Source organism: Oreochromis aureus, linkage group 22 (assembly GCF_013358895.1).
Source record: "Oreochromis aureus strain Israel breed Guangdong linkage group 22, ZZ_aureus, whole genome shotgun sequence".
Taxonomy (NCBI): Eukaryota; Metazoa; Chordata; class Actinopteri; order Cichliformes; family Cichlidae; genus Oreochromis; species Oreochromis aureus.
The window spans coordinates 30,107,571-30,684,286 of NC_052962.1; the positions used below are offsets into that span (position 1 = coordinate 30,107,571).

The 576,716-nt window shown below is 41.6% G+C and overlaps 13 protein-coding genes and 3 long non-coding RNA genes across 44 annotated transcripts; 5 read left to right on the forward strand and 11 right to left on the reverse strand.

Moving 5' to 3' along the window:
- Positions 1-17,877: 17,877 nt before the first annotated feature.
- LOC120435514 (hepatic lectin-like) lies at positions 17,878-40,271 on the reverse strand. 3 transcript variants are annotated; one of them, XM_039605269.1, is made up of 9 exons: positions 40,035-40,271; positions 39,766-39,846; positions 35,734-35,847; positions 35,466-35,543; positions 35,315-35,380; positions 35,057-35,208; positions 34,817-34,941; positions 34,505-34,724; positions 17,878-18,021 (listed from the first exon to the last, which is right to left on the reverse strand). In XM_039605269.1, the coding sequence occupies exons 1-8, from the start codon at positions 40,096-40,098 to the stop codon at positions 34,520-34,522; spliced, it is 885 nt and encodes a 294-aa protein (XP_039461203.1). In that variant the 5' UTR covers positions 40,099-40,271; the 3' UTR covers positions 17,878-18,021; positions 34,505-34,519. The 3 variants fall into 3 exon arrangements, with proteins under 3 accessions (XP_039461203.1, XP_039461202.1, XP_039461204.1); XM_039605268.1 differs by lacking the exon at positions 17,878-18,021 and having other exon boundaries at positions 33,678-34,724; positions 40,035-40,268; XM_039605270.1 differs by lacking the exons at positions 17,878-18,021; positions 35,466-35,543 and having other exon boundaries at positions 33,678-34,724; positions 40,035-40,270.
- On the reverse strand, positions 17,999-25,146 carry LOC120435515 (CD209 antigen-like protein E). 2 transcript variants are annotated; one of them, XM_039605271.1, is made up of 10 exons: positions 22,119-25,146; positions 21,860-21,916; positions 20,316-20,421; positions 20,127-20,201; positions 19,491-19,613; positions 19,071-19,148; positions 18,834-18,899; positions 18,574-18,725; positions 18,334-18,458; positions 17,999-18,241 (listed from the first exon to the last, which is right to left on the reverse strand). In XM_039605271.1, exons 4-10 carry the CDS (start codon positions 20,155-20,157, stop codon positions 18,037-18,039), a joined length of 780 nt encoding a protein of 259 aa, XP_039461205.1. In that variant the 5' UTR covers positions 20,158-20,201; positions 20,316-20,421; positions 21,860-21,916; positions 22,119-25,146; the 3' UTR covers positions 17,999-18,036. The 2 variants fall into 2 exon arrangements, with proteins under 2 accessions (XP_039461205.1, XP_039461206.1); XM_039605272.1 differs by lacking the exon at positions 20,316-20,421 and having other exon boundaries at positions 22,119-22,158; positions 25,039-25,136.
- On the reverse strand, positions 26,029-32,042 carry LOC120435513. 3 transcript variants are annotated; one of them, XM_039605267.1, is made up of 2 exons: positions 31,748-32,042; positions 26,029-29,872 (listed from the first exon to the last, which is right to left on the reverse strand). In XM_039605267.1, exon 2 carries the CDS (start codon positions 28,901-28,903, stop codon positions 27,410-27,412), a length of 1,494 nt encoding a protein of 497 aa, XP_039461201.1. In that variant the 5' UTR covers positions 28,904-29,872; positions 31,748-32,042; the 3' UTR covers positions 26,029-27,409. The 3 variants fall into 3 exon arrangements, with proteins under 3 accessions (XP_039461201.1, XP_039461200.1, XP_039461199.1); XM_039605266.1 differs by having other exon boundaries at positions 26,029-30,426; XM_039605265.1 differs by lacking the exon at positions 31,748-32,042 and adding an exon at positions 30,584-30,725 and having other exon boundaries at positions 26,029-30,426.
- Positions 40,272-42,417: 2,146 nt separating the features above from the next.
- Positions 42,418-59,113, forward strand: LOC116331942 (adenylate kinase 2, mitochondrial). The gene is made up of 7 exons (XM_039605273.1): positions 42,418-42,613; positions 44,842-44,967; positions 45,946-46,056; positions 47,233-47,327; positions 49,600-49,672; positions 54,006-54,225; positions 58,852-59,113. Exons 1-7 carry the CDS (start codon positions 42,515-42,517, stop codon positions 58,857-58,859), a joined length of 732 nt encoding a protein of 243 aa, XP_039461207.1. The 5' UTR covers positions 42,418-42,514; the 3' UTR covers positions 58,860-59,113.
- Positions 59,114-65,868: 6,755 nt separating this feature from the next.
- rnf19b (ring finger protein 19B) lies at positions 65,869-106,064 on the forward strand. Its single transcript, XM_031754761.2, has 10 exons — positions 65,869-66,121; positions 85,052-86,337; positions 96,809-97,008; positions 99,995-100,139; positions 100,232-100,394; positions 102,765-102,879; positions 103,391-103,531; positions 103,625-103,814; positions 103,956-104,090; positions 104,964-106,064. Exons 2-10 carry the CDS (start codon positions 85,667-85,669, stop codon positions 105,409-105,411), a joined length of 2,208 nt encoding a protein of 735 aa, XP_031610621.1. The 5' UTR covers positions 65,869-66,121; positions 85,052-85,666; the 3' UTR covers positions 105,412-106,064.
- Positions 102,476-105,086, reverse strand: LOC120435735. Its single transcript, XR_005609873.1, has 2 exons — positions 104,977-105,086; positions 102,476-102,855 (listed from the first exon to the last, which is right to left on the reverse strand). It is a non-coding gene; the product is annotated as an uncharacterized LOC120435735 (long non-coding RNA).
- A 3,631-nt stretch (positions 106,065-109,695) lies between the features above and the next one.
- On the forward strand, positions 109,696-116,168 carry ndufs5 (NADH:ubiquinone oxidoreductase subunit S5). 2 transcript variants are annotated; one of them, XM_031754765.2, is made up of 3 exons: positions 109,696-109,825; positions 111,656-111,875; positions 115,959-116,168. In XM_031754765.2, the coding sequence occupies exons 2-3, from the start codon at positions 111,660-111,662 to the stop codon at positions 116,061-116,063; spliced, it is 321 nt and encodes a 106-aa protein (XP_031610625.1). In that variant the 5' UTR covers positions 109,696-109,825; positions 111,656-111,659; the 3' UTR covers positions 116,064-116,168. The 2 variants fall into 2 exon arrangements, with proteins under 2 accessions (XP_031610625.1, XP_039461141.1); XM_039605207.1 differs by lacking the exon at positions 109,696-109,825 and adding an exon at positions 110,935-111,101.
- A 2,993-nt stretch (positions 116,169-119,161) lies between these two features.
- macf1a (microtubule actin crosslinking factor 1a) lies at positions 119,162-357,442 on the forward strand. 17 transcript variants are annotated; one of them, XM_039605406.1, is made up of 108 exons: positions 119,162-119,493; positions 130,132-130,366; positions 224,387-224,448; positions 230,596-230,685; positions 233,985-234,062; positions 235,373-235,465; positions 251,662-251,828; positions 252,177-252,289; positions 253,400-253,506; positions 253,970-254,089; positions 255,125-255,220; positions 255,961-256,088; positions 256,189-256,282; positions 256,788-256,942; positions 257,752-258,046; positions 258,335-258,463; positions 258,549-258,626; positions 259,621-259,782; positions 260,011-260,115; positions 260,581-260,676; positions 260,796-260,921; positions 263,536-263,688; positions 264,629-264,640; positions 266,225-266,379; positions 266,765-266,891; positions 267,028-267,211; positions 267,379-267,545; positions 267,908-268,086; positions 268,180-268,318; positions 268,398-268,591; positions 268,751-268,910; positions 269,009-269,092; positions 269,170-269,277; positions 269,422-269,520; positions 270,362-270,484; positions 270,601-270,692; positions 270,965-271,100; positions 273,467-279,673; positions 279,781-279,936; positions 280,109-280,324; positions 280,411-280,554; positions 280,741-281,028; positions 281,897-282,046; positions 282,216-282,449; positions 282,615-282,794; positions 282,884-283,057; positions 283,230-283,397; positions 285,711-285,902; positions 285,994-286,167; positions 286,411-286,534; positions 286,641-286,840; positions 286,989-287,306; positions 287,403-287,569; positions 288,990-289,146; positions 289,249-289,360; positions 290,205-290,267; positions 290,773-291,011; positions 291,149-291,278; positions 292,360-292,559; positions 292,983-293,210; positions 293,298-293,574; positions 293,793-294,385; positions 294,502-294,690; positions 294,770-294,976; positions 296,243-296,560; positions 296,663-296,845; positions 324,876-325,037; positions 326,006-326,176; positions 327,376-327,542; positions 328,541-328,700; positions 329,177-329,503; positions 330,646-330,730; positions 331,314-331,540; positions 332,483-332,689; positions 332,779-333,006; positions 333,125-333,343; positions 333,433-333,636; positions 334,506-334,514; positions 335,351-335,576; positions 336,658-336,884; positions 337,018-337,140; positions 337,258-337,359; positions 337,601-337,702; positions 337,860-338,033; positions 338,181-338,336; positions 338,473-338,670; positions 338,933-339,061; positions 339,830-340,012; positions 340,099-340,254; positions 340,366-340,572; positions 340,742-340,861; positions 340,962-341,131; positions 341,242-341,401; positions 341,489-341,683; positions 341,793-342,065; positions 342,153-342,341; positions 342,490-342,601; positions 342,731-342,888; positions 343,109-343,271; positions 343,360-343,514; positions 343,604-343,678; positions 346,127-346,144; positions 346,886-347,003; positions 348,782-348,844; positions 351,386-351,603; positions 353,281-353,403; positions 354,034-354,142; positions 355,209-357,442. In XM_039605406.1, the coding sequence occupies exons 2-108, from the start codon at positions 130,144-130,146 to the stop codon at positions 355,454-355,456; spliced, it is 23,433 nt and encodes a 7,810-aa protein (XP_039461340.1). In that variant the 5' UTR covers positions 119,162-119,493; positions 130,132-130,143; the 3' UTR covers positions 355,457-357,442. The 17 variants fall into 17 exon arrangements, with proteins under 17 accessions (XP_039461340.1, XP_039461346.1, XP_039461347.1 ...); XM_039605408.1 differs by lacking the exons at positions 119,162-119,493; positions 130,132-130,366 and adding an exon at positions 145,578-146,114; XM_039605410.1 differs by lacking the exons at positions 119,162-119,493; positions 130,132-130,366 and adding an exon at positions 190,245-190,657.
- Positions 357,443-361,281: 3,839 nt separating this feature from the next.
- On the forward strand, positions 361,282-376,528 carry bmp8a (bone morphogenetic protein 8a). The gene is made up of 7 exons (XM_031754769.2): positions 361,282-362,764; positions 370,634-370,826; positions 371,897-372,045; positions 372,566-372,745; positions 372,868-372,944; positions 373,127-373,237; positions 374,968-376,528. Exons 1-7 carry the CDS (start codon positions 362,266-362,268, stop codon positions 375,115-375,117), a joined length of 1,359 nt encoding a protein of 452 aa, XP_031610629.1. The 5' UTR covers positions 361,282-362,265; the 3' UTR covers positions 375,118-376,528.
- Positions 376,529-377,435: 907 nt separating this feature from the next.
- On the reverse strand, positions 377,436-382,119 carry zgc:91910 (uncharacterized protein LOC445276 homolog). Its single transcript, XM_031754764.2, has 4 exons — positions 381,998-382,119; positions 380,236-380,386; positions 378,767-378,895; positions 377,436-378,428 (listed from the first exon to the last, which is right to left on the reverse strand). The coding sequence occupies exons 2-3, from the start codon at positions 380,368-380,370 to the stop codon at positions 378,800-378,802; spliced, it is 231 nt and encodes a 76-aa protein (XP_031610624.1). The 5' UTR covers positions 380,371-380,386; positions 381,998-382,119; the 3' UTR covers positions 377,436-378,428; positions 378,767-378,799.
- Positions 382,120-383,677: 1,558 nt separating this feature from the next.
- LOC120435493 (ladderlectin-like) lies at positions 383,678-386,398 on the reverse strand. Its single transcript, XM_039605190.1, has 5 exons — positions 386,316-386,398; positions 385,969-386,013; positions 384,420-384,589; positions 384,146-384,277; positions 383,678-383,971 (listed from the first exon to the last, which is right to left on the reverse strand). Exons 1-5 carry the CDS (start codon positions 386,323-386,325, stop codon positions 383,942-383,944), a joined length of 387 nt encoding a protein of 128 aa, XP_039461124.1. The 5' UTR covers positions 386,326-386,398; the 3' UTR covers positions 383,678-383,941.
- Positions 386,399-387,865: 1,467 nt separating this feature from the next.
- LOC116331925 (glycogen synthase kinase-3 beta-like) lies at positions 387,866-410,052 on the reverse strand. Its single transcript, XM_031754762.2, has 11 exons — positions 409,692-410,052; positions 401,081-401,166; positions 398,729-398,830; positions 398,514-398,597; positions 397,958-398,068; positions 397,586-397,716; positions 396,164-396,368; positions 395,920-396,015; positions 394,168-394,354; positions 393,854-393,931; positions 387,866-392,887 (listed from the first exon to the last, which is right to left on the reverse strand). The coding sequence occupies exons 1-11, from the start codon at positions 409,864-409,866 to the stop codon at positions 392,826-392,828; spliced, it is 1,317 nt and encodes a 438-aa protein (XP_031610622.1). The 5' UTR covers positions 409,867-410,052; the 3' UTR covers positions 387,866-392,825.
- An 834-nt stretch (positions 410,053-410,886) lies between these two features.
- Positions 410,887-463,757, reverse strand: cica (capicua transcriptional repressor a). Of its 4 annotated transcripts, XM_039605484.1 has the most exons (23): positions 463,541-463,757; positions 460,297-460,449; positions 455,408-459,009; positions 453,297-453,567; positions 441,863-441,994; positions 439,308-439,461; positions 429,969-430,068; positions 429,664-429,846; positions 429,211-429,337; positions 428,126-428,298; positions 425,469-425,601; positions 423,587-423,669; positions 422,453-423,284; positions 421,904-422,046; positions 420,639-420,799; positions 419,145-419,388; positions 417,690-417,978; positions 417,335-417,501; positions 416,252-416,397; positions 415,359-415,510; positions 415,075-415,209; positions 414,865-414,990; positions 410,887-414,172 (listed from the first exon to the last, which is right to left on the reverse strand). In XM_039605484.1, the coding sequence occupies exons 3-23, from the start codon at positions 458,801-458,803 to the stop codon at positions 413,910-413,912; spliced, it is 7,410 nt and encodes a 2,469-aa protein (XP_039461418.1). In that variant the 5' UTR covers positions 458,804-459,009; positions 460,297-460,449; positions 463,541-463,757; the 3' UTR covers positions 410,887-413,909. The 4 variants fall into 4 exon arrangements, with proteins under 4 accessions (XP_039461418.1, XP_031610647.1, XP_031610645.1 ...); XM_031754787.2 differs by lacking the exon at positions 460,297-460,449 and having other exon boundaries at positions 422,804-423,284; XM_031754785.2 differs by lacking the exon at positions 460,297-460,449.
- A 5,230-nt stretch (positions 463,758-468,987) lies between these two features.
- Positions 468,988-475,615, reverse strand: LOC120435630. 3 transcript variants are annotated; one of them, XR_005609796.1, is made up of 5 exons: positions 475,336-475,615; positions 474,031-474,392; positions 471,534-473,925; positions 470,522-470,724; positions 468,988-470,440 (listed from the first exon to the last, which is right to left on the reverse strand). It is a non-coding gene; the product is annotated as an uncharacterized LOC120435630 (long non-coding RNA). The 3 variants fall into 3 exon arrangements; XR_005609795.1 differs by having other exon boundaries at positions 470,522-473,925; XR_005609797.1 differs by lacking the exon at positions 475,336-475,615 and adding an exon at positions 474,489-474,508 and having other exon boundaries at positions 470,522-473,925.
- A 15,429-nt stretch (positions 475,616-491,044) lies between these two features.
- On the reverse strand, positions 491,045-499,197 carry LOC120435448. 2 transcript variants are annotated; one of them, XR_005609733.1, is made up of 5 exons: positions 499,120-499,197; positions 496,751-496,806; positions 496,586-496,633; positions 496,224-496,501; positions 491,045-492,669 (listed from the first exon to the last, which is right to left on the reverse strand). It is a non-coding gene; the product is annotated as an uncharacterized LOC120435448 (long non-coding RNA). The 2 variants fall into 2 exon arrangements; XR_005609734.1 differs by lacking the exon at positions 499,120-499,197 and adding an exon at positions 498,096-498,656.
- A 1,469-nt stretch (positions 499,198-500,666) lies between these two features.
- Positions 500,667-548,226, reverse strand: erf (Ets2 repressor factor). The gene is made up of 5 exons (XM_031754759.2): positions 547,522-548,226; positions 519,409-519,643; positions 509,935-510,047; positions 506,307-507,211; positions 500,667-506,069 (listed from the first exon to the last, which is right to left on the reverse strand). Exons 1-5 carry the CDS (start codon positions 547,541-547,543, stop codon positions 505,443-505,445), a joined length of 1,902 nt encoding a protein of 633 aa, XP_031610619.1. The 5' UTR covers positions 547,544-548,226; the 3' UTR covers positions 500,667-505,442.
- Between the last annotated feature and the right edge of the window lie 28,490 nt (positions 548,227-576,716).

Consider the following 576,716-nt stretch of genomic DNA (forward strand, 5'->3'; position numbering starts at 1 on the left):
GTTTTGGGGGGTTAGCTATTTTTGTAATTATTGTTATAGTACATATCAGACTCCACTGCGCCACGCATGTAAATTCAGATGCAATGTATGCTTTACACTGTGTCAAAACTACCCATCACAGACTGTGAAATGTGCAGACTGTAAACGTATCTGTAAGTCGCAGCATTGCTACCATCAGCACAAACTAGTAGAACCGGTGCACAGTGTTGGGGAGTAACGGAATACATGTACCGCCGTTACGTATTTAGAATACAAAATATGAGTAACTGTATTCCGTTACAGTTACTGTTTTAAAAGGTGGTATTCAGAATACAGTTACTTTGTTGAAATAAATGGATTACACGGCGGTACTTTCCTGTTTCATATTGTCGCGGGTCAGGACTGTTTGGGTTTGTTTGACAGCTATGTTCTGTTGTTCCAGGCGGCAGCGTTACGGTTGCCATGGTTACAGGGTGACGCTCAATCTCTGCGTGTTTCCTGGGTGAGAGAGCGCTTTTTTGTTGTTGTTGTTGTTATGCTAAGCTAATAGGCAGAATGCTACAGGCATGGCCCTAAAGAATGTAGCCTCATGGGCGGTGTAGTCCGTGCTGCAGGGAGAATGGACTACCGTACCCGTTATGTGTCTGTGAGCGAGGGAGGGAGAGAAAGGAAAAGTCCGAGTTGTCACGGAGCAAAAACGGGAGCTGGAAGCATGTAAATATAATAATAACCACTGCAGCCAAGAAGAGTGCCTGACGAGCCCAGCTGTAAGTAAGCTATTAAGACTCGACTGTACGCTGTGTTCGTGTTTTCCTCCGGAAAAAAATAAGTTCCGTTGGAGCAGCCTTTCAACGCCTCTCTCTGTCTCTGGCAAGCAAAGTTGACCGAGACAACAAAGTGAAGCTAGTTTTCGGCTACCAGCCCGACACGGAACCCACCGTATTAGCCAGAGGTCCCTTTACTACGGTTCGGAGCCGCGGACCTTCAGTAACAGTAATAAATCACAGCAATAGTACATTCAGGTAGTTGTAAACAGCATGATAATATATTAAGTAATCCAAAGTATTCAGAATACGTTACTCTCATTGAGTAACGTAACGGAATACGTTACAGAATACATTTTGGGGCATGTATTCGGTATTCTGTAGTGGAATACATTTTAAAAGTAACCTTCCCAACACTGCCGGTGCATAATCTATTGCCGTGTGATCGTATGAAATAATGTGAAACATGTGGTATGGTATACAGGAAGTCAGACAAATCAGAACACAAATGTACCCCAAGTGCATGTACACGCTGTGGAGAATGCATGGTAGACAGTGGCATGAATCATGGGTAGGGATGGGTATCATTTAGGTTTTATCCGATACCGGTGCCAAACCGGTACTTTTGAAACGGTGCCGGTGCTTAAACGGTGCTCAAACCGGTGCTTAAAGAATGGAGAACACAAAATTGGTCCAAAAACCTCTCATGTTCAGCTGTTTTTTTTTGTAAAAAGATAACAATGTTAGCCTTTTCTGCAGCTATAGCGCATATATGGTATCACTCTTGGCTGGAAGCAGTGCTTAAACAATGGAATAAACACAAATTTTGTCCAAAAACCTCTCGTGTTTAGCTGTTTTCCACTTTTTCTTTGGTCATTTTAGCCTTTTTGGCCAGGGTGAAGGGAGTATCTGCTATCAAACAAGAAGACAGCCGGATGTAACTACGACGGTGTTTGCTAGTTCACCTTACATGCATTAATGTAATAATGTGGTTAGCCTACTCAACGTTAATTACACACGAACAACATGAAGTTACTCACGCAGAGGAGAACGGCTGCTGCTGCCATCATCATCTGTCATCATTTCTGCTACGCTGACAGGGCTAGGGGCCAGGACTCTACTCTTCGGGTTTTTGGGGGATGTTGCTAACTCCGGGTCCAATAACAGGCACCACACCCGCAGTAGATGTGCACGGTGTGAGGTCTCGCAGCAAGCTATCAAATACGGCGCATTTCTCGGCTTTAAAAAAAAAACGCTATGCGTCGCCAGGTGTTTCATCGGATTTGAGGTGTTACCTCCTTTGACAGTATCACAGTATCAGCTTAAAGCACTTGTTGCAGGCTGCTGAGTTTGCATCTTTTGCTGTGAAGTACAGCCAGACTTTTGTCCGCTTTGCCTTGGGCATTTTTAATCTGTAGCTCTGCTCTAAAAGAACGTACGTACCTGGCCCCGCCTACTATCCTCGGAAACGTAAAATGATTGGCTAGAATCGAAAGTGTATCACAGCTCAGGAAAAAAAAGCACCGAAATAAAGCACCGAAATGTGCGCTGCTTTTCGGTCTGGTTACTACCGTTTATGTCGGTACCCATCCCTAATCATGGGTGTTTTATTCAACCTGATGAAATGAAAAAAACCTCATGAAAAATACATAATATATGATTTTGAGACCCGGTATCATGACGGAAAGCATGAGGCCGTTTTTGTGTGCGCAATGGATATGCACAGGAAAAAATTCTGTTTCAACACATTAAATTGTGTGGCTGCATTCGTTGGGCACTACAGAAGGCCTAAATTCCATGGCTATACATTTATAGCCCATAATTCTTCGGGTTTCGACAACTATATTCTCTTGGAATACCTCGTTAAACAGGGTATTGCTCCGGGTGTGACAATGAGAGGGAGTCGCGTCGTTCTAATGTATGACAAATCCTATGATCAGAGATGGATAGACTCATTTAGCTTTCTGCCCATGCGTCTGTCCAAAACACCTTCTGCCTTGGGATTCAAGGACCTTGAAAAAGGCTTCTTCCCACACACATTTAACACAAGGGCTAACGAATTTACGGGTATGAAAAAACGTCTGAATGTGAAAAGGAGAAATTTATGGCGTGGTACAAGCCTGCCTGCGAGAAAACATTTGATTTACAGGCTGAAATGCGTAAGTACTGCATTAATGATGTCGAGGTGTTGAGAATGGCTTGTAAAATATACCGCGAGACCTTGATGGAGTGCACGCAGATTGATCCATTTTCACACGCCACCCTGGCATCATACTGCATGGGGATTTTCAAAACCTTGTTTCTTCCAAAAGACACCCTGGCATTGACTCATCACAGTGCATATGTTGATCAGAATAAGACATTTTCAGACGTGTGTCTTGAATGGCTTCAATACGAAGCCCACAGACAAAACATTGTTATCAAGCATGCTCTCAGAGGCGGCGAACAAAAAGTAGGACCTTATTTTGTGGATGGATTTGATGCTTCCAGCAGAACTGCATATGAATTCTTTGGGTGTTTCTATCACGGTTGTCTCCGCTGCTACCCGGAGAGTGATGTTAACCCTGCCGCCAAGCTGTCATATGGCGAGTTGTATCATGCAAGTTGTGAGAAGGTGAATGCTCTAAGAATGCATTATGGTCTTAATGTCGTGGTCATGTGGGGGTGTGATTGGTCGTCATTAAAGTCGACTGATCAGTCAGTCAAGGACTTAGGGGCCTCTGGACCCTAGAGGCGCGTTGTTTGGGGGTAGGACTAATGCGATGAAACTGTACCACAAGGCTGATGATGGTGGAGATGAAAAGATCAGATACTATGATTTTACAAGTCTTTACCCCACTGTTCAGTGCATGAAAAATTATCCAACAGGTCACCCTCAGATCATATACAATAATTTTGACAGAGTTGAAAATTATTTCGGGTTTGTTAAGTGCACTGTGCTTCCTCCAAGGGGTCTATTTCATCCTGTTCTGCCCTACAAGTGCCACAATAAGCTGATGTTTCCTCTCTGCAGAACGTGTGCTGAAGAGCAGCGCCAGCACAGTGATTGTGTGCATGCTGAGAGTGAGAGGCAACCGTCAGGTACTTGGGTTTCCTTTGAGCTTGAAGGCTATTGAAAAAGGGTATCAGATTGTCTGCATCACTGAAGTTTGGCACTTCCCCAATAAGACTGACACACTGTTTAAGCCGTATGTCAAAACATTTTTGAAATTCAAGCAGCAGGCATCTGGATACCCGCAAAATGTCAAAACAGCTGAGGAGCAGCAGAAGTTTGTTCAAGACTATTATGAGAGAGAAGGCATCAGACTTGACCCTGCTAAGATTTGTGTAAACAAAGCAATCAGAAGTTGTAATAAACTGCTTCTGAACTCTCTGTGGGGGCGATTCTGCATGCGAACAAATATGCCATCTTGCGAGCTGATTACAGACCCTGCCAGATTCACACAGCTGATGTTTAGTGACCATTATGACGTACGCCAGTTTTGTTTCATTTCTGATGATGTTGCAATGGTTCAGTGGTGTCATGCTGATGGTAGAGGGTCACGGGTGAAGGATGTGAATGTCTTTGTCGGTGCTATGACTACGGCCTATGCGAGGCTCACTCTGTATGACTTGTGGATGACTCTAATACTCTATTTTTAAACATGTTTTTAAACAAGGAAAATGAACTACACCTTTTTAAATCACTGTCATAACTATTCCACAGGTTAACTCCTCTAACAGAAACACATCTCTGCTTCATGTTTGTCCTTATCTTGTTTTTTTAAAGAAATCTGTTCCCCTTAAGTCATATTGACTCTCTCTGACTTTAAACAGCTTCTGAATACTGCAGTAAAGCAAGTTATTTTATATAATCAACTTCTTCAGATAAGAAAAATCACCTTTGTGAATGGTATACCAGAATCTCTGAGTGACGATGTCCTTTTACCTCCGGATAAGAACAACTTGCTCATTATCGACGATGTGATGAATACTGTGTCTAACAGCATAGAAGTTCAAAATGTGTTCACACAATACGTTCATGATAGGAACTTGAGCTGCATGTATTTAGTTCAGAATTTGTTTATGCAAGGAAAATCTAGTAGAACAATTTCGTTGAACACTAATTATTTCATTCTGTTTAACAACCCTAGAGATAAATATCAAATTTCAGTTTTAGGTAGACAGATGTTTCCAGGTAATACAAAATACTTCTTAGAAGCTTTTAATGATGCCACATCCGCCCCATATGGGTATCTTCTAATCGATTATAAATCTAAGACGCCTGACTATTTAAGACTCAGAACCAATTTGTTGTCGGATCATCAAGTTGTTTATATCCCCAAAAAACGGCTAAAGCGGTAAAAAGGATGTCGTATTCACGGATGCAGAGAAACATTGCGCTGTTGGAGTTGTTGTATAAATCCCCACCCAGCGTACGGAGGAATATTATTTGTAATGCAAGCATGGATTTTATTAATGCGCTGTGTGAGATATCGCTCAATGTTTTGAAAGGCGTTATCCCGCTGACTGATCAACAGTACAGACAGCTAAAAAAGAAAAAAAAAGTAATCAGACTGGTTGCAGACAAAAAGGTCAAAATTTTGAAAAAGAGAAGATCCATCAACCAATCTGGAGGATTTTTGCTACCGTTATTAGGGGCTGCCACACCCTTCATCACCAGTCTTATAGCAAATAGGTGAAAATGGAGCACACATAGAAAATGTTTTTGGTCCCGCAGCATCAGTTGGACATGTTAAACCATCAGCAGCAACAACATACAGGCTCCGTCAGACATGTAGCGCAAAACAAGCTAGACAAAGCTATGGTTGAAGTGCTGCAGCTGCCAGATTTGGATGTGTATGAGAAGGCTAAAAAGTATTCTGCCATTCTTCAAAGATACCTTTCACTTGTGAAACAAGGCATGAGTGAAAAAAATGTGCTAACACTATCTTTGCCTTCTGAAACCGGTCAGGACTGCCAAAGCAATGTTGGTGGCGACAGACAAAAAGACATGTTTGCGGATGAGATTTTGTCCTATATGGCAAAAAGGAGCAGAAAAAATGCAGAGCTTATTTTAACAGCGCTCACTCGTGCGTGGTGGATAGATTTTTAATGAATTTTAAAATCACATGTTTTTTCTTATTCTTGAAAAAAGATCGTTTACCCTGGCATTTTTTTTCCCTTTTTATATACTACTACTTATGTGGGGGGGGGTTTCTTAGTTATGTGTATATATGTATGTATGTATGTATGTATTGTTTTATTAAATGGGTGACAGTTTTCTCTTTTTATTTACTACTTTGAATTGTGTTTTTTTTTTTGTTTTTTTTACTTATGCGTATATTGTTAAACAGATGACAGTTTTACCCTTTTTTTACTACTTTTTGAACTCTATGTTGCTGATTAAAGATTGTATTATTACTAAATAATGTTTTTAACAATTAGGTGAAAATAAATATCAGATGAAACGATATTCTCTTCTGTTATCTTTTATTATTTGTTACATGAATCAGTATCCACACTGCACACAATCAAAGTTATTTTCAAAACATACAGAAACAGGTCTTATTTTGTTAACAGAATGACAAACCATTGCATCATTACAAACAAGATTATCACTGTACATATTAATTAGTCTTTAATAAGACACTCCTTTTTGGACATAGGAGTGTGTTTTTTGATATAGAAAAAATACACAGTGTTGTCCGCAGGTTACCGAAAAGTCATTCTGAACCTGTCTCCCAGAATACAATATCCAAGCGGTGTTTTTTAAAAGAAAATGTTTTATCTCGGGTGAAAACTTATCAGTTGAGTTGCCGAAGCTGTCACAAAAGTACCCTTGCTTGTCTTTTGTGATATAGAATGCCAACCAGTGCTTCCCAGGTAAGTCTGATGGATTTGTATTCACAATGCCCATGCATGGATATCTGATGGTCTTTGTTACCAGCTGGTCACATGCTAAGACACCCAGAAGATGAGCCCTGTTACTAATCCTTTTAACAATGCTGATTAGTTCTATTGTATTCATTTTGAATCTTTAGTAGTAGTCCAGCAGCACTTGTCTCATATTAGATATCTCTATGACTGAATCAAATACAGAGTAACACACCAGGTTCATTGTTCGGGGTAGCAGATTTCTGAAACGGATTTCCAGCCTCACGTTCCCCGTTTTAACTAATGATACATTGCCTGAATGTCCTTCATCAGCTTCCAGTTTGAAACAAAATAATGTGTAGCCGTTACCAAAGTCCTCACGTGTTATAGCCAACGGTCTCTCCTTTAAATGTCTTCCTGTGGTTTGTATCAGCTGATAGAATTCTCTGGTATAGTGTCAGGTTTTGTATTGTTGATTGTCATTTATGCTTAGAAATATCTACTTATATATGCTTAGAGTTTTATAATTAGTTGTAGATTGGTAGAGGTTTGATCCTTAATAGTCTGCAAACTTTGTGTGCATTCCAGAGCACTCTGGGAGCATGGGAGAGGTCGTACCTTGTCTTATTGTTTTATGGTAGGATAAACGTATCTATATCTGTTTTAGGCTAAGTGCCTTTTGTTTAGATGAACTGCTGGACTTCCAGACCAGCAGGTTTAGGGAAGTCTTTATGGGGTCACACTCTGACCCCACATACACACACACACACACACACACACACACATGCTTACACAACGCACAGGCAAGGTACTCTTTGTGTGTATGTATACGTCATATGTTAATGAACCTATGTATATTCATGTAACCTCAATAAAAGAGCAGTGTTACGGGAGAGCGGATGAGAGCAACTGGGGTCAAGCGAAGGAACGGCGCTTGTCCGGTTCTCTCCCGTGCACGAGAAACATAAAGAACTTTGCCTACTCGTGTCTTGCTTTGCTGTGTAATTACATTGTCTTCAACGTTCCAGCGAATATGTTTAAGCTACAAACCTAACATATAGTGTTTTCTCTGAAAATTTGGCTGGAATGGTTTGGCCGGATACGACTGTCCGTCAGCGTATACATGAATTCTATATCACAGTTTTCAAAATTAAAAGGATTACGTGTAAAAGAACCAGTGTAAGCTTCATTATCCACGAAAGCAATGATGACAAATTTAGGCAGCCTTCCCATAAATAAATTGTCATTAGTTGATATTCTTGCCCCAGCAGGTATGGAGAAGGTCTGTCTACAGTGTATTTTGCATTTGCATGATGCAGCGCCTTGCCGTGTGCCAGCCTGACACTTGGTGACACACTGACTTTTTTCACAAACAAGCTGGCAGAGACAATTTTAACTTTATATGCGGTGTTAGCTCCAGTCATAAGAGCAAATTCGTCTTTAGAGCGCACAAATTTCAGCGACAGATCGATTCCATTAAGTAATAATTTTTCTTGAAAAAACAGGTCTGCGTGTACTGGAGCAATCAATTCAACAATACTGCTATTCGCTGTATAAGTACCTCTGGTCACCAGACCCTGGTTCTCCCCTTCTATAGATGTATCATTCATGTGCGAGGCAGTGTCTTTGCAGAATAAGGCTGTGCTGGACTGTGTGTCTAAAATCTCCTTATTATAATTGATAAGACATTCTATTATGCCTCTGTATGGATACATGTTGGATGATTGGCTTATCATGCGATCCCCCAAATTTACATCTACCTGACTAAATAAGGTGCAACCGGGATAAGTCCCATGTTTGCATCCCTGCCTAAGTTTGTGCCGTCAGCATTTGTGATTCTTACTCGTGTGTAGATATAGGAATCGTTTAGATCCAGGTAATCCTCTCCGGACGATGAGATGTAAAACTCGATTGGACCTCCGTCTGTGATTGCAGAAACTGGTGGAATTTCAATAAACGTCGTTTTCTCTATGGACGTTTCTGTGTATGGGCAGAGGTGGAAAGAGTACTAAAATATTTTACTCAAGTAAAAGTACTATTACTTTGCTGAAATTTTACTCAAGTACAAGTAAAATTACCTGTCTAAAAATGTACTCAAGTAAAAGTAAAAAGTAGCTCATTTAAAATGTACTCAGAGTAAAAGTTACATAGTTACTTTTCTGTCAGCAGGAGGACAGCCTCTTCTGAGTAGTGCAAAAAAAGACAGTGGGATATAAATCTCAAAGTAGTTCTTTTTTAATGAAAAGAAAAACTTTACAAATTAAAGTGCAGGGGCAGTTAAACTGCAAGTCTATACATGAAAATGGATAATGGTCACCAAACCAATCAACCAAACTGTCAGGTATCACAGTGTTTTCAATACAAAACCATATCATTCTTTCACATGAGAATGTGTTCTAAACTGTCAAATAAGAGAACAAGTACTGAACTGAACGGCAGCTGCTTTAAAAATGTTTTTTAATTTTTTAAACTTGGCCCTGCCCTACTGTACCTCTAGATTAAAGTTCCTTTGTATCCATCCTAGAGTGTTACTCTCTGAACTTCCTGTTAATTTTGAGGAGCAGTTGATTTTCAAAGTTAGTAGAGTTCATCCTTGCTCACTTTGCAGTGAACAGTAGTCCAGCACAGCTAAAGAGACGCTCGAAGGCAGCTGAGGCAGGCAGGCCAGTGTTAAGTTTGAGAGAAAGTTTTTTGACGTCCCTAATAAGACATCAATGCATTACATAGCTACCGCTGGTAAATTATACCAATATACCTCGTGTTTTTTTTATTGGACAGTAACAGGCTAGTTAACGGGAGGTTGCAAGTGCTAATTAACAAGTAACAGAAGTCAGCTGTCTTTGACTAATCTAAGGTAAGTGAGCGTTCTGTTATTCTTTTGCCTGCAGTGTGAACATATGTGGGTTAAGTAAGAAAGTAGCCGCTTCTGTCTTTAATTTAACTATTTTTTTAAATAAATTATTATTATTAACAAACAGGAAAAACATAGGTAAACACATTATCTTTTGGCAATTTACCTACGCAGTAAAAAAAATGTAAGTTGCGTGGACAACAACATGCCCGATTACAGCAAGTTGCTAGTACCAACCAACATTATCTGTGTTCTTCACAGATTACTTAACTCAGTGGTTCCCAAACTTTTTTTGCTGGGCCCCCCTTGTTTAACAAGAAAAATGTTCGCGCCCCCCCACCCCTCAAGACGACGTGCTGCGCCGCACGCACACGCACAAACACAAACACATCCTTCAACCACACCACCCATATTTTGCTCCATTGCGGTTTATTTCACACCTCAAACATTTATTAAACAATTAAGCAAATACAAATAATCTGCAATAAATTACAGGTAGTAAGAAAATAAACTACCAACTCTTTATGCTCAGTCCGCACCTACATGGGTATTTTTGAACGCGCAGCTGTTTCGGGCACATGTAAACGGCGATCGAATCACCGAGAACGGAGATTTTTAAAACTCCTTTTTTTGCGTTTACGTGTGGACAAGGAATACAGAGTTCTTCACGCAATATCAAAGGTATGTGCCTTTTTCACGTCACACTGTGCGCCACGTTATTGTTTACATGAGATGAATTGCAGAATGGCAGATAGAGACAAAATACTGTTACTGTTAATCTGACTATCTTCAGGTTTTACAGGCTTACATATACAGGCCATTACTGTCCCTCCATTTAGAAAGGCAGAGGCGTCACGGTGTGATTATTTTACATGTAGTTGTTTTTTTTCCTGTGTAATAATGTTCAACATTGCTATCAATACATTTTCAAAAAACCCTCTACAAAATGGGTTCAAAACATAAACAACTGTGGGATACTGTTTGTCCGTGATTTGAACAGCCCAGCGCTGCTCCCGATGCAGGGAAAACTAATTCTGCAGGAGACCTACCTCAGCACTTGTGCAGGTGAAGCCAAAGGAGGATATGCTTCACCATATTTTCTAGTCTTTGGCTTAGAATGAAGTTGGTTTGGAAACATATTCAGCGATGCTTCATCTCCTGCTTTGCGTTTGTGTGGGCGCCCGTGCTAGCAGTGTCCAAGCGTTGTTTTTGTTTTTTTTTCCCTTTTCATGCCGCGCCCCCCCTGCAATAGCTCTGCGCCCCCCCTAGGGGGCGGGCCCCACACTTTGGGAACCACTGACTTAACTTAATGTGATTAATTTGAGCACAGCCTTTTTGCTACCATAACAGTACGAGTTGTATTTAACTTACCTCTACATGCTTGCGCAGGTTTGATGTGGAATTTTTAAAAGCTGCTAACTCGGTCTCTCTGGGCAAACACAGCTTACACTGCATAATAAAGCTGTTGCCTTTCTTGCACTTGAAGCCGAAATGGTCCCTTAAATACTGCCAGGGGTTCACATCCGTTTCTTCGAGTTCAGGGTCAGCAGAATTCAACAGGGCTTCTTTTTTCACTGGATCCATAACACCAATGTCAGACTCCATCTTTAACGTGACCTTAGCGCCAATTTGTTCTACTACCCATCATTCCCTGCAGTATTTCCAAAGCGCAATGTTTTTTTTTATTTTTAATTTACTCAGTAACGGGTGTGATTGAAAACGTAGCGAACTACAATACTTTTAAAAATATATACTTAAGTAAAAGTAAAATTACAGACTTGAAAAATGACTTTAAAAAGTACAAGGGGCGATCGTGGCTCAAAAGTTGGGAGTTCGCCTTGTAATCGGAAGGTTGTCGGTTCGAGCCCCGGCTCGGACAGTCTCGGTTATTGTGTCTTGGGCAAGACACTGGTGGTGGCCAGAGGGCCCGGTGGCGCCAGTGTCCGGCAGCCTCGCCTCTGTCAGTGCGCCCCAGGGTGGCTGTGGCTACATGTAGCTTGCCATCACCAGTGTGTGAATGTGTGCGTGGATGACTGGATGTGTAAAGCGCTTTGGGGTCCTTAGGGACTAGTAAAGCACTATACAAATACAGGCCATTTACCAAATACACAAAAAAACTACTCAATTACAGTAACGCAAGTAAATGTAATTCGTTATTTTCCACCTCTGTGTATGGGACAGTAAAAAGATCGAGCTCTGTTTTTAGACATTCTCCTGATTGGTTGTGTAACAGAGCCATTTAGAATATGTCAAATGCTGTAGTTTTTGAACGACTGGTTCTGGGTCTTTTCACTCTGCGTGGTTGTCTCCGTTTGGTGGCTTTCCTGGCAGGTTTTGTCGTTTTACGCTTTTTAGGCGGCGGTGTATCACGCATGCGTGCAGTGGGAGGGGTCTTAGAAGGTTTGGGTGTATACACATACAAGCCATTGCCATCCTGCTTAGTAGATGTTGGCTTGGTTATGTTGGATATGACATCAGACACTATGCCTGATGCTGCTGTTTTTAGGTGGGGTTTGACTATGCTGACTCCTTTTTTAAACAACGGTACAGCAAATCTAAACAGGCTGTGGAACAAACCTACCCAAATTGTGTGCTAGTCCCAATATAACCATTCAATTCGCCTCCAGCCTGATTTAAATAATATCTTACATATTTTGCTTCATCTGTGTTGTAGACAGGCATCCTTATTTTTTAAAAATGGTGTCTTGTGGGCCAGAAGTGGAGCTTGACAAACACCTTTCCGTATAAAAAGGGTATGTGTTGATTTTGGTCGTCCTTCAAATCAATTTCTATGTCATCGATTAAGGATTTCGAGACTGGTGTGTAGTGTGGGCTGTCAAATTGAAGAATGGCTACCCGACGGTCATCGTCTGTTATATTTATTGCTCTTAATAGCCGCACATGGGCGTCGCCCACAAGCTGGTAATCAGCGATATCTGCATAAATAAAAATGTTATATTTTCCGCCGTATATGTCTGCAGGATGTGGTGCGTATGTGTTTTTATAATGAAGTATAAATGGGTCTTCTGATTTGAATCCTAAGATTTCTGCCAGTCTCCCTCTAAATGTGAGAACTGTGCCCCTAGGGCCCATAACACTAACATAGTTACTAACTTCACTGTGTTTTAATGTTGCTAGTGGCTTGATGTTGCTGACATTTAAAATTTAATTATTTTATTATCTGCAGCACAGATGCATAATGACCCACAGACAGCTCAATCGCGGTTATGGACAATGCTCCATCTTTGAGTGGATCATAAATTTCCACTCGCGAATCTGATTGCGGAAAAGACAACCATAGTCTAGGGTATTGAAATTCTATAACACCAACCTCATACAGTTTATTTAAAACAATAGGTTTTGCTAGCTTTGTTCTAAAATTAGATATCTTATTGCTTGGATAAACATGTGCTGAAGCATTTGAGAAGAGGCTCACATAAAAGCCTGCGTTGTTGTTGTTCGTTTTATCCATTCCTTCCTTCCTCAGTCTTTGCCTAGTGCAGAATGAAAGTATGCAGAGCTGCGGCGTCTCTGTTAATCACACTTCAATGATGTCTTTTTCAGGGTCCATGAATTAAAAAGAGAAGGCCAACCGAGCCATTTGACCAGCGCTAACTTTTTTCAGCCCTCTTTTTTTCTGCCAAGTATTTTCTCTATTTTAAAACTTTTGTTTTTGTCAATAGTCACCTGCTGTATCTCAGGTTCGTAAAATACACCTTTCACTGCAGCTCCTGTGAGATCCTCTAGTTTGTATACGGGAGGGTCTCTTCCTAAACGTTCCTTTATGGTATAGAACTCATCTGTGTAGGTCTGATGGTAACCCTTTCGGAATATGCCGCGTAGTTTAGATATTCTCACTGTATCGCCCACATTAAATTTAAAAGTCACCGGTTTTTTGGGGTTTCATTTTGTACAGGGTGTTAAAGACTCTTTTCTCATTATCTTTGCACACCTCGGCGGGGGTCATTTTGATAGAGCTGTGATAAGACATGTTATAGGCCTGTACAAGATCTTGGATCACATTAACATGTCTTCGCGAGTTAACTGATGTTAAGTATTTCCACATTTTCCCCTTTAAGGTACGGTTAAAACGCTCTACCACACATGATTTCATTTCACTAAAGGTTGAAAAATGTGTGATGTTATACTGCTCCATTAGTTTTTTAAAATGTTTATTATAAAATTCCTTCCCTAAATCTGTTTGGAGTTTTTCAGGCACACGGCCCTCTCTCAGAATATCACCAAAAGCCTCAGCAACAGCCTGTCCTGTCTTGGTTTCAAGGCACCTAACCCATGCATAATTAGAAAACACATCATGTCAATAAGTACCTAACATTATCATTATCTGCAGAATATTCATGCATGTCAACCAAATCAGCTTGAAACTGTTTGTCAGTCCCGTTAACCAAAACTCTATTTCTGGGGAAATGTATCCTTACAGGTTTATGAAGAGTATATGTGTCATCTCCTTTTAAAAAACACTCCACGTCAGGTAATGACGACTTTAACCCTGTTGCCTCACTGACAGCAATACGGAGCTTCTTTACACTTCCTAAACCCCGGTGTGCAGGGTTGTGATATATTTTTCTCAGCGTGTTTTCCATAATCACTTTGACCAAACACAAATACAAATGACCAGAAAAAAAGTGTTAACATACGTTTTTATTTAATTTTCTGTGTAGTGCACAGTAAGGTTTTTATAACAGATGTACATTAAATCTTGTGTCTCCCAGACCAGTAGTTTCCAACCATGTGGAGCAGCGCTGATTTAACACCGCGGGTGTGATGATTGTGTCATGACCCTGTGCCTTCTCGGCTGTCTCTGTATGGCTACAAGTATGTTGCATCTCTCTTTCTCTCCTCCTGCGCACTGCGCTCTACCGGGGCAGAGTCATGACGACTCCAGCCCCTGGCTCGGACACCTGCGAATAATCATCTCATCACCACGCTCACTTCTTAAGGCAGCGGCTGAGAGAGCTTCTTCGCTGGATTATTGTGTAACACTCGTCAGTGTCACTGCAAGTCAACCTTTCTTCTCGAATTTTTTGTGTGCAGCAACTTACCTGTTCTTTCCCTCCGTGCCAGATTCTCGCCAGCCTGAGGACCACCATTGGGTGAGCTAAAAGCCGGAGTCCGAGCCAACCTGAGCCTCTGTAGGATTGTGTACATAGCCCCTTCCCTTCTCGTGCCTGTGTCCCCTGGAGACCCTCTTCTTGTTTTCCCTTCACCTGTATATATTCACACCTGGAGACCGTGTGTGTAAATAAATTGTGAACTCTAGTGACGGTCTGCCTCCGAGTCTCTCCTGAGCCTGACAGATTGGTATTTAGCAGGTATCCGACATTCTCATCAATGGTGCATACAATGTGCGGCACTGATCTCAGTTCACACAGAAGACGCTCTGCAGTGCTGATGATTTGTGCTTTAGTCTCACAGACGCTGTATGAGGATACAAACAGATGGATGGATGGGATGAATCGGGGCATCTGGAGCTTTTCCATTACCTGTGCTGTAACTGGCTGGGGCATCCATAACATATCTCCTGCACATACTCATTCAGTGCCATCGACAGCATGTGGAAGGTTGCGAGTTTAATGTTGATTTCCGTTTCCTCAGTGGGGTGTGATCCTGCAGAGTCCTGTGAGCATCCTGGAGAGGGGGGAGGAGTCGGCGGGGTCTGGATTAGCAGTGCTGGAGGGGGAGACTCTGAGCGGTCCACAATATGGCAGATGTTGTCTGTAAAAGAAATCCATGCATTGCATTTTTTTAAAATAACGGGTATAATACCAATGTCTCTCACACATAGACAACCTACCTTTTGTTTTTTTTCTTTTTTTCAGTCCTCAGGGTTTTTGATGATTTTTGGCCTGAACATGGCAGAAGGTAAACCAATCTTCGGGCCATGTGCGAGCTGATCATATACAAGACGCTTCCTAATATTCTCATAAGAAGAGTTGACCTTGTCTCTCTTGATAGTCTTATCGACCTCATTAAACACCCGCTGCAGTGCTCTCCAGTCTGACCACTGAATAAAAAACAAATCCTTAAACCATGATAAACGTTCTTCAAGGTTGAGGGGGTATGGGTTCAACCTCCAGTTTTCAAGGCCATGGTCCGCAATTACACCCTCCCTGTCTTCACACACACTAAGAAAAATGAAGTCGTCACCAGGACGATTGAAACAGTCCGCTTCTACACGGTAGAGTTCAGGCCCTGTTGGACTGACCCATTGTGAAACATAAAGCATCTCCGGGAACCCCAATTGATCCAGGTCCGGACAGACGACTGAGCGAAACAGTTTCCAGTTTTTGATAGACATAGAGTGTGTCCCGCCAACTCCCCAAATCTCCCCCTCACCAGAATCTACACACAGGGTCACTTTTCCATCACTATATTTAATTGAATAAACATACCCGCACACACCTCTAAACGCAAAATTAAAATCAGTCTCTGTAGACTCTTGATGGAGTGCTGAAGATCGGATATCTGCAGACATACCTAGAGGGTCAGAGGCTGCTCGGATGTCTGATGTTAATGCCATAGTTGGAGGTGGAAATTCTTGCTGAAAGTGTGGAGGGTGTCCCATGAAAAACACTATAAAAACCTAACCCTTTTTGCTCCAATATATAGCTATTTTCTTTAAAACACGCCCAGTAGGAGGAGACAGAGCATGCGCAGTAGGACCGCATGGCCGGAAGTGCCCCTTTTTCGGATGAGTGAACGCGTGTGCATGAGAGTGCATGTGCATGTGCTCGTACGTGCAAAAGGTGCCAGTTTTTAAGCTCAGCAATGGGGGTGTGGGGGCATACCCCGACCCCCCCCCCTACCCCTCCACCCCTCACCCCCCCCACAAAGGTGCCCTATATATTCTTCTGATGACAAATATTTATTTTTAGAATATTTTTATTCTAGCAGCAACCTGTCACATTTCAGAGAGCAAAACAAAGCAATTCAAGTCCCACCACAAAAAACTACTGGCCATGTTTTACCTTTACTTGGTTTATCAATTATATGGACCACATGTATAAGTTTATTACTTATTTACATGAAAAAATGGTAAATGATGAGATGGTTGGAGGGTAGTGTGTTTTCTCTCTTGCTTCTGACAGATCTGGAAGTGCCCCCTTGTGGCGTAACTTAGGATCCCACTACACCTAAAATTACACTTAAATCTTAAAATGAAGATCCTTCTTTGACATGTAATTCATACTGAATAATGTGACTCCACATTATGGTGACAAAGTTTTATCCATCCATCCATTCTCTTCTTCCTTATCAGGCTGGAGCCTGTCCCAGCTACCATAGGGGAGAGGCAGGGTACTCCCTGGAAGGTTACCAGTCTGTCACAGGGCTCACACAGAGAGATCGACAACTATTTGCACAAACAACTATTTTTATGAGCAATTTTAGAATCACCAATTAGCCGAACCTCATTAGCCCCATGTTTTTGGACTGTAGGAGGAAGCCAGAGTACCCAGAGAGGATCCACTCAGAAAGCTCCCACCCAGATGTTGGATTCGAACAGTGGACCTTTTTGCAGTGAGACCGTGCTGCCCTCCATATAAATTATTAGTATATAAAAGATCAGTAGCCACGTACAAATGAATGAACGTTGCCAGTTTCCCACTTGAGGGGAGCAAGTATTTGCTTGTTGTTGTTGTTGTTTGCCTTTATTAAAAGGAGTTTTGTGGGATTTCGTAAGGATTTTTTTTGTTGCCTGTATTGATTCAGATCCTGGATAAAACCACATTTTCTAAAATTAAAAATACACACAATACAAAAGCGAAGGTTAAAACAATGAGGTCATAAGACAACTGAAGACAGCAGGATTTTATACTAACAGTAAATATTCTGTCGCTTATTTAGTTTCTTAGAATTCAGACACATTTGAATAAAAGCGAAACCTCAGAGAAGATAAATAATAATGCGAGCAGCTGTCAGGAGAACACAGAGACCAGCAGTGCCACAATGTCAGAGGCGACCTTTGACCCTCTGTTTGATTTTGCATGTTAAGTGTCAGGAGCTTCACCTGATGATCATTTTTCAGGAGCCGCAGATGTGAGAATTGAGAAATGTGGATCATTTATAACAGTTACAAAAAGCTTCTCACACTGAAAACTCTGAGAACCACAGGCTCATTATCTTCTACTGGATGGCTCGATGTTACATGTGACATAACACTCACTTCCTATTTTTAATAACACTGACGTGAATTACTTATTCCGTTGTGACACTTCACACGTCTTTCTTTCTTCGTTCCTTTCTTTTTCCTGTAAAAGTGACAAAAAAATAATTCATAGTTTCTTCTGTAGTTATATGATGTACTCACTGATTCAGTATCCCAAATGTTTTGTAATTTTCTAGATGGCTTTAATTTTACAAAACAGGATCATTTATTATTTTTTAAAAGTTTAATGAATTTCACAGGTGCTCCCACATTTCGTTTACATGTTAATCACATCAAAACTGAAAAGTATCAAATACAAAATATTACTCGTGTTTATTTTACTGTTTTCATTTTATTTCTGTTTGTGGCATTATTTTTAAAAATTACATCACTTCATTGTGGTGTTTCATACGTGAATTTCAGTCACATACTTTTTTAAACTGTCCTTTTACTTCTGCTTTCTCACAAATACTTCTGTGAGGCTTTGAGCAAAATGCATCAAACCAACACTTCAGATCATCAGTGCTGCCTTTTTCTCCCATCTTTGCACAGTCCTCTCCATCAGGATATTCACCATTGCGCCCTTTCCAATTGTCTGGCTCGTTGCCACTCCAAAACTTCAAACTAAGAGATAAAGAACAAAAATAATTGTTTTAGTAAAAACTGGCAACTTTAATTCTGGAAGTGAAAAAAATATATTTTCACAACAATCAAACCTTTGATCCAGTGGTGATCCGTCCACCCACACCCATCTGCCCTCTACTGCTGAGTCTGTCAGTCCGATCCAGAACTTGTCCTCAGCTTCAGTCATTACATCTCTCAGTCTTCTCTCCAGGAAAGTCTGATCAGAAAAAGAACATGAAAATTACCTTGTCAGACTTTTCTGTGCTGAGAAGATGAAACATAAAGATGTAATAAAACATGTGAGAACATGAACCTGCAGCAGTGTTTCATACCTGCTCCTCTCTGCTGTCTATCTTAACCAGGTCTCCTCCTTTAGCTCTACACTCATCTCTGCTCTGTTTCCAGGATGAATTACTGATGGAGAAGTAATAGCACTTTCCTCCATGTTGCTCCCAGCCTTCTTCACATTTATAACAAGGATCATCTTTGAAGAGATTACAGCAACGACTTCAGTCAGGTGGAAGAAATCACTGTTCATGTTTTGTGAACTTAGCTTGAAGTTTGTGTCTCAGAGACAAAATCTATAACTTACTTATTACTTTAGGTCCTGGACAGGTCGGCTGCACCGTGTTGCATGGTTTTATCTTAGAGAGAGTCTCTGTTAGAATAAAGAATAAAACAGTCGTCAGTCATTCATCATGTGTTTTTATCTAAAGCTTGAAGTAAAAAACAAATAATCATTTACATGGAATAAAAAAGACCGACTCAGCTGTGTGTCATGAGTTTGATTTAGACTGAAGGTTAGGAACAATCAGCTGTACATGCTTACCTGTCAGATTACTTTCACACTTCATTTTGTGATGTTTCAGGTTTTCGAGCTCTTTGTTCGTTCTAATTTTGTCAAATGCTGATTAAAAACGAACAAACAAACCAGTCAGTCAGTGAGGTTTGTTTACACTGAAAGGATTTTTGTAGCTTTGTGTTTTCAGTGTTTCTTTAGTTCTCATGTTTTCAGCTGCTGATTTAAAAATGAGAGAAAAAAAACAGACAGATTTTTCAAAAAACTCTGAAAAGTTGGACGCATCTTTAATTTGCTGCAACACGATTAAAACAGAGCCAATGTGGGCAATCTGCAGTGTTTACACCTTCACTGTAAATGTTTTGCTTCTCATTTGATTTACAGAAAATCAGATCATTGATTTTTTTTTTTTTTAAGTTAAGAAACAAGAAGAAAACCACACAAACTCACAGAGACGATAAATAACGATGAGAGCAGCTGCCAGCAGGATACAGAGAACCACCAGTGCCACTCTCTCTGTGGTGACCTTTGACCCTCTGTTTGATTTTGCGTGATGAGAGTCAGCAGCTTCACCTGATGAACATTTAGAGGAGACACAATGTGAGAGTTCAGAAAAATGTGTATTTATCAGTTACAACAGTTTTAAACAGTTTCTCATGCTACAATACTTTAGTACTATTACAGCACACTGAACTGTAGCTGAGTGTCAATACAAGAACATTAAAGTTGATTAAGATGTTTTGCACAGGAAACACTTGAGTTAAAACATGTTAACATGTCACACATCCTTTTGGTCAGTTCCTGTTTTGTTTGCTCATCAAATGTTCATTTTGCATAACTTTTAAAAACTCTTTCTTCATCAATTACTTTTGACTGTTACATTTCTGATTTATTAAAATATTTTAAAAATTCATATGATTAAACAATGAATGTGGGCTCTACATATTTTTAAGTTGTATACATATAATGTTGTTCTGTTCCAGCACAAACATCTTAACTTTAATTCAAAGTCTGATGATGATCACTCAGATCTGACTGAAGCTCCGTCACCTTCCTGTTGTTTTACCACCACATTAATGTTCTTACCTTCTATGAAGCTCTGCGGACGACTCATCATGCTGAAACTTCAAGATCCTGACTTCAGACTTAATCCAACAGTCTCTGAATCACAAAACACAACAAAGAGTTGAAAATATTCTTCCTTTGTCATTTATCATAGATTAAATTCTTTATACATTTAATAGAAAACAGATGTAGCTAAGCTTTGATGCTCACTCTAATTGCTTCCTTACTCCGTCTAACTTCTGTTTTACAGCTTAAAAAAAGCAACTTCCTGTTCCTAAAGAGGAGGGAGGAGGCTTCATCTGCAGTCTGGCTCCTCCTGTCAGAATAACAGCTTTTATTATAACTGAAGCAAGGTTTCTTTATTTATTGTTGAAATGTCTGTCCCTGTGGTACATTGTGCTGATCTCTTACATACAAATGCAACAACAGTTTTATGAATTGGATCACATTTGCAGGCAGTTAAAAGGAAGATAAAAATAAAATGTTTTAAAGCAGAACAAAATGAGGAACTGCCCATGAGATGAGGTGATATTTTAGGGTGTTGTTAAAATAGTTGTTTCACAAATGTGGCACAACCTAAAGTTTTCTCAACAATCAAGCCTTTTACACAGTGGTGAACCATCCAACCACAAATATCTGCCCTCTACTGCTGAGTCTGTCAGTCTGATCCAGAACTTGTCATCTTCATTCATGATGTTTCTCAATCTTCTCTCCAGAAATGTCTGAACTGAAACAGTTGAGGAAATGACCTCAGGAGACATGTCTGTGTAGGTTCTCAGTCACACAGGTCGTGGTAGAAGTGACTGGAGTTTTTTAAGTTTGGGAAATTTGTAAAACTCCAGTCTCTTTCTTCCTGAGCTCCTAGTTGGATTTTTCTGAGCAGAGATGATGAAACATAACGATGTGATTTAATATATAAGAACATGAACCCTCATGTTGGTTCATGTTTAGCTCCACATTAATTTCTGCTTTATTAGCAGTTATTAAAACTCTTGTTAAAGGAACTTAACTGAAAATAGCAAAACTCTTTCAAATTACTTAAAAATACTCTATTTAATTTATTAATGGCTTAATTAGTTGTATTTTCTAATAAATGTGGTGCTGTATCAGAAATTCCCAAACTTATATTAAAATGTTGATCAAAAACACTAAAGAAATGTGAATACTGTAAAAACAACCATTTAGGGGGTCAGTCATGACAAGTTTACAGATTTTTATTTACAGCTTTATTTTTCAGCCCTTTAGACCAATTTTTTTTTAATGTTTCTTTGACTCTCATTTGTTCAAATGCTGATTAATAAATTGGATAAACAGAAACGGTATACTGATCAGCTGGAACTTAAGAGCAAAGTAAATGTTTTAGCTTCCTCTAAATAGCATAATTTGCTGATTTTTCTAAATGACTCTCAGACCACTAACTCAGCTAAAAGTTAGTAAAATTTAACTGAGGACTTCACAAGAAACCTCAAAATACACACTGCACTTTCTCGTCAGCAATACGCCTGCGGAGTATGAAGTAGATACACAAAGAAAATGCGCAAACACACACATATAAATAAGGAGATGACGGACTTCAGAGTCACTTCCTCACTTTGACTCTACAGTAAAAAGGCAAATCTTCTCTTCAGTTTGTTTCTCTCAGCATTTAACAAACACAACAACAACAGTGAGAAACATAATAAGCATTCTCATAATGGACGCTGACTGGACTCATAGTTCATACACGTGATTATTAGTTACTGCTCTTTACCTACCAGGCAGCTCTACTGTGGCAAATAACACTTGAGGTCTTAACTTCAGAGTAACAGCCTCTGCAACAAAAACACAAAACTAGATTACAGACCAGTGTGGTGTGAACACTCATGGCTGCTGGTAAAATGTGAGTTTATAACTTCACTATATTCACATTAAACTAAAATGCAGCAAACAGAATAAAAAGATTTTCAAAGATATTTCTTACAAAACTTTTCTCTCATAGATACACAAACAGAAAAGATTACAGTCTCCATTTACCTTTCTGTCTCCTCTTGTAAAGTTACACCAGAGCAAAGTTCTGCAGACATTCAGACATTTTACAGCTTTGTCAGCATCACTGACAACAGACAACACTGAAAAATGACGAAGGCTTATAAACCACCACGCTTCCTCAGAATCTCACTTTTTTAACTTGTGGTCATTCACTTCCCTTTCTGTGCTGAGAAAACATACAACAGGACAGAACGAGTAAGAAGTAAAGAACAAAAAAAAAAAAAAACCCGTAAGGGACTGTTTTTTGTTTTTGTTTTTTTCAGTTATTTCTGTGCTGCAAAATATGTTGTATGAAAGCATTTATATGGCCTCAAATTGTGGTGATAAATATTTTGTACTTGTAACTTTTGTAACCTTGTAAACAAAAATATGTGTGTATAAAAGATTTGTGTTTGTGAACAATTATGAAAGTCACAAATGTTTTTTTATTAAGGTGTCTTTACACATACAAAGCAAAAAACTTTGTGTAAAATTCTGCGCTCAAGTTCCCTCGCTTGTGTGTGAGGTTCAACTTGCAAGTATGAATTTTGGCCATTATTTTCTTCCTTTCAGCTGATTGGTCAATGTCATGTCATAAATTTAACAATCCAATCAGAGAACAGATGTGTTTGAATGTTGGAGTGGTGCTTTACTGAGCTTCAGGTCATATATATTAGAGTTGAGAATTTAACCGTTAATTTTGATTAATTAATTTGGAAAAGAATAACTTGTTAGAAAAAGTTTAATCACACTTTGCATTCCAAGCAAAGGAGAACTTTTGTCGATGCACGATTTTCTGGTATACTGATTACACTGATGCACATAGCAATACACAGAAAAGGTGTGTTGCTAGGACTGATCAGAGCCAAATTTCGTTTCAAAATACTACCCGACGGAAGCCTTGATAAAAGCGTGGTTTTGTGTAAACTGTGCAAAAAGAAGTTTGCAAACCACCGAAACACTTCAACCTTACGGTACCATCTAAATGCAAAATTTGTTGCAGCGAGCACAGAAACTGTGGGAGCTGTTAGTGCTAGCAGTTCGAGTACTAACAAAAGGTGTTGGCAGCCCAAACTCGATGAAATGACTGGCTTCAGGACCAGTTTGACCCTGATGAAGGCAACAAGCCGAAACGCATTGGTCAATTATTAAAGTTGTTCTTCTTTCCTCAAGTGTTGCTGGAGTTCCTGTTTTTTTAATTCTCTCATCTTCTCCATGCACCTTGGAAGCAGGTGAAGTTGTGCCAGGATTTTTTGCTGTGATTCAGGACCAGTTTGTACAGAGCAGAATCCACCATCAGCGAGACAGACTGCCCGCTGCAGTGGTGGTCCAGTCGAGCAGACCCACCCACAGCTATCTGTCCTGGCCCGCATGTATTTGATTAGTCCTGCCGCTTCTGTCCCATGTGAGAGACTGTTCTCACTTGCAGGTCACATAGTAACAAAAAAGACAGCTGCCTTGAGCTCTGAAAATATGAACAGGCTCGTAAGTGGCTGAAAAAGACGGACAGTGAATAAGCATGGAGGTAGTGTGAATCCAATAGGTTTGCAACTTTTTCAGCCTAATGTACAAAATAATGTTGGCTAATGTTACTCAGAGTTTAAAGGTGAAGCTGCTCAAATAACCTGTTATGTTTCTACCTTATTTTTTGGGAAGAAAAACTGCACTTTATGCTGAAATTATTATTATTTAAAGACAATGCCATTTTGAAAATGTACTTAAAGTTCTTAAAATAACACTTTATTTTTAAATCTGTCCAATTATGGCCAGGGATTTTTTTTTTTCTGTTTTGCATTGAACTGCAGGTTAAATGCTTTTTTCCCATACATTAAAAGAGCCCGAGTTTACAATATTCATGTCCATGTCTATTATTTGATTCTGTTGCCCACTAAAACCCTTTAAAAAACTAAATAAAAAAACCTTTTAAAAAAAACCTGCAGGTCCATCCTGATTGGAGAGCTGGCAGCTGCTGATTGGTTTCCTGATCAAGTGGCGCAAAAACCCTCTCCAGCAGTTGTCGTGGGGCAGCAGCTGACAGCAGCAGCAGACCCATTGTTGGCCTCCAAAACCCTCGATGACTTTTGTGTGTGCGTTCCCTGAGGATCGCTAAGTTTTGTAAATAGACTGTAGATACTTTTCGCATGTAAATAGGTACTGAAGCAGAAGGGGTGAACTGCCTTATTATTTTCTGTACTGTTTTTCTCTTATTTATTCAGTTTTGGAGTTAGGGGTAGCACTTGTCTTTGGTTTTTGTTTTACCCAGGGTTTAGTTAGCACCTCCCTTTATGGAATAAGCTTGTTTTGTTTGTTATTTTGGCCTTTGTTCACCCCGGAGATAAAACTTTTAGTTTCGTCACGATAAATTCACCTTGACTTGTAAATTGGCTTCTGGGTATGGCTTTGGGGACCAGGGCGGGGTCACTTTCCTTTTAACCCTTATGTTGCGTTCCTGTACCCCTAGGCCGGGACGTAACATAAAGTAATGGATAATTGCTATGGATCGGTAAAAATTGGACATAAATAACTTGAAAGGTAGATTGCAGAAGTGAGATCAAAGGTCAAATGTGACGCGATATTTGGATTTAAAATATAAGGTGTTATTTACAAGCCATGTGCTGCCCTCACGACACGTGACCATGTGAAGCTAGACAGCCAGCGAACAAAACAGACCAGATCTTCCACACAAGGCTTGCTTTTCTTGCTTTTAATGAAGATCTTTTAAAGCCTTATCCTCTCTCAAGGCTTCTCCTTTCTATTTCTTATTTGTAACTGAAACATACAGAAAGTGAAAATAAATTGCTAGCTAATAGACATCTTAATGAGAAACTTAATGATTAGCCTAGCTTAACACGTGCGTTACATTAGCATCACAGTTAACTCCAGGTAAATACATATAAAAGTTGTTTCTGAACATATTAATACTCACAAAGACGAACGTTTCCCAAGGTACAAGCGTGTAGAGCACTTTTAGTGTGTACATGAGCTTATTCACGGTTTTAATACTGCCGAAGCACTTTTCACAACATTAACGGAGAAAATACCTCAAAGATAGGCAAATGATCATAGCGCTCCCTCGCTCCCATTTCCGCACATACAATACAAAGATCGCTTGTGATAACGATGTGTCACTCTGAGCAAATTTCAATCCCACACATCTTAACTGTTTATAGCATGAATTACTTATAATATTTCTTAACTTTGAACTTATTTATCACCTTGCTTACGTAACTTAATCAGATTATGCACTAATTACTGACTTTTGAAGCGAGATCGATCAACTGCAGACCAGACAACAAACGACGGAGGCACCAGACAAGTGCAATCAAACGATGAGTTTATTAACACAGGAGAGGAAATATCAGCATATGTCTTCCTCTGACAAAAATACATTGAATGCTGGTTTTATAGCATAGAAAATTAACGCCCACACATACACGTCAATACAGGTCAAAAATACATTGTGTACAGTCATTGGCTACAGACAAGGGTACATCTTGTACATCTCTAATAACTATAAACAGACATGTAACTTCTCTTTTCTATAACACTTGCCTTTTAAGGTAATAAACTTCAAGCTTCAGGGTCTCTAAGGGCTAATAATTGACCCTCGTCATCAATCACTAAGTCGACAGAATTGGCGCAGGTCTCAAAAAGAAGCAGAAGACACTTGGGCCTTCGCTCAGGCCTGCTGCTAGATTTAATGTGTATTGTAAGCATGCATGCAATTAACCTGCTATGTTCTCATCTTCCCTCAACATGTATCACCTGGACACTCTCACCAGTGAAGCTTAAAACCCTCTTGGATAGAACATCAACTCTAAACAAGCACAGATATGCAATGTGTATAAACTGAACTCAACCTGTGAATAGAAAGGTCAATGTGATAACAAACATATTCAATGCAATATGAACCCTATAAGAAATATTACTGATAAAATAATACTGTAAAATATGTTATTAATGCATTTATCATAAGGCAGGTTATATGGCAGCAATAAAAGAATCTCGGAACCCCAACACTTTTGACCAAAAGGCATAACACTCCCCGCTTGATATAAACACATTATATCACTATAAACATCAATACAACATATTCAAACATTATTTAGCATCAAAGAATATTCATTCAGTCTCTGCAAGCAAAACAACAATCTCTGAAACTGATCTGAGAAACATTTTAACAGTCCCATCTTTTACAGCCCGCACTTCCACTTTTCGGACCTTCTTGTCGCTGCTGGGGAATGTTTTTACTATTAGTCCCATGGGCCATTCGTTCCTGCTGGCTTGGGAGTCCTTTAGCAGGACCACATCTCCTTCTTTGACATTAGGTCTAGTCCCTTACAAGCGCCCACAAAATTCGTGCCTCTGTCTGAGCGCAGAAACTTGGCTGGGCCCCAAATAGAGAAGAGCCTTCTCAATGCATTGATAAAACTATCAGCAGACATAGTCTCTATCAGTTCGATATGCACAGCCCTAGGTGACATGCATGTGAATAACACAGCCCAACGTTTGTTCTGGGAACAACCACCTCTTGTACGACGCGTCACAATTGTCCATGGCCCAAACACATCTAGGCCTACAGTGGTAAAGGGTGGTTCAGGGGTGACTCGGTCTGCGGGCAAGTCTGCCATTTTCTGGATCTGCATTTTGCCTCGCAACTTGCGACATGTGACACACTTATGAATGACAGATGACACGAGCCGCTTCCCTCCAATTATCCAGTACCCAGCACCACGGATAGCTCCTTCAGTTATGTGTCTTCCTTGATGAGCTACTTGTTCGTGATAGTGAGTTACAATTAGCATGCCGATGTGGCTGGTAGATGGGATAATCAGAGGGTGCTTTTCATTTTCTGTGAGATCGGCAGCGGAAAGACGTCCACCGACTCGTAAGAGACTGTCTTTGTCCACTACAGGATTGAACTTTTTGAGTGTGTCCAATATGCCACTGGCCGGCCTTCCTTCTTTAATGTTTTCAAGCGTCCCTTTGTAAGCATCTTGTTGGACAGCTCAATGATGACTACTTTGGCTCTGGTGAGTTCTTGGACATTTGGTGTCTCACTGAAACTTTTCCATCCCCTTTGTCCACTTGTCTTTTGTGCAAAGGATGTAACCACATGAATGAGTCTGGCTATGACTCTGAAAAGTGTGGTCCAGTTTGAGTACTTTTTGAAACGCTCAGAACCTAACTGTGGCTCTGATACAGTAGTTTTCATTACTTTTATTTCTGGACGTATCTCTCTGTCTTTTTCAGGTTCGATGAGCGTGAAAGGACCAGTGTGTGGTTCTGTGTGTGTGTCAGAGTACAGAAAGGGTGGACCTGAGAACCAGGTACTGTTCTGCAGGCAGGTCTGCTGCTGGAATGAACCGAGTGGCTTGGTCAGCTGGATTGTTATCCAACGCTTTCTGCATGGATTGGATGTAGTGATCTTTCATTTCTGGTTTCTTTTCCAAAGTCTTTCGGAGAGAGCAGAGGCGTTTTAGGGCTTGTTCTCTGTTGTCAGGGAGCCTCCTTCTCTGTGAGCGAAAGGGTAAAGGTGCAACCCAGCTGTTCTCTTGGTTTTGATAAACTTCATTGTCCATTATTGTCAGGAATGCTTTGTCGTCGATAGACATGGCTTGTTTGTTATCACCCTCAGATCTAACGAACACAGAGTGTCCCAAATCGTCTGTGACGCAGGTAGCATTCATAGTGACCCCATAATTCTCTTTAATGTGAATGGTGTTTGGGCAAGGCTCAAAATAAGATGCACGTCCATTATCTAAGGTGTGTGTTTTGTAGACATTGACCTCTGACTGACTGTGCGCTTTTCCTACACACACCTCCCCCACAATAACCCAACCCAGGTCTAGCCTTTGGGCGTATGGTGCATCGTTGGGTCCGTTGATTTGCTCACGTACCTTATGGACCCTGATGACGTCCCTTCCTAGGAGTAAAAGGATTGGGGCATGGTGGTCAACAGGTGGGATGTTATCTGCGACTGGAAGAAGATGTGAGTGATGCTGGGCAATCTCTGGAGAGGGTATTTCAGATCTATTGTCTGGAAAAGAGTCGCATTCAATTAAAGGGGGTAGCTGGATGTTGACTTCTCCATCCAAGGACCCGAGGAAGAAGTTTACAGCTCTCCTACCTGAGGTTTGTTCTCTGCCAGAGCAAGTCTTTAAGGTGTATGGAGTGGGTCTGGCATTAATATTGAAAAGGCTGAAAAACTCTGACTTAACCAGTGACCTGTTGGACTGATCATCTATTACTGCATACATTTTTATAGCTCTCTCTTTTTGGCCTGCGGGATACACTTTGACTAAACTGATCTTAGAACATGAACGTGGGCTATCACTTTGGCCACATACCTCTGTGCACTTCGACTCGACTGAAGGTGAGCTCTCAGTTTGCTCTTCATTGTCATTGTTTCCTGGTGTAGTACTCTTAGGGGTAGGGGTAGGACCAGGATGCATTGCAGATAAGTGTTTAAGGCTGTCACACTCGATACACTTAACCACTGCTTTACAGTTTTTTGCAATGTGTTGGACAGACCCACAGACCCCATTGTCTTTCTTCAATGGGTTTGTCTCTAAAAAGCTTACACTTTTTGAGTGGATGTGGTTTTTTGTGGATTGGGCACTGGCGATCCGGTTCCTCCATTTTCTTTGGACTGAGATTATTCTGGTCCGGCTCTGCCGTAATGTCCATTTTGTGTGCTGACACAGTAGGCTTGCGACTATATGATACCAGTTTTTCTGTGGGAAAAGGGACGTGGGTGTTGGCCTTGGACATAGCAAAGCTTGGGTCATTCCTCATTTTTGCTTGCCGCTGGACAAATTGTGTGAAAACTGAGAAAGGAGGAAATGACACACTATGAGTCTCCTTGTACTGTGTTCCTACAGTTGTCCACTTTTCCTGTAGGTTGAAGGGAAGTTTTTCCACTATTTGCCTGACTCCTCTAGCTGTGTCCAGGTAAGCAAGTCCTGGGAGCGCGCCATCTTGTTTAGCACACTGTAGCTCCAATAAGATGTCACTAAGTTCTTGCAGCTTAACATTGTCTTTATTTGTGAGTTTGGGAAAGTCCTCTACCTTTTTTAAGAGTGCATCCTCAATAGCCTCAGGTGAGCCGTAGCACTCTTCAAGGCGTTGCCAGACCATCTTCGCACCTGCAGCAGGATTGAGGGTGTGCACAGCACGAATCCGCTTAGCCTGGTCGGATGATGTTGGACCCAACCATTTCGTTAGCAAGTCTCATTCCTCTCTGGGAGACAAATTTAGATCTTTGGTTGCACTGATGAATGAAGTTTTCCATGCCCAATAGTTTTCAGGTTTGTCATCAAATTGCAAAAGACCTGCGCTGACTAGTTCTTTGCAAATTAAGTATTTTGCAAACTGTTGTGTTTCACTTGCTTCAGGTATGCAGTTGTTAAGGTTGGGGGTGTGCTTTGGGGATTTGGACCAGTATGAGTCGACTACACATGTGTTCACTGTTTGCTCCTGTTTCCTTTCTCTGTTTACAGGTGGTGGTTTCGTTTGAGTGTTGGTTATAAAAGGATTAGTTATTTGTGTACTGTCTTGTACATCTACTTCATTGTCATTCCCTTTAGGAGGCTGTGCTGGGTCATGCTGAGTGTCTGGGAAGAGTAACTCACATTGTTGTTGAACATATTCGTTAGTGCGGTGCACTGCACTGATGGGCTCAGCTTCCTCACAAAGTTCTCCATAGAGCTCCCCGCTTTGAATCTCCGCTTCTTCATAGGCTGAGGCCTCTGCTTCAGCTGCGGCTATTGCTTTTTGGCACTGGAGGACATGTAGATGAGCATCTAGTTCAGCTCTCTGTTTCATTGCATTAGCTTCCTTTTCAGCGAAGGCCAGTTGAGCTCGTGCTGCTTGAGCTTTGGCGTAGGCCCTTGCAGCTGCAGAAGCTGTTGATGAGGATGTCCGTTGAGACCGCCTTGTCGATGTTCTGGATTGCTGCGACTTGGTGTCGAATGGCTGAGACTGTTGCTGCATTGTAGCTGGTTGAGTGGCGACGTCTGGTTGCTGTTCACCACCGGTTGCTTCGTCTAGCTCTTCAGCAGCGTAGTCTTTTAGGTAATTTCTTCCTGAGCGTAGACTCACGTTGGTTAAAGTAGCTCTGTATGCTTGAACCCGCTGAGTAGGCGTCTTTTTACTGTGCTGCCCTCACGACACGTGACCATGTGAAGCTAGACAGCCAGCGAACAAAATAGACGAGATCTTCCACACAAGGCTTGCTTTTCTTGCTTTTACTGAAGATCTTTTAAAGCCTTATCCTCTCTCAAGGTTTCTCCTTTCTATTTCTTATTTGTAACTGAAACATATAGAAAGTGAAAATAAATTGCTAGCTAATAGACATCTTAATGAGAAACTTAATGATTAGCCTAGCTTAACACGTGCGTTACATTAGCATCACAGTTAACTCCAGGTAAACACATATAAAAGTTGTTTCTGAACATATTAATACTCACAAAGACGAATGTTTCCCAAGGTACAAGCGTGTAGAGCACTTTTAGTGTGTACATGAGCTTATTCACGGTTTTAATACTGCCGAAGCACTTTTCACAACATTAACGGAGAAAATACCTCAAAGATACGGCAAATGATCATAGCGCTCCCTCCCTCCCATTTCCGCACATACAATACAAAGATCGCTCGTGATAACGATGTCTCACTCTGAGCAAATTTCAATCCCGCACATCTTAACTGTTTATAGCATGAATTACTTATAATATTTCTTAACTTTGAACTTATTTATCACCTTGCTTACGTAACTTAATCAGATTATGCACTAATTACTGACTTTTGACCAAAAGGCATAACAATCCATATATACCAACAGTATTTCCTAAATTTTGCTAATAAACACAAAAGCAGTATATTTTTAAGCATAGTTTTAAAGATAAAAGACATTTTATGAAAGTTTGAGATTATTTGACCTTGAAGAAGACTCCAGAGGTCCAAAGTAATCTGATATTTAGAATTCCCATATATCATTCACAGTATCCCAATATGCTGTCAATACAAACAATGCATTTGCATTCACACACGGCAAAAGCATAATCTCCTTGGTGGAGGAAAGTATCAAATCTAAAATTGATTTTCTTGCTTACCATGTACTATAGGACACGGAAGACATGACCTGTAGTCCTTTTTACACATTTGCCTACAAATACTTACACATTTGTAGGCTGCACTGTGCAGAGTCTGTTACAATAATAGCTTTTATCAGTCAGGATTGTGTAATTTTTCTGAGACAGAATTGAAAATATTTTAATATCAGCTGTGTGTCACCAGTTTGAATAAGACTGACAGTAAAAAACAATCAAAGTGTGACCAAAACTTGCAGTATACCGGCCATAAATGCTTAAGTGTCAGATTTTTATTGACACTTTTTGTTCTCATACATTCAAATACTGACTGAGAAACGAGAGACAACAACGATTTTATGAATTACAACAGATTTTTAAAAAAAAGAATTACACACCAGATCTGAAAAGTAACACACAAGCTGAAGCTGAAAAGAAAATAATCACACTGATTCCTACACTTTATAGATCATAAATCATAATTTTCTTTTTTTTTTTAAATGTCGGTCCCCACCTCGATTTTCATGCCTGCTTGTCATAACTCACCTGCTGCTCATCATCTATGATTACTCTGCCACTACTTAAGGCCACGGCGAAGTGTTGTTCATCGCTGACATAGAACCGCCTACTTTATAGTGCAGTAAAGTCACACTGCAATAAAAAAATCTGAGATTTAAGGTGATTCAGTTAAAAGGTCCATTAGAACTATGCACACAGTTCCCCTGTTCTCACTCAAACATCATTCTAAATCACAGTTTTGTAAGTCTCTGAAGACAAACTGCATCATTCAAAACACTTTTCCTACAGGAACACTGGCCTTCATAATGCAGCACATGTTACCAGTTAGTATCTGTCCAAACCCAGTTGGAAGAACTATTCAGTCATGTGTCAGTGAAAAAGCATGCCTGTGTTGGGCAAGAATCTGGAGCATCAAAAACACTAAGAAATGGTGAGAATAAGAGGATGTCTAGAAGACAGCAGAACACAATATTTGCATTGTTGTCTTTTTGTATCTGGTTTCTTTGTCGTGTATTTGATACACACACATTATATAGGTTACTAAGTTCTTTTACACTTTGTGAAATAGGTAACATCTGTTGCATATGCATGAAGTACTGTAAATGTTGCTTTGCAACAACAAATAAAACACACGCACTTCACTAAAACAAGAAAGAAGAAACTCATTTGTACTCATTTGTATGTATTTCTTATGAAGACAAGAAATGTGGTCATGTTACATCAACGCTCAGTTGATGTGTTTGTAAACATAAAATAGCTTTGTTACTAGGTTACTGAGTTTTTCTACATACTTTCTGAAATAAAGAACATCTGCATTTGAGTAACATGATGTCATGATGACAAAACACGAGGCTGTGTTACATACATCAGTGTTTGTTTGATGCTCTTGTGGCCATATAATAACTGTGTGTATTGTTTTGGTAGAAGGAATCGATTTTGACACGGGAGTTTTTGCAGAGCAGTTAACACTTTTCAGTTTGTGTGTTTTGAGCTTTGAGAAACTGAACCTCACTTACTCGAAATGTTTTAAAAAAACTGCAAAGTAGGCGAGAGCGCTGACTGACAAACATGCAAACTGTTTATGATGAGATGTAAGACTCGGATGAAAAATGCATTAACATGCTGACAAAACATCTTTAGTAGTGAAGTATGTGTAGAAACAATAGTCTGTGTAAACACAAAGAGAAATGCTGAAGTGTAAGTGATGTCAGCTTATGAGGCAAAGGACCATCCATCCTCTTCCTCTTATTTGGTTCAGGGTGGTGCAGGACTGGAGAGGCAGGACACACCCAGGACAGGTTGGTCTGTGGCAGGACTAACACAGTGCCACTGGGCTGCCCTCTATAAATAAATAGTATATAAAAGATTAAAAGTCACATGCAAATAAATGAATGTTGCCAGTTTGCCACTTGAGGGCAGCAAGTATTTGCAAGGACCGACATGATGAGGTCATAAGATGGTTGAAGTCATCAGGATTTTATGGTAACAGTAACTGTTCTGCTGCTCATTTCCAGCAGATCAGACGCAGATATGAACAAAAGATAAAACTCACACAGAACTTAAAGAACAATGAAAGCAGCTCTCAGGAGAACACGGAGAACCAGCAGTGCCACACTGTCAGAGGTGACCTTTGACCTCAGTTTCATTTTGCATGTTGAGATTCAGGAGCTTCACCTGATGAACATTTAGAGGAGAAACACACCCTCATTTTCTTCTTTTGCTGGATAACTCGATGTTACAACGTCGCGTAAGGGTCGCTTCCTCTTTTTATCACATTGACATAATTATGCCATTTTAACACATCACGTCTTTCTTTCTTCGTTCCTTTCTTTTTCCTGTAAAAGTGATAATAAATAATTCATAGTTTCTTCTGTAGTTATATGATGTACTCATTGATTCTGTATCTAAAATACTTAAAATACTGTAATTTTCTCGATGGCTTTAAGTTTACAAAACAGGATAATTTATTATTTAAAAAAAGTTTAATGAATTTCACAGGTGCTCCCACATTTCTTTTACATGTTAATCACATCAAAACTGAAAAGTATCAGATACAAAATATTACTCGTGTTTATTTTACTGTTTTCATTTTGTTTCTGTTTGTGGCATTATTTTTAAAAATTGCATCACTCCATTCTTGGAGGTGAGAAGAAGGATCCAAATAGCAGACAGTGGCGGAGGTGCAAGTGAGTTTTATTTACAGTGAACAATAACCAAGGTGTGGGCAGAACCGAACATAAACCTAAACTGGGAAGACTAACACAAAAGGAGGACACGGGGCGAGGAGCAGAGAGACACGGTCAAACACGGAATAACGCTAAGTACACAGAAGATTCACAGAGAAACACAGACGACACGACGAGGAGCACAGGCAGACACGCAGTATAAATACACACACCAGGTAATTAGGAAATGGCAGACAGGAGGGGACACAGCTGGAACTAATGGGCATAACGAGACACAAACCTACAAAGTAAAACAGGAAACTCACAGACTGTTTCACAATACCAACTCAGGGACACGAACAGGACACAGAGGAAAGACACAGGTAGGGATGATAGAAACACTAAACACACAACTTAAATGTTTTGGGGGTTTTTTGTATGTATTTTGTATAGTGTATATATATATTTTTTTTCTCTCTCTTATTTTCTTTTCTAAATGTACCTGTATATTGTTCACATGTTGAAATAAAAAAAAAACCCTAAGAACAAATACAAAACAGCAAAAACTGGAAAATAATAACAATAAACTCAAAGACCCAGGACCATGACAATTCTGGAGTTTCATACGTGAATTTCAGTCACATACTTTTTTAAACTGTCCTTTTACTTCTGCTTTCTCACAAATACTTCTGTTAGGATTTGAGCAAAATGCATCAAACCAACACTTCAGATCATCAGCTCCACCTTGTTCTCCCATCCTCGCACAGTCCTCTCCATCATGATATTCACCATTGCGCCCTTTCCAATTGTCTGGCTCTTTTCCACTCCAAAACTTCAAACTAAGAGATAAAGAACAAAAATAATTAGTTTAGTAAAAACTGGCAACTTTAATTCTGGAAGTGAAAAAAATATATTTTCACAACAATCACACCTTTGATTCAGTGGTGATCCGTCTACCCACACCCATCTGTCCTCTGCTGCTGAGTCTGTCAGTCCGATCCAGAACTTGTCCTCAGCTTCAGTCATTACATCTCTCAGTTTTCTCTCCAGGAAAGTCTGATCAGGAAAAGATGAAGAAAATTACTTTGTTAGACTTTTCTGTGCTGAGAAGGTGAAACATAAAGATGTGATAAAACATGTGAGAACATGAACCTGCAGCAGTGTTTCATACCTGCTCCTCTCTGCTCTCTATCTTAACCAGGTCTCCTCCTTTAGCTCTACATTCATCTCTGCTCTGTTTCCAGGATGAATTACTGTTGGAGAAGTAATAGCACTTTCCTCCATGTTGCTCCCAGCCTTCTTCACACTTATAACAAGGATCATCTTTGAAGAGATTACAGCAACGACTTCAGTCAGGTGGAAGAATCACTGTTCATGTTTGTGTGAACTTAGCTTGAAGTTTGTGACTCAGACAAAATCCATAACTTACTTATTACTTTAGGTCCTGGACAGGTCGGCTGCACCGTGCTGCATGGTTGTATCTTAGAGAGAGTCTCTGTTAGAATAAAGAATAAAACAGTCATCAGTCATTCATCAGGAATGTCTGACCAAATATCAAAGTGTATTTTAAATATGCTTACCTGTGAAATTACTTTTGCACTTCATTTTGTGACGTTCTAGATTTTCAAGCTGTTTGTTAGTTGTAATTATTTTAATTGCTGATTTAAAAAGATCAAACAAACAACCAAATCAGTCAGTAACTTTTATTTGCACTGAAAAGAGTTGTACAGCTCTGAAAATGTAAGAGGCAGTAGTTTGAGGAAAGCAAACAGAAGCATTAGTCTTCTTAATGTTAATGAAAATAACTGATGTTAATTTGAGTCTTATTAAATTCTAATATTAACTCACTGGTAAAACACAGAGCAATGAGAGCAGCTGCCAGGAGAACACTGAGAACCACCAGGACCAATCTCTCTGAGGTGACCTTTGACTCTTTGCTCACCACAGCTGGTTGAGGACCCTCTGAATCGTGAGAGAAGGAAACACATCAGAGATGTGAGACTTGTTATAAATGTGGTTCAGAATTTTATTGAGCTAGATTTTAGATGTTAATGTTCTCGCTGTATTTGTACAAAGAGCACCTGATTCACTGGTTCCCTCCTCGAGCACACATTCACAGATTTAAAACACACCAACCTCAATAACAAACACTTGACTTATACTATAAGCAAGGCAGATAATAACATATTTGACTGCACCATATATTCATTACAGATTCCTGTCTTTAATAATACTGAACTGGATGAAGTTGTATAGAGCAGAGCTACTGAGGTAGATGAGTTTAAACACCTGGGATCAACCTTCCAAAGCAACAGAGAGGTGGAGAAGAGAGTGCAGTCAGAGAGGAGTAGCTGGAGACGAAAGTCAAAGGCAATTTGTGGCACAAAAATATAATAGCAAGATTGAAGTGAGACCTGCTATGATGTATAATTTGAAATGAAGGTACTGACAAAAAGACAGGAGGCAGAGCTGGAGGTGGTAATAAAGAGGTGCAGATGTGAAGGTGAAGATGCTAGGATTTTGTAGAGAGCAACAAGGATGGACAGTTTTACAGAGGAGTATGACAGCTCAGTTTAGTGTTTTAGAGACTAAGAGAGGTGAGGCAGAGATGGTTTGTACATGTGCAGAGGAGTGATAGTGGACAAAGGATGTTGAAGATGGAACTGCCAATAAGAACGAGCACAGAGAAGATACATGGATGAAGTAAAAGAAGGATGCTAGCAATAAAGTGACATCGAGGCAGATGATTCCCTGCTGTCACCCCCTAAAGGGAGCAGTCGGGGAAAAAAAAGAAGAGGAAGAAGAATGCTGATTTTGCAGTAATTACAGCACTAAGGAAACACATACAGCCCAGAACAAAAGTTTAAGACCACTTGAAAAATTGCAAAAAATCATATTTTGTATGGTTGGATCTTAACAAGGTTCCAAGTAGAGCTTCAGCATGCAACAAGGAGAAATGGGAGTGAGACAAAACATTTTTTTGAGCATGCAATTTATTGAAAACAATGCTTAAACTGCAACAGGCTGATCAAAAGTTTAGGACCACATGCCTTTAAAAGGCCAAGTCTGTGCAAAAATGTGGATTCATTGTTAGTTTCTGTCAGGCAGTCACACTGTCATGATGTTCTGATGGCAAAGGCAAAAAAACTTTCCTTTTTGAACGTAATCATATTTGTGAACTGTATAAGCGGCATCTCTCACAGCGTGCCATCACTGCTGAGGTGGGACCCAGTATGGCAGTAATTTGGAATTTCTTAAATGATCCTGGGGGTTATGGAACAAAAAAGTCAAGTGGAAGACCTCAAAAAAATGTCACCAGCACTGAGCCGGAGGATCCAATTGGCTGTCCATCAAAACACTAGATGATCCTCGACCCAAATTAAGGCCGTTACTGGTGCCGACTACAGCCCCATAACCATCAGACGGCATCTGAGACTGAAGGGCTTCAAAAACAAAAAACGTCGTCAAAGACCTCATCTCCTTGAACACCACAGAACTGACCGTTTGGACTTTGCAAGAGAGCACCAAAGATGGGACATTGAAAGGTGGAAGAAAGTTTTGCTCTCTGATGAGAAAAAACCTTGATGGTCCAGGAAGATCCCACCTGAGTCATTTTCTTAGCGCCACAGTCTTAGCGCTATAATGGTCTGATGTGCTTTTTCCGTAAGTGGAGCAATGGAGCTTCAGGAGGTGCAGGGGCATCAAATGGCCATTGGCTATGTCCAAATGTTACAGACAGCATCCCTCATGACTAAGGGCCCTCATCTGTGTTGTAACGACTGGGTTTTTCAACAGGACAACACTACAGTACACAATGCCCGCAAGACAAGGGACTTCTTCCAGGAATAACATCATTCTTTTGGACGAGCTTGCGTGTTCACCTGACCTAAATCCAACTGAGAACTTTTGGGGATGGGTGCCAAGGGAAGTTTACAAAAATCGACAACAGTTCCAAACAGTAGACGCCCTTCATGCGGCCATCTTCACCACTTGGAGAAATGTTCCTACTCACCTCATGGAAACGCTTGCATCAAGCATGCCACAATGAATTTTTGAAGTGATCAACAATAATGGTGGAGCTACTCATTACTGAGTTCATGTTTGGAGCTCTGATTTCTTTTTTTTGGTGGGGTTCGCTGGTTTTTTTGGAAGTGTGGTCCAAAACTTTTGATCAGCCGTAAAACAGCCTGTTTCAGTTTAAGCGTGTTTTGTATCATTCTGTATCATCATTTCTTCTTGTTGCATATTGAAGCTCTACAAGGAACCTTGTTAAGATTCAACCATGCAAAATATGATTTTTTTGCCATTTTTCAAGTGGTTTTAAACTTTTGATCGGGGCTGTATTTGTTATCCTGACTGCTTATGTGGAGAGAATGAGCGCAAAACCTTTAACCAGGAATAAATACATATCGGCAGTTAATTTTGTATGTATCAAATAATTTCAAGCTCAACATCTCCATTTGTTAATATTTTAACAAATGTTAATATACTGAAGGAGATTATTTAAGCTTTTAAAATTTAGTGTCTTAATAAATAACATTTCAGTAAGTGGATGTAGGATTTTTAGTATTGAAGATGTCCCAGGAAGTTGTATTATCATACCTGGAAATTTCACAGATATGTTTATAACCAGCCTGGATGAAGGAGATGCTTCTTACATGGTTAAAGTTGTAAGGGGGCGCATTTTAAACCAAATTATGTCCTTTTACTGAACAAAGTTTTTATTGCCAAAAAAGATCTAACCAAACTGTGGATGAAGACAAAAATTACAAGTCAAAAATATACTAGTAAACTAATTAAAACTAAAATGATATGACACAAGTCAAAGCCCTAATCTAATGGATGAAACTGTGCATCCACCAAATGTCTTATGTGGACTACAAATAAGGAGATAAGCACTGGAGAAATAACAAACAATGTTAACAATGTTTAACAATTCTAACTAAAAAAATTAAGTAGACAGTGAAGAGGAACTGAAGGACAAAGAAAAACGGGTAGCATGGAGCTACAAGTTTCGTTTAGGTAAATGAGCGCCGTGTCTGGTCAGTTGGTCTTCTGGGGACTAAAATTGGCCAATTTTATGCAAATGATCTTTTAGCAGAGAACTGCTCCTCGAGACAACCTCAAACTCAGCACCGTAGCTCCTCTTCTGCAATAAGGCAGATCAGTGGTTTTTGAGAAATGTAAAGAAACTGCATCGACATTAACACATGTGCACACACACACAGAAACTCGTTTATTTAAATGAACCACTCCTACAGAACCACTTCCTCATTTTTTTAATTAACTTTTACCTCTTTTTAATTTTCCCACTGAAAACACAAAAAAAGAAACCCCAAATTTAAAAAAAAATGGGGAAACTTGTAAATAAGACACTTAAAAAAATGAGTGGGTCTGATGTCAAATTAAATTTGCATTATTTTTAAAAGAAAGTGTTTGGACAAGTCTACTACAATTTTGTAGTTATTTCTAGTTATTTTTTTATTTCAGCTGCTGTTTTATACTGACAGCCTCTGATGCTGCAGTAACGTCTATCATTTATCTCATATTCATCATTGTCATCTTTTTGTCTTAATTAAGGTGTAAAAAATACAAATTGTGTACCAGTACTACTGTAAAAGTTGAGCGAGTTTATTTGTTGCACACATTTTGACCTTCTTTTTAAAATTTACATAAAGCTACAATTTTGGAACAAATTTTGGAACGAACTGATTCAGACGGATGTTTTGTTTTCAACGACAGATCTCTGCTTGACCAAAAACACATTTCTGCTTTATTTTAGGAAAAACTGCTTCCTCTGTTGACTGTTTACTTAATAACAGACACTAACTGGAGCTGACAGTTCATCCTCCTGTTTATTAATTACTGCTGTTTGCCTACCAGACAGCTGTGCTGTGGATGGCTGAGTCTTTGAGATCTTGATTTCAGAGTAAGTCGAGTCAGTCGATGGGGTAACGGCCTCTGCAATGAAAGATGAAACCGGATTGTTGCACAGTTAACACTGACAGTGGCTGCCGATAAAATGAGCGGCTGTAAAATAAATCACTGTATTCACATTACACTCAAACCTAAAATGTAATATAAACAGCTTTTCAGAGATTTTTTTAGGAATCTTTTCACATGTAGTAAGATGACTAGAAAAGTCTCACCACTGGCTCCCTTTTTTCCTCTTGCAAACTTCACATCGGAGTATACTACCTCAGCTTCAGGCATTTTGCTGTGTGTGTGTGGCTGCTGTGTATTAGCAGTTCTGAAAAAGAAGTTTCACAATATACAGAAAAAAAAAACTTCCTCACAAAAACCCACCCAAATCTATTTTTTTTTAACTTGTGGTAATTTACTTCCTGTTTTTGGGGGATAAAATGAAGTAATCTTCCATTTCAGCTCAGTGATGAATGTGCCATAAAATATCCAGTTTCACAGGAAGGTCACACACACACACACACATATGTGTATATATCTCTGTGTGTGTGTGTGTGTGTGTGTGTGTGTGTGTGTGTGTGTGTGTGTGTGTGTGTGTGTGTGTGTGTGTGTGTGTGTGTGTGTGTGTGTGTGTGTGTGTGTGTGTGTGTGTGTGTGTGTGTGTGTGTGTGTGTGAGAGAGAGAGAGAGAGACCTTCCTGTGAAGCTAGAGTGGCTATTTGTTGAACACATTTTTTCCTTCTTTTTTAAATTTTATTACACACAGAAATTGTTTTGGAACAGATAAAATAATTTGCTCTACATTTTATTTTAGTTTTTACTGATTCAGTCACATGTTTTGTTTCCAATGCTCGTGTATATACATTTTGTGTTACAGCTTTATTCCAAAATGCATTCAATTCATTTTCACTTCAAAATTCTACACAACACGCCCGTAATGACAAAGTGAAAAATGTTTGCTCGAAATTCTTGCAAATTTACCAAATATAAAAAAACAAAAATATAACATGTTTATAAATATTCACAGCCTTTATCGTGATGCTCAAACTTGAGCTCAGGTGCATCCTGTTTCTACTGATCTTCTGTCAGATTTTTCCGTGGTCGCTCTGACAGAGCTCCAGCATTAATCTGTGGATAGAGGAGAAACTTCCAGAAGGATAACCATTTCTGAACTTCACCATTCAGGCCTGTGTGGTAGAAGAAAGCCAGTTTTCATTAAAAGGCCCATGACAGCCTTTTTGTCATGTGCAGAAACTTCCCCAAAATAGGTGTACCAAGTTTGTAAAATCATTCTCAAAAAGACCTGAGGCTGTAATTGCTGCCAAAGATGCTTTAACAAATTATTGAACAAAGGCTGAGAATACTTATAAAAATGTTTTGTTTTGTTTTTTTTATGGTTTTTTTTCAAGAATTTTAAGCAAAAGTTTGATTTATGGCATAAGTTACAGCCTAGATCTGATGCAGAAGTATAATTCACGTGTTAGCCCGGCAACAGGGTTCAGATCTGGGTTCAAAATCTGGGGTCTTTGTGTACAGTTTGCATGTTCTCCACATAACTATATGGGTTCTCTCTGGGTACTCCAAGACATGCATGGGGTTAGCTTAATTGATAACTCACTGTACACTCACTGACTACATTGAACGTTTATTTGGCATTTTTATTTATACAGCACCAAATCACAAAAACTGTTGTTCAAATGTACTTTATACTGTGAGGTAAAGACTCTCAGTAACACAAAGAAAATCCCAGCAATCACATGACCCTATATGAGCAAGCACTTGGTGATAGTGGGAAGGAAAAACTCCCTCTTAACAGGAAAAAACCTTTAGCAGAACCAAGCCCATGAAGGGGCTGCCATCTGCCACGACTGGTTGGGGTGATCAGAGACACTCCTCATCCCTATGTGTTAGCCCTTTGACAGATTGGCAACCTTTCCAGGGTGTACCTGGAAAGGTTGCCAAAGGTTGCAACTGGGATTAAGCCCCAGCAACGCTGGACTGGATAAGAAGAAGAAGATGGTCGAATACATTATGGAATAATATATTGATATATTAATTGTTGTTGTTAAAAGTTTTAACAATGAACATTTGTGTAAACTTTAAGTCAATTTAGTCACAAAAATCAGTCATTCAATTTTTTCCATAACACCAATAAACACTACTATACTAATTATGTATTTAATAAAACAATTCGCAAAATAAAAGGAAATGTTTAATTACGAAGGATAAAACAGATAAATGTGTAACCTTTATTTTATGTGGCACTCTAGTTTAGTGTAGTGTTTGTTTGTTTTTTATTTAACGTCATTTTCATACTTTTTCATACTTTTTTGTTGTTGTTTTGCTTTTGTTTGTTTGTTTGTTTGTTTGTTTGTTTGTTTGTTTGTTTGTTTGTTTGTTTGTTTGTTTTACATTGTCCATTGCAGCCCTGTTCGTAAGTTACACAAGGTGTTTTACGAATTCTATCCAATCAGCTGGCACAGGTAGTGATAGACAGAGCCCTGAGCAAGTCATTCAGCTGTTCTGGTGATAGAGCAGTCTGACCGCCAATCAAGCGCACTAGTCTAAGTAAGGGGCGGGGTTTATGCATTGTAGCGGAAGAGAATGCGGCGGTCCTTCCTTTTCTAGCCGACTTGGCTGAAGTCTACCCAGGGCTACACTGACGGACTTTATTGAAGTTTCTGCCGCGGTGCCCCCCAAGTCCTGACATGGCCCCCAGCACGCAGCTAAAGGAGGCGATAGCCGATGTGCAGGACGGCATTCGTGCCATCCTGCTTGGACCTCCTGGAGCCGGGAAAGGGACTCAGGTGAGAGCAGAGATATCCAGACGTGCTAATAAGCTAGCATTAGCTGTTAGCGGCTAGCCTGAAATATCAGTAGTGTATTGTAGGCGCATGGTCGGTGCTAATGCTAGCCTGCCAGGCTTCAGAGACAGCTGCCATTAAATAATGTGTCAATCTCTTTATCTCTAGGTATATGTTCTAATCTTCTATGTAATAATGACATTTACTCTCATAACGACCTCATTAATGTCTGAGTTTCTGAGAAATTTCAATGCATTATCTGCTTTTAGCTTCACAGTGAAGTGCATACTGAAACCTCTACAAACCAAACTTGTTATAGCTAGTTTAATGTATGTCTTTTTTTTTTTATTTTGGTGGCGTTTCGAAATAAAAGTTTAATACTGGACTCCTTCCTAAAGCAGTTTATACGTTTGTTATTATATATTGAGTATACTATGCTGTTCACAGGCTACAGAAGCATAAAATTGTTTTAAGTTCACAACTGAACCAAAAACTTTTTATATGAGATATGAAGCAGCTGAAAAAGTACAAACCCATATTTATAAAAAGCTGCAGATTCAGTTTAATACTTTGTTATTAAAATTAGTTTTCCTATTGTTTTTCTTTAAAAACCTGGAGCATCTGTGGTTTATTTTAAATAACGTTGTGTTGTTGTTGACGGGTGAATTGTTCACAATAATGCTGAAAACAGTTCTCGATGTTTACATGTGAATATTTGCTTTTTATTGTATTTATTGTTGTAAAATTGTGGTAAAAAAAAAAATCCTTTAGTGTCATATTCCTTAATTAAAGATCAATAAAAACATTTACCAGGTAAGACAGTGGCCTTTTATATAACTGTAAACTGTATCGTTCAGAATAGTACTCCATTTCTCATTTTTTTCAGATTTTAATAAGTAATCTTTACATATAAATACATCAGTTGTAAATTAAAAACAATAGCCAGCATTCAGTACCTGAGAAACTTCCCAGGGAGCCTGCAACCGGAGCTGCAGCAGTGATACATAAATACTAGAGTGTGGAGAAAACTCAGATGGAAGTCTGAGAAGACCAGTTGAATATCAGTGGGTTTCCTTAGAATTATATTGTGCAAAACTGGAATTTCTTCAGCATTTCATTGGCATGTAAGACTCCAGTGTCGCAGTTACATAACTCTGAAGAATTTCTGTTGCAGCTGTGTAAAGCACTGAAACCCAGATGTCTGTGTCAGTGTGACCTTCGTCGTTGTGTCCTGCAGTTCACTGTGCAGTCCTCTGATCAGGCACATGGACGTGTCTGATAGCACAGACACGTGCTGTCAGAATAGATCCATGTGTTTGCTCTCATTTGTTTAGTGTTGTCATTTGTGTTGAGTGCTTTGTTTTCCCAAAAGCACTCTGTTGCAAACCCCATTTTAGTATCACCGATATTGGAGTGATCAAGTGTTTTAAATAAAGCTTCAGCGTCAATTTTATTTCTATAACGCGTTTCGTTACATGTACACTCGGTGTGCTTACCAAAAGAGATTAAAGGGTCGCAGTGCATTAAGGCAATAAAAAAAACAACGACACAGAGTTAAAATACACAAAGCGTTACGTGTAGGTGTGTGAAAATAAAAAGGAAAATGATTAATTATGTTGTGCACAAGCAGGAATGATAGTTGTTGGTTCTGGCTCATTTAAAAATGTGTATTTTTTTTCTTTTCTTCAGGATATATCAAGATTCCCTAAATTATAAATTTTTACTGAATGAATAATCAATAGTATGAATTGGTCAGTGGTGAAAATAATTGTTAACTGGAGATGTTATTGAAGTATTGGACATTGCTGGCGTCCATGCAGCATGTGCTCCTCTGCAGTTGAGGCCTTGTCTAAATTAATAAGCACACCTTTGTTGGTTAAGGAACTTCACTCTCTTATGATTTTAATGAGCTTATATAAATTATAACCTTTGACTTCATTAGTTGCAACATATAAAGAGAATGTCTTCTAATCTTTAATCCTCAGATGAGTTGTGAAAGTGAAAGCTACGCTGTCTAGAAGGTCGAGAGCTACACAGATCAGTCTGTGGTGCTGAAAACTTTCTTTTCAGAGCCTTAAGCTCAGAAACCTACATCATGGTTTTATTTGTCAGTGGTGCAGGAAGTGTTTGTTCATCAGTGTTTAGGTCAACAGCCAAATATTTCCTTCAGTTGGTGTTTGGTAGTGATGAATAATGGTTCCATATTAAAAAACACTTTCTCTCCCCTGCAGGCCCCTCGGCTAGCAGAGAAATACTGCGTTTGCCACCTGGCGACTGGAGACATGCTGAGGGCCATGGTGGCTTCAGGCTCCGAGCTCGGCAAGAGGCTGAAGGAGACGATGGATTCTGGCAAACTGGTAACTGCTCTTCTATTCATGATCTCTCTATAAACTTTTCTTCCTGTCCCTTTGTCTCCTCTGAGGTTTTTATTGACTTTGCAGCTCGTCATCCCGAGTCTTTGATGACATCTCATGTTTTCCTTGTATTACAATTACTTCCTTCCTTACCTTCCTTCATGTTAAATCTCAGCCATATAAGGGCAGAAGTGATGAGCTGTGTGAAACTGACTGTTTATTTTTATGTTTTACAGTTCTGTTCTAACTGTTGTGCTGGTCTGTCACATTGTATGCCAACATTTTATCAGTCCTTCATGCACATTCAGAACACACATTTCTGCAGTGATGGTTCCAATAAAGTTTATTACAACCACATGACTGTATCAACAATAATGCTAAAACAAAACTGAGAGGCATGAAAAGAAAGAAAAAAACAATACTCTGCTGACCTGAGTTGTGTGAGGAACTGTTTACATATCAGAGGCACAAATTAAATACTCTGCTGACCCCCAAGATTTTTTTGTTTTGAATGGGGAAATGATGTTGGGATGAGAATCTTGTTGATTTTTAAAGCCATTTTATTCTGTATCATAATTGTTTTGATTCTGTGGCCACTTAAGTCTCTTTTATGTCAAAATTCACTTCTGTAACATTTGTAGGCGTCTGTGTGTTTTCCTCTATATTTGTGTTTATGTCCAGCAATGCATGTTTGTGCAGCTGCTGCAGAGCTCTTTGTCCCCATCCGTTTCATCTCCCAGCATGTAACCGAGGTTCCTGGTGTAATTTGCTCAGAGCCTTTTCCGATTGTGATTTTCTGCCATCTGTGTTTGACTCTCACTGTTTGGTGCTGTTTGCTCTTATTTGTGCACTCCAATATCCATTTCCTGTTGTTGTATAGAAAGATTTTGTATTGACATGAAATAAATGTATAAAATCAGTATCTTTAGCTGAGGCCAAAATATTGTTGCTTGATAAAAAGGAGTTTTTGTGTCCCTGCAGGTCAGTGATGAGATGGTCGTGGAGCTCATAGAGAAGAACCTTGAGTCGCCGGCCTGCAGGAACGGATTCCTGTTGGATGGATTCCCCCGAACAGTCAAACAAGCAGAGATGGTGAGGACTTAATTTATTAGTGTTTTGGTGCGTTTTTAATGTTGATTTAATAATTCATGAACAACGAGTTTGCTTTACTTTAAATACAGATTGGCTAATGAAGAGATTAAACAAACTAGTTTTAATGTTGATTCATGAGAAGTGAGAATGCTAGTAGGTTTCTTTTTCAGCTCGATCTTTTCCCCAGTTTCACTGTGTGTGTGTGTGTGTGTGTGTGTGTGTGTGTGTGTGTGTGTGTGTGTGTGTGTGTGTGTGTGTGTGTGTGTGTGTGTGTGTGTGTGTGTGTGTGTGTGTGTGTGTGTGTGTGTGATCCTGTTTCTCTTTATTATTATTATTCTAGTTACTCCGTTCTTTGCTGGTTAACTACTCCCTCAGTTTTCATCTGATTTTCAATATTCAAACTGTTCTGCTCCTTCTGCTAATTTCTGCTATATCTTTTGGTGCTCTTAACTTTTATACTTTTGGAAATATTAAGCCATTTTTTGCCCAATTAAAATGAATGGACCACATTACAAGTGTGATCACCAGTTTAGCTCGCTGAGGTGAGCTGTGTTTTAGCTCAGTGAGATGAACAGCCCTTCTGAGAGCAGTAGGCCCGGGTTCAAATCCTGCTCATGGCAACATTTTTTTTTCAGTAGACCGTTCAGCTTCTTTAACTCTTTTCAGCAAAAATTTCAGCTTCTTCACCTCTTTTAGCACAAATTTCATCTTCTTCGCCTCTTTTCAGCAGACACTTCTGCTTCTTCTGCTGTTTTCAGCAGATTCCACTATATGGCATTCACACTGCATTTTCACAGGAAATGCAACTTTTTCTAGTGTCTACATTTCATTTTCTTTTTTCAGTTTCAACTTTCCAAACAAATTGATAACACACACAAACTCTAAAACTACTTTCGAAAATATATTAAACCTAGAACTCAGAATAACCAGGCTAAAATTAATGGATGCAAATAGTTCTAGGTGGCATAATTAATCTGTTTAAAAGGGTTTTGTGACCATTGTCCTCATCTACTTTTAAGTTTCTTCAAACTTCACGGAGAAAAACAAAGCTTTTATTAAAGTTTAATAACATACACCTGAAAACAGTAGTGTTATACAGAGGGTTGTCAAAAAAGTCAGTTTGTACTTTACAGCAGATTTTAGTTATGTTTGACTTCCTGTGTTTGTCTCTTCAAGCTGGACGACTTGTTGGACAAGAGAGACGAGAAGCTGGACTCTGTGATCGAGTTCTCCGTCGATGATTCTCTGCTGGTTCGCAGGATCTGTGGCAGGTGGGAGTCAGTATGACAGAAAATGATTTATTCAAGACCAGAGAAAGAGTGTGGTTTATTTCTCAGGCGGGTAGCAAGTGGACAATAAGGGCAAGTTGGTGCTTTTCCTTCGAGTGAGCAGCTCCTCATTCTGTCAGCGTGTTAAACCCACTCAGGTAGAGTAGATTGATTCATGTAGACGGGAGGGTCTGGGACAGTGAGATAATGTTAAGGAGAAATGGAGCGTGAAAGCACATGATTAGCAAAAAGTAGCTTGAAGGCGATTGAGCATCATGCAGCGAGAAGGTTTGCAGATTAAATTCTTGGAGAAGTCGACGTGTCCGTCCCTGATGGGACATGCTGAATACCAAAGCTGCTCAGTGCCTGGCTGATACTCTAAGGAGCTTGGAAAGAAAGCGTGTGTCAGTATCAGCTGCTGATAATGACTAATGCCTTTTTTCATACTTTGACCCATGTGATGAGCCACACGATCAATAGTGAATCAACAACTAGATTTTAAATGCTTTGTACTCTCCACCATTTGGTTTTAGAACTGAAGAAGCTTCTTGGATGAGACGTAAAACGTCCAAGAAGTAGAGTCGCCTTCTTTCCAAGCTCTTTAGACGTCAATGATCTGGTTACGGATTTTAACTCTAAAGGGACACGTGTGCAGAAAAAAACATGATACTCTAATATCTGAATAACGTTGATCTAATTCATGGCTCTCAAGCAGCCACAATAAAGATTTTCACTGTAAACACAGCTACTATTTACCAGGTGATGAGCCCACAGAGTAGTCTCTTGATTTTGTTGATCCCCTAACTGCTAATAAGCCTGTGTCTAAACAGAAACTTGGCAACTAGGTGATGAACACACAGCATTTTGCAGCTGAAGAGGCAGATATTTTAATCATAGGAAGAAGCTAACAAAAGAGTGGATTTTAATGCTTGCATTCGCTGAGTGGCCACATCATTCATAATGTAACTCCGCATCTGCTGAATGTGTAATAAGGCATCCATATTCAGTATATCTGCTCCAATAAGTGTCCACACAGGGCTTGGTTTAGCAACAGAATATCAGTAGAACAAATTATATTCATAGTGGTAACGTTTTATTTTAATGTTTTATCATTTTTGTTGTGAAGCACTTTGTGGTGATCATATTAAAGTGCTTTTATTTTTACTTTTTGTATTTCTGTAACTATAAATGAAAGTTTACTGAAGTAACATCTTTAATGTGGATTATGTAGTAATTTAGTAATCAGCCATGTACTCATGGGTTTGTCAGTTAGCTATATCCAGAATGCTAGTCTGCTGAAAGCTGCAATGCCTGATTGAGACATCTGCAGTGAACTTTGGTGGCGTGTCACCTATGTACAAAGCCAAAACCACAGGGGTTTGCGGTTACACATAACTCCTGTGGTTTTGCTGTTTAACTTGAATATAACTTGAATATAACCTGAACCTCAGTGAAGGTCACTGAGGTTCAAAGTAAACTGGAAATGCATCAGAGTAATGGAGTTTATTCTGGTACATTTCAGAACAATGCATCAGTTATTCTGAATTCTGATTCATCATTATTCATTCCTCATTCTATCACTATTACATTGCTATTACATTGCTATTACATACTGTTACAAGATTTGCATTCAGCTTGTTGAGAAAGTCACCACTGGTGAACTGAAACAAAAATTTGTTACTTTCTGGTCTGACCTAATGTTTGCGTAAGCTGTACATGTTGAAATGACAGAAAGTACTTGACAGTAAGTTATAATTGTTACTACTTGCTTTCTTTGGTGTGTTTCTTTCCCTTTTACTTTTGTTCTTATGCAGTGCATTAATACGTCTAATGATCTACAAAACAAGTCTCGGAACACTCAGTATGAGACTCTGAGCCCTGAATCGAAGCTGACCCACACTCTGAACACGCAGACGTCTCTTCACAAACATTCATCTGAACATTTGTCAAAATTTTCGAGAGTCTCTGTGTGGAATTATTCATTGGTGTTCCCCTTCTTCACTATACCCACTCCACATTATTCACACGTCACACTGAATAGAAAGCATATCTAGTTTACAGAGAGTCATCTTTCTCTCTGCGGGGGTCCTTTTTGAAGAGACTTGCGCCTTTTCAAGCCCAAGTAGGACAAGGGCATCATGTGGGATGGAAAAAAGGACAGTTAAGTAGTTAGTGAGTCACCGTGGTTGTCAAACCTCCTTCGCTCTTGCTCTGATTTCTTTAACGTCCTTGTCCCGTGCTCTGCTTCCGCTTACCATCTTCCCTGTTTCCCCAGACTAATTCATCAGCCGAGCGGCCGCTCCTACCATGAGGAGTTCAACCCCCCCAAAGAGCCCATGAAGGATGACGTAAGTACTTTCCACCCACTTAGAAACCATTTCTGGCTAAATTGCCACCCACCCAAAATGCCAGCCTGGAAACCACCAGAAAGATTTAGATCGGTGTTTTCATGCATTTAGGATTAATCAGTGCATTTTCTCAATTAAGTAGAGCCACTAATCTGCTCTTAAAGAGCAAAATGTATCACAAACGAGTGGAGCAAATAAATCAACTCGAACAAATGTTGATGTTATGCGAGGATAGCCAGAAAAAACACAAAATGCTGTTTTTAAATGATGATTTCATTTATTACCCCAAAAAAAGCTATCCAAACCTACCTGACCCTGTGTGCAAAAGTAAATGAACCCCCAAAACATGAATTAACTATGATAAACCAGACTTTTTGTGGAAAGCGGAGTTCAGTTTCAGCTTCCACACCCAGGCGTGATTATTGCCAGACTTGCTGAATCAAAAAATCACTTCAACCTCTCTGATAAAGCGAAGTAGGCTAAAAGATTGCATCATGATCACAAGCAACACATCTTGCCTAAAGATGTGTCTAAAGAAACAACCGAGAAACAAAGTCTGTGTCTGGAAAGTGTTACCAAACTATTTCTAAGGCTTTGGGAATCCAACAAACCACGGTGAGAGCCATTATGCGAAAGTGGAGTAAATTTGGAACAGCGGTGCACCAACATAGCTATTTAACAATAAGAAAGAGACTGGGCAAAAGTGGCATCCATGGGAGATGAACAAAAAGGCTCGTCTGATATTTAGCAAATATATCTTGATGATCCCCAAGACTTTAGAGAAAATATCCTGTGGCCTGATGAGACAAAAGTCAAACTTTGTAAAGTTTTGGAAGGTTTGAATCCCGTTACATGTGGAGTAAAATGAACATGGCATTTTATTTTTTTTTTAAAAACATACCAGCAGCCAAACATGATGTAGTGTGATGGTCTGCTTTGATGCTTCAGGCCCGGGATGACTTGTCTTAACTGATAGAACCATGAATTCTGCTCTCTATCAGAAAATCCTGTAATGTCAAGCCATCATTTTGTGCCCTGGGTTACTTGGGTTAAGTAGGAGGACTATGATCTGAAACACACCAGCAAGTCCTCCTCTTATTGGCTCAAAAATTTAAAAAAATGTTTTGCAGTGGCCTGGTCAAAGTCCAGACATAAACCTGATTGAGATGTTTTGGCAGGACCATAAACAGGCCGTTTATTCCCAAACTCTCCAATGTGGCAACAATAAGAGTGGGCCAATATCCTCCACAACGATGTGAAAGACTCATTGCGAGTTATCACAAACACTTAGATTAGGCCGCCTCCTTTGTTTAAACAGCCATCTACTAACTTTATTTTTTAAAAATGTTTTTAAAATAATGAAGTGCTACCAAGTTATTTCAGCCTGGCAGGTGGCAAAAGTTCATTTTATGATGGTTAAAAACACATTTCACGCACAAAAGACCTGAAGTTCATTTGCTGTTTTAATATGAGTTTGGAAAAAGGTCAGTGTGAAGCTTTCTAGAAACATGATGCTAGAAATTGTGATGATAACTAATAATAGAGTGGTTTAAACAAAGAATTGCATTTCTTTAAGTATATTAATAGTGTGAGTGGTGGTGTGCTTCAAAGTAGAGTTCAACCAGTGAGTGAGTAGGAGAAGTTGGGCGTTGACCATGTCTGGGTTTATCATACAGAGACTTTACTTGATTGGGCCGCTCGGGTAGCTTAACACCTCCCCAAGTCTCTTTGCTGACTTATATTTAGCTCATCTATGTTAAGGACTGATGAGCTTATAAAATGAGATATCTGTCATCCGCCTATGCTTCACAAGAATCAGTACTCCTACAGTATGTCTGTGAAGGTTCTCAGTCATCCAGGTCATCGTAGTCAAAGGAATTTGCAAAGAAAAGCGTCTGGACAACTTAAAGAAGTCCAGACGCTTTTCTTTGCAAATTCCTTTGACTACTCCTACAGTGTTTGTCAGAATTTAGTCAAACTTTGGAGATGATGACCAGTTAGCAGGTCTTCACCGATACCCAAAAGCTGAGTCGCTGCCTGCCAGCCCCTGTGTCCTTTCTTATGTTTTTCCACCGTTTACGTCTCCATTATGGTAGTCCTGGATATCAGTTGGCTGCTTTACAAAGAGTTTCTGATTCAACAGTCCAGCGTACTCAGATTCCACCTGGACTATAGCTGGGACTGTAATTGTTTGTCTGCTCTTGAGTAGACTGGAGGGCTTCTTTAATCAGAGTGTGCTGCAGGTGGAAAACAAGTTCAGGTGGCTGTAGGGCAGAACAAGGACTACCAAATCACAAACACTACCTGTGTTTATGTGTATGGAGGGTTTAAGGTTTGTGGTTCCATCCCTGTCTGCATGCCAAAGTGTCCTTGGGCAAGTTGTTCTCCAATGCATTCATTGGAGAATGAATGTGTCTGAATGTTAGATAAGAACCACTAATGTGTAGAAAAAAGTGTTTGCATAAATGAGGCATGATTCCTCTTTGAAATGTAGTATTCTATGTTCATTTTCACACATCCTGTTACTGCTAAAGTGACAGAGTCTCATTAGGAGTATCTGCTCTTCAAATAGACTCAAGTTGAAGTTCTTATTTTGTAATTTTTGTGGCAGTCTAACCGTGCTCCGTCTGCACGCATGCATGAAAAGGGGAAGCAATATGACTGGAAGTTATCATCTCATGTTTGTTTCTGCTCTTGAAGATGCGGATAAACAACTGAAGAGAAGAGTTTGTCTCCTGTTTTTCCATGAGTAAATTTCTGTGGATTAAGTAATGTGCAGCAGAGAGACTTAATTTTATGTATTCAGTTTCTCTTTTGGGTTTTATACTTGATATCCTAATGACTGTACAGTTTTATGATTTAGTGAAACTTGCAACAATTCAGTCTGTTTGTGCAGATGTTTAAGGTACTGTTGAACCTAATGTAGCAGAAACTAGCACCAAGCTGGTGTGTGTGTGTGCGCATGTGTTGTTTGAGCACACATTTTGCAACTGTTGTGATGTGGTAATCATGAAACATTACATGCAATGAATGTCAGGTGTGACTGGACCCACAAGTATTGTGTAACAAGAGTGTTTCAAATGTGGGACATGACTGCTGCTGCACCTTGGAGTTGTTTCGGCTTGTCGTTCACCTCCCAGCTTTTGTAATCAGGTGCTGACAGCAGGCACGAGTCTGAGTCTGCAAGCGGGTCTGTCTCTGCAAGTGTTTCTTGTCATACATCAGTGCCGGAGCACAGGGACTCACAGCCGGCACAGGGGGAGATTAATGTGATAGCTGAAAGGAGAGATTCTGCAGAAAAAAATCTGATCCTAAGTCGGTGCTTTGTTTCCTGTTTCTGCTATTTTTCTCTTTCTTCGTGGTTTTTTTTTTGTTTTGTTTTTGTTTCTTTTAATTGTTTGAGGAAAAACCGCTTTTGTTGTTATGGCAACATGTTTCAAAGCTGACTGTGTATGATCGTGTTGTTGTGTTGACATCCCAGTGCACAAAAGCAGTGTTTAATGGTCAGTGAATGACCGGGGCTTAATGCCAGTCCTACTGCACTATTTGTGTGTGTGTATGTGTGTGTTACTGTTAACTTCTAGTGTAATGCATTTAACTCTACATTGACACAAAAAAACAATTTGGATTGAGAACTCATTGGTGCTGTCTTTTATGGTTAATTGAAAGATGTTTGGTGAAACTGTATTTAGTATCAAAACAGAAACAACGAATCACATGGTTTTTTGATGAAATATTGTATCAAGCACAAATTGAGGAACCTTTTGCTTTGAAAACTGTCGAACATTAGCTGCTCAGTTTCCGATGCAACACGGGGTTAAACATTACACTGTTACAACATCTTTGAAAACGCGTTGCTTCAGTGTGCTTCAACATTTCATTTGTACAATTTACAGTTAAATACACGGATGTTTTATATTAACTCGGATATTTCTTTTTTAATTAAAGTCCAGTTACATTTTATTTGTATAGCACCAAATCACAACATTTGCATCAACACACTTTATGTTGGAAGGTAAAGACTGTACAATAACATAGAGACTTAAACAATTATATATCTCATAAAGTAAAATTGTATGCAGTCTGGATTAGTCATGTGATATTTATCTTTTTTAAGCAGTTCTTGCACAACTATTGTATTGTCGGGCATTTCTACTTTTAATGTGCTTTACTCTTTGTATGCAATATTTTAAAAAACAAAAAACAGAATAGAAACAAAGAAGAAGTCGTTGTGTATGCAAGAAAGAAGGCAGAAGAGATAAAGATCTGCAAACTCAGAAGAACACAGAGTTTCTGATTCATCTCATGTGTTTTCTTTTTTCTTTGCACTCAGGTGACGGGTGAACCGCTGATCCGCCGCAGCGACGACAATGAGAAGACCCTGCGCTCGCGCCTGGAAGCCTACCACCGGCAGACGTCCCCTCTGGTGCAGTACTACAGTGCCAGGGGTCTGCACACGGCCGTCGACGCTGCCCAGAGCCCAAACGTCGTCTTCGCCTCCATCGTAGCAGCGTTCTCCACCGCCACGGAAATGCCCGCTCGTGCCACAGCCTGTAAAGACCAAGTGTTCTTCATTTAAAGTTTTCCCTCTTTGCCGCATTGCCCTTCACCTGACTGTTTTCATGTTTTCGTTTTTTCTTTTTTCCCCCGCGTGGTGGAGATTATACAAGAGTCGATCGAGTGTCAGAGTGGCAACAAAATGTAACTTTGTGAAGTGTAAACGGGGAAGATGGAGACTCGGTGTGCCATCACGGCTCAAGAAATTCAGCATCATCAATGTTGCAGGAACAGAGCGGATGTAGAGTCGTTTTTGTTATTCTTCATCACAGAAGAAGCCAAAATAGAGCTCATCGATTAGCACCACACTGCTGCTGCTGACACCTTTCACCGTAGAGATGTGAGAAGGTTTTGACATTTAGGCAGAGCAGAACGCCGTGCACATTTTTATAGATGCTCCTCACCAGAGCGCATTTGAAAATATTGACATTTGTTGCATATTGTTTGCCTTTGCTGGACAGGTTTGCTCTTGTTTAATCAATGGCTTTGCCCTTTTTTCCTTCACCTTTTCGCCTAATATTAGATTAGAGCTTCTGTTTTTCCTAACCAGCTGTACTTGCTGCTCCTTCTTGTCCCTGAATGCATCTGAAGTGCAAGAAAAAGCAAGTCCGGAAGTGGAGTGTGTCACAATAGGAATTATATTCTGAAGTCAGAGGTCTGCAGACTGAACCTCTGCAGCAGGGGTAAAGTTGAGGCAGAGTAATGTTTGTGGCAACAGCCTCAGGTGTGTTCTGAAAACAGGAGGTGAGTTCTTGGCCACAGATTGGCCCCGTGGCCAATGACACACTCAAGTAGACAATTAAGGTACTTTAAAACCCCGTAGTGCCCGACTGCTGCAATTTGCATCAACACACATACTCACAACTCACTCAGATCTAAACACAGGTATGATTGAGTGTCTACTTTTATATTTAGTATTGCTTTAACTTCTCAAGGCCATCTGTGTCTCTGAGACTCACTGGTAATCAGATTTCCACTTAACTCTAATGGCAAAAGAATAAACGCTGCTTATAAGTTGAGCTTTACCTGACATAAGTTATTTAGCATCAATTTAATGCCGACATTTTCCAAAAATACAAAAATGAGTTTTGCAGTACAATTTATGTACCTATGTGTGAGTTTAAAGCTGTTTTCCCACATGTACTTCAGTCAGGTCAGTGTATTTTTCCACAGAGGGCCTTTTTCCAGAGGAAATGTTTTCTGACATGTTTGCAGTGCTGGAAATAGTTTTTGTGCATTTGGCAAAAAAGCCAGACTGGCCCCTCACTAACTGAGCCAGTCATAAATCTGCTCAATGATACACACAACTTAAAATGCTTTTAAGCAGAGTTAGCAGGTCAAGAATGGAATATCAGTATGCTCGCACATTAGTGGTATTGCTTTAAGTGCTTATAAAATAGTTTTCATTTTTTTTATCTTCACACTTTGACCACCTCAGTTTCCACCTCGATTAAGATCCTCAATGTATGATGCACTTCTGTTTTCTATGCAGATGACATCATGCTTTACCTAAGCCTGCATGCGGTGGGTGTGGTGCAGCACTCTCTGCAGCACGGTGGCAGAGAGAAAAGCTCAAAAGTATGATTGCACTTCATTAGAGGTGATATTGAAAGTACTTGTCACCACAAGTCTTTTTGCCTTTAAAGGCAAAAACATGAGCAGCCTATCAAAACGTTTAGCAGAAGTCTATCACACACGGAGAAATGCACAGTTTGTGTTTTGTATTTCATTTGAAATTGCTCCAGGTGTGTTATCCCAGCAGCCTGAGGCATGCATACCACTAACTAAATGATCAGTTATCTAATATATAAACGTGGTTACTGATTAGTAAGTATCTCTAAAACTCTAAGTGAGTCTTAGAGGTGTGTACATTCTTAAACTCTTGAGATGCTGAAACCATCATCTGATCTGCTGCTCAGAAATTGCTGTTGTCAGTTTTGGATCATTCGATGGTTGGAAGTCGGTTGGAAGTAATGATAAAAATACAGTTAATGTACTGGATTAATGAGCAGTACTCCTAAGAGTTGTAGTGATGCCCATCCCTCTTAAAGATAGTTGCATTCCTCCAGGCAAGGTCTAGAGAAATTGGTTACAGTAGCTGGAAAACAGCTTGACAGTGGATCCAAAAATACCGATCTATTGATATGTGGGAAATTGTACAACAAGACTCATTTGTGTTTCCTATTATAGTTTGCTACATCAGCAATGAGTCGAGCGCAAACTGGACACTTCCTTCCCCCAGTTTGTTTCCCAGAACACACTTCATCTTTAATACGCCGTAATACTTTAGATTTTTTTAATCAGTATGTACTTTACTGTGAAACAGGATGCTCACTTTTTGTTGTTGTTGCTGAAAGTGTGGCATGATGTCAGCTCAGCCTGTTAATACCAGTAATATTTTTACAGCATTTACAAAGTTTTGGTTCCAACATGTTGTTTCCTTGACGCTGATCCTCAAGACTCCTCATTTACCTGGAATTTTAACAATTCTAACCGCTTCCAAGAATCTGTCAGATAATTTCACATGTCTGAATCTGTGATGACTGATTTGCAACCGGATAACTGACATTTCAGTTTAGTCAGCATGTTTAGTGCCGATGGGTAATTAGAAAGGCTCTCTGGTGGTTAGTTCCTAAAATAACTTTGACCAAACTTTAAGATCTTTGAGCAGACATGAAGACTTTTAGCGGCTATGATTATGTTTTATGATAACACGAAGCTTCGCCACTCTCGAGGTGTAATTTTTCAGCCAAAGCAGGGATCTGTTCACACGAAACCTGCTATCTGTACAGCTACAGATAACTAAGACTTGCAGTGAAGTGTTTAGCAGCTAAAGAGGAAGATGGTTTCCTCTAGAGTTGGTCGTGACCAAAATATAGTTTAAAAAATGATTGAATATTCTTTGGCTGCAAAATGTGTAAAGAAGCAAGTGTTTTGTGACTGTCGCTGTATCGACTTAAAAGGGGACGTGTTCTGCTACTTTCCAGTTTCATATTTACCTTAAACTTGGCTCAGTTCATCCACTGTATGAACTGAGCCGGTTTATCTACTCCTGCTTTTTTATCAGCTCATAGTCAAGACTTGAGAATCAGTTTTGTGGGGCTTCTGCGTGCCTGAGAAGACTATATGAAACGCATCTCCTCTCAATGGCTTCAAACAGATCCAGGAGTACAAAGAAACATGTCTGAATTGGTGTAACTGGAGTTGTGTGAAGTCTGGAGACTTTTAAAGATATGAATATGTGGAGAAACATGGGTGCATTAGTTGAAACTTGGGCCATATTTAATGAGCTTGCTGTGTGTATTTGCAACAGTGTGTGCTGTATATATGTGACAGAAAATGAGGAAAAGACACTACTGTATGTCAGTGTTGTGTATAGTGATTCAGCTTGGGTCTGCTGCCCCTAAGTGGCACAAAATCACTTATTGCAGGGTTGATATACAATGCAATTCTACATTAAAGACTCATGAACTAAACACACAACAATCATAGTCGTATGAAAATGGCTTTTTGGTCTTTTTTCCCCTCTAAAGATGCTTGTTTATTATTTATTTATTTTACTTCAGAGGTCTGAAAAATGGAGATCAAAAGTTACATTTTTAACTGTGAACTTTACTTTTTTTTAAACTTGTTTCTGTGCTGTGCTTCAGGGTCTCTGAGCATCAGCACTGACATCACTTTGTGTGACGTCACAAGGATCAGACAGACGAGCTGAAGGACGATTGCAAAAACCTTAACAGTAGCTACTACAAGGAAATGTTTTAGGTTCAGTCTTTTTTGTTTCTGCAGCTCCCAAACGTGTCTTTTATATTTAACCTTTTTTTGTTGTTTGTTTTGATGGTGGCTGTTTCAGATCAAATGTTATCAGTTGTGATCTAAAAGCAAAACCAATAAAGGAAACAAAGAACGCCTTCATAAGTAGAGGCTTCCAAAGAATACTGTTTAATCTCGTTTCATCTTGTTTCTGTAGTTTCCACTCATTTTTATGTTTGCTGAACCAGTTTTAGCTGTAAAACGTTTTTTTAAATGTTCTTCTACAAACAACACAGCCTTTAGATTTTCCTGTTGTATCCTCTTTGTGCGTTCATCCTTCACTCCTCTGTTCCTCCTTGACCTTTTGAGCCGCCTCCTTCCTCTGTAGTCACCTGGTGTTCAGTAGAAGCTTCTTGCATGCAGACTGTGTTACCTTCCCCTTTCCCTTGAATGCTGATGCATTTTTAGTCTCTCCCGGCTGTTGTGATGAAAAACGATAACAGATGTTCGGCGCTCCCGGGAGGCAGATTTCAGACCGTTACTCAACACAATGAGACGATTTCATGCTAAATTTACCTTAATATTCCATGCTGTGTTTTGTGATGCCTCCAATGCCTTTTGTCACTCTTTGAAAGCTGTGAATGTACACATGCTATAGTTTAATCTGATTCAAAGCCTGGATGTTTTTGTCCACCTTAAATGCAATTTTTTATGGGCTTGTGAGATAGACAGGAGTACTTTTTTTTGTTTGTTTGTTTGTTTGTTTGTTTTTTTGACCGAGGAAGATTTGTTTTTGAAGTCATGCCTGGTTACTTTTTCTCTAGAAATTCACTCAAAACTTTTCTTTCCTTCTCCCCCTTGTCTTCCAGCTGGTTGAGTTCAGAGCTGCTCCATGCCCACCGAGGTGAAGGACTGGAGCTGGCAAACAGCTCAGGTGGGCAGAAAAACGGAGGGGAGGGTCAGGCAATAAGAGGGGACTCCTTAGACTGAATAAGTTAAGGTTGCTTTTGGGTTTTTGCTGCACATTTCTATTTCAAGTAGATCATGACAGGAATAAACAAAGCCATCTTGTTGTCACAATCCTCATGTTTTCCCTTCTAATAAATTTCCTGCTTTTCTACAATCATCAAATCTTGTGCATTTTGTTTTTCACTCGAGTCTCCAACTGTGAAATTCACTTGGCCTTTAATGTGAGAAATAAAATCATAAAATATCATGTATGAGTACCGTGACATTTCATGCACGTTTTCCATCGAATGTCCGCACGTTTGATGCTTGTGGTTTGACATTTCACAGCCTGAAGTGACACATAGAAAGGTTGGGGTTAAAGTCAGGGTATCAGTAATGGTGTGCAATGAGGAATGAAGTGACTTCATATTTAACAGTTCCAGATATCACAGACTCGTGTCTGAAGGATCTAAGACTTATATGAATGATGAGAAATACACTAAAGTGGAGATGTTTTCAATTTATCTCAGAAGTTCAGAAATTGGACACAACGTATAAAAATATACCTTAAAGGTATTTCAGTAAAACAACTGCAGGATGACAAAATGGCTCAATACAGTAAAAGGACCTCGGTTAAACAGAGGAAAAGCTTGTTTGTTTTTAAAGTGTCTCAATAATCACAAGTCAAAGTAAGTAAAATAATTTAAATACTGCATAAAATGACAAAATGGCTTATTTTTATTAAAAGAAATACAAGTCTGGTAAGGATCGGTGAGTTTGTGCGTAAAAGTGATTGACAGAAACAGTTATAATAAACCAAATACAATGAAACAAAGGCATAAATCACAACTTTCAGTTCAGAGCACAGCACAGTGGAACTTGGTGAGAGGAGCCAGAGTTTCCATTACCTTAGCCGCAAAGCTGTCAGGGGCACATCAAAGACGTCTCCTCATTAACTTGGATAAAAACTTACCATCCAAACTTTAATAGAGCTAAAGTACATGTGCAAAATCTGCTGCTTGGAAACATCTTGGAGCTTAAGAGTGATATATAACTGAATGTCATCTGCATAGCAGTGTTGGAAATTTGCTCAAAATGTGCTGAAGAGGAAACGATAAAGGTCCCAAAACAGGACACACACATTAGACGAGATGTGAAAGAGGACCTGAACTTGGCCAAACTTGGTTTTCTGTGGCTGTTTCTAATTTTTATTAATACTTTTTGATTTGATCTATAATTGATTAGACGATTGATTTTTAAGAGTGAGTGACAGAAATGTTAAAAGAAGCAGGGACTTGGATCAGAAACCACTGAAGCATTGATTATGGTGAGCACACAGAGGCCGACAGACTGAAAGACATTTTTTGACAAAGGTTCAAATACAATGTCAAGAGAGCACAAGGATGTTTTTATTGAATGAGTGAATTTTACCAAGTTTCTAAAACAACAGACACTAAAAGATGGTGAAGGAGAAATTATATTTTTCACATTACTGTTTTTGTTTGTTATTGAAAGAATGTAAGAACGTTTTCACAATCATCTTAAAAAAATGCAACAGCATGCGGGTCAGGTTAAAACTATCACTAACCGTGCTGAATAACCTTTCAGGTTTGCCTCTTACCTTTGAAATCCGGTTTGAAACATAGGCCACCCTCACATCTCTCACTAAAAAAACTTACAGATCTTTTAGATCAAGGACGTGAACGAGTCGATCTCCACAAGCGCTCAACAACAAGAATGCTTTAATCAGAGAAAACTGTCAATTATCCAAGAGAAAGATTATGAAACAGGAACTAGTCTTGTTTTAACTGGACTTCTAAAATGGAAAGATGATGATCATTAACCTCTTAAGCACCCACGCACCCAAAGATGGTTTTAAAAGGGAGGAGATCAGGAAACCAGTGGGGGCTTAAACAGGTTAAAAAGATTTGTTTAGGGATTGTAATCACTGTACGGTGTTGGGTTGCAGCCAGAAGAGTTTCTCTGAATCCCTGAACTCTACTTGAGGTGTTGAATGAGCACCGTCTTAACATGTTGATCCGCTGAGTCATTCTGGGTCATTGGATATTATTTCACTGTGGTTTTCTTAAGAATGAAAACATCCAGTGGCCTTTCGTGCCCTGTAGATGGGGGCTTTGTCACTGTGGAAAACATTGCCTAAGATGGAGATTGATGCCAGGATCATATCACTGCTGCACAATGTAAGCAGGAAACTGTTGAAGTTCAGTTTTCCATTTGTTTTTGTTGTGATAAAATATGTTTTTTCTAACACAGGAAGGAAATAACAAGTTTTTGAGTGTTTGTGTAAAATATAATGACGCTGCTGACACTACACTGTTCGCTTTGAGCTAGCATGGTGAAGCTTTTCCCAGAGATGGTTAACACAGCCCTATTTCTAAGGCAAATGTTAACTGAGGCCTGTGAGCTGCACTGCGTCTTACACCCAAAACATACCTCACTTGCTGGTCTATTTAAGTTGCACATGTTGTGATGTTTAGTCATCATATTTGTAAGGAGTGATGAGCTCAGAGCCTTGACACCAAACTCTTAATAGTAATCTGCAGCTGTCATCAGTCATTCCCAGTGAGTTGTCTGACTGAAACGTCAAAAAATAATGAACACATGAGTTAACAGGAATAAATATAACATGATCAAAGCTAAAATGTAATTAATTTTAAACTTAAAAGTTGAAGCAAATTGTTTCTGTTTACGTTTTAACCCTCAACCATGAGGTCTGTACAGCTTCGAACAAAGATTGAACTGGCTTTAAGAAGGAGACTTCATTGATGTGACAACACTTCAGTTTGTCAGCAGCAGTTAGTTATCAACATAAATGCACAGGTTTTCAGGTGTTTTCAGGTGTTATCAGCTATGCAGTCCTGTGAAAAACTAGCCTCTTCTTATTCTTCCATGAGAATTAGGAAGGTGAGTAGCAGCCAAGTGCTGCTAATCAAATGCAGGAAATGCAATCATCTGTGTGTTAACAAACCGTCGCAATCTTAGACGTGGCAGCAAGTTCACCCCAAAATGAAATGTTCAGAAAAACTACGACAAGCCTAAGAGTTGTATTTCAGACTCCACAGACATTTGGCGAAACCCAAACATGGAATAAACACCTCATGTCAATGCAGTGCAAATGCAGTGGTGGAAAGATGATTTAGCCGACTTTGCAGCTACAGGACCTGGTTACCTTGCAGTCATTGATTTGACCATGAACTTCTCCATATACCAAAGTTTTCTAGAGTCAAAAGTGCCAAATAAAGCTTTTCTGAAACTGGGTCATGCAACAGGACAACGGTCCCAAGCACAGCAGCAAATCTACGAAAGAAAGGCTCAAAAAGGAAATAGTCCAGACCTCAAACTGACTGAGATGCTGCGAGTCGACTGTATATAAACAAATGTCTGCAAGCCTCAGTGAACTGAAGCACTATTGTGAAGAAAAGTGGGCCAAAATTCATCCACAGTGACGTGAGACTGATAAAGTCATACAGTAAACAATCACTTGTATTTGCTGCTAAAGGTGCTTCTGCAAGCTATTGAATGATGAGGTGTTCTTAGTTTATCACAGGACTGCATAGAGTGCTGTGACCTGAGACATTTCTTTGAATGCAAAAGACTCTGGTGATAATGGAGCTGTTAGAACAAACAAACCAACAGACAAAGATGTCTTTCTGTTTTATCCAGGTGTTAAACTGAGTACATGTTTAGAGAAACACATTTGTCTCTATGTTTTGAAATCTTTAAATTGACTCAATAAACTAAATTCATTTGAATTTCAGACTAAATTTTAGTTTCAAACCTTGACATCAATGGAAGCCACTTGGTTTGTCTCCTTTCTACTATGAAATAATGTGTGTGAACTGTAATGAACATCCCTGTTGGGAAGAAATAGACTAAATAAGAATATCAAGTATCATCAGACAATGACAACCTCAGTTCAGTTTTATCCACTAATCCAATGAAGGAAATCGCCCAATAGGACTGTTACAGTTTATGAAACCTGCCTTTTTTTGCCTTTATCCTTTTTCTCCTGCAAATGAAGTCAAGTAAGTTGTTGAGTCTAGTCTTAAATATTTAATGTAACCTGTTATTTTGTCTGAGATTATTTCACTGGTGCAGTTTGAACATGTCTGGACAACTTGGAGGTTTAAAGACAGCACAGTGATGGTGTCAGTGTTCTGGAGGGTTTGTGTATATGTTACTGGTTTTCAGTAAAACTAGTGATAAGCAGCACAAAGCTGTCTTTTATTTTATCAGCCAGATAAAATAAAAAGAGTCTGGAAGTCTGCTTTATCGGTGATTAGCAGCAGATAAGGACATGTGAACTGTCTGAGTATAAAAATCACATGATCACTTTTACCAAATGTCATGCCCGCAGCTTACCTGTGGCTTAGTCTGAAGCAGCTGCTGCATCCTGCAGAAGTCACCTAACCGTCTCTAGAGGTCACTGTTTCTGAGATTTGCTTCTAACTCAAATGTGAAAGTGTGTTTTTTTTTTTCCTTTTGTATCGTTCTAGACTGAAAATATTCAGTTACTGATCCTTCGCATTTAGACTAAGCATCAAATAGGTTTAACTTGTGAATTACAAAAAAAGAAAAAGGTTTTCTTTTTGGTCTTTACTCAAATAAAGACTTTTTTTTGGAGACAGGAAAAGATGACACGCATCTGGCATGACTCATACTGAAAACCTTTCCTCCTTTAATTGTAGGAAAAGGAGAGTAACCAATAGGAACAAAGAGGTTCTTTTAGAAAAGCCGAGCACAGAGCAGTCACCCTGGATTATTGCAAAGCAGCACAGCACCGTGGTCTCAAAGCAGTGACGGTTAACCCCTCAACATACACTTTCTTGCGTTTTTATCCTGGTGTTATATGTTCAGGCCATTGCTTTGGTTGCTCTTTGTTGGATTTAGTATTTTTTTTTAATAAAACACAAACTTTTAACTTGTATGGTGTAACATCTAAATTGTATTTTAAAGGTCAAATTATTTTTGGATCTAAATGAATTTAAATCTTCTGAACTGTGAGGTTTAAATTCATTGTTTGTAACATTATTTTCTCCTCACAGATCCATTTGTGTTTATATTATATATACTTGCTCTGTAGTTTCTCTTGTAAGGTAACGCATGTAATGTGGGATTGCAACATTCTGTATATACATCTATTGTGTCCTTCAAACAAAGCATGTCATAGTTATTTCCTGTTATCAGATTGCTTGTTTATGATATATGTTTGTATAAGATGTATAAGACACGACATTCCAATCATGGTTCCTACGTGAGGAAGTGTGGCTGGAATTCAAGGCTGTGTTTACGCATTCGGACATTCATTAATCGGTGAAACGGTTTCTCACTGTTAGTGTTTTGTTCTAAAATGAAAGTGGAATCATTTCAGGGTCCAGGGAAATATTTTCCTTCATCATCATTTCCTTCATCATGTCTCTACCTCTCGCTCCGTCTGTTATTTTAGAAAGACTAACGTGTTTCTTTATCTGAGCTGACTCGATGAAAGCATCCTCCTATTCTGTTCGCATTTTAAATGGTCCCTGTGTGCTCACTATAATGAATCCTTCCCTGGTCTCTGATCAGGTCCCTGGTAATTTTAAGGATTCAGTCATTCAGCCCCTTTTTAAAAACTCCAGGCTCGACCCGTCTCTTCGTGGCAGTTATAGATCCATCTCAAAGTTATTCCTAAAAACCGTTAATAATTTATCCTTTTCAGGCAGGCGTTGCGCTCATTCCACTGTATCACTTTGTCTTGGAGTCTCCAGCAACATCTTGATTGTACTGTTTCTGTTATATCTGCTGGCTTTTGAGTGATAAGAAACATATACATTTTGAGAACATATAAAGACCTTTCTTATCACTACTATGCAGATGGCATCTACGTTATATATCTCCCTTAAGCCACAGTGTGTTTCTAGACTTAAAGGTTGGCTGGCTGCCACTTTTCTCCACCTCAGCGAAGCTCATGGAAACTCCAGTTCTCCTTACCACTAAATTACTTTACTAAAAGTTCTATCGGGAAGCTTGGGGTAAGTTTAGACTCAGGCTTCACTTTGGATGCTTGTGTTAAATCTCTGGCTTGGTGATGTTTTTATGACTTATAGAGATATCATCGTGTCACGCCTTTATTTCATCACATCTGGGTTATTGATTCATTTTTCATGTCTTAGCAAAGCTTCCTTGAGACATATTTTTTCAGAATGCCGCAGTGAGACTTCTCACTAAGTCTTCTACTAAAGGTCACCGATGCTCCCCATTAACTACAGAATCCACTTTAAGATTTCGGATTTGGCTTTCAGAGCCCTGCATGAAAGAGAACTACTGTACAACATTTAAAATTTACATCCATGCATCCCCAGCAGAGGTCATGTGACCAGGGCCTGCTGGCACAAGACTGAGAACTGGGAGGCTGAGCTTTTATAGCAAACTCTGAAACTCTGAAACTTTCTCCCTCTGACCCTGAAATCTGTGGACTCCATGATCTCTTTCTAAAAAAGCGCCTAAAGTCTTTTTACACCTACTTTTGGGTAAATTTTTATTTTGTGTTGTGAAGCACTTTGTGGTATTTATCTTCAAAGGTGCTGTAAATATGTCTTATCTGAAACATTTTGGCACAAGAAACCTTTGTTCTCGGAGGGATTTCTGCTTTTTTATTCACTGGTGTGTTTAATAGAAATGAGTTCACCATGGTTTGGGATTTGGATCTAATGTATTACCGACGGATAACTTAATAGATAAACATGGTGCTGCTGTGTTAGAGGCGGTGATCTAAGAAGCAGTTAAAGCGGATCTATCCTTTTTATTTATTTTTTCTTGCACATTTACAGTATAGCCCTTGCGCCACGGGGAGGGGTTTCCACATTGACGGTGACGTGACGTCACCGGCCAGGGCTTTCCTCCATTACGTCAGGGGGCGGTGGGGCGGCAACCAGAGAGCGCGAGGCGACGCGGAGCGAGCTGCGGAGATTAGAGTTTTTGCGCTGCGCTCCCGGGGCGCAGGAAAATCAGTGCGCCGTCACCTGCCAGGAGACCTCCCGCCGAGCCCGAGAAGAGAGACAGAGGCTGGCACGGTAACGGAGGACGGTTTACACCCAGACTGTAGATCAGCGAGCCAACCACAGGAGCACCGAAGCGGCCGCCGCATCGCTCCCCAGCCTCTCCTGTGGAAGAAATCCGGTCCTGAGCAGGGTGAGTGTCCGGTGATGAACCCTCTGCTGCATGAGCAGCTTAACAGACATGTCACGGATTTAAATGTGTCTCTTTCTATTTGAATGTATGAGATAAATAAAACAAAACTGGCCGTAGAGGAGTAGATCTGTTTGCCACTAAAATAACTGTTTTCTGAATGGTCATTCAAAAAGCCTGATAGTCACAGGTGAGCTCAAAGCAAACCATCCACGTTTTTATTAGAGAGCGGAAAAATCTCAGTCATGTAGGATGTTTAAATGAAGCGAGGACAAGCCCAGCTGCTGCAGTGTAACCCTAAACTATAGAAGCAGAATGTACAAGTCATCCTGAGAGTTAAAATGCTGCCCTGGCTTTGCCTTTAAAACACATTCCTGTCTGTTCTGCCACTCCCCGGTCACTCTGCTCTAAGGACACTGTGTATTTTCCATAAAAGATGGGAAAAAATACATTAAACATGACTGTGAAAAGGAAGCTGGCAGCAGAAGCCTTACATGATAATAAAACGCAGTGTAAGAGGAGGTGTTACAGAAGCTTAGAGGTCCTCAAACACTCCTCACAGGAATATGAATATTTATGTTTTGGGGGCTTTTACTTCTGTTTCGGGCCAGATTTTCTGAACCGCCGGGGTGTGGTGACCATCACCAGCACCCCTGTGTAGTGTTTTCTGAAACGCTCAAACTAAAAGCAGCACAACCAAATACAAGCGAGCCAGCACGAACCGGTTGCCTTTGCAGATGTTATGAATCAGATAAGGAGTTGAAATGAGTTGCAAATAATGACTTGGCTCAGTTATGATGTTGGGATGAGATCTTAGGCTTAATGAGGCGTTCGCGTTTGTGTCACGTTACCATATAGTTATTTGACATCCTTGTAAATAGTGTTTAAAGGCTTAAAGAAAAACTCTTTAACTGCCATACTGGTTTTGGTGAATGACACATCAAATAGTAGATTTGCTTAGATTAACAGATTGTGATGGTGTTTCTTTTTCTCTTCAAGTCACCCCTTAAATAACCAATACTAATATTTATCTTTTTATGGCTGGAGTACAGGTGAGTCAGCATGATGAGTTTGTTTTGAGTCTTTGAATGTGGCATAGACGTGACACAGTCAGTAAATCTGTCTGGCTGGTTTTGGTAAAGTAGGCCTGTTATCAGTGTTGCCCAGGCCTTTTACTAAACAGGACCTATTTCCAGCACATTGTTTTTATTCTCAGTGTGTATGATTCGCATGTCAAAATGATTTTCACGTAATACGCAGCCTTTGTGCTTCACCTCAATCCATCATCTGCCTTTAAGACAACTTTCTTGTGATTGTCTAGCCCTCATAAACAGAAGGTTTTACCAGCAGGTGGGTGGAGCTGCTGGGACGATAAACTGAGCATTTAGAGCAGTTTGCAGCCTGAGCTTTTGGCTCACAGGGATCAGTTGTACTCTTTTCATGTATGTTATGCAACAGAATATTTATAACACACAATAAGGAAAAGCATAAAGACAGTCTGCTTTTTTTAATAGTCAATTATTACCTCTCCCAGAGCGTGATGATACCTTTGAATGGTCTGTGCGGTTTTGTTTTAAGGTCACATTTTGAATACCTTTCCCCGTCCTAGAAAAAGATAATAAATCCAGGATTTTATTAATCCTTATGTTATATCTGATGAATTTTATCAGTTAACCAAAAAAGGGCCAAATATCCGTTAATATCATTTAATAACAGGTTTATTACCAGTGAACCTGTAAAATAAATAGCAGGAGAAAATGACAAAAAAATGCATGTTTGACATAGTTTGAGGCCACTGGAGTGCACTGGAAAATTTATTTTTTCTTCTGTAAAACGGTTTAAAGTCAGTCTAATTGTTTTTAAAATTTCAAAGATCTGTATTGACCTCGAGAAGCACATTCTCTCTCTCTGTTCTCTCTGTGTTTGCGTGGGCTTTCTCCAGGATCTCACACGTAGAGTCCATCAAAAAAAAAAAAAAAAAGTACATGGGTAGTGTAGCCGAGTGCTGTTTTTAACTGTGGTTGTGGATTAGTGGAACTGGGCTGTTATAATTTTATTTAATGGACTGGACCAATGTGCCAAATGTAATCTATGTTTAATAGGATCAGTAGAATGGAGTAGAATCCAAAGTACCTGATTAGTGCAGCACTAAAAACACAGAGATGTAAAATAGTACTTTGAACACATCTGTTTAAGAAACTGTGTTTAAATTTTAATCTCAAATGTCTCAGTCTTCAGCTTGTTAGCTTTAAATGTTTTGTTTACCAAATCTATTTGCATACTGAGCTGCCTGGAAGCAACTCCAGAGATGTTTTACGGGACAGGCGCAGCTGTAAAAAAATCAGTTATAGAACATTATTAAAACATTTAACAGTCTTAAAATTTTCACTGAAAAAGCAATAGGTGAGAAATATGGTGTCGTCTGAACCAAACTGCATTTAGAACAGCATATTTTACAAAAGAAGTGAGGTTAAAAAGTGTTACAAGTGACTATATTTGGAGTACGTGGTAGAGGATTACCTCATCCACGGGAGTTTCAAGTTTCAGGTTACAGACAATAGCTGGGAATTACACACTCAGATGGACTGTGTGTGCGTGTGTGTGCGTGCTGTTGTTTCCTCTCTGAAACCTGAATCCACTCATTCAGTTTACTACTACTGCCGCTCGCCCCGTCCTTCGCTGTGCGTGCCTCAGTTTGTGTGGTATGAGGTGTATAGGAGCTCAGAGGTTTGCTCTCAGTCACTGCAGCGGCTCTCGGCCTGACATTAAACATTCAACAACTCAGCAGTATGGCTCCTGAACGCTCCTCTAATTATAGAAGCTCCCAGCCTGATTCTCTCTACCTCCACCTTCCACTGCATCGCTCTGGACTCTCAGTGTACTTTATGTGTGTGCGTGTGTGTGGGAGAGGTGTTAATGAGAGTCAGTGGGAGAGAGAGAAAACTCAAACTCTCCATTTGTGTACCCATCTGCCTCCCCTGCTTGAATCCCTTAAGAATATCATTTTAAGTGTTTCCAGATAGATAGATAGATATTAGTCACTAAGTCAGTATTTGTGGTAACTTTATCGAGCAGAGCAAATTCTTCGTTAGTCATTTCTTATAAATTGCAGTTATTACTCATCACTAGAGCTGATTTCTGTTCTTTGCCTGTCGTCTGATTTATAGAAAATATCCAGTGTTAGTGTGAAGTAGAGCCGAAGTCGGTCAGCTAGGTAGTAAATTTGTCCATGAAGAGAATCTAAGTGGCAAATATTTAAAAATGATCAGATAAAAATACAAAAATTTAAAGGCCAAACAATCAGTCACTTAATTTGTACATTTTACTGCAGATAAAGGAAAAAATCATTGTTACTATAGCCATTAAAGCACTATAGGTCATATTTTCTAACATGTCGAAGCACAGGCTGGGTTTTGGTGTTTTAAAAAAAGTGCGTATAAGAGGTGAAAACTGTGAGATTTTTGCCACTGACCCTATTTTTATGTTCCTTTCTGAAGGTGTGAAATAAAGAGAGGAGAATATTTACATCAAACACACAAAAAGATTTACTAACATTTACAACTTACTGCAAATTGTGCCGATATTTAATGCCAAAAAAGCAGCGCAGCTTCTGAAATCACCTGTAAAACTAACCACACCTATGAGTGCTACTAGGAGATTGTGCTCACACACCTTGGCTTTAGTCTGATTACAAAGATCCAAAACAAATAAAACCACAAACTACAATTAAAAAAAGAGTGAGAGCTAACTGAAGCACTACTATGTACTCACAAAACTAACAAAAATAAAATGAAGTTTTATTTTTTGTCATATAAGTTGAATGGTCAACCATTCCAAGCACGATGAATCTTTTTGGTAGCAGGAATATCTACATGAAGTGTTTTATTTCTATTTTATTGCCTAATCTGAGCTTCAGAAATCTTACCACCCACTTTGCAAATAAAACTAAAACAAAGACTAAAAACTAAGCAAAACTAAACTGAAACTACCCACCCTGGAAAGTAACTCAAACCTAAATATCAGAAATAAAACTAATGATAAACTAAGTAACTCTGATTCCAACACTCTAGGTTTGCTCCAGATCCAAAACAGGCGCTGAAAGAAGCTAAAACACTTTATGGAGATGAGAGAAACACCAGCTTTAAATATTCAGATTTACTGTACAGTCTTAACCTTAAAACCATATCTAAACATTTAACCACAAAGAATAATAAACCGAGTGGCTATTAAAGTGAATCCCATGCCTGGTTTCTCTCATTATCAGGTTATGTCTGCACCAAAGTCCCAAAGTGATGCCTAATGTTAATTATCAAATGTATGACACTAATAGTTCCTGAAACAAATTATTCGGCATCTTCAGTAATCAGTAACAGGCCTTAGAGACGGATGAATACAAAGATTAGAGGCACAGAGTGAATGCAGCAGCAGTAAAGTGCTGATATGGAAAGTGGCCAAAAGCGTTGTCCAGTTCCAGAGAAAAAGGGAGTGGGAACAGTATAAATAGATAGCACAGCTTCATGCGGGTGATTCAAATATTTTATTCTATTCAAATTCATTTCACAGGGCGTTAAGGAAGTTCATGTTTTTAATCTGCTTCTTGTTGTGGTGTCATGTGAATAGATGACCTTTGAATTTTACCTGAAGCTTTCTTCATTAATCAGACTTTCTGTTATTCACGGGATGCCGAGTTTGTCGTCTGTTTTAAGATGTTTCCTTTCTTTGTCTTTGAGAGTTCTGACTTTCTGTGTTGTTCCAAAATTCAATAAAAATATCAGTCATTACAAAGGAAAGTAAAAAGCTTAGGGTGAGCCAAATTTGAAAAGCTGTTTGTAAAGTTCTCAGGGGAGAGGCTTATATAAACACACACACACACACACACACACACACACGCGCACACACACACACACACACGCGCGCGCGCGCGCACATTCTGATAGTATGCAGATCTTGTGTGTGTGCTCGTTTCCAAGGAAGAGGCTGTACGAGCAGCATTTCCACAGAATATTATCCATTATCAGCACCATCGCCCAGCTCATTCTGCTTGGCTTACAAAATAAAACTGATATAAAGATCATGTGATCTTCATCACACAATGCTTTTTAGAGAACTGCGACAGCGACTCTCTGCAGACCTTTTTGCACTTAAAACACTTACAGTAAAACTAGGTGTTTAAAGTAAGTGCTCATTTTCTTTTGAACGCAACTTACATGAAAGCGAAACAGTTTCATTTTTTTCAGCCCAAGCTGAAAAAAATTGCCAGCTAATCTTATCAGCACTTAATCTCTTTCACATGTATCCGTTTGCTGAGGTGTGGTTGATTGTGAAATAAAAGTATGATTAGTGATACTGTCTTAAAGTTGGGCATAAATAAAATTAACAGTGTGAAATAATCACTAAATGTGACAGACTAGAGATTCGGCAGTAGTGAATTTATTGCTGTTAAAATGTTAGTACATTTTTAAATGATATTCAGTTTTATGGAGCATTACTTTGTACTATATATGAAGCCAGAAACATGCTAGAATTTTAAAAGTAAGACTGTCTAGCTCCAGATCCTTTAGATTTAAGGATGATTTTCTTGTTAACAGTTAAACAGGGCAGGATGGTGGTTAGCACTGTTGCCTCCCAGCAAGAAGGTCCTGAGTTTAAATTCAGGGTCTTTCTGTGTGGAGTTTGCATGTTCTCCCCGTGTTTGCGTGGGTTCTGTCCGGGTACTCCGGCTTCCTCTCACAGTCCAAAGACATGCAGTTAGTGGGGTTAGGTTAATTGGAAACTCTAAATTGCCCATAGATGTGAATGTGAGTGCAAATGGTTGTCTGTGTCTATGTGTTAGCCTTGCGACAGACTGAAACCTGTCCAGGGTGGACCCTGCCTCTTGCCCCAAGACAGCTGGGATAGGCTCCATCTTCAACACCGCTGTGTTGGCTTTTTTCAGTCAGAAGTGACTGCTGGCATGCTTGGTTAACAAGCTACATTTATAGTCTCAAAAAGAGAGACCATCCATACGGCCCAAAACCAGTTTATGTACCAGAGTGTAAACACACTTTAATGCTGTAAAGTTGGCCATGTTAACATGGGAATCTTGGGGATTGACTTCCTTCTGGGGCCAGCCTCCAGGGGCCACAGGGGAACTACAGTTTTTGGCACTTCCGTCTTGGCTTCGTTTTTCAGCCCTGGAGGCCGCCAGCCCTGATATACATACCAAAAGTGGAACAAGATAAATTTCTTGGCATGACTTCCATGAAGTAAAACGGTAATGGCCCATGTAGTCAGCTAATATTACGTAACCTTTATATTTTTATATAAAGTTATATTTATAAACTAATACAATTAAGTTAATGGAAACTTGTGCAAAAAGGTTTTATGGAATTATCTCGGCCACCTCGTGGTCATGGTTGCTCTGCCCCGTGATATTTTTGTTCACGTGCCCAACAATTTCCACCTCCTTAATACATCCAGATCTTCACCTAAGCGAGGCAAACTTCTATTCGCTGATAAAGACGTCATTCTCTTCTTCCACAGGTGTTTTAACTGGAATTTTATGAGACACTTTTATAGTTGTGAATGACAGGAAGTTCATAATGAAAGCGAAATGGTTGGCATTTAAACCATCAACCAGGAATCATTTAGTCGTTACCAAAACTGGTTCTTGTATTTCCCATGGAGACTGTCCTCCTGCAGGTCGCAGGTGTGAATACTTGAATGTCTGACACTCATTGGGAACGACAGGTAGTGGCCATTGTGAATTATTCTAAAGAAATGATTTGTGCAATGAGGCAGTATAGTGGAAAGAGGTTGATTATAACTAGAAGGCCATGATTCAGCAGTAAAGCATGAGGTCATTATTATTATAACCCTGATGAGCAGCCATGATATCTAATCGTGCTAATCGCTGCTCCAAAGAAGCAGCCTTGTCTGATCGACTGTTTTTGCTTGACCGCTCTTCTTGTGAAGGAACATTTAGACGTTGGTCATGTATGGAGGGCCACGAGTGCCAAAATGAATTAAACAAACACATCTTTAATGATTTAATATTGAATATAAAATGTTTTAAATGAAATTCAGTATTTACAATTTTTATTAACTGATAACACACTGAATTAATTTTTTAATGATGTATTTCTTTCATTTGTTTTGGCACTCATGGCCCTCCACAGTGGTATGCATGTGCTACTACTATGAAGGTCTAAACTTAAACTCTAAAAGTGTTTTATTTTTTCAACAACAGGGCTTTACAGTTGATCTCTCACTCGCTCATTCACTCATACACCTGTGCAGCTGTGCTGTCCTACCAGCGCCCTGGGAAATTTTGGCATGTGAAGCGGGACCTGAGACGGCCCCGTGCAAACCATTAATAACAATAAGGGTCAAACTGTGCATAACAACAGAGCCACTTTACTGCCATTTATTAAGTTCATCTGAAACAATAAATAATGGGTCACATGCTTTTATTAGCCGCATTCCTCGAAGACGCTGATGAAGACGTAAGTCCCTCCTAGAATTTCTGGCACAAGTTCACAGAAATTCAGCGTTCTGCTGCAGTTGCTCTGCAAAAACGCACAGAGGCATCTTTACAACAGGGTCAGCTAGCCTATTAGCTGATTGAGTCTAATTAGCTGTCTTCTCTGAAGACACACAGGCACACACACATCGTGCATTATTAGCTGCTGGTTGAGAAGGGGGACCACCTGTTCCCCTCCTGGCCCCCCGCCATCAGATTAGCAGGGCTTTACTCGGTATCACTACAAACAGGATAACAGCCTGAGCCGAGCCGTTTGCTCTCCGCGGACCTTCTCATGTCGGAGCAACGTCATCAGTCGGTTTAGACCTCAGCCTCTAGCTGACGCTTTTATCCGAACTGATTTGATGTGTTTCGTGAAAGACTGGAAAGAAATGTTAAGTGGTGTTTGCTTTATTGAGGTTGTGCTTGGTGGCATATTAAATCTGCCGCATGTGTGTGTTTATATATTTTGCGAAGTCACATTTGGGTTGCAGTTGAGCGATGGGAATCTGGGAGAGCAGGAGGAAAACATCCATCAAAGGTCAAAGAAGGGGCTGCCATAAGATCGCCCCTATGTAACAATTTTTAATCCACAGAGGATGAAACTCCCTCTGTTGCTCAGGCAGATCTGCAGCTGCACAAGAGGAATGTGCCAATGAGGAAAAGAAAGTTTAGAGTCAAAGCAGCCTGACATTTTTCTCTGGAATCAGCAAAGACAATAAACTTCAGTCAAGTTCTTAGGAATGGGAGGGTTTAGGCACTTAGTGCTGTTAAATAATATGTTTGGCTGAAGCCCAGAGTGGAGGAGAGATGTCTCTTGTAAACACAAAAGGCTGCAGCCTGTCACGCCATTACTTAGAAAGCTCTGCGGTTATGTTTGCAGTAAGGTAATTTATATAATAATGGAGGGTTTTTTAATACTACTTTACATAGATTGACAATAATATTTTGCTTCATCACCATTGTTGTTCGTGTAGATATTAATTAACTGTTCATGCTCAGACCATTAGTTACCTTAAGGCGGTATAGGAACTCTTTTTTTTTCTACATAACAAATAAACATGGGCTGAGTAGTCGGCTTTTTCCCCGTGCGTGCATGCGGCAGTACACCACGAGGACTCATTAAAACTAAGCTTTTTTTTGTATTGTTGATAAAGCTCATGTGTTTGTTATGATAATGAGCTTCAGGAGATTGCAAGCTAATGCTCTCCCAGCGCCGGACCCAATCCCAGAGAAATGGGAGAGTTGCATCAGGAAGGGCATCCGGCATAAAATCTGTGCCAAATCAAACAAGCAGATCCACTGTGGCGAAGCCTTGGGAGCTAAGAGAGCAGCTGAAGGTTATTATAGTTAAAGTTTTTTTAGTGATAAATGACAGCAAGCAAATAGTTTATTTGGATTTCTTTAAAAAGTAAATTATTGTCTGAAAATGTGTGCACAACATGTTCTAAATGGGAACACTTCCCCAATCATGTAATACAAGCCCTTTATGTACATAGCTCCCTAATTTTATCTGTGTTTGCCCCTGGTTGTAGATTAAACCAGCAAAACCACAAAAAGTATAATTAGTTTCAGTTTCAGCCGCTTCATCTATTATGTGTTATCATTTTTAATAGACGAAGAGCTAGTGGTGGCTATTATCACATATCGCATCAGATTTTTCCACAGTGACTTCATTATTAAACGCGACTCTGTGAGCTGTTCATGTATGTTCACCTCACCTTCGTGTGCGTTTGTGTGTGTACGTGTGTGTCGTAGCGTGAACCCTGTGCAGACAATGACGAGGCAGGCGGCGAGTCGTGTTATATAACAGCAATTAGTTCTCACAGCTGCACACCTGTAGCGCACAGCTGATTACTCCGAACTGCATGTTGGTGTGAATGTTCATGTGCGTGTCATTGTGTGTGTGTGTGTGTGTGTGTGTGTGTGTGTGTGTGTGTGTGTGTGTGTGTGTGTGTGTGTGTGTGTGTGTGTGTGCGTGTCATTGTGTGTGTGTGTGTGTCCAATCAGTCTTCATCATGGCCTCTAATGTGGAGTAACCTGCTAGCAGGGCCCACGCTAGCTGAATCATTTCAGTCTTACAAACTCTTGTTAGATATTTATTCGTCCTGCTTGTCTTGTTTAACAGGTTTAAGTGGCTTGATTCATTTTATTTTTCAAGAAAAATGTTTCTTTTTCTCTCTTTCCTTCCATGTTGCATACTGGGCTTGCACTAATGGTGAGTTAGCTGGAAAATGTCCATCACAAAGTTCCCTCTGCACCATTTCAAAAAGAGTTAAGAAGATGAATAGAAATATATTCAGTAAAAGGCAACAAGTCAAGTCAGAGCAGGTAAAATAAACTTTATTGTACCTTAGGGGAAATTTGTCCTAGGATTATTGCCAAAGTGTATTGAGTTAGATGTCATAAAAAAGAAGGAAGATCACAGGGACACCTGAATATTAGACAAATCATTTTTATACACGCAAGTAGAACTCAAAACTGGATTTGACCTCTAACTATACTTAAACCCAGATGAACTTGGGTAAAAATGTGTTTTTGTGTGAACGTATGTTCCTGTAGGATGGGTGTGGCGAGTATGTGCTCAGAGCTGCAGCAGTTTAGGCAGTTCATGCCCTGCAGGGAGAAACTGGAGGATCCCAAAGTGCTGAGGCGTAGATTCACCGTCTAAGACAGAACATTGTATCTGCGAGCTGCTGAGGACGGATTACCTGCAGATCGCTCCGGCCTCACTCTGTCTGTCTGTTTGTCTCTCACTCTGATTCAGGAAACCGATTCCAGAATTAGGCTGTGAGGACTCATTGTGGCGGTTTAGGAACTCAGACTATTATAGTTTTATTGTCTCGTAAACTACATGATCAAGAGCTCCACTGGTGGCCTCTACAGGCTGCAGTTTTTATTACATCATGTTGAATTAAATGAAAAACACGTAGATGATTTTTCCTTTTAGTTAATCCACGAGGTCTGAAAGCTACAGGAGACACCATGGAGTCAGTGAGGTTAATTTCAAGCTGCCTGCTGGGACACTCTGGATCTTAATTAAGAGCATAGCTTACATGTCCACATTAAATTATCGATATATGGGTGTGTTTTATTCCGCATATGCTAACTTTGCAAAGCCCACAACATCTGGGTTGATGTTCTGATGGAGGATGGATTCAAAGGATTTGAATCCTTCTTACATTTTCCCGTAGACCTCTTTGTTTTTGTTATAGACCTTTCATAGTGCTGAATACTTGAAGAAAACATGTCCAGAGTTAGAAACAATCCCTATCATCATAATTATTTTTATTATTATTGTTATTTTGTTCAGTGTGTTGTCATAGAGTGAAGGATATCCCTAATATGGGCATCCCGGCTGTGAGCACAGAAGCTCCACCCACCTGTTGTTACAATCTTGAGCTTGTGACAGACAATTAGAAGAAAGTAAACTACAAGTATTTTAATTTGTGAGTCACAGAAAGCTGTTCTGTTAGAGTCCAAGATTGAAAATATGGTGTTCTAAATTAGTATAATGTGTCCTCTTAAATGAACGCGGTTGTCGACACAGATTGTCATCAAAACCATATCTGCAGCAGAAAGTTAATCAACATTAAAGAAAGATATATGTGTCACTGCTGTAACTGTGCAGTAGTTATCGGAGCCTGGAGTCTGATGCCACAAACAAATTGCTTTAGTATAATCTGCATTTATGTATATCATCAGGATGTATGTTCAAATGTTTGGGTCGTGATAATAAAATAAGAATAAACGCTCACAAACACATGTGTGATGCATTGATTCAGCCATCTTTGTGTTAGTAAATGTAATGTGCAGTGTGTCAGCATACCAGTTTGGTTATCAGCATGAGGATTTTTGCACTCTGAAACTCAAAACTGAGCCAGAGCACATATAAAACTCTCTGGAATTGTTCATGCAGAAGGACATTTGAATCTAGTTGTTGCAGTACAGAAAAAGTCCTCCGGGGACCACGAACAGCTTCATGGGAATTTGGCCAGTAGCTGTCAAAACCTTAATTTGGACAAAAATGTGGGACAGATGGAGAGACGAACAGGCGAGCAGGAGAAATAAATATCATTCTACAAAGCAGCGGGCTTTGGCAGTCGGAAAAATGCGGCCCACCGGGCAGGTAATTGCGTTCACCTGACTGTCCTGGCAAAGATGAAAAGCAGCACCGCTGCTTGTCATGAGAATCGAGTTTGAGAACTGGTGCTTTAAAACAAGAGTGCACTGTGGCAATGACCCTCGCTGTCAGGTGGCTTGGCTGCAGTTAGGATGCATGATGGTTATAATAATAATTTCCACAAAAGTCCAAAGTGAAAAGAAAAAGTTTAGTTCTTTTTATTTCAGATGAAACAGTTACTTAACCTCATGTTTTTCAAGCTTTGATGATTAAAGCAGGGCAGAGAAATATTATTACAGGCACGTAGATCCTGGAAGGCTGCACGTTAAAGCAGCCTGCAGTGTGTGTGTGTGTGTGTGTGTGTGTGTGTGTGTGTGTGTGTGTGTGTGTTGAATTGAGCAGCAGTGGAGTAGGAGGACAAGTGTAGAACAAAGTGCGTGTGAGCCTGTTGATAACAAATCAAGTCCAGATTGTGAAGTTCTCAGGCTGTTCAGGCCCATCTGCCAAAGCATGACACGAACGCTGCACACACACACACACACACACACACACACACACACACACACACACACACACACACACAGACGTTTGCTTGGCTATCTCTGTGAGGACATTCAATTATTCCAACACCCCTTACCTTTGAGTTAACCATAACATCGAAGCACATCACCTTTACCCCATTATCATTCTAACAAGGCTTTCAAGGACCAAACCAACCAGATCTGTAGATGCTCTCATCATCTAAAAACGTAACACTAATAAAAACAGCATTTTATTGTTTTTATTTTGTTTTATTCAAATACTTCATTTGCTAAAGAAGCTAAAAAATATATGACAAATTAGAATTGTAGAGTTGTCGTGATTCCAGATACCAAGTCTGATAAATAATTAGTGAAATGCGTGCATCCATTAAAACAGTGCGTGTTCTCACAACATCCCCAATTATAACTTTATTGGCTCATAATGTCAACGAAATTGGATGGTAGCAGTGCAAAACAAACCAATTAAAGCAATGACAATGATGAAGTGCACAAAATGAGTGCATTAAAGAAGTAGATAGAAAGAAATCAACATTTCAAATAGAAACTGGCTGTTTTTTTAGCCCATCTATTGAAAGAAATGCACCACCTGGCTTCAGCCTGACTCTGAAGCCAGGTGGGGAATGCTGGGAATGATGTTCGCTGTTAGCTCTGGGTGAGGCTGCAGATACTCTGTGCATGGACTCATTTCTGTTAATGCCATGGCCGTGTTTAGGATCAGTTCCTCATTCATTTTTTTGTTTGCAGAGATGTTTTTTCAACACTGACTCATCATCGGTTTGTATCGTCATTCAAAGGAGCTGCGTATTGTTTTTCACCTAATGGTTAAATTAGTGTGTATTAGTAAATAGTATTTTTGCTCAATTATAGCAAAATAATGGACACGATTATAATCATTATTTTCTAATTCTGTAATTGTTTAACACAATTACAGAATTAGAAGAAGTGTTTTGTTAACTGTAACTGTAAATAACCAAATAAATGGTGCCTCAAAGCCCTGCAAACACACACAAATACATTTTCTGTTCCTTTAAACGCTATTTAACTTTCACACACACACACAGTCACTCTGATGGGGGCAGATTGGGGTTTAGTAGCTTTCCCAAAGACTTATCGACAAGACCGATCATAACTCCAACCTGCCGATTGGTACACACCCGACTCTGCCATCTGTGCCAAAAATGAAGTAATAATGCATTAGTGGGGAGTGATTTAGGAGAGCAACAAGTGATCACTTTATCTCAATTATCCCGTTTTAATAATCTGTGGAAGCCAAAATTGTGTGAAATTAAAATTAGAATAAATGCACATTCCTCAATCCTTAACATGTAACTGTGTCGCCTAATAGAATATTATAAACTGAAAATGTTAGAATTATAGATGTGATACTATAAGTTGTGTCTGCCTGCTGGGGGGAGTGCACGAAAACCATGCAAGCTCGTAAGCAGAGACTTTGCATAAAAAATGCAACAAGTGCACACGCACCCCAGGCAGCAATCTTTAAAAGTATAACAGGAACGAGCGCTGCGCTGCGGTGTCTCCAGCCATCCGTGTCCACGTCCGCATTAGAGGATAATCTAGGCGTTACTTTACAAACAAACAGCGTGAGATGCATTGTTCTTTCCTCGTACCTCTCAACAGAATTATTTTCGTTTTCTCGCTGTTTGAATGTTGCGTTTTATTGCGGTTATCGTGTTGTTTTAAGGCAGCGCTCTCCCCTAATGTATGTTTATAGAGGCAGGAGATGTGTTTGAAATCTTTATAACTTACAAGCAAATGTTGAAGTGGTTTGTTTAGGATGGAATTTTCTGATTGCCCATTTTAAAAATCTTGGAGACAAGTCTTCAGTTAGAGATAATTCAGCTAAGAAGCAAAGAGATAAAGAGATTTGACACAAGATGAAGAAATCTTTGATGTGAAACAATCTTTATCAGTTCTGGAGAATCTCCTAAAAAAAAAAGAAAGAAAAGAAAGAAAAGGCAGATAGGGGGTGTTTGTGCATTCTCATCAAAAACATCTGATAATAATGACAGCATGACCGAGCAGGCACATGATAAAACTTTAACCAGTTTGATTCCAGTTCCAGCAGCCCTGATCACTGGGCCAAATGGGAACCCTGCATTGGAGGATGAAAACACACATTTAGAGTAAAAAAAACAGCGTGTGAAGCTCAGGCTGCCGCAGAGGAGAGGGCTCTTACACGCAGCGCTGCTGGGGGTGTATATTTAGAAACTGCTGGCTTTTTATACACATCTCCACAAAGACCCAGTTTGACCCAGAGAAGATGGCGAGCGATGAACCGCTGTGCTTGCTTTCAGCAGATATGTATTTTTGTTAGCACACTGTGTGTAGGTATGTGTTAAAAATGCACATGAAAGTTTAATGATGTACTTTGATAGTGGATATCCTCCTTTGGTTTTGGTTTCTGACTACAGCGCAGAAGTATTTTCTTCCTCTTCCTGCAGCTTGCAGTTTGTTAGAATTTGGTTTTTGAGGTAATTTTTCTGGCTTGATATTGTCCTATTTAGTGGAAAGTGTGGCCGAACGTGTGTGCTTCTTGTTGCATTGTTTCTTCCTTTGACAGAACAACAGTGAGGCTTTTATGGTGATTGCTGTCAGATTGATTGGTGCTGACAGGCGAGGCCAGTTCAGATCATATCAGATTAAACCAAAAACTGTTTTCCTCGCCTGTTTCTTCATCTGGACATGGAGGTTTACTTTCTCTACAATAAAGCTGACCAGACTTTATTTTTCATTTCTTGAAAAAATGTCTGAAGAGTGTTTTTTTTTAAGTGTTAGAGAGAATCACAGTGAATCATCAGATTGGCTGTGGAACTGAAAGTTACTGTGAAGGTTATGGTTTCGTTGATAATAAATGCATTTGCTGCAGAGAAGGCTTAAAATAGCTCCAATGTCCAAACATACTGAAGGAAATCAAATGAATTCCTCATATGCAGTTTGAAACTGGCCTTTTCTTTCCTTTTCTATTACCATGCATGTTATGTTTTTTTCTTTATAGTTCATGCTTTGAACTATAAAGCTCTGCAGACATTTACCAGTTTGATAACTCCATGGCAAGTTTCTCATTTCTATGAAAACTGCAAATGTTTTATTCCTTGTTTGTTATCCAAAAAACTCCCACTATGACAGTTTACATTTGACTTTCTCAGTTATTTTCCGTTAAAGCCTCCACAGTCCCCTGGTTAATGCACACCTGTATTTTTTACATATTTTAGTACTGGATTTGAACAAGGACACTCATTGACCTTAACCTATCTGATAGGACCGTTTTATTTCCCTAAATATAAAACCAGTATAACAGCTGCAGTAACAGGAAGTCATCTAAATAAATAAAACAGTGTTTTAGCACCACTGTATCCACTCTGTGACTGAATGAATGTGCACTGCAAATTTGTAGAAACATTGAATATTTAAAAGGTTTTAAACTCTTGTAACGCTTAAGCATTTATACCATAATTATCAGTTATTTCATCACTTTTATTACATGTATATATATATTTTTTGTAAAAGCCTGGCATACATGTAAATGTGACCTCCAAGTCTCTGCTAACAGTTTACTTCTTTTTTAACCTTTACTTAACTTGGAAACAGATTCAGGATCTCTTTTCCTAAAGTGTCCTGAGCCAGAATAAGAGAGCTAGGAAGCTGATTGGTTGATGCTCCGAGCTGTTGGTCAGACTGTCTGACTATATAAGTTTCTTGACAAGAAAAAATATGTAAAATGTTTGCAAAACTGCTGAGGTTCACCTTCAGTCTGCGTCGGTCATGCGTGTCAGTATCTGTTTACATCAAAAGTCCACGCCACATCTAATACCGATCATTAATGTTTGATCTGTTTTGACTACATAATGTAACCACTAAACATCAGAATTGTTTATATCTTTAACAAAACATATTTAAATGATTTTGTTTTTCAAAAACAAGCTTTTTGTATTTAAAATGCAGATAAAATATAGGCCCGTATAATCAGTTTCGGATTCCCTGCGTTGTGTTTTGCTTATGACCTGGAAACTCTGGGATCAGACCTTTCAGCTTAGCCCGGAGGAGCAGCTCCACAGACACGTCTCTCAGGCAGTCTGCTGAGCTGTGATTGATCAGCTTATCTGCTGCTCACGTGAATCCTGCGTCACACTCTTCCCACAGAGACACACACAGGTTTCAATATCCCGAATGGTGTGATGTTTACTGGGTCAACATATAGTGCATGTAAGCGTGTGTGCATGGGTCTATGTGTGTGTTAAAAGCTTATAGACTGGTGTCCATAATCACATTTGTTAACGCTAAGTCAATGAGAGATGCCAGTCAGCCATTTGCTGATAACAGAGAGAAAACCAATAAATGTCTGCACTGCTGAGGAGGAAGTGTGTCCGTGCTTCCTGAGTCTTTTTAATTCACTTTATTGTCTGTTCCATTATCTCTAATGCCACATGACATTTCCAACCATGCCCAGCTTCATGGAGCTCATGGAGAGCTTCCAGGAGCTTTTAGTAGTTACAGAGAAACGCGTAGAAACACACAAATAAATCTGCAACTTGATAACACATCCAAGCTCACACAGCCTGCAATTGTAGTGAGAACATAATTACAATGGGTGTATTCAGATGGTGGTGTATGCTCACTTGTGTGTGTGTGCGCGCGCCTTGAACATAATTATCACTTTTAAGGTTGCGGCAGTTATTCAGACATATGGGTGATTAGATTGTGAGCTAGTGTATGCTCATTTACGGGTTTGAGAGTGACTTTGTATACCTGTTGTGTTTCTTTAATAGGCTTATGAGGGGTTTTATGAGTTTGCATATCTGTGTTTTCCATAGACTGTATGCAAAAGATGGAAATACCCATCATGACAGCTCACACTTTTTTTGGAAACCTCAGTATTAACATTTTGCAAAGTGCCAGAAAAGCCAGAAGTGATAATATTTAAGACAGTGAAGTGCTAAGTTACCACCTAATGCTAGCAAGGTTGTTTAGCAAGCTGATTTTATAAACTATACAAGTGCAACTCAGAGGTTTTTTTTCACCTATGTGCAAAAAAATAAATGAAAAAACTAAGTCAGAGAACTACATAACAAAACAGCACATCATACATGATGAGAAATGCAAGAGTCGTTGCAGATAGATCTTTTTCCTTTTGGGAATGGAGGGGGAGGGGCTATAGCATAATTCAGGCTCAGCAGACATCGTCAGAAGCTGTTTTGCTAGTTACTAGATCGTTATCGATGTCAACGGACTTCTAGTATTGCAAAAAAACGTATTGTCTGTTGATCCAATGACACTAGACCTGTTACTTGCAATATGTTCTTTTTTTCTATATGAACAAAATGCTAATAAAAAGATCTATTTAAAGAAAGTTCCAGAGAAATCAGAGAATTTTTGTCACTCGTTCTGTTTATAGACAGAAAAGTATTTAGAGGTACAGCTAGCATTAAAAAACTCCTGCGACCTGACAGTGTTTCAGATCTGTGTTTAAAATCAGTCCAGAAGAGGAGGGATTCTCTGTCTGTCGGTCAAGGCAGCCGTGCCACTAATTTTAAGCCTGAAGACATTTTAATTGGCTGTGTTTAAAAGAAATTCACCCGTCAGTTATTATGAAGGAAGAATCTAGTCTTCGAGCCCAAAAAGGCTGTAAACAGTTTCCACATCGATCACGCGAGTCACGGGGAATTAACTCGTTTTTAGAGGCCTCAAGTGGCCACTAGAGGAACTTCACGTGTAATCACTTCCATGCTGGTTTCATTTCTCAACCCTCCAGTTTGCCATTTAGTATCTTTGTGTTGGATTTTAGTGGGCGTAAAACTGTTTACCTGTGTGTTGGTATATACTGCAGTTACATTACTACTCTGCGTGTTTGTGTGCATACGTAACCATTTTTCATTTATAGTGCGTGTGTGTGTTGTTGTTTTACAAGACTGAACATGTAGGTGCATGCTTTTTCATATCTGATGTTTAAGTAGGAGTGTGTGTGTGTTTGTATATGTCTTTAGACAATAGGAAAAATGTACTAGTTTACGTGTGCCTGTGTGTAGTGTGAATGCATATGTGTAGTGTGTTTGTGTGTGTGTTTCTATGTGTATTTGTACACGCATTACAACAAAAAAAGATCTTTTGTGTGTGTGTGTGTGTGTGTGTGTGTGTGTGTGTGTGTGTGTGTGTGTGTGTGTGCCCACGCGCAATCACATGTGTCTCGATGTGAATCCATTTAGCAGTTCATGCTCAGCTGCGTGTGTGTTTCTGTGTGTGCGTACATAAGTGCCAGAGTCACAGAGTGGGTCGCTGTTTGCCTCGCTCATAGTGAGCATCGTCATGGCAACGGCACTAGCAGCGCAGTGTGAAGTGGAGGAAGAGCTTGCGATGCTCAGCGTGATGGAGAGCGATAGAGAGACTGGTTTCACAAGGACGCACGATTGGCCGGGCTGGATGATGATGTCATGGATTTAATTGGTGGCTTAACTCATCCAGATGTGTCCTGTTTAACCTCTCAATTATGGTTGCTTAACACATACAGAAAAACATTTGATTTCATTAATGTGCGTGTGTGTGTCTGTCTGTGGGTTTAAATGTAATTAGCACAGATAGATACTCGGTTCAGATTATCTAAGGAGTTAATGATCAGATCGAAACCCAGGAAGAGCAAAGCAGAGTCACAGATACAGGGAGGAGGGGTGAAGAAGGAGGGAGGGAGGAAAAGAGGTGTGTGTCATACTGAGCATGCTCTTTGTACTAACTTCCTGCTCTCTTCTTCCTGACAGAAAAAGAGCGTTCAGAGAAGCCGGTGCTCAACAAGAAGCAGAGGAGGGTGAACGGAGGAGACGCTCTGAATACAGCTCAGCAGAATCAGATGAAAACGGAGGAATTATTTCAACATTTGGACTGAGTCAGGCTCCGTGGATTCTTCTCTTATCTTCTTTTTACTCTGTCTGCTTCTGTCGGAGAGCGATTCATTGAAACTGACATTAATCTTTTGAGTCACACTAAAGTCGGACTTTAACATCTGCCTAAAAGATGAAAGGCTGGGGGCTTTTTTGTCTTCGCGAGTGCTTTGACTGCCAAGTTTGAGAAGTACTGTGGGAATCTAAGCGGATTTTTTTTTCACTTTCATAATCCTTTTCATATTCTCTTGTGGTTATCTGTTATCTCAGTCTCTGTTTTGCTGATAAGGTTTTGTTTCCAATCAAACAAAAAAGAGGAGGGAGACTGTTACTCAAGTTTCTCAGCCTCAAACCTGAGTAGCATTTGCATTCCAGTTTGGCTTCACAAGTGGACAAATCCTCCCTTGTGTGTCTGATAGAGTGTGTGTTTGAGTAGTTCAGAGTCCCTCGGTATAAGGGGACAATTACCCACCCTGTCTGTCTCTTCTGGGAAAAATGGGATCAGAAAAGGACTCTGAGTCGCCTCACTCCTCGGTGAATGGCGTTCCCAACCCTAAGTGCCGTGCGGCGGGCAAACGCCAGGGCCGCATCTCCTTCAGCCTCTTCCACGGTAAACGGAGCTCTCGGGGAACCAGGGCCCCCAAAGGAGGAGCGGCCACCCCTTTATCTCATCATCACCAACATCACCACACGCAACAACAGCTGCTTCCTTCCGCCTTGAGTTCTGCAGCTGCTGCAGCTGCTGCTAACCCCACCACAACCACCACCGCCACAACCGCCACGACCCCCCAGGATGCAGCCTCCGGCACCCCCTCAAAGCCACTCTCCTCCAGCCAGCCGTCTCTGGGCGGAGGCGCTTCCTCCGGGGAGGCCAATCTTCTGGAGTGTCCCCTGTGCCTGGTGCGTCAGCCCGCTGACCAGCTCCCTGAGCTGCTGGGCTGCAGCCACCGATCCTGCCTCTGCTGCCTGCGCCAGTACCTCCGCATTGAAATCACAGAGAGCCGAGTCCAGCTCAGCTGCCCCGAGTGTGCCGAGAGGCTGGCCCCGCGGCAGGTGGCCGACATCTTGGATGATACGGCCCTGATGGAGAAGTATGAGGAATTCCTACTGAGGAGGTGCCTCGCTTCTGATCCGGATTGCCGATGGTGCCCGGCGCCCGACTGCGGGTAAGAGACTGCACATTATGTTTTCAGCCCCGTCTCACTGATAAAATCTGTATTTTTGCTCTAATGCTGCTGCTTGGTTCCACTTCTGGGTGCTTTTGTTTGACCGTTCGTGTGATATTATCACCATTTTCCTGCCTCTTTCACTTCATGAGCTATATGTTCTTGTAGTAGACGGAAAAAATGTCAGAAAATTGGTGACATAGTAAAGTGGCCTATTTTCTCTCTTGAATAAGCAAAAACCAAAAATATTTTTACAGTCATAAAGAAGCAGGGCTCTTTAAACTGGGAATCAAAAACCAACAAATTAACAACCACAGTTTTCACTTATTAGTAAGTGGTTACCATTAATGCTCTGTCCCTCAACTAATCGCTCAGTCATGGTATTTTTTCAGCTATATGTCATTGCCTTTATAGTAAAATGCAACACGTTCTCCTGCCAGGCAGTCAAATACGACTGTCCTACAGATATGCATGACTTGTTTTTTGCTGTCACTGGCTGCAGCCCACATATAACGGTCCCTTTTGACAGAATGAAGTCCACATTGTAAAGCCGGAGGAGTGGCAATAACATAACACCCAACTTTGTCAACCTGGAGACCACAATTTGCATCTAGTTTGGGACTTTTTTCCACTTTGCGCACAAGTATCGTTTGTACTCGCTGTACTGTTACTTACACATATTATGTTTAGGCACTAAAATCTACTTGGTTAGGATGAGAAGAAAGTGAGTTTTGGGTTCAAATGGACTTCTTAACGACATAATGTTAGGAAATGGGAGTATGAGATGTAAAGCACTACTTTGATAACCGGCAGTGTGGTAGCACAGATGCAAAGGATACCATGCGCATATTTCTGATACCAGTGGAAAGAAAAATGGGTTGGAAAACCAACATTTATAACACTGAATGAATGAATGAATGACTCTTCTAATGGTTAGACTGAGCATTTACAGTAAGGTGAAATTCCGGCTTCAGTTTCAGCTTTGTTTCCGTCTTCCTGTTTATGTAATATTATCAAGTTATCTGATTGGGGATTAAGGCGCTTATACAAAGAAAGCTTTAGAGCCCTGGTCCGTTTGTCGGAAGGTTTGTCCGGCCTTTGGGGGAATTCACATTGCGTAATTTATAAAAACAAACAACGTCAGAGTGAGAAAGAGAAACTAGACTACGAGGCTATGAGTGAGACTCAAAGTGAAAATGTAGCGAAGCCAGAGGCACTTCAGTTTACTGGTGAAGGTGCTTGAGTAATGCCAGAAGTCATTTTATATCTGAAAGAGAATGAATTGAAGATCAGTTTCTCCAAAGCTGGAAGCATAAAGAAACTTAGACAGTTTCAAGTTAACATCTGGTTTTGAATGAAGAAGTCATCAGATAAGCATACATAAATATTAGTATGTTAGCATTTCCAATGAAAGGATTTCCGCTATAATTACCGGGCCAACAGCTGACATGCGAGATTGCCCAGTCGGTTACTGTTAAACGTTATTTGCTCACTCTTTCTTCTGCAATTTCAGATAAAGGATGTTACTTCAGATTTCACGTCAGTTTTCTGTCTGGGTTAAACTGAACAGGAACTGCTTTGAGCCGACCAGTTTGAGAGAGAAGGAAAGGCGCAGAGCGAGGGATCAAATTTCAAAGTAGAGGAGAAGCTGTAAGTGGGTCAGAGGCCTGAGAGGTGGCCCTGTGGTCAGAGGAGGGGAGCGTCAGATGGGTTTAGAGGTAGCGCCGCTGCTCTGGTTAGGTTTCTGGAACAAATGAGAGGCGTTTGTTTCATCATAGAAAGCAGGAGTGATTCATTGTGTTTGTGTTTGTGTGCATGAGTGCGTGTCTGTGTGTGTGGGAAGACAGAACGCAGATTTTCAGTGATATTCTTCTGCTTTGGTTTTGTACAGTAACACAGGTATTGTTACAGAGGAAAGCCAAAGCTATATAAATCTCTGATTATATGGGCCTTTATGTGCATTTGTTTCTCTTTGGTTTTTGTTTATTAGTTACTGTTTTTTGTCCCAATAAATGAAGATTTGGTACAATCTAAAAACAAAATGCAGTATTTTCAGTCTTGTATTCATTTCAGTAGCTTTAGAAAGTCTGTGGGCTGTGAAAGTACAGCCATGCATGGGAGTCATGAGTCATTTATATAAAATGATTTTATTCTTTTGAAGGCAGAAATATTACATTTGTAACGATGAGGCATCTCGTGCTACGATCAATACTTTTTTAATGTCCATTTTTAGTTTGCAAATGCACATAATCTCTGTGTTTACATGCATAAAGTTCAGGTATAGCATTAATCAAGGATTAGTGGCATATGTAAACTTCTTTTTCCAGTTTTTTTAAAGTAGATTTTAAGCAGTTGAATGCACTTTCATTCAGACTTTGCAGCTGTTAGTGCAGTATGTGGTGGATTATATTAACAAGCACTTGTAGACCTATTATAAATATATATATATTGTGCGTTCATCATGAAATACGTCAGTTTGCTGGCTGTTTCTTACATTTATATGTAATGTAATTATATTTATTACAAAGCTGGGATAACATTTCACTTTAAAATCAACCTTTGTGGCTTTTAAAAGAATGATTAACTCATTTTCACCCTTTCGCTTCTCATTACGCTCTGTTTGCTTTACTTTTACAGTCAGGAATGACCTCATGACCATTACACACTGATGTTATTTACTTTAGTAAATCTATAGTTCGTCTGTGCTGATGCAGGAAGCAGATCCATGATTGCTGGCAGCCACACAGTGTGCCTTTCAGCTCAGCATGATTTTACTTATGCCCAGACAGGAAGTTATTAGAATATGAGGTAAAACCTGTGAGGACCATAACTGCAGAATAACACATTTTAACTCAAACTTAGGCAACTTTATAAAAGCTAAGAAAGCAGAAAACGTGCATGAATCACCCTCTGGTCATAATAAATATTCAAAGAAAGTTTTATCAGCCAAATGAAACACCGCTGCTTTGTGGGGAATTAATTGCTTTATAATTATATTGTGTCACAGCTCTGCTGTCACATCTTCACCACTTCAGGTTTTCAAAGCACCTTGTTTGCTCAACTCTGAGCCTGAATCCATGAGTGGGATGGTTTTTACTCTCAGTGGGGATGTAAATGAACCTCAACGGGCATTTTTTGATCGATATTGCAAAAGTCTTTTTAAGTAGAGCTCTTTAATGAGTCTCCTGGCTCCCTTCTTTGCACAGGATACTGGGTCTGTTTGAAACATGCTTCTCCTCTTAGCTTAACCTGTTCAAACTGTGTCTCTGATAGTAAAGTGGAGGCTGATGTCTCCCGTAGAAAACATCAGCCTGCTTAGACCTGTTAGTATCTCTGGATGCAGACAGCTGTGACAGAACACTTTGGCCTGCCCTGGTGGAAAAAAGAACAGCAGGAGCTTATGGAGGTTGGGACGGACGTAATTTAGTCCAGTTTTCTGGTAAAAATAAACCAAAGCCAAAGTGTGTGTGTGTATTACCAGTATCACTAAAGGAGAGGTCGACTGCTGACCTACATATTTACAGGGACAGTCCGGTGTCTGACGGCAGCAGTGACTCAGCCTCTTCTTCACATCAGACGAGATCAAATTGTTATTCACCACAAACAAGCAGGGCTGGAGAGAGGGGGGAAAGCAGCACACACACACATGCAAACACACACCTGAGAGATAAAGGCAGTTTCAGACTGTTGCTCACTGGAGACGAGGTGTCAACCGAAAACTGTCAAAAAAAAAGTGTGAAGTTCTCGAGTGTTAATCGAGTGTTTATAACTGAGAATGGGCACCGTGTGTGAGAGTGTGTGTCGTCTGGGAAAGTTATGTAAATGTGACCTGGTTTTTCTGTCTTATCTTTTTCTCTATTGGACATTTTATCGGAGTTAACGGTCTAAGTGACAAGTGAACAAATAATCAGTGTGGATTGTGTAAATTATGCACCGTTACCCTCGTCTAAAGGGACAGTTGTTTGCAGCTAACACTTTCACAACCTCCCTCACCCCCCTGCAGGTGATTAAAATGCCGGTAAATGTCACCATTGTGGTTAGAAGACCAACAAAGGAAAGAAAAAAAAGTTTAGCTTTCACTTTCGCTCTTCTCTTCGGCTAGAGGGGATTTTTCCGTTTTGTCTTTCTGAACTATTAAGGTAGTAAAACTAACTGCACTGATCAATACTTGCAAATGAAAATGCATCAGATGACAGCGTGTAACAGGAAGGAGTATCAGACGACAAATGATAAGCCTACCCTGAATTTCTCCTCTCCTCTAAAGTGTTTCGGCAGCTTTAATGGAGCACTAATTTAACATCTTTTAATATCTTCTGTCTCGCAGCTCTCATCAGTGACGCTTTTGGCTGCAGCAGGCAGATGTTTGAGACCAACTTTTCTCGTTAGCGCGGGGAAACAGTGGTATATTTAGCAGCTAAGGAGCCAGATGTTTACTTCAGGAGGAATGGCATATAAATAGACGACTGTTTATAAGAGGATAATGCACGAGTGTCGCATGCGCAGCTTGCTCTGCTGCCCTAATGTGGGCAGACCAGTCTTTACTCCTTTTAGTCTGTTTGCGTGATGAGCTTCGCGATGGAGCCGGGAGTTACAGAGAAAAACACCAGATGATTACAGTGTTTTTAAGCCTATCACACAATCTCATACGAATCTTGAAAGACGTTGTTGTCCTGAGGTGATGGAAAAGCTAAAAACCTCAAAATATCATAACACAGATAACCATCAGGTATCAGGGGAACTTTAACAATCCTCACAGGGAAATTGTTTTGTCACAGTTTTAACATTTTAGCTTGAATTCTAGGTGCGCTTTTAGTCATCATTAGTGACTTAAAGGCTTATTTGGGAAATGTAGGAGTTTTGTGTGGGTGCCATCCACAGACCGTGTGAAAAGTGGTTGCAACGAGGAAGTGACTTAAACCTGCACAATAAGAACAAGAAATCATGCTGTGCTGAAGTCTCTTGGAAAATAAACCTACTTCTCACTCGATCTGTGACCTCTGTAAACACCTTTCTGACAAGTTTATGGTCTCAAGCCCTTGTCAGCATGGTGCGATGTTAATTTAAAAAATGATGGTCCCATTTACAAAGCCGGGTATGCTTTCCTTTCTTAGGCAGATCCATCCTCCAGTTGTCAGGTCCAGTTAATAAACTCCAAGATGGGGGTGACTATAATGCTGATGTTGAAGCTTCAAAATCAGTGGGTGATGTCATGGTGGCTACACCCGTCTGTTACTCACAGTCTGTGATTTTAAGTGAATCTTTTTTATTTTTAAATAGCTGTCATATCACAGTGGGATACCTCTGACCCGCTCTTCTTATCCGGCCAATGAGGTCCCGACCCGTCTGATTGTCAGACCTCAGCATCCAGTGAGAACAAAGACTGTCCCTGGCTGTCAGTTGCTATGGTGACTATCGATGCGGCATAAAAGGAGCGTTGCCAAGGGTAACAGGAGTTGGGACTTAATTAAACCGATCAATACATAGTCGCCGGACTGAATTTTTGTGCTTTTGTCTCGGACTGAGATGTAACGAACACTCGTGTTTTTCGTGTATCTGTGTGAGTCAGACTGATGAGCCATGACTTCATGCTGGTGTTGGTTTATCCCGGTTCCTGCTGTGCATGTGTCTGCGTGTGTGGTTAAGGGTTTCACTCCCAGGTGGTTCCCGTTGAAGCCGAACACTGACAGGAGTGTCTGAGCACGTTTCCTTTCAGCATGTCAGCACTCCTATGACTCCACCGCTTCTCCTCCCTCTCTTCCTCTGTTTCCGTCATGTGTTATTACAGATTTACATCTCAGCTCATGATCTTACATGACCCCTTTAACCCATCTCACGTCTCCTTTTTGTTTTACTTATTTTTGTCCCATTCTGTCTGTGGCTTCCCCCCCCACCCCACCCCACCCTTTTCCACCCTGGAAACGTGAGTCCTGATTCGCTGACTGCGCCACATCAGAATACACCAATAAAGAGACGGCGCTGGCATGGCATCTGTCCCATAAATGAAACTGCACTTTGTGCCACAGTCTGTCCAGAGTTAGCCAGAAAACGAGCAGTTTTGAAGGCTTGTTTGAGTCAAGGACAGGTTTAGACTTGTGCTGTATTTAGCAGTTAAAGCGCCAGATGTTTACCCGAGGACAAATTACGTGTAAAAAGAGGCGCTTTATAGGCTGTGCAGACACACTGACTGTGTTCAAAAGCTTTGGGGATGCTGTGCCTTCTACTGTAGCGCCATCACAAGGTTAATATTTCTCATTTTAGGAAAAATCACAAGCCTCACACTACTAAAAAAATCTGCACAATATCTTTTTTAAATCATTTTTTAACCACGTCACATGTGTGGCATCGATTAAAATTTAAATACCACTTAAACCCTGTTAGTGCCTGATTGGTGGAAACCTACTTGTACTTCTTCTACCTTTTATTTTTACAGCAACTTCTTACTTGACAAGATTATTATTATCATTAAAACTTAAGTTATTGCATTAATGATTAACTTGTAAGGGCAGTTTATCATCTAGAGGTCATGTGACCTTTGTATATGTGCCTTTGAATGTACCGATAGGCGAAAAAGTAACTTGCAACTGCAATTTTAGCCTGTTGCAATACATCTGTGGTGTGCTGGCTAATACAATTCCCTTACGTGTGAAAGTTCCCTGGGAGGAGAGTATACTCCTGGTGCCGGACGCAAGCCTGGATAAATAGGAGCGTGGACAGTCAACTCAACCGGCACAGCTTTGAACACACTCACTCTCCTCACATCAAATATCAAAACACACCTCTGGGCCGGCACAGCGGTTAGCACTGTTGCATTACAGGAAGACGATTCCTAGTTCAAACCCCGAGGCCTTTCCTTGTGGAGTTTGCACATTCTTGCTGAGCCTACGTGGGTTTCCTCCTGGTACTTCCTCCCACAGTCCAAACACTTGCATGTTGATTTCAAACCGGCTGTGGGTGTGAGCTAGATGACGTATTTAAAGAGCTGTGCCAGTGTACGGTTAAAGCCTTTTGAGTGGCCAGTGAGACTAGAAAAGCGCTGCATAAATGCGAGTACATAACATTACATCACACCCCTCCAATTTGGCAGTCTTTCCCTCTGCCTGCATTGCTGCCTGCTGCTTAAACTCCACCACCGCCCCACCATCCACCTGTTGGTTCTACAGGAACCAGGCAATTTCATCACATTGCCTGAAAAAAAAATTTTTTCAAACTGGTTTATTCTGTCCTTGTAAATACTTGCTAGCAGTAGCATTTAGGTGAAAGCAGGTCTTTGTATCTGGACTGTTTGTCTTCCTGGAAACACCCCTCTGTGTATGACCACTCTGAAAATACACAGGCAAATTACAGTAGAAGTGGTAGGATGGTTCCCAGTAGAGGACAAATGGGGGTTTTCATGTAGCAACTAGACTGAGTTATAAAATATGTAAACAAATCGGTTTTGTTGTGAAGAGCTTGTTCATTACTCATGTGATTCTCTGCTGTTCTGCTGCTGTTTAGGAAACATGGAACCAGAGTGCTGATGCCACTGAAAGAAATGCACAATCAGCATTTCTTTGTTTTTATTTGCATCATTTAGATCCAAAGTTTATGCACTGATTTAAACATTAAGCCAGTTAAGGGACCATCATGAAATCAATGTTGGTAGTTTTAAGATATCGCAATATTATTATAGATGAACTCTGGATAATCTTTGTGGATAAATGTTTTGGAGCTGGAAGCGTTGGCGACGTCTCGACAGATGCAGGCTGAAGTGTCTCTGCAGTTCTGCAGAAATGCCACTTCTTGTCTGATCTTGTCCGGAGGAAGCGAGCTGTTGTCGGCTCAGATATCTGCTAATTTATTCAGTCCTGAGAGCAGGCCTGTCACACCGCTTGCAGAGGTGGTAACGAGGGACACGTTGAAGTTGGTGTGTTGAAGGCATGCCAAAACAATTACAAGTTTGTCGCGTTATCGCTTCTTCCACGCTCTTCCTCTTCTCGATAGAGGGACGTAAAAGCACAGCTACCATGCGGAAAAGTGGCAGAACCTTTGTTTTTCTCAGGGAGGGAATTATTTTAAAATCCCTGCTTGCTTTTGTTTGCACTCCCCCAACATGTTTCTCTTCTCTGTGTGACAGTCTTTTATGACAGCCATCCTTTGTGATTTCTCCTGTGACTGACGCTCGCTCCTATCTCAGTATCTCACTCTTCTTTCATTTCCATCCTCATCATCTCCAACATGCCGTGCTTTGGCTATATTTAACATTATTTCCTTAAACGTGTGCTGCTTAACCGTCATTACATAAAAAGGGAAAGGTTAAGTTAGAATAAATTGTTAAAGTGGTCTTGAATAACAATTCTCCAGGTTTTCTGAAAGTTTATCAAAGTATTTCTTTGCACATCGGCTACTTTTTCACTCATTTTCAGTCCAATCCTTGTACTTGACTGTTTTTAGAGGAATGTTTTATGATTCTTAAGCTTTCTTAAAACTGATCTATGAATCATTCAAGCACAAAAAAAGCCCAAAACTCAACAAAAAGAAAAATATGTTCTAATTTCCTTAGTTGAATCTATATAAAATGCCCCAAAATACAGTTTGACAGGCTTAAAATAGTATTTTTGGACCAATGAGGTGCTGTTGGCTGAAAACTAGGCATATCTCAGCAGGGTGTGCAGTGTGTCCTTAAGAAAATTTGAGGAAACTAGACAAGTGGTGTAAAAAAGAAGAAGTAGCAGGTCTAAAAAACCCTCTATCTACAGCTGATGAACAGTATCTGAAAAAATCCAGCAAAGACCTGACACAGGATCTGAGTGATATAGCTCGCTATTCAGTTAATATGATGTTCGGGGAGGTTAGCTGTTAGGAAGCCATTCTTAAGGAAAGGGCAGGAACATAGAGAAAAGGCTGAGGTGTGCCAAATTGCACAAAAACTGGACTAAAACATTTGCCTCATATACTGTATTACCATTTATTTATTCACATTTTGATTCATCTTTCGCATTTTTCTCAGCAAGATATAAAGAAATGAGGGGTGGTTTAAGTTTTCTGCACTGTGCTGTAGAAGTTAGGAGGTTTATTTCTACCTCAAGTCCTGATCTTGATTAGCGGAAAGCAACGGCTGGTTTCCCAATCTGACCGCCTCACTGCGAAACACATTTGTGTCATTACTCCAATACAGCGGTATATTCCCAGTGAGCACTCTGCTGCTCTCTGTCTCTATTCTCACTATCGTACTTTGTGAAATCCATATCGATTGACCTCATCCCATCTTTTTTCCCTTTTCTCTCAGTGATGTTAGTAAGTGATTGCTCTATTGATCAAATCTTCTCTCTCCTCTCAGTCCACAGAGGGCTTTTAAGCTACGTAATGTGTCCATTAGTCGCCACTGCGAAATTGCAGCTCGGTTTTTCTGCCAACTTCAGTTTGAATATTTCAGAATAAAGGCAAAAGTTAAGCTCTTTTTGTTAAGATATTAGATTTAAATTAAATCAATAAGACATAAAATCATCTTTGCAAAAATAAAAATGCACCAGTGACTCGCGTATGAAGACCTCAGACTGTATTGAAAAGACTGATGGCGATTCTGTGACAGGTAAACCTGCACTGCTTTCAATGGCCAGCAGGGGGCGACTACTTGTGTTGCAAAACGTCTGATTCTTTAAGAAGGTGATTCTTCTACTCGCTTTATTTATCCCCTTTCTACAGGTTTATGACCTCAGTTGCTAATTAAGAGTATTCTTTATTAAAGCCAAATGGTTTAATTTCACGTCAAACAGACTAACAGCTGCGCTCTTATGTGTGCAGCGTCTCTCAGTCAGAGTCCCCGTTTTTGTTTGTCACATCAAGAAAACGAGACAGAAAGAGCACAAACCGCATGTGACGTGTTACAATGGCCACATTTAGCGCTTGTTACTGCTGACTGTAAATCACATTCTTTTTTAGCAAAGTTTAGCACCAAGTTCTCTATTTTCACAGATAGCATGAAGAGATGTGAGCAGTCTGCAAAAGTCGAAGCGTCATTGAGTAACATCCTGTACCCCAAATAAACCTCAATGTGCTGTTGTGAGCGACAGATAAAGAGCTAAAAGTGCATAGAATAAAACCCTGTGTGGATGGGTGTGTGAAGGAATAAGTGTGGCTTGTAGTATGAAATATCAATAGAAAACTAAAAATCCGTCCATGTCTTTACTTTACGGGACTCTTTTTCACCAGTTTGCTGTGTTTTTGCAGATTTTGTGCTCTGCAGGTTACGCATGGCTGTTCTGTTATAGGTGTGGATGGTATGTGGGGGAGTTGCTCAGACTCAAACATATGGCCCAGCATTTTGGGACATTAATTCTCAGTGGGATCAACAGCACCAGCAACCCATTTAATCAGTTTGAGCTTCTTAACACCGCCTTGAGCGTTATTATTTTCCAATTAGGGCCTCAAAACTTTACTGACTTTGTCATTTGACTCTTTGTTTGAACATCCCTCCTCCGTCTGTTCCTCTCAGGTTCGCCGTCATCGCCTCGGGCTGTGCCAGCTGTCCCCGGCTGGTTTGTCGCAGAGAAGGCTGCGGCGCAGAGTTTTGCTACCACTGCAAACAGGCCTGGCACCCCAACCAGACCTGCGACTCGGCCCGCCAACAGAGGGCGCAATCTCTGCACACCCACAGCAACCACTCGCCCAGCTACACGCAGGAGCAAGGACCCGGTGAGTACCTGAAGCCTCACAAACCAGTGTCAATCACAGACACAACACAGAGTCAAAGAGGGACTAACCCTCGCCATGCAGATGTCTGCGCGCTTTGTGCAGGCAGATAAAATCTTCTCACCAGCGTTTCCATCCTGAAAATACTTTCACACCTCTGAGAACTTTCTGTCTCCGTCTGTCTCTATCACATCTCTTCTCAGTCTGTCAAAGCGCTGAGTCAAACTCGTCTCGCGTCAGTCGTACCAGGCTCTCAGTGTTCCCACCGCTGGAGGAAGTGTTCAGCGTTCAATCAAGCATGAGGCGCTATTTATATCACAGTTTCTTCACTTGATAGTTTCAAGACTGCGGTGCTTTGCATCCTGTCAGCCTGCATTTGAAACAACACCAAAACATATCTCAGTCTAAACTTTATTAGATCAAAGTTTTGGAATAATTTCTCTTTTAAGACTCAGAAACGGTTCAGCTGCAAGTTGAAGTAAGTTTTTTATCTTTAGTTTTTTTATATTGTGGCCCAGTGAAACTACAGTGTTGCCTAACACTAACATTATATTAAAAAACACACCTGGCATCTGTTTCCCGAGATGTTTAACTACACAATTATTAATTAATTCAAGGAAAAGTCTCAGTTTTTCTACATTATTAAAGAAAAATAGCTGTAGCAAAGAAATCCATGAGCACGGCTGTTTTGGGCTTAAACGTTAAGAAGCTAAAATATACCGGCAGTTCATTTAATTCATAATTACTGTGAATAAAAACAGAACATGTCTCTTTTTTATATTTAAATAACTAAATATTGTAGTAATAGTGCTCTCCGTTTCTTTTCCAGTTGTCACATTGCCTAAAACCGTCCAGCAGGACGATCTGCAGCCTGTAGGCGAGCTTTTCCTGGCCCTCGGGCCATATGTTTGAAATGTGTACCTATGCCACAGGTGCAGCGTGACTCCACATTTAGCTTGTTAACGCGTTGAAATGATGGATATTTACTTGCGTATTGTCAAACAAAACTTCCAAATCTCTGAAGCTGGTTCTAAAAGGGAACTAGAAATACTGAATGCTCGCTCATTTCCCAATTTTCTATTTTTAGACTCACTTCTGCTGTTCTGTTTTACATGGAATAAAGAAATATTCCAACGAACATGCTAATTAGTCAATTAGAAGTTTCGGTGCTAAGCTAACTCCTGTTGCTGCTGCTGGTTCATATTTAACTGGTTTTCCCTCCTCTCATCCAGCTCTTAGCAAGAAAACTGTATATTTTGTCCCCTAACATACTTGTTGTAGTGATAATAGATACAATCATGAAAATCTCTACAGGCAAACAACAGCCTGCGTGTGCAAACATTCTTATTTGCATGTGCGCCTTTAATCCTGTTTTGATTAAACATTTATTAGGGAAATCTCTCCAGCTGCCCTCATCTCGCTCTCTTTAATTCGCCACTTCCAGTTTTGCCTCTCTGTGCCAGCGCTTCAGAAGGACGGACAACAATCCAAACACCCGAAACTGACTCATAAAAAAAACTCCAGGCCTCTCCCTCTGTGTCAGCCTGTCTGTCTGTCTGTCTGTCTGCTGATACCTGCTGCTTAGTCAACTGGATTCAGACAAACACAGAGAGGAGGAGGAGAAAAAGAAGATATGATATGGAGGGAAATATATAGAGATAAGATGAAGAGAGAGGAGGGGAAGAAAGAGGACGAAAGCGAGATACCAGAGGGAGTGAGCAGCAGAGTGATGTCAGCAGAATACAGAGCGCAGCAACAATAACAACTACTCCTACACGCACACATCAACCACATCTGCCAGAGTCACTTCAAGTTAAAATGCCAAAATGCCCTTTAAAGAGCAGAGAGCGTTCCCTGCAACCAGAATTCAAACTCACAGCGAATTGACTCAAAATGCATTAGAGGACAAAGTGCCGCAGCGAGCCTAATGATCCATTACTCTAATGAGGTTTGAGCTTATTGCCCTCAGGAAAAGACCCAAAGAGCACTTTTGGAGTTTTTCTGTTATTTAAGTTCTAATTCGATTTTTCTTTTTCATCAAGAAAAAAAAAGTTGAAAGATGTTAGAAACTAATGTGGAAAAGTGAGACTTGTTTAGACTGGTTTGGAAACTCCAGGGTTATGTATCAGTTTGGACAGGCAGAAATGACGCAGACATCCACACGGGCTTCCTAGTTTGGCCTTTTGATGATATGAAGCCAGAATATTAAAGCCAAGTTCAAGTACTATTTGTAATTTCATGCTATTGTGTGGGTGCTTCTATCTTACTGCTCTGGCTTCCTTTGATGATGGTCAGTAATCCCAGTGAGACTTATTTGCTTGGAGATGACACAGGTCTGTGTTTTTCACCTTAAATTTGCGTGTTACGTTCAGTTTGTCCCATTTGCTGTTTTCCTCCCAGGGTGTTTTCCACAACAGCACACCGGCTCCACTTCCTGTTAAAAACTGCACCTGACATTGTGTTAAAACGATTTACTGGAATTTTTGTTTTAATACAGACACTACCCACACTGTGGGTGTAGTGTCATTTCCTCCAGAGACAATAATAAGTAAAAACAAAGATCAAGAGTTTCATATCATTATTGGATAAACATATATTGTGTTTTATTGTTTTAATCCCTCTATGCCTGTAATAGCTTCAAAAGACCGGCGACTGAAGGATGCTTTGATATGCAGGATGGGTGTCCATCCAACTTATTTCTTAGCTGTTTAGTGGGATACGTGCTGGACAAGGCTTACACAGAGAGACAGACAACCGCTAACACTTGCATCCACACCTGTGGTGCCACAGTTTCTCCCCTTAAAGGTTAACTGATGGTTGAAGCACTAGAAAAGGCTAAAATGCTATCTGTGCTCGTTCTCTTTAGGCTCAATTTCTAATAAAGAAATGAGATATTTCCTCTCGTAATAGACTGAATAAAAACAAATTCTCACACTAAACAAAACATCCCTGCACTTCTTAAGCTCATATTTCATCTTTTTGTCTCCAGCTGATGACATCAAGCCATGCCCCCGCTGTGGCGCCTACATCATCAAGATGAACGACGGGAGCTGCAATCACATGACCTGTGCCGTCTGCGGCTGCGAGTTCTGCTGGCTCTGCATGAAGGAGATCTCCGATCTGCACTACCTCAGGTACTCACACGTCCTGTTTACAGACCTGCGTGTGATCCTTCAAATTTAGATACCTAACTCTGTGCATTCTCTTCCCTCTTTCCCTCCATCAGTCCATCTGGCTGCACCTTCTGGGGCAAGAAGCCGTGGAGCAGGAAGAAGAAGATTTTGTGGCAGTTGGGAACTCTGATCGGAGCTCCGGTTGGCATCACTCTCATCGCAGGCATCGCTGTTCCCGCCATGGTCATCGGCATCCCGGTTTACGTCGGCCGCAAGGTGAGAAACCTGCAGAAATATGAATGAGGTCTCTTTTCTTTAGATTTTTACTTTTTTGTGCTTGTTCAGCTTCACTATGAAGAAAGTTTTTACACAGAGCATTTAATCTGAATTAATATATATATGTTATTATCAGCAGTGGCAGTCTTACAGAACCTGAAGTATTGATGATATTAAATAAACAATAAATGTCCCAGAATAAGTCCAGAATAAAAAGACAACATGAAGAGCATAGTGAGTCATTTAAAGGGCTGATGACAGCTGGGACAGATGAGTTTCTAAGTCTGTTTGTTTTGCACGTTGGCAGCCAGACAGACGCAACTTGAACTCCTCAGACAGGGCGAGGCTAGTATCAGCCAGGACTGACTAAGTGCTAACCTTACACAGCTCAGGAGTGTTCGGGCACGTGTGGCTGGTATTTTTCACTGTTCAGACACATGGTTAATTAGTTATCTGAGAAAATAATTACGGAGTATTTAACGTGTATTCTAATTTTAGATACTTTTTTTAAATGACAAAATAAAATGAATTTCCTAGTTATGTCTCACCCAGTTTTGAAGTACTTCATAGACAAGTCGATAAAAGGAAATAGAGGCTCTCTAAATGGAAACTTCAACATGTTGTGAAACTGTTCATAATCTAAAGCTGCAATTTGTCTACAAAGTGGATTTTTAAGTGAAACGTCTTTCGTGCCGAGCGGCACTTTTCTTTTCTTTTTTTTGTCTGTAAGGTCTCGCCACTTGACGTTTATCACCCATCCACACAGCTAAAGAAACCAGAAGCACAAAACCACACCGATGTGGCGACACACTTAAACAGTTAGCAGCACTTCTGCAGTCACTCTTTCACAATCCTGCTTCAGTGACGATCTGGAATGTACAGCGTTGCAGAACCAAAATCTTTTCTAAGTTTCAGTGCGGCGTCAGAAGTTTTCTAGAAATGACGAAAAGTACTTTCAGATCCCATCAGAAACACCAGATACTTTCCATTCACACTGACCTCCACACCACAGACCTCAGTCCTGTCCCCATCTGATAGATGTAGTTAAACTTAGGCTTCTATGTGAAAGCGTCATACGATGCAAAATTGAAAAACTGTGAATTTCATTTCCTTCTGCTTTCTATTTAGTTCACAGTTTTCTCTCTTATGTAGAAAAACTCTGTTTCTTTTGTTTTTTCTTTCTATTCTAAGTAAAAACCTCATTCATTCTATGTAAAAAAAAGAAAACTGCTATTTTTAAAGCCTCTAAAGTCTCCTTTTGTTCCTGTAAATCACAGCTGTGTCATGTTTTTTCACAGGTGGCTATAATTTTCTATTGTCAGAGAAAAAATTGTATTTACTAAGAGACAACAGCCCCTCATTTAGAGTGAAGCAAACTGACAGTGGGCGTTTGTCAGGAGATTTGTGGCGCATTAACATACTGCAGCGCTCTCTTGTGGATAACAATAAAACTGCAAAGTTATGAAAGCCTGTTTGAGAGCTACGCAGCGGCTCACCCACAGTGTTTCTTTCCCTCGTCTTGAAATTTCTCCAGGCGTGCCATCTCAGGCAGTTAATAACCTTCCAGGAAGTCTTTGTTCTTCTACGACAAGTCGCGACACAGATTCAGTTCTTGAGAAGGAAACTTTGAAGTTTCAGAGTAATATATTACCTCTGTGGTAATTTGGGGCAAATCCCTGCAGGGAAAACTTGCTTTAATGTCACTCAATGAGGCCTAGCGAAATGGGCTCATAGTTGTTTTTCCGTGTTTGTTTTAGCAAGCAGCTGCAGATTGAAGTGTTTGTCCCAGAAGAAGAGCATGGCAGCAACACAAGAATTACACGTCTAATATTTCATATGCTTTGAATTTGCCTAAAATACAAAAGACACATGTCCTCGGTTACACCACCGACACTGAAAAAGCACGTAGATGTAGAAACCTAAATCTGGGGGATTCTTGGGAAATTTGACTTGTAGCCTAGTTCCTGTGTGAGTCAGGAGGAACTAAAGATATCAAGGGAAAGGCAAAAATCAGGTTATTTCAACATCATTTTGAAATAAGAGCTCCTTGTTTTGTATCCCAGTCAAGCAATGGCAACATAGACAATAAAGACATTTATTTATGGTAGTTTTTCTTCTATGAGCTAAAAATTTATTACAAATCTATTGAAACATCAAGAAAATAAGTAGGAAACAATAGAAAGCAGTGATAAATGAGCAGCACACATCCCAAAATGTATTCGCTGTTATTATAGATGATCATAAACCTGTAAATAATCACAGTGAATTCGATCATTTCTGTGTTTACGTTCTTGTCATTTTAACCACCACCTCCTCCTTTGTCATGAAGCGTTTGTGTTAAACAGCGTGCGTCCCTCTCCTCTCCCGCAGATCCACGCCCACTACGAGCTGAAGAAGACGTCTCGTCACCGAAGGAATCTGGCCATCACGGGGGGCGTGGCCCTGTCAATCATCACCGCTCCTGTCATCGCAGCCGTCAGCGTGGGTAAGAAACCCGACGGGGCCGTCAGATATTATGTGTCACGAACGTTTGAGGATGATGGCCAAGAAAAAAAAGGAAAGAGGACAGTTTGTCTAGACACATCACTGGTGATAGCCTCAAACAAGGAAAGAGCTTTGATACGAAATGAAAAGTACTGCATGTTTCTGCATAATGAAAGGTGTTATTTCTTATTTTTTGGTAGTACCAGACATAAATGATCTCTTTTTCTTTCTTTATTCTTGGATAAGCGATTAATTCAAGCAACGAAACCACAACAAGCAAGAGCTTTTTTGAAGAAAGCAGCATATTTTGCGTCTTTTAAAATTACTGCAGTTCATACAGTAGATTCTTCTTGCCTCATCATATGTGAAAGTAAAATAACAGCCAAGAAAAAGACACAATAAATCAAATTTTTTTTGTTTTTTATTTCTGTTAAATTTTATACATCGAGTGATATTAAAATTAGACAAACGGGTGTTAAACGTGTGTTTGCTTGGCTTTGCCCCTCTCACAGGTATCGGTGTGCCCATCATGTTGGCCTACGTGTACGGCGTCGTGCCCATCTCTCTGTGCAGAGGAGGTGGTTGTGGTGTGAGCAGAGGAAAGGGGCGTGGTGTGCGGATCGACTTTGATGAGGATGATGGGCCAATCACAGGTGAGTACGCTGAGCTGGTAACATTTTCAGCAAAGTGGATGTAGCTGGTGGCTTCTTTAAACTAATACTAATTTTTCCTGTATGATCACGCAGTGGCGGACGCCTGGCGAGCCCTCAAGTCTCCGAGCCTCGGTGAGAGCAGTCTGGAAGGGGCGGTCAGCGGTCTTAGCACCACCTCTCCCAGCGAGGGGCTCTCCGTGGCCCCAGGGACTCTGGGCGACACTCCACACTTTAACACCCTGGCCAGTGGCGCTCTGGGGACTCGCACAAGCAAGTACAGCAGGTGAGGATAAGGGATGAAGTAACTAAAGCTCAAGAGTTCAAGAGTACAAGGCTTGTTTTGGGTAACAAAGATTGTAATTTTGGTTACAAAATCAAATGCTGGTTGATGTTTAATGCTAATGTGGGCATTTTAATGCTTCAGGCTGGAGGTTCAAGCAGGGGAACTTGCCAAAGAATCAGCCCAGAGAGAGACGGGCAGCCTGGGAGCCGGGAGCGACTGTGCCAGCACCCGAGGAATGGCCGGATCCATCATCTCCTCCTACACTCTACCTGACAGGTAGGAGAGGAAACTTCTCTTCTCTTCTCTCTCCTTCTGCTGCTCGAGCAGATTTGGGATTTGATGTGGTTGAGATAACAGCATTAAAACTAATCTGTGGACTTGGCAGCTTTACGCCATGATCTCATGCTGCTGTCTTCTAAAGCTGTGTCGATCTTACTCTAGATTATATAGAGCTTTACTTTAACAGGCACTAACATGAAATGAATCATCACATCTTATCACTTCAGAAAGGTCTGCAGCTGCTCTTAAAGCAAGTCATTGGTGTTCCCTTTCTTTGTAATCTTTCTCTTTTACAACAACCCATGCATGCAGGTTTTGTGAAATTGAGCTTTGCATTTATGTGTGGGTTTTTTTGTTTAGCTGGTGATGTAACCTGGGTGATTTTGCCTCTAAAACATGGAAACATGGAAAAATTACAACAGGTTTTTGGCAAAATTGTCTTTCATCTTAAGGCAGAAAAGAGCAAAAACTTTTTTGAACCTCATCGTTATTGAGCAACACTTCTCTTTCCTGGTGCATACCCTACTTTATCATCTGTTTCTATCATATTTTAATTTAATTTTATCAGGTTAGACGTATTCATTAAGAAAATGTTTACCAAGGTCATAAATCAACTGATAGGCGCAGTTAATTACCACATTTTTAAGAAATTGATTAGATGCCCCCTGCTGGCTGTTTAAAAAACTTCAGGTTCACAGTACGTCCATAAGGGGGCTTCATTTTTCAGTGGCTACTTCCATCTTATTTACAATCTACAGGTGAACCCTACCAGTAGCTTTCCGTTTTGAGCTGAATCTGTGCAGTAGATGTCTTATCTGATATTTCTTCTTTCACACTGACTGACGTGTTTTAAATCATGTGACTCTGCAGGGAGTGCACCAACCTGGAGATCCAGGTGGACATTGAGACCAAACCCAGCCATCTCTGCCTGACCAGCGAAGAGGACTTAACCCCGCATCCGGGCTGTGCTGCCATGGCGACCGCCTCAGGAGGGGAGGAGCCTCAGGACTGCAGCTCCAGAAGGGGAGGGGCGTTGTCTGGCTCAGCGCTGGGGCTGTCACCGGGAACGTCAATCAGGGAGGGGCTCAGAGACGTCACCCTGGCTCAGCCGGAGAGCATCCGCAGCGACCTGGAGATGTCAGACACTCAGTCAGACGACATCGCAGAGCTGACGTCGGACGACTGCGACTCTCCTCACCCGAAAAGCTGTCACCCGGCGGCTGGCCAGCAGCCTCAGCCCCCCTCGTGCCGAGCTGTGAACCCCTCCACCGAAGGCCTTCACTGTCCTGCAGACAGCAACGTCATCCTCTACGTCTGAGAGAAAAGCAGCTCTCAGGATTGCACAGAAACAACCCCGAACATTTACATTTAAACTTGTCACAGCTTTTTTTTTTTTCCTCGTGTCATCTCTCGTTTGCTGCTTTTGCGACTCACAGACACCGTCTTAAACACAGACAGCATCTGTTTACGTTGGTCTGTCTGTCTTCTCTTTCTACCTGCCAATCTACTCTCTGAGCAAATTGTCAGGGTTCTACCTCTGAGATTTATAAGATGATGATTTATGTTTACTCCTTGGTGCAAAATGCCTTGGCTACTTAAGCAAAAAAAAGAAAAAAAGAAAAAAAAAGAGAGAGCAAGAAAAAAAAACAAGAGGTACAAATTTTCCAAGGGAACTGAAATTATGAAATACGGTGAAACGTCACCAAGCACAGCAGAGAGATGGTGATTGCTGGGAAAGCAGAGGATGCTTGCCGAGGATGAGGAGGGTGTTTTTAAAAACGTGTGAATGAATGTGGACTTCGTACTCAGTTATTGTGGCTTTATTTTGACAGTTTTCCTCTATTTATATTCGGACGACCTTGAAATTGTATTATTTGCAGTGTGCATGAGTCTGCATGAGCCATTCCTTGTGTGGACGGTTGTAAAAGGGCGGCAAGTTTCTGTTACACTTGTAAAAGTTAAAGTTTACTTTGGAGGATGAAGCTGCACTTGAATCTCGCTTTCACTGCACAGAGGAGGAGAGGGAGGAGGAGGAGGAGGAGGAGAATGGACATAGAGATTAAAAAAAAATAAAAAATAAGGGTCACTGCTACAGAAGTAAACGACAGAGTTCTGACAATGCCATGACAGATCCTGGAAGTACTGTGAAAAGCACGGCGAGAAAAAAAAGACAGCCCAGTGTGAAGGTTTGTCTGCTTTCCACAAATCAGCACTAAACAAGCATTGAACATTTCATGAATAAAGCTCTGTGAAGCTTTTTTATAGGCAGGAATGTATCGTACAAATGGAAAAACAAAAAAGTCCTGCTGGTTTCCTTTTTTTCAGTTACATTTATTTATAACCTACATTAATGCAGAAAGCGATACAGTTGCTTCCAGGCTGCCTATTCAATGATCAGTTGTCTATTACACATGCTAATGCAGCGAAGCAATTCCAGCTAACATTCTGCTAGCAGCTAGCTAACAGCAGAACGCCACGGCGTCAAAGCTGGCACAAAATAATATGAACTTTTTTTTGGTTTTTTTTACCTAAAAAGGATTAAATAACTATTAATCGGTAAGACTTCACCTTCACTTCACTTCAGACACTTGACCTGAAAAGGCGTTCTCCTGTCGCTGTCAGAACTCTGTCACCGTGTGGTTCTGAGGTATGTCACATGACCAAGTTAGTGTTTTACAATTGGCTGTCTGCCTGCCTTATCGACACTCGCTGACCAACACAACAGCACACACCCGTTTGGGAGGTTTTGGTTTCTGACGTGTTAACTGGCTGTCAGGCCCACTTGAATGTTGTGTGTTGTGCGTCTGTGTGAATGAACTCCCGATGAATGTATATGTGCGTCCCACTTTTATTTTATTTTATTTTTTTGAATGAGCACTTGTGCACTTTATCTGAATTATTGTATTTATCTTTTTTCTTTTTTTTTTGCTATTCATCATCTGTTGCGATAAAGTGAGTTTACTTCAGTCTGTGGTACAACCAAAATAAATCACCTACCAGAGGGCCTTTTATGTTGGATGTAACTAAAGAAGAGTTTGGCTCCAAAAAAATAAAAATAAAAATCTATTCATTGTCATATTTGTCATTCAGTATTTTTAACTTCAATGACATTTAAGGTGTTTTTAATCAATTTTGTGATGAAAATACTGTAATTTTTTTGTTTCTTTTTTTTATATTCTGTAATTTATGTTGTTCTAATCATTCATACAAGTCATTGTGACTTTTGGAGCCAAACACTTTAAATACTGATGCCGATAAGCTTTTCTTAATCATAGCTTGACTTGTTTCTTAGCTTTGTATCACCTCTGTGCTTCTGTTTTCTAAACAAAAGAAGAAAAAAAAGAAAGAAAAACAAAAGGTTTCCCCATCAGGTTTTTCCTTGAACCTGTGAGGAATCAACCCGGGAGCCTTTTTCATCTCAGAGTAGCTTTATGGATTTAGCTGCTTATGTGATTTGGCAGTGCTTTGTTTGGTCTACACTTATCACTAGTTTTTGCCTGCCTGCCTCTGAGAAACCACATGAATGTACCACGGATGGAAACCCCAACTTCCTGAAAGAGTCTAAATGAGTGTTAAAGGATGGATATAGGTGGTCCTGATCTTATTTGAAAGGGTTAGCATTTATAGATAGCAATATTTACGTGTTATTATACTGTTTGTGTATTTCCTGTCACTGTTAAAAGCCCCGAAATTGTGTGGGGATGGACATGCAGGACTGTGAAAGACAACTTGTGGACCTTTGGGGACAAAATAAATAAACACAAACTGATGTTGCACCAATGCAGTGACTTGTTGTTGATCTGTTATGAATTAGAATCGATTAGAGCAAATGAACTTATTTTATAAATGTGTCAGACGTGAAATCACTAAAGAACTTTTGTGGCTTTTCTTAAGATTTACATATCAGACATAATAAAATATCATCTGATCCTCGGCAGGTCTTAAAATCATTAAATACAACTTCAAACAAGCAACACATGACATATTATATCCTGTCATTATTTATTTTATAAATTAAGCCAAAATGCAGAAACAGTGTGCAAATAAGCTCATGCTTGCTGCTACCATGTGACTAAGATAAGTACCCAGGTGCTGCTATTCAAATGCACTTGACTCTCTAACTTTGTCTCTGATATACTTGTTTCTAATCCTGTCCATTCTGATCAAGCCAACTATAATTTCACCATCTTCAGCTCTGGCACCTTGAGCTCCCCATCCTGCCTTTATATTGTCCAAATCGTAAATCGGGGATGTCAAATATAAGGCCCGGGGGCCAAACTCGGCCTGACGAAGACTCCAATCTGACCCACTGGACGGCTTTGAAAAATGTAAAGGAGGGCAGATTTCAGCCTTTATTTTAAGTTTTACAGCTTTTCTTGTTGATAAGGAGACGTAACCCACGGCCATTCCTACTACACTAAAGTAATTAAGCAACAGATCATTATCGGCTATAAAAAGTTCTGTTTTCCCACAATGAGTCCAAAGTTTCAAAACCGAGGAAATCTTCTGTGTATTTCCAGAAACTATCATTATAATTAAAGTGCAATCTGGGCAATGAGCTCCCATAACTATTTCTGTCATTTTATGCATTTATTTCTTACAATTTAAGCCTAAAGAGCTGTGCTGACACATTTATTTCATTTACCATATTTCTTTATTATGTAGAAAAACTAAGAAATACTGTTATACAGTTGTGTGGGGTTTTTTTCTCATATTAAGATAGCTCAGCTAATTCTCTAGTTAAACTTGCTTTTACTGACAGAAAGTTCAGTTTCACTGGTACGACCCACTTGGGCTGTAAGTCTGACGTCCCTGCTGTACATCACAGCAGGTCTCCCTCCCTTGAACCTTTGCTTTCACTCTTGCAGCTGTCTTTCTGTACAAATCACCCCTGAGACTCGTCTCCATCGACTCCACCCTACACTTTCTTCTTCATCTCTCTTGTGCATTATTGGTTGCTTTGGATGATTGACCCCAGGTATTTAAACTCATCTACCTTCATCTACTCATTCTCCTTGTATCTCCTGTTATATCTGTCTTCCTCTCATTCACAGACACGTATGCTGTCTTGCTTCTAATGGCTTTCACTGTTCTTCTTCTCTCCAGAGCAAACCTCCACCTCTCCAGGCTCTCTTCCACCTGCTCCCTATTCTCAGTCCACGGTGCCTCCTGCCTGATCTTATCTGTCAGCCTGTCCCTCACCACTGCAAACCAAAATCTCACCCCCACCTTGAACTCATCTATAACTCTTACCTGACCACTGTCTCACTGTCCTCATTCACATCCTGCACCAGCCTCACATATTTCTCTGCCACTCCTTACTTCCTCATGCAGCTTCATTCTCTCTTGTAACCCTATCATATGCTTTATCTAGAGCCACAGAGAAACAGTGTAACTTCTCATAATCTTCTCTATACTTCTCTCAAAAGCAACATTGCATTAGGATTATTATCTTTATTATACTTTATCATGTGCTAATATTATACTTTATCAAATTCATCGAATTTATTCTGAAAAATCGCTAAACTTGCTGGTTCAACACAGCTTTGTTAAATTGCTAACTAAAATGTAACTGTACTTTTGAGGCCACACCAGCAGATGGCAGTGGTGCAAAAGAAGGGCAGATATGTTTCCACCCCAGTCGATCACTTTACGGCAGTGTTTTTGTTCAGCAGCCGTAAAGCGGGGCGTGCAGAGTCGGAGGAAGGTTAAAACGCCTCGAAGAAAACACGGTAAATACAAACATTTAACGAGAATTAGCGACACGTAAGCAGGCTGTGGATGTGTTTGCTACATCGCAGATTTTATATGAAGTTTGAAAATTGCGTTAGTGCGCAAATATTGTGAAATAAACGCGGCCTGTGATTAGCATGGCTGGCTGTCATTGAAGGATAATTTCAATAGCAGTTTATATCCACAAAATGTGACGGATTCACTTGAACAGCCAGAACTACTTAATACATTTGTTATCGTTAATTACAGATACGAAGATTTTAATTTATTTTATTTTTTAATATTTTTAAAATATGAAGTTATAATCGTTCGTTTGTCGTTCACTAAGAGTCCAGATTTTTTCCATGGCTCTGTGGAGATGTAAGGATGATTAGTCTGCTTGTAGTGTAGGCAGTGAGTCTGAGTTGCTTTACTCAGCAAAAGTCTGTTTATTTTCCTGTAGTTTATTAAACCAGATTTTTTTTTTTAAAAAAAGTTTGAGCCACACTACATTTATAATTTTAAGGTGGGCAGGGTGGAGTGACTGGAGATGAATGTCGGGGGTGATTTGTGATAGAAAGAGTGAAGAGGACCGTTTGCAAGATGTAGTGAGACCTGCTGTGTATGACTTGAAGATGGTGACAGGTGGTCGAGTTGAAGATGTTAAGTTTAGAAGTAGAGCTGCCACGATTAGTCGACTAGTCACGATTACGTCGACTATCAAAATCGTCGACGACTGATTTAATAGTCGACGCGTCGTTTGAAGCTTTGTAAGATCACAAAAGACGCAGGAATAAGTAGTAGGATTTAAAAGTGTAATAACGGACTGAAACAGAAGATGGCAGCAGTGCATGTAAAGGATGCCAGCTGCCGTTAAACCCCGAAGAAGAAGAAGCTGTGTCCCAGAATTCATAGTGCGGCCCAGCGCAGTTGTCAACAATGGCGGCAGCTAGTTAGTTTTAATATTACTCTTATTATTCTTTCTGGGTCACAAAATAAACGTTTAACATATTTTCAAGCTGTAAGTTTTACGTCCAATCGATGCATGATCTGATTAGTCGACTAATCGCAAAAATAATCGGTGACTAGTCGACTATCAAAATAATCGTTTGTGGCAGCCCTATTTAGAAGTGAGTACATCAGAGGGACAGATCAGTTTGATCAGTCTGGACAGAGAAGCAAGGCCGAGATGGTTTGGGCATGTGCAGAGAAGAGACACTGGATTTATTGGTCAAAGAATGTTGAAGATGGCGCTCCCAGGCAGGAAGAGAAGACATGTAGAGGAGGTTGCTAGAGGTAGGGTGAGAGAGAGTGACAGATAATCCACTGTTTAAAACTTGACGAAACACTAAAAGTTAAGTAGACAGCTTTTTATTTTGATGTTGTTGATATAGAAATAAAAATTCTGAAATTACTTGAATTACTGTCCTCCTTTAAATGGGGCTGTACTTCATGGTAATGCTCTTATAGTGGCAGATGTTTAAAGACTACAGTGGCCAGAAGAAGTTTTTTGATTGTTCTTTTGCTTTTTATTATTTCTTGTGTGGAGAAAAAAAAATGCATTTCAGAATGTCTTGAACTACATTTAAAAACTCATGAGTGCTCAGTTTTTATTAAAATCCTTACTTCTGCCTTTATAGATATAAAATACTGTAGATCCAAGTACCTGTATACTTATACTGATATAAGCTAATTAGTGATTACAGTTACTGAAATGTATAGAGTTCTGTTAGACCGGCTTACAAATTCCAGTTTTAATTTGTTAAGTTTCATTTTATATTAAAAACTTAAAATTTGCCCTGTCCTGCCTCACTTTAATCACTTTCGGTCCTGTGCCTTTCCTCGTTCAGCATCATGCCGTTCGTGGACCTGCAGTCGCGGCTCGGTATCAACTTGGACCGCTGGCTGCTGCTGCAGAGCGGAGAGCAGCCCAACAAGCGGGCGGCACGCTGCCATGCCTTCGAGAAGGAGTGGATCGAATGTTCTCATGGCATCGGGCAGACCCGCGCCAAGAAGGAGTGCCAGCTGGAGTTTGAGGACTTCTACGAGTGCATGCACAGGCAGAAGACGGTAATCTGACTCCTCATACTCAACTGTTTCTGTACAAATTGCACTGGTTTAAATAATGGCTGCTGTATTATCAGAAATAACAGTTAGATACTAAATTAATCTAATTTTAGAGGATAGTTGTAATGAGCTAGAACTGTAAGTTATGTCTAGTTCCATTAAGAGGATGAATCTTCTCTCAAACTGTTAAAAATTAACACATCACCCGATCTCACCTCCTCCACACCACACTTGGCATGACAGCCCATGTGTTGTTGGAACAGAGCTCTTTCACTGCAGTTTATCTGTATATTGGGGGAAAAAAAATCAATGTGCTGTTAGTCAATTATGCTTGCTGTTTTTCAAAATTAGAAATACTAATTTATTTATTTTAACAGCCGCTGTGTGTGCTGCTAACCTGTTTATAGCACACATTTATTCACAGAGCCACCATGAAAACAAGTTCAGACACAAACAACTGTTTTCATATTTATCGGTTATAAAACAATTAAATGTGAATGTGTAAGGCAGCATTCAGTATCTTTTGAAAATGATTCGAGTCAGGTTGATACAGCTCCTTATTTAAGAACAGTTCCCATTGATTTCTTCCTCTATGAATATTGCAGCTTTCAGCCATTTAAATAAAACATGAAGTTGCTGATCAACTCCTTGATATCAAAGTTGCATCAATAAGAACATAATTTCTTTGCACTTCCAGCTTTAATTTAAGGGGTTTAACAAAACTATGGCATTAAATGGCTCTCACAGCTCTCACTTTGGATGTTCACGTCAAATCTTTGGTTCAGTCCTGCTTTTATCACTTAAGAAACATTTCCAAACTAAGCCCCATTGTTTCTCGCGCTGAACTGGAGATTGTCATTCATGCTTTCATGTCATCAAGACTGGACTGCTGTAATTCACTGTTTACATGTTTAAACAAAATTTCTCTGGAGCATCTGCAGATTGTTCAAAACGCTGCAGCAAGACTTCTGACCAAAACATCGAAGTACTCACATGTGACACCGTTGCTGATACAGCTGCATTGGCTCCCTGTCGAATTCAGAGTCCACTTAAAGATTCTGGTACTGACTTATACAGGGGCGGATCTAGAGAAATTTTCTTAGGGTGGCATGAGGGTGGCAAAGAAATCAAATGGGGTGGCAAAATCAAAGCCTTTTTTTTTCCCCCAAACACATGCAGGTGGTTACATATGGTTAAAATGATTCAAATGCAGTAAGTATACACGTTTTTCATATAAATATAGTCTATAACTTAATTATTGTCTGTAGCCCACATAATTACACACTTTAGTTGCATAAAACATGTGAGTTTTGATCTTATGTACTATATAGCCTGTATAATAAATAAATATGTAGCCCAATAAGTATGAAATCCAGAAAGCTACACAACATGGGGCGGTTCATTTACAAATACAAGTCTAACTTAAGTTTCACACTGTTTTTTGTTAGAAAACAATCACATTGTTACAGCTTAAATTACACAAAATGTCAGTAATCTGCACTGTCATGAACAAAAATTTAAACCTAATTTTTCATGATTTGTTGGATTAACCCACTGAGGTCTGAAATACAACCGCCATTTTGACTCCTTTTGAGTTTACGTTTGTATTTCACCCTCAAATTGTTTCATTTTATTTTTTCCCTTGCCTTGTTTGGTATCATTCTTTTCAGCTCAACTGAATTTAGTTGTTTTTTTTCACTGACATACTGCATTAGTATTACTGATCTGAAATCACACAAAGAACTTAAAATCCTAGTAGTATTTTTTGTAAAAAAAAAACCCACAGACATGTTGAGTAATTTTTATAACTTGAAATGCAAATATAAATTGTACATTTTGTAAACATATACAACTATTTCTCTAAAAATGCAGCCAATACACCTGCCGCTTTTTTTTTTTCATTTTGTACAACCATTTAAAAATATTACTAAAACTAAAATGAGAGAACAATCAGGTGTCGCAATAAGATGCCCCACAAATGATGTGTGCCAGTAAAAAAAAAAGTTTGTCCACCAAAAGACAGAACAGCACAGGGACAAACCTGCAGGCCTGACAACAGCAGGTGTATCACTCCGCTGGTTTTCTACTTAGTGACAGTGTTTACATTACAAATGTGCCTTTGTGACATTCATTAGTGCCCTCACTGACACACAAAACAAAACGACTACACAACAGAACAACTACACAAGACAACACAACACACTAAGTATACACTCCACACTAAACGTCACAAATCTCCCACATCTAAAAACTCTCTCTCTCACTCGCTCTGTCTCGCTGCTGTTACCGTCACTCCCAAAACTCTCCCTCTTCCTAAACAACCAAATCCCACGTGTTGACTTTTTTTTTAAATTAGTCGACATGGTGCATTTTTCCACCGATAGGAAAGAGGTGGCTTTTTTCCTTTCTTTACTGTTTTTCGCTGTCCTTAGAAAACGCTTAAAGCACACACACACACAAAACATGACGACAGTATTTAGTAAAAAGCGTGGCTTATATATATTATCATAACTCTGGATTTACTGGCCTGTAATTAAAATTTAAAAACTTTGAACTCCGAACTTTCAATATGGGCTGAAATAGAGACTCAGCGTGGCTGCAGCTTGTTGCTATGTCAGCTTAAAACAGTCATGTGATTTGGAGGTGCAGCGTGTCCGTGGACCCCAGAGGGTTAACACTCACCTTCCTTCCATTTCCAGAGTGTAACATCCAACCAAATGTGTAAAATCCGAAATTCCCATGGTGTTGTTCAAAATGTGCTCTGGCACAATCATAAGCATCGCTTGCTACTGAAAACGAGAAAAAAGCCGGTCCTGCTATGGGCTGAACCATTTGTTAATGGTGGAGGGGGGGAACACTATGCAATATATTCAGTTTTAGCAATTATATTCACTGTTGACTGTAACTACGCTCAAACTGTTAATGCTATCTTATTTTAATAAACAACACTGTCATATGCAAAACTGGGGTGGCACTTGGGGTGGCAAGGGATCATTTTAGGGTGGCAGTTGCCACCCCATGCCACCCTTCTAGATCCGCCCCTGGACTTATAGAGGTCTCTTAAGTCATGTGACCTGGGTCTACTTATCATTCATCATACAAAGCTGAGAACTAAGGGAGACAGAGCTTTTGCCACTGTGGCTCCCAGACTGTGGAACTCTCTCCCACTGAGCATAAGATCTCTGGACTCAGTAGCTTCTTTCAGAAAACAACTAAAAACACATCTTTTTAGAATTGCATTTTGTTAACTGTTGTCTGTTTTGTTTTATACTTTGTTATCCTTGTGTGAAGCACTTTGTGATCTTTCATCTAGAAAGTTGCTTTATAAATAAAGTTTTACTTACTTACTTAATTCAACAAACCAGCCTATTTTGTCTCAGTATTTGACATGTTGGCATCTCTGTTAACTTTTGTGGCATTAAATGACTTGATTCTCATGCAGAGTTTGAATAATAAGAAAACTATTTAAAAAGTGAAAGAAAAACTAGTGTCCATGTCAAATCTGCAAAGTAGTGTAGTTAAACTGAAGTCAGCCTATCTGACAGAGTGGAGGAGTCAGCAGAGGACAGACTGACAGCTTTGGGTGGAAGTGCAGCAGCAGCACAAAGTTCAGACTCTTGCTCTTTGCTTGTTAGCCATGTGTCATCATTTGAAAACATGACGGAGCAGGACGAAGTGCTGATTCAAGATGCATGTCAGCTTCGGCCTGAAGGTTTCACGTCAGATTTGCTTCCACTGAGGACATGTTTTAAAGATTACCTGTGCAGCATCTTTATGCCAAATTTTAACATCAGCATTCATTAAAACAGGCCATTTGAGATGTTAGAACATCACTCAGAGGAATGCCTGCATCTCTGCTGAGTGCATGTGGACAGGAAGCTGCTGCTTTTACAGAACCGTGGTCGGGACCGTAGAGCCAGTGGAGCTAAAGCTTGTGGTGTTTAACAGTGACACATGGTGCAAGGAGTAAAAGATGGTGGCAGAAGAACTATATTTTTTTACTTGGAACTGAAAGGTGACACAGAATACCCTTTATTTTGTATTCCTGTTATATCTCTCTCTCTCTTCTCCCCATCTTCCCTGCAGCACGAAAGGCTGTATGCCATCCGTCAGCAGCGTGACAAGCTGATTAAGGAGGGGAAATACACACCGCCGAGCCACCACACAGGCAAGGCTGAACAGACTCCATGAAGGAACATCCAGCTGTCCGCAGTTCTGTTCTTGTGTATAGCCAATCAGATATCGCTTATTTCCTGTTCACCTGTACAAGTTTGCAAATAAATGTTATCACCTACAGTCGTCATCTTCTCATTTACTCTTATCTTCCTTATAGTATTCTGAAATTTACACTATATATATATATAAGGGTGTTTGAGGAGATGGATTCATCTTATTTCTCATCGTAATTCATTTGCAGTTTTAAATTTATTGGCTCTATTTACAGGCTCACAAAAAATGTACATTCTCAGTACTTTGTATTAAGAAAAAAGCAAGTCAAGTAAACTGACATTGTTATGCATTTGCTTGATTTTAGCAAGATACTCAAACACAAACACAAAACAACAGCAAACAAAAAAAGACTAGAATTTGAAGTACTTTTACTTCACTTGAGTATTTCTATTTTACACTAATAGAGCATCTATTATTACTATATGGAATAGCTCCTTTGCAAAACTCACACAAGCAAAGTGACGTAAAAACTCATTGCCAGCTGGTTAAGATTAATGAAACAACACTAAATGCTCCTAAAACATTTGAATGCAGCACAGTTTTCTATTATTGTAAAATTACATAGCACATAAAACAGCCCTTGCAGTTCTGTGTTTTTACATTGCAGTTTGCCTACATAGAGGAGGTATATGATCTCTTCAATGACTTCTGGGTCTGCTCCCAGTTGAGCGTTCCTCAAAAACCTCCAGGAAGTTATCAGACTTAATGGTTTGAAATGTGCACGTATAACAGCTGGTTTATCCTTCATCTTTTGTTATTGTAATTTTCCAAAGTGCTCTGTGTGTTCAACCCTTAAACCCTAATGTTGAGCTGAATATTGGTTAAATCAGAATTTAATGTTTGCTTTAAAAGTCAGGCCTGTGAGTGATGTATTGAACTAAACGAACAGTTGTTGAATTTAATATCCTCACCACAGCTGCTTTATTGACTTCTATGAAATGATTTACTGTCCTTTCAGCTGTTGTAGTCAGCAGTCTGCTCTGCGGTGTCTCAGCTATAAGTGAAAGTTAAAGTGCAGTCTATTTTCTTAACCCACTGACCTAATTTTAGTAAAGTGTACTGTGGATCAGTGAGTGAGTGCTCCCGAGGGACAGCTCAACCACCCTGATGAGAGATAGATCTGAATGGATGCTCCCTGACATCCTCAAGTCAATAAGCAGCCTTTAAATCAGACTGATGGGGTTAGGAGGCTTCATGAGCCACCACAAGATGGAGCAGGAGCACAGATAAAACCCTCAGGTTCCTCCTCAGATTTTACACCCAGGCACGTCTTCTTCAACCCACTCGAGTTTCATGGCTGCATTTATGGTAATTCTTTGTTTATTCGTCCTCTGGTTCTTTTATACATGCAAAGACTCCACCATGAGATTTAATTATATGCATCCCTGTAGCCACCAGTGAGGACACAGAGGTCAGATCCTCTGCAAAATTAATGGAAATGTGGTGGGGGGTTCATGACATGGAGATGAGTTTATGCTACATTATATTTGTATGTTTTATTGCACACTGATTCTCAGATTTGTATACCAAAGCTGAGTGAGTTTAGTTTACCTGTGATCTGCCTATATTCCTGACATCAGGTCTTGTTTGAGCATTAGTTGTAAATACAGGCTTATATATTCAAAGCTCTTTATTGTTACATACATTGTTTTCAAGGTTATTTGAAGGTCAAACATGGTCGATTTTTATTGCAACAGAAAGAAATGTGACTTGTCACAATGATTGCTTGATACCTTCTGTATCCCTCTATCTTTTTGTTTCAGCTAAGTCCCCAGAGTGGTAAAGTCTCACCAACCTCCTCTGAGGTTTTGACTGTTTGTCCTCACGTGTGGGTGAATATGTTTTTCCATGAGGACTGAGTCACACACTCTGAAAGCAGCTGGTCCCACTGTTTTCCAGTTCAAATCCAGATTGGCTTTATTAAACTGGAAATTAAAGATAATCCCGCCTGCGCTGCAATAGATTTCCAGAAATTATTTATGCCTCCCATTATCACAACATTACAGCTGTAAACAAAGTTTTACACAATGTAACGATGATCAGTTCAGCATTGGTCAATAATTAACTGAAAGTGAAAGAATCTTGAGATCAGTGAACTTTACACTTTGTGTAGCTGGTGGTTCATGAGGCCAGACAAAACATTAAACCGCGCTGTTTGGTGAAACCAGTAGCAGTGCAGATAATCCAGAGGATGGTGACATCTAAATCAGGTGAAGACTAATTTGTTTTACAGGCCTTTTCCTGGAGCCTTTTTGTGTTTTTCTCGAGGCAAAATGGAGCATGATAGTGAATGGCAACCCCAAATCAGTGAGCTAAAAGACATGAAAATGGCCACATGGGGCCAAAGTGATAACTGCATGAATCTGTGTTGATCTTATGTGGTTTCATATCAGAGATACCTTCATATAGTCCCTTTTTTCTCTTTTATTTAATTAGATTATATATGTTTAGATACAGAGCGGTGAAGTCCGGTCTGTTCCAGGAGTCCAGTTTACTCCTAAATGAGTAATGCGGGACTCTAGCGTCAGCTCAGACAGTAAAGGATCTCCTCCCAGAAGACTGGGAGCGGCACCTCAAACTCTCCCTCTGCTTTCTGCGCTCCCTTCTTCCAGCTGTAATCAATTGCTTTTTAAAATACTCCCTGCCTTCCTCCAGCTGTTTGGAGAAGGGGGAGGAGGAGTGGCCATGGTAGAATGGAGGGATTATAAAATCCCAGATTAATAAAATCGCATGTGGCGTAAAAGCGCGGACCAGATCAAGCGCTGCTTCTTTTACATAATCCCGAAATGTATGAATGGAGCAAATAGACCACCGTGAACGCCCGTGGTTTCCCTATTCTCTACGATTTAAGAGAAAGTGTGTGTGTGTGTGTGTGTGTCAGTGAATGTGTGTGCGCGCGTCTCGCTCCGGGTTTGGCGGTGCTGCTGAGCCACAGATGACGCAGGAGTACACCCGAAATCTCAATTTCCGCGACACTTACACACTCAGTAGTCATGGGTTAAGTATCGTGGCCGTGAAAACAGCCTATTGACCAGAAAAGAGAGATAGTGTGTGTGTGAAAGCGGACCGAGAGAGGAGGGCTGGTGGGGGGTTGCTGAAGGCGAGAGGAGCAGAGAGAGAGAGAGAAGCAGAGACTGAGAGAGGGGGAAAGGAGGAGGAATAGGACAGCCATTACCATTCAGGATCACGTTGCCCGCTGTCCTCTCCAGCCTCATCCCACCGGCTGCGTGTCGGTTCGGTTTTGGAGCAAAAACCTTGAACACAAAGCCGGAAAACATCCAAGCTTCCATCCACCCGTCTGCCCCCAGGAGGAGAGGGATCAGCGGCGGCAGCATCCCCGGCCTCCCTCGCGCTGTGCTCGGATTCCTGGACCGCTGCTGCCCCGGGGAAGGTAAGCGGCTCCGGAGCTCATGCAGGCAGCCTGCTCGTGTCTGTGCTTCACACTCTCCCGTGTGCGTTCAAACCATCGTGATCATGTGTTTTCACGAGCTGTCAGGCCCGCTGCTGTTATGGAGTGTTTACAGGAACAAAACACCGATTCTTATCAGCTCCAAACGGATCGCTGTTACTCACTTTAAAAGCAATTTACAGACGTTCAATAAGAACTGCAGACCATAACTCCTGCACAGGTTATAATATATGGATGGAGTTTTTTTTCCAGACTCAACGTGTTGCTCATTAGCTCTGCGTTTATTGGCGTGATTTCCAGGAGATGCACTGCAAGTTTTAGTTGTTTTTTTTTAACAGAATAATCTCACACATCCGCCCTGTTTCTAAGCACACTGCTCATGATTTGTGTGCTGGAGGGCTGGGCTGGAAATAACCAGCGGACATTCACTCTGAGAGAGATAGAGGGGGTTTCTGGGTCGTGAGAAGGCTGCCGTGGCTGTTTCTCCTAATGAGACACTCAGCAGCAGCAGTATGGAAGCAGCATTTAGTCAACAGTGCCAACCACAAATGGATAAATGTAATTAGTTGGTGTTATCCATCCAAGCAGCGGCCGTGTGTTGGACAAAGAGCTCCCTGCTTTCCAGCCTTTCAGTGCGCGCACACAGCGTTTGGGCTCCATGTCTGATGTCCATTCATGCAAACACATTCCCCCCTCACAATCAAAGGGAAAGAGACAGAGAGAGAGCGAGGCAAGCGTGCAACGCTGGTGACACGAAACACCAGCTGCAGCTATATCTCTGTTATATGTGCACCGACACGCGCCCCGTGAGAGGCTGCCATTATTGATCCGTGCAATCCCTGCAGCCAATTATATCCAGAGACGCCCCATCATCACCAGCAGCACCTCCATCTCTACCTGCTGCATGAATCCCAGTGGGCTCTATAACTGCAGGGTGTCTGTCTGTCTGGAAAATACTGGATATAATGTGCAAGGTGCAGCCAGAGGGAGGGAAAAACAGGATTCAAGCAGGAGTCCCCTCCTGCCGCTCAGCACCAGATGGTCAAACATACATCTCCCTCCAGCCTTATGCTGGACATTCAGCTTTCAGACTACTACACTCCTAACACTCTCAAACCTTCATTTCCATTTAAATGGTCGTTTTAAATTGGTTTCTTCCATTTTTTCCTCTGCACTGCCACAGACACGCCTCCTTACTACTGCATGTTACAGTGCAGGAAAGCACCAACGTCTGTGAGGATGGGGATAGAAGACAGGACTGTTATAGTGCGAGATGTGGTTGCTATTTAATTTGCAATGAATTGGGGAATGTCTGGTTATTTTAATCAGATCATCCAATTTAGACTAACAGCAGTGGAAGCTGTTGTTGTTTACTGCCATAAACAAGTTAAAAGTGGACATTATAGGCGCCTAAAGCTCAAGGTGACACCTCCAGGTTTTCTGTTTTTGTACATCCAGCAGTTGAAAGCCAAGAGATGCTCAATTTATAATGAAATAACATACACACAAAAGACTAATTAATCCATGCTGGAATATATAAATATATCTAAATTTGCTCATTTTAATATACTAAAAAAAATAAAATAAATAAAAGCAGCAAAATCTGAACATCTGAGACACTGGGAGTCCGCGGATGCTTGGATCTCTCTTTTTCTTCTTTCTTTTTTTTATACCAAACATGTAGTTTCCACCCTGCCTGATTTGCTTCATTGCAGATTATGGCTTTGGTGTGGACACAAGTCACTTTTTGGCTGATTATAACGTATCTTCTGTATTTTAAAAAGCCTGATGGCGAGGGAAAATGAAGACTTTCCAAGCATATATTATGATCCTTGCCTCATTTCAGAGCTTTAAATCCTTCCTCTTCAAGTGGTTCTGGCTGTTATCAGGCTAGGATTACCCCCGTTCGAGAACCAGTTGGCACGTTATCATTCATTTGGAGTGTAGTGTCCACCTGATGAATGAACCTCATTCACATTTTAGCTTTACTTTAGTCTCCGTCAGCTTCCGAGGGTAAACATCCAGCATTTTATCAGCTATATTTTCCATCCTGGTCACTAGCTTGTTGCCAGTGTGATATTTTTATCTTGGGACTTGTTTGGGAACAAACTGACTTATCCATTTATTCATTCAGCATTGTTTTCATGGTGCTGAAATCGTCCCTCTGCTCTTTGTGAAATTCACGACTGGCACCTCCACCCTTCTGTCTGTCTGTCTGTCTGTCTGGCCAAGACTCTCTGTGTTGATTTTCTTCTCCCTGCAGCTCTCTGGTCTGCAGAGAGCATTTTTATCATGAGTGAATAAAGGTGGAACAAAGCCAGAGACATATGGAAACACTAACATTACCTATCGCCACATCCTGGAGCGGTAAACATTGACGAGCGTATCTAAGACAGGCATACGATGACATACGATCAGGTTATTCAAATAGGAGATCCTGTTTCTTGTGTCATCCTTGCTCATCTATGCACATACTTTTCTTTCTTTTGTTTAGCTGTCCTTTTTTCACTCTCATGTTGATGGACTCCAGTCCACTCATGCCCAGCAGCTTTGTTGGCAGTCCAGTCCCATTTCTGTATTTATGCATGCATACTTTCGTGTGAGTGTCTGCATGTGTATTAATGTATGTCTGTGTGTGCACGCGTGGGGGAGCTCAGTCTAGCCATTCATTTATCCAGTCAGTCAGTCGTCGGTGTGTTACTCATCATAGCTGGCAGCTGCAGTTTAAGGGGAGGCATTTCTCATTCATTCTTATATTACACTGACTATTTACACTTTTAATAAGTGACGTAAGGAACACGGTTTAGATATGCTTATTACATTTATGCATGGGAGGGAAAGAAGTTGCATCACTTACATTGTCCTACCTATCTCCATTTTTTCTGACTTATCTTATTGAAATATGTCCTTTAGAAGACACAAGCGTGGAAGTGTTGAAATGCTACATCCTATATAAGACAGAATGGGAAAAGGTTTTGCTTTAGAAACTATAGATATGGCTCTCCTCATTTCCCAGATTCTCACAGTGTGGCGGTGATGCAACACAGATGTAAACATGCCCCTTTGCTAACCTCTTTTTTAAACAAACATAAAATTTAAGCAGTTTTTTTTTTAACAATAAATCTTATTTCCAGCATATGATATGTTATCTTTGTTTTGTTTTCAGGAGCTTTACTGATTTTTAGATCATTACATCAGGTTTTATTTGCATTTTACACAGAATCTCAGCTTTTTGGGCACAGGGTTGTACCCTTCAGCTCAGTGACATGCTGATCTTTCTTACTTAATATGTAATTTATCTAATTTATACACAAAGAAACGAAAAACAAACAATAATCATGTCTACCTTTATATAATTCAAGCAAAACTGAGGTGATTCTGTTTGGTCCTAGTGGACCTTGTGAATCCTCTGCTATTGATTTGGGACCCCTGGCAGAGTATTTTAAATCTGTTGTTACAAACCTGGGTTTTAAGATGGACAGTGATTTTAAATTAGACAGTCAAATTAGGGCTACTGTCAAGTCCAGTTTTTATCATTTAAGGCGCTCGGCAAAGATAAGACCTATTTTATCCAGGCCGCATCTTGAAACGGTAATCCATGCTTTTATTTCATGTCGTCTAGATTACTGTAATGCACTGTATTGTGGAGTTAATCAGCATCTTCTCTCTCGTCTGCAGCTGGTCCAGAATTCTGCTGCACGACTTTTAACCAAAACTCGTAAAAGAGAGCACATAACTCGCATCCTGGCTTCACTCCATTGGCTGCCTGTATATCTTAGAGTTCATTTTAAAATCCTCATGTTTGTGTTTAAATGTTTAAACGGTCTTGCCCCAACTTACCTCTCTGAGCTTCTGCATCCTTACTCACCCCCCAGGTCTCTCAGGTCAGCTGACAAGCTGCTCCTGGAGGTACCCAGGTCCAAGAGGAAGCTCAGAGGGGACAGTGCCTTCTCTATTGCTGCTCCTAATCTGTGGAACAATCTTTCCCAGCACATTAGAGAGGCCCCTTCACTGTCCACTTTTAAAACACGTCTTAAAACCCATTTTTACTCCTTGGCATATGACACAGTCTGACCCTGATTTTATTGATTTTATTGTTTTGATCTAATGTGCTGATTTTATTGTTTTAAATGTAATTCTCATCATCATTTTTTTTATACTATTTTATTATTGTCTTTGCTATTTGTGCTAATTTTATTTATTTTAATGTCATTTTAATAATCATTTTTATATATATATTTTATTTATTTTATATTATTATTTTTCTTAATTTTTAACATGTTTAATGTATCATTTTGGCATGTCAAGTGTACAGCACTTTGTGTTCAGCTGGGGGCTGATCTGAAAGTGCTATATAAATAAATTGCTTGCTTGCTTGCATATGTTAAATACAGACATGGGAGCAAGTACCATCTTTTTATGCAATATTTTTTTAAAGAAGCAAAAGAAAAATGAATTAAATTGAAGTTTTGCAGTTAGTAATGTTAGCCTTTTTTCCTTGTGCTAAGCTAATCACTGATTGCTTTATCTGTAATCTAATAAATGCAAGTATGATCTAAACGGATTTAAGCCAACTTAAACTGGAAAACCTTAAAACTAAAAGAATAAAATACTGCAAGTCCTTTTTCAATAAGCTAGACTAGTTAGCTTTTAGCTTTTAAGTTGAGTAAGTTTATCTGGGATTTTTTCCCCCTTTGACTGGATTTAGCACCACATAAATCAGGTCAGTCAAACAAAGAATAAATTCAATGTATTTAATTTTAATCATCAGAAATAGAAAAAGTGGGTAAGTTAGCTTTTGCTAAAGCTGTTTGCATTGCTTGATAAAGCTAATCAGTGCACCCTTATAAAAAGGAAATAGAGAAATATAGTTTGTATAAATGTGACTATTTTAAACCACAGTATAAAACATGTACAGCTACAGGAAAAACTAAGCTTACCTCATTATTCAGCAGCTTGTAGAAGCAGCTTTAGTATCCTGTATGCCTTTGTCAGTATTTCATATTATTGAGCTAAACTTGCTAAACTTTGGCTAAGTTTTCTTCACACTCTTGTTGCTTTAGTTCATCAAAGTTTGTAGGCAATCATTTATGCACAGCTCTTTTAGGGTCCCAGCACAGTATTTCAATCTGCCTGAGGTCTGTACTTTTATAGAGGTGGTAATACTTACTGATGATCAGCTATTTAAGTGCATTTGATTAGCAGCACACCATTGAGTGTACATTAGTCTTCACAATACTCAGTGTAGTCTGCGAAAGTTTTCATTTGCACTTGACTCTAAGTTTTATACATTTACTAGTGAAAACAATGGTAAATGTTTTTCTTACTTTTCCATATGTGCAATCAAAGTAGTTTGAATACTTTTATCTTTTATTTGTTTGTGTATATTTCTATGTCATTATAATATTTTATGATAAATTAGAATACTAAAATGTCAGGTTAAGCTTATAACTTAGTTTTGGTCAACTACACTTTGTAGTTTCTTTGTCAGACTTCATATCTCAGTCTATTTTGGGGGGTTGTTTCAGCTTTTACTGGGTTAGTTGGGAGCATGCAGGTTCCCAGATTTTGCAGGATGTACAACATGAGTCACATGTTAATCAGTTGTGTTTTCTTGTTTGGTGGCTTTATGTTACGGTGTGTGTCAGGGATTGTTTTTGTCCAGTGAGCATGAATGTCAGTGAAACTCTCATCATGTTACCATGCTGGAATGCCGCCCTGAAGAGACGAGAGTTTCACCGGCAGTTACGACCGTTAGTCTGCAAATGTCTGGATTTCTCTCGCTCCTCAAATCTCTTTTCCTGTCTTCCCTCGTCGCTCTTTCTCACTCTACATCTCTGTCACAGTCTCTCTGTTTTATGTTACTTTTGTTTCCTGCAGCGCACACACACACATTCAGACACACACACGCTGCTGAGACTAAGCTGTGGGAACAGACCGTGTCCATGTAAATCCTGGCTGCGAGTTATAAATCAGGCCAGTCAACCATCCAGTACCTTTGTTTGGTTTGATTGAACTGCTACACTCTGTCACAGGAAGAGGCCTAAGGCTCTGCGTGTATATATATCCTATATATACAAATATGTATTATATATATATATATTATATATTGTATATAAATACGCATGTATTACAGTATTATTGTTTGATAGAAAACCTAAGCAACAACAGCGTTGTTTAACCATTCCGTGCTTTTCTCTCTTTTGTATCAGTGTAAATGGGATGTTTTTGACTTTTGTTAAACCAGGCAAATAATTTAAAGACATTTATTCAGACTCAACGAACATTTGTGGGTTATTTCAGAGTTGCATGATACTTCTTAGATATACCAGTTAGTAGATTTGTGAAACTAATAACAAAAATTATCTACTAAATACTTTCAATCTGGGGCATATTTTTATATCGATTGTCTAAAATGTTTAACTGAAAATCTAAAATCAAATCAGTTAGAGAAGAAAAGGGTTAGTTTTGATGACCTTTAATAATCAGACTTTTTTAACCACGATGATGTGTTGGTTAGCGCTTTACACCAAGAAGGTTCTGGGTTTGAACCTGCTGGCCTCTCTGTGTTTGGATTACATGTTGCTGGTCATTTGCTTTTTTAAATCATAATTAATGGGATATAATAAGTTTAATAGGAAGGAGGTAAGGCCCAAGGGCACAGAGGCAGAAATGCAGAGGAATGGATGTTCCTGCAGGGATTTGGAGCAGATTACCCAGAGCTGAGTGCAGTGGCAGGGACTCATCACTGACCTGTGCTTCTCATGGAGTGAAGACGCATAGACCAGTGATTAATGACAGCAACAATCATGGCAGCACATCACCTGAGTACCTTAGACTGAAGGTACTGATTAGAATTTGGTGAGCAGAGGTTAAAGGTCACTGTCACTTTACAGAAAAACCCCATATTTAACCATAAATCACAAATTTCTACAATAATTCTAACAGAATGTGCACAAATGTCTCACTGGAAAAAATATAAATTGATTTTTATTTCTAAAAGTTCGATAGTTTTCTTCACCATGACGAAATAATACGACATAAAACTCTGACTTTTATTAAGAAGTGCCAATTGTGAGCATGTTTGGCCAGATATTAAATTGGTGACTCAAATCTTTTCTGGCCACCTATTAAATTCCTTCAAAATCTTCCATATAAAAGTATGATATGTGGGTGTGAACAGGAAGAGAGGCAACCTGTAACTTCACTGGTTGGTTGAGGTGTACACCCGAAAGGTGGTAATTCTTCTGTAAACACGTCGCAAAGATTAAACAGTTGGTGTGTCAGAAAGCAATGATTAAGTTAAGCACCTTTGAGAAACTAGGGCTCAAATTAACCTGTGATGGCCCCTTTTCAGTGTATATTTTAAAGTTTGTTGGCTGGAATTCACCAAACTGTGTGTGTGCTTTTGTTTGATGGTCTTAGTGAGGAAAGCTGTGTCTGTGAGTAAAAACGCCTTGGTGAGGGTCTCATCACAGAAGGAGTGAGCTCGCTCTTGCTCGCATTTCTCCTCCCGGTAGTTTCTTTTTCTTCAAAGTTCTCATTTTGTCTTCACGGAGCTGTAATGACACGGTGCGGCTTTGAAGCCTCAATTCTGGCTCTATTTATAAAACCGCTTGTTGCAGTGGCACTGACTCACTGTCAGCAAGCGGCAGGGAACCAGACTTACACACACAGCTATACACCAGTGAGGTCGCTGAGAATTCTGGGAAGGCATTTAACCTCTTCCTCGCGGCGTTGCTGGGGAGACAGACGGATTCAGGAAGTGGGGTTTAGCCAGCGGTTTAGCCAGAGGCCAGTCAGAGGAGGTGGAGGAGGAGGAGGATTTTTGGCAGCAGCGGAGCAGATGGAAATCTCAGCCGTTGTGTTGGACTCACACGTCGTGCAGTGAATCATTCCCACTCTGTGACCACCTCTCAGGTCATTCCACAGTTTAGTCTGCTACAGCATGGAGGGGGTAAACACAGATCTACTGTGACGAAGTCTTTGGCAGCCAGCAGAAGTTATTCAGCGACAATCTGCAACACTTTGAGGGTTAAGCCGATTGTTTGCTGAGGAGAATTTCTCAGAGGTCGCAGTGTTCGCTTTTAGCTCTAACTGTTGGTGGATGAACTGTAAAACAAACAGTGTCCCTGTCTAGTGAAGTTGGCGGGCTTTTGAAAACAAGGAAATAAAAGTAATATGTCATCTCTAATTATTTAAAGATTAGGCTTTACTCTACTCTTGTTTAAAATCATCAAAATATCCCCTAATAAACATCGACATAAACAAGAAACCACATTTTATTTGTGCATTCAAATACAACAACTCTGCCATAATTTATACTCCTCAAAGTGCTGAGTCCACTTTATAGTTACTGCTGAGGTCAAAGTCTGCATATTTTACCCACTGCACTGATATACGAGGGGAGGAAATGTCATAAATGATGAGGCTGAATTCCATTTAGCTGCTTTAAGTTTCAGGGTTCTGCTTTTAGGCACAATCCACAGACTCATTTGATTAGAACAAAGCTGCTGTTAGTGCTGTTAGTAACACCTGTACTTTTATGTACTTTTTCACAATAACAAGCTGGCATCCTGCTGCTCTCTCATGCATTCAGCTGCATTTGATATTATTGTCCCCCGTTTTTATCCTCAGCACAGAGTAATCTGCTGAACTGCCGGGACTCCCTGTGGAGCTGAAATATAAGAGCTGATATAAGGCAATTCATTCTCTCAGAACAGAGGTGTGCTGAGTTTACAGTTATTGATTTATTGATGCTGAGATGGACGGATCAGTTCATCGGGTCTCCAGAGTCCTACAAACACACACACACACACTTCCTTCTTGTGTGTGTGACGCCTGCAGACCCTAATTCGCTTTAGAGAGGTAGGCTAAAGAGTGGAGATGAGCAACAGATAGAAGTGTAGAAACGTGAGAAGGTATAAGGAGTGAAAGCGAGACGAAGACAAAGGAAAAGGCTCTCTTCTGTCTTGCTGCATATTGACTCTTCTTTAAAAATAGAAACACTACTCAGACTTTAAAATCTCATCTCGCTGCTCCTTTTTCATCACTGCCTCTGCTCAGCCTGCTGAACTGTTTCCCATCCCCCCACCTCAGCTCAGAGATGACTTTCTTCCATCACACCTGGAATCTTCCATATATCTATAAAAACTGGTCTGTGCCCAAACTGGAGCAATTACACCAGCTTCTATCTCTTTTTGTGCCCTATGGTGCAAGTTTGCATGATCTTTGTGTTTGTCCAGGGGCTGTAAATGTAGCTGTAACCTTACAGCTCAGCTGAGGGAGGACAGCATCAGTGTTTATGCTGTCAGGAGCATGACCCCCCTCATCACGGATAGATGCTTCAGCGCTGTGATGTAGCTGGCAGTCTAATTCAGCCAAAGGGAAACAGTGTGAGTCTGCTCACAACAAGCTTGTTTGTGCAATCTGGTCATGATTTTTGGAAAGAAACATTAGTGCTGAGTTTATCAAAAGTTTGAGCACCACAAAGCGACTGTCACTGAGTTCCACTGTAATCAGGAAAACGGAGACATCTCTACAGCTGACATCTCCAAAACCGGGCAACTTACACCAAAACTATCTCGATTTATAAAGAGCACTCTAAGATAGAGGAAAAATATAAATAAATAACATTTTGGAATGAGTTCCCATTTAAGCAATTTGTCAGTGCACCCACAACTTTGAAGAAAATTGTGTTTTTAAAAAGCTTGAAAGATGTTTTTTTTTAATAATAGATGCAAAAATGCCATGTGGGGTAAAGAAATCCACAAAATGTACAAAATAAGAAGCTTTTTCAGTAATGTAGGAACATGGACCACATCTATTTTAGAAGCATCCATCCAAGAGGTGATGTACAGGTCAACAGTGTTAGGACTGTGATTGGATAACTACATCTATGGCCAGTTAATGTCACATGATACCATCTTTGGCCTCTGAGAGGAAGCCAGAGTGCTGAAACCCATGCAGACACGGGGAGAACATGTAAACACATAGAAAAGCATCAGCTAATCACAAGGTTCGAACACAGATCCTTCTTGCTGTGAGGCACAGTTCAAACCTCTGCACCACCGTGCCTCCGTGTTGTAGAAGCAGTCTGTGCATTATTTATGTGTCTGTCAAAGCACATAAATAGCGATTTAAGAGGGTAAAGCAAGCGGTCCGCTTTATGCATTCTGATCAACTGAAGCTAAGGATGAAATTTCATTTGTATCTCAAAGTTATATCTTTCATGTGTTGTTTATTCGAGCACGCCTCAGACATTTCCACTGCCGTGTGTGTCGTCTTCTTCTCAGAGCTGCTGTTTCACTTCCATCCAGCTGTCACTGCACATCTGCAGCTTCCTGAACACTGAAGCTATCATCTGGACACAATGATTAGTTTAACCCAGTTGTTCATTCTCCGTCCTCATTTCTCTCATCTGTCTTGCTACATTACTACTGTTGTTATGTTACAACTTTGCATCATTCATGACCCCTGCGTGATCACACTTTAAGCAAGCAATAAATTATCGAGTGTTTCCACGTTGTCCTTCTTTTCTGACCTCTTTTCTCTTACCACCCTTCCCACATCCCTTTTTCCTCCTACCATCCTTCCTCTCCTTCCTTGTCCTCCCTGCAGCCCTAAGCGGAGATGGAGTCTTCGGATGATGATACTCTGAGCGAGCGCTCCTGCGTCAGCGAGCCGTCTTTCCGTAGCGAGCGTTCAGGGGGGTCGTTATCCCCGTGTACATCAGGACTTGTGGGCCCACCGGGAGACACTTTGCCATGGAACCTGTCCAAGCATGAGAGGAAGAAGAGGAAGAGCCAGGATTCAGTGTTGGACCCAGCAGAGAGGGCGGTGGTTCGGGTTGCAGGTGAGTTGATAAATGTAATACTTTATCTTTCTGCCTTTGAGAAACACTCAAGGGAAGCTTCCAGGAGATGGTGAAAAGGCAGAATTTTGCTGATTGAACGCTATAAAAGCAGAGTGGGGCTTTCATGAAGGAGGGAAAATATCCAGAGAGGTCTTCAGAAGCTTCAGCACCACTTTTGATTGATCAGTTTTGGTGTCTGTGTAGTTTCTCAGTCTTCCAGGCAAGCAACTGAAATGAAGGCTGCTGGATTTGTTTTTCAACTCTTATTCAAGAAGCTTTTTCTAAAAAGCAGATGTGGAGTCCAACGTATTAAAGTCACAGTGGGGTTGTCCTGTCGCAGGTGGTCCTGAGAGTCATTGACCAACTCTGTAATCATGAGCCAAAGTGAATCATGGCATGGGTCATTGCCATCACAGGGTCGTTGGTGAGGCATTGCCTCCCAACATCCTGTTAGCTCTTACGGTTACATGGGTCAATGTGTGAGCTGGTTCTCCTGTGTTGTGCCATGTGTCTGTGGAGTTTGGTTCTTCCTGTGTAAAGGTCTGAGCACTCCTCACTGCATTGCACAGTATACACTACCTGCTTTGTTCATTTTGTGTCTGAGGGTGTTGCTGGGTCTGAAGTGTGCTGGGACGTCATGCTCTGAGAAAAATCTTCTGAGTTTCTATGAAAAATCTGCTGCATAAGAGACGACAGTGTTACTATGTCTGTCTTCTGCTTCTTCCTGGTTCTGTCCGAGGTTCTTTCTTTTGCCTTTTTTGTGATTCAATGAAGGCTGAGTTTGGATAACCACAGTTTTAAGTCCTCTTTAAATATATGTGTCTGGTTTGTAGCGTTCGTTAGTTGATAACCCCGAAGCTTTTAGCGCCATAAGATTGAGTGCTACAAGGGGAAAATGAAAACTGCTGTAAAATGCACTCTGATGGAACATTAAAACTGACAGGAGCAAAGCAAAAAAAAGAAAGCAGTACCCGTGTTGTTGTTGCACATCAAAGGTTCTTAGTTTGAACGTTCCTGGTCAGCTGGATCCTGACATGTGAGATTGATTGGAGATTTCAAAGCTGACTGCAAGGTGTGGATGTGAGCATGAATGATTGTCTGTATTTAGCCCTGCCATTGTCACGGATTAGGTGTTTGCTGCCTCTTTCCCTGTGTCAGCTGGGATTAGGGTGCAGCGCAGCCCCTGATGTCATGGTTGGATAAGAAATTTAGAAAATGGCTGTAGTGTGTCATTTCCAATCAAAATGAAGCTTTATACAAAACATAAAATATAAGGATTGTCAGCAGCATGGAGACATTCAGTTTGCTTTGCTCAGGAATTGCTTTTGCAAAATGACAGTAGGTCAGGGACCAATTAATAAAGAAATATACAAGTAATAGAGGTTTTTAAGGTATCTGATCAAGACGCCTCCCGGATGCTGGACAGATTATATCTGTCAGCTGGCTTTGGAACGACTCAGTGGAAGTGGAAGATTTGGCTGGGGTGAAGGAAGTCTGCACTTCTGCTGGCTCCCAGTGACTCAGGCTCAAATGGATGGATGGATATATGTATCAAATAAAATGAATAAACAACCAAAACGGTTCCAGAGTTCCAGAGTTTTTGGTTACCTTTTGTTCCCTATTTTATTTTGAAAATATTTCATAACTTAAGTGTCCTCAGTGTATTTACCTCCTGTCAGTGTGACATATCATCGTTCATAATTATTGCCACACACCAAGTGTTTCCACAGTTCTGTAGTTTAGTTTACCCACTGTGCCTACATCTAGCTGGCCTCGTGATGAGTTCCTTGAGTTTAGGTTTTCAGTCATGTATAGTTTCTCCTCCTGTTTGTATCTTTGTTGAAACTTCCTGTGTCACCTCTAGGCCATCCATTGGTGGTAAGTTGAGTATTACTGATATAGGCTTTACAGTCCCTTGTATTAACAGACTTGAATCAATAAGTAATAAGAACTGCGTAGGCAGAGCATCTACAGCTCTAATGTAGAAAAGCTGACATTGGACCAACCTTTTGTTACTGAAAAGACTCTTAAAAGGAAACACGTCGCTCTCATATTATCTGTCTTTTTATCACTAAATATCTCTGCAAAGAGGTTTTTTTCTTCTTGTCGTGAATTATTCTTCATGCATCCACTCTCACATGCACACTGACATTTTCACTAATCACAGGGCTTCTTTCGAGCTGTCATTAAGCATCCTCTGAAAAAGGCCTCATCTCCTTAAATGTCAAAGAAATGAGAAGAAATTTCTAGTCTTTTATTTGTGGGATGGATAAAGACGTCTGCAGCTTGTTATTAAAAGTGTTATCGTGTAACACTCAGATGTAATAATCACTGTTTTCTTAGTTATCGGTTTTAATAATGGTGGTTAGTAAATGTCAATAAAGAGCTGTGAGCAGCATGAACCTTGAATACAAGAAAACGCTTAGTTTCATTGTCATGTGAAGGCAGCAGAGATGAGCTTAATCTCATTTTCATTGTGTGCATTCCTACGTGCAGGGATCACATGTCAAAGTCAGGAGCCAGTATCATCCTCTCGTATTTGTGGTAACAGAAGATGGAGGAGAAATGTAGGTTACTCAGTTCTCTAGAGAAGCCGGGGCTCCCCTGCTCACGTAATGAGACACTGGCAGCACGCTGATGGCTCTCTCTTTTTTTAAATACAGAGAAGAGGAGACCTTGAGTTTGATAATTGAGGGAAATGAAGTAAAAGTGGGCTCATCTGTGGCTTTCCCCTCTGATGTCGTCTAATAATTGTGCTTATTTTTTCAGTTTGAGGCTTTTATATAAATGCACTTCAGTGGATGGACAGTAAAGCCTCCAGCTTCGTCAGCATGCTCTATAACTCTGCTGGCCTACAGCTGATCCAGCAGTAGGTGAAACTCAGATCATAGCACATCATATAGCAGCGCAACAGCTCTCCAATGAGGCAACAATCACAGCATCTTATCAACAACAGGACGGCTGCCAATAACAAGCAATTTTTAGATTATTTTGCAACCTACATTTTTTTCTCTTATCACACTTTTCTTAATCTTATCAGTTTCCTTAAATTACTTTTAGGTCAAATCAATATAGAAAGTATATTTGATTTTTTTCAATATTTATTTTGACAACAGAATATCGATTACCAGTCAGGAGGTGTCTTCTCAAAGTGAATTATACTCTCTTAATGCCTTCACTTTGCACTCTCCTTGTTTTTTTGAGACTATAATCGAAACCCATAAAAGGCGGGCGCTCCAGAAACCTCAAGAAGCCAGATTTATTGCTTCTATAATCAGCGCACCAGTTTTAAGCTGCACTAACATCATCAATAACACTTTCAGCATCGCTAACTTGCATTTGGCAACACACAGTGCCATTATTTTTGAAAGCAAGCTTCTGTTCCACTGAGGATTTTAAATGATTTATCGTTATTATTAATCTATTATTCATTTATTGTGATTTCTACATTTATGTTCAATTTAATGACATCATCTAATCATCTTCTTTCATAAATAGCTTAAATTTTTTAAGAGAAGCAAAGATGTTACGTACACACCCATGCTATTTGTTTACATTCTTCCAGTGAGGTTTGGACTTGTTCTGTGAGGAAATATGTTGGTTGGGATGTTGAAGCATGGAGGCGATAAGAGGCAGTGAAAGTCATGTTACAGACATGGAAACAGCATGTAGGTCAGGGCAGGGTGAAGGAGTTCATATCATCAGCACAATCAGGTCAAGAGAGACGGATCACTCTGCATGTGTGTGTGTGTGTGTGTGTGTGTGTGTGTGTGTGTGTGTGTGTCTCGCATTTGTATCTCAGTGCTGATACTCTTACAGCATAGACATGGAGAAAGTTTGGGATATTTCCTGCCCTGGAACCATTTCAAGGCCTCCCACATTAATGTTTTAGAGTCTCTTCCATTCACAAGAGAAGCCCGTCAGATACTTTTATGGCTGTTTTAAGAGAAGCTTTCACTTTCTTGTCCTTCCTAAATCTGTCAGCAAATGTTTGGAGAAAGGAATCTGTAGCCTGACGCTGCAGTAGAGCTCCCATTAAAGACCTTTTATTTTTTATTAATGTACTTAATTCACTTATGTTAAATCCAGTTTCACAGAACAGAGGACCATGTGTGTTTACTTGTTTTTATGTTAGTGTGAAGACAGTGGGTGTCTGTATGTATATAATGAGTTTATCTGAACAAGCCCAGTGTTTCCTGCCAAGTAAAAATAAAGTTAGGCTTTGTGGAGGAAAGGAAGATGACAAAGAGCAAAAGGGAAATTAAATTTGTACACTAGGTAAGTGAGAGTGCGTGTTAGAAGTGTATGGCTCTCACATGCACACATCTACACATGCATCACTTTTGAAATAAGGATAACAGATCAAAAGGAGGTGAAATGAAGGCAGCGTGTGGTTAAAGGATAAACCTGTGAATAATGTCATGTGAAATACAATTTGACACAATCATGAAAACAGCAGGAACCAACTAATAAGTAAAGGTAAAACAAGAAAATAAATAAATACATTTATAGATATTTATGGACTTTAGTAGACTAGCTTTGTATGAGTCACAGTTCAAAATAATCCTGATTTCCCTGAGCCTGAGAGCAGTTTATCCACTGTCTGAAACTGTTTTAGCTCCTCCCTTTTTAAGGCAACATCCTTCTGATTGGCTGCCCTACATAAACAGAAGGTTTGAACAACAGGTGGCATCTGTGCTCACAGCCACAGCAGTGTGACGGAGATGACCATATGAGGGATATCCCGTCTCTGACATCATACAGAGCCAAGAGTAGAAAAAATATCTGTGTTTCACACTCACACACAGATATTCCTTGGACGTACACTGACCTCATTGTTTGCAGATTAGCCATGTTTAATATTAGCAGCTCCTAAAACACATGTCCAGTTTAAGTAACATTCACTGTGTTCAGCTTTACTGCAAAACAGTGATATTAAAAAGTCCAAAAATACAGAACTAAAAACTTCAAGAATCACTTATTGAGCCTTAATCACAATATAACTTAACCGATATAAGCGTTCTCCTTTTTGTTACTGTTACACGTCTAATTACAACCAGATCTGAGGACAGATGTGGAATCCTCATTATTGCTGGAGACGGGTTTAAGAGAGCTGGCGTCACTTTTATGTTCTCTGGTCATCATTTTATTACAGATGATCAAAACTACATGCAGTAAAGTCACAGCACATGATGTTTAAATGTTAGTTCCACCATCATCATCATCATCATCACAGTTCTTCTTTTAAAGCAGAGAAAATGAAGGAAAAAAAATGTCTTTGTAAGTTCGAGTTGCTCACACTGTGAATTTAGTTTATGGTTAATTTTATGCGCATCTTTTACATTTTGAGGCCACTTTTCCCTCAGATTTCTTCCTCTCAGATGTGAGGAAGAAATACAAATGATCTCATATGTATTTAATGAACACTTGACGAGGATGGCTTTTTCCACTTTTTCATGCCTTTTGGATAAACATGCATCATGTAGTTGAAATTCACAGCTGTGCAGACGGTTGTTTAGAGTGCATGCATGTGTGCGTGTAGAGAGAAGAGCTGGGAAAGGTTAAAAACATTTAAGGATTATTATCTCCAGTTATTAAACCAAACACTTAGACCTGGAGCTTTCCTGGCAGTGCCTTGCGGGTGAGTCAGCAAGTCAGACTCGATTGCGTGGAGATCATTCAGTTCTGGCGGCAGCAGGTAGCAGTCGAGTTAATGTTGGCGTCGCCACAAACCACCCTGGGGCTGAAACACAGGCAACACCTAACTAACACTGCCAAAGTCTGCTGTGTGGCATTTTTCTCTCCACCTGCCAACGAAACATTTGAGTTTATGTCCAGACTCACTGTGAAGTTAGAGAAATGCCACAAAAAGCAACTGATCTTATAAACCCAAACATCTAACTCAATACAACTCTTTTCTTTTTGTTTTGTTTTAAAGCCCAAGAAGGTTAAAGGAGATCCAAAGACATTTTGCACAGCTAAATAAAAACACATACAGTGGGTGTGGGGGACAAAAAGTAGTTGTAAGCCTCTTTTAATGCAGTTAAACAGTACAGAGCACTACAGTTACTTCTCAACTGCCTGTTACCACTCCGTAAAGTGTGTACCTATACTGTGTTCTATGTGTTTTATAGACAATAAAGAGCTTTACTGTGGAACAAAAAATCACAGGACTACAGGGTCCTGATATAAAATGGGCCGATGATTCAGTAATATGTAAGACTGTAAATTAAAAGTAGACATAACCAACAAGATTTCACTGACAGGTTAGTGAAGTCCCAGTTTGAAGCTGTGTCTGTGTTTTCTGCTATGCTTCTGCACATGGTCCGGATTTTGTTCAGTTTTTGGTTTTACCCCTTGAGTTCATCATCTATTTTTTTTATCTATCATTTTTGAGATATTAGTATTCTTCTTGTGTCTCTCTTATCCTGCTATATTTAGATTATTATTAGTGGTAGTTTCCCTGTTTCCCTGTCTGTTCTTCTTAATGTCGTTCTTTCTGCATCTCTTCTTGTCTTGATTAGTGTGACTTTTAGTTTTTTCCTGTTTCACATTGTTTTTGTTTTTTGATTCATGTTGGTGTGAATTTATATGGTTTTACTTGTGCAAAATACTTTCTCCTCTGTCTTGATCCACAGTTGTTTCCTTTTGCACCCTATGTTGAGTCCGGCATTAAAATATTTTAAAGGAGAAATTATTTTGATCAGAAATCATGTGACTAACGGAAGCTTCTTCAGTCCATTCAAATGATAGAGTGGAAATATGCGGTGGTAAGCACTGGCTCATCACAGAAAGGAGGTTCTGGGTCCAAACCTAGTGACCATCTAGAGATGTAAATGTCAGGTTAACTGGTCATCCAACATAGTTTTAGGTTTAAATGTTAATGGTTGTCTGTCTGTGTTTGCCCCTTGTACTTTCCCCCAGTCAGCTTTGATAAGTTCTTGTTGCTGAATAAAGCATGCTGTACACTTGTATATCCTGTATGCTCTGTATCCTGTCTGCTAAATGGTTTGATGTGACTAGCAGAGCACGAGTGTCTCTGTAATACTGACGCTGTCGAATTCACTCTGCCGAGGCTTTCATTTATAGCTTGTGCTTCTGGTAACATCCTGTATCTCCCAGGCTTGTTCAGTGCTCGCTCAGGCGTGTGAAGCCTATTGTGATGATTTTACATTTTAAATAATCTGTACGGCGTGTTTACACTGACCTCAATTTCCAGTCAAACAGAGGTCAGAATGTGAATATATTAGCCTGCTTATAAGCCACACAGTTTAGCCCCATGACAACATATTCATACAGAATAAGGACACGCAGCACAGAGATGTAGTGCTAGGAAGACGGTATTCTTTTCTCTCGGAAAATATCCATTTTTATTTTGGGAAAATTTGCATCCCCACACATCTGAAGAAAGAGCAGGCAGAAGAAGTGGAGGGCGAGAGGAGGAAACACTAGGAGCTTTGTGAATACTGGAGAGGATAAAGAGAGACACTGCTGTAGTGACTGGACTCTGTTATTCAGACACTTTGGGTTGCACTGCCTGTCTGCTGAATCTGAATGTCAATGAAACCGACCAACAGCTGCTAGTTTTTCTGTGTACGTGAGTGAAAATTCAGTATTTTCCCACCAAATTACATTTTGAACTAATCGGGGGCTGTAAACAGATGAACACAGACCAGAATAAAAATATTTTAAAAGTAGTTTGTTAGTCTTAGATAGACTGTATATAAAAGATGGTCATAGCTAATGTGCTATCTCCCATCTTTGTGTTTGTAATTTTGTTTCTGATTTGCATTAACCTCAGGGCACTGCATACCCATAGTGTGCTGACTTTTCAATCATAAGGTGGCTTTAACATCTTTTTTACTCTTCATTGGACAATAAATTACAAACTAAACATCAAGTTGTATTAAGTAAGACTTAAAACCATAAACTGATACCACTGATTCATCAGGAAAGTTTTTACTGAGGTCAGAAATTAAGTTAGAAATGGGATAATTTTCTTATATATTTCTGTATAATCTAATTTCTTGTAACTAGAAGGAAGTTTTTGTGCATATTTTCACAAGAGTTGCTACTCTTCTTCAGATTTTGGTTGTGACGTAATTACATCACACCCAATTAAATCACAAAAAAAGGCTTTCTGACTTCAAAATTCCTCATGAATGCTGAACATCCAGGTTTTCTTGTTTTACTTACATGGAGATGCAGTAATGGAGAGATACAACAAATAAAGGATTGTTTGGAAATTATTTGCACAACAAAATAAGAAAGGAAATGACACAGAAGAAGGCATGTGTGATACACTTGCTGAGTGTAAGTGAGGCAGCAGCAGTGATAATTTATGCATATGAGCATCAGGACCCCAGATGTCTTTGCCTGCATGTAACTTAGGCGTCCGCCATCCTGCCTGCTGCATTTTTTCTTTTTTTTTGCAGGCAAACTGAAAGGAAGCCTCGGCTCAAGGCCCTGGCTATTCCCCTGTTGTCATGGTGACGTGGTCTACTCTGTTTCCATGGTTATGCAAGGCTAGGAGAAGCAATGGCGGCAGGGGTGAGAGAGACTGGCACTGGATATAAAAGGGGCGCAAAACAAATAGCTAAGGAGTGAGAGAGTGTCCGAATTTTAATTTGGAGTGGAGAAAAAAGGAGGGAAAGAGAGACCAAGGAGTGAATGATCGTGGGAGTTTAGAAAGTAATGAAGAGAGGAGAGAAATAGAGTAGGAGAGAGAGGGGGAGAATTTAAAGAGGGGAAAGAAAGGGTGACTTTGTGAATAGATGTGAGGGTGAAGGAGGTCATAACACAGAGAAGAGAATGATTAACAGGAGGATGAAGACAAGCACTGACAACTTAAAAAAAGGACTTGGAAAGAGAAATGAGCTGAAGGAACAAGACGGAAAAACAAAAGGAGAATGACTGATATGAATGAGAAAGAAGTAAAGATGGGAGCTTAAAACAGAAAGAGAAGGACAAGATAGGATTGGTGTAAAGAAAGAAGGAAGAGAATGAAGCAAGGAGACTAAGGGGAAATAAAAGTGAGTTTAAAAAAGAAAAAAGCACCACCCAACAAACTTTTTTCGGTTGGTCGTGATGTGCCAGTAGGCTACACCCTCTGAGCACTATAAAGTTTTACAGGTTCTTTTTTCCTTTTTTGGGGAGGAAAGCAAGTAGATAGTGTCTTTGCTATAAACTGTTCATGACCTGCCAATGCACAAATGCCTTAAACCTGTACTTCTTCCAGTGTCCAGTAGGGGGCAACTCCTCCGACTGCAAAGAGCGGTCAAACTGTACAAAAAATATATTGGAAACTAGTTCTATTTCTATCTTACTCTGTGACCACAGTAAACATTTTTCTGTTAAATTTATGGTCTCAGTCACCAGTTTAAAGTCATATTTCTTACAACATGATGTTCATTTTGTCAGTGATGGGTTAATTTAGAGTAAAATGGGCAGTAAAGCAGGGTATACTTTAAGATGCACCAAGAGCTCGTGATGTCTGGTTTCTTAAGACAAAATGTGTTTTAGAGTGTGATTGTGATAGATCTGTGATGTCATGTACTGTAAGATACTTGCTGGTCTGGAAATCAACTGAATATAAAACTATAAATAAACTTGACAGACGTTTTTAGCAGTGTCATCTCTTGGGATTAATTTCTGGTCTTATGGGGTCAAAGGTTCAGAACCAACGAAGATTGTAACAGCAGCACGTTAAACGTGTTTTCAATTAAGACACTAAATCTATTCATTTACAGAAAAATATTATAGACACATTTAAATCTGTTCTTTTTTAAATTATATGTTACAATGAAACTGAAACATAAGAAAACCTGTGTTATACATCCACATTCTTTTCATCCGTCGAGACAATTTTAAATAATCACATTTTGGAGTAATAGTCTTTATAAATTAATAAGGGATAAGCTAAAGTGGTTACTTGCATGAATCTACAAGTATTTGGATCAAAGCTAAAGCACTTACCCAAAATAGATGCATTAAACTGCTTCTCATGCCATTCATATTTTCTCATTGCATGATTGGAAACGTCTGATTCCAGACGTCACCGATTACACTTGAACCAGTTAAGAGTTTATACGCATGCTTTGTTGTTATAATCTTTTAAATGCATTTTTATCTGTGATTGAATTTGTTTATTTGTGAAAGTCAAAACAGTAGAGCAAAGGTCAGACCCTGTAAAGAGTCTTAACTTAAATCCGAGTCACTCACAATAGATTTGATTTAATCTCTCTGCTGGTTATTAAGGGCGCTCAGCTGCATTATTAGGAAGTAATTCAAACAAAAATGCAAGCGTGGATAATGAGATCAGACTGTTTGATGTTAGCTTTCATTTTTTAGATGTTTCATGAATAGGCAGGAAAGCAGCAGAGAGGTTTCTGTGTGAAATGTTTGTGGCTGACGTTAAAGTTAGAAGGCGAGGTGGAGCTCTGCAGCTGAGGTGTTTGGTCATGCTGTTGTGTCGAGGACTTTGTGTACTTTTGGCACATTCACAGTGCAGCTGGACTCTGCATGCAGCACAGACACACAACAATACACATGCTAACAAACACACATGCAGAAGACTCGCACTGCAGGAAGAAAACAGTGAAAAATACACTTGAACACATATTTTACTACTTTTATTTATGTTCACGCTTATGTATTTACTATTAATACACATCATGGCGTGAAGATGAAAACATACAAGTGGAGAAACATAAACAAGAGGTCATTCAGGCCAAGTCTGACTCATCTGTAATTTCCGTTCTCCACCACTAGACGGAGATATAAGGGTTTCACACACTGACAGGTTGTTTCATTTTTAGGAGGAATCACCTGCTTTTTTCTCATTTTATCAGTGAAACTCTGTCTGTACTTTATAGAGAGTGAAAGATGTTTTTCTCTGGCTGTTCAATGCTGTGAAGTACAAAAGAAACGACGGGACCATGAGACCAGAGTCACATTAGCCCGAGTTTATTTGTTTTTTAAGACAACAACATCTGCTGGAATGTTTTTCTTTCAGTTCTCACATTTTGGATTCATCTCCCTTGACTTCCTGTAGATACAGAGGGTGCCAGATCCGTATCCCTAAAGTGTCTGTTTGTGTTTACATCACTGGGGTAATGTTAATGTGATGTGTGTCAGTCCTGTAATGAGGGAGAGGCAGGGTGAGGAGACACAAACAGGATGTTAGAATAATGAAAGATGGGGTCAGATCTCTGCAGAGAGACAAATCTAATTATTCACTTTGAAACTGATAATATCTTGGTGTAATTATTATAAAGAAATTAGTCTTTTCTAAATCGCTTAAGGTGTTTTAAACCAGACTAGTGATGCTTTTATAATGAACCAACATTTCCTTTGGTGTGGGAAAGCTCTTGAACGTTTTCCTTTTTGCACAAATAGGATTTTTTTTATTTAACCTGCGACCTCCTACTTATTCTGCTACCTTGAGAAATGAGCTATTGCAATGCAGCAAAGCAGTATATTTCTGCAGAGACTGCCAGCTTGTTGGTGTTGGCCTTGCTCACTGATGATGTGTTGAGATTAAAGGCTTCAAGGAAGGAAGGAAAAGAGGGTCACAGTAAGATGTATGAATGGCTCCTGGGTCATTGAACCGCTGATATGATAAATGCTGTATGAGCTTTTGAGGCTGGTTTATTTACTGCCACTTTCACTCTTTCCTTTTATCTTTTGTCATGTTACGTGGTTTAAATTCATCTCTGAGTACACATGTGTGCATGCATGACGTAAATGATGATATGCAGCTACTTCCAGACGTGTTACCGCAGCCGTGACCCACACATGAAAGACAGACAGTAAAATAGACCCGTTCAAACACACTTCAGTATTCAGTACATACACATATTCTTCCCATTTGCATTCATTTGATTAGAAAAGGCTAAAATATGTGAAATCATCTTCATATAGAGAAGGAGATAGAGGAATTTCTAAATTTGCTAGAAAAGGTTGGGGATCTTAAAAAATTTCCATTTAGTATAGAACAAGTAAAATCAAGACATAACTACATGTAGTGTTTTTATGTCTGTGAACAGTGAAAAAATCCCTTTTAGTCTGAATTTGAATAACAAATAATAGCAAAAAAAATTACAGCTGAGTGGCCTCAGGTCCTTATGCTGTTAAAATTGTAATTATTTCATAATACAGGATTAGGACCTGTGTTTTAAAAATAAAACAGATGAAAGTGCTGGAAGCAATAGCCAAACTTAAGCCCTTATAGGGCCCCAATACATGTCCAAATGATATCCATGTATTAAGCTAAAGACGTAATCTAGAATTTATAGGGTAAGAAGGGAGGATACTTTCAATGTGCGCACTTAAAAACAAAAAAACCTTGCAAATTGAAGATATTTAAATGCATTATATTCACAGGCTGCATCGTAAATTAATGATGTGCATACTGAACTTAACAATAATGCTGATATTTTAATTTCTATTTATTTGTGCATATGTGTGGCTGCTCTGCTGCTGCTGTGTTATCCACTCTCCTGTTGACTTTATTCCCTTAAGTAATAACTGAGACCACCAATAGCACCAGCAGCAAAGCTCTGAGTTTCACATTCAGTGAATGGAAGCTTCTTTGCTCTTCCTCTCATTGCCATGTTGAATAACCTGGTGGCGTAAACACTGTTTTTTATGTGATTTACTTTCCATTCATGGCTGCAGACATGAGTGGAAATATGCTGCATTCCTGCCCTTTTATGTATCTGGCTCTTGATTTCCCAGTCACTGGTCATCTGCCTTGTGGGGCCATTCATGCATCTTTTATTTGTGTTTCGATCTAATATTGACTTCAGACAGACATCTACAATCCACACCTGCCTCCACTCTTGACATCTCCACCTCTTTTACTCTGTGGACTCTAGTTTCCAACCACATAAATGTATGTTTTCTGACAGAATGGGGATGGTATTGTGATTTACATAAAGGTTATCTTTATGTGTCTTTGTGGGATTAAATGACATAATCTCTGCACCATTTGAATGATGCTGCTTTATGGGCTGTGACCTCACTGGCACTGAGAGATTATCCACAGCAGGACAGGGCAGACTCACAGATTACTTAACATACGTGTTTAATGGCTTCAAACAATAACGTGTGCCTGTTTTTCAATTAAATATATTGCCTAGTTTTACTGTGTTTCCTGTGTCTGGAGAAGCTTATAAGTTTTGGTTTAAACGCTTGTTAACAAGGTGTTATTTAAAATTTAATTATTTCGCCAGAGCTTCTGGTTATGTATGTTTACTTAGCCTTTAGATGGCACTGTGCTCCATTCATTCAGTCCACTCCTTTAAACATTCTTGAGTTTATTTAGTGTGTTTTACAAGTTATTTGCAGAATTTTTCAGAAATAAAAAATCAAAATGCATCTACTTGTTATTACAGTGACTACCTACCATGGCCAAAATGCCTTGTGGTTGCAAATCCTCATGCATGATCAATTAGTTGGGGGTTGATGAATGTAGAGAAATTACTGAACAAGCCTGCAGGGACCACAAGGGATCAGGGAGCTTTTGAGACAGACCTTCTGTTAATATTAGATTATGGGGGTGAAATCAGGGAACTGCAAAAAGACACAAATGACAAACAGACTGTGAAGTGATTCAGATACGACAGTCTGAAAACAACGATTTATACGCTTGTGAGATGCATCTCAAAAAGGTCAAAACTGAAAAAAAAAAAAAAAAACACCTATAGAGAATTAAAATGATTACACAGAGAAGGATGACTTCTGAAAATAAACTCAAAGCAATCACAAAGAAACACAAAATAACTGGGGGAAAATTACAGCCAAAAGGAAACAAAAAATGATTCAAAACAAGGAACACAAGGAACTGAAATAAAATATCACTATTGAAGGAAAAATCAAAACCACCAAAAAGACAAAAAGATTTCTAAAAACAAACTGAAAACAAGCAGAAAAATATACAAAATGACAAAAACAAAGTTCGAAGTTATGCTGAAAAATGATCAGAGAAAGACATAAAATTACAAAAGGACTTCTCTTGAGTTGTGGGGGACTTTAACATGTATGTGCCTTTTGCAAAACAAACAAACAAAATGTTAAAACCTGACAAATTTAATTAGAACAGAACTTATAGATCACAAATGTCAAACATAAGGCCCGGGGGCCAGAATCGGCCCACCGAAGACCATGGAGCCCCTGGACTATTTTGGAAATTGTGAATGAGCTCATAGATTTTTTACTTTTAACTGTATTTGCATTGGTTTTACAGCTTTTCCTACATATAAAGACCACCATGGCTCTTCATACCACACCAAAGTAAATAGATAAACAATAAGAATTAAAATGGAGAAAATGTCCTGTTTTTTCCGCTATGTGAATAAATGTGAATGGGAAAAGGAGGTACCAGAACTTTCTGTAATTTTACACATTAGTTAATTGTGCCGACAGTTTTCTTTCATTTACTGAAGCAGAATTTCTTCATCTTGGAGTAAAAATGAAAAAAGAAGAAATTCCCCTTCTTTTTATTATATTAAATGGGGTTAAATGTATTTAGTCTGACAAAAACGGGGTTGTATGTGGCCCACGATACAAAATGAGTTTGACATCCCTGGTATAGATTTTCAGTTCAGTAGTGTTACGGAAAATAACGTTAAGTGTTAGCATGCTACAAGTAGTTTTCAATCAGGGGGTTATTGCTTTAGTAAACTGGTTTAATGTCCGTTACAGTAGAAAATAATAAACAATATTTTAAAACACCTGAACAAGATTTGTCACTGAGCCACTATCTCCGTCTGAGGGCGCTCCAGCTCCATTTTCCACCTGTTCAGCTAGGCTAGCTAGCTCTTCCCTACCGGCTCTACAAATTCCTGTGGCGGAGGTTCCTGGCGCGGCCGGTAGAGAGGGATGGAAGACAGCCACTGCAGGAAGGACCGAGAAACCTGAGCATAGGAGGGAGAGAGACACACGCACACACATTCAAACGGACCCAGGGGCCGCAAAGCCTCGGACAGAAGCGGCCATTACGGCTGGGAAGCATGCTGGGAGCTCGCCCGGCTCTTTTCGGATCCACAGGACGCCGCCGACTCAGCCTCGGATAGGAAGCCCGAGCCCGGATACGGTTTGGTTTGGAGCTCCGGACGGAAAGAGACGCACGCCCCCCCGTCAGTAGGATATACTCCCTCCCTCCCTCTCTCTCACACGCACAGGAGGCACAAAAAGCAGCAGTCACCGGGTGGAAGGCGATATTTAAGGAGGGACTGGCCGGAGGAAACGCACCGAGCGATGCGACCGTGTGGTCCCGCGCACACACGTACACTGACGGCTGTCATGGATAGATAGCGTTTATGTAACCTTCATTTAAGTAGATTTTCACAGATAGACGCTCACTGAGGCTTTTTGTTGTCCTTTATATTCTCTCAAGTGTCCCTGAGGATTATCTAACCGCGCTCCAGAAGTGAGCTGCGGGGCTTTTGGTGTGCGCCAATGCATCATATTCACTAGTTTCACGCACCGTGGTGTTTGTATTGGAAACCGGAGGAGGGAGAAGGAAGCACAGGGAGCCGGAGCTGGGGTCCGGACGGGCAGCAGAAGCAGTAGCAACACCAGCGGACCGGGTCACTGCGGTAGTCTGCAGGCCGACCCCTCTCTTCTTCACAAGCCGGCTTGTGAGCCACCATGGCCGGGTTCGTACCGGGTCTGCTGCCCTCAAACCACTCACAGGAGAAGGAGTTCGCCCAGGCGTATGAAGATGTGCTGGAGAGATATAAAGGTAAATGTACAGAGGTCTTCAGCAGGGCGCAAGAGGATAATATGAAAAAAAGTTCTCCCACGGGGAATAGTTAAGGCGTTTGTTTGTATTGTCAGGGAATGAAAGGGAACATGAAAGAAACTCAGAGATTATGTCTGAAAGTATAAGTGGGCTTTTAGGCATGCAGCCAGCACCACTCTCCCAGTTTCATAATCTGGATTGTTTCCTTGTATTTTGGATAAGCAAAGCAGGGCTTCTAGCCTTGCCACATTGTTGGCCTCCACAGTGCATGCCCTGACTCCCTGCTAATCACTTGTGTGCTTTTGAGACACCAGAGGAAGCAGTTTTATGAAGTTCTCCCAGCTCACTCGTGTAAGGAGTTTTCCCCACATGGCCTCGGGTTTCGCCTTGTTTGCTGTTTAGCCTGTAAATATCCAAGCTGCTGCTGTGCAGGGCACTGGGATGGTTTGAGTTTGCTCTGATGTGGCTTTAAAACACTTTAAGGTGAAGATAACAATCATTATCTTTTTTTTTCCCTGTGTGTGTATGTGTGTCTGCTCTGCAGCAGTGGTCTTACAACCAGGGCTGAGACTTGCTATTTTATAATACCAGTGACAGAGGCGCTTTAAAAATGAATGCCTCTGCTGAACTTGACTGTTGGGAGGAGGTGTACAGTGTGTGTGTGTGTGTGTGTGTGTGTGTGTGTGTTACAGAGGGACAGAATGGGGGTGCAGACAGCCAATAGACTTGGGTCACATCTGTGATGCTGGCACTGATGAAAAGGAGGCGGTTTTGAATTATTGATTGTTATAATGAAACTAAACTCCTCTGGGTTTGGGACATAGCCTCCGTGTGCTGCTGTCAAATATGTGAGAGGAGGAGGGAGGTTGAGATGAGGAGTTTCATATCTGATCCTCCAACATCAAGTATGTGTGCAATACACCTGTCTAAGCACAAAGAAAGAAGCCCTTTGGGAGGTTTCACTAACAGTTTGCAATATCTTTTCTATGCCAACACTTTGCTTAACTTATCTCTCATTCCGTGCAATAACCTGTCTACAGAAGGAAATATGCAGACTTTATCTACTTGAGCCATAATGTATAACCGTCTCCTCTTGTAAACGACACATCAGTGAAGTATTACTGCAAATATTTGTCTTTCTTTCTTGTAGGTGCACTCATTCAGCCTCATATCATGCTATAAAAAAGAAAATTCAGTTAAATTTAGTTTGCACATGTATATTGTTATTATTATTATTATTATTATTATTATTATTAGCCTTTCTGGCACTCTGACTATATTGTTCAACAAAACCCACTTATAACTCAAATTGCTTAGAACAGCTTAACTTTCTTGGTGTTATATTTTATATATGCGCAGGGTTTTCTGTTTTTCTGTCTGGCATTAATGGCTGCTTTAATGCTAAAATAAATCCACATATTAGAGGTGTTAGACTTCCTCGGGAGGCACTGGGGCTTCTATTAAATCTGCCTCGCTCTCACTCACAGAGAACAGTTCATTCGGGATGGATTCGACAGTCCATTTCTCATCCTGAAGCGAGCAATTGCTCTCCGTTTAAGTGCTTCTCGTTGATCGCAGCCGTCGTCCAGTTTTATCTGAGAGCAGGATGGCTTTACTTTGATAAACAAATAAGGTGCATCAGAGCTGGGTTTTTTCCCCATGTGAGATTAAAAGGAAGGGAACGTGAGCACATTGATTAAAGTGGAGCTGAACGTGGGTCTCTGAGGGCTCTCCCCCCCCCCCATTGGAAATGTCAATGCATAATAGCCCAACAGCTCCATCATATGTCAGTCCTCTCCAAATGTGGTATTGATATAACCACATGCCTGCTGTTAGTCCTTTATCTGGCAGGGGCAAGCAGTGACCTGGGAGCTGTTTTGGTAAATGTAGAGGTAGAGTCCAGGATGTTTAATTAGTATCTGCACAAGTGCGATCTCAGCTCACCTCCTTCGTCAGTGAGAGGATCACTCCAGCTATGCTGTGTGTACAAATCCAGAAGCTGCAAAGCAAACGATCTGAATTTTAATATTTCCTTGAAAAACTGTTCATGCCCTTATTGTGATACAAGCAAAGCAGCTTTGCATAATTTGGAGTGTTTTTTTGGTTTTTGTTTTCAGTTTGGCTGCTATTCCTGCAGCCATGGTCAGTTGATGCATTTAATGCTGCAAGATGTTTTATTAATGCAAAATAGTTAGCCATCAGATTCACGCCGATCCCCTCGATTAATATTAGTAAACAAAACCAAGAAAGAAAGATGGAAAAGAGGCAAAAGCATATGTGGAGAACTGTGCAGCCAGTGTTGATGGAGGAGAGAGACCTCCCCCCCCCCCCGCCCACTTTATATTCATGCATGTGATCTTCTGCAGCCAATCAGCACCAGTGATAAACCGGAACAGCCAGAGGATAAATGTGCAGGTGCACTGAGGTGTGCACAACACGTTGTCTCCATGGAGATGCGTTGTAATTTCCCACAGGTACAGTAACAGAAATTGGTATTGATACAGTTTGTTACGCTCTCTGTTTCCACTTGGATGCCTTATATTACAGGGCTGCCCTATTATGGCTTTACTGTACTGCTCCTGGGTCAGAATCGTTATCCTCCTAATGACAAAAAGTTCAGTGATACCAAGTGTGCTTGTCCTCAGTGTTGGTTTCAAACTCTACATAAACAGGGAGTGCAGTCCTGACAGAGAATGTGAGCATCAGGTTCAAAAACATTTTGTCACAGACTTGATAAGTTGATAATGTTAACCACAGTCAATAGACTCTATTATTCTGATATATCTTCACTCCACTCCACAAACAATCTCTAAACATAACAGCTCCACGTGGGGATCACGGTACTGTAGTAATGTGGACGTTTTCGACCTGTTTCTGAGTTATAGCACTCCTGTTAGACTGAGGTCAGTTTTCTGGCCCTGTGAGGCTGCAGGTTTTCAACTCTGCCAAGCGTCGCAGTCCCAGCTCACCTCCTTCATCAGTGCTATAATGAGGCTGTAACCCTATAGGCTAAACCCTGTGTCCTCTGCAGTCAGTCCACCACAATAGGACCTGTGCTGCTGCTCCTGCTGCTGTGTGTCACTGTCTAATCATGTTTTGCTCTTTGAGGTGTCAGCATGTCTACTGTCTTGAGCGATATCAAGTTTCCCCCTGTCATTTACCCTTTTACGTTGTCATGCATTGTCCTGCCTGTTTCCCTCTGTCCCCTGATAGCTGGGATTATAGTGGTTTCTATGGTCTGCTGATCCTGTAAACAGCGTTCCCGTATGCATGTAAGTGTTCGTTGCTCTGTCACCTGTGACTGAGTCACTCATAGAGATATATACGGAGAAATGGGAACTTGGCGTCCTGCTCGCTGTAGCATCACGTCACTGAAACTGGAGGTCGACATGTGATAGGGTTTAAATCATTCACAGGCAGCGGGTGCGGTGTTTGTGTGTGTTTGTATTTTTCTTGGCGTTTGTGTTCGCAGCCATGAGTGTAACTGCTGTGTAACAATGACAGGATATCTAAAGCAAGAGTGACAAGGTCATATATGGAAAAGTACTGGAACACTCAGAAAACACTCATAGACGTACTGTGAGTCAGTGGAAAAGCAGATGGTTTCAGGCAGATTGACACCAACATTTGAGCATTATGTTTACTCAAGTAGCTCTGTAATTACCACATATGAAGCAGCACTCTATGGATTTCTGCTTCTCTGCTTTTTTTCACTCTAATAATCCTAATTAGACATGTATAATAACACTTACGTAAGCTTAAGAGCAGCTTAAAAGCACAAAGTGTTCATTAAAACATGACGGGTCAGGTAGAGTGTCACGAAAATCCTTTCAGAGCCGAATATAAGCCGGGAAACCTGGAAGGAAGCAGAACAATCACAGAGCGTAGAAGAAGAAGAAGATTGTCAGGAAACCCGCCGACTTAAATATAGATAGTAGGAAATGTGTGTTTCTGACCTAAAAATCTACTTAAAATTCAATTCAGACGCTGCTTATGTGTAGATAAACTCCATGTTTTTCCACATTAAGGCTTTTATGTAATATGTCGAGTGTGTGTGGTCCTCTGCGTCTATCACGATATCTGCTCTGTACTGTATACTTACCACCTCTAATTCATCCGTCTACAGGCAGTGCCAACTTCTGGCAGCTCAGTGCTCCTGCTGCCCTCTGTGTGTGTGTTTGTGTGTGTGTGTGTGTGTGGTAGAGAAGCAAACATTCAGTGTCATTTTTCCACCCCTCAGGATTAATGTTTTACTGCACTGTTTGTGAGTCATGCAGGGTCACACACGAGTTCACTGATACTTTTTTTTCTAAATGTCATCAGCGTTGACATTGACATTCACACAAAAGAAATCAAAGGTGATGAATTTTCTCAACAAATGTAGCAGCCTTTCACTGCCAAAAAGCTCAGGATTTCTCCTGTTTATGTGACATATTCACATATATAAACCATATTTCCTGCTCCTCGGGATACATGTTACTTCCTCAATATGTGTGTGAAAAGTGCTCATTTTCCTGAGCTAAATGTGGCAACATTGATCAATATTGAAAAACCAAGTAATATGATACTAATATTACTCCAATATTAAGTCATATAAAGCAAAAGAAAATTGATAATATACAAATTCACAAGCATTTTTCTTCATTTCCTGTTTCTAAATGGACCTGTGACTGTGCACAGAAAGATTGCTCTGTATATAGTTGGGGCAGTGAAATTTGGATATGGTGCTGTAGTCGGTGCCTCTGGGGAAGAACTCTGAGTTTTAAAGTAATTGTATAAACTCTGGTCACTGTAATGTAATCTGTCAGTAAAGCACTTTGAACAATAATTTAAAAAAACCAAAACAAAGCATCAAAATCACCGAAGTTTAAAGCACTTTTTGCTTGAAATTATTAGTTTGGACGACACAATTTTCAAACACTATAAAACTAAATTGGATGTAATAATAGTGACTTATTACCCAGCCCCACTGGAGCCTGTAAAATTACAGTATTTCCATCCCTGGTCATGTACTCTGGCTTCATTCTTTCACACACACACACACACAGAGGTCAAGGGCTTAGACAGAAAGACACAGGAAGTGCACAGAGTAACAGGAAGGGTTTGGAGTTGAGTGTTTGCTGACGTCCTACATTTTCATTGAGTGCAGGAAGTGTTGGGCCAGCTCTTCCCGTCTCTCCAGATCTCTTTTAGTACCGCCCTCTCTACTCCTCCACACACATGTGCTTTTCCATCTTGTGAATCCTATTAAACTGTATCTGTTCCTGTTTTGAATATGCCATCAGCTCGGTCTGTTTGCTTTCTCTGTGCCTCTCAGAGAAATGTTCTGCTCCTGGAATAATGTGATCCCATTTAAGGTAAAATCAGAGCTTGAAATGTCGAGATTAGACGGTGGAAAAAGTCTGAGGAAAATGATTCTTCACTTCCGCGGACTGGTAATTAGACGATTGATCTCTGACACTGGAGGAAGTACAGGATCCATTAGAGAAGCAGGAGAGGAAAAGCAGTCAAAAACATAGAGACGGAGACAAACAGCTGCAGTCTCAGGAGAGGAAGAAGGACAGAGCAGTTTAGCAGAAGACCACAGATGATGGACAGATAGACAGGAGGAGAGGCAGACATGGGAGCTATTGGCTGGTCCCAGAGTTGGATCATTGCAGCTGGATTTTTCCATGTGGCCTAGTTTTTGCTTTCCAGCTCCCTCTGTCCTGGTCTCCTCTCACAGTAGATCTCGGCCCCCAAGAACACAACCTCCTCCTCCTCTTCGTCCTCCTTCACTCCTCTCTTGTTTCTCTCAGTCATTGAGCACAGTCTCCATCTTTCAGAACTTACTGTGCCCTAACCAGATCATCAATTACTCTACTGCACTAAAGCAGCTTTTCTTCACATTTTAATATTAAACATCCCGTGGCTGCTCTGTTCTGCTACTAAAACGGTTTCTTTTTCCAGTCATGCCTCCGTCTCTTCTCTCCCTTCTTGGTATTGATTTTTTTTTTTTCTTCTCCCGTCTCACATTCTCCCTCCTCCTTGTCTTGTCTGCCTTTTCCTCGCATTCTCACTTGCTTATTTCATTACCTCCTAATTGTTCTGCTCTGTCTCTCTATCCTGTTCTTTCTCTCTCCCCGCCTCCTCCCCTCCCTGCTCCACCCTCCCATCCTTTCCCACGTTACTTCCTGTTTAGTCACATTCTCCAGCAGCACCTGATCGTGTCGGCAGGAAAACCAAGCGCTGCCAGAGCTGCGGCAGGCAGAACCAAACGCTGGCCGAGCTAGAAAGCCTGCACTGCTAACTGCAGATGGAGAGCGAAGGGGGGCTTCGGGGCCATCTCCTGGGCCTTTCTGCCCCGCTGTGTTGTTGTTGTTAATGCAGTGAGGTTGAACCTCAAAAATGTGGGAAACTGTTTACACTCGGCAATCTTTTGGATGCTCATAACTGAGGGAACATTTAGGATGCTTTGAAGAATATTAAAGCACATAAATTAAGAAGAGAATATGAAGGAAAAGGAAATGAAATCCAGCATCAGAGGAGATAAATTCCAGTCATATCAGTGGCAGCAAAAGTAATTAAGCGATAAAACCATGCGCTTCTTCTGTTTTTCAGTCCCTTTTATAGTAACATGCAAAGTCAAAGTTGGAGGGAAAGATTCTTCTTTGTAACTTTAGTAGTATCAGACGTATTTACAGTAAACGGATGCAAAAACAATGACTGTGTATAACATAAACAGAAAAATAACTGTGTTTTAGTGAAGCTGCTGAAAGAAAAATACTGCAGTGTCAAAATGCGATCCCTCTGGTTCTCCTGCATTCTCCACATTTTCTATTCGCATGCAGTAAATCTGCCACGGTGACGTCTCTCCTCCCCGTTCTTCGTGTTTTTCCACCTTTTTTTCTTTCACCCCCTTTTTCTTACTGTTTGCAGCAGTTCTCCCCTCGGGGTTCTTACATAACCAGCACCCAGCTGATTTCTAGTCAAATAATCAATGAGGTTCATTGTGATTGTGCGTTAGGGGAGGAAATTGAGTTGAATAGTCGTGAGGGGTGCAGCTAGCGAGTGTGAAATATTCGCGCTGATGCATAAATGTGTGCATATTTGTGTGGCAACAGTGGCCGTCTCTCTTAGCAGCACACAGGGCCTGTATTCATGACACACAGGGAAGGCTGTGTGGCACATCTCTGAAAACTTTTCTCTGGGGTTGCATGGCGGTTGTCAAAGCTCTCGTAGTTTTTGCTCTGATACAGCAGAGCGATGCGTGTCCCATCTCTGTCGCCTGCTTCCTGGGCGCTCGGTGTAATCACAGAAAAGTGGGGGGAGGAATCTCTGGCTGCTGTGTGTCAGCGTGCACATTAACTTGATGGGGAAAAAAATGGGTCAGGGATACCAGTGGATGTTGCCATGCATGATATCAAGGCGTGTGTGTGGGTTGAATTGGTAAAAAGGCTCCAAAAAGCAACCAAGAGGTTAGGGTAGCACATGGATGCAGATGCCCCGATTGGCAAAACATGCTTTCCAACTTTTCCTGTCCAGGGACAGAAATGCTGTGTTTCAGCCAAAGACATAAAAATCCTCAAAATAATCTAGAAAAAGATCCCCCAAAAGGAAACGGACAGAGGAAACAGTGCTGCTGCTGCTTTGACCTCTGTGAGACACAATCTCACACACACACACACACACACACACACACACACACACACACACACACACACACACACACACTGTCACGTCCCGGCTCAGACTGTGTCTGCTCGCAGCTGGTATAATTTAAAAAGTCATCTTTCCTCTCTGTGTTGACCTTCAGTCCTCACTTGGCAAGCATTTTTCAGAAACGCTGTCAGCAGTGGATACATTCACCCTTCCATTTTAAGATGGAGAGCCTTTCTAACCCCCCACAGCTTGGTTGGAAATAACGAGCAGAAGGGACATAAGAGATATTTACGCTGCTCAGACTGCAGCAGGGCTGTGGCTGTCTCACTTGTCACCAGGTGTTTCCTCTGAAGCTGCTTTGTTTGGATATTCTGCTGTGTTTTTCACATTTAGGAAGCTTTTTGTGAATGAAGCATTGTGTCTTCTCTGTTCCTGGATGCTTCTTTTTGCTGCTAGAAGAGCGCGAGGGCTGTAAGATGTAGCAGAGATGTCGAGATGAAGTGAGATGGGAGAGAAGCAGTTAATGAATAAATCATGGTGGCTGCTCTAAAAGCAATATAGGGGACAGCGGTTAGTCTGCAGCGAGCATCGATTGCACACTGCTGCACTGGGCCGGAGCCTCGCACACAGCTGGTCCTGCAGCTCTGTCCCCTATAGTGCATCATCTCTGTGAAGCATACACTGAATTCTTCCTCACATTTTTCCTCTTTAATCCATCGCTTTTGTATCTTTATTTCTCCGCCCCCACTGTTTGATTTGTCTTTCGGGAAATGCAGAAATTTAGTTTTAGTGCTAATTCAGTTTGCGTCCTGCTTCAATGCTCTGCACTGTGAGGCAGGGCTAAGCTGCTGATGCCACTTCTCTCCTTCATTTCTTTTCCTGCTCTTTTTTTTGCTTCCTGTGTCATCCTCTTGATGTCTGTTCATATCTATTATCTTATATACAAGGCTTATAGTTTCTTCTTAATCTTCATCATCTTCTCCTTTGCGCCCCCCTTGTTAATTATCTAGAGTGGGCAGGAAGCTTCTGGTAGTTGAAAGGTAGATCTATACCTCCTCTTGTCTCCCCATCATCCTGTCAGTCAGATCGATTTTATTTGTAGAGCCCACTATCACATGTAGGGCTTCACAGCCATAAAAACATAATAAAGAGAAGAAAGCTGAAAGAACATAAACTTGGAAATAAGCAAATCATTTTCTCTAGATCCATCTGATTACTTAAAGTGGCTGAAAATACCACTTGGTGCACTTGTACAGTGGAAGCATGAAACACTCAGCTGCTTGTTGTTAAGTAAAAACACCAGTTAAACGTGAGAGTGAAGTTTCTTGAAATTATTGTACCTTTCTTGCCAAATTCTGAGGTAGAAATATTCAAAGGTTAGGGTCATAAATGGTAAAAGCTCATCCCTGATTTTTCTCTGTGAGGAATACTGGATGTCTAACAGTTTGGCAGTGAAGGATCAGATGTAAGATCATATCAGGCTTCATATACGAGAGAGTATTTTAAAATCAAATCTGGAAGCCTTGGTAGCTCCAGTAACAGATTAATGATTCTCAATAAATCTTCATGCTGGTCAGTTTGAGGCTGAGTGATAAGATGGTAGAGGAGAGTGTAGAGGGATGTGAGGTGCGGTGCCTCTATCCTTAAATTTCATATAGGTATGAAGTGATTTCACATGGCTGATACTTAAAATCAGGCTTATGCATAAACATAGTAAAAATCCAGCTGTGGGCAGGTGAATAAAAATGAGACGTTTGGAGCCACACTGATGTGCGGCAGAGGGAACCGCTGTATGCTATCTGGATATGATTTGACGTGTATATGTTCAGCGAGAGTCTGAAAAGCGTCAGTGCCTAGGGCAATAAATGTTAGAGCAGAGGCGTTTCTTTTTAAGTCATGCCGAGTTGTTGAAACATGAAAAAGTTTGAACAAATGTTTCTTTTAGAAAGAGAGATTAGATAGGGACTGCTGCAGAGGAACAAAGGAGTTGATGGGCTTTTAAAATCCTGTTTACATCCAGTTGTAGCACAATGGAAGCGAAGTGTTTTAAACCTGCAGATTGGCATGCTCGTGTAATCTACGGTAGCTCGTCTAAGAACTGTATCTTGTTGCTAAGATGAGAAGGAAGTTTATTTTATTAACTGAGGCGAGAAACTTATACTTTATACACATTACTCTTAATAACTGTGTGAACTGTCAGTCCCGTCCTGTCGGACGTGTGCGCTTTGTTTAAATCCCGTGAGATGAAAGGACGCGCAGAGCGGCTCTGAGTGTCAAGCCCGGCTTGTGACCGCGAGAGAGGCAGGGTGACTTTTAATCTGCTCCAATTCCTTCAGCCTGTGACTCTCAGCTGACTGCACAACACACACACACACTGGAGCAGGTTCACACACCGTAAACACAACAAAGGAAGGTGGACAGAGTCAGAATGAAGTGTGTGACGTACATGAATCACTGCAGGTACGTCACACATCACACGTATGCTTGCTTTTCCTACCTTGAGAAATGATAATTCTCTCACTCTGTGACTGACTTGATCATAACCCACAGATCGGAAAAACTTTGTCCTTTAAATATGTGGATCAGTCATGATTGGGTGCACAGGGTGATTGATTTTAAGCCTAGATAAACCTCAGGAAGTGGATTGAATAGCAATTAATTCCCAATAATTTCATCCATCCATTCTCTTCCTCTTATCCTTATCAGGGTCGCAGGGGAGCTGGCGCCTATCCCAGCTACCATAAGGCGAGAAGCCGTGTACACCCTGGACTGGTTGCCAGTCTGTCACAGGGCTAACCCATTCACACTCACATTCACACCTATGGGCAGTTTAAAATGACCAGTTAACCTAACCACACTAACTGCATGTCTTTGGATTGTGGGAGGAAGCCGGAGAGAACCCACACACACATGGAAAGAACATACAAACATGTGCTCCACACAGAACAACAATTTGATAAACTGTAAAATTCTTAGTAGTGTTTCAAACAGAATAGCAGATTTTCTGTGGCTTCTCTTTTTAAAATCAAAGAATTTGAGCTTTCCTGACCTTGTATATCTTTTATTATTAATTATTTTTTAATTTTAGTACCTTTGGACTATTGGTTGACTAAAAAAAGCAGTTTCAAACTGTATTTTCATTCAATTTTCAAAGATATTTATAGGTTTGTTTTGGGGTTTTTTTTTTATGTCTAATTAATTTTAGCTAATTTCCATGAATTAAGGCCATTTATTTCTCCGTCCTGTGTTGATGGTGTTGCAGTGTATTGCTTACAGTCCACGCTCCATTAGCCCTATGCATTACTGTTTGCGTGTGTGCTCGTGCATGCGAGGTGGTGTGAGGATTTGCCATGCAAATGAGGCTGTGAGGGTAATCTGGTCGGTCCTGGCGGGATGTCACACAGACAGCCCCCCAGCAGGGGCCCGAGCCCTAATCCCATTCATCTACTTTACTATGCCAACGCGTTGGCGAGGAAACGGGACACCCCCGTCACTGTGCACTGGTCCATTCTCTCACATGTCTTCAGTGTAAGGCCTGTACCAAGAGGGCTCTGCTACAGGGGGTTCACTGTGGTTCTTATGTAATTCATTGTGGCACTGACATCATGGAGTAGCCTGGGCTTTGATTGGATTCCTGGATGAATGTAATACTGATTGTCTTTCAGAGAGATAATGTGGCTATTTAACAGATCCTGTTGGGATGGATCAAAGTGAGTTGAGTCGTATTACCACAGTCTTCTGCCTCTTTGCTGTAATGTCTCTGACAGCACGGTGGCCGCAGTTGCGATACGTTCACATTAAACACTGAACTGCAGCACTGCACTCCTCCGCAGGAGCTGCAATCAGGCTGCACTATTTTAAATGTCGTTCTTTTTAGTGCAGAGCTATTCGAAATCCCAGCAATCCCCCTGTAAGCTTCTTGCCTTTTTATGTGTCAGCAGCATTGTCCTTTCCCTCCTCCCACCTCTACAGAGACCACTTTTTAAGGTGGTGTGAATAATGGGTTGTAAATTCTCTCTTAAATCATGGCTTCCAAAGAGAAAACTATAGTATGTTGATCCCAGCTTTTTAAATTTGAAGAAGTATTTGTGTGTTTCTTTTAATGCATTCAACTTTAGTTATTTTCTGTTTTAAACACAAATCAAATTTGGCAAAATTTGGCCTGCTGATTTTAGTGACTTGATCTGGTTGACTCACTGGTCACGTCATTGGTTATCTTGCTAGTACTGGGTGGTTAGACCCGCTTTTGCCTTCAGAACTGCCTTATGTCTTCATGGTGTTCAACAAGGTGTGGGAAACATTCCTCAAAGACTTTGATCTATGTTGACGTGATAGATTCTCACGGTCGCTGCAGATTGGTCGGCTGCACATCAGTGATGCAAATCTCCCATTGCACCACATCACAAATGTGCTCTGTTAGATTGAGATCTGGTGACTGTGGAGGCTATTTGGGTACAGCAGCTCATTGTCATTGAATGAAGAAGAAACCAGTTTGAGATAATTTTAGCTTTGTGACATGGCACATTATTCTGCTGGTACCAGCCATCAAAAGATACTTACATTGTGCTCATAAAGGGATAGTCATGTTTACCAACAATGCTCACTAGACTGGATCATTAATTCATGCCCAGCTGGTAATAAAGGGCTCAAAGTTTGGCAAGAAAATATTCCACACACCATTACACCACCACCAGCAGTCTGGATCGTTGATGCAAGGCAGGATGGATCTATGCTTTTGTTGTTTACGCCAAATTCTGACCCTACTGTCCCAGTATTACAGTAGAAATTGGGACTCATCAGGTCTGGCAACATTTCTCCAGTCTGTTGCCAAACTTGGTGAACCCCTCGATTTCCTGTTCTTAGACAAGAATGGCTCCCAGTGTGCTCTTCTGCTGCTGTGGCCCATCAGCTCAGAGATGCTCTCCTATATACCTCGATGGTAACGAGTGGTTACTGGAGTTATTGTTTCTTTCTTATCAGCTTGAAGCAGTGAACACATTCTCCTGTGACGTCAGGGCATTTTCTCCTAGATGACTGCCGCTTAGTGGGTATTTTCTCATCATTCCCTGTGTGGGGAAAATCCAAGTAGTTACTAAAATATTCAGAAAAACCTGTCTAACACCAACAACCATAGCGTGTTGAAATCAATCACCTTTATTCCCCATTGTGAAACTCAGTTTAAACGTGACCATGTCTGCATGCCTAAATGCACTGATTCCCTGCTATGTGATTAGCTGATTAGATAACATTGAGTGCTTGAAAAGGTGTACCAAATTAAGTGGCTGGTAATTACATAATATGATAACTTTATTTGCTAAAATCGTCTGGTCACTTCAGGGTTAATGAAACTGTACGTAAAAAGGAAAATGTGAGAAATGTAGTTATATCTATAAAAGTTCAGCTTTGGACAGTTCAAATGAATTGGTCAGAGTATTGAAACAGTTCCTCAGGTTCTCACTGCAGCAACGCGCACCGCTAATGTTTTCCGACACGGAGTCAAAGCAGCCGGTGTCTGTGCCAAATGTTGTGTGTGTGTCCCATGTCTGTGGTCTTGTGAGCGTGAAGACTTCTGATTCATCATCTTATTTTTATCTGTCCTTGATAAACCCCCCATCATACCATCCTCATGAGACACTCCTCTCTCTTTTACTCCCCCCATCCCTCTGTCCTTTCATGAGTTTACCATTTCCAGAAATCATGTTTTTGTTTTTCATATTCATCCTGTTTTACTTTCATGTTTTACTTTCATCCAGATTTTAGAGATCATCATCGCTCTCTCTCTTATCTCCACGTTGTTTTTCTTACTGTCGTTTCCTTTCTCATTTCCCCCACTGTCTGTCTTTACTAGGTCAGTAGTCAGAGCTGTTGTTAATCTCTTATAGCTCCAGCTACTTCTCCTAAAAGGCTTTGCTCCTAATTGAGAATCTCTAAAATTACCATCCTGCGGGCATGGATGAGCATGACTATCACTCAGGGTGTGTGTGTTTCATTTACTGCCTCACTTTCTTAGCACCAGAGTGAGAGCTTTTTAGCACATGGGCCGTCCCTGCCCAGATAACAGATGATCAGTAAGAAATATTTCATATTTATAGATCAACTATTGTGTGTCATCAGTTTCCAATTAATAATTTCCTCTTTAATGGCACGCTTACTCACTTTATCAGCATCGACCACAAGAACATTATCGTTGCGCTGACCTCATTAAGGACATGCTCTCATTTGCTATTCATATCCAGCTAGGATCAGATCACAAGTGTATTGATTCTGCTGAGTGTGTGCGCCTTTGGTTGGAGGGTTTATCCTGAATAGTTTGAAGTCAGAGCTGATTGCTCCGGGGCCTGACAGGTCAGATCATTAGTCATTGCAGATGTGAGAAGCTCGACTAATTTTAACTTAAACAGCCTGCTTTATCTCATAGAATAGAAACTGAATAGAACTAGAGATACAAGGACAGTTTGGATTGTGTCTACTGTTGTGTTTCAGCTGACATCCATAATTATTTGGTTTTTAAATATACCACGCAGTGTTATGTAATTTTATTCAAGACTGAAAGTGTGTCAGATTGATGCAGTTGAATGCCTTCATAGCTTTAGATTAACCTTCACCTTATTTTTTTTACCTCCTATCTTTCCAATCCAAACAACATGTAATTCCCCCTCTGTTCTCTGAGCATTGTTTGGTGTTTCGACAGGAAGCCTGTTGATGTGTAATGAGACTAGAGGCTCTCTAAATGGCGTTTCATTAGTTTAAATGCCAGCGGGGTCCTGTGCTGCTTTATTTAATGAAGGCTACACAGTTTTGATATGTCTGCGTATTTTAGGAGAAAGGTTTAATATGCTGACTGACAGATAATTTGTGGGGAGTGTTTCGTACCTGCACTCTGACTACCTGCCTGCCTATACCTGCTTTTGAGCTTGGACTTTGATTCTTGCCCTTGTTCAGTAACAGCTGTGCCCTTGGAGGTCTGTTTTTCATGCAGCCTCTTGCTTGCATATAGTATGGATGCTTGTGTGTGTGCGTGCATGTGAAAGAGGGAGATTATGCATGTAAATGCACACATGAATTTGTGCTGTGTGTGACTCTCTGTGCGACCTGAAACGTCCCCCACTCGGTGACCTGCTCCATCTGTCAGAGGGTCTTTGCATCCTTTAATCACCAGACGTCACCCATGGAGCCCTAAGACCTGCCTGGCTGGAGACCCCTGCTCTGTTTGACAGCCAGTATGGACATCTTTCTTCCTCTGTAGTCACAGTTCAGATTGTGACTTTGTGGAGTTTGATATCTTTTTGCATGTTTTTTAGCAGCCTTATGGTGCACTCATTTGCATCATCTGATGGCTCACAAATCCACATCTGCATGGAATATGTCAGAAAGTTGATTCAGGATAAAAGGTTTTCAGAGAAAGAGGAAAGAGTCTACAGAAATAGAAATATGGCGTTTTTAAAACCAAAACAACCCCTTTAAAATTCAGAGCGGTCTCATTTGGCATTAGAGCATGCCACCATCCAAACACTGACGGATAACAAGAGGGGGAGGGTATCTCTCCTGCTCTCTTCCACGTTAGCAGGCCTCCCCGGATTTCCCGTCTGTCACCCCTCTTTTGCTAATCCTCACCCCTCCCTCTGCCCATTCCTCCATCCCAGCCTCGATGTTCCCTCACTTTGCTTCCTCTCCTTGATTATAATCTGGGAATTTAATCTGACATTCCTGGAGGGGGATGGATGAACGGATGTGTGGATGAATACATGGATAGAAGCAGGGAGGGGGGATGGCGGCCGGCTATTAGAGGTGTGAAGGTGTTCAGGGGTGGGGGTGGGGGACAGTGAGAACACATGTGAATATAATAGGTCAGCCGAGTGCACCGTGTCAGTTTCCAATGAGAGGACTACTGGCAATGTTTGACACAAATGTGAATAAAACCGATGCTTAAAAGGTGTCAAATATATTTGGTTGTATTGAGCAGTTGTTGCTTAAGGTAAACAATAAAACTGTCTTTTTAATAATATCAATCTGACAATTTTGATGATTTGATAACTGTGATGTGAGAGAAGGTTTAACAAAGAGTCTCTTCTGTGCAATAAATGAACACGATTAAGTGTTTTTCTGCTATTGAGAAAAAGCAGTGCTGATATAAGAGAAGCCATCAAACATGTGAGCCCTGAGGATTGTACCACAATTACAGATTCAAATAGGGCTCTGCAATGAATCACATTTTAATTTCAGTCACAATTTGGCCTCTAACGGTTATTAAAATGAGAAAATCGAGATAAAGCAGTTATTATGCGGCATTCTGTTTTGCAATAATTCTCTCTTGTGCCTTTCCGTTTTTCCCCACAGAGCCCAACACCCCACCAAAGCCCATTTTGAGCCAGGAAAATCAATAATCGGCAACAGTTTTCAGTATTTTGACAAACTAAGGGCCAAACTTTCACGTAATTTATTTTGATTATCCAGTTATATTATAATTAATACAAATCTGTTTAAATGAAAAGGACATAAACCTTCTTTATGTTAAATAATTGTGTCATTGAGAAGGAATAATTGCAAATGTGGCTTTTGCTCTAATCCAGCAGTCGTGCTTTCAGGTCGTAAATTGTCAGGTTTTTCTGTCGTCATTATGTTTTGGCAGACGCACAGCTCACGATAACACTCCAAACTATCAGTTACATCTGTCACATGGCTGGCTGAAGGTGTTATTGACTTTGTCAGACTTTTAATGAGAAACTGTGCAAGTTGCAACTAGCAGCAGAACGATTTGTGCTGCAGACCGCACAAAAACAAATGCTTTGCTCGATGAAAATGAGACTTAATAGGTGAATGCCACGCTAATACAACTACAATTAATCGCGACGGTTTCGTCACAATGAGTACATTGTCCAGTCTGCTCGGCACGTTTGCGCAAGAAATCCCGAAGGCACGTTTCATTACAACTTTAAACGTTACTTTCAAGTCCTACGAGTAAAACGAGACGAGGGAGCGAAGACGCTCTCGCGTGTGATTGTTTTCTGATTGGTACCCTGAGGGGACAGCTGTTATGACAGTCCTGCTTTACAATCTTTTTCAAGGCTGCTCTGTCACTGTGTGTGTGCTTCAGAGCTGGAGGAGCCACGTTTTCTGCTTTAAGTGCACAATACTTTCACATTATTTGAGTGCAAACACTCATCTGTGCGCTCTCAGGTGGAAGCATTTAATTTAATATAAACACCTGAGAGAAGGGCAACTGGTTAGTGTGAGGTTTTTCTGTGTTTCTGTGCCAGACAGCAGTGACACAGCAGAACAGGGGGAGAACATTCCTGAAATAACAAACATGATGGAGGGAGGAGAGAGGAAGTTGGGACTGTTTTCTTTTACTGTTCTTAAAGAGGCAGCCAGAAGTCGAGGGTGGGAAAAGATCCGCACACAGATATATAATCTTTTATGATGATGCGATGGGCATTAAAGATGACAGATAATTCACTATTTACTTTTTAAAGACGTCCATCCTTTAACTTTGCAAGTACATCTTAATGAGAGCAGAAATTTAAGAATGGATGCCAGCAGTCTGCTCCAATCCTTTCTAAACATTTTATCCCCAGATGGTCTCTGGTTATGTTTCATGTTTATAGATGCCAGCAGTTGGTAAATGATCCTCTGCTCAGCATTTGTCTGCTTTCTCGAGCTCATGTTAGCCATCTGAGACCTGTGCCAGTTTTTCTGATGACCCGATGTATGAACACAAAGTGCCGGCAATACACTAAATAAATCAGATAGTTTCTGTCCGACATAATCTAAACTGCTGTTCATCCTGCCTATTTAAAGGTAAAGCATTCACATCTGGACATAATTTAGTTTGTTAGCATTAATTATATTTTCTTGTGGTTCATATTTCCACCATTTCCTGCCCCTTTGCTGTTTATTGACCCCTCTTCCTGTATTTTCTGTCCTGGCATCTTGTCTGCATCCCCGATCATGCCGCATGTATTCATATGCACATCTGTTTTATTCTTGTTGTTGTTGCTTTGACCCACATCCTGATCTTCCCTTGAGAAGCAGGCTTCATTTCCTTTAATGTATACGTAATGATGTGGCGGCTCAGTTTTGTGGCAGCTGGCCCTCACTGGAGTGTCTGTCAGTCATCAGCGTTTGTTTCTGCTGCTGACTCTGCTGTTTTTCATTTCTCTGAATATTTACTGCACATGATTAATGGCTGTAAGCATGAAACAGAGCTGTGTTTGCCAGGAATGCACCCTTCCAACTTTCTAAATTCCCACCTTTGCTTTTATGTGTGTGCTGATGCTGAGTAGCTATTCAGTATCAGTGTTATTTAATAAGCCGTGTTGCTCAGCGAGAGGCTGGAAACATCTGTAAGGCAGCATCAGGCTTGACTTTAAACAGGCTCTCCAAACTTTGCAAAACACAGTGAAATAAATGTATCAGAAAAATGATGTACAGCAATAGAAAATGATCAAAGTAATTTATTTGCACCCCATTCAATTTCAGGCCATTTTGAGAGTGAGCTGCTGCCATTTATGGTCTCACTGGTTTCTCTCATAGACTGTATATAAAAGATGGAACATCTGGACTATACATTTTCAGGTTTCAGTGTTTGGAGGGTGGAGCGCTAAACTTGTGCATCTTCTAACACACAGTGGGGTCAATATTGGCCCAATATCGGATACAAACACCACAACATTGCATCGCTAAATTTCAAATTATGACAGTTGGCCAAACCAAGTCTTTGATATTCTGCATTATCACCAGATTTGTGTATGATTATAACATGCTACATAAGAAACTTAGCATAACATGAATGGAGCTTAGCAACAGTGATAACAGGATGCGCTCGTATGGAAGAGGTCCTCGTGGTGTTCTCGGGTGTTCCTGCGGTTGGCCTTGCTATTGTACTTGAGTGATTAATTTTGCATGATGTTCACAAGAGACAGAGGAAGGTCTAGTCTTACAGGACAGAACAAGATCAGAGGAGGAGGCTGGAAAAGATGATTTAAACGTGTCCTGTCCGGATCAGATGATGGAAACACATTATAGTTGATTAGTTTTAGAAAATTTGTTGCAGCATCTCTCAAATACTTACAGAATTTCCTCAGTTGTCTAATACTGTTAAACTAATTCGTTACACACCCTTCACCATATGCTCATCTATCATGCATTTTCAGAACTGAATTTGTCCCAAAATGTGATTTTGATATATTTTTTTTTCTCTTTTCTCTGCCGGTTTCTTTTAACGTGAACAACAGGATGTTTCATCTGCTTGTTAGAAGCCAATTGCAAACAGCCTCTGCCCTCTGTTTCCTGAAACTGTTGGGTATTTTTTAAAATAAAGTTATGACTATTGAATTAGCACAGCAATAAAGCACAGACTGTCCTTTTTTCTCCTGCTTTTTTTGTGGGTGTATGCACATCTTGTGGTTCTCTGAAATCAGGTCACTCTGTGGGTGAATGGGTGCATGCGTGTCAGATCCTGTAGGGTTTACTCAGCAATTGATGCTGTTCATGTGTTAAACTGGCATCAGTGGGCTGCTTGCATGACATTTTTGGTGGCCATGATTTTTATTTCAGCAAGAAAGTCAAATAGTTTGTGGTTTTGATTTGTCATTTGTCACGGCGGGTTTCTCCCTTGAGTAGCGTGCTAGTTGGCAGACTGTTACTAATACCAAAAGCTGTTGTCTAACCGCTGCCACAAAGAAACAAAATGAATTTATTGACTTGGATGTTAAAGATAAGATGTGAAAACAACAGCAGCGTTTACACTATTTGTCAGAATTGGTCATTTGTGCAGGCAGAAATGGTTGGTGTGGGTTCAGAACGAGTTGTATGTTGCTGGAGGTCATGGTCCAGAAGCTGGGGGATGTATTATGTCAGCAAGCGTCCTCACAAGTGTACCATTACACTTATATTTATCAGTGTTTATCTGTAAACTTGGCGCCATCTGGCTCTACCTGCCGCAGTAGTTACACAGGTCCAGTTGCGGCATGTCCCCTTGCAGGGTTTTCTGTGTTTAAAAGATTAGACATGCCTGACTTTGTTGAGCAAATACCGTCATCCTGTATGGAGGGAACACACACACACACACACACACCCAGACGCAGACACACCAACACTTGTGTGTGAGCGTGCTGCCCCCCCTGTCTGTCCGCAGCCGTGTCTGTTTATTAATCTGTCTGCCTCTGATGAAGACGTCCACTCGTTCTCAGTCGGATACTCGCTTCCCTGCTTGTTTTGCAGCCCGATGATCTGATAACATGACCAGTAAATTTAAACGTACACTCCTACGTTTACCTTTCAAGTATTTAAACTTACTGTTTGCTCGAGATACTCGTGACCTGCCTCACCGTTTTTACTAAGGACACAGACATGGCGTCTCATAGCTCTTGAAAGTGCAGTCTGTAGGGTCTTGTGTAGCTTTGTAACACGTGTATGCACCTTTTAAGGGTGACAAAATCTGACCTGCAAGCCCCACCTTGCTTTCAAGAAGGCAGTTAGACTTTGTGGTGTACTTGTGTTTGCTATGGCTGATTGGAACAACATTAGAAAACAAGAGAAAACCTTTAAAAATACTCATAAATATACTGTATGCATTGCTTTCTACGAGTAACCGTCCAAAGCCATATTTTATCCTTCAATTTTTTGGAGCTTAAAATATATTTTTATTTATTAAATGTATAGAGGTGACATTAACATGAACAGGTTTCTGTTAAGGTAATACAATAGAATGGAGCACCCAGGAACGAAGCCTGATTGTGGATAAGAATCATAACATTTTAAAATGTACCGAAAATGGCTTTTAGTTGAGCTGCCTCATCAAACATTCTTAAAATGAGTCGGTGACATTGATGTGATTGAATCTGTTCTAAAACATTTCAAATGCAACTCAACTGAATTTGTAACAGAAACAAAACACAACAAAATATTATTTTATTCCCACATTAGGACTAAAATGCTGACTGGGGTAAAGTCCTTTTTATTTTATTTTATTTTTTTTAATGGATTTCATTAGAAATGTTAGAAGTGAAGACGTTGTGCTCCGTTGCCTCGGGCTCGGTCAGAATATTGATGTGTGGCAATAATCTCCTTTGAAGAGCCGTTCCTGCGGAGATGCTGGACAATCATTTAAGGAAATGTCTCTTCAGGTATCTGATAACTTGCGTCATAGACAGTACTTGACTCTTGAGAGGTGTGTGTGTGTGTGTGTGTGTGTGTGTGTGTGTGTGTGTGTGTGTGTGTGTGTGTGTGTGTGTGTGTGTGTGTGTGTGTGTGTGTGTGTGTGTGTGTGTGTGTGTGTGTGTGTGTGTGTGTGTGTAACCAAGGTAACCAGGTAAGCTGGGGCTTCCTTGTATTTTTCTGTATGTGAAAATTTCTGGTATTTCTTGGATTATGTGACCTCGGGAAGTCCCAGCTACCTGTCTGATCTACAGGGAGGTTTCAGGCTGACTGTTTTCTAATGAGCTGTCACACATGCTCTCCTCACTCTCCCCTCACAGTTTAGTGTTTGTATTTTCACATGCGTCTGATTCTTTGAGCTCTCTTTCACTTACATTTCCTCTTCTGACTGCTTTCTCTTTCCTTGAAAACGTAACAAAGCTCTCTCTCTCTGCCTCTGTCTCTCTCTCTCTCGCTCTCCCCCCCTCTCTTTTCTCCCAGTCATCACTCGCCGCTTCCTTCATGGTATTTCCCTGCACAATCATCTTTCTGTTTCTCAGCCCTCCGGAGTCGTCCACATTTGCGTGTCCCATGTTTCAGTCTGTTGACTTTTTAAAGCTTTCCTTTTGGAGACCATAAATATTGTTTGGTTTTCTCTAATTGCACAATGATTCTGGGAAGCCTCAGTTCATTTAAAATATTTTATTTGACTGGAGCTGTAAATAGACGACAACTGTACGTTTATGATTAAATGAGAGCATTTACAGCCCCGTGTAAACCAATGATGATTTTAATGCAGTAAAGAAGTGCTGCTACACAAAGCTTACCACTTATAGTTACTGACCAACTCTGCAACAACAGAGGAAATCAGTGACGTAAACGTCCCCAGTATATCCTCTGCTCTTGAACTACGTCTAAATAAAACTGTCTTCAGATTAAATGCCTGTTTACATGTTCTGTTATTGTAAAGTTTCCTAATTAGGGGCTGGCTTTACCTTCCCTGTGCTTGCTAACAAGGAGATACTAAAGACCTGTGCTGCTCAGCCAAGTCAAACTGTGGTGACACTGATATTTCTGTGTTAATCTGATTGTTTTTTTTAACTATTAACTGATAAAACGTAAACCAAGTTATTGAACACTCTGTTTAGTCGATTTAAGTGCTCATAATGACAACAGCTTTATTGGTAGTTAACTGAATATAAGATATTTCTCATGTTAACTTACAACTGATGAAACTAACCAGAAGAAAATTGGTTCCATATCAGTCAATTCATTGGAACCATGTACCTCAAATAATGAGTTTTCTAGTACTTCTGTCAAAAATCCAGGCAGGTCAGCCTGTTTACTCACTTTATACACTCAGGCTCAGAATCACATCTAAACCTAAGACTTCTTTAGGACTGTTCATACACGGATGAGTCTATAAAGGAATCGTTAAAGAATCAACACTAAAAAATTCAGTAATGGGACCAATATTAATACAGTTTTTATCAGTATTCATCCCTTTTTGTAACCAGACAGTTTGCATCTTCATATTAAACATGGTGAAAGTGATAAGAAAGTTGGGTTGTTTTTTTTTGTTTTGTTTTTTTTCTACGCTAGAAACTTTGTGATGTCAGACAGAGCCTATATCCTTGATACAGTTATCTGAAGCATACAGCCACTGGTCAGACTTTCTGTTTTTGAGACGAAACCAGTTAGAACAAAGCTGAATTAAAGGGGGAGGAGCTACAACCCAAGTCTTCTGCAAGTCATGTAAAGCTACTCTGGTAAAGTCCAAGAATAGTAATACGGAGCTGTGTTCATCAGCAGATTGCTGGAATGTGTTCCACTTTACGGATTTGTCTTTTCATCTGCTCCCTATAAGGAGAACAGAGGTCAGGCTATGCTGCAGAGTCATGCTTCAGGACTTTTCAGCAGTAGCTTATGATTCAGATGCATAAAGTTCCTCCAATTGTCCAGTTAAAGGATGTTTTCCCAGATGCATGCTTATGATCATGTAAAATCATCAGCATCTGACACTCAGTTTCTTTCTTTCCCCACAGCTTTGGGGGTCCAATTTAACCTAACAGTAACTGTAGTCAGTGTTTTCTTACATTTGCTGCACGTGTGTGTGTGTGTGTGTGTGTGTGTGTGTGTGTGTGTGTGTGTGTGTGTGTGTGTGTGTGTGTGTGTGTGTGTGTGTGTGTGTGTGTGTGTGTGTGTGTGTGTGTGTGTGTGTGTGTGTGTGTGTGTGTGTTTTTCTGCTGACAGTGATGTTTTTGTCGCCCTACTGGGCTCCTTCAGGTCTCAGGGATGAGTGAACATATCAGCTCTGGCCCTCCACACTTTCATCATTCATTTATTCTAATAAGATACTGTTCAGTGTGATGTTAACTTCACCCTGTGGCTCCTCCAGAGACTCAGTTCTGCCAGTCAGAACCTCTCTTGGTCTCAGGAGGTTCACGGTTCTAGCCCTCAGCAGTGCCGCAGTGGTTTGTTTCCCCTCCCGTCAGTACTGGGAAGGGGTGTGACTCGTCTGCATCAAGGCTCCGGCGTTGGCTTCGGCGTGCTTCTCGCTCTGCTGGCTCCCTCTGAGAACTGTAGAGTGGGTGGGTGTGAGCAGAACGAGATCACAGCCCTGCACCAGGCGATTTCCCTTTCACTTTGTTCACATCAATAGGGATGGAGAAGCAGGGCAAAAGAGAGAGAGAGAGAGAGAGAGAGAGAGAGCGCAGCGCAACAAAGGCCAAGAGAAAGGAACAGAGAGGAGAGGAGGGCACAGAGTGTTGGTGTTTGTCCGAGGCCAATGAATGAAATCTTTATCTCTGATGCAAAGGAGGCACGGATGCTCTCACATTTCATCTCCTCACACATTTCCTCACGTATTTGTCTTTCTCCTGCACTTTTGCTTCTATTCACGCTGTCCTCCTCGTTCTTTCTCTTTCTCTCTGACATTTACTGTAACTCTGCTCCTTATCTCTCTCCTCGCCCCTTCCCTGTCCCTCCCTTCTCCATCCTTTCTGAACTCAGCCCCCTGGTGGAGGTCGGACAGCGCTTTCTTTTTATCTCCCTGGCTTTTCCTTTCCTGCCTTTTTGCCCGCAGAGAAAACAGGAAATTACAAACCAATAACTTTTTTTTTCAATACGCCCACAACTTCCAACTATTTGTGTAGCAGAATGCCAAATACAAACTCTGTTTGTGTTTCAGCTAATTTAACAAGACAGACACCATCAATCCGTTAAAAAAAACGACTGTTGTTGTAGAAAAATGCACAAACTCAAGCCTGTTATTTATTCCTTAGTGCTGTTCTGTTAAGATGGGGAAAAAAGAAACCGCTTATCACCTACTCAATCCTGTAATTAAGTTGTTTTTTTATAAAAAAGTAGATGATTTTGATAGGATGGGACTTACGCAAGTCTGACACACCATCAAATGTTGTTTTGTGCAATTTCCCTCGTCAAACAAACCTGCTTTAAATAGTAACTGAAAGTGAGCAATTGAAAGGTCTTGCTTAATTGTGCATTTATGTGCATGAACTTCAATTCACACTTGTTTTCTATCCAGCTCTCAATGCTGAATGCATTTTGCTGCACTCGGGGTCGACTCTTAAATAAATTCTCACCCTGTGGGAAACCTCAGAGTCCCACTTGAACTGACGCCTGAATGACTCTTGGCATTGAGGGCTTGCTGTAAAGTAAGAACTTGTTCATTAGTGTTACATAATGCACACTTAACAGTGTCTGAACCTGCATGGGAAAAGAGCATTGCTGCAGATGAGCATCGTGTTTGCTTTAATTGCCGACACAAAGTATCCATAAACACAACAGTTAGCTTTGAAATGGAAAAATGTACAGTTTTATTGGATTAGGTGCAGGTGGAAATTTGGATTAGAAACGCCTGCTTCCCAGATGCATGGAGAAGAACTTGAGCAAAACTCCCAGTTTACAGACCAGTTTTATTGTTGGACTTGTGGCTTTCATCAGGCTTCTGTTCTCAGATCACTTGCTTCTGTACTTAAGTCACTATTTTGAGTGCAGAGATGCCCTCACATGCTGTAACGACACGTATTTGAATGAGTCTAAAAGCTGAGTATGAACACTTCTCACACTCAAAGGTTGCCATCTTGGCTGCATAGTGGGTGGGAAGACTAAAGGTCCTTCACTTAGTGGCTCTGGAGCCAAATCTGACCCTTTCCAAATCTTAATCCAGTCCATCTTTCAATTCAGGCTGTGAAAAAAATGTGTTTTAGTTTCACGCTTGTTGATTACATTTGCACTTATTTCTGCAGGAGTCAGCTAAGCAGAATGGTGCATGGAAACGTATTGACATTTTTCAGGTCTTCAAGAAATGCGTGAAAACCCCATTTAAGCATTAATAAATTCAATAATTTTACACGAGGATGCATTATGTTGATCCACATCCTGCTAGCATTTAATGCTCATGACCAAATGGTGTAATGGCTAAGCAACTTGCTGGTGATTTCTGAGGAGAACGTGCCAGCAGGACTGCATTGGAAACAGCAGCAGTTATTTCAGGCATTCCAGATAAAACCACTTGTGTGTAATGTTCTCAAAATAAAGAAGCACTAGCATGTTGAAATTCTCACACTAGCACTCTGACACTCAGCTGAGTTTTCTGTTCGTTTTTCACCTGCTGTAACGTTTTTCTCCCCTTGTGTTGTGTATTCGCACGCTCTGTAATACAAAACTACATGCGGCGCTTGTGCCTCCAAAGAGATTTAATGAGCTGGCGAGAAGGCTGTGTGTTGGCATTACTGCAGGAATGCAGAGAGGTGTTGTGAGCATAAACGTTTGTGTAATGAGAGCTGCTGACAGAAGGAGAAAAGACATGTGGAGGAATGCAGTCTAATCGTTTTTAACCTGTAATGTATATAAACTTTACTACCCAGGGTTTTGAAGGATAGCACAGAGGAAATTTAAAGAGAGTTTGATAGATATGAGAGGTGATATAAGAAGGCAGGATGGAGTGGTGGTTGAAGAGAAATGAGGATAAGGACAGAGAGGGAGGTGGCTCTGTGGGCTGAACGGATCAGAAGAGGGAGGTAGCGAGCTGGAAGTTGAACAAAGGCCTATTTTTGCACCATCCGTTTTGCAGCCATATGTAGCTCTCCGTTCCAGCAGCCGTCTTTGTTTTTGTCTGAGACTGAAAAGCGTCGCCCATGACTCTGCTGCCTCGCAGCCACGCTGACGCAGTGGTTCTGCATTATTACTTTAACACGCCAGTTTTCACAGTCGCATGTTTCAGCTGCTCTTTGTCCTCTGCATAAGAGGTCGATTCACTGTTTGAGGTTAAGTCACATGGTGGAATGTAGTGGTGTGGCTCCAGAGGAGACTTCTTCTCATTTTCATGCAGCTTTCAAATTCCTGTTTGCACTCAAAGCTACTGAATTGCTCTCATGGCTCCCTTTCTGTATGAGCAGAGTTTCCTGGATGGCACATACAGTATATTAATAGTGCCCTCGGATTTGTCTGAAAGTGCACATTTTGTGCTGCACAGCAAAGAAATAAAAGGAGGCTATCATTTATAGGTGCTCTCTAATGATGTAGACATGCACTTTCTTAAAATTAGGTTGCAAAAAAAAGTTTAATGTCAATAGAAGAGAATGAAAAATGTTGATTTTTTTTTTTATTGTCTGTCAGAAGTCAAGCTGGATGCTAGACTTTCCCTTAAAGGCTTTTACAGACACACAAACTTAAAAGGGTCTTGCAAGCCAGTGCGATGTGATGTTGTACTGGGGTTTACGTATCGGCTTTTTGCATGACCACATGACACTTCATTCAGACAATCTTCTGCTGCCATAGCCCAGCTTCTTGGTTGGAATCCCAGACATTTACTTTATAGGTTTTGCTTATCTCTAATAAGTTTAAGTTGGCTTTTCTGTCTGGTAGTATGGCAGTATTCCTGCTCCTGTCACCAAAGAGCCAATCAACAGCTGAACCAGGAAACCTGTGAGCCAATCATGTTGTTTCATTGCTGCATGTGAACAGCAGAGGTTCATTATAGTTTCAAGAGACATAACCACTCATTAAAGATTAAGTTAGGTGTGCAGTTACACACTGCTGTGGACAGAGCCACACGTCATTTTTAAGCCACAGATCTTTCAGCTGGACATATTTGGCGTCCTTTGGCGCACAGTGCTTACTCACTTAATGCAACTCCTTCAGTTTTCTTCCTTTCTGCCTGTTCAGTACGCTTCCAAATTCAATGCCCTGCACTGGATTTCTTTAAAAACAGCTGATGTGTGAATGAGAAGCTTCCCTGTGCTTAAATGAGTGATGAGCAGAAGTCCACTTCTGTATTCCGACAGAAAGCAGAGGAGCTTAAGTAAAAGAGGTCTTAACAGGTGTGTGTCCAGCCTAAATTCTTCCTCACGCTTGGAAACAAACCACGGCAACAACTGACAAATGCCCAGCCCTTCCCCAAAACGTCCTTCGATGCATCGAGTGGAGACCGATAGAGAGCGAAAGGCACGATGATTGATGTGAGTGATTGATGAAGAGGGTGTGGGGTGAATGTGATATATGTGTGTCATATGTTTTTCCCAGTTGTTACAGTCTCTTGAAGCCCACCTGTCTGTCTTGGCACCCTCGGGCTGCTGGGAGTTTCCCTGCTCCTGCTGTATGAAACATATACTACTGCTCACTGTCAGAGCCCCTCAAACACGTCTTTCACCATCTTTCCACTGATGAGAAATAACAGCTTGTACTTCATGGGGGAACTCTTACCCTTGTCCTTGTTTTGTCAGATGGGTTGTTACATTGATAGATGCCCATATTAAACCTCTGTGACTGCTCTTATCACCCAGGTTCAGATATATTTTTTTTTTCAGATTAAATTTTTTTCAGTTGGTAAATATTAAAGAAAATACTGGAGTGGCATAAAGCACAACAGTCAGTAAGAGTCACGGGCAGTTCTTGGATTTACTGTAAATTTCACATAATGCAGAAAACTGAGGCTGGTTCACAAACACAGAAACTGGATCTGAAGTCAAATCCATCAGTTGATATATCGTTTCAGTCCCCAGAGTCCCATAAATCTAAGAAACCTGCATGTACCACCTAATAATGATCTGCTCTCAACCAACAACACCAACTCTCTCTTCTGACTGTGATTCACTGAGTTTAAAATAAATAGAATAAATAATATATACCTAATATGATCATCTCAGACACACAGCTTGAGCTGTGAATACTGCAGCCCAACCCAAAGCATTTGTTTGCGAGGGGCAGCCAATCGCTTTTGCCTTAAAGCAGGAGTGGGGGATGGGTGGGGAACTCCAGGCCTCGAGGGCCGGTGTCCTGCAGGTTTTAGATGTGTCCTTGATCCAACACAGCTGATGCAAATGGCTAAATTACCTCCTCAACATGTCTTGAAGTTCTCCAGAGGCCTGGTAATGAACTAATCATTTGATTCAGGTGTGTTGACCCAGGATGAGATCTAAAACCTGCAGGACACCGGCCCTCGAGGCCTGGAGTTCCCCACCCTGTCCTAAAGGGAGAGGAGCTGAAACACCAAGCTTCAGTATAAATAAAGATGAATGAATAATTAATTTTTTTTTAATTGTAAGTCACGCATAGCTACTTGTACATAGATATAAATATGAAACTGAGAATTTAAGCCCAGTTCTAGCTGAGATGATTCCTTTTTAAATCTAGTAAAGCTGTCGCTATCACAGGAAGTGATGATTCAGAAATGTTCCTCGTAACTGTTCCCCAGTCAGCCGCAAATGTCTCCTATCACATAAAGCTGGTGAGAGTTTGAGACACACCCCTTTCTGGCTCTTAAAGTCATCCAAATGCACATAGCTCAGGGATGCCAGGCCAAAGATGGCTTTTTACATACTGAGCTCTTCCTCTTTTTACTAGCCCACATTCTGTTGCTGTCAGACTCCTCCTGTGCTATGCTGACATGGCCTCAGCCACAGACCCCTTCACGCCACAGCTGTTTGTGGTTACAGGGTGTGTCAGGGGTCCGCCGGGTGCATTCAGATCAGTATTTGCATGTTGTGCGTTATGACTGACTGCTGTAACATTACAGGGCGTGGATTCTTACTGATACAGATAATAACATAAGGGACAGCACAGAAGAAACCGTGCTGTTAGATTGTTTTTCTCTATCTGCTTTTGTTTGTCTTGTAAAGCATAAAATCATGAAGTTATTACAGGATGTTATCAGATTTGTGTATCAGCCCAGTCGAATGTTTTTACAGTTAAAATATTTTCATTATCTTCTACATGCAGCTTTGGTTTAGAGATTAAATAAAAATATGTGTAATGTAATTTGAGGTGGTTATATGAGACTGAATTAGAATAACTTTAATAACTAAATAATACAGTAAGATTAAAGGAGTATGTTTAAGTTCAGCGTAGCTAGAATAGTTTGGAAGAGAATATTCCAGGAGTTCAAAGTAATCATGGGAGTGGATTATTTTCTAGATTTTACTAAATATAAAGTATTTAAATATTTTAGGCACTGATCTTTAAAATGTAGCTGAAGTGAAGGTCGGAGACAAGCGTGATGTCAAAGGCAGAAGTTGCATTTGTGATTTCGGCCTGTGTAGTTGACAGAGTGCTCGCTCTTCCACACAGCCTGGAAATAGCTGCGTCTTAGGGTGTCAGTTTAGAGAGAGGTGACTAATAAAGCAGAGAGGGCAACTTTGAGGTTATTTTTCCTGCGGTGACAGTGATGAGATCCCAGCTTCTCTCACCTAATGTATACTCTGCTGATTTATCCCGGCCAGATCAGGAGATTACCGCGAGCAAATACTTTTGAAGTGTTGGTAACTTCATCAACTTGACCTGCAGCTGCGCTGTTTACAGAACCATTTATGCTTAACGGTGTTAATGTTGACCAGATGAAGGCTAATGTTAGCTCTCAGATCAAGTTTCCATGTGAATCAAAGATGAAGGTGGAATGAACGAGGCAGATGGAGATGCTCAAAAGGAAAACGGCTGTTAATGAGAAAATAACTCAAACTGTCGTGAAGTTGCAACATTTCTTTACTATGAATAATGTTAAAGCAACAAGTGGATGATTTAATAGATGACTGTGAGTCAGCTGTCCTCTCCTCCTCCTTCATGCGTGTTTGTTTTCCTCTCTTCTAAATCTGATCTCTGCGTCCTTTTGCTTCTCTTCTTCTTCTCTTCTTTCTCTCCAGCTGTTCATCCTGGCTTTTTAGTTACTGGTTATTAATTGCACTGTAATGAAATGAGAGGCTTTCAGCTGGCTACTAGCTGGCACTCTGCGGTCTCTGAGTATTCATGTTGCAGAAATCCTCTTTAAGCATGACCAGAGTTAATGGTTTCTCTGGGCACGGATTTACGCTTTTTACAAAGTCATTTTTAGGGAAAAGCGACTGCGTCACCCTCCTCCTCCTCCTCCTCCTCCTCCTCCTCTCTCGTCTCTTTTAGTTCTTTGGTGTGAAACAGTTTTTCCTGCCAGATGGACTCACACTGACCCTTTTGTTAATTTTTAATTTTTTGGCATTTTTATAAGTGTGTTGCTAAAATGTGTCACTTTGTTCCTTAACGAGAGGAACACTGTAGAAAACCCTATCTGCAAAATTCCTTTTGGTCCATTTATTTGATCCTCCTAAGCACCAAGATGGTTAATAACAACACTGTATACACCTTAAGCACATCCATTATGTTTGACGTTTGCATGAGCTGTAGGTGTGATAGAAAAATAATCCGGTGTTGGATGGACACGGGTGAGTCACAACCACAGAGGCTGGACACGCCTGCCAATCAAACATCATTAATCATTTTAAAGCCTTGGTATCCTCCTCAAGATAACGGGACGTCCTGGTTTTGTCGGTTAAAGCATGTTTAGATCTTTCCACGATAGTTTACCACATGACTCAGTGAACACTGAACTTAAATGATTAAAAATGTAAATTATCAGGAGTTTCAGGTCAGAGTGTGTGTGTGGCTTGATCTTGACTTGTAAACACTGGTGTTGAGGTGCTGATATCACAGAGGAGTCACGGGGACAAGAGGAAACAGAGCCACCAAACTGAAGACGGAGCAGATGATGTGAAATAGGAAAAAGATAACCTGAGACCTGAAGAAATTGCCAAAGTGTATAGATTCCCACTATGAAGCACTTAAGACGGGGATTCCCTCATTGGAAGGAAAGAAGCCTTTGAAACGCAGCATTTCTTAAGGAGACTTTTTTTTTCTCCTAATGAAGCTTCCACTAAAAAAAGCCTGAAATGTGTTTTCCCCCAAAGCACGGCCTCTCATAACACAACATAAAAGTGCAGAGTGATTCCCCCTGATGCTCATTTTTTGCTGACCATGTTTCTTTGAAGACTTAAAAATATGTATGAATATTTAATAAAATGTGCTCTCTGTGTGGGAACTCCTGCTGACAGGGGAGTCTACAGAGGAGGCGTCGCTGAAGTTTAATCTTTCAGCTTATCGGACTCGTGGACTCCATTAAAATCACGTCTGGCTCTCTCTGACTCTCGCAATCATCCACTCACCCACCGCACACTGGCCTTTTGTTATCACTCTATTAAACACACAGAAATGCACAGTCGGCTGTGTCCTACAGCACAGCAGCCTCTGCTCGTCGTTGTGTGGCCAAAAGCTGATATATGATAGATGTGAATGCTCAGAGTAAGAAATGAACCAAACTAATTTCTCAGCACACACGCACACAGACCTGCGGTATTGAGATGTGATCCAGTGTGCACATCAGCTTAACTTTGTGCTGAACATTGGGGGGGTTAATAGATCTCTGTCTAAATGAATAAATAAATCTGATAAAATTCCCAGATGATTAAACATGCAACTATTTTGCTGGTAGTAACTGAAAATCAGCAGCCTATTTATGCAAGATAATTCATAATTTTCTTGCATAAATAGGGGTTATATTGGTTATATTTGGGGGGGGGGGGGGTTATATTGGTTGGATCAGATTATTTGGGGGGGCACCCCCCCTGGAAATTATGCCCCTGAGTGTGCATGAGGTACAACTTTATCTTGTCTTTTAAACAACCGTGTAATTTAATGTGAAGTTGGAGACAAACTGTGGATCTCAGATATTTGTTTGACTATTTATCAGAGCCGAAAATTTCCATATGTCATAATCTAAAGATAAAATCTCTTTTTTTAACTGTGGCCAACTTTGAGCATCAGTATCATGGATTATATTGTAGCTTCAGTAGTAATAAAATACCTGTGATGTTAAGAATACTCTGGATGTTTGATAATATTTTGATAACACTACAGAAACCGTGTGCGTTTTGCATAAACTTTTAAAAGTAATACCTCCACGTGGGATAGGTGGCTGGTTTAAAAACAAATGACAGCATGTAAATTGTGTCCTTTTTATCTAAATTTTGACACCAGGTTTGTTTTCCAGCTCTGATTCTTTGTGTGTCTGCATGTTTTCCTCATATAGTCATTGAGTTTTTCTGCTGTTAATATGTCCAAGTATCAGTTACCCGTGCATGACAATAAGAACTATTAAACATCAGTGTGAATATAATTTATTATTATTGACACATGTGGGAGATTTTCTTTCTGCAGTCTTTAAGGAGCTCACAGCTAAATAATGATATCAACACTGAAGAAAATGATCAGAAAACTACATGACATTCACCACAGTGTGTGTGTGTGTGTGTGTGTGTGTGTGTGTGTGTGTGTGTGTGTGTGTGTGTGTGTGTGTGTGTGTGTGTGTGTGTGTGTGTGTGTGTGTGTGTGTGTGTGTGTGTGTGTGTGTGTGTGTGTGTGTGTGTGTGTGTGTGTGTGTGTGTGTGTGTGTGTGTAATGTTATTGTGGGGCTCTGATTTGTCTCCCTCCAAAGTAAAAGTCTGTCTCTGCTTCCTTGTTTCCTCTGAAGTCTTATTTGTCTCTTTCTGTCACAGAGCAGTGTGTTTTGCTTTCTCTCGTCTCTCTAACAGCATTACTTTCTCTCTGCCATTCCTTTTCCCAGCCACTCAATCTACCCACTCATTCTCGGTCTCTCATGCACATTATTAACTCCATTTCAACTTTTCGCCCCCTTTCTCTTCTCTCTCCAGCCCTCCATTGATATTCAGACCTGTGGTTTTATTTTAGAACCACCTCTTCTTTCATTCCCACCTCTGTTCTGCTTGTCTGCACAGCTGCATCACTCCAAGCTTTCACTGCAACAATGCACTATTATTATTTGCATTTACAAGAATTCGAAAGTAAGCTGTCAGTTTGAAGTAAAGCTCGGCAGCGGCTTGATTACCTTGGTGTAACTTATTGTTCCTGCTTGTTTGTGAAATCTGAGTCGGTGTGCTGCTCTCTGCTTTATCTGTTCAGCCATTGTAGCTTGCCCCATATACTACGTGAAGCGTGGTCTGCTTAAAAAAACAGCCACTAAATGATTTTGCAGGAAGCTGAACAGACGTAGCTTTTAATGAGACATCTAGTGTATCATGCTTTCTTTGAATCTTCATCTCTAAAGACCATGTTAAAGAGAAATGACAATGACAACCAGTAGATGGAGGAGAATCAGCTGCATGCTTGAACATACATTGTCTGTAGCCTGCAGCCCCTGTCGTGCTGTACTTGTACTGTAATGGTTTGTCAGTGGGCTTGTTGAGGCCTGTGTGTTTGGGTTCTCATGTGTTTTAGTTCCTTCACAGTCAGTGTGTGCACGTCAACATACGCACACTTAATTATTTGTAGATAACACTGAAATGCGTTTGTGTGACTCAGGAATTACATGCAGCGTTTTGTGTAATTTCATGGATGGCATAGGTAACATGTACAAAAAGAAGTGAACTATTTTTCACACCTCATAGCTTCAAAAAAGAAAGATCCTAAATTCTTGTTTAAAACAATTAAGAGTATTGTTTCTCCTGATGCTCCTTGTGCACCAGTTCATTCAACGTCCGAATGCAATGAGTTTATGAACTATTTCAGAAATAAGGTCATTGCCATCAGGTCTAATATCTCTCCATCATCTTCTCAATATCAAACTTTCAACTTGCTCTCCTCTGATACTTGGTCCTCTTTTACTCCTGTTACATTACAAGACATCAGAGGCCTGCTTTGTCATATAAAACAGACTTCAAGCCCCCTTGATGTCCTTCCATCTTCACTTTTCACTAGTGTGTTTGATTCCATTGGCCCCTGTATTGTGGAAATGATAAATACTTCTCTTCATACTGGCTCAGTCCCCAGCTTCTTTAAACAAGCTATTGTTGAGCCAATATTAAAGAAACCTCACCTGGATCCATTTCTTCCTAACAGTTATAGGCCAATATCCAAATTGCCTTTTATATCGAAAATTTTAGAAAAAGTAGTACTAGAACAACTTAACTATTTCCTGGATAAAAATGCTGTTATGGACATTTTCCAGTCTGGTTTTCGTAAATTGCATTCCACTGAAACGGCCTTACTTAGAGTATCTAGTGATATCTTGATGGCAGCAGACTCTGGAGAATACACAGTGCTGGTCCTGTTGGATCTGAGCTCTGCTTTTGACACTGTAGATCACAGTATCATGATAAATAGACTCGAGAACTTGTTTGGGATTACTGGTGTTGTTTTAAAATGGTTTATATCATATCTGTCTGAGAGATCCTTTACTGTTTGCATGAATCATGTCACATCAGAATCAACAGTTTTGCCGTGTGGGGTACCTCAGGGATCTGTCCTGGGTCCAATTCTCTTTTTACTTTATGTATTTCCCCTAGGCCAAATTATTAAGCGCTATAAATATATCTCCTATTATCTCTATGCTGACGACATCCAACTATACTGTTCCTTCAAAATGTCTGAGTTTTATAAATTGTCTAATTTAAGTAATTGCCTGACAGAAATTAACAAATGGTTATATGACAATTTTCTCAAACTAAACTCTGATAAAACAGAAACTCTAATTATTGCTCCAGACCACATGGTCCCAGAAATTAGACAGCATATCAGCTTCTTAGAACCTTATGTAAAATCAAGCCTTAGAAACCTCGGTGTCATATTTGACAGCTCGATGTCGCTTGAGCAACATTCTAAGCAGCTGGTCCGAAACTGTTTTTATCATTTACGGAATATTTCTAAACTCAGACTAATGGTATCAAAGCTTGAACTTGAGATGATTATTCATGCTTTTATTTCTTCTCGTTTAGACTATTGTAATGGCCTTTTTACTTGTTTTAACAAATCAGCCTTAAATCGTCTTCAGACTGTGCAGAATGCTGCAGCACGACTCTTAACAGGCACCAAGAGAAGGTCGCATATCACTCCAGTCTTGGCCTCCTTCACTGGTTGCCTGTAAATTTTAGGTTTCATTTTAAAATTTTAGTTCTAACCTTTAGGGCCCTACATGGTCAGGCTCCCCAATATTTATCTGACCTGCTGAAACCACATACATCTTCTCGGGCTTTAAGGTCATTAGATCAGAGACTGCTGGTGGTACCGCGCGACTCGTTTTAAAAACTCGTGGTGATCGGGCCTTTCAGACTGTGGCACCACGGTTGTGGAATTCTCTCCCACTGTCTCTTCGCTGCACGGACTCCATTGATTCTTTTAAGAAACAGCTGAAGACATTTTTATTTAGAAAAGCATTTGATTAATTTCCTCTTATGCTGTTTTTATAGTTTTATTGTTTTACATTGTTTTATTTACTGTTATATTGTTTTTATATTCCCATTTCCTGTGTTGTAAAGCACTTTGTGATTTTTATCTGTGAAAAGTGCTATATAAATAAATTTTACTTACTTACTTAACTGTGGATGTTCATTTGTTTATATTCATATATGCAAAATGCACATATCTACTTCACAGGCTCTACTTGGATACATTTTGGAGATTTTGAGTGTTGATTACTGCTTAAAAATTTAGACAACATCAGTTTTCAGTGAGAGTAAGAAGGTTTGTTATGCCTGTGGAGGCCAGACTGTTTTACCTACTTATAGAAACAAAGGCTCTGAGCTTTTTATGGACATTCACAGAGACGTAAGGGGATTTTATGTTGGAGCCATAATCACAGCCCTGCTTTCTTCCTGTGTGACCTCTCCTTTCTATTGTGTCAGCTTATCTCTGTGTTTACCTCCCTCGTGACTGTATGTGTGTCTGCACTCTGTTTGGGACCTCCTCCACTTTATTTTCTATATTTTTTCTTTTTCTGCATCACCAGTTGTTTTTCATTTCTGTCTCCAAGCCTTTTTATTCCTTTGTTTGTCATCTGTTTCTTTGGATCAGTCTGTGTTTCATTTACTCTACAAAAAAATCTTGTTTTTTGCCCTTTCTTTCTCTCTGAGACCACTAAATAGGGAGCACAAGTCTGACATAACATGTGTTGCACTGCAGTGGAATAGTGGTGATTTTTTTGTGTAGCGAACCATGAAATCATGAATATTGATGACAACCCAGCTCCTCTTTTAGCAGAATTTCATAACCGCTTTCTAACAGGACTCGGAGCACATTAACACAGGCAGGATTTTCAGGCACATAATCCTGAATTATTAGATGAAGTGTCCGTCATGAAAGTGAAAAGAAAAGGTGACTTAATCACAGGTGAATGTGCTTTTCTTTGGACAGAGAGGTTACACATGGTAAAACAAAGGCTGGGAATCACTTTCATCTGGCGTGAGATGACAAATCGGGTGATATGACTTGGAAGTGGATCAAATGAATAACACACACACACAGACACACACACTCAGTGTCAGTGAGAGAGTCGGTTTAGACATGAATGGACAAAAGGTTGCTTTCTAAATTGCCCCCAAATGATTAGAGGAGATTAAGAGAGTAGCATGGGAACCGCGCTGTGTGTAATGATGTTTATTTAATACGGCATGAAAAGAGTACTTAACCAGCAAATATGTCGACATTGAATAACCGTCTTCTCATGAGTCTTTCTGCAGTCTTTTTTGCAAAGGAGCTCTTTTGGCCTTTCCTTTACAACTATGTATTTTCGCCCTTCTCTAAAACCCCAGTCTCACTCCTGTGTGGGCTGTGGTAACTTTAGGTCAGCTCAAGCCAGGATGACAGGAGCAGTGACTTTGATTACCCAGAACAGTAAAACCAGTTCAGCTGTTTGGAAACACTGTAGTTATAATTTGATGAATATTTTACTTAAAAGTTCAACAACTTAATGATTTTCAAGTCAAAGGCCTCAGTCACACAGGCCTGGATACTGGTAGCCAATCCACTGGCAGCTTCTGGTTGCTAGGGGAAAATGTGTATTCCTCGGCAGGTCTTATAATTTTAAAAAATTTTTATTTATTTATTTATTTATTTTTTGGTGGGATCTTTTATTTTTACCAGAGGTTAAATGGTCTCTACTTCCAATTTGTCACACTTTGCAAACTGGAAGCGAGTAGTTTGCGAGTGTTTCCAGACAAGTTGGTTCCTTCCACGCAAAATATGTGCAGTGTAGCAATCTGCTAGCAACCAAAGCAATTGCAAGGAGATTTCTGATGCAGGACTGAACTTCTGTTTTTTTCCCCTCCACAGCAACTGGTGGTTGCCAGTTGTCTGACCAGGCTTGTGTGACTGGCTTAAATAATCTTGGTCTCAGTACATGCTCGAGTAGCCCAACAGAGGAGTTCTGCCTCACTGAACACCGTGTTATTGTTTCCTGTAACCTTTAACTTTACTTTAAACCTTACTTTGATTAATCCTGCAGTCATTCAAATATTTCATGTATAATCTCATAAATTAATGTTCTGGGCTACTTTTGTCTGTGTAGACGTACAGCAGATACATGTTGTTTTGTAGCTGTTTTCTTTTTCCTGTCAGTGCTCATTATTGTTCTTCCTGCAGTTCACTGGACTGTCTCCGCTCGAGCTGACCTACATGTATCTGCAGAAAGCTGTTCCCCCCTCCATTTGTTTGAGAAGATGAGATATGTAGAAACTAAAATCTTGGCCAACTCTATAGAAAATTATACATCCTTAGCTTCTGCCTAGTCTATTCTCGTACTCACTCTCGCATTTCTCCCTCAGTGAAGCTGAGTTTGTCCTTTTCTCTCTGGTGACAGAGCTAACCAGCTCTCTCTGCTCTGTGGTTTCCGATGAATGCCTCTTTGTTTCATAACTGCATCTCTCTACACTCTCAGCTATCAGAGGCTGCAGTTGTTTCACCTCCTCACCCTCTGACACATCACTCTGTCCACATCCATCCACTCAACCTGCCACCTTCTCTTATTTTCGCCTTTCCTTCTGCTTAATGACTTGTGGTCCTTTGTGTTTAATGAGGCCGTGCTTGGATTTAGACTCCACTTCCCCCGGGGAGGCAATTTGTGTTGCTGCGAGGCACATCAAAAGATGTGAAATACTGATGTCTGTCCTCCTCCTGCATTTTATCCTGTTTTGGACAAAAAGAGTGCAGAAATGTGGAGAGAGTGTAGAAATATGACAGAAAAGGAAAGAGCCAGAGGATCTGATGGAATCCAGCAATGTCAGCACGATTAAACTAATAACAACCTGACTTCAAGGGGTTTAGGCTTTTCTTCAGTGTGCTGAAGTACAGAAGCAAGAAGACTGTGGCCTTGTTATGATTTGGAATTACATTTGTCTCGTATGAAAATGGTTTGAGAAGCAGTATTTATTAATCCAGTAAAATTCTGAAAGATTTTCAGGGTTTTTCCTGAATTTTAGCCTACAAACTACCACAGTGCCGGTGATGGATTCTACCACAGAATCAGCTAGCACCATTAATATTCTCACTTACATTGTTGTGGTGCTCTTTTACCTCCTGCACCGCTGTCTCCGTGCTGGCTGTGGCATATTTATTTCTGCTGTATTAGCATTTAGATTGCGCGTGCGTGCGCCTGCATGCTGATGCTGCCCCATCAGCCAGCTGACAGAGGAGGCTGAACACCATCTCTGATTAGTGCTCCATGTGGTTTCACTTTAGCTGCTCAAACACAAAGCGCTTGGCATTTTAGAGAATCTGTATCACTCGCACACGCGCTCAATATTGAAGAAAGCGATACAAATCAAGATAACACAAATTTGCAAAAAAAACTATCAATTTGTGTTTAGATGCCGTGATTGTTTTTGTGTCTCGGCTCTTAGACTTCCACTCCAAGGCCCCCTAAAGCACAAACAGGGTGAATACTAAACAGCATGGACTCATTTTGTGTTTAGAGTACAACTAAAATGTTTATTTCTTCCTCAGTGTCGTTGCAAGCAATGCAGTGGTAAATAAAGGCAGTTTAACTCTGAGCCCAACTTATAATTTCACTCATGCATGGAGTGGCTTACAAGATGCATATTAATCACTAAGTTTTCCCACTAATCTGGATATTATAGTCCTTCACTTTGCCTGTATTGAAATTTATGTAAACGTGACTGCTGTAACTGTCACAGAATACTCTCTCAGCTCAAGTGTCGCTCCTTTCTAGAGCTGTCGACCACATCTGACCTCACAATGTGTGGAATTAGCTTAACATGTCATCACATAGCCAAAGATTTGAGTTTCTGCTCACATGATGAAATTGAAGGCTTTGCGATGAGGTTGAGAGCTCCAGAAAGTTAGTTAAGCAGACCTGAATTTGAACTCGTCCTAATTCACTGAGGTGTTGACGGTAACTTTATACATGCTCTGCATTTGGTTTGATCCTGACTCGTGTTTTATATTTTGTAGAATCTCGAGACTAACCGTTCTTTTCTTGTTCTGTTTTCTCTTCCATGTCGCTGCTGTCCTTCCTGCTGACTTTCTCCAACAAAGGTAAATACATCAGATTCTCGTTTTTTTTTTAATTTTTTGTTTTGTTTTTTGGCTGAGACCACTGGCTGTGTGGCCAAATGGTCCTAAAACCTGTTTCTTTTTTTTCTTTTGGAACAAAAGCTCCTCAGCTGCTTTTGTTCTCTTCCCAGAGGTTCATCTTTTTATGTGCTGGCTTGAGGTTTTAAGTACATTTCTGTCCTCTTGAGTCTTGGAGAGGACACGTTTGATGGGCTGAATTTGATGTTTTAACTTGTGCTGTTTGTGTGCACTTGATTCAGTCAGATGTTTCCCAGTGTACTTCCACCTTGTTTTGGTTGAGTTGTTAACACCTCTCAACAGGGTTGTAGTGTGCTATACAGCCCCGGGCCCTTTAATCCAAAGGAACTGGTGGAGAAGGTGGAAAAAAGACACCAGCAGCTAGCCCCTGTCCTGTTGCCATGGTTCCCAGTCACACCACCTCCTCGCCTGTCCCGGTGTGTGACGGTCTAAGGAAGAGTGTGTGTGAATCGGTGTTTGTGTGCGTGTCCAGGCCGGCCTTTGATGATGCTGGCTGCTGTTGACGGGGTCATGTGAAAGAGGAGACTCCCAGGCGAGCGTTCAGGATCGCTGAGCAGTTTTCAGCATTTCTGTGTCAGGATTTCTAAACTTAAGAGTTGTTGAATAGAGCGTGTTGGCTTTGAACCGCACCGCCTCGTGGTCCGTGCATGGTTTTGAGCTGCATGTGCGTGTGTGTTGTGGATGATGTTTTCATATGGCCTCCAGCTTTTGCATACATGAAGTGTTTATAGAAATAGTTTTCATATCTGTTCAAGAAAGAGCAGCACTGGGAAAACAAACAGTACCATGTCAGTTTAAATACATCCAGAAATGTGTATTCCCTCTAGTTTCACTAATGCGTGGAGAAATTCATTCATGGAGAGAAATTTTCAGCCATCACCTCTGTGCTTCTTGGGTCAGCTTTATATCTGAGGTCATCTCAAATCCTGCTGAAACACACGCTCCATTTATCTGTTCTAATATTGATCTGTAATTACAGAACAGAAATGCTGTTGGCCGTCCTGACCTCAGCTATTAGAAGCCAGTGAGCTCTTTTTCTTTGTGTGTGTGCGTTTGTGTGTCTACTTGAATTTCTTAGTGTGTGAAAGGTTATGTTTGATGGTACAGTGTTTGTTGTGACTCTAACGGAGGTGGAGAGAGAACGAGGAAGGTGAATTTAAAACGTGACAAGATCATTTCTAGTAATCTGACTTATGAGAAAGAACGCTCAGATTCCTGTCAGGCTTGACTTTTATAGAGCATTTCAGATCTATTCTAATGTCTTTATTTTGTACATGACCCCAAAGCAATGAGCTCACACTTCAATGTAACAACAATAGAATTTATAGACAATAGAAAACATGAAACCTGCTTCCAATGCTGATGTAAGGTAACACTAAACAACTTAACAACCTCACCCAATGCAAACTTTGCTTTGTTTATGCTCTAGAAAACATTAAAAAGGAGGAAGTAAACACTAAATATAAATAGTTTAATCTAAACTTTAGAGACACACGTCATCCATACTGTCCTTTTAGAAGTGGGATGTGCATAAAAAATTGAGAACCGGTTAACAGTTGATCAACAAGAACCCTGTCTTTATTAATGCCTACCAGGACACACAGTGTAAGGAATCACCAGTCAGATCTGTAAAAGTGCTGAAAAGTTTGGCGACTTCATGGATGCACAGCAGACTTTTTATGCAGAGTTACACGTACACTTCCAGCTCGGACAGACAGAATCGGCATCTCTGGCTTCTCCCACCTTTAATTCACTAAAGATGGTAAGCCAAGAGAAACACTAAGCACATTTACATCTTTTTGACATGTAGATATGTCCATCAACACACGACTGAAACTGACGTTATGCATTTCCTAGTATTCCTGTTATAAGGCAGACTGTGGAGGACAATCGCCATATCTGCAGTTACAGGATTCTTCCATTGATTTGAATTCAGGATTATTTAAGATCCATGTTGTCACCTATAACGTCTTTGTTGTGGTGTTGATGTAAAGACCAGCTGTCACAGTGTTTTGACTGGTTCAGCTGCAGTTTTTCATGATGTTTTGAAGTAATCTTTGCATGTCTAAAAGTGCTCGCTCTGCCTGACGACACCACCCAAAGCACAAAGGAAATATGAATAACGCTCTGAGGAAGCTGTAGCATTTCTGATGTTATAAGTAGCTAGTGTTACATCATAGTAAAATGACAGCCATTATGTTAATCAGTATGGTTCATTGAGTCATTTTGTCACGGCAGACTGTTTCTGCTTAGCGTTAGCTAACCAGTTCCTACTGGTTGAACATCATGGACTACATATTGAATCTCAAGGCCTCTGCAGCTTTGAGCTTGTGAATTTGAGCAGTTGTCGATTTCCTTGTCCAGGTCTTCCTGCAGTTATTAGACTGCTTGTTTAAATACACTAATGTGAAGCGAGGTGTTTAATGGCACTGCCTTTGTTGCTCTGTTTGCATTTCTGGTGTTTATAAGTTCTGACGTGAAGGAAACCATTGAGAGGTGTTTGGAGGCAGGCTGCTAGTTGTCATGACAGTAGACCTCATCCTCCCCACCCTGATGTTTAGTGTGTGTACATGTTATAAAGCAGGTAAGAATTTACCATGTGGTGTTACCATTTCATGAGGTGGAACAAAAACGAGGGGGGAGCACTGAGAGATAAAGATTATTCAAATAGAAATATAATATTTGATCAGTCAGTCCTGGGCCATTAAAATGGAGTTGTAAACAAAGTTCAATTAACACGTGCGACAGGCTATTTGGGGCTTATGATAATTGTTTTTAATGGACCGTCCTTTGGCTTCTCAAACTGGTGCTGAAAGGATTAATGGCGCATTTGATTATCATGAAAGTTACAGACAATCATTCCTACTTAATCCCACTCATTTGTGGCTTCAGCTCTGGCCTGATCTTCATTGTTCATTACCATTAGTCATTAGTTAGTTGTTAGTTAGTTTCTCCAAAGACTTAGAGGACTAGTTGTATCTCATGGAACTGTGAAAATAGGCCAAAATATAAATTAAATACAGAATTGTGTGCTTTGATTATACTTAATGGGCTGCAGCTCCCGCCTGTTGGAGCTAAACTGACAGTTTTAAGGTGTTTTTTGAGGTGTTTTATTATATTTTACACAAAGCCTCAAAGAGTTGGTACAACTAAACTAAAAGAAGTAGGAAAAAAGGACCAGAAAATGTTTACCTTCATTTGTTTGGCTGCTATCCATCCACTCAAGTTAGAAAAAAATGACGTCAGGCTAAATCATTTACCTCTTACTCTCACTTACACCAACAGAGGTGTGTCTGAAGTCAGGAGAAAGATATGTTCATGGTCACTACAGTGGTTTTTGCGTGTGAAAAGCAAAATGTGAGTGATGACCAAAGTGATGATTGTGGGTTTTTCAGTTATCTACAGAATGTGTGCAGCATGTCTATCTGAACCCTCTGATCTCCGCTCGTACACTCATGTCTCCAGTCGAGCGGGTTTAAAAGGTTAAAGAGGTTAATAAACAGTCCACACGATCAACAACTGTGAGCATAAACCGAGGGTGAGAACTGCACCTGGGCCTACGCCACAGAGTTGGTCTGACTTTGACACACAGGAAGCAGTTTTTCGGGTGGAAGGCACTTTTGTCAACCACAGCATCCATCCATCCATCTGGAGGAAATCATGGACATGTCTTTCATATGGTGTTGGGGGGTTTTCCCTAAAATTTTAAGCTTTCTTTGTTTTTTGTACTATTCAATTCAGTTTTATTCATACAGCCCCAAATCACAGCAACAGTCGCGTCAAGGCGCTTTATATTTCAAGGTAGACCCTACAATAATACATACAGAGAAAAACCTCATATCAACTCCTATGAGCAAGCACTTTGGCAACAGTGGGAAGGAGAAACTCCATTTTAACAGGAAGAAACCTCCAGCAGAACCAGGGTCAGGGAGGGGCGGGGCCATCTGCTGCGACCGGTTGGGGTGAGAGAAGGAAGACAGAACAAAAGACATGCTGTGGAAGAGAGCTACACTCTAGTAGTGTATATACTACATCCAATATACTAATAAGTTTTCACCTGAAACTGCTTTAGACTTGCGATGACTTCATTCTCCAGACTTGCAGCAGTGAACATGTGACAGTTTGGCTTTGTGACAGATAATATCAGAGGCTAAAATATCAGCGCGGGAACACGCCTGAGAACAGAGAAAGTGACTTAAGCGGTGAAATTAGACATAGGGTGAAGAGTGGGCGAGTGAGAGGCTTTTTCATGTCTGCTGCTCTGTTATCGGCTCCAGTTTGTTCACCCGGCACGGCAGTTACTGTACACTCACATTGTAAAGCAGAATGAATGACACATGTGGTATTTCTTGAATAAACCTCACGGTCAACATACCATAATGCTGAGTAGAAAAAAAGAGCACAGCTGAGCAGTGACTAATAAAACCACACCTTTTTTTTTTTTTTTTTTTTTTTTTTTTTTTTTTTAATTTCCTTCTGTGACACACTCATATGCACTCACTACAGACGCACATGTCTCTAGCGCTGGCAGTGACATCACCCGCCTTGTGGTCAAAGTCCAGTTCCTCTATCCGGCTTAGAGCTGTTAACACACAGCCGCACTCGCAGCTACCCTAACCACGGACGCACACACGCCAGACAGAAGACGTGTAGAAGAAGAAGAAAAGACGCGAGTGAGAGATGAGGGATTATCTACGTGATTAAGGATGCCTCTCCTTTGACAAACTGGATCCTGTGTGGCAAACAGATCAGCTAAACTCTCCCCCTTCCTCCTCCTCCTCCTCTTTTACTCATTTACTGTCGCCTTTTCATTCACCTTTTCTCAGAAACTGACTTCTGTTAATTTCCTTGAGGTTTCTCGAACCCTTTCCCTCGCTTTTTGCTGCTTGTCACCAGTTTCCTTCACTTCCTTTTCACTTCTAATCATTTCTTGCTTTTATCACTTCTTAACCTCCCTCTCTTTTCATCGCTTTTCTGGGAGGGAGGGATGAGCGCCACGGCTGCTTACAGGCAGTTCCTCCAGGATTTAGAGGAGAAAAGAGGTTGGTACCCCACCCCACCCTCACCTTCTTTCTTGTCGCCTGTCCTTTTAAAGCATGTGATAATGATTAAAAAAAGAGAATGATTATACTTTACAGGGGCTGTCTGAGTGTTATAATATTTTAATGAGAGCAGTTTCTTATCTCTTATCATTTTGTGGGATTGGCACATATCAACAGAGTGACATGTTGCACGTGTGGGTCGCTCAACAGGGCTTTGAATCAGCATAAACCAAAACTGTGGGTTGGGCTGCAGGTGTAATACCTGCTCCTCAGGGATCCTTATGCAATCAGAAACTGCACTGTTTTTTTTTTTTTTTTTCAACCTTTGGCCTCAGAATAATGTTGAGATTTTACTTTTGTTTAGAGACTTCATGCTGATTGAACACCCATTTGCTTTAAGGTATTACAGGGGAAAAACGGTCAGTGGTCGCTCAGATCGTGCTGGTTTTAAATCCTTCAGTTTGCTTCAGAGGAGCATAGGTGGAAAAAATAAGCCATTGGTCTTTATTTACATTCATTTAAACCATGTGCAGCACAACCATCTGCTGGTTTATTTTCTTGGGTCATTTTGCTTCAACTTCATGCATTTATCTGTGCGTGTTTAGTTACTGCGTGGTGTCCAGATAAGCCGTGGGTCAGTGAAGGACAAATGGCTGCTTGCTTTCATATTGGCTAACAGCGCCGGTGTCTGCTATCACCCTGGATGCATTAACAGCACCCTGGGGGTCTCTAAGCTCTTAATTAGCTTCTGTGGCTAATTTTCTGTTGTTGCTAATTGTTTGTTATTGTTTGGTTGTTGCATCAGGGCGTCTCTGCTTTTTGTCTTTCGCTGACACTCGAGCTCGGTGGGCACTGACACAAAAATCAGAAGCCGAATGGAAAAGCCGGCCGTGGGATGGTTGGAAGTGTCAGGTGACGTGTGGGAGCAGGCAGGGATGCTTCGCTCCAGCAGCTGTTATCACACATAGCACAAAGCAAGCCTCGAGTTTCTGACCTGAGTCAAGTTCCTCTTGAAATATTTATTTTCTTTATACTTTGGATGTGGCTTTTTCATCATAGTTGGATTTTCTTTTACTACACTTATGCAGATAGTCGTGTCAGAGACTCTGGAGCTTAAACCTTTTCAGACTTGGTCTCCACTCGACCAAATACAGACGTCAGCTTTTCAAATCCAGACAATGTCTGAATAGTTTCACAACACCTGTTTTCCAACAACCTCTTCATCCCTATCTGCTCTTTGCCCACCTTCTTTTTGCATGCAAATGTGCTTTGTTTAAAGAGGAAAGCGGGCGCTCGCTTGTTGATCTTCGGTGAATTGTGGTGCAGTTTTTGCAGGACTAATTAAACCAATCCTGTAGTTAGAAACATGCAGAGCTCACCTCCTCGACCCAAACCTTTTATTTCACGTACATAAGTCTGACCCCGCGGCTTTGTCTTTTTGTCTTTTCCCTGATAGTGTTACGGCAGCCATGGCCACACCTGCTGCTCCTTGTGGTTCGGTGATATTAGGCGGCACAGTAGGCAGCCCCTCCCTAATGAAAACAGCTGCTCCGTCTGAGGTCTTACAGCGCTGCATGTCAGACTGGCTTACAATCACTTACAATCTCCTTTAACCCCCTAAATTATAGTTGAGGTTAAACTCCTTAACCACTTTTAAAGCCAGTGGGGAAATGTAACCATCAAGAATGTAATTAATGCATCAAACACTGACAGGCATGAGAACAAACACATAATCATGTGCAAACACATTAAGTCACAAGGATGTCGTGGAAGCCAAAAAAGTTAAACTGATCTATCTCGCCACTAAATTTTGAATGAATACCAAGATATTTGAGATTTTAGTGACTCATAGTTGTCACAAGGATGATAGAAATAGAGTGGAAAACATAAATCTGTCTGAAAATTGGTGTTACTCTCGAGAATAAACTTTGACCAAGTTTTTTTTTAGACTTTTCTTTGTGTGACCACTGATCGTGGAGCTGCAGCCTCTTTCTTTTCCCCTTTAACCTCAGTGACGGGGCCCCGGACAGTGTTTTCTCTAGTAGTAGTTCTTTGTTTCAGACCATGATTATCTGCCCGTCACCTGTCAGGAGAGCGCTGGTCAGACAGATATCTCTGTGGCAGGGATGTTTGAGTTGTCTGAGGAGTCTGTTCACCATTTGTTTAGGAAGGAGTAGCTGTCACTTTCTGCTCTCACTCCTTCTGTCTGCTCACTGAGGTTATGTGACATGTGCTCCAGCCTCATGTTGGCCATGTTTATCTGCATGAGCTTCACTTTTTTCTGTTTACCTTTGTTTCTGTGTCAGACCAAATTTGTGTCAATGCCCCCAGTGCTAACAGCAAGGTTATGTTTTCAAGTTTATGCACCAGTCCAAAGGTCTCCGATAGTCCTGATTGTCATTTAGCTCTTAAAACGCTGATAAAAATCAGTTGCTTTGGAAACATTTGATCAAATTGTCAAAAAGCTTTTTGACGAATGCCAGACTGAAGCTCCTCACATTCACAAATCTGTTGATTTTATAATTATTTTGTTAATTTGTTGCTAAATCACCAGAAAATGTAAGTCTATTTTTTCTGCATGTAGTTCTGTTGAACTACATGAACCTGAGGATATTACTACTATACAGTACATCAAGTTAACTTAGAAGTCACTTTAATAATTAAGTTTAATAATTTCAGACTTCCTTGTCATTGTGTAACTTCTTTATTGATTCCTTGACTTTATGAATGGAAAAGTAACGCGTGTGTGTGTGTGTGCGTGCGTGCGCACGCGTGTGTGTGTGTGTGCGTGCGTGCGCACGTGTGTGTGTGTGTTTGTGTGACACTGAGTCACCCATTATTTTGGTGCATATTTACCCATTATCTGTGTGTTTCCTTTGCGACTCTGTTCTCCACTTACTGCTTTTAGCTGCTATATCTGAGTCACTGTTTCTCTTCATTCATCCGTTAAAACATAAACTCTTTCAGTTATGTAATTGTTTTTTAAATGTGAAATACATTTTAGTTTAATTGTGTCTTATCAAAGAAAAAACAATAAACGTCCTTTTCTGTATTCCTCACCCTTGCCCTTTGTTGCTATTTTGGAAACAAAAACATGGTCTGATTTGAGATAAATAGAAATGCTTATGCAGTGTTTCCTGTTAGTCAGATAATTTTGTTCAGGCATGTGGTTAACGTGGCTGGAGTGCTGCTGTTAGAGGGCGGTTTAACCACAGGAGGGGTAGCGCAGTAATGCACTTGTTAACACTTTGGCCTCACAAGGTTCTGGTTTGAATTTCTAAATGCTTAAAGTGTGTAGAATAAAATAACTGTATACAGTAGGTACATGTATTCTTTAAGTGATCAGCAAGACTTAAAAGCCCAGCCAGTCCATGTTTCAGGGTCAGAGGTCAAATGTCCTCCATATCACTTAGATATCTCAATAGGTTTTAACCTGCTTAGTTGTAGCTACAGTTTGCATAATGGTCAATGCATTGTATATTAGACCAGCGGTCCCCAACCCCTGGGCCATGGACCGTTACCAGTCCGTGAGTTGTTTAGTACCGGGCCGCGAGAGTTGAGGCTCGGGTGTGAAATTTATGGTTTTCAGGGTTTTAATCGTCAACTCGGTTTCCCTGGGTCTTTTCCCGTGTGTTATGAATACATTTTCTATATATTTTATGTACTTTATATTTGTTTAGCAGTTGTGTCTTATTTTGAAAGAAATATTTGCGTGTTACCATAGCGACCAGACAGCATTACGGGGAAGAAAGGAGGATGTTACTCTGAATGTTGTTGGCGCATTTCAGGAGAACGCTGCTAATAAAGTTACACAATTACACAGTGGATTCACGTTTATTATTATATTTACAAAATACCACAGTTTTTGTTTTGGTCGTATCATTTTATTTTGTTGTTTTTATCCACAACACCTTAAAGGCCGGTCCGTGAAAATATTATCTGACATTAAACCAGTCGGTGGCGCAAAAAAGATTTGGGACCGCTGTATTAGATGACACCTCTACTCCACCTTTAAGCTAACATGCCAACAAACACAGACGCGGATAAATGTGATGGTGAATGCAGACAGTTTTAAGAGAAATGAGGTAACCTTACCGAATCTCAGGAACAGATTGCAGAACTGGGCATCAGATGATTTATCTTTCTGTGCATCATCATTCTGAATCACCATCAGGGATGCGGAGTGATGGACGGGAAGCCTAGGCTTCGGAAAGTCACCGGGGGAATGCAACTACAGCAAAGCATGTCTCAAAGTTTTTACTCTTGTAACTATTCAGTAACAATCAGATGTGATCAGTGAAACCGCACCAACAGTTTTGCTGCTTGTGCACATATCTATATGCAGATACGTGTTTATCGAGATTACAGTGGACCAAACCCTCAGCCAACATCACAGTCACATACAGGTTGTGTTTGTTTCAGCAGCTCACACCCTGTTAAAAAGCAGTATGCTGGCCTGTGTGGCTCAGTTTTTAATAATCCAGTCATATGAGTGGTTTTTAACTCTGTTTTAAACCCAACATTAGCTCCATTGTTGTCTCTGCTGTCATGAGTTTTTGTCTTTTGCCCTCAGTCATGTGTGCAAACTTAATTTTTTTTCCCCCTCCAAAGTAGATTAATTTGGATTAAAGGAATAAATTTGTGGATTATAAATACCTTATTTGCTTTTTTCTTTGACTTGATGAAAAAACAAGTTGAGGTTTGAAAACATGTTTTTTCCAAAGGGAACCGTCTGATGTGATTACGTGAATGACATCAGATGCCAGTGGAGCGGTGCCATGCTGTGAAAATTACCTTAATGGGAGGGAGATGCTGGGGCATGTGTGTGTTTTTTTTGAAGGAGGAGACAAAGGTCAGGACTGTTCAGACATGAGGTTGAAGAGTGTAAAGTGTTGGGTGTTTGGATGTGTGTTTAGTGGACTCAAGAAAAGTGCAGGGAGTTGATGAAGCTAATATACGACCTTCTCAAGTGTTTGTGTGTCTGAACAGCTCACTTAGCTTAAACCTCTTTTTCACAACAATTTTTTTTCAATCCATAAAAGTAGCCCAAACCTGCCAGTCGATTATTATTAATCCTCACAAAAAAAACTGTACAATCACACAAATCTTACAATGCAAGAAACTGAAACAAAGAAATGTTTTTGCTTAGTTAATAAGTTACACAATTTACTGTCAGGCCTTTAATCAGCTTTGTGAGCTCTAGTTGGATGCGCTCCTACACACACACAGACCACACCTCCCTGTCTACCTCGCCTGTGTGTACGTGTGTGTAAGCTGCATTTCCTGCGAGGCCGCTGCTGTCGATCTCAGATCAGCTGGATGTTTGAATGGAGACGGGAACGGGCCCATTTCAGCTGGTTTGTTTGGCTTGGATTTTTCAAGTTCCATCTCCATTACAGCATTTGTATTTGTAAAGTCCCAAACGCCCCAAATAAAGACAGACAAAACACACTCTGCTCCAGCAGCTCTGTGGTTTGTGTGGATGTTCAGCTGGCTGCGTGGCCTGTCTTTCATCTGGAGGAATTTATGCAGGAAAAACACGAAGTTGACTTTAATGCTGAACTTAATATTATTATTTATTGTTTTTACCCAAGTCTGTGGAGGAAATTGCTATGCAAGTAAAGCTTCCAAAATACCCTAATATAACTAAAATGATAAAAATATCAGTGAGTCCACACTAAAATCATTCGGTGAGAAACGACTGTCTTTCTGGGAGCTGTTTGGTTATTAGTGGAGCCCTTGCCAAGGCTAAGTGTCTTTAATCTTGCCATTTATATAATTTAGTAGATAAATAATTAGGTCCCACATTTGGCACATGCTCAGCTCAGTCTAAAAGATAATTGAATTCACTGACCTTCTCTTTAAGAGATCTCAACCACAAAACCACAGATTTTATTACAGTGAAGAAAAGCTGAAAACATTGTTGCCTGAAGCTGTTTTTGTTTTTTCCCTCAATTCAAATGTCACAGTGCTGACATGTGGAAGCTAAAGAAATCAAATCATATGACTATTAGTGATTAATTTATACCTGTTTGGACCAAATAGTTCAGCTTTCAGCGTTGAAAGAACAAACTGTTACTGAGCTAGTCAATAGCTTAGCATTGTTTTGTGTCACGAGCAGACAAAGTCGCCCGACTGAACTTAAAAGCCTGTTGATCGGGTTACATAAACGTCTGGGGGCTGTTTCCATGTTAATATGAGACCGGCTAGAGTGCCAGAATTAGCACAGGAAGACTTACTGTAGCAGCCGGGCTTTAAACACAGAACACACGGGCTTGTGTAAAATGTTCAAACATGGCAGTAAAGTCATTTCAAGACATGTCAGGAAAACAAAAATATAAAATTTCCTCATTTGTACAGGTAGCAGGCGTATCACTACACTTTTAGCTTTGATCTCAGTGGGATCAAAGCAGATAAATAAAGGTGGAATTGTTAGAAAAAGCTTGCATGATTGAGTCATATTAAGCAGATTTAAGTAAAAATGGCCAGAGCTGTCATTAAAGTGGTGTCAGAATAGCCTGATAGTTATTTTGGGTTTTGTTTTAGCATTAAAACATGTGACAGATTGAACGATCACATGGGGAGAATTAAAAATCAGTGTTGTACAAGAAGCAGTTGATGTATAAATATGTATTTAATCATCCAGGAATATCCATTTAACAGCAGCTTATTGTGTCCTTGATGTGTTGTCCTTGTAAAAAGAAGACTGGACCATAAAATATCTAAATGAATCTGCCTGGCTGTAGCCACTCGTGCTAATAATAGCTTTTTATTGAGTTTTTCCTTTTCCTTTTTTTATGGCGGCAGAATGAGGAAAGAGAAAAACCATGATGTGTGGGTTTTTCTGCCTGTGTGTGAAGCAGAGACGGATACGCCAAAGAGATGAGATTACTCAAATCCTCTCAGCTCCAGCCAAATTTTTAAATTGGATCCTAATAAAAGGTTGCATTTTGACCCCAGTCATCACGACTCTGGATGCTTTCAGATCCTGATTGTGTAGTTTTGCGCCAAAAATCAAGGTTAAATTGAATAAAACTTTGTCCTTATAGAGATAATGTACAACACAATTTCAGAGTGCTATATGTGAAGGCGCTTTGAGTTAAAGCACAATGAAACGGACACTATGAAGGCAAAGATGTAACAAAAACGGAAAGCTGCTAAAAACTCTTATATCCCAAAATGTGCTGATCAGTTCCTTTTTTTAATGTTTGTTATAAATAACGGCGCTTTTTGCAGTCCATGAGACGTCTTTAAAATGTCACAGACAGCTGACGTGTCTCTGCTGGCATATGACAGAGATCACAAATGTACTGTAGTTTTTGGGTGGATGGTGACAGCTCCCAGAATCATCCCAGGAGCTGGTGCAGAGGCTTCAGCAGGGTGAATCCTTATGTGCGTCTCCTATTTTTACTCATTAATTTTTTTTCTTTAGCTTTTGATCGTCACCCTGGGTCACCCTGCTGCTCGGTGTCACATTGACACACATACATGTCTCCAGTAGCAGCCGCCCAGATGTATTCAGTGTGATAAGTGCTCTTAGCATTTATCAGCATCAGCCGAGTTGGGTGCGGCTCCACTGTTGCCTCTCGGAGCTTCAGTGTTTGCTTCCAGGCGTGTGAACTGGTCTATTAGTGTGACACCGGCTCCTAACCAGCCTTCCAAGCCCCTGACTGGCCGGTGAAGCTGTAGCGCCCTCCATTGGATGGATTTATTGACCAGTCGTCAAGTTTTTTGGGTCAGAGGAAACTCTAAACCTCCAATCACTGGTTAATCAGACAATTAGCTGCTTTAAAGTTTGCTTTGAGAGATGCTGGAAGCATTTTAATGCATCCAAACGTGGCCGTTGACCATTTTGTTAACACTTTATCACCACCTCTCTCTGCGCCGTCCTTTTGCATCCTCGACTTTCTAACCGCAGCCCTCTGCCTGCTCTGACAGGGCTGTAATCACATAGGATAACACACAGTTAGTTCATGTAATTACTGTGTGTGTGAGAGGTGATGTGTGCTGCCTGACACTGTCTGTGTGGGCGAGGGAACAAGGCGGTAAAAAGGGAGAGGAGGAGCAGTGGGAGGAGATGGATGGAGGGAGATAAAGAGAACATAGAGGGAGAGAAGTGTGTTTTTGGAAGAGAAGTGAAAGGTGAAATGCCAAAGAAGCACTACTTGTTTTCCCAGCACTGCAGGATGCTAGTCGATCTTTTATTAATATTCACCTTTCACGACTGGAGGCTATGTCTGTCTTTTGTACTGTATGAGACTGGCTGCAGGTCTTGGCTTCATATGCAAGAGAAAGATGCATGCTGGTTGTGTGTTAAAGGCTTTTGAGTAAGTCAGTAACACAAAGATAAAAGCAGTCTCTTCTCAATATATTTTCACCTAAATAATGACTATAAAAGCTTGATTAATGTGAGAGAACAATGTTTGGTTTATCAAGCCCCCATCAACACTCCCTACTTCTCATTCAAGACTTAAAATGCTCCTCAGCCGAGCCCCAAAATGTCAAGGCACCACGGAGAATGGCTGGAAATGTCACAGGGCTTCACTGTGGCTCTGTCGAGTTTCAGCTTGTTTTCCACTGGTGCTGTTTGTTGGCCCTGCATTGTGCGTTTTGGGCCCGGTCTTGGGTTTTAAATCACTTTTCCCGAATCGGGCGGAAGGAATGAGATGATCTCGGCACCAGAATGGATGGATGTTTTATTAGCTCGCTGACCTGAAGTTAATCAGGTTTTTAAGCCACCGATTGTCTTCTGGTCATTAATTCCTCTTCCTTGGCTCAGCAAATGTTCCTCGGTTTGCTTGTGGGCAGTTAATTTGTTTAGATTCATTGAATTCGTTATTTTGTTTACCTGAACGTCTGGAGTTTGGTCTAATTCAATCTGGCTCGGCCGTGTGCGTTCACCGCAGGACTTTCACCATCAGCAGGCCCTGAATGCTAATGATTTATCAGCCTTAACCACAGCTGTATTGTATTCTGTGATCCAGGCTGCCACATGAATGTTGAAGTGCAGTTATGGCTCAGTGTTAATCCGGCGTTCACATGCTTCGACCTGCGCGCCAGCACTTGGAGGTGTGTCTGTTACGTATGCTTGAATCTCAGCAGCAGATGAGACACTTTGCATACAAAGTTTAAAGTCCCTCAAATTTCTAGTGCTTGAAATACTCGTCTAAACACTTCTTTGTGTTAATGATTTATGATCTGAGGAATAGGAAACGAGAGGTGGGTAAGCGCAGTTTTTATTTTTAGGTTTGGATCCTGTCCTCAAAAACTCGGTAAACGTCTAAGGGTCCAAAATGGTTCCACTGTTTTAAATGGGCGTTTCAGTAAGAAGCAGACAGACTTGGAGTCTCTCTTTAAATCAGTCAACACTCTGCTCCTTCAGCGTCACAGTCGGGCGTTTTCTTTGGTTTTTTTAAAAGCATAATTTTTGACTCTAGGGTGCTAAATTGCACTGCAGCTTATTTATGGCTCATAAATACTTACAGAACGATGACATTTGAATATATTTGGTGTCCAAGTTATGTCGCGTGCCCTGAGGAAGTCTTACTTGGCTCATTTGCCAACTCAGCTGTCAGAGTTTAATGCAAATTGGGAAATTTTAACAATCCCTTTTTTTTTTCTTAAACTGTCAGAATACGAAAATGTTTTGAAAACATTAAATGCAGTTTAATGCTTCGAATAGTCTAATTCTAGCTGAGTAGCTTGTTTATAGATCCATTAGGATATTCTGTGGATGTAGATGATTTCCCAGACAAAATGGCAAACTTTTTCCCCGAGCTGTGTTTTTGTCTCGGCTGTCTTAGAGGGGCAGATCACTGTCTGTTCCTTGCTTCTGCTTCCTGTTTGCTTCCTGTTGCCCCCCAGACTCCATCAGGGGCTACAAGCGCTACCTCAAAGAGCTCAGCTGGCTCCACTTCCTGGAGACAACAGACAGCGTGGGAAACCTGGTGTTATCTCTGTGAGATAGTGAGCCGGCTGCTCTCCGCTCTGTAATTTACACAAGTGTGAGCGAAGCTAGGGAAGGTTGTGAGGATGCATTTCGACCTGCTTTGCTTTGCCCTGTGGTTCATTTCCGAGATAGAAATGGTTCTATTTAGAGTTATTTTCAGAGCTTTTGAAGTTGGAGAAACACGCTGTGGCGCTTCGAGGGCTGCGTCAACACTTGAAATGGGACACAGGGATTTGTTTCCTGTTTGTGTTTGGTCACAGCGAAAAGCGGGTAATCTCAGCAGAGTTTACAAAGGCTGTGTGCAGAGCGCTTGTGGTTGCATTTCTGCGGATGGAAGTAAAATATAATTGCTTTTTATTGTGCTCTCGATTATGCATATGATCTCATTAATTCCTCTTTCCGTCCTGTGTGTTCCTCACTCATTTTAGTATTTAAGTTGAGTGTTTTTGGCAGGTTCCTGCCCTCAGCCCACTTTTTCTTCACACAGTCTCATCATGCTTCGATCTGTTTTATAAACTGCTGTTTGTGTTTTATTGAAAGCCTTCAGTCCACTTTTTTCCACAGGCATTAAGAACAGACAGTTTTGGATTATTTGATTCATCTCCCCTCGACGTTCCAATGAAATGGCTTTTTGGCGTCAATCCATCCTTTGTTCCTTTAATGATCGATTATTTGTTTGTCACGTTTTATTAATCTAAGAGCTTAGACACCTCATAAACTGAAATAGGTACAATGGAGGAATAACCCATGATCTGATTAAAACCTGTGACTGACCAACTTTCATGCAAATTCATTCAAAAATTGAGAGTACAGCTGTTCTAAGCAAATATGAGAAAGTGTTACACAAACCCGTGATAATAGAACTCAAATTTGAATCGGCTACAGCTTCCCTTAAAATAGGAAGCTCATATCTACTTCATTTGTTTAGTTTTTAGCGTAGTGTTGACCTAAAGTCACATTCAACCCCCTCATCGCTGGACTCTGTTGTGACTTGTGCTTTAAAACAAAATGCCAGTTTTCTTAAAATTGTTCAAATACTGGCTTTTGTCTCCTCTCTGTGGGAGCTCATTAAAAGAGGATTACTGTCTGTCCTTGTAAAAAGACTGAGCATTAACATACCTGACTCCTTAATGAACCTGTGCAATGCAAAGCAATTAAGGCTGCCATTGATCACTTTCTCTGTTTTTGTGCTTGTCGGGCACAATTCGCATTCCTGCTGTCTCCAAGATTCCCACCTCAGGACCATTCATTTCCTGATCTGCCACCACATTAAAACCACCGCTATAATAGCTTGTGTAACCACAATACACATGATGTCCTGTGGTGTTTTGGACCAGGATTTTATAAATGGGTCCATTGGGTCGTGTAGTTTGGATCCTGTGTGGATCAGATTTGTGACAGTCTATATTATTGATGATCGATTGGATTCTGAGGTTGGAGGCTGGGCTAACTTACTCTTTCTTTGGATACCTTAACCCAGTGTGCTTTAAGACAAGTCAGGGTGGGCTGAGGTTTTGTGTCAATCAAAGAATATTGTTTTAATTGCTCAAAAGTAATTTGTTTAATTTGAAATATCAAGAAAAAGAGCAGTATTTTTACACATCAAAGGTACTAACTGATTTTGAGTAGGGTAACATTTGTGAGAACATAAAAGCCGATCACTTTTTTGCAGATAAAATCAAACAAAGATGAAAAAAATTGAGAAATTACTGTGAGAGCCACCGCTTTCATTCTTCAGCTGAAGTGTGGATGTTAACGGCCTTCAGCCTGTGTGCATCATTTGTTGGAGGGGATTTAACTGAAGTGAACATCATGCCAAGAAAGCTAAAGAGGCACTTAAAAACTTTAAGCATCCCTTCTGAGAGAAACACTGTGTACTGGAAAGCACTGGATCTGAACCAGGGGGAGTAAGAACATTTATTGGGTTGTATGTCGAATAATTGGACGGGGGCAAGTTATGTTTGTGGAGCTTTTTGTAAAGTAAAAACGTGTAGCTGTCATGCTCCAAAGTGTCTTCAGCATTGATGTGTTTCCAGGTAATATCAGAAAGAAACTTAAAGAAAAACACTTTAAGTCATTCGTGAGCAGTTTTCATGTAATGCAGCGGTCCCCAACCTTTTTTGCGCCACGGACCGGTTTATGCCCGACAATATTTTCACGGACCGGCAATGAGGTGTCGCGGATGAATACAACAAAATAAAACTAGTGCCGGTACTGAAAAAAAGAAGATTTATTCATAACACACGTGAAAAGACCCAGGAAAACCGAGTTAACGATAAAAACGATAACAAAATAACGTTGAAAACCGATAAAAACCCTGAAAACCATACATTTCACACCTGAGCCTCAACTCTCGCGGCCCGGTACCAAACGACTCACGGACCGGTACCGGTCCGAGGCCCGGGGGTTGGGGACCGCTGGTGTAATGGGTTGACTAATTATCATGGGAGGATAAACCGTTGCCACGGTGGTTGTGCTTGGTGCTGCTTGGTTTGGGTAGGTGCTTTGTGTCAAACTGACACGTTTCCATGTGGAAGGTTGTATAGTGGTGATGGAATTACTCCGTGTTGGCTGTTGTTGGGTTTTAATGGTGTCCGTTTGGTGTAGATGAGTGTGTAGGTGTTTGTGTGCGGTGATCTTTGCAGAAAGGAGCTTCTGTCTGTCTCTGATGTGCGAGCGCTCCTCCCCTCGTGTTTGATGGTCAGACTAGGTGGTCTTTGGCTTCACGTCAGTGAGATTAACACTCACGCACACAAACACAATAATCCACTGTCTCTTGATTACGCTCTCTCTCACACTCGTAAGCCTATCTTGCCGAATGCTACAGTGACACAGCCTGAATTCAGCGTGCACACACACCTGCCTGCAGCACACACGTGAAATCAGAGCCATAAAACAGAAGTGAAAGTCTTCCGTGAATGAGAGGGATTTGTGTTTAGCTTTCCAGGCTACTTGATTCATTTAACAAGCTGCATTCAAGACAGTTTTACTACCGAAACCATTTAGGAAGTCAGACTGAACCAAACGAGCACCAGCTGATAAAAATGCAGCTTTTAGTGGAAGGCCGTACGGTTAGTGAGTCTCTTCTTATTTATTATATTTTGAACAATAAGGAGGCCATGGTCGTCAATTTTATGTCTAATTTTTGCTCACAGAAATATTTTATCCTGCTTTGTGTCAAATAGAAAGTATATTAGAAGTTGAAGGTGACTCCTGAGTCTGTGCTGTGATCATGTTTCATCCTAAGATATTGGATTAAATAACTAATTGGGGAAGAAAAAAACCATTTTTAAAGAGATTTCACCAGACTGGGCGTAAACGTTAATGTCCTGGTGGCGTGGACGCCGCAGACGCCTTTGACAGTCTGATAATTACAGCTATTTCAGGAGGTCAGGTCAAGTGCCTGAATGAAAGGCCAGAGGATGGGATAGGGTGGAGGAAGGGTCCTAATTGAGAGGTGTCCATGGCGACGGGAACAGCTGGGGTTAAAGGCCCGGTTACCGTGGTTATGTGGTAGGGTCCCCTGTATTTGTGTACACTCTTCACATTCTTTGCCCCTGGCCCTTTCATCACCTCACCTTTTGTCTTTCTCGCTCTGCCCCGTCTTTTCCCATCAGCTGACCTCATCATCAAAGTGTTTTTCTTCTTCAGCTTCGTCTCTCTCACGGTTCCTTCATAGATGTCTCGCTCTTTCCCCTCGGCTCTCACAACCACACCTGCCCCTGCTCCTGCTTTAGTCTCTTGTTCTTGGCTCTGAACCTGTTTGGAGAAAGGAGGAGCTAACGTAGCACCGGTTTGGTGCTTGTTGCTAACTGTTGTTAGCAGTCTGTTGCGTTGTCACTCGGTCCACTTGACTCAAAATGTTTTCATTAGACCAAAGCAATGCTGGTATTGGTACAGAACCAGTTATATGTCAGTGCCTTTGGAGAAACGGCCCACATATTTTTCATGTTTCAGAACCAATTATTACATAATGCTGTTATGAGAAGTTGATGTAACGTCCATGGGAAGAAAACGGGGGCAGACGGATCCTGTGGGCTCCCAGTTATTGCTTAGCCCCTCCCATAGCCTTCGAAGTCAGTCTTCAGGGATCAGAAATTATTGATTGTGCACGGGTATTGTCCTAGTATGAAAGGGGTATTAAGCGTCCATGGCTCCAAGAGCGTGTATTGTAATGACTTTGGTGATCAACTAACTTTTCATGTAGCACCATCAGGTCATCTTTTCAGAGTGTGTCCCTATTTAGACAGTTTTCAGACACAGATCTGTTTCCCGGGACTGTTCCTGATTTTCTGAACATGTTTTTGCACTTTTTCGTCATGCAGCAGTGCAAAATGGAAATACTGACTGCATAATGAAGGGTGAGTGATGTGGATGTGAATAAGTGGACAGCTTGACATTGACTTTCCCATCAGCCTCAGCTCCACAGCACAGTAAATGATAAACAGAGTACATGATAAAAATCAATAGCTTTAACATTGTGGACATTTGGCTTAAAGCTCTTTAGCATTAATAATGCCTCACTGGGCTGCTAGCACACTATATACTTTTATGTCCAGTTACAAATTAAAATCTAATAACATAACAGTAAGGAAACATGTTTCAGCTTCTGGAAATGATTCAACTTTGAGTCATCTGCTGTTGTTGCTGTTTTCCCCCCTTTGATTTCACTTTCACCTGTCTTCACTTTCCCATTTATCTCGTGTTTGTTCCTCCTGGACTTTGATCTTTTATCTTTCCTTATCTCGTCCTCGTCGTTCTATGCTCTTCTGCATAACCTTCCCGCCCTATTCCTTTAGTGAATGGTGCTTACTCCAATCTGTCTCCATTTAAATTCAGTTTTTATTCCTCTTCCTCGTTCAACTCTTATTCTTTGTGTTTCTCTGTTTTCTTCTGCCCTTCCCTCTCCTGCTCATTAACCTGTGATTAACCAAGGCCCTAAAACCAAATGATAAATGAGGGTTCTCTTTTCTTACAAGGTCATAAATCTATTGCTCTTTATGCCCCCCCTCCCTCCTTTCCCACCATCTATCCATGCAGGGCTGACAGCTCTGTTTTTCGCTGTAGCTGTGAAGAACCATATTTAAGCAGCCATGTCAGAGCGATGGTTTGAAATGTTTACCTACAAACTGTGTGATAAGATTAGCTGGGTGATTTGCTTGCACTCATGTCAGCACATGCACACCCCATGATCCCTGGCCTATAATCTGAGGAGGGCTTTGACAAGCATTTAATGATCCTGAGGTCAACATCACTGTTTTCATGGACTTCCTGAGCCTGAAGGGTGAGAATGAGGCGGCGTCAGAGTCGGGTCACATAGGTCACGCAGGCTTCCTGCTTCCACCCGGGCTCAGTCAAGCTTCATTGCAATCCATCGATCATATAACAAATTGAAATGAACATGTGTATTATATTCTGTGGAACTAAACCTACTACAAGTTTGATTTTGCCAAAGTGAAGATGAGATGATCAGCATGTCCTGATCAGGCTCTGAAAACACTACGTCCAGATGAACAGAATCAGTTTTTGGGATGATCAGTACTGTCCGTGTAACATTTTGTACTACAGTCAGGAGATGGTTAGCTTCAACATAAATATAATACAGATTGTCATGATTTTTGAATATTTGAATAGTTACTGTAGCTACATTCAGTGGACACCTTTCTGTGCCAGAGGTCTGATTTGTAAAGCGTGTGTGGCATTGTGAGAATAACTGCTGATCTTGGATTGATACCACTGTTTAATAAATAATTTTGTCAATTTCAATTCTGATTTTTATTTTTAAAATAATAGATACAATAAAATAGAAGATCTCCATTAAAAGAGGTCAGTTTTTTTCCCAGTTGTTGAATGTAGGTAAATGAAATGGTGTCTATGAAGTAACACAGTTACAAGTCAAGTTAAAGATCTGGGGCTTAAATGTCTGTGTAAATGCGTTTAAAATAGCAAGTATACATATTGAAGTTTATGTTAGACTCTGACAACATGATTTTTATGCTAAACTGAGCCAGCTGTTTCCTGGCTGAAGCTTCCTTTTTGATATAAAGCAGTGTCGATTGTATCATCTGCTACTACCAAGAAAGAAGATAAGCATGTTTTCCTTTTCCTCTTACATGTTTCAAGTTGCCTAAAGCTACTGTAGATGTATAGGTTAGCCATTGTGACAGCAGGAAGGGGAAAGTCATATTCATCAGTACTAGTAATCACTGTGGCCCGAGGACCTTTAGATTTCATATTTAAGCCTGGATGTGCTTCTGATAGCCCGAGGTGCTTTCATCAGGCTCATTGAATTTCTTATTGGCAGGAAAACTCAGTTCATGCCGATCTTCTCTCAGTCATAGGTGCCACTCATAGCTCAGCTAACTGCTTGTTAATAGTTGCATCTAGGGCTGCACGATTAATTGTTAGAAAATCGCGATCTCGATTCATACTTATGTGCGATCTCATTTCCAAATGACAACGATTTAAAAAAAAAAAAAAAAACGACAACGATTGTACCGCATTTTGATCCGGGACGTAATCTGCATGAAAACAAGCGCTCCCTCTTCCTGCTCAACAAATGACAAGGGCGGAGCCTTATACTGTGATACAGAAGCTGTGCCGTGATGCTCAAATTGGCAGGGAAAAAACAACGGAGAACACGTCAGGGATGACGAGAAAGTGACAGGAGAAAATTTGTGCCGGTCAACCACCCAAACATCAATAACGGGAACCTTATACAGCGCTTCCCTATACACGTCGAACTCCTGCAGGCACAAAGAAATTACGGAGGCTGTTACTTATCACCTGACCAAAGATATATCAACACTGTGCAAAACGAGGGATTTAGGAAAATGATCAACACCCTAGACAAACGCTACACAGTGCCGTCCCGCAACTATTTTTCAAATGTTGCACTACCTGCTCTATACACGCAGTGTCGAGCAACGGTGGAGACGGAATTACAAGCAGTACAACATTTTGCGGCAACCACAAAATGTGAGACATTTATTGTTTTTATGTTTATTTATTGTTTTTATGTTCAGTTTCAACTGTTACGAAGTTGATGTGCAGTTAATAAGTGCAATAAATATTTATATTGGAAAAGAAAATCGTGAGAGAATCGTGATCTCAATTCTAAGCAAAAAAATCGTGATTCTCATTTTATGCAAAATCGTGCAGCCCTAGTTGCATCTGTATGTTGTGTTGATGCAGCTTCTTGTTATAAGCTTTGCATCCTATTGATATTAGTTACATGCTAAAAATGATCTGCTGTGTGTGTCGGCGTGGCCCAAAGGGAGTCGAGCAGAGATGTTAATGTTCACATCCTTGTTCTCATATATGCAGGGTGAAAGAGAGGACAGGGGTAATTGGGCTTTGTTTGCTGAAAACAAAAACTTTCACACGTGTGTGTGTGTGTGTGTGTGTGTGTGTGTGTGTGTGTGTGTGTGTGTGTGTGTGTCTGTATTTCAGCGTGTGCAAGCCCAGAAACGTTTCCTGTTTTCTCAGCCATATAATTTAATTTTGCTCTGCAGGAGTTACAGAAAAAGAGTTGTATGCTCTCCTGACATTTATTCAGACTCAGCAGCAGGGCTGCAGGGCTAATGACCCAGTTTGACTCCTTTAGTGTTTAAGCACGGTCGCCTGAAGAGTTTTTCCTCATTTCTCTCATATCTTTGCCATGGCCTCATATCTTAGAAAAACCCCAGGTCACTTCCTGAAACACAGTAAGCTTTTTGGGAAATGTTCTAATAACAACCTGTGTTTAACCAACACAGATGAAAGCCTTTAACAGAGGAAGGAAGCTCCCGCGTGATTCCACCAGCTGAAGCTTTTAGCTGGGAAACTTTAGTTTTTCACCTCGTGCCGGTCTCCAGGTGGGTCATCTTCCCTCCTGTCATCACTGGTTTTTCTTCTCCGACCCTGTGTTTTGTGTGCGTCCTCCTGTTAATCCATCCTTGTTGTTTTATCTGGGGGGCCACCCTCATCCTCTCCCCCCTCCTGTGTTATCCTTTACCTCTCTCCTGTACTTTAATCTCTTAATGGCATCTCGAGGTATCGCTGTCTGCGTCTCCCTCTCTCTGGCTCTGTTCCCGTCATCTCTGGAATGGGTGCAACGATCCGCTTAGTTCTCATGTCAAAACGAAACTTACTTTACAAGCACCGGGAGAGTTTGATGTGTTCATCTCGCACTAAGAGACGTTTGTACAGCCAGCACAGTAGACACAGTGCTCCCTGTCAAGCTGGATGTAAGAGTAAATTATTAATCATTAAAAATGCATTACCTCCATGCTTGTGAAATAAATACCAGCATATTACTTCACCAGTATATGATTTATAGATTGTGAGATGAACGAACTAAAAAAATAATAATAAAAAATGCAGTTTTACATGTTGTCTGATGTGTGAATAAATAAAACAGTCAGTCAAGATTCCTGGAAAGAATGATGTTAGATAAAAGCTTTAGTAGCTCGAAGTTGAATACCGACAAAGAAGCGTGTACTTCCTGTAAATGTCGCACATGATTTTTCTTTAATGCCTCTTTAAATAACCGTAATCTAGCATTAATGCTAAAATGCTTCTGAAGCTTTTGTGTGGAACAAAAGGTTCAGATGGGTTTGAACCCAGGGCACTCCTACTTTGACGTAACACTAATAACATATGTGCAACATAGTAATGCATACCTGAATAAAAAGGGTTTTTGTTTTTGCTTTGTTTTTCACATAGAGATGAAGGTGGAAGTGAAACAAAGTTCTCTAGTTTTTAAAGAGGACTGCAAAGAAACTTACCAATGCTTCTAACCTGATGAAAATAGTGATATAGTACTGTAGTTAAAGGGGACCTATTGAGGTTTTCTTTATTTTCTGTCATATATGTATGGTTACAGTGGGTGATGCTCATGTTAAGCAAAGTTAAAGTTTCAAATATTTAGGTCAGTAAATTCCCAGCAGTCAAAAGCTCAGATTTCAGAGTGCTCTGAACACTCTTGGCTTCTTATGATGTCATAGAGAGGTGATATCATTAATCTCATGAATATGACCTGGGACGTGAGCACAGACGCCACACGGGTCTGCTGTTTAAACAATCTGTCTGTGAGGGGCAACCAATCAGAAGAAAGCTGGCTTAAAGGGAGACCAGTTAAAACAGCTCATTTCAGACAGCAGATGAACTGAAGAGTCACAACACGAGCATCAGATAATAACAATGTATGATTTAGTTAACTGGTCTGTCTATGAAGCCTCAATCAACTCTAGTGAACTTCATGTTCACTTCTCTAAGTGTAAGTCTTCAGGAAGAACTGAAGTTCACTGTTTTTAGGTATGTGGCTGAACTTTGTTTTCAGCTGAATAAGATCTTTGAGAATAAATGCTGAAACACTGGGAACGAGTGGAGCTGTGTTGCTTTGTAACTGGACCCAGTCTGCCCCCTAACTGCAGGGTTCAGTGCTGCAGAGGGGAGCAGCGTCCCTCTGAGGTCATCTTGAATTTTGGCGCTATTTCCACATAGCTCCAACTTTGCCTGCAGACCATACATCATCTGTTTGTCATTGCAGTGCAAACAGAATTACAGCTTCATCACTCTCGCTGCTTCAGGATCACAGGAACAGTTTTACTGTGTGGTTTAGTAGCACGAGACAGTCAGGTGCCTCTGCAGAGCACGCTGCTGGTGGGAATATATTTCATCAAAACATGTACAAGTGCTTTCTTCCTCTCATCAGTATCCACCTCCTGAGTCTGAATCCTCGTGGTATTTTTGTCTGAAACGTCAGCCTCAGACTGGCAGGTCGGGACTGTGGCTGCCGGCTCAGTTTCCAGACGGGAAGAGTTTCTGCGGCATGTTGCCAGTAGAGATGTCAGAGGTCACGCAGCTGCCGGGGAACAGTATGGGAGGCTGACAGTCAGTTGTGATGTTTTCATGGTCACACAACATGCAGCTGTGCAACGACTGGACTCTGAAAATAGCTGCTTTATTCACATATAAAAGAAATGGTTTACAGCGGCTCTTTCAGAACCATCACTGTTTCTCTTCACTCTTATCTTTTTATAAAGATAACAGGGATTGGGCTCATAAGGGAGGACAGTTTCCATTTTTTATCTTTTATATAGCTAATTCTCAACACAAAACCATCACATTTTGGTTTCTCTGTTACAAACAAAGCAGAAAAATGTAAGAGTTTAGCACTGTTTGATAGAGGATGCTTGCACAAGTAGAAGCTGGTGTAGATGCAGAGGTAATTGAGTTCATTCTGGCACATGGGATTTGGACTCAGAAGGACTAAAATGAGCCAGAGAGGAGGAGGAGGAGGAGGAGGAAGGGGGAGATGGGAAGTTTTTGTCACCATGAAATCTGGACATGAAAGTCCAAGGCTAGAGGATTCATCACTGTGACGCCATCGTCATTTTCCTCATCCTGCTCCCTGCTGCTCATCCTCCCCTCTGCCCTCCATGTTTCCTCCTACAGTTGGCATTGGCTCTCAAACAGCTGGGATGCTGCACATCGCTGTGTTAAATATTGCCAAAACACTATCTTAATTCATCCCTGCTATTGCTACCATAAACCAGCTATCGTAAAATGAAGGTTTACGGTGGCCATATGTGATAGAAATGTCCTTTTGTTTTTGTCGGGGTAAGTTCTGCTTTTAAAGGGAGTCTATTATGATTTTTTTGTTTATTATTAAATATAAGTGTAAGTATACCTTTTAAGGCAAAAGCTTAAACTGCTGTCAATGTCCCGTTTCTGAGATTTTTTGCCACTTTAGGAGCTGTATGATGTCATGGCATGCAGATATCTTTATATGGTCAGCTGAGGCACTCTGCTCTGTTTGTTAACACAGACGCTCTGCTGTTCAACCCCTCTGTTTGTGAGGGGCAGCCAATCAGAGCGTAAAAGACTACAAAAGACAAATTTAGCCAATGACATGACTCACTGTTTAGCGAAATGCTGTTGTGAAGTCTTTGCAAGTGGTGTCCCACTGAACATTTTCTAAATAATCCTCATTTCTCATAATTAGAATGCCTGTAACTTACAAATAACTTCATAGTTTATTCACTATGACCTGAAACCAGCAGTTGAGCCCACAAACCCATCAGGATAGTGTTTACAGTGCAAGGGAGTCTTCCCATAGGCTTTGATACATGTATATTTTTTTTCAATCGCCCTCTGCTGGCCATTAGAAATATTCCTAGTTTAAGGCCTGGGAGTGTCTGTTTCACTTCACTGAGGCCCTGCACAAAGTAAATAAGGCTTAAATTGAAAGAGGCTTTAATGGAGTCCAAGAGTAAAATATATTGAACTATAAATGTGCATAATAGATCCACTTTAATGGTGAAATATACCACAGGAACAAATTATGGTTATGGCTTATGGTCATTTACTGCAGCCACTTGTGCAACACCTGCGAATGCACATGCTCTCATGTGTGCTCGGCCTGCAGGGTATTTGCATATGGAGATGCAGTTTATGGCTCGGCCTCTGTGTGTGTGTCTCTTTGTGGGAGTGAGGAGAGAAATTTGTTTGTAGAGTATTATCATGTGCTGGCCCAAGGCAGTAATAGGTGCGCACAAAGGTACGGCATATTTCTGGGTGATGTGGAGCGTGTGTGCCTGCGTACTTCTGTGTGTCAGGGTGACCTTGGTACATAAAGGATGCTGACTGCAAGGATTGAGTTTTACTGGGGGAGGGAGAGACGGGAAGACATGACAGGCTGCTGCGAGCATCATATAGACCTGTCACGCAAAGGGAGATATTTACATTATTTAATTGTTTGTGTCATTTGAGGGTTTTCTGAGTTTCTGGAGGGATTTAATTATGCTAATATAGTGAAAGCAGAGGCAGCAGTGAAACTGATGGTCACAAAAGGCTTTCTGTGTGTGTGTGTGTGTGTGTGTGTGTGTGTGTGTGTGTGTGTGTGTGTGTGTGTGTGTGTGTGTGTGTGTGTGTGTGTGTGTGTGTGTGTGTGTGTGTGTGTGTGTGTGTGTGTGTGTGTGTGTGTGTGTGTGTGTGTGTGTGTCAGTGACTGTGAGATTTCTCCCTCTGATATCAGAAAGAAAAGAGTCTTTCACTCTCCGGCACAGAGCCTTACAATAACACTGTAGCTTTCCTCCATCTCTCCTCTCAATGCTTCCTGCACTCTTCCATCTTTATCCCTCCATCTTTCTTCTTCTCTTGTTTCCTGCTTATACTGTAGTCTGACATCATCCCCGGGCTTTGTTGTAAATCTTCCAGTTGTAGAACTTCTCTTTTTTTGCGTGACGCAGATCCCTGACCTCTTGACCCTGACATGCACACACAAGCAAAAGCAGCAGCCTTTAATTCAATGAAGGTCCTGTGAGTGTAAGTGGAGGTATTATACTGATGAAGTGCATTTTTGCATGTGAATTATTGATGTTTTTGCAGGTGTGAATTAAGTGTGCGTGAAGATGATGCGAAAATGAACTTAGAGGAGGCGTTTTGTGTGCAGAGGAGTGATATTAAAGCAGATGTAACTGTAATTTTCCTCCTTAAAGACGTGATATTAAGCAGTGAAGGATTCTTAAAGATGGTTTAAGTGCGTAAACAACAACATAAAAAGATTATTTCAGAGATGGTTGGTTTCAGGCTGCTGAGTGTAACACCCGACTTGTGTGTTCTCAGTGGTTTGAGTGTTATGTCATCCAGCCTACCACACACATGTTGGTCTCTTCTGCCCCACAGTGGTAGCAACAAACTTTCCCACACGAGACACGTGTGCTTCATACAGTCTCTTTTCTCACACTTTTTTCTCTTTTAGTTAATCTAATATTGTAATTTCCTTTTCGCAACTGTGAGAAACTATAAATAAGTAAACGCAACATCCAGTTTCTGCTTTTCTGCAAACTAAAGTGCTCCATTCCAGTTAAAGTGGGAAGCTGGAAATCCCAAACACCTGCAGGTTTTTATTTCAGGTGTTATCTCAGCTTTGTTAGGATTAGCATTTACATATGCTTGTCCACTCAATACTTTGAAATAATAGGTCACTTAATTTCCTCCCTGTGAAAACAATCGTGTTAAACTGTCCATTACTTTCCTTTTTTGGTACTTTGGTGTTTCATGTTTAATGTTGTCAGAAACTATCAGTGACATCTCAAAGAGCACCTCACTGAAAAATTAAAACCTGGCTTTTATATAATCATGTTATTATATAACTAGTATATAACTGCACAGAAAATCTTGATGATAATTCAAGTAAAGGAACATATTTTGCATTTCATCAGTGTCTGTAAAGTTTGTGAAGTTGTTCTTTGGACAAGTTGTCGTGATGATAAATGTAAAGTTGTTCATAAATATTATTTGTTGAATCTCTTTGTCGATTCTTGGCAATATTAGGATGTTTTGGTTGAATTTGTAGCACAGAACATCACAACTCCCATGGCTGTACATGTGTAGTAGCTTTAGTTAACTTGGAAAATGTACAGACTTTAAATTTTCAGTGAATCTTCTCGTTCAGTGTTGAAACTGTCAGAGTCTGACCCTCATCTGAGTCTATTTCCAGAGCGCAGGCTATAATCTTGAGACAAAAAGGACTCTGGGTAACGTAGTCAGTGCAAAGCACTAACTAAACTACAGTGGAAAGTACCGGACAGTTAGTCGGGATCTTGAACACATGTCCATTACCTCATGTTATCTGGTAATTGTGATGTTCAGGAAATGACAAATAAAGAAAGAAACTCACTCCTCGTCTTTAAATCAGTGTGTTAAATCACATGAACTCAAATCAGCACGACAGTCAGAACAGTTTGAGGCTGTGAAGTTTTTCACCCCACAAATAGAGCATCAGATTTGTTGTGGTCTTGTGTTGTTTTGTCTCGAGGTTGCTAGGACCAAAACCCTCAGCAGCTTTTTCAGAGGTGACATGATAACTTGACCACAGAGTCGGACACACAGACACTCACACAGACACTCAGGCACAGACACACAATTCTCTGCGAGGTGAGAGCAGCTGTGGGACCCCCTGCCTTTCAGTGTGCAGCCTGAATCATGCTGAATCACTCTGTAATGTCTCTTACACACACACAATCTCCCCTTGTGTCCAAAGCTTTTGAACGCACCGTCACAGTCAGCAGACATCACTCAAAGATAGCCGTTAATAAATATCACAGACAGGATGCATTGCTCACTCATGGCAACAGAGGTAAACACACATACACACTCACCTTCTCAACAGGGGTGCACACTCGCACTCACAGACACACTCACAGACACACACACACATCATCATCAACAAATTCTGCCTAAGTGTGCACCCACTTGGAAAGAAAAGTTATATGCATGTGTGCATACTAATATATATACATACAAATATCTATTTTAACATGCTAAAACGGTAATGTACTGAATGTACACAGGAAGATGGTTTGGTATCTCCCATGTGGTTTCCTTCTGAGTGTGAGGCAACCACACACACACATACACACGTGGCATACACACATTTCCGTCCTTTTAGTCCCATTTCTTTTATTTACTGCTTTTCTAACGGCGCACTGAGCAACTGCTACAGTCTGGTCGCTTGTTTCAGGGGAATGGAATTCACTGTTAGAGTGTCAGAGAGCGAGTGAGGTTAAAACGGGGAGAGAGAGAGAGAGAGAGAGGCATTGGGGGGAGAGGGAGGGCATCTGAATGGAGAGAGGGACTCAGAAGTTTGTAGCTGCAGGAGTTTGTGTTGGAAGTTGAGAGATGCTGCTCGAGGAAGGAAGGGAAGAAGTGAAAGCAGGCCAAGGATCGTCATGATTCTGTGAGCGGACCTTAGAAGGCTTGTGTGAAAGCGTCTCTGCGTGGATGCTGTTAGCATTGGGACGTAACCTGGAGGGATTCAGTTGTTGGACTTTCAGGAACTTCACTTGGTTGTTGTTTAAGTGATATTTTGTGGAAGTTCAGACAGACAAAGAGCACTTTGTCATCGCTCGGTACGACAAGATGGATTTTCTCTCAGACCCTGATGTCATAACGCCAATCCTGGTGGTGGCTTTTCACTTTCTGACTGCAGCTGGGTTTTGGTATTACCGCCGTCGCTGTCGTCAGATGCCCATCACTGACGCAGGTAAACTGTCACTGTCAACTGCAGTTTTCCTCCTCCTCACTGCTTCAGTTATGACTTATATGTCAAGATCCATGTGCTTCCTGTTTAGGCTCCGCCTCTTCTGCTTCTTTGTTAGCATGTCAGTGTCTTTGTTTCCCCTTTATTATCAGTACCTTTAGTGTTTTCTTGGCTTGTAATGGGTGTTTGTATTAACTGTGCAGTTTTTCTATTTTAGCTTTGCTGGAATGTAAAGCAGCTTGTGCTGTAAGATCATGAAGGTTCCTCCTGTTTCATCTCCTCTTACACTGAGACACTTCATGCTTTTGTGCTGCAGGGACTTTATTGTTGTATCTGGACGAGTCAGTGGAGGAGAATCCATGAAAAAGATGTTATATCGTCACATTCATGTGCATCTTCAGCTGCTTGCATGAGCAGCTATGCTCTGTGTTTAAATCTTCATACTCTACAGTAAACAATGAAACGCTGTGCTGCCAGTAAGCTGCTAAGTTTGGTCATGTGTCCAATTATTCATACCTTTGTCTTGCATTAGACGAATTCCTTTTGGGTTTTGTAGTGTAGCCTTAGTGCTAACGCTCCTTTAAAGCCTGCTCGAGTTGCATAATTAATACTGTACCTGTCTAAAGTCTGGGATAACTACATCGTTTTGACATGTTGATGGTAACCTTTACACGCACGCTCAGTAGCTGCTGTTCTGTCAAAGCTTGTGTCTCAAGAGCGGAAAAACTGAACCAATTTCTATGTTGGGATTTGGGACTGTGGCTAATTTTATCTGACTGTGGTGACTCGGATTCACGAGCAGAACAGTATCTGCCATGATGTCACAGTGTGAATCAATGAGGTCGATCGGTACTGAGGGGGTGAGGCCAGATCATCTCTGATCACCGGACTGAGTTGTGGTAAGAGAGAAAAGTGGGCAGTGAAAAGGGCTACGGGAAACAGGGCCGCTATGAAGATAATTAGTGATGGAAGGTGGCCAGAATATGATTGAACTCATTTGCTTAATGTAGGATTTCACTTTGGTTTATCACAGAGTTCAGCGACTCCAGGCCTCGAGTGCCGGTGTCCTGCAGGTTTTAGATGTGTCCTTGATCCAACACAGTTGATTCAAATGGCTAAATTACCTCCCCAACATGTCTTGAAGTTCTCCAGAGGCCTCATAATGAACTAATCATTTGATTCAGGTGTGCACTCCAGGCCTGGAGTTGCCTACCCCTGGTTTAGCATATGTGGTTTGGCATTTACCTGCTGAAATAAGCAAAGTCTTGACTGAAAAAACCCTGGATGGTTATTGATGGACACAAAAATATGAGGTGTGATTAGATAATTAATGCTGCTAAATAAAAAAGATGTAAGATATGTTTCCTTACACATATGTAATATTTCCTTTGGGTGCACTCACCCTCTGCATGGCTGCAAGGCGGTGAAAGTGTGACTTTCTCACCGTGTTTTGATCTTTTTGAAGGTCATTCAAAGATGGATGTGAGCGGAATTAGGTGTAAGTGTCACTAACAGATAATGCACCTCATACATAAAAGGAGTGTGAACACTTGGTCGTCTGCATTTAGGTGCGTGCAGTTATTCGGTCATATGTGGGTCTCACAATGACTGTGCACTTTTAGGAATGCAACTACTTTAGTCATTTGGAGATGTTGGGTGTGGTTGGACGTTATGAAGCATCATATTTGACTTTCATGTTGATTTGCTTGTTGTTTCCAGTTTATAGAGGAGCTGCTACTGTGTAACACAGCTGTGTGTGTGTGTGTGTGTGTGTGTGTGTGTGTGTGTGTGTGTGTGTGGTGATGTTGTGTGACTTATTTTTTTCTCCCACACAGGAAACTCAGCGTTTCACAGTGGTAGGCCAAGCATGGCAGGGTGTGTGGATGCATGGGTTTTTATATAGAAAGTGTACATGATGTGGTAAAAGTTGACATACTACTTAAATGTCAGTGGTTTATGCTTTCTTTGAAATTACTACGCTTTTTATTGAACGCAGCGTGTGTTGTTTACGACGCACAGCCTGTCCAACAGCGCAACATCAGTAAATAAGGCTTCAGTAGATTTAAAAAGCTGCACCAAGCAGGTGAAGTTAATAATCTGTCTGTTTGTTAGGATTACTCTGGGTTGAATGAAAATGAATTAAAGTGTTACCAAAGTTGTTTAGTAGTAGTATTTTAGGAGTAATAGTTTAGCTTAACTTAAATTCAATTTAATTATTTTGAAGTTATCAGGATTTAGAAGCTTTTAGGAGGATTCTTTGTGAGAATGGGGCAAACTGTTGTTGTTCTCACGACAAAATGACAACGGGACTCGATGCATTTATGATTTGGAGGGAATTTTCTGTGAGATGAAGAGTCAGGTCTTTTGTGGAAAATCTTCCAAAAAGTTTGAACTTTCTCAAAACTGCTTGGCTTGTAATTATATGACCGAACTGTCTGTCACCATCTACCAGAGGCAAATTTTAACCAGTTAGATCTGGATCTACAAGTTCTGTAAGCACACGAACAATGCGTCTAGATAAAAGTGGCATGCCGGGAAAATGTGTACATAAGTCACCTTAAAACTGTCACCATAAAAATATCTAAATATCTAAAACCTCCCATGGCTGCAGCTATATTGGACTGTAGTACTTCATAGTTAGCTGATTGGTCTGAATCAGCTATGATTTGCTTGTAAGTGCTGAAGCCTGCTGGAGTGATTTCCAGTTGTCAGAAAAATTGCAAATTCAATCGTCTCACTGTAAAAAGCAAACGTACCAAACTGAAAACAAGCTAAAGCAATGTCTGCTTTAATGTCATGACCACTGAACAGGATGATGAAGTCTTTATTTAGATGTGGGTCAGTAACAAAGCCACAGTGACCCTGAATCAGCTTCACTTCCTAACAGGGTTTTTAGATTCACTCTGACCCGAGCAGGTCAGGTTTGTACAACTAATTTGAATTGATTAAAGTCACGTGTAGAAACGTTGAAGGTGCTGATCTAACATGCATCTGTGTAGTATTTAATGCACAGTAGGAGTCCAGGAGTCTGCATTTAAGCCCTCAGGTGTCTGTCTTCTGTGGCCACAGGAGGGCAAATTGAATGTGATCTTAATCTGATGAAGGGGCTAACTGGACAGCTTGTTAGTGTGCAATTGGGAGATCTTAGCCACCCAGCAAAGAAAGTTTAGATTTGAAAATTGAAGAAAACGACAAACTGCCAAATATTTAACATGCAGTGTTTGTAGCTGCCAATGAAAGAGACAGAAATGGGATGAGAAGCGGAAGCGAAGGAAGAATAAAATGAAAGAGAAGGGACAGAGACTGGTGCCAGGCTTCAAGTGTCACCAGAAAGGGGCTAAATGAGCCCTGGGAAACAGGCCGGCTGCAAGAAAAATGGAAAATGAAAGAGAAAGTGAAAGAAGTGACAGACAACCAGGCAGGCTAGAAGAGGAAAAGCAGGACACTTGGAAGCATCCTTCACTTCCACGTTTAATTTAAATTGAATCAGAGGAGGAGAACGCCAGACCACCGGAAGACCGGACAGAAGAGAGAGTGTGTTAGAGATTAGTGGCGATAACGGCAGAGAAGGAGGGAGCGAGCGATAAGCATGCTGCGTGGTATTAGAGGCGTAAGCTCCGTCTGGTATTTTTAGTGTGGATGGTCCCTTAGTGACAGAAAGAGAGAACCACTGTGAAGAAGAGGAGGAGAAGAATACCAGAGAGGAGGAGGACACGACATGAGGAGGGATGGAGCTGAAGGAATAAGGCTGCTGTTGGAGGGAAAGGGGAAAAAAGGGGAGGGGCTTGTGTGACTCTGTCTGAGCTTGTTGTGACTGTAAGAGTGTGTGAGTCACTGTCTCGCCTGGATAGGTGTGTGTACCTGTACTGTACAACACTGTCCACAGTTCACATCCTGCAAGCATCAGGAGCTCGTTTTAATGTCCGCCCTTCCTCACTGCCTGGCTCCTGGGTCCGGGTCACATGACCTGTCTGTGGATGTTGTTTGACTCAGAGCTTTTAGCCATAGCAGTGCAGACTCATTGCTTCCACACAGCTGAGATTATTCAAACCTGCGTTGGCGCTGTCTGGCACAGCTGAGCTATTTTAAGAGACGGAAAAGAACAAGTGAAGAGGCTTCATAAAAATGCGCGTTTAGTCTGTCAGCTGTGAGGACACAAGCAGGACACTCTTTTATTTATTTTTTTTTGTATTTGTTGTTTTTTATTGCCGGGATGTGTAATCATGTGTCAAATGTCGAATACCAGCAGCTGGTGGGCTCTTATTAACCACTCACCTGGATCTTCTTCAACTGTGATCCAGGCCTGGCTCAGTTGGGCTCATCATCTCATGGCTGTTACATGAACAGACTCGTGCACTAATGAGATGACTGATTCCACTCAAGCTCGTTTTCCTGTCAGTATTTAATTAAATCGCTTTAAGGACTAAAGTCCGCCTCAGCTCAAGTCCTGGCCTTTTCCTCAGTTTTCTTTTAGCTAGCAGGGTTGTTTTTACAAAAGCCAGCTGTGAGGTTTGTGTGTGCATCTTTGGGGAAGGAAACCTGTGATATCAGTAAGCTGGTGGCGCTGCTGCTGCTTCTACATCTGGCTTTTTTCGGCTCGAAAGCAAAAGAATGCATGGGTGTTTGCGAAGCGTGGCAGAACAAGCCTTGATTGTATGAATGCTTTTGTTTTCGAAACATTCAGGGAGTGGATTACATCATCGTAAGTGGATGTGCCTGGAACGAAAAAAGACATTTTTATTCTAAGAAACGACATCACTGCGGGACACGTGCATATACTTCCTTTCTGAATATTTCCTTTAAAGGAGTCAGCTATACGAGAAACACAATTTGTCCCTCCAGGATTTCACTCGAGAGGTTCCTGCGTACGCATTGAAGAGGAAAGGCAGAAATAAAAGAGAGAAAACAGAGGAGATGAACACGAGAGCACCCCTGCAGCTCTGCATAGCCACCGTCAGCTGCAGTCAGAGAACACACCGTCTGTTGTGGCCTGCAAACAGAGGGCGAGCGAGCTACAGAATAAGTGACACAGAGAGAGAGAGAGAGACGTAGCTTAGTGAGGAAGTGAGATTAGGCAGTGAACAAGGAGGCTGTCCTTTTCATACTCGGGGGGAGGAGCTACCAGCTGACTTTGACACACACGTGTGTGAGAGCAACTGCGCTTGGGAAAGAGTGACTGTAGGCCGGAGACATGGCAGCCACCGCAGGGATCAAGGGAAGAGGGAACGGGTGAACCACAGAGAGGGGGAGAGAGCAGAGCTGAGACTGAAACTGGTGGTACCGGCCGGTGCGCTCCTGTCGGCCACGGCTTTCAGTTTTGGATACATGGGGACAGCTTGTTACCAAAAAGACGTCTTACTGCTATAATTATCTGACTTCTGTCTCGGATTATGCGTCACTGACATCAATTCAAGGTCTGAGTAGAGGAGGAGGAGTGAAACAGTAGAACATGTGGCCCGACTACAGGGATGAGTGTAACCTCAACGCTCACCTGTACTCGCTCATGTGCTGTGCAGGTCAGTGTGAGCCCCTACCTGTGTGTGTACAGTACATGTCAACAGGGAAGCTGTACAGTGTGTGCAGTGCATGTTTACATGTTGCAGAGAGTCTCCTGTGAGCACGTGTGTGTGTGTGTGTGTGTGTGTGTTTGAACAGTTCCCATTTGTGCACATGCTGGTGACAGCAGTTATGCTGAAGGTGGTCTCTATTAATCATTGTTTGTCTGAGCGCAAAGGGTTAAGTGTGTGCATGTCCTGTTTTTAGATAGCCTGGAAGGGGGTGTGTACGGCTTAACAATGTGCTCACAGATGTGTGTTTGCCTTTCTGTGGCTGCCGCTCAGACATCTCCACATGTCTCTGGTTTTTAAATCTTATAACCCACATATCTGGGATTACTAACCCCAGCTGCCACACCTGGATGAACCTGATGAATCATTAAACGATCATTAAGGACTTTAGGTTTGTAACCTAAGTTTTTCCTCTGGGTTAACAAGCCGGACTACCCGGGCAGGTTTGGGAATCAAGGCGTGTGGCAGTGGTGAAACTATTTTGCAAGAGATGTTGAAATTTGTGCTCTTTGCTGAGAGGCTCTTCCGTCTGTGTAAACTCCTTAGAGGGGTCACTCTGTGTGAGAGTCTGGGTGGGTGTGTTTTTCAGGGTTTAGGGTATCTTTGACTTTTATTCAGTTGAGATGTTTGAACCTAAATCAGACTTTCTCTTTCTGAAATCCCGACAGCTGGAGGTGTCTGAGCTGTTCAGCAGCATTGTGGAGGTCTGAGAGGGTGTGTGTGTCACTGAGTGTGTGTTCGCATAGGTGTGGGTGTCAGACGGAGAGATAACAAGATGCTTAAAGAGGGAAGTGATACTCTTTCCCCATGGCTGCGCTCTGGCATGGTGGCAGCACGTAAACAACAGATGAAGAAGTGAGGTACCTGGAGCAACCTTTTTTCTGATTGGCTGATGCAAATCCATTCAATATAATGGAGGGACAAAAACCTCTTCAGCTCTAATTTGTCCTCATATAAGTAAAAATAGAAAGTATAATATTTAAAATGAATGTAAGCATTTTTTTTTACTTATTTCTACTTATTTCCTAATTTGTTGGTAGATTAGCTTCATCCCTCTGGTCTCATCCAGTCTTTCCATGAATGGATTTCCAACTACCAAAACTGTCATACAAAACAGAAAAACAAAGAAAAATATGTATACAGACCAGTGTCATACAAAAAGACAGTTGTGATGTCCACAGATGGGAATGGTAACGTGGGAATCTTATACTTGATAAACCCACAAAGATTTAACTTTCAGAAGCACTGAACGCGCATACTAACCTATGCATATATACCTACAGTACATATACATCAATACAGCTTTGCAAGTATCAACTCCTGCATGTACAAGAATCACTTGTACTAAACCAGCTTTCTGTCTTTAGTAATAATCTGTTCATACGCTACTTGAGTGACCTTATCATTGTAGGCAGCCATTTCTGTTGTGGGTAATGTGGGCTTTATGGTCCAGTGTTTGTATCTCTTCCTACTTACAGAGTCAGATTGTGTGAATTCAGCCAACACAGATGCTAAAGAGAGTTTCCAAAAACCAACAGTGTGAACCCAAACAGTGATGACAGTGTGCAGAATGCCGATTGGTGTGCAAAAAGCTACTTTAGGCTCCTCCATTATCAGTGTGTGATCAGCAGTTAGCTCCTCTTGTCTGATTTGGCAGGTTTTTCTTTTTTTGTTATTTTTTATGCCAGATGCTCTTTCTTACGCAAGCCCAAAGAGGTTTAACCACACATGAGAAGTGTCGCCAGTGATATCTGTAAAAAGATTGTTGTTTTCGCTTTCACTACAAAGTTCTTCACATTTTGTGGCTTGTATTATTTTGAGATCTGATGAGATCTCAAATCTGGAGGACCATCAATGGCAACCATGAAAAAAAATAGCCCACATTACTGGTTTTTCCACATACTTTGACACTGACCGCAGGTGATGCTACACGGCTTCTGGAAAGCTCTGCGTAGCACCTACAGGCTGCTACCGTGTAACCATGGCAGCAGTTGAATCTGATTGCTGGCGTGGAATAAGGCGCGACGTAATCAACCAGTATTTACCGAGCAGAAACTTATGAAATGTTTGGTTTTTTTAAAAAGGGAAGAGTGGGGTGCAAGAAAGATGTTAAAAATGTATTAATAAATAAAAAGGAAAGAAAGAAAAAGATGATTAACACAGAAATATCCGTTTGTCAGCGATGCCAATTTTTAATATTTTAAAACTTGAAACTACTTTCTACTTTTAACTTTGACCAGAATTATAATGGCTTTTTAAATTCTACATTCACATGTGTCCAAACCCATGTGAAGAGGCAGTAACTGAAAGGATGTGGTGCTGTTTTTCCATCAGGAAGTCCGATATTTAACTGAAAGGCGGGAAGGGTCTGTGTTTCCTCCCAGACAGGCTGATATGAACAGAGGAAAGCTGAAGAGGCTCCGCGAGTCTGTATAAAGACCAGGAGGCTGTGGTTGCGGTGAGGAGATAATGACTTGTGGGTCAGCATCAGGCTCTATTCCTAGCCTGGCTGCCTCACTCCTCTGGCCTGGGGAGGACGCAGCCTGGAGCTGTGCCTGGCTGCAGGTCACACAGAAAGAGACTGAATCAGCGAGAGGGAAAAACCTCTGCAGAAATGTAACAAAGAGAGAAGGAAGCATAAAGAGTAAAGTTTGCACTCAAAAATAACAAGTGGGGCATAAAAGTGAAATGCTTTTTGAGCATCAGGAAAACATCTTATTTTATTAAGGGTGATGTCACCCAGATAAAATATGCAGTAAAGATGTTGCAATCATGTTTGTGGACGTTTAACGAGGATCTTATCAACAGGACCTCCAGCTGTTCTCCATGAACTTGAAGACTGAGTCTTTTTATCCTGTTTGGTTCCACGAGCAGCTTTATAAAATGAGTGTGTGTAACCAAAAACCACTACAAGTTTGACTGTGGGAGGTTTGAGCCGCACCTTCTTGTCATCCCATTAACAAAATTCAGATTGAATTAAATTATTCAGTCGTTTAACAGAAGACTTTAGTTTTTTGTATAAAACCCATCATAATCACTGCAGACACAAACACTGTCCCTCGGTGTGACCTCTTCATCTACGTAATGCACTAAATAATCGCAGTGGCTGCAGCATCTTTGCAGGATTTGGATTATGTAATTAACCTCTCTCTCTTTCTCTCCTTTTATTTCTCTTTGTTCAGATGAGCGGGACAGGGTGCAGAAGAAAACCTTCACAAAATGGGTCAACAAACATCTCATCAAGGTATGTATCACTGACTTGTACTGCTGGGATTGCTCATCTGGGATTTCCAGGTTATTTTAGAATGAATGATAATAGTTCTGAGAAAGATCTTCAATAGAAATCACACTATAAATTGTAACAACTTACATCAATCATGTTTCAATGCTGGTTTGTGTAGTGTATGAAATTAGTGCTCCACACTCTGACCCCGTGTACCATCTCAGACAACATTTATTTGATAATCAATGAAGTGAGCAGTCTCGGGTCATAAAGCAGCTGGACTGTACATCTTCAGTCCAGCGGGAGCAGAGTAATAGCTTCAGAAAAAGCTCCTCTAGATGTTCCGCCTGATTTACTCCTTCTGAAATTGTCCTGCAGCTCTTCGTCTCGTTCTCATGTCTCCTGTCTTCTGGCATAAAACTAACAATATATATTTTTTCTACTACGACTTCCTGCTGGTCCCTTTCTTTTCCATCCTTTTATCTGAGCTGTCAATGTTGTTGCATCAGGCCGGTGTGTAATGATCAGCGTTAATGTGACTGCGTACGAGCGGCACTGCTCCATCGATGGATGAGCATCTGTCTGCATCGTTTAGCCCGTGTTTTATCACCGTTAGCGGCTCTGAAGCTACAGCTTCTTAAATGCCTTCCCTCCCTAATGTTTAGCAGAGAAAACACAGTTGAGAATGAACTAAACAAGAGTCCTAAATGAATATTTGAACATTTGTGTATTTACAAATGCTTAGAGGAAGGCAGATATTTAATTATTTATGGGTAGGTTTTTGAATATGTTTGTTGATTTTTAGGGCATTAGAAAAGAAACATCCCATTTTAATAAATGTGAATGAGCAGCTGTAAGAGCCAATATTTATGTAAATGATATTCACTGTTCTTCTTTTACAATGCACGAACCAAGGTGCCATAACACCCTGGAGACTAAATCCTCCATGATTAGATGCCTGCATGTCTTCAGTCATGCTCAAATATGAAATTAAGCTGAACGTAAAACATTTGTCGCTTAAATATATATATTTAGTGTATATATCTCTTTCTATAGGCCACAAACAGCTGTCCGTTCTGTCTGCATAGCGTCACATCAGCGTTCATTCACACGGTTTCTGTCACATCCATAAAGTACAGTATGTATGCCATGTGTCACACAGGCTGTAAGGAGAATGCAGAGCATTTCTGTCACATGACCCGGGCAGGGAAACGTCTGTCTGACCCCATAACTCTGGAGCAACTGTCGTCAGATCTGCCCAGCCTGAAAATGTAACTCTGTATCAGCTGGCGCTGCCAGGCCAACGCCGACTGTGAATGTAGGTCAGAGATGAAGAGAGAGAGCGGCAGCGAGAGATGTTAATGATTTTTTTTCTTCTCTTTTTTTAGAGCTGGGAATTCAGCTTATATTTTCTAACGGGAGGTCACATCATCTGTGCAGCCATACAAGTTCAAAGTGTTATTCGAATGTTGAATTAATCAGTTACTTTACAACCAATGAAAGGGCAATAACGTCACAGAGTATTAAACTGCCAATGTGAATGAGCCGGTTTTAGTTGAGTGATGATCCGGTCTGTCACATTTTCTTGAATCTTATCGGATCATTTTAATCAGTGATGGTGTCTGCACAACAGTTTTGGTTTCAAAATAAGCTGAAATTTTATGTCGGGCCTTTAGGCAGAATTGATAATGAGTTGCAGCATCTCTGTTCTCTGTGACAGTAAAAATTACATTTATTTAGGCTGTTTGCAATTTGTCAGTGACATTATTTTGAGGCTACAGTGTTTTCTAATTGATCAAAACACATAATGACCGATTAATCAGTTGAAATGTGTATTTTTGTATACTGCAAATAAAACTTTGACAGGGGAAAAACTGAAGCTTGCACAGTACGAGCCATTACATTGAACTGTTTATTTTGAGTTGTATTAGTAAAGTGAGTTCTGACTTGTTGTTTTGGTGAATTTTGTTCAATCAAAACTTACCCATAAGGACGTAAGACCTAAGAAAATGTATTGGGCAACAACACTGTGCACTTGAATAGACATAAGTGGGAAATAGCTGTGTGCTTTGCGTCATATATCGACTCTCAGCCAGCACTGTTAAACCTACAAACCTCCGCCCTGTCAGCTGGGAGACATGCAGAGAAAACAAGGCTGAGCGAGACAAAAGATGAAGAACGGAAGGCAGAATCAAAACTAAACTCGGGAGATAAAAACAGAGAGCCCGTTAAAGAAAAGATAAAGGGACGTTAGGTAGCATAATGGCTCCTCGCTTCCTGTTTGCTGTTGGTGTCTTTGTATGTGCGCCAAGTCTAGTTTATTTCTGGCTGCTCAGGTGTGCTCAGGTATTCTGGTGTATACAGTGCACACAGGGGCCAATGTAAACACTGTCCTCCAGGCTACCTGCTGGCATGCAGTGAAACACTTTGACCCAGCAGTTTATTGACACAGTGAAGACAAATATGGCAACTGTGGATTAAGAAGTCAGGAGTTTGTTTTTCCACTGAGATGAACTGTTAGCTGTAGCACCAACAACACGGTTACCACATGCAGTCTGTCTCCTGTCCATGTTAAGGGAAACTTAAATCAGCTATAACATCAGAAAAAACTACCCAAGAAGCTGCCGTCAGAGAAAGTGTCATTTCATACTTCCAAATATATAAAGAGTTTGGCTGAAACTGGTAATTGACTGGTATTTGGTGCTTTTCTAGTCTTAATGTGCACTCAGAGTGAAAATAGAGCTTTATTTTACAACTTTTAATTTACCAATCATACACTTGTGTTTTGGTGTCTTGCAGAAAAAAAACACTTAAGCATGCCGATTGGAGGAGCAGGGGTCAAACTACCAACCCTCTAACTCCTGAGCTAAAGTACAATTTCAAGACACATGTTTTAGAAGAACAGATAAAAAGTTGTTTATCTGTTACTAGGGTTGAAAGGTTGAGAAGAGGACTTAAAAATGTGTAGTTTACTTAAAAAGTTTAAATATGAGGTCCTGAGGCGACAGATGTTGTGTTTCATGGACTCAAACATAGCAGCAAGCTTTTTTGTTTAAGAATGGTAAAACAGAAAAATGTTTATGCTTCTCTCAAAAAAACTTTGGGCTCATCACTCATTGCTTAGTGCAGTGTGTCGTCACCCACTCAAATCTCCTTCTGAGCTTGAAGAAAACACTGAAATGATCTCATACTGCGCCCAAGGCAAAGACTGAACTGCTATCTTATAGCACAGGTTATCCATTTCTGTGACCCTTGTGTGGCAACACACAGATTTTGTTTGTTTTGGCTGATCATGCAAGTCCTATCACATTAAACAGCATGTCAGTCCACGAAACACGTTTATAACTGGCATCAAATAATTTCAATCATCCTTTCTGTCGTCTTACTATAGCTGTCAAACTGAATGTATCCAAATGTGACAAAATGCTGTTTGAACTGATAGGTGTTGTATTTTTGTCCAAAATCAGTGTGACCTACATTTGTGTTCACTGTGCCAGAAGCTCCAGGTGCTGTCAGGCAGCCTGGGGTTTTTTAACATTGGCTCTATATGACAGTATGCTTTAGTGCCAGAAGCATCTGCTGTCACTGCACATCAGGCACAGCTGGCTGAGGGAGCGGCGTCCCTTAAAACAGCTAATCAACAGATCCATTTGGGTTTAAACGGTAGTTTTAAATTCAGTGACAGTAGCACAACACTGAGCTTTGTTGGATCTTTTAGTAGCTAATTTCATTTTCAATGAGAAGTAACCCCAACAATGTGAATAGTTTTACATTTTAGCCCAAAAAGTCAGGCTGAATGTTCAGTTTGTGATCCACTAATTGCCAAGACTTTGTTTTAAAACATTTTCTGACCTCATAGGGTTAATAGCACCTGGAATTACTCCTGGAGCTGAACTCAAATAATGTCTTGGTTTCCCCTGACAAAGAGGGGCACATGGAGCTGAATTTAAACTTTGTTAGCCAAGATTTGGTTCATGCACTACTGTATTATAATATACAAAAGGCAGTTAAATTCAGTGTTAAGCTCAAACTCGATGCACCCAAAATAACAGTCCTTTCTGAGCAGAAGTTCATTTCAGATACAGATTTTAGTTATTTATAGTCTAAAAGCTGCTGAAGAAGGTGAAGTTATTGCAGAAAATGCAGTGTTGCTGCGTTAGTCAGCAGCAGCTAACATGTCCATCTGAATTACTGAAAGTGACTGAAGGTATTAGGATGATGGTTTATTGCCAGTGACATGCAGAGCTTACAGTAAACTGAGGATGAGGGCTATAAACTGTGTGCCATGTTGGGGCTGTGACACACTCGGGCACTATTAGACAATAAACTGCACCTCATTTCCAGGCACTGGTGGATACACCATTTCTTCCTGTCATCTAATTAACACTCGTTACATCAGCGTGCCTCCGAAGCAGCTCGTGTCACCCTTCCACAGAGACGCGGAGGCAGCGAGAGGAGGGTGAGGAAGTGACACAGATGAGCGAGGAAGAGAAAAATAGACAGTGAAATGAGGTTTAGGAGGAGAGGTTATTGAGGACAAAGGGTGGAGTGCTGCTACTTCTGTGACTACTGATTAAAACTGAAGCCCTCGGGGCATCTCATCTTTAACAAGAATGGGTGATAATGCAGAGTATCATTACATAACTTAACTTAAGGGTGATATTATTTATTTTAGATTATATCTTTATTATTTGTACCTGATTCGGAGAGTCCGCAGTCATGTTCCGGCAGCCTACTCTTGTGCCTGTCTTGCCCTCTTCTGGAAAAACATGGCAGTGCATTTTCCAGGAATGCAGCAAACCCGAGTTCCTGCTGGTGCTGCGTGAAGCAGTAAAAATCCCTCTAATGCAGGTGGACGTTTGTCCTTGCTTACATAAGCGGGTCTGCATTTTTGAAGCACTTTGGTCGACCTTTGTCGTCTGCCAGTTTTTCTCTCTTTCCTCGCTCTGCTTTCTGTTGAAGAACGCTCCCACTGAAATGTTTTATTTACAAAAGAAAAGCTTTTTTTCTTGTTTGGCTGTGCCTTTTAAGAGGCTGTCTAGTGCCTTTATTTCAAACTGGAGAATCAGAAATGAGGTCTATTCTGGGGAAAATACCTAGTTTTAGACATGGTTAGTTCATGTAGAGTAGGTTTTATGTATTGTTTTGAAATATTTGAATACATTTTCATTCTTATTGTTTAACTCGGTCTGCTCGGTAAATTCTAATGTGCAGGGCAGGATGCCTTAATTAATGTTTCACAGGTGAGAGACAAAGTTTCCACTTGTCTGTCTTTTAGAAACAGAAGCATCAAAGCAAATATGTAGCTTTCATTCCATGTTGACAGTTTACACTGTAAATTGTTACATCATTACAGAGTTTATCAGTGGCAGATGGGACTGTAAGTAAAACACTTTTAACCAATTTAATAGAGACTGTGTGCAGCTAATAAACTGTATATGAAAGATGGATGCCTTATGACATCACCTGTTAATTTTGGGATCCACATTTTAAAGCTTCAGCATTAGCATATTAGCAATCACAGTGTTTTTTAATGCTGCTTTTTAATGCCGTTCAGCTTTAACGTGGGTATCTGTGGGGATTTGAGCCTCTAGAGGAACCGGACACCTGTTTTTGTAAAACTCCTGCACTGAATTTTTTTTCTGCCTCGGAGGTTTCAGCATTCAGCTGTCCTATTAGTCTCTTTTTTCCTCTTTCCCGTAAAGCTTTGCTCACTCTTCACTGCTTGATCCAGTTTTCCGTCTCTGCTGAGCCTTAAACAGTCTCTGTTTGTCCGTCCATCCGTCCCACTGAGTGTCCCGCTTTCACACAAAACCGCCACTGATGCTGCTCGCTCTGCTCGGCCAGCCTGCTGAGTCACTGTGTCAGCGACCGCCAGCAGTGACGACCCGCTGCCACCCTGGTTTATTTCAAGGCAACGTCATGGCAACGGAGACAAGAGGGCACAGCTGGTGCTTCATCTCTGTTGGCCAGGCAACCGCTGTCACCAGGCCTGTCAGCTGTGGGGCAATCGGCCTGACAGATGTCAACAGTGTTGAGTCAACAGAGGGATGATTGCAGTGTAAAATTAACTTTTTTTTCTTTCTCCCTTTTCTTCCTCCTCCCTGTTCATTTCCTGTCTGTCCCTGCTCCCTCTTTTCTTCCTTTACATCCCTGCCTTTCTCTTAGGTGAGGAAGCACATCACAGATCTGTATGAGGACCTGAGAGATGGACACAACCTGATTTCCTTGCTGGAAGTCCTCTCTGGAGTCACCCTGGTAAGGGATTTTTATCTCTGACACACACATTCATCTTGTATCACTGTGATATTTTCCATCACGCACGCGCTGTCGTTGCTATTCCAAGCATACAAATCCAGGGACTGTTATGTAAACCAGTTTCACACATGACTTCTTGGGCAGTTTTGGGACAATGATGTCGGGACGTTGTCCTCAGTTTCCCTCCTTTTCAGACGTGTTTTTGATGATGATGTAATTATTTACGAGTCAGTCTCTGAATGGTGTAGTTGCTGACAGGTAGATTGATGTAAATGGACTGCTGACTCAGGTCTGCAGGAGCACATGCACACAGGGGACAGTGTCACCTGACAACATCACTTTCAGGACATCAGATGTGATTGAGGGAGACTGACAGAGCAACAGTCAGACAAAATAAGTGTTTCATAGCGAAGAGGACAAACTATGATGAGGCCATCACCATTTCCTCACTGTTGTAGAGTCTCACTGATTAGAGCTTTACCCACTGTCCTTTTTTTGAGCTTCAGAGCTGCTGTGGAGGCATTAAGTTGTCTAATTTCCTAATTGAGCTTCAGCATAACTTCGGCATTTACCTGTAAAATAATTTCTTATAGAGAAAGTTGGAAGCAGAAGCAGGTCTTACTTTTTTCCCCTCACACTTTCCAATGCCTTGCCCAGTAAACACAACAGCAAGAGAGAGCTGTTCCTGTGCCTGTAAAGCAAGATGTAACACAGGGGGACACTGTCCATAGCTTCTTTACTAGCCCTTATTTAATGAAAATCTGTTAGAGGTGTAAAAAGAGGCTAAAGTTAGCAACACTGAGGTGAACTGAAGCATAATAATCACTGCTGTGATAGAGAGGGATGTTCAACAAGTAGGCTATCCAAATCAAATGCATATGAAACAAACAAATATTTAATACCAGACTATTTGTATGCAGGCCTAGCTGTTTTTCCATATCCAGAAATTTCTGCCCGTGTACATTTAGAGGTGAACTTTCCAGGATGAAGTGCACTGCTTTGTTCCTCCTAGCTGAAAAGCTTTAGCCTGTTTCATCTCTTAACCTTTGGTTTGGAGAGAGCTTAGTTGTTCGTGGCATCACACCAAACCACAGCTGTCACTGTGTCCTGGCGTCCGTGTTAAACCACCAAAGGTTAACACAAGGGTTTCACGTGGTGTGCTGCAACTATTTGAGGTTCATGCATGACAGTGTAAAGAGTCATTGACTAAACAGTCCTGCCACAGAGTTTGTTTTGTAGGTTTCAGTAGATGGACGTGGGCCTATCAGCAGACGGATGTGCCCAGCTGATTTGAATTGTCTGTTTATCCCGAGTGATCCTTTTGGGCTTCAATTTACAGTTACTGAGCTTTTATGTTTCATCCTCATTCTGTTCTGTTATTCAGCCGTTCTCATCCTGCATCTCTTCTTCCTCTCTGTTTTTTTTTTTTCCCCTTTCCTCTTCTTGTGCATTTCCACCCTTCTGTTACCATAGCAACAGAAGAGCGGCCCTCCATTGAAAAGGGCATACGCCTCGCGGGCCCCCCCTCTCATCTCGCTCAGAGGGGAGGATGAGGAGGAGGAAGGAGCTCAGGGAGTATGTTCAAACTCGAAGCCCTCTGCCCCTCCACCCGCCACCATTCACACTCTCACTCCTGACCTTTGACCCCTTCAGCTTCACCCTCTGCCCCCATAGGCGGAGCTGTGAGGCTGCATGAGAGTGCTGTGCCACTGACTTTTGACCTACAAAACCGGGCTGTACATGGCACGAGTCAGTGCTGCGTTACTGTGTCACTACAGGGCGTCGTCATTTCTGTTGGGTGACAGCATCGATACTCCTAGTTAAATTTTCCACTTTCTTCTCTTTGACTGTTAGATTGATGAATATATAAATAAATACAAAACTAAATATCATAAACTTTTAAAAACAGAGTTATTAAAGTGTGTTTTCACTCAACAGATAGCTGCTATTTTGCATGTCACAGCAAAATGTAGCGTATGCAGAAGTGCCTGTACCTGCATTCTTTGTAATGGCCAGCAGGTGGCGGCGACTCTGAGAGCAAAAAGAAGTCAGATTGTGTTGAAGTCTATGGGAAGGTTAGCCTACTTCTCATTGGATTTATGGGCACTGTAAACAGTTTCCTGGTTAGTTTATGATGTCAGTCGATTGTTTTAAATCTTACTGAAGACAAAATGATGATAATTTTCTAAATTATGGTCCGACTGAGAGTAAAATAGAAGATAAAAAGGAGTATGGTGTAGAGCGTGGCTGCCTCATGATTAAGAAGTCATTTTGTAAGCAGTTTCTCTGTGAGATGCACACTGCATATGATACCTAGTTTAAAAAAACTGCATCCATCTTTTATGTACAGTCTGTGATATAACACAAATATTTATTACTTCTATTTAATTTATAAAGCAAATATGTTTCCTCTAAAGAGTAAAGATGAAAATGATCAAAACTGAGTCCAGGAACTCAAATGTCACACAAATTGTGAATAATTATAAGCCAATTAAAAGTATTTCTTTCTCATTGGGCAAATGGTGTTAAATTCTGGGCCCATTATAAATTTTCCATTAGCAGTTGATTTATTTTATTTCTATTCTTCTTCACGATGTCTTTGTACTGGCCAGTAAATAAGTGCATCCCTGTTTAATTCTGACTGAAATTTACATACATTAAAAATGTAGCTTTGTACAGACCACGGGTGGAAAAAAGGTAAAATGGAAGATTTATTAAATGTCAGTTAAATATTACAAACACAGTAATGAATAAAGCAGAAAAAACTCTCTCCTCTCCTTTCAGTCTGTAATGACTAATCCTGAGTGTACCTTCTCTTTACCAGCACGGTGTGAACCCATATCTGCATCCTGCACTTTAGTCATCTACTCCTTACAGCCAGTGTGTGTGTGTGTGTGTGTGTGTGTGTGTGTGTGTGATTTTCTGTCTTTCTTTCTCCTAAACTCCGTCTTTTCTCCATCTGAAATTCAACTTGGATGTTTGTTTGTGAAAATCTGTTTACGATTAAAGAAAAGACGGTCTGATGTGAAGTCTGCATTTTTCGTGCTAAACCAGCATGGTTTGAGCCTCCACAATGTTGGCATGTCTTCAACGGCTCCTGTTGAAGACAGCGCCCTCCAAAGGATCATTTCACGTCAATAAAACTGCTCTGAGTTTTGACCTCACTGCACTGTTGATTGAGATCGGCTTTATTTGCACTCACTGCTGCCTCCTTTGTGTTTTCTCTGTCTTGAAAAACACTGAATTTAATTTCCTGTTTCACCACCTTTATGATTCTCATCTCTGCTCTCTTGTTGCAGCCCAGAGAAAAGGGCCGAATGAGATTTCATCGACTACAGAATGTCCAAATAGCGCTGGACTTCCTCAAACAGAGACAGGTAAGCTCACATGTGGAGACACACACAGCATCTGTCTTTATCACCCTTCTGAATGATAAATATTTTTATTATTGGGTTGATAACCCTTTGATAAAACAGGACTGTCCTTAATTTGAGCACATGAGTAAATTCATTTCTATATAACAGCTGATCAGGGGAAAAAAGTAGTGTTCAATTCCAGGAAGAGACACGCGTCTTCTTTTAGGGTTAGCGGCTGAAAGTAGCTTCAAATATGCTTCAAATGGTCTCTTTTTTGCAAAACTTAACATTAGTACATTCTACAGCACGACAGCAATCTTAAGAAACCACTGGAAGGTTATTTTGAATTTTGAATAATTGTTTTTCCCTCACAAGTTATTCTTCCGCTATTTATGCACAAATTTCTCCACGTTACATCTTCATTAGCAGCTCAAGGAAACGACACAGTGACCGTCTCATCCCACGAGAGTACTGAACAAATGCCATGCTAACTTGCAGTGCATGAAAAACATGCAATTGTCTTTGCTTTCACTGAGATAATGATTCAAAAGATCATTTCCTCACCCCACAGCTAACACGATCATGAATCTCCACTGTGCTCATGTGTCTATGCAGTAACATGGTTAGCTAATGTGTTACACATTAAGCTCTCGGGGGACACAAGTGGGACAGCTGCTGGTTTTAATGTCACTTTTAATGCCATATATTTCAATAATAATGTATACAAAGGTAAAATATTTCAGAATCAGAGGAAGTGGTTTACTGGCTCGGTATGTAAAGTGTCATTAACAATGAAGTTCAAAGGTGTTTTAATTTATGTGGCAGCGCAGGCTTGAAGTGAAAATGGTTAACCTGCAGTGCCATGTCTCCTCCTCGTGCTGTCTTTTATCGCACAGCATCAGCTTTTTTTATCTGCTCCTCTCTGCTCTCATCTCTTCCATTGTTTCCTTCCTCCCTCTCTTGCTGCCTTAAATTAATCTCTCACTGTTTTGCTGCCAAACTGCAGCTCTTCCTCCTCCTTATCTGAACAGTCCCCATCTTTCTTAAACCGCCTCCCTTGTCTCCATCTCATTCCCCAGAGAGAGGAGGACTGACCTTTTCTTCTTAGTTTCATTGCAGGTCTAATTATACAGCCCGGCTAGCTGAGCTTAGGCGGAGCTACATGATTTAATAAGGTCTCAGAGAGCTTTGTACAATTAATGAGCATGACAGGTGAAGCGGAGACTGTTCTCAATAGTTGCAAGGAAAAAAGAATAAGTTATGTTTTCTCTCGTCTTGATTCCAATCAGGTGCATTTGTGTCAGAAACAAATACTCTGGTCTGTTTTCTAGGTCAAACTTGTGAATATCAGGAACGATGACATCACCGATGGGAACCCCAAACTGACATTAGGACTCATCTGGACCATCATCCTTCACTTCCAGGTCTGTGTCCTTCACTTGGCATCTCGGTTTCTGGCGCTCTGTGTTCTCCTCTGATTTGATGTGGTCAAACCAGCATCTGCAAAGTCCTTAAATTCAGCATTAGAGGGACATAATGGGCCGGAAGGCTTTATAATGATATAATACCACTAATTAATTACGTAATAACCAAGTTATGGTTTGCATCATTACTGCTAACTGGGGTTTGAATTGATTTAAAGGAAAACAAATATCGGCATTACTCTGAGTCAGGATTAGACTTTTATTTACTCATCTTTTTAAACTTGCTTTTGGTTGATTTTTATTTTTAGGTTTTAGCTTCTGTGAAGCACTTTGTGATTTTTATCTTGAAAGGTGCTATATAAATAAAATTTTACTTACTTACTTATTGCTGCCATGTTGAGCTTGGCTGGACATTTGCATCCTGGCAAACCAATTTGTAGTTATGAAACTGAAGAATCGTTTGAGTGGTTAAAACAAAGTTGGTGCATGTGTGTATTCATGGTCTGCTGTGGAATCTGATCAAGATGCATTCTGGGTATTAAATGCATTCTAGTTTTCTTCAGTGCCTCAGTAATCATCGAGCAGATTCATATACCTTATATTGTTTTGCCGCAATCTGAACAAGACCAGGTGCACTAAGGCACTCAGGCTTATGTATAACTGCTGTCATTGCCCTGACTATATCTCACCTCTGAGCCGGGCCTTGCTGGAGTACTGCATCTTAAACCCAACATAAGGTTTTACTTTGGAGCACACAAAGCAACATGTTAAGGTTCCATCAGAGCCCTTATCCTTTGCTATCTGTAATATTATGTCAAAGGCAGCTTCAAAGTTAGACCACGAGTTACTGTGTGAGAAGAAGCCATAAATAAATCGCAACGTGTGCCCTTTTCTCTGTTGTTGGATCAGGAGTTGATGTTATTAGCTAATGATATATTTAGTTTCAGGGGTTTGTTCAAATCACAGATGTTTTACACTGAAACAGTTTTGGCTAAGATTGCTAGACATTCTTTGCATTGCTATCAAAAACATTCAAAGTGAATATAAATGTCTAAAGTTTGGACGGCAGAGCTCAACAGTGTGCAACTCGGGACTGAATGTTGTCTCAAGGACAGCTTGTTTAGTCTAGACAGTCGGCTCTCGGGGTCCTGACGTAGAATCATTTCCACCAAATGTTTCTGCACCAGTTTTGCCTGCAGACAGCGTTGTTCTCTATTAAATCATTACTGTGGGCTGCCTTTTACCGCTGAGCCCGAGTCATGCGTGACAACAAAGCTAGAAACCAAAGCAAGACTTTTGAAATCGATCAAAACCTTTTCCGTGTCCCTGTTTCTTATTTTCATGGCGTGGGCTCAAGTCTTTGCTTTTGTCCTATTTAATACTGAACAGAAAGGAGAAGCTGCAGTTGTCTCAGTTGGCCACTAGGTTGTGCTGTCATATGACCCTCAGCTGGGTGACACTGCCAGCTGGTTGCCATAGAAACAGCAATGCATGACACCCCTGCATGACTCAGCAGGACATCTGTGAGTTTGGTAAAGAGATGAAGGGTGAAAGAGTGTTGGAGGACGGGACGGGGATGTGAAGCGGCCTGCAGGAGCTCCGGACGGAAGAAATGAACGAGTGCTAAAAATGAATCAGTGGGAAGGAGGGAATTGGCTCAGAACAGCAGATAGTTTGAGTTTCAGGAGTTCAGCGAGTTCACTAGATGAGGACAGTTTTTAGAGCTGGAGTGGGAAACTCCAGTCACATGGGTCTGCTGCTGGACTCGGTCTAGCTGGACTTGATTTAGTGCTTGTCAAGTAAACAGAAAGTGTCACCACAAGGTCACATTAAATAAAACGGCTTTTTCAGGTTGTTTAATAATGAAATGTTTTTTTTAAATCTGCTGTTGTTTCGTAGTAGTGCAGATACTTTATTTTAATTTAACGTTTTTTGAGATTAATCAACCAGACCAAGACATTTCAAGGTTACTATATTATATAAACTATCATAACAAAAGCAGACATGGGACGAAATGAAAGCACATTAAAATGGGCCTGTTTTACTTTGCGTTATTTTCTGTCTTCATAGAGCTGTTTTTTGGGGAGTTTTTTTTTTTTCCTACTGTTGGCTCCATGTGATGTCACTGAGAGCAGGTATAACATGACCATTTTAGGGATGCAGTTCTAGATGTGAGCATAGAAGCCTGCTGCTCAAACCTTCTGTTTGTGAGGAGCAGCCAATCAGAAGAAGTAGCCTTAAAGGGGGAGGGTCTAATTCTCTTTGTTTCAGATAGTGGATGAACTGAGTTTGCATCAAAACAGGCATTTACTGCAGAGGAGTGTTAATCATGGCAGCTGTTAAACAGTGACAGAGTAGGTAGGGAGTTTAGCCTAATGTTGCTCAGTCCTTAGGCTCAATTAAAGCCAAAATCAGATCATAATGTACAACAGTTACAAAAAATATCTTTATGCAATGACTGAGACGGATTTTTAACGAGCCACTCATCATAACAACATGAAAACAGAAAATGAAAGAAGTGTGGTCCACAGAAGGGAAATGTGTAACGTTTACATTATTTCCACTGGTCGTTTTGGACTGATGATGATAGTGATGAAGATGAAGAAGTCGTTTTTGGAAAGAAGCCCTGCAGGTCTTTGAGACCAGGACGTGTGCAAATGAGTGACTCAGCACATCGGCTAATTATAGGAGCTCTCACTGGGCTATCATTTTTCATTTGGGTCAGAACTGTGGTTAGCTATTTAAGTTACTTTACTAGCACATGAAGATACACATGAGCCTCGATCTGTTTTATCTCAACTCAACCAACTGTCCAGCTTTAGTCATGTCTTCTCAGTGTTTATACGCTAATGTGTGGCTTCCTTTTTGTTGTCTTGAATGTCCACATGAGCCCTTTGTCAGTCCTTCTTCTCTGAGATGGAGATAAGAGTTTTTTTTAACTTGTTTTCTCATATCTGTTGTACTGGGATTGTAGAAACATCCAAAAACATCTCTTAAGCAGTTATCAACAGAAAATGATCTTAAAACTAATCATTAGAATTTCTCATTTGCACTAGTGAGTCCTGGTTGTAGTTGCCCTACCAGACCACTAGATGTCACAGTTAAGCTCCGTATGGCAGATGGCTGTGTTTGTTATGGATCCTCCTCCAGCTGCACTGTGTCTGGCTGTGATTGGCCAAAGTAGCTCTGTGACTGCCAGTGAGTTCGTTTTCAAGCTGGAGAAGAAATTTTTAGTTTCACTGCCCTGCTGCAAGACAGGTGAGCAGGCGGGCTCAGTTTGTTGTGTCTTCAGAGGCACTCATTTAACTTTTATTGAACAGGTTGGTCACCATTTGTGTCGGATACATCTGACGGCCGTGTGAGCTGCAGTTTAATTCTCTAAAGTGAAAATGATCATCTGTTGGTTTATAAGCAGGGCTTGCATAGCTCCTGGCTTCACCCATCTATTTACACTATTCTGATTATTATTCTGATTGTTCTGTGCAATCATAATAATAATACACGAGCTGACATTTAAAGTTTCAGAATGCCAAAGAAAGGGATTTGGGCAAAATCGTCAACACAAAAATCTCTTTGTCTCTTTAGCTTTGCTTTGCAGCATAATGTGGCAACAGCTGGTCACGAGTCTTCCAGTATTTTAAAAACATTTATCATTAAGGGTCAACATCTTAAAACATCTTCAAATCTCTGTTTAAGAGGGCGTCATCGTCTAAAGAGCTGCTAAATATATTATTAGAGCTTCTGAGATTTGGATGTAAAGCTGGGTTCAGCAGGCAACGCTTGCGGCCTGAAGTTTCCAGGCCTCACGATGGCATGTCGCCACCACCAAGGGATGAAAGCCTCTGGGACTTGATTAGTGCTTTCCTCCTATTGGTTCATGAATTTTCCATGTGCGTTTGTGTGTTCGCCTATGCTTGTGGTTAATGAGTGAAGATGGATTACCGCTGGCCTCACCGCCACTCGGGAGTATTGCATTTTTGGAGGTCTCCATCCATATGTGTCTCTGTGAAAGCATTCACCATAGATCAGGCGAATGTTGTGTGTTGAGACGTCTGCAGTGTTGGTGCCAGTGACTGATGAATCTTTCTCCTGCAGAGTTATTGCCATGCTGTACTGTACAGAATCACGTGCATAAGCGGTTTTATTCAACTTATGTGGAGAGATGGTGGGTGGAAGCCTATAGAGGCTTAAAAGCTGTAGGTGGGGGAGGAGGGGGAGATACATGTGTGCGTTCGAATTAGAGCGATTGATGACTGTTTTGGGTCGGAAATATGGATCCGATTTTAGTGGAATTTTATATTGAGGGCTAACGCTGAGTATTTTCTGTCAGTTAGAAAATGGGATGTATATCGAAATTTCCCAAAACTCCAAAAATGCATCTGATAATCAAAGAAGCTGTTGCAGTCTTTGTGTGTGCACATTTTTGATTGCTGAGACAATCGTTTGTGTCAAAGCATTAACTGTTTATGGGTTTAAACAGTCAGATTGAAAAGGGGATTTTCCAGCAAATCCACTGGATTAACTGCCCTTTAAATCCAGGTACTTCATCACTTTAATGCAAAAATGCTGCAGCTTCCATATGGCTGTAATTGTGCACAGACTGACCTGATACAGCTATTGATATTGAAGGCTTGGCTCAGTGTGAATTGTGCAGAAGTATCTCTGTTATGATGAGTCTGTGCCTCCATTTCACTCCTCTCTTGGATTTTGCTTCCTCCCTGCATCCTTATCGTTCTCTCTTTTTTTAGCTCTCCCCTGATTCCTTTAAATTACTCCCCTCACTCCTTCCCTCTTCCCCTTCTATGACATTTTTTCCCACACCATTCATAACCTGTAGCTTCACGGGCAGGTGGAGATTGAAGGGAATAGATGGAGAGAGACGAATTGAAATGCTTACCGGCTCCTCATTTATTATCACAGACGTGATGCTCTGATTCTGATTTGATTTCTCTCCTGTCTGCCTGGATGGCTGTTTTTTGTCTCTGTCCCTGTTGCAGCCTGTCATTCAGGAAAGCTTTTGGGTCAAGTGTGTGTGTGTGTGTGTGTGTGTGTGTGTGTGTGTGTGTGTGTGTGTGTGTGTGTGTGTGTGTGTGTGTGTTTGTATCATGGAAAGCTGCTCACTAACAGCCAAGAGAGAGAGCTAGAGAGAGAGAGAGAGTGACGGGAGTAACGAGGAAGCGGATAGGAGGAGGAGGAGAGCCAAGGAGGGAGGGGTGGACTGTGAGAGTGAGAGATCGCGCAGAAGAGAGTGTGAAGCTGCAGCAGCCGGGAGATAAAAGCTTTTCTCTCCCTCTGTCGGTGTCTGCCAGCGAAGGATAAAGCGGAGGAGCAGAGCCAGTCGAGGGAGAGACCGATCCAGGCTGCCTGCTGTCACTGGAGCTCCCGGCTTCCCCTGATCAGCAGGCCTCAGACCACAAATACACAGCAGGACAAGACACACTCGTGGACACGTATGCAGAAAGAGCTCACACAGCTGACCGGGGGGACCGCCCAACCTGGCGGGCACTAAACATACATTCGTACTCCCTTTTGGACAGTTGCTCCAGCGTATCAATCGGATCAGTCCAGCCATGCTTGTCTGAGGGAGCCACAGTTTCATTTTAACTGGAGACGCCCTGTGTTTCTTTTTTTTTTCCCTCTCCCCTCTTGTCTGTCTTTTAAGGGGACATGGGCTGCGTACTCTTTTGTCCTAACCTCTGGCGCTGTGCTGTGTGATGTTTGGGACTGCCCTTTACTGGATGCTATATCCCTCTGGCTCTGTTCCAGGTGCAGTACACATCTGCACATGAACTAGGTCCGCTACTAGATCTTGATCTTTGCAAGACCTCACCTAAGCCGACAGAGGACCCACGTCTTCTTCAGCCTCAGAGTGCAAGCTCCACTTCCCACCCCACATGCCTAATTTCTAATTAGACCTTGTGGATTTGAGAAGCTATTAAAAGGGAAAAAAAGGCACCCGAGAGGAGAAACAGTGAGAGGCTTTTTAGTTTTTTAGGGTAAGACCTGATCTAAATACCCCCCACCATTACTCCTACAAACTGTGGATGGTGTCAGGCTGTTGCATCGTCGCACTGCACCACCTGATGAAGGGGACGCTTGGCAGACTGACAGCAGGACACAGGAGGTTTATGATTGGATAATACTGAAGCACAAGTCAACTTTGATCCTCGGGGAATCTAACATCAAGGTGGGGACAGTCTGTGCCCAGGAGCTGTCTGGGGAGCTCAAGGTGGAGTCTGCCTGTATTTGTCTGCTTCCAGATTTAGACAGATGCTCTGCTGAGGCTAGCAGCTGCATTTACATTGGTCACCCCAGATAATCACTAGAAAAACTGCCAACTTTCCTGCCAATCCTTTCAGTAGGAGAAATTAATGCCAGCAGTTTTGAATCCTGACATATTGACAGCAGCAGCTCGAGGTGTAGATGTGCAACAGACACATGGCAGAAGGACTGACACATCACGTGAGAAACCAGCTCATTGAACAGCATAAGTCGTGGGAGGATGACGAGAGGCATCGAGGCGGGAAGCTGATGCTCTGATTTGAGTATTTAGCAAGCTGTCAGTGTATTGGCTGATTCTCCCTGCAATCTGCACTGGCATTGGCTGACTACACACTCTGTCCGCCACAACTAATCTGGACAGTGCGCTGCCTCGACAGAATGAGACACTGAGCGTGCCATTACTACGAGGGATATCGACAGTATCACCATTAATAATGCTTCCGCTAGGAGCGAATTGATGGACGGGATTCCCACTGATCTTACTTCACTTATCTTGCATTGTATCAACATTACCAGGGAAGGAGAGGGCATCATTAATTCATGAGCTCAGATAGATACTAGAGCTCCTGGATAACACCAGCACTTGTACCTGACATTAAATCTGTTTTTGGATTGTTGATGATGGAAGTATCGCGGTGAAACTGAAGCCGACGAAAGTGTTGTTTTTCTCACATCATCTCTAATATTCAGAATCATAACACTGAACTGAGAAGTGAGATGAGACCCAGAAATTCTGCCATTCTTTTGCTTGTCACATGCAGGTGCATACAGTGTGTGAGGCCTCTGGATTATCACTAATGGGCTGAGCAGCAGTGGACTGTACTATATTTTTCTCTCTCCAGCAACTCATCATCCTGCCTGACACGTTCCCTTACACCAGGTTACAGCTCACCTGCCAGAGGACCCGTGATAAATCAGACATCTGACCCAAACTGAATTTATTTTCCTCCCTCGTGTGGCTCTGCTGACACAACTGTGTCCTCATGTCCTTGACTCCAACCACAAGTCTTTTCAGATTGAGAAAACAGGAAAAGTAAACCTGTGTCCTTAGAGAGTGTCTGGCGACTACACTGCCCGAGTCTGAGTCAGGTCAGGCGGAGGAAAGATAAAGGACGTGGAGGTCCTTTGACACAACTGCCTGCCACGTGATCGGACCAATAATTGCCTGAGGAAAAGACTGACTTTTCCCCTTCTTCCACCTTTATTTTCAACGGGTTAAATTTAAGACAGTGCCACAGAAAATAAAGCAAAGTCTCCTTGTCTTAACTTGAAACTACCCTCATAGGTCAGATTAACGAGGGAGCCTTACAGTTCCTCTTTTTGTAAAGTGGAATAAACCTAAATGAGCATCACTTTAGGTTCTCTTATAAAATAACTGCCTTTCGTTTTTTTCTACACTCTTCTTCATCGACATTGAAGTCATGGGGAACTCCATGGGCTGTGTTCGGCCTCCTCGGGAGGGAGAGCTTGGTGGAGCCCCCCCACTTTCACCAAAGAAGCGTCTGCGTTTCAGACGTAAGCACAAAGGCAAGAAGAGCAGGAAAGGCGAGGCAGAGCTAGAGGACAGTGAGCGGCAGAGAAGCCTCGAGCCTGATGAAAAAGAGGAGGAGGAGGATGAAGACGAGGAGGAAAAAGCTGCTGTCAGAGAAACATTTGGTTCCGATTTTAACAGCAGAGCTAGGACTCAAATAACAGTGCCTGATACACATTATTCCAAAACGAATCCCCACAGCAATACTCTTTCCCCTGGCTCTGTGAGCACCAGTGCTGGGGGGCTTTTGGGCAGCATAATACTTGAAGGGACCCCCAAACCCAGCCCAGCCTGGAAAGGGGTCTTCTGCTTTCCAGGGGAGGAAGACACCGTCAGTGCAATCATAGATGTCTCCAGCATCCCGAGCCAAACCACCAGTACCACCCCAGTCAACACAGCCCCAGCTCTGGGCAGCACCACTCCGGGCGGAGGGAGGGTCTATCGTGTTAGGGAGAAAGTCCAAGGGGTCCTGGAGAAGCCTTGGATACTCCGACAGAAGAAGGAGAAAAAAGACAAGGGCAGAGAGGATAAAAATGAAAGGGAGCATGGAGGGGAAAAAGGTGGAGGAGAAGGGGCTGTAGAGATGGTGAAGACGCCTTCAGACAGGCAGAGAAAAGGTGTGGTCCACATCAAGGAGGTGGATGGTAAACTCTGTGTGGTGAGGACGGTGTACCCCAGTGACTATGGCTCTCCAGTGTGGAGGGGTGAAAGTGATGGAGAGGTGGAGGTCCACAAAGAGCCTCCGACGCCATCTCCAGTTACAGAAAATATTCTCAAGGTCCAACTGTCTGAGCAGGACCAAAGCAGAACCAAAATATCTGCAGGGGATTTCCCCACGTCCTCAAGCTACTTGCAGATTCAGGAGACGTCGGCTGTCAAAGGATTTCGGTTGGACTCTCCAGCGTGTGCACAAGAGAGGGCGTCTCTTTTGGAGTCGGGCTATGCCAGCGACCTGCCGCTGACCTCTCCGGAAACAGCGGGCACCACTCCCAGTCAGACAGACTGGGGAGGGCTGACCAGCAGCTCGTCCGAGAGGCTGGACTCCATGATTGAGAGCCCGCTGTCCGTACAGCATCAGGCGACTAGGAAATGCCTGCCACAGGTTTGTGTCCTGACCACAATCCAAGAAAAACAAAGATCCGAGACAGCTAGTGTGAACAAGAGTTTCATCCATGTGCAAATACCATCCTCGGATCAGGTAGCGCAGGGTTTCAGGAAAGCAGGATGATCCATTCAAAGGTGCAAAAAGTACAGAGCCCTACATTAATAAGTTAGCAGATTATGGAAACATGCTCAGTAATTAGACCATAATTGGTAAATTATTATATTTGTTTTAAAGTACCAGAATTTGTCAGATATTTCACAGACTAACAGTAATTTATGAAAACACTGGTAGTTATAGCCCTAATCGTGACATCTACTGTGTCCCAACTTCCCACCGCTCCTAAGGAAAAGGAATAGTTTTACTTTTGGACTCTAGTCACTGACCACGGATGTTTGCTCCCAGGACTGAGCAGTGTTTTGGTGTTGAACAGCATTTTTCAAACTGGTGTTCTGTAGTGCTAAGAGAGCCATTTACAGCACTTGATTTCTTTCAGCTTTTTTTCTTTTTTTAATGGTGCTTTTGTTGTCGTGTGCACCATGTTTGCAGCCATGAAGGTTTATGTGTGCGCGCCGTTATCGGCTCTAGAAAAGCACTAGAAGTCTCTCCGTTCTTTCCGCCTTTGTTCCTGCAGCCTAATCAACGCAGCACAGACTGTGCCCCTCAGTCTCAGGATCCGTCTCTGCGCCCTCCCTTTCTTATTTTTCTCACACCACACATGCTCGCTCATTGCTGACGTCTGTCAGAGTGTGAGAGGCACACAGGCTGTGTGTGTGTGTGTGTGTGTGTGTGTGTGTGTGTGTGTGTGTGTGTGTGTGTGTGTGTGTGTGTGTGTGTGTGTGTGTGTGTGTGAGACAGAGAGGAGGGTCATTGCTTCAAATGACAGGGTTTCCTTTTAATGTAAACTGAAACTTGTCATTTTAAATAGCACACAGCTATGTGTCTAGCTCCCATGATTTTAGCTGGAAATGGTTATTCAAGGTTAATCAGAAAGGTGAGATTAGTTCCCTTCAGCTTCAGTTATATATTAGATGTCCACACTTTTAGCATATCATTTTGTAATTTCCAGACTAGCTTTTCCTACCATTGTGTCTCACTATTGTTTAAGAGGTTTAAATGGTTAATATAATGCAACTTGTATTCTTCCATCAGTTAAACTTCGAATGCACTGGTCTTAAATTTTGCCCATTTATATTCTCAGTTGTTTGATTACTACCCACAGCTTGTGGCGGGAGCACAGAGCAGGACCATAGTGTGACCAGTGAATCACCCTGGAGGGGCTCTGACTATGATGCCTCTTAGAGGTGGTGTTTCATTTTGTCCAACTGAGCGGAAGCTCCAGGGTAGACCCAAGGCACTCTGATGAGATTAAGTCTCTTAGCTGGTTTGGGAACTCCTTGGCGTTCCCCCAGAATAGCTGAAGGATGTGGCTGGGGAGAGGAAAGTCTGGGCACCTCTGCTTTGTCTGCTGACTCCACCCAGATAAGCGGTAGAAAATGTGTGGCTGGAACTTTAATTTCAGTCAGTTCCTAATCTGCATCTTACTCAGTATTGGCTGGGTAAGAGACTTTGGGACTAAGGCAGGGTTTTTCCTGCCTACAGGAATTTTTGGCACCTTATTAAAGAAGTTTTAGCCAGAGCCAAAGAAAAATCCAAAGCAGTGAAATAAATGTTATTTTTTTAACCAGTTTTCTTAATTTGATATTCCTTTAATCTTGCTAAATTAAACACTTTTAGCTATAAAGTAGCCAGAAGTAACAGGAAAATGCACAGATTTCTTTATTTTACAGTAACAGACAAACATTTCTGTGCTCAGGGATTAATGCCACAACCCAAAAACCCAGGACTGTTTACTACTGCAAACACATAGTAGGTCCTAAAAGTTAAAAAGCATGAAGGTTATTTACCTTTACTGCCACAATATCACTTTATTACATCTCCAAAATAAATCTGCCTCTAAACCAGAGTGTCACACTCTTTTTAGGTCATGAACCACATACAGGCCATGTTGTTCTCAAGTGTGATGGACCAGTAAAGCTACTGGATAATATTTCATCCTAGTATGTCCAGTTCCATTTACAGATCAGACTACGACACTTTTAATATATGAAGTATTTGGGGATTTAACAACATGGTATTAAATGTGATTCAAACAAGCTTGAAGTTAAGATCTAGAAATACCTTTGATTTTCCTTTAACTTTCCACTTCTGTGTAATAATGCTTGCGTCACCACACCAGGAATAGCCGTGCATTTTATCGAAATATGTGAATTTTTAATGAATTCTCTGCAATTTCTTAGACTTTGCAAAACCATGCGATGGGCCGGTTCTGCTCTAAATCTTTTGCATAATCCAGCCATGGTGCAGATGCTGAGATCTGAGTGCTAAGTGTGTTGTTTTCTGATAGCAGACCAGCAATCCCATTAACATTTGATCAGATATAACTGAGAAATAACAAGAGCTTCTAGAGGAGAATCAATCTATCAAACATTAAAGACTCCAATAGTCGATGATGCAATAACAACCTAATGTGTTGAAAAGCAAACATGCAGGTTGTTGCTCAGCCGTCGGCTTATTACAGCACACCTCTGCATTTAGATTTGAGTTTGTGTGCACACTTGCAGGAGTGATCCAAAACAGAAAGAGGGAGACTTCCTCTGTTAGCTTACAGCTGCTCAGCTCTCCTTAACCTTGAAAATAAGAGAGCCTGCTGCAGCCACTGCAGTAATACAGCTTAAAGATGATGGGCACTTTTTGCCACCGCTGCTGTGGTTTGTTCACTTCTCCTTCAAATGCTGAAGGCGGTACAGTAAGGGGATGCTGTCGGGTTGTGTTAGGCTGTACGTGATCTCATTTGGTGCACAGATGCTGCTGAGTCATGAGAAACACGCGTTTGCTATAGATCCCGGCTCTGCAGAGTTCCCCGGTTTAAAATGCTGCTTTACTGGGCAGCGATAATCGATACTCGTGTGTCGAGCGTGCTCCTGCGTCATGTCACGGTGGGTGAGTGTCAGGATGTGTCTGTGTTCGGTTTAAAGTGCAGCTGTCCTTTGTGTGGGGGTGTGTGTTGCCCTTGTCTGCATAAAAAAGGGATTTGAAATGCGCATTCATCAGTGAGACGGCTGCTTCATTGAGCCCAGAGGGGATTCCTACCGCACACTGAAAACACCACCCAAATTTACCCATTTACCCCCATCCTGCTGTGTCTGAAGCTATCCATCCAACATTTATTTTTCTGGCCTTCATGCACACATCCATCTTTTCAAACTTTAAACATGATTTTGCAGAGGTGCTTTATGTTTAAGTCAAATAAATCAATCCATCTTTTTTTATTATTTTTTTCATTTTTCCTATCCTGCACTCACCCCTCCCTCTCCTCCCTCCCCTCCCTCCCCTCCCTGCAAACTTCAAAGAGGCCATGTTTCTAAAAGAGGGCTGGTCCAGAGCCCCAGGGGGCTGCTAGTGGATCATGGATGTTTGTGACTGGATCATAGCTGCACTGAGCGCTGCTGCTACCTGATCTAATCTCTAATCTGTGTGCGTCTGTTTATAGTTTAGCTGGAGTAACATTCACACGGCTGGGTCACGCATGAGCGTCACATCTTCACATGTTCATACCCGCACTTCACACCTGCACATACCGTGAAGATAAACTGTGTTTAGTGAAGATATAATCAGGCCTTTAGCTCAACTGGAGAAGATTAAAAGCCATGCATGTCATGTGACCGGACCTGTTCCCTCTTATTGGGTAACTAACCTGTACTTTAATGCCTGGAAATTAGCGAGTATCCTGTTCACACGTTCAAATTTGTTGTTTCAAATCCCTTTGTTTAGTTTAATCTCTGCTAAGATCCACGCTGATGTCACCATGTTGGGCATTCGTGCTTTCACTGTTATTATGGAGGCAGAAAGTTTTAGTTTTTAGTTTGAGTTTGTTTACTTATGATTAGAAAAGAAGAAAACTGTATTAGATGATTACATTGAAGTTGTGTTGACAGGGGACATTTTTATAGACTCTGTAAGCTTCGGGAGACTCGGTCGAGTTAATTAAACAGTTGTAAAGTTGAGCAGTTTTGTCTTTGTTCGTTAGCCGAATACCCAACAGACTAATTTAGGAAAGCTAAATGTTAAGCCGACATGGTTTAATGACTGCGGAGACTGTTCACAAAAGGCATAAACTACTGTGCTAAGCAGACCTGTTTACAGCAAGACAGCAGTTATAAACTTATAGTTTTGTTTTTTTGATCATTGAGGAGCAAAACTTTGAAAATCAAGATTTCGGAATAAGCATTAATTTTATAAAATATGTCTCTTTTTTTTTTTGAGTCCCATTACTGTAGGTGTCTCAGCCATTTCTGTTGTGAGCTGGCATTTTGAGCCAATAGGTTCAAAGCTGACAATATGACATGCTTTAAATGACAACCTTTTCCTCTGCACACTAAAGAAGGAAAGCTTAAAGAGATGCAGAAGTAAGAGGTTGGGGAAATAAATGGGCAGAAAAGCAAGAGAGAGATTTGGTGATTTAGTGAATCGTTTTTATAAAATTATTTTGTGATTTTTGGTACCTCTGATCCTCCATAGGTTAAAGCAAACGCATTTATGAAGTGTGGGCCGACTTGAAGGACACTCTTGTTCTGCTGTTCATGCTTCACGCAGCCTCATTCATATCGTAAACTCAAGGTTCACCTGCTTTATCAGGCGCTGTCGCCTGTATCTCTGCAGCAAATGGCCTGACAGAAATTGTACTGCGGCTCACAAAATAACGAGCTGTGTTTGAAAGCTTCTGAAACTTAATAATTCACCTGATGCATGAGAGAACGGCAGACGTGAAGAATGGGGAAAAGAGGATGAAGTGCTGTAGCAGTGGGAGTGCAGGCTCTGTGCACAGATGCAGACCTCACACAGAGTGCAGTGTCAATATTAAGATGGAGGATTCGATGCTCTGCATTTCCCTGCAAAAGAGGCTGCATGTGCACGAAACACGAAGCCGAGTACATATTTGTTGATTGCTGACTGAGTGACAGTGCAGTCGTGGAGCAACTGTGAGAAATGCTAACCTGCTCGCTGTAGCCCCCACATCTCAGTGAAGGCATGTGTGGTGTGAATAATGACGAGTTGTCATGTAGCAGAAGCGTTTGTTTGTCTCAGCTTTTTGTTTACTTTGTGGTTGTGAGGCTCCTTCAGTGATGCACAATGTTTGTCATATGTCATTTTCACTGAGTGAATGAGGACTCAATAGATGTTACTTTACGTGAAGCTGGAAGCTATACATGCAGAGTGCTGTTGCCGACCTTGCTCATCTTCATCACGTTTCCTTCTCTCTCTCCTCTCCCTCCCGTTCCTCGTCTTTTTGGCTGTTGCTGCAGTCTCCTGGCACATGCTGGACTTTCATACTGCTCTGTATTAGCAGCAGTGAGAGAGAAACTGAAAGACTGAGAGAGGGTGGAGTGTTGGACTGTGGCTGAGTTAGGGAAAGAGGGATGACGGAAGAATACAGATGACAATAGTGGCAGCCTAGCACTGACAGTAACCGCCTGTACGTCACTCTGCCTTTGTTTCTCTGGGCAGATGGATCCAAAGAGCTCCAACTGAGAGGAAGAAGAACGCAGGGGGTAAATGGCTGAGTGGTCGTGTAGCTAAGTGAACCGAACCAAGCATTAGGAAGCTGTCAGTCTTTGTGGAAGACTTTCTTGTAGACCCACCCCTAATAAGCATGCACGTCGTTAGAAGAGCTTTCAGGAGCTGTGTGCTGCTGCATCTGTTGTGTTTAGAGGCGTTTGCACACACAGACTCCTGAAATGTTGGTAGAATCAGATCACGACTGTAGACTGTATATTAAAGATGGGTATAACCACCATGACATCACACACTGGTGACTGGCATTGCAGTTTTAGCTTCTTGAAACCAGATGACAAGTGAGGGAAAAATGCATGTTCACACACAGCTGGTTTTTCCATTTTCACACAGTAGAGCACACTCACTCTGCTTTATCATCCATTCAGACAATAAATTGAACTGTAATGTAGAAAATTAACTTCTTGTTCTATTCAGTAAGACTTGAAACCAGACACTGAGATTATAAACCCATCAGAAGGGTGTTTAAAGAGAGCTGACACCTGTGAATGTCTGTACAGTACTTCTGCGGTTTTAAACACTTTTATACTGGTGTCACTTTTCAGAACTGGAAGCTTTGTTCATAGTTTATATACACTTTATAGGCAGGAGTTTATCCGAAGCTGTCATTACAGAACGTAGTTGGCATGAGTCGTGCTTTCGCTTTTGAAAATTCCTGCTAATGTAATTCAGGGAGCTCCTTAGTGGAGGACACAGCACAACCTCTGGCTCGCTGTGAATACACGAGACTAAAAACTCTTATGGATTTTGTGCTCCGGAGCTGGCTGGTTTAAGGCTGCAATTTAAGGACCTCCAATGTTTTAAAAAGAAACAAGCTTAATCTAAACAACTACTGGTGAAGGCCCACTGATGATGCAAAATCAAACCTATTTGTGGGCAAGTGCATTTTGTTTAACATATTTAACCGACAGATCGAGTGCATTTGACTTTGTCTCTGAACTCCATGAAGCAAACAGCAGGGGAGACGATACAAGGGCTCTGAGTTTATATAGAGGAGGAAGAGGATGAGAAGGAAGAGCAGATTGATCAGAATATGAAGCAGAGCAGATGAAAGGACATGAAAAACTGAAGAGACAGATCGAGGATGGGCGCGGGGGGGGTGAGACAGATGAACAGGGTTGGGGGTGAGGGCGGTACGTGAGCTAATAAGCAGGATAGACTGTAGACGCTGCAGACGGGAAATGGGAGAAGGCATTAATAAACATTAATAAAAACGCCTCTGAAACGAACACATCCAGATATCACACATGCACTCAGTCATTAAGTGTCAGGAGAGTGATGGTCTGAAAAGAGCGAGCGGGTTGAATAAAAGGAAATAAAATCTCTGCAGTGAGTTAGTTTCATACAGAGAGGGAGAGAGCGCGCATGGACGTTTCTGCCAACTCACTGTCGCTGCGTCTGTGAGTCTGTAATGAAGCTGATGGAGGGAGGCTGAATGCATCAGTGCACAGAAAATAATGAATGAGAAAAATCTCCACATGCTGGATCCTGATTAGATTTGTTTTGTGAGTCTGAATATTGTTTGAATGTGTTTCAGTACATTTGGCAACGAGGCCCGAAACATTTTGACTCTCTGATCACAGCTCTGCAGAGGCGAGGGGGGGATGGTGAATCCCAGTCGTAACCCCTTCTCTCTCTCTCCCTCAGATTTCAGAAATCTACGTGTGCGGCGAGTCAGCTGACCTCACAGCCAAAGAGAAGCTGCTGTTATGGAGCCAGCAGGCGATAGAAGGCTACCCCGGCCTCCGCTGTGTCAACTTCACCTCATCGTGGAGCGACGGACGCATGTTCAACGCTCTGCTGCACAGATACAGGTTAGACGACGAAGGGCGTGATTAAAATGTCCTTCTGAGAAGCACACAGACTGACTTCAACACACAAAATATTAATTGGTGATGTCAAAATGGTTCATATAGTTTCAACAAATACTTGTAACAATGTATCTGGTTGTGTGATTGAAGTGGTTTGATCTTAATCTGACCTGAAGTCATCAGACAAGCACAGTAATTCTTTCACTAATGTTCGGTGGACATTTTACATTTTCACAGCAGACGCAGCAGAAACATTTATGTTTATCAGATTTTACAGATCAGAGTCTGACGACCACAAACGGACAGGAAAAAAGCAAACCAAAGCTTTTTTTGTTCCAACTTCTTTTTCAGGCCCGACCTGATCGACATGGAGGTGGTGTCACGGCAGAGTAACCGTGAGAACCTGGAGCAGGCCTTCGAGATCGCTGAGTCGTTAGGGGTGACCAGACTGCTGGACGCTGAGGGTGAGACTGTTGATCCACTGTTGAGTAATCTGACCAGCTTGTTTATGGCCGAGCACAGACAGGTCTTCAGTGTTTTACTAACTGAGCTTCTTATATTTAACGAAAGGTGTGAACTGGAGGAAATTCAAACTAGGCTGTCCTTTTGTCTTCCAGCTTTTATTTTGAAAGCTTGCCAACCTCCCAGGCATCCAGTAATGACCCACAAGCATACACTTTCATATTTACAACTGTATCTTTAATGGCTCAAGCTCCAGACCCTGGCTCTGTGTGGAAAACCCTTTCATATATTTAGGTCTGTTTCCCCTGAAGCAAAACGCCTCAAAGACTCATCATAGACCAGTCATTCCAGAAAAAGCTGCTGAGGACCTCCAGAGACCTCAGAGACCTGTTTGTTGGCACAAAGAAACATGTTGAGATGTTTCTACGGCCTGTATTTTTTCCTCTGTTGTATTTATAAGGCTTATATTAAGTGATTATTTTTGCTTTAATTGACAGTTTAGTTTTTTGTTTTTTGGGGGGGGGGTTCAGATTTTTGTTTAATCCGCACCATCACAACAGATTTGAAAAGAATAGAGGGCTTGTTTCACTTGGAAGGGCTCTTTTGACCCCGTTTTGTGATTTCACATCAAGTTTCCAGATACAACTGCAGGACTTGGACGTATTCCCAAACCTTTGATCTGCTTAATTTATGAATAAAATCATGAAAAATGCTACATGCCTGTCCAAGAAACAGCTACATTTGAGCCTCAGAAAATAGACTAAATAATGCAGTGCTTTTCGTCAGTCTCTCAACCAGTTCAATACTGAAAGTCGGTACTTCAGATGCAACTTAATTGTTCCTTTTATGTTGTTACAGACGGACACAGCTGTGAAAATGTTGATATAAACACTGAGCCTTCCTAAATCTTACTGGCTGCTTGATTTATGGTCACAGATCATTTCTAGTTAATTGATTCACGTGTGGGTTTGTGTTTAACACTCAGCCAAATATCTGAAAACCTCAGAGGTTGTTTTTTCTCTCTCTCTCTCTAACTGATAATGTGATAAGCACCAAACTATCTGCATAATTCTCGCAGCTTTTCACTTCATCCCCTCTCATTTTCTCCCCAGACGTTGATGTTCCCTCTCCAGACGAGAAGTCAGTCATCACTTACGTCTCCTCAATCTACGATGCCTTCCCTAAAATCCCTGAGGGTGGAGAGGGCATCGGCGCACACGTACGTCACCATCTTGTTTACCATTCATGCCATTATTTATTTATTTAGATTTTTTTTCCCCACAGAAAAATATCTCATTTCAAGTTTGTCACCCTGCCGAGTTGGTGCTTTATAATTTGTTCAGTTTAAAGCATGCACTTCACTTCCCAGGACTCCATGTGATTCGTTAGCATGCATGCAGTGCAGTTCGTAGCACATTCCTGCAGTACTGTTCCTCCATATCCTGTTAACATTAAAACATGAATACATTTAGGCAGGTTATTATTAGTTCACTGTGGACCTTTTTGAGTAATGAGCCAAAACCTTTAAATAATGATGCAGTTAATTTAAAACTGTTCCAGCCATTCATTATGAGCCAGCCTACCTGTTACCAGGCAGTGTGTGAATGTGTGATGCATGATTTCCCACTAATGAACAGCTTCTGTCATGTCTGCGACATTTTCTTTCTCTCCCCCATCCTCAGGAGGTGGATCAGCGCTGGTCGGAGTACCAGTCCAGGTTCTCGTCTCTGCTCCAGTGGAGCCGCCAGCATACGGCCCTCATGGCCAACAAGAACTTCCCACAAAACCCCGTAGAACTCAAGGTGAACACGACAGTTTTCTTTTAAATATTTAGATGTGCGAGAGTTCATGTTTAAGAAAACCACCTAATAAGCCAAATAAAGGAGACTCAAGTAAGTTGAAGTGATCATTATTCTAAATTATATATTAGAAGAGCACTCAGGGCGTCCCTCCGTAAGATCAGTAACCATCTCCTGATCCTTATTATTCCTAATAATGTGATCTGGACACAAGCCAGAATTTAACGAGTTCGTTCTTTGCCCTTGCTCTCCAAGTTTCATTAAATTTGTCTGATGGTTTGTAAGTCTATGAAAAAGAGAAGCTCAATCTTGTAATATTAAATAGAAATTATAATCATTCCTAGATCCGCTCTTTGATCTGCACCCGCACCATATTTTGTGAGTTTCTACTTTGCTCACACTGCACTTCTCCAAGTTTCATGAGATTCAGTTTGGTGGTTTTTGCATAATGTTGCTGATAAACTGACAAACAGCACTTAAAATGTGTAATGTTTCACCCAGCATTGGGAAAATTGGTGACTTAGAGATTTACCTTTATTCTAGCTGGTGTTTTTAATGCAAATTTCCTTCACAGCAGCATGAATGCATTTGACTGTGGTGGTAATCGAATCCCTTGTATATCTTCCCAGCTTTGCATCTGCAATCTCACAGATGTGTAGCCTTGAATCAGGAAGCTGACAAGCAATTTCAGTGAAACCTTGAGGGAGCAAATAAAGGGAGGACACAAGGAGGGAGAGTAGAAGGGTTTAATAATGTGGAAAACTTCACACAGCAGTGTATTCAGATTAAAGGCAAAATAAAGGAAGAGTCAGTGAGTTAGTTTGCAGAAGAAGGCGTTAGATTGAAGTAGAAAGAATAATGGATGACAAAGTGTCTCGAGATGTGGAGAAAAAGAGACGATTCACGTCACGAATGACCCCTCAGGCAGACGATGATTAGGAAGCTGTAACCTTTGAAAACAGGTGCTGGCTTCAAACAAAGCCTGCGTTAACACCGACCCCATAACGCTCACCAGCACCCGTTTCTCTCCTTCTTCAGGCACTTTACAATGAGTACGTCCATTTCAAAGAGACGGAGATCCCCGCGAAGGAGATCGAGAAAGGTCACATCGAACACCTCTACAAACTGCTGGAGGTAAGAACAAATGAAGAGTGGAGACGCGGAAGGAAAAGGCGACCAGCACTTGGCACCTTTCCGTGCATCATGGGGTCGAGCTCAGGGGGATTGTGTCAATGAGAGGAAGTTAGAGAACATTGTTGGCAGCGTGTTTGTGTGCGCTGAGTCACACGTTTGCCTCCCGAAGCGAAGTCGTTTCTATCGTCGTGCTGTTATCAATGCAGCAGATTGTTTGATTGTAAACAAACACATGATAGTCGATAATAGTTCCCATTTTATTCTCACTCAGCTGATGTTACCGGGGTTTTTCTGTGGCATGACTTATGATTGCTCATAAATGGGGTCACTGACGTAATGGCTTTGGTAACGCGTCCCACTTTGAAGCCTCGTCTTGAGCTTCACGGCTTTGGATTTTTAGGAGGTAGAAGTGACCATATTTTGACCTTAGCAAGCTCGGTTAAAAAGCTGCCTCCACAGACTGTACCAGCTTTTATTTTAGTTTTTTAGAAGTACTCCGATACCTGCTGATAACTGTAAAGTAATATAGAAATATAATACTAGAATTCTACCTGCGAAAACCACCTTTAAGCCCTAATTATGCTTGAGTTCATGGCTTAATGCAATTTAACGGGAGCGCTATTTAAAAAAATCACCCTCTAAACAATTATGTAAAAGGTGGAAACCATAGCTGGCTTGTACTAACAGATGTTGGGATGTGTGGCGTGTATTTACTGCACACGTGTGTTTGTTTATTCCAGGTGTGGATAGAGTTTGGTCGTATTAAGCTTCCTCAGGGCCTTCATCCCAATGACCTGGAGGAGGATTGGGGTAAACTCATCCTGGAGATGCTGGAGAGAGAAAAGGTTCTCCGGCCAGCTGTGGAAAGGTACACACACACAAATCTATTCACATGTTGCATATAATTAAATCATAACTGCTGATACCAGTTCAATGATTTTCTCATCATCTTCTGTGTGCATTTACAGGCTAGACCTGCTGCTCCAGAGAGCCAATAAGATCCAGAACATGTCTCTGGACTGCGAGGAGAAACTCACACTCGCTAAGAACACACTCCAGGCTGTGAGCGCTGACTCTCTCTCACTTCACATCTATTTAATTTCCTCTCACACACACACACACGGTCCCTGGGTTTATGTTGGGTAACTGTTTAATAATTTGGCCGAGTATTTTACAGTGTGTTAATGTGTCCAAGCCGTAAACGTGAGCGCTCTTTTGGGACTGTAAATATTTACACACCACTTCGCCTGCCCTTTGCAAACATGCTCACTCTTTCCTTTGACTGTGTTCCTCGGCCTGAGCACAACTTCCTGCCTGAATGAAGGGATGTTAGACAGAATAAGTGATGCTCCAGGATTTGGAGTTTTTTTGTACTCTGATTTTGATATATTTATTTTCACTTTATTGCTCCTGCTAGTATTTGCTGCCGTCCACTTTGGTTCCACTTTACTGTTTACTGAATTTATCTCTGGGTAAACACGAATCATCAGGTCTTCATACTTCATAATAACAGAAAAGCCAAACAGGCCAAACAAAACTGATCAATGATCCCTCCCCTCGTCTCCAGGACTTGTCTCGAGCGGAGAGCGGCGAGGGCGTGCAGTGTGAGAGAGAGCTGGCCTGTTACCTGCAGGACTGCGAGTCTCTGATTCAACAACTCTACCAGGAGCTCAAAATCCTCAGAGAAGAGAAATACTACCAGGTGGAGCAGCTGGTGTTCAGGTGAGTCATGGTGGGGGGATGGAGTCAGTGGCTTGGTCATTTTGAAGAAGCAAACATGGCAGCATTTCAAAAATTAATACAAAAAAAAAATTCTTAAAACAGTAAGGGATTCTGTTTATTTTTTAATAAAGTAATATAATATGCCAAAAATATATATAAAAAATAATTGTAGGAATTATTTTATAAAATATCTATAAATCAATTTAATTTTATTTATTTACTTATTTCATTTATTGACCTTAGTTTAATCTTTTCTTATAACTCCTATTAATTTCTGTATATTCTTTAATTTTATCTTGGTTTAAGTTATTATAGTTTTTGTGATTTCTGCATTATTTTGTAGACCTAAAATGATTTAGGCAGTTTCAGTCCTGTGTGCAGCTCTATCAGAGCAGTCTTCAATTGTTATGATCTGGACAATTTAGATTAATAGCTGGGAATACAAGCTACTCATTATAGGTCAACAAGTTGCCTGTTGTGTTTTTGTTTTGTATTAATACCTATTGTATCCTCCTCTGCATCTAGTGTTCACTGATATAAACCAGTGGTGTCAAAAAATGATGGAAAGCGTGTCCCCATTTTGCGGCTCATCAGCATGCTGCTTGTCTAATTTAAACTGCTGTTATGAAAGCTAATGAAACAACCATTTTGTAAATCTGCCACTGTGTGCTGCCCTTTAAAGCAGCAGTACCTTTAAGAAAAGAACTAAGCTTTGTAGCAGGATCATGCTGTCAAAGATTATTAAATGTTTCATAGGTTTATAATGACGTGATCAGTTATGTACTGTTTTTCTTTTCTTTCATCATCAGAGTTTCCCGCCTACAAGAGGAGCTGGTCTCCCTCAGACTGCAGTGCTCCAGCGTCTACAGGAAAGGCCACTTCTCTCAGGCCCTGGGCACCACGGGGACAGAGCACACCAGCCAGAGACCCGCTGATACGGGCCTGTCTCTGGGTCAGACGCTGCTGGGAGCTGTGGGAGCGGTCGGAGCCGCACTCCTGCGGCGGCCGATGGCTCGGTCCCAGCTGGTGGCCATGTCTTCATCAGAGGACGAAGGAAGCCTGAGGTTCATCTACGAGCTGCTCGGATGGGTGGAGGAGACGCAGGTCAGTCTCTGTCAGCCTCTCTTAAAATCAGGGCTGTTGTTTTTACTGCTGATTATTTTATACGCTGTTTTATTATTAAATTATTTAAATACTGAAAATGTAGTAATTTGGTGAAATATGAATTTAAATCATCCTAAATATAATAAAACATGAATCAGAATTTGTAAAAAAGTCACATATGGATTCAGAAGTAATCTGAAGCAATCCTTGAAAGCATTCAAAGACATATAATAGAAGATATTTGTAATTTTCAGTGGAAGGGTAAATCATTCTGTGTTTGTGTTTTAGGAGCTGTTGGAGCGCGCCGAGTGGGGGGCAGACCTCACCTCTGTAGAAAAAAACCTCGACGAGCACAACAACATACACACTGCGATTGAAGAGCTGATGAACAGCCTGCAGGAGGCACGCAGCTACGAGGTTCACGCATCCCTCCTCCCTTTGCAAGCACCGGCGTCTGTGCAGTGATGGTCTTTGTAACGAGGCTTCACTTTCTCTCCTCCAGGCTAAAGTCTCTCCCAACTTCAAGAGCAGTTACTCTGAGACGCTGGCCAAGCTGGAGAACCAATACTGCAAACTACTGGTCAGTCTCAGCTCAGAGGGGCTTGTGGCTTTGTTTGTGTGTGTTTGAGTTCCTCTACACTTCTTTGTTTCCCCAGATCACCCAGCATCCTCAGTTAATCCCATTACAGCATGGCACAAATCTGCATCTGCTGCTGCCCCTAAATGTCCCCCCTTTCTGTCTCTTCTCTGTGTCCTCTGTTTTCTACTCATCCCATAATATATTTGTAATCACATCCATACTTCTTCCTCTCAGTCTGTTTATTTTCTTCCTGGGTTCTGTGGGTTTTAAGAAGTATGTGCTTGTAGATTTACTTCTAAAAAAGCTATTTTAAATGTAATAAATGCATTAATAACATTCAGGACAAAGAAGGGGAAAATAAACCACAGGCACAGCTCACTCTGAAATATTTATGCATTTCTTCTCTGGGCTGTACTGCCATTTATCCATCTGTCTATGTCACCAACCAAAATAAAATGTGCGGCTGGCTAACGTTACAGCTCAGCCAAGGGAGCCACAGTTAAGATTTATATCCTGTCGAGCTTCTCAGCGAGTATAGATGGACACTCGGTGAGTGTAATTTGTTAGAAAGAAAAGATTTCACTGCTCATGAAAAGGTTTTCAGATTTTTTTTTTAACTTTTTTTTTTATTTACTCCACCTTTTTACAGGTCATGATTTCTGTAAATAGACCAGAGTCTTTCTAAATTACTTTTAGAAGTGAAGAAAAGGCAAATATTTCTACACCTGCAAAACTGGGCAACTTGCACTAAAACAATTGCCATCACAACACTATCCAAATTTAAATTTAGAGTTCAGCACCCCTTTAAGAAATTACATGCAGGACATTGGGCTCTTACATGGGGCAGTGTTTAGTTGCCTGCTCTGATGGTTTTCTGGGAAGATGCATCTGGATCATCAGTGTAATCCAAACTTCCAAGCAAGAGGGATCCTTTTGCAGTATTTGCTTCTGCACTGCTGATTAGCATGGGGTTTTGTTTGTGTGGTTGCCATAGGAACATTCGTCATGGCGCCTGCGGAGCTTGGAGAGCCTGCACATGTTTGTGTCGCAATGCACTGACGAGCTGATCTGGCTCAACGAGAGGGAGGAGGAGGAGATCGCCTACGACTGGAGCGACAACAACACCAACATGAACGCAAAGAAAGAATTATACAGTGTGAGTGTGAGGACGAGGAGAGACACACACACGGACGGCTTCCTCCGTCACAAAACACAAACCTTTAACCTCACTTGGTTTCCACATGTATTGAAAGTCAAGATAAAAGTCTTGTTTACCTCCCAACATATAAAGAGTAACTTTGCATTAGACTGGTTGTCTAAAAATAAAAAATAAAAAAATCCTGTCTTCACCTTTAACCTTCCCCGCCTCCTGTTCTGCCTGCAGGAAATGAGGTTAGAGCTGGATGAAAAACGAGATGTGATGCGGTCACTCCAGGAAACGGCCAGCCGTCTGTGTCAGGAGAACCATCCTGCCAAGCAGACCGTGGAGGTGAATTTCATGATTTTATTCATTCGGGCTGGATGACCTTTAAAGATGCTGGGTTTTCGTATCCGTGGCTCGCTTGTCTGGAACAAATCGACCACGTTGCTTTTGTTAAAATGCTCTTTTATTCACTTTGCACTCATTTTTTCTAAACCTTCCTTGGCGATGAGCAGGATTTACTATGTACATTTTAAAATACTGGTGTAGCCACACTTATTTGGGATATGGTTTTCATACCAGTCTCATGCTAATGCTGCCTGTCCCTTCACACTGCTGAGAGCCAGAAACCCCAGTGGCTGGGTGAAACACTGTCTGTGCTGATTAACATCCCAGTTAGAGCCTTGCAGATAGATTACAGGCAGTTTATATGATCGGTGGCTGTAAAAATCTCACTTATTTCCCCTAAAGGACCTCTTACATAAGTTTAGCATGGCACCAACTTTCAATCTCCATCCATCTCCCTGTTATCAGGCTTACAGTGCAGCCCTGCAGACCCAGTGGCAGTGGGTGGACCAGCTCTGCTTGTGTGTGGAGCAGCATCTCAAAGACAACACGGCGTACTTCCAGGTGAGGCTGAAATTCTTATTTTTCTGAGTTTGGTAAAAGACTTCATCCACTTATATAATTAGGATTATATTAAAATGATTTTGTGTCATTACATGCAAATCCATTTTTACTTTTGTCAGTTCATGAGTGACACCCGGGACTGTGAGTCATACCTCCGCCAGCTCCAGGAAACCATCAAGAGACAGTACACCTGTGATAAGAACAGCAGGCTCAGCAAACTGGAAGACCTGCTGCAGGACTCAATGGTATCTACACATTTGCTTTCTATCTTAAGAATAATATTCAGTTTCTTCTATGCCAGGCAGATTTATGGTGCTGAAGGAAAGACCGACTGTGGTTTTTTATTTTCACTAGATTTACTGCAAAGAATTGTGTCATGTTAACCTCTACTGGAGCTCGATAACAGAGAGACAATAACAGAGGTTGTTTGACGTTATGTCTCCATTTAGTGAGATAATTTCAAGAAGCGGCTCCGTAGTGTAGTGCTTAACAAACATCCACAGTTTGATCCTGGGAGGAAGAGGCCGTCTGGTGTAACTCCAAATCAAACATGCACAGCTACCTGCTGCGTAAGAGTCTAGCTGAGAGTGGCCACTTCTAATCTAAGAAGGGTCTTTGTTTCCTTCTCTAACTCTGTGTCAACATCTCAACTTTACCTGATATTTTGGATTTTTAAAAAAGCACTTTTCCCTAACTACAAGTCCCAGCTATACCCTGCACATTCATACACTACGATCTATTCTACGCAGACAGTGCTTTGGTTTCACTCACACACCTTTAACACACCCCAGGGGCAAATTATGAAGTACTAGAAGAACCAGGTTTCAAATCATCAAACGTACCACTCTACCTTCTGAGTCACAGCTGCAGAGTCATGTGAAAACCAGAAATATGCTACAATGAACATTTTAAGTAGCACATTTCTATCCCAGTGTCCTCAATCTCTGCTTCCACCGTGTGCACAAAGTGCAAACTCGAACATTCAGCATACTCCCACACTGACATATTATCAGGAATGATACGGCATTTTTCTAACCACCATAGCATCAGAGACCTGCAGTAGCTGAGCTGCTGGTGTTGCAGCGTCCTCCTGATTGTTTTTGCTCTGCCTCGGGCGGCTGCAACACATCATGTGACAGGGCGAAGTAATCTGTTACAGAGTCCTGAATCATCTCCCCCCCGTGGCACATTTGCAAGCGTGCCATATTTGCACCTACTTCTCACACACACACACACACACACACACACCTCTGACTTCGAGCAGATGGCAGGGTTAGTGCGGGCATCGCTCCACAGGCCAGAGCAGCATCCATGTCCTCTTATTAAAGAGCTGTGCGAGTGTCACAAACAGATGCTTTTCTTAGCAGCCTGGGTGTACTCAGCATTTTATATAGATATGCTATAATCACATGCTGTCTACTGTGTTTACATCTGTGTCTGTCAGCCTGTGTGTGGTTGTGTGTTGGTGAAGTTTGCACTGCATTGTGCTGACAGGCCGGTCCTGCAGGTACCTTTAAATGACATAACAAAGAAGCAGCTGAACTTTTGTTTGACAGAGATAATAACCGAGACTAGAACATTGAATCATCCTATTCAGCTTCTTTAAGGTGGAGATTGGTGTTTAGCAGTGTCCGTTTGATCAGACCTCTCCCTCCATTCTGACTCGTTTCCTGCCTAATCTTTCCTTTGTGGACTGTCACTGAATGACTTCTTCATATGTGGTTAGATACCACAAGCATTTGTTGCCTTTGAAGCAAGATAAAATGCGTATTATCTCCTGGTACAGGAACCTCTCCCTAAGTATCATAGTGCTGTCATACATGCTATCCATGGTCTTCTTATGTAATGTTTTAGTGCAATGCTTCTCTGGTGATCTAATTTGTTTTACAGAAGTCCTTGATACCCTGTGGTTGTAATTAACTAGAATTCCTCATGCATCCACATTTTAATTTATGTCTGTGTAAATTATGTTTGTCACTGGTCCTGCTGACTGCAGCGAATGCCATCTCACTGTGAAATTCATTCCTGGGGTGTGATGTATGAAGTTATTAGCTCTCTGCCTCAGACCGTGTCTAACTCTGGGCTCCATTCATTGTTTTCTTTCCTGTACCTGTAACTGTCTCCTTGTTGTCTCCCTCTCTAATGAATCCTTAATGACTCTCTCTGCTTCTGCTTTAGGGGCGAGAGAGAAGTGAAATGTAATTCTACCTGTCAGGGTGAAAAGCCCATGTTAAATATTTAATGGTTAGTGGTCAGGCTAACATGGGCAGCTGAGTCAGGAAGCAGCAGGCCCACTTATCTCAGCAGCTACAGGCTAATAGGCCCTTAAGCTGATTATGTGTTGAAGGACTTGAGACAGAAAATGTTGCTTAAATATCATTTGGGTGGATTCTGTGGTGTGAAAATGAAAAACTTGAGGAAAGATGAAATAGGGTGAAACTTCTGAACGTCTACTGGAAGTATTTTCTGAAGATTTTGTAAACTCATTCACGGATTTCTCCAGCATTATTTGTGATATAGACTGAAACGTCTGCTGCTGGATGGATTCCATACACTGGATTTTGGTACAGATATTTAGAATTTTAATATATTTGGTGTTTAATTACATATTTATCTGCCATCTGCCGTAGTTTCTTAACGTTGTTTATTATTTATGGTGTGTGACTTGGGTAATTATCAAGTAATTACCTAATGGAAAGCATGCTGTTAACATCCCTGCTTTAAGTTCTCAGATGGATAGATCTTTACCGTACAATGGGAAAAAAATGCCTTTAGATGAATGTTGTTGTAAATCCACACAAGTACAGTCTTCATAAAGAGTTTCAGTGTTTAATGTTGTTGTTGTTTTCCTTCCTGTAGGAGGAGAAAGAGCAGCTCATTGAGTATCGGAGTACAGTAGCTAGCCTGGTGGGCCGGGCCAAGACGGTGGTGCAGCTGCGCCCCCGCAGTGCAGAGAGCACTCTGGGAACTACAACACCCATCAAAGCCGTCTGTGACTACAAGCAGATCGAGGTACGGCACCCAGAGCAGTATCATTACACCTCATGAACATGCGGGCATGACCCTGAAATCGGTGACTTGTTTAAGAAAAAAGTGTGCATATTTAGCACCGACTCACCGCTGACCTCACCTCTCGATTGTTTCGCCCCTCACCACCAACCAGCTCCCCCCTGCCCTGCACGTCCCCACAAAGGCCTTACTCAGCTACTGTTTTCTGCTAGTGAAATGTATATTTATGTAAACATCTACATGAGCAGTTTCCTCCATAACGATGAATATCACACAGCAGTGGATTTCTTTTTTTTTCACAGCTCCAGTTTTCTCCTTTTTTCTTTTTCTTTTTTTAAAACCAGCATGTCGAAATTTGGAAACTGAATGGACATAATTAACCAGAACTTGACCTGATCTTTGCCTTTGTCCTCCTCAGAAAACACTCTGACTCAGTCTTTAAGAAAAATAACTCAGGCATTATGAGATTCACTCCCAGATTCAGCTGTGATGACCTCTGGGAATCTAAAAGCCAATCAATTATACATCTGTCCCATCCTCTTTGCACCCTGAGAGCTTGGCACGGACATATAGCCGCCCCCAGCGCTGCTATATTTAGTCTACTATGTGTTAGATTGCCCAGGGTGGTTTGCTCGCTGAAGCATACCAGATGTGAGGTCTTGTTTCCAGGTAAAGGATGAAGGTGGTTTGGTCCTCCACCTCATCACTGATCTAAAGCAACGTGACGAAACCTCGCACACAGCTGACAGTTATAAAAAAAACATCTGGACAAACGTGCACATGAACCAAAAGTAATCTTTCTCTCCTTCACTTTCCTGTGTCTTCTCCTTTCTTTCCATACCCTCATGTACCTTTTTTTGGCCTCTCCCCTCTCACTCCCTCCTCTTCCTCCTCCTCATTCTCTTCCCTCCCTTCCCCCTCGTCTGTCGGCTGGGCTGGCAAGACAAACGTTCAGGTATAGCTGCCTATATTCTCCCTCTCTCACCTCAGATTCTAACACTGCACACACTGTACTGCCCCCAGGTGCCGCTTTCTTATCAGCTGATTTCAGGTTGTATAATTGGTAATAAACTTTGTGCCTGCACTCTTAGACTTCTTGGAATAAATTAGATGAAATTACGTATGAAATGGTTCAGAGTACCTTTTACTGGATTTCCTCCCTGGAACAAAAATCTGAAAGCTTATTGTGTTATGTTTTTACAGGAAAATATAATTTAGTAATGTTTTCCAAGTCAAATCAGCCAATTATGTTTATTTAAGTGTTTTATCATAATGTCCAAGTGACACGTCACTCTTTCTATATGTGCATATGTTTATGGTGTCCTCATAGCCAGAATCTGTTGATAGGATAATCTCACAAAAGTTGATTATGGCAACAATCTGTGAATCGGTAACTACGTACTAACTTAGCCTCTGGGAATTACTGCAAATGATTCGGTGTTTCCGGTATAGCCAGCTGCTATCCGGGCCAAGACTTCCTGTTCTGTGTACAGGTTATTGTGTCTGAATGCACATGCTTTTTAATAGGCTGACAAAATGCTGGATGCATTGTTGTCAGACAATAGCCAGGGGTTTGGAGATTGTTTTTTGGAAAATACGTCACCCTTTTGCAGTTTTCATAGATGTTTATCTTTATGCAGTAAAATCCAGCTTAAATATGATTGGTCAATGGCAATTGGACTACAAACAGAAATAAAAAAATGACTCTTTTCTGCAGATTTCATATATTTATGCAGTTTAGTTTCGTATATTTAGTCACAGATTTGTGTCAGGCTGAGATCAGTTGATAAGAGCAGGTGGTAATCGCTGAACTGAACTGAAGTTAACCCGTCTGTGCCCCTCAGGCTCATTCAGTCAGTCAGAAAATAACATTTCCGTTTTAATATATCTTCATGTATTAAGTGTTTGTGCACAGCTTTGCATTATGGTTTGTGTGTGTGTGTGTGCAGGGAAGGGGTGAGAGAGGGTGGCGGGTGGGGATGGCTGTGCAGCCCTAACGCTGAATTTTAAAGCCAAACTCGTTTGCCTTCTGTTTATATCCTCTGCTGGGTTTCCTGCAGATAACGTGTCACTAATGTTTATTTCCTCGTTAAATTATTCAAACCCAGCTCAGGTTTTAGGAAGTTTCGCTTTGAGTTTGGAGTATATTTGCTGCTTTCACAATAAAAGCCTTTCCTGGTGCAAAGCAGCTTTCACATGGCATTGTCCTTGCTCAGCTTCTCTAATATCACGTCATGTTAGGGCTCCTGCTAATTTCATGAAGTCCGTGAATTTTTGCATTTTGTGTTGCATTATGAGTTTTTTTTGCTGTTTGCTTTTGATTTACACGTTTTTCCCCCTTTTTTCTCCTCCCTTGCTTTCTTCTGGGCATTTCTCCTTCCATTCTTTCTCCATCATCTTCTGCAACTCCCTCGCTTTGTGAACCTTTCTCTTAATATTCTCTCTTGCTGTCAATCCTGTTCTCTACATCATTTCCATAACCTCCATTTCCGCTCTCATCTGTCCTTCCCTGTCTGCGCGCCTCGCCTCATACTCTCAGATCACGATAAGCCGAGGAGAGGAGTGTGTGCTGCAGGACAACTCTCAGAGGACCAAGTGGAAAGTGATCAGTCCGACGGGGAACGAAGCCATGGTCCCGTCGGTGTGTTTCACCGTCCCGCCTCCAAACCAGGAGGCCATCGACACAGCCAGCAGGTGAGCCACATACTGGAAACGTGGATTGGTGTTGTGACTGTATTATATATTTCTTGTGGATAGCACTGTCCTGATTATTTACTTTTTTATAGTTGATTTATTTTAAGTATTCAATGCACAAAAGCCACAATTTTCCACAATACCTAGCGTAGCGAGGCCGTACACTTCAGGAAGCACTGTAGAGTAGGAAAGTTCGGCCTTCACATCAGTCCAAAATCCTAAGAAACTGTTTTCTAGAGCTTATCTGACTGTTGAGCTTGAGTTTGGTTTATAAAATGGGGCAGCAATGCTGAAATAACTTTAGACTGGACGTCCTTTTAATCTGAATCTAATTTGTTTAGTATTTTAGAGACTAATGTTCATGTTCCTTGTGTTTTGTCTACAGAGCTGAGCAGCTGTACCAGAAGGTCATGTCCCTGTGGCATCAGCTCCATGTGAACATGAAGAGTGTGGTATCGTGGCACTACCTGCTCAAAGACATCAAGACTGTATCTGGGTGGAACTTGGACACGGTGAGATCCTCCCCGTGTGTTTAAATGTGACGGCTAGGAATTTGGACTTTATTCTCTCGCCGTGATGATTTCAATTTGTGGTTCTTTTCTTCTTTTCCGTTGTATTTATCTTCTCCCTCCTTGTCTCACCTTTCAGGTTCGGAGTCAGTCTCCATCAGATCGGGAGCACGTCCTCGATCACCTGGAGTCCCAGCTGGCCGACTTTCTGTCAGACAGCAAAGAGAGCTCGCTGTTCACGCCGGCCGAAAGACGAGAGCTCGAGAAGGATGTTCAGCAGGCCCAGCAACACTGCCAGGACCTGCTGCTCAACATGGAGACCGGTGAGTGAAGATGGACGGGCTCACACACGGATACATTTAGTTAATCTCTTGCTGACCTTTAACCAGTCAAACTGATGCAGATATTAACTCTGGTTGTCTCAAAATGACCGTCTTCATCTGTTAGTGAAAATAATCCACCTCTTTCCTCATCTTTCATTGTTCTCCAGTGGAGAAGGATGAGTCAGTCTCTCGGTCGTACCAGTCAGAGCTGCAGAACATCACCCTTTGTATTAACGAGGCTGAGCAGAGACTGATGAGGAGTATTGAGACTCCACCTCCCATCCTGTTGTCAGGTGATGGTGCTGACAACACGGTCCAGATTAGAGAGCAGGAGGTGAGTTTGAGCTCCATCTGCTGCTTGCACACAGTTATAACCCATGTTATAAAGAACTGAGGGTTTTTTGCAGTATATTGTTGTCATCGTCTATAAAAGCAGGAGGAGCGCTCATCCATTGATAGATTTGTTTTTGGATTAATCAAGAAATATCACAGCAAATACTGATCATACAAGTGATGATGATTACAACTGGTATTGAGTAGTTTGACTTAGGAAGTGTGGAAGTTTGGAAACATTTACCACAGAGGAAGCTATTTTGATGAAGTAAAGCAGTTTTTATTTAAATTTTAATGATTGTCACCATGTAGTTTAAAAAAAGACAGTTCCAAAAAACCATTAAAAACGTACTTTCTATGCAGAAGCTGCAGTCTGAGCTGGACAACCTGCGCTCCAGTTTGGGTGACGTGTCTCATCGCTGCGTTAAGTTCTTCGAGGAGAAGCCGACGTCGTCCAGCGTTCCTGTCCTCCGGTCGGAGCTCAATCACGCTGTGGAGAAGATAGACAAACTGCACAACCTCTCAGCTGTCTACCTTGAAAAGTTAGTTAGATTTTCCTCCTTCAGTTATGTGAAACTGCTCTGTTCTTTTTGTTTCCCCAGATGATACGATTTGTTGTCCTTTTACATCTTTAGGTTAAAAACAGTGGATGTCCTGATCCGTAGCCTGGATGAAGCAGAGAGCCAAGTCAGGAAGTACGAGAGCAGACTAAGTGAGGAAGACATAGTTCCTGCTGACACAGCAGCCATTCAGAACCTCAGAGATCAACTGGGGGTAAGCCTCACCGCCACATAAAGTCCTCTCATGTCTCTATAAAGATGAAACCTCTCACCCTCTAACCTCTAACTTTCAGAAGTGGCAGGCTGAGCTTGGTGAGCAGGAAGGCGTCTTCCAGTCTCTGCAGGTGGAGGTACGTCAGGCCAAAGAGGCGGGGTCTAAGCTCAACAGGCTCCACCCGGACCGCAGCCCTGAGCTCGAGCGCTACCAGGACAAAGCCAATCAGATAACAGAAAGATGGAGTGGAATCAAAAGACAGATGGAGACACGGTGAGTGAAGATGCCTAAAAAGAAAAGGATGAGCATGATTCATGTGTGTTGTGACGAACGATGTAACGATCTGCTTAAAAAAAACTAACTGGATGCTGAATTTATTATCAGGACGTTAGTTTGGAAAATGATCTGAAGGTAGTTTTCTTTTTTCTGCAGACGAGCGGATCTTGAAGCTCTGGGCTCCTCCCTGCAGCAGTACAGAGACGGCCACTCCGCTTTGGTCAAATGGATCGAAGAGACGACGGAGAGACAAGAAAACACACAGCCGGGACAGATGGACAGCAAAGCGCTGTCGGAACAACTGGCCCAGCAGACTGTTAGTGCCGCTGAATCCTCTGACTTAAAACATGTGTCCAGATGAGAAAAATGACTTGAGCCTAAACATTTATAAATTCTGATTGTTTTTCTTTCCAGGCCTTGGTAGCTGAGATTGAACAGAATCAGACCAAACTAGACGAGTGCCAGACTCACTCCAAACAATACTGTGCCTCAGTGAAGGTGAGAAACCGTGACAGACGTGTCTCGGAGTGAAGGTACACAGGAAACTTGATTTCTCTCGTGCTTTTATCTTGTAGGATTATGAACTACAGCTGATGACATTCAGAGCCTTTGTAGAGTCGATGCACAAATCACCTGTCAAGAGGAGAAGGTTGCACTCTTCCTCTGACGCTATCACTCAGGAGGTAACGAGATAACTGTTTACCATCGTGATCATTGCAGGAGCTTTATTGTTTTAAGTAAATAAAGTTTGTGTGTTTTGTATTTATCTGAATCTAATATCCTGCAGTCAGTGATGTGTTTGTTTGGGGTTTTGATTATCTCTTCAGTTCATGGACTTGCGCACACGCTACACAGCCTTAGTGACCTTAACAACCCAGCATGTGAAGTACATCAGCGATGCTCTGAGAAGACTGGAGGAGGAGGAGGTGACACTTTGATTCTCTTTCAGTGACTGTCTTGATTTACACAGGTCATCTATTATTAACTGTTTAATTTACATATACACCACTTGTGGTTGCTGTAGCTCACTGAATCGAAGAGTTACTACTATAACTTCTGTTCCCTGAGTGGATGAAGCTCTTATGCTTTTGAGGATTCCCAGCAGACTAGCAGAGATCTGGCTATCAAATCTGACCTCTCGGCAGGCAAGACAGAGAAGCAACACTGCAACATAACAGAAAGTGAGACAGCTTTAACTGGGAAGTGTAGATTTAACTGTTCTGATCAGGACATACTGGTCTATCAGAACTGGGCAGCAATGCTTGAAAGCTGGAAAAGCAGCTAGCAGCTCCAAATAATTGATGTGCAGCTGGCACTGCGGTCCAAACCCCTTGCAATGCATCCCCATACTGGGGTGTCTGGGGTGACACCAAAAAAAAAAAATAACAACATCTAATTTGGAGAGCCCTGCAGCAGCAGCGCGGACTCTCTCCAAAAGTGGTGAGTTAACATGCAAGGTACAGTTATCAGAAGCCTCCGGAGGAGGTGACGCCACACCACAGGCAGAGAGTACAGTGTCAAAAACCTGTATAAGAACTGAGGGATGTTTGTGATGAGAAGGGTGTATGTGTGCAGGTGGTGCCTGTGATATGTCACCACAGGTCATCTGCCTGAAAGGTGTGAATAGAGGTGTCTCTGCTCAGGACACACAGGGGTGTGATATCTCATACTGTATGTGCTGCACAGGTGAATTGACAAAAAGGGATCTTTTGTGATATCTACTGTTTAATGTCATTAATTTTTGCTTTCTTGCCTCTATCTGTGCAGAAAGAGGTGGAGGAGGAGAAACAGGCCAGGGTGGGGCAGGTTTCAGACCTTCTGGGCTGGGTCAAAGGCCTCCAGGGACGCGCTGGTGGCCCCAACGCCGAGTCTTCTCTGGCTGCTCAACAGGTACTGTTTATATATGTGCAATGAATGCGAAGGAGACTGTTATGTTGGTACCTCGTTTAGTGGTACATGAAGGTCTTTGTGTTGTCAAATAGATACTTCATCTGTCTTTTCTGCAGGCCATCAATGAACAGCTAGCAGCCAAGAAAGATCAGGTGGCTGAAGCTATAAGGAGCACACAGGTCTTCCTTCTGTCGAAACAGGCCAGCAAGTAAGTTAACATGAAATCCATGGACTCCTCTCAGACAGCAATGATTTTAAACTGTCCTCTAAGTCAGCAGCGCACGCACCACAGGCGCCACTTCTGTATTAACTAGCGGGTGAATAGAAGTTGGGATTAGATGATGATAATTGCCAACTTCAAACAATCACATTATACATTTTATGTCAGAGTTACTGTAAAGCATCTTTTTGACACACATGCAGACTAATGTTAAACACCTAACCTACACCTGTTAACCTTGTCCCTTTTTACTTCTGTAGGTTGTCCCCAGAGGAGCGCGCTCACGTGGAGGCTCAGCTGGACGAGCTGAAGACCACCTACAACCAGCTGTGCGACAGCTCCACCCAACAGCTGCAGCAGCTGGAGCAGCAACTGGCCAAAGAGGAGGAAAGAAAGGTAGATCGGTTTGGCTGGGGTGGGCCGAGCGGGGAGAAGGGTGTCTGCAGATTTATGGCAAAAATGTATTCTGCTTATGCGAGCTTAAACAAAAATAACCACAAAGGTACTTCTATAAAATGTTGCTTTGAGTCTGAATATCTTTGCGAGCCAAGCGTGAGTTTATATGTGGGCCAGCAAATTATCGTCTATGTTCTTCAGCATGTTGTGTGTTCACAGAGTTTGCATTTCTGAAAAACATCACCAGTGTTGATGAATCTCACTCATTGACTTGGTTTGGTTTAACAAACACCGACGGATCCTGTTCAGATGTGTATTCAGATCCTCAGTAATAACCGTTTCTACCAGGATGACCATCTTTTTGGTCATCACTGGAGAAATAAGGGTTGCTAAAATAATTTATCCGTGTTTTGTTTTGTTTTTGGTATAAGAAACCTCTGCAGCTCATTAATCAATATATGGGTGTTAAAGGGAAATGTCAAAAGGACAGAAAACAACTGGAATACACTGTCTGAACTGGGCCTCAGCATGGAGTGATCCACTCTCACATTATCATATAAAAGCCTGCATTCATGTCATTAACTATCACCAACCCTGATTTTTATCATCCTCATTGTCACCGTCATCATCATTATCATCAGAAAATACATCTGCTGAGCTGCTAACATGGTTAATACACGGCCTTAGTGGTGCCGCACTAGATCAGTGCTTCCAAGGTGACGCTAGCAGTGAGGGGAAAGCTGTAGAGCTTTGCTTTTCATTGTTACAAACTGTCAAAATAAAGGTACATCCACATTTTTATGTCATCCCAGCATCGAAAAAGTAAAATGTTACTTTTCTTTATATGGTGGTGAAATGCCACTGCATAAAGTCAGCATTGCTTTTTAGCATTTTTCTGCATACATTTACTCCATGTAGATGTACAGTCATCCAAGGGGAATCACACATTCCCAGCCCTCACACTCTCATATTAGTGTTCCTCCCTTTCATTTGAAATACAATACATCATCACTGGATGTGTGTGAGAATTTCAGGTTTGAAGCTCTCATTTATGACACTTCCTAGTTTTTAACAGTTGCACTCATAGTTGATTTTTGTGTAAATGTTTTATGGTTTTACTAAAAATGCTCACTAAAAGGTAAAGTAGAACTTTTTAAGAAGTCACATTTGTATTTTAGAGTGTAAGTGCACCAAAGGCCAGCTATGCAAAAAAAAAAAACAACTTCACCATTTGAGCATGTTGTGTCCAGATCACAAGAGTGTGTGTGAGAGAATGACGTTTTTGTGTTTGTTCTAATGCATACTATTAATGTGTGAAACTTTTAAACCAGCATTTTGCTTGAAAATCACTAACAGCTGCCAACGGAGAGTTGTGGACATCCAAGGATCAGAAAACAAAGCAAAACAGGACTTTGATAAACATCATTAGTCTATTTTGTGATTGCAGGTTAGATCAGCTCCATGGTTAGTTTTAGTGCCATCCAGTCTCGTGGAAATGTAATGCATGATGCAGTTAAAGATACAAATCTGCAATAATTCATCGTAATCTGTGCAAATCAGCAGGTAAACTTATTATCAGAAATGTGGAAATACTAATAAATATTGATATTATTTATCACTATTTGCCACATATTCACCCCATCCCCGATCAGCTTTCACTGAGCAGTCATGGTTTAGTATAGTTTCAGTTTGTACCTTACCCGAGCCTACTCAATTTAACATTAGGTCAGTTTGAGGTTTTGACGTCAAAGCAGTGTTAGGAGTCTGAATGAAGAGTGGCATGCAGAACGCTAACAACCAGCTTCTCACCTGTCGCGCCTCGCTCTGCCGAGCCATAAACTGGCCCATTAGTGTGTGCACAGCAGGACGGGCCCAAACGGTAAGTAGCGCTCGCTTTCTCTCTTACCGTTGCCTGTGAGTTTTTCTCGTGTAGTTTTTCTTTTTCTCCTCAACTTCTGAATACTTGTGTGTTCCTTTTTCTGCCGTTGGTTCCCCTTATCTAGAGCTTCTTTCTGCATTTTTGTTAGTATATGCTTTGTTGCATGCTTACTGCTTGTCCTAGAATAGTGATGGTAAGTATTAAAATGCCTTTTAATTTAATAGAAATTAAAACAAATCAAAAATATAAATTAGCAAATTGCTAACAGAAATATATATAGTGGCATTTTTAAACATGGATAAGCTGTTTTGTGGCAAGTGGTTGCGGGTTTTCTTCTTTTTTTTTTCCTGATTCTACGATCTCTCATAGTGTAGTGTCACATAATAACAAATTAACATTACGTAATATGCGTGCTGGCTAAAACTGCCAGGTCATACAGAGAAGAGAATGAATATCAACTGGGATTTTGGTTTCTTTCTTTTTGCAGAATGAGATTGCCATTGCTGGAGTGATTGACCTGGGTACAGTGGAAACATTCCCAGTATTCCGAGCAGCTCAACGTGGTCTTATTGACCAGGACACCTGCCATGTTCTGCTAGAGACCCAGCTCATTATGGGTGGGCTCCTTCAACCTGACTCTCCTGTCAAACTTTCACTGGAGCAAGCTCTAACTCGAGGCCTAATTGACAGCCATACCAGACAGTCCCTGTCTGAGCTTGAGAGCGCCTTGTATTTGGTGGAAAATGCCAAGACTGTGAGTGATGAACAACAAGACAATGCCTTGCCTGTAGTTAGAGCCATGGAGACCGGGCTAATCAGAGAGGAAGTGGGACTTCGCATACTCCAACTCCAGATGAACACTGGAGGATTGAGACATTCAACTGGAAAAATGTTGAGTTTGGAGCAAGCAGAAGACAAGAGACTTTTGTCTCCCAGAATTATTACCAAGCTCCAGTCGAGACTACAACACAGAGAGCTGATCGATCCAAACACAGCTGAAAAAGTAAATCTCTGTGAGCTGCAGCTCCAGTGTGTTCTCGATGATGATTCAGGTCTTCTTCTCTTCCCTGTTAAGCAGCAGCCTGGAGGAACAGTTTGCCTCCGTTCTGGAAGAAAAGTCGGTATTTTCCGTGCTGTGCAGGAGGGACTGATTGATCGGAAAGTTACTGTACGACTTCTCGAAGCTCAGCTTTTTGCCGGTGGCATTGCAGACCCACGATCTGGCCATCGACTGACAGTAGATGAAGCTGTTCGCCATGGGCTTATGGACCAGGATCTAGCCTGTGCCATGTTAGCACGTCAACTGCAAAATGGGGGTATTCTAGACCCTTTCAGTGGAGAGCGCCTGGACTTAGAAGAGAGTATTCGCAGGGACCTTCTCTCCCCTCGTTTGGCTCTGTTGGTCCTTGAGTCTCTCTGGACTTTTATGGGCTTGCTCTGGCCTGAAAATGGAGAGGTTGTACCCATTGCTGAGGCTGTTCAACAAGGTGTGATCTCAGGCGATCTAGCAAGGAGCACACTGAGACAACGACATGCCATTGGGGCTTTGTACAACCCAGAAACTCTTCAGGTGCTGCCCCTGAACAGCACTGCTGAAAATGAATTAGATCCCAGTGCGGTCAGTTTTCTCAAAGAAATCCACATACCAGATGTTCTTTCCAACATGAACCAGTCAGGTAACCCATCTCTAAACCGCCATAGCTGGGGTTCCACTAGCTCCTCCTCTCCTCCATCCTCTCCACTGCCTCCATCATCTCCCACAGGCCTTGTGTGGGAAACTACATCAACTAATGGGAAGGATCCTGAAGAACAAGCCAAACACAAGCTGCTGTTTCACCTCATGACTCACAGCTATGTAGATGCTCATTCTGGAAAGCGCCTCGTGCTGCTTGACCCTGAGCTAATGGTAATGATCAAGGACGCTGACATGGTTGCTGGAGAATCTGCTCATCGGGTTGAGCCGCTAAGCAGTATGGCTACAGATAAGCTGGATAAACTGGAAATGGGGGAAAAGATTAGTTTGGCAGGTAATGGAGTGAGTGAAGGTGATGACGACAGTTCCAGTTTAGTCACACCAAGTAAGGATTTTGAGATTAAAGATAGAAGTGGTCTAGAAGAAATGCATGATGGGGAAGGAGACAACAAATCACTGCAGCAACCATCAGAACCCATAGAAGAAGATTTAGCCATTTCAGCTAAATATGAAATTGGTGGTGATAAAAGTGAAAAGGTAGATGAACAAAAGAAAGAAATGACCAGTTGGGACAGTTTAGCTTCAGCTAAATACCTCAACGATGAAATAACAAAGAGCCCAAATGAAATAATACAAGCTGAATACCAACCCATGGATAGTCCTGTGCGAGACAGTGGAAGTACAACTGCAACAGAAGTTATTGAAATGGCCACAGCGCCACTCAAATCAGAGGACAATGTTGAAAGGAAGACATTCAAAGAGCTCATCCCAGAGGAAAAACCAAATGAAGATGTTAAATTAACAGCATCTCAAGAAAGAAAAGATATAAAACATTCCCAGGCTGAATCAGAAATTATAAAACAAAGTGTGACTGTAAAAAAGACCGACTCAAAGCAAGCTAAACCACAAGTTGATATCTCTGAAGCAGTAGCAGAGAAGCAAGAAGAGGATGCTGAACTGGAGAGGATGGTCATGCAGCTCAAACAGGGAGGTCTAATGACAGAAGAAGGGGAAAAGCTGCTGCCAGATGAGGCAGTAGCCCAGGGTGTCCTCCCTGGCCATACAGCTGTTAAATTAATGGCTCAAGCCGGTTTGTTTGGGGGCTTCTTAGATGCCAGCAGTGGGGAGTCACTTAGCATGGAGGAAGTTATGCAGGAGGGTTTACTAGATGAAGATCTAATGTGGGGTGTCCTAAAGTCAGATAAAACTCTTGCAGGGGTTGTTGATGTGGAGAAAAGGCAGATCTGTGGGGTGAGGGAGGCAGCTCAGGCAGGGTTGATTGATCCCAACACAGCCTCTCGACTTCTGGAAGCCCAGGTGGCATCTGGGGGGATTGTTGACCTGCGAAGGGATAAGAAAGTCTCTGTGACTCTAGCAGCAAACCTGGGGCTGATTGAGGACGTTCATAGAGAAGAACTTGTAGCACTGGAGAAGGCATGCAAGGGAAAGGATGCAGATTCCTCAGCATTCCTCAAGAAAGCCAGTTTGCAGCTTCAGATGGAAGGTGTTCTCGACCCAGAGTCCAAGTCTCCAGTTCCTATAGAACAAGCTATTCACAAAGGCTTAGTTAGACCAGAGGAGGCTTATCAGGTCTTGGCTAGGCAAGTGGCTGAAGGTGGTATAATTCACCATCCTTCAGGCATGAGGCTTCCAGTTTCTGATGCTGTTGATAGAGGACTAGTAGATCGGTCCGTTGCTCCTGGGTTAGAGGAACTTGAGTGGGTCTACCAAGGAAAAGTCAGTCCTTCACATCGCCCAGAAGCTTTTGTTTTCCAAGCATCAACCGGAGCTATTTCAGACCCTGACACTGGAATCAAACTTACTTTGACAGAGGCAGTTTCTAAGGGTCTTCTAGATGAGAACAAAGCCAGTGAAGTCATGGCTTCTCCCACAGTAACTCAGGGAGTGCTTGACCCCCAAACAGCACGCATTGTACCCTATTCAGAACTTGTAAACCAGGGTAAGATAGATATTGAAACAGGTAAACGCTTCTTGGAGGTGAAACCATTCCGTGGTGTTCAGGATAAGCAATCAAAGGAAACACTGACCCTTCCCGAAGCAGTTGCATTAAAGAAAGTTGATCCAGCTCCAGCACTGAGACTTCTCCAAAGCCAGGCAGACAGCGGTGGGATCATTGATATCAGAACTGGAGAAAGGCTGTCGCTGCCTGAAGCTTCTAAGAGGGGTTTAGTTGGAGATGATATGGTCACAGAAATAGCTACAAACCAGTTTTTGAAAGGAGGCTTAGTTGATCCTTCAACTGGACAACGAGTCGCCAGTCTCAATGATGCAACTGCTTTAGGACTGATATCTAACAATGTGGCATTGGAGATTCAGGAGAAAGTGATGTCAGTAGAGACCGAGGGTGGTGAAGAAAGCTCTACACCCGTTGCCTCATCAGATAGTACATACAGCCCTGCTATCATATTGTCAGACAGTCCAGCAAACTGGTCTGATGTTAACGCTGAGGAGCCCATGAAATCTCCACCTTCAAAGAGAGAAGCGGTGCAAGATGAAGAGAAGACACTGACATCTGTACTATCAGATCAGTTGAAGTTGTATGACACGATTGCAGATAAGGATAAAGTGGACAAACCTGAGTCAGGGGAAGAAAAGACTTCAAGGCAGCCGGACGAGTCCATGGACATCTTATTTAAGTTTGCAACTAATGTTGAGAAAAGAATCCAGCAAGCCATAAAAGAAATTGAACCACAGAAAGACACCACTAAATCACAGAGTCCTCCTGAACAGGAGGCAGATGAGAGACTGCAAATAAATGATGAACAAAGGAAAAGCATTATCAGAGATTCTGTAGGAGAAGTCAAGCCGACACAAATCTATCATGCTGACAAAGATTTACAGGAAAAGGATAGAACAGGTGTCAATGGGGAACCTGTGCAGGGTGGGGAAAAAGAGCGTGTTTCTGAGGATGGAAGATTGAAGCCTAAGACGACGAGTCCTGTGGCAGTAATGGTTATAGATGACAAGGAAAGCAAAGAGGGTGATGAAGGGTCAAATATGGACGAAGAGGAATCTAGAAAGGATGATGTGGCAGTGCAGAAAGATGATGGCATAAGAGAGAAGGTCCAAGTGGTGGAGAAAGAGAAGCCCTTAAAGGTTGAAGATTTAGAGATCAAAACCAGCACTCGTTCTGAAGAGTCAGCACAGTTGTTGACATCTGCTTCCAAAGAGTCAGAAAACAAAAGCAAAAAGAAGAGGAAAAGTAAAAAGAAGGGAAAAGGTAAAGAGGCAGAGAGTGAAACACACCCTTCAGAGATAAAGCATGCATCTCAAATCTATCAAACTGAGGAGGAGATGGAAGGAAAGTCTGGAGCTGTTAATGCGACTACAGTTGAGCTTGTGTCACAAGACGTAGACATGAAATCACAGATTCATGGTCAGGGAGCTTCTGAAGGGCCAATCGAAGGCATGAGGACTGATGAGAAATTTGAGGTTGAGAGTAATTTGGTGAAACAGGGACAGAAAGAAGCCTTAAAAGTAATCGCTGAACCAGAGAAAGAGGCAAATAAAATATTAACAGCTACAGGAAAGGCTGATAAGAGAGAGGAGATGAAAGGGAAGCCTGAAGAAAAGGATTCTGTCGCTCAGCAACCAGAAAAACCAGAGAGCATTCAGGAGGTGAAGGAAAGGAAAGAGCATGAGCTGCCTCAGAAATCCCTTCTACCAGACACAGAGAAAGCGGCCTTGATCCTGAAGGCCAAAGAGAGTATTCTTAAAAAGGTGTTTGAAAAAGGTGTGAGTGAGAAACAGGCTGCTGAGGAGCTGCAGGCGCTGCGCAAGGAGGTGGGGAAGAAGGAGGGTAAAGGTATAACTGTTAGTGATGTAAAGGCACAAACTCGGCACGCTAAGGAGGATGGAGTGGAGAGTCGAGCTGTAAAAGAAGACACTGTCAAGACATCCGATGGTTTATGTGAAGAAAGTAAAGAAGAGATGAGTGTCAAGGTGGACAAAATGAAACTGAGAGAAGTCAAAGAAAATCTGCCTGTGGAGAAACCGTTGGTCGAGGAGACCACGGAGGCTGAACCGCTGGAGGTTTCTTCAAATGAAAAAGAAAAGGATGCAAGTTTTGGAATGGAAGAGACACAAAAAGATATTAAGACAGCTGCATTGGTCCAATCTAAAGAAACTCGGCCTAGTAAACAAAGCAAGAAGAGCAAAAAATCCAAGAGGCTGAAAGTGGCTGAAAAAGCTGAGCCTGATACTGAGAAGGCACTGAGCAAGGAAAAAGTGGAAGAGACTACAACAGAAATTACCCCAAAATCCACTCTGGAAAGAACAGATTTGGAAAGCTCAGGTTTGATTCAGGAGCAGAAGGTAGATGCTGAGAGTCGGTCACCAACGGGGGATATCCTCTCACCTTCGGCTGGTGAAGGGACAGTTGAGGTGGAGACCCCTGAAATTATTATTCCAACAGTTGAGACTCTTGAACAAACTTCACCCCATTTGTATCAACCACAGAGGCCCAGTTATCACGTACAGGACATCGTACAAGCGGAAGAGATCAGTGGCGGGAAAGACCAATCCCATTCAGGCACTGGAGGTGTGATCGAATCCTCTGACCTTTATCACGATGAACACAAATTGGAGACCACAGCGCTGTCCGCTGCTCTGTCCCCAGCTCAGTCCACAGCTCAGGCCACACCTGTATCCCAAGCTCAGTCCACAGCTGTATCCACAGCTCAGCCCACAGCTTCTGATCCACAGCCTGATAAAACAGCTGGCAAAGGCAGAAAGAAGAAAAAGCACCAACCAGTTAAAGAAGAAGGCACCGATCCTGCATCAGAATCTTTAAAACACCAACAGCAACATCTTGAATCTTCAGAAACGCCAGCTTTGCTCTCAGAAGATGCTGCAGCTGAGTCTGAATCAGCTGTAGTCCCACAGTCTGAGACCACCACTGAGACCTGGGCAGAGGATGACGCCAGCGAGAGTCCCCAACAGGTGTCAAAGAAGGAGGAAACATCATCTGTGACTGGCAAGGCAAGAGGAAAACTATAAAGATATAAATATTTGTATTTATTTATTTATTTTAAAGCCCTTAGGTTGGTCAAAGCATCTTTAAAGTGTGTTTTGTTTTGTTCCCACAGTCATCATTGATGCGTCAGGAATGCTTGGAGCACGACCAGCGAATGGTAGCCCTGCTCTCCATGGTTAGACACATCGAGGTCCAACTGAAACAGCAGCAGCAGCAGTCTGTTGGTCGCAGCCTCATCACATTGGAGGACATCATCAGACAGACTGAGGTGAAATATACGCACACAAATATGCACGCTGCTTTTAATGCTTAAATTTGGTTTGCAGCTTAGTTTGGCATTTGTTTTCCGTGCGAGACAAACCGTTCAGCGGGTTTAAGGATTAGTGTCGTAATCAAGAATCAAGGAGACTTTTGTTTTCTTTTCCTAATCTGTCTCGCAGACTCTGGACCTTGAACTGCGCGACATGGAGCCTGAGATCAACAAAGAGGCGGAGGCGGCTGAGCGACTACTGAACCCCCAACCGAAAAATGTTCCTTCTCAACTCCTATTGGCCCTGGAAAAGGATGGGCGGAGCTTGGCTCGAGGATACGAGGCTGCCAGGGCTCTTTCTGAGGGCATTCTGCAAAGTCTACGAGACCACAGAGACTCTTATAAGGTAGCAGAAACAGATAAATAACAGAGGGTAGCACACATTTGACATAGACAAAGGCATCACTGACGGTGCTCCGACTTTTCCATCAGGATGCAGTCACAGCTGAGCAGAAGTCACTGGGACAACATGTGGAGAGCTTGCTCTCTTGGCTGACAGAGACAGAGACTCAGATGGAGAAAGAGAAGAAAAATGACGGTTCAGATCAGCTCACGCAGCAGCTGACTCTTTGCAAGGCAAGTTTTCTAGAAAATTGTATTATAAGCATATATACATTTGTCATGCTTTGAACCTGTAGATTTAAATAATTAGCAGTATTATTGCTTGGTATCGTAAGCATGGATCATGTGGAGGGGTGGGGACACTGATTCACTGATTTGTTCTGCTGAGCATTCATTTGTTTGTGTGAAACTTTCCTTCAGGAGCTCCAGTCCTCTCTGATGGCTCGCTCTAGCGAGGTCAACAACGTAGTGTTTGACATTCAGGTGTTCATCTCAGAGCGGGCACAGGACCTGGCCCCTGAGCAAAGCAGGCATCTTCTGGGGCAGCTTCAGCAGCTGCAGAAGGCCTTCCACAGAGCGTCCGGTCAAGCCCAGGCCTGGGCCGACGCCCTCTCAGCCCAGAGAGACAGGGAAGAGGAGCGGCAGCGCAAAGAGAGGGAGAAAGAAGAAGAGAAGGAGAAAGAGAGGCAGAGTGCGAGGGAGAGAGAGGTTTGGAAAACGATGATTGAGATGGTTTTAAACGCTGCGCAAACACTCAGTTAGCTTTCATATTTAACATCGTTTGTTGCTGTTAACTGTCGTCATGCTAAAAAAGCTCATGTTTCATGAAATCTGATGTGTCAGGTTAGAAAAGCCCAACATAATCTCGCTAACCTCACCGTAGTTTCAGCTTGTAGTGCCTTTACACATCGACTCAGACCTGTTCTCCTCGTCTCGGTTTTGTACTCGGACCACTGCTGCTGTTTTTGCAAATGCTTTGCTACTTGACAGTATCACCACCCTCACTTCTACTACCGAAACTTTTTATGCAAGTGTGTTTGCTCCTCTGCATGTCTCTATAACATGTGTATTATTAACCTGTTTGCCTTGCTGTTCCAGATTGCCACTGAAGAAAATCGCTTGTGTCACGGCGGTAAAGATCTGATCTCAGTAAAGCCTTGCTGGCTACAGCGCTTCACTGTTTTTCCTCTTGTCTCATCTGAATACCTGGGAGAAAGAGGAAAAACAGCAAAAATAAAACGGATATTTGTTTGATTTCTCTTTGTATTGTTCGTTTGTTGCTTGTCAGACACGTTGATGTAAATGTGTATGTGTGTCTGCCTCTGTGTGTGTTTTAAGTGTGAACTCTGGACACAATCTGCTCAAAGCTTGGCAATGTGCACTACAAACGTATAGCATCTTATTAGTCTGTGCTTCTGTTAAGAGGTATAAAAATGGTGAAACAAAATCACGAGTGGGCTGTTCCTAAAATGTTTATGATGGACTCGTCCGTACGAGGTTTGGTCAGGATCAGTTTTCCTCACATTTTCTTTCTTTCTGGATCTTTGCTTTTCTTTCTCTCTCCCATTTCTCTCAGGTGGTTCAGCAGCAGAAAGCCGAGTGCACTCAGAAACTGGAAGGCCTCAGCATGTGGTTGGCTGGAGCTGCCAGCCTGCTGGCCAGTCAGAGACCGGGAGCAGAGTCAGGTGATGTGGACATCCTGCAGGAAAAGCAGAGGAAACTAAAGGTGGGAAAGTCGTACATTAACCTGTCTTTCATGTTTGTGTGTTTAAGATTCAGCTCAGTAATTCTGGATATCGCACTTATATCATTAAAATTTTAGTCACTTTATTCTTAATATTTAAGGGAATGGTTTCAAACATGTCTCACATGACGCTCTTTGTTTCTGTCTTCAGGAAGTCCAGAAAGACCTCCACACTAAAGGCGAGGGCATAGCTGAGGCCATCAGGTCTGTGGAGGAGCTCCTGTCAGAGCGAGGAGAAACCCTGAGCCCAGAGGAGAGGGAGAACCTCCAGGCGGCGCTAACAAGGATGAAGGAGCAGTACAGTGCTCTGACAGATTCAGCCAACGCCACGCTGTCCGAGCTCGACACGGCCATTAACAACACTGTGCAGCAGAACACACAAAGGGTAAGAGCAGCAATGTGGTCATAGATCTGTCAGAATTTTAAAAATCCCCTTTTAAAAAACAATTTTTTAAATCTTGACTTTTACCCATTTCTGAAGATATTTCCTTCTGTTTCATTCACATTCAATCTTCTACCCTCCACTCCGCTCCTGTCTTCTCCTCTCCAGGCTAAAGCAGTGGAGGAACTACAGGAGACCCGAACCCATATAGACTCCCTCCTGAATGAACTGTCCACCCTTAACCAACCTGGAAAGACTCTAGCTGGATCTTCAGCAGCCCAGGATGTTATTGATTCACCTTTTTCACCACCAGAGGGCGCTGTGATGTCACATACTGAGATGCTACAGGTTAACTCTCTGATTTATGTTTGGCACGTTTTGATTTAAATGCCTTACAATGCCTTACAGAGTTCTGAACGATGTCATCTTTCTGCCAGGCGGAGCTTCAGCAGCTCCAGGCTCAGCAGGCACAGCTGCTGCAGATCACCCAGTCAACTCGGTCCCTTTTGGAGCAGCCCGACACAACAGTTCCTCCTGAAGAGAAGCAGCGACTCAGGGCTGCCCTGGACCAGCTGCAGGCTCAGCACCAGGACAAACTGCAGAGCTGCCAGGTACTAAAAGTATAAATATGTGTATAAAAAGTATGCTATTCTCCATATATAGTATATGCACTGTCAAGGAATATCTTTTTTGTTCAGTTGCAACTTAATGAGGCTGCACTGGTGACGGTGGTGTTAGCCCCTGTGGTAACTGACTGCCTCTCCTGTATCGTTTATCTTGTAGGACCGTCTGAGGAAGTCTGAGGCTCTGAAAGATGAGCTGACAAAATTCCTCCAGGAACATGGAAGTTTGGGTACCTGGCTGGAACAAAGTGAAAAGGACCTTCGTTCTCTCGGCGAAGGAGAAACAGATGCACAAGGACTTAAGGGCAGGCTGGACGAGCACAGAAAGGTACATGGAAGTAGAGTCCAGCCAATCGTCGCTCACACAGATGGTTTCCTTCATAATGAAAGGTTTTTTGTTTTTTACAGAAAGGAAAAAAAATGCTTAAGATAATTTGGAAATGATGTTATGACAGTTTTTACACTAGAGCAGGGGTCTGCAACCTTTTACACCCAAAGAGCCATTTGGACCCGGTTTTCACGCAAAAGAAAACACTGGGAGCCGCAAATACTTTTTGACATCTAAAATGAAGATAACACTGTATATATTGTTTTTTATCTTTATGCTTTGTGTGAACAACTTAAGTGTGTTGCTTATGAAATCCATGAAGTGCTACAGAGAAAATTACATTATATTTATGTAATCAACACATTTTGAACTCTTAAAGAAATATAACAAAAGGAAAGACACCAACCTGAACTAAAATGATCCATGTAGCAAACAAAAACTGTTGTCAGCCGCCACCCTTATATCGCCTTTGGGCTGTTGGAGCCTTGACCTGACTCTTAAAAAATAATTGGTAAAAAAGCACTATGCTGCTGAAAAATGAAAAATAGATATTTGCAAAATTCTGCCTAAATATGTATTTTACCTGGTTAATGCGTCTTGGCGGGCGTGGTTTGCAGCGCCGCTGCAGGGAGGCGGACGCACCTGAGCGACACCCGCAATCACGCCTCGCTACCTTAAAGTCTGCGCTATCTGTGTTGTTGTGTTGTCGGGCTGTGAGCTGAAAAGCTACAGCCGGCTGTATGCGTACAGCAACCGTGTGAAAAGTGCTCAATAAAGAGATGCTCAAAAGCATGCTCATGGAAACATCGTCGGGTCTGCCGTGATTTGTTTACAATGGGACTTCTGCTCCTGAACCTCTGCGCACAGAGTCCGCAAATCAGGGCTATACAAAGTCAGTTTACGCAGGACTGTAAGCTGTCATCTGTCAGGCGTGAACGGTGTTTGTCTTTAACATAGTTCACGGTGGAGAACAGCTGCTGACATAATGTGGATCCGAAGATCCATAATTGGCCTACCTGGGGTTGAAAGTCTCGATAAATGCACGGCGTTTCGGCGGGTACACCGGCTTCCGCGAGTGTGACTCTTATTTTGAGCGATGAAAAAATAATAGAATATCATTTTATTTTTATATTTCAATATCACAATAATCTTCCAATTTAGAACTACAAGTTAAAAAGAACTAACATAAATAAAATACACTTCAGCTAAATACTTCTAATTTATTTGCCCAAACCAAGCGGAGCCGCACTTTAAGGACTAAAGAGCCACATGCGGCTCCGGAGCCGCAGGTTGCCGACCCCTGCACTAGAGCGACAGCATCTCCAGCGTTTACAATACTGTGAGAACAATCATCGGAGCTCAGCAGGCAGGGGTGCAGAGTTGAGCTTTGTCCTCATGTTGGGTTATTATCTACATTGTGAAAGTTAAGACAAGAAGCCTTTTCAAAATAAAACCAACCTTTTGCATGTATGTAGGTAATATTAGCTGCTAGGTTGATACTTGCATCAATTTAAAAAATCTAGGAGAAAGTACATGTTACAGCATTAAAACCTTACCTGTTTTCATCTGTTATGTTATTAATGCTTTTATATATTTCAATATGACGTTTTTCATGAAGCTGGGCATTGACTCACAAACACATATACATATAGAGTTTCCAAATGGGATGCCAGTGATTCTCCACAAGAGGGAGCTGTTGTATCAAATTCATTTTTCACATGATGCTGATCTGACACAGTGGACAGTGGTGATGCCACTGGGTGAACTGCACATCTGTAAAGCCCCCCGAGTTCAAACTCTGTGCTGCATCTACTACTGAGCAAGAAATTCTCCAGACAGACAAGTTTTCTTGTGGCATTGTGGCTCTGCAGTTTGATTGAATTAGCTGAACCTGGTTTTTGCTACTTTGAACTGAAGTAAATGGGCTGGGCCCAGATTTAAACCACTGTTGCTAATGTATGTTTTGTACTTGTTGTTGTTGTTGTTGTTGTTTTCTTTAATTACCCATGGGTGACTAAGTTTCCACGCTCCAGTTCAAGTTATCCATATGTTTTTATATAGTCTCACATCTGAAAGGGTGAGGGGAAATTCCACTTCACCGGTTTAGGATAATTTACTCATGAAGAGTCCCCTGGCACCACATTTACAGTGTTTTATATACTTTCCTTACACATTTTTCCCACCCATTCTTGGAATTTGAACTAATGACCTTCTGATTTAATCGTGCTTTCCATGAAGACTTAAAATTATATTTTCCACTTAAACTCTGTGAATTTATTCCCAATTGACCTGTAAATACATGTTTAATTCCAGCTTGCTGAAGATGTGATTTGCCACAAGGCGGACCTGCGCTTCGTTTCCATCTCGGGTCAGAAAGTTCTGGACTCTGTTCAGGGAGCTCTGGAGCAAGTTGGTGGTTCAGATGCATCTCTGGAGAGCACCAAGCAGCTGGTAACTGACAAGCTACAGGATGCCAACCACAGATACACCTCTCTACACACCAAGGTGAAGGAAGTTCTGATAATCATTAAGAACTGTGCTAAACGCAACATTTGGTTCATTTATATGCTTAAAAATCTTTGTGTGCTATGTGCAGTCAACAGAGCTGGGCAGCCGTTTGTCCGGCCTGTTGGAGAGATACCAGCAGTACCAGGATGAGGTCGTCTCCCTCCACTCCTGGCTCAGCACTCAGGAACAGAGCCAAAGCATAGCGAAGGCCAGCGGGGAGACAGACCCACAGAACCTACAGAACACACTACGACAAGTACAGGTGAAGCATGCAATGACCAACACCTGCATTAATGAACACAAAATGACAGAGAAAAGAGAAAATATGCAATTGAGACACGGTCAATAACATGGTCTAGTTTGCAGTCTTCATTCTATAGCTGTATATCATGCAAAGAAATTATGAAAAACATTAATTTAATTTTTCAGATAACGAAAAAAGGCTGTAATATTTATGAGGATTATAGGAAATATTTATGGGTTTTATGGGTATCTCTACTTCCAGCTGCTTCAGGATGAGCTGGCAGAGCGCTCGGTGCAGCTGGAGAAGGTGAAGAGGGCAGGAAGAGATCTGGTCAGCACAGATGAATCTCCTTCCCTGAAAGCTGTTGACATCCTGTGTGCTGCAGGTGATTTAATCTGCCAAACACGTCGACTTCAGTTATAATCACAGACCACGGAGCCTTTATTTGGGCTCTTTCACAGCTTGACTTGTTTCGCACCCTTTCTCTTTAGATGGCTTGGAGAAGAGATTCGACTCCCTTTCCACATCTGTCTCAGAACGGGCCGAGCAGCTGCAGACAGCTGTGGCCCAATCTGTCAGCGTCCAGGAGGGCCTCAAGGGTCTGCTGAGCTGGTTGGACAAACTGGCTCTGAGCCCTGGTCCAATTGAACCCACTGCACAGGCAGTACAGGATGCCCTTACTCAGAACCAGGTGGGATAATTACCAAAAGAAAAATGCAGAATTTTTTCACAAAGTATAAAACATCTGAAAAAGATTGCCTGAATTTTGTCGGTTTATAGTTACAATAAATCTCCATCCTACTCTAAAAGGACCTTCTTTTTTCGTCTTTCTTGTTCAGAAACTTCGGCAGGAATTACTCTCCCGGCAGGGCAGTGTGGACGCAACACGAGACTCTGTTTCCAAACTGCTTCACACCTCAGACGCCTCCACAGCTTCAGGCCTTCAGGGGAGTTTAGAAGATCTGACTCAGCGCTTCACTGCAGCACAGGCCAGCCAGGCTGAGAGGGAAGCTGAGCTTAAAGGGCTGCTGCCCAAGCTGGAGAGCTACGAGCGGCTGTGGTCAGACCTCCAGGTCTTCACCCAGAGCCGAGTGAAGGCTCTGAGTCCTGTCGGTCAACCGGACCGCAGCGTGGACGACTACAGGCAAACCATTGAGGTTAGCAGGGTCGACAGATTTTCATTAATAGGTCAGTGGATTGGTCATACCGTGGCTCCGTCCAACATTTTTGTCTGTGTGTGTGTGTTTTCTCAGGAGGTCCGATCGGAGCTGGAACAGGAAGCCGGGCAGCTGAAATCCTTCTGCAACCTTGGCACCGAGCTCAGCCAATCAAAAGCCTTCAGTAACACTCAAAGCTTATTGGACAATGTCAAAGGGGTGACTGATGAATTCAACCAACTGGAAGAAAATGTAAACGAAAGGTAAAAACACCAATATGAAAAATGCATTTTCAGGTTGTGCGGCTGTAAATGTGAATGAGGAACAATTGTTTTTAAAGGGACCCAAACTGTGTTGTAAGGAAAGAGTTCATGCTCACAAGGGTTTTGTTGTTTTGGTTTGTTTGTTTGTTTTTTGAGTAATAAAAATCATAGAAAACAGAAACTTTTACACCTAATGTCCCTTTAAATTTAGATAACTTGGTTATTTAAGACTTTTTTTATAACAGTATAATGTAGAATTCATGTGTGCAAGTTTCCTAAAAGAGGATGATGCAGCTCCTGTCTCATCAGTTGCCAGGTTCACTATAAAATACACAAGAGGGCACCAGATACAAATCTGTGAACAGTGTCATGGCTCCTTTGTTTACCATTTGCTCCCAGATGTGTGAAACATGTCAGCCCGTTCTAAACTTACCTCAAATGAGATGAATTCAGAGCAAACCTAGGATGTGGTTTGATTCGTCTAAGATTGAGTTTTATCTACTTTTAAAACACTTACTGTCTGTGTGGAGAGCTTTCCAAATTTTGATTTCTAAATTTGTAACCTTCATGAGGCACCGGTTGCTATGCCTACAAGGCCTGACGTTGTATCAGTGAGCAGCCACACTTAAAGCCTGTCAGCAGGGGGTTGGGAATTTATAAATACCATCAGTCTGGTGCAGATTTATTGGATTATAGTTCAGTTTGGTGGGGCAGTCAGCCTGCTGTAAAATCAACCATAAATCAACATATTATCTCTAATTTTATAGTGGCTAAACGGCACTCATACGACGTACTGTAGGATGTGGGGGTTTGTTTTAATCTTACGTGATGTTTCTCAGTACTGTGGTACCAAGTACAGTACTGCGTCTGTGTATGTGAGCCTACTGTATTCAAATGAGTGTGAACTGATGTGTTGACCGGGGTACTAATATAAGCAGAGTTCACATGGCTCATTGTCCGTCCTATAAACTGCCCGCTCAGATAACTCCCAGCCTCGAATCCCGAGGGAGAGAAAATAGCAGCGTGATAATGATACTGCTCCATGCCAGACGTCTTCTCAGAGCTGTTTTGTCTGCAGGCAGTCAGCACTTTTCCAGCTTTAGCCCGACACAGATCACATACGCAGAGAGGGAGGTCAAGGCTGTGTTAATGCTGCCTCCAGGCCAGCGTGGACCTTGGCTGGTTCATGTCAGCAGTGTTTTGTCTGGGCATTTTTCTTTCTTTAAAAAATTACAGTGGGTAACTGTTTATACAGTAATGGATCACATGATTACTTTACATTAAAATGAAAATTTAAAAATGTGTTTTTAAGCAGAACTTTCCCTGCTCTGGTTCTCCGTACGTTCTCTGGTCTCTGTCTACGACTTGTTTTCTTCACATTGTCGTCTTCCTTCCTCATCGTCTGTTTTTCCACACACAGGTTTGCTGCCATTCAGGCCTGCGAGCAACAGCTGCTCCAGTTCCGCGGCCTCTCCGGCTCCCTCGTCAGGTGGCTTCAGACAGCACAGGACCAGCTGCCCTCCAAAGAGGCCAACCTCAACACCGAGGGCCTGCAGAGGAGAGTTCAGCAGCTTAAGGTTAATTAATTTGGTAGTAAATTATTCATACAGTGTGAATCATGGGAAAAAAATATATCCATGCTACTTGAAATGACTCCTTAAAATGCTTTATGACTTCAGGACTTGTTGAACGACTGGGAGTCGCAGGGATCCCGAGTTCAAGAGCTGAACAAGACGGGCTCGGAGCTGGAATCGCTCATCATCGATATCACCGCTCCTCAGACCAAAACGGGTAAGAACGAGGATGCAGAAGCTGCCAATCAATAAGCACTCTCACACTCTGCTTCAGTTTAAATGACTTTGTTTACGCATGAGAGCGCTTTTAAGTGAGAATTACAGATGGTGTGGGCGGGAGGGGGGAAAATCATCAGAGGATTTATAAAGTAATTTGACCTGAGGTAAACAGATATGAAAAACAAATCACGAATTAAGAACTGCAGGAAGGCGACGATAAAAACAACAAATGTAATGAATCTGCATTAATAATCAGACCTGTCGCGGTACATTCCTGTGATACAGCTAAGCTACGACGGCACGTTTAAATAATGAAGGAAACAGGGAGCGCTGCCAACTTCTAAAACAGTTTGTTACCTGCAGACTTTGCAGTGAAATCCAGCAAAACCACAAACTAAATCCCAGACTTTTCCAGTTATTTTCTCCAGCTTTGGACCACATCAGAAACATTTGTATCCACTCACTTCTAGGTGTTCTGCCCTCTGGTTACGTGGTTGGATATTCTTGTATACACATCTTAATAGTTAAATCAAATAAAACCAAAACAGCAGTAGGCGAATGCAGTGAGTATTTATCTTGCTGTGTGTTACACACATTAGATTCCTGTGTCATGTTCAGACTGTCTTTTTCTCCAAAGTCTGTCTCTCAGCATTCCTCACTTCCTCCCGAGCATCCTGTGCTGATATTGTTTGTGCGCTGGCAGATGTTTTTGGTACTGTTGAGCACCTGTGTCTGAGCCTTTTTTCAAACCCGTTGGTTCATCGCTCGCCACGTTGATGTTTGTGCGACGGTGTTTGCATGAGCATGTTGTACTCAGTCAGCTGTGTGTGTTTTTCTCCCAGGTGCTCCTCACATCAATGGCTCAGCAGGTCCCAGCAGTGTCAATGGCATTCACACCTGTAAAGGTGAGCTCTCCCTCCAGCTCGCTCTCTGTCCTTTTTCTCCATCAAGCCCGACTTAACCGTGTGGTGTCTTTTCACTCGCTGTTTATTATATAACATCTCAGCAGCACGCGTATTCACAAAGGCCAGCGAGACGCCGCTGCACAACCTTTATGTAGTCAGAAGCAGCAGACCCCACGTGGTTAAAATGAGTGTCTAACATGAACCTCAGAGAGTTGACCACCACCTATGTTAGTGGTGCTTTTAGAGAGTGTTCTCTGTTTTACCCTTTCCTGTGCCCCCACTCTGTCCTGTCACTGCTGTCCATCCAAAACATGGCAGGTATATTTATTACATTTAGAAAAATACTAGTGTCTCCACTGCTTCACTCCAAAGTTTCTCTTTATGTACAGTTATGGGTCTTCTTAGCCTTTTGCTCTGAGATTTTGCTTGTTTGCTGGTTTTCTCTGTTCTGGTGTATCCAGGGTTTTCTAATGTGTTCAGTGTTTATGCCTTTTTTGGCCCTCAGATCTGACAGAGCTCCAGGTAGCAGTGTCTGATGTGAACAGTCGATATGACGCTTTGGGCGGGGAGTTAAAGGAGCGTCTTGGTCAGCAGCAGGCCTCGCTGGAGTTGAGGCAGAAGGCCAGGCAGGGCACAGAAGAGCTCAAGAGCTGGCTGACAGACAGAGAGCAAAGCCTGAAACAGGCACAGACCGCCTCTCCCTCCAAACCGGAGGTGGTACGAGCTCAGGCCCAGGAGAACAAGGTAAAGGATAGACTCTGATGCTTTGTGGTGCCTTTTTTTCCTTTGGTAAAGACGCAACAAAGTCATCTGTTGTCTGTTATAACCAAGTTTTGTTTGCTTTATTGCTTTGATATGCAGACGTTGTTTTTCTTCTGCAGGCCCTGCTGTCAGAATTGGCCGAGCACTCGGGAAAGGTGGAGGAGCTGAAGAGCACGCTGAGGAAACTGATTGCTGAAAACCCCGATTCACCAGAAGCAGACACCTGGAGACAACAGCTGCAAGAGATAGGTAAGCACTGCAGGTGACGGCGGAAAAGATGATGTAGGACTGGTCAACCATCTAGTATGGAGACGAGAGACAGGAACGGCTGAGCTTAGCTTAGTTTTAAAATAATGTGATGGTAGTGTTTCCGTTGGATGAAAAAAAATGTATGAAGGATGCTCAATGAGTTGCCAAATATGCACTTACCTGTGCAGTACAGCCCAAGTAAATCGTGTGTGTGGGAAACGGGAATGAGCACTGTACTGCGCAGTACTTTTGGAGAGATCCATTATGAAAACGATACACTGTGTCAAAGCCTGAGCGATTCACGCAGAGGAGATGCAAGTCAGTGACGCAGAGAACAAACACTGCCTGAGGGGCTTGACACAAAGAAACGCTGATTTAGAGAAATGTGATTTGTGATACCCGTAGCAGTCAGGGAGTTTATGTTCCCTCATGTCAAGTTTGATAAATTTGAGAAGACAATAAGAAGCAGATAAAAATGCAGAGGACTGTAGATGCAGACTGTGCTGGAAACGTGATCTTTCCAGACTTCTTTAAACGGCCTTAAAAGATGACGGGTTGTTTTTTTTTACTTAGTTGAAAACGGCTCTGAAGGAAACTTGCACGTTACTTCAGAATTTGTAATAACTTTTATATTAGATGACGAGAAGGTGAAATCAATACTATCCAGGGAGAGAGTGGGAAGCGTTCCTGTCGGAGCTGTTTGTTCACTCGAATACTTGATATTTTTACCAGGGCCTCCTATGAGCGAGCAGAGACAGAAATATGTAAGGTGAAATCCAAGAAGGGGGCCTTTATATTTCATATTTCATAAAGTCTTTTCAAAGCCATGTGGACCGAGTACACGCACACACACGCACTGCAGGATGCCCAGAACATGAGTCAGTGAAGGAGACAGAAGAGGTAGGAGGGGCAGGGGAAGAAAAATCTAATATGACTGAGCTGTAATGTTGCACAGCTAAATGAAAAAATATTCCCTAAACAATCTGTTCCCTTTGGTTAGTTTTTAGATGAGGAATATACAAACACGTTTATCAACAGTTTGAGTGAAGTTTTCTCACGTCTGCTTTGATTACTTCCTCAGACTCCCGCTGGCAAACGGCTAATCAGACCGCGGCTCAGAGGCAGACTGAGCTCGAGACGTGCGCTGATAGGCTGGGCAGCTTCGCCTCAGCGGCTAATCAGCTGGGTCCTTGGCTGAGGGAGAAGGAGCTGATGATGAGCGTTCTGGGACCCCTGAGCATCGACCCCAACATGCTCAACACTCAGAAACAACAAGTACAGGTATGTTTACCTTATAAAGCTGGAAGTACTGTTCGCCATGTGGTCCTATGTGCAAATTTCTCTTCATCTTCTGGTTCGTTGATTTAATAGGTTGAAGTTTGCCCGTGGTAAACTGTGATAGACAGATCACCTGCCAAGTATTTTTGAAAGTGCCAGCTCTTTTCGCAACAGTTTACACAGACAAGTTCCCAGATGGTTCTGTCTAACAAACCATCTGCTGTGTCAGGTTACAAGTACGTGGCAGAAAATGTGAAAAGAATTAAAGCACTGAGTAGGTGATATTCAATAAAAATCCACCACAAGAAAAAGTGTTTTTTTCTGCAGACTTTAATTTCTTTTAAAGACAGATTCTATGTTTTTGATATCAGCAGGTTACTTCACTGAATTTGTAATGATGCCTTTGATCTTTCCTCTTTCCTTCAGTTCATGCTGCGGGAGTTTGAGACGCGGCGGCCACAGTTTGACCAGCTGACTCAGTCAGCTGAGGGCATCCTCTCCCAGACCGGTGACTCTGCTCAGGACCCCAAGGACCTGGCAGAGGTGCGTTCTGAACTGGGCTCCATCTCCCAGCAGTGGGAGGACCTAACGAGCAAACTGACACAGAGGTCAAACCACATCGATCAGGCCCAAGGAACCAGCGAACGGTACCAGGTAAGACTGAGACTAGTCGAGAGGTTTCAGCAGAATCTTGAGTCAGATTCCTCATGTGATGGTAACCATTTCTAATCTCCCGTCCAGGCCTTGCTCCGAGAGCTTTCTTCCAGTCTCTCTGCTCTGAGTGAGAGGTTAGATGCTCAGGCCTCACTGAGCGCTCAACCCGAGGCACTGAAACGCCGCCTGCAGGAAACCGGAGAGATCCGATCTGAGCTGGAGAGAAGGCGGACCGAGGTTGCCGAGGCGGAGAAACTCTGTCAGGAGCTGAGCGCCATCGTGGCTGAACCCTACCTGAAAGAAGAGCTGAGCAAACGACTGGAGAGTGTCAGCGGGCCGCTCAAGAGTTTGGAGGAGCGTGCAGGTATGTGGAGTTTATGTGGCACATTGAATGATTATCATTACTATTTTACAATTTTTATTATTATTATGGTTAATAATTGCTGATTGCAAAAAACTGCTACTAACTAACTCACTGATAAATACATCAGAACCTTTTGAAGCCCTTTTTGTCGTTTTTATTTGAAGTACTTGTTTGGTGTTTGTTTCTAATTCCTCATGCTCCGCTTTTCTTTCCTTTAGCTGACGGTCTGTCTCAGCTCCAGGCTGCCCTGTCGTCCACCCAGCAGTTCCAGCAGATGTTTGAGGAGTTGCGCTCCTGGCTTGACAAGCAGACAGATCCTAGAGAATCATCAACCGTCGCCCTGCCCTGTCAGCCGGAGGCCATTCGCTCCCTGCTGGCAGAGACAGATGAGCTCCAGCGTGGGCTTGCCAGTCAGCGAGGCTCCTACGAGCTGATCCAGGCTGAGGGAGCGTCGCTCCTCGCCACTCTACCAGCAGACGAGCGCTCAGCCCTGCAGGCCCGTCTGACCTCCTTGAGACAGGACTGGGAGGGCCTGAACCACAGGATCTCAGACCGGGAAGCAAAACTGAAAAACACTCTGAACAAAGCAGAAACTTACCAGCAGCACAAGGCTGAGTTGATACCGTGGTTAGCAGACTGCGAAGGGAAAGAAAAAGAGCTACAACCATCACTTGACTCATCTGCCCTGGATGAAGCCTTGCAGAAAGCACGAAATCTGTCCCTGGACATCGAGAGACGACAACCTCTACTTGAAGCCTTTAATGCTGCATCTGATCAGTTACTGGAGCAGTGCTGCATCGGGGAGGAAGAGGTATGGATTGAAATATGGAGACTGATAAATCCATTCATCTGATTGGCGATGCAAGATTAAACTGTATGAAAAAATGTAAAGTTCAGTAAATGATAAACGCACTTGTTTTTTTGTAGGTACGTGATGAGAAGGCTCAGCTGAACCGCAGGGTAGATGGACTGGGCGAAAGCCTCCATAATCGCACAGCTCAGCTGGAGGAGCTGGCCAGCCGCCTGAAGGAGTTTGAAGAAGGTAGACAGGCAGTGGAGAGGAGACTGGAGGCTGCCAAGCACCAAATCGAGGTTCAGGAGGCTCTAGGACCTCAGGTACTAAAAAGCATTGATCGTTAACCTTCACACATTTGTTACTGCCAGCAGTGACCACATCGCCTCCTTTCACATTCAGGCATGCAGTGCCAAAAGCCTGGAGAGGTTGAGAAGTCAGCAGGAGAGTTTGAGATCCTTGCAGCCTCAGGTGGTCTACCTGAGAGACCTGGCTCAGGGGCTGGTGCAGGATGCACCCCAGACACCAGGAGGCAGCACAGAGGGAACACGGAGACTCCAGGAGCAGGCCAAAGATGCAGAGAAAGAGTATGAAGATGTTACTGACAAGGTGGGGAGCAGGGTCATTGTAATTAAAAAGGGAGGGGGGTTGTTAAAGTTTCTTTAAAGTACTCGGGCATCAGATACATCTGTGTTTATCACAAAGGATGAACTTCCTCCTCGCTGATTACCTGTACGTGGCCTGTAATTGTCTAAAATATACTTGACGCACATATTAAAGTGCCAAATCTGCCACCCGGGAACATGCTTTGGTAAAACAGCAGGATGTGACAAAGGGGCAGTGATGAAAGGAGCCATAAAAGTTGATGAAACCCAACCAGCAATTTTTGCAATCTGGACTGAAGACATGTTTAACCACCGGACGAATGATTTATTCCAAGGGTCATTGTGTGAGAGGGTGTCTGATCTAGTGAGTGTGTCAGTGAACTGAGGGAGAGCAGAACAGCTATAGCTGTCAGAGGAGTTTGGTGTTAATGTTATAGTAGTGATGCTGTGTATGGTCGGTGTGGACATTCAGCACTTTGTCACAGTTTGAAATGTAAACCAGAGCGTTCAGAATTCAGCGCCCATAACGTTGCATCTTATTTCTGCAATCCAGCTTCCATATATTCCATTTAAGGTCACAACTAGCACACGACTTCTCACTGTATACAGTATCGAAGCCATCAGGCTATGCTAAGATGTTTTACTTACCTTTTTTTTTTAAACTATCGATCTGATGACATTGCTGCCGAGGAAACAGTTCTGCGGTGCTTTGGGCAATGATGGAGATAGATAATGCTTCTACTGTCGCTTCCTTGCACCTACACAGACTAAATCTATTTATACTCTCTGCTGTGTTGCATCATTTTCTGGTTTGGTTACATGTTGTTCTCTAGCTTTGAGCTGTTGCTTTGGACAGAAAATATTACCACACAGGCTCCTCTCTGTCTGATTAATTTGTGGTTTGAACAAGCAGTCTTCTGTTCTAAGCTGATATCATTACTGGGTCTCTATTCTTATTAAATTTCTGGTTCTCGTTGGTTGCTTTTGTTGCTTTTTTAAAAAAAGAAAATATTTCCCAAAAAGTAGTCACTGCACTGAAAAACAAAAAAGTCGTCTTACTCTTTCTGCCCTTTCATTTTTGATGTTTTCTGGTTTATCGCTTCAGAGAAAAGAGATTTTATGTCAGTAAAACAGTGCGTGGGGAGATGGTCTTTCAATTTTAAGGCAGATGCTGCTGTATTTTTAAAACTCTTTAAAGTGTGTTGTTAAATTCATGCATTTTAAGGTAAAGTACAATCGTAGTTAAATACTTGTTATCCTCCTCCATTAGATCGAGCAGTGCTGTTCCTCCCTGGAGTCACGGCTGCAGGGCGTCGGCGAGGTCCAGGCTCACGTGCGGGACGTCTTCTCACGTCTCGCCGACCTTGATGATGAACTGGACTCCTTCAGTCCCGTTGGACGCGACGCGGACTCCTTGGCCTCTCAGGCCGACGCCCTGAAGGGCTTCCTCTCCCGTCTGGCCAACCTCAGGACTGAGCTGGAGGGCCACGCGTCAGAGTGTACCACCATGCTGCGGCGCGAAGGCTCCTCTCCCGACCTCCTCGCACTCAGGAGGGAGACGGAGGCTTTGAGCCGCCAGGCCGGCAAGGTGAGTGAAGAGGGAGCTGATGTGATGGAGGATATCTTGACTCGGTGGTGGCTTTGTTAAATGTTAGTAACAAACCCTTGATTTGTGTTTTCTGCTCTCTAGCTGAGTGAACGCGGCCAGGCCAGGTTGGACCAAATCGAGGATGCTGCGGACCGTGTTCGTGATTTCTACAGGCTGGTGGCTGAGCTGCAAGGCCTGCTGGGAAGAGCAGAAGAGAATCTGAATGCGCAGGGCCTGGTTGGCACAGAGGTGGAGATGATTAAGCAGCAGCTGCAGGAGTTCAAGGTAGGACTCACTGGTTATTACGTGTGCAGTCTGTGTGTGTGTCTGTGAAAGCAGCGAGTTTGCAGCCCCTGAATTTGTTGTCACTGAATGTTTTGAGGTTTTTCAACAAGGAATCAGATTTGCAGTACTTTGTACCAAATCTTCTTTTTTCCTTATTACATTCAGCTTGATTGTGTGATTTCCATGGTTCGTTGTTATGACTACAGTATATGTATGATTATGAGAAGACAAGAGTTTATCATCGGCTCAGGCGGGTATTGTGTCTGCTCGTGGACGACATGCAAGAATCTAAAATAGCTCCGGGTGAACGGGTTGTTCGTGTGTGTTTCTCCCTTCTCATGATGCCATTGAAATGAATTTGCACAGATACACAGCGGCTCTTCAGCGTAACATGAGCTTTGATTTAGAGCTGTGTGTGTGTGAGTGAGTTATGAATAGTGACATTCAATATGTGTCTCTGAGGGGGTCTGTATCTGTGCTCTTCCTCTTGCTCATCTCTCTAGAGACCATGAGGCACATGGATGGGGGTGAATGAGTGTGTGTGTGTGTGTGTGTGTGTGTGTGTGTATGGGGGACTCCTGTTGTGCATCAGGACTCGGACACGGCGATTAGCTGAGTCACATGTCTCTTTGAAACGCCTGACACGCTGCTGAATCACGCAGCTCCTATTCTTTTAAGGATAGTTGTGGTTCTGTCAACATTTCCAGCCAATACGTGAACGCACTCTCCCTCTCTCAAATACACACTTATGACACCCCTCCCTCCACGTGATGTTCAAGCCCCGCCCAGCTAGCGTTTCGACCTCGTTAGCCTTGTCACTGCGGTGATGGAAAATGATCTAAATTTGATGCTGAGGCAAAACGAGTCTATTTTTTCCTTTTCTTGTGGTTGAGACGAGCTTGGGTACTGTAAACACAAGGAATGGCCGTACTGTCCGTGTTTGTGCTGCTCCTTTTACCTCAAGGATTTGAGGCGTTTGAGGACACATTTCCCAGCGTGAGTCTTCGGTGGTAGTCTGGGCTTTACATAAACTTTCTAAACCATATAAATACAGCTTGCACTACACAGAGAGTGCGGTTTTAAGTTTATAACATACAACATTAGATACTGAGAGACTGCTAGCCACCACAGAACCACCCAGCTTCAGACTTCAATCAAACCAACATTTGATCAAATATTTCAAATCCTGTGTTGCAAATTTACAGTTTACTGGTTTAACAATTACTAAGAGGCTGGAGCTGAAAGATTAGAAAAGAAAAATAAATCAAATGACACATTTGCTGAGTAGAAATTAATCTGCCTGTAAAATTACTGGAAGGAGTCCTGAAGACGTGACCTGTGTAAGAAGTTTATTTTGTCCTGTTAACAGCCCATAACCCAAAGTTTCTTTATTTACACGACACAAACACAGCACATTCTTTTCAAGTTGCTTCACAACTTCAATCGACAGCCGACTTATTGTGGCAGAAGACTGAACTGAAGGAAAATAAATACTTTAGGATCTGACTGTTTACACGCCGCATGTTTACAGTGAGGTATTAACCTAAATAATGAAATCCTTAATACTGTATGTACTGTAAGTTGTCACTAAGACGTAACTGTTTACAGCTCGTTCTGCATTTAAAGAAAAAAATCCCGCTGGGAGAAACTCCTGGCACCTCCAGTGTTCGGTTCACAGGCCTAGGCTAGTCTTTCAGTCTGACTTCTCTCGTTAACGAGTACATTTTCTTGACATGATGTAATATCCTGTCCACTTTAGACAACTATGTGAGAGCTCAGGAGTAGTATGCAACGAGTCCCACGCGCAGTCAGTGCATTTTCTGCCATCTGCAGCTTGTGGCGCTCCAGGAAGGTCCTGCTTTTTCAGGATGATCGATGACTCGCGTAATACGAGCGCTAATCACTTTTTTGCACACGACAGATTTAGTCTGAGTCGTCCTCGTCCCCTTGAGAGCGATCATCTCCGCTGTTGTCGAGATGCGTGGGTGGATCAAAGAAGAGTTTTTACTCATTTCATGTGACTCTTTGTTCCTGTTTCTCTTCATCCTCACTTCGGCTTTTTAAACCTCTGCGCCTTTCTTGTTTTCTTCCATCCTAATTTGATTATTCGGATATATTGAAACATCTTAATTTCCGGTGCGCCTCCTTCTTGGCCTACTAACCTTTCTTTGTGTGCGTTTCTGGGTTTTTCTCTCTTCTTCCCCCTCACCGGGCTCTTAATGAGAGCGAGCCGAGGGAATGTGTAGCAGAGAACAAACAAATAGAGGAGATAAAGAGCTGCTGAAAGAAGAAGGGAAGGATGAGAGGAGAGATCCAGATAAATAGGCTACACTTGAAAAACGGAGCCACATCAAAGAGCCTGAAGCTCCGTTAAATATTTTGCACTTGAATTAATCATGTTAGCGAGCAGATCTGCAGGTGTACTAATGCGCCATATGACTGGGAGTAATTAGGTCAAAGCAATATTTCAGTGTTTACAAGGTTTAAAGAGGAGACTGATATTATTTTTTATCAAATAAAACATACTTTATGTTAATAATAAGCAGCTTTTCCAGCATATTTCATTTTGATGCAGAAAAGAAATCGCTTAATAAAATTTTAGCCCTTAAATGAGTTTACACAAGCACGCATCATACGCATGTTGACAAGAAAAAATGGTTTTTAATTAAATACAGTGAAAGTATTATCTAATGTTCAATTTATTTGTGGATTACGCTTTTTTTACGCTATTTTCCCCTGTTTAGTAAATCTGGCCCTCGGTATCTTCCTTATAATGTCTATACACATTTCATTGTTCTCAGATGATGAAGCAAAGCTGCAGCATCGGTCAAACTCAATCTGGGATCAAATAAAGAAACATACATACAGCTACATAACTTGACACAAGACAATAAAATGCCCATACCGCCTTAAAAAGCCACACTCATGGCTGTAGGCCTGATAAATGGTCTACTCTATTTGCTACAGTGTGAAATTGCAGCATTTCAGCTGTTAAGTGAAACAAAAGCAGTCAAATATAAGTGAAATATCCCATCGTGTGTCTGTATATGTTATTTAAGAGGTAAATAGTTTGTGTTGTGTTATTTTTCAGTGATGAAGACCTTTCCTCTATTAAAGCTGTGAACTGTGAGCCGAGGTGCAGACAGACTGCAAAAATATCACAGGCAGAATGTATAATAGCTACTGTCTGCAGGGTATGTAGAGCATGGAGAAATGGTCTGTCACTCTATCTGGGGGCAGGGGGGGTATTTATAGGAGGGCACCGAAGAGAGGATAGCAGGGGGGATATTGTGAAGAATCGAGAAAAAGACAAACTATCAGTCAAACGGGGAAAGAAAGCAGAGCGGGATCAGCGGGCCGGATTACAGATACACAGGGAAAGATGAGGAATAATGTGATAGACGGTTTACGTTGCTCTGGTCTTCTGTCTGACCCCGTTTTGACTTTTTTCATTTTTTTTTCTTGGTAGCTGAAGTATTTATTGTCCGGTGTCCTCTAATAGTCTTGAGATGAGAGAATGTCTTTCGTCCACTGTCGTGAACCAACCCTCCTGGTTTTGTTGTTTTTCCCCTCCACCTCTCTCTCTGTTTCACTCTCTCTGTAACCGATCCAGCCCGGCTCATTTCAAACCTAAACATGTCTGTCTGGCTCTAAAACAGACCGGGCCACCCCTCTCCCCTCTCTTCATCCCCCTTCCCCTCCCCCAACAGACCCCTTTTCCAATCCAGAGAGATGATGTCATGCCAATGCTTAAAAAGACCAGTGGGCTCAAGATGAGGTGTGTGTGTGTGTGTGTGTGTGTGTGTGTGTGCGTGTGCGTGTGTGTGTGTGTGTAGGCTAGCCAGGGGATGATGGGGTCATGGGAGTGGGTGGTGATGTTGTCAGATTAGTGTTTAAAGTTCCCAACAGTGATCTCACAGAGACTTACTGAGTCAATGAGGGTGTGAGAGAGCAGTCTCCTTCTGCTCTTTGTCTCTTTATTAGCATTCCTGTTACACTGCGATTTATTCAAGACACTCCGAGCCTCGGAAACATCATTTTGTTCTTAGATAAACATCTCAAAGTTTGGCTGTGAGAAACTGAAAGTGAGCAGATGTCACTGACTGAAAAATGTGATGTTTAATGTAAAAGTTTTTTGGCAGGGGTTGAAAATCCAAGAAACCGCCACCTCGATGTCACCCACGGGTTTACGAAGCCTCATTTTGAATCTTGATTTTAGAATTTTGACCTTCACTATGTTGTTATATCAGACCAAGAAGTGCTAATGTGTGAGCTAGGTCATCAAGCTCCATCACTAGACTGTATGGGCACATCACACATACACACATACCTGTTAATTAAGTAACAAATAAATAAAATACTAGTCTTTAACTATAACCAGGGCACAAACTTCTTGAACAGACTGTTCAGTTCATTAAAACCATAAATTGGGCTGAGAGGTCGAGTTTAGTAACTGAGTTAACAGAGAAAGCAGACACGCCCCTAATGAGGATGTCTTAATAATAATTAGGGCAGGTGAGTGTTAAGAAATCCCATGCAGAGTTGTCATGATGGAAAAAAGTAGCTTTAAAGACCAAATCTTTTTTTATATATGAGACTTGCTGAAAGCTGTGCATTTTAATACGAGTCGGCCTCAAGTGGCCACTAGAAGAACTGCAGCTTTAATACTTTGTTTTGCTAATTTTTCAGCCCAAAAGCTTGTGTATATCTCTTAAATCAAGAAGCCAGTAGCAGCTTTGTTCGGGTAAGCAGTGCTAAAAGCTAACATCAGCGTACTACTGATGTTTACCATTTTTACTGTCTCAGTATTCTTAAAATAGCTAATCAGAACGAGACATTAGTTTTCTCATGAAACACATTATTGGACTTTGACCTGATTATCGTGCCAGATGAAAAAAGGGAGGCTAACAAAAGTTAATGCAGTTCATTTATCAGTGGGTGCATAAATGTTTGCCCTTTGTCCAAGTCTATTCAAAAGGTTCCAGTAAATCATAAAACGTTGCAGTCTGGTCTATGTGTTCGTTCTCAGATCCTTGTTGCATTGGCACTGATTTAATAATATGCCTTTAAGAGAACATGTACGATGTAATGAGCCGGCAGTGCTGCTGGCTGCCTGGCTCTCTGTTTCCCAGCAAGAGTTTTGCCATTTATCATGTACATGTTTATACTTGGCCATCCTGTCTTCACATATGCGCTACCGTGGAATCTGTGTTTGTATTTAGGGTTGCTCTGTGGCCTGATGAGAGGTGTGTGTGCACTGCGCATCAGAGGATGCTTCTAATTCCAGTCTTTTTCGGGTTGCAACCGGAATCTCAGCTGTCTGCTCACCCCACCCTCACACACAAGTACGCACACACGCACATCAGGGTGTGGCTTCAACATCTCTCTGCATGCCCAGGCTCCCCTCGTCCCTAAGCAGCTGACATAGTCTCTGGGTGGGATGAGAAGGCGCGCGCACATATTCACACTGGTGATTTAGCAGAGGGGCGTTAGGAGGCTCTAAACCCATAGCTGCAGATGGACATTCCTGGGAAGGGCTGGTTAGTCTGGGTGACATCGGCACAGCAGGCATCTGTGTCTCCTTGTGTGCACACGTTTTTGTGAAAATCCCAGTTCTAAATCATGCCTGCACACCTCCTCTGTCTTCACCCCTTCCATATCCTCCTCCCTCACACCTTTTTCCTCCTCTCCGCTGTGTCAGCCTCCTTCGTCTCTCCTCTCCACCTCGCCATGCGCTAGTTTTCAGTCCTCCAAGAATCTGCAAGCCTGTGACTCACCGTCCTTCCCCGCACCGACTGTGTCAGCAGCTATTTAATGATGGGTGTAGAAGTCGAGCCAAACTGGGCCAGTAGCTCACTGGTCGTCATTTGGCCCATGCTGTGAAGCTGGAACATGGCCTATTTTCACCTATAAGGTTGTTTGCGCATTTAGTCCTTTATCCTTCGGTAAGCAGCAGTAAGATGGATGCAGATATTGAGCCTTTCAGTGCCCCAAATGCTGTGCTGTCCGGTTAGTCATACATTCCAAGATAAAACTTCATGGGAAGATTTTTTTTGACTTTCACATATTTATGATTGTGTAATTTCTTTGTAATTTAACCAGCTAACCATGACTCTTGAGAGAAAAGCAAACTTCTTTTGCACTACAAGAACAGTGGTAACATTACTAATACACTGACAAATACACAGAGTCAGCGTACAAATATAAAGGTGTAATATAAAAACTTATTATTAATGTTAAAGCTAAAAAAACCTGAGGCATCAAAACAAGTCCTGATCAAAAGCAGGAGCAGTGAAGTCACCTTCAGTGGATTCAGTGAAAACCATTTAGGTGATTAATTGCACTTAATCTGACAAATGGAAAACATATGATACTAATAGAGTGAATCCAGCCGATGCTCCCAACTTTATATTTTTGAAGCTTTTGAAGTCTAATGGAACTGAAAAGTTTGTGTGCTGTCAGAAGAGTTCAGTGTGTCAGAACCCAGTAACCCTCCCATGACTCCCCGCCTAATCCAAGTCATACATCATCTGGACGGCAACTCTGTTTACTGGCTCTCTGAATTTTCCTGGACTACTTTCTGTCTCTCTGATCTCTTTCTGTCTGCATATTCGTGTCTAATGCGAGTGTGTGAGTCTGTGTGTAAGATAGAGACAGATTCAGTGTGTGTCTGAGGTCACGACTCTTATTTTTTTTTCTGCTGCATTTTCTTTTTGTCCCTCTAAGAGGCCGATTGGATCAAAGTAATATGATTTACCCGAGTCGTTCGGCTGAACCTTTCTATAACACACACACATTTACACAGATCTTTCACTTCAGTATACATCTGCGAATGACTGAGAAAGTGAGCGACTGTTTTGTCTTGAGCCTGTATGATCAAAATATGTCTGGGATGGTGTGAGTTAACGCATATATCCGTGTGTGTGTCTTGGCCTCCCTCCTCTCAGGTCCTATATTGTTTCAGCTGTTGTGAATTAGAAAGGCATGCCACGGCTCAGCCCGGTTTTCTCACTCTCGCCTTTTTCCTCGCTCTTTCTCTCAGTTCAGAGAAATTCGACTGAATACTGACATAAATATTTTCACAAAACTTGTCCAACAGGACCTGATAAGATGGAACTCGATATCATTCTCTCTCCAAATACTGAGCATAATAAAATAAACATAATAAAGCTGAATAATGCTGTAGGTCAAGCCAAGATGGACTTCCTTGACACTTGAAAATGTTTAGAAAAGAATTAGTGTAACATTTATTCTTATGACCTCTGCACCAAATATCGAGGCATTAAAGCTAACAGTGTAATATAATATTTGCTCAACTTTATAGACACGTTTCAGACCAACGTATACAGCCTTTCAAACAACTTGTCTTTTTTTTTCAAAAAAGGTCTTGCTCATATCAGCAAACCATTTTCTTCATGGGTTACAGCAGCAATGCCAAAAATAAAAGAAACAAACTGTCGTTTTGAGTCAGATTGTGAGATTTGATGTGAAACACAGCAGATCTGTGCAGCTTTTACCCAGAAGTTGGTGCCATGCTGGTTTCCTAGACAAAAAGCTTTCATTTTTGTGTTATCACAGTAAATAAGATCTGTGTGTGGCGTGGAAAAAGTTATTGGTGTTTGCCGGCTTTTTCCAGCAACGTGATCTTTACAAACTGATGCAGCTTTGATGATTTTTGAAGTGGAGCAAAAGCAAAACGCACAAACTCTATGGTCTCATTTAGCGACTGGTACAACAAAGACATTCTCAGGGACACAGAAAAGCTTCTAAATTCACAAGTTATGCATTTGCTTTCTTTGTTATATTTCACTGTTTTATGCTGTAGAATAAAAGCTGTGTCATTTCTGAACCTTGCATTAACTGTACTGTATTTTCAGACTATAAGGCGCACTTAAAATCCTTTAATTTTCTCAAAAATCGACAGTGCTCCTTATAATCCAATGCGCCTTATGTATGTATTCTGGTTCTGCTTACTGACCTCAAACCGATTTTGTGTGGTACACGGTGCTCAAAAATCTGTCAAAAAATGTTTTAGTATGACTTTGGTAAGTTATGAAGCCGCACCGCTTGATGGATTGTCGGAGCATTACGGCTACTGTAGTCAGGAGCCTCGCGGAGTAATCTGGGTCCAAAACTCCGTCCGCGTCAGGTCCCAAATGAACACTGTGTAAATTCTTTCATCTTTAATAAAACGATCAGCGTTGCTGCTTTACCAGGTGTAACAACTAAGTTTAACATCCAGGCATCCATGAAAACAGAATTTAATACATTTAACGGAGTTAGAAGTTAGCAGGAAGTTAGCTCGCTAGCTTCCACCTAAACATGATATGTAATGCTGGTTGTTTACCTTTTGCTTATTGCAACTGTCATCCGCCTTATGATGGCATATAATAAACAATAAATAAATGCCGTGGCTGAGAGCAAACACACTGAATGAGGGACTTTTGGGGCTGAAGTGTGGAGGGTGGTGTAAGATCCCAGTGCGAGTCAGGTGTGTGAACGTGGATGTGTGGGAGGAGGAAGAGGCTCAAACAAAAACAGCAGAGGAGGCATGGCAGAAAGAAAAGGGGGATGACCTCTGGATTCGACCCCTCGGCAGGCTGCCTCACAGATGCTGGGGGGGGGTGAGAGAGAGAAACATGAGGTCACAGAAAACGGAGGATCTGCCTATTTTTACACCCTAAAACTGATCAAATGGTGTAATCCACCTCAGAGAGCTGACCTCCAAAGTGTTTATAATGTGGAAACTCCTTCCTGCATTAATCGCACATGGACGCTAAACTCCATGTGTAGCATAGACTGCTGGCTGCCAGCTGAATGAAAACACACTGCAGGGTTTGGCTGGGGGAGAGTGTGAAGTTCTTGTTTTCCTAAAAGAGTGTGTGTGTGTGTGTGTGTGTGTGTGTGTGTGTGTGTGTGTGTGTGTGTGTGTGTGTGTGTGTGTGCGTGTGTGTGTGTGTGTGTGTGTGTGTGCGTGCGCGTGTGTGCGTGTGTGCGTGTGTGCGCGCGCGTGCACATGCAGGCTAATATACCGTTAAATTGAAATGCACACAAGCAGCTGCCTACCTGCAACACACACAAAGCAAATCAGCCCCGAAAATCTGCAAAGTTTCAAACTACCATTATGACCATCATTGGTGTGTTTATGTGATTGGCAGCTGCGTTTATTGAAGTTGTTGAGCGCGATGGTGGATGTGCGTGCCTGTTTTTACTCAGAGGTGTGCGTGGTGTCTTTGTATGTGGATCCGGGTCCTCTTTGTGTCTCTCTCTCTCTCTGACTGAGGAAGCTTGAGAACAATAAATGCTTTCACATGCACACAGGCAGGTGAAACGCTCTGCTAGTTAATATAAAACTACCCCTGAGAGTTGGAAAAAGGGAGGGTGATGGAGATGGCATTAACTTTTTTTTCCTGCTACCAGGTTACTACAGAGGGGGAGGGAGATTGAAAAGCAAGATGTTGACGAGGAAAATGACATTAAATGGCAGCGGTTTGAAGAGACGGATTATAGATTTACTTTGGCTCGTGAAGGAGGAGGGAGAGGGAAAAAAATATTTTCCTGTCGACAGGTGTTCCCCCAAGAGCAAATAAACGACCCAGAAAAGTCAATAATACATACTTTATGCCCTCCACCTGTGTTTGTGTTAATGTCACTTAGCCACACTAAGTGGTTTCAAGCCTCTAGGTGCAGACAAAGGCAGTGTGAGCCTTTCACTCGAAAAGCAGGCCATTTAGTGCACACTGCACCTCGGTAAAGTTTGCACCACAGGATCGGCCCTGGGGAAAATTAAAGCCCTAATCCTTACGCTCTTCTACTCCTCTGCGCCTCTAAACAGCCTCGCTTCTGCTCGTCCCATCAACTGTGTGACTGTTAAACTAGCTGAGACTACTGAGGAATGAGTGGAAATCATAGTAAGGCAGGGGAGCGCAAGTGGATCTGCAGAGGACTTGACTAATCAAATTTGATCTTTAACCAATCCAGGGGGGCACGGGTGGAGGCACAGACAATGCGGCCTGTCAGTATTCAATGAGGTAAAGAGGGGGTAGGGTTAATTTAAATGAATAAATTAAACTAGCCTAATCTACTTATCAGTCCCTCATCGTCCTTTTTGGCTCCTCCGCTCTTCATTTTTTGTTTTTATTTTTCCCCTCAGTGCCTGTCCTTCCTCCTCTCCTGGTAGCTGGCCCACATCTGCGAATGCTTGGCTTTAAACCTTGTTGTGGTCTGTGTAGAGGGGATTGTCAGTTAGCCGTGGGTCACGCGAGATTTTGCGAGCTCTGCATGCATGCGCGCGCGTGTGGGTGTGTGTAGCGAACTCTGTGACAAACCCCTTTTGTTTCTATAAAGACGTTTGCCTTGGACGCGGCAATGACAGCTGCAGGGCAACTGACAGAGAGGGGGTGGGTATTTGGAGGGAGGGCAGTTAAAAAGAAAGAGTGGAGTATTTAGCATATTTGACATGCAAGCCACGGGTTGATCTGTGCAACAGTTGAGAATGAGGGAGCTGTGAGGCGTTGCAAGCCAGTGGAGTAAGCTAGAGAGAAAGAAAAGTAGGCTTCCCTCGATTCAGATCAGCTGCCAGGCTGCTTTAAACAAACAGTTGTGCTGAAAAAGGAGGACGAACCGGAGAATGAGGAGGAGGACGAGAACCACCACAACTGGCACTGAGCAGCCTGTAACTTTGGATGAGGAGAAGCAAAACAAAGTGGCTTAAAGTTCTCTGCCTCTGGCCTGGGGCTGCATGTTGCCATGTTAGCTGGTATCCCCCTTCTGACTGAGTGGGTGGCTGCTCGGTGGTTTAGTGCTGCATCCTGAAGAAGCAGACAGCAGCCCCCTCCTCCCCCTCCTCCTCCTCCTCCTCTCCTGTTTTTTTTGTGCATGGCCCCTTTTCCTCTTGGCCCCTTGGTGTCTCCCTGACACACACACACACACACACACACACACACACACACACACACACACACACTCCTCTGCCGTGTTGGGTTTCAGTGAAGGCGCAGACGGGGAATGCACAAGTGGAGCCTGTGAATATCACAGACTTTTGTGTGTCTGTGTCTTCTCCATATTTATTTTTTACACGAGCAGCTCTTTTCTCTCCTTTTTTCTTGCTACCATCACTTGGACTGGACACCAAGAGAACTTGTGACTCAACTGAAACCTGGGAAAACTCTTTGACAACAGGGGCAGTAATGGAGTGAATAAAAACAGGCTGGACTTCCTTGTCTGCCTTCAGCCTGGACTATTGCTTTGGGGGAAAAGAGAGCGACGGCTCATTGCTGATAAGCCTCATTCTCTGCCGTCGGCTAACAGTCCCACCCCCTCCTCTCCCTACCTCCATTCCTCCCTCCTCTCTTTCTTTTTCTTTGACTCTGTATCATTTCCCTCTGTGCGGACAGTGTTTTTGTGCTCCATAGAGGAGGGAGGCGGTTTACCCTTCGGAGAATTAAGAGTGGATTACAAAGCTGTGATGAATGCAGCCTGCTCACATCGCTAGCCCCTTTCTCTCTCTTTTTTTTTTTTTTTTCCTCTCCCACAGTACCAAATCTGGCTACAGTGGCAGCCAGGCAGTGTTATTGAGATACTGTATTATAGTGACTGCGTGAAGCAAACTCTCAGCTGGGTTATCATATAGTTTGTTTGCTTTTTATTCTTCCTTTTTTCCCCCTTTATTTATTTTAAAACAGTTTTAATAGCATCCCTTTATCTAATCGGCTAATTTTATTTGGTAATGTGCAAAATCCTCTTCTGCACAGCCCTCTCTGGCTCCACGCTCCCTCTTAGCACCCTGCCTCCTTTTCTCTTGCTACTTAACTCCCTAACGCCTCTCTCTCTCTCTCTTTCTCTTACTCTCTCTATCTGCCTCTGTCGCATGTGTGGTTTTTTTCTTTGAGGGACAGGAAACCAGCATGATTGGAGCACTTCCTGTGTTTTAAAACCAGTGCAGGAAACAGAACAAACGGAGCTGAATTCAAACACAAACAGCGAGAGTAGAGAGGGAGGCAGCCAGAGAGAGAGAGAGAGAGAGAGAGAGAGAGAGAGGGTGAGGTGAGGCGGGGGAGCAGCAAGAGAGCGAGAGTGAGAGGAAAAGAGGGAGATTTTTTTAGCAGCTGCAAACCATTTCAGCTGTGTAGTGGCCTGAGAACAGAGGCTGCGAGAGAAAGGAAGGGGAGAGGAAAGCTTGTGGAGCCCACACGTTTCAAAGACAGAGAGGAGGAACTGCGTGGCACTTTGTTTCATTCTCACCACCAAGTCGAGACAGGAGAAAGAAGGCTGTGGAGAGAGAGCGAAAGGGAAGGGAGCGTATCCTGGGATTGTCTGCTGGTAGAGAGGGGGAAGACCCTGCCTGCAAAGCAGAGCTTGGACTGGAGCTGGGAGGGCTGTCTGGGACTTTGCCCTCTGGATACAGTCCCACGACTCACTGCTCTGCCCTTCTCGCCTGCCTTCCTGCTTGCCTGGCTGGTCCAGGATCCAACCCCCAGCCCCCCTCCTTTCTCCTCTCTACCCCCAGATGCCCTCTTTCACTCCCGCCTCACCCCTCCAGGAGCATGCCTGCTTTCGATCCACTGTACCAGCTCTCCCCTGGAGCTGCAGATGATCCGAGGATGAGAGAGAAAGACAGCAGGATAAAAGAAAGGAGTTGAAGCATGGATGAGGATTTCTCCTGATTTCTCTTTGTTCGGGATACATTTTCATTAAATACGGGATAGTTGTATGGATTACAGAGTGGATTTTCTTTCACTACAGACTGAATGACTGATAATCATACTGATGAGACATTTTGGAAAAAATTCAGGGTTTTTCCTGCAGGCATAAACACTGACTCTTTGTGATGAAAGCGGAGGACAGAAAAAGACTGCCTGAACAGTGACTGGACCACAAAGTGGCATTGACTTGGTAAAGGAATTTCTATTTTCATGCATTTTCTTCTGCATCATTTTTTTTGCCTTAAAAATCCTTTAAAAGATACAAACTTTTTCTCTTCTTTACTGGATTTTATCTGTATTTTCCCTGCAAGAAATATTTTTGAAAATAAGAAGATAATAGTGAAACGTATCCCTGGAGTTAGTACTTTGCTGTTCCTTGCACCCCACGCAGCCTTTCTTTTATATAACTGAGAGTGGGTTTTCTCACCTTAAAAGGAGACTTTTACACTTCCATGCCTGCCTCTCAGAGGCTGCTGAAGTTGTCCAAGCTCTCAGCCTTTTCCTGTTGTGCCACAGCGAAAAGAGGAGGCCAGAAAGGAAGGAAGGAGGCTAGAAGCTTGCAGAGGAGTCGAACCGGAGTCGAGGAATGAGTTGTTGTGCCTACACTTGAATATGAAGGAGAGGGGATTGCTTTGCCTTTCAGACAGCAAAACAAAGGGATGTTATCTGCATGGTGCTTGCCTCACCTTGGACTACTCAGAGGGGGAAATGACGACCGTTTCTTTCCCTTCCTCCTCGTGTTCATCCCTCTACCGTTTTTTCATTCCTAACAGTCTTTGAAATAAACAGAGCTGGTGATTAATATGGTGCCGAGGGGGTGGGCTGTCTCTCTCACTCCCCCGCCGATGCCACACAGCATCTCAGAAAGACACAGGAAGTGCTCAGCTGTTGAAGTGACATAGAAAGAACATAAGACTGCACAGTCGACATGACGCTGTGGACGGAAAATGTAATTTTCTTTTTGTTTTTCCAAATGTGAAACCTGAAGGATTGCAGCCACATGGACTGTCTATTTCTGTGGATCATTACACCAGGGACAATTAAAGGAACAGGACATCTTTTCCCACAAAGATTCCTTTTTAATATACCTTTTTTCTCGATTCATTTCTTTAAGTGTTGTGCCATACTTGCATCTTAACTCTCAGCACAATGGGGAAGCCCCTGAGCCGTCCAGACTGTCTGAGGCAGAACCCTCGCTGCCTTGGAAAAGGTGACGAGGACGAGGCGTACATAGAGGACTGTTACGTCCCCCAGCGATCAATTTATGATACCATGCGCATCAATGAGCAGATTGACCAAGGGACCAAACTGTGTCAACCTTCCAGGAGTACGTTGGGTTCAGGTGGGGAGGTGAGAGGAGAGGGAAGCACGCTATCCAGCAATGGCACTATTGCAGCTGATTTAGGTAGTGTTTTCGTCTCCAGGAGTGCAGACAATGCCGGAGGTGTGAGGAAACTGGATGAGAGGGTGATCTTTGATGCCTTAAAGCTAACTGGTGATGCTCAGATTATGTCACCTCCTGTTAGTATCGTAGGTTCAGGCTTGCCTATTGCTCCATCCTCATCAGCAGTTGGTGGGGTGGCTGCAGTGGCTAAGAGACGTCATCAGGGAAGCGATAAGAAAGACAATCCAAACCGGCGATCTTGGAAAGCCTTTATGCCCCCGAGTTATCCTGAGTTTGCAGAAAGACTTGAGATGTCGTCTGCTGAGGGGGCAGAGAAACGTTTGTCTGGGGCAGGGATTCCCATCTCTCCTCTACAACCTGTTCCTTCTCACCTCCCTCCATCTACCCCTACGTCCTCCATGCCTTCCTTGCCACCTTATACACCCTCTCCGTTATCGTCTGCGCCCCACACTCCTCCTGTCCCCACCTCACCGTCGCTGACACCCACACTCAGCCCTTTGCCTCCTCTTCAACATCCTCTCAGCAGGCAAAAGCAGGTTCATCCTGCTTTTCAGAAGCAACAGAGGGAGGCCCACGCAATGCCATCTCCTTCAAAAGAACAGCTACCTGCTCTTAGCCAGACTCAAGCACCGCAGGTTTCTGGAAATACACCACAGCACAGCCCCAGTGAGTCTCGGCAGGTAGACCGAAAACGAGAGGAGCACAGACGGACTGCTAGCTCTTCTAAAGCTGGAGTTAGACAGATCCCAGAGGAGCATTTTGAGTTGGTCAAGACTTCAGATTCAGAGAGGGATTCTCCTCTTTTGGACCAGGACCAGGGAGACAATGCCCCTCTCATCCCACCAAAACCAGTCTTCTGCCCCCCTACCAAGGCCCGCACCTGGCCCCGCAGTATAACAACAGGGAAAAGGACTCAAGTTGGCCTGAGACACAACTTCCCTGTACTCCCTCCTTTACCCCCCTTGCTTGGGGAGGATAATAACACAGATGAAGAGTCACTTTATCTTCTAGACCCCCCATCTCCCTTCCTGAAGGAAGAAGAGGGGCTAATATATGGAGGTCTGCCTCTCTCTCCCTGTATCAGTCAGGAGGGATGTGATGAGGGACTGCTTGGATGGGGTACTCAGGGTGGCGATCTCAGAGAACGCACAGCATCTGAACTCAAATTTGAGGAGGATGAACGCAGGATTCTTCAGGAGCTCGAAGAAGAGGAGCGGAGAAATGTTAGAAGAATACTTGAGGAGGAGGAGGAGGCCTGGAAAAAAGAAAGGGATAAAGCAGAGGAGGAGAGAGCTGAGCGAGAGGAAAGGGAGTGGGAGGCAGTTCTTAAATTAGAGAATAGGGAGATCATTGAACAGGCATGGCACAGGGAAACACTGGAATCAGAGGGATGGGATTTAACAGGCTCTTCTGGACATTGGCCTGTGCTGACGCCCCCTACTGGATTTGGGGGTCCTGGGGTCCCCAGTGCTTCACCTTGTCCCAGCTCGGGAGCAGAGTCAGATGACCTCTTTTTAGAGCTGGAGAGGCAATGTCAAGAGGATGAAGGAGAGGAGGGAGTGGAGATGAGTGTGGACCCTGAACCTCTTGATCCATACACGCTTCCTTATTCGGAGGAAGAGGATAGAGAGGTGGAAGCAAAGACTGACTGTGTAGATTTTGAAGGAACTCTTCCTATAGATGCATTTAATTTTACAGAGCCTGATGGTCTTGATCCTGGTTTAGATAAAACCACACGAGACTCGAACATAATTCACTCTGAGCACAATGAAGAAATTATAAACTTTGACTTGATTAAAGCACAAGACCACAAAAAAGAACATGGTTTCATAGATGAAGATTGTGACATTGACTATAATGAGGAGAGTAAGGTAGAGGAAGAGGAGATGAGTTACCCAACAGACTCTGCACTTGGTCAGCAGCTGGATACAGATTCCAGTGGGGGCCGTTTATCCCAGCCAGACAGAACTGGTACCAGTAACCTCACTCAGACAGACTGTGAACAAGACAAACCTGCACAGACTGAGACAGACCTGGACAGCGGGGCGTCATCAGAGCATGACGAAGAGGATTACAAAGAGAGAGCCTCCTCTCCATCTCGGAGCCCTCTCAACCCTTATGCTGAGGAGGTGGAACATGTGGAGGAAGAGACTGAGCACGATGAAGGGAAATTGAAAGAGGAAGAGGAGTTAGAAACAGAGTGGGATGTGTATGACCAATCTGAGCCGAGTTTGGACAGTAGCGAGGGAGTTCTCATGGATCACTCCCTTGAGCCTCCGCACATGGCTGAAAAAGAAATCGACGATGAATGTATACAGGATGTTGACGTTCAAACTTCCTGTCATGAAGCTCCTGTCCCCTCAGACTTTAAGCCTTCTGTGGTAATAATGTTTGACCCAGAGGGGACATCTTTTGGATCAGACACTGAAAACTTAAATGTCCACACAGATGTCGTTTCAGTACTGGACACATCTGAACTAGCCCCAGATCTGGAAGCCACACCCAAAATGACTGCTAGCACCCCCAGATCAGACTCTGAGCATACACACTCAGCACCACCTGCCTCTTCACCTCAAACACCTTCTAAATCAGACTCTTGTGGTGCATGTTTGGACTCTAAAGACTCTGAAGCTTTTGTAATATCAGATAGTTTTGTTTACCTGGCTGTGTCTGCGCCTTCCCAGTACCCCAGTGACTATCCCCCTTCTCCAATTGAAGACTCTATTCCTCCCAGTCCTATCCCCAAACCACCCTGCTGCCAAGACCCTGAGGAGGAAGAGGGATCCTTTCTTTCACCTGATAGCTTTGTTTACATGGCAGCACCTGAACGCCCCCAGCCCGGCCCTTCAGATGTTGGCTCAGCCTGTGAGGATACTCAGGAGCAAGACTTGGACTCGTACTCTGAGGGGACCCAGTCTGGGATAGATGGGGTGGAATTTGTGCTGGGGTCTATGACAGGTGACAGTGACTGGGAGTCAGATGGCTCTGCTCTTGACGTTCCTCCCCTCATGAGCAGAGACCAGGCCTGGGACCAACTTGAGCCAGGTCTGCTACAGAGTCTATTTGCACAGACAGAGACGAACCGAGCTCAAGCCTGTACGCCCCAGGAAGACGAGCGCCCCACAGCTTCACCCGCAGACCCCCGTCTAGAAATAGAACGTGGTTCTGAATCAGAGAATGACTCGTCTGCATTACCGTGTTTCAACCCTGATACACAGTCAGAGGTATGCTTTTATTTTGAAAGTTTGATCATCAAGGTGTTTGATATTTTTTTGTGCCCTGAGATGACCCATTTACAATAACACATTGTGCTGCTGTGTAGTTTAATTATGGCATTTAGATATCTGGGATTTCGTAAATGCACCAAACCTGATTGATTTGGAACAGACCCGTGTCTGTAAATGCCATGCCGACAAAGAGAAAGCATTAAATGAAACCACAGAGATCCTGGTTTACTGATATCAAAATTTACCCTAATAAAAAAGTTTGCCAGCAGAAGATCAAAAATGTGTTTTTAGCAATGCATCCATTAGATGTGGACATGTGAGCACACAGAGGCACAGCATGGAAAAAGAATTAGGTCGGGTAGCCAAGTGTTGAGCATAACTGATGTAGACATGACATGGAAAATGTATGTGGAGGGAGGGAGTGGTGGAGAAGTTATGTAGACGCCATAATTAGCTAGTTGTGTTTCAGTAGTAGAGCTTTAAATTATTGCAATATGATGCTAAGGGGGGCGGGGTTGTGCTGCTCATGGGAAACTAGCCTCAGGGCTACAATGTTTATACCTATATATGTGTGTGTTTGGGTGGGGATCCGTGCTCGCATGCATTTGATTGATCACTTTTTTATCTGCGAAATGGTCAAGGCCTGCAGGGTACTTGCAGAGCTGATCGCACATGCAGAGTTGAAAACATCTTCCCCCGAGGCCGTGCTGCTGTTGTGTTTATGCTGTCTGTATATAGAGGACCGAACGCTCGTTTTCCATACAGAGTCAGGGCAGCTGCTCATATCCCAGCTGTGTGTTTGTGTGTGTGTTCCCGAGTAACACAGGCCAAAGTTTTCCCCGTTGTTTGAATTATTTGCGAGAAAGGTGCTTGAGGTGTTTTATGAGGCTGTGTTTGTATACCAAGTGAGACCTTTGGGTGACTTTTCTGTTTGGATTGATTTGATTTCTGAGTTTGTGATCACAGTTGGAGTACAGGCAAGTTACCGATATGAATTTTTTATAAATGCAGCAAAATTAGCCTGACTTGAAACTCACAGCAGAGGCCTGTCGGTGACTGAAGCGTGCTCGTCTTCATCTGCATTCAGTGTTCGACTTGTTTTGTCTGTGTCGTGTCTTCCATCTCGGAGGTGTGTATTTATATGGGTTTATGTCATCATGATGGCACGTTTGACAGCTTGTCCTGCTTTCTAGATGTCAGTGTCTGGCTTAGATTTGCTTCTTGACTCAGGATTTATTTATTTATTTTTGCTCCTCACGTGTTTTTAAAATGTGCTGCGGTTCTGATGGTGAACAGGGGAAAGCTGGTTTCAGAGATTAAAGATATTAGCAAATCTATCATATCTCCTTTGAGAAGTTTGCATACATGAAAAGAGGTGAGCCGTTTGTACTGTCTGTGTGTGAGTGTATTGCTTATAAAACAAAAATATTGTCTTGTTTTGGGAAATTTTCTAACACGATGACCCTAGCGGTTTAATGTAAGGCAAAAAAGGTAATTACTTCTCATTGCGTACATTATGTATGAGCAATGTGCGGTTTGAGTGGTCGCTGATGCACCTGCTGCCACGCTGACGCAGGGTCCTGGTCGTGTTTTATTACATTATATTTTTTATCCAGGTAAACGTTGGCTGCTCTTGGGTAACGGCCCATTTATTGTACCCTGTGTGGGTTTAAGAGTACATTACGCCGTGTATTCGTGAGTGTGCGGTTGGGTGTGTAACTGATTTTTGTGTTATCAGTCCTCGTCTGTTTGTTCTCTCTGCAGTTACAGCTGCTCTGGCCTCACTTTAATGCAATCAGATGTCATGTTGGCTCCCTCCTCAGATGTAAAACAGGAGAATTACAGCAGGACAGAGCTCTGAGCTGCAGGTGACCTGAAATGACACCAGGCCTGTTGCAGAGGAGGAAAGAAAAGGCTCTGGATGATCTTTTTAAGACAAAAAACGGCAAAACTAGGATTACCACTCGTCAAGCCCACATCCTGACTATACTTACCTTTTAAATATTTTTGTAGTGTAGAATTTGAAGGCTGTTAAATCTGTGTGTGACCTTTTGCAGGTCTGCAATAATTATTTTTACAACTTAGATTATACAAAGAGCTCCAATTAAAACTTTTATTCCTGAAGGAGATGACTAGAATTTAATTCGCCAGGGTTTTTTTCTGAGAAAATAATTTAAAGATCACTGCACTGATCCTGAACCTCAGTATGCATAGTAACACCCCGCTGCCACGGAAACACTGTGCTGTTTATTGTTTCATAGTAATGACTAATGGACAGCAATAGGGAAATTTGACTCTAGGGTTCTGTTCACGTTCCTGAAAGGTGACCAAAGTGGTTCTTTTCACTGCATGCTTGTGTGTTTTGTATTCAGACTCACACTTCCTCTTCTCAACTGACTGTTGCTCTCTGCGTCCTCCTCCACTCCTGCATGCTTGGATGGTTTTGTAGCTGAGATAAAGAGGTGAGAGGTAAATACTGCGGCTTTCTGTGAGTGGAACTGCTTCTGCCAGCATGGTTGCACAAACATTGTGTGAAGTTGTCCGGGGAGTATAAACTTAGATATCAGATAAGGATGTGTCAGGGCTAACACTCAAACGGTGGGCTGGACTTTGTAGCTTGTTTTTGACCTCTGATGTCTTTGTCTTGTTTGCCTCTCCTCTCGGTGCGTCCACCTCTGCTTCTGCTTTTTACTTTTTTCCTCTTCATTAAACTCGTCTTTTTCACGTCTTTTTTTTTCATGCTCTTTGTTCTTTCTTTATTTCTTCCCTCCCACTTCAATATTCTGCTCTCATTTAAAACCAGTGCGTACACTTAAACAAACACCAGGCAATTTTCATGTTAAGTTGCTGATAGAAATTAATTGAAAAGGGATGATGTGACAACCATGGGGAGGACAGATACCATCAGATGCACTGACAGAGTTTATCAAGACAAAGGAGCAGGCACAAAAACACAGGCGACAGGGGAGGTAGGGTGGAGGAAGCTTTTGTTTTCACAGGGAAGCACCTTTTAGTGGTACACGGGGCCTTAGTACAAAGATATGAGAGCTACGCTGGCAGGCAGACACAAGCAGAAGGTCTTTGGATTAGCATGGAGCTCATTTTAAAGCACAGTGTGTGTATGCGTGTCCCGCAAACAGACAGACAGACAGATGGACAAGCTTTGCATGCTGTTTGATGAACTGGAGCGAAGGAACATACAGTACAGACAGGCTGAACGATGGCAGCTTATGCACTGAGTGACAGTTCTGAAAGAGTTTGTTTCATGGTTAACATTTTGTTGTCTTTGGGTGCTCTCTGCAGACACAGGTTTGAAGTTCTTAAAAGGGTCTTAAATGATTAAAGGCTCACATCAGAGGTAGTCGCCACGGAGTGGCTGTAAAAGATGGATGAATGACATCGCTCATTGGCTGATAGACTCTCATGTTGAAGCCTCAAGTTAAGCTTCATGAGCAGAATGGAATTTGTGAACAAAAGGTTGGGGGGGGGGGGGTGATTACTGAGAACAACAGGAGACTTTTAAGAGTCAATAAATATGTGAAAATGACTCGGCTCTGTGATGTTTTACAGCATCACGGATGACCGCATCCAACCTTGTATAATGCTGTGAATGACACTGAGATTAGGGTTGATCTCTTCCCTCAGGAGTTTAGCTACTCATCTCTGTTGGCTCCTATAAAATCTGATGCTCTGAATCGTTTTCATTTTATTTAGTTGTGGTGCGTTTGATGTTGAAACCGCAGCGGCATAGCGGAAACGGAACAAGATCGAGATCATCCCTCCCAACAGTGCCATCACTTGTTGTTGTTGCACGCTGAAGACTGTTTCAAGATGTAGTGCAAAAATCTGAGGAGGGCCTAAATATTTATTCTGGCCTGGGATAAAAATGTATTTAGATGTGGCAAGAACGTGTTGACCCAGGCTAACAGCAACTTGTTTATGACCAAGCTTTATGAGCAAGCTGCACCAATAAACTATAACTCGTTTTGCACAGACACAGCTACGTGTCTGTGCTTGAGGGTTTTTTTTAGCACTAGTAAATGCACAACAGGACACATTATTTGGGAGATAAATGCAAATAAAAATTCTCCAAAAAACACAAATATCACGAATACAGTGCAGCCCTAAATTCAAGCCTTAATAAAATTTAGACTAGAAAGCTTTAAAAAACATCAAATAAAATAAAAATGCATCCACCATGTAGTTGCTGTCAAATGGGAAACTGGCTTTAGAGGCCAAACATGTAGTCTTTAACCAGTGCCTAACCATAAGCATTAACTCTGTTTTTGAGTCGGCCTCCAGTGGCCATTGGAGGAACTGCAGTTTTTAGCGCTTGCTGGGTTTCGTTCAGATCAGTCAAAACACAATCTGAAACATTTGTAACATTTTAGAATTTTATTTTTTTTTTTACACATTACATATAAATTATGTTCCGCCAGAAGGAAAGACATCTTTTTTCAGCTTAACGTCTTAATATTTCTTTTGAAATGACTTCTGAAAGGTTCAGTGCGGCGTTAATAAATGGGTCTTAAAAAGATTTGCTGTAGCTTTCAGCTGTTGCTGAAATCAGAACAAGTACAAGATGAAACGGTGGAAACAAATGGGCTGAAGAGGCAGATGTAAAAGCAGAGAGACAGACGAGCAGGGGTAGATCGAGCCAGGTGGCTTAAGGTCTGCAGCTCCTACATTTGTGTTTCAATTGATGTGATAATTCCGGTTGTGAACATCCGCCTCTGGGATAAACCTGCAAAAGACTGAGAAGAGAGGGAGGGGGGATGTGGAGCATTAAAGCAAAAGCAGGGAGACATTGATCTCCCACTAGAACTGAAGGTAGTTGTGTTTAAAATACATCAGTAGTACATCAAATGTTTGCAGTGTTTTTAGTGATTTTTACATATTTTTCCTCCCCCTTTGCCTCATACTGTGTCACTCCCACCTCTCTCTCTTTCTTTCTGTGGTATCAACGAGAAGACAAACTCTTAAAAAAACAGAGCACTAAAATCCGGGGAGAATTTTCAAGAGAAACACCAAAGAGGGGAAAAAAAGATGGAAATAATTCAGAATTCCTCCATTTCTTTGTCTCTCAGGGAGTGATTTAGCACAAAAAAATCCCACAAATATGCAGAAGATGATTAATCCTGTGAATGAAGTAAATGTTTAAAAATCCCCCCTCCCCCCCCTGAAAAAAACTGCTGGTGGGACAGTACAGGGAAAGAAAAGGAGTGGGGCGAGGTTTCGGGACAGTGTGTTTTGAATGCAGTCCACATTTGCATGAGATTTGTATCTGTTTGTTGGTGTTCAAATGCAGGTTGGCTGGTTTCAAATGGGATTTATGAACCTATTAGCTCCCTTCATCCCTGTGTCAGAGATTTGCTTAGACCGTGGATTAAAGCAAAACCTCGCCGACAATACCATTTTCACTTTGAGGTTTAGTGGGGAAACAGATTTCTTCCCCTTCCTCCTTTCTCCTCTTTCTTGTTCCATTAGAAAGGAGAGAAAGGAGCAAGGGAGGAAGGACAAGGGCTGGAAGACAGGAAGAGAAGGAGAGACGAGAGCTGAGGCAGGAAAAGAAGGGAAAAGGGCGAGAGGAGGAGGAGGAGGAAGGATGGGGGTGAAAAAAAAGCAAGTCTGGGCAGTGCTGTCGGGACCAGTTCAGTGTGTGCTCATTTTCTCCTGTTGGTTTTCTCTTTATTCCTCGTGTAGGCTTCTTCATCGCACAGCAGGTTCATCTCACCTTCTCTCAAGTTTCAAGCAGTTTTAGCTTCACAGACACTCTTAAAGAAGATGTTTGTGATTTGACCACCAGCACTCACAAAGTTTCATAGTAATGGAAATCAGTTATGAAGGGAAAGGCAGATGAAAGGAGAGGACGCAGTTCAGAGAGCAACTTTAAAGCCTCGATAACGAGTCGGAAAAGCTGAACAACATCCTGCAGATCTTTTTAGATACAAGTGCTGCATGTTATTAATTTCCTTTTTCTTGTTTTTGTTTTTTTTCTTTCGTGCATGTTTGTAACCATAATGGGAACAGTTAAAGGAAAGCTGCTGCGCCTCTGTGTGTTAACAACCAGCATGTCCCCGATCTGAAATTGATGTTCTGGACACATGCCACCGATACAGCTATTCCTTGTTGTTAAATGGCTGTTAAATTTAGAACATCTGCACATGTGTACACATACACACAACGCACAGCTCCAAATCTGAGCCGTGTGTACGATCGGTGCAGCGCGCAGCTACCGTGATGCGAAATTCCAGTTCGAGACCCAGTGAGAATATTCCTACAGCTGTTCGGATCACGAGTTGAAGTCGCCACGGCGTTCTTCTTTCTGCATCCGTGTTGTTAAACATCAGCGCTACACTCACATGTTCACAGTGCTCGACTGTGACAAAAATTATAATCGCCATTATTCTTGGTCAAAACTGAGATCATAGTCGTTTAACGTGACTGCTCACTTCAGCAAGAACATAAATTTTAGTCCAGTTAAACCGGTGGATTTGTTAAAGTTGTGTGTTTTTGTTTTGTGGTGTTCTGGTCAGGAGGCATGCCCAGAGTAGGGAATGGTTTTTTACAGAAAAATCAACAGGTGCTGGCAAGCAGGCGATCATTAATAATCCTTCTCCAACATGGATTCTCCTTTGGACACCATGGTGAAGCTTTTGCTAACCTCTAGGTGAATATTGTTGAACAAAGGCTCTCTTTCCCTCATCTTAGCTGAAGCTGATCTCCACGGTGAGTGAGTTTGGGCTTTTAGGGGGGAAAAGGGCTGAAACGGATTAATGACACAAGACAGATTGAGCACATAAGCATTTTTTCTATTTTCTCATTTTCATAGTCATTGGGAGTCATTAAAATCCTGATTTCATTAATCTACTAATCACTAAGTGACAGTATCTTTCTGTGATCTCATGATGGATGTTTCCTTGAGGGCCTGAAAGCATGTTTTTTCAATCAGACTCCAGCTGCGAGCGGGGGGGGTGCACACAGACAAATAATTTGAACAGTTGTTTTACATGAGAGCTTTCTTTAACTGGGTGTGGCTCCCTTGGAGGAAAAAAGTGATGTCAGCTGCTTTCGTTTGAATCAGAACGTGACCACACCGCTCCCACTCGGTTGTGTTGGATCAGATACAGTACGAGTCTTTAGGTGTCACATTTCTAATATATAAATTATCAAGCTTGTATTTTTAGCTTTGATTCTGTTGCTTATTTACTTGTGAATATTTAATGTTTAGCAAGTTTCTTTTATTTATTTATCCTCTTTGAAAGATGCGCTTATCAAACTGTTAACCTTTGAGGCACAGGCCAAATATTTAAATCTGGGAATTGGCTGCTAAATTTCTAAGCATTTCACCAGCTCTTTAAAGTGTTGGCAACTGAGATACTGCAAACGGAGCTTTATTTAGCCTCCTGTATCAACACCTCACAACCTTCTCCAGCTTTACTCAGATCTGCCTTCATCCCAGTGTTTTATATCGCCTGTCCACGCTGAACTGCGGCTGAAGTGAGAAAGCCAGTGTGGGTTTGCGGTCCAGATGGAGAGTTTGAGTAGGAAGAAGGGGAAGTATGGGAGATGGGTGGAGGAGGAGGAGGAGGAGGCGGCTATGGCGGGGAGAACGAGAGGAAGATGAGAGTAGGTAGAAAGATGAATGGTGACATGACGTGAGGAGAAAGGCTGAGTATGGCAGTAAAGCTAAGTAAGATCAGTTGGAGAGTTTGGGTGCATTTTTAATTTCTATTTTTTTGCTGCATTGCTGGCTGAGGTAGAGAAGAATGACAAGTATGTGGGACGTTTTCCAGAGCTCTGGTTTAGTGGATTCAGCTACTCAGAGCTGGCGAGAAAGAGAACGAGCAGAGCGGGCGGCTGAAGTAGAGACAGAAAGAAAAAGAGAGAAAAGAAGGAAAAAGGAGGGAGAGCGGACAGAAATGCAAGCGCGCACAACCTATAACGTTTTTATATACATCTCTGTGCATGCGTGCGTGTGTGTAGGTGATGAATGGGCGGACTTTCCCTGTTTTTTCCTTTTCTGGTCTCCTCTATCTCAAACACACACACGTCAGGATAAGGCGAAGGGTGGAGCAGGTCATGGTTAAAGTCATTGTTGTTCTGGCCGACAGACTTCCTGTTCCAAGCAGCTATGACGCCCATCACCACAACACAGCTGTGTCCAAACTGGACAGGAATACACACACACACACACACACACACACACACACACACAAACGGCTCATTCATATTTAATCATGCACAGCGACTAATACCTGCAGAACACTTAGTCATTTTGTGTACACACACACATAATTACACACACTGATTAGCACTTCTGCACAAAAAAGAATCCTATAAACACACAGATATGGAAGTACATGCACAAACGCACACGTGCGTGCTGGCATGGACGACTTGTAGTTTGATGCCATATTTAAACCAGATGAGCAGTAACCTGTAAAGCCTTTGATTATGACCAACTGCAGCTCAACAACTTCCAGTCCAGCTACAACAGCGAGTCTGTAAACGTCTCCAGCACATCATAAATCCGGGTGTTAGGATTTCAAAGCTTTAGACTTCAACAAATCATGTCCTGAATGGTAATGAAGGATTTGCAAAATGAAGCATTCTTCTTCTCGGGATTTATTTTTCATCATAAATTTAAAAGCCTGAAGAAAATTCACTCTTCAGTTCCACATTTTATCACATTAAAAAAAACATTACTTATCTTCAGATATCCTCATTCTGCTAACCTTTGATTATTCTTAGTGAATCGAATAGAAAAACTTTGAATAGAAATCTGTGGAAAGTTCAGTTTTCTGACCTTTCACCTGTTCACTGTCACCTGACTTTAAATCGATGAATGCAGGATTGTTTTGCATCTCACAATTTTACAAAAACACACCATATCTAACATTTCATAGTGAAAATAATGACCCATTTATCTAACACAGTATCACATTATTACTTTGGTATCTAACACTTTCAGCTGTGAATGCTCCCAATCTGTGGTGGCATTTCCCTGAAACCCAAACCTTTATTTTCCCATTTTCTCCTCTCACTCACTTTAAGTGAGCCCCCCCCCCCCAAGCGTTTAACACCAGCTATTTTCCCGCAGGCGTTGGATTTACCACAGTCTTGTGTATGTGTGGCCTGGATGTGCACATCTGGTTATTGTGTGTGTGTGTGTGTGTGTCTCTTTGTGTGGCCATTGGGGTTTGGCTGCAGTAGCATCACAAACCACCACCACCAGACCTAATTCTCCCTTTTTGGACCGATTCTAAATGTCAGGACTTCTCAAATGTTTTCACGACAGCCCCCTCCTCCCCGCCCCTCGGCCCGGCATTACTGTCATGGATTCCCATTTGATGGGATTTCATCCCAGAGGCAGCCAAACGGGAAGATTTCCTTTGTGGTGGTTTGCAGCGTTCCCACTGGTCAGAAAGTTGGTTGAATACTGTGAAATTTTCGACCTTGTCTTGCGGATTTGGCAAATTGTTGGATATAACAGGATGGTTTACTGGAATTTAGCAGAATGTCATTCTTTTTGTCCTGACATTTTATTGCATTAGGTCGTGGTTTGGGGCTATTTTTCTTCACAGTAAGGCTGCAGCGAAAACTGTTTACCCCTCTAGAAAAGCAGCATTCATAAACCAAACAGGAACAAGAATTTATAGGTCTGGGAAGAACTCCAGATTCTGAAATGCGGAAATTACAGTCAAGAAGTCACACAGGTTTGTCATGTGACGTGTTTGTGGGGCGTTAGAAAGAAATGTAGGATATGAAAAACGCCCATCACAGTTACCACGGGACAAGTAATAATATTAGATTGTCAAAATACGGTTTCAAAAATCTAATATATTTTATTTTTCCCAAGTTACAGATAAATAACTTGCAGATTAATACCGCTCAGTTTACTACTGACACCTTAGCTGCTGGAGAGCTTTGCAGTTTTCCATCGGTGAGCCAAACGGGACCCGTCACCGCTGCAGAATGTGTTTGCTTACAGCCGTGACACAGTTTTACTCTGAGAGAGAGGGAGACTGACTTATTGGCTCTCGCTCAGTCTTTTTCGGCCTGGGAAGTCAAGTCTGGTTGTCTTTAGTGTCGGGTGGCTGCCTCTATTGTCATCACAAGATGGCTCCAGCCCTCCACTGTGACGTGCATGCGTGATTAATGTGGCCAGACAGGCAAAGTTGTGTGTGTATGTTTTATAAACGTGTGATGGTGGAGGTCTGCCTGCCTGTTTGTGTGTGGATTTGGGGGTGTGAGCGAGTGAGGGCTGTGTGCACCCATACGGTACAGTTTGTGTGTGTGTTGTCAACTCAGCCTTTTCCAGCCATCCTGTTACTCGTCTAAACCTCTAATCCTCGTAATCCCCCCCCGTCACCCCTCCTTTTTTTCTCCTCCTCCCTCCACCCTCGTTTTTCCAGTTCCCTTCCTGTCTCCCACTCCTCTCTATCCAGTATATTCACTTCTATATGTAGGCACATAAAGTGGGACGGTTCACTTCCAATTGTTGTCGTGCAGATTGAGTATGTGGTGTATTTTTGGCTGCAGACTGCTGCTGAACTGTGTGTTTAAATAAACAGTTTAAACTCTTTCCTTCCTTCTGCATTTTTTCTTTCTTTTTTAATAATTCATGGATGGAGTAAGTCAGTCAAACTGTCAGTGACAAACCACTTTCTTTCTCTTCCTTCTCCTCTCAGGCTGTGGAGAGAGAGCAGGTAGACAGCATTCAGCCAAAGCTGCAGCACGTCAACGCAGTGGGTCAGGGTCTCATCCAGAGCGCCGCCAAACACACCGACACCCAGGCGCTGGAGCACGACCTGGAGACCACCAACCTCCAATGGAACTCACTAAACAAGCGGGTACGGATCTAGAAAAGATCAGGATCAGGCAGGGAAAACAGATAATAGGCCAAAATCAGCTGCGTAATCACTGTAACCACTCAGCCTTGGAGATGGTTTTAAGGTAAAACCAAATACTTAAAGCTCACTGGTGCATCTGTTTTGGTCTCGACTCCTGGGTGTGTTTCTTTATCTCAGCAAAGATGTTTAATTTTCACTGTCTTCTGCATCACATCAAAGACTAAGAAAATTAAGAGTTATAAAGTTTTCCTTCTTTAAATCACATTTTGAGTTCAGCCTTTTACTGTAGCTGTAGTGGCAGCTTGTTGCTATAATAAATATGTAGACTGTTTTTTATATTTACTTGTATATGTAAAAGATGGATGTAGACATTCACAGGTTTTCTTTTGATTTCTTAACTTTAGCATTTTCGTCAGCACTATTTTGGGTTTTTTGGAAGCAGATGTTATCATAGTTTGATGAGAGGGTGAAGTGAATGAAGCTGCCTCTATATTCTGTGCAAACTGGTGACATACAAAGATGTTAAATGAATTTCTCACTTCATGCACTGTGTTTCTATAAATAACCACACAGCAGTGAAAACTGTTTTTAGAGTGAATTTCATTCAAAATGCTCCAAAAGGCACCATCAAACAAACATGCTGTCCAGTTCATGGCTCCAGGTATCTGAGTTGAAGGGTACCAGCTAGCAGTTTATTCAGCATCCACCTGACAAGTGGACGAGTCTGTATTAAGCAAACTTGTCTTAAGTCTCACTATTCTTTAAATGTGTTAGTTATAAAAAAAAAAAAGTGCCCAAGCTGTTAACATGAGTATTTTTTCTCTTAAATTCTGCATTTTTACATGGAAGTCTTTAGGGATTGACTTCCTTTGGAGCTTATTGGCTCTTTATCCCAAGATATAACCTCTTGACTGTATGAAACCTTTCACTTTCGTTTCCCTATTCACAATCATCTCTGCTGTCCTCAGGTGGCAGAGCGGATCGCCCAGCTGCAGGAGGCCCTGCTGCATTGTGGGAAATTCCAGGATGCTCTGGAGCCGTTGCTCAGCTGGCTGAGCGACACAGAGGAGCTGGTAGCGAATCAGAAGCCTCCATCGGCCGAGTACCGCGTGGTCAAGGCCCAGATCCAAGAGCAAAAGGTACGAGAAGGATGAGAGAGGAGGGAAAATCCACTTTGATGTTGAGTTCTGCATTTTTCAGTTTTCAGTTTCAGTGTAAAGTAAAGCAGCGCAACAAGCAGCAGCATCAGTGAGTTGCTTTAGGTCATAAGTGAGGCTTTCATTCCACGTCTGCTCTGATTTTAAATTTCACACATTTAAAGCAGCATTATTTATTTAGCATTACTATTTATATTCAGATGTCCTCGGTGTCCTTCACCCTCAAACAACCTCAAAAAGTTATTTGAATGATGAGCGCATGCACACAAACACACGTACACTCGGTCAATGGTCCGTCTGACTGGCATCCAAACGGCCCCAGCTGACCGTCTGCCAGCGAGACTGGCATAAAAACACACACACACACACACACACACACACACACACACACACACACACACACACGTGCACACATGGTGTAGTTGTATTGTTTTCAGAGACACAGTCAGACTCCTTCCCTTGTTTATCCTACATACATTTCCTGTGTTTGTGCACATATGGGGCCGTGGTCTCAGCCTGCGATCAATCACATGTGTTTACCTCTGTGACGGAGAGTCGCGTCACCTGCAGGGGGGTGCGTTATGAAGCCGAGCTGTCAGCAGAGGTTCAAAGCAGGGAGAGTGGGGCTGGTATCTAAGCAGGAAGGAAGTAACAATGAGAGACGTCGTTTCTTAATGTGCAAACAGTCCGATCAAAGGTGACAACAGCCTTTGTTAATGTTTAACAGTTTAGATAGAAAAGATATCGGCCAACCTGCACCATTTGACAAATTGATTTTATTAAAAAAAGGAGACTTTCTCTGATTCCCTTCACTCCTTTCACGCCTCAGACACATTAGCACACACTTGCATGCTTTGTTGAGGCATATTTTCTGATTTTAGTCACGCTTGTAAACACCCCGCCCTTTGACAAACATGGACGGATTAGCTTTCAAGTTCTGATTTGAAAATGAGAGCATGTTGACAGAAATGTAATTACTATCAAATTTAATTAGGTAGTGTTATTGGGCAGATAAACAGATGATGTCTAATGCGTAAGCTCAAATGCCAACTTCATTATTGTGTTCAGTCTTTGTTTTAATCAGGTGTTACTTAACTTTATGATCCATTTCCAGACAGAAATGCGGTCTCTTATTTTGTTCATACTCCAAACTTCGCTAAGTGTGTGTTCCTGTCCTTCAGCTCCTCCAGAGATTGTTAGATGACCGCAGGCCGACAGTGGAAATGATCCAGGCTGAAGGAGAGAGGATTGCAGCCACAGCAGACACTCAGGACCGAGAGAAGATCCAGACCCAGCTGCAGAGTCTAGCAGAGAGATGGTCTGACCTGCTGGACAAGGCCAGCGGCAGGTAAAGCCCCTCACAGCTAAGGTGGCCCAATGTGGGGTTTACAGTCTTTGCTGGTGCTTTGCACCTACAAAATACCTGAGAGCTACTGTACCAGGTTCTGTGAGAAGAACCAAGGTCCAAGCTCTGATGGTGGTTTCTGTTTTTAGTCCCCTTCAGCGTCGTCAATGCTAAAGTCTGAATCTTTATCCTTTTAAAAGAAAAAGGCAGCAGAGATGATTTATCAAAGCCATGAGTTAAGATGTTCCTTGCTGCGTGTAACATTGTGACTTAAGTCTACCTCCACATGATGTTATCTCTGTGTGGCTCCATCAAACGCCTCTCTGTCCCTGAAGAAATGTTGGAATCATTACTTTTGGTTTCTGTGGTGTAATTTTAGAGGTTCTTTTGTTCACCAGGGAAATGATACACATAAATACACAACGCACAAAGCACAGCTAAGAGGTTTGATACCTCTGATGTGTCTGCTCGTGAAAAGTAGAAGAGTCATAACGTATAATGTTACTACACATTCATGCCCGGCTGCAAGCTGTAGCAGATGATAGAAGAATCTCTGACATGTCTCTGGAGTTTATTACAGTGTCTTTCTTGAACACACGTGTACACACACACACACACACACACACTCACACACTCAGACACATACACACACTCACACACACAGTGTTGCTTTCTGTACAAACACGCGATAAGCTTTTCTTGGCAATGACTCTCACTTATCTGCGCACAAAAGTCGTGTTTTCTTACCACTTTGCAAATCCTCCCTCTGCCTCAGTCAAGCTACAGTAATCTGTTTTATCTTTTCATGAAATACTTTTAAGCTGAATTATTTATGAGAAACATTTAATAAACAAAGATATAACCACTTTATGACAAACATCCAAGACCCAATCTGTCAATGACACAAAAAACAAACTGAGAAAGCAATAAAGAGACCCCTCTCCTCCTCCTCCTCCTCTTCATCATGGATTTTTCTCACCTCCTCCCCTCTCGTCTCTCAGACAAAGGCAGTTGGAGGAGCTGCAGGTTTTGGCTCTTCAGTTCCACGAAGCCCTCGAGCCACTCGGGGAATGGCTGAGCACCACGGAGAGACGCCTAAGCTCTGCTGAGCCTATGGGAACCCAGACGGCAAAGATCACCCAGCAGATCATCAAACACAAGGTACCGTTTACCCCAGAGACCCGATTAGGGTAAGACGCTGACTTGCATTTAGATTTTATAGATTTTCACTCCCTGGGTGTCGAGGGAAAAAACAACGCATCCATCCGGTTGAGCAGAGTCGGCGACCTTCATTGATGAAAATCATGAAAAATACATCCTAGAACCACAAAGCACTAATTTACAATCAAAACATGACCTCCTACGAGTTTCCTCTTTTTGGTTTTCATTTCAGTGGTGTCAAGTTTTTTCTCTTTAAGTCATTCAGTCATCCATTGATGTTTGTCGGTTATGATTTTATCATCTGCATGCTCATTTTTTAAGTTTTTATCCATGTTCTTTGTGTTTTTCTTTTCTTTGTTCACTTCCCTTCACTTCAAAAACACACTCTCTCTCTCTCTCACACACACACACACACACACACACACACACACACACACACACACACACACACACGCATATATACATTCACTTCCCAGGCGCTCCAAGATGACGTGTCTTCCCGAGAAGCCGAGGTTGACCACCTCGAGTCGCTGAGCCAATCGCTGAGCCCGCTCAGCTGCGCGGCTGATCGCGATTGGTTAAGCGAACGCGTGGGATCGGTGAGGTCTGGTCACTCAGAGCTTGCTGATTGGTGCTCCAGGCGGGCGGGCCTGCTGGAGCAGGCACTGGCCAACGCTCAGCTGTTTGGGGAGGACGAGGTAGAGGTGCTGAACTGGCTGGCGGAGGTGGCTCAGAGACTGACTCAGGTCTCTGTACAGAGCTATCAGCTCCAGGTGCTGGCCGAGCAGCACAAACACACTCTGGTACGACTTGATGAACACACGCTGAGTGTCACTAGAAGCGCTTCATCTCCTTAAAACACAATAACTTAGTAACTCTGTCTCTGAGAGAGCTGCACAAATAAAAGATCCCCTCAGTAAGATAACAGTTTGTGTTATGGGCGTTAAATACTTTCACTTACACATTTTCCTAAATCACAACAATTTATACTATGAAAAAATATGAATATTTAAAGTGGACCCATTCTGTTTATGTTTTCAGCTCCACATGTTTATTCTTGGACTCTGCCAGAGTAGCTTTGTGTAACTGACAGTTTAAAATAATCCTTATTTATCCCGTACAAAGCCCTGCTGTAGCCCCTCAGTTCATCCGCTATAAAAGACCTCATAGCCACTCCTCTCCCTTTAGCCACGTTTCATCTTACTCGCTGCCCCTCACAAACAAAAGGTTTCAAGCAGGTGGTTTGGGTGAATAGCAGTGTTCACATGTGACAGTGTTAAGGATAGTGTCACTCTATGACTTAATACTAGTCGCGAGGAGAAAAACTATGTGAAATGGAGCGTTTAGAGCAGGAATATCAAACTCATTTTACTCTGTGGGCCTCTTACAGCCAACTTTGACCTTAAGTGGGTCAGACCAGTGAAGCTGCCCTTCTATCAGTTTAAAAACATTTAATTAAACATTTAATTATTTTCATTTCATTTCATTTTTAGCTATTATTTACCTACTTTGGTGTAGTGTCAATGAGGAAAATCTGCAAAACTTATGACACTAAAGTTAAAAGTTTAAAATCTATTAACTACTTCATGTTTTCCAAAGGCTTCCAGTTTTTGAGCCGATTCTGGCCCCTGGGCCTTATGTTTGACACCCCTGGTTTAGAGTTTGAAGGACTACATTGACCTCTTTGGTCATTTATAATATAAGCATCCATGACTGTAACAGTACATATATGACAGATCCTAACCATAATAGGTCTCCTTTAAGGACCAAGAAGTCTGCACCAGAGCTAAACCCATTTAAATCAAGTGTAATAAACATTATAAACAGAGTTTCAGTGAATATAATAAAACTTGGATGCTGTTTTATTTCTTACATTTTTCCAGTAAATCTTTGGCTGCAAAAATAAAACAGTTTGTGTTCATTTTCACTCCTTTTATTCCCTCAGGCTCTGAATGAAGAGATCTTGAGCAGGAAGAAAACCGTGGACCAGGCCATCAAGAATGGACAAGCTCTACTCAAACAGACCACAGGTGATCGCTCACGTCTTTGTGAATCTTCTCAGGAGTTTCTTCCTTTTTCGGCTTTTACTTAAAAGTGTTGGTCTAGTGTCGGGTTGTGCATTGAATCTGCCAAAGGATAAATAAACTCTTAAATGAGTGTTTTTTACGGATACAGAAAGACCAGGCTTGGGGAGAGACTCGCATCCAAACCACATATTTTTTGATCAGCAGTGAACCAAACTGTAACATCTGGTTTTTGTTTATCTTGGTATATCTTGATATTAGCCATGCTGACTGCTTCCCCTTTAGTGAGTTGATTGTTGGTCTACCCATGACTGCATTTTGTGTTTTTATTGTCATATTTAGGCCGTTAGACAAATGTTGTGGCCATAAAAGGAGCGCCAAGCTGTCAAACTGAGGATCCTGTGAGATTTTACAGAATATAAGGATTTTTTTTTTTTAGATAGAACGAGTTTGTGTGTCTCACTAAACATTCTACAGAGATAATATGCTCGGCTGTAATGAAGGAGATCATATTTTTATACACTCTGCACATGGTTTGTTGACACATCCTGATTGAACCCAGTTACCTGACCTCCGTGTCATCCTGCAGGTGAGGAGGTCCTCCTGATCCAGGAGAAGCTCGACGGCATCAAGTCTCGTTACGCCGAGATGACGGCCGGCAGCAGTAAAGCCCTCCGGACCCTGGAGCAGGCCCTGCAGCTGTCCACGCGATTCGCCAGCGCCCACGACGACCTCAACCAGTGGCTGGACGGTGTGGAGACGGAGCTCAACACTGTCGAGCCCGACGCCTCACCCGCCTACCAGGATAGACAAAAGGTGGGAGGAGTCAGGGTGTATTTACGATTCTGACTTTCACATTTAAATGGCAGCATTCTTCTTTTTGTGTTAATTGTGTTTTTATGGATGCTGTAAACTGTTTCCGTTCAGCCAAAATAACATAAAAATAATCGTGTACAAACATGAAGACCGCAGAAGGGATTAAAGGCAGCTCAACTGGATTTCTTAAGTTAAATATTTAGACATGATGATCTAATGTTTGTGCTCCAGTTTTTCACACGAGAATCACAGGTTCCTCGTGTATTTGTTTCTCTGCCAATAAGCGAATGGGTCAAAAATTTGTGTTTGGAGTATCGCCATAACACTCTGCATGCATCAGTTGCAGGCATTCGTATGTGCACACCAATTTTCAGAGTCGTACTTTCTGAAGAATCAGAAAGTATGACTTTAAAACAGGCTACGATGAAGCATCGTCATCTTGTTTTACTATATGATCAGCTTTTGTGCTTTTTAGTAACCAGTGTGCTGCTTAGTCATCCACATTTTACAGCTTTTAAAGATCATATTTTAACATTTTCATAATAAAGAAGTTGTACAAAATGTCTGAAAAGCTCATTTAACGACAACTCCTGTCTATAATGACATTTTCAGCCTTTCCAATCTCAGCCTACCCACAGCTGAGTTACCATAGAAACATTGATTTCTGGGAGCTTCATAACAGTTTGTAAAAGCTATTGAAAGGATTATTGCCATTTAATTTGTTCCTGCCTTCCAGTTTTTTCACTCTTCAGTGACATTTTCAGTGTTCTCATTTTGACTCAAGCAGCAGAAAAAAAAACAGATGATACACTCGATGCCATTTAGACAAGTTTATTTCAGCTTTACGTTGATGCATGTGGTCATATTAAAGAATTGATATAGGAAATATTTCTGCTTTTTGGCAGATTGTGCTCTGTAAAACTAAAAGTTTCACTGTTGCAGGAGTTGAAGAAAGTGTCAGCAGAGAAGCGTCTGGTGTTGGATACAGTGAACGAGGTGGGCAGCGCTCTGCTGGATTTAGTGCCTTGGCGAGCCCGAGAAGGCCTGGACCGCCTCGTCGCAGACGCCAACCAGCGCTACCGACAGGCTGATGAAACCATCACTCAGCGGGTGCAACTGGTACAAGCTGCCATCCAGAGGTCTCAGCAGGTACTGCAAGCAGTTTAATAAGTCTAAATTTCCATTTGACTTTTTACTCTGATTGGTTAAAATTGCTGAACGCTAACTCCTCCCTTCAGTATGAAGAGGCCGTGGATGCAGAGCTGGCCTGGGTTGGGGAGACGGAGCGCAAACTGGCATCTCTGGGGCCCCTGAGTCTGGAGCCTGACGTGACCGTGGCCCAACTGCAAGTGCAGAGGGCATTCAACATTGACATCATCCGACACAAAGACACAGTAGATCAGCTCCTCAGCACCAGAGACGACATCTTAGAAGCATGCAGTGACGCTCAGAAGGATGCACTCATGGTAAGATGTTCACAGACACAGTTCTGGGTGTATTGAGTGAATGGGAAGGAAAGTGAGAAGCTTCAAGAAGTGCAACAGAAATAATCTCTTGTATCTGAATCATCATCCTCTTCCTCAGCTCAAGACGGGCTCTTTGAGCGCTCGTTATGATGCAGTGAGTCAGAGCCACAGCGAGCGGTTCTCAGCTCTGGAGCAGGCTCAGGTTCTTGTGGCTCGGTTCTGGGAAACCTATGAGGAACTGGAGCCGTGGCTGGGTGAAACTGAAACCCTCATCGCCCAGCTTCCACCACCAGCTATTGACACAGATGCTCTCCGCCTGCAGCAGGACCAGATGAGAGTAAGCGAAGACCTTGAATATCATAACCTGGTTGTGCTTTTCTAATTAAAATAAATGCTCACTATCCATGTTTTTAATTTCCTCTCCAGCTGCTCAGGGAGTCCATAGCAGAACACAAGCCGCACATCGACAAGCTGCTGAAAATCGGACCTCAGCTGGCCGAGCTCAGCCTGCAGGAGGGTGCGACTGTGACGCAGCGCTACGCAGATGCCGAGAAACGGTACCAGGCCATCAAAGAGGAGGTCAAAGGTCGAGCTACAGCACTAGATGAGGCGGTGTCCCAGTCTGCACAGGTATGGAGGATAAACTAAATGTTTGGAAATTTTTGCTTCAGCTGCAGACCTGGGTCTAATAATTTTACCTTCAGTAAACTGTGCCAAATTTGTGTAGCTACACTAATGTGGCCTTCAGCACAGATAAATGAAGTGCTTTTGAGCCGCGGTCTGTTTAGAGCTTTAATGCAGTGTCTGCAGCCCACAACTAAATGAGTACGTCTGACATGATAACAGCATGAGATGTATGTGTGTGTTTTTGTGTCTAATGCCTGCTCTACACTAGATGATACATGATTTGATGGAGATACATTTACATTTGCGTACACGTGCAGTTAAAGCTACATTTTATTTTAGTCGTTTTCAGGTTTCTTTGTAATTTTTTTTTGTTGTTTAGCCAAAGTGGCTTCATGTAACTGTGTTTCATCATACGTTCATAGTACATTGACTCGAGCAAAACATAATTTTTTGTGCCATATTTCATCTTCTTATCAAGTAGATCTTCTTTACAGACGTTTAACTTTTTCTTTGCATTTCATTTCACGAGACATCACTGAATCACGGGTGTTGCTGCCCTCGATGTATCAGTTTGTACCGTTTGCATGACTCTGATTTAACTCATTGCATTGTTTCTCCACCCTCTTCAAACCAATCCACATGTGGCTCCCCTCTCTCCCTCCACCCGCACTGTCCACCACTTTCTTCTCATCCCTCACTCCAAACACCACCTCTTTGTCTCTCCCTCTTTCATCCTTAACCTTATGTTCACCTCTCATCCTTGCAACCCCCATCCCTTCCTCCATCCCATCCCTTGTTCATTGTGGATGTGCTGTGTGTGTTGCCCCTCACCACCATTTTCTCCACGGTCACTGCTCACTGCAATCACCCAGCTGGTAGAGGTAAGACCCCTGACTGACATCAAACCGGCACTCAGGGTGTGTTTGGGCCACATGATTGGATCAAATAACAAAAAATAAATCAATGCTAAAGCAATAAAACTTTCACAAATCAAGTGCTAATCATTGTGCTTTTTTTTTATTTCACATTTGCTGGATGAAAGCTGTTATCGATTTTTTTAAAAATAAATGATTAAAGTTCAGTATTGAAAAGTAATCGTTTATTCACTGGAAAATTAACTTGAATTGATTTGTGTCAGCTACAATTTTATTGATTGAAACATTCATAAGAATCATGTTGTTTCTCACCCTGAGTGACCAAAACACTGAATCAGATCGGTCCCTTTGGTTTATGATTGCAAACTTGAATAAAGCCGCGTCTACACCAGGCTTGATTCAAGTCCTAGAGGTCCTCCTGTATCACGTAGCGCTCTCCTCGTGGTTAGATGAGATTTGTTTTGTCATAATCAAGCAGTTTGATTTCCCTATAGAAAGATTATCCTCTTAGGAATTGAACCATGAGTGCTTTCTGTAACATGTCTGCTACATTTATAGTTCCCTTTTGTGTGGTACGTTTGAGTCCCGCGTTGTCATAGTTACATAACCTGGCTGGCTTGTTGAAAGTGAAGAAGGGATATTTTATTCAGTTCTAAATTTTCTCTTGAAATCTGAAATGAAATTATAATAAAAATCCAAAAAGTTTGTGCGGTCTGCCACAGATGGCTGCCCACCTACGCGATGTCTCCGTATTTTCCCACTTTCAACATGTCGCCCAGCTATCGAACTCAAATTCTCTCCTCTGTCAAAACCTCCTCTTACACATCTCCTTCTGCCCTCAGTTTCACGACAAGATGGACCCACTGTTGGAGACTCTGGAGGGGGCGGTGCAGCGGCTTCGGCAGCCTCCCCCTGTGGCTGCAGAGGTGGAGAAGATTAGGGAGCAGCTGGCAGAGCACCGAGCCCAAGGACTGGAGCTGGACAAACTGCTGCCAAGCTTCTCCGCCCTCTGCGCCCGCGGAGAGGAGCTCATCGGCCGAGCGGCTCATGACGACCCTGCTGCTCAGGGTGAGTGACTCGAGGATGAAGCTGTCTGTCAGTGACAGCTTCACAACGTGTAGATATAAAGGAAGCAGGCAGGTCACAAACTTGTATTTGATATTTGTCGCATATTCTGCATCCAGCGATGAGGGGCTGGATTAACTGATTTCATGATTAAGTTTTCTATTATGATGGTTTATGGAGGACTAAAACCGCCAAAATCATAAATAAACATAACGATCAATTCACACACACACAAAAATAAATATATATAGATGGATAGATGACATGATTTGAATTGAATTGAATAAATAAAAAATTATAGATAGATATGATTTGAATAAATAAAAAGACTGAAATTTCAATAATTCACTAGTTTGACATTTTAGAAATCAACAAATGCCTATATTTTAATTCAATTCTAATTGCATTATTAAGGATTTAATGTCATATTAATGATTATGCTGAATTAGTTATTTAGTTTTAATTTGGCAGTGTCAGTCCTCCGTGTAACTGGCTTATAAATAAGCTACAAACTGAACAGTGCAGCTCTGAAACCTTTTACTGGAAATAGAAAATTCAGGCTCTGACTGGAACAAAACATTTCCCTGTCTAAGAGGACAGAGGACAGGGCATCAAAATTCGGAGTGGCTCAGAACAGAGAGGCTTCTGTAATCTTTGTGAAAACCATTACAATCTTATTGTGGGCTCCAGTCCAGTAAGTTCACTAGCTGAAGAGAGTGAGTCTCTAATTGTCACCAGGTCAGTTCGCAAACCTCATCAAATCTTAAAAAGAAAAGGAGAAGAGGAGAACCAGCAGTGAAGTTCTGCTCAGCACATTGTGAGACAGAACACGCACATCTTTGTTGTGTTGGCCTTTGTGCTTTGATGCCCTGCAGCCCTCCTCAACATGAAAGGCCTCACTGTGCACTGGCAGTGGGAGTGAATGGACCAAACATACCAGTGCAGTACACGAGATGTCAGAATCCAAACTAATATGACATATGAAACTGATACCAGACTGCATTGTGTTTCCCAGTCTGGCCAGCAGCGTTTCTGTATGAACCTCTTTAAAATGTCACTCCCCTCTTTTCCTGTTTTCATGCAGCTGTCCGTTCCCGCCTCCTCCGCCTGCGCTCTCTATGGGATGAGATCCGGCAGCGTGCTGAAGAGAGAGAGGGGAAACTCAATGATGTCTTGGACCTGGCTGGGAAATTCTGGGCCGACGTGGCGGCGCTACTGAGCACGCTCCGAGACTCCCAAGATATCGTGAAAGACCTGGAGGATCCTGGAGTGGACCCATCGCTCATTAAACAACAGATTGAGGCTGCTGAGGTATGGAGGAGGCAGAAACATGCTTCGTGAAGACAAAAGAGTTCATCAACAGCTGAAATGTTTGTTTTTGTCTTTGTCCTCCACATTTTTATGCTAAACGAGTCTTTGGGATGTCCCTCTGTGCATGTGCTAGGCCATCAAGGCAGAGACGGACGGCCTGAGGGAAGAGCTGGAGTTTGTCAGGACCCTCGGAGCTGACCTCATCTTCGCTTGTGGAGAAACTGAGAAGCCTGAAGTCAAAAAGACCATAGATGAGGTTAGAAATCACAATTTCCTCTGGGATTAATAAACCAGGATCACATTGTTGTGAAGAAGTGACCATTTCCTTCTGAAACGTTTTACTACACGGTGACTCTTTGTATCGCTCTCTCAGATGAATGCTGCTTGGGAGGGTCTGAACCGAACATGGAGAGAGAGGATGGAGAGACTGGAGGAAGCCATGACTGCCTCAGTTCAGTATCAGGATGCACTGCAGGTTTGTGCCCTTTCTTGATACAGCTGTACCGCAGTGCATTTCTCCATGGTGGCACCGTAAGATTTAGATGCTGTTATTGTTTTTTTCTAAGGATTAAGTAGAGTTGACTGCCCCCTCAGATGTTGGAGTGAAATAAAGAAGCTACCAAATAAAGTTCTGTTGTTTTTGTACCAGTTTAACTGTGGAGATCAGGACGTTCCTGTTGATCATTGTTGGAATAATTTCTGTGTAATTTTTCCAGTCCATGTTTGACTATCTGGACAACGCAGTGATCAAGCTGTGTGAAATGTCAACTGTGGGAACTGACCTGGGAACTGTCAAACAACAGATTGAGGAGCTTAAGGTTGGAATGATAGTTGGATTTTTCACTAGTTGTGTATAAAATCTAGATATCTTACAAACACTTTTTAAAGTCAGATGTATATCAGTGCCTAACAACAAGCTGTTCTGTCTTATTTCACACTTCGCTCTTCTACTTGCGCCTCCACTGACCTGAGCAGCAGTACAAGGTGGAGGTTTACCAGCAGCAGATTGATATGGAGAAGCTGAGCCACCAGGGGGAGCTGCTGTTAAAGAAAGTGTCAGACCAGACAGACAGAGACATGATCCAGGAGCCGCTGACCGAGCTCCGACACCTGTGGGAAAACCTGGGGGATAAAATCACCCAACGACAGGTGATGAAAGCTCATCTTAACATTTAAAATCTGAAATTTTTTCTTCGTCTCAGCTCTTCTGTTTCTCTCGAGGGAGCCGGTGATATTGTTCGTTTTGTTGGTATCCTGTAGAGTTGCGTGTATTTGACTGTCTTTCTTCTACCACAGCACAAACTGGAGGCTGCCCTGCTGGCTCTGGGTCAGTTCCAGCATGCCTTGTCCGAGCTGCAGGCCTGGCTGACCCACACACACACCACTCTGGACACACAGCGACCCATCAGCTCTGACCCCAAGGCCATCGAAATTGAGCTGGCTAAACACCATGTATGTCCTATTATTACCTGCAGGAAGTGTATCTCTGTAATCATTTTTAACTCTGTGAATTAACCTTTCTGAAGAGGACTTATGCATATATTTTTCCATCCCAGCATTCGAATCTTTCTTCCTCTTTCCTTCCCAGGTTTTACGTAATGATGTGCTGTCCCATCATGCCACAGTGGACACTGTGAACAACGCTGCCGCTGAGCTGCTGGAGTCCTCTCCTGGCGATGAGGCGGGCAACCTGAGGGATCAGCTCGATCAGCTCAACCAGAGCTGGGAGAGTCTGCTGCTCAAAACCCAGGAGCGGCAAAAACTGCTGGAGGCCGCCCTGCAGCAGGTACTGCAAAGAAGCAGAAAATTAGATCTGTGCTTGGTTTAGTTAGATTTAACTTGACTGGCAATTAACAAAATATATATTTCATAGTGATTGTTTAGATTGTTTTTGAGCTAGATGTAGATCTTATGTCATCTGAAGTGTTGACTGTGATGCTCTGTCATTAATTTCATCATAATAGGTCTATATGATTGTTTCATGACATGATTTTCAGTTTAGGTTCAACTTGTTCATGCTTGTTGGTCTCTCACTGGTGTCTTTGTAGGCTGAAGGTTTCCATGGGGAGTTGGAGGAGTTCCTCCAGTGGCTGAGGAGGACCGAGAGCCAGCTGTCTGCCGCCAAGCCAACAGGCGGTCTCCCTGAAACCGCCAGGGAGCAGTTACAGCAACACATGGTAACATTACACCTTCATACTCACATCATCAGGGACAATACACAGGCACACGTCACAGCCCACAGTGGTTAGACACATTGGTGTTATAACTCTGAAAAACGGAAAAAAAATACTTTATAGAAAAATAAATAAATAAACATTGAAGTATATACTGGGATGTCTATGTGACGTTTATATCATGCTATCAGATATTGAGATTGGACCATAACATCCACGTCACTGTAATAAAAACCAAAGTGAAACTAGCTGAATTCGATCTGCCGCGTGACTGAATTGTTAGAATTTATCACTGTTGCCAATTCACACCATTTAAGTCTCTCTTGCATGTTTCTGAAGTGTTTTACGTCCCACATGTTGGAGTATTTTTGGTGCCTCTGTGAGCAAAATAATTAACTGCTAAAAACATTCACGTGTAGAGGAAGCAGTTTAGGGTTTGTGTGACATTATGCAAGTTTGTAGTTGCTGTTACTGCAGTTGAGGAATGATTTCCTATCGCAGATCGCAAACAAATGTCGCAAAAAAGTCTTCTGCACATATCTAATTCAGTGTTAGGACAGGATTCTGTAACACTGCTGGAGTGCTTTGACTCCAAATTTTGTGCAGCTGCAGAGTATCGACTTACAAACACACTCTTCATTTCACACAGAGAGACACTTGGCATATGGAGGCTATAAAAGTTTAATAGCTTGTATTGTTCTACAACGGCCTGTTAGACACGATGAAGCTCACCTTTTCATCATCTTCTGTTTGTGCTCTCGCTGTCTGCAGGAGCTCCAAGCCCAGGTGACTCAACGGGCAGAGCAGTACAATCGCCTGCTGGATCAGGGAGAGTCCATGCTGCTGGCTCGCGGAGGAGAAGAAGCAGGACCTGGTACCACCCAGACCCAGCAGAACCTGGCCATGCTGCAGAACAAGTGGGGCAGCCTCAACACCAAGATGGACGACCGCAGGGTAAGTCTTTACGAATAAACTTCTCTTTGTTTTGCTCAAGTGTTCTGCAGCTCTTTCGCTAACTCTGAACTCTCGAAACTTTCCAGGCAAAACTGGACGAGGCCGTTTCTTTGGCCACGGGTTTTCAGACTTCTCTGCAGGACACCATCAACTGGCTGACCCAGGCTGAACAGACCCTGAACATGGCCCAGCCCCCCAGCCTCATACTGGACACCGTCCTCTTCCAGATTGATGAGCACAAGGTAGCAACATTAAAAATACTTAAATTAGATCGCTTACCTTTCAGATCCTGTCTGTTTCTCGATATTGTCATGAACATGCTGTTTGCATTGCGTGTAACTCTTTCCACCCAGGTCTTTGTCAATGAGGTGAACACCCACAGAGAGCAGGTCCTGGCTCTGGAGAAGGCCGGCTCTCAGCTTCGCTTTGCCAGCCTGAAGCAGGACGTGGTTCTTATCAAGAACCTGCTGCTCAGCGTCCAGGCCCGCTGGGACAAGCTGGTCCAGAGGTCACTGGACCGAGGCCGACACCTGGATGAGGCCCGCAAAAGAGCCAAACAGGTACAAACAGGCTCTTTAAAGATGGTTTTGTTGTGACTACATCAAGACTATTTAAACTTTTGTGTCAGTCTGAGGATTGTTTCAGTGGTTTTCTCTCTTATATTGACTTTGACTAAAACTTCAGAAAAAAGTGCATTAAAACGAGTTTTCATCAAATTGTTTTCTTTAGTTCCACGAGGCCTGGAGGAAGCTGACAGACTGGCTAGAAGAAGCCGAGAAAAGACTGGACTCAGAGCTGGAGATCTCCAACGAGCCGGATAAGATCAAAGTACAGCTGACAAAACACAAGGTACAAGAAGAGAAACGCATCATCAAATATTCAGTTTTCTGTACTGCTCCATTTCCTGCTACAATCTCTTTTCTCTCCCATCATTTTTCCGCCTCTCCAGGAGTTTCAGAAAGCACTGGGATCAAAACAGCCCGTCTACGACACCACGGTGAGGTCGGGGAAGGCCATGAGGGACAAAGCTCAGCTGCCTGCAGACACGCAGAAACTGGATAACCTTTTGGGAGAAGTTCGTGACAAATGGGACACCGTCTGCGGCAAGAGCGTGGAGAGGTAACGAGAAGATGAACACTGAAACTGGTGTGCCCGGCTTCACCAGACAGCATTGCTGTGAAAAATAAAATGTGTTGAGTAACAGCCGTCATCTTCTTTTCTCCATCAAGACAACACAAGCTGGAGGAGGCTCTGCTGTTCTCTGGTCAGTTTGCTGAAGCTCTTCAGGCTTTGGTGGACTGGCTGTACCGAGTGGAGCCTCAGCTAGCAGAAGACCAGCCCGTCCACGGGGACCTGGATTTGGTGTCCAACCTCATGGACTCGCATAAGGTGTGTATATTAGAACAAACAGAACTGTACTGCTATGTGAAGATGTGTGCTATGTTCACTCATGACTGGTAACTTTCCCACTGACAGGCTTTCCAAAAAGAACTGGGGAAGAGAACCAGCAGCGTTCAGGCTCTGAAGCGTTCGGCCCGTGACCTGATGGAGACCGGCCGCGATGACACAGCGTGGGTCAAAGTTCAGCTTCAGGAGCTCAGCAACCGCTGGGACACAGTCTGCGCCCTATCAGTCACCAAGCAGACGCGCCTGCAGCAGGCGCTCAAACAGGTCAGAGAGGCGGCTGCGCAGCTGCTTTCAAGCTGTCAAACTTTTCTCCACATTTTTCTGTAATCAGACAATCGCAGATCCATAAAAAAAAGCTCTGTGTGCCTGTCAGGCGGAGGAGTTTCGCACAGCGGTGCAGCTGCTCCTGGAGTGGCTCTCAGAGGCGGAGCAGACGCTTCGTTTCCGCGGTGTCCTCCCCGAAGAGGCGGAGACTCTGCAGGCGCTGCTGCACACACACCGGGACTTCATGGGCACAGTGGAGGAGAAGAGGACTGACGTGAACAAGGCTGCTGGCATGGGAGAGGGCATCCTGACCGTGTGTCACCCCGACTCCATCACCACCATCAAACACTGGATCACTATCATCAGGGCACGCTTTGAGGAGGTGACGAAGAAATAAATCAATTTTTGTCACAAGTATTGCTTTGTTGTTGAGATTTCTGACTAATTAATAACCGTTTTCAATCTGCAGGTGCTGACTTGGGCTAAACAGCACGAGCAGCGGCTGGAAACGGCCCTCACCGAAGTGCTCAACAATGCCAACCTGCTGGAGGAGCTCCTGTCATGGCTACAGTGGGCTGAGACCACACTGGTCCAAAGAGACACAGAGCCACTGCCACAGGACATCCCACAACTCAAAAACCTCATCACAGAGCATCAGGTGGGTCCTTCAGTGGCCTCAGTGACTCATCAGTTGTTTGTCTTTTTACTAAACTCGCAGACATAGTATTTTAATGTATTACACTCTAAGACTGACTGTGTTTGGACGCACATTTGAGTTACTGTCTGTTGCTGTTTGCTGTACTCAGATGTTTATGGAGGAGATGACGAGGAAGCAGCCGGATGTCGACAAAGTGACAAAAACCTACAAAAGAAAGCCAGCCGAGCCTCCCAGCAGCCTGGCGGAGAGGAGAGGCGCTCGTAAGTCTCCTGTGTTTACCTCTCAGCGAACAAATATTATCATCTCCCGCGTCTGTTTCACGCTGGCGCTAGTGCATGTGGTCGAAAGGTGCAGGTGCCGTTTCGTTTAGCCTTACCTGTTCTCTGCAGGAAAACACCAGCAGCAGCAGCAACAGCAGCAGGCAGCCATGCAGGTTTCTGGGGGAAACCCACGACTCAACCAGCTGTGTGCCAGGTGGCAGCAGGTGTGGCTGCTAGCTCTCGACCGGCAGCGCAAACTCAATGATGCTCTGGACAGGCTGGAGGAGGTACACTAAATTTGGTCAAGCAAAGCTACCCACACTCACTAAACATTACACTTTATGTATTTTTTATTATTGTTGTTAATTAATTTTATTTGAAAAGGGAGCGTGTAGAGCATTAACATAAATATTGCCATTCAATGCTTTGTAGCAGAGTTAGCCTAAGCTAATTTGCATCTGTTGTGTACTTTGAATCCTAATTAATGCCATTGTTGTCCATTTTCAGCTCAAGGAGTTTGCCAACTTTGACTTTGACGTGTGGAGGAAGAAGTACATGCGCTGGATGAACCACAAGAAGTCCCGCGTCATGGATTTCTTCAGACGCATCGACAAAGACCAGGATGGAAAGATCACACGGCAGGAGTTCATCGACGGCATCTTGGCCTCGAGTACGAAGCTGCAGTGGTTTTGTTTGGTTTATATTGTTGTTTTGTTTTATATTTCAAAGACAGTAAATATCATATCTGATATCCTCAGAATTTCCAACCAGTAAGCTGGAGATGACGGCCGTGGCAGACATCTTTGACAGGGATGGAGACGGTTACATAGACTACTACGAGTTTGTTGCTGCTCTGCACCCCAACAAGGATGCCTACAGGCCGACCACTGACGCCGATAAGATCGAGGATGAGGTAAGAGGAAGCTCAGAAAAACGTCTCGCTATAACTTTAGCTCAAAACATGTCAGTTATTGACGTCTTGTCTGGTCTGTGGTTGTGCAGGTGACGCGGCAGGTAGCCCAGTGTAAATGTGCCAAGAGGTTCCAGGTGGAGCAGATAGGCGAGAACAAATACCGGGTAAGTTCAGCTTTATTTATCGATCTACTGTTAGAGATAAAATAAAGATTAAAAAAAACACTTTTGGAAAAAAGATATTTTTAGTAATTAACAGGAACTGTTTTAAAAAACTGGGTCAAAGGGGATTTACCTTGATTGTGCAGCAGTATGCGACCTTTTGAGGTGCATGTGAGGTCAAAGTAGTATAAACAAGACACTCAAGTTCAAATTTACACCTAACACTAGAGTGGGTGTGACAGCACCCAAAATCAGTGTTTAAACAAAGATTATTTTAAGTTATGTGAAGCGAACGAGAAGGAAGTAGAAATCTAAGCATGACTGTTACCCGTGAATCCCATTTGACCCGGTTCTGATTAGTTTATTATTCATAACTGGCTGTGACTGCACTTCATTAACTTCTCAACTTAACTTCACAGCATTTCACGCACGTGTGTCCATCTCACATCATGATAATCATGGTGTATTTAAGTGTTTACGCCGTCTGTCATGATATGTCATAACATTGATAGAACATGTTTATAACAACTGCGGGATGGCTGTCTTTTTCATCACAAAGCATTAATATACTCCTGTAAATGCGACAGCACAGATACACACAGCAGGGTGGGAATTAGGAGCTGTGACTGAATTACTGTTGGACTGTAGAACCTGGTTCTCTGCAGGAAACATGTGGAGTGAATCTAAAACTAGTTAACAGAGTTTTTGATGTCGTCGTTCTGTATTTTATGTTACTGAAATACATTTTTTTTAATTGTTGGGGATATTTAAATTATGGGTGTAAGGAGTAAACTTTATACAGTGTCTGAGATGAGGCGAAGAACAGATGTAAGAACCGCTGATATGGACCTGGAGCCAAAGTGTTCTCCTGTATTTGTCTTTATGAACACCATAAAGATTAATACCATCAAAGACTATACTAGTGTATGTCACTGTGGGAGCTCTTTGGCTGTATTGTAGTCATTTACCCCTTTAGAGGTAACAGCCAGTATTTTTGGTACACCCAGTGTAGCCAAGCATGCATGAATCTTTTTTATAAACCTTTACATTCATAGATCACCAGTAACCTGGTTAAAATCTGCCTTCTTATGTGGAATATGTGTTTTTTTTTGCATAAACACAGTGAAACCTTATTGAACCAAAAGGCAAAAATACCTGTAAGAACTCAGTTTAAACAGTAATTTTTTTTCTAGTTTCAGAAACTATGCTTGCTTGACTTGTAACTAAAGTAAAATCCTAACTCAGATAAAGTCTCCTACAAGCTTTGTGGCCTTGTAGTTTCCTTTTGGGCAGCGATCCCCTACCTTTTTTGCGCCATGGACAGGTTTATGTCCGACAACATTTTCACGGACCAGCTATAAGGTGTCGCAGATAAATACACCAAACTAAAACCAGTACCGGTACCCAAAAGAAGAACATTTATTCATAAAAGACCCAGGGAGACCCAGAGTTAACGATAAAGACGGTAAAAAAAATAACGATAAAAATCAATAAAAACCCTGAAAACCAAAAATTTCACGCCCGAATCTCAGCTCTTGCGGCCCGGTAACAAACGACTCATGGACCGGTATCGGTCCGGGGGTTGGGGGAAGCTGTTTTTGGTTATGCCATACAGGTAAAAGCTCAAAATAGGTTCACATCTACTCCTCTAACTCTGCTGGTCACCAAAAAACGGGACCAACATGAACAGATTAAGTGAAAAATGACTGAATATATTTAATTTTAATCCAAAATCTAACTACAGAGGAGGTGCCTTGTTACTGCACCTTTTAGGAAAATTCTCAGGACGGTGGTGTAGGGGTTAGCACTGGTTATTGATGAATTTAAATTGGCTGTAGTTATGAGGTAGATGAGGCGCTCTATGGTTAAATGTGACTTGCAATATAAGCTGCTTGGTCAGTAAGACTAGAAAGTCTAGTTGCGTTATCTGTAGACTGAACTTGACACAACGTGGCAGACAGCAGCAGTCTGTGTGTGTCTGTGCAGCATTATACAGCAGACACTTCCTCAGCTCTGACAGTTTTCAGCAGCATTTCCTGGATCGGCCATCACTACCACTGCTACAGTTTGTGTCCACTCCATCATTACCCACTGGGTAATGACATCCAGCGTCAGACTGCAGGACGCTGGGGATACTAATCGTCACAGTGTTTGTGTCTCTGCTCCTCTGTGTGTGTCTGGCTTCTCTTTTCTTCTCTGTCTTTGACTCCATCTCCTGTCTCGACTTCATCGTCACCCATTTTCACATCGCTGACGTAACTGCCACACACGGCTTCTTTTTGCTTTCACCACTAATTGTGAGCCCAAGTTTGAGTTTTCCGAAAACACTGTTCACAGATAAACGGTGTCCTTTCATACATCACAGATTCAAGTTGTCGGTATTTGTTGTTTCATTCTCTCTTTCTTTTCCCTTTGTCTTCCTCTGCTCCGTGTCTTCTGGATTTATTGTAGTTCTTCCTCGGAAACCAGGTAAAGTGACGTCCGCTGCTGCGGGTGGACGTGTGAAATCTGCTTCCCCGTTCTCCACTGAAGGAGTGCACTGCTTCCTGTTTCCGTATACTTAGAGAAAATACCGTCATGATACAGTAAATCTGTATTTATTTAATTTTACGTTTTCAAGGAAGAAGCACTCCTTTGTGGCTTTGCAACGTGTAAGCGGGTTTCGCCGTCCGCTCGTGTTTCTGCTGTGATTTGTTTGGTGTTGAGAGTGACAAATTGCACAATGCGAAGCTGGCGACAGTGACATGGCTGAAGGGGTAATTAGTGGTTCGGTGATATATAGTGTGCTTGGGACTGAAGCTGGGAAACAAATCAAGCTGCTTGGAGAGAGATCCAGAAAATTCCTTCTGTGCTGGTATCGCTTGGAGGTCGGCTTCGCTGGGCGGTTTGAAAAACAATAACATGTTAGAAAACTTCAAAGACTGAATATAAATACATGACTGATTTATATCGTGTGTGACGATGCGTGGATATGAGTGGCTGGGTGAACTGGGCTGAGATCTGTAACTTCTGTCAGTGCATGGTTTTTCTGTCAGTGCATGGAGTAGAAACGATGCTCAGATTTGGTACTTGGGCTTCTTGGTGTGATGGTTGTAAATCTTTAGAAACCAAACAGTTGTTTTTACTCATTAATCTTTTTTTCCTGATTCCCTCTTCTGTTTCCACTCTTTTTGGCCCTTCTTCCCTCCGTTTTTATTTCACCTGCCCCAGTTTGGAGACTCTCAGCAGCTGCGTTTGGTGAGGATTTTGCGCAGCACGGTGATGGTGAGAGTCGGAGGAGGCTGGATGGCTCTAGACGAGTTTCTGGTCAAGAACGATCCATGCAGAGGTGAGCAAAGTGGACACACAAATAGACCAACCTAACCTCCTCTCATTTACACACACACACACACACACACACACACACACGAGCCTGACCGATACTGGATTATGTTGAGGCTTTTTTTTAGGCCTATCAGCACAATTTCAATTTGACTTTTGATTGGAAAAAAGTAAAAAATAAATAATAAAAAGTAAATAATTGGCAGTGAAAAATAATGATTTATATTGATTAGTATATACAACAAACTACAAATCCCTGGAAATAATTTTGACAATACATTTTCACCTGACTTCAAATCCCTGTCAGATTCGACATCACCTCATTTAAACTTAAATTAGATCTGTTTTATTTTCACCATACATTTTATTCTTAGCTTTTATAATCAGAATTTGCTTTGGCAAACTCTTAATTTTATATGATTAACTTTCAGTTAGCACTCTACTGAACAACTTTTCGTTATGCGTAGTGACGATTTTCAACATTTTATTTTTAGCTAAAATTTTTAATACACTATCTATACTTTAGCTTTGTGGCTAAGAATTTTAACTGCAAATCGTGCTTTTAGCTAATAATTTTTACAACTTGTCAATTATGATTAATACAATTTTTGATTCTTATATATTTTAAGCTAACTCAAACCATTAACTATAACTTTTAAGCTAGTAATTATTAACTTTTTACTCGTAGCTTTAGCTAGCATTAGCATTAGTAAACTGTTAGCTCGTACGTTAAGCTGATATTTTCCAGCTTCTCATTCCTGCTTAAATCTTTTTGTAACTTTTTATCTCTTAATAGTTAACTGCAAACCACATGTGTTAATTAGTTTTTTAATTTAAGTCTTTTTCAAATGTTTATTTGTTATGTTTAAGCAACAATTTAAACTTCCAACTAAAAGATTAGCTAACAGTTTCCAACTTTATATTCATACTTTTACCTCTTTTAGTCATTTGTCTGTCAGGTTTAGTTGACAATTTATTCTATTTCATGATTTTAACTGCTTTTACATATATTTTTTTCATTTTTTAAAAACTTTTTAAAATCTGATTGGATCATTAATGCAGTTTTATTACCACTAAGTATCAGTTCTTTTTAGTTTAGCTTTAGATGTAGCCTTTAGGTCTGAAAAGGATCTTTAAAAAAGCCTCATCATTAAAACTTAAAGCCATTTATAGGGACTAAGATGCTTTTTTAAATGAATGGGGCACCATCTTGAGAAAAAATATCCAGTGGTATATATCGGTCAGGCACAAGCGCTTAGACACCATCACACCAAAGCAAACAAACCCTCAAAGATCTTTCTCAACATGTTTATAACTCCGAACAGAAGTGGCTGAACGGACACGGAGAAAAAACACAAAATAAAGGAGAAAACACACAAACCGACTCAAGTTTCTTTAGTTTTTCTGTCAGCAGGTGATGCAGTGAAGCGCTGCACCGTCTCATTTTTCTCTCCAGTGTTTTCTTCCAGTGACGTCGGTGTAATTGTTGTGCTCCTCGGAGTGGTGTTTCTCTCTCTCTCTCTGTCTCCATCTCTCTTCCCCAATCTGTCATTTCCCTCCGAGCCCATCCTCTGTCGATCCCAAAGGACTCCTTCACCTCCATCATCATCTTATCTCGTCACATGTTTTATTTCTGTATACACACAGCCCGTCCTCTCCCCGGGCCTCTCTCTGTTCATTCTTTCTTAAATAAAGAACGTAGTATTGCATGGTGCATGATCCTCAGTTTCTCTTTATTCCCTCCCTTTCTTTTTTTCCCTCTCTCCCTTTTTTCTCTTTTCTCAGTGCAACATCCAGGAATAAAGATTCTCCGCTCCGATTCGAGTAGCTCCATCTCATCTCGTATAGGTTGGATTTCTCCTCTATCTCTCACGCTTTCTCTTAGCCGCCTGTATTTCCTCCGTCTGGTTTGTTTTTGATTGGTTTTTATTTTGTGTTCCTCTGGGCTTCCACCTTTCTTTTTTCTCTTCTTCTTCATTCTTTTTTTGTTGTTCTTATCTTTATTGTTCTACCACCTCCCCTTTCTCTTCTTCTTCCTTGGTTTGGTGGTTTGGCCTTGTTGCTGTGCCTTGCTGACTGTGATCACCTGACTAACATTATGTCTCCCCACTGTTCCTCCCCTACTGTTGCTGCTGGCTCCAGCCCTGAAATCCTGATCTGTTCCCTTTTTCCAACACCTTTCAGGGGTCTCCGACACTCGTCTGGACCCCAAGAGTTCAGCTGTGTGTGTGTGTTTGTGTGTGTTTAGGGCTTGTGTGTATCTAAAGCTGGTTTTTAACAGACTGGTTAAACAGTCTTAGGATTGTGTGTGTGTGTAAGAGACTTTCTTCATTCCACTTCCAGCATGCAGTTATTTCACGTTGTCTCTTGTGTCTCTTAGTGACAGTCACTCCTGGCTATTTCTGCTGCCGAGGTATCTACACTTCCTCTCTGTCTCTCACTCACCATCCATCCATCCATTCGTCTCCATCCTTAACCACAGCTGTCCTCTGTGTGTGTCTTTATATGTGTGTACGCGTGTGTGTGTGTGTACTCTTTATAACCATGGTCAGGTTTGTGCGTTAAAGGCATTCATGTCAGTCCCGTCTGTGTGGCACATGTTTGCGTCATGCTTTCCTCACTCACAGTAAAAAGCAGGATTTGGCCAACCCCCTGGTCTTTAGATGTAACTCGAGGTTTGGTGATTTTTACAAAGTAAATCTGTAAATAAGACATTATTGAGACAAGAAGAGAGCGTGTGTAAAACTAAATAAATAAACACAGAAAAAAATACACCGGTCACTATGAGTACTAAGTAAAGACAGAGCTGCTCTTTTGTCTGCTTCGTAGAGAAGAATGTAAAAACTCTTGATTTGTAGGAGAAAAATATTGGTGTCTTAGACCTGGGCGTGGCCAGCCTGGGTTCCTAATAACGCTGGCTTCCAACGCGGCTCCTTTAAATGTGATGGCTGGTTGGTGGGAGACACAATTACAGGGTGCACCTGGCTGGCTGGCTTTGAGGGGGGACATAATTACAGGGTGCACCCGTTTAATTGACTGGCCTTGCTGTTCAGTTGCTCAGGACGAGCTAGCTGCAGCCCTCCTCTCCTCCTTCTTCTTCTTCTTCTTTTTAAGATTTTTTTCCACTCTTTTCTTTCACTCCATTTCTCCTCCACTCTGAATCTGTGTCTTCTCTCTCTCTTTCTTTCTGTATTTATTTGTTCTCTCTTGAACCCTCCCGTTGTCCTCGGTCTCTCCACTCTCTCTTTTTGTGGCTGGCTTCTCCAGGCTTGTTGTTGTCCGCTGGGGCTGCTGCACCACTTTTTGTCCAAGAATGCCGCTGAGTGTTTTTTGAAGACGGGAGAAACCCTGAATCTCTGGGTTCTCTCCTGCTAAGCATAAACCAGGCATGACCCCCACATTTATTTATACACAATCTGTGTGTATACAGCAGAGCTGAGATGCTCCTTTGCAGCAAGAAGTGAAAAAATACTTGAGAAAATCTTGTTGACAAACAACATAAGAGCAGCTGCACTTTGCTTCCAGCGCGCTCAGACGATTTTAAGCAGATACGCAACGAAAGTGTGGCATTCAGTCACAGTTTGCAGATTATGAGAGCAGAGACACGTGCTGTTGCTTAAGGAGTTATTTAAAAAGGAGTCTTTTCACTTTTATATGTGATCGATAAAATAGTCTATCAGTCTTATTTCTCTGTTTACGGCACCAGGAAGCAGCGAGTGGGCTGCTGTCAGTACCTGTAAAGTTTGCTCATACACGTTACGAAGGGTACCACAGCTTCTTAGCGACACAATTAAACTTCCTGTTTATTGAGTTTTATTTTTTTATAAAAATTACATTTGCGACAATATTGATAGTTTCCCTTTATTTCATAAATGATGTATCAAACTGATTTGCAATGTGGCCCCCTGCTGGGTGAGAACAGTACTGCAGGTGGGCCTCAAGAAGTTATTTACATTAAAGGAAAAGAAGTTTGAAATAACCACCAAGTTTTATAGTCTTTCTCTGAAGCAATGGCATTGTGTCTCCAAACTCGTGTCCACCACTGTCGATGACTAGCTGACTTTCGTTGCGTATCGCAGTAATTAATTTGCTCCCACCTTTGCACTCAAACGAAACACGCCCCTCGCTCGCCTCCCACCTTAAAAATGACTCAACCAAAGTGCACTTAACAGTCCCTCAGTCCCCGAAACCCCACCCGACCAAACACCTGCTCTGCTCACGCGCACTCTCAAAGAAACATGCACCGACTCTGACGTCTGCAGCCAAGGAAGCACTGACTCTCTCCCTCACTCTGCTCGCTCCCTCTGCCGCCCCCTGCTGGAGGAAACCTCCGATCCAACTCAAACTTAGACTCATTGTTCCCTTCCCTGTCCGTCTCTTTCTGTCCAGCTCGAGGTCGCACCAACCTGGAGCTAAGGGAGAAGTTCATCCTTCCTGAAGGAGCGTCTCAGGGTCTGGCCGCCTTCCGGTCCCGGGGCCGTCGCTCCAAGCCGGGCTCTCGGAACGCCTCGCCCACCCGCTCCTCTTCCTCGGCCTCCCACAGCGGCGCTTCCCTCCCCTCTGCTCCCTCTGCCCCGGCCACCCCGACGGCCTCTGCATCATCCAGGGTAAGGTTTTTCCCTCGAGTCATTACACAGCATTAATGACAGAGCAGGGATATAAGCACTGAGTCATAAACATTTACAGTAAATTTATAACTAATTGTGGTTTAAAAGTTGGTTTTGTAACACTTTTGAGTAATTTTCAAAATAGTAGAAAATATGGTTAAACACACATCTGATACTATCCTAGGAAATTAAACTTATTACTACTTGATCCAGTTATCTACCCAAAACATTAAAAGCCTTGAATCCTCCCACTGCACATGCTGAAATGTGCTTGTTACTTAAAAGTGAAGATTCTGCATGAAGTGTAGCAAGTGCCCTCGACCTAAAGATATAAAAGATTACCTTGGCAGTATGAAGCCGGTTTTCAGATGAATAATAGCGTTGATCTTACTGAGAAATCAAGGAACAGACACAGCTTAAAGCATGTCCTACTTTACCACCTGTTTTATTCTAGTTAGGGAATGTCAAGGAAAACAAAAGTAATAAAGTGAAAAATCGGGAGCTTTTTTTCTTTTTTTTTGCTTATATATTACTTAATAACTTTGGTGTAATATGAAAGGGGGGAGCTCTTTGTCAGTAGGAAAGTCCAAAATTTATGCTTTCAAGTTTTTCAGAGCTGGCCGGTCGACCTTTGGAAGGCCAATTTTGCAAGGAGTCTCCCCCTAGAGCAGGGGTGGGGAACTCCAGGCCTCAAGGGCCGTGTCCTCCATCTAAAACCTGCAGGACACCGGCCCTTGAGGCCTGGAGTTCCCCGACCCCTTCCCTAGAGACATGGTTCCATGTTTGATAGAGACTGTAAGAGGCCAGACCACCTCAGCCTCTTATAGTCTATATCTGGAAAAAATTTGAAATGCTCAGGTACCAGGATTTGAAAAAGGGAAAAAAAAAAAGGCAAAGACTTTTATGCTATCTGGCTTTTGCAAAAATCTTAAACTGGTGGAATATTCCTTTACTGGAAAATTGAAATGAAATATTCTAGATGAACATCATGATTTTTGTAGCTCTCTCACTCACACACACACACACACAAACACACACACACACACACACACACACACACACACACACACACACACACACACACACACACACACACACACACACACACACACACAGAGTCTTTCATGCTCATCTTGTGTTGTATGTTGGAGTGTTTGTTAAATAGAAACATCGTCACTATCAGGACAAACAGACCATTGTTATTTCTTAGTGTCGTCATCTGATGTCAGTGATGTTTCTGTTTGTCATGTGAACGCTGTGTGTGTGTGTGTGTGTGTGAGGTGGTGCACATTTGTAACTGTGTGTTTTTATGCTTTTTTGTAACATAGTTCATTTGTTGTCATCCTCCTGTTGTTGTTGTCAGAAATCACCGCATCCCTAACTGTGAAATTTTATGTTTTGTTCTTTTTTCTTTCATCTTTTTGCCTTTTCCCCACGTTCCTCTTATTCAACCCTGCTAACTCGCTGCAAACGTGTCCTTCCTGCATTGATGGGGGCTCTCTTTATGGGAAAAAAAAAATGAATGATCCACTCTTACACATTAATCTGCTGCGCTGAACTCTCCATCCAATGCCCCCACACCTCCTCCCCACACCCCTTCCTTCATTTGCTTCTTCCCTATGCTGCTTTGCTCTCCTCCACCCTTCCTTCCTTCCTTGCTTCCCTTCCTCCCTTCAGTCGTCCCATACTCACTCGCGTGACTATGCCAAGCCCTGGCTGGCACACAGTAAAACTCCAACGCCAACCAAGTGCCACTGCTGCCCAGATCTCGGTCACAGCCACACCACTCCTGGGCACGAGGTAACACACCCACCCACCCAACCAACTCCCCTGCCCACCCAACCCCACTCCACTGAACGCGCTAATGCACTAATGCACACTTGCAGGTGCTCTCACATGGGAAGCTTTACTTTGGCTGGGGTGATTTTGAGCTTTGCTTGAATTTTTCTGTTTTAAGGATAAAACTTGCACAGTTTAGTGCATTTATTTATCATATTTCAGCTGACTCGCTTCATTTCTTTAACTGAAATAACAGTAAAATTATTATTTTGTGGCTTTTAACTCTTGATTAGATAAAAGCAAGTTGATGAGATATCCTTGGTATTAAAAAAAAAAGAGCAAATAATAAAGAAAAAAATTAAAAGACTAATCAGCAGATTTACTCCATATAGTTTCATGTGGTCACATAGTTTTATAAACACATACCTTCACAATTAATAGTAGTGTTTAATATAGTGTTCATATGTTGTTGGTGTTTTTGTGTTTAACACGTTTCTTTGTGTTGTTTATTATTTATTTGTAGATCTGTTTTTGTTCATGTCCATGTGGATGTGATATGTTGTGTTAAATTCCCTGTGTGCGTCTGTGTGTGTGTCTAAAGTGATAACAGTGAAATTATCCTCAGCTGACGTCTCCCGTGTGCTCCTGCAGGGGGCGCCATCTGGGTCCAAGTTAAAGAGACCGACCTTCCACTCGAGCCGAGGCTCGCTAACCGGGGAGAACGGTGGAACGACGCACACCAGCAAACCATCGCGGACGGGTGAGACACCAGCCATGTGTCCTGGCTACTGTAGACACGTTATCTGCTTCATTAAGGAAGACCTGCTGATTCCAAGCTCCATATTTTTATTCATTAACTCTACTAGATTAGCTTTACATGACTCACAGTTCAAAGTAAGCCCCTGTCCCTGCTAAGACCAGACTTACCAGAAGGAGGTTTGATTGTAAAGTGGGTGGGGCTTCTCTCTTTGCATGAAGGGCAGGTCTTAAAATTCCTACTTCTGTGACCAACAGACGTCAGCGAATGTGTAAATTCACAGCATTGTTGCTGCTGAGATATTTACTCTCGGTTAACTGAATTCAGTTCTACTCATAAATTTGTGTCAACATCTGAGACTAAAACGTAAAAGTGCCAAAAACTGCAGTTCCTCTAATGGCCACTTGGAGGCTGTCCCCAGAAGTGAGTGAGCCTCCATACACTCCAGGGTTACAGCAGAAAGAAACATGTGTCATAGTTTTCCCCTCGGGAAACATAAATCAGTCCCCCCACGGACTGATTTATGTTGTGAACTCACCTGTTGATGTTGTAGTAGACTAATTATTTCGGCAACTTCTGCAGCATTTTAATGCGGTTATATGTCAAACAATAATAGTTTAATTGCACTAATAGGCCATGTCCAAAAGGTTTGTGCACAGGTTGTTACTGAGAGTGAAATACTAGTATTTTATTTGCTTGTTAAGATTAATTATCAGGTGTCTGTGTCTAGTCCATAAATGAAGCTTACCAACCAGGCTAGCTACTGTTAGCCAACAGTCTGCAGCAGTCTGCCCTTTCGTACAAATATGGGTACTCTGACCCCACCAAAAGCCACGATGATGACAGCTGAGGTTGAAGCTCAAAGAAGATTCACAAACCACTGGGTGACATCAAAGAGGCTGCGTCTATCTTGTATATGCAGTCTGTGGTCTCGGCCAACCCACAGACATGGCAGCCTCCACAGCCACAGTGCTGCAAACTAAATCTGAATCTTCATAAATGCATGCTCTGCTTTTGTCAGCACATTTTTACTCTTTTTTTCTCTTGCTTCCCTCTTTTCTCCTGTTAGATCCCAAGCGAGGGGGGTCCACAGCCAGCGGTCCCACCAGCCGAGCCGGCAGCCGAGCCGGCAGCAGGGCCAGCAGTCGCCGTGGCAGCGATGCCTCAGATGCATCAGAGCTCCAGGACGCTCGGTCCGTCTGCTCCGACACTTCAGATACCCCCCGACGACCGGGCAGTGGGGCCAAACCCTCCAAGATCCCCACCATCTCCAAGAAGACCCCCAGCCCAAAAACCCCGGGGTCTGCGAAGAAATAAACCCACCCACCCACAGAGAAACTGGAGGAACTCGCAGTGGGTGGGCCACTATTATCTGCCATTTTGGGTGTACCAGCGTCACTCTGAGCATCCATCCATAGGGCTTGTCTAGAATGTGTGCACTATGACTGATACTTTCCAGGAGAAAGGAGGAGGTGGATGAGCTGAGTGAATCTCCGTCTCGTTCTTTCCCCAGCCGACTGAAAACCTGCACAAGAGGAGAAGATTCTGGTCTGGCGGTCTCAGGCCAGAGTCTGTGGGGTGAAAAAAAAAAGACTGTTCCCCTTTAAGAAGCGACCCCAGTTTGCCTTCCAGTCTCCTGCTTCGTCTTTCAGAAGTTCCCCACCAGCGAGGAACCAAACACAGACCGACCCGATGTGATGCTGCCTTACTTTGTGTTACAAACTCCTGTCCCGATCAGACACACAAACACACATTTTAACACAGAGCCGGTGCAGGGAGTGGGACATGCCGCCACCGCCGCCGCCACGGCTACAAAAACAAAAAAAGCTCAAGTGGCATTCAGGAAAAAAAAAAAAGAAAAAAAGAAGGAATTTGTGGGTTATTATTTTGGCTTGTGGGCCAGATGCCTCAGCGATGAGTTAAAAAAGAAAATATGCAACGACTGCCATGTCGCTTCCCCTGCGTTGGTTGGCGAGAAAAAGAGTCACCTCAGCAGATCTACGGAGGCGGGAAACGCTGTCTGGCTCCCACAGCGGCCAACCTCAGACTCGGAGGATCGGCGGTGGCGCTGCTGCAGCTGAGGGCAAACTCTCACACACTCAAACGCCGCAGAGCCGACTCCTCCCGACCGCTGGAACGTTAAGACGGGCCTCGCGGGTGTGCGTCTCGGCGGTTTTGTCACATGTCTGCGTAACAATCCGACACACACACACAGAAAAAGAAATCACAAACTGGCAATAGAGAGGACTATTTTTACGTCGACACACTCAACTAACAGCACATTACTGACAATACACGACATGCGTAACCCGACGTAAACGAGCGCGTTCGCAGAGTCCGACAACCAGCATGCACTAATTGTCTCTTCCTCTGCAGCCCAGCAGCACATACGCGCACTCTCAAACTCAAAAGGTGTGTGCGCGTGTGTGTGAATCGCGTGTCTTTCTTACAGGAAAGAATAAAGGTCAATGACTTGAGTCACTGTATGCAAACGTTTAATTTGCGAATGTCTTTTTGTTTTTTTTCTTCTCGTTGTTTTCTGGTTAATTTATAATCCAGTTTTGTTTTCTAGCTTGAGAGAAAGATCTATTTATTTTTCACGTCATATCACCGTTGGCAGAGAGTGATTTAGTATTATGGTGAAAGTTTTTTTTTCTTTTTTTTTTTGTACCGAGAAGATGCCCACTCCGCTGTTTCGACGTGATCTGTGTGTAAAGTGTGTTTCTACTCTGTTGTAACATGACATCATTCACTAGGTCGCTGATTCTAGTGGCAGCCTTTTTGTTACATTTTCTTTAATGCTAATGACTACAGTTTTCCTGACCACGACCAAAGGGGGTTGCCCTTCATGTGTAGAGAGAACTACAAATATGAATGACAGGGGACCTGGGCTGAGCGGACCAATGAGAGCGGGCGTCCTCCCTCGTGTCCCTCCCCAGCGTCTCTTCTTCTAGGCTTTTTTTTTTTTTTTCCAAATGCTCCGTCTTTAGCGGGGCTCGAGTTTGTCTCTGTGTTATCTCGGTGTAAGAGATGAAGTTTATGAAAACTAATGAATTTACAATAAGAAAGAAGAAGAAGACATCTTAAGGTGATTTTTATTTATTTATTGTCTCTCTGAGGGGGGAGGGAGGGATCGGGAGACGAGTCCACCACCTTTTGATGCTGTGTTACTCTGTGTGATAAGAACATGGAGGGAGGGGAGGGGTGTTACTACGAGTCACTTGTGTAAAATTAAAACAAAAAAAAAAACTAAAATTATAAACAATTTTTTTGTTCTGTTTTTGTATTAAAATTATGCTTGCAGTAAAACCTCGTCTTTTGTGTCTGTGTATGTAAGAGCAGCCGAGTTTGATGTGTGAATGTGTGAACCAGCTGAAGCACCCACAACTTATTATTATATGCACTAAGTCAGGGGCATCAAACATGTGGCTCATGTGCATCAGCAGATGAATTTGCAAAATCATAAATCATAGAAAATTCTCAGTGCTCTGCTGTGTTCTAATGCAAGAACTACACAAAACACCTTTAAAGGCGTTTCCTGATCTCTACGAGGTATTTAAATCATATCCAAAGTCCTAGAAGCAACACTAATATGTGTGTGTTCACTTATTTAAAGCATTAAACATCTAAAGTAATTTTAATTTTGATGATCAGCCGAACATAAAGATTTCACGTTTATGATCACTGGACAAACCTGATTTAAAAGCTGCCCCAAAATAAGCTTTTAGTTGGAGGTTATTCTGCTAGCACCAAATCTGCCCCACTGCACAACTGAGCTGGGATCTTTGAGTGCCAGGACTCTCATAAAGAAATAAGATCATAATGTTGTTAAGGGCAAAAATACTCTGGTCATTTAATCTGTAAAAGGGTGGTTTATTAAATTTGCTCCCAAAATACCTCTTTACACTACAGCAGGGGTCTCAAACCCGTGGCCCAGGGGTCAGTTGCGGCCCATATATTGACCTGAAGAAATGTAATGCAATTTGGCCCTTTTTTTTTTTGTCAGGGAGGATTTGTGTGTTGTTGAGTGCAATGTTAAAATAAAGTCTTTAAAAGTAAAAAATAATTTAATATGAAGGCAACGTGAGCAGAGAGCACAAACATGTTGAGGGATTGGCCGTGTTAGTTCAGTGAGAGAGTCGAAAACTAACGTGTACACTTATGTCTGCATTTTTATTTTGTTAAATACAAACAAAATTATAGCAGAAGTGCTGCCACGTGTCCGGCCAGAAAGAGCACCAGTTGGTTTATTTAGTAGTTCAATGAAAAGCTTCAGTTAAGAGTGAGAGAAAAAAATGTGTTCACATTTGCAGTTTTGTCTTGTTACACAATATTTGAAAAATACAAACAAAACACTAGAATTTTGGAAATATTTGTGGGAGTTTTCTTGTTTGTTTGGGGTCTTTTTGTACTGCTTGAACACTCCAATGAGGTGACAGTGCCAGCAGTGGCTCACGGCTCATTTAAGTTTGAGACCCCTGCACTGCAAGAATGGAAGCCGTGTGGCTTTTATGCATGGCTTTAACTAGCCCTGCACACCTAAATTCAAACTCAGAGCAGAGAGTCAGATACTCCTGCACTGAATCATTGACCATTTAAAAAAAACTAACTGCACTCGGTAAATGGATAATATTTCTTCATTTACATGATATTAAAAATGAAAGTGTGCTGATTTTGTGAGGTGGGTAGCATCATTTGGTCAGTTAGGGGTATTTTTGTGAGTACATTGACTTTTTTCAGGTCTTAAAGTGATGTTTCCAGCTTGTTTTCCTTGTTTTTTGTCATCATTAGTTTTTATTTAAGGATTTCTACTTATACATGAATCAATGGAAAAGGCCTTTATGTCTCCCCTTTCTCTTGTTTGCATGTGCGTGCCCACACTCACTCACTCATGCAGACAGCAGCCCACAGACTCGGATGCAGACACCGGACATTTTTAGGTAATTACGCTGTTACAGATAAGGGCACGCCCGACCGGATCGTCTCTTCTGTACACGATGAGGAGTTAGCCCCAGGGGAGGAGGTGGTGGAGTAAGTAATCTCAATAATCTGAGCTCCCTCCTCTCGGTCCTGATGTGTTTCTTGTCGTGTTCGAGCTCTCCAGTTTGTGTCGGTGTGAGACGGCGATGGAGGATTTGAAAATAGCTCCGTCCTGTTTATTTGGTGGTTCCACCGGAGATGATGAGGTCTGAGTCCACCCTCTGCAGCTGTGTGTACACTCACACTCACACTCCTCTCATTTTCTGTCCACTCTCAATCCATCTACGCCCGTCCTCCCTGCAGTCCATCTGTCATCCCAAACTGCTCCCTCTGATGACAGTCCTCGCTCTGTTCCACCACTTCTGTCTCGCAGGAATGTCATTTTTCATTTATGCTGGGTTTGTATGGTTTCGAGGGCACTCGGGCACTTATTTTTTCCCCCTCTCTCCTCTTTCACTCCCTGTTTGTTCTTTCACCTCCGCCTCTTCATCTTCTCTCACTCCTCTCCCCCTCCCCTTTATCTCTCCAGACGAGGCTTCCATAAAGTTGCAGATGTGAAGAGCAAAAGAAAACAAAATGGGGCAGAGCGTTAATTCCTGGCATTTGGGACTCGCCCTTTCGGCCAGGACAGAATGAACCGTGGTCACTTTGGTTTGGTCAGTGTTATTCATGCCTTTCAAAGTGACCGCAAGTACCAGGCCGCTTTGAAGCAAAGAGTACACAAACACGAGCTGGCACAGGCCTGAGCCTCACTACTATATTTGAGTCACTTCTTCCCTCCAAGTCTTTTTGGTTTAGAGTCGCACACATGCACACAGTGTGTTTGCATTAGGCCTGCTGCATGGCAGGCTCTGTGAACTAATGAATAGCTTAACGGGAAACCTGCAGCTTCAGAAAAAAAGACTTATGTTAGACATTAATTCTGAGCCAAGATAACACAGCGATGTTTGAGATTTTAGAGCTTTGAAACTGGCAACGGAGGAAAATAAACATTCATCCAACTCACAGCTGACAAGTAGGGATAAAAAAAACAGAAGTGAACTGAACTGGTTCAAGTTTAAATAAAATGCAGTGGAAACGGAGGGTATAACAATAAGATTTGCTAGTAAACGTGGATTATAGGCTCATGCATCTATATTTGCTGAGATCTTTTTAGAGTTTTTTCACCCTTTGTTTTCCAGATAAACCAAGTAAACCTTTCAGAGGCTTAATCTTTTTAGTTTGTGACGATGTCTCACCTTGAAGCCTTTGTGAGACACTGCCCACTCTGCCATCATGAAACTTACTAAGATCATGTGGGTCTAGATGTGAGTGGCGGCTGAATCGTCCAGAAAATGATCTCAAGACAGTATGGTGGGTGTCTGATAGTTGGTGTTGTCGACCACCACCTCTCTTCACTCACTCTGTCAAACCATCTGTCTTCTTGGTCCAAACTGTGAAGATTAGCATCCTCTAACGAGTGTCCTTTCTCCTTTAGGTGCTAGGTTGACCTTGGGTCATGTGACCCTTAATGACTCACAAGATTACAGGGTGGGCCAACAACTCTCAGGACTACCTCCCACGGCCTTATGATTCTCCATCAGGTTGTAAATCTCTTGGACGAGAGGTGAGACGTCTTCATGAACCACAAAGTCGTCCAGCTGCCGTCATTTTAACCATTTAAGACCACCATGGCCTGGATGACTGAGAAGCTTTGATTTTATACAGTTTTTAGTTTGAGCTTGTAGAGCCAGCCTCAACTGGCTATGAGAGGAAATGCGATTTTTGGCATTTTCATTTGTTTCATTATTCATCTGTGCAGTTTGCTGAAAAAGAGCCAAAAAAACCCCCAAAATCCATCAGTGAAAACTAAAATTGGGTATCATCTTATTCGGTGTATTTAAAGTTGACTTGTTACTAACTTCTAAAAAGGTTTATTTTTTAAACTTTGCCTTTTTGTCTTGATATTATTATTTTACGACCTTTACGTCAGTTTGGCAGCTCTGTGCAGGGTTACATGTGTAAAGAAATGTTTCTCCCTGACTTCCTGACTTCTGACTCACCGAGCGAACAGAGATGTTTTAGCATTAAACAAGGCAGCTGGCAGCCAGACACTTAAAGCGGAGTAGCAATGAAAGGAAGCAGTCATAAGAGGATGAAAAGATAGATGGGTGGAGGTAAGGAGGAGAGAGATGAGGTCTCCCAAAGAGACCACTGGGAGGGGAGGTTGATGAGATGTAAGCAGGAGAAGAGAGAAGCTTTAGGACTTGAAAGAGGAGGGGAGGCAGAGGCTGGGAGGGAAACTCCCTTCTGGTCTTGAACAACTGTTCAGGCTTCAAACACTCAGAGCGCTGCACAGCTCACGCTGAGCGAAGGACTGCAGGAGAAACCTCTCACCCCTCTCAAGGATTTACAGTCAGGAAACAATTTTTATAAAGTGGATTAGGAGAGACATCTGGCACCCCAGAGACGTGTGGGAGGCGAGCGGCCTTGAATGAATGAATAAGTGCCCACGGAAGACTGGATAAAAGTTTCCAGAAGTTATTTTTCATCAGCAGATGATCCTCGTGAGGTATCCCGGGTTAATCTTTGGCTCACTGCAGGTGCGAGCTTCATTTCCTTGTGCGCTGGAGAAAAAGTCGGCGCTAACCTGATGATACGGCTCTCCGGTTTCACTCCAATTTCTGCAGCACCTGCTCATCACTGAAATTGCTTTCCATCCTGCAAGTTTACAACTTCAAAGCCTCGAGCAATCTTCCATAGGGGCATTGTTTGTCTATATCCAAAACACATCTGAAAAGCTTGTAATTATGCTCTCACTCTCATTATCTCTGCTTCTCTTGCTCCACGGCTGAGAGGTGAGGGAGAAGTGGATGAGAGGAGATTAGAGAAGGTAGAAGAGGGAGGGAGGGAGAGATAAACAGGCAGTTTAAGGCTGTAAACACATCCTGTCCAGAGGCAGCTGTCTTCTAAACACATCGGGCATAAATCAAGGTTGTATTTGTCTGTGGTGACTCTGAAGCAGTCGGGGGACAAACAGGAGCGAGCAGAAGGCACTCTGTGGTGGTCAGGCTGGTCACACTGGTGGAGGTGAGAGAGAACGCGAGGAGGGAAGTGGATTATTTGTGACGGGAAACTTTGAGAAGAATCCGGGGCAGACTACAGTCATGGCCTCGGTCATCTCTTACGGCCTCTCCTGCCTTTTCGCCAAGATGCCACGGACGCACACGAGGAGCGCCAGATCCACGTCCGCCATCCACCCCTGGACCCTGCTCCTCCTTTCCCTGCTGCTCCTGCTCTCCCTCTCCCTGTGGAGCCAGCAGGCCGAGGCCGTGGTCCCCTCCAGCTTCCGGAAGCTTAGTGGACGAGAGAAGAAGGAGATGCAGAAGGAGATCCTGACCATCCTGGGTCTCCCGGGGAGACCCAGACCCCACCCTCCACTGCGACCGCCGTCTTCTGCGCCGCTCTTCATGCTGGACCTGTACCACGCCATGTCGGTTGATGAGGATGAAGGCAATGAGATTATTGCAAGTACACCTTTCAAGGGGTCATCTAAAGGGGCACCTCAGGTCAACCGGGGTGCCCTGCCAACCCTCAGCACGCACACACCGCCGCTGGGGACGGTAGTCAGCGAGGCCGACACGGTGATGAGCTTCGTCAACCTTGGTGAGTCATAAAACTGTTAAAGGTACTTATTTTTCTAAAACTCAATCAACACCATGACTTTATGTCCAAAACATCAGCGACTGGGTGAAGAGTTACCAGCTGTAGCTAAACTAGAGCCATGCTTTTCTTTTGTGTAATACCAATTTGTACCACAAGATGGTGCAGTGAATCAGTGTCACCTTTATCTAACCTGTAAGTCAATGAGAAGTTGCACAATGGCAGCCTGGTGCGATGTAAAACCTGAGGAAAAATTGTGTAAAATGCTGCCCCCTGGTGGTGAAAATTTTAGTTAAATTCTGCAGCGAGTACTTACAAAATGTACCTTTAATCGTGGGAATATAGGACTGTAGCTGATATATAAAATATGCACCTAACGTCCAGGTCTGGAAGTGTCTTTGACTGGCATTCTTTCATATGTCCAGCAGGGGGCGACTCCTCTGCTTACTGCAGAAGTCTATAGAAAAACAGCCCCACTTTTTACCTGATTTCTGACTTCATTAAACATTTTCCTGATGATTTAATTTTCTCAATTTCTAATCTGAATATCTACTTAATACAACGTGATGTTCACTTTGTAAATTATGGTCCTCATTAGAATCAAAAAGGCCAGTAAAACTGGCTTTATGAAATGGTCAGGTAAAGGTTTGTGAAAGCAAGACTTCCGAGACATTCAAAAACCAGGAAATGTCATTCTCAGCATGTACTGATGTTTCTTGACCCCGGTGAAAGCCACGAGCGTTTCTGGAGCTTCAGCCTCTTTAGATATTTAAAATGTAACTAATAGATGTGCCAGAGTTTTCTGAAGTTGTCTTTCTGTTTTGTTTGTCTTCATTTTTCTCCCATGTCAAAGAAACAAAGACATTTCAAGAAAAGTAACTGAATCATTTTAAAGTCTTCATCGCAGTAACTGTGATCGAATTGCCAACAAAACCAATACCAGTGTTTTGCTGATATGTAGGCGCATCTCTAGGTTTTAGTTTTGTTTTATCATAGCCATTAAACAAACAAGATCTAAAGTGTTAATTGGTAATAATTAGGGTCACATTTGGCGTCAAGTAGATTTTATTACCTTGAAACTGAACCAGCCCAGATGTTTCCCCCTCCAATTTTCAGTCTCTAACATCTGTAGGTAAAGCTGTGGCATCGGTCTTCTCATCTGGCATCACTAAACGGGTATAAGCATTCCCTAAAACTTTGGACTGCTCCTTATAGCTTAAAGAGAGGAACGCTGTTTATCATCAGTTTTGAATGACAGGACAGTTTTTGCCTTTTTGTGGTTTGGCTACAAAACGCAAACTCAGAGGAATGAAATTGCACAGTGTGTGAACTTGATGACACTGTCAGTGCCATAAGTTTTAGTCTCACGTAGTTTCCTCTAACTCTTCCCCTGGCAGAGCGGATTGAACCCGCTGTCAATACGACTGATTTTTATTGGTAGGTTTACATTTCAGTTCCTGGTTCCTAAAATCCTCCAGCCTCAGTTCACTGCTGCTCCTGTGATATTAGATGAAGGACTTTGATGATTAAAGTAAGTTGTGAAAAGGTGGATTGGTCAATCTGTCCAAATCAGGGGTATCAAACTAATTTTACCTCCCGGGGCACAAATAGCCCAATTTAATATTAAGTAGGGTGAAAAAACTAAACCTGGTGCATGCAATGAGTTTGTTAATTTAAACACACACAAACTATGCACGAGAAACATTTGGCATTGATGATATGAAGGAATATTCACAAACTTCTGCTGCACTTCTGTCTGCCGATCATCTTTGAGCTTCAGCAGGAACTCATTCACAGATCCTCACATCTGTTTCAGCTCGTGTCTTAGCAGATTCACGTGGACTTCTGTAAACTGCAGCCAATCAAAATTTAGGATATTGTCTCAACATGTATCCAGACCACTGAAACAGCGTAATAACTTAAAACATCTCCAGTCTGTTTCCCTTTCTTTTGGTGTAAAGAAATACATCCTGAACCATCTGTTCAGAACGAAACAGCCTGAAATGTCTGTTTCTCCACAGTCAGTGGAAAGTCATCACACAGAAACATTATTATCGAAGTCAAACACCTCACCACGGTTCCTTTGCAGATCTGTCAACTATAAAGGCCTGCCACACAGAAAGCTGTGACATGACAGAAACAGACTATGAGCCACTAAGAAGTACATTTTATCATTTAATGTCTCTTCATATAAAACTCTTCAACCACCCGGTGTGCTGAATTAAACCCTTTATTGACTGCTTCTTATCCACAGTCTGAAGCAGATCCACGTATTTTATGTCCTTTGTTTAGATTATTTTACTCAGCTTTCATTAATAATGGCCGCATGGATTAACTGGACATAATCTTCAATACGATCAAACAAGAAGTTAGTAATTATCATTAAAAATATAGTGTTAACTGTAGTTGCATATGAAATTAAGTTTAGTAGTTATTTTTAGTTTAGTTCAGACATTTTGCTGAGTTGAGCCTTAATTCAGTTCAATTCAATTCAGTTTTATTTATACAGCACCAAATCACAGCAACAGTTGCTTCAAAGTGCTTTATATTGTAAGGTAGACCCTACAATGATACATACAGAGAAAAACCCAACAATCATATGACCCCTATGAGCAAGCACTTTGGCGACAGTGGGAAGGAAAAACTCCCTTTTAACAGGAAGAAACTTCCAGCAGAACCAGGCTCAGGGAGGGGCGGGGCCATCTGCTGCAGCCGGTTGGGGTGAGAGAAGGAAGAGAGGATAAAAAAAAACATGCGTAAGAGAGCATGTGTAAAACCTGCATTTTTTTCTAATGGACAGCAGGGGGCGACTCCCCTTGTTGCTGAAGACTGGGTTGTAAAACAACCAATGCTTCTGGCTTTATTTACGACCCCAGTAAACACTTTCCTGATACGTTTATGGTCAAGATCACTAAATTAGAGTCTCATCTAATATGACATGATGTCAATTTTGTAAATTATGTCCCCGTTACAATAAAAAAGGTCAATAAAGCAGGTTTGCCTCACAGCTGGTTTACAGTGTGATTGAAAAGTCCCTGCACTCAGATGTACCTCTCTCTCATGATGTCTGTTTTTAAAAATCGAGATCTTCAAGTAAAGGCTCACACTGATTATCCCCATCTTTTAATTATGGTGAGAAATGTTGGTTAGCGTGAACTCGATGGAGGTCAATTAATAGGGGGGGACAAAAACAGAGCATCACCAAGAAAGTTCAGCCCTGACTGACTCCAGTAAACCCTCCGCATGAGTTCATGTAGTTTACCAACAAAGGTTCTAAGCAACTATATTATTTAAAAAGCAAGCAAAGAAAAACATTTTTATAGATTTTATGGGGAATAAATGATACTATGTGGTTAAAGAAAATGCAAATACAAATACTACTAATACAGTTTGGTTAATGTTCCAACACCACCAGCATGAGGAAGATTGTGAAGACTGTTTATATTGTACTATATGTTAACTTCTTAAAACATGGCCCTGACAGTCACCACCCAGCATGTACACACTAAACTGACCCTAAACATGTTTAGACAGTTCAGAGAAAGGACCGCACCGAGCGAAGCTGAACAGAAATGAAAAACTGATTTGCAATTTTCAGTGTTTTCTAACATTTTGCAGCCCAAACAAAAAAACTAATCCATTAAGAAAATTCAGAACATTTAATACCGAAAAAATATACTGCTGAAAGTTGCCTCTTGGCCTCTGTGTGTGGATATTTATGCGTCCATCAACACGACAGCGCAGCCCTGCTGATGCCTATCTGTCCGAGCCTGAACATTAAACATCCTCTTCCCGATGGTTTCCTTCCTCCTGCTCGATGGTGATCTGCACCCAGTTCACCGTGGGAAACGTCACCCCCTCTCTGCTCGGGGTCTCTAATGAACTGCTTCAAATGAGAGGTTTGCTTTTTTTAGAAACAAAAACTAAATCTGCTCTGCTCTGGAAAAGAAAAAGCACCCTGAAATTTATCAGTCAGCGCTGCAGAAGCACAGCATGTCATCTCCCAAAGCGGCACGATTTCGTAAACAGAGGTGACTCATATCTTTAATAATCACCTACAGCTCAGGACAGAGTTTCCTTTGGATAAAACCTTTAAAACTTCACCAAACTTACGTAAGAGGGCGGCTAAAACACATCAGACGAACAGAGAAAATTTGAGATATCGTGCCGGAAATAAAGACCTCGGGCTGAGTGTGTGAACTTTCACACAACAAAAAGACGAAGCATCCAACCGCACACCAAATATATTTAGCAGCTCCTCGAATAACTAATCTAATCAGTGCGTGTGGTTCGTGTAAGCTGAATGAAACAGGCGAGCGTGTGTGTGTCTGTGCATATGTAATGGGAAGACACAGCTGGTTAGAATTAAAGGCCCACTGACACACAAAAAAAAGCCAACGGTCTGAATTGAGATGAAAATACTGCTGTGGAGGGAGCGACGCTAAAAATACCAGGCAGGGCTGCAATTAGTGGTGTGTGCGCGGAGCAGCTGCTGCGGTTCAGAGCACTAAGTGTCTCTAATTACTGCTGCAGAGTGTGTGTGTGTGTGTGTGTGTGTGTGTGTGTGTGTGTGTGTGCTGATATGTGCACGCCCAACCCATGAGGGGTGTCCTCTGCTGAGTATCTCTATTTAACATGCTCTGTGTGTGTGTGAGTGTGTGTGTGTGTAGGCCAAACCCCAGTGACGAGGACTTTCATGTCCATGAAGGGTTCTACAAGGACGGACACACACACACACACACACACACACACACACACACACACACACACACACACACACACACACTCGCTGTGCTGATGTATGAGGGCGTGTGTTCACTTGCTCACCTCTGCGTTTACAGATTCAGGCCTCAGTTGCATTTTCCACCTCGTGTCATGTTTAGGGTTTCCTCCTGTGAGTCACGATCAACCCCTGAAGGACTTTTCATGCTCTCATGTTCTCAGCAGCTCCTGATGTGTCCTTCAGCAGGGCACCTCAGCTTAACCCTCAAGTGACCAAGTGTGGTCATTTATGACTACCATTATAGTTTATACAGTAAATCTCGTAATGGCTCAGTTTCTGTTTGTAATGCCAAACAGTCAAATGTTACCAGTAGGTCTTCTGATCAGGGTTCACTGTCCATCCCCAAATCTAAACTAAAAGCGAGTCTTTGCAATTTAATCTGTGAGTTTAAAAAACAGCTTAAAGCCTTTTAAACTGGCATTTTCCCCCAATATATGTAAAATTTGAATTTATTGGAATCTGATCAAATTAATTGTACTTGATTGGTAAATTTTCAGTTTATACAAGTTTGAATAAATAAACCTTTGATTTTATATATCAGTTGCATTTTACTCAATCATTGCTTTGTAATTATTGATCATTATTGATCATTTCATGAGTGAAGTAAACTGATAAATTCATGGTGAGAAACACTTTTATGATTAAAAAATATCACAAAAATCATAACAACGGTCATAAATGTCGGCACTAGGCGAATTGAGCGTGAATGCACCTGGATAAATACTTTCATTTTGTGCTGAGAAAGTGCAGAACAGGTGTGCATGAGAGGACATGCATAATGAAATAAAGCTGACGAATTTTATAGAGAAAAACTGCTATGCTTTAAAAGGACACACAGCGTCGTATCAAGCGAACCAAAGCAACCAGGAAAAAACTAAGTTCAAATATTCCTGGTTTGTAGCTGTTAAACTTTGCTGTGATCGCCGTCAGCTGCAAAACCACCGACAGGTGAAGTGACATAAATAATCTCGTTTTAAAAAAACCCCGATCACGGCACAATCACTGTTGCAGATCAAATAAATATTAAAAAGCCAAAACAATACAAACTAAATAAAACTAAAAATTAATAAATAAAGTAAATGAAAATCATGTCAGGGAAGATGGAGGGAGAAGTTTAATTTTCAGGGTAGGAAAAGCTCTTAAAGGGTGTTTCCGAGAAAAGTTTTAACCCGTATTTATTCGATCTGACTGGTTCCAGACATCCAGTTAACTTAGATCAGTCTCAGGATGGCTGCAGACTCTCAGGACCTGCTTCTAGAAAAACTTCGTCCAATTCAACAAAGACCTTTAACTTAGTTTCTGATCGAGTATCTGCAAAATACACCAGACCGAGTTTTAATTACTGTAGTCCTAGATCACAAACTAAAGTGCTCAAAAGATAATGATGACCTCAGATTAATGTTGAGGCTGACTGCTGTCCTTCAGTGATGTGTTTACTGTATTCAAACTACAGTAAACAATATTTTTTCTGTATTTATTTTTCGTTTTTTCAGTATTTTTCCAGTATTTATATGATTTTGAAGCGCTTGTTCCTCGCTAGAAGAATAAATGACAGAACCGAACAGCTTCTTTATTTAATATTATTTAGCTTTAACAGGAAAAAATAGTTGAAACCTTTAAGCAGAATTTGTTTATGACGTGCAGCCGTGGACTGTAGGCCACAAAAGGTGGGCGCAGTCACCTGATTTGTAATTGACAGTCCCTGGATGACCTTCCTTTATCACAGAATCACCATTGGCAACTGAGCCGATGAAGTCATCGGGTCACAGCGAGACGGAGCTGCAGGCAGAGCTGTCGCCCCCTGGTGGGCAATAAAAGGAATGCGATTTTAAAACACTGCCACCTTGGCTTCACTTTTTCAGAACAAAAACACGTTGGTCTTTTATACAGTCTGGGGGAAAGAAGTCAGGCTTGTTTGAACGTATCCAGAGTTTTTAATTAAAAAATGCATAATGCTAAAGTGAAGATTATTCTGTTTCCAGTCTTTCTGCACATCTAAGCAAACAGGCTGCTGATGGTAGCTGTTAGTTTAAAGTTTTTGTTCCTCCCAAAAAGTTGATTGTGTTCATCCGGACTAACCTGGATGATTGAGCGTGCATCAAGACATTTTTTCCTCCTTTTTCTAGTAAATCATTTTTATAATTTAGCATTTGCTTGAGTTCTGCTTCTTGAGTGCAATTAGTGGATATGAATTTTTCTGTGAAGGATATAATAGTTATTTATTTATTTGTACTTCACAGTAGTTTAAATTGTCTTTTATATTGAGGAGCTACAGCAGTAAATGATCATTAATAAAAATAATGAGGGATACATTGTAATGATGACCTTTGTGTCTGATCTTTTACTTGTGTTACAAAGATGTGAATAGTTCTTTCATCACTGTTTCCCTCTGTCCTTTTCTCTGACTCATTTCCTGATGATCTCACTGCTGCTCCTCTTCTTCACTTTTGTTACTCCTTCTTCTCTCCACAGTTACACACACACATTCTCTCCTCTTTCATCTGCTTTTAACTAAAACTCCTCAGACAAACCGTTCAGATCTGGTTGGATGAAACACTTTTTTCCCCTCTCGGGTTTTTGCGTGACAGGAACATTTTGTAATCTGGTGTTGGTCAACAAACCTTCACCTGGACGCTTTTTGCCCTTGTTTGAGTTCCTTCTACTTTATGCATCATGGAAAGTTGATTTACTTCTTAGTTTGTCATGCAACCATCAACACACGTTTAAGGCTTGATTAATTTAACTGGTTTTTGTTGTTGTTGTTTATCGCATTATTTAGTTTATCAGTTTTTTTCCTTTGACTGTTCGCTTTCTTCTGGTGTTCTGCAAGAAACTGCCCTCGTTTTAGGCACCTCAGATTATACAGGCTTGTATGAATGTGCAGGACCAGCATGCACTGAGCAGGAATGATGCTTGAGCATCTATGCCTCCATCTTCCAGAATGTACGCTTGAAATACTTCAGCATTACTGTCAAATCATCTAAATGTTTACAATCTAACTCTGTTTAAAGGTCTTGATCACATCTGTTCCTTCTGAAAAGCCATGCTGATATATAGGAATCTCCCCTATTCTCTCTTTCTGTGTGCAGTGGAGCAGGAGCGTGACCTCCTGCAGCCTCGTCCCTACTGGAAGGAGTTTCGTTTTGACCTGACCCCTCTCCCCAAGGGTGAGACGGTGACTGCGGCAGAGTTTCGTATCTATAAGACGCTGACGGTGGGTCAGAGGGCAAACCGAACGCTGCACATCTCCGTCTACGAGATCAAACGAGAGAACAGACACAGGTTTCTTCTCACTTTTATATCTTTCTTCCTTTACGGTAGCTCTCCCTCTCTGTCTTGGTCTCAGATACTTGATTTTAGTCCCACACGGCCAGCTTTAGGCCTTCTGACAGCTTGTTCACTACTCATTAGAGGATCTTATTATTATTTTATTATTTTGAATACATTCATAAAAAGGGAAATCCGCTCTAGCCTGTCTTTAGCGCCTTTATGTTGTTTTAAATTTATGGATACAAACCTATAAGCACATCCCCCTCTGCCTCAGCCCTACTTTGTTTTAACACTAACTGGTTCAAACACAAAGCTAGACAGATAAACATGAACTGATATAGTTTATATGAAATCAGCAGGTCAAATCAGATCAAGGCATAACTGAAAACACAGATTCAAAGATCGCGAGCCTGGCTGCAGTCTGTGAAAATAATACCATCTGAAGTCTTGTTTATAACAGCCATAAAGGACGTCATCTGTCAAACTGATAAATACAGGCTGACTCGAGTGTTTACGATTGTCTAGACTGATAAAGTTTACTTGCATGTGCTGGAGAAAAACACCAGAGCTGGAAGAAGCATTCAGATCCTAACCTCACAGCTGCCCATTCAGTTCAGTTTGATTTTATTTCTATAGCACTATGTCACAATGACAGTGGCCTCGAGGTGCTTTATACTGGAAGATAAAGTAGCTGGAAGAAACTTCTGGAAGAACTGGGTGGAGCATCTGCTGCGACCAGCTGGAGGGCGAGGCCAAAGAGGAGAGAAAGAAGGAGCCTCATTCACCCGATCACACAAACATTCACACAAGCGCTTTTTTTCTGTGCCTAAGTGCTTTCTATCAGGGATTGAACCACCAACCTTCCAATAAGTAGATGACCTGCTCTGCATGTGAGATGTAGATTTTTACATAAAGTGTAAAACAACTAAAAGATCAAAAGACCTTTGACCATATAGTTAATTTCTGCTTATAAACTTTATAAAAATGCTGATTTTATTGTGAGAATTTCCTCAAATGCTCAATCAAAATAAGTGAAACCACCAAGCTGTTCTTCTAAATTTCTATATGTCCTCTTCCTGCAGAGAGCCAGAGCTGGTGCTGCTGGACATGCAGTCAGTACCTGCAGGACAGGAGGGCTGGCTGGCTTTTGACGTCACCTCAGCCTCCAACCACTGGCTCGTCCACCCTCGCAGCAACATGGGCATACGTCTCTACGTAGAGACAGAAGAAGGTGGGTGCGCCCCCTACCCTAATAATCAGGAATGAATTTAGATTTGAAATAGTCTGATATAAAGGAGACCTATGATTCTCATTTCTATCAGTGCCATTAGGTCCATTATATCACCTTATATGGTTGTAACCTCCAACTATCTCCTGCTTTCCTGCCCTGTGGTTTTAATCAGTAGAAAATACTTAAACAGGTCTTGTTATTTTCATTTCCAGCTCCATATCTTCACCCTTGGACTCATCGAGTGTAGCTTTGCATGAGTCAGTTCAAAATAATCCTTATTTATCTTATACTGGGCTTGCTGTGTAGTGACTATTTTGACCATATCACAATTTTTATGTATATTTTATAACTCCAAGGTGTAAAAATGCTTATTGGACTTAAGCAGATCAGGTGATGTGTATTTATGTAATGAGGGAGGGTGTGGCCTCAGGAGGTCAACACCCTGTATCAAGGTCTCCATAATTATCAGCCAGCTTCTTTACCTTTATATATTTTATATAACGTGATACTTTTCTTTCAGACCGCTCCTTGGCTGGGGGTTGGATTGGGTTGGTGGGTCGGAGAGGCCCTCGCTCCAAGCAGCCTTTCATGGTCACCTTCTTCAGGGAGAACCAGGTCCCGTGTCGGCCACCGCGAGCCGTTAAACCTCATCCCCGCAGGAAGAAACCCAAATACGACCTCCCAGTCCCCAACTTCAAAGGTCAGGCTCCAGCCAGTCACACTCTGTGGGATTACAGGCCTTACTGATAACCGTGTTACAACCTTTAACTAGTTGTTTTATCATGCAAATAATTTTCACCTTTTTTTCTGTTGTTTCTTCAGAACGTAATTCTGAAAACAGAGGTCAGCCCTGTAAAAAGCACGAACTCTACGTCAGCTTCAGCGATCTGGGCTGGAAGGTCAGTCATGTTACTCGTTATGTTAATCATCTTTTTACTAGTGACCTATAAAAGTTAAATCATCTTTGATATAACGTCTTATGCGTTGCTCTCATACGTGACATTTCTTTGTAGATTAGATAAAAACTATGAATCACTTCTGGCTCCTGTATCATGAACTATAACTGTGTCTTTGTGCTCAGGACTGGGTTTTGGCTCCTACTGGATACTCGGCGTACTACTGTGATGGAGAGTGCTTTTATCCTCTGGGCGCCTGCATGAACGCCACCAACCACGCCCTCATCCAGCAAGTGGTCAGTACACACGAGTCAATCACATCCTGACTTCAGTCATCTCAGAGTAAAAGATACTGATAAAATAAACACCATGAAGGTTGTTACCTTTCCCTGTGAGCCCCTCGTGTAGTAATTTCAATCATATTTGTTGCTTCTGTTGGCCTGATGTGTGTACACACTACTCAACCAACAAAAACAACATGTGCATTTTTAACACCAGGTTTCCAAAAAATGAGGTCAGCTGACCACCTGTGTATAATGAGCAACCACGTTTATTCCATCAGTGGATTTTTGCTTCCCTGACGGACTCATTGAGGAACATTTCAAACACACATGCAGCATCACAGAGCCCAGACCTTAACCCCACTGAGGCGATCGATGGTTCAGTCCCAGATGCATGGGGGGTACACCAAGTACCCCCCGTGCATCCATCTGGGTTTGCGCAGGTGTGGATTCGTGAACTTGTGGCTTCTACTTTTGTGCCTATGATATATTATCACTGCGCATCAGCTCTCCACAAAGAGAGCTGAACTACTTTTTCAAGTCATTCTTTTTTATGTGCCGTGGGATTTGACAGATCTCAAGTGTTTTTATTTTAATAAACTTTACAGAAGGATCTGCACTTGTAGCCGATGGTTTGTGAGTTTACACACTGTAATAAATGTGGTGAAGGAGGCTTGTGGCGGTTTTTCTTTAGCTGTGGGTAATTGTTGCGCTGCAGGAAAGAAAATCCTAATCACAAATGTTCTGGTCATTAATTAGATCCAAATAGTTTTTTATACGATCACTCAGTGTTTAGACAGACTGTGGGTGTATTAAATGGATCTTTTCAGTTAGGAGCATTTCCTTTTATTTTATTAATTTAACTGAAATTACAAAAGAAACACGAACTGAGTCAGTAAAAGGACTAGCTGTTACAATCCCTGATAATTCATTGCTTCAAATGGAGAAGGTCTTGAGGGATGACTACCATGAAGAAAGGCAGACCTTCACACGGTCTTTCGACCTTTTATCACAAATTATTCTACCAATTTTTATTTCCTTTTACTTCCTTGGTTAGGTTTAGGGATTAGAAATCTGATCTAGAGTATAATATTTAAAGCATTAAGATTTTTAAGACACATCGTCAGTAGTGGACCTTGGATTCGTTGGGCGTTTCGGCCATTATCACTAGACATCCTCATCCAAGGAAGACTGTCAGGGTTGATCAGGCTCCAGAGTGTGTCACTGGTTTGTGTTAAATTGTTTCGCTTCTACTTTCTTCTGTTTAGTTTTCTACAATTTATTTTGAAGTAAAAAAGAATTTGGACTTCTGTGGTGCCAAAGCAAACAAACAGCAGCACATCAATCATTTAATCATGATTATTTTGTTTTCATATCATGAAGATCATGGATAAACTCATGAATCTGTTACCTGCACAGCCCCGAGTGTTCGTGTATCATGTGTTACATGCTATACTTCATGTTCTGTTTTAATATTTTGAGTCTGTATGGCTGCCACATTGACCAGCTTCTCTTGCAGAACAGATCTGGGTCTCAGTTGGACATCTTGGTAAAATAAAAGTCCTGAAAACATGCCAACAGACTCCAACTCCTGTAAACACCTGATTACAACATGCTTAAATATTATAATGGACTATATTTTTGTCCTCTCTCTGTGTTACATAAAATATCTGAACCGTTCTTACTCTCTTTGTGACAACACTTTAGTATAACAGCATTAACTGTATTTCACTCTGCTCTGGCAGGTTCACATCCTGAAGCCTGACGAGGTCCCCAAAGCGTGCTGCGCCCCCACGAAGCTCAGCCCCATCTCCGTCCTGTTCTACGACGACAACAACAACGTCATCCTCAAAAAGCATCGCAACATGGTGGTCAAGACCTGCGGCTGTCTATGAGAGTGGCCAAGGCTCCGCTTGGAAGAAAATGTGTAAAGGATGATTTATTTTTCCAGACGCTGCAGAAACGTGAACAGTTTGGATGATGAAGGACCAACAAATCTCATCCAGCAGGTCTGAATGGTCCCGTTTTTCAGAGTTAAAGTTCACAGATTTCTCCTTTGTCAGTGTTTCAGCATTTTCCGAGACTCTTTGGCTTCACAAAAACATGCTGAAAACCGATTCACGGCGCACGATTACATTGCAGAAATGGCATAAATGTACTCTTGCATTGAACATCGTTTAGCTTCTTCAGGGAAGAGTTACGAGCAAACATTTGGGCATTTCTCTTATTTTGATACACATTTTCAAATTGAAAAAAGCTAATCAGCATCAAACCACACAGACTTTAGCTTATTACAGAAAGGTTTCAATTCTCATGAAGGCAGATGATATTAGATGGTAGGAAATCCATCAGTGATGCCTGATTTATTTTTTTGTTTTGTTAACTGACAGCACTACTGTTGTTATAAGAAAAATCTATATGAAGAGATTATTAAACTGTATTCAGTTAATATAAAATAAACAGTACATTTAATATCAGTTTGAGATTGAGGATTGTAAATAATCTAATTTTATTTTTGCAAGTTTTAAGCAACTCCTAGTTATTCCACTAAATCGAAATGCAAACATGTTGTAACCTGAGTCCAATCTGAAGCCAGCTCCTGCTGTGAGACCAGAGTCTCAACAGGTCTGAAAGTAAACGTGATGATGGGCTTTTTTTTCCATTTTTCAACCAGTGCCTCTTTGTCTCTATCGTCCTGCCTATAACCTGGAAATCAGTCTGACGCCTGATGCTGAAGGACGTCTCAAGGCCTTAAATGCATCTGGAGGACAGCAGAGACGAGCTTTCCACTGAGGAAGTGCCTTCACATTTATGCATAAGCAGTCCTGGCACACAGCTGCATTATTCCACCAAGAAACAGTACGGTGTACTTGAGTATTTGCAGTAGCCACTCCCAAAGCCGAGAACATCAGTGCTCCAAACTTTGGGATCAGAAATTATTTTATGGTGAAAATGTGACGACCGGATTCCAGACTGAACCCTGGTAACTGTGGAGGAAGAGTGAGTGCTGCTTTTAGTGAGGCTAAATCACAACAGTGACTAACGTTGAACATGTAACCTGGTCTGGAGCACGTTATATTTTGGTCTAAAACCAAATGGGAGCTCCGCGGTTTCTCAGGTTCTTTAAGAATGACACAGAATGACAATGATACATGCTGATAAGTTTTATGTAAGTAAACTGTTGAGCTGTATCTCACCAACACCCATGAGAATTTACCTGTATTTAGTTAGTGCTGCAAATGCTTAAATATATTAAGCTTAAAAAGCTGTTAAGTCTTGCTAGAATTACAGATAATAGATCAACTTTAAAAAAAAAAAGTCACACCTGTTATCGTCACCAATATTCAATCAAAAAAGTAAAAAAATTTCACAAATTAAGGTGATTTCTTTATCAGGATGTGCTAAAAATGAACCGAGTGTTTAAAATTATGACTACAAATTACAAACAAACAGCAGCAAAGAGAGTGGTTAAATCAAAAACATCATCATCACTGCCTCACCAGTGCTGGCTGTAGCCACAGACAGACGTAACCGATTGTGGCTCAAGAGTTGGCAGTTCGTCTTATAATCGGAAGGTTGCCGGTTCGAACCCCGGCTCCGACAGTCTCGGTCGTTGTGTCCTTGGGCGAAACACTTCACCTGTTGCCTACTGGTGGTGGTCAGAGGTGGTGCCAGTGTCCGGCAGCCTCGCCTCTGTCAGTGCACCCCAGGGCAGCTGTGGCTACAATGTAGCTTGCCATCACCAATGGGTGGATGACTGAATGTAGTGTAAAGCGCCTTGGGGTCCATAGGGACTAAGTAAAGCGCTATACAAATACAGGCCATTTAATAATGCAAACCAGAACATGTCTATTACCAGAACTCTTCTATTGTCTATAAATATCTGCATACTCATGTGCTAATATTAAGAATTAAATAAAATTGTATTTATTTCAGCAGGAGCAGACCAAGACTGCTCCACACCTTGCATTGAGTCTGTGGATCCAGATTAGTTTGATATTTTGTGTATTTTCTTGAAATCATCGCCTTTAAAACAAAATTTCATGCAAATTCATCCCAAACTTTTAACTAAACCTCTTTATGTTAGCCTGAAGTAGTAAGTCTGAGTAACGTTCAAGTCAGGCCAGCTAATACACACAAAGCCTAACTAACTATACTGATTTAAAAACAAAAACGAATCTCATGCAGAATAAAAGGCATCTGAGCAGACCGATCACATTAAATACATTTTTCAATTTATTGAAAAGGGTAAAAAAAAAAAAAAAAGTTACAGTGAAAACAAATTGTTTTTGCTTGCTAGTGATTTAAAGAAGACCCAAAAAGAAAATCCTTAACTCTTATCTTTTGCAGTTTCTGAACTAAATGATTTCTCTCTCAGTCCTTTGGGGCTACGTGCAGCTTCTTCAAACTATAGCTGAAAGCATCAATGAGCACAGAGCTGCGTGTTTGGTTTACAGAACAACTCCTGCTTTAACTGAGGCGGGACAAAGATGGGGGGGTGTTATTGCCAAGAAGGATGATACTGAGAAGTCCAAGTGGAAGAGATTTGAAAAAGAGTGCGTTATAGACTTGCTGTGTGGTTAACGTGAGGTACTGTTGTAAGGTGTTACCGAGTGTGGACACCTGTGGAGCAGCAGCAGCATAGAGGAGGCAAAGCTGTGGAGTCTGACCATACAGACAGGAAATTAAAGGAAACGTTTGGTCATCTTAAGGAGCCAATTTTGGGAAAAAAAATCAGAGCTGAAGAGTTGACCCGACAGCAGAGCCACGTCCATGTGGATGAGTGAAGTGAATGTGCTGTCGCCTCATTGGACGACACTGTTTCAATAGAACCGGCTGTCAGATAGACAAACATTCAGAAATTTTATTTTACATCCTATTGAAGCTTTTCCAGATCCCCGTCATTAGTCACAATTTTGATTCAGTGTAAGCAGACAGATAATCTTGCTGGTTCTGCTTCCCCCTCCCCCCACCTGGAATAACAAGGTAGTTGTACACAATAAATATAAAATTGGGCTGCTGGTGTACGCCTGCCCCATCATTACTGTTTTCTCTTACACAAACATGTACGTACACAGCACATACACACATCCGCCCCGTCCCGCCTTCCCAACCCGATGTCCATGAATTCTGAGAGGTCCCAGCGTTCGTCGCCAACATCCTTCAGGTGCCACGAGTCGATGTTTAATCCGTAGTCATTGTGTATCTGTAAGCAACAGTTTGTGGGGGTCATGTTTACAGTTTAAACAGTTTCCTAATGTTTACTGTGTAGTTTCACTCTAATATTAATTTAAACAGAATTAAGAAAATTCTCAATCTGCTTTCGGTTCCAACTGGAGTGTCCCGTCAACTCATAGCCGGTCTCCAAAGCAGAAATGAGGACTACCGACGCCAGCTGCAGTCCGAGGAGGACTTTTATTGCATCCAACATCATACAACACAAATCTGACCAGTAAGCAACCTGGCAGAGCAAATCCTGGTCTACATTTGAAACCTGGAGAGTGGGAAACACTGTGTTTTTTGAACACTACAGGTACTACTCACCCAGATTCAGGTTCAGGTCCAGTCAGCAGTCCTTTATGCCTGAACATCCGCAAGCTCGGGAGGCATGGGGGACTTGGGATGTTTGCTCTCAAAGTGCTGCTTGAAGGTTTTGGGGTCGGGCATCTGTGTCTGAAAGGAGGAGGACAGTAAAAGCATGAGAAACAACACCCCAAAAGGTCTCAAACGACTACATTACAACCATTAACAGGGTTTCACTTCCCCTGGCACAGCAGGTTAAGTAAGGCAACAGCAGCCTTACTTATCCTGAGTATGTTAGCTTACCATACTTAGATTCTGGAAAATGCTCCAGGAAAATCTTTATCAGATAAACTAATTTCTTACATGTTTCAGGCCACTTTGTGTTTGCTGACTGGGGGCAAAACCCTTAAAGAATACTTAACCCAAAATGCACCAACTAGCACTGTGAGTTTAACAATCTGTGAACCTATCAGCTATCATCTGACTGAGCCTCTGGGGGAAATCCAAATTTTTGGGGTTTCCGGTGCTGACGGCAGAAAGATATTCAAGCCTGGTTTCCTGTTTTCTGTTTCAGTGTTTACAGTTCAAACTAGGATGCAGATTTTAAAAAGCTAAACTGACAATTTCTACAGTTAATTTCAGCCACTGTGTTTCTCTTGCTTTCCACATAGACCATTTACCTGCAGGTAAAGCCTTCCCACGATTAGTTAACATTATTCAGACTACAAACAGAAACCAGAAAGCTTCCAGTAAAAAAAAAAAAAAAATCTTGTCTAAAATTAATGTAAAATCAATCCTGCTAACAAATTATTCAACATTAACGTCTGAGACTGTCACAGCTTGTAGCTACAACCTGAACGTGAGCCTAACAGTGGACGATGTCAAATGACATTCTTTAAACAAAACAAAACAAACAAACAAAAAAAAGGTGTAACATCTGGACTGATCCATCTGCTCTTTAATAATCCACACAGTGGTCTGGATTCGTGCACATGAACCTGAGGAGGTGAGAAAGTTCAAACGTACCTAATCTGTGGCCATCAGCTGAATTATTGCCAAAGTTGATGCAAACTACTTTCCACTTTCAATCACTTCTGACTCCATAAGCAGAACAGCTACATTTTAAAAACTCAGTTAAATGACCTCTGACCTTTTCCATCTCTAGCCCTGATTACACTTAACCAAGATATTTATGTGACCATTACGATAAACTCCCTGCAATTAACCTATGACAATTACTGAAATTAGTGCATACAGACAAACCTGTCTTGCATCTCTACAGTGCTGCTGAGATTAAAATGTTTGAGAATCACTGCTCTAAAGAGTTTCCCTCGTCTCTCTCTCACACACACGATGTATGAACCCAGCCACATGATGTATGAAGCTGCTGACTGGTTGTTTTAACATCTTAAAATGTGAAGCATCAACATTTTAAAAACAAAGGTGGAAGACCTCTGCAAGCTTCAGCAGAAGCTGTGGCTGTTTCTTACCCGGCAGACAGGGCAGGTGTGGACCAGAGCGGCCTTGGCTGCAGTCTTCTGGTCAGCGCCCTGAGATTTCTTCTTCTCTGCTGCCTTCTTGGCGTTCTTCTGCTGGGACTGAATCTTCTGCTGCCCACGAGCCATGGCCCTCAGCTTCAACCTGCAGGAACGACAGGCAACAAGTTATAACAGCACAAGAACCTACCTACCTTATAGTCGTGCATTTCTTTTGCAATAAACTAAGTATCTTCAGGGATCTGATAACCACATGTTAAGTTTTTTTCTTCAGACAACAAAGGCATAAAATCAAACTGATTTGGATTATTGGCACACTGAATTGCTCTCTGGTGAAGGGAGCCTGACTGAAATGTTTGTGGCATAGCTGTACTACATTTGTAAAAATTTACTTTGTCAACTTTTTCATAAAGTTCTGTATAAGTGCCAAATTTTACCTTTCTGTATTAAACATTTGTATTATATGATTACAGACTTCTGTAATTGTCAAAGTGATCCAGTAGCCACAATCTCTTCTTGAGCGGACCTTTATTATTGTGGGGTCACCACAGTGAGTTTGATCTAGCAGAGTTGGATGGTCTTCACGCCTTTGAAGTGGGAGTTGCACGTTCGATTCCCACCTAGGGCGTCTGTATCCAGTCCTAAGGCTAGACCCCCCTATGCTCTCACAGCTAGAGATTGACAAGGTACAACACACATCACACATGCTACGGCAAGGGAGAGATATCATCACCCCTATTGGCAAGTGCGATAGAAGAAGGATCACTGAATGCGAGAGGAACTGACCGAAGCTTGAAACCAGACTATGAGACCTCACGTACCCTCAGAACATCAACTAAATGATGTGACTGCAGTACTACGGGGTCAGTAGTAAGAAGAGTTACTGATATAATCGTCGACTAACCAAAGAAAATGTAGGCAGGTTAGTCGACTATTAAAATAATCGTTAACATATTTATAAATATATCACATATCTATAAAAAAAAATCTCTCAAGTGACTCTGTGCACGGAGGTAAGTAACACGATGACTTGCTGTAGCAGTGTCTGGATGCGACTGCAGATACAACTTTTCACACATTTTAAACGATTTGAATTATACGGTGATTCCAAACGCATCAATACAGATTTTTATGGTCCCGGGGACCAACAACCAAACTTGATTTACTTAACACTTCAAACATAACTGCCTGGGGGGCGTTACTAAGATGGCTGCCGAGTGGCGAGGTTAGCTTCTAGAAAGACTTTGATTTCAATACAATTGGAAATCCGGACGGAGCCAACCAATAAATGATCTTAAGGGGAACAACACGCATTAATCAAGCACCACTTATAACCCTGTGTATATTCTCATAAAAAAGTAAAGACGTCAAAATCATCACAACTTTCAGTCCTTTAAAGATCGTTAACAGCAGCTACCCTCGACGACCGAGGAGAGAATGAACAGCCTCTAACAGGTTACTAATAACTAACCGATGCCACTGACTTTGTATTGTTTTCCTGCCAAAATGTTAAATAAACAGCTGAAAACCGTCATCACCGCCAGCGGGCCTCTCCTCAGCCGGGGCCGCCTTGCTAACCCTGTTAGCTGAGCTAGCTAGGGAAGCTGATATTACATGTGACCGCGAGTTACAGAGCTGTGCGGTGTTTTTATACTAAAGACGAAGCAGTGTTGAGTACAAATCCGGATTAAACAACGCCAGAATAAATTACAGGTCCCTAACAGGGAGATATATTCTAATTTTTCTGCGGTTTTACCTTCGAGATGCGGCTCTGCCTTCGCTCCTTTGTCGTTGTCTCTTTTTTTATGTGCTAAAGGAAGCTGCGGAGGCTTTCTCTAAGCTTTGAAATGCGACAACGAGACCAGCAGCGCCCCCTGCAGGACCGGGGCGGAGCTCCACGTTCATCTAGAGATGATAGTATAACTATCTAGCCCCGAACGAGTGACGTTGTGTTACACCTGAGTTAGTATAATTGTGTTTTTTTTTTTAATTTCATTTTATGTTTTTGTTTTACAGGTTGGTTTCAATCTGTAAAACAAAAGCCCACCCAATTAATGGAAGTCCTTTTCTCTTTCCTTAATGTCCTGCCTCTAATACAACTTACTCTAATTTTAACACAATTAGTGATTATAAAGGTATTCTGATTATAAGCCTTTGTTTTTCCTCCTCTCTCTTTGTTGTACATGTAGCCTCTCTGTACTCCCGTCAACTTTATTCATCTCCCTGACTATCCCACTTTTTCTTTGCTGATGCGTTCCTTTGACTTTCCTGCACTTCCTCATTACATCACCAAGTCTCCTTATTTTCTTTCCTCTGTCCAGAGGATGTATCAAACACCTTCTTAGCAGTATCCCTCAGCACCACCAGAGAGTGATTTAGAAAGAGTTTAGAAGAGTTCTCAACATTCTTCCTTCTTGTACTTCCACCATTTAATCCTTGACTCTGTCTTCACCCACTTCTTCTTCTGGATTTCTAAAGTTGTCCATCAGACTATCATCTGATGCTGCCTAGCTACATTTTACAATCTCTATCACTTCATCCAATTTACTCCAGAATTTTTCTTTCTCTTAATTGATATCCAATCTGTGGGGCATATACACTGACGTGATTCAACATCAGCCCTTCAATTTTTTAGTTTTAAACTCCTGTCTGACACTCTCTGTACCTCCAGAACATTACTAACATGCTCTTCCTTCAAGATTAACTCTACCCCATTTTGGCTCCTATCTACAGCATGATAGAACACCTTAAATCTACTTCTAATGCTCCCAGCCTTGTTTCCCTTCCACTTGGTCTTTTTTCACACATCTACCTTCCTTCTCTTAGTCATATCATCCTGCTCTCTCTCTTAACCAGTCAGTCCCTACATTTAAGTATCAACAATATCACCGTTTCCACTGGCACACTATTAGCCAATAGCACAGGAGGCAGTTGTTGTTAATCAGGGCTCCATCTGGTCTGGTAGAGAAATACTGTGATTTTGGATGTTTGATTTGGGATGTTTGCCCTTCCTGATGCAGCCTTCACCATTTAACCAGGCTTGGCACTGGGACTAGGAGTACATTAACCATGAGGGAAGCTACAAGGCAAAGTGTATATATCATATCATATCATATCTGTTTATCCTGATGTAAAGACCCTGCTGTATGCTGATGACACTGATCTATACCAGGGGTACCATGAGAGAAGACCTCATCAAACAGTCGACATTTTATGATAATAAAAAGCAGACCCGATTCATATATGAGACTGTATTAACTGTGCTTTGTACCATGACATTCATATACATATTATGCTGATGTACCCCGGGGCAATGCATGAAGAGAAATAAATAAATAAATAAATAAATAAAATAAAACTTATAACCCTGTGCTATGATTTAAGAGAAACCACTTTTATTTTGCAAAAAAGGAAAGGAATTTTAGAGTTTGGTTTCATGTGACTGATTGCAGGTAAGTGCTTAACACAGCCCTGGTCTAAATGCACAGCTGAAAGGAAGCCTCTCTTCACAATGATGATGTTTCAGTGTGGGGTAATCTGATAAGAAAACAAGGAGTGACCATTCTGCTTTATATTTCAAAATACATTCATGCATTTTTGCAGTCACTTGATTTAGTCACGTTACCATTTGAACCTATTGAGAGCCAACGTCTCCATTTATTCCAGTCCTTTAGCAAGTCAGGGGCCATGTTTATATCAGTTACTGAACCATCACTCCATCATCTCCAAACTGTAAAAGACAAAAAAGACAAGCAGCGGCAAGCAATGTAAGAAGAATTCAGTTGTATTTATAAAGATTTATAAAATCATAACAACAGTCAGGGCACGTATTTACAACAAGCAGGGAGACATTCTTTAGCATAAATGTTCTGCTATAATAACAATTAATTGCATTTTACATTACCCTGACAGCATCATAGGCGCCAATCCAGGCCGGCTCATAGTATCCAATTTCATTTATGAGATTTATTAAGAAATCATACTCATCCTGTTCATGGATGGAGGCGAGGCTGGCACCAAACAACCAACAATGTGTCTGTAAAAGCAGACACATCATTCAGTGCAAACACAGTGCCTCAGACTTCAATGGTAACTGCACGCTTAAGTTACTTTTTTTACTATGAAAAATAATGGATTTCTGAGTAATTTCTAAAGGTCTTGTGATGTAACACGGTTACCTCAGCATCTATCCAAGCCACGGGGATTCTAAAGAAGCCGAAGCATCGCCCCCAGTGCTCATGAAACTCAGGGGGACAGTTCCCTTCATATTGGTATGGAGGCTCAGTGAATCCCTCTTTCCATACAGCCGTCCTTCCTGCTTTTTGCAGCGGCTGCCCTCTCTTCATCTCTGGTTAAAAAATAATTAATGAACTACATCCTGAATTGACCAGAGATGAAGAAGTTCGAAAATGGGAAAAGTGCTGGTATTCCATAGAAAATAGACTTCATTCAGAGAGTTTCTCTATACTTTGTTATAATTTCTTTTTTATATATAATTTAAAAAAAAAAAATGTACACAATCGCCATGCAGGCGATTCTTTATCCTTCACGCTCACGTCCTCTACAGAGGCCTAGGAGCTTGAGGGTCCTGTGCAGTATTTTTGCTGTTCCTATTACAGAGATCTTGGATGACATTCCTGTGATCTGCTAGAGTCACTCGCTCAGTTTGGGGGTCACTGACCGAGGGCTTGGATTACCACGGTGACCACTGTTGCCTTCACCCTTCACATCTTCTACAGCTACTTTCTCAAGGTTCTCGTGCGCCTTCTTCTTGATATTGCTAGCACTTTGTATAGCTACATCTATCACTACAGCCATCTTCCTCAGGTTGTCTAAGGAGCTTGGAAAGAAAAGCGTCTGGACTTCTTTAAGTTGCTTGAAGACGTTTCACTTAAAGAAGTCCAGACGCTTTTCTTTCCAAGCTCCTTAGACTACGATGACCTGGATGACTGAGAACCTTCACAGACATATCTTCCTCTGGTTGTTCACCACTACCATGCCCAGTTGGTTAGCTATCAGAGTTTGTCCGCCTGTATCTGGAAGACCCTAATCTTGCTAGCATCTTTACACAGCTCGAGCTTGTGCTCAGAGCTTGTTCCCGTGCTACCAAACCTTTCAGTCCAGCTTGCTGTAGGTTAGGCCCCCCAAAGCCTATCTTGGTACATCAGTGGGAAATATATAACTGAAGTTGCCTGGACTAGCAAGATTCACGTCAGGTGTTGAGGCTACTGGTACAAGGCTATGGCATAAGTGCACAGGGGATGAGAATAGGGAAAAGTTGGAATCCTACTACATAACAATATACAGGAACATCTGTGCTGAGTATGGCCTAAATGTCCCAAGGCCAAAGAGAGATACACCCCCTAAGGTGGTTGAGAATAAGCAAAGTAAGATCCTGTGGGACAAACTGGTTATGGCTAATTAAATGGACATTGTAGTGGTGGATAAGCAGAGCAAGAAGGCCATAGTGATAGATGTAGTGATAGCAACATTAGGAAGAAGGAACATGAGAAGCTTGAGAAATACCTGAGAGAGCTGGTGCAGAAGATTTGGTCCTCGTAGTAATCAGAGCATTTGGTGCAGTGACCCCCAAACTCTGAGATTTCTGTCTAGAAGAGAAAAATCTTAGGAACAGCATGGATACTGCACAGTACCCTGAAGTTCCCAGGCCTCCGGCAGAGGACCCGTGATTGAAGGACAGACAAGGTAAGAAATATTCTCCCTTACCACGAGTCATGTTTTGCTGAGCAGGGATCAGCTCCTGTGGTGACTCTAGTACAGAACATAACAAGAATGGATCAAATGTAGGTTTTAATGTACATTGTCAGCTTTGCATGTCCAGCGGGACAGTAGAAGTGTCACTGACCTGCAGGGAACACAGTTACTTACACATTTGTACCATTTTCTTCCAGTTAATTTTTATTGCATGAACAAAGCCACAAAACATGCAAAATACTTTTCTGGAGGAAAAGTTACATCTATGTAGCCTCTGTGGCAGTAACTTACTGGCAGTTACTGGCAGTAACTAAACTTTGACCTACTTAATGTTAAAGATGCATCACAAGGACTTTTACCTTGCTTCATGTCAGGCGCTGGATTTGCTGTGAAAGAGGATTTAGACTGAAGTTAAGTATTTTCAGAAACTACTTTGTTGTTGACAAAGACGTGCATCATAAATGTCGCTGATTTTTTTTCTGTTCATTGGTTTTCTTTGTTGTGATGAGTCTCACCTGTTGTGATGCACAAAGCAATGCCGGCACAAAGAAGGAAAAATACCCTCATAGTTTGTTTTGGGTGATGGATTGCTGCAAAGAAAAGTAATAAATACAAATTCAAACAAACCCAAAGGAAAGAACAACAAAGTTCAGGCACCTGCTTCAGTGAAGTTTAATCTCTCAGCTGAATTCTAGAGTCCTGTGAAATAACAAACTCTTACATACAAGAAGCAACAAGGAAACAATTTTTCACTTACGGATTGAATTAGGCACGGTTAAAAAAATAACTTCATAAAAAATAAATCACTAACCGTTCTGAAGACTCCAGAACAGGTGTTGTGTTCCAAAAGTGCACACCTGCACCGATGACCAAGTAAATTCATGAAAATTCTGTAGCTTCCGCAAAGTCTTCACTTCTTGACCACTTCAATAGGTACGCCACTGTCCAACAAATTATGGCCCTAAACACAGAATTCTTGTAGTTTTGCCTGCGTACATCACCACAGGGGATTTTAAACCCAACAATGCAGATTTGATGCAACATCATGTGATACAAATGAAAATTATCAAAGGGAAAATGGGGTCTGGCAGTGTTCATTCTGTCTCTACTTGTAAAACCAGATACTGGTCACACTGATAAGGACCTAACACGCTGTCGAGTAACTGTCCGTCTCCTGGACTCTCCTCCATGTGCTGTGCTGGGTGACATAGCAAACCTGGCAATGGCACATACTTCTGTGAATCCAGAAATTGGACTACCTGCGCAACCTCTGTAGGGTACAGCACCCAATAGTGACAGTAGACCATGCAAAACTGGTGAAAACAACCCCCCAGAGAAGATGAGGAAAAATGTCAGTGGATTCCACGTGTAAAACCATTCCTTTTGGGGGTTGTCTGATTGTTGAACCTCTAGTGGACCAGTTAATTTAATTCACAGCAAAGCTTAAAGTGATTAAAACCCCCTCTGCTACTTAACTGACAAGATCAATATTCCTGAATCTTAATAGACTTGATGCTAAACTGTGACTACAAAGTGTTCCTTTCATTTTCCCTCTTGGGTGGGGTCCCCAGCTGTGTGTGTGTGGCCCTCTGGGGTCCTGCCCTACAGGCCACAGTAGGTCTTTAAGCAAGGAACTTAAAAAAAAAAAAAAAAAAAAAAAAAAAAAAAAGATACCAATACACTGAAATTTACTCGCAGACAGAGTCCAATATAATTGTTTACCCTTTAATCAGGGATGTGATTTAAAGTGATGTATTAAGTGATGCTCTGCCAAAGTAAGCAGAAGTGAAACATCTCAGTCTGAGGACAAGCTTGTTTCTGCGGGTTTGGCCCACAAAGCGCTCGAGCTGTGGATAAAAAAAAATTAAACTTTCTATCCAAGTCACAAACAAGACAACCCACGCTGTGACACAGTTTCATCACTTTATTACAGTAAATGAGTCCATATCGTACGCACACAGAACAGAGACAGACTTGTTTATTTCTCTCTCCTTCTCCCTCCATCACTCTGGCTCAGTGGTCTACGGGCCAGAGTGACACCAAAGTAAACAGATTAAATAAAAAATGAACAGATGTGATCAGTTTTTCTTTAAAAAAAAAAAAAAGAAAAAGAAAAAAAAAAGGAGGTAATATTAACATCTGAGTTTTCAGAGAATTTAAGAACAATTTCTGAGATTCAGACTTCATGAAACTGTCAGTAATGTACATCCACGCACACCTGACAGGTAGCTCTGTCGTAACACAGGCGCCCATTTCCACCCCGTTGTGATCGTTAGCAGCGATTCTGAATGCCACACAGCGCATAAACACAAAAATGCCCACATGTTGAGTACTAGCTGGACTCTAACCCAACTAAACACCTGTGAGATCGCTCGACACTTTTCCTCTCGATACTGCACAGTAATCACATTTTGCAAACTGTCACAACAAGCAAAAAGAGTTCTGTTCCAAAATGAGAATTAATGAGAAGCTCGTTCTGATCCCGAGGCGTCAGTTAAGACTGCATTGTCAAACCTGCTGGCATCTGTGTTGTGATGCTCTGGGTAAAAAGCACAAACCATAACCAAGCAGTTTATAAACGCCTAGATTGAAGCAAGTGGAAGTCAAAAGTGAAAAGCTGTTAATCCTGGAAAGTCACCAACACTCCTCCAAGCTCCTTATGACGATGACAACTGGAGCTGTGGTTAAGTCTCAGAGCGCCAACACTGAAGGACACATTTCGTATAATGGGGGAGACACAGAGGCACCTAACAAAGCACCATCATATAACTCAGTAGGACATGTAAATCTCAGGTGCTTTTTAAACCTGCACTACCTACAAGGCAAGAAATACAGGAAGTACAACCACACACGTAAAAATAAACAAACAAAAAATACTAAAGAGCTTTATGAACTCTGACAAAAGTTCTCAACTGCAGCTGGAGAAGCTAAGAGTTAACGCTTTCAACTTTACACAACAGACTGTAAATAAAAGATGGACACAACTCCTGTCACGTCACCCACTGGTTAGTGAGGGCATGTTATAAAGCCCCTGAGCAGATATTTTCACTGTCGCCATCTTAGCTTTCTGTAACGAGACATCATAGTGAGGGGGCAGACCCGACTGTGAAATTAAGGAAAAGCAAGATCGCAACTTGTTAACTAATAAGCACGCCCTGATTTATTCTCCATCCATGTTCAGAGACTTACAGTAACAACAGACAAGTGGGCGTGTCCTAAAACATAAACTAAACTTCAAGACGAGTGACTGAAGCGACTGAAACGAAGGATACCAATGACTGACGTATGAAAAAGGTGATAAATACACTGATGGGTCATCTAAGCAACCAGAACCTTGGCTTCTCTTTTCAGAATCAGGGGCTACGTCCATCTTTTATATACAGTCTGTGCTTAACAAACCAAACTCTATGACTGAAATGAGTGAGAGTGGTGCGTTTGAGTGTGAGGAACAAAATAACTACACTGCGCACTGATCTTCACTGAATTGTTATGGGCTCCTTGTACTCTGTACTCTACCCCTGTGAAGCGGTAACAGGAGCAGTTACTTAGCCTAATAATGAAAAGGAGTGCATTACTTTATCTGTGCTGTAAGGATTAGGCTCACTGGTGTTCGCCATCTACAGTCACAAAAGGTAATGACTACTGTAAATATGACCTACACAACCTGCAGAGAGATTTTCTTTGGCTTTTTTATGTTTTTCCAATTAAATTTACAGCCCATGTTTTTTTTCCGGGACAAGCTGCAGGAAAAGGACCTGTTGGAGGATTGAATTAGTGCAGGTGGGAGTAAATGGAACATCCTGTACATAAACAGCTCTTTTAGATCTAATCACACTTAAATCAAAAATAAACCCCTGAAGTCTCACTTTAATGGTTTAATGTTCTGGACATTTCACATTTATTGACGTCACTGGCTGGCTTCTCGGGATAGACTCAAGCCCAGGATGCTGCTTTTAAATGTCTCAGTCCTTTACAGGCGTCAGATTAGCTGATTATATTCACACTCGGTGAGCTGAGAGAGAGCATTATGGAACAGAACCCTTATAAGAGGCTCATTCAGCAGTCAGACAGTCGACAGAGGACTAAAGGAGAAACAGGACGAGCTACTAAACAGTTTCACTGGTACATAAGAAAGAGAAGGAGAGAGAAAGATCGTCAACAAACATGAGGAGTGGCTGTTTTTTTTTTTTCCTTTTCACTTTTGCAGTATTTACATTTTGGATAGTGAAAAAAATTATTTACAAAAATGTAGGAACTAAGACAGCTTAATGAGGGGAAATAAGATATAAACAACTCTGTAATAAAAGTAAAAAGAGGAACAAATAAAAATCAGTGATATTTACACGTGCGATAAGAGGAGGAGGAGGAGAGTGAGGAAGTAAAATGGCTTCTGAAACCAGCCACGTTTGAGTCCTCTCTTCAGGCTTGGTCACAGCTTTTCATTGCCTCAGAAAAGACTGACAGCTCTGCGTGTGAACGCCGTCGACCCGCAGAGTCGATCAAACGTGCTGGTTGGACTCTTTACAGCAGAGAAAGGGGGATGCAGCCGGCTTTAACCCGCCACAAACAAACGAAGCGGCTGGCGGGGAAGAGTGACTCTCCTCGTGTAAAATTAATGTGAACGTGTGGAGCAATTAAAAAACCAAAAACCAAAAAAAAAGGTGGGGTGGAGGAAAAGAGCAGGTGGAGGCAATGGTACAATAGTATCAAATATACTATACTACAAACTTTCAAGTGGTCTGTACTGCGTACTAAAAATCAGTATTGTTGGCTGCTCTATTCCTAAAACACTGGCTGTTCAGACTGTAGGTGGGAGTATTCTCAGACACACACACACACTTCTACTAACACACACACACACACACACACACACACACACACACACACACAGAGATACATTCTCTGGGCTCCAACTATTTAAAGAAAAAAAAAAAACAATACCGTGAGGACAGGTAGAACATCCTCACCATCACAGGGGTTAAATCAGAGTTGGTCCTCAAGAACACAGGAGTACAACACACACACACATGCACGCACGCACACACACACACACACACACACGCACAAACGCACACTCAGCTTAAAGGGATTTCCCTGCTTGCCTACAGATATGCTTCTTCTTACGTCAGCACTGATGAGCTGATAGCCCAGCTCCATTTATCCTCGCACTAGAGTAACTCCAACTCTCATCCAAAGACAACCTAATAAATAAACGCGAACTCCTCGCCGGAGCTCTCATTTGTTTCTCTGCTGCCTTTAATCAGCAGTGAGACAAATACTCAAGCGCCACATTTCCAAACCAAGGAGGATTAAAAAAAAAAACAAATAACAAAAAAACCAGCTTTCTGATATCTGGACATGATTTGCATCTAAATCAATTTCTCTGGTAAGTTTTAACTGAAGTTTCGAGGCTTTCATATCCACACAACAACTACAAAAACTGGATGAGGGACCAATCAGATAATTCTCTGCTTCTTGTTTTTAAGCCATTAAAAGTCTGAATAATTTCAGACTGTAACACCAATTTATATGTTCATATCACCGACTTCATATCACAGAATTTAATCTTAAAAAGAAAGCAGATATGGAAATATAGTAAAGAAATAACTACATTTTTGGTTTAGTTAAAAACATAAAGCTACTAACAGCCAATTTTAGCAGAACACGGAGCCATTTCCAGAGAAGGCTGAAATTTAAACATTTCTTTGGGGAAGGTTGAAAGTTCTCCTTTTCTGCTTGCTTAAAGAAAAGACAGTTTTTTAACATAAAGTATCCGACTCCACTTGCACATTATGGGGAACTTTTGCAATCTTCTTTCACAACACTGATCTAAGACTAAAAGTACTGTCTGAACCTTTTCTGACATTTCATGATCAGGCGAACGCAGCTAAATTACCTGTGAGGAAGGAGAACGAGCAGCCACGCTTCTGTCCAGCCATCTAGAAACATTTCTGAGGAGGCCATTTCTTTTTCCCAACCCTAATAGGTCTAAAACAATTACCTGAAAAGTGATGCCTTCTTTTCGAGTTGCACTTAAGTGCTCTTTCCTACAAATATGCCTCTCTGGCCAACAATGTGGGACCTAATTTTAAAAGTAAAAACATGGTTAAAAACTGAGAAAGGGTCTCGAGCCACAAAAAAAAAAAATTAAGACTCCTTCCTTGTTGGGTATATATAGTTTAGTCAGAGAAGCGTTTAGTTCCTTTACCAGACACACCTGGTGAGGATGCTCGTTTCCAACATGAGGCAAACTCTGACATTTATCGGTCACTGGTCAGTTTTTTTCTTCCATCTGCAGCTAAAACAACAACAGCTGAAGGTTTGATTTGTAACTTAAGTATAGGACTGGACTAAAATAATGTCACTGTCCCTGCAACTGTTCTCCGATCCTGAGTTAAATAAAAGTCTTACTGTGATGACCTGTGATGAGGGGCTCAGTTCTAGTCTTGTTCAGCCAGCGTGCACTCATTTAAAAACACTGAATAAAAAAAATAATCTTAAAAGTGAGGGAAAAAAACCAAGTATATAATGATTTTACCTAGCCAAATAAATAAAACATAAAGAAAACAAAAAGGAAAAAAATGATTAACAAAAGCTTATAATACAGAGGACCAGCCCCAACTATTGAACCTTCTCAAACCACCCGAGCAGCAGCGGGACGATTCGGTGTGTGTGTGTAACAATCTCCTGCCGTAGTTTCGACCCTGACAGCTAAACAACGAAGGGTTTGCTCAGTGGATTTACTGTACAGAAACAGACCATGGAGGAAGATAGCAAAGCAGCACGGTGGACAGCTGTGGACACAGAGTGTGTGTGTGTGTCTGAGAAAACGGGGTGATGCTTTGCAGGCAGACGGGTGAGAAGCTGCTTCAGATGCTGTTGAGAGATCCTGGTACTGAACTGTGTTGAGATGAATCTGAACCAGTACCATCTGAAGGGGAGAGGAAGAAGAGACAAAAGGTACAGTGAGCTTTGAATTGAAGCTTTACAGCTTTACAGAGCAGTAAATATCAGACAGAGTGATATAAAATAATCAATCTGAAATCTGCCATCTTTCATGCGTAGTGCTGCCATCTTGTGTCAGGAGAGAAAAAACAAAATAGAAACACCCGCTCCCCCAAACTTTCTATTTCAAACTATTTATGTCAGATCTATGTTTTTGGGTTTTTGTGTGTGTGTGTGTGTGTGTGTGTGTGTGTGTGTTGTGTGTGTTTTTTTTTTTTTTTTTTTTTTTAAATACACAAGGTGACTCTTAAGATCTTCAAAAACTTTATAAGGCCTTAAAATCAACTTTGCATCTATTTTAAATCTGCACAAAACAGTAGCTTAACTTTCAATTTGAGAGTCCTAGGCGACTTCCTTCTGGAGTTATCGGATTTACAAACTTTGGTGTCCATGCTGACTGCCCACCCACCCGGCAGGGTGACAACAAAACCGTATAAGATTTTTACTGCTGAGAGGTACAAACAACATAATATTTTTTGAAAGACTTTTGAAGAACTGATTTAAGGCATTTTTGTGCAGCCTGTCTCACTTTTACCAAATGGCCATCATCAGCTTTTCAGGTGAATGAGTTTAATTCCCTACAAGGCATTTTAAGGATTTGTATGAACTAAAAATAACAGGTGTTCAGATTTATACAAATACACGATCTTGATGGGGGCATCAAGGATGGCATTTAAATAAGGTGTGCTTATTAAAATGTTTTCATGAAATATAAAGATGGTTTTCAAAAATATACAGACAATTTTAAGACTTTAGGTTCTTCGGTGTCTGGATTAAAAAAAATAAAATCAAAAAGGTAAAATATAAAAACATATTTCAGTTTTTTCCCTCTCAGCTGGCAGAAAAGCCTGCTATTGACAGTGTCAGTAAAATTACAATAAGAGTTTCCCACCGTGTGCAGAAGCAGCTGTGTGAGAGCGAGCGTGAGGAGGAATGAGGATTGAGTTCAGCTGAGGCTGGATCGACAGCTCTGCAGAGAATAAAACGAGAGGTTTTATTTAGCGCTGAGTCATAAGGAGAGCGCAGTGTCATTCAACAGAACAAAAGAGAGGCATACTGAATTAACCGGACCACCTCAGCAGTCACAGAACAAACTGACTTTAAAGTCATGGTTACAGACATACAATCATCATGCAGAGCAGTTACAACTTAGCTGATCAATTAGCAAAGAAAAAAGGGAAGGAAACGAGACTTTAACTCTGCTACCTGTGGTGCTGAAGTTGAAGAGCATCGGCAGTTCTCGTCCACTGGGTAGCCGCGTGTTTGGCTGGCGCAGTTCGTCGAAGAAGGCATGTGCACAGGCCTCTAGCGGGGAGAGGCGTGAGGCTGGCGTGTACTCCAGCAGCCGAGAGCAAAGCGCAATGGCCTCTGGAGGGGTGCGAGGTTTAAACACCTGAGGAAATACGAGAGCTTTTCTTCAAAAGTTCCAACATCAAGCAACATGTTTTGATACTGGCAAGACATTGGTTAAACATTGGTTAAACATACTGGCAAGCTCCATATGCCAGTATGTTTAACCAGTGTCATGCAATGCAGGGTTTCTTCCACTGTTTAACATCTGGAAGTTAACCCAAAATGACAGACACAGGCATTTCTATGCAGGAGTTCTGCATCTACAAAGGCAACAGCAGGCAGCTTTTGAAGTAGAGCCAGCTGCTTTGTAGTAAATTTACAAGGCATTCTTCTCTTGGCTTCATGCTGAGTATATAGTTTTTGTATATCTCAGTTAATCAAACATTAAAAACACCTCAAGCCCATGTGGCCTCATCCTCACAACCACAGGATTTCTCTTTTTCATTCTAATAAACTTGTGAATCTAACAGAGGTTTTCCACTCTCCTCCTCCTTAGGTCATTTTTTAAGGGAAAAGATAAATTATAGGGCTTTAAAATGTCAATAAACCCACCAATAAAGATAAGCCTAATGATTGCTTCTGAGTGGCAGCACTTTATGGTTGCACTGGAGGCAGCAGTCGGTACATCAACAAAAATGATGTCCTAGCTGTAGGTGCCCCGTGCTTTGGTATCTCAGTTTTTCTAACCTGGTGCCATGTCTACGAGCGTGTTACAGCTCTACAGCAACATATAGCAATGCACAGAGAGAGAAGCTGCAATAGCTGGAAAATATGAGACATGCTGGAGAAAACCTCTGTGACTGCTTCATTTCCTGTTTTGACTTCTTCTGCACAAGTGCTGGTGAAAAGGTTGCAACACCTACTGTTTTGGAGAAAACTGTAGCGAGTCCAGAGTGCCACAAACACCAATGTAAATATTCACAGGGCTGTCATGATGTCACGCGTACCATTGCAGTAACCATAAACGAGGCTTACAGAGGACGTTGGGCACCCAAACTGAACAAGACTTCATTTAAAAAAAATACACTTAATGACACCAAATGACTCCTATCCCTGCTACACTACAGTAGCTACCAATTAAGATACAAAACTGACTGTAAACTTTTAAACGTAAAGCCTTTCATGGGCTTACACATCAACTCCCCTTCATAAACCGAGTCACTGCCCAGGTTCCTCAGGTCAGACTAAAGGAAATTTAGACACCCTGCAGTTGAGGAACTGTTTTTCAAAAGAACTGAGGTTAGCAAATTCTGCATCTACTTTTAAATCATTTCCTAATACTTACTTTTGTAGAAATGATTCATTTTGTCTGAAAAAGTACAAAAGCTGTAGCTGCTGGTTTTGCCATTTTCTTTTTAACATTATGAACAACAATATTTCATTTTTTGGGGACTGTTACTTGACGTCTAAGTCAGTGCCATCAATATAATTAACAAGAAATCTACCAACATATCACAGTTTCATCAAGTAAATGACAAATGTTAACTTTTATTCCTCACTTCAGACAAAAGATCAGTCTTATTCACAGTGCACCTGCTTCCAGAGAGCATAGACCTGGAGAAAACTAACTGTGCTGCTGATATTTGTCCTCAGGTGTTTATTTACCTTGGTCCAAGGATGCGCTTTGATCTGAGGGAACTTGAATTCTGTGTAGTTTGGATTCATCTCTCGAATTTGTTCCCTTGTTGGTGTTCCTAACACCTGATAACAGAAGAGGAGTATAAGACATTTACTTCAAACAGAGTGTTCGCAAGACTACCTTTTAATAGTATAAATGAACGGTGCAGGAAGACTTAAACAAAAAAACAAAAACAAAACAAAACAAACAAAAAAAAAACAGACAACTCACTTTGATAATCTCCACTAGCTGATCCACTCCACTGTCGCCGGGGAATATGGGCTGTCCGAGCAGCAGCTCTGCCAGTACGCAGCCAGCTGACCAGATGTCGATGTTTGCCGTGTAGTCTGTGGCGCCAAAAATCAGCTCCGGGGCCCGGTAGTACCGTGAGCAGATATACGACACATTTGGTTCACCCCGGACAAGCTGCTTTGCGCTGAAGGAAGCACAAGAATCACATTAATTGGTAACAAAGACTGCAGGGAAAGAAAAAAAAAAAGATAGGAGATCAATATATACCAAACGACTCCCCACTGAGCACTCAGTTGTCTGGAAAATAGTGACACTACTCCTGGAAGATGCCTCTGTGTGCAGATAGGAGGAGGGTCTAAAGTTTTTAGGGAGCATCTAAAGTTTTTATCTTTCTCTGAGCATCAAAGAGAAATATAGACTCTGAGGACTAACTTCTTTCCTTTACCTTCCCCTTCTGTCAGCAAGCAAATTTGAAAACAACTTTTATGATATACAAGCATTCATAAAGCAATATAACCTTAAAAGAGTACTTCATGACCTGGTAAACTTTTATAAAATTTACAATCAGCCCATTTGCTGTTTTGAATTATAGTTTTTATTTCTATCAGACAGATTAACACAACTGGATAGAGCAAGATTAACTTTATTACTTTATTACACATCATATGAGTCCTTTCATTTAACGAAATCTTAATTTAACTAATTAAACATTGTAATTAAAGTCTGATCTTCAATCAAATGCTTGATCATCATCTGCAGATACTGAAGAGGAGATCAGTAATACAGCTCGAGTGCAGGAGAGAGGCTATTGGGAGAGACGTGTGTACTTGTACTGTACTTATACTAATATAAGACACATGCAATCATACAGCGCCGTTTAATACTTCACACACTGTACAGGGCTTTTCTCAGCACACGTTTACAGCAGCTGTGTTACTTTCTGCTTGTTTTATGGTTAACTTCTTTGTATTTTTAAAACATTACTTTTTGCTTTCCTTTGTGAAATATAATGCTCTAATACCCCTTGACGTGTCCTCGTTTCCAATTGATCACATGCAGCAAACTCCAAGTCTTTCACGTGAATGTGCTCATAGCTAGATTAGATGAGTTGAATTATTGAGGTGATAACCACCTTCATGACCCTGTTCAGACTGCTTGCAGATGTAAAGATAAGGCAAGATAAGGACAAGATATCCTATGCATGTTGAACTTGAGTCATAGAACAGAACTAAGTGTTAAGCATTAGAAAAATGCTTAACATATTAATGAAATGCTGTTATTCTTCCCATATTAGATTTCAGAAAAATAATATATATATTTAAAAGGCAGATAAACGTAATCCTGCTGCTAGTGTTAAACTAAGTTCTGATTTGTGTGGAAATTTTTTTCCGTTTAGCTCACCTGCCAAAGTCACACAGCTTTAGGACGGCAGTTTCTGGGTCGACGAGCAGGTTTTGGGGCTTGATGTCTCTGTGACACACACCTTGGGAATGGATATAAGCCAGACTGCGAAACAACTGGTACATGTACACCTGTTGGAGGTCAACACAAAATACAAAAATCATACAACATAGAAATAATTTATTAAGAGGCATAAATAGCATAAAGCTTGGTATTTGTTCTGGAGACCTTCTGAGGAAATTCTTGAAAACAAGAAGGAAATTCTGGATTTTACAATGTTTGAAGTTTTTGGAGAATAAAAACTTCAATAGAAAAATACTGTGACTTGGACAACATGGAAATGTTTTGGAAGGAAATTAGGGGCAGAATTACCTTCACATATATGATAGGAATAATGCTCTTGGCCTTGTTAAAATGCCTGGCAACCCTGTAGACCGTCTCGGGGACAAAGTCCAGCACGAGGTTGAGGTACACTTCATCTTTCTGCAAAGGATGGAGGGATTGACACAAAGGTAACTGGTTAAAGCATTTATGGTTTAAGACAGCTAAGCAAACAGACAGACAGGCCTGGCATAACCTTGCACGCTGATACAAAGCTCTAAAAAAAAAAAAAAAAGTTCCAGTAAGTTACTTCTGCAACATTAAATCAGATTCTATATTTATCAGTAAAAGAAACTGATTGCTTCCCCTTTTTAGGGTTGGGTTATTTTTTAATGCTATATCTGAGCATCAGTATATGTATTATGAACATGCACCATTTCCTTTTATTTATAGTTTTAATATATTGAAACTACTGGGAGTTTAGAGAGGTTTAGTTATTTTATGTCCATTTTTTTAATAAACCATAGCTTAGTTTTGCTTTACCATCTCTTCTTTCAGCTCTCTTTAGAGTAATCTGTACAATGACCCTTTTGTTTTGTTTTTTTACCTTCTCGCCACTAGAGTAGAAGAAATAACGTAATCGGACAATGTTGCAGTGGTCCAGCTTCCTCATGATCTGTAGTTCCCGATTCTGTAAAGACAAACAGACACATGAGTGTAGGAGGGAAACCAAGTAAACAAAGTGATCAAGAAAACTATTAACAAGTAGGGGGAGGGGGTGCCATTGATAAGATTATTACAGAAACTAAATTACACGCCTACCTTGAACCTCTTATCCTGCAGAACCTTTTTAATGGCCACCATCTCCTGTGTGTCGATGAGGCGAGCTTGGTACACCACACCAAACGACCCATTGCCAATGACCTGCAAGGTTTTAACAGAACAGCAGAGTCAGACTGAAGGAAACTATGACAGCCCATCAGGTGATCAACCAGAGACGTTTATTTAATTTCCTGAAAGCTGCAGCTGCTGGTGTTTCCATTCTTTTAACAGTAATAAATTGGCTCTATCCATCTTTGACTGATAGTGTCTGATTTTTTCTGAAAGTGTTTTTCAAGCTTATGGCGCATATGATGACTCTTCAGTGGAGATGTGTCACTCTAACAACCACAAAATTTTAATTATAAAATGGCAACTTGTGTATTTAAATCCAAACAATCTTCTTTTTTTTGTTAATCCTAACTCAGCCTATTCTTATAAAACTAACAGAGTAGTTTCTCATGCCTAAACCTAGTGATTTTTGGTGTCCAACCAAATTCCATTAGTTATCTAACAGAAGTTACCCATGTGAAGTGTTAAGGGTCTCATGGGGGACTTCTGTGAAATGATGACTATGTGGACACATTGAAAAACTTTGTTCATGAAAATAAAAATGAGGGGAAATTAATGATCAGGAAAATGTATTAATAGATTAAATATTATGGCTGTTTCACAAAAGATGGATGGATAGTCAGACATGAGCACAGAGAAACAGTACATGAATAAATCAAAATTCTTTGGCAATTTTCCATTTACATCCTTTGGTATTAAAATTACAGGTATTAAAATGGTGATTAAGCACAGTGAGATGTTTGTAGTCAGATTTTGTTTCTGCTTAAGACTCTTGCCAAATTATACAAATATAATGATAACGTTCTACTGCTGCAGGCATCAGACAAGTATTTCTGATAAGCCTAAACGACGATTTTATTGGCTTTATGATAAAAGTGTGATAAATCTGAATTTACACACACCTACAGAGCCATTAAGTAGTGCTAAAAGTGATAACAGTCTGGCTCAGTCCAACACTCTTCTTTATGTAGTTTCAGACTACAGTTGACACAGTTATGTCATTTTTTCCAAAGACACAAGCAAAAGAAAGTAGGCTAGAATGTGCGCCTTTAAAATCATGCATTTTTATGGCTTGGCAGAATAATTATGGAAATACTAGCATTGATCAATACCCTTATTAATTCCACATGCAGTGATTAAAGTTTCAAATAATGTTTGAGTTATCCCTGTGAGCCAAAAGCTCAGGATTCAGATTATTCCACTGGTAGCTCTACAGCATGGGTGTCAAACTCCAGTCCTTGAGGGCCGGTGTCCTGAAACTACATGCTGAGGTGGTGATGATGGTGATGTTACAGTAGCTCATGAGTGAATGAACATGGCGCAATAAAAGTACTTTTAGGAGTACATTTTTCCAAACACTTACATGTATTTAAATTTACTTGAGTTAGGTTAGGGGTTGCCAACTCAGCATGCAGTCAAGTTCTATAGTCTTGCTAATGACGTTCTAATTTTATTCCATTGTGTTGCAGCAAGGACACATTTAAAAGTTTCAGGACACTGGCCCTCAAGGACTAAAACCTGTGGTGTTTAAAATCTTATCATCAAAAACTAATCTAGTAGAATCCAATAATAAAAATATAAAGTTGGAAATAAGAATGACAGATCCCATTTAACGTCTTTAACACCCTTGTCATACCAAACGAGGGCAGTTTTTGCTGTGATTACATACAAAGTTTATGCACAATTTGGTTTGCCAAAGATTTCTGTTAGACAATAAGAAAAGTGGCAATAATGCGTCTGTGTGGGTTGAAAATATTTCAGCTTCAGTGAAAAATCTGCTTGATGCTGTATCATGATGACCCATCAGCTGAAACTCTCCCACAGACTGGATTTTTTGGTGGCGTCACCAACAATGACAAATGGAGGACAAGCGCACTGTACTCGCCAACTGTTTGATTCAACTTCAGTTTCTCATTGTTGCAAACTATATACACTATAAATTCATTTTGCTCTTGGAGAAAAGGGGGGAAAAGTCCTTAAAAGTGGTTTGATTTTAATACATTTTATTTTAGTTTTAAGAAAACTGAAATTGTGTTGTTTTGATTTTTAAAAATCAAAAAGAAACCAAGGAAGACGTATAAGCATTTGGTTCTGCACAAGTGTGTTTGGTCTCTACTTGCTACATAGACTGGGGGCTTTACATGTGCTGTTCACAACTGTGTGTGTAATATGCAGCAACTGAGTAAAACCATCCTCAACAGAAAACAAAAATGAGGAGAAGACTTGGAAAAAGAAAGTTGTAATTTCATAGAGCTTCAGTTTTGCTTTCTTTTGCTTTCTCACCTTGATGTCAGTGTAGGAGACTTCCTGTGGGCGGTCCGGTCCCTGACCCGGTGTGGCCACGACTGTTGTCACCTTCCCACTGTCTCCTAGGAAACGAGCAGGAAGAGACGTGTTAAAAATTGTAGCTATGGTGAGGTTAACTGTGCTACAGACCACAGAACGGAGGTTTTAAGGAGGTTTTAAATGTCCTTTCGTCCCTCTGGCTCGTTTCTATGAGACTTAAAGACATGAAACAGCTTTAGGATACAAACTAAACAGCACTCCTCACATTCAACTGACTGCCAACAGCCTTTACATCTAGGCTGTCTCTCCACTGGCCGGGTGATTATTTAGGTTAATGACAGCCTGTGAATGATTGTCAACTTTACAAAACCCTCCAAGGAAGAAGGAGCGAAAGGCAGAGTTCATATTCAAGACGCTGTGACTAATTAAAGTGGGAATGGACCCAAAAATAGGCCAGCCACTTTCTTTGTCCTGATAAATTGTTTTAAGTCATAGCAGCCTAACATAAAAGGATTATTTTTGTAGCATCATTAGCCATATATTAGCCTCCAGTATAATGGGCAGAGGTAGCATTTCACTCAATTATTGTTTAACTGAAATGGAGGAAATATACTTTTCTGCCATTAACATTTTCACACATGAGCCTCAGATTCAGGTTTAATTACCCAGACATCTAACCTGCCCGAATGGTTCAATCATTAAGGTGGTGACTTTGGTTTGCACACATGATTTCATGTTTTTCCCATCACTTTGTTTCCTGTCAGCTAGTTGTTTGCTCACTAAAGCCCGTTTTTTTCACTAGCACCTACTTCACTCGACTGTTTTTAGGTTTTTCCACTGGGGTGGTAGTACAACCTGGTACCAGGTACTTTTTTAGTACCTACTCGAACGGATTTCCAAGTGAGCCGAGTCGAGCTGAAAATGTGCCATCAACAGACTGCGTGCCACTGATTGGCCAGGGAGTGACGTCAGTCAATGAGTCATGAGGGCAACTTTCAGGAATTAAACCAGCCATTTGTGGAAACCTGGAAATGATGAAAATGGCTACACACAAGTGTCCTCCATTTTTGTGTTTGTTTTGCATAAAAATGTCACGGGACCTTGCTATAATACCACCACCCACATTGAGGTAGTAATCAATTATAATGGAAAACATTCGAAACTCAGTCGAGTCACATTGAGTAGGTGCTAGTGGAAAAGAGGCTATTTTTGTACGTAAAAATGATCCTGAGAACAGAAATCCAGCATATGTGGCTGAAACAGTGACTCTCTCTCAGGTCAAAGCTGGTCGAGGTGTGAAAGCAAAAACTGAATCACAGACCGAAGGATGGTGACATTCTTCCGATGAGCTCCAGTCTCTTACAAAGAAAGAAATATCTATCAGAATACTGCAAAAAAGAAATTAAATGCATGGGTTGTTCTCTAACAGATAAGGCATGCCTTGGAGTTGAGAAAAGTGTAAAGCATCTCCAACATCGGCCCAAGTTCCTTTCACATCTATTTTTCACCAACAAGGTTTCTAAGTGTCAAAATGTTTGCCCTGATAAATTAGCATGTACACTTCAATCAACAACAAAAACAACAGATAAAAGTAATAAAAGAAAAGGGGATACACCCACAAAACGTTTCCTTAACAGTCCAAGTAGAATCATAGGTAGAAGCACTAATTCTCTCTAATTCAGGAAGATATGCCTCGTGCAGTAAAGTCACTCTGTCCTATATATGAAAATTTGGGCATCATCCGTTGTTCCTGTCAAATAGTTCTGAAATTTCCAGCATAAACCAAAGTAGTTTTGGGTTTCCACCAAATGAAAATCACCATTACTGTGTTTTCAGTGGGGTTTACTAAACTCAAGATTAAAAATGTCATTTTTGTTTGGCAAATTGAGGGGTCTTAGTTTTGAGTATATGTGGATCAATCATGCCTTTATGCAATACCCCTAAAGACTCATTTGAGCCTGGAAAAACCTCGAATAAACTGCATCAGCAGGTTTCCCAGACATGGATTAGGCCTAGGCCCAGACTAAACAAAAAACTCAATGAAAACCTGTGTTGATGGTCTGCAATTAGGCTTAATCTATGTCTGAACCTTGATCTGATTCCCATTTCTCCGTGTGGCCATTGGTTAAACTTAATATGACAACCCTGCTTTAACTTTAAATTTAATTTTCCTGTATTGTCTGTGCAGTTTAAATAATGGGGCAACACTGTCATGTAGCTATAATGGTGCTGTATCACTACCACTCTATGTCCACACACTTAATGCTCTGTTTACCAAACAAGACAATGGACTTATTGATATGGTTCTCGTTCACACAGAACTGCATGCCCTAGTGTTCCTGCACGTCTGTGTCCACGCAGCAAACTGTCCTGGTTATCCAAACGACACGATGGCGGTATCTGTTACAGCTGAAACCGTGAGGCTTGCAGTGTGACCGGGTCAGTGGGTTCTCTACCTCACTGACTGGGTTCAAGCTCTGAACACTGATGAACACACTTACTTGTCCAGGTTAAAAGTAGGGCAACTGTCTTTGATTCTGCTACTTTTCCCCCCTCTTTTCTTGCTGCTGTTTATTTTTTATAGCATGAAAAATAATTTCCACGGGCTTGTAACTCGCTCGAGGCTGATAATCTATCACGATAAAGATGAAGCCTTTTCTCTGTCTTCGTCAGAGTTCCTGATTTATCACCGCTTCACGGTTCAGTGTTTTCATACCAGCGCTGCATTGTGTGTCACCGCTTGGCTTCCTGTCTTTCACCTGACATTCACAGACGGGAAACACGCGCCTCCAGGAGGAAATAATCCCTACATGCATGCCATTATTCAAACTCTGTCACACCAACACCAATTCAGCTCGCGTTTTTTAAAAGGCTAATACATTGTAGCCAGATCAAGAAATGCATGTTGCATCTACTCCTAACCTTCAAGTCAAATTAATAATGACCTCAGCTGAACATTTATCTCCCACTGGGATATTTCTAATCACAAAATGTTTCTTAACTGGAATTTGGTTGTATATTTATACATTGTATTTAACTACAAGTGGCTCATTGTTGTGGCAAGGAAAATGAACACTTGTATGCAAGTCCCGACAATAAGCACTCTGATTTTATTGTAATTTCCCACCCATAATCATTATATATGACCATATGACTAACAGACCTAGAACAGGATTTACTGCTGCAGAACTCTTGATTTTGAATGTTTCTCTGCAAATATTTTAAATACGACACATCTAAAAACCATGTGTTTGTTTAGACTTGCTCTGAAACAGAAGCACAACAGAGGATAAAAGGCTGGTGTTAAAATAATAAGGGTACACTGTACCCACCTTAAGTGTTCCTTTTCTAGTATTGATGACACAAATAGATTAAGTAATGTAGTTGGTAATGGTGCATCGCAACAAGTTTCCCCTCATGTTACTTGCGGAAATAGAGTTGTGCTAGAAACCTACAAATATTTGCAGCCAGTGGAAAAGTAAGCTGGAATCTAAACATATTTTCAGCATTAACCACCAAGTGTTAAGCTTCTATTCAGTTCTCTCCTTTCTTTCCTGTCCATCTGAAAACCCAACTTGAACCATTCATCTCCAGCTGCTTTTAAATGCCATCAATAAACTTGCCCCTTGTTCCTTATTGCAAATTTTACATCAGAGTTGAAACAGAACTTGAGTAAACAAGGATTCATATGCACACAGAAAACCATTCACTCACTGTACATCACTTTAAAACTGATGATGATCCCTTGTGGAAATTACAAGGTCCATCTTGCCTAGTAAGCCTCTACTGTATTTACCACTAGGTCTTATGACAAATATGACATTTGACACTTTCACTGGAAGCCCCTTCAGTCGTTTGTTGTAAGTTGAGAAAAGTTTATCTCAGGTCCCGCCCACTTTTGCGTTGCCAAATATGTACATTCTGTGATCTCTGTTCATCACAGTGCAGCAAATCACTTCCGGTGTGGACACAGTTTAATTGAATAGAAGATAATTTCACACGTTTTAAACTTTGAAAACTAAATGTAAATACACTGAAGTCCCGTACAGAATAAAATGGGCACCATAAATAAGCGTACATGGTAATTTATTAGCCAAATAATTTAGTCAACTGAGGGTTACACTATGCAATAAGAAGTCTGAATTGCCACACTTAAGCAGCAGGTTTCTGTGTTAATATCTTTACACACAAGAAACAAACTGCACTTAGATGAACTCCACACTTTAAAGCAAAGTAGTTCAAGAGAATTAAGTTTACCTTATTAATATGCAGTTTAATGCAGCAGCATCTTCCAAAAAATCTAACCAGGGCATCTGCTCTGTGGGGAGAACTGCTGGTGGAAGAAAGAGGCTTCTATTGTTTTAGAGTATAGCGCTCATGTTATGTTTAACACGTACATAAAAAAAACCCCCAAAAAACAAACATGTCCACTTCCCGGTACACAGAGGTTACATCTGTGAGTAAACTGTAAGCTGATTTACATCAACTTTACATAAAATCAATGTTGCTGTTACCAACCTTGTGATACCCTCAAGCCTGAGGTGATCACATGACTGTATCAGAAACGCCTCTGCAGTGTTTCACAGAAGAGATAGTGACTCAACACACATTTCCTACTTTATCAAATTGACAGTCTGACACTAAGCTGTCCGTTTTCTAAAGCTTGTCCAGGTCACAGGTAGAGTGACCCAATCCTAACAAAATAAATACTTGTGTAGAGCAGATTAAAAAAAAAAGTTTTAACTTTGTGTTACTGGGAATTATGCACTCATTTATTATCAACATGAGTATTTAACAATGTCTCAAAGTGTAGGAACACGCATGAATGCTGTTGAATAAGTTAACAGACTTATTCAACAGCAAGGCCTATTCTAAGCCAGGAAAAACCTGCTATTGTTAAGAGACAGCCTGAAATACTGATTTTGTTGACCTACACAAAAGCTTCACAGTTACAGGTGTGGCATCATTCGTGTGAAGGACAAACATCCAGTATTTAATTTAAATGCATTTTTCCCCAACTTGCTTGCTAAGAATAAGCAGTAAGCATAAATGGTAAATGGTAAATGGCCTGTATTTATATAGCGCTTTTCTGGTCCCTAAGGACCCCAAAGCGCTTTACATATCCAGTCATTCACCCATTCACACACACATTCACACACTGGTGATGGTAAGCTACGTTGTAGCCACAGCCACCCTGGGGCGCACTGACAGAGGCGAGGCTGCCGGACACTGGCGCCACCGGGCCCTCTGACCACCACCAGTAGGCAACGGGTGAAGTGTCTTGCCCAAGGACACAACGACCGAGACTGTCCAAGCCAGGGCTCGAACCGGTAACCTAAATGAAAATAGATAACTCTTTCTCAGTTTTACCGATACATAAACACGTTTCAAACATCACAACATTTATTTGGAAGGCGAACGGTCTCTTGCCCCTGACTTGTGTCCTACTTGTTCAACATTCACTGTACAGGTATGATGCACTGAATTTTATATATTGCATTGCCCAAAGTGACAGGTCAAGTCTTCATATCATTCATCCAGCATTAACATCGAATTTCCATGAGCATGAAAGTAGAAGTTAGATCCTCAACTGTAATTTTGCATTATAAAACTTCAAACACTGCAAAGGAATTACACTTTATGCATGAAGCAGACCTGAGATAAATCCTGGTGCTGCTCACAGACCACACAAAAAAAAAAAAAGGAAAAAAGAACAACTTCCTGGATGCATCAGTGACAGCAGTCGACAGGGTAATTATATAATGATGTGAAGAAATGTTCTGCTTAATGGAAGCAGGACCTGTTTCCTCTCTTTTTGAACAGAAAACCTCTACAATACACAAGAAAAAAAAAAATCAATTCACTGTCAAGCATCCCATAATATTAGCATCAATTCTGATGCTGGTACTCTAATTTCCAAGAGAGAAATATTTTAGTGATTATACAAGTATTAATAACAGCGTATTTCAGCAAAAATGTAATCATAGAGGATTACTGTACACAGCACTCTTTAGTCCTCCTCCTTCACTTCAAAGACATGTCAGGGCTTGTCAGCTCAGGAGGTACATTCACACAGGGCCTTAATGCAGAAAACTAAGGTTTTCAGAGCATCTCCACACCAATTAAAACTATTTTGGCAGATAACCAGGTGGGTAAGCAACCTGTTATTTAATCTATGCAAGCTCTAAGGAGATGCATTTTTCTTCATTGTTTAACACACAGTGAAGTAAAAATGTCATCTTTAAGAGTTACCAACTACAAGTACCATATTCAGAGCAAAGGACTGAAATTAGACCATTACGGGTATTTTATAACATCAAGGAAATGCCTCAACATTACATGTCTTCCAGTCTTTTTACAGACAGACCCACTGAAAAACAAGCCAACGCGTTAAGAGATTTAGGTGTGGTCTTTGACTCAGATCTTAACTTTTCTTATGTGAGATCTATCTCCAGATCTGCCATTTATCACCTTAAAAATGCCATGAAAGTGAAACCATTTCTTTATCTCTTCGAGTGACCAAGCTTTTAAAGCAGGCTTGAAAAATGCTCAGCTATCTAGTCTTAGAAAAAACAGCAGCCGGAGTGCTTATCGGGACAAGATGGAGGGTATGCATTAAGGCTCTACACTTAAAGCACTTTGTGGTCTTTTGCTGTACAAATCCAGGAATTTTCCTGCAGAAAAACAAAAAAAAGTGTTGGCTTTCTACCTAAAGAAAGATCAGCAGGATTATGATTTCAAAGTTGTTGTTTTTTTTAAAAAAAATTTGTTAGTGGTGTTTAATGTACCCAATCCTAAAATCCACAAAAAGAGGGGAAAATGTTTAGACTTTAAGGCAACACAGATTCTGTGCCTTACATATACTGGAAGAAATTGTGATTAGATTTGCAGTCACCACTGCCCCAAAGGTCCATTTTCAGCCAGGAAAAAGCCCTAATGTGTCTTATATGCTCTCAGAGTATACACCATTACACCAGGTGGAGCGGCTTTTTACTTTTTATGCTTCAAATCACAGGAACAATCACTGAAATAGAAAATCTAAAACCGTCCTCTTCAGCCTGGCTTGTGATTAAGTATGATTTATAAACATAGCTTACCACTTTTTAAATTGGCTTTGCTGTATCTAGTTTTCAAAATGTAATTAATGTTAAATCCCTTTCAAATATTTATGTGGCATTACTTTCCTCTGTTCCCTTCTCCTTTTGAAAAGGCATGTATGGTTTAAAATAAATAAAATAAGTTATTGTATTTTATTCTGTTTGGTTTTATAATTTACTCTCTACTCTTTTTATTTAATTTCATTTGTTTTATTTTTTATAGGCTTGCCAGTCATCTGTGAAGCACTGCAATTCAACTTTGCATTGACTAAGCTCCATGTCCACGTTTAATTTTAATCCCCCAAATCACTTCATTCCCTCACGTGTCAACGTTGCTCCTGGTTCACCGTGGTCTGCTGGGAGTGAGGCTGACTATACAATTAAGCATAACAGAGGTTTAGGTGGGGGGGTTTTTGGGCCATTTGATGAACAAAAATGTATTAAAGCTTGAGTATTTTTACCCAATTTACAAAAAGAACTTGTAAAAAAAAAAAAAAAAAAAAAAAAAAAATCACAGTCCTGGTGATATATTCAGGAAAACCCTACTGAGATAAATTCTGCCTCCAGGTATAGCTTGCATGTTGCTCAAACATGACAAAAACCACCTGATCAATTCAAAAGAGTATCTTTAAACTGCCAAAGGCAACATTTGGTAGGACATCAGTCTGTGTTGTTCTGCTGCAGAGAAACTAGGGGTCACACGGCTTTGAACTGGAGATGACCTCCCTTTTGGGCTCTAATATCAAGAGACGCGCCAGTGGCTGCAAACGGATGATAAGGTTTGGATTAACACACACACACATAGATCTCTGCTTACACCCGCCACTACAGTGATAAAAGGGCATACTATTATTTCCCCTCAGACAGAGGAAACCCACTCCTTGGGCTCTGCTGTTGGACGTGGATCACTTGCATCCTCCAGGCGTCGGCCACCTGCTGCTAAGCTTTTTTTTTTTTTCCACACTGCCCCGCAGGTGACCTTGGTGAATATGCAACTTTTCCGCCCTGACCCTTCACCAGTCGATTCAGACTGTTAGCTAATGGCACTCTCTCAGCTACACCTACAAAAGACCCTTCAATGGAGCACCCAACTTGGGGTATTGCAGTCTAGCTTGGTCACAAAGAACAACAGACCTGATTTAACAGCTCAGCAGCCACAATGACCACAATAAAAATCCAACCCGCCTGCAGCTTTTAAACACATATTAGTTAGTTACTTAAAATCTTTAATGTGCTTTAGTTTTGCTCGGTTAAAATGATGGCATGTGAAACAGTCTTGACACCAGACGGGGTGAAAAGAGCCATCGGCCGGACGGGGAACTAATAATGTACAAAACAAGTGGCTAACGTTAGCAGGCTAGTAACCTTACTAGCCAGTTCGCGGAGAAATAACGACTTTCCTCTGCGCTGTGACACATAACGACGGTGTGTAATTTTTAGTTTGTAGCTTGTAATATAATATATTGATTCAACACATTCTGATAAGGAGTTGGTAGATAATTACAACTTACTGGCAAGCTTAAGGTTGGAGCATCCTGATGAGCTGCTACCGGAGGCCTGCGAGACCCCGGTCTTTCCTGTGCTGCTCCCCACGGCAGCGGCTGATCCGGCGGACGCAGCAGCGGCTCCTGGAACACCTGGCGGCTCAGCAAACGAGCTGGTCCTGGGCCGCCCGCTGCCGCTCATATCTCTGTGCAGGGGTCAGGGTTGTTGTTTCACCGTTTTTTCAGCTAAACCACTATTACTTATGAACAACCGGCAACGAACAATCGCGGAAAGACACACCAAGAAACACCGCTCCCGTTGCCGCCGGCTGTCTGGGCTTATAGCTGTTGCTAGACACCTAGAAACAGACCGCACGCAATGCCACCTGGGAGATGGAGTTAGAGGCAACCGCTACTTAGGTTTGCCGCTCTGAATTTCACAAATCAAAACAACTACAAATTTCAACTGAATTAACAGGAGGGGTGTAGGCCAGAAAGAGCCGCAGCTACAGTTAAATTTAAATTTAAAACTATAACATTTGTAGAAAAGCAACAAAAAATTCAAGATACATCACAGAATTTAGCCTTTTACTCGGAAATAAGTCTCACCCTTTTACTTTAGTTCACATTACAGCCTGGACTCTTATATTAATTTTTCTGTTTGTAAAAATTTAATAAAAGTAACATAAATATTGGAAATACAAATAAAACTCAATGACCGATCACTGTGAGGTTCAGCACTGCGGTGCCGTTTAAATCTTTAACGGCATATCCTTTAAATTAAATGTATTTTCTCCATTTTATTTCATGCCTTTGCTGTTATGTCTTGCTTGGGTAAACAAAAAAATAACAACTAATGAAGGCCAATGGATTTATTTAGGGTTCAGAAGTGGGCAGCCAGGTGTTATCTCCAGCTTCCCACAGAGCATCTGTTTTACTGTACTGAAAGCTCTTTGACCAGGTCTCCTTAACTTAACCCAGCTTCTCGCCCAATATGACCTGAATCTCAAAGGCTGCTCTAATCCAATAAGCACTTTCAACACTGATATGCTCGATAAATGCCAGCTGGAGAAGCACACACTGTTCCAGGGATTTTGGGATTTTGCTGCCATTATGATTTTGCTGAGATTGCAATCAGTCCGGGATTCATCTCCCACCGACACAGATTCACAAATAAGACACACGACATTATAGAAGACTCAAGAAATGCAGGGACATGAAATAAATGCAAGCACATAAGACGTTGTGTTAGAACTTTAATATTTTCAATATTTAGTCTTTTTTTTTTTGTTGTTTAGAAATATTGCACATGGTCAACATGCCTGCTTATGAGATAACACTCACATCGCTCATCCTAAAATTTCCTTCTCCAAAGTAAGGACAGTTTATTTTTAAGCACAATCATACAGTGTACACGCATACGTGTGTGTATGCACATATGTCTGTGAGGGTGTGTGCATGCGTGCATGTGATTGCACATGCATGCAGACAGACACTTTACAGCCCTAACCCCAAAGTAATGTGAATTGATAGTCTTCTTCTTACCTGCGTGTATTTATATATATATATAGATATATATATATCTACATATATATATATATATATATATATATATATATATATATATATATATATATATATATATATATATATATATATATTCACATATATCCTGAATCAACTGGGTTTGATAACAGTCAAGATGGCAGACAAAATAGTCATGGTGACTATAAAAATACTGTCTCTAGAGTAGAATATAGAATGTAGATACAATGAAAAATATACTATTGATAATGTTGCTGCGTGGTGAAAGAACGAGAGGTTGGTTGTGATAACACGCTACCTGCATGTGCCAAAACATACACACAACACCCAAACACAGACCTAAATGCACATATATGGAAATACCGGTATATATATTTGTTTTTCACACATCCAACTGTATACAGAGAAATTATAGAGATACCCATAATAATAATAACTACCCCCACTCTTCACCCGAGAAGCAAAGAGCCAAAAAGTGCTATTTAAAAATTGTCTTTGACTTTTAGTAAGTTATACTTTCTATCGCTTCAACAAGAACAATAATTGCGTGATTCTTTTTTGTTTTCTTTTATACCATACTTATAGACAACAGCTCATCCCTCTCACTGTCTGACTGGGTTTAATATCTATGGCACAGAGCCTTGCCCCGAAAAAAAAAAAAAATAACCCACCCATTTTCAAAAAAAAGTCCTATTGCACCATTTGATGGGAAAGGATAAAGTGTCGAGAAGAGAGGGACAAGGGGAGGGCTCCGGAGACTGCCCTCCAGTGCTGGTCTAGGATCTGCTTTCCCTGAACTAACCCTAACCAGAACCATCCTGAGCTACATAGCGCTTGACCCGGGACCAGTGCTTAAGGGCACTTTCAGACAACACTTGAGGGTCGGAGGGAGGAGAGCAGTAAAGGGGGGAGAAAGAGAGAGAGAGGGCTGAGGTGGGAAGCAGGGAGGGAGGAAAAGGATGATTGATAACATAAGGAACAAGTTATTATTTTTTAACTACTAAAACAATCTCTAAAAACAATACTTTCCTGATTTAACTTGTGGCGGCCCCCAGACGGGGAGGGCCGCACAAATTGTGCAAACACCTGATTTCAACGTTTTACAAAACGACAAACGCCCCTGCTCCCCCGCTTCTGTGTCTGGTGAGAAATCGTAGAGGAAGGGGAGGGAGGGGAGAGACGGGGCACACGCTGATTTTTGTCCCCTTATTTGTCCAGAGTTTCATTGTTGTTGTTGTTATTATTTTTTTTATGCTGGAGAAGAAACACAATAGAGCCACGAGAGAGAAAAACAGGCCACGGTAAAACTGGTTATTTCCACGATAATGAGAGAAAGCAACATCATATCCATGGGGGGAGGGAGGGGGGGGATTCAGAGAAGTTTGGTTCTCGTCATGTTGTCCGTATTCACCGCTGTCACGTCTTCCTGTCGTTGGAATATGAATCTTGCATCCAGTTTCTCCTTCTTCCGCCCTTTTTCTCCGTGCTCTGTTGGGAGCTGGTCGGTGTCGAGTTTAACGTTGATTCTTCAAAGCCTCACAACCTAAAAGTCTCTTTACATAATCTCTTTATGGTGCCTGTTTGCACAGGTTTTGGGGGTCATGACCCCCGGCAGACATACAGACATATAGATCATCAGCTCCCGCCAGTGAGGACTCAAGTCTTTCGTAATGGCGATAAACTGAAGGTGCAAAGATTGGTCACACTACATCACGACTCCTGCCTTCTTGTTTTTGTTTTTTTTTTGTTTTGTTTTGTTTTTCTTTTCAGGAGCGAATAAAATTTCATGCTTTCAGTTTCTCTTCTCACTACAATCACTAAAAACTGTGCAGGCCGATGGCTTGGTCAGACCAAGGGGCGGGGGTGGTGGTGGTGTTTGACTGTGTTTGTGTACTCACGCTGTACGGACGCGTGTTCGTGTGTGTGCGTGTACTGTGTATGTGTGTGTGCTGTCTGTCTTGCAGCATCGAGGGGCTGTGGAATATCAGTGGAGGTCGTTGGGGTTGTGTTTTTATGTCCTGACCACTGTGCTGAGGAGTGGGAGGACGAGAAAGAGGTCAAGTCAATGGCATCTGAGGGCTGGCTGGCTGGCTGGCTGGCAACAGCAAACTGCATCTGCACAATAAGTGACAAAGTGCCTTTGTGTGTCATGGTCCTTGGTAGCAACTCCTGGGGGCTGCCAACCAAGAGTAACAGTCTGATTGTTAAGTGTGTATGTGTGTTTCTGTGGGATCATGTGCATGCTGGAGATTACATATGCACCAGGGCTGGTGTGTGTGTCTGTATGCATGTGTGTGTGTGTGTGTGCCAGAGAGATAGAGTGTGTACCACAGAGTTTGTGTGTCAAACTACAAACTACTGTACAAATGTGCTGAGAGCAGACCCGGGCAAAAGGGTTAACTAAAGATAATCTGGATACTTGGAAAATAAACGGCGAAAACAATACAAGAAGCACTTGACTCATCGTGACTTGCATGTGATTTGACCATATTTGAGGCTTTTTTATTTTTTTTTTTAAGGTCTGATTAGATGATCCAAGCGCGCCTTGAGTAGTTTGAATAATTTGTGACCACATTCCACATTTCTGCCCAGGTCTGATGGAGATTAGCGCCAGTAGATAGGACCTCACTGGTTAACGCACTCCTCTCTCTCTCCCTCTTTGTCTTTCCTCCATTCTTCTACTTCGTTGCCCTTTCCAGCTTACGATCCCTCGCTTTTCGGCTCCTCGGGGCTCCGCCCTTTGTCTCCCTGCTGCTCCACCCCTGCATCCTCCCGGGTTGATTGATTAAAAGAGGAGCTGTGGGAAGAGGCAGGGCTGGCTTCGGCCAACGCTCCGGACTCGAAGGCTCCTGGCGTGGCCGTCTGCATGATCTTCTGACGGACTTCGCGGATTTTCAGCTGCAGGCACACCTTGTTGGGAAACGTGTCTGAGTAGCGCGCCTGGAAGGCAGCTGTGGCCTGAGCTGGAGAGAGGAGAGGGAGAAGGAAATTATGTTGGAGCAGGTTTTGGTGGCATTTTTGCACTTTGAAAGCCCTTCGATTCTCTTCGTTACAGACTGCTGCTTTTCTCACTCATCATTGTATCTTTTATGAAAAAGTGGGAAGGTCTACCTCCGCACCCTTGTTGTAACATTTAAATAGCATACCAAAGTCCAGTCACAGGACATTTTAACATTAGCTAGACCTCTGATACACACATTAAAATGCTCTCCTGCCTACGAATGGGACGAGCTACGAAATAAGAAGATGTATGAAGCTACATTTTCTTATTTCGTTACAGCGTTTTAAAGGATTATAATTATTTGGACTATAATTTATCTGATTATTCTAAAGTCTGGTGTATTTGGTGTCTTTTTTTGTATTAAGTGTCTGTACCGTGTTGTGTGTGTTTTCGTAAATATCTTTCTTGAAAAAATAGCAATGGAAACTCCCACTTAAATAAATGATTAAATAATAATTTGAAAAATGCAAATTCTTCTTTCATTGCTTCAGTCTGACAGTGATTTTGCTTTTGACTTGCTTTGTGTAAACAGTGGTTGGTGGAAGTACACAGCTGTGACATATTTTCATCATTACTGCTTTTGTTATTAACAGGTTTGCAGCTTCAGTATGTTGCTTATCCTGTGACGCCATGTCTTATCTACTGTTAGCTTACCTGAGGGGAAGAAGCCATGGTCATGAAACAGCTGCATGACAAGGGCCCGACGCTGATCCAATGTTCTGCGCAGAGACGAGTACGAAACCCTGTCTAATTCTCCCGGGGGAACCTCGCCTTCTGGACCTGGTTTCACAGAAAGGCCCGTCAAACCAGTGTCAGGCCATCTCGGCATCTCTTGATAGAGTGTAGGTGCCGTACACGTCATACCTGCTCTGTCGAAGGTAAAGATGTCTCCCTCACACTTGGCGGCGCTCTTGGGGGTGTTGGGCTCTGAGCTGCAGCTGGACAGGCGACGAGTCTTTCTCCTCGGGGAGCTCGGGTCTTCCCCAGTCAGCTCAAGGTCTGGAGGGAGACGGAGGTGTGAGGAATAAAGAAAGGCAAGCAAAGGAAAAGAGGAAGAACAGAGACTTTGAATGTGGAGATTTTGTTCCACAGGATATCAGTTGTTCAGATCTAAAGTTTGGAGTCTTCTCTGAATTTCTGACTCGTACCCGTGGAGTTGCGTCTCTTCTTGCGGTAGCTGGTCAGGATTGCTCTCGGTGAGGTGGCCAGACTCTGCAGAGTGGGCGAGGGAAGGACCTCCTCTGGGTTAAACTCTGGCAGCTCAGCAAAGCGTTCCTCAAAGTACGTCTCCGAGAGGAGCCTGCACACACAAACACAGTCCAGTTGTGCGGTGGTTCAAGTATCAAGGGACGACCTCTGAATGTATTCACATTCCTTAAGGCCGAGTTCTGCCGTGACTTTCTCGCCTCTGCGGCTTCCACGCTACTTTCCTACCATCTAAATAAAGAACATCAAGAGTAAGCACTCTGCCCACTCACATTCAGTAAACAGAGTTTCCACCATAATCTTAGAAAGTTGGAGGTTTGGCCGTGCACTAAAAACAGACCTGGATGCCACTACGCTTTAAAACGAGTGCTCATTAATAAAGTCAACAAATGGAGTCCTGTCCAGGGTGCTGCTATTTTCCCTTCAAGCTGCCAAAATTACATAAGATTCATTCCTGTTGTATGCGCTCTCTCAGCTTGAAAATATGTAAACTGTTAAAATGAAGGGAACTCTTTTTATTTTTTTATTTTTACCAAGACCAGAAAGCCAGAAAGAGCTGGCAGACTTGGCTTATTTTTCTCTGATTTGGCAACGATTCTATGAAACTTCAGTCTGACCACGGAGAGAGCAGCTCTGGACTTTAATAAAAGCTTTTCTTGCAGCCAAAGATGAAATCTGGCTTCATTATAATGCATACTTACCCGTTTCACATTAGTTTATACAGTCTGAATCTGAGATTGCTTAAACCAACAAACCCACACAGTTGTAGAAAATATAAGAAGTAACGTTAGAATCTCAGAAGTCCTCTGACATAAAGGTTTATCAACCCACTTACTTGTCATGAGGGTCAGGCGTCTTTTTGAGTGGCGGGGGCCGAAACTTGGTCTTCTTTGAGGAAGAGGGAGGATCTCTTTCTGCAGGTGGAGGAGGAGGGGGTTCCAAACCTGAGGGTGGTGGTGGAGGTGGGGAACGAGGTCCAGCCTGGGAACAGAGTGCAAGGTTTTCATCTGTTAAAACACTGTTGGTGTGGTTGTTTCTGAGGACACAAGGAGCTTTTTAAACTCTCCTGTCAACGCAGAATTATTTTGGCCAATAATTGTAATAATTGTAATAACTTAAGGTTTAAAGTTCAAAGAACTTTAAACGTAACTCAAATGAAAAAATAAAAGGGTTTGATGTGTGGATGCCTTGTGTGGGCAAGCAGAGGTCTCTGTTGGCTCACACCTCCACTGCTGGATGTCTGTGGTGGAGGACGGGGGCAGGATGACAGTGGAGAGCTGCTGGAAGCAGACTGGTTGACGGACACTTGATGCAGTTCAGAGACAAAAGCAGCTGCGATAGTTTTGATTCTCTCTCAGGCTCAAATGTCGAAACATTTTACTTCCTCTAAGTGAATGACTTACAGATACTTTGTTCCCAATGCACACTAAAGGGTGAGCCAAAATCTCAAGGCACATCTGTCTATATGTTGTTTGAAATATCACCAGTCCTTCTTTTAATTTTATAGTGGTAGATGAAGGCAGCATCTGGAGCTGGCACAACCTTTTAGGACGGGGAACTCGATTCATGGGAGAAAAGTGAAATGTAAAAAATAATCACTTTATCTTGACTACCATGATTTGATAATCACCGGTAACCAAAATTAAAATAAAAAAATCTAAATAGCCGCCCCACATTTATCTGTGGTTGTTCAAAAATCTCTTAATTGTATTTCAAAATTGTGATTTGTTGTGAAAACTTCCAAAATCACTTCACACAAGTTCTGAATTAGAATCTGTATCATTCACAGATATTTTTTGGTTTGATTCTGACTCACTCGGAGAAACATATGGTAAACAGATAAAAACTTCAGATATAAAAAGTATTATCTAAAACTGATGTGAGAAACTGCTAGATGAGCGAAGGCGGCTTTGTTCACCTCTTTGCTGCTGTTGCCCGTGCTGAGCTCCTCTCTCTCCGTCTCTCTGCCTCGCTTCTTGTCACAGCTCTCTCGCTCGTCGTCCATCTCACTTTGTTTCTCTCTCTCATATCCATCTCTCAAATTTTCTTCCTTGATGCGCAAAGTGGTGTCCTCCTCTTTTTTCACTAAAACACAAAATAGATCATTTTTACCGAATTACTTATCCAGTTAAAAAAGTTGCACATTGCTGTAATTTTCCTTTACAAGTGGACGTCTCTCTAAGAGGGATGACATTCAACATTCTTAAGCCCACACTACACTATAAGATAAGTACAAATAAATCCACCAGTGTACTAAATCAGTGGACCATTACCTGCGATGATGCTGCTTGTACAGGTGCCCGTCGAGGAGCTGGTGACACAGCTCGACAACCCCTGAGCGTCACTCTGAGCGTCCAGCTGGCTCTCGTGCTTCACCTCCACCTCTGTTCCCATGCCAGGCTGAGGGGTCGCCACCGCTGAACCCTGCAGCCCTACAGCCAGTGGAGAGGGAGGGTTCGCCACATCCTGAGCTGGAGCCGCCCCTGCAGGCGGCACAGGCGTCACTGAGACCACACCAGTGGGCAGAGCAACGGGTGGTGCAGGGTAGATGGCAGTTAGTACCTGAAGAAGGAAACAGGAAACCAGGCATGTCAGCGGGTGAAATAGACTGAAGAGAACAGCAACAGCATTAAAAAAGACACGATGCTGCCAAAAACAGGTCTGACCCCTCCCTGCACCGGGTCTTTGCTGGCGTCCTGTGAACTCCGGGACATTGGCAACGATACTTTTGGGATCTGTATGTCCAGCTTGTTTTGATGCTTGATCGGGAAGATTTTGTGGATTGTGCCAGAACACGAGGTTTTCCAGCAGACCATCACATTGTAACCAGATGATCTAACTCACTTCACCTGTCAGTGGGTTTAGTGTTGAGGCTGATTACTGTGTGTTTGTTTTGTTTTGCGCTCTGATGATGTTTAACTATTTCATATTCCACTGGCGAGTGAGGAAAACTAGTCTGTAGTGTCTGTTTTAAAAAGAAAAACCAAAACATAACAGTGACTTCGACTGCAACACAGAGTGGTATAAGTAAGCTACAGCCTCCAGTTACAGAAGTACTTTTTTTATTAGCATTTTAATACCATAAATTAGTAACTACTTAAGTTGGGTTAATATAGTTATTTTTACTTTATTTCTGTGTTGCTTGCCAGATGGCAGCAGGTTGGACAGTTTCTTTTTTTGGTCCACTGATCCCAGTGATGTTGTGATGTTTTGGGTGGGTTTATTCACCTGCTGAGCCTTTTGGTCTTTGGAAATCCACATCTCATACTGGTTTGTGATGTTTCCAGTTAGAATAAGGCCTCTCTTTCTCTAAAATCAACAGCCACGTCCAAATGTGGGATTAATGATTGTGGTGACTTAGACTTTGCCGAGAGAGATGGTGGGAATTCATCCAAAACAGGGGCTACAAAGCCTACAGTGTGTATCTTGTTCTCTGTGCACCACACTGAGTAATTGTTGATTTTTCTCTCGAATATGAATTCTAATTATTGTATTCAATGATGGCGACATGTGAAACTTCTCATGTCTGAGAATGTAGTCATGGATGTACTCCTTCAACAGGTGAGACGGTCCCTTTGAACTGTCTGGGGTCTGTTTTAGAAGAAGTCTGGTACTTAAACATGTACATGAAGACTACTTTTGTAATTTTCTTCACATCTTTATCATTACTTTCACTCACACACCTCTACACTGCAGTGATATTTGATACTGTGCAAATCTCTTTTTACCTGACGACCGGTGGTGGCCGCTGTCTGTCCCGGAGAGCTCTGTGATTGACAGCTTAGAGGCTGAGCTGGGGCAAGTAGCGGAGGCTGACCAACGACTGGCTGAACCAGGGTTTGTGGAGCTGGGGCGATGGCGGTGAAGCCCAGGGTTGCCAGAGAAGACTGGAGATATGCAGGACCAGGGGGTTGTGGACCCTGCTGGTGCGTTGCCGTGGTGACACCTGGACCTGACTGAACATACGTGATCCTGGACGAGAAAAAAGCCATATCAGTAGTGACCAGAAATAATACATAAAATAATAATAAAATGATTAGCGTATGTAAAAGATGGTCGTAGCCACCGGCATCATGGTCCTAATTTCTTGGTTTTGTGTTTTCTAGTTCCTTCTGCATTATCTGACTTTGACTTCATGTTTGCCAGTGAGTTATCGGCCTTATAGTTACGTCCTATTTTACTCTGAATGTTAGGTTAGTCATATGTTTTAATGCAATCTAACTTCCTGCCTTTGTTACTTTTCCCTCCCTTCCTGAATGTCTGACTTGCCTTTCTTAACTGCTTTCACCTTTGCTTTGTTCCCCAGTCAGCCCTCTGTGCATATCTAGTGTGTCTGTTTTTTGTCAGACTGTGTTCATGCCCTCTTATCCTGCCTCTCCCATGCTGTTTTTTTGCACTTTTTTAGCCCTGTTATTGTTTTACAAGACGAGCGAGTGGAGAGCTAAGTTATTAGATAATGCTAGCAAGCCTGAATAGACGGTTGCATCCATGAACTGTATGGTTGCAATGCACAGACACATATCTGCTAACAGACTAACAACATACTAGAATTTAACTCACCAAAGCTAACTCACACAGTGTGTTAGTATAATTAATTGCACAGCAAACCATGTTATGTGTTGCATAAATGCATTAAAATTCTCCAGAAGGCTCTAAAATTGGATCAGTTAGCTGGTTGCTGTCTCATTAGTTGTATCGTTAGTTGTGTAGTTACATAACTTAAGACACTAACAGTACTCAAAATGTGTATCAAAATTCATCCCCTGTACAGTCTGTATGAAGAAAATATTTATTTGCAGCTGGGTCGGGTAAATATTGGGTTTGTTTTAATAAATATGGTTTAAATGTTGGGTGTAAATTAGTTTACTGTCTATAAAATACTACGTCATGATTCCAGCTTTGAAGAAACTTTCAGAAACTTCTCCGTGTGTAACAGTTGTCTTTTGCAAAGTGTCAGGCTTTTTATAGTTGGTGTCATAGTTCACATGGCTGCAAGGGATAATGGAGAATTAAATCGTGCTCAAAGTGTTGACTTTCTTTATCTGCATTTGCTGCACATTAAGTAATGGCATGACCCAGCTAAAATCAATATCTGACAGCATCTTTTAAAGTTGAACTCCAGTTTCTCTGAGTCCTTTCTGACCAGCTCACGCATTAGCCCAGTAGAGTTTAGTCAGGGCACGTTTTGCTTGTCTTTCAGGTGTTAGGCCTGTGTTACTGACCTGGTGGGTGGAGAGGTCAGGAGAACTGTCTGTGGGGGCGCAGCACCGGGAGTCATCACCGTTGCCACGGAAACAGGATAGGGGCTCCCAGGATGTACTGTTGCTGCACCGCTAGGGTGGACGTTGGTCTGCACAACAGGCATGGAAGCGATCTGGATGATCTGGAGTGGGGGAATCAGAAAAACACCATTAATTCCTCACCAGCTTTCAGCTTTTTAGAGAACAGGTTTCACATTTTATCATCTCTCAGTCATGTATCCAGTATTTAAAAGCTATAAACATACAATGTATTTTCATGGTTGTGAGAAATCAAAAGAATTAAAGCCAGGTTTCTGAGCCTACAGCCTATAATAACATCTCAAGCAGACCTTTGAGCTCGAAAAACAAAGAAAGCAATGCCGTACATGTAATTCACACTCAGTTCGGGTCACGGTGTGAAAGCACAATTACTAATAAAGCATTTGTCTTCGATTCAAACTTTTCTGTTCTTGTGAGAAATTTTAATTCCTTCCTAAGAATGAGAAACAAAGCTGGAGTCCACAAATGTGACAGCCCCCTCACTAATGTTAACGACCATCCTCTAATTAAAAAGCTTATAGAGATCTGTCAAAAGAGTCGATATCTTTATATGGTCATCATAGAGATAAAATAACTTCTTTCAGACGGTGCATGAACTGACTCAGTATAAGAAGGGTTGTCTTGTAAATAAAGTCCAAGAAAGAAACATGGAGATGGAAATCAGGATAATAGGTCCCCTGACTAATGATAGAAATCGGGTGTCCTTGAGCACTGAAAGAGATATTATAAAAAGGAGACATGGCATTCAAATTATTCTGATTTGAAAAATACCGTATATGAGGACTCTGCAACACAAAGAGGGCTGAAGTAAGAGGTACAAGTTTCACTTTCAGAGGAAAGAAAGCTTTTTAAAACCTCATTTTGTAGCAAATTTAGCACTCTGACATCAGATTTGACTGATGATTCTACACGTGGAGTTTTTATGATCTTTTAATTTAAATAACGCTCAACTTAACACAACTTCACAGATAAGAGTAAAAGGCTGCTTGTAATGTGTGAATCTAATTTTCTTACTCAGACAGAAAATTTTGCTCCAAATCAGATCATTGAAAAGGAAACAGATCAGTAAAACACGCGTGAACGTCCTCGTGTCATCTGCTTTGTTGTCGTTTCACTCGGGTTTTAACGCCGCTGCTGCTCTGAGCCACCGGGCTGGCAGGTATTTATCTCTGACACCGTCTTCTTACCTTGTTTCCTGTCGCAGGGCCGTTCTGCACAGGAAGAGGCGGAGCCACCAGGGAAATTGAAGGATGAGGAGGAGTAGACCCGGTTCTCACTGTTGCCATGGGAACCAACATCTTGCTCTGCAAGACTGGCGACTGGGTTTGGACTGATTAGCGAGAAGCAGAGAGAGAGAGAGAGAGAATTAAATCACTCAGCGTGAGGAACAGATGAATCGAGTCAAAAGAGGGGAGGTGAAGACATCAGAGGAGCGGTGGTGGGTGGAGACACGCTGAGACGGAGGGAACGTTTCAGCTACGGATGCTAGTGAAATTCCTTGCTGATAACAAGGTGGAATGACGTCCTGTTGCTTCTTATGAACAGAGAGTGATTAGGACGTGGGCGGGCGGCGGGCACTCATAACTCATGTCAATCATTTATCTCCCGTTTATGTAAGCCAATCAAATCTACTGTAGTGAAGGGAAGAACAGCAGAAAGAAAAATCAAAGAAAGACATTTTTACTTTTTTTTGCCATTTTTTTTCTCTCTCAGCCAATCTTTGCTCTCTGTCTCACCTCTAGTCCCGGGGCTGACTCTGATTCCCGCCCCCGAGTGCACGCCATTGGCCAGGGCGGCATTTGCGGGCAGGGAGAGGATTTGCTGGTGAGTGAGTTGAGGGGAGGAGGGGCTCTCGGTGGGCAGGATGTACTGCGCCTGTCCCGGGGTCGTGGGGCAGGCGGGAGGTGTGAGAGAGGAGGTGGTGGCAGCAGTGGGGTGGAGCTGGAGGACAGGTAGGGGGCTTTGGATGTGTAGGGAGAGGAGCTCCACTGCTTGAGCGGGTCCCAGACCTAGGCTAGTGAGCAGGCTGCTGCCTCCTACAGGGGTTACACTGACTGGACCAGGGGAGGAGGACGACAGGTACCCACCCCCTGCTGTGATCGGCAGCTGCTGAGCACCTCCACCCCCAATCAGGAGAGTGGCTTTCTTGTCCTGTGGCAGGGTGCTGAGGGTGATGGCTCCTTCCACCAGCTTGCTGGCGATGGGGATGGGCGTGCTGGCGATGGGGCGCACGACGTTGGTCACCATCGTGGGGGCCATGCGGACGCCGACCGGGGTCAAACTCTGCTGAGCCAGCGGTGGAGGAGGCTGGGTGATGGAGAGAGAGGCGACACCTTGCCCACCTCCTCCATTTCCTTCTCCTCCACCCGCTGCCGCTTGCTCTGTCTTTAGGGCTCCATCGCTCTCATCCTCTCCTCCGTCTGCGCCTCTCTTTCTCTTCTTCTCTGACCCGTCTTCAGGACCTCCTCCGTTACCGCCACCGTTCCCTTTAGCCGAGGAGGAGTCGGAGTGAATGATGGAGGGAGAGGAGGAGGGGAGAGAGGAGCGAGCCACAGGCTGGAAGCCATGCTGGAGGGAAGAGAGAAGCACAGAGATCAAAGGGGGAAAGTTAATATGTGAAGTTCTTCTCAACTTACAGTAACTTTGAAAAATCTGTGGGTTTTTAATGCTCGATGGGAATAAAGAAATGCAGAAAAAGGCTTAAAATAAAGCACCAACAATATGATGCTAATTTAATGCTGATGACTCAGAATCACTTTCGATCTAACAGAAAAAGCTTTGTGCTAAATTTCTAACTTTACAGACTCCAAGAACAAGTCAAATAAGACAAACACATGTTGAATGAACATCTCATTAAACCCTGCACGTACCTGTCCATCGGGTTCATCCTCATCGCTGTCTGTCACCCTCTCTTTACACTTGAGGTCGATGGAGCCTTCAGGACATGAATCTTCTGAGGGTGAAACATCACACAACCTCTTTTATTATTAGAATAATTATTAATACTTATTCTTTATTCACCTACAAAACATTTTAACCTTATCAATTTCATTAATCTCTTTCTTACTTTCTCGCTTCAAAAAATATCGGCACAAGTGCACAAAACACACACAGCATACTTCAAACCTTTCATGGGTTTAGATTTTGTTGGGATGTGGGAGTGTGGAGGACACTTCGAGAGGTCTGGAGTTATGTGTCAGAACATTTAGAGCATCCAGCACTTTAAGGCTTTTTCGTGAATTTTTGGCTGAAATGTCTTTATTACAGTTCATAACAGTTAAAAATAGAACAGAGGCTCTGAGGATTTCTGATTACTTTATTCCTGCTTTATTTCACATACACCTGCTGAATCCACACACACAGGCACGATTCACTACTCTGCCTTCTTTTGTGTCTTTTGTTAATTGTGCTTATGTCACCTATTCACCTGAGTGATGAATGAATTCTTTCTATTCTAAGTCATTTGAAAAACATAGCCCTGTCTTTTTTCCTGTTAATGTTTGAGTTATGTTCCCTGTTTCGATTTAACTGATACTCTTTCTTCTATTTCAAAGTGTGTCCTATTTCCTTGTCTTTGTCTCCTTCTGTTTTGTCCATATGTCAGTCTCCTTCCTTCTTCTTACTCCCTGTTTTATTTTGGTGATGACGTTCTCGTTGCATATTGTTCCTTTGTGATTGCTGCCCCGCCCTCATTAGTTTCATCTGTATTCAGTTGAGTCCACTCAGTCCTGTGTATACATCCACTGTATTCTTGTCTCTCCACTCTCAGCTTTCAGTTTTTCTCAGTATTATCCATACACTGTAAAAAAGATGGCGGTAACGTCACTTCAGAAGTGAAGCTTCAACCCTGCATTCTTTCTAATGACCAGCAGGGGGTGACGCCTCTGGTGCCAGTTATATAGAAGTCCATGTGAAAACAGCCTTTCCTCCCCACACTCCTCACACCAAAATGGCGGGATTTCACCAATCAGTGGGTGACATCATGGTGGCTACATCCATTTTTTTAATGCTATTTATGGTTTTTCCTTCTGTGTGTCTGTTTTAGATTTCTGCTTTCTTTGTGAAATTATACTGGACCTAACTGGACTCTTCTAAGTATTTATCAGCCATTTAAACCTTGCCTTTTGTTTATTAATCTTGCCTGAGTTTCCTGCATTTGCACGCTCTCTCCTGCAGATCCTTAATACCATGTGTGTGTGCGTGACAGGGATATTTACTTGTGTCACAAAAGATCTAGTAGCTGCGTGAGCTCACAGAGGAAGATTAATGACGAAGAACGAGACCTGCCCTGTCAGAGGCATTGTTATACTTATGAGTCACGTCACTGTTATTTTTTTTTTAACAACAAAAGTCTTTGCTTCCTACTGGGCGTAGTGAAATACACATGTTTATAATAGTGAGAAGGAAGTATCCTGTAGGTTGACTGGAAAATCTACACCTATGACTATGAACTGATTTCTTCTGCAGAGCAAATGAAACAAAGGTTGTTAAGGCTGCCTCCAGACTTTCACAGCTACACTGGGAATTATGTGCTGTTGTGGTCGTGATATTTTAAGACTAGCAATTAGCAGCTGAAGTGTTAGGGCTGCATGACAGAGACACTTTTTTCTCCAACATTAGGTATTTGCTGACAGAGTCACACTGAGTAAGAAAACAGAAGTTTACTGGCCATCATGGGAACTGAAACTATCACTCTCTGGTTATGAAACTCTCTAACCTCACTAAAATCACTCTGCAGATAATCTCACTCACCCATGACATCATCGTCTCCCTCTTCCTCACAGATGACCATGCGCTCCTCATCGCTAGTCACGTCCTCGCTGGCCCCACCCTGGTACAGCGACTGAGGCGGCGGACGGCCGCGAAACAAACTTGCGCCGTCCTCCTGAAAGTGGAGAAAGAAAGACAGCACGTGAAATGATTTCTCTAAAATATATCACCGACACTGAATGACACCAGCCAACATTTATGTCCAAAATATGGGAGATTTTATTTTTTTAGGGAGACAAAAGTATTTTATTGTGATTGTGACACAGCGTGCCACTAAAGTTACGGAATGTTTAAATAAAGTTTGCCCTGAAAAATGTAAAATAAATCATTTTTAAGCTACGTCCTGCAGTATAACCAGTGATCTGGAACTACCCTGTGTTTTTGGTCCCTGCACATTCTTCTCACGGCACAGAGCAACCAGTGCTATTTGTCCTAATTTGGTTGTAACTAGTTGTGTAATTTAATATGAGTGGGGAGGGGTATCTTTGGTGGTTTTACAATATTTCATGTATGAGTAATTGATTTGTAAACCTCAAGTTGTGACAGTTCAATTCAGTTTTATTTCTATAGCGCTAATTCACAACAGCTGCCTTAAAGTGCTTCATGCTGTAAGATAATGACCCGACAATATCAGATAATCAGACAAATAAGCGGCACTTGGTGACAGTAGGATGGAAGAAGTCCCTTCTGACAGGAAGAGACCTGCAACATAATCAGGGTCAGGGAAGGGCAGGCATCTCCCGGGATGGTCGGGGGAGAGAAAAGTAAAAAAGGGAAAGAATAGAAGACAAATAAATACCACAGACTATGGGAGAGAGAAGACAAACATTACTGAGATGCAGTGGAAAGTGTGTAAAAAGGTCAGAGGGGAACAAAATGCTCAGTGCATCATGGGAAGTCCCCCTGCAGCTTGAGGCTATAGCAGCATACCTAAGGGATGGTTCAGGAATGTGTGATCCAGCCCTAACTATATGCTTTATCAAAAACAAAAGTTTGAAGCTGAATCTTAAAAGTAGAGCCGGTGTCTGTCTCCTGAATCCAGTCTGTGAGCTGAGAGGCCTGATAGCTGAAGGCTCTGCCTCCCATTCTACTTTTAGAAACTCGAGGAACCGCAATTAAGCCAGCAGTCTGAGAGCAAAGTGCTCTGTTGGGATAATATCATACTATGAGGTTTCTCAATATACAGCGAGACCTGATCATTTAGGACTTTGCATGTGAGAAAAAGGATTTTAAGTCAGTTCTGGATTCAACAGAGAGCTAAAGAAGAGAAGTCAGCACAGGAGAAATATGATCTCTCTTTCCAGTACTCTCGCTGCGGCAACTGAGCCTCGCTCAAGCTTTTCAAGGAGCTTTTAGAACAACCTGATGATAGTAAGAAATTACAACAGTCCAGCCTAGAAGTAACAAATGCACGAGCTCATTTTTCACATCTGTCTGAGATAGGATGTTTCTAATTTTAGAGATATTGCACAGATGAAAGAAAGCAGACCTAGACATTAGTTTAATGTGTGCACATATCCTGGTCTAGGTTCCTCTTTCCAACTTAACTGAAGTCAGCAACTCGCACACATTGCTCGAGGCATTATTACTTATTTTGCTGTGTTTTAAAGTGTTTTTGTATGTATTTTGTATAGTGTCTTTATTTTCTTTTCTAAATGTACCTGTATAGTCACCAACCAACCAACCTTTCCGATGCATGTTGCTGTGAAACAGACACCTCTTAATTCATGTTGTGAGTTACCAGATGGATTAAAATCCTATTATAATTACATGCGGTATGTGAATTCTGTATGCAGACAGCATTTCACAAACAATCTGGCAACCGAGGTAACCTTGGTAACAGATGCATGTATTCCAATTATTTACAATAAAGTCTGAGGCTCACACAAATTCCCAGGAGTTTCCCAGAGAGATGGAGGAAAATGGGATTGTCTTAAAATATGGGAGAAACCCGTGAAAAAAGCGTTAGTGTTGGAAGATGTGCTGTTTATAAACTCTAAAGAAATCAGACAGAAGTAATGCAGCTATTATTAAAGCATGCATACATTCTTTACGCCCGTGGCATCAGATGAACGCCTTCAGACAAAAGCGCTCGCATGTAGGCCTACTCCTCTGTGATTAGGAGCGAAGCAGCAAACACCAGTCTCATACCTTCAAAGGCACTAAAAAAGTAGAAAGCGAAACCTTTGAAGTTGGAGGCTGCTCTCCCCCAGAGCTTCCACTGGGTTTTCAGCAGCAACAACTCGAGCCCTCACACAAAGCACCGAGCGAGTCCATTTGAACTGCTTTTGAACAGCATTCGGCCAAAACGCTCTGCGGTCTGAGGGACACACGTCTGCGGTGTGCGTGCAGGGGCACACACAAACACTGCAACCACTGAGTTCATGTGGGTTTTTTTTAAGTTACTTCACTCTGTTGCTTCTTCATTTCACTCTGGGATGCATTTTGCTCTAAGAAACTTGTTAAATACACTCAACTTGACACATTAAATAGATTCACGTGGGTGTTTTTCTGAGAAATTACACTGTTTGGTAAGTAACCAGTCGGTGGTATCCAGTGATCTGAAACAGCTTTCTTCACAGTCTTAAATCTCCTGAGTCTGTTTGCTGCCTGGCAGCTACAGATTAACAACCTCGCACCTTCTCCAGGTCTCTCTCCCACTCCCTCTGCTCCAGGGTGTGCACTGCACTCTGGGAAAAGGCTCGGGGACGGTGAGACGGCCCCCCAAACATCCCTCCTCGACGCTCCGATGCCCCTGGCCATCCCGAGCCTCCCCCCTTCCCTTCCAGCACCTGGGACTCTGAGTGGGCATCTGGGGAAGAGAGAAGAGCAGACTCAGAACAAAGATCAAATATCACATTGAATCATCAAGGAGCAGATCAATACAGCTTCAAATCAATACGTTTATACTCAGAAACGCTCCTTTATATTCTGACAGTCGAGGGGTTTAGTTATTGTTGTCCATACTGAACAAAAGCCTGACACTTGATACAAATGTGTGTAACACTTTGTGCATTTTATAATAAAATACAAGCAAATCACTTTAATATTGAAGATGAGACTCCTCCATTATAGCAAAAATCATAATCACAATTATTTTGTGATTATTTAATACTGATATTCAGCCTTCCCATGGCTCATCTAGAGAAACATTGTGAGTTTTATTTCCTCTAGATGGAGCTTTTTAAACGACGGCTCTCTTTAACTCATGTTTCCTGAAAACAGAGTGAGTTTGAGCTTTTAGGGAGGGGCAAAAGAGCACAGGTGTAACCTAAAGTGGTGTGTTTACGTCACACCAAGACAAAAAACGTGAGAGTAAGAGTGCTGAAGGTCCCTGATCTGAACTTGTCAGCTGACTGGGGTCATTCTATAATCTGATCTGTTGATGTGCTGATTTTTTTATTATTTTTTTTTGTGGGTATGAAAATATAAAATCACCTGAGTAAGAAATGGATTTGTACAGTTCACCAGTATTTTTGTGACTTGCTCGGATAAATTGTTAAATTTCGTTATATTACTATATTACACCTAGCAAACTCAATAAGTTTTATACACACAAATTATGTGAAGATCTAAAAAAAAAATCAATGCTTCATAGCAAAAGTAACTGTTTTAACAGTTGGTATTAAAATTCACTGCAGAACTTATGAAGGTTTGAAACGATTCACAGATGCTTTTTTTCCCTTTAGCTTAAAAATGCAGATTAGAGGTGATCATCACACACCTATGCTCTCTGACATGCTCCTCTCCCGTGGCTCCTTTGGGGTACCCCGGCCCTCTGACAGAGACTTTCTGCGGTCCTTGTTACACCACTTCCAGTCTGGGTGGGCTCTGAAGTGGGCCTCTTTCACCTGGATGAGGAGAAAGATGAGGAGGAGGAGGAGGAGGAGGAGGAGGAGGAAGAGGAGGAGAAAAGGTCTTCAACTTTCTGTTGATGCAGTTTCAGTTTCTGAATACCAGCTGCTGCAGATTTCACAGCTCATGAAATTTCCCCCCGTTTTTTTTTTTATCCGATAATTACAGAGAAGCCACTTGAAACTGGATGTTTACAGCGGCTAATGTGTTAGACCTGTTAGCAGTAAACTCAATTCAAAACATTTAACCAATTCATTACAAGAAAAAGCACAGAAGTAATAAAATAGGAGGAAAGAAGAAGAACTTAAGGGAGTTTGTTTACCTGAAAGGCCAGATCATGGTACTGCTGCTTTTCATTGGGCCCTAAAGCGTACCACCACTCGCCCAGGATCTTGCTGACTGTGCGGTTGTCCTGGTTGGGATGTCGCTGGTGCACCAGGGCCCGGTGGCGTTTACTGAAGATCATGAAGGCATTCATGGGACGGCGGATGTGGTCCTTCTCCCTCTGGTTAAAGTTTGGACATGAATGTTTATTGTAGTGACATTTAACAAGCAATCACCATCTGGTGTTCTACTTTTATTTTTTACATCTTGTCTGCTGGTTGACTGGGTGCACTCCGGACTGACCTTTCTGTCTCCGTCCTTAGGCAGTGCACTGAGGGACTGTGTGCGTCTCTTAATGGTTCCAGTGGAAGGCGATGGATCGTTGGCCAAACCCGGGGAAAATCTGCATCCACACAAAAAGAAAAGTGAAACTGAGACTCTGACTGAGACGGGAATTTAAGGGAGATTCCTCAGTCTGAGGCTCTATCCTCTGTCCAGAAGTTTTACCACAGTTTCCAAAAAAAATAATCTCCGACCACAAATGATTGCATTGGCAGAAAGCAGAGTGACACAAAAAATATTACAGAAGAAGAACTCAAAAGAAAGACCAGAGATTCCTTTGTGAGCACCACCCTCAACATTCCCATTTTTCCCTACAATAACTTTAGATAGAAGATGATCCTGGTATCATAAAGGTAAAAGGGAGACCTTTCATGAACAGCCCCTTACCCCACAGGAACATTTAAAATGCAGTTCAGTTTTGCTTTTTAAATTTCAGTATAGCTTATGATACTGATCCTCAAAGTTGGCAAAAGTCATTCTAACAAAATGTGATTTTGGATATAAATTGTGACACTTGAAAACTTCCAGTGAGTCATTACAAAGCGAATATAGCAACACATTAGAGTCCTACTGGGATGAGTATCCATCATCAAGCGATGACACAAAAATGTAAAATGAATACAGACGTGAGAAGACTTAAATTGCCAGGCATATGTGAGCCTGGCTTTAATGTTTATTTTCTGAGAGCGATAAGCCCCAGTCAGGGAGTGAATCTGTCTCCAGTCTAACTATAACACAATCCCAGAGTATGGAAACTAAAACTAGGTCAGCACTGATATCACAAGTCTGTGTTTTAAGGTTTTCTGGAGTAACATTTACACATTTTAAATATAAAAGCATACTAGTGTAGTTACATACTCCAAGTGACTCTCTGGAAAGCAATGCAGCAGAAGGGTCTTTGATGCAGTAATGCCTGCTTATTCAGATATCTCACTCCTCCACCTCATATGTTTTAACTTTGTTTCACAAATTTGCTGCAGGAAGGGAAGGTTCAGCGCACTGTGGCATTTCATATGAAGTAACCACTTAACCAGTATGAAATGTCATGCTGCAGAAACCACAAAAAATGTTTCCTTTTTAGTGGTTACCTGCAGTTTTTTTGCAATCATGAAATAATGGAGCAGTTCTTTCCATTTGTGTTGCTTTTTCCACTTTGTGCCCCCGGTATCTTTCATCTGCTGTAAATTTAGTTGGCACAACGTTTCTCACCTCTTCAAGATTCTGTGGTAATTTCTAATTATCAAAACAAGGCTGGGTTTTTACAAAAAATCCCCTTTGCTACTCACAAAAAAAACAAAACATATAAATTAATGAATAAATGATTAAGTCATAGAAATAAAGGTTTGTGGTGGAATGTGGTGGATGAGTGAGTCGTCTCAGATTGATGAAACAAACGGCTTCAAAGTCTTGTGGTTCAGCAGCAAATACTTTTGTATCCCTTGCCAGAGGGCAGCAGGGTGATCAGACTGTGGCTGATATTGTCTTTTAGTAGCGTTTCAGCTCTGTGCCGATACCTCAAAGCAAACGTCGCTATCATTAAGCCTGCTAACTACTGAGAATGTATTCAGTGAATTCCACTGAAACGGCTTTTTCTGCTACGAAACTACATTTTTCCCCCGAGACACTGAACTGGTTCTGGGAAAAGGCAACCAAACATACATAAACCTGGAATTAGTTTGACTTGCTGCTGTAAACAGCAGTTGAAATGAATGGTAAATGCACTGGTGTGCTTTATTTTTTTTAATATTATTTCAACATTACTGTTGTTTACATTAGGCTGCTTTGAGTCTGTAACAGAAAAATCGTGCTGGGCTAAAACATGATTTTGGCTTTAGATTTGGTTACAGTTTTTAACAGAGCTTAAATGTGTTTTTCAGTCACACATGGCAGAAAAAGGGACCAAATCACTACCCACCTCTATGTACTCTGAGGCCTGAAACTCAGAACATTTTCATAATTTCATTTTCAAATTTTGTAATTATTATATAACTTACATTTACTAAAATTATAAATAAATTAGCTGATTATGAGGGCATCAGGTGGGACCTTTGTTTGTTTAACCTTACATGGAAGAATCCATCCATGAATATCAGGTGATCGTGATTGCAGAAAACAGAGATTGTTGTTGTGAATACAATACTGGAAGTATTAACCATCCCCAAAGGAAGAAACATCCAAAAATAAACTCTTTCACAAGCTAAAAAAATAGTTTGAATACATTTTTAAAAAATTCCACGTATTGCTGAATCAAACTGTTTGCTCGCTGTTTTGAGCTGTAATGTCAGAGGAAAACAAGCATCAGATAATAAAAAGAAAAAGAAATCTGATAGCATGCATTACAATAATCTGCACAAATGCTTAGCTAATCTGTGAATTTAGATAGTGGTTAGACTGAGTGTTGATTCTATCTAGTTTTTGTTTCTTTGTATTAGCAGCTTAGTTGCTCACGAAAGTGAAAAAGACTGTATTGGATCAGCAGAAACTGCATGGGTATCGGTACAGGGATGAGAAAGTGTTAATAAGCCATATGCATTCATTGCTTGACACGATTTTTTATAGACCACCAAGAAAACAGAAATCTTTTTAAAAATCTGTCAAAACCTCGTGTAAAATTATATCGGCATTGATTAGGAAAAAAAACAGAAAACACTAACTGACTTTCAGAAAAAAGTCAGACATTAATCAAGTGTGACATTCAACTTCTAAAACAATTTCTCTGCTCATGAATGAGTGTAAATAACTGTAATTTGGCATGTGAATCAAAAAATAATCATGGACATTACTATATTTTGAGTTTTTGTAAAGAAGTACATTTAAAAATGTATATTTTAGTATTAAAAATACAATTTTGACTTAAGCGATTGCACATACTGGTGGAACAATCACTACAGAAACATAAAAAATGATTTTGGTCATTACTAATACTGTTAATTTAGTGTAGCTGAGGAATAAACCTTTTACTGTGCGGTGGTCTAATGAATTTATTAAGAACTGTAGCTGTACAGGTGTTGATAAGAGTTCACTGTACTCAAGTACAGAAACCTGACTAAACTGTACATTATTAGATTATTTTTTATCAACACAACAATAGAAAAACATGATTTTACAGCTGTTGCTGCAGCTGACGACAGTTTTTTGTTATGTATGAATGAGCAGTTTCATAATGACAAGTAAACGAAACGCTAACCTTATCTTCACAAGACATGACTGGTCATTTTATGAGAAAAAACAAAAGACGGATTTAGTGTTGATTAATTGGAAAATTAAACTTGTAATTATGATATTAAACTTGACGTAGGGGGAAAAGTAATGAAACTTACAGGAAGGTAGAAATACTAAGAATTAAAAGGTGAACATACCAGTTATCAGTATTAGAAAAGATTATCTGAGGGCGTCTGCAGAAGGATAATAGTTTAGTGTTGACTCTCAGACTTTTTCCTGAGAGCGACAGGAAACACAGGAAATCTTGTTGCTACACTTGGTGTCAGATAAAAGGAAATAATAATAAAAAATCTGTTTAGAAGAAAAGCTTTTGTGAGCAGGCAGACAGAAAGTCTGAACCGGCTGTTAGACAGTGAACTCAGTGTCAAGCTGTGACTACATGAATATGGTGGTTTATTTCTTCTCCTTTTCTTTTCTACTCAACATTTTTGGCAAATATGGCAAACACAAGAAAAAGAAAGGATAAATAAACAAAAGCAGACGAAGGCACAAGAGTAATATTTACAGTGTCCATGGAGATAATGATTAAGCTATGGGAAACAAGGTAAAAAAATAATAAAAAACATAATAATGAGTCAGAGAGTTAGGATGGGGTAAAAAGATATTATCGGAATAACAAGCTTAAGAAATGTCTGCCAAGATATTACACAGAAAACCCCCCAAAACAGTCATTAACAAAGCCAAGTTTATAGCACATTTTAAACAACGCAGCACCATCGCATGTAAAATAATAATTAAGACTTTTACTTTATTAACTGATTAGAATATCAGGGTTGAGCCTTTGGGGAAGGTTACATACATAAGCATGATTGATCCAAACAAAGAGACTTGTGTTCCTGTTATCTTTGAAGATCTGATAAAGAAAAACACCTTTTAAGCTCAGATAACACAGTCATTCTGTGAAAGGTTAAAAACCTCTTTGATGGTGTTGCTGAATTATTTTAAATGCCAAACCCCCCAAAAAACAGGAATGGTATATATAACTGACACCATGGCATTATGAAATCTAAATGTAACTTCTTTGGTTTAGTACTGTTTCTGTTTCTGATGTTGAAGAAAATTAAGTTAGTTTTGACTCAGAGACACTCTGAGAATCTCAATCAGGCAGTTTGGAACAGTGGTTGTCCTCATAGAGCTGATCGATGGCTGATTCAGGAAACACGTGGGCCACTCATATTCATGACAGCAACTCGATATTATAGTGCAGGTGTCGGTAACTTCGCTGTATCTTCAGTGGTTGTGGCCCATAAGGTGGATTAGTGCGGAATTATTCAGGTTTTCTGCTGAGACTTGGACTAAGCTGCTAATGAAGGTGGAACTATATGGACAAGATGTAATGTTTGAATTCAGGTGTTTTCATTGCCGCAGGTGTATAAAATCACAAACACAGAGCCATGTGGTCTGCCTTTACAAGCATCTGTGAAAGTATGGGTCACACTGCAGAGTTTGAGTGTGGTGCTGTAATAAGATATGTTGTGAGATTTCCTCCCTCCACTCTCAAATGAAGGTAGTATTACTGCAGGAACCACAGCAACTGAGCCACAAAGTGACAAACCACGCAGAGTTACAGAGCGCCGAGTGTTGAGGCGCAAAGGGTGTTAAAATCACCGACATTCTGCTGACTCAACAGTCTGCAGAGTTTCAAAACTCCTATGGTATTAACATCAGCATGCAAACTGTGCACCGGGAGCTTCACAGCATGGAACCCATGTTGTGAAGGCTGAGCAGCTCCTATAGGTGAAATGTATAAGTGTCCCGGTACGTTTGTCCATACAGTGTACAAAGTCTTCAAAATTAGATACTCGCTTTTAACCTTCAAGTTGCCAAGTATACAATTCATGACCCCAGACCAGTGTTGGGAAGGTTACTTTTAAAATGTATTCCACTACAGATGACAGAATACATGCCACAAAATGTATTTTGTAACATATTCCGTTACGTTACTCAATGAGAGTAACGTATTCTGAATACTTTGGATTACAGCTTCATGAATGTACTATTGCTGTGTGATTTATTACTATTACTGAAGGTTACTCGCCATACCAATAGCAACTAGATTTTTAAATCTTAATATAAAATGAGTAACAGTAGGGTGGACATTAGGTAAGGCTGCACTTTTTGCAGCGATCTCGTATAGAAAACTATTCCGCGCGTATATAAAACAGGTCCGCGGCTCCGAACCGTAGTAAAGGGACCTCTGGCTAATACGGTGGGTTCCGTGTCGGGCTGGTAGCCGAAAACTAGCTTTACTTTGTTGTCTGGGTCAACTTTGCTAGCGAGAGACAGAGAGAGGCGTTGAAAGGCTGCTCCAACGGAACTTATTGATTCTAAGGAAAACACGAACACAGTGTACAGCCGAGTCTTAATAGCTTACTGACAACTGGGCTACACTGAATGTAGCCCATGAGGCTATGCCTGTTACACTCTGTCTATTGTCTTCATATTAAATAATTTTTTGAACAATAATTTTTAAAAATATTTCGTCTCGTCATTATGCGGTAGTAGAGGTGACATGGGTTGTGAGATTGAGACACAGGCATTAGAGCCTCTTAATACCAAAAATGAGAGGGGACAGCCTAACATATGAAACAGGAAAAGACCGCCGTGTAATCCCTTTCTTTCAACAAAGTAACTGTATTCTGAATACTACCTTTTTAAACAGTAACTGTAATGGAATACAGTTACTCATATTTTGTATTTTAAATACCTAACGCCGGTACATGTATTCCGTTACTGCCCAACACTGCCCCAGTTTTGACTGTAAAAAAGTTTCCCGACATAAATTTATGTTAGGAATTATTTTCACCTCTACTCCAACTGTTCATCGTTTTTAATGAGAATTGGTCCATTGGTGTGGGAAGGACATATGTGCTTTTTAACATCACAGCTACTGATTTGATTGGAATTTCCCACGTCTGTGTGTTGAAGCAAACCTACGCTAACAGATTTAGCGTAGCAACATTTGCTGCTGCAGACGATGTTTCTGCACACGTACAAACAAAAATCTTGAACATAAGCCTGCAACTAACACGGGATGAAATGGTAAGAAGGTCACAGTTACTAAAACTAAAATAGCTCGGCCACTTGAGGGTTAAATAATTTAAATAGTGTTTTTCTCATGGCATGGTCATGTTTAACCCACAAGTTTAACATGGCACACAAGCTTCCGTCGGGGAGTTTGGCAGATTTCGCGGAAACAACGTCGGGAGTTTTTTTACTTTTAAGCCAGTTTTTATCAGATTTAATTAGCGATTCTTTACATGCAACAAAAGTTATGGTTCTCTCCCCACTCGCTCAGACAGGGCCTTAGTGTTTGCTAACAGGAACAACTGCCAAGTGGAGAGACTTTCTTCTAGAAGGACTTTGGGTAAAGTCAGTACTGTTTATAGGCGTATGTGTGAATGTGCTTGTGTAGGGGGATGTTTCACTTTTGTGTGGCGGTGAACAAAAGCAGAAAAAGAAAGCAAGAGACTGGGAATGGACCAATAAGAAGAGGCTGATAACGAATAACATAAAAACAGGGTAACGGAGCTAATATACCGACTCTTTTTAAATGTGCAGACTTTTTGTTTTTATTAATGCCGCTGTCCTCTCCATTGAGACGTAGGCAGATAACAGGTGTAAGCAGTGTAACGTTAAGATATTGCTGATCTATTTCTTTTGGCGACAGCAGCCTTTGTGAGCCTAGTGACCCTGAAACATTCATAACCACACTACCAGCCAGACAGCCGCGCAGCTCGTCTGAGTCACTCTGAAAGAGCAATAACCCCGCCAGATGCAAAGACGCAGCCTGAGACTGAGAGGAATGAACAAGCACAGACTATACAACTCCTGCCAGACACACACACACACTTAAACACACACGCATTTAAACACACACAGATGCAGCTGATAGGAAAGTTGTTTGTTTCTTTTGAATTCTGCTGGCAAAGGTGGATTTCAATACACCTGTTCCAAGTGTAGAGTCCTTGAGAGTTTTAAAGCTGGAGATTCAAACTATACCGACAAACTGCATCTAATATAATCCACAGTTACTACCCGCTTTCATCTGAGTCATACCGAGAGTCGCAGAAAGGAAACAAACACTATGTATGAAGTGTTTGCTCAAAATGAGTTGACACCATTTAAATGGAGCACGAAGGGACAGAAGGTCCCTGGTTAACAACACTTTGTTGTTTCAGTGAGACTCTGAAAAAAACACAAAAACTTTAGAATAAAATATCCAGAGCAGCAAGTGAGGGGACCAGCAAGCAGCTACTGATAAACATAGGAACAGATTTCCAGACTGTCTGTTTGCTATCTCGCTTTAATAAGTCACTGAGTTCATATGTGAGTAGCAGACAGATATAAAGACTGCACTTGCATGTAAACAAGACCTAAACTGCTTCGGCAGTCGACCTGACGTGGTCAGGGGACCACGCTACCCTATACACTCGCATTTAAATTCAATCTTTTGTTTTTTGTGATTATTCCACTTCTCAAGTCCAACAGCACTCATAAAAGCAATATCTTACATATAATGTGCTATTTTTTTTAACCTCTAACTCTATATTTAGGAGAAAAGCAAAAACCAACTTGTTTTTTATGCGTATCAGTTAGAATGACTTTTTTTGCCTCCTCATTGCCAACACTTGGAAGAACAGTTTAACAAAAGCAATATTTACATACTCTGATAGCACAGAATATGGGCTGGGGTCATCATCGATAAGAGCTTAGACTTTGAAGACACAACGTTATCCTTTTGGTTCCTTATTTTTTGTGCACGGCCTGAGACGAATTATCGCATCATTACCAGTGAACAACATGAACCCTAGGCTACAGTCCCACACACAGGCACAAATCTCTATCCTAATGAGGTTACACACAAGAGCTTTCTTTTAGTGTTTAAGTATCAACACAGGGCAAACAGAACAAAGTGCACTGCACAGGAAAATGTTGAGGCCATGCAGATTGTGCTGTAATGGAGGCTACAAGCCTCAGCTCTACTTTTGTTACCTGTTAAAAATCAGGCTTTGGCTGCTTGTCTGAGGTCAGCATGCACATCATTATTAGTGTTTTGTTCGTGTGCCTTCTTTGCAGTTGTTTGCAAAGAGTCAGGCCATTTTTATTTGTATAGCTCAGTGGTTTTCTAGCTTTTCTTCAAAGAGAAATCAAGCATTCATCTGCAGAGAAAAAGCCCTTTATGCTATCCAGAATGACATGAATGACAATTTTGATTTTATTGTCAGATGAAGACGCTTTTGCAATAAGCCCCACTAAAACTAAAGCCCCACTCATCTACATCCGACACTTCCACACAATCCAGCAGACGTTCTTCCCTCTCTAGTTAACACCCTGTGCTCTTTTACAGTAGCCAAACTTTCTCTGAAAAGAGACCTTTGGTTTTCAAGCGCCTTTCTAACTCATTTGGCACAATGGCATTAGTAGTTAACTCCTCAAAAACAAATGACGCACTCATGCTGAAAGCCTTGACACCCCCAGTCCAGCTGAAGTCATAAACAGGAAACCTTTGGAGTAATTTCTCCTGATGGCTTTTGTTTCAACTTTAGAGGTTTTTATTTGTTTTCTCCACACAAGAAATCTTACTGCTCACAAATGTAATCCTCCTCTCTATCAATCAGGACCTTTGATGTGTCAGTCAGGGCACTGAATGTATGTAAATTCCATTTGTGCAGTTAAGTAATAAAGCTTGGTTTACTTAAAATCCCATGGCACTCCTGGACTCATGTACACACACAACCACTTCTATAGTCTTGAATCATATATAAAGGTTCAAAGTGCTTCACAAGAATAAAAACTCTTTAAAACAATAGGAAAGAAAAAACAATTAAGAAATTCCAGGTCACTTTAACAGCAGTGGGTAGTACTTCCTGGTCTTAATGCACTTTCTAATCATGCGCTTGTCCTTTGATGCCCACAGGAACTGAAGTCAGCTGACTGTAGTGCTTTTTATGGCTTTAATCCTCAATATCCAAGCAAATAAAACATGTAAAAGATCCTGTACACGTCGAAATATCACACGCCAGAAAGAAACTCTGCATAAAATGAAAAAAACAAACAAAAACATTTTGTACTTACGGGTCATCTGTGTCACTCTCCATCTCGCTGTCCACCCCACCCCTGTCTGTAGGAGGATTGTCATTCGTTGGGGGTGGACATGATGGCGATCCTCTCTCCAGGTCTGGAGGACCTGACCGCCCGTCACTCACCAGAGCTACACCACAGCGAGGCTCTGAAAATATTACCAAAAAAAAGCCATTTATGTGCCAGTTAGTGGAGAAGCTTTATGAAAGTAACAGTGGCGTATGTGTAAACACGGGGCTACTCTGCATGCAGCTTGCTGATGGCAGGTATTCTGGCCAACTGTCTGTGGGAGGTGTGACAAGCTCTGACTCAATCTATGTTATAATCTATTGCTGTAGTAACAAAAATACTTGTGTAAGATGGAGGCAAACATAAAGAAACTGTTCTCTGAAAAGTTTAAATCTGTACATCAAGTAAGTATGTGGCCATTAAATCCACAGATTGAAAGACTTAGCCGAGTATTTATTCTGTTTTCAAGGTTTGACGGGTTTATAGAGACTGGCTTCAACTTCTGAATTCACCATTACTTATTTAGCTAACAGTCTCTGCAGCATTTAGTGAGACACGCCGTGTGGTGAACAAATCTAACAAAATAAAATGGGTCTTAAGGTAAGACATAGCCTTTGGGTCTAAAAAGTGGAGCCAGTAGTGGCAAAAACAGAAGTCTTATGATGCAGAAGTTTATGAGTAAATGACATGATTTAAGGCCTCAGCAAATACTGTCCTCATGAGTTTATAGTCTCTAAAGCTAATTTTATTTTTTATTTAATACAACATGATTTTCATTTTGTAACTTGGTGCAGTCTGATCATGGTGATCTGGGTCCAACGAAGTTATCTATTCCACTTTCACAGATGCAAAACACAGTGAGGTTTTCTTTCTTTGCTCCCTCTCTTAATGTTACTTTTGTTTTCTCGCTGTTATTTCTCTAATTTTCTGTCAAAAGTATTTCTCAGTCACATCAACACGCTTGAAAGAGTTGGCTGTTCACTTTCTCCAGTAAGGACATTTTGTTTTTAACCCTGTTGACTTCTAAAATAATAAAACCACTGTAAATAACCACCGACTGTCACCAAATGGGCAGTTCAGTGCCACTGTGAAGCCTCAAGCTCAGTTTTTCTGCATCGTCATCTTGATGTTTTGACACCAGACATGATAAGTGAGTGGTGCATTTCACAAAGAAACTAAGAGGCGTTGCACGCTTGCACAGCAACTCTTAGTAGGCCCACCCTAAAGCACGCCATGCTTCATACCGCTTTTAAACTCTAATTTGCACAATAAACATTAAACGTGCTGCATTTCAGTAGAAGTTGAAACTAGTGAACAAAACTGCACTGTCTTCACATTTTAGATGCAGAAGCTACAACTATCCTTTTTTATACAGTCTGTGTATATAACAGATACACTTTGCTAACCAAATTAGCTAGGCATTAGCTGATCAGCTCTATCCTCTCATCTAAATATAGTCATATTCAGTTTCACAGAGCCGAGATGGCAACGGGCCAAACGCCAAACTCTAACCTTCAAACTGGTAATCCAAAAACTAATGAGTGATGTCTTGCTGGCTGCGTGTTTATAAAAACACTCACTTTGGCTGAAAATGCTGGTGTGTGCAGCAAATGCTGCTAAATACTCGTGAGCAGGTCAGCTCATTGGGAAATTATCACGAGCTACTCTGATTTTTTGAGCACATAAAACAAGCAACTTTAAGTTGTGACCTTCTAATTAGGTCTTAAAGTGGACCCACTCTAGTTTTCCTTATTTTCTCTCATATATGGTATGTACTGTTACAGTGGTAGAGGTCATATTAAACATGGATAAAGTCTCAATAATGAGGTTAACATGTAAAATCCGTATGGCTGAAAGGCTCAGGGTTCAGACAGCTCCAATGCTGGGTGTGAGACAGTTTTTAGTACTTTTGGTTTCCGCCTGCAGTTCAAACCTCTATTCGTAAGGAGCAGCCAATCAGATGAAAGCTGGCTTAAAGAGGGAGGAGCTAAAGCTACTTGTTTATTTTGAACTGTGAATCATGCAAAGCTACTCCAGTAGCAGATATAAATAGAGAGGTGGTAAGCAGAACCTCTTTAAACAGCCTACAGCTCTTAAAAATATGACTTAAAGGGCCTAAAATAAAGTCCAATTAAGATGTGTACAAAAGAGGTTTCTGTTTCCAAATTAGCTTGTAGCTTACTGACAATCCCCACCTGCTCAAATCAGTCTTTGAATAGATTTCAGTACTTGACTCAATAAATAGTGTTATCAACAATGTTACGAGAATAATAATGGTGTGAACACCAACTGTGGTGATTTGCAATCCTGTCGCAACTGTTTTGGGAAACACTGACTTGGCTGTTGATTTGTACTTGACTGTTTTGGCAGGCGTTATTTGAGAACATATCCCTGCATGCCGTTTCCTGTTATGAATATTTTATTGTGGGAAAACTGTTTATAAAACTGTTATTAGGGCACGAATAAGTCTTCAGCATACCTCTCCTGGACAAAACCTCATGAGGTCATGTGTACAGAAAAGGAATATGGTCACTTGGTACCTTTGCTCTGATTGACAAGCTGTTGGCCATCAACGGGCTGGGCAGCCGCTCCCGATTGGCTGGGCTCCAGGAAAGGGACCAGCGAATGCCAAGGGAACACTGGCACCGACCGAGGCTCCACGTTGGTCCAAACTGTGGGAAGAGAAGGGAAAGAGGGAGAGAGAAAAAGTGAAATGTCATCATGTTTATCTGCCTCAGTATCACTGCCTGTAAACAGAAAGTATCACTCTGCCCGCTGGCAGCATGTGAAGTCCTGTGTGACCATCACTGCTGCTAAAGCGATACTAAAAACCACACTTCGACAAAATCTGTCTGGAGACCATGAATGGAGTTGTGTACTCAGTCACCTAGTCAGCACCTGTCTCCAGCACACACACATGCAGATGAGCCCTCAGGATAATGAGAGTTGAGGGGTCATGTGGTGTGCGATGTGATGAGGGAACCTGTTATTTTATCCACACAGATTCCAGACTCCAGTCTACTCGCTGTCTAGACCCCTGCCGAACTTCAGACTCTCAGCTGAACTCTCTCTGTAGTGGGATCTATTTCAAGCTGACACAAACGACACCATAAAACAAAACACAATAAAGCAACTTCTCCTGCTGCCATCTTACAGAGTCATAATGCATCAAGGGTCCAAAATAATTAAAGGACCTGACAGTATTTTTCCCTGAAATCATACTGTAATCATAGAGAAGTTGTTGTTTGACTGTACGTGATATATATTCCAGGTAAATACTGCTGATATCAGGTTGAAAGAGGAGCTTGGCACGAGACACAGTTTGATGACATTTCAAAACTAAAACTCGTTCCTCAGACTTTTTTTTAACAGTAATTTTACAACGCCTTTTTGCCAGGTTGCTTCAGTAACTTAAGTAGAATTAAAGGAGATGTTGAAAAGAAGTTACATTTAATATTTTAAAAAAGAAACGGAATGCCATAATGTTCTTTCTTACATACATTTACTGTAAATTTTATTGTCAAGCCTTCAGTGGGTACATATTTTTTTCCTGGAGTAGTTTCCTTTACTAGAGATTTTTTTCACCTAATACAAATATTTCACAATATGTTTGAACATATAAATAAAATAATTTAAAGGTCTGTCCTAGTCCAATGAGTTGCCCTAATAATTATGTATTTCCAATATTTCCTTGGAATGGCAACGACTGTCTGTTGAACCAGGATATTGTTAAAGACTAAAACATCTCAACAACCTTGAATAGACTAACATTAATTTTTTACTCAATGTTCATGAGTCTGGATGCTGGTAAACGCTGGTTTGCCACCACTCATTCTGAGCTGGCCGAACTGGGTATATGGGAATCCTAGTAGGCATGTTTAATTCACATAAAGTAAGTGATTCTTTGGCCTTACACATAAATTAATCCATTCTTATGCTCTTTCTGAACATTTTATAGACCAAATTCTACAGTGTTTTACTGGTGAGCAAATGAAAAGCTCAAGCATAATTTGATTTCAATATATTTATTATTATTTCCTTCTGGGTTAAAACGCTTTTGGGGTGTACAAAAGATTCCTGCATGGAGAAAAAACCCTGCACAGTTGTCCGTTAATGTAAAACCAAAAACACTCCCATTCACCACAGCTGTTTTTTGGTGTTTCAGGCTACTTAGCGCATGTGAACATGCTGATATCCTTAACCAAGGTGGTAAACTCAGCAGAAACGAAACCCGCTAAACACCAGCATGTTAGCGTGTAAAAGAAGAGACTCGCAAGGTTAATGGAAACTACATAAACTACATAAACTTGTTAAACTGTTGAATTATACACCACTAACTTTTCTAGTTATATTAATTAAAGAGGCATGGTATTTTAGACATCTTTACTGAGTTTATTTGATAAAGCGTTCAGCTTCAGTTACTCCCAGCTCCCTGTTCCTCCCCTGCCTCCATTAGTCCAGATTCGAGTCCAGCCTGGTGGAAACCAACTGGTGGTGAACTCTTTGCTGCAGCACTGAGATGTCCAGTTTCCATTTCCATTTATAATTATATAATTAAGTATTAAAATGGTCTAAATATAGCTAGCCATTTGCCAGCTATTGCTCTTCTAAATGAAGATCTAGATACTGCTGAGCTCGACAAGTAGGAAAAAGAAGTGCATCTTGGATGTACTGTAGCTGCTGTTAGTTTCACCGTGTTTAAGAAACCCTTTAGATGCAGATTCTCGTATCACATGACTAGTATCACAGCACTGAGACTTCTGGACTCCGTACTTCTTTCTGCAAGTTTATACTACTGTTTGTAGGGGGAACTTCAGTTGAGGAAGTGAGGCTTATTCAAATTCTTTACACACCACAAGACGCTTTGCTAAGATGCCCGGGAAAGTCCTTAATGCAAAACAATTCACACACATTATTGTTGTTTTCCTCATTAGTCGGTTGAAGGTAAAATCCAGCTGCACTGCTCTAAAACTCGTGAGGTTGAAGGTCTCAATCAAGGACAAATCAGCTGATGCAGACATTTTAAGGAAGAGCAGAGACCACATTTGATAGCAACCATAGCAACCGATCATTACATAAACACGAGACATAAACAAACAATCCCAAACACAATTACACGGGATTTCTGTGTGGGGCAAGTTACAGGCAGGTCTATGGCTATTTATGTATACTGCTTGACTGAAACACATGCCACACTTCATTTGTGATAAACCGATTCATACAGATTTCTGTCACAGCTGTATGACACGTCACATGACTTCTGGGCAACTGGTTACACCTCATTCACAAGTTAACGGCTTATGAGAAGTCACACTGTTTTACATCACTGTTTTAAAATGTGTTAATGTACACGCCCACCCCAGAAGGAATAGCTGTGCTTTGTGTTACAGCTAATGGGAATCCTAATAATCAAACAAGTCCTGATGCAGACATTTTTTAGTGTAGAATATTCAGTGAAGACAATTCTTGAATTGGCTGTAAGACCAAATTAAGAGAATTAAGACCCTTTCAAATAAAGTGTAACTAACGACAGTCTGCTAGTTTAAATGAGCAGCTAAATAGGATATGGTTATAATGTCACGAATTATTGTAACAATAGAAAGAAGCGTGAATTTCAAACTGTCGACATGCACACACTTTGCTGTTTCCAACCACAGATGTGGTCATTTACAATAATTACTACTACGACCTGCTCATCTGTGTAGTACATGTGTGTAAAGGCTAAAATCTCTAAATTTAAACATATCGTAGGTGATGTTTAAAAACTGTGTAAAGAATAAAACTGTCAATATTTTGTACCCACAAATCCCATTCAGTTAAAATCAATTTTATTTATTAAGACACACAAGGAACTTTACATTGCAAACATGATATTTAAAAGACAGGGAGCCAATGATCCCCCACAAGCAAATATTTGGTGAGAGCGGGGAGGAAGAACATTGTTTTAACAGGAAGAGACCTCCAACATAACCATGCTCAGGGAGTGGCAGCCACCTGCTGTGACCAGTTTGGGGTTGAAGGGAGAGAAAAAAGAGAGACAAAGAGCAAAAAGAGATGGAGGACAACAAAAACACAAAGAACAGCAAAGAGAAGACACAAAGTTACTGACATGCAGCTGTGGTATATAAAACATGGTTAGTAAAAAGAGGGGAAGTCCCCCAGTAGCATGAGCCTATAGCGGGATAACTAAGGCAAAGGCATACTTGGAGGTCTTAACCGTCAGCTTTGTCAAAAAAGCAAAGTCTGAAGCTTAATGCTGAGAGCAGGGAGGGGGTTTCTTGTCTCTTGTGATTTAACAGCCATTAGCGAGATCTAACCCTCACTCATCACATCCAGTTTCAAAACACTAAGATGGCGACAGTGAAAATGCTCGGCGCAAGGCTTCGTAACCACTGCCTTCACAAACCAGTGGGTGATGTCATGGTGAATATGTCCACATTTTATACACTCTGTGGTTGTGACCTACCAGATTTTGGCCAAATGCAACGGTGGGTAGTTTTATTTTTCGGTTGAGGTTATTTTAGCTGTGAAAAACCTGGCTAGAGATACTTTGAACATTCTAAGGACATGTTAACACCCGGAAGAGGTGAAGTACGCTGACCGACTAATGACAGTAGTGAGTTGTGAAACTATCACAGAGAAGCACTGCTCGGATATCTACATCAGATGTTTTTATTGGTTTACTTTATCACTGGCAGGAGTGACAAGGAAAAGGCTGAACTGATAAAGACTTGCACACGATTTAAAGTGGGGAAAACTATGCATCTGACCCATAACTGCACGTTACTACCACTAGACCTTTCCTAATAATCCCTCCCGTGGGTGGAAAGTATAGCAATAAAACAGCTCCTGAGCTACTTCTGAGCTCTTATCCCTCCTTCTTCTCCATCACTGAAGACTGCAGATGCACTCAAAGAGAGCAGTAATGAAACTTGTGATGCTAATGCAGCTGCACTTGAGCTGGGCTATATTTAGGAGAGATCTCAGCCGTGGGGCCTGCTCTGCCTTCTTCTGTGTTTGTTTCTGGGCCCGCGATGGCTCTAGGTGTTTTAAAAAATGTATGGCGGAGGAAACGTTACGCTACAGAGGCAGGTGGCTGTTAGCAGCAGTGCGAGGGATGTGATAGGGAGCGAGAGGGAGAGAGAAGGAGAGAGGGGGGAGAGAAAAGTGCACACCGGTAATCAGCTCAGGCCTGAACGCTTTACTGCACTAATTCTACCGGTGGAAACAGTGTATCCATGACAACACGCCAGCAATACGATTGCTCCTTTTTCTGCTGAGAGCAATGAAACACATTCACATCACGCTGGACCTGCCCTTAATGCCCTGTCTGAGGTTGTTGATTGTCTGGAACGAGTGTGCGTGCTTGCATGTTTGTTTGTGTGTGTGTTTGTGTGTGTGTTTGTGTGTGTGTTGTGTGTAGGAGGTGTGAATGTCCTTGTTGCTCTCTGCACTCCCGCTCTCAGTCTTGCATGTCTAGACATGTCGATATTCTCGCCCTTTGTAAGTTTAAAGTGAAACACCCCTTATCACTCCCTCACACACACGCGTGCTCACACACATGCGTACACATATTAAAAAGGGTGACACCCGCTGCACACTCGATAACTGTGACACTACACACACTGAGTCACAGATTACACACAGCGAGCAGCAGGTCTGAGTGGTTGCCAGAGCGACTGATGTATCAAAGCTTTCGATATTCATACCTCAGAAGAAACGGTTTCACTTTAAAGTCATTTTTAACATTTGAGTCAAGACAAGATATTATCATTTAATCACAAAGGAGGATATGAAATCATAACTTAAGGAACTCAAAGATCCTCGAGAAGTAAAGCTGGTAGTTTTGCCGCTTGTGTTCATGGCTTTAAAGTGTAGGCTGAACATAAAACATGGACAAAAACACAGTTGTGTCCATTCATCATTTTCTTGACTCCACCTTTTGAATCCTGCATTTTTGCATCTGGGCCACCGCCATGTTGGTTTGGAAAGTTACCATATTTGGATGAGGGGAAACTCTGTTGAGCTGCATCCATAAACTGTTACCTGGTAATAGTAATATACTTATTAAGCTGCACAATTTCACTCATCCAGACTGGAGCATAAAGTACACAAATAACTACACAGCAAAACCATATTATTTGTCAGGTAACTACATTAAAAATGCTCCAAAAGGCACCAACGCCCCAACCACAGTGGAGCGGACCAGTTTTCAGTGAGTCCAGTTAATGAGGAGAGCTGTCAATGTAAGCAGCCAAGCCTCTAAGCATATAGTTAGGGCTGGATCAGGTGACCCTCAATCCTCCCTTAGTTATGCTGCATTAGATGTAGGCTGCTGGGGGATTCCCATGATGCATTGAGTATTTCTTCTTCAGTCACCTTTCTTACTCACGATGTGTTAACAGACGTCTCTGCAGTGAATCACTGGTTATTAATATCTGGCTCTCTTCCACAGCATGTCTTTTATCCTGTGATGGCAGATGGCCCCGCCCCTCCCTGAGCCGGGGTCAGCTGGAGGTTTCTTCCTGTTAAAAGGGAGTTTTTCCTTCCCACTATTGCCAAAGTGCTTGCTCATAGGGGATCATATGACTGCTGGGTTTTCTAGGCCTATATTATTGTAGGGTCTACCTTATAATACTATGTGTCTTGAGACGACTGTTGTTGTGATTTGGCACTGTATAAATAAAATTGAACTGACTTGAAATTGAACCTAACTTTCAGCCTCACCAGCATCCAAGAGAATGAGTTAAAAAAAAAAATCACCCCCTATACAGTTCATATATATGTGCTAACTATCAATAAAGACCAAAATAGTTTGCTGTGCCAGGGTGTAAACATGTTTATTTCTGCTGTAGAGTTCAACATTTTAACATTTTATCTGTGGGCACTAACTTGCTTCTGTAGCCACTCTCAAGTGCCCACTAGAAGAACTAATTTTTTTGGTGGCCCTCAGTAATATTTTACTGACCTGTGGGTGCACCAAATATTGAAAGAGACTTCATCTCCCCACGCATATCCTGATCTATCTAACAGCCACTACCGGTTTTGAAAAACAGCACCGAAAAATACAAATACCAACAAAAACCAAGATCCCTACTGCATTACAAACAATCTAAAAGCAACAAATGCATTTTGAAACATAAACCAGCAACCTTAACACTAGAGCAACTGACCGAGAAGTAAAGTCACGATAGGCCGTAAAGGCCATTACTCATCGACCTCAGTGAGTTTCAATGACTCCTTCAGGCTCGTGCAGGATTTAAGGTTTCATTTTGTTTGCACACATGATACAACCAGTACAATTAATGCAAAGGCTAAAGATACCAAAAAGCCAAAAACACATAGCCTGATGGGGATAACATTACACGTGGATCAAATGCTAATTAATTGTTTAAAGAGAAAAGGAAATGTAAGTACAGTTCACGATGAAGAGAAAGAACCACAGACAGTGGGTCTACTGCGCAATTTTTGCTGTTAATACACTTTTACTTTACTACAAACACGTTCTTTAAACGTATATCAGAACTTCTGTTTACTCAGGCACAGAAACATGAATAAAAGCATCCAACATTACCAGCTAATGCACATTTTTTGACGCTGCCCACTGAACAAAGCTCTAGGTAGCACTGACGGACTGTGAGTGTCGACACTCTCCACTTAAACAAGCATACAAAGAGAGTGGCCTCTCTGTTTGACATATAAATAAAACAAAACCTTCTCCACCATCAACAAGTCCAAGCTAAGATCGCATGCAATCCACCCTTGACATGTCAGAGACGGAGATGGAGACGGGCATCAAGAAAGCTCTGGCCAGGAGGAAATGGCCACAGGTAAGAGACGCTATGTTGATGTGCTGAACTTCTCCAATCATTAAAACATACTAATACTAATCCCAGTAACACTAATGATAAAAATAACGTGTTCATGTGGTATACAGGCAATGTCTTACTCTCTCTGTCAGCAGGTTCTCATGAAGCTTTCTGTTATCTTCATGTTTAATAAATAAATGTCAGCTTTTGGCGTTATTTTGTCTGATGTGTGCGTTTATCCTCTGTAGCCTTCATTCGTATCATGGCTCCTTTCATTCAGTCATTAAAACTTGAAGAAGCCCTGTCTTAAACTAATCTGCAGCTATGTCTATGTTTATCCTCGTGTACGTGACTGCCTGTGCAAAATATTCTGCTTCTACATCATTTCACTATCAACCGTGAAACCAACCAACCTATAAATTGCCAATATCCTCCACTTTCAGTTTTCAGATTTACAAAGTGCTGCATCAAAATGACACAAAATGAGAAATCAGGCATTTTAAATGGAAACAATCTTCGTCATTCATATATTCAAAGTAACATTTCTGAGCTTGCCCAGGCTGTAATATCACAAAGTTGGCATGGAAACAAGCACAAAGTAGATGATGAACCCAAGCACCTCCATTTCTCGCTAGCCAATTTTCTTACATCCCACCACCTGACTGGGTGAGAGGATTCATTTAAACTGGTCTCAGCTTCTGGTAAAAGAGTCACAGAGTGAAATTAAAGCAGAAAAGAATATTAATTTTACTTTCTGTCACATGTGTAATAAACAATTTCTGTTGGGTCAGTGCTGGTGCTCTGGTTTCTTCCTAGTTGCCTAGTAGTTGTGTTGCAAAAACTACAGCTTAGTTCGTAGCAAGGTTATAACAGTGAACTAAACACAGTAATCTAAAAGTAGCTGTGAAAAAACGTACTTAACTGAAATAAAGATAAGAATTAGATTTTGAAAAAAAAGAAAAGAAATAAAACAAAACTACTGAAAATAAAATAAAAATCTGGACAAATCTTCCCCGGTTTTAGTCTTTGTCTTTGTCAGCACGGTTACATTTGCCAACACAACTAGAGTCATCTCAGACCGGGATCACTGCATGACTGTAATCTATCACCTAGCTTTTCTGGACTCTTTAAATCTGCCCCTAATTATAATAAATCAGCAAAACTGAAACTAGCAAAAACTAAATAAAACTAAATTGAAACAAAACATTTTTAAACAACGTAACTAATAAAAATATACAAAACTGTAAGCAACTCTGGTTATTACACAAGCAACAACAAAAAATAGAGAATTTTTTTTTACCACAGTCCACATCACTTGATCATAATTAGCTCTTAAACAAAGAATAAACTCAGTCATTGTGATGTGTTTATATTTCCCTCACTGCATGAACATTGCAGCTTTCGTCAGGCGAGCAGCTCTGCTTTGGGTCAGGGAACAATGGATAATGCAAAATATTTTACTGAGGTTTTGGTCTTAGCTTCAGAATCGTTACGTCCTCACTCTTTAGTGCACATGGATAACAACAGTTAGAATATTGCAATACTAATTTGAAGTAGCAGTGCAGTACTGTTTGCATTGATATTTGGTGCAAACTGGTGTGTCTGCATTGCTCTGCCATCAGGAGTGAAACCGAGCCGTTCATGATGGGCTTGGAGCTATTAAATCTTATAAAACAGTCACTATTACTGAATCACAGAAGGGAGAAAAAGACTCAGAACAAACGGAGTCTACACATATTCTGTGTATATGTCTACACGGGCAAAAAAATAACTTCTACATATGCATATTATTACCAAACAGACCTGTCACAGTTTGTGAGATCCGTGTCGCTGTAACCTGTAGTTACATTTCTGGGGAGATCAAGCTACACTGTAGGCTGTAGCATAGATTTTAAACCACAGATTTAACATAGTACTATAAATCCAGCTTATGCAGTGCACATTATTGTGCAGCTAAAATCACAAATAACGTCCAGAGGAAGGGGAAAGTTGAGGCGGGTGATTTATGAACACAGGAAGAGCTGATTCATTTCAGTAATCACCAGCGTAATCCACCAAGAGCAGGCTTGATGAAGGTGCGAGTAATCTGCTAACAACTCAAGTGAAGCTTTCTACTTGGTACTTTCAACTGCGCCCTTACTTTAAAGAGTAAATTTACTGCCAGTGGATAGCCATGGCTTGGTGACAACCAACAGAAAGGATCCCAAACTTTTGGCACCACACTCAGACTTGATCAGCGATTATGCACTTATTCCAAATAAATGAGCTGTTTTCACACATGGAGTGCAGCCCTGAATTCTTCACATCACCCAACAGAAATCTACATGAGAATGCAAAAGTCTGACACATTCAGATCGGGTATTTGCCAGTCTTCAACCTGCCAGCTCCCCAATACAACATCTGTGCGATGTCAGATTGTGCTGATGTGAGAATAGAGCAGATAATTGTCCAGTGCATTCATGACTAAAGAGTGGGCGTCATGTGCACTCCCTCCTGCGTGCTCTATGCAGGCAGCTCCTTCACCTAAACCACAAGGCGTAGTTCCAGTAATGCAAATGTGTTTGAAACAGACTATTCACTCCATGTAAGGAAGGACAACAGTGGAAAATATCCCTGATTCTCCTGAAATTGCAAAAACACTCATAGTGGCAACTACTGCAACCATTTCGAGCACTGAACACCGCATTGAGTATAAAATTACCCCTCCAAATATTGCTAATTTTTCACTGCACCTCTTTTGTAAATCCCAACAGTCGTTGAGGGTTTTGCACTTTCTCTGTCATTAGTAGATCTGCCCTATAATGGATAATCTGTGAGGTACTGTTGACTGCAAACACTCTTAAATGGAATATAATTAGTGGCACAATCTGTCTCAATTGAGAACCGGAGTTATCCACGTCTTATTAGACTTTAGTAAGAGTGATTTATAATAGGCCTACAACCTTTAGAGAACCATGGAGCTCACTACTTCTGAACCTTCTTGATATAGAAGCCTCATTAGAAAGCAGTTTTCTAAGCTATTCTTCTTTCTTATAAGTATCAGCTTACAGACCTCATTATGTTTACCAATTATGGACAAGCACTCAATCTCTCTTTCCTTTCTCCGTCATGCAAAACTGCATCTTCACAGATCTACAGCACAGCTGGTATTTTAAAGGCTCTCCTGATGGTACAATTTAAGACAACATTGATAACCAAAAGGAAAATAAATATATCGCTGCTTGAATGTCAGGGTGGGATTGTGGGTGTTGCATATGATTTAATCAATTCCTGCACATATAAAGTGGGAAATTCTAACATACAGTTGCAGAGATATAATAATGTTCAGCCCAAAGCAGAACCAGTAATGAACCCCTCGCCATGAGCTAATAAGAAAACTACCAGCGTGGCCATGGAGGCAAGAGAAAAGAAAGCCATAAAACACACGGACAGCAGAAATGATGAATGGCAATGATCTAGTCTGGGAAGAACGACAACACACTGAGGTAAGAACAGAACAATGTAGTATCCTGTCCCCAAAGTGTATAAATTCCCCCTGTGGGAAGCAATTAAAGGAGGGATTCTCCCAGTTTTTTTTAAATTCAAATTTCAAGCCCTGTACTGTACGGTATCCGTAGTCTGCAACAAAAACTGCATGTGTGACCTAAAATGGACTAAAGTTTGGGTCGAAAATGCCTCTGAATAAACACAAGCAACCTCTTCATCTGTATTTTATTCATCCGTGACTCTTCTACTTACTTGCTGAGAGTATATTTCACATTAATGGAATTACTTTTCCGTGTTTTAGCCTGTATAATATTTTAAAAGTGAAATTCTAGCATTTCTAAGAAAATACCAGTCCTCTGCGAAGCCCAAAGCAGTGGAAAAATTCTTATAAACTTTCTGAAAACAGAAACAAAGAGAAAAACCAAACAAACAAAACGCCATCTGAAAGCAAGGGAACAATAGTAAAGTGTACGTGAGTCATAGCCAAAGCATTGATGACACTGCTGTAACCCTAGAGAGATACTGAAAGTGAGAGGTACTGGGCTAGAGTGCATAAGATACAAGCTGCACATCTCTTCACACTTTAGGCTGTGTGGCTCAGCTGACTCTGAATCTGACAGAACAGAGGTTCAGACCACAAAGAAATGATCTCCCATTTCCCCTCCCCCTCGTTTCTTACCGGTCCCTGGGCGTCCCATGATGATCTGCTTGCGTGGAGCAGGGTGAGGCGACTCTGCTGGCAGTATGAGGGGCAGCAGGGCTGTTGGTGTGGGATGACAGGCTACCGGCTGTGGCAGCGCCCCTCCACTCGCGTCCTGGTGCCCTTCGGGTTTCCTCTCCCTGCCTCCGGAACCAGACGAGGAGAACACAGAGCTTGATGAAGAAGACATGGACCCAGGAGTGGAGGGGCTGGAGAGGGAAGCGTGGCCCCCTGTGGCTGGAGTCAAGGACTGGGGAAGAGACATCAAAAATTATTTATAGTATTTTAAGGAAACTCGGATTATTCAAAACATCCTGCAGCTGGTAACGCCATTTCCAGGTGTGAAATGGTTTCAAAACTGTTTAATCTCATTTTAATGGATTTCTTACCCCAACTCTGGGTCTCACAGCCCAAAATACAAAATGTACAAGGTTTAGGTGATAATGATGTGCAGTCCCATGCACAATTGTAGGCTATTTTAGAGAGTGAGATTCTTATTCATCACAAATATCACCAGAGAGGCACCTCATCAGTCCCAAATTTATTCTTTAGTTAGAACAACCTTTGGAACAAGCAGGCCCCAACAGAGACTTGACGTCAACGTCATGAAGTCAGTCTGGGAATGCACGCAAACTGGTCTACCAGACATATCTTTAAAAAAAATCTACCTGCATAAATTGTTGCTGTTTTAAAGAGACAGTTCACCTCAAAATTACATATTTTGTCTTTGGCCTATAGATCACTTGCCCATCTAGATCGCTTTGGTATGAGCTGTCCAATTTTCAACAAGTCACACGCCTTTTATTGAATATAATGAAATTAAACGTTTGTGGTAACAAAGTGGCAAAAACACATGTGAAAATCTCTTTCCGGAAATCATAAGCCATTAGGGATGCTCACTTACCAAAAAACTAACTAAAAACTAACTAAATGGGCAGGGATAGCTCAGTAGGTAGAGTGGTGGCCCCATGATCGGAAGGTTGGGGGTTCGATTCCCCTGAACAGCTACCCTGAGGTACCCCTGAGCAAGGTACCGTCCCTACACACTGCTCCCCGGGCACCCAAAGGCTGACCACTGCTTCACTGAGTGAATGGGTTAAATGCAGAGAGGAATTTCCCCATGGGGATCAATAAAGTACACTTTCTTTCTTTCTTTAAATAAATACATGTGAACTAAACCTCCTGCAGTCTAATGGAGAGTAAAAAGTAAAGGAAAACGATATGCTGAAAGGCCGGAGAACATTGCAGCAAAATAGATTGTGGGACAATGACTGTTTTGTCTCGATTGTCTTGTTTTTATCACTGCTAGAAACCAAAATTGTACTCTAAATTAAAATTCAATTAAGTCTACAGCCCTGTGACGCAGTTACTCAAAAAAATCACAAACATTGATGTTTTCTTCCAACTGAAGCACACCGGCCAGCCAGAAGAAGTGCTCAGATGGCAAACGTGGCAGCTTAGCAGAGTGGTCACCATTAATGCTTATGGTTGGATGTTTGCTTCCTTCTACACAGTGATGTGGTTCAAAATTTGGCAGAAAGTAAATGACAAGTCACCACATTAAAGTGTTCAAGGTTTCAGGATTTTCTTGAGTAACTGTCATGATTTTTGGAAAGAGGCATTGTTGCTCACTTTTAAATGTATTTTGTTTCATCTTTTGTTTTCAGCGATTTGAAAACCACAAGGCAAGTAACATTTTATTAATTCAAGAGAAGGCAGGACTAGACTAACCCCACTGGGGCCAAACTGGTGTAGGAAATATGGAGTGAAAACAGGCTGAATGAATCATTATAAGTAAAACACTCAAACAAAGGTTTACTTATATTTATTTTACTAAAATACAGCTCGGATCCTTTTCATTGTAAACTGATAAAAACTGTGGGGTTTGGGGATGTGAGCTCTTTTTAGCTTGACAATCACTCTTTGGAAGGAAAATGGTGGTCACACCAGTTCTATGTTATAATGGTTATAAATGGTCTATAATATGAGCTAATAAAGACATAATTAAAAAATTAGAGATATAAAATACAAACCTATGACCCTATGCAGTACATAGTCATATATTACAATAACAAGAATGACGTCCTTACCGAGCTGGATGTGACCAGGACGAGCGTGGATGTGGGGTTGCGGAGGAGAACTGCCCCATTGGTGGCTGCCCCGTTGATGGGGACGGGGGCCTGCAGGCCTGGGGGAGCTGTGTGCTGGCTGTGCTCCCTCGACCTGCTTCTCTCTCTCTTTCCTGACGGGCCATCGGAGAATTTGGCCAAGGGGACATCTGGGTTGCGTACAATGACTGGGGAGTCCCGGAGGGGCACGATGCGGCGTGGGGACGGCTCCTGGGGAAGTGGTGAAGGAGGAGTTGGAGAGACTAACATGGGTGGAGGCGTGGAGGCGGCAGAGGATGGTGGCCTGCTGGTGGCGCTACGAGGACGAGGGAAGGAAAGTGAGGAAGGGGTTGTGGGCTGACTCTGGGGGGAGAGCACTCTGAAGGCAGCAGGGCTGTGGCCCATGGGTGGGTCTCCCACCACCCCACCCCCAACACCCACCAGCTGCTGTTGTTCAGGTTTGGTCTGGTAGTCCTGGACAGCAGGTAGCGGTGGGGGCGGGTGGGAGTCGAACTTCCTCTTGCTGGGGCTCATCGGGACTGTAAAAGTCAGGTTAGTCTGGAAAGTGGGCACAATCCCTGACAGATGGCGCTCTCTCTCTGCGCCTGGCGTACCCATCTTAGTGCCGCTTAGCTGTCGGGGGCGGCGTGGGGTAAGTGAGGCAGTAGCATTGATGGGGCTGAAATTGGCAGGGCGGAAACCGAAGAGCGGAGAGGGTGATGGGGATGGTGTGGGTGAGAAGGGTGACTGGTTGGAGATGGGGGAGAATGAAGGCGTGCCAGAACGAGAGCCCCCGAGAGAGACGAGCATGGTCGCCGCCTCACATTCATCGAAGTCGAAGCGAGAAAGGTCCTGGGGGAGCAGCGAGGGAAGGACGAGGCGGGGTCGAGAGTCTCCTCCACGGCTGCTGGCCTCACTGCTCTCCCGTGATGTCTCATCCCAGTCAAACTCTGAACTGGCTCTCCCACCGCTGAGTCGGAGGTCAGATGGTGTTAGGGTCCCTGTGCTGCTGGCGCCGCCCCGATCCCGGCCCCCTCCACCGGCTTCCATCTCCTTGGTCCTCATGGAGAGGTGTCTGGAGCAGTACCCTCGCCGCTGGGACTCTTTGGAGCAGCCCTCCCGAGAGCACAGTCTCCTCCACTGTTTCCCGTTGAACTTCTTTCGGATGCCTGTCGGCGTGCACACCACGTCTCCCTTCTTGTATTTTTGCTGGGCAGCTGTCAGTGGAGTCCGGGAACGTGACGAGGAGGAGGAGGTCGAACCTGATCCGGATCCACCACCTGCTCCACTGCTGGCAGAACCTCCCCCCGATGTCTTATCCACTCTGGAGGAGGATGTAGTGGAAGAGGTGATGGGAGGGAGAGGATGGAGCTGAGGGGTGGTAATGACAGCTCCAGCTGCTGCGGCTGCTGCAGCTGCTGGGTCAAGGCCTAACAGGACAGGTGAAGGAGAGGGGTGGGGATTCAAGGTCATGTGAGCAGGGGGAATCCCGATGCCCCGCACCACAGACAAGTGGGGATGGGGGTTGAGGTAGCCAGACGGGGTCTTAGAAACAATGTGACGATGTTGGGGAACTGCCATAGGCTTGCCCGCAGATATAATCTGCCCCATTTGGACCATGTTGAAGCCGGACACTTCCATGTCTTCTTCAGGGGTGAGGGGCGTATACTGCTGCTGTACACTGTTTTCCCTTTCTCGCTGTCTTTCCCTCTCTCTTCCATGGTTTCTCTGTGACTCCCACTCCAAGTCCTTCTCGATTTCCCTCTCTCGCCCAGGAGCCAAGCTGAGGACTGAAGTCGGAGTAACGGGCGAGGTGATGCTGTGGCCCGATGTGGAGGAAACGGGAACCATTCCTGGGTAGGGCATTCCTCTCCCTAACATTGATCCCATGCTCGGGGTCATTCCTCGACTCAAACGGCTCACCTCCACATCCATCTCTTCCCTTTCCTCCCGCTCTCTCTCCTTGTCTCTTACCCCCTCTTCTACTTCATGTCCACCAGCAGAAGGCAAATCCAAGTCCCAGGGTGGCACCAGAAGCCGGAGTGTTTGTCTGGAGACCCATACTGCCTGGGGAGCACCCCTGCCGTCTTCTTCATCATCTAGAGAGTGAGGCCTTTCTTCAGACAGCAGGACACGGTAGCGGTTAGCCACCGCAGGGTGTGGGTCTACCTGTGTCACCACACCTTCTCGGTACCATTGCCATTGGCCCTCGCTGCCCTCCTCGTTGCCAAATGGTACACAGACACGGGTGCCTATAGGTACTTGATGCACACCAGGAGGTGGGGCATCTAGGATAATGTCCACCACCCCTGGGGGGCTATCATGTCGGTATGGATAGCGGCATAACGTCTTCTCCCCGTTCAGCTGCACCTCCAGGCTTCCATATTCACCACTGACGTTACGGACCACGCCAGCCCGGAATACCAAGTCGTGCCTCCTGTCACTTCCTCCCTCCTCATCACTTCTTCTCCTGAGCTGGCGGGCAAGGATCCGCTGATTCTTCAGCCCTTTGGCCAGAGCATCGGACAGTGCGTCAGGGAGACTAGACATTCTGTGTGTTGACATCTGAGGGGGTGTGTCACCAACTACCTCCAGGTCAGCCGAGTGCTCGCTGGCTGTGTCTGTTGAGGAGCAGCGGGGCAGCGGGCTTGGGGACACCTGCTCTGCATCTGTCACTCCTTCGCCTCCTCTGGGTTTTTCCCCTCCAAGCGACAGGGTTGGCGGTCCTGGGGAGTCCTGAGACCCCTCCCTGCTGGTGGTCCGACTATGGAAGTCATCCATCAAGCTCCTACTCTGACCGCTTCCGTCAGAATGCGAGACGCTGATGTCGATTCCTGGACCCGCTGACTCCTGGCTCAGAGAAAAAGGAGGGGGCGTGCTAGATGCAGGGTTGCTATGGTTACCAGCAGTATTAGATGAGCAGTGTTCGGAGGTGTACTTCTTTTTGGGGACGCGGGCCTTGAAGGTGGCTGTTTTCCGGCTGGAGGCGGGGTTTGGACTGTTGTTGGCGCTTGGTGTACTACTGTTACTACAACTGCTGCCACTGCTGTCACAGTGGCTGCTGCCACCACCGCTGCTCGCAGCAGACCTCCCCGATCTGTCATCGGAGGATGATGACAGTTTCCCCATCACTGTCGCTTCTGACAGCCCCTCCCCATCTGAAGAGTCTCGCGCTCTGGATGCGTCCACCTGAGGAGACTCTGAATGTGAGTTAGAAGATAACGAGGAGGAGGGAGTTCGGTTTTGCGGAGATCTGCTTCTGTCTCTGTTCTCATCTGAGTCTCTCTTCTCTCCTCCTTCCAGGGTATCCCCCGCTCCTCGCCGCTTTCCTCCTTTAGCCCGGGTAGAGGGAGGGGAGCGCTTTTTTATTGGCTTCATCTTTTCATCTAGTTGCTTTTTCTCCAAACAACTCTTTTATTTATTTATCCCAGAGATTCTCCTTGACGTCCCTCTCTTGCACTGCCGCGTTATTTCCTCCTCCTTTCCTTTCTCTCTATTTTCTTTCTCTGCCAGGCCCTCTCACTCTCATCCTGTCTTGTGTTCGTTGCGCGACTTCGGCACTTGCCCACCTTATTCCAGAGACTCTGAAAAGAGGAAAAGAACAGGTGAGTGTGGGTTTCGCGTGCAGCAAAGACACTCAGACAGAAACGCAACTCAAAGTAATTTCTGAAAACATTCTAAAAATGGCAAGTAGTCAAAAACAAAAACACAGCAATGATATTTAAAAAAATAATTGTAACAAACAGTTAAATTATAATTCAAAGAAATGTATTCCCCGCTAAATGATGCACCATCGTATTAGAGTAGTAATGAACATGACTCATCTACAAATTCATTACACATTAATTCATTACATAACAGTTTCTACTCACATTATACAAGACCTACATCCATACCAGGTACATATTGAAAACAGGAGGCCATATTGTAGGATAAACACAATGTAGGCTTACAGCGCAGCATGGAAATAGTGAGGAGCACTCTGCAATTTGCCCAGACAAGCCTTTCTGCATGCAATCCTCTCTCACACACTCTCACACACTCACACACACACTACTTCTTGGCCCGGGCAGTAGAGGCGGGGGAATTCCTTCTTTGCTCACATACTGAAACCCTCCCTTTCTCTCTCTCTCTCTCTCTCTCTCTCCCTCTCTCTTTCTCAGTGGCGACCTTTATCTATGTATTTCAAAGCAGAGCAATCCGCCCCTACAACTAACTCCATTTCCTGTGGAAGACCATTACCTAACTTCCCGTTACTTTATTCCTCCCTCTCTCTTTGCTATGCTTTCTTTCTTATCCTCCTTGCCTGCATTCTCTCTTTCCACAATATCGATTTTTGTTTGTTTGTTTTTTACCTCTCATCTCCCCCGTTTTCCTTCCTCTCCTTCCACTTAGTCTCTATACTCGTTTTTGTGCCGCAGCCATCCAGAAACACAGAGTTGTTCACAATAATTGCTATTCCACACCAGAGTCATTCAGTAGCGCTCTTAGCCATGCCAGAGTCATTCAGATTATCTCTTATTCTGCACCGGCCTCATTCACAGCTCAGACTCACGTTTAGAAAGTAAAACAGATTGATTTAGCTGTGATCACTTAGCTGGTTTGTTTGCTGTGTGGCTGGCGTGCGCTGGACTAGCCTCAGGCTGTAGCTGCTGTGATCTCTAGCTTATTTCTTTGAGAACTGAAGTCTCCATAGATACAGAAACATGTATATAAGAGGGAGTGTCAAAACAGCCCTTATATACTCTGTGATGTTCATGTAATTCCTCACTCCAGCTGTGATGTTCACTGTCAAAATGTTCTGTTATGATGTCTATCAACCAACCACTAGGCATGTCTACTTGTCAGTGACAGTTTGGCTGTTAACTTACATGTCTGCCTGTCTGTCCCTGTTTCTACATTCGTCCTCCCACTTGTCTCGGTCTCTCTGTCTGCTCGTCTCTGTTCCCTTTTGCTACCTTCCTGTTTGTCTGTGAAGGCTTGCATTCATTCAGGTCCTTTTAATATCTGCCACATCATATCGGCTGGAGAGAAATCCATTTTCAGAGATGAGTGCCGCCTGTCTCAAGGCCACACACACATACACACACATCACACAAAGCAAACATCTATGTGCTGATAGCTGATAGTGCACACGGAGAGGTTGAGAGCTCATAGCCATCACTGGGCTCTATGTAAATCCCTATTTAGGACAGACAACTGTAGAGCAGACACCATAAAATAATTTGGCAGCTGGCCTTACTTGGTCACGATAGAGGTATGCTACATGTGTTTACTCAGTAGTGCACTGTGTACAACAGCTGGTGTCAGAGTCATGGGCCGTATGATAAGAGCTTAAAGGCAAACTGACACAACACACAGTAACCTCAGTGAAATATGGTGCAAGGGAGTCCATATGGGAGGTAAAGTAGGTCTGTGGCTCTAATGTTTCACATTCATGTAATCATCAGGCACACATAAAGAGCGGGGTAACAAGTTCAGTCGTAATTTACTTGCAGAATAGCATTTGAGCTGTTGTGAATACCGACTGTAGGCCCCATGGAGCTGATATAAGTCATATGAGAGAAAGAGAAAAACATGACTGACGAATCATTTAGTCTGAATAGGCGTCTGTTAAAGTGTAGGCCACCTTTTCGACCATAACTGTGCCAAAATCATTATGAAATCATGCATAAACTGAATCATAGGGTGAGTTTCACTTTACTTTAATCGATATAAAACATTTCCAGTTATATCAGAATTTCTCTGTAACTCTAAAAAGGTTTTCCTAGCTTGGAAAAAGTCTCGAGGGGGGGTGTATGCATGCCAGTGCATGTAAAAGCACCATGGGTCCAAGTATAGTAAAGGAAATTAGTCTGTGTTACCTTATTTGACACACACTGAACCATTTTTCAGTTTTTTCTAGGCATTTTATACACTGAAATAGATATCCTGCAACTAAAGTAGTTAACGACACAACTAATCAGCCTGATTTTTAAAAAAACATGGGCTAAGTCTTTTTTGAGGTGTCCCAAAAAAATCTGTATGAAGGAAAATCCTGCATAAAAAACAATGGCGATAACGCTGTAAAGTTTCAGCCATCTATAAATGTATTTTAATGAAACTAAAAGTGCATGGAGGTTATGAGAGAGTTTGAAAATGCAGTTGTTTACAATACAATCATGGTTATCATGACTTGTCTAGTACATATATTCCTTGTGCACACAAAACGTTATGTCCTCAATAACATTTATGCCAACACTGCCATAAACCTCATTACAATATGTGGCAAGGATCTCTAATAACAAGCTGTGACCTTTTACAGACACCAGTTCCTTATGGTGTCTTCAATGTGTAATATCCTTTAGTTTTCTTATACGCAGAGCCTATGATTAAAGTTCATAACAGGATCACTACAAAACTGCAATAACAACAGGTCAGGTCAATATAAGTATAAGCAGTATAAGCATAATATGATAGAAGACACCTGCAGCTCTGGATTATACTGGTTAAGAAAAGTTACACATTATTGATATTTAATTTTCAAAATCATGGTTTTTGTGACCCTTCTAGGACATATATTCCCCATACATACAAAACTGTATGCCCTACAGGATGTTTATGGTCACATTTATTGTTTACTATTAGAATCTGCAAGGGATTGTAGTGTCAAGAGGTGAACTCTTACAGATATTTTGGCTCTCGTAATCCCATTTAATTAACCCGCATTGTAATAAATGATATCTGAAAGTGTTCTTACATTGCACAGCATGTCTTTAAAGTTTATATGGGCAGGGTAGGCCAATACTAAAGTAAGAAGCAATGCTATCAGACAAATGCTTCTATAATTTTGTTTACTATACATTGACTTTTCTGGCAAATTAATGAAACCCAAAATACCTATGAATGGAGGTGGGCATGAGAGTCTGTAATGCTAAAAAGCATACAAAACAGAATAATTCACCTATTATTTACCATATTACCATGCATGCATTATGACATATTCATTTTCTTAAATACTGAGGCTATTGTGACACCTCAAGTACACCGCTAGTAAGTGTGCATACAAAACTGAAATATCAGTGACAATATAGACACAGTCAACTTTCAGTCCCTTCTAAGATCGTTTCTAATCCACATCTAGCTGACAGATATCTAAAAGTTTTTTTCAAGTTCATAACAGGCTTACTACAGAGCTATAATGACGATAGGGCAGGTCAATATATGCATAATCATAAACCCGAGCAGATAACAGCTGTTAACTTTACCAAGACAAGGCCCCAGAGCACAAAATGCAAACAACAAGCGGTGATGTCACCTCTGCTTTAGCTGGATAGTGCCGTGTCAAGCCCTCGTAGTACCGCGATTACTACCAGTTTTACTCCAAACACTGCAGGCCGTAGCGTGCACCGACCAGGCCTCAACTAAACACACAAGGCCTCTTGGAAATCCTCTACTCACTGTAACCGGGAAATAACCGGTTTAACGGGCATACTGACCCTTAATGCCACCATATATGGCCCATATCTGCCAGCTTACACGACCTTACAGCGACAAACAGCTACACAAAGTCGCTTGTTTGGCCCATCCGAAAGTGACAACCGTGTGAAAATATAGCTAAAGCTGCCAGGATAATTTAGTATTGACCCTCGTCGTTATTAGCATAATTGCAGCCGTGTTACATGGGGTGGTTTGAGGGGGGGAAGTGTCAGTGTGTTGCCACAAACTAGTCCAAGGGGAGGAAAAAAGGCCTCTACAAGCGCTTTAAAACCACATATCAATCCCAATGGCCACGCTGATTTAATAAAAAACAGGAAGAAAGGATGACAAGCGAGGAGTTTTCGAGGTTTTTCGTAAATAAGCGCTGTTTCTGGAAAGTCCAACGGCTGTTATGGCGTTCTATTTTCTCGTGGAAAAGTTTCAGGCTCACTATGCCTAAGCCGCACCGCTCCCTGTTTTTTTTTCTCGCAGAAGACACCCATTCCGGTCTCTTCGCAGGCCACCCAGATATCGGAAACTGTGCTGATCAGCTCCTCTGCTAATACTGTTTGTGGTAAACATGAACAACGTTAGCAAACGCACAACAAGCCCCACTGCAGTGCTGCAGGAGAAGATTTGTAGGCAGCCTGTACTCACCAGAGCTCATGTATAGTACCCCGGTGTGTTTCTCTGATGAGTCTGCCGGGTAAAATAGGGCAGGGTGTCCAGTCGTCCGCAGCTGCCAGTTAGCGGCCGTTCATGTTTCTCCGGCAAAGCAACTTAAAAGGAGGAAAAACTACTGCCCTGTACATTCTACACTACAGTCGCAAAATGGTGAATGAAGCCCCAAAGCCTTGACAACCAGCCCGTCCGACCAATCGCGGAACACGAACGCGTACAGTAGCCAATAGAATGCCGCGTGAGGCGAGTAGGGGCGAGGCCGCACGTCAAAGCAAATTTGATTGACGGCGCATCGCGGCCAATCACAGTGTGGGAAAACACAGAACAGCTGTTCGGAGAGCGAGGCTGCTGCGTCCAATAGAGCTGCTATGTGGGTATGTCTGCGACTTTATACAGGCACGCAGGACGGGACTGAAACCTTTCTCTCCTCCTGCCTTTATTTATTTATTTATTTATTTATTTATTTATTTATTTAATTATCTTTTACATTTGGCTATAAACATTAATGCAGAAAAATGGGTTGTGGCTTGTCAAACTAAAGGTTAGACTTCCTTTTAGTGGACAGAGAAGAAAAAAATCACTGCCATGACATTATCAGATTTAATAAAGATCAAAATGTCAGGTCACCAGCTTCAGCTCACAGTTTCTAAAGCAGATTTAGTACGCTTTGTTAGCTGCATGTGTGCTATTTATGTATCTGCATGTGTTCCCATGTGCTGCACAGCTGCACTGTGCTCCATGTAAGCCACAGGTTGAGTGTAGTTTCAACAGGAGCCACAGAGAAAAAAACACCAACTCCCAAATTCTCATGCTTTCTCTCCCTTCCCTTCTTCCATCCTTCTTTCACCCTCTAAGCAAATCAGAGGCGCTCTGAAAAGCACAGTGCCCCTTTGTCCCGCCTCCTTAGCCAATCAGGACACCCACTGGAGGCTATACGTCACCAGAGCCATCTGTTATTGGTTGAGAGGCCCGAGGTCTGCAGGCCAATGACCGAGTGGTGTGGTGAGGTCATTATGCTTGTTGCCATCAGCTTGGCCAAACAGAAGGAGTGAAACCCCAGTGAGTAAGTTGGTCCAAACATGGGATTATGGCTCCTGAGAGAGTGACCCATATACACTGTGGGCCTCCCTGCACAAACACACACACACATACACTGTGGGAGATGTTTGCAGGAGCAGATACCCAGAGGAATACAGCACAACACGGAACATGCAGGAAGCACAGAGGCATAGTTTCCTAAGACACTAATGGCGTTGCTGTGTAGCAGTGCGGCACGCCGTTTCTATAGCTTACAGGCACAGATGGCGAGCATGGTCAGTGATGATACAGAGCTGGCTGGCTGGCTGGTTGCGGCATTGCAGTCTGTCTGGCGCACTCACACGCACATGTACACACAGGCGAGCGGGCACGCTTCCATAGCTACACACAACTGGGCGCACACATAAACACAGGCACCTACACACACACAGCAGGCGCAGTGAAGTTATAACATGCCTGGGCATTACATAAGCTGTACGTGCATTGGAGCACACACACACACATATATATGCACAGACTTTTATGTGTATTGTACAGCCTCTTTGAGCATGCAAACAGGCTCTGTTGCACATACAACAAACAGAGCACAGGTTTATTCTAAGTGTTAGGTTGCACACGCATGCTCGGGGTCAGCTTTCATGTATTAACTGTACACATATGAAGAACTTGTGACTCGCAAATCAGATACACACACACACTTAAGAGTGAGTGGGATCTCCAGACATCCACACCCTGTATAGTGAAGCACTGCAGTCTCTTCCTCTGCTCATTCACTGTAGACAAGTGTGTATTCAAGAAATGTAGGGCGAGTAGCAACTTTGAGGGGTGGCTGGTTTCGTAAGGCGCCGTCGAGAGACATTAGAGTGAGACGGAAACCCGAGATTTAAGTCTCTGCAATGCTTAGAGTGAGGCTGGAAATCAAAATGTGAAGGAAAGGTGGAAGTGAGACAGGTGGAGTGAATAAAGAAGGACAGGAGACTGCAAAGAGAGGGGGAGAAAGGGAGACAAGAGACAGGCGTGAATCATGTAAGAAAAAAAGAAGAAAAAGAAAATGGTTGGACAGCTTCTCAGACTGAGAACGGCTGTTTGCCGCAGAAGTCGAGCTGCTTGTGAATGAGCGGCATAAATCCGGCCGGTATTAGCACCTCTGAGCACTTTCTAAGAATGAGACGGAGAGCTGTGGATAAGCCCCCCCAATCCCAGTCACTTTACACTAAATGCATTATGGCCACTTAGCTGCTAAACAGCTCCAGGGACCCTGCACTGTGCCTGACCCAACACTCTAACATGCTCTAATTCAAGTGTGTGTGTGTTTTAAAAAAAGAAACAATTCGCCAATGAGATGAGTCCAGCACTTCTCTTCTTCAACCGTGCCCAGCATTTTGAAGTTGAATAGGTGTACAGTAGATTTAACAGCCTGCACTTGGGGTGTGAGTAATACAATCTGACACGAGTGTGGAGTCACTCATAGATAATGCATGTATAATTATCTACAAAAGCCTGCAAAACTTGAAATAACTCTCCAGTGTAAGCTGAATAAGGTTGTCCCCAAATATGTGGAAATACTTCAAATTACACAGTGCAATAACCTTCAAAATAAACAAAAAGACATTTCAGTTATGCACCGAGTGATATTACCTCAGCCTGCAGCTTATCAACTACCATTCCACTTGAATTTCATGGGTTAGCATGGCGCTAACCATGGTTTTTGTAAACCGCCTAACCTGGATAACCCTAAAGCTGACTTTAAGACTTGGTTGAACATAAGTAAAAAATATCATAGTACTTAATGATGTATTACTTCTGTATACCAAGTATTGCAATACTCATTGCACTGCAGGATAATCATCTCAGGCAGACTTAAAAGGAGATTAATGTCTTTCAGCAGAAAAGTTATCATTGAATTAAAAGCAGTGTTGGGGCTATTATTCAAAAAAAGCAATGTATCACACATTACTTAATTACTCCCTGAAGAAAGTAATTTGTTACACGGCTAAATGCATTATTTTCTGGTGCATTGTGACATGTCCTAAAATTTATTGTCACATATTTAACAATTGCCAGTATAAACCTCAGACTAGCGTCCCACACACTGACGCAAATGAATATGCTGATGACACACCTCTGACCTTTCTTTTAGCGTTTGAACTTAGATCTGACAACACAAAGTAATGCTGCAAACCAGCTCAAAGAGACTTCAAAGTGTTCATGCAATGTGTTTCTTGAGTAGAAACATGCACAGGTAAAAATGGAGGTTACAGTGCTGTAAACCTGACTGCTCAGTCGCTGTCTTTGTTATCTGCTGAAGATCAGGATCTGGCTGCAGGCCTAGGGTCAGCATACACTCGCTCCTGGTTCTCTGCTAGCTCTGCATTAGGACGCTTCATGTGCAGATGTTTGCAAACAGCTGTATTAGCAGTATAATGAAGATATTTTTGTCCTCAGTTCAGCCTTCTTGTGCTTTTTTTGGTTTGTTTTTGTATTAAAAATAAATTTAATGACCACATTTTCACTCCTCAACAGGTGTGGACTACAACACCATTTTTTTCTTGCCCGCACACAAGCTAAAATCAGCTGACTGTACCATCATCTTTGATGTTGTTTGTTTTTCTTTTTTTTAGAACAGTTTAAAGAAAATGGATAAATGACTTAAATGTGATTAATTGACCAAGAATATATAATAAATAAATAAAAAGTTGAAATAAACCACTAAAATGATGACAAACAACTGTAATCATTAGCTAATATTAATGATTACAGAAAGTCAGAAAGTCTTGAAACTTTCACTGTTGTATGCATGAGCAGCTGAAACATTTAGCTTACAGTATGGATAAAAAAGTAAAATAGCTTGATAAAATTAACAAAAAAAGACTGAAGTTATAACCTTGAGTATAGCTGACCGCTGACAGTGTTAGCCTACAGTATGTATACACAATAAATTGTTAGTTAAACATACTGAATGAACTGAACAAATAAAAGTTGACAATTGTTAAGTAAAACTATGGTTAGCAGTTGACATTAAATACCCGAAAGTTAGCCAAACAGAAAAAGAAATTTAAAAAAAAGTCATTTGAAATATTATTTGAGCATTAGCTGAATAGCTTGCAGTTATAATGATATCTAAAAAATGATAGATGTTAATAGCTAAAATATTATGCTATTATTTGGGTGAGCAGTTGTAACAACTGGATACAATTATAGATTAAACCTTTACTGTAATCATTAGCTAAAATCAGGTTAAACAGATTAAACTGTTAGCTAAACAGTGTGACAGCTTGCTGAATAGTAGCTAGGTAGCTAGCTGGTAAGTCCAAAATCATTAACTAATGGTAAAGCTAACATTTGCAGTTGTTAGCTAAAAGTATGGACAAAGAAAGTAAACTGCTGGCTAAATATAACAGATAAACTAGAACTAGTTATATATATTTTTAAATAAGCATTGCCTGTCAGGTGAAATCTAAAAATAGACATTCATGAAAATTTACTGACATGAAATCAGTCTTTCTGCTCTAATTTCAAACTGTGTTGTTATAAAACATTCTGCCATTTTGCATGCATCTTTAGAATTACTGCCACCTTGTGGCAGCAGTTGGCTATTGTTTCTGGAAGCAGGCTTAACTCTGCTTGACCTGGGGCTACTGGAATCTTTAGCTTCCTTTGATTTCATGGACATGTATGTGTCCTGTAAACAACAGCTGGACCCTGTCAAGCTAAGAACCCAGCAGGTTTGATGTGAAACCGATGGGGGACCAATGTGCTAGACAAACTACTGCTCTGGTTTCACTGCTCTGAGATCAGTTTCCATCAGTGGCCATGTGGAAACAGAAGTAAATGACTGTGACTTATCAACTTCACAGATAAGTTTCCTCTTATGAACCACCTTGACCAACGTGTGATTTAGAAAAGTCAGAGATGTAGGCTCTGCACTTTCAGGTTAGTATTTATGAGAAATCACTTGATTGACAGACAGTTTAACCAGCTGTTTTGCCAACACAGCACCTTTATTTTTAATTAAGATTTTAATCCTCCTGTATGTATTGAGAGTCAGTGTTAGACAGTGGGCAAACTCTTTAAGTCAGCAGGAATTTTTTGGTCATTAATCAATGTGTAGGTCTATTTTTCTGAGCTCACTAAAACCTGTTTTTAAAGATATGTGGTCTTCACAAAGCAGCCTGGGCAAACATATGATTTTATAGAATATAGAATATAGAATATAACGCATTACTGTAGCTCAAACAGCATATGAAGCATATAAATTCAGCTCAACCTTCAACACCTACAGCAGTAATCCATATAACACTGATGGGGAACCATGTTCTGCAGAATACACTTGATACTTTAAGTGCAATTTGCCAATAATACAGATTTATGTGTAGTAAGGTGGTTTCATTGCTACTTTTATTAAAGGAGTGCTTCTAAAAAATCCTCCATCACTCTTCATTGTGAGCTAATAGCAAACATTTAGATGACAACTATATAAGTAATAGTATTTCACAACTCTATAAGATGTTCTCTTTTTGGAGGGGGTTGAGGTGGGGTGGCTGTCTCTGTTTGCGTTCCTGTAAAAGTCACCACATGTCACCTTGGGTAAGAATATGTATTCTTAACATAAACATATACAAGGATGAATCTAAATGAAGCTTATGCGTAAGTTCAATAAGGAACATCTGTAATCAGTCATCCGCCTGCTTTCCTGGGTGTTCGAGCTGCTAGTCTGTTCTCTTCATCACTTCCTCTTTCCCACGCTTGCAAACTCAATCATTACTCTACTCCAGTCTTTTTCTTGCCCACCTTCTGTGAGCCAATCAGCTGCTATTCTGTCTACTGTAAATCTCACTGCTTTTCTGTCATTCCCCCTTCATCTTCATTACCACCACCACCATCTAGACTCTGGGGTTCCTAATTCCTATCATTGTTAGGACTCCAGTCTGCTATGATGGGTCAACTGAGTTTAATTGTCAAACAGCATAATAATAGTCAAATTCTTTATCTCAATACATCATGTTCGTTTCTTCCAAATGGACTCCTGTGAAAAGCCGTTTTCTTATCTGCTGTTTCTGAGTTCAGGTACTAATTTTAACACTTGTGCACACCCTGTGATAAATGTTTTCACCGAGCAGGCTTGTTTGTTTCTGAATTTGCTGTCACAGTTTAGCTGTTTTCATTTCCACTGACACATCAGGAGTATGAGGGTTTTGTTCCTCCCTGTCTGTTAATGTTGCTTCAGGGCTTGACTCATACTCTCTAACAGGCAGAGACGCCGGATGACTCCAGGCCTGCTGTTTACAAAAAATGTAAAACTTCATTTAAAAGGCCTCACATGTTGTATGCTTGCCTCACTTCTGTCATACAACTGATACCACACGCTTTCTGTGCCAGCAGCCGAAACATTAAACATCACTGCGACTTGGCTTGTATAATACGACGACTCCCACTTCACTTCATTTCGCATATTTCTCTTATGTAAGTGCATTACAAGTATTGGTTTGCATATTTAAATAACACGAACTATCAAACCTACCACAGTGACCACACAATGACCACAGTCTCTTACTCTCGATGTTGCAATAATCATCAGAAATGAAGCAAAAGACAACTATTTTTAACTGTAAAGGCTGTGAATCAGCGGTGCCCACACAGAGCTAAGCTGACAGATTAGTTGGACGTGATTGGACATAAAACAATGAATGGAAATCTGACAGAGCGATAAAGCTGGTGGACATGCACGGCATCTGCAGCAGCCGTCTCTGCTCAGTAGATGGTGCCATCTCTCCTGTGAATAAACCCGGAGGCTTCGGTGCAAGTCATCTTTGATGCTCCCGATTCTTTGACTCATGGCTAGAAGATGAGCGTTGGATCAAAATGTAGGTAAGACTGAGACCTTTTGTGTGATATAACTTGTTTTGACCAGCGACTTACCCTTAAAATGCACTTTGTGACATTTTACTATTTATGTTGGCACAGGGAGGGATAGTGGGATGGAGATGGAGCTGCCAGGCAGGAGGAAAAAATGAAGAGCAAAGAGAAGATTCATGGATGTAGTGAAGGACATGCAGAGGGTTGGCGTGACAGGATACTGAGGATGGAGTCGGATGGAGACAGACGACCCGCTGTGGCGAGCCCTAAAGGGAGCAGGCGAGAGAAGATTTAATTTCACCGCTTACTCCGTTTCATCATTTGAGATTTGTATTTTCTTACAGTTTTTCTCAGTTGCTAAGGAACATTTCTCAGAACTTTTCTCAGTCTTCTCAAAGCTTTAAACATAAAACCCTGTTTTCAAAATACTTTAACCTCTTGTGAGGCAAACCCTCACAGTTCAGAACTACACATAAATCTTCAGATCACACGCATGACCATAAAAATATAAACACCATTCAACATTGATGACACGCTGCATAAAAAAAATTAAAAACAGTGTTCTTGACATGTAACTCTGGTCTTTCCAAACTCGGGGTTGTTTTATAATTCTACAAAAATGATAAAGTATGAAATAAAAACAGAAATGAGTCCTCCACTGCCACCTCCCTCCTCCTCCAGTATCATGTAACATCACAGTACAGCAGAGGTTTAAGATCATGGTGGCTTATTTTAAATTCTTTTATATGTCATGCTGTAATTTACGTATGAAAGCAGATGGTTCATCCAACATAACTATGTGTTATAAGAGTATGAATCAAGCGCACATGAAGGAAATGTGGAGCCGGTAAACCATAGTTTAAGACAAAGAAGTCTGATGGTGTATTATTTTCTTTGAAAGTACAAGTGTTGGGTCCTTTCCCGTTTATAGTTTGCATTTTTTGTAGAACTGCAAGAGAATCACTTTTTCAAGGATCTGGAGTCAAATGCAGGACATCAGAATAAAGGCTTAACAGGCTTATTGAAGATAGAGTCATCTTGAGAGGTATTTCCTCCGCAGCTTTTCTTTTCTCACCACCGGTTTCACCACACGGGCGTGGAGACGTCCACAGCAGAGTCGAACTACACATCGACCTGGCATCAACCGAGGGGACTCTTCAGCCTTAAAGAGCCAGTGGGTAATCACTGGATTGCAGACAGTTGGATGATTATGGATGATACGAAACAGCTTCCAGGTGTGTAGCCAGAGTAACCATGGGAACAAACGCCATCTCTGAAACACACAAGCAGGTTAAGGGACAAACCCACACTCACACTCACACAGAGAGAGGAAAGAGATGCAGATTGCCACAGGAGGACAAGAGGACTGTGACACACATGAGGTTTCAAGTGTTGAGTTACACATACAGAAGTTTACTAAAATCTGCTCAGCTTTTTAGAATTCATGAGACAATTAAAATCCAAGAAGAGCCTCTGTCCACTCAGATGAGGACCTATTTATGTTGGAAACATTGGGAAATACTGCTCTCTTTGCTTCTCGAGCCACAACCTTTGAGATGCATTGTTTTACATCCTGAAGCCCTATCAGATCACCTGATGCTGGAGAGACACAGAGACATCAGCAGATCAGAGTGAGCTTTATATCCAAACACCTACAAAGTCCTGAGTTGTCTACACAAAGTTGACAAACTAAGAATCTCAAAGACACTAACATCTCTTAGTGTTTCAAACACACACTCAAAATAAAAGCTTCTTTGCCCTCATAACCATGAAGCAATAATTCAGACTGAATACATGAAAATCAAAGGTGTATGCATTCAAAAAAAGATTAATACGGGGTCTGCAATTTGTGTCTAATGAGCTAAAAACCATTTAAAGTTTGGTTGATTCACTACATTAGCTTAAATCACCGAGATTTTGGTTCACATAAAGTGAGTTGGGGCTTTTGCAGTTCACAAAAACACTGTAATACTCGAGTATCTTCTTCTCATTTAGGTCCAAGGTAATAACTCGACAGCAACCCCTCGCTGGCTAATCTGCTGGATGAGAACATGTTAACTCAGCAGCAGACCCGAGCAGCCGGTAGTGGACGCTCTCATCTTGTGACTCTCGCAAATAATGAGTCCTCATTACTCACATGAGCCATGAGGACAATTTGTCACCAGTAATACACTCAAATACGTTCTGCGGTTCAGGTACGCATCAGGCAGCATGTGATCTTCTACACACGCTGACCTGCACTAAGTCAACTTCACTGACATCTGTTTAAATCAGTCTGGATTGATTCTGAGAGGGCAACGCTCTTTAAATCACCCCTAGATACATACTAATAGCTCATTTTGCATTTCACTCTGGATTAGGGCAGGGCTGTCAAACTCATTTCAGTTGGTGGGTCACAAATTACAGCCCAAAACAACTGCTCTGTGCGCCTGTCTTTAAATTTAAAAGAAAACAAGTGAACATTCACATTTAATAAACTATTCATTTCAAAAGCAGATGATGAACAGCAAAGAGAACGTTTTCACAGGGCTCTCTGCAGTCCTGTGAAACACTAACCCCATGACAAGTTCATTGTAGGGTGTCTTCCTCTCTCATGTGCTTACATTTATTAAAGTTATTACCAACATAAGGCAGTCTTGTCAGGGGAGGCCAGTGTCTCCCCACCCCTATGGTGGCTCCCCTGGTCAGTTGCTTCCAGGTGCTGCTAATCAAATGCATTTGGTTAGTTGAGCGTTAGTAAGTGTGAGCATCTATTTTAAAGCAGACTGTCACCTCTGAAGGGGAGCATTCAGGTGTGTTAACACAAAGCCATAATCTTCCCGGAACAAAATTAACCCCATCTCAGACTCTACAGGCCTCAGTCAGCATGTTAAAAGCCTCTTCTGTCTATAAAGAATACAGCAGCACATTGTATGTATGCAAAGCCACATCTGAGCAAACCACAAGACTTCTGGTAAAATGTCCTTTGCACAGGCGAGACCAAACACATCATGCTAACCATAAAGCACAGGGGTGGAGGGGTGATTATTTGGGCTGATTTTCAAACCATCTGAAGGTGTGACTTTTGTCCTGTAGATGCAGATGCAAGTCTGAGTCTTGGCCTGTCAAGGAGGCTCTTCTATGTTGTGCCATGCGTTTATAGGGAGTGGCTCTCTGGTTTCTACAGTCAATGTAGAAGTCCAAGCATTCCTCACTGCACGGCATACCCCGTGTCGTTTAGCTCGTGTTTGGGAGTTTTATCCTTGGGATGAACCAGTTGTTGTCTGAGGGTGTGGCTGAGTCTGAAGTGTTGTTCTTGGAGAAAATTCTCTCGAGTTTCTCTGACAAACCTGCTACATAAGTAAAGGCTGTTATGTTTGTCATTCTGTTTTTCTATTGCTAATGTCTGTTTCCTCTGTATTCAAACAACTTCAAGAACTCCAGTCATCCTCTTTCAAGCTTCTAAGACCACGAAGTACTACAAGGACCTGGAAAAAATGACAAAGAGGGGAGGGATATAAAATATTCCAAATGTTTCTTGAACTGTTAGCACAAGTGTATATGTGTATGTATCTATCCATCCATTCACTTACGCGTTTCCTTTTGAGGGTCGCAAGGGGCGCTGGAGCCTATGGCAGCTATCTTAGGGCGAGAGGCAGGGTACGCCCTGGACAGGTCGCTAGTCTGTCACAGGGCTAAACATTCGTACTCACATTCACTCACACCTATGGGCAATTTAGATTTTTCTAAAAACAATGGGCAATTCAGATTTTTCAATTAACCTATCCCCACTAACTGCATGCCTTTTGAACTGTGGGAAGAAACCGGGGAGAACATGCAAACTCCACACAGAAAGACCCTGGCCTGATAGTGGAATTGAACTCACAACCTTCTTGCTGTAAGGCAACAGTGCTAACCGTGCCACCATGCTGCCCGTGTGTCACATGTGTAGGATCTGAAAAAAAGGGGAGGGCTATAAAATATTCCAAATGTTTCTTGAATTGTCAGCACAAGTGTATATGTGTATGTATCTATCCATCCATTCACTTACGCTTTTCCTTTTCAGGGTCGCGGGGGGCGCTGGAGCCTATGGCAGCTAGGGTGAGAGGCAGGGTACACCCTGGACAGGTCGCTAGTCTGTCACAGGGCTAAACATTCATACTCACATTCACTCACACCTATGGGCAATTTAGATTTTTCTAAAAACAATGGGCAATTCAGATTTTCAATTAACCTATCCCCACTAACTGCATGCCTTTTGGAATGTGGGAAGAAACCAGGGAGAACATGCAAACTCCACACAGAAAGACCCTGGCCTGATGGTGGAATTGAACTCAGGACCTTCTTGCTGTGAGGTAACAGTGCTAACTGTGCCACCATGCTGCCCGTGTATCACATGTGTAGGATCTGAAAGAAAGGAAAAAGAGGGGAGGAATATAAAATGTTCCAAATGTTTCTTGACTTGTTAGCACAAGTGTGTGTATATATGATATTATATATTGATTTTAGAGAGGGGTGGTGAGAGTAAGAGTTTGGTTTCACTTTTTTCTGTTAATATTTGGATATTTTTCTTGCATTGTCATTTTTTGATTAGAAAAGCAGAATAAAACGTGCAAATTAGCTTAATTTATAGTTTGTTATACTCCTTCCCTCTAATACAAAGATTTCATTTCTAACTCTGAGTGTAAGTGCATCATTTAATAATAAGTGTTTCTGCTCACAAATGTCCACGAGCACAGACATGCACGCAAAAACTGCGTGACTCCTTGCTGGCTGTAACTCACCGCGCGTGTTCACCTGTAACGTCCTCTAAGAAGACGTGTGACCATTCTGATAGCCGTCTGTGTCTGCAGGTGAATGAGTGAAGCTACATAAACATTTAAATTAGCATAGCTTACCAGCAGTCACGGTAAACCCGACAACAACACAGTGGGTGAGGGTGGGAGCGGGGGGTCGCTTGACATTCTAACTTTAAAGGAAGGATTTTAACAGTATTTGCTGTGGGTTAAAGCAGTGGACCAGCAGGCTACATGATTGACATCCATAGAAGTTTCACTTAATCCCAAACACTGAGGATCGCCATTGTATAGCGGTCGCTAGGGTAACGTCACGTCGCCGTCATTGCGGATGTGGGCGGGGCTTAGCGCTAGAATCCCTTTGATCCTTTCATGTCTTGCGTGACATCACCTCGGAAAAAGCCTTAAATACAATCATTTACACAGGGTTAGTTACAAGGTAAGTTTAGTAAGAGGCATTAATGTCTAAGACACAAACTCAGCAATTTACACAAAATACAGAACCAAGTCCAGATTGTAAAACAGTTATATCATTTGAAAATATGAATTCTGCCATTGAAACAACCGATGCGATTCAAAGCTGCGCCACTGAAGTCGAGGCAAAGATTGAAGGTAGTGTCGTCCCTGGCGTAAACATTTTACAGAGCGACAAGGGAAATTCGGATCACTGTGTGTGCTGCCCTCAATCATGCACCCAGCAACAGAATCTGGGGATCCAGAGTCAGTTGATGTCGAGGAACCTCACGTGTCAGAAGAACAGCTGCTCGTTAAAGAGCTAATAAATGCTGTTATTGCACGTGCCTCCAAAGAGGCAATGGTGTCGCCATCTGACACGATTCAGCAGCGCCTCTTCACAGCTCTGTGGGCACAAGTTGAACACAAAACTCTAAAAATCACACAAAAGGGATAAAAAACTAGAAAAGTTGATTTTAAAGACATCACAAAGCGGCTGGACATTAACCCTGATCTCGTGATCATTGCGCTAGCCGTAGGTCAGCCGTACATAGAGGTGATCATTTCCATATTTGAAGATCACCTCTTCCCTAAAAAAAGAAACCTACTGGCAAGGTTCTTCTCGTGGTGCGTTAAAGCCAAGGATGATGAAGATGAACAAACTAAAGCGATTTCTGAAAAACGTTTAGAAGAACTTCAAAGTAATATATTTCCAGTACTGGAGAAAAATCATCATCAGGCATTAGTGTCAACGATTATGATGATGATGGAGAAGAACGTGAGCGCACTCATTGATGCTGTGCTCACACGGGCGGCAAAGAAATCGCATTATAAACCTTCTAAAAACTCCACAAGTATCTGTTAAAACACGTGTTGTCTGACGACACAATCAAAGATCTGCATATACATGAAAAAAACTAAAAGATCTCGACAGCGCCATTTACGAAGAGCTACGTAACAAAACATTTTGTAAAGAAAAACATTTACTGATGTTATTGAACGACGGCGACCCAGTGTTGAGAAAACTGACGGTCGATATCATTAAAAATCACCTGATCCAGGCTATGCAGAATCCAGCCCTGTGTGAAGCTGAAGAGGCTGAAAATTACAGGTTATCTGTGGAAACCTGTATCAAGACGTTGGTGACGCGTGTCATTGAAAATGCCAGTTCACCTTCCTGTATTGAAAAAGTTGATGCCATCACCCAACGGCTGTTCACAAAAATCTGGCCTAGACTTAAAAAAATCAAAATTTATAATGTGATAGCCCTCAGTGTTATGGTTTACAGCTCTTTAATACAGAAATGGAAAGAGCCAGATGTCATACTGACATTCATGGAATTAGGCCACGAACATACAGATGATATAATTGTAAAGGTTTTCAAGGAGCATGCCACCACTGTAATGTATACTGAATATAACCTAACAGGCTTCCTTCTCTCTGTGGGTCCTGTTTTAAGGTTAGAAGACAGAAAATACTTGGTTAGTGTTTTGTAAGTCCCTAAAAGTAGATTCTGTTCATCTGGACGTAGCATTTTCAGTTTCAATTTATTTAACATCCAATCGAGTCATTTTAAAACCCCTTGACCGGTCGAGGCAGATGTCCGTTCCTCACTGAGCCTGGTTCTGCCGGAGTTTTCTCCCTATTAAAGGAAGTTTTACTCCCCACAGTCGCCTAGTGCTTGCTCAGAGGAATTGTCAAATTATTGGGGTTTTGTTTTGTGTCATCTAACACACAACTTATCGTATTGGGCACTCTAAATTTCATTTTTAAATCAATAAAAGATCCAAAAAGATTATATTGTGAATTTTGCATGTTTTCATTGTCACACAAATGTATACATTTTCAGCTTAGACTGAACATGTGTGTTTGTCATTGCTTTCAAAATCAAAGATTTTAGTAGCAACTATTGTATTAAAACATCACAGATGTTTTACTCTGATTACACAAACCTTATGTAGGAGTAGGTCACAGATAAGAGGTATTAATTTGTAAATTTGACCTCTGACCTCACACAGAGATCAAATGTGACAGGATATTTGTACTGTAATTTTCTATAAGGCGCACTCAAAATCCTTTAATTTTCTCAAAACTGACAGTGCGCCTTATAATCCGGTGCGCGTTATGTATGAATTCTGGTTGTGCTTATTGACCTCGAACCGATTTTATGTGGTACACGGTGCTCAAAAATCTGTCAAAAATTGTTTTAATACGACTTTTAAGTAAGCTCTGAAGCTGCACCGTTTGATGGATGGTCAGAACATTATGGCTACCATAGTCAGGAGCCTCGCGGAGTAATCTGGGTTCAAACCTTCGTCTGCTTCAGGTCCCAAGTCAAAGGAACACTGCGGCATCACTGAGAGTTAAAAACGGTAGAAATTCTTTCATCTTTAATAAAATGATCAGCGTTGCTGCTTTACCAGGTGCAACAATTAAGTTTAACATCCAGGTATCCATGAAATCAGAATTCATTTAATTAACAGAGTTAGAAGTTAGCTTGCTAGTTTCCACCTAAACATAATATACCGTGTTCTGACTGAGAGATTTTTGAAAAAATTAAAACGTACAGCTCTGCTATCACTTCCAACATAAATGAAGACAGAAAACTAAACAGCAGTGACTTTTGTAGGGTTACCGAAGTTGGACTAGCTGGTACATAATGATGTACTACGAGATCACTAGCGATACAGCTATGTTAGCATAACATAAACACAGTGAAGCTGGAGGATGAATGCTAACTTTTTCCATTCGATAAAAGTTATGTGAGGGTTCCCAAAGGTTAGGGACAAATTCAATCGCATGGCAGGATGCTGTTGCAGATTAAGCAGCGCCTCTTCGCAGCTCTGTGGGCACAAAATGGAAGTACTACAAGGACCTGGAAAAATGACAAAGAGGGAGGGATATAAAATATTCCAAATGTTTCTTGAACTGTTAGCACAAGTGTATATGTGTATGTATCTATCCATCCATTCACTTACGCTTTTCTTTTCAGGGTCGCAGGGGGCGCTGGAGCCTATGGCAGCTATCTTAGGGCGAGAGGTAGGGCACGCCCTGGACAGGTCGCTACTCTGTCACAGGGCTAAACATTTGTACTCACATTCACTCACACCTATGGGCAATTTAGATTTTCTAAAAACAATGGGCAATTCAGATTTTCAATTAACCTATCCCCACTAACTGCATGCCTTTTGGACCGTGGGAGGAAACTGGGAGAACATGCAAACTCCAGACAGAAAGACCCTGGCCTGATAGTGGAATTGAACTCAGGACCTTCTTGCTGTGAGGTAACAGTGCTAACCGTGCCACCATGCTGCCCGTGTGTCACATGTGTAGGATCTGGAAAAAAGGAAAGAGGGGAGGAATATAAAATATTCCAAATGTTTCTTGAATTGTTAGCACAAGTGTTTATATATGATATTAAATATTGATTTTAGAGAGGGGTGGTGAGAGTAAGAGTTTGGTTTCACTTTTTCTGTTAATATTTGGATATTTTTCTTGCATTATCATTTTTGATTAGAAAAGCAGAATAAAACGTGCAAATTAGCTTAATTTATAGTTTGTTATACTCCTTCCTCTAATACAAATATTTCATTTCTAACTCTGAATATAAGTGCATAATTTAATAATAAGTGTTTCTGCTCACAAATGTCCACGAGCACAGACATGCACACAAAAAACTGCGTGACTCCTCGCTGGCTGTAACTCACCGCGCGTGTTCACCTGTAACGTCCTCTAAGAAGACGTGTGACCATTCTGATAGCCGTCTGTGTCTGCAGGTGAATGAGTGAAGCTACATAAACATTTAAATTAGCACAGCTTACCAGCAGTCACGGTAAACCCGACAACAACACAGTGGGTGAGGGTGGGAGCGGGGGTCGCTTGACATTCTAACTTTAAAGGAAGGATTTTAACAGTATTTGCTGTGGGTTAAAGCAGTGGACCAGCAGGCTACATGTTTGACATCCAAAGAAGTTTCACTTAATCCCAAACACTGAGGATCGCCATTGTATAGCGGTCGCTAGGGTAACGTCACGTCGCCGTCATTGCGGATGTGGGCGGGGCTTAGCGCTAGAATCCCTTTGATCCTTTCATGTCTTGCGTGACATCACCTCGGAAAAAAGCCTTAAATACAATCATTTACACAGGGTTAGTTACAAGGTAAGTTTAGTAAGAGGCATTAATGTCTAAGACACAAACTCAGCAATTTACACAAAATACAGAACCAAGTCCAGATTGTAAAACAGTTATATCATTTGAAAATATGAATTCTGCCATTGAAACAACCGATGCGATTCAAAGCTGCGCCACTGAAGTCGAGGCAAAGATTGAAGGTAGTGTCGTCCCTGGCGTAAACATTTTACAGAGCGACAAGGAAATTCGGATCACTGTGTGTGCTGCCCTCAATCATGCACCCAGCAACAGAATCTGGGGATCCAGAGTCAGTTGATGTCGAGGAACCTCACGTGTCAGAAGAACAGCTGCTCGTTAAAGAGCTAATAAATGCTGTTATTGCACGTGCCTCCAAAGAGGCAATGGTGTCGCCATCTGACACGATTCAGCAGCGCCTCTTCACAGCTCTGTGGGCACAAGTTGAACACAAAACTCTAAAAATCACACAAAAGGGATAAAAAACTAGAAAAGTTGATTTTAAAGACATCACAAAGCGGCTGGACATTAACCCTGATCTCGTGATCATTGCGCTAGCCGTAGGTCAACCGCATACATAGAGGTGATCATTTCCATATTTGAAGATCACCTCTTCCCAAAAAAAAAGAAACCTACTGGCAAGGTTCTTCTCGTGGTGCGTTAAAGCCAAGGATGATGAAGATGAACAAACTAAAGCGATTTCTGAAAAACGTTTAGAAGAACTTCAAAGTAATATATTTCCAGTACTGGAGAAAAAATCATCATCAGGCATTAGTGTCAACGATTATGATGATGATGGAGAAGAACGTGTGAGCGCACTCATTGATGCTGTGCTCACACGGGCGGCAAAGAAATCGCATTATAAACCTTCTAAAAACTCCACAAGTATCTGTTAAAACACGTGTTGTCTGACGACACAATCAAAGATCTGCATATACATGAAAAAAAACTAAAAGATCTCGACAGCGCCATTTACGAAGAGCTACGTAACAAAACATTTTGTAAAGAAAAACATTTACTGATGTTATTGAACGACGGCGACCCAGTGTTGAGAAAACTGACGGTCGATATCATTAAAAATCACCTGATCCAGGCTATGCAGAATCCAGCCCTGTGTGAAGCTGAAGAGGCTGAAAATTACAGGTTATCTGTGGAAACCTGTATCAAGGCGTTGGTGACGCGTGTCATTGAAAATGCCAGTTCACCTTCCTGTATTGAAAAAGTTGATGCCATCACCCAACGGCTGTTCACAAAAATCTGGCCTAGACTTAAAAAAATCAAAATTTATAATGTGATAGCCCTCAGTGTTATGGTTTACAGCTCTTTAATACAGAAATGGAAAGAGCCAGATGTCATACTGACATTCATGGAATTAGGCCACGAACATACAGATGATATAATTGTAAAGGTTTTCAAGGAGCATGCCACCACTGTAATGTATACTGAATATAACCTAACAGGCTTCCTTCTCTCTGTGGGTCCTGTTTTAAGGTTAGAAGACAGAAAATACTTGGTTAGTGTTTTGTAAGTCCCTAAAAGTAGATTCTGTTCATCTGGACGTAGCATTTTCAGTTTCAATTTATTTAACATCCAATCGAGTCATTTTAAAACCCTTGACCGGTCGAGGCAGATGTCCGTTCCTCACTGAGCCTGGTTCTGCCGGAGTTTTCTCCCTATTAAAAGGAAGTTTTTACTCCCCACAGTCGCCTAGTGCTTGCTCAGAGGGAATTGTCAAATTATTGGGGTTTTGTTTTGTGTCATCTAACACACAACTTATCGTATTGGGCACTCTAAATTTCATTTTTTTAAATCAATAAAAAGATCCAAAAAAGATTATATTGTGAATTTTGCATGTTTTCATTGTCACACAAATGTATACATTTTCAGCTTAGACTGAACATGTGTGTTTGTCATTGCTTTCAAAATCAAAGATTTTAGTAGCAACTATTGTATTAAAACATCACAGATGTTTTACTCTGATTACACAAACCTTATGTAGGAGTAGGTCACAGATAAGAGGTATTAATTTGTAAATTTGACCTCTGACCTCACACAGAGATCAAATGTGACAGGATATTTGTACTGTAATTTTCTATAAGGCGCACTCAAAATCCTTTAATTTTCTCAAAAACTGACAGTGCGCCTTATAATCCGGTGCTTGCGTTATGTATGAATTCTGGTTGTGCTTATTGACCTCGAACCGATTTTATGTGGTACACGGTGCTCAAAAATCTGTCAAAAATTGTTTTAATACGACTTTGGTAAGCTACTGAAGCTGCACCTGCGTTTGATGGATGGTCAGAACATTATGGCTACCATAGTCAGGAGCCTCGCGGAGTAATCTGGGTTCAAACCTTCGTCTGCTTCAGGTCCCGAAGTCAAAGGAACACTGCGGCATCACTGAGAGTTAAAAACGGTAGAAATTCTTTCATCTTTAATAAAATGATCAGCGTTGCTGCTTTACCAGGTGCAACAATTAAGTTTAACATCCAGGTATCCATGAAATCAGAATTCATTTAATTAACAGAGTTAGAAGTTAGCTTGCTAGTTTCCACCTAAACATAATATACCGTGTTCTGACTGAGAGATTTTTTGAAAAAATTAAAACGTACAGCTCTGCTATCACTTCCAACATAAATGAAGACAGAAAACTAAACAGCAGTGACTTTTGTAGGGTTACCGAAGTTGGACTAGCTGGTACATAATGATGTACTACGAGATCACTAGCGATACAGCTATGTTAGCATAACATAAACACAGTGAAGCTGGAGGATGAATGCTAACTTTTTTCCATTCGATAAAAGTTATGTGAGGGTTCCCAAAGGTTAGGGACAAATTCAATCGCATGGCAGGATGCTGTTGCAGATTAAGCAGCGCCTCTTCGCAGCTCTGTGGGCACAAAATGGAAGTACTACAAGGACCTGGAAAAAATGACAAAGAGGGGAGGGATATAAAATATTCCAAATGTTTCTTGAACTGTTAGCACAAGTGTATATGTGTATGTATCTATCCATCCATTCACTTACGCTTTTCTTTTTCAGGGTCGCAGGGGGGCGCTGGAGCCTATGGCAGCTATCTTAGGGCGAGAGGCAGGGTACGCCCTGGACAGGTCGCTACTCTGTCACAGGGCTAAACATTTGTACTCACATTCACTCACACCTATGGGCAATTTAGATTTTTCTAAAAACAATGGGCAATTCAGATTTTTCAATTAACCTATCCCCACTAACTGCATGCCTTTTGGACCGTGGGAGGAAACTGGGGAGAACATGCAAACTCCAGACAGAAAGACCCTGGCCTGATAGTGGAATTGAACTCAGGACCTTCTTGCTGTGAGGTAACAGTGCTAACCGTGCCACCATGCTGCCCGTGTGTCACATGTGTAGGATCTGGAAAAAAGGAAAAAGAGGGGAGGAATATAAAATATTCCAAATGTTTCTTGAATTGTTAGCACAAGTGTTTATATATGATATTAAATATTGATTTTAGAGAGGGGTGGTGAGAGTAAGAGTTTGGTTTCACTTTTTTCTGTTAATATTTGGATATTTTTCTTGCATTATCATTTTTTGATTAGAAAAGCAGAATAAAACGTGCAAATTAGCTTAATTTATAGTTTGTTATACTCCTTCCCTCTAATACAAATATTTCATTTCTAACTCTGAATATAAGTGCATAATTTAATAATAAGTGTTTCTGCTCACAAATGTCCACGAGCACAGACATGCACACAAAAACTGCGTGACTCCTCGCTGGCTGTAACTCACCGCGCGTGTTCACCTGTAACGTCCTCTAAGAAGACGTGTGACCATTCTGATAGCCGTCTGTGTCTGCAGGTGAATGAGTGAAGCTACATAAACATTTAAATTAGCACAGCTTACCAGCAGTCACGGTAAACCCGACAACAACACAGTGGGTGAGGGTGGGAGCGGGGGGTCGCTTGACATTCTAACTTTAAAGGAAGGATTTTAACAGTATTTGCTGTGGGTTAAAGCAGTGGACCAGCAGGCTACATGTTTGACATCCAAAGAAGTTTCACTTAATCCCAAACACTGAGGATCGCCATTGTATAGCGGTCGCTAGGGTAACGTCACGTCGCCGTCATTGCGGATGTGGGCGGGGCTTAGCGCTAGAATCCCTTTGATCCTTTCATGTCTTGCGTGACATCACCTCGGAAAAAAGCCTTAAATACAATCATTTACACAGGGTTAGTTACAAGGTAAGTTTAGTAAGAGGCATTAATGTCTAAGACACAAACTCAGCAATTTACACAAAATACAGAACCAAGTCCAGATTGTAAAACAGTTATATCATTTGAAAATATGAATTCTGCCATTGAAACAACCGATGCGATTCAAAGCTGCGCCACTGAAGTCGAGGCAAAGATTGAAGGTAGTGTCGTCCCTGGCGTAAACATTTTACAGAGCGACAAGGGAAATTCGGATCACTGTGTGTGCTGCCCTCAATCATGCACCCAGCAACAGAATCTGGGGGATCCAGAGTCAGTTGATGTCGAGGAACCTCACGTGTCAGAAGAACAGCTGCTCGTTAAAGAGCTAATAAATGCTGTTATTGCACGTGCCTCCAAAGAGGCAATGGTGTCGCCATCTGACACGATTCAGCAGCGCCTCTTCACAGCTCTGTGGGCACAAGTTGAACACAAAACTCTAAAAATCACACAAAAAGGGATAAAAAAACTAGAAAAGTTGATTTTTAAAGACATCACAAAGCGGCTGGACATTAACCCTGATCTCGTGATCATTGCGCTAGCCGTAGGTCAGCCGTACATAGAGGTGATCATTTCCATATTTGAAGATCACCTCTTCCCTAAAAAAAGAAACCTACTGGCAAGGTTCTTCTCGTGGTGCGTTAAAGCCAAGGATGATGAAGATGAACAAACTAAAGCGATTTCTGAAAAACGTTTAGAAGAACTTCAAAGTAATATATTTCCAGTACTGGAGAAAAAATCATCATCAGGCATTAGTGTCAACGATTATGATGATGATGGAGAAGAACGTGTGAGCGCACTCATTGATGCTGTGCTCACACGGGCGGCAAAGAAATCGCATTATAAACCTTCTAAAAAACTCCACAAGTATCTGTTAAAACACGTGTTGTCTGACGACACAATCAAAGATCTGCATATACATGAAAAAAAACTAAAAGATCTCGACAGCGCCATTTACGAAGAGCTACGTAACAAAACATTTTGTAAAGAAAAACATTTACTGATGTTATTGAACGACGGCGACCCAGTGTTGAGAAAACTGACGGTCGATATCATTAAAAATCACCTGATCCAGGCTATGCAGAATCCAGCCCTGTGTGAAGCTGAAGAGGCTGAAAATTACAGGTTATCTGTGGAAACCTGTATCAAGACGTTGGTGACGCGTGTCATTGAAAATGCCAGTTCACCTTCCTGTATTGAAAAAGTTGATGCCATCACCCAACGGCTGTTCACAAAAATCTGGCCTAGACTTAAAAAATCAAAATTTATAATGTGATAGCCCTCAGTGTTATGGTTTACAGCTCTTTAATACAGAAATGGAAAGAGCCAGATGTCATACTGACATTCATGGAATTAGGCCACGAACATACAGATGATATAATTGTAAAGGTTTTCAAGGAGCATGCCACCACTGTAATGTATACTGAATATAACCTAACAGGCTTCCTTCTCTCTGTGGGTCCTGTTTTAAGGTTAGAAGACAGAAAATACTTGGTTAGTGTTTTGTAAGTCCCTAAAAGTAGATTCTGTTCATCTGGACGTAGCATTTTCAGTTTCAATTTATTTAACATCCAATCGAGTCATTTTAAAAACCCCTTGACCGGTCGAGGCAGATGTCCGTTCCTCACTGAGCCTGGTTCTGCCGGAGTTTTCTCCCTATTAAAAGGAAGTTTTTACTCCCCACAGTCGCCTAGTGCTTGCTCAGAGGGAATTGTCAAATTATTGGGGTTTTGTTTTGTGTCATCTAACACACAACTTATCGTATTGGGCACTCTAAATTTCATTTTTTTAAATCAATAAAAAGATCCAAAAAAGATTATATTGTGAATTTTGCATGTTTTCATTGTCACACAAATGTATACATTTTCAGCTTAGACTGAACATGTGTGTTTGTCATTGCTTTCAAAATCAAAGATTTTAGTAGCAACTATTGTATTAAAACATCACAGATGTTTTACTCTGATTACACAAACCTTATGTAGGAGTAGGTCACAGATAAGAGGTATTAATTTGTAAATTTGACCTCTGACCTCACACAGAGATCAAATGTGACAGGATATTTGTACTGTAATTTTCTATAAGGCGCACTCAAAATCCTTTAATTTTCTCAAAAACTGACAGTGCGCCTTATAATCCGGTGCGCCTTATGTATGAATTCTGGTTGTGCTTATTGACCTCGAACCGATTTTATGTGGTACACGGTGCTCAAAAATCTGTCAAAAATTGTCTTAATACGACTTTGGTAAGCTACGAAGCTGCACCGTTTGATGGATGGTCAGAACATTATGGCTACCATAGTCAGGAGCCTCGCGGAGTAATCTGGGTTCAAACCTTCGTCTGCTTCAGGTCCCGAAGTCAAAGGAACACTGCGGCATCACTGAGAGTTAAAAACGGTAGAAATTCTTTCATCTTTAATAAAATGATCAGCGTTGCTGCTTTACCAGGTGCAACAATTAAGTTTAACATCCAGGTATCCATGAAATCAGAATTCATTTAATTAACAGAGTTAGAAGTTAGCTTGCTAGTTTCCACCTAAACATAATATACCGTGTTCTGACTGAGAGATTTTTTGAAAAAATTAAAACGTACAGCTCTGCTATCACTTCCAACATAAATGAAGACAGAAAACTAAACAGCAGTGACTTTTGTAGGGTTACCGAAGTTGGACTAGCTGGTACATAATGATGTACTACGAGATCACTAGCGATACAGCTATGTTAGCATAACATAAACACAGTGAAGCTGGAGGATGAATGCTAACTTTTTCCATTCGATAAAAGTTATGTGAGGGTTCCCAAAGGTTAGGGACAAATTCAATCGCATGGCAGGATGCTGTTGCAGATTAAGCAGCGCCTCTTCGCAGCTCTGTGGGCACAAAATGGAAGTACTACAAGGACCTGGAAAAAATGACAAAGAGGGGAGGGATATAAAATATTCCAAATGTTTCTTGAACTGTTAGCACAAGTGTATATGTGTATGTATCTATCCATCCATTCACTTACGCTTTTCTTTTCAGGGTCGCATGGGGGCGCTGGAGCCTATGGCAGCTATCTTAGGGCGAGAGGTAGGGTACGCCCTGGACAGGTCGCTACTCTGTCACAGGGCTAAACATTTGTACTCACATTCACTCACACCTATGGGCAATTTAGATTTTTCTAAAAACAATGGGCAATTCAGATTTTTCAATTAACCTATCCCCACTAACTGCATGCCTTTTGGACCGTGGGAGGAAACTGGGGAGAACATGCAAACTCCAGACAGAAAGACCCTGGCCTGATAGTGGAATTGAACTCAGGACCTTCTTGCTGTGAGGTAACAGTGCTAACCGTGCCACCATGCTGCCCGTGTGTCACATGTGTAGGATCTGGAAAAAGGAAAAGAGGGGAGGAATATAAAATATTCCAAATGTTTCTTGAATTGTTAGCACAAGTGTTTATATATGATATTAAATATTGATTTTAGAGAGGGGTGGTGAGAGTAAGAGTTTGGTTTCACTTTTTTCTGTTAATATTTGGATATTTTTCTTGCATTATCATTTTTGATTAGAAAAGCAGAATAAAACGTGCAAATTAGCTTAATTTATAGTTTGTTATACTCCTTCCCTCTAATACAAATATTTCATTTCTAACTCTGAATATAAGTGCATAATTTAATAATAAGTGTTTCTGCTCACAAATGTCCACGAGCACAGACATGCACACAAAAACTGCGTGACTCCTCGCTGGCTGTAACTCACCGCGCGTGTTCACCTGTAACGTCCTCTAAGAAGACGTGTGACCATTCTGATAGCCGTCTGTGTCTGCAGGTGAATGAGTGAAGCTACATAAACATTTAAAAATTATTATCATTGAAAATGCCAGTTCACCTTCCTGTATTGAAAAAGTTGATGCCATCACCCAACGGCTGTTGATAAAAATCTGGCCAAGACTTAAAAAAATCAAAATTGATAATCTGATATTCCTCAGTAATATGGTTTACAGCTCTTTAATACAGAAATGGAAAGAGCCAGATGTCATACTGACATTCATGGAATTAGGCCACGAACATACAGATGATATAATTGTAAAGGTTTTCAAGGAGCATGCCATCACTGTAATGTATACTGAATATTTCATCACAAGCTTCTTTCTCTCTCATAAATGTTTGACATCCACATAGCTAAGACACAAACTCAACAATTTACAGAAAATACAGAACTAAGTTCAGATTGTAAAAAAGTTATATATCATTTGGAAATATGAATTCTGCCATTGAAACTTGTGAAACAACAGAGCCGATTCAAATCTGCGCCACTGAAGGCGAAGCAAAGATTTAAGACTCTGAAGGTAGTGTCGTGCCTGGGGTAAACATTTTACAGAGAGACGAGGGAAAATGAATCACTGTGTGTTGCCCTCAATAGTGCAACCAGCAACAGAGTCCGGGGGATCCAGAGTCAGTTGATCTCGAGGAACCTCCAGTGTCAGAAGAACAGCTGCTCGTTAAAGAGCTAAAAAATGCTGTTATTGCACGTGCCACCAAAGAGGCAAAGGTGTCGCCATCTGACATGATTCAGCAGCGCCTCTTCACAGCTCTGTGGGCACAAGTTGAGCAGAATCCTCTAAGAATCAGACAAAAAGGGATTAAAAAACTTGAAAAGGTGATTTTTAAAGACATCACAAAGCGGCTGGACATTAACCCTGATCTCGTGATCATTGCGCTAGCTGTAGGTCAGCTGTACGTAGAGGTGATCATTTCCATATTTGAAGCTCACCACTTCCTTAAAAAAAGAAACCTGGTGATTTTTAAAGACATTTTATATTTTTTATATACATGTACTTCACTATAAAAATCAGGGCTGGACTGGACATCGGGCCTGGTGGGCTGCCTGTGATTTTTCGTTTTTATGGGCCGATGGGGTTTTATTTCTTTTCTTTTTTTTAACGGTATAAATGAATGGTGGTGGATTGGCCAGTTGGTCATGATCGACTCTGGGCTGGACCAATTACAGCCGAGGAGGTCGAACTTTAAAGTTGAGGTGAAAAGGAATGTGATTTGTCCCGTACTACTTCAGCTAGAAAGTTGCTAATTTAATAATGAAACTGATCAATGATCAGTTGATCAGCTTTTCTCTCTGCGCCTAAAAGAGGAAACCGGCAGAGGTCACACTAAACAACAGCAGCACGTTTAAGCTTGATCAGCTGTTGTTAGCATTTATTTTATATTACTTTCTAGTATCAGCTGATGTTTGCTGGAGCCACAGCTGTAAAGCTGCTGGTCATGATAACCGTTTGTATATGTGGTGAGAGGGAAACATGAAGATGAAACAAAGAGACGTCCTTAAGGAATAATCAGAGCTGAGCAGGTGATGGAGAAACAGGGTGACCTTTTAGGTGACATGAGTGAGTTAAAGGGAAGTTATCAACTGTTTCTGAACAATAACACCAGGATCCTTTTCTAAGTAGCTGACAGCTATGTGTGCAGGGGCGGGTCTAGCAAAGTTTTGCCAGGGGGGCAGGTAGGGCATTATCAGGTAAAGGGGGGCACAAAGAAATACTTTTGTTTCTTATTCTTATTTAAAATGTCTAGCTTTTAATAAATAATTATCTGAATCTTACAACCAAAGTTTTCATCTGCTGTAAAATGTATAGAAATCCATTATTGTATTTAGTAAATATCTAGTCTAGTATATACCCTAGTAAGTTACCATCTGTGCAGTCCGCAATTCTGTTGAAGAAAGATGTTGAATCTATTTACTGGATAAAAATAATAGATTTCTGTGCATTTGTTTTATACGTGCATTAAATTAAAATTGGTATTGTCAATTAAGCATCTTGAGGCAGAGGGTGGGGGAGTGGTTCCCTATTTTGTTTGGTTTCTTTTTTTGCTAGTTGGCAACCCTATTAGTTATGTATGTGTAATTATAAATTAGGTTGTTTTATATTTTTGCTAAGTAATGTTTAGAATAACAAAATAGGGAGGATAGTGTAGGTTTAAGTTTATTATAAAGGCTTTATGGCATTTCCTATAGTACCATGACGGCCGGTCACGAGTCAAAATGCCCGGGCTGATTTTTTTGTCCCAGTCCAGCCCTGATAAACATGTAAAATGCTTTTTAAAAAACCTGATTAGCTCAGGGATTAACATTTGGATTAGCAGCTGGATTAACAACTTCATTTTAAAAATCCTGCTTTCACAATAACCAGTCATCACATTACTCTAGGAGTACAATGCATTTTGCTAACAATACTATATACGTGACTTTCTTCAACCATCCTTTAAGAATGCCATATACACACACACACACACACACACACACACATATATATATATGTGTGTGTGTGTGTGTGTGTGCACATATATATGGGGTAAACATTTTATAGAGAGATGAGGGAAATTCGAATCTGTGTGTGCTGCCCTCAATCATGCACCAAGCAACAGAATCCAGGGTCAGTAAAATTGCTTCCAATACTGGAGAAAGAAATCATCATCTGGCATTAGTGTCAGCGATTATGATGATGATGAAGAAGAATGTGTGAGCGCACTCATTGATGCTGTGCTCACATGGGCTGCAAAGAAATCGCACTACAAACCTTCTAAAAAACTCCACAGGTATCTGTTAAAACACGTGTTGTCTGACGACACAATCAAAGATCTGCATATACATGAAAAAAAAAAATCTTGACGGGGCAATTTACCAAGAGCTACATAACAAAACATTTTGTAAAGAAAAACATTTACTGATGTTATTGAATGGCAGTCAATTTCTTTTATTTTCTATTTTCCTTTCTTCTTTGCTTTTTATGTCATTCTTTAGTTCTGTTCTTAACCGTGTGTCTTTAAATACTAATGGCTTGATAGGTAGTGTTAAAAATATTTTTTTCCTTTTGTATATATATATATATATATATATATATATATATATATATATATATATACACACACAATATATATATGGGGTAAACATTTTAAAGAGAGACGAGGAAATTCGATTCACTTTGTGTCCTGCCCTCAATCATGCACCCAGCAACAGAATCCAGGGTCAGTAAAAATGCTGCTTGTTTAAAGAGCTAATAAATGCTGTTATTGCACGTGCCTCCAAAGAGGCAAAGGTGTCGCCATCTGAAATGATTCAGCAGCGCCTCTTCACAGCTCTGTGGGCACAAGTTGAGCAGAAACCTCTAAAAATCAGACCAAGGGGATTAAAAAACTTGAAAAGTTGATTTTTAAAGACATCACAAAGCGGCTGGACATTAACCCTGATCTCGTGATCATTGCGCTAGCCGTAGGTCAGCTGTACGTAGAGGTGATCATTTCCATATTTAAAGCTCACCACTTCCTTAAAAAAAGAAACCTATAGCCAAGGTTCTTCTTGTGGTGCATTAAAGCCAAAGATGATGAAGACGAAAAAGCTAAAGCGATTTCTGAAACCCGTTCAGAAGAATTTCAAACTAATATATTTCCAATACTGGAGAAAAAAATCATCATCTGGCAATTAGTGTCAGCGATTATGATGATGATGAAGAAGAACATGTGAGTGCACTCATTGATGCTGTGCTCACACGGGCTGCTAAGAAATCGCACTACAAACCTTCTAAGAAACTCCACAAGTATCTGTTAAAACGTGTTGTCTGACGACATGATAAAGGATCTGCATATACATGAAAAAAAAAAAAAATCTTAACAGGGCAATTTACCAAGAGCTACGTAACAAAAACATTTTGTAAAGAAAAACATTTACTGATGTTATTGAACGACGGAGGACCCAGTGTTGAGAAAACTGATGGTCGATATCATTAAAAATCACCTGATCGAGGCTATGCAGAATCCAGCCCTGTGTGAAGCTGAAGAGGCTGAAAATTACAGGTTATCTGTGGAAACCTGTATCAAGAAGGTGGTGATGCGTGTCATTGAAAATGCCAGTTCACCTTCCTGTACTGAACAAGTTGATGCCATCACCCAACGGCTGTTCATAAAAATCTGGCCTAGACTTAAAAAAATCACAATCGACAATATGATATTGATCAGTAATATGGTTTACAGCTCTTTGATACAGAAATGGAAAGAGCCAGATGTCATACTGACATTCATGGAATTAGGCCACAAACATACAGATGATATAATTGTAAAGGTTTTCAAGGAGCATGCCATCACTGTAATGGAAGGTGAGTATTTCTTTACAAGCTTGTTTCTCTCTCATAAATGTTTGACATCCACATAGCTAAGACACAAACTCAACAATTTACAGAAAATACAGAACTAAGTTCAGATTGTAAAAAAGTTATATCATTTGGAAATATGAATTCTGCCATTGAAACTTGTGAAACAACAGAGCCGATTCAAATCTGCGCCACTGAAGGCGAAGCAAAGATTTAAGACTCTGAAGGTAGTGTCGTGCCTGGGGTAAACATTTTACAGAGAGACGAGGGGAAAATGAAGCACTGTGTGTGTGTTGCCCTCAATAGTGCAACCAGCAACAGAGTCCGGGGGATCCAGAGTCAGTTGATCTCGAGGAACCTCCAGTGTCAGAAGAACAGCTGCTCGTTAAAGAGCTAATAAATGCTGTTATTGCACGTGCCACCAAAGAGGCGAAGGTGTCGCCATCTGACATGATTCAGCAGCGCCTCTTCACAGCTCTGTGGGCACAAGTTGAGCAGAAAACTCTAAAAATCACACAAAAAGGGATAAAAAACTTGAAAAGGTGATTTTTAAAGAAATTTTCTATTTTTTATATACATGTATTTCCCTAAAAACATGTAAAATAGTGATCTTTATCTTACCTCCTAATGGAGATATCTCTCATGCACACCACAAAAATCACACCACTTTTAACTCATCATTTTATTGGACAGGATGTGCCTGGTAATATTATTTGAAAAAAAGGGGGTTTTTTTTCTTGAAGGGTCAGTGTGAGGCATGAAAATGTGGTTGTTGCCTCAGGGCAACGCTAGTCAGTAGAGGGTTATTAAACTGATTTTCAAAATGCTTTTTAAAAAAATGATTAGCTCAGGGATTAACATTTGGATTAGCAGCTGGATTAACAACTTCATTTTAAAAATCCTGCTTTCAAAATAACCAGTCATCACATTACTCTAGGAGTACAATGCATTGTGCTAACAATACTATATACGTGACTTTCTTCGACCAAACTTTAAGAATGCCAAGAGTTTTAAATAGGCAGGTTCAATACTTATTGTTTACATTACCTATACGATACGATAATGATTTTTCTTAGAGGTTGTTTTGCACTTTGTGAATTCAGTTTTAAGGGACTCAGTGTTCCCAATTTTATAGAGTACTACTTTTATCTGAGTACTTGAAGTACAGTCAATTTCTTTTTTTTTTCTATTTTCCTGTCTTTTTGACATTCTAAGTTTAAATGAAGGATTTTAAGAGTATTTGCTGTGGGTTAAAGCAGTGGACCAGTAGGCTACATGTTTGACATCCACATAGCTAAGACACAAACTCAACAACTTACACAAAATACCGAACCAAGTTCAGATTGTAAAAAAGTTATATATCATTTGAAAATATGAATTCTGCCATTGAAACTTGTGGAACAACAGAGGTGATTCAAATCTGTATGTATATATGCACACACACACATAAAATACGGGTTTTTCTGTGGAAACCTGTATCGAGAAGTTGGTGACGCGTGTCATTGAAAATGCCAGTTCACCTTGCTGTATTGAAAAAGTTGATGCCATCACCCAACGGCTGTTGATAAAAATCTGGCCTAGACTTAAAAAAATCAAAATTGATAATCTGATATTCCTCAGTGATATGGTTTACAGCTCTTTAATACAGAAATGGAAAGAGCCAGATGTCATACTGACATTCATGGAATTAGGCCACGAACATACAGATGATATAATTGTAAAGGTTTTCAAGGAGCATGCCATCACTGTAATGGAAAATGAATATTTCATCACAAGCTTCTTTCCCTCTGCGGGTCATGCAGTATGGGTCGCAGGCAGAGAATACTTGGTTAGTGTTGTGTAAGTCCCTAAAAGTAGATTCTGTTCATCTGGACGTAGCATTTTCAGTTTCAATTTATTTAACATCCAATCGAGTCATTTTAAAAGCCCTTGACCGGTCGAGGCAGATGGCCGTTCCTCACTGAGCCTGGTTCTGCCGGAGTTTTCTCCCTATTAAAAGGAAGTTTTTACTCCCCACAGTCGCCTAGTGCTTGCTCAGAGGGAATTGTCAGATTATTGGGGTTTTGTTTTGTGTCATCTAAAACACAATTTATCATATTGGGCACAAATTTATTTTTAAAAAATCAATAAAAAGATCCAGAAAAGATCATGTTGTGAATTTTGCATGTTTTCATTGTCACACAAATGTATACATTTTCAGCTTAGACTGAACATGTGTGTTTGTCATTGCTTTCAAAATCAAAGATTTTAGTAGCAACTATTGTATTAAAACATCACAGATGTTTTACTCTGATTACACAAACCTTATGTAGGAGTAGGTCACAGATAAGAGGTATTAATTTGTAAATTTGACCTCTGACCTCACACAGATCAAATGTGACAGGATATATTTATGTAAACTATAATTTCATATTCAAGAATCCACATCAACACGTTCTCACTCTCAAAGTGTAAAATGTTATGTTAGGCGACAAATCGTCAGTATGTTACGCTTTTGGCCACCCAACATGTCCCTATGTTACTTGTTCGGAAAAATGAGGAAACATGAGAAGCATTTCGAATCAATCTACTCATGTATGTTTATTTTATTGTAATTGCTTTGGAAAACACTATCTAACACGATTAGGTTATGATACGGGTTAGGATTAAGGTTAGGGTTATGGCTGGAATACACAGCTGGTATTACAGGCAGCTGTTTTGCCAACACGGCATCTTCATTTTTATCATTTATCATCATTTTAGCATATAATACATCACTGTAGATCAAACAGCATATGAAGCATTTAAATTCAGACCAACCTTATAACTGTATAACACTGATGGGGAACAATGTTCTGCAGAATACACTTGATACTTTAAGTGCAATTTGCAATAATGCAGATTTATGTGTAGTAAGGGGGTTTCATTGCTACTTTTATGAAAGGAGTGCTTCTAAAAATTGAGGTGGGCTGGTCGTCTCTGCTTGCGTTTCTGTAAAAGTCACATGTCACCATGGGTAAGAATATGTATTCTTAATATAAACATATACAAGCATGAATCTAAATGAAGCTTATGCGTAAGTTCAATAAGGAAGATCTGTAATCAGTCATCCGCCTGCTTTCCTGGGTGTTCGAGCTGCTAGTCTGTTCTCTTCATCACTTCCTCTTTCCCACGCTTGCAAACTCAATCATTACTCTACTCCAGTCTTTTTCTTGCCCACCTTCTGTGAGCCAATCAGCTGCTATTCTGTCTACTGTAAATCTCACTGCTTTTCTGTCATTCCCCCTTCATCTTCATTACCACCACCACCATCTAGACTCTGGGGTTCCTAATTCCTATCATTGTTAGGACTCCAGTCTGCTATGATGGGTCAACTGAGTTTAATTGTCAAACAGCATAATAATAGTCAAATTCTTTATCTCAATACATCATGTTCATTTCTTCCTCCCTGTGAAAAGCTGTTTTCTTATCTGCTGTTTCTGAGTTCAGGTACTAAGTTTAACACTTGTGGACACCTTGTGATAAATGTTTTTACCGAGCAGGCTTGTTTGCTTCTGAATTTGCTGTCACAGTTTAGCTGTTTTCATTTCCACTGACACATCAGCTCCTAAGACCACAATACTACTACCAAAGTACTACAAGGATCTGGAAAAAAGGACAAAGAACGGAGGGATATAAAATATACCAAACGTTTCTTGAATTGTTAGCACAAGTGTATATGTGAATGTATCTAGTCAGGTTTATATGCAATAGTGCTCACTTGTTTTCTTATCATTTTATTAACTGTATTTCTCATGTAAGTCATTGATATTAAATATTGATTTTTACAGAGGGGTGGTGAGAGTAAGAGTTTGGTTTCAGTTTTTTCTGTTAATATTTGGATATTTTTCTTGCATTATAATTTTTTTGATGAGAAAAGAAGAATAAAATGTGCAAATTAGATTAATTTATAGTTTGTTATGCTCCTTCCCTCTAATACAAAGATTTGATTTCTAACTCTGAGTGTAAGTGCATCATTTAATAACAAGTGTTTCTGGTCACATGCGTCTCACCCAGTTTTAAATGTAGGAGGTCCAGAAGCTTCACTCCGGCCTGCTGGTGAAAGCGAATGCAGTCCCAGCAGGAGGCCAGCTACAGTGCATGATAATTAGCCTTCTGTTGTGATCTGGTTTCTGTCTCGGCTCCCTGGACTGTGACCTCTGACCTCAGACTACAATCGCTCTCTGCTGGAGGCCAAACAGCCTGTCAGTCTGCCTCCTTTCAGTACTGCCCGTCCCCCCGATGGGAGCAGCAGCCGAAGAGCACTTCCAAACACTGCAGGGGAGAGGGACTGAAACAAATGATGAAATGATTAACAGAAACAAGAAGAAAGAAGACTGTGAAACTGATATAAAGTAAGACGTGATGCGAGTACCTGCTGACAGAGCTGTGGTGCTGCAGTAACTGATGGGTGACACAGCTGCTGCTTAAATTACAGAAAGTCAGTGAGAAATATAACTGAGGGTCCTTTTTATAGAAAAAAGTGGTGAAATTTCATCGTTAGCACAGAGGCTCAGACTCCTCTGTTCACAATACCCACAGCACTGCAGCAGAGGAGCATCACAACTGAGGTGACTGTGGTGTTTTCTCTCCAAGCTGCAAACATGTTTGAGAAAAAAACTGTTAGATTCATAACACCACTGTTTCCTTTAAATTGTAATATTTTACTGTTTAAAAAATATATATTTTTAATATCATTCAGGGTCTACTTTAGTCAAAGCCAGTCTAGATGTTGTTTCCGGTCTTTATCTTAAACTAAGCAAAGCCAACAGGCTGTTGTCCACCTAAATGCAAATCTCACTGTGTTAACCCACCGACCAACATCTGGGAAGCAGATGATAAACAAAAGAAAAAAACATCTGAATTGCTGTAAATTACGCAGTTCAAGGAAACACAAAATTACAAAGCCTGTAAATTAAAGACATTTTTTTTTTTTTATTATTCCAGTTCCTTCCACAGTGGGACTTTCCCTGAGTGCCAGTTTCCAAAATGATCAGTCCAGCCTTAAATGTGTGTTTATGTTTGTATGTAAACGATCTTCAGGGAAACATTTAATTAAAAAGCCGTTCAGGTTTCACCTTCATCCCGTCCAGTTCTGCTGGGAATTCAGCAAACCAGGAGCGTTTTCTGGAAAATCAAAGCTGCAGTTCTGACTTCAGACAGCAGGGGGAGCCAGAGTTTTACTAAAGAAACCAGGAGTGAAACACTGGGAGGCAGTTTTTAATGGTTGGAAAGTGGTCGCTACACAAACAGGTGAGACAAAACAGCTCTTTAGGCTATATGTTTCTTTTAGTGACTGTATACTTAAACATAAAGAGGCTTTATTAGAGTCAAAATGTGAGTCATGGTGGAAAACCTTTGGGTTAAAGCCCAGAAAAGTGGAAACACTAAACATTTCACATCACTTTAATATACCTGGTTATTAGATCTACTTCATATTTATATTTTGTCTTACACTCAATTTAAAAAATAGCAATAAAACTACATTTTTCTTGTCTGGATGCTTTTTCATACACCTTTCTCCATCAAATTGGAAACTGTCAAACTAGGGGCTACTTTTAATATTGATTATTTTGATCATCTTTTAGTAATTTAAGTCCTTTTTTTAAAGTCAGAACGCACTAGTCTTTGCGTCTTTAGTGTCAGGTCTTGTTGAGTTTTTTTAGCCTCGATTACGGTAAACCCAATATTTATGGTTTTATAGGAAAAAAGCAATTTAAGGGACTCAAATAATAATATTTTCTTACTTTGCACTGGACAAAGAAATATTCAGCCTTCGCTTTGGCATTGTATTGAAAAAACTGCGCTGTTATCAACATCTTTCAGTTTGAATCTCAAGAACTGAAGCCTGAAAGTGATCTGAAAGTAAGAACGCGAATTCTGACCTTTTACTTGAACCCACACTGCTGCCGCAGAGCAAAGTGCACCCAAAATTTGTGAGGTGGCACAAACGTTACTCTGATTCAAATCACGAGACGGCGCAGCAGAAAGATAAGCCCACACCGGGCTATGAGAGAGATTTGCCAGTCGGGTGAGTAATTAGAACTTCCATGTCGGCAGAAGTGAAAACACGATGTGGGCGGATCACCGAGGTGTCATTTGGGACACGATTAGCATCATAATTATTAAAACTCTCAGGGCAGTCATGACTAATGCTGGCCATGCGCACTGCTGCTGCACTCATACTGAAATTTAATGGAAAAAACATAAATGAAAAGCAATAAACAGGATGTTTGACTCATTCCTGTCATTGCACTAACGCCCTGGTTTCACCAGAATCCTAATTTAACATCTTGTCTTTGTTTTAAAGACCTTTCTGCACCTGAACTCAGAAAAACACTGGTTTTCATCAACGTTGCAGGCCTACAGCGAACAGAAGTGGGAATGTTTATCCATGGATGGCTTTCTTTCATAAAATGCGCAGAGACTTAGACGAGTACAAAGCACTTAACTTGCTGTTGACACGGGTTGAGTCACGAAGCGTTCAGAGGCTGCAGGTTGCTGAAAACAAAACGATCTGACTCAGTAATAGTTTGGCACACGTCAGCGAGTGAGTAAAAGCTGGCAAGCGGCTTCAAATTCTCTTCTTTTAACGGCCAATCAGGCTGTCGCTAATGCTTATATTCGTTATCTGTTCATTCATTACCTAGAAAATGTTAAAAGACCTGACTGTGAAGACGAATCAGACATTTTCTGTTATTCCAGAATAACATGAAACATGTTCAAGTTTAACATCTGTTCAGAACAGCAGAAAAACATTTGCAGACCAGGTTTGAGGCGAGCGGAAACCTCCAGGGATGAAAAACAAAGCCCACGTGTAGCGTCTGACTGCAGTTCCTTTAATGGCCACTTGAGGCTCGTTCCAAAAGTGAGTCAATCCAGGTGAACAGCAGAAATAAACATGCTTACAGCTGGCACAAGAGGACTTGTTCTCCTTGAATAGTTTCTCCCTCTGTAAAATTTGCACAGTTTGACGTTTTTAACTCGACCATTAGCAGCAAAGGGATGCTAAAGCCTTTTGGAGCATTTTAAATGGATTATTAGGTCCGGTGTCCTGCAGGTTTTAGATGTGTTCTTGATCCAACACAGCTGATTTAAATGGCTAAAATACTTCCTCAGCATGTCTTGAAGTTCTCCAGCGGCCTGGTAATGAACTAATCATTTGATTCAGGTGTGTTGACCCAGGGTGAGATCTAAAATCTGCAGGACACCGGCCCTTGAGGACTGGAGATCCCCACCCCTGATCTAAATGATTCTGAGAAAGCTTGGGAGAAAGTGCTGATGTGTTTGGAGAATGTAAAAGTGCTGAGTATGACCCAAAGAACACCATCCCCACAGTCAAGCACAGAGATGGAAGCATTACAGTTTGGCTTTATTTTTCTGTTAAGAGCACAAGACGACTTCACTGCATTTAGGGGCCATGTACTGTAAAATCTTCAACGAGAACCTCCTTCCCTCAGCAGGAACACAGAAGATGGGCTGTGTTTGGATCTTCCAGCATGACTGTGACCCAAAGCTACCACCAAGGCAACAAAGGAGTGGCTGAAAAAGAAGCACATTAAGGTCATGGAGTCCTAGCCAGCGTCCAGATCTCAATAGCATAGATAATGTTTATAAGGAACTGAATCACAGACATGTGCCCCTGAAAGGTGTTATAAGTTCCGTATCTGCACAATGTAAACTTTATCATCAGATAGTGAGCACGAGGCTTACCATCTGATGATGAAATTGTGTGACTGGGTGCTAGCCATCTTCTTTTATGACTGAAGACGGCACGCTACGAAGCACAAAGTACACATGTTCAGTTGGACTTTAACACCAGACGAGTTTATGTGCCACTGCAGCATGTCGGTTTTCTCCCCCCTCAACCATCCCTGAGCCTGGCTGTGCTGAAGGTTCCTTCCTGTTAAAAGGGCGTTCTTCCTTCCCACAGTTGCAAAGTGCTTGCTCAGTGGTTTTTTTTTTTTTTTTTCCACAATATAGTATAAAATGCCTTAAAATCACTGCTTTACCCCAACCTTAAAAAAGGGGGGCAATCATAAACATTTACACTCTACTACAGTAGCTTTGCATGATTCACAGTTTAAAATGATGCTTATTTGGACAACAGTGCAGCACCTCTGACAAAAGGAAGGACCATCAGGCCACCCACTTCTTAAGCCTACTCCATGGATTGGCTGCCCCTTACCAAAATAGGGTTTTTGGGTATACTTTACTTGAGCATCTACCACTGTAAATGTGTATTTTTACTGAAAATAGTAGATAATGGTACAACAAACCAGGTATCAAGGTATATTTTACTCATCTACAGTCAAAATATCTATAAAAAATTTTTCAGTAAATTTTAAATTTTCCTGAATTCAAACTCCAGCTAACATCTAAGTCCGTAAACAAACTCCCCATGCTGTTTTCTGTGGCAGAAACATGAAATAAAGACAGAGAAACTGACCTTTTTTTAATGAACCCTGATTATTATTTAATTACAAATGAAGATGAACAGATAGCAGTGAAACAGAAGTACATGTGGATCCTCCATGACATTAAAAAAAGAAAAAAGTCTCCGTCTGTCCTCTGGAGTGAGCGCTCACCGCTGAGGTGGACATGAGAGGAGAGACAGAGACCCGAGTGAAAACACAGGGGGACATGTTGCAAATAATAAAATGGTTAAACAGTACAATGCTCTTTGTTTTCTTACAGAGTCCTCCAAAAAATGGGAAAAATATATATACACATCATCATAAAATGAAAATGACTGTTTCTGACCCCCTCGGTGTAGAGCACGTGGGGGGGTTAATGTGACCCCGCTCCTGTCCACGGTAACATGGTTATAAAATCAGCGTAATTAAAACAAAAATAATAAAAAATAAAGAAGACTGCACTGAAGCCGACTAGTTACGGAAAGAGCGCAAACTCACAGAAAACCAGGAATTAATGGAGAAGAGGCCGGGTGGTGGCGAGAGGATACAATGCAATTAAAAAAAAAATATTAATGTTAATAAGATAATAATTACAAGAGTAACAGTAATACATCTGAAATAATACAGAAGAAAAACGGTAAGAACAGCACTGATGAGGCTGAGGAGTGAAAATGTGAAGCTGGTGGGAAACGGTTATTCTGTTGTCAGGTAAGGCAGCACAGGTGTAACAGTTCGGGTGTTTTTATTTTCCTCTACCAGACTCGTGTTAACTGCTACATCTGTCCTTGAAGTTCCCTCAGAAGCATCTTTTCTTTCACTTCTTTACAATCGCCACTGAGAAGTAATGACTAAAGGTGCGAGGTTGTAAAATGAGGACGACTGATGTCAGCGAGGCGAATCAGCAGGACATACGGGTAAAGGTACGTGTGCACAGGTGGCCTTATTTCGTTATTTCTTTTGGTGCTCACAGCATCTATTTTCTGTCCTGTGGGGCTTACTGTGTAGTTTTTTTTTCTGGTCAAAGTTGAAAACATTTCCCATCATTGTGACCTCTCTCTCTAACCAATCAAATTTAAGGAGGAGTGGGATTTAAGAGCGCAACACTGCTCGAGAGAAGTGCCCTAAAAATGAGGCCACAGGTGTTTCTGGTGCCAAAGGTGGTGTCTTCCAAATGACACCAGGATGAGGCTGCTTTAAACAAATCAGGGGTGCCCGGTGCAATGTGACACCTCTCAGAGCAAATCAAGCTCCAGGCAATCCCGCTAGGCTTTACGTAATGAATGAAGAAAGCCGGAGGTGCTCTGTCTTTAGGTAAATGTATGCATTTATTATATGAGCAGATATGCAGACTCTACGCTGTCAAGGTCCTTCATCAGAGCTGGTGGATTTTTGCTCATCAACTTCAAAAACAAACTTAAAACGCCACTTTACATGAAGACAAAGCACTTCCTCAGCGGTTTCCTCTTGAGTTTTCTTGCACTGCATGATGTCTGCTACCTGCCTCACTGAAAATGTTCTCACAGACACATTTGCCTGGACTGTTTTTAAAAAATAATTTAAGTTTTCACGTGAAGCACCGTATTTGTTTTAGGCAGACGACCATTCACACAAGGCATCCAATCAGGTGGAGCTTGGTGTTCTATCTGGGGGAGAGGGCGTCCAAACACCCGTTTGTCCACCCTCCATCATGCCTGATGGAGACAGCTGATGATTGGTTTAGGACATGGATTTGAGACTGGAGCTGGTTGGACAAACAGGACGTAAACCTGGGCCAGGACTCTCTGCAGACTGGGCTAAAAAGCTCTGTGCGTGTGTGTGTGTGTGTAAACTGCTTAACCATAGAAACCACACACACACACACACACAGACAAGAATGAGCGAGTCAGATTATGGGAAGTCCCTCTCTCTCTCCACTCTGCCCTGAGGTTTTGTGATGCAGTTTCCTCGCTGCGTGTGATTGGCTGCAGTTTCTACGGCTGTGCCAAAAGACTGCGGAGGCGTCTGATGTCAGGTGTGATGTCATGTTTCCCTTTATTGTAGCCACAGTAAAGCCTCGCTAACCATCGTACTGTGTGTGTGTGTGCTCGTGTAGAAGCTCTGTGTTTGTGTAGGCTTCAGATCAGCACAGACACACAAAGCTTCGAGTCCACAGTCAAAGTCCGGTCCTATCACAGCTGTGGCCCTGCTGACCTCATGTGGCGACATGAAGCTGAATACCTGTGCCGTCCAATCAGAAACCACCCTGAACACACGAGCCCATTCCCCGCTCCCTGTTTTGCGACCTTCACCTCTTTTAAGCTGATTTTTAAGTTTGAGGCGGGCGGAGAGCGAGCAAACGGGAGAACAACCCCCCCAAATTTGCCTTTCTTGTGACCGACTCCGTGTTAAACTCCACCCAGCTGCCACTCCACAGGCATTAAAACAAACACACCAGATAACAGGGTGATAATGACTTAACCCAGGTCAGGTTAAATCAGCAGTTCTCAAACTGTGGAACATGAAGTGGAACTAAAACGAACAAATGTGATGCCTGAAAGTTTGATAAGGAAAAAAAACAAAAACGTGTGAGGTGTGAACTTTTAAGTTCGAGAACCACCGGGTTAAAAGTTCACTCCTTTCTCCTCGTCACACCCTCCGTCCCCTGAATACACAATAACTGCTTCCCCCCCATTTTTTTGAACAATATAAATATAAAACTCTGATACCAGTGGCCTTTTGTCGCTGCAGCTCAACGGTCAAAGAGAAGGCAAGGGTGAGAAGGCAAAGGCTGAATTATACTTGTAATAATATGCCCATTAGAGTATATACACACATCTTTACCATTAAAAATAGTAGGATTCTCCTGATTTGTATCAAATGACCATATTGAAATATAATATTTGAATTCAATATATATTTGAATAAAATATATATGTGTAGATTTACTTATTTTGTATCTTTTACAAAAGCAGAAGGCATGGTGGTACTCTGTGAGTGTGTGAGATAAAACATTAAGCCGGGGGTAGGTCAATAAAACTCGAAAAGAAAAAAAAAAAAGGCACAATCTACCTGTTGTTGTTTAAAACGGGCACATTTCTGTTTAAAACTCTGAATAAAACGACATAAAAAATAAGCTGTTATAGCAACATCTCAGTGAAGGTTTGCCTGAGTTAACCTTGATGCTCGACATTCATTTCATGGTTCCCGTTCTTGTTCGCCCACCCCACCCCCCGTTAGACGAATCGCTGCTTCTCAAAAACAAAAACAAAACATCACGTGAACAGATTATATCCAAAATACAGAAAGCCCTCAGATCACTGCAAAAATGCCCTAAAATACTGTCCACGTCCTCAAGAGGCACAAACGTCCTTTGACAGAAGTCCTAAAAACAAATCAGGGGAATGCAGACGAGTTTTTAAATCAGACGCCCTCAAACCTCCAAAAACCCCTCGGTGATTGTGCGAAGTCACGCAGAGACATAAAAAGCAGAGAAACCCTCTGTATCCTCGAGGTTGGTGCACCAGCTTTGGGTCCACAAACACACACAGTTGTTTCTGTGGGAGTGTGTGTGTAATTACAGCCTTGCTAGTGGATGCTTCCTCATTTCCGCAACAACTGAAGAGAAAATTGGAGAGAAATATCCGCCGCTCTCTTCCCAGACCCGGATGCTTTTTGCTGTACAGCGTCGAATTCATTTGCAAACAATCTTGTGCGACGGGTCAGGGGTCGAAGGGTCAGGAAAACCGTCCTCTCCTTTCCAGCTTTCGTTCATCTCTCGTCTGTACAGCGAACGAGCCGAGGACGAGGAGGCCCCTCTGTCCCGTGGTGTCCCCGCTGATTGCTGAGCTCTTTCTAATCACCTCGAGTCCTTAAGATCCTTCGGAGCGAGGTCGGCTCTTTTTTAGCTCGCTGCTCTCCGTCCTGTAAACGACTGCAAGGTGACGGGTGCAGACAGAGAGGCACTTCTGTAATCTCTATCAGGGCGGTTAAACGTCTTTTTTTTCTCTCTTTTTTTTTTTTTAAAGTCAGGAACTGTCTGTTATGGTGAGTACAAAGGAGAGAGGGGAAATGATCTACTTTCTTACAACCCGGGTCTTTGCACCCTTGTACTTTGTCTCAGAGTTCCAGAAGAAGGACCCATTAATCTCATTAAAGACGTAATCTGGGCACATATGCGATGTGGGGGGAACCATGGCAGATCTTACTGGCACTGTGAGGGCGTGGAGGGATGGATGAGGCAGTGTGCAAATGGATATTAAAGAGCAGACGCCCTCTCTGCAGAGCTCTAATGTTAAAAGAAATAGAAGTGGGCAGAAATCCATGTACAATCTAAGTTTGGTTATCTCTTAGTGTTCGAGTCACAGGAGAGACGGTGTCCACCGCGTCTGGTGAGATGCGAGGCGTCTCGCCTTACTGTACATTAGAGGCAACACAAGCTTTTACATACATCATAATGCCGAGCAGCTACCTGCTGACAGTACTGATCGCCAAAAGACGTCACGATGCGAAAACGGAAACAAAGCCGCCAAATCTTTCTATTTGAACATGTTGGTGTTTCATATGAAGGAAAATATTTTGTTCTGCAATTTAAGAATTGAATCCTTGAATTATTGCACAAAAACACACATACACATTGCATATGATACACACGCATGTTCACATAGAAGCTGAAGAACTAAATCAAAGCGCGTTGAAACTTTCAGCGTTTGTATCCATTTTAGCATCAAACGAACTCTTGCGTCAAATCAAAACCTGCTACGTTTACTACTGCTGGCGAGGACTGACGAGACTATCCGAGCTCTTGTCTCCAAGTCAGATCCTGTGCACGCGTGGAGCTCAGCAGCCGGAGTTTTCCAGAGACAGCTGTGCTGTGGCCCTCTGCAGCTCCGAGCTTGCTCTGCGCTGGGTGGGAGGTGGCGGCAGCATTAGCCCCAAAATAACCCCCTCTCCTCTTCCTCCTCCGTTCTCCACCTCGCTTCCTCTTCTCTCCGCCTCCTCCTCGCCTTCAGCCCGCACTTTCTTGTCCTCTGCCTCGTCCCTCTCTCCGTCCGCCTCCATCTTCTGGTCTTTGCTCCAGCGGCGCTTGAAGCGAAGTTTCAGCGGAATGCAGCGCGTGCCTCCGGGGCTGATGGGAGCTGCTTGGCTCCCTGGCTCGCTCTTCAGACTGATCAGAGGGAAGGCCAGGCCACCACCCCCACCGATAGGAGGCGTGGTGGGGGTCTTGAAGACCTCATCGTCGGGGTCATCGTCGGGGTTATTGTTCTGAGGAAGAGGAGCAGAGGGGCTGCTGCCGTTTCCGTTAGCCTGGTGATGGTTGTTTAGCTGATGGTGATTGTTGTGGCCAGCTGTCGGAGCGAAGATACCGCCTTCATCGTCCTCATCGTTATGATTCATTTCATCTTCCTCGCTGATGTCGGTCACCTCCACATCTTCTTCTGACTCGATGTCTGAAATGGGCTCCACCTGGAAAGGAAGGATATTTTTTTATATTTCTGATGACACGTTAAACAGTTTTTTGAGCTAAATGACATAAACCTGTAATGTGACCCAGCTGAAGAAGATATTTCACCAAAGTTCAGATATTTGTAACATTTGTGGATTTGCTGGGCTGAAATTTCCAGACACAAAGTTGCACCTTCAGTCTTACGAGATGTGATGCAAACTCAGTTTTGGCTCATGCATGTGTGCTTGGAGACTCACCTTGATATTAGGCGGCCCTCTGCTCAGCAGAGAATTGGTCATCTGACCGGACCCTGTAAACGAGGAGGACTGGCTGGAAGAGGAGGAGGAAGAAGCGGCCAGCGAGCTTCCCGCTTCCCTCTGCTTGCGTCCAAGCGGAGGTGGCTGCAGCTTGAACTTGAACGGCGATGGATGCTGGTGTCCTTCCTCTCCGCCTCCGGGCTGCTGACTGAGGGAATGAGAGAGCGGCATTGGTGGGCCGTGGAGGTGATGTGCAGCGGTCGGTTTCTCAGGGGTGGGGCGGTGGGGCTGCGGGATGACGATATTGGGGTAGTGGAGGAATGCTCGGGGGCTGAGGTGGTAGTTGTAGACGGACTGGGTGTGAGCCTGTAGGTAGTGCTTCATGTCCTCCGGGTTGAAGGAGAAGTGGGAGCCCAGCATGGGGGACGACATGGAGGGGGACGGGGTGTAAGGGAGGTGAGGGGTGGGGGTCATAGACAGGGCTGGGGAGAGAGTCGGGGCCAGCAGACCTCCAGAGCCGGGTAGGGGTGAGATGGGGAATGGGGACAGAGGCTCTGGGTGGACCCTGGGAGCAGGTCTGGGGAGCCCAGGATTTGGGGCTCCACCGTAGACCCTGAACAGAGACTCGTGAGGCATGCGGGGGGGAAGGAGACTCCTGAAAGCTCTCTCAGGACCACCAACCCTGTCCTCTGCACCCACAGCCTCCTCCAGCTCAGAGTTGGTGGAGGTGCCGTCGCTGCAGTCGCTCACGGAGCCCCGGGCCATGCGGTGGCCCACGCTGCTGAACATTCCCGGGCTGCGCAGCTCCTCTGTGGATGAGAGGACCTCAGATGGTGTGGAGGGGGGAAAACGGAAGTGGGTGCCTCCGGACGGCACAGGCGGAGCGCTCTGGGGGACTCCTCGCCCTGTGAAGAAGGACAGCAAAAAATCAAACCGATGTCACCAATTTTTACATATACATCCTTTCATATGTGAACTGGATTAAAAATAAGAGCGAATAAGATCTTAGCAGGTCTGCTACAGAAACAGGAACCTCGCCATGTTCAAGGTTTCATGTAAATAACGTGATTTTAAAATGAATTCTGAGTTTCACTGGAAGCTGGTGAAGGAAGAACAGGAATAATATGAAAGCACTGTGGACTATCTGAAGACAGGCCCAGGGAGGGCTGGGAAAAGTAAGTTACCTCAGTCTAGCTCGTAAAACACTGGCTGAAACATCGAGCTGACTTATTTTAGATTTTTACATTTCTAAAATTTCCACAAACTACCCTCTGAACCTGAAGAGAATGGGAAAAGTCACTAATGACAGGAGGTTTTATTTTAACCAGAGGGTCACAGGCGCGCACACACAAAAAAACAGCGGGTTACACTAAGCCACAAGTTCCCTTCTCCTTCGCTCCCCCTCCTCCTCTCCCTCTCCTCGCCAGGGAGACTGTGGCACTGCAATAAATTCTTGGCATCCGAGCACGTGCCAGAATTAAATATTGGAAAAGTTGCTCTTACTGCCATCACAAACATGGGTTGGGCTCTTGTGTGTTTTTTTTTTTTTCCAGAGCTGCTGAGTGAGGTTTCTGAGCACACATCTGCCATGTGTGTCAGCGATGACGAGCACGGAGAGAAAAACTGCATGCGTGCATGTATGTTCGCCGCGTCTGTGCTCACCAATCGATCCAGATTGACGTGGGCGTGTGTGTAACCATCGCATGAAACCAGCATATCACAACATGTCAGTGTGTGGGCCACATCACACGGAGGCTATAATTAAAGTTTCGTGCTGCACTTATGTCACCCAGGATCTAACGCTCCATATGGGCTGTGTTTACACTGGGTGGCCGGGACCAGAACGAGAGTCGGCTTCGAGACCGGGGCGAAGCTGGGACGTGGCACACTCAGGCGCGCGCACAAATTTTACACGCTGTACTTTTAACTAGGATGGCATCCAGCTCAGACTAAAAGAAAAAAAAATTAAATTAAATTGAGTGAACGTCATCTGTAACCAAGGCAGGGTGGATTAGTACGTTCGAGTCTTTACCTACAATATTTGTCTTTGGTGAGTAAATTAGTGAGGCCCCCCACCGCACAGACTGGAAACTTTCTCAGACAATAATATTTGAATGTCTGTTATATACACTCTTTTGGGCTTTGTCAGCTTTAAAAGCATTCTTTCTCCGATTTCAAACCAAAGTCAGGGCAATGAAAAGAAAAAGATTTAGATTTGCAGTAGAATATAATCTTCTGTCCATGGCAAACGAGTTGCTGGTATCTTTACTGAGAAATACACCTAAAAATTGTTTTGTGTAAAAAAAAACTATGCGAGTCATATTTTGCAGTAGTTCACAGCTGTCAGAAGGTGAGCCAACAAGCCACATTTATTTAAATCACAGACACTTGAAGAATATTTTTTATAACACTCTTAAACATGCCCCATGTTGAGCTCGAGCCCTTTATCTTTATATGTTGCTAAATAAATGGAAATTATCTCTGTTTTCAGTATTCTGAGCACCCAAAATCCTGCTTAAGGGCCCGGAGTATAAATCGAGAGATAAAACCCAGATAAGTACGGCCGCGTGAGCTGACCAAGCTCAGTAGAGATGAGCTGAGCATCCATGAGTCTATGAGAAGAGCAGACATTCACCGACATGACACCTGCTGAACCCTCAAGGTTGTCGCCAAATTAACCAACAGGTAAGGATAACATCCTACTACGTAAACAAGGTGCAGAGACTGCAACACGAGGTGGTGTCAGTGAAGTGTTAGAAGGGGCGCTGGAACAGCCTGTGAGCCCCAAAATGTGTCGGATGCAAGAATTGTAGCAGGTCTCAGCACCACATTCGCGAGCTCTACAACAGGTGATGAACTCGGCTAGTCGCTGATTGCTGTTAACCTGTCAGCGCGGAGGCTTGGTGGTTAGCACCGTTACCTGACAGGAACAGGGCTCAAACAGCCTCCCCGGGAGCTGCAGTTTCTTTTGCCACGTCAAAAACACATTAATGCCCAACTGCTCCTGCAAAACTTCAGAATTTCTCCTCCTGCCATCAAGTAAAGTTCATTTATTGGAAATTCCTGCTGCAGCACCTGAGAAAGCATGTGTGTGCACAAGAAAAGAGCACATGTGGGGATGCACAGCTAGGATAAAAACATAGTAATAACTAATCTGATCGATTATGGTAATTTAATGAATTATTTAACAGGATTATCAGCTTAAACTATTAGTAGAAAACATGTTTTTCAAACAGATGACAATCTTGAACTTTAAGTAGAAATTAAAAAAAAGAAAGAAAGAAAGAAAGAAAACGAGGGGGGAAAAAAACGAGGTGGAGTTGGTGGGGAAAGAGGCCATCAGGTAGGGATTTATTCCCAGACTAGCGGGTGTTTTAAGACTAAAGTTCACCTCGTAAAGTGTCTCCAATCTCCCACAGCCCCCACCTTGACTGAAAATCACCTTTTTTTGGTGCTAATGAAAGAGGTTTTTCAAAGCTCGCTTTACTCAAAACGTAAAATGCTTTTTTTCTTATCAGATGGAAAAATATAACATCAGTTAAGCACGGTAACAGACTCATTACATGTGGACCTGCTGAGCCAGGAACAACCCTGTGGTTGAATTAAAAGTGATGTGATGAGTACGTACCAGAGCCCATGTCGATGAAGGGGTAATTGACCAGCACTAGCTTGTTGAAGTTGAACTTGTAGGTGAACCTCTTCCCTTTGGTCTTGTGTAGGATCCTCTTGTTGTAGTAGTATCTGAAGAGAGAATGACAAAAAACAATGTTATGTCCCAGAACGCTAACATATCTTAAGGAACATGTAGTAAAACTTTGATAGTGGCCGCTTTTGTTGTAGTCTCGCAGTTAAAAGAGTGTGAAAGCACGGATAAGCACAGCGCTGAGCTGCCACAGAGCGATAAGACACCAGTGATAACTCACTCGTTAGCCAACATGTTTGCCTGTAAATCAGAAACATTAAGTCTGCAGGCCCTTTGTGGATATTAAAACCAAATCAAAGCTCAGCTGTCTTCTAGAAGTTGTGCATAGTGGTGTAAAATGGGTGGAAAGATGTTTAGAGTCATTACAAGATTTTCAGCTCTTAAAATAAGGGAAAAAAAACACTACAGGAACATAAAACACGAACAGCAGCTGCATTCAACCTCAGGGTCACAAACAGGCTTTAAACTTACCAAGACTTTCATGTTTAATGTTGATTTTCATGCTTAATGTTACAGAATTGGTGTTTTTGGCCGCGTTAAATCAAACCGGCAAACAATAAGCTCCAACTGTGTCTGTTTAGAGTGCTCCCTGTGTCGTAGCTTTACATTGCTCAGTGTACAGCGCACAATTAAACAAGCTGTTCGCAGTTAAATTCCAGCTCTCTCTGGGATTACTTAAGGAAGTGAGACAGCCGTTCAGACTCCGTCTTACCCAGGCGGCTCCATTAGTAAGGCTGTATTAGTCATCGTCAATACACACAGCGATGCAGAGGAGTGAATAGCGAGCTCTGAAAGACGATAAAATGGCTCCCTGTGACTCACCGATAGCCTCGGGAACAAACTACATTCATATTTCTTTACAAAAAAACTTGGGCATCAGTGTCTCTCATTCAGCTGTGACCGGCAACTTCAATGTGAGAAATCTAAGAAGCTGTTCATCATTATCGGCAGCATCAGGTGCAGATGAGCTCAGTGGTTACATATGAAGAGAGAAATATGGATTTCTGTGAATACAGAGCTAAAAATAAGCCTCTTAGTGTTAATAAATTGTATTGAGCTGCTCTCCAGTGTTGGAGGTGGCTGAATATAAAATGCTACGAGTATTTTGGCTTGTGTAACTGCCTCTAATGCGACCATTGATCCATACATAACCATTCATCTAGAAAGATCAATAGTATATTTGTGGACAAATAACATGTACACATAACACAAGAGCCAAACACGTGCAGTTGAAACAGCAGTAATACGTTTATATTAACTGTGCAGTGATATAACCGCAAAGTGAAATATTCCTCCAATCAATGAGTCACGCTGCAAGTGACAGAAAAACAATAATCATGGCTGTAATATTAGTGGTAATAATGAAGCTGCTCCTGTGTGAGCATTAGTCAGTGGAGTCTGGAACAAGTGAGAACAACCATGAGTGAAACAGGAGCTCACCCAGCCCCTCAGCGACTCAATGAGTGGAGGGCCTCTTCTGACAGCCGACTGCTACGCACGCCCACGCAGATGTAACGCAGACACACACACACAGCACTACAGGCAGATATACAACAGGCACAAAGGCTCAAACATACGACGCAGGCAGAAAACAGGCAAGCCAACAACAAAAACTACTGACATGCACAGCAAACTAGAGGGAAAACAGAAAAAGGTGAAAAACAAGGGACACCACCTTTCAATTCTCAGGTTTTATGTATCAGGACATCTTTAAAAATCTAAAATTAATGTGTGACACGTCATTTTAGGTTTCCTGGTTCAATCCCGTTGGGTTTGTGTAAGCATGAAAACCTATAGAGAAATCGTGTGAATTAGGGAGCAGCTGAAAGTAGCTTTTTCTGTCAGTTTACTTTGACGGAGCTGCCAAACGACGGCTCATTTCCACGCAGCTTTACTGTCCTTTATGCATCAGAGTAACTTAACAATAAAAGGTGTTAAGAAGAAATACTTTAGGTAGTACTTTGGGTGCACACGCCTCCGGCTGAAATTTCAAATATCACACATCGAAGATTTTGCAGGCCTAATGTGTATTAACACGGCTCAAAAAAAAAAAAAAAGGCCTTTCAGGGTGTGACTAGGCGATGAATCAATATTACCTTTCTTCTACTCATTGTTGGCCATTTAATAAATCAAAATACGTATTAAAGCTCTGTAAATTAAACCTTGCGTTAAGAAAAACAAAGATTTTGGTGGACGCCTAAATCTTTTGTGTAAAGCAAGCCTTCAGCCTCTCAACAATAAAGTTATTTATTTCCTTCCTCCTTCTGTAAAGTAGCTGATTTGAAATATGAAGTCTTTCTCAATCAAATGGCATGTACTGCTATTTGCTTCGACACTTGAGAACTATGTAGAGGTGAAAAATTAACAGGAGCGTGCAGGCAAAACCCAGTGCAAACAAAAAAGGTGGAAAAACACATAACACATCAGTATATACACGACACACACACACACACACACACACTCAGCATTGAATGGCAGGATCTGTGTGTGGGTGTTAATAATATCAGGGCTGTGTGTGCTGTGAAAGCTGGTGAACATAATGTTCACTGACATGATAAATGGAAGGCACTTTGAACAAATCGGGGAAAAGGGCAGGCACATATGTGTGAAAGAAACACGCATACACAATCTCAAACAGCACCGAGTCAATATGGGGCAGCCAGTCTCACATCGTGGGGCCCTGGTTCTCTCGAGGCCTCGTGGTCTTTGAACTTCCTTCAAACAAACTAGAAAGGACTTTGGACCGTACAGACCCGACTTCTGTGCAGCGAACGCACTTGCAGATATGAAGGAGCCCAAAAACACATACGCTCGATAACACGCACCGTATGAAGAAACGTACATGTGTGTACCGGCGTGTGTTTGCTTCAAAAGGCGGCGAGAAGCATCAATCAAAGATGAAGAGGACTTTCTTCTGACGACGTCAGAATTAATTAACAGCTCATTGTTAAAAAGGTTTAGAAAACCACAGAAAAGGCATTCACAGCAGAGCCTGGCTCCAGCTGCTCCTTGATGTGAAACACTGAGAGCAGGGAGAAAGTAACTGCTGAGATATCAAACTGACTGTTAATATACTGTTAATTCTCTGTGGGCTTAGTTCCTTCGTGGGGATAAGAGGCCTGTAATGCCCACACTCACATTTGGTCTGTTTTTGTGTATTAGCAACAAGTTTAATAAGTTTCAGTTCACAGAGGAGATCAAAGGGGCTCCCAGTTTATCACCCAGTTGTTTCAGACTGAACTTAAAGGACAATGCTGCCAAATATTTCCTGATGTGTTGTCACTTCTGATGGTTTTTTCCCCCCATGCTCAAAATAGGTCTTTGCAGGGGGTAACAGCACACATGGGCACCATTGGCCTGCACAGAGTTAAGGCAATGAGTCTGTGCTGCTTTACTTAGCAGTTGTTAGTGCATTCTGTTATTTTGGGCCATTTGGTAAACAGAAATGTGTTTTATGAGTAAATGAAGCCAAACTTTAAAAAAAGAAAATACAGGTCCTAATTACAGTTTGGTGACTTGACTTTGGTGCAACCACACTTGTACCAAAAACTGCTAGCACTGATTGTCTTTTAAACATTAAGATAAGTTAAGCATGAAATGCTCCTACAGCGGGGATTAAAATTGAGCCTTTATGATATACAGTGACTTCTTAGTGACGGATTTGTTGTGTATTTGGCTGCAAGTGGTTGAATCGCTCTTAATTTCAAAGCTCAGTGGTAGCTAACTAGTTAGTCCCGGCCTCTTTCATTATGTCTTCCCTAATGCCCGGCTCAATGGCCTCATCATTGAACTTCATCTTCAGAGAGGATCTTGTCTTCAAGTTGGGGTTACCAACTCTTCAGGACAGTGCAATAACAAGAACCAGCAGAAGGTGGAAAGCTGCTATATGTGGTGCTACGCCAAGCTTGTGGAGGCTGCAGAGCAGTGTAAGGACTACTGCTGCCAACTGCAGCCCAGGATGGCGCCTTTGGACTTGAACTACAGTACAAGAGACTCAGTGTAGCACATGCTATGTCTGTGAGATTGCATCTCTAGCAGGTTTTTCTTTGTAGAGCTTCACATTACATGTGGACATTTCAGAAGTGTAATATTTTGTCTGCTCTAAGTCTTATTATTGAAAATTGATCAGATTCTCTGCCGTTCCTGGGTGCAACTTCCTGTATTGATATGCTCTGTGCAGCTTGATGAAGCTTTTGTTTCGGACACTATTGAACAACATGAAGATGATTGCTTCTTCTGAAATGCAAGCATTATCCGGGGTAGGTGCAATTAGCTGCGCCGGAGCTCGAAAGAATCAATGCTGTGCTTGTTGTTTGTCTTGCTTAATGCATTCGACAAAAAAAGTAGTCAGCAGAAATCAAAAAAAGATTAGGGGATTGTTGCGGATGTGTGTACGGGCATATGTGGGCACACGTGTGCAAGCCACCCTACCCATACTACCTCAAATGGAAGCTAAAATGAGTCAGAAGCACAGACTTCTGCTGCACTGTTTATCTTTATTGTTGGGTATGCTAACAGCCAACCAATGCTGCAAAATAAATACTTGATCCTAATTTGAAAATCATCATCATCACTTTCTGATCAACAAACTGGTGTTGATATCTGAATTCAAGCTTGGAAAGCATCGCTTTAAATATGCAGGCATATGAGGTTATGTTGGAAAAAATAAAGTTTAAGCAACAAACAACACAGATGGGCTGGAGGAGGACTGACATATAACAAGGTGTTAAGTGTTTGTGTGTGTTTGTAGGAGCGCGCGCGTGTGTATGTGTGGTGACGAGGCAGCATAACTAGTCATCACCATAGCAAACTATATCCCACACCAACCTACAACACAGGAGGCGACACCAGTGACTGGATGTGTGTGTTCACAAGAACAGACTGGAAGCTAAATAAAAATTTGCAGCATCCCACATGTGCTCTGCAGAGGGTGAAGGTGTATGTTTCTAAATCGGCTGACACCCTGGAGTTTCAGCATGCCGCGCAGATGCACAAATCACGACTACACACCAGTTGTTTTTTTTTCCTTTTCTTCCACCTCGCAAAGTGTTGTAAATCAAACAAAATCAACATCAAAGTTACGAAAAAGGCAGAAAAATAGAAAAAAAGTGCTCAATCCAAGTAAGAAATGCAGCTAAATGTCTTAAAGATGAATTATTATTGAACAATAAACAGAAATCTGAAAGAAATTATGAAGATAAAAAAAGCTTTTCCCCCCATAGTTTAGAGTCAGTCTAGAGCTGGGCGATAGAACGATAACGATATGTATTGCGAAATAACTTTTTCTCGATAGAAAAATTTAACTATTGCGATAGGCCTCATCTCTCTTGTCCTCTTAAAAGAAAAAAAAGAACAGCCAATCCAAATTAAGTAGCGCAGAGCCGAACCAATCACAGCCGCAGCGTCACGTCACGTGACTTGTTACGTACAGCACAAGCGCCAAGGCGCACGTGTATTTGTTTGGGAAGCAGCCAGCCGGGCTGCCCGGGTAATGGAGGAAATGAGTTTGCCGACTAGAGAAAAATCAACCGAGAGCGTGAGCGAGAGCGAAGGTTACCGAAGAAAAAACAGATGATGGTTCCAATACCGGAGAGCTTGTCGAACGAAAGGGCCACAGAAGTTCCGTAGTGTGAAGGTATTTCGGCTATTTCAAGTCTGACAAATAACAGAGTAGCGCGCACTGTAAATTGTGCCGAAAGCAAGTCTGGAAACACAATAAAGCGGTGCATGCTCAATCTCTGACTGAAAGCGCTAATTCGTCATTCGGCTTTTGTCAGACTAAAGTAACTGTTAAAACTGTTTGAAAAGCTAAGCTATACAACAAGGAGAGATTGAGAATTTCCTTTTAGTTCTCAGTTTATTTGATATTGACAAAAGTTAGTCAATTTTGTCTGTTCTTCTGTAAAACAACCTAAGATTTATTTTTAGAATTAATATTTTGTTTCTAAGTGGAATTGACAATTTAGTCTGTTTGTTTGTTCTGTTTTGAAACTTAAACGCTTTAGCGGCTGCCTTTTGTGTAGTTTGCAATATTTGCCTTTATTTATCTGAAACTGAAGTCTCATGTTCCTTAAGTACATCTACCCTGTTGAACTTATTATGGGAAATAAATATTTAAATCAAAACAAGCTGCTGATTATTTCACATTTTACTTGTGAGCAACGGCACATTTAAATCTTACAAATATAGTTATTTGGCTTATATCGTGATATATATCGTTATCGCCTGAAATGAAAAAAACATATCGTGATATGAAAAAATCTTATATCGCCCAGCTCTAAGTCAGTCTGGTGCCTCTCACTGTAAAATAGAGCACAGTTCATGGCAAACTATGATGAAAGCTTTTCTTCAGCTCCAATTTTTCAAATATCATTTGAGTTTGTTTTCAACACCTACAAGTACAAATGAACAGAAAACAAAAAAGAGACTCAGTATAATTTAAAAATAAATCATAGTCCAATTCTGTTGTGTGTGAATGGACCGTTATCCTTAACCCTGTGGTTTGATGTACTTTACTACCCTCAAAGAGGATCCATTTGAAAAATCAATCCAGCACACTTTACTGAGTTTGTCGGAGTCCGGCTGAGGTTCAAAACAACATGATTCAAGCTGCTGTAACTTAACATTTACTTATGAAACATTCTACTCTCCTGCGTTGTGGATAGCTTTATAAATACATGACCTATGACCTAAATATATGGCTTAGCATTAGTATCAGCTAGCTGGAAAAAAGGTAGCTGCTTTTAATTGGTGTTAACAGATCAACAAATACGAGCCATCCTAGCTCTCCAGTCCTGTTGTGGAATGGGTTAAACTCAGGTGTAACGAGGCTCGACTTTGGTGATTAAGGCTTCTGCAGCACTAGTGCTGGGCGATATGGAAAAAATATTTATCACGATATGAATTATTTTATATCACGATAACGATATATATCACGATATACCATCTGACCTGTGGTCATCTGGAAAGTATGCAGTCTTTAAACAGCGAGTGGAGAGGGTGCAGTCTTTGTTTTGAGTTACCGTAAAGCATGTCGCAAATCCGGGTGCACGTAAAGCAGCACCATGTGTCAAAAACACAAGACTGAGTTTCTTTGCAAAAAATATCATTTTTTTTATACTTTATTTTCTCTTGCATAAAGTTAAGAGTATGTATAGTGAGAAGACAACACTAATATATTTGCACAGGCTATTTAACCCTTTAAGACCTACCATAGAACCAAGTCCGCCAGAGCTTATCTTTACATTTATTTATTTTGAGTGTCCTCATAGTTTTATTTTTGAAATACACAAATTTTTATATACTACAGGAAAAATGAAAATAAATAAATGCAAATTTGCAAAAACACAGCATGTGCATCAAAATAAACTATTTACAACAGTGCAATTTGACTTCTAAGCATCCCAGAAACGATTCAGAAAAGCATAAAGTCAAATATGACTTTTAAAAATACCAACATAGACTTTGAAGCTTAAAAAACTACATTTTCCGCGAAAATGACATCACTTCCGGTTTCGGACAGGTAATGGCGGACATAAGATAGTTCGCGCTGACTTATATTCCAATGTAGGAAGTGTTATGAACAGCTGATCGGATCGGCAAAGCCTGTTTCTGGAATATTGTGTTTTTGTTGCTGGAAGTGCTTTTTATGCAATTTTTTGCAAAGCTATATGTGGAAGAAAACCGTGACCTAGAGCAAGCTAATGGAATAAGATGTAAGTACAACTCCTACGGTTTCATATGCAAAAAAAACATTATTGCGCTACCTTACGTGGTTACAGTTCTACAGGGATTTAAAAATAGTTAGGGAAAACGGAGTTTGCCTGCTCCGACCGGTTGTAAAGGGTTAATGAAATATTTTATGTAATAATTTGTAAAATTTGGGTTAGAAACGATATAAACGATAGAAGACAAATGGCATGATAGACACTTTTCTATCGTCCACACGATATATATCGTCATATCGCCCAGCACTATGCAGCACTATGGAAAAGTGACTACAACTAAGCTTACTTTAAGCTTAGCTACAGGTTGGTTACTTGTGATGTTAGTGGTGACCAACTGAATAATTTAGAGAGAAAAAAAAAAGATTTAAAGTAAAGAGAAACCATCATTAACCTAATGTGTTGCAGCTTACTCTGACACAGTCTAAAACTCATGGTCTACATTAAAGTAGTACAGATCTGAACTGGACTGATAACATCTTAGAAACTACAGGTAACTGTGCTTATGATTTACTAAAATAATAAGCCAATTTAACCAACCTGGCGCTAACTAGCAAGCACAGCAAAGTTTAAACGTTTAATTTCACACTTTCAGACCTTTTTAGTAACACTTAATTAAATTAAGGACAAAACTAAACACTTTCCAAATGGGGAAAAAGGTCACTTCAGATAAAATGAAGTATCTGGTTCCTCATTTCCAGGAACACTTTTAATCATCAGGAGTTACAATTATCCTCAAGCCATTTGTTGTTAAAATTGCATCTTTCATTTCCGTAAACTAATGAGCAGACTGGCTGGCAAAAGCCTTCTTCATCATCAGCTTCAGGTGTCTGTTTGCCAGCCAAAGACTTCTGCACTTAAAAAAAACAAGCAAACAAACCATTTTAAGTCTATTACCAACTATCCCTGTATATATTTACACAGGCAGCCACCACCGAAAGGGTCAAACTACGAAGACGAAAGATGTTTTAATACAAAGTGTTTAAATATATTTTTTACCTTTTCTTCTTATAACAACTATGTTAAGTACTCGTTGAATACAAGTGAAGAAGGTTAACCACGATTGGGTGCAGTCCTGGTGGTGAGCGGGACTGCAGCTCTGAGTCAGGCCATGCAATGAAAATAACACATTTCAAACTGAATTTAGAGCACAAAGACACAAATTTTAAGGGATTTTTTTTAAAACCAACTATATATCATAATTATTTTAAAAGACTTCAGGGGCCTGCGATCACCCGAGTCAAGTATTGGGTGACCAGATAATGAGTGAAAATTAGAAGCATTGAGGACAAAAGTTCCTGGCTGAAGTTGAACCTTAAACCCTTAAGGCACAAAAGGGGAGCCACTATAAACACGCAGTAATTCATGTTGGTAGTATCAGCAAGCTTCATGCCTGAGAATGACTGCAGGGTGAAATGCATAATGTATTTACCTCAAAGAAAGTAAAGGAGTAAAAATAAATAAATAAATTGAGGGAACATGAAAGCACAATCCAGACTCATCTCATGTGTGGAAAATATTGATCATATATGTGAGTTGTAGTCTTGTTTGAATGGTTAAAGTCTTGCTGAACATGTGTTTCAAAATATAAAGTGAACCGTGTTTGAGAAGCTGACGTCTGTTAGACCCGTGTTAAAACCATCCCTCCCCTCTTTCCTCCCCTCTTTAGTCCCACCTGAGTGCTCTGCTGAGCTTGTCGTAGTTCATCTGCGGTTTACACTTCCTCGCCCCCCACAGGCGAGCCACCTCGTCTGGGTCCTTGATGACAAACTCTCCGTAGTCTCCCTGCCAGGCGATGACATCATGGTACTCCTCTTTCCGGAGCAGCTCCAGAATGAAGTGCCACAGCTGGATCTGCCTGGAGCCCGGGCTCGACTCTGGCTTGTAGGCCCACTCTGGGAAGGCAAACCCTGGGGTAAAAGAGAGAGGCGTTCAGATGGATGATCGTGACAAGGAAAAGTCTTGTGTTTGAGTCATGTTATTGGTGATCAGCATGTGATTAACTATGATCCCTCTGAAGCCTTTAATTGTCGACTGGACTGGACTGCGGCCATTTTGTTGCCAGGGTCAACATCACAACAGCTGTAAACTGCTTTTGTTTAAAGCTAATACCCCTCAGGATTTTAAACTATGAGCATAACAGGTGACAAAGGAACTGTGCTAAGCTAGGAGAGGGGAATATTTGAGAAAGGATATAAGACGTAAGATTGATGGGAGCAAAAAAAACTTGAATCCCTAAACATCTTCTTGCAAGGCTTTGGTGCCTCAGCGAAAGCTGGTGATGAGCACTTTCGGTTAAATCTGTTCCCACAGATTGCAGTCATATCAAATCTTCCCCTGCTATCAGCATCAAAGCTGGAAAATCAGCAGTGTTACAACAGATTAACAGGCCTTGAAATATGCACAGACAAAATATAAGCTGTGGTTTTTTATAACTGCTATCAGAGCACAATCTCACCAGAGCACACGCACTATTACCCGAAAGTTTAAAGTATAGGCTTTGTGTTGTAAAGCAGTGGGTGGCAGTAAAAGACTCAACACCACTTCTACAGAAGGCCAGGCTGAAAGGCTGCATAGCAAAGGGGCGCGCGCACACAGACACACACAGACACACACACACACACCTTATTAGGACCAGATGTGCCTTGGCAATCAGGCTGAGAAAGCTGAGGGTGGGAAACATATGGGCACAATATAACAATGTTAAATTTTGTGAGAGTGTGTGTGTTTATGTAACTGTAAAGAAACACACTATCCTAAATACCAAGGTTACAATCAGTTTCCCACACTCTACAAAGTCTGTCATATCTATACAGCAATGACGGCGAACTGTTAACAACGATATGCTCAAGGCTGCTGGACTGTAACGCTGTGTGACGTGGCCCGTTGAACCAAGTTTGATTAAACTGCAAGACACTCATGATGAAAGGTAGGTGCCATTGCATCACCATGCTATGCAGAAAGCCATGCGATGTATAAGAGTATGCAACCAACAAATTGGCGCAGTAAACTGGGAAATGCTTATTTCTTTTTATCCTTTATGGCCCTGTCAACATGTGAGAGGAAAGCGCTCTGGGGCAGCTCCATAAAAGCAGCCAATAACAAAAAACAACCACACAAAATAGGCGAAATACCAGATGAAAACCAGATAAGATGACATTAAAACAGAAAAGAGGGGCATAAGCTGTGAGAATCAATAAAAAGGTGCACACCTGGTAACTAAAATCCAGTGTGAAGTAAGTGTGTATGTGGACCTGGGGTCCAGATGTTGATTAAAATCAATTAGGACTTTTTCATTGTGCTTCTCTTGTTGTCTGCACTGACTGTTTACTGGGATGGGGATCAGTTATGAATAGGTTTCTTTTAAGACTGTTTTCACATTATTAGAGGTTTACTTATTGTTGTTGTTGAAAACTGCAGTATCATAGGGATTTTTGTAAGCTGTGGATGACGCCTCACCATTGAATGAGCTCACTGGCCCTTCGGCTGCATGAGCCAAAATGAAGCCATGTTGAGAATAAATCAAAAAAACTCACTGTCACAGCACTGTCTGAGTAAAATGGCCGTAAATCTGATGATGGCTCAGACCTGTGGCTCTTTAACAGTGCTTCATTCATAGCTGCAGGAAACTGCATTCATGAGTTACAACACAAGAGATCACACTCCTAAAAGTCCAAACATTATGTCCTTCATGCTGTGGCTACATCATAACTGCAAACTCCTCTGAAGCCCCACGCTGTAACCTGAAGTGCACCTCACCTATCAGTGAGAAAATAACAATCATTGTCTTAATGTAATGAATGAGAACCATAGAATCAATATAAAGACTAACGAATGTCAGCAAATTCCTGGAAGGCGATTGCATAATGAACATGAGGGAATCTACAAAGAAGTGGATTAAAAAGAGTAGGGACCCATGAGGGAAAGAAGTCAGAGCATTTTATTTGTTTCTGTCAGCTGGCATTGCATATAAAACACCACGACCACAAGGTAATTAATACATAATGCACCAGCACAAATGCCAGCAATGACATCGGCCACTTGCGCAGGTTACGTCGCAGTCTAAATCAGGCCCTAGACTGTAGGTTTGGCCTTCTCTAGAGGAGAGAGATCAGAATGTTGCCTTTGTATGAATGTTTTAAGAATCGAGCCAAACAGCATGCAGACATATTATGTTTTGGGTCTGGCACCCAAAATATTTAGCCTGGATCTGCGCGCACTTGCTCTTTTCTTTGAAATAAACAAAACAGCAGACATCAGTTTATCAAAAAATTTACTTTTTTAATCGGAGCAGAAAGGGGCTTTTTACAGTGTTTCTGTCAAAAGGTTATTTTTGCTACAGAGGTGTTTGTATCTATTTGAGTCCTTCACTGTGAACCAGTTAAAAGTGCAACAAATAACGGAAACAAATCATGTGTGAAGGTGTTTTGCAAAGCTTGAGTGGATGACAAACTCTACAGTGGGTCACATCATCCCTACCCACACACACACACACACACACACACACACACACACACACACACACACACACACACACACACACACACACACACACACACACACACACACACACACACACACACACACACACACACACACACAGGTAGCACATCCTCAACACACCGTGTGATTTGCTTTCACATACAACTGCCCGTGCTGATACTGTTCGCAGTGCTGCGATACATTCAAATTCAGACCACAGCGGTGCTTGTGTTTACAACCCACTTTGAAATTAACATGTGTTTTCTCTTATCCAGATACAGATCACATTTTATTAGCAGGTGTAAATGGAGTCAAAGTGAGTCATGGAAAAACTAACCCAGTTGGAAACCAAAGTCCACTATCAGGTGTGCAAAGTGGAGCTGGGCCTCACCATGAATACATAAGTCAGGGAAAAAGCGGTGTAAGTATCAGCTGCAGAAGCAGACTGTATCAGTAATGCATAACCAACCAAAACTGGCAACATCTAACCACAACAAAAGACAGTGCGTAAACTAAGACCTATGGAGACATCAGTCATACAGAGAGAAAGAAAGCCACAAAAAGGCACTTGGCTGATGTTTACAATACACAGCGCAGCCACATAACAAGAAGTCATATACACATACCACTCAACCATGGAAGCAGATCCTTTAGAGCATGACAAACTATTCATAATAGCATCACAGGAATTTAAATTCTGCAAACACCGGCATGCTGCCACACTGGTGCAAGCTCCTTGTGTATCAACATCTGGCTAAGTAACGGAGACAAACCAGTTGAGTAATGTTCAAATTTAAGAACATTTTGTTGTTCAGCACACTCCAAATCCTGCAAGAAAACTTCACAGTACTGCTTCTTCTACTAAACCAAAAGTAATACATGCTATCACTCATCACCCCCCAAATCTCTCTCCCATCAAATTAATGTGATATTTCATAAATGTTCCTGCATCAAGGGGCTCAATCCATAAGCCTGAGTCATCACATCACAGTGATGGAGACATTTTATGAATTTAAACTGACTGACCTAACCATTTACAAAAGCGCATTAGTCATCTAAATTTGTATTGCAACATTTTTTTATTTTATTTTATTCATGGACTGTCAGAGTAGCTCTGCATGATTCACGGTTCAAAATAATCTTTATCCTACAGTCGGGCCTCGCTGCAGCCTCTCAGTTCATTGACTGTCTGAGCCATTTTAGCTATACCACCTCCGTTTTAGCAACCTTTCTTTAGATTGGCTGCCCCTCTTAACATAATGTTTCAGCAACAGGTAGGTGGTACAACAGTTATATAATTCGGCTATTTGCCTTCACTTATATCACACAGATTTTGGAATTACAAAAAGAAAAAATGGGCTTGAGAAACTTTGGCCCTGTTGAATACGAGTAACCAACACTGTAAGCTTGTTTATACATGTGACAGAAAATAAAGGAGTGCAAGTTTTCTTTAGTGATTTTCACTCTCCAAATCTGTAAATATGCTGGCTACAACTACTTTAAGTATTTTCTTTTTTTAAAGTTGGCAGCTACAAAACTTCTAAAAGCAATCGTAAGGAAGAGTAAAAAATATCCTGAAAAACAGGCGCGCTCCTGGTGACTAATAAACAACATGCTGCTATCTGATCTCCAATGGTGCTCGGAGAGAGAGCCAAAAGACAGACGAGCTGGCTGTGATAGTCGCTAACAGCCATTTGAAGGCAGATTACTAATGGGGTACAAGCATATGATTCATACCGTGGACAATAAGGCTCTTGTCACTGGGGACAGGTTAGGCGTTGTGACACAATCGCTGATGAAAAACACACATGTGCACATGTAGTACATGCACAGATGCCCGGTGACACACACAACGCACAGCGGGGAGGAGGGGATTGAATCAAAGTGGGCGAGCTAATATCTCGCAAAGTACACAGATACACAACACAGGTTAGTGGCGAGAGGTAAGTGGGTTCATGCGTGGGTGCACAGAGCACACAGACAAAGAACACAGAAATAGCAACCATGCCCACTGCATGTGTGTGTGTTGCAGATGTCCCTGCTGACTCATAGCTCGTTCGTTTTGTCGTTCGCCTTTCACAGATTCCGCCTTTCTCCCCCTCAACGCTGCAGCCATCGCTTCCTTTCTTCATTTCTTTTCTCTTTCATACTGTCCCTCCCTCCCTCACTCACTCAGCCTCTAAGACACACAGTCTCCTAGCAACAAAAGCTTTTAGCTCTAAAAATAAATGGCCGAGTCACGACAAACAAGACAAAATATGATTCGATTACTGAAACTTGCCAAAAGAGTTTTGAGTTTGCAGCGCAGTCAGAGAGCTGCAGTGTGAGGGTGTGATCTGTCTAAAGCCGCCTGGCCAGAAGGGCCCTGCTTCACTGTCATGCCGTGTTTACAAAACACACGTTGGCCTGTTCTAAAGGCACTGTAGAGGCACGCTTTTACCATCACAACGATAAATCTGCATTAAAAGTAAAAGTACTGTACACAGTTTACATCTCAGCTCAAAAGACACACAAGACCTGTTCATTCACGCCTCCTAAACTGATTCAGAAGCAACACAGAAAGCCAGACAGCAAGCACCGCTGATGGTGCAGCATTTCAACAGATGCACCAATGAGGGTCCAGTTGGAGGTGCATCTGTTACAGCTGGTGGTTACCGCAGTGCGAGTAAAAACACACACTGAGGCTAAAAGCCAGAGAGGTGGAGATCAAAAAGACTAGAGAAGCAATAAAAATTTGACTCACACAAACTATCACCACCCCCAAGAATCTAGCGCACCCTAAACTTTATGACACGCTTCCAATTAATCTTGTTTAAGAATATTAGGGTTTAAAAACTAATGATGAAGGATACCCCCTAGTGTAACTAGTAATAAAGCACAATTACTTCTGATAGCGGTACAAAGAAAGTTTTTTGGCTCAAAAATTGCCATTTGAGGGCCGACTTCACATGCAACCATAGCTGCTCAGCATTTTTTGTTATTTTTTTTCCTTTCATTTTAAGCCAATTAAAACTGTTTAAAATGACTTATTACAGTCCTGGAAAAGCCAAAACGTCATTGTGCATGCAGGAAAAACCCTCTCAAATACTAAAATAAGCATAATAACTCAAAACTGCGAGTATTAGAGAGCCGCTTAATGCAGACCCTTAGGCTGACTGTAGTTCTTCTAGTGGCCACTTGAAGCTGGCTCCAAAAGCAAGTAAATCTAATGCTAGGCCCAGTTTAACAGCATTAAAATGGATATTAACAAAAACGAACAAACAAAAACTTTGCCTCTGTTTAGTTTCTCCCTTCATAAAAACTGTGCAATGAATTAGTTTTTACAACTCATCCAATTGTTTCGCAGAAATAGGGGCGTGGCCACTGGGAATGACAAGTAATCAGTGTCTGCTCAGGTTAACTTCCGCTTACTGAGTGGTTCGGTCCTTCCAAGAAGTTTGTGCTTCCGCTGCACCCATAGACTTTATGATGCGTCCGGATGGCCACGCCTGATAGTATAACTTCAGAGACGTAATACCAAAAAAAAAAAAAAAAAAAACTGAATACAACTGACCAGTTACCAGTCATGTCCAAAGAGCAGGGGCCTTGTACTTCAAGTAAAAGATCCTCCACTACTGATCTCTAGTGTTAAGTGTGCATGTAAAAACATATGCAGAAAATGTGTCTTGTGTGTGCTTTTGTTGGCAGTTTTGCTGTTTTTATTCACACTAGAGCTGTGTACAAAGTGTTAGAGAAGTGTTATGGGACTGCAAACACACCATCTTCCAGAGAAACTCTTAAAAATAAATTTGGAATCTTTTTTTAAACATAATGCCAACACGTGAAACTCGTAGAGCTTAGAGAAATACTCCTCAGCAGCAAGTGAAGTGTTAACATGTCCGAGCTATTATTCAGCTTGTTTTATGGCTGCTCTAGTTTAGTCCACGGCTGACGGCGCAGGAGGCCACAAGTCAGTGAAAACTTAAGTAGACAAAGGGAAAAAACTCTTGTACTATCTGGCAAACTTTGCTCCAGACAGGAAGAATTTCTGATTGTCAGGCAGAGGGGGAAGCACACGATTTCAGGCCTCGCTGGAGTCTATATATAGCCAAGTACAGGGCATTAAAACTCATTTACTATTAGCCTGCAGTCCCAAGCCACCTGCATGCTCCCATCCAAGAGAAACACAGTTTGTGCAGCAATAATCACAGGGTGAGCGGGTTTAACACGCAGGTCTGCTTTTCTTACGGACTCTGACGTCACTCCAGTTGGAACGGTACTCATAATGACCGATAACCATCACTGGGGTATTGTCCAAAAAGGCCTGCAGCCGCTGAGCCCAAACACAGGCTGCCTCTTTCTCTCCAACAAGTTTCTTTAACATGCTGTTAATTCTATCCATCTATCCCCCCGTTTATTTTTCCCTCCCTTCCTCCTATTCTTTGGCAGACCTATATTTAGCCACTGGAAAGGTCGGTGTGTGTCTGTCTGCAGGGTAATGATCCAGGGCCATGGAGAGGAGGTAGCAGACCAGGCTCAAATCTCTGAGGGGGCTGGCTCACTGCTGAAATCTGGATTTTTTTTTAATTTATTTTTTTTTTTTAAACCAGTGCAGGGATCAGGATAACACATAAAGGCAGGAAACAAATGGGTACAGAGCAGGAAACGGGGAATCTCTGCTGGGCGTTAACGGCACCGGCATCTGCAGAAAGTCATATTTTGGAGGAAAACGCAAATAAACAAATGCGAAAAGAATTAAGATAAAGTTCCAACTTCACTTAACATTTAACTGCCACACTATATGATCTCCAGATTAAAAGATTTAAATGATGGACAGAATCTATATTAAAAGGATAGTGAAATTAAATCACTTTAGGTGAGTTTAAGGTGATTGACTATTAACAATACACACCAAGTTAACTATCCCTCTTCAACACAACAGACAGTCTAACTCTGCTCTAATGAGGAGTCCTGAGCCTTAAACTACTGTTTAAAAACTCCGCTCCTCACTGAGCTGATCTCATAATTACCCATAAAGGATGAAGTTCAGAATCGAGGAGCCAGCGGCTTAAAGGCAGGGAGGAGTCGGGGAGAACGGATGGGACGAGGAAGGAAGAAATCAGGTGGAAACGCAGACAAGAGAGTGAGGAAGAGGAAGAAAGGGGAAAGAAAAGAAAGAAATCCAGCAGAGATCAAAGGGAAAAGGAGGACGAGTATCCACAGGTGCACAGTGTGAACCTTCACCCTACGCTCTCACATGATCCTCCATTACATAACGTTAATAAAGAGACAGATGACTGAACACACTGATAAGGAAGGAGGAGATTGTAAGAGAAGAGGTCAGTGTTGGGGAGATGCAGACAGGATGAGCATTTACCAAAGAAGAAGAAGAAAAAAAAAACCTTAATCTAATCTTATAATGGGGTACGGATATGAGCCTGAAATGTGTGCTTACATGTTCATTTCCCCACCAAGGAACAAAGAGACTAAAAAGAGTAGTATGACGCCAAAGGAAACCAAAAAGCTTCCCAGATAGAGAGAGAATCTGAGAGAATAAAGGAAATGAGATACAAAAGGTTGGGTGAATAAGTTTTGTATGGAGGAACTGAAAAAAGAAGAAGAAGAAAAAAAAAAAAAAAGAGCGAAGAGGAAGCAAAGCTGCTTACACAAACAAAAAAAACAAAAAAAACTAAACAATGAGCTTTATGACATGTCATTCCTAAACTTAGGAATATCACAACTTGATTTAAAAGCGAAAACTTTGCAGCCTTCCCACAAAAAAGAGCATTTATCTCATTTTGATCTCCTGTTGATCAACTAGTTGACATTTCCTCTGCGATTTCTGTTTCATTCTTCTAACCAACAGCCACCCTTCCCTTTTCCCATCGAAGAGAAGATGTAAAATAAATGCCAGATCAGACAAAGGTCAAATAAATGAAGCATGTAACTGAAATCCCAAGGCTTTATTTTTATTTAGTTCAGGTTTCTATTTAAAATGTAAATATTTAATCACAAATATCTGATGGTCATTTTGCATGTTTTTATTTAATGACCTCTCCTGGTTTGTGTTTTTTGTTTATTATTCCCAAACATCATAATGGGTTTTGACCCCTTCAAAAAGTTTGAAATCATATTCTACAAGCTGAGCTGGAAGGACATAATAGGCTAAGTTGTGTTTGTTGACTGATGTTGGCTGAACCTGACAGTATACTATTAAAAGAAGACGAAAAAGGTTGACTAGTCATGCGCATCTCAATAGAAAGTATGGAGTTTGAAGATTTTCCACAGTAGTAAAGCTAATGAAAGCCTTTTGAATGTTTAGACCATCTTCACTAGAGCTGAGACAGCTAAAGGACATTAATTTGGGAATCAGCCGGACAGAAACCTGTCGCGTCTTGGAGGTCCAAACCATCTCGAAGTCAGCCAAAACTGTCATTAAGCTGGTCCTGGGTCGGTTTAAACGTGTGCAGTCAAGAGACAGTTATTACACTCTAGTGTGAGGGGGAGCTCCTTTAAAGCTGCAGCCGATTTAAATACGTCACTACTGTGTTCCTGAGGTACCTCTGTTGCATCTTTGGCACCTTTCAATCTCATTAAGACAAATAATTAACTACTAGAATTGCCAGTGGGAAATAAAAAAAAAGGCTAAACAGATTAAAAGCAGCAAAGTAGGCAATCTTCACAGGAAATGATTATTACTGCAGTGATAATGAGAAACAAAATCCTGAACAGGCACATCAGTGATGATCTCAGAGCTCAAACTTCTATCTCCTAATCTGCAGCCCCTGAGCCAAGGTTGCAGACTTATCACTCTTAGGCCTATTTTCCCAGAGAGGAAAAACACATAAATGCATGCACGCATGCTCCCAAACTCGTCTGAGCATGCTTTCCTTCCAGAAAATGACAACACTGTAAAACATTTGGCTGTGACGAGCGTCTGGCTACCTGACTGCTTCACCGAAGATCTCTTCCTGTAGTTATTGTGGAATTTGGAAGGAAATCTTGAATATCTGCGAATAGCAGTGAGTTACAAATGGAGAATGAAACATTGTGTTGTCAGAAGGAAAGTCCGGCAGTCTTAAGCCCAACAAACCAGCAAGCATTACATTCAGGAAGTTGCTTTGCTGATTAATAACGTCAAACTGAGCGGTCAGCTGGCAAAATGTACAAATAACCTGCCCTTTAGCATGAATGCTTTGCTGGTAAACCACAGAAAAGAAGAAGTAATGTGCCTCATCGAGTGTCATCAAGCCAGATCAGAAGGGTCTTGCTTTCATTTCAGGGAGAGGGGGAAAGAGGGATCGATCAAAAGAAGAGGAAATTGAACATGCAACAAAAGCGAATCCCTATTAACTAATCAAAACAGATTAAATGAATCTCATTGAAATTTCCTCTGCAAGTAAATGTAAGTATTTAGATTTGGAGAAATCCATGTAAATTAGATGAGTTATTTAAAAATAAATAAATAAAATGCCCGTTTGGCTAATTTTAGATAAATATATATTTTTACTGAAGCTAAAATTCACAATTAAACCACAGTCTTATTTCCCAGCTGTTCTACATATACTTACAACACTGAGTCATCTTACTTACTTAACAGAAGTCTGAATTTTCCTGTTATTTTAGGTCATCTGATTAACAAAAATGTGACAGATGATTAGCTGATGCTTAAAACAATTAAAAATTAATAATAGCTTTATTACAATCCCGGTAATTTTTCTTTGGGGGAAGGCCAACATTTTTTGAATGCAGGAAAAACCCTTGACCTTTACTTCATTTGAAATCCAGTGTGATGGTGGAGTACTGAAAGTACAAAGTTACATTACTTTTGAAATGCTCATGAACCTGACTGCTTAACCACTTATAAAACTTATATGTGAAGCGATCGATGGAGGCCACAGTGGAGCTGGAGTCACTTGCAGACTGGTGGTGGTGTTACTGAAGGGAATTTAGTGCAGTGGAGGGAGAGCGAAGATAAATATCTGTTTAAAATTTGGCTTCTGTGTTGTGGTTTGGTCACCAGACTACTTTCATTTTCCTCCAACACACAAACACGCGCGCACACAGAGCGCGGCAAGGCCAACAGCACGAATCTGGTGACTTTAGCTATTGGACTCAGCCATGTGTGTACATTAGTGTGCATGCATCCATGCACACAACCGCACACATACACGTGTCACCGCAGCCCAGAATAGGCCTACAGCTCCAAATTCAGGGAGCCGGATGAGTGACTCATTCTCGTAGTCCCTGCCAGTCAAACTCCATCTCCTCCTTTCACAGCCCCAACCACCCCCTTTCCCTTTCAGCATCTTTCCATACAGACAGGGAGGCTCCACTGCTGATTACAACAATGCTAAAGGTTTATTTTATGGATGCGACAAAAAGAAAATAAAGCAATGAAGAATCAACAAACTGCTCCTCTCTGATTCTCCATCTGAAATAAACTTATTAATATCCCTAAAGCCATAAAACCTTGCAGCGTAGATAATGATGCCAAGAGCTAATCAGATACGAGTGTGCATGCCTGGAAAATTATTAACATCTGTAGTTCAAAGCTATACATGTGTCTGCTTCTATAGCGACTTCTTGGGATACATTTTTACAACACTCTTACCGATAAGATGTCAGAGATCCAAGATATGACAATGATCTAAGCTACACTTGGTTAAGCTCCTTATGTAGATAAGGAAAAACTTCCCTGCCCAAATGAAAAGCTTGTCCTGGACTTGCTATACAACAGGTGTAATGCACACCGAGAGAGAAGCTGGGAGCAGAAGAAACAGTACTGGACAAATAAATTATAAACTGAGAGTTAAACCAAACTGCACATCAAACCAACCTTCTATCACTCATTAAGTGACTTAGTGAGTCTACTACACGGTCATTCGCATGTTTCTCAGTTTTTTGTGATCGCATGGACTTGTTGGTGGAGAATTTGCATTACATCACCAACTAAGCATATGCTCCATGCAGCAGACTTCAAAGCAGTATATAACACAAATGAGTGCTTGGCTGTCCAGCTGCCCATGTCTGCAACAGTTTTACACCTCAAGTCCGGATATCTACAGGCATCTCCCACATAAAGGGTACTTACGTGGATTACCCAGGTATATTAACGACTGTTCAAGACTGGAGTTGGCATGTTGGTTAGAATCCAATTCAATAGGAAACACCATCTGATATGAACCCAGCACGGACACCAATTCAATGTCACTTCTTTTTTGTCCCTAAGTGTAAAATTTGCCTAGAAGGCTGCCGCCAGATCTCTGTAACATTTATACAAGCACAAAGAGATATCTGTGCTCAAATATCATTAAAATTGTGATAAAGTAAAACAACAACAGGACTCAGAAGTGCGTGCCACAGCACCTCCATGTAGTTTGGTAAATTGAGAGGTAGATGATCGTCCTGCTTGTTGGACCGTCTCACTGCAGCAACTTTATCTCAGTGCCTTGATACGATTGTTGCTGTGAACTGGTGCTATATAAATCAAATTCAACTGAATTTGTGTTATGATTGACTACAGTCAGTGAATATTAAAAAGTTTTAAATGCAAATAAGACTTTGAGCTACTCTGATAATATTATCACAGGCAGTGACAGTCTGGAGAAAATCTACCCAATTCACCTCAAACTGCTCCTGAACCTCAGCCACACAAATACAGAAGTTTGCTGAACACAAAAAGTTCTTCTTAACCCAAATATGAATAGTTGACATCGATGCCAGAGCCAGACTTCAGCGTTGGCTCACATCCTTTATCTACCACTTGTGGCTCATAGTACAGTCACAGTGACAGTAATTCACTCTGGATGAGTGTGTCCGTGAAATTCTTAAAAAACTCAAAAAACAGCCAGCATGGGACTTTCTACATGTGTGACGTCTGGGAGCGTTAGTCAGCCTTTCCTCATTGGCAGAGTCACCGCAGTCTTAATTCCTCTTTTGCATTAAAGTTGGATCTTCCAGTCTCTAGACAGAGTGGCTCGCTCCCTGTGTAAAAACATTAAAAGACAGAGGCACGACGGCGTCACCGCAGGGAGATGGCAGCCCAAATGAGCACGCCATGCTCACAAGCTTTAGTGAGAAAATTAGAAGAGTGTGTCTGTGTGTGCGTATGTTAATGCAAGCCAGATATCACCCATTTTCATGGCATGTGGGGGGTCCAGGCCCCCTAATAAAGTGTGCATGCTGTGAGTGGGCGAGATGACTGAGTGTCTGTCTGAGGGACTAACTGACTTTTACGTCTGAATAAAACAGAAACCGCCTCATTCATCACTGCTGTGGCCCCGGGGGTTTCGAGCAACCTTCAGGGACATTGAATGGGTCACATGAGTTACCAGAAGAACAAGGACAGCACTTTCAACCTAATAAATTTAACATGTAAAAATGATATTGTTATTTGATGGTTAATGAGTCAGCATTCTTTCGCATTTAGATCATTCTTTTCATTTGGCTCATTGGCCATATCGTCTGAGGAAACATATACAAACCTTTTAGACTGCCAAGATCTTTAAATAACTGCGCTTTAGGTTACTGAGTTTGTGTGCTGCTGGTGATAAAGCTCAGAAAGAACAAACTTTATAAAAGTTTATGACCTTAGCGATGGCACTGGCCCGATCAAATGGAGCCTCTCTTATCACCAATAAAATTTAACGTCTACCTTTGAAACAGAGAACAGGACAAGTCCAACTCTGTGTTCACCTTTAAAGTTTCGGCGGCTAAAGATGCACAAACCTGTTAACTGAACAGAGGCCAAGAAGATGTCTGAAATCACTCATGCTTTTATATACTTAACATTAATAACCACATTGGCTCTGAAGATAATCTACTGATAGGAAAAAGTAAAATAAAATCTGTTATCAGGGTGTCTAAAGATAAGTTAAATTTAAGACTTCTTAAATACCTCTTGCAAGAAATTTCAGTTTTTACTGGCTTACAATGGGCCTTTGAGGGGTGATCACACACGCAAGCTCGACTGGGCTGGTCTGTGTCATCTTACATAACAGACGTTTGTTCATTTTCCTGTTATTTATGGCCATATGATAAATGATAGTGTATATTCTGCTCAAGTAAATTAAGCCACTTTTGGTGGATTTTTGTGGAGTCCTGGTGATTTTCCTCTGATGGGAGGCCAAAACCTCTGCTGTGGAAGCCAACAATTATATATGCAGGTAAAACCCTAAATTTAAAACCAAACTTGAAATGAAAATATAAATCAAAAGGGACAAAAGAAAATAAACAAAACAAAAACAAGTTTTCCAAGTAAACAAATGTTTCAGCTCAAAATGAACCGTGTGGTAAAAAAGTCAAAATATTTGGTTAAGTTTAGGAAAATTATTCCAAAAAATATAAATTTCGTCCCAAATCATATCACTTTGTCCTAAAATTGAAACACTTCCCCCACACAGGGCACTCAGCTACATTATCATTGCCAGATAATGGGTTAGACTGCCAAGAGTAACAGTCATTCTCAAGCCAATAATCATTGAACTTGCCTATTTCCATAAGGCCTTCTTCTTCTTGTGGGTTTCCACGAGTCCATTGGTAGCTCAGCAGTGTACAGAATAAACAGAACCCAATCTAAACCAAAACCTTGGTGGTGGAGGATATTTAAGATTTTTTGATGTGTAGTGGCTGGGATGAGAATTAGGACCAAGTCTAGGGCCATTTTTCCCATCTGGAAAATGGTAACATTGCCCCTTTCAGATTGGAAAGAAGTTGCTGCCCAAAGTGAACATCTTCAAATATCTCCGGGTCTTGTTGATTGGGAGGTGCTGAATGGACAGACATGAATAAAGTTTTAAATATCCATTAATGTGCATAAATGCAGATGTTATACTGATCTGTTGTGGTGAAGCTGAAGATCTTGATTTTCTCGATTTGCAGTTCTGCCCTCATTTATGACCAAGAACAGTGGAAAGTGACAAAGAATGAGATGGCGCATACAAGGGGCGGAAATGAGCCCAGACACCCTTATCTTCAGAGACAGGGTGAGGAACTCAGACATTCGGGAGGGGCTCAGAGTAGAGCCGCAGCTCCTTCACATCAAACGGAGCCGGTTGAGGTGGTTCATGCAGCTCGTGATGATGCCTTCTGGGCGCCTCCTCGGTGAGGTGTTTCAGGCATGTACAACTCAGGAGATCCTGATGCACGCGGACACAATGAAGGGATTACGTGTCTTGCATGACTTTTGAACACTTCAGTGTCCCCTGAGGAGAAGCTGAAGAAGATGGCTGGAGATTGGGAGATAAGGGCAGATAACTGGTGTCCCCATGACCTCTTCCTCCAAAGGTTGTTTGATCAGCTCACTGATACCACGATACACGCCCCTTCTCCCTTAAAATTAAAAAGGCTGAACAGGCTTATTCAAACTTTAATGCTTGGCTTTGAGTGATCTAAATGTAAAAAAGTGGATGAAAACAGCAACACTGTGTGCTGGAAATTCTCAGAGACATGACTAAACCTTTTAAAATGTATCCAACCTCAACGTGAGGCTGTTTTCACACCTCTGTTTAGTCTGTTTAAATCAAACTCATTTCCCCCCTTGGTCCATTTTGCTTGTGCAGATGTGAATAAGGTAATCACACAGGTGCAGACTAAAACAACTGCACCGAGCCCGTTTGAGTAGTTGGTCTCGGTCCAGTTCCAAGCACAGTCCAGAGCGATTCAGCCTCAAATTGACACAGCATGTTCTTCCTTTATTTAGTTTTGTTGCTCCTGTCCCACACAAATCTGACCAATAAGGAGGCTGAATGTGCCACTTGGTTTGTAGTGACGTATTTTGGGTTTACTTGGGAGTTTGCTTGGAATTGGTTCTGTGTAAAAAGAAGCAAAATCACAGAAAAAGCTACAAGTTCACAAACTCAGTGACTGCTTTGGACCAGAATAAATGAACTTAATTAACAAACTAGGTGTGAAAACAACCAAAGACAATTTAATGCTTGAAAGTCTTTTAACAGTAATAAGGTTTTAGCGGCATAGAGAAATTATTGGGAGTTTAGCCAGAGGAAAAGGAAAAAACATTTGTGCACATGCACGTTCTGATCCTGCTATTGTGCACGTGCATGTGCACAAATCCTGCTGTTGTGCACAGTCAGCCCCAAAGACTCATTGTTAGCAAGGAAAACCGTGATTAAATGCGGCTTTAAAGGGTGATTAAAAGAAGGCGTCCTCTGTTGTGCTTGATCCCAGCAGATTCCGGATAAAAATACAAACAAGCTTCAAGCTTGAATGCTAGTGTTGCATCGGGCTGCTCAGCCAAACTTTCTGTTACATGTTTAATGCAACCAGTAAACTCGCCCCTCCTTCTTCAGATCATTCATCCTACCATCTTCTCCTCTTCATCGACCTCTCCGTGGTTTGATCTGGCCAGGGGTGAGATGTGTGCTGAAGCCTTTTAGGCCGACATTGTGCGCATTTGAGGCAGGGATGGAGAAAACTGTAGGTATGTTTGTTATAGAGGTTCGGTGAACTTTTGTTATCGTCTTAATGTAGGTGAGGGGGAGAGACAGAGCGTGCGTGCATATCTCCACTGTGTGGGCGTGTGTGATGTGCAGTGCGAACAAAGTTTTCAGGCTATTAGCCTTTAGATAACACAAACATCATATGTTTTAGGTCACACAGTGTCACATCAAACGTCAATACGCCACATACAAATTCCCAAGACAAGTAGCGACAGCCAGGCGAGAGAGAGAGAAAGCCACAGGATTCCCAACAGACCGATAGCTAAAGCAAACACATCAGAAAAGTAAGACTGTGCTCTGCTCGCTCTCCCTTTTGTTTTTGGGATCACTTTTTTGTCCACTCACCAAAAGATTTCTAGAGTCTGAAGGGGTCAGACACAACCTTAACTTTATGCTGCCAAAATCTTACACCACTCTCCTTTCCGTTGTTTCATCACACAGCGACACTGCAACGACTGCAATAAACTGGTAAAATCAAAAGCCACTGTCTTTAAACCATAACTTACCATGCTGCTTTTATACTATTTTATACTATTGGTTTTATACTAGACTGTCACCACAAAAGACAAATACTATAAATAGAAATTGCACATAAAAGGGTAAATAACATCTTAGAACTAAAGCAACTAAAAGCCACTGAAATCTAAAATAACTGCTTGTTTCTGAATAAATCCAAGGTTCGTGACAGCAGATAATTGTTGCATAAACCTGTGTTTACTTTAAATGTGGATAAGCCCGGACTAACTGTTGGGCACCTTGTTGCACATTTAATGATAATAATTAAAAAGAAAAACCTGCAAAATGCACAGTAGGGGATAAGGATAAGGATGGCTGCCTGTCTTTGCATGTATTTATCACAATCACACTGAATGTGATGAGAAGTATTCGTATACCTACTAAGCCAACATACAGCTAACGCGCTGCTGCCTTTGTCGTGAGGAAAGATGATCCTTTTCATTACGTGCCGCTAAGAAATCATTAAAGACCAGCTGGAGGAAACAGTTCCATTCATGCATAAGAAATATGTCCTTCAGACACAGCCAAGAGCCAGCTCAGATGCTTCTTAGCTTGGGATTTAATTAATCTGAACACAGTGACTCTTTTACAAGTAATGATTTCTGTGTTTACTATAAAGACCACAGCCACACTGTCTTTTTGCCACGCTCATGCACTCTTGTAGAAGGTGCATGTGCATCTCAAATCAACAATTTTGTGATGCTGACTCTGTTACTTTTGTGTATTTTTCTTTACACTTGTTGTAAAAACAGCAATTTTTGGGTTAAAGCCAACATGTTTTTAAGATCATCAGACAAAGCATCCCCAATAATCCTTCAGCATGAATCAGGGTACTTCTTAGCTTAAAATGGGGGTTCGGGGGTGTCTACACACAAAAGTATAACTGGTCTGAACACAGTTATGACGAAGAGTCTCAGCTCTTAACACAAGACTGTGCAATATGCTGCTAATACTATAAAATGCACTTTAAAAGAGAGAACCAGAGAGAAGAGAGCTGCATGTAGATGGCTGTCTCCTTGCAAATTCTACCATTTTTGCTCTGTTTTCTAAATTTTCTAAAAAGAAAAACCTGTAAATGCAAACATACTAGTGATGCATTCAGGGGTGGTCAGAAACTTCGAGACCACATTTGCTGAGCGGTATGAGTAAGAAGTGTCCCTTTCTTGAGGTCTTGAATAGTTGATTTGTGAGTATGCCAAACCTCTGAGGTTAGAGCCATGCACAGCTGTTTGAATCAATGTCTGGCTCCTCTGTAATGACCTCAGCAAGCACCACACAAGAACTCGGGAGTTTTGGAGGTGTTTTTAATAAACATATCCAACAAGCCTGGTTTGTAGGATTAGCACTGGGAAAAGTACCAGGGTTTATATTTGTGAGAATATTAATAAGATTAGCACTGAAGCTAGGTCACACTGTAAATCAGGCAGTGTGGGCTAAAGCAAAAAAAATAAAAAATAAAAAAAATCAGGTGCTATACCAGCAGGGGCAGGGGGCAGGAAAAGTCTGGCCTGCATCAACCCAAAGTCCAAACACCACAAAACCAGATGGAGCCCTTTCCTCACTGCAACCTGTTGCAGAGTTTTCCCCTCGGTGGCTCTTAAGGTGGTCTGAAAAAGTGTCTCATTTACTTTACATCATTTGACAACTGCTTTATAAATTAGCACTGATTCTTTTCTCTCTTTTTTTTTTTTTCCTTATTCTAGACTTTCCGCTGGCACCGCAGCTCCTTTCCAGTGAATGCCACTGCTGGATTTAATACATGTCAATGCTCCCACTTTATTGTAAAATAATAGATGTTGCCACCCACTGTAGGTCACTCTAATTGCTTGAACATAACCTGCCAAGCTACCTCTAACCATGCTTCTTTGTTAAAACAGACTCCCTAAAAAACAGATGGCATCTGGTGGACATTTTTGCTCCAACAGCAACTTGGTTGTAACTATTTTACTGGCACCGGTAATGCTGGCAGTATTATACAGAGCCATACAGGACCACACCTAGTCTGTCCCCTTATCCTTTGTGCAGTGTGCAGAAAGCAGACCCACATGTTGGTGGAGACCTACCTCTATCCCTCTGGCCATAAATGACACCAAACCAGCCAGGGAAGCCTCCCGTTCCTCCCCCCCAACCACCTCTCATTCTCCACGAACCACAGATGATAGCCATAACACACGGCATGACTCTCCACACCTCTTTAAGTCGAGATGACTCCAGCCAAAACAGCCACTGACAAAACACATCCCTACCTCCTCACCTTCTGTCTCTCTCAGTCTCCAAAAAAGCTTCAAAGGCAAATGACTTGTCAGAACTTGTATAGATAAATAGTTATATCACTGCTATAAATATATAAAAGATATCAGCATTTCATTTTGTAACTAGTTGTAAATACTGATTAGCCTCTAAAATGACCTATTTTAGCAACTGCACAGTTGATTCGCATTCGTTTAAAATAGTTGGTGCAGAAACAAAAAAAAATGAAATTACTGAACTGTGGAAATTTTAACTCTAAATATGAGAAGCCTAATTATGGAATAATGACCCACACACTGAAACAAAATCAAAGTATATAAAATGCCAAAAGAATATATGCATGTTTTCAAGTTTATGCAAAAGAGATTCATGGGTGTGTGTGAGAACATGAGTGAAGCCGGAAAGCTTGTATCCTGTCAGGTGCTCCAGCGATAGCTGTCCTGCTACAGAACTCTTATCTGCTCGGTGAAGTGAATCGTTGGTTCCACTTGACCTGCTTTGTCTTTTCATCTGCCCCACTGGGGGTCAGCTGTCAAGGAGGCAACACAAACTCACTCGATCATAAATGCTTACGGTTACTGAGGCTGACTGAGAGAGGAGCACATTCTTTCGAGCAACATGTGATACTATCTGTACAAATGTGCACTAATAAATCAGGAGAAGCATTCACTTTGTGTAAGTCAGGTTAGTGTTGAAAGCTCCATAACTCACTGAATGAGACTGTTTTTGGTGTGGAAGCAAAAGGTGCAGCCATGCTTCTTTTTTTTTTCCAAATCAGCTGCCTCTACAGTCAGTTCCTAACTTTGTGGATGGTCTCAACCCCACTATATTGAACTGCAGGAATCTGCTCTGAAGCCTTGATGAGCTTTGTGTAACAACAGATGAGCCAGGTTCTGGTTAGATAGACTTTCTAGGTTGCAGTGGATCTCCAGAGAAGACCTAGTACTGCTGCCACATGTAGGTCTGATAGGTGGAGTTAGAGTCCCTCTGACTGACGACAGGACTAGAATTTCTTGAGAATAGTTAAACGATATCAAAGATTTCCACAACAGTGACATCACCCCTTTCCCAGTGAAGAAAAAAAAAAAAAAAAGGTCAAAAAACATCAGTTCATCCAGTGGCCACTGGAGGTCGACTCCCAAAGTGAATCAATCCCCACAGATCCACATTTTGAAATGTCGAACTTTTCACTATTCAAGAAGCATGTTTACAACCTTCTACAAAAGATTTTTTGGTCTCGATGGATAGTGGATAGCTCATAACTCAACCTCTTCTTCAACATATTATTCTTTCTGACTTAAAAATATATATCTGGGGCCAAAATTCTAACACTGAGGTTTTATAATGTAGAGTTTAAAACCAGCGGGTGATGTGACAACACTCATCTTTTACACTGTTAATGCAATTAGAAAAAAAACAAGGTGGATAACAACCAATTTGGAAACCTTAGATGGGTCACTGGTGACTTGGTGGGTGTTAATTTAATATACCAATTAAAGCTAGTCTGTCACAATCACTGACTGAAATTTTGATATTAATATTAATTGAACAACACTTCAGTGTTTTTCTAAGGTTACAATTTCACATGAAGCTTAAAACTGTCAGGAAAAACAATTGGTGGAGGGCTCCATTTTACAATTCCCTGCAAACACCGAACACGCTGTGGCGTCACCTCAAGATATTTTTAGTATAACAATAGCATCTGACAAAAGAAAAAACAAGTCAGCCAAATAAAATCTCAACATAAACGTCAGATATTAGCGTCAACCTCTCCATCACAGAACAGAAGGCTCTTTCAAATCACACCAGGTTAAAAAGGTTTTTTTTTTTTTTTTTTTTAAAAACATGGAGGAAGAAATGTATCACTGAAGAGAAGAGAACAATTTCTTCTCCGTCAGTAGCCTCAATAAAACATAATACAGAGAACAGCCCCGGAGGTGCAACAATCATTTATTCATCTCCACAGGAAATGTGTTTGCTTGATTGTTATAGCCTTCCTGCCAGAATGTACAGCCCACAGCTGCACTTTACAAGTTCGAGCACCGAACTACAGGTGCTGTTAGAAATCGCATGGGAACTGTGGGAGGTCATTACCTGCAGGAGGAGGAATCAAAGGAGGTCCACATGAAGTTTAAAAAAGAATGAAAATTATCACAGTTTATAAAAAAAATTCACCTTTATAGCGCAACATTACAAATTGTTGATTCCTAAATGACTTTGCAGTACAAGAGAATAGGTAAGGCTTTTAGACGATAGATTAAGCTGTTACACAACAACCATCACCGTGCCCTTAGGCAAAGCAATTAAAAACCTCCTAAAACTTTAAACCTGGTTGCTGAGATACATAAAAAAAATCTATAAGAATATGCAGACCAATATACTGATTGATGTTGTTTTGTTTGCTTTAAAAAAATAAAAATGATCGATAAAGCCACAATTTATTCACCACTCAGGGCTGGAATTTTGTTTTGGGATTGCAGCTACTGCACATAATTTAATCGAACCCTGCATTTACAATGAAGTAAATTCACACAATTACGGAGATCTCATAACGTTCAGACCAAAGTTTGCACCAGCAGTGCTGCAGGGGTGGACTGACATCTGACCTGGTACACCTGGCATGCTTTTTCTGTGAGGCTTTCTGCTGTATCAGAAATTCTCGCTCTCATACAGAGACAAGCTTCAAAGATGTGCACTTGGAGGGATACTAGCTAAAAATTTAACTCTACTTTAACTATCAAGGAAAAAGAGCGGGTCCACAGATAACTGACAGGTAACATTACCATCATTAAGGCAAGATAAGTCCAAAGACAAGTTTAAGGCTCGAATGCATTTGCAGTCTAAACTTAAAATGGTTAAATGAGTTGCTTGATTTGTAAAATATAGGACAGGAAAACAAACAGTGCAACCATGGAGACAAGAGGAAAAAAATCCACTAAAGCAAAGACAGAAAGAGCAGAAAGCACAGCAATGGCATAGTTAAACACAACCTGAGGTAAGAATAGGACAATAAAAATGTATTTCAGGCATGGATGTCTGTCAACGCTCATCTCTCAGACTGTCAGGTTTTCCTGTGTTTGAGCGTTCTGTGTTTGTTTGGCCAGCATGTCCCAGCTCGAGCAACCTGTTGTCTATTATCTACGCTTTGTATGGGTCACTAAAGCCACTGTACATACACACCTCCAGGAAAAGAGGCCCGCCGTAACATCGAGAGATGATCACAGCAAAGCTGACCTGAGCTGCCTCTTGACAGCACACCAGAGAAATGTTGACGTCACTCTGCTGTGGTTTTTCCAGGGTCTGCTTGCCCAGGCTTGGCTCAGCAGTAATCAGGAATGTGATCAGGTCGACTCAAAGGTCGACCCGATCACTCACAGTAACCACATAATGGGAGGAAAATGAGAGAAAGGTACATCCTGTCACACCAGTATTTATGTTTTGGGCTTTTTTGTAATGCCATTTCCCTCCAAAACATATTCTGTTTTTATTTAGTATCCACAGGAGAGACTGGCATCCAGTTTATTGCCCGATATCAGTCACACAAGAGCAAGTCTGTGCAAGTCAGTCAGAAATCACTTGCAATTATTTAACAGTGAAATTTATTCAACTCTAATATTAAAATGATTGTAAAGCCCATCTCGCTGTGAGTTTATTCTGACACGGGCAAAAAAAAAAAGCCCCAGTTTGCTGTGGCCTTGTGATCCTTGGGAAACTTGCACAGCAACCATAGGGGAGATGGACAGAGAGCCGAAGCAAAGAGCCAGCTGACACTTCCTTCACACGCTGCCATAAGTGAGAGACGCTTGGTGATCCAAGGACTAATGCAACTGTAGGCAACTGTTAAAAATCCTTCCACAGGTTCACCCACGTAAAACCATGTGCCTTACTTCTTTCAGCTGAAGCACACTGCAGTGGACGAGGAGTAAGTGACAGAAATCAGAAATCTCATTCACTGAGATTTTTTTTCTTTCTTAAAAACGGTGACAAAGACGTCTGAAAGCTGGCTGTAATTTAGTTAATTAAAGCACCAATGGTGCCTCTACCACAACATTAAATCATTCAAGAACACATCATAGATGGTCTGATTTCTTACAGTTAAGCAGTAACATGAGTCTTTGACAGGTCAACAGAGTGAATCTCAGAGCCACAGACACAGTTGTTTTTTAAAAGGTAAACAACTATTTGGATTTTTTACCATATGTTCTTGCAAACATTTCACCATAGAAGCATTCAAGTTTATGACCCTGTCTGTCAAAATGACATACAATGTCTAGCGCGGCCTCTGACAAATCCCGCAGAGACAGGGCGTCTTAAAACTCAAAGTGCACCACGCCGTCGCTATACATCAGTCGCCAGCTCCTCTTTTCAAACTTTCCCCGAGACAAACAACTGAGCCTCAACTTGTAGTGCAATTGTGCTGCCAGTAATTGTGCTGGTGCCAACAGTATAATTCAGTATAATGGTGAGACAGTAACACGACAGAGTCCTTCCCAAAGGAAACTAACGGCATCATTTTTTTAAAGCAAAATGAGCCTGTGGTTCATTAGCTCCGGTCTAACCAGTGTTATTAGAGCTATTTCAATCTGCATAAAAAATGTCTAAGTCGGTCTTCCTGTAATTACAACGAGCTGAGTCAACTGCCCACAACCAAATGGTCTTCCTCAAGGGCAATTTGGACACGCTGGTAAAAGTCAAACACTCACTTTGTTGTGACCACATTAATGTCAGGTATGGCCGCAGAGTGACAGACATGTGGGCACATATACACACACATTAACACACACAAACACAAATACACTCAGTCATAAACAGAAGCCCTGCCCTTACCAGACTTAACACCAGCTAATTGCTCATGTATGGCTCCTTTCACTACACACATACACATAAGAGTGTGCAACAAAGCGTGCTGGCCTGCTGGTCCTGGCTGTCTACAGCTGTGACGTCTCACATGTGGCGTGTTGTTGATATAACGAGTAACACAAGCGGAAAATTGGAGCTGGTGCTGGTGGGGCCAGACTTCAGACTTCCTGATAGGAAGAGAGTGGAGGTTGGCCCATGTATACATTTATATATAGATCATGGCTGCCATCTGGGGCCTTTAATATTGGCATGGGTCTCCTTCATTGGTACAGAAGTGTGCTAGAATGACGCTGTACCGCTTACTCCCCACTCAAGATGAAAAAATAATAGTGATCTGGTTAAAATTCAATCATCAGTGAATCATATTTCATGCAAGAAAACCAATAAAGCCAAATTCAAAAGTCAAAGCTGTCATACTGACATTTAAAGAGCTTTGACTTATTAAGCACACCAGCTCCCTAACACATCAAGAAATTCAAAACCGAATAAGCAAATGAGCAATGAGCAAAAAGGCTTAACAACAACCAACACTGCCATCGCCGAGTCTGACAAAAAGCCTTAGACCAAGCAGAAGGTATACCATTGCCTCAATGTCCTCCATTGTCGTGGTGTTCGTGTCACATACAAATGACGTCATGGGACTTCTGGACACATTGCTATAATGACCCCACGCATGTTGGGTGGTACTCAATCGTAATGGAAAATGAGTAGACTTGTGCCAAGCCGATCAGAGTAGGTACTAATGGAAAAGGGCTGTACCCATAAATACAAGGGAGGAAGACAACAGAATGCAGGTAGAGCACTGAGAAGTGAAAGATTAAAAAAAATCAAAATTACTTTTCCATGACTTCAATGGAAAACATCATGAAAGACATGAAACAAGAGTTTCTAGACTTAAGGAGGAAAAAAGGATGGCGATCAGAGAGTCCTCGAGACTGCTAAATAATCCTCTGCTGTTTTGAAACTTTAAAGTCCTTAAGATGGACTACAAAGCACTTGTTATATATAAAAACCAACGTGTTCTTACTGTTTTGTTTCATGCAGGTGAAAACTATTTCCAATACCAAGAAGACGTAAAAAAATAGACAACAAAGTTCAGGCTTTCTGTGATAAAAGTCAAATTAATGCATAATAACCCTAAAGGCTGTCACACAGCAATGGGGAGAACGTATACAAACTGAAGCTCATAGACTTTATTTACAGGTATGTCTAGGTTCTTCAGACAAGGAAACAACTGTATAGGTGTGCTCTGGTACTTAAACCCATTGTACTACACCCTCTTCTCTCCTCACAAAAAAAGAGGCCTTTAGACTAAAATGACCTACATCATATAACAATGCAAACGCTACAGTGTCATTTAAACCCATGATTCACCAGCTTTACTCCAATCCCTAGAAACTAAAGGAAGTCAGCATGAATCAGACCATAAATGCCGAAGAACAGGAACAACTTAAAAACAAGTCCAACAACCAGCATGAACTCCTTTAAGCTGTTTGCAATCTTATCAGCAGAGCCAAATCAATAAATCATTCAGAAAACAGACAAAGGTAGCTAACTTTTTGCTGAATGGTTCGAACAGTCGTTGGTCCACTTTTTTGAAATAAAAGGAAATGCAATGTAGCTTCGGTAATCTGATCCTCTGGATAATTAAAGTCTTTAGAGAGGTCTACAATGTTCAGACATCTGAAATAGGCCACATATGCTGCTCCAAAAATAAAGTGGTCACTGTTTAAGACTTTTAATTTCAGCACCAAAAAATACATTTCTTGCACCTGTTGAGTATTTTGTGCAGTGGACTGGCTGCTCATTGTGGTTACACAAACTTATTTCAGCACCATGTTCAGATCCATATAGCTAAAGAGCACCCACTGGGGAAAAAATGTTCACGTTATTCATAACTCTGTGATCCAAGAGTTATCTGAGGGAACAAAGAGATCTGAAAGTCGTATTTCTAATTATGATGTTGTGTTGTGGTGAGGCATTCCCCACTCAAACATCTATTATGGGAGCTGGATCCACGCCTGCCCTCGATTACCACAAAGCACTTTTGACTAAACTGAGTTTAAGAGCACCTAAATGCACAATGGAAGAAAATCATAACCTGTGAATGGAAAATCATAATAATCTCGCCGAAACTAAACATGTCGAAGAAAAATGAAAGGAATTTCAAATAGCAGGGCCTGAGATTTCTGGGTTAAACTCCATTTAAAGTCCCAGCAAAGGTGTTAACCGCACCGGATCAAATTCTCACATGTGTCAGGGGGTCAAGCAGGTTTACTTTCAAAGTGCCCTGCAGGAAACACAGAGCACATTAAACTAAACAATGACACAAAAATATGCAGCACTAACCAGGACAGTTAAAATATCTCAGCTAACAATCACCTCATTCCTAAGTAGGGTGACCAGGTGTCCCACTTTAAAAATAAAAAAATAAGTAAAAATAATGTCCTCTCAATCCCACACATTAAAACAATGTCCCACACAACATTGATATTTTAGTTTACATTATATCATGTGCACCTGGGAAATGAGCTGGTATAAGCGATCTTATCTCTTATGAGATTGACGTTTTGTGGAGGATCCCTAACAAATAAAGACTAAAACTAGACTGAAATGTGTGGCTGAAAGAGTTGCGTGGTCTAGATACGCAACAATCCAATATTTAAATCAAATATATCGGCCCAATCCTAACTGACGACACTAGATTGGTCACTGGAAGCAACATTTTTGTGTGTGTTGTTTCTTTACTTAGACATATCAGATTGTCCCTCACACACATTCTCTCTGCCCCACATTTACTGTGTCTGGATCTGGTCACCCTTATCAGTTGCACCCTTAGTTAAGTTCCCAATCCAATCATGTAGTCACTCTTCACATTCCTCTTCAAGCTTTGATGTAGTGATAAGTGGAAATGTGGGCTGGCTTCGGCTTAAAACAATCAAAACACCTGGTTCGTAGTTTGCATTTCATCACTTCCTTGAAGTTAAAGTCTGGTCAAAGCTCGGTAAGCTTTGGATTTTAAATGGCTCTACACAGAAATTCCCCTTCTCAATTTCAGTGGCTTCAAACACATTTCCATTCAAAGTTGCTTTATTTTGTCAGCACTGCTCTGTTGGAGCAAGATGGGTCAAAACATGTGGCCCAGGGGCCAACACCAGCCCAGCAAAAGGGCTCAATTTGGCCCACTATAGAGTGTGAAAATTCACTGCTATTCTTTGTGTGGTCATGCCCACACTAACCACACAGGAGTGAAAGTGTGTAGAAAGTGTTTCTAAATGTAGACCAACTGTCTGAATCACATACATACATAAAACAACATTGTTATTTAAATCGAAAACTACGTGTGATGTTTTTTCTGTTTCCACTGTGATGTGATGTTTTTTCCTTTGATATAGAAAATCCGGAAAATTGGTCAGAAATATGTTCTATTAATTTTAGGAGTGTGGTGTAAGGGGTCTCTCTCTTTTTCTCCCCCTGAAACCTCGACTGTTGTCAAAGTAAACATTTCCATTTCTTACACATAAAAAGAGAAAAATCTGAAGGGGTGTTTCTTTAAAATATAGGTTACTATGCGGTATTACTGGTCTGGACCCGGAGATCAAATTGGGCTGCATGTGGCCCACCAACCACAACGAGGTGGTGTCTTTCCCTCCACAACAATGCAGATAAACAAACTTATAATTACCGTTGGGAACCTCTTCCAGGCTAGGTGCTGCATGAAAATTGTGGCTGCATCGCTATCAGTGCCAATGCATGCAGTGTTAATGACCCGTGTAGTCAAACTAACTCATTAAATTTGAAACTGGGTGCACTGTGGCATCAACAATAAACCAAATGCAGAGCTCTTGTTGCGGTGAACCTCGGCGCTGACCCCGACTCCTCACCACTGATCCGGAAAATTAGGCTAACTCTTACTGTAAATCTCTCATCTTCATTTTACCTTAATTTTTTTTAAGTTTTCAAATAGCTCATTTGGGGATGGTTCGATCCTCTTAGACGTGTAAACAAAACTGTCGTGAGTGGGAGTCTTTCTGGGGTTACTGAAAACAATAACAAGAGGCTCGGATGGATTCTCTCTAGCGCCATAATTTTGTCACACTTTCCCTGGAGCGGAGAGTTTGTTAGCGTGCTAACCAGCCTTAGCCGCCGAGGCTAAGCGCTGTTGTTTTCATTTGAAGAACAGTAGCGGGTGATAAAAGTTTTTTATTAATATTATTAAGTTTGTTTGGGTGCTCACTCACCCGTGTCCGCCGGGGTTTTCATCTTTGTGGTCGTCTTCGGTGAGCCGCAGCCGCTTCGCTCACTTTCCCGTCAACTTTTGAGTGTTAGTTGGCTAGCCCTTAGCAAAGTTAGCTAGCGAAGTTAGCAGCGACACCCCCACTCCTTCCTCCGGTGTTGTTCTCACAGGCGGCTTGTTAGAAGGAGCCTGCGCCGATTACGGGCTCCGCTTTCAACTTGAAAACCAGCCGCAAACTTCGCATGCAGTTTAGCGGTATAACGCGACACATCTACGCCTGCCCAGAAACTTTTGCGCCGGAGTATTTGTCGTTCACTTGCGGGGGTTCTGGTGCGGAAAAGTTGCCCCGAGTCTCAGGAGGGGGGGAAATCCAGCCGCCAGGGTCTGAATGGCGCAGGTCAAAGTTTGGAGGAGCCGTGCTGCTCGGAGCTGGAGCAACGGAATGTGACGAGTCTAAATGTTCATCCCGTTTATTGCAGCCATGTCGCATGGTCGATTCCTCCTCCTCACCATCATCATCACCCTCCTCATCCTCAGCGACAGTCCAACAGCGGCGCTTCAGAAGCGAACAAAAGTACCGACTCCTGTTCTTTCTCCTTCCCTCAGACTTTTTCCACTCACTCAGACACTTCGTGCTCTCTCTCTGCCCCCCTTCCTTTGGCGGGGTGTCGTGTTTCGCTCTGCTCCTGCCACACGGGGCCGCCCACGCTGACCCACGGAGGGAGGGAGGGAGGGAGAAACTGAACGCCTACTTTGTGCCGAAGATCGTCTATGTCTTTGGAAGATTACCTTTTCCAGGAAAAGCTGCAAGGTGGGATGAGGCAAAAAAACAAAAAAAAAGTTTGCCTGCCAGGGGCGTTTCCATTGTTTTGTTTTTTTAAATGTGGTGGCACAAGCTGGATCACATTACTCAACGTGCCCTATACCAACTGATGGACCATCAAAGTAGCACGAAAATAAACTTACGAGAATGATTTTTTCTTAAAAATTATGTCCTGACAAGAACATGAGTCTCTGCAGTTGGCAGAATAAAGCAGTTTGTTTAATGAAAGGAGAAAAGAAGGAGGTCAACAGCAGAGAGCTTTTTCATTCAATGTTCACCTCGTCTGTCACACACACTATTTGCATGTCATTGAGTGACAACCCAGCCGGAGGAGCTTGTTAATGATTTGATGGCAGTTGGGAGCACAGTTACAAAGAACACTATTGGTAATGAATGGGACCATGTACCAAAAAATCTTGGATGAGGACCTTCTCCCCTCATGGAGAACACTGAAGATGAGCTGGCGCCACCAGGCCCTCTGACCACCACCAGGCAACGGGTGAAGTGTCTTGCCCAAAGACACAACGACCGAGACTGTCCGAGCCGGGGCTCGGACCGGCGACCTTCCGATTACAAGACAAACTGCCAACTCTTGAGCCACGATCGCCCCTTTAAAAGCATCTTAAAGGTGTGTAATGAATATTAGCATCACCGAAGATGATAAAAAGTAAAACATGCTCTCAGTTTCCCCTTTTTCTCCTGAATAATGGTGACCTTCGACCTTTTGGATATAATCACTGATATAGTGAGTTTTCCACTCAAGATTCAAAGTGTTTATTGTCATGTGTACAGAAGAAATAGCATTTCTCTGTGCAATTAAATTCTTCCTTTGCTGTCTATACACAAATGCCAAGTTAGGTAGGGTTGAAGGAGCAAGATAAATAAGTATAAAAATAAGACAAGATATTAAGATAAATAAGATAAAAATAAGGATAAAAATAGTGAAAGATAAATAAATACGTACAAAAATAAGTAAGTGAAAACAAGTGAGGTATGCAGATGTCAATGTAAATGGTTGTACAAAGGAGCTTAATGTGCAAAATGAACTTAGTGTGCAAAGTGTCCTGATGTGCAAATTGCAGTTGAGGTAGGTCAGCTGTTCAGGAGTCTGATAGCAGTGGGGAAGAAGGAGTTGTTGAGTCGGGACATTCTGGATTTGACGCTTCTAAACCTTCATCTCGAGGGCAGAAGTGTGAACAGTCTGTGTTGAGGGTGTGTGGGGTCTTTGAGGATGGAGGCAGCTCTCCTCTGGACTCTGCGATGGTAGATGCTCTGCAGAGAGGGCAGCGGAGTCCTGGTGATCTTCTCTGCAGTTGTTATCATTCTCTGCAGGCGTTTGCGGTCCATAGCACTAGTGCTGCTGTACCATGCAGTGATGCAGCTGGTCAGTGTGCTCTCCACAGTGCAGCTGTAAAAGCTGCTGAGGATCTTGGCTACTCAGTGCACAGAGTATTAATATAGCTCATATAGTGCAAAACATCCCACAATGCCCTGCAAAAAGTGGCGTGCACCCACTGCACCACCCAGGCTTTTTATACCATGATACGCTGCTCTGAAGAAAAAGTGATGGACAGATGAGAGGAATGAGAGCGGTACATCACAACATAAACTGGCACAACGTATGTTTGATGTATCAACAGAAAATATACAGTGGATATAACATGCTGACTTTGATTCATCATATATCAATTTGCCCAAATGAAGTTATTATAGTTTTGTATTTTGAATTTTGTTGTTTTCACTTTAGTTTCAGTCGTCTTCCAATACGGGTTTGCACCGTTCAGTTTACTTTTATTATTTGAAAATGTCCAGTTTTAGATTCGTTTTTGTTATTTTAAACATTGGTTTTAACCTTTTTAAAAAATATTATCATTTGGGATTCGGGATGTTTATCATGTAAATATCCCAAATCCACATTTACTGAATATTTTCTTTTAGTTAGTTTTGTCCTTAAAATATTTCAGCGTGTTCTTTTTTTTTTAAAGTCCTGTTTTTATTTCCGTTTCAGTCAACTAAAATCATCTGCCACACCTAGTTTTTGTTTCAGTTTAGTTAACGTTAACCTTGAGCTCATTTTATAGTCCACTATAAAGAATTATCTATACGGGTAGGACATAGTGAATAAGTGACTGATTTTAGACATTGTCCTTCTACAAGCAAGTCATACAACTGAACAGTCATCATACACACCTATTATTTGCAAAGTAATTTTGAAGATTTATCTAAACTAACTTTAAATTGTCACCAGAGTGTAAAACTTGCATACAATCATATTCTTTGCATTAAAATGTATACTGGTCTCTGCCTCACACTTTATAAGAGAACAAAAACACCAGTTAAATCTGATCAAAAGTCTAAAAGTACCACCACCTCTGTTATTACTGCATTTTCCATAGATTTTGAGTTAAGAATCTTAAATCTTAGACTAATTTTAGATGTCCCCTCCTTGTATCATCTCTAATATAACTTTTAATCGCTTCATGGCCCAATCTTGAGTGACTTGTGTATTAGCTTATTATTTCTGAACTGTGTGTATGTTTGTTTAGGCCACAGTGACCTTTATTTTTTATCACTTTTTTATTTAATGTTGGCAAACAACCTGAAAACATAATACGCTAGTTAAAAAAAATCCCAAAGTTTTTGTGGTCACAATAACTGATGATGATTGAGGCGTGGATCTTAAAAACTGAGGGTCAGTGTGTATTAGCTTATTATTTCGTAACGTAGTGACTTTTCACTCACAAGGTAAATCCAACATAAAACATGCCCGGCTTTATCATCCCTTGTGCAGATGTAAATAACTAACTTCAGAAGCTAGCTGAGGATCGAGCATAAAAAGAATAACATTATTGTTAAGTGACAGATCATTTTAAATGCAAATTCAGCAAATGTGATCAAACTGGCAGAGAAAAAATGTTATTGTCTGACACTGAGAAAGATACAAGAACGACAGGACAGGAGAGGAAGAGGAGAGAATAAGGAATGCTCAGCAAGTGAAATTTTATAGTCTGGAAATTTAAACTTTACACATAATATCCTCATTTATTTAATACATTTTGAATCCAATACTGCATTTTTATTTCTGAGTAATTCTCTTCCCCACTCTGCACTGCTACTCCTGATCTTAGAGGCTCCCATCCACCCATCCATTCAGCCATCCATTTTCTGCTGCTTGTCCAGGTTGTGGGGGGCAGCAGGCTAGAGAAGCTCAGCCCAGCCTGCCAAATCACTCTCTTCCCAGCCACCTCCTCCAGCTCATCTAGGGGAACACCGTGGTGTTGCCAGGACAGCTGAGAGATATAATCTCTCCAGCATGTCCTGGGTCTGCCCCGGGGCCTCATCCCAGTAGGACATGCCTGGAACATCCCACTCAGGAGACGCCTAGGAGGGATCCTAGTCAGAAGCCCGAACCACCTCAGCTCTACTCTGAGTCCCTCCCAAATGACTGAACTCCTCACCCTTATCTTTAAGGGAGAGGCCAGCCACCCCTTGGAGAAAGCTAATTCTCGTCGATTGTATCTGTGATCTCATTCTTTCGGTCAGACCTTCAGCTCATACATTGGCGACTGTAGGTCAGGACTCCCCAGCCTGCCAAATCACACTTTAACTCCTGGCCTTGAGACAACATTCAAAGCTTTATAGCGCGAAACAAAGTTAAATCTAAAATATCTAATTACAATAATGTATTAAATACAACTATTTGAAACTAATTATTCGAAATAAAACAACAGTAATATAGTAATATTAATGCTGGTACCCCCACAAAGCATTAATAGCTTTAGTTTTTACTTTGGAAACGGTCGGTTTTGGTCCGCGGGCCGCATGTTTGACAGCGCATGTTTTTGTTCGCCCCAAAGCCCAAGGAGCCAAACATATTAAATGAAATGTTGCGTTTGAGTACCAAGAAAAAAAACACCCGAAGACATTTTCGTCAGATATTCTCCATTTGCGCTTAAGACGTATTTTAATGATATTTTTTGTTTTAATGTAACTGCAATCAGAGATGAATCACCGAGGCTCTTTTGCTCTCCGACTACTGGGAGATGACGCTGACGGTGATATGGAGTGAGTCATCGTGCTAATAGACGATCTTCGCAGAGGACCGCGGCTCGTCGCTGCCCGGAGCTTCCGCCTCTGCCTCCAGTTTGTCGCCCCGCTCTCTCCCGGTTGGCGCGTCACGGCGTTGCTGTGGAGACCCATCACCGCCGCGGGTCATGAGAGGTGCCGTGTTTACCTGTAAACTGCGACAGCGAGGCAGCCAGGGAGCCGCCATCCGTTATTTATACACGCAGGGAAGGAAGGAAAGGGCCGAGCAACAGGCGCTCTTTTCGCCCCCCCGCGGGGATCTGGTGAGAAATTTACATAGATTGTAATTATAAGTGGACATCAACTGGAGCCCATCAGGCGCTTATTAGCATTATGGGCTCATACAGCCACACTTAACACACATCCATACACACACTGTTCTCCCACACTCTTTTCTTCCTCTCTAATGAAGGGCCCTTCAGCACCTACATCAGCTCTGAGGAGGCAGCAGAGGGAGAGGGAGTTGAAAGAAAGGAGCAGTAATTACTCAAGAGCGTGAACTGGAGAGCAGGGAGCGGGTGGAAGGAAATAAAGTGGCGAGACAAAAAGTGTGGGTCTTTTCTTTTGCCTTATTTCCAGCCAATCAGCCATCCCACTGTCTTCTCCTCGCATCCATCCGGCCGTGCATCCATCCGTCTCCGTTCCTCCTCTGCTCATTTACTTTGAGTGGCAGTGTGTGGGAAGTGAAGGGCATCCTGTGGGTGACTGTCACACACACACACACACACACAGCCATAATAACATCAGCAGTACAACAGAAAACATCTCTTCACCTAAGACTTACTTCCCCATCCTCCTCCTTCTCCTTCTTCATCCTCATCAACTTTTACTTTTGCCTACATGTTCCCCCCTCCTCCTCCTTCCTCCTTCCTCCTCCTTCCTCCTCCACCTCCTCCTCAAGTGCTCTCTTCTTCCTTACCTTCTTGTCTTCTTCTTCATCATCTTTTTACCTGAATACTTCCATGTGATGCTTCATAACACCTTCGCCCCCAAAAACACTCCACGATGAGTCACTTTCTTGTGAGGAGTTAGATGAGAAGATTGATGCCGCACTAATGCCAGCTGAAGACTGTATGTAAAAAACTGAAATAGTCACCCATAAAAAAAATGAGAAATGTGAAAAAGTCTGGAGTCACCCCCTCATTTCTTTGTGTTTTGCTTCCAAGGTGCCAGACTTACTTCTAATTGTTTTTAAAAGTGGTCTCGAGGAAAAGTTCTCCAGGCTTTCTGAAGGTCTTCCATAGTTTTACTTTGGACATGAGCTGCCATTTCACTCATTTTTAGCCCAAACATTTTGACACCTGACTCAAAGGATGAACCAGTGTTGGGTCTACACAAAACAGACAACTTAGCAAAGAACCAGTTTTACATTTTCTCCTAGCACCTGTTGCAGGAACACATTTATGCAGTTGGATCTCTGACAGATGCTAAAGATAACACAGTTTGACAGGATTGAAATACTAGTTTTTCAACAACAAGGTGATTCCCAGACAACTGTTAGCTGAAAATCCGTCATATCTCGAAATGTTGTGCAGTATGTAGTTAAATGAAAAATAAAAATCCCCAAACACACACTGGGCACGTCTGTTCAGCTGCTTGTTAAATATGGCGACGAATCAATGTATTTTGACACGTAGACATGATCAAGACGACCTGCTGGAGTTCAACCTGGGCATTAAAATGAGGAAGAAACCTTATTTAAGTCACTTTGAATGTGAAATGTGGTTGCTGGTGCCAGACGTGATGGTCTGAGTATTTCAGAAACTGCTGATCTGATGGGATTTTCCCTCACAACGATCTCCAGGGTTTGCAGAGAACGGTCTGAAAAATAGCTTTCAATCTGAGAGAATGGCAACAGTAAGCCAAATAAACACTTGTTACAACCAAGGTGTGTAGAAGAGCATCTCTGGATGCACAACACACTGAACCATTAAGCAGATGTGTTAGAGCAGCAGAAGAAAACACAAGGACCCACTCCCATTAGCTAAGAACAGGAAACTGAAGGTACAATTAACACTTTGCCTGATCTGATGAGTCTTTATTTCTGCTGCAACTTTCAGATGGCGGTGCCAGAATTTTAGCGTAAACAACACGGATCCATCCTGCCTTGTATCAATGGTTCAGCGTGGTGCTGTAATGGTGTGGTGGATAGTTTCTTGGCACACTTAGTGCCAAGTGATTATTGTTTAAATGTCAAAGCCTCCCTGAGTATTGTTGCTGACAATGACCATGTAGCTACTTCCTGTAGGATAACACTCGATGTCACGAGGCTCAAATAATCTCAACACTGAGTTCACTTCACTCACACGGCTTCCACAATCACCAGATCTCAATCCAGTAGCCCAGCTGTGTGATGTGGTGGAACTAGAGTAAAATCGTTGATGTGCAGCCAACAAATCTGCACCGATTGTGTGACGCTAACATGTCGCTAGGCAATAAAATCCCTGTAGCACCTTATTTGAATCTATGGCAAAAAGGAGTTTAACCTTGTATCTATTGAAATGGCCAGTGAGTATATATCTATTTTTATATAATATTCCTTATCACTGGAGTTGAGCCAAGCTAGCTGTTCTCCCATTTCCAGTCAGTGAGTTATTCCCAGTTAACAGAGAGACCTGATACTCAAAGAATCCTGAATTAAGATTTAGACAAAGATCATAAAAGTTTCAATTTCAGTGAGAGACAAGGATTTTTTTAAAGTCTTATTTTGGAGAATAAGAGTTGGAGAGTTTTTATGTGCAGATATCCATTTAATTTAAATAACACTTTAAAGATCTTCATTTTTTCCACTAAATGAATGTGTTAAAAAGCTGTTATTCCACTGTTACACTTCTAACACCACACTTGCTTTCTTTTAGTGCCATGTGTGTTTCTCTTATAATGTCTCTGAGAATAATCAAGTTAAACACAAGCAAACATTAACACCTTAAAAGGTGAGGCTTTCACACGTCACAGCTGGTGTAAATAATAAAATTTATGTTCGCTGACTGATTTGAGGTCCAGCTCGCTGTCACGACATCCTGAGGGGTTTTATAACACCTGTGCTCTTCCTTCTAATGCCGGCTGTGATGAAAGGCCCAATAATGACACAGTGTTTCCGCCTCAGTGTGCCCCTTAGCTTAATGCGTCTCCTCTGCTGCTGCTGAACTTTTGTTCAACCCGAGGATGCATCAAGACAAACAGAGAAGGTGAAGCGTGAACAGTCTTGTTGCATCTGGTTTGCGTGGCACAAAAACAAAGAATCCACATGGGCTCCTTTGAATGAGGAGCAAATATTCTGTTAGATTTTGCTCTGAGATCCCTGTGCAGAGCTAACAGTGCGTCTTGATTTACAAGAAACTGCCCTGCTTACTGGAAGGAAAAGTGAATTATAATATAATGCAAAAACAACTATTTCTCATTTTGCCAGTGAGCTTTTAGTGCTGAGAAACCACAGAATGCATTGAGCTGTGTAGGTGGGGAGAGGCCACTGTACGGCAAGAAACATGCCATATGAATCAAAATACATCCTCCCACCAAACCTTCGTTCCTTCGTTAAAAATCTGTAGTTTGTGTTTGCTCTTTAGTGTGCTACACACTTTGAACCTTCAAGAATGAGATGTGCTGAAAAATTTAAATACTCACTGTGGGCATCACTCACTGTGACTTAGCAGATTCTAATCTTTACCAAAGCCTTTTCACACATGAGCTGCAGCTTTGAAACCGATAAACAAACATTTCCTACAAATCCTTTAACCTGCTAGCTCCCCAGTGCAGGAAATGGTTTGGTGAATTCACAGTAAGCGACCTGACATGGTGTATCCTGCCCTCGCTAACCAAGTGGAGTATTTCCAGTGGTGAGAACGTTTCTAAGGTGGTACATGTGAGAAAACAGAACTTTATTTTCTCAACAGAGACCAGAAAACCGTGTGAAAACTGCTTGTGTCTATTTAAGAGATAGAATCATTGTATATAGAGTGCCATCAGATTAGTGCAAAGTTATGGAGATGGGCAGACAGTGTACTGGCTGGGTGAAGGTGAAGTTTCCACCAATGAAAACGCTACTTCCAGATGAACAGAAGCAAGATTTTGGGATTCAATCTACACACAGCATCATCCCTGTCTGGGGGACGTGCTGTTGGAAGATTGCACACGAGCAAACAACTCTGCCTACCTTTGCAAACAAACCCGAAAACCACAAGCAAAAGAATGGATGGACGGGTCCTAATGAATGAGTCTAATTAGAAAGATAATACATTTTGTAAATGGAAATGATGGAAATTTATTCAGGGGTTGCTCTCGTACACTGCTGAAAACTGTTAAACTATGAATAATTATATTTCAAAGCCCTTAACGAGCTTCAAACAAACAATTACTATGCTGCGGTTACTCCTCTTATCAAGGCTAAGGAAATAAACGGGGAAAATGTATCTGTCTGTCAAATGTTACATGCAAATCTCTCAGTGGGTATCTGTGCGTTGCAAAGCTCCAAGCAAGAAATTCAAGGACAGTTCAGTCATTTGTTGCAGAAAGCAGCTGAAAAGCACAAGAAGGTAAAACAGACTTTGAGAACAAATGTCTGTGTGAGTATTTCTTCCACAGAATTTCAGTCTGTGAGCTGTGATGAGCATTTAGACCTGCAGTGCAAATAATAGTTTGTTGATGAAACAGGCAGTGTCGAGGGTGGCCTTGTCGGGGGATGCAGACCACGACTGCATGTGAAAAGCAATGGCAACAAAAGCCCAGCAGGAGATCTGACGCTACATATGGGTGAATAGGTGGAGTGATTGGGACTAATTAATCACCAGAGTCACTATCACTTCATTAGAGGTGTTAATGACCCCATATTGCCGATGAGGTAAAGTTTGCGACCCATTTCAGACGCAAAAGCTCCAGCTTTTCCTTCGCCTACTTTTTGCATTTCTTGTTCCATTTCCAAAACTCCACATGGAGCTCCGTTCGCGTCCTTATTTGTTGTTCCAGAGCCAAGTGTTTTCTATCTGAGGAAATCTAGCTTGTTTTGAAAATGGAAAACAGGCCTGAGGGGGCAAATGGTAGCAGAGCCACACCCAGAGTGATCAGCACGCACTCTCAACAACAGAACTGTAAAGGGAGAGGCCTTTTGACACCGGCCCATCTGCATGCATAAGAAAACACTGCCAAGCACACCCAGTAGAGGAGTAAAAATGAAGCAGCGAGCATGTTCGTGACAGCAGAAAATGTTTGGAGGGGAAAGTTTCTCCGAGTCCCTGTTTTTTTTTTTTTTTAATACTAAAGATGGAGTGACATTTTCCATGTCGTGTTCCTCTGCTCTGCACCATGACAGTATGTTAGTGGAATAAGGAGGCCCTTGTCTGTGTTTCTCTGTGTCTGTCTGTCTGTCTGCCCCCTGGCTGGTCAGATGATGTGTCTGTCTTTTCTTTATGGAGGTCTGTCTCTCGGCAGCTCTCGTCTCTCGGTCCTGGATGTGCAGATAAGACAGAAAAAATGGAGGGAAGAAAGACACAAGGAGAGGTTTTTAAAGGAGGATAAAAAATAGAGGTCAGGAGAGGAGAAACTAGCGAGGATAAGTAGAGGGGGAAGGGGGAGAGAGGGAGTGAAAGAAAGAAAGAAAGAAAGCGAGTGAGAGAGAGTGAATGGGCCCTTTGTGATCAAAAGGCTTGTTTATTTTCTTGGCGCTTGAACTCTTCAGGAGCCACATTGGGCCTGTCTGCACTGTCTAGCTTGCGTCCTCATCGCTTCCCCGACAGCCCAGCAACCAGCCCTGAATTCACCGAGAGGAGCCGGGCCATCTCAGAACCAAAACAAGCACATCAAGCACGGAAAAAAAAGAAGGTTTAGACACTTGAATCACTCGAAGCACACTCAGCTAAACATCCTGAGCACTCGAGAGGTGGTAGGCATGGAGAAAGTTCATTTCAGATTGAGTCAAAACAAGAGTTTCTTAGGTGTGACGCCTACTTTGATTTTCTTTTCCCTCATCGGGTTCCTTTGGTAAAAAGTAGAAGCTAGTCATTCGCGTACAACTTGTAAGTAAATTTACTTCCATTTTACGTAGTGAAAACACACATTTCTGCATTACTGCACGTCTTTGATAGATGACAGTCTGACAGTCATGCTGATTTACATTTTACTTACTGTGGGAATAATAAATTGTGATGCACTGTTACAATGTAGAGTGTATTTAAATGCACAATTTAACAGAAATGAAAAAGGGTTCATGTTGCAGCTGTGTGTTATTTTTTCCAATGAGACATCTAAATAATGCACAATGTGAGCAAAAAGAGACACATACACGACTTCCATCAGCCTCATTTTCAATAACTGTTGCTTGCGGCCTTGTTAAACCACATTTTCTGTTAAAAGTTACAAAAAAATCAGTTACAAATACACAAAAATTGGAGGTTAAATTGACTTTATGGTCACCTCTGCTCTGGTGTGACATATTGCACAAACCAAACTGCAAAATTTATCTTATTATAGTCCACCCAGTTCTGTTTTATTGCTTATCACAGACCTTGAGGATGAATAAAATATAAAATACTCATTTTGAACCTTGGAACAAAATAATCAAGGTCTGTCAGCTTTTCTAGTCTAGGCTTTTTCCAGCTTTGCAAAAGTGGACCTTGTTCTTTTTTTTAAAAAATGTCAGATTCATTTGTTTCTATCTGCACGAAACACACAATTTGTGCATGAATTTATACACTAGATTACATTCTCCAGAATTCACCTTGGCATACTGTGTATTTTTTAGAAACTTTGTGATCTCTAAAGATTCATATAAATCCCTGTGCAACATTTGAGTTTCTTTGCTTCTTCTTTTCTGACGAGAACACGATTGCCTTGATGTGGATATGAAGTGCAGATGGTTGGTTCTCTTTGTTTCTGCTGGTGTGTTGAGTTATTCTGCAGTATATCACGTATAAAGTACACAAAGTTTGGGTTTTACTCAGAGTGAGTGGAACTTAAGATGAAGTAAGCTTTTAAATATCAATGTCTATTAAAATATACTAACTCAACTTTGCCTCTGAGATGAATTCCTAGAACCAGACACAGCAAAACTCCTAATTACACTCCATCATAGTGCATTGAATTATGTTACTTTAAACATCACTCCACATCTGGGGGTTTTGCATCAGGCAGACACAGTCGTATGCATTCAGTCTCACTCGGACACAAACACTCTCTGTTCGCTGCCTCCCCCATCTCTTCCTCTCTCCCCCCTCAGTTGGTATTCACACATGTGTAATGGGATTAACACGCTGCTGCGCCGGGGGAAAGGAGAGAGGATAGAAAAGGAGGAAAAAGAGGAAGGTGAGGCCATGGAAGAAACGGGGGAGGTGGAGGAGAGAGATGAGTAAGAGTGAGTGAAGGGGCCAAAAAGGGGAAGGTTGAGGGGGAGGAGAGAGCGGGGTTCTGAAAAGGAAAACAAATGTATAGAGGAAGGAAAGAAAGAGAGGTGGTACAGCTCTTTCCATTAGCTTGTTATTAGGCTGCGGGAGGTCACAGAGGACGTTGCAGGCTCATTTGAAATTCAGGGAGGACACCTCCCTTCAAACTTCATCTCCAGTTCAAAGTATCTGAGTAATGAATTGCATTTATAAGTAAACACCAGTCTCATTAGTGATCAGTTTTTCAGAGGTGAGAATTCATGGCAGTTTTAAAAAAAGTTTTAAAATAGGTTTTAAATAAATATGAGCACAGGTGCTGATTAGATATTAAATAATTAAAAGTGTATTTACTTATGCAGACTTCATACTCTTTAAGTGAGCACACCAAGCTTTTAAAATACCCAGGAGAAAAAATTCTACTGTTAACTGAGAGTACAGTAGAGCGTCATCTGCAAAATGATTAAAGTGCTCAGTAGAAAACTTTGATCCTTGCCTGAAATGTTTTTGAAACTTTATTATGGTGCATTAGTGCTATTGTAAGTCTGAGAGTTTAGTGGGAAGGCCACACTTGGAACCTCAGAGTCATCTACATGACATCATGGTGAGTCCAACTGTTATTTGAAACCTCTGATTCAAACTTCAGCACTGTTTTCTGTTTGTATGATGCACTTTGTGTGTTTTCTATGTAAGGTCTTACTGTCACAAATGTCATGTGAAAAACTAAAATACCAAATAAATGTACCTGAGCATTTCCTGTTATGGAAGGAAATAAAAGTGTAAATACTCAAGGTCAGGGCAAGCCCCTCAAAACTGCACTACAGCAAATTATTGAATTACTAGTGCAGTACTAGTAATACTTTCATCTAGTTATTTTTATTTTCTGTCACTTTATTCCTCTGTTTCAATTTAACAGAATTAACATTTTACACAAAACATATAAAGAAAATGGATTACACATTCAGTGTGTACTTTTCTGGCTTGCGACCTCTAATAAAATCCAAGCACCTGTGTTGTTTGTTTTCCTTGTTCTCTGTCCACCAAGCATCATAAAGATATTAAATACAAAGATGTTGTGTCGCATTGTATGAGTAATCACTCGAGAGATTTCTTGCCTCGATACTGACATCGCGACAAGTAGCCATCTCCCTCTTTGCTGAGTTTCAAAAATGGCATTTTTTTGCATTTTCTTGAAAGAGATGCTCCCAATCGAGCATGCAGTCTGATGACGTCACATTTTAGTACCTGCTCCGATTGGTTGGAACCCTGGCCGAGTGGCGCCTGTACCAACTCTGACAACTGAGGAAGTTCGGGGTCTCTCCAGGTATCCTCAGAAGTTTCTCTGCAGGTGCTGTGGAGAGCTTCCTCACACAGAACATCGCATCCTGGTATGGGAACAGCTGTAAGGATCAAAAATCTCTTTAGAGAGTGATCCGTATTGCAGAACGCTGCTGGAGGACTACTCTCCCCTCCCTACAAACATCTACACCGGGAGATGCTGGTCTAGAGCACCTCAGATATTGAAGGACCCGCCCCATCCCAGCAACAAACTGTTCCAACTTCTGCAATCAGGCAGAAGGTTCCGCATCATCCAGGCAAGAACAGAGAGACTCAAGAGGAGCTTCTATCCCCAGGCCATCCAGGTCCTAAACCAGAACATGATCCTGGCATCCAGAGCTGCAAACAGGATACATTTATTACAAATATTGTTATACTAACAAAGAAAAACTAAACATCTGACACAATGATCAGGAAAGTGCTGGAGGATCAGGTGAAGAGACCATGCTGCGAGCGAGTTGGCCACGAGCTAAGCTAAGCTAGCGAAACCCTAAAGACAGAGTGAGTGAATACTGCGAATATAATTAGCGGGTGAATTCAAGAGAGAGTGTGCTTTGGACAAAGCACATGAAGATTAAACTATGAAATAAGATTTACATATATCTTTTAATTAAACTTGGCTATGCAGATAAGCTACACAAAAACGCCGCTGTGCGCTGAGAGGCAACATGAAGTGAGAGCACCACCCAAATCCCATGGAGGTAACATGAGTTTTGTGTGGATTTAAAAATTACTTTACAAACATTCAACATGACTGGGGCAACCTGGTGGCCTTCAGGTTTAAGTAGCCTACCCATTTAAATCCATTTAATCATCGCCACATCTCCTGACTACTTTCTAGTAGTGATTTAAAAAATCCTATAAAAATAAACAAAACAAAAAAAGAGTTGTATTTCCATAAACTGTGGATAGTTTACTTAACACTTTTTAAGGGAAAAATTAATGTTTTCCCGCAGAAAAAGTTAAAAATGAAACCCAAACCATCTGCAGTGTTAAACATTTCAACACTTCCTATGATCTTGTTTTTTTGGGTCATATTTCATGCCAAAGCAGTGTTTCTGATATGCATCTGAACTTTTGAGTTTTCTTTTGAAACCAGTCATTAGAGTAGATTAATTAAAATGTCAGCGTCCTGTTATGGCGTGGAAAGGAAACTGTCTGAGCAAAGGTGTTCTCACCGAGTTGTACTAACGATGAAAGAGAGAGAAAAAATGGGAAACAAAGAGTGGACCCACCGGCAGACTAATCAGGCTATCTGTCCCCCGATCAAATGCCATCTGTGATTAAGAGATGACTTAGCTCTTTCATTATTTCACTGTGGAATGAAGTTTTTTAACATTATGAGTAGAAAATGCTTTGTTTCCACTTCCTAAATGACATTTAAAAATTATCTGATTCAGTGTGGACAGCATAAGAAAGAGTGTGTTTCAAATCAAGAACCGATGCCCATATTTAAATTTATGCTCATGAATTATGAATCTGTCCCACACACACTCTCATCCTGCAGTGATGGCCACTTGAATTTTCTTTTAAGCTCTTTCAAAAGTTTTGTCACTAATGAACTGCCATAAATTATTGCTCCGCATAATGAAGTGCACAGGAGAGACTCGCACACTTACGAAGTGGTGGGAAGTTGGGGGGAAAAAGCCAGCTTTTAATTAGAAGCAAGTCGAGTCTTCTGCAGAGTGACGGTGGAGTCATATTCAATAAACTTTAAATGTGAAGAAAGAAAGAGACAAAGAGAGACCACATTCAGTCCTCGGAGGGGAAGAGGGACTGCAGAAAGGAATGTGAGAGTTATATTTGACCTATTTGCAGTCCTGTGCCAAGTCTGTAATGGAGAGAGAAGAAGAAGTAGAACATGAGTAAGGGGAAACTGGAGAGGGAGAGCAGACAGACGAGGGGAATGAGCGAGTGAAGGAGAGAAGTGTGAGTTGGCAGGATGTGAAGAGAGGGGGGAGAAGGACATGTTAATGAAAGAGGAGGAGTGTGAGGGAAAGAGTGAAAAAGAGAGAGAGAGAGGGGATTAGGAAGCGGAGCAGCCAGCAGTCAGTCAGTCGGACTGAGAGCGAGGTATGCGAGGAACGGTGTCAGTCTATATGGAGCTCAGTGTGCATGTGTTAACAGTCTCTTCTGACTATCTCTGGAGGAACTCCCTCTTCCTATTGGCACCATGCACCGCTTCCTGCTATATTACACTCCATAAATACCCAGACTGCTCCGTCACCCTTCAGTATAGAAACCGACTGTCTGTAAGCTAAAGGAGACTGCAATCCAAGATGATTTTCTTTAATCTGCCTCATGTGCTTCATATGTTTCTCGGAACTGCTTTCAGCAGTCCAGCAGAATGTGTTTGGACTTGTTGAGTTCAATTAGGTGGGCCTCGAGGGTGTGCCAAGCTTGTAAATAAAGCTGGGTAGCAAGCCAGATTGTTGCAGTAGCTGGATTTCTCCACAGCTAATCTACAACAGAAAAGGCAGAGACTGTGAAAAGGTTACATTTTCAGTCAAGATTATAAGGAAATGATCATTTACGTACTTGTGAAGTATTTACCTCACTCATCACACTAAAGCTAATATTCTTCTGATCATGTCTTTTTTCCTCTTTGAGGATTTTTTTTCTTTGCTGCGTTTCAGTAAATGTAGCTTTTGTTCTCAATTTATCTGCTCCAGCTAAATTTGACTTGTGGTGGCAGAATGATGCAGACACATCAGTGCAAAAGCATAAAGGCAAAAACTGATATCAAGAATCAACACAGCACTTTAACACAAACTTTAAATGTGCATCAACACAGAGACAGAATAAATGTAAAGCTCCACAAACTTTTTTTCACCACTAGAAGACTGACAGAGACATGTTTACTGTGTCTGAAATCTCACACTTGTTAGGTGCGCCGTGCTAGTACTGTGTTGGACCAACGTTTGCCTTCAGCACTGCCTTCATTCTCTGCAAACGAGGTTCTGGAAACATTCCTTAGAGATTTTGCTCCATATTGACACAATAGCATCACACAGCTGCTGCAGATTTGCTGACTGCACATTCATGCTGTGATTCTCCCCTTCCACCACATCTCAAGGTGCTCTGTTGGATTGAGTTCTGGTTACTGTGGAGGCCAGTTTGAGATTATCGGACCTTTGTGACATTGAAGGGTTAAGAGGGGTGCAAACTGGTCATAAAGTGATAGACATGATCAGCAATAATACTCAGGTGGGCTGTGGTGTTTAAACAATGCTCAGTTGGTACTACTGGGACACAGTTTGCCAAGGAAACACCCCCCACACCAAAACAACACCAGCCTGACCAATGCAGGATAGATCCATGCTTTCAAATGCAGCAGACATCTAGACTCATCAGAGCAGGCAACCAGTTATGCTGCCTTCTTATCAGCTTCAAACTGTCTGCCAGTTCTCCTCTGACCTCCGACATTAATAAGATATTTCTGCCCAGAGAACTGCTGCTCACTGGATATTTTTTCTTTTTTGGACCATTCACAGCGAGTCCTAGATGTGGTCAGCAATTTGTGAAACACTTGGACCAGCCTGTCTGGCGCCAACCACATGCTCAGCAGATCCTCTTGACCATGTCTATATGTCTAAATGATATACTGCTAGGTGACTGGCTCATTAGATGTTTGCGCTAACGATTAGTTGAGCAGGTGTACTCAATAAAGTGTCTGGTGAGTGTATGTACTATGATCCTACACTGCTTAGTGATTAAGACATCATTTCTTGAGAATGGCATTGCCAGAGGCAAAGAGAAATCTTTTATTTAAACACTTAAACTGAAGACTGATTTACATTAGTGCTTACCCATTTGCAGATCACTGATACACTGCACTAACATATTTATGCCCAGATATCCTCTGCTTGCAAAGTCTAGTTTTGTGCTGGAAACAGTGTACACTTGCTGCACAGCAGCGATCCTGCACTCTGGAAAATGAAGAGTTGAGAGAGACACAGCCATCACATTAATGCCAAAAACCCAGAGCATTGCAGGAGATTTAAACTTCGAGGCTAAAACAACCCATGAAACCCTACGCAGTAACCTGACATACACCTCCCTAGAAATGTAAGTACACGTTACTTCAAAGCAACCCACAACAAGCACGGCTGGCCTGTTCAGTCATTTCCCCCGAACTGACTGGAAGAGAAAGCACGAACTCAAAAAGAGAAACCCCACCGCCAACTAGTGTTTTGGCATGTCGCGCACTGCGCTTGGAGAGCAACGCAGGCACACACTACAGAAATATAAATCTTGGCAACGGCGTCGGCCATTTGTGTAGGCTACGCCGTAGGCTCTACATAGATTCAACACAGAAGCCTAAATTAAGCTTTGTGGCGCAGATGCCAAAGGACATCCTGTGCGTGATTTACCCACGCCAGCTGCAAAGACGAAATGTCAGGATTTGACATCCTGGGAATAATTATAGACTGGAATCTACCTTGGATGGGTAATTTCAATTCAGGGCTGCACTTTGACAGTTTTAGTTATTAGTTATAACCAAGACAAAGTGTTTGGTTGGTGGCTGATAAGAAAAAAAAAGTATAAAAAAGTGAATAATGAATATTCAAAACTGAAAACACGTTAGGGTAAAAGATTAACATCTAATTATATAATTATTATATATGTTATTATGTTGTATTTGAGTGAAAATAAACTACATTCTGATTCAGTAAAAGGACTAGATGTTACAATCCCTGATAATGCATTGCTTTAAATGGAGTAAATCTTGAGGGATGGCTGTTATGAGGAAAGGCAGCCCAGAAACTTTAGCAGCAGGACACATCGTTATGCCTCAACTTTTGGTCTTTTACACAAGCTAATCTGCCATTAAAGTAAAGTAAAATCACACATCAAACAAAAGCTGAGGACTAAAAATAAGCGATTTCACTTTTGGGTGGTTTGTGAGATTGTTGACTTAATTAAGGCTAAACACTTGTTTGAATGTTCAGGATGTCCCGATTTCCACTGACTGTAATTCACTGTCAGCAAACTCAGTTAAATGTAAAATGTAATTTAGCATCGATGCTAACAGGCTCGTTGCCTGGTAGCATCTCATAGTAGCTCATTCAGGAGATTTTACTGTCTGTTGACAGGAGAGACAGAAAAGTATGTAAAAGTCAACGGCGCTAACATGGTGACAGGCCAGTGAAAATAGTAATAGGTGCTTGTATTCACTACGTTGTTGATTTAAATGTCTGTGGCTTGGATGCAAACTTCAGTCTCAGGAGTGTGTTTTTCCTCTAGTGGAGGCTTTTAACCTTTCTGTTCAGCACTACATTTATCTGCATGTCACTTTCTCCCCCTCCTTTTCCTAAACTCCTTCACTTCACTTCACCTCTCCTCCTTCTTCTCCTCTCCCCTCCTGTGTTTCTGCTCCTCGTCACCCTGTCCCGTTTCCTTTTCTGCATGGACTGCGTGTTTCTGCACGCTGACAGGAAATCAAAGCTGAGAATCAGCAGCCTTCTTTGCTCTACTTTTTCCTTATCCTCCTTGTCTTTATTGTTTGAATATATTGTATATGTTTAGACTGACATGTATAGTCTGCTGTCTTGGACTATTCAGGCACGCAAGGCCCTGCTGTATGTCAACACTTGCCTGTACTTGCATGTCTCTGAGAAAAATTACAGACTTACAAAGAGATTCACGCAACTTGAACACACATCGCATCAAATGAAACCCAATGCTGATCTTTTGTTTAGCTCCGTCCTTTCTGGCCTACATAACTCAAAACTATGAAATAAACATGAAATATTGCATCAGTGTAAAGGTCTGGCATCTCTGTATCATTTATTACTATTTTGGATTGATATTTTTCTCCTTCATATGTCTTTTATACACGGATTTATTTGTGATTTATGGTTTTGGCGCTTAGCTCAGAGTGTCTAACACTGAATGGTTTGCGGTTGATTGTTTTGCTAAAGCACTTTGACAGTGAGCTTGCAGACAAATCAGCTGTCAATATCATCAGGTTTTTGACCTTTCTGTAATAAGACACTCCTTTTACTCCCAGGGTGATCCTACCACCCACAATTATTTCTTCCACTGTTTGCAGTTATAAGACGGTGTGGAGGCGAGCGTTGGCTAAATAATGTCTAGAATATAAAATATCAAATGCTGGGTTAGGACAGGGTGGAGAGTGGTGGGCTTGGCTGCACACAGTTACGCTTGGGTGGGTTTGGCTTGAGACTGAGTTTGTCTGAGTTGGGTTGAGATTGGCTGGCACCATGTTTGTGTAGGTTTGGCTGGGGTGGATGAGCGAGAAGCGGCCTATAGGCCCTGCAATATGAAAAAGTCCTGCTCTTCTTGGCTCAAGTCGAGAGCGTGATGGCAACAGACATCACACTAGGGCTGCGGTGATTAGCCATCCCGACAACACCAGCCATCCTGCCAACCGCAAGCAGCCAGCCACCTACCACACACCCCGAGTGCACAGTTTTGTTTCTATAGCTACAGGGCGACTGTCTGCATCACAGCGGTTACCAGAGGACGTTGTGTCTGGAGGCGTCTGAACCTCGGGGAGACAGTCGTATGTCAGACGCACATGTGGTGATGGGTTTTCATGTATTTACATTTTAGGCAAGCAGCCATATGCTTTCATGCAAACACGAAGGCCAGTTCACACCATCATCATCCGTCCTGACGAACAGGAGGGGAGACGCCCATCTGAGGGTTCAGAGGCTGATGTGTCTTTATATAAAATCAAGTCTGCTCTCAAACTGATCGGCTTAAACGTGGCTCATGGTGGAAAACTACAAAGTAGATTTTTGCTACTTTACTGTTGCAGTCAGAAGTTTACGTGTACTCATCATGGGCATGAATGTTGTGGTCATTTGGGGGTTTTAATGATTTCTTTGAGCTGTTATTTTTCCAGGGTGGAATGATTGTACAGCATTTATCTTGAATGACTTTAAAAAGCAAGAACTGGGAGCACAAGTTTGAATTTACTGTATTTTCTATTTTGTATTTATGCACACCCACTAATATTTGGTTAAATGTCCCTTAGCAAGTTATATCTCTTGGTAGCCATCAACAAGTGTCTGGCATGATTCTGGCTGGATATTAGGCCACTCTTCTTGACAGAATTAGTAGAGTTCATTGAAATTGGTTGGTTTTCTGGCATGGGCCGAGCTTTTAAACACATTTTCTATAGACGTTGGAGCTTTGGGAAACCTTTGGAAAGTCTGTTAACCATTCCAAAACCAGTTTTGATCTGTGTTTGGCATCATTGTCCTGTTTGAACATCCAGTTGTGTCCAAGTTTCAGCTGTTGATTTCAGATAATGCTACCACCACCATACTTAACAGCTGGTACAGCGTCCTTAGGTTTGAAAGCCTCGACTTTACTCCTGCAAGTATAGCTCTTGTCAGTGTTGCCAAATAGTCCAATCTTTGTCTCACCTGACCGTAAATATTTTCTATGGAAGGTATTTGGCTTTTCCCTTTGACGAGCTGCTAATTCCACTTGAGTTAGAAGGTACTGATTTTCGAGCAGGTGGTTCTTTCTTGATCAGCAACCGCTTAGTCCATGGAAAAGTAAAACTCCCTTTGCTGCGGACAAGGATGCTGGTGTTCCATGGTATTCATGTCAGGCCTTGGTGGTTCGTGGGAGGTTCCTGAACAACCTAAACAATTCCCTTCCATGTGAAGGTGATAGTTTGGGTATTCGTCCAGAACCAAACTAGCAAAGCAAATTGTAACTAATTAATTAACTAATTAACATACAGTTTCTTAAACTGATGATATTTGGATCTGCAGTTGATCAGAAATGGCTCCAAGAGACCTTTCCAACTAGCAAATCTACAAGTCTCCTTTTTTGCTGATTTCCTTAGATTTTCTGGTTGTTTCCAGTAATGGTCAATCCAATGAGTGCTGTCAAAGAAATCCTTTTTATGCCCGCAAAGAGGAACTACAAGCTGTAGTCAGTCATGATCAATAATGAGATGTTAATAGGCTTTGGCCTTGTCAGGTTAGAAGACATTGTAGAGCCTTCAGCATTACTTAGATTTAAGTGTACATTAGAGAAAATCCAAACTCATGCCCCCAAGTTTTTTAAGTCATTAAAGATGTATGCAGTCCATTCATTCATTCCTGGGAAAAAAAAAAAAAACATTTGAAAGAAAGCCAAAGATCATCCATGCCCATGATGAGCGTATTTAACTTATGACCAAAACTCTATAATTATTCTCCACTTCAGTGTTCAAGAAAACAGACTGTATAAAAAGATGGACAAAGCCAACATGATGCTACTCATTAATTGGTTAAGTCTGCTTTTTTGTAACCTGCAGTTGAGCATTTTAGCTGCTGCTATCTTTGTTTTGCTTAAGCCAGAGATAATGAAGGAAGGGTGGTGTTTTATTCTGAAAGGCTTGACATGTGTATATCACTTTAAATGGGACTGTTCTTACAAAATAAACATCGTTATAGATCACATCAGACTTTAAACTAGAAGGTAGGACCATAATTCCACTAGGAGAGCATTTACCGAGGTCATACGCCAAGTGAGAAGTAGGTCCCTTTTCTCAAAGACTTCTATACAATCTTCTTTTTGCAATCAGAAGAGTCTCCCCCTGCTGGTCATTAGGAAGAATGCAAGTTTAAGGCACTTCCTCAGCAGCTTTTCAGGCCAATGTCACTTTCAGACCTAAAGTTTTATTATTTATCCATCTATTTTCTTTGGATTTGAGGTACCCAACTTTGGAGATATGAGTTTTTGAGATGTCTGCCTTTTTCAAAAAATATAATGGAAGTAAATAGCACTTACCAGAAATTAAATAAATATGGAAAAACTCAGCAGCGGTGTCCATTCCCAGAAACTGACATTGCAACTTTGGTGCAGTCAGTTTCTTTTATCAACTGTTTTCTTTAAAATGAAATGAATCAAGATTTATACACAGAGTAGATCTTGATTCATTTACTAATTTAGTGCTACTGCAAGAAAAGATCTGAACACTTCTTATATACCAACACTGGACAGGGTTACCTTTAACATCAATGAGTCACCACCTGTGAAATCAGCAGTGAATTATGATGTGTTTGCACAGTTATTTCTTTATATCATCCACAGTAACTCAGACCAACGTGACACATGTTTGTACTGGTTTTACGCTGCAGACAGTTTAACCGCGTAACCAAATTTACATGTGAAATGTAGCAGAACACACTAACGGCCACAATGGCTCTCCCATTCAAAACAATGAAAGCTCATTTACATGCAATACAGCTCAGGAACTGAGTGCGGGCAGACAGTTTGTTTACAGCAACACTCCTGCAGATTGTCTTTAACAACTTTATAAGAGTCTTTTCTGCTGCTTGGTGTTCATCTGACTGACAAAGACCTCAAGTGTCCGCTGAAGAAAATACCTCACAGCATCCCAGCCTAACGGCCTTATCCGAAGATTTAAGAGCGAGGCTGTAAAATAAGATTTTCTTGTAAATTAATGCTGTCATCAGTTCTTTCAAGCTCATAGATTTTATGGGTTGTTGTGACATGAGACTCATAGTGACTTTTTAACAGCTTTGCTTCCGGTTATGTTTTAATGAAAAGTTTTTATGTGCTGTGAATTTTTGCAGTTTCATGAAATTTTGCTGCTAAATGCTCTTGATTCGTCTCATTGTGGCAGTTAAAGTTTCACTTATTTCTCAATTATTTGTTTTAAATCGTAAATAGTGCCTCAGTGTTGGTAATCCAGGGATGAAACAGGAATATCAGAGGAAAAAAATCTGCATGGTCAAAGTGATAATGTGAAATTATAAGGATAAGCATTACGAACAACAAAAGAATCCCTCAAGAGCTGAGTTAGTGCTGGGTGTCCATGTCTTCGTGCCTTTCAGTCGTTGTGAGCTTTTTGTAATGAGGGGGCGCCACCTAGTGGGGTTTGCACTAAACTTGCCAGTGCTGATTCTTTAAGAGTTTGAAGAAAGGGATTTATACTGAGAATAATTCAAGAGGGCCTCTTTTTAAGGTTTTCTTTTTGCTGTGTTTAATAAACATAGTGTAATATGACTCATAGAAAAGAGAAATAAATCAGTCTTTTTTCTACCGTTTTGTCTATATTTTTGAAGATATAAATTATATAAATATATCTTTTAGTTTCCAGCTGTGCAGCTGCTGTGATGAGGAAACAGACCGACTTATGGTCCAATTCTTTGACACCTTCTCTGCTGGTCATCATGTGGCTCTGAGGCCCCCTGACCGAGGTTCGGCATCGGCTCTGCGGTCAGACTGGAGCTGCCAATTTCAAGGTTGCTTCACACCTGGTATTTCATTTGACTTTCCAAACATTTGGCAGTTTCACATCTGGCATGCAGAGTGTGTAAAGGTGCAAACACAGGGATTCATTCATGGTTTACAGAGCATGGGAGTGTGGGAGAAAGAGACAGAGTTAGTTTCTTCTGTGCAGTGTAGCAAGCAAAGCTGCTCCTGAGGGACTCATGTGGGTTACAACATGTTAGTTCCCAGAAGAGAGACTGGGGCTGACTGGAAATGCACACACACATGCACGAGCACACACATACACACACAAACTAGGCCACCCAGATCTGAACCACCCAGGACCAATAGCAACATCATTATTTCATGTCATCGATTCATAGGGGAACAAAACTACTGCATCAGTTTCACACAGAAGTTCGTATCTGCCTTTCTGCCGTTTCATTTCACCACAGCTGGCAGCCGGTGGCAGAAAATGTTTCACAAGACTGGGAGAAAGACAAACTAAATATTCCAGAGAGGGAGCAAATGAAAAGCCCAGTCCTTAAATTGTGTTTTTAAAAAGCAAAATGACAGAGTTGAATGTCGATTTGACCAGATAATAAGTTGGTGCTGGACAGAGAACCAAGGAGACCGAGTTCTAAATTTTCCCTTGAAGCTATTTGTATGTGGAGTTGGATGCACTTGTATGATTTACTGTAGATGGGAGGAGGCGTGCGGATTATGGTTTGGCTGATCTGTTAAATTAGAAACCCTCACACAACCCTGGGTCGCGCTCATAAAAAACAGATGAGCAGAAGCACGTAGGAACTGGCTGAGAAGCTGTAGCTTTTAGAAATGAAAACCGGTTCGATACTTGTTCCCCAAACAACAACAGCAGCAGCAGGAGCAGCACTCTTTTAATCTCCCGAAGTTGCAGTTGCTGAGCCCTCTGTTACTGCTAGGCAGCAACAAGGAGCGAATGTGTGCAGGGGCGCTGCTAGAAATCTTGGCAACAAGAGCGCCTGCACATTAAATTTCAATAATCCGTGGCAGGCTGCAGGGCTCCTGTCCTATCCTGCTTCGAGCCCCCTGAATGATTCAGGGGTTTCACTCCCTGATGTCGCCCCTGAACATGTGTAGCAGCAAGAATTCGAAGCGAGGTTCAGAAGGGTAAAAATTCTCGCTATGTCAGCAACTCTCGAGGAACCAAAACTGGGAGAGAAAGATGGGAAAGTGCAAGATAGGCAACATTTTAAAAAAGGGGATTAAGAGATAGGTAGACCGTCAGCAGAAAGATGTTGCCACAATGCCTGATTGTAATTCTTCTGGCTGAACATGTGAAGCTATCATCATCCCTGGGATTTGTTCTGGTTTTGAGTTTTGAACTAATAATAAAATTGAGTGTCTTGATCTTACCTGTCATCGCCATGATTAGTCTGAGTTTCTGAGTAGGTAACGTCTGGGTTGTCACGTTGATAGTGTCTTTTTTGGGGTTTTACTTCCTGTCTGTCTGATTATCCTGATTACTCTCACTTGTGTTGTTTCCAATCCCCGGCAACAACACTCTTAAGAAGTAGGAGTGTAGGACACTTTATTAAGTACACCTGCTTAACTGCTCGCTCAGCCAACCACCTGGAAGCGTCTCAGTGCATTTAGACATGTAGACATGGTCAAGATGACCTGCTGAATTTTACACCGAGCATCAGAACGGAGAAGAAATTGGGACTTAAGTAACTCTGAATGTGTTTTGTACCAGGCGGTCTGGTCTGAGTGTTTCAAAATAGAGAAAATATCCAGTGATCGGCAGTTCTCTGGATAAAATACCTTGTTGATTTCAGAGGTGAAAGAAGAATTTGCAGACTGCTTCAAGCTGATAAGAAGGCAACACTAACTCAGAAACAACGAAGACATGCAGAAGAGCATCTCTGAATCCACACCATGTCAATCCTTAAAGCAGATGAGCAGCAGTGGACCACACTGGGTCCCACTCCAATATGCAAACAATTGTTATTTATAGACACATTTTTATATATTTTGAACTTAATTTTTAATTTTATTGAGTGACTGTGTCTTTCTTTTTCTAGATAACTGCACCTCAGCTTCATACAGTTTCATTGCTATAATAAAGATTCTGTTCGCTAAGGACAGAAGACTGAGGCTTCAGGTTACACAGCCTCAGTAAAGGTGAACAGAGGGCGGCTGGAAAATATTGTCTGCTCTCATGACTCGATTTTTTCTGCTACTTTTGGATGGTAGAGCCAGAATTTGGTGCGAAGAACTTAAAAGCATGGCTCCATCCTGGCTTCTGTGGTAATGGTGTGGGGGATATTTTCTTGGCACCCTTTGGTCCCCTTAGTTACAACTAAACATTGTTTATTTGTCAGCCTACCTGAGTATTGTTGGTGACTATGACAATGAATCCCTTTATGACCACAGTGTGCCCATCTTCCAGTTATTCTGTGTTTAAGCTTCTCGTCTTCATCTCATCTTCAGACCTTTTTGGAAATTCTGTTTCGTCCCTTTAAGCATCTTGGAAGTTGGTGAAGGTTTAAAAGAAGGTGGTCTAACATTTAACTGGATTTGTAAAATAACTGGATTTAAGTTCACAACACACAATAATGTGTGGACATAAAAAAGTGACCAGGCCCTTAAGGAGATGAAGTATAAACATTTATTTAGTCAGGAATGCAAATGGTTTAAAAGCAGATTTTCAGCTCATAGTGTCTTTATCAGGGTCAGCGTTTTATACCATGAAGATGGCAGACTAAATAAAGGAGCTCACATATCTTTTCTCTGCACTCTACATTAAAGTGAAGAATGTTATTTTTCCTCTGACTGTTTTTTTTTTAATCCTCAAGAGCACTGTAAAGATTCCTCAAATATGTTGCATGTGAAAGTATGTGGCCTCTGAATGCCTTTTATGTTCGCAGAATGAAACATTTTTCACTTAAGTTGTACAGTTTAAATAACTCAGACTGTGGCGGGGAGCCACTGCCAGTGGGGTCCAGACAACCAGGTGAAAAGTATGAAGTCAAACTAAACTGAACAAATATTTTTTTGGGGGGGGGAAATGTTGTTGATATTCATTAAAGTTTCATTCAAGTTGGATCCTCTTTATTTTTTAATGGTTAATTTCTTTTTAGATTTTGAGGTCAGTAAAAAACATTAAATCGGAGTGTACTGAATTTGTGTTTAATTTGTCTTTTAGAGTGTAATATGTTTAATAAGACTTAAGGAAGAAGCGCTCAGAGTGCTCAGAACCTCCAGCAAGGCAGCTCACTGTCTGGGCTTTTAAGGAAATAATATTTTATTATTTTAATATTAATTTAAAAATTACTTTAAGAAGTTTTTAACGCAGTAAAAAGTGCAGATTTGCTCGGTCGAACCTCATTTGAATATACTAATAGACTAAATTTTGACTATAATTATTTTTTATTTATGTGACTGTAGTACATGCATAGCATCCACTTCATTGTTTAGTAAAAGTTTTTTCAAATGTTTAGTAATAAATATAAAGTGGAAAAGTTTTTGATCACAGGTTTATTCTAGTTTTCCTCAAATAATAACACTTATTCAGGGACATTGTAGATGTACACATTTTTGAATGCACTTAAAAGGTTATAACCCATTACTGTAATGCACATAAAAAAGTCACAATGATATTAACTATACTCAAAAGTATCCTATTTTAAACATCTCTATATTGCATTATTATCACTTTGACCTTCAGATCAATCCATTGACCTTGAAGGAGAGGTCAAAGGTTAAATGAGACATGACATTTTCAATCTTTTATGTTGACAATACAAACCACACTTTGGCTTTTTGCCAGAATTGTCAACCAATGAATCACTAATTTGGTCTTGAAGGCCTCGCTGAATGGAAGCCACATTTTATTGGCTCGCTAACATGACCCCACTCTACAAAGTTTTATTGGAATTCACCCAAAAGTTTTTGAGCAATCATGGTTACAGACAGAATGACCAACAAGAACATAACCTCCTCGGTGGAGGTGATATTTAATTAACAGATTATCTTTTTTTCATAATGCTAAAACTGCAAATGTGTTAGCAAATAGTCGTCTATGAACACTCACTGGACGCTGATGACTGTGGAGGCCTTCTGAGTACAGTGAACTCTTCATTATGTTCAAGAAATCATCATCCTAAGATGATTTGACCATTTTTACATGGTTCATTATCCTAATTGTCAAGTGGCCACTAGAGAAACTGCATCCATTTAGGTTTTGGGCTATTCAGCCGCCGAGCGCTGACATTATAGAAACAAAGTAACAACAAAGACACGGGAGATGACTTTGGTCTAAATTCGCACTTTATTTCTAACACTTACAGGTTTGTTTTGTCCCCGTTTCCCTGGCCCCCAAAACAACAGGCACACAGATAGCGATGAGTTAAGGGACAGTAGAGAACAGTTTCAAACCCAAACGTTTCCAACAGAATCGGGTTATAGAATCAACTCAGACAGAGAGAGCCTCGAGGTCGAAAAACAGCATATCGTAAGCATACTTCAAAACAGGAAAAAAAGAGAACCCCAAAAAACAGATGCTAAAGCTCACAGAGTGCTGCTTGTTTTCGTCTTCTATGTTCACCACCACCACCACCACTACCATCATCATCATCATCATCTTCATCATCAGGCTATATTAAAGAACACTTTTGGAGTTTACATCATAAAATCGAGGGAGTTGCACAATGCGGAGAAACAGAAAATGTGAAAAGATACAGTGGAGCTCTTTGGTTTTCACTATTGAGGTCTTTTCTTTAGCAGTAAAATCTATCTTTGCTGTCCTCTTAACCTTTGGATTTAAGCTGCATTGTAGAAAAAATAGAAAGGAAAATGTTTCTTTTTAAACTTCTCCTTAATAAATCAACAATAACAAGGGGCAAACAATACTGACTGAAGTAATACTCTCATTTACTTTTACTCTGTCTGGTAGCAGGTATTAACATTTGTGTTCTCAAGGCCAAAAATAAACAAAGAGAGAAAGAAAGTCGTCGATTTCACGGTGACTTGAGCAGAGTAGTAAAATTAACATTCACAGCCACATAAAGAAATACAGTAGAAAACTGCCAAGGCCTGAAGTGCTCTTATTATCTGACAGTGTTCTTATATTAACATCAGGCGCTGGATATCCTTTATTTTATCAGTTACAGTCCCTAACAAGAATCCTGAATGCTTATATACACGTGGAATGACTGTGAGCGCGTGTGTTGTGTTTGTCGTGCAGGGTCTCGCTGTGGTCGTTTTAACTTTGGTATCATTCTCTGTCCACCACAGCCGAGTCCGACCGCACAGGCACACATACAGACAGAGCTGCACTGCTGTTGGAGTTAAAAAACATAACATGTAACACAAATGTTAAAAATATAA

Bases quoted from the DNA above. Each gene is read 5' to 3' on its own strand.
- LOC120435514 (XM_039605269.1), bottom strand. From the start codon at position 40,098: ATGCCTGAAGCTGAGGTAGTATACTCCGATGTGAAGTTTGCAAGAGGA. The intron at 39,847-40,034 runs GTGAGACTTTTC...CTTTCATTGCAG, and splicing joins AGGAAAAAAGGGAGCCAGTG to AGGCCGTTACCCCATCGACT. The intron at 35,381-35,465 runs GTAAGCATATTT...TTATTCTAACAG, and splicing joins GTGCAAAAGTAATTTCACAG to AGACTCTCTCTAAGATACAA.
- erf (XM_031754759.2), bottom strand. From the start codon at position 547,543: ATGAAAACCCCGGCGGACACGG. The intron at 519,644-547,521 runs GTGAGTGAGCAC...CTTTTACCCCAG, and splicing joins GAAAACCCCGGCGGACACGG to GGTTTGCCTTCCCAGAGTGG. The intron at 507,212-509,934 runs GTACGTACTCAT...CCTTCTTCACAG, and splicing joins CTTCATCGACATGGGCTCTG to GGCGAGGAGTCCCCCAGAGC.
- macf1a (XM_039605396.1), top strand. From the start codon at position 243,169: ATGGGGAACTCCATGGGCTGTGTTCGGCCTCCTCGGGAGGGAGAGCTT. The intron at 251,829-252,176 runs GTTAGACGACGA...CTTCTTTTTCAG, and splicing joins GCTCTGCTGCACAGATACAG to GCCCGACCTGATCGACATGG. The intron at 267,546-267,907 runs GTGAGTTTGAGC...CTTTCTATGCAG, and splicing joins TCCAGATTAGAGAGCAGGAG to AAGCTGCAGTCTGAGCTGGA.
- rnf19b (XM_031754761.2), top strand. From the start codon at position 85,667: ATGGGATCAGAAAAGGACTCTGAGTCGCCTCACTCCTCGGTGAATGGC. The intron at 100,395-102,764 runs GTGAGAAACCTG...CCTCTCCCGCAG, and splicing joins CGGTTTACGTCGGCCGCAAG to ATCCACGCCCACTACGAGCT. The intron at 102,880-103,390 runs GTAAGAAACCCG...CCCCTCTCACAG, and splicing joins CATCGCAGCCGTCAGCGTGG to GTATCGGTGTGCCCATCATG.
- LOC120435515 (XM_039605271.1), bottom strand. From the start codon at position 20,157: ATGATGAGTCGTCCGCAGAGCTTCATAGAAG. The intron at 19,614-20,126 runs GTAAGAACATTA...AATGTTCATCAG, and splicing joins TCCGCAGAGCTTCATAGAAG to GTGAAGCTGCTGACTCTCAT. The intron at 18,900-19,070 runs GTAAGCATGTAC...TTATTCTAACAG, and splicing joins GTGTGAAAGTAATCTGACAG to AGACTCTCTCTAAGATAAAA.
- LOC120435493 (XM_039605190.1), bottom strand. The intron at 384,590-385,968 runs GTAAGGGAGAAT...TTTTTTAACCAG, and splicing joins TCAGCAAAACATGACTCGTG to AGATGAAGAGAGGGCAGCCG. The intron at 384,278-384,419 runs GTAACCGTGTTA...CTGCTTTTACAG, and splicing joins TGGCTTGGATAGATGCTGAG to ACACATTGTTGGTTGTTTGG.
- LOC116331942 (XM_039605273.1), top strand. From the start codon at position 42,515: ATGGCCCCCAGCACGCAGCTAAAGGAGGCGATAGCCGATGTGCAGGAC. The intron at 47,328-49,599 runs GTGGGAGTCAGT...CTGTTTCCCCAG, and splicing joins GTTCGCAGGATCTGTGGCAG to ACTAATTCATCAGCCGAGCG. The intron at 49,673-54,005 runs GTAAGTACTTTC...CTTTGCACTCAG, and splicing joins AAGAGCCCATGAAGGATGAC to GTGACGGGTGAACCGCTGAT.
- bmp8a (XM_031754769.2), top strand. From the start codon at position 362,266: ATGGCCTCGGTCATCTCTTACGGCCTCTCCTGCCTTTTCGCCAAGATG. The intron at 370,827-371,896 runs GTTTCTTCTCAC...CTCTTCCTGCAG, and splicing joins AAACGAGAGAACAGACACAG to AGAGCCAGAGCTGGTGCTGC. The intron at 373,238-374,967 runs GTCAGTACACAC...CTGCTCTGGCAG, and splicing joins ACGCCCTCATCCAGCAAGTG to GTTCACATCCTGAAGCCTGA.
- LOC120435513 (XM_039605267.1), bottom strand. From the start codon at position 28,903: ATGACCCAAGCTTTGCTATGTCCAAGGCCAACACCCACGTCCCTTTTC.
- cica (XM_031754785.2), bottom strand. From the start codon at position 458,803: ATGAAGCCAATAAAAAAGCGCTCCCCTCCCTCTACCCGGGCTAAAGGA. The intron at 430,069-439,307 runs GTAAGTACAAAA...GTGTGGATGCAG, and splicing joins GAGAGTGACACAGATGACCC to ATTTTCCCCGGGTTTGGCCA. The intron at 422,047-422,452 runs GTGAGACAGAGA...CTCGCTAATCAG, and splicing joins AGTCAGCCCCGGGACTAGAG to TCCAAACCCAGTCGCCAGTC.
- zgc:91910 (XM_031754764.2), bottom strand. From the start codon at position 380,370: ATGGCTCGTGGGCAGCAGAAGATTCAGTCCCAGCAGAAGAACGCCAAG. The intron at 378,896-380,235 runs GTAAGAAACAGC...TCCTCCTTTCAG, and splicing joins ACACCTGCCCTGTCTGCCGG to ACACAGATGCCCGACCCCAA.
- LOC116331925 (XM_031754762.2), bottom strand. From the start codon at position 409,866: ATGAGCGGCAGCGGGCGGCCCAGGACCAGCTCGTTTGCTGAGCCGCCA. The intron at 398,598-398,728 runs GTAGGCGTGTAA...TTGTCTTTACAG, and splicing joins TGCAGGATAAGAGGTTCAAG to AATCGGGAACTACAGATCAT. The intron at 396,369-397,585 runs GTGAGCTAAACG...TGCTTCCTTCAG, and splicing joins AAGCTGTGTGACTTTGGCAG to CGCAAAGCAGCTTGTCCGGG.
- ndufs5 (XM_031754765.2), top strand. From the start codon at position 111,660: ATGCCGTTCGTGGACCTGCAGTCGCGGCTCGGTATCAACTTGGACCGC. The intron at 111,876-115,958 runs GTAATCTGACTC...TCTTCCCTGCAG, and splicing joins GCATGCACAGGCAGAAGACG to CACGAAAGGCTGTATGCCAT.